This window comes from Mus musculus, chromosome 11 (genome assembly GCF_000001635.26).
Source record: "Mus musculus strain C57BL/6J chromosome 11, GRCm38.p6 C57BL/6J".
NCBI lineage: Eukaryota > Metazoa > Chordata > Mammalia > Rodentia > Muridae > Mus > Mus musculus.
Genome location: NC_000077.6, coordinates 60,093,392 through 60,662,373, shown reverse-complemented (window position 1 = coordinate 60,662,373; position 568,982 = coordinate 60,093,392). Strand labels below are relative to the sequence as shown.

At 48.0% G+C, this 568,982-nt stretch overlaps 9 protein-coding genes, 3 long non-coding RNA genes, 2 other non-coding genes and 10 pseudogenes across 64 annotated transcripts; 16 read left to right on the top strand and 8 right to left on the bottom strand.

The window, feature by feature from the left end:
- The first annotated feature begins 918 nt into the window (after nucleotides 1-918).
- Gm12619 lies at nucleotides 919-11,304 on the top strand (annotated as a pseudogene).
- An 8,810-nt stretch (nucleotides 11,305-20,114) lies between these two features.
- Nucleotides 20,115-33,839, top strand: Gm12625 (annotated as a pseudogene).
- On the top strand, nucleotides 28,889-31,644 carry Gm12626 (predicted gene 12626; annotated as a pseudogene).
- Nucleotides 33,840-39,049: 5,210 nt separating the features above from the next.
- Nucleotides 39,050-52,292, top strand: Gm12614 (annotated as a pseudogene).
- An 8,756-nt stretch (nucleotides 52,293-61,048) lies between these two features.
- Gm12621 lies at nucleotides 61,049-70,720 on the top strand (annotated as a pseudogene).
- A 15,904-nt stretch (nucleotides 70,721-86,624) lies between these two features.
- On the top strand, nucleotides 86,625-89,007 carry Gm12623 (predicted gene 12623; annotated as a pseudogene).
- Nucleotides 89,008-90,151: 1,144 nt separating this feature from the next.
- On the top strand, nucleotides 90,152-101,504 carry Gm12628 (annotated as a pseudogene).
- A 2,357-nt stretch (nucleotides 101,505-103,861) lies between these two features.
- Nucleotides 103,862-124,691, bottom strand: Alkbh5 (alkB homolog 5, RNA demethylase). The gene is made up of 4 exons (NM_172943.4): nucleotides 123,179-124,691; nucleotides 114,606-114,686; nucleotides 108,505-108,660; nucleotides 103,862-108,136 (listed from the first exon to the last, which is right to left on the bottom strand). Exons 1-4 carry the CDS (start codon nucleotides 123,949-123,951, stop codon nucleotides 107,959-107,961), a joined length of 1,188 nt encoding a protein of 395 aa, NP_766531.2. The 5' UTR covers nucleotides 123,952-124,691; the 3' UTR covers nucleotides 103,862-107,958.
- A 9,313-nt stretch (nucleotides 124,692-134,004) lies between these two features.
- Nucleotides 134,005-193,035, bottom strand: Myo15 (myosin XV). 17 transcript variants are annotated; one of them, NM_010862.2, is made up of 66 exons: nucleotides 192,948-193,035; nucleotides 182,398-186,159; nucleotides 180,636-180,718; nucleotides 180,015-180,078; nucleotides 179,228-179,337; nucleotides 178,862-178,936; nucleotides 178,568-178,658; nucleotides 175,476-175,481; nucleotides 175,120-175,223; nucleotides 174,950-175,013; nucleotides 174,045-174,158; nucleotides 173,472-173,633; nucleotides 171,235-171,348; nucleotides 170,668-170,726; nucleotides 170,463-170,586; nucleotides 169,722-169,817; nucleotides 169,287-169,418; nucleotides 168,760-168,885; nucleotides 168,138-168,215; nucleotides 167,300-167,448; nucleotides 167,139-167,184; nucleotides 166,841-166,965; nucleotides 166,195-166,312; nucleotides 165,806-165,981; nucleotides 165,372-165,456; nucleotides 164,798-164,851; nucleotides 164,617-164,698; nucleotides 164,410-164,540; nucleotides 163,925-164,020; nucleotides 162,814-163,049; nucleotides 160,517-160,680; nucleotides 160,227-160,299; nucleotides 159,887-160,078; nucleotides 159,440-159,600; nucleotides 159,245-159,339; nucleotides 158,695-158,815; nucleotides 158,520-158,587; nucleotides 158,297-158,374; nucleotides 157,950-158,133; nucleotides 157,731-157,863; nucleotides 157,388-157,493; nucleotides 157,186-157,258; nucleotides 156,291-156,412; nucleotides 156,024-156,083; nucleotides 155,457-155,532; nucleotides 155,025-155,140; nucleotides 154,821-154,939; nucleotides 154,041-154,182; nucleotides 153,373-153,484; nucleotides 153,222-153,296; nucleotides 152,662-152,840; nucleotides 152,327-152,442; nucleotides 152,075-152,147; nucleotides 151,733-151,805; nucleotides 151,446-151,519; nucleotides 151,167-151,249; nucleotides 147,345-147,475; nucleotides 145,132-145,226; nucleotides 144,836-144,913; nucleotides 143,890-143,986; nucleotides 141,462-141,622; nucleotides 140,615-140,748; nucleotides 138,237-138,370; nucleotides 137,868-138,001; nucleotides 135,714-135,854; nucleotides 134,005-135,050 (listed from the first exon to the last, which is right to left on the bottom strand). In NM_010862.2, the coding sequence occupies exons 2-66, from the start codon at nucleotides 185,956-185,958 to the stop codon at nucleotides 134,949-134,951; spliced, it is 10,536 nt and encodes a 3,511-aa protein (NP_034992.2). In that variant the 5' UTR covers nucleotides 185,959-186,159; nucleotides 192,948-193,035; the 3' UTR covers nucleotides 134,005-134,948. The 17 variants fall into 17 exon arrangements, 16 of the variants coding, with proteins under 16 accessions (NP_034992.2, NP_001096641.1, NP_874357.2 ...); NM_001103171.1 differs by lacking the exon at nucleotides 164,798-164,851; NM_182698.2 differs by lacking the exons at nucleotides 164,798-164,851; nucleotides 182,398-186,159.
- Nucleotides 152,247-154,301, top strand: Gm51901. The gene is made up of 3 exons (XR_003949693.1): nucleotides 152,247-153,255; nucleotides 153,392-153,534; nucleotides 154,050-154,301. It is a non-coding gene; the product is annotated as a predicted gene, 51901 (long non-coding RNA).
- Nucleotides 193,036-193,619: 584 nt separating the features above from the next.
- Nucleotides 193,620-207,787, bottom strand: Drg2 (developmentally regulated GTP binding protein 2). Of its 2 annotated transcripts, none has more exons than NM_021354.2 (13): nucleotides 207,631-207,783; nucleotides 205,663-205,823; nucleotides 202,843-202,932; nucleotides 202,286-202,346; nucleotides 201,497-201,587; nucleotides 200,980-201,052; nucleotides 200,770-200,860; nucleotides 200,103-200,200; nucleotides 199,740-199,816; nucleotides 198,152-198,240; nucleotides 197,483-197,541; nucleotides 194,636-194,689; nucleotides 193,620-194,310 (listed from the first exon to the last, which is right to left on the bottom strand). In NM_021354.2, the coding sequence occupies exons 1-13, from the start codon at nucleotides 207,692-207,694 to the stop codon at nucleotides 194,224-194,226; spliced, it is 1,095 nt and encodes a 364-aa protein (NP_067329.1). In that variant the 5' UTR covers nucleotides 207,695-207,783; the 3' UTR covers nucleotides 193,620-194,223. The 2 variants fall into 2 exon arrangements, with proteins under 2 accessions (NP_067329.1, XP_006532216.1); XM_006532153.4 differs by having other exon boundaries at nucleotides 193,622-194,310; nucleotides 205,668-205,823; nucleotides 207,631-207,787.
- Gm12267 (predicted gene 12267) lies at nucleotides 212,379-213,260 on the top strand (annotated as a pseudogene).
- Nucleotides 214,480-216,926, bottom strand: Gm12268 (annotated as a pseudogene).
- Nucleotides 216,927-217,096: 170 nt separating this feature from the next.
- Nucleotides 217,097-245,229, bottom strand: Gid4 (GID complex subunit 4, VID24 homolog). The gene is made up of 6 exons (NM_025757.4): nucleotides 244,530-245,229; nucleotides 237,541-237,600; nucleotides 229,934-230,041; nucleotides 225,925-226,026; nucleotides 223,801-223,931; nucleotides 217,097-220,395 (listed from the first exon to the last, which is right to left on the bottom strand). Exons 1-6 carry the CDS (start codon nucleotides 244,716-244,718, stop codon nucleotides 220,332-220,334), a joined length of 654 nt encoding a protein of 217 aa, NP_080033.3. The 5' UTR covers nucleotides 244,719-245,229; the 3' UTR covers nucleotides 217,097-220,331.
- Atpaf2 (ATP synthase mitochondrial F1 complex assembly factor 2) lies at nucleotides 241,895-261,750 on the top strand. Of its 10 annotated transcripts, none has more exons than XM_006533345.4 (9): nucleotides 245,178-245,388; nucleotides 250,645-250,707; nucleotides 252,744-252,788; nucleotides 252,969-253,114; nucleotides 254,983-255,080; nucleotides 256,518-256,598; nucleotides 257,882-257,994; nucleotides 258,422-258,537; nucleotides 260,836-261,336. In XM_006533345.4, the coding sequence occupies exons 4-9, from the start codon at nucleotides 253,106-253,108 to the stop codon at nucleotides 260,971-260,973; spliced, it is 555 nt and encodes a 184-aa protein (XP_006533408.1). In that variant the 5' UTR covers nucleotides 245,178-245,388; nucleotides 250,645-250,707; nucleotides 252,744-252,788; nucleotides 252,969-253,105; the 3' UTR covers nucleotides 260,974-261,336. The 10 variants fall into 10 exon arrangements, 9 of the variants coding, with proteins under 9 accessions (XP_006533409.1, XP_011247326.1, XP_006533408.1 ...); NM_001364117.1 differs by having other exon boundaries at nucleotides 245,340-245,623; nucleotides 260,836-261,750; XM_006533346.4 differs by lacking the exons at nucleotides 245,178-245,388; nucleotides 250,645-250,707 and adding an exon at nucleotides 241,895-244,111 and having other exon boundaries at nucleotides 260,836-261,352.
- A 6,281-nt stretch (nucleotides 261,751-268,031) lies between these two features.
- Nucleotides 268,032-309,493, bottom strand: Drc3 (dynein regulatory complex subunit 3). Of its 2 annotated transcripts, NM_029044.2 has the most exons (14): nucleotides 308,942-308,994; nucleotides 308,174-308,272; nucleotides 303,558-303,756; nucleotides 298,794-298,910; nucleotides 297,342-297,508; nucleotides 291,759-291,905; nucleotides 287,177-287,296; nucleotides 286,468-286,580; nucleotides 284,390-284,564; nucleotides 278,029-278,160; nucleotides 275,011-275,081; nucleotides 273,438-273,561; nucleotides 268,546-268,677; nucleotides 268,041-268,249 (listed from the first exon to the last, which is right to left on the bottom strand). In NM_029044.2, exons 3-14 carry the CDS (start codon nucleotides 303,715-303,717, stop codon nucleotides 268,136-268,138), a joined length of 1,572 nt encoding a protein of 523 aa, NP_083320.1. In that variant the 5' UTR covers nucleotides 303,718-303,756; nucleotides 308,174-308,272; nucleotides 308,942-308,994; the 3' UTR covers nucleotides 268,041-268,135. The 2 variants fall into 2 exon arrangements, with proteins under 2 accessions (XP_006534445.1, NP_083320.1); XM_006534382.4 differs by lacking the exon at nucleotides 303,558-303,756 and having other exon boundaries at nucleotides 268,032-268,249; nucleotides 308,942-309,493.
- Nucleotides 309,442-435,660, top strand: Tom1l2 (target of myb1-like 2 (chicken)). 10 transcript variants are annotated; one of them, XM_011248907.3, is made up of 17 exons: nucleotides 309,444-309,617; nucleotides 363,255-363,393; nucleotides 382,091-382,175; nucleotides 387,372-387,450; nucleotides 391,907-392,056; nucleotides 399,591-399,725; nucleotides 401,161-401,319; nucleotides 403,402-403,518; nucleotides 413,310-413,443; nucleotides 416,690-416,738; nucleotides 417,189-417,312; nucleotides 419,549-419,666; nucleotides 420,481-420,556; nucleotides 423,302-423,364; nucleotides 429,417-429,476; nucleotides 431,237-431,273; nucleotides 432,133-435,659. In XM_011248907.3, the coding sequence occupies exons 3-17, from the start codon at nucleotides 382,138-382,140 to the stop codon at nucleotides 432,279-432,281; spliced, it is 1,488 nt and encodes a 495-aa protein (XP_011247209.1). In that variant the 5' UTR covers nucleotides 309,444-309,617; nucleotides 363,255-363,393; nucleotides 382,091-382,137; the 3' UTR covers nucleotides 432,282-435,659. The 10 variants fall into 10 exon arrangements, with proteins under 10 accessions (XP_011247208.1, XP_006532924.1, XP_017169940.1 ...); XM_011248906.3 differs by lacking the exons at nucleotides 363,255-363,393; nucleotides 423,302-423,364 and adding an exon at nucleotides 427,864-427,926 and having other exon boundaries at nucleotides 309,442-309,617; XM_006532861.4 differs by lacking the exon at nucleotides 363,255-363,393 and having other exon boundaries at nucleotides 309,442-309,617.
- Gm12266 (predicted gene 12266) lies at nucleotides 317,987-319,147 on the bottom strand (annotated as a pseudogene).
- Nucleotides 403,524-407,713, top strand: Gm38501. Its single transcript, XR_388700.2, has 2 exons — nucleotides 403,524-406,443; nucleotides 407,558-407,713. It is a non-coding gene; the product is annotated as a predicted gene, 38501 (long non-coding RNA).
- Nucleotides 435,661-438,187: 2,527 nt separating the features above from the next.
- Nucleotides 438,188-463,290, top strand: Srebf1 (sterol regulatory element binding transcription factor 1). 7 transcript variants are annotated; one of them, XM_030245747.1, is made up of 19 exons: nucleotides 438,188-439,851; nucleotides 455,117-455,536; nucleotides 455,801-455,979; nucleotides 456,064-456,186; nucleotides 456,297-456,518; nucleotides 457,141-457,252; nucleotides 457,773-457,987; nucleotides 458,108-458,303; nucleotides 458,397-458,575; nucleotides 458,767-459,028; nucleotides 459,109-459,275; nucleotides 459,444-459,612; nucleotides 460,113-460,215; nucleotides 460,469-460,578; nucleotides 460,662-460,794; nucleotides 460,963-461,128; nucleotides 461,539-461,739; nucleotides 461,837-461,948; nucleotides 462,223-463,280. In XM_030245747.1, the coding sequence occupies exons 2-19, from the start codon at nucleotides 455,119-455,121 to the stop codon at nucleotides 462,450-462,452; spliced, it is 3,297 nt and encodes a 1,098-aa protein (XP_030101607.1). In that variant the 5' UTR covers nucleotides 438,188-439,851; nucleotides 455,117-455,118; the 3' UTR covers nucleotides 462,453-463,280. The 7 variants fall into 7 exon arrangements, with proteins under 7 accessions (XP_030101607.1, NP_001345244.1, NP_001300908.1 ...); NM_001358315.1 differs by having other exon boundaries at nucleotides 439,793-439,851; nucleotides 456,064-456,201; nucleotides 462,223-463,290; NM_001313979.1 differs by lacking the exon at nucleotides 438,188-439,851 and adding an exon at nucleotides 441,747-441,921 and having other exon boundaries at nucleotides 462,223-463,290.
- Nucleotides 460,047-460,112, top strand: Mir6922 (microRNA 6922). Its single transcript, NR_105887.1, has one exon. It is a non-coding gene; the product is annotated as a microRNA 6922 (primary transcript).
- Nucleotides 461,757-461,836, top strand: Mir6921 (microRNA 6921). Its single transcript, NR_105886.1, has one exon. It is a non-coding gene; the product is annotated as a microRNA 6921 (primary transcript).
- On the bottom strand, nucleotides 463,177-557,457 carry Rai1 (retinoic acid induced 1). Of its 6 annotated transcripts, NM_009021.2 has the most exons (6): nucleotides 556,980-557,361; nucleotides 522,004-522,133; nucleotides 471,752-477,278; nucleotides 468,342-468,435; nucleotides 464,536-464,585; nucleotides 463,179-464,343 (listed from the first exon to the last, which is right to left on the bottom strand). In NM_009021.2, exons 3-6 carry the CDS (start codon nucleotides 477,260-477,262, stop codon nucleotides 464,329-464,331), a joined length of 5,670 nt encoding a protein of 1,889 aa, NP_033047.2. In that variant the 5' UTR covers nucleotides 477,263-477,278; nucleotides 522,004-522,133; nucleotides 556,980-557,361; the 3' UTR covers nucleotides 463,179-464,328. The 6 variants fall into 6 exon arrangements, 2 of the variants coding, with proteins under 2 accessions (NP_033047.2, NP_001032853.1); XR_879537.3 differs by having other exon boundaries at nucleotides 463,177-464,343; nucleotides 464,536-468,435; nucleotides 556,980-557,457; NM_001037764.1 differs by lacking the exon at nucleotides 556,980-557,361 and having other exon boundaries at nucleotides 522,004-522,292.
- 4930412M03Rik (RIKEN cDNA 4930412M03 gene) lies at nucleotides 547,142-550,157 on the top strand. 4 transcript variants are annotated; one of them, NR_164316.1, is made up of 3 exons: nucleotides 547,142-547,679; nucleotides 549,026-549,173; nucleotides 549,581-550,157. It is a non-coding gene; the product is annotated as an RIKEN cDNA 4930412M03 gene (long non-coding RNA). The 4 variants fall into 4 exon arrangements; NR_164315.1 differs by having other exon boundaries at nucleotides 549,021-549,173; NR_164314.1 differs by lacking the exon at nucleotides 549,026-549,173.
- Nucleotides 557,458-568,982: the final 11,525 nt, after the last annotated feature.

The window sequence follows — 568,982 nt, the reverse complement described above, 5'->3', positions numbered from 1 at the left end:
CAGGCTGCCCATTTTGCCTAAATGCTGGCAAAATTTAACTTCAGTATGTTTTTTTTTTTTTTAAATAAATGTTCTTTGCCTGAAGAGAGCTGCCCATTTTGGCTACATGTTGGCAAATTTTAACTTCAGTATGGTTTTTTTTTTTTTTGTAAATAAATCTTCTTTGGCTGAAGAGATGGCTCAGAGTTTAAGAGACCTGTCTGGGGTTCCAGAGGTCCTGAGTTCAATTCGCAGAAAACACATGGTGGATCACAACCACCCATGATGAGTCTTATGCCTTTGTGCCCTGCAGGATACATGCAGGCAGAAAGCTGTATCCATAATAAATAAGTCAATCTTTTTAAAAATATGTTCTCATTTCTCTCTCTTACTCTGTCTTTCTCTCCCTCTCCTACTTCCTCTCATTCTCTCTCTCTCTTGCTCTCCCACTTCTCTCATTCTCTCTATCTTTCTCTCTCTCTCAAGTGTGGGTTCTTTGCTGCATGCACAACTGCATGCTATAAGAGGGCATCAGATGCCCTTATAGATGGTCATGAGCCACCATGTGGTTTGTAGTGGCTATTCCTGGTTGTCAACTTGACTGTATCTGGAATGAACTACAATCCAGAAATGGAAGGCTCCCCAGTGATTCTAATCTGGAGGCTGGAGAGAGAAGTTTCTGGCCTGGATCTTGGTATGGAGATCTTAAGGCATAGTGGCTATGAGTACCAGAAGATTAAGGGAGGGTGATCTCTGAATTCCAAGGTCATCTGGGATTAACGGTATGGTGGCACACACCTGTAATCTGGGCTACACCTTCTGCTGGAGCCCATATAAGGACATTGGAAGAAGGAAGATTCACTCTCTCTCTCCCCAAGCCTGCTGCCTTGTTGGACTGAGCAACTGCTAGATCCTTGGACTTCCATTCACAGCTGCAGCTGACCATTGTTGGGAGTTGGACTGCTGACTGTAAGTTATCAACAAATTCTTTTACTATATAGAGGCTAAGCCATAAGTTCTGTGACTCTAGAGAACCCTGACTAATACCTGGTTGCTGGGAATTGAACTCAGTACCTCTCTGGAAGAGCAGCCAGTGCTATTGACCATTAAGCCAGCTAGGCAGCCCCTCTTTAGTGGATTTTTAAATCTGGGAAGCCTACGTTCATTGCTTTCATATTCTGACTAGAAACACAAACATAACCAGCTGCCCAGGCTCTGACTTTCTGGTCTTCCCCATCACAATGGGCTGTGTCTTGATTTGTGAGCTAGAAAGCTCTTTCTTTAAATTGAATACATTCCTATAAAAGGAAAGAAAAAGATGTGGTAAGTGCCTTCTCTCCTGTGCACTTAGGAAGTGGAGACAGGAGGGCCTCTTGAATCAGGAATTTGATGCTGGCCTGGAGAGATGGCTCAAAAGTTAAGAGAACAGTGGTCCTGGGTTTAATTCCCAGCAACCATGTGGTGGCTCACAACCATCTGAAATAGGATCTGATGCCCTCTTCTGGTGTGTCTGAAGACAGCAACAGTGTACATACATAATACATGAAATAAATCTTAAAAAAAAATTGAAGCTGATCTTACGGGCATAGCAAATAAAAATGTATGGAAGGAGGGATGAGGTGGAGGGATAAAGGAAGATGGGGAGGGAAAGAGAGGGAGAGGGTGGTGGAGAGGTAGGGGGAGAGAGAGAGGATCTAGATGTGTGCTGTGGAACACCTTTGACCATGATGCAGAGGCAAATGCAATTCTGTATGGTCCAGACCCACTTGTTTGTTTTTGTTTTTGAGATGGGCTCTTGCCTTGTAGCCTGAGAGGCTTTGAACTCACAGCAATTCTCTTGCCTCAGCCTTCTTCTAAGGGATGGGGTTATAGACTTGTCAACAATGCCTGGTTATATTTCATTTCATTTTTGAGATAGGGTTCTATCATGTACCTTTGGATGGCCTCAACCTAACAGAATTCAGTAAGCTTCTGCCTACTGAGTACTGGGTTTAAAAGGTATGAGCCCGCACACTAGGCATGAAGCATTTATTTATTTGTTTGTTTGTTTTTTGTTTGTTTATTTATTTATTTTTGAGACAGGGTTTCTCTGTATAGCCTTCGCTGTCCTGGAACTCACTCTGTAAACCAGCCTGGTATCAAACTCAGAAATCTGACTGTCTCTGCTTCCCAAGTGTTGGGATTAAAGGTGTGCACCACCACTGCCCCACAGCATGAAGTATTCCAACCAGTGAGCCATCTCTCTAGTCCTATTTAGTAACAACTAAACTAAATCAGACAAACAACTATATAACATACAAATGAGTTATGGTAGCTTGGTAGTACCTGGAAACTGAGGCAAGAGGATTACTGCAAATTCAAGGTCAGGCTGTGCTACATAGTGATTTCCAGGCCAGTTAGACTATAGAGAGGAAATCTGATACACACAGAAAAGGAGAAGGGCTGGGTACATAGCTGGATTGGTAGAATGCTTTCCTGCTATAAATAAAGAACTGAATGCAACCTAAAAGGACTGGGTATGGTACTATGTAGCAGAATTTTTTTCCTCAATTAATTTCACTTTTAGTACAATCAGAAGGCTGTGATTGGACAGGGAAAGGGGAGGTGGAGCTAAGAGTTTCAGAGACAGGACAATGGAGGAAGAGGAAGATGATCCAGATCCTGAGTGGCTTAAATAGCCACAGGTGTCTATGAATATCACAAAAGATAAAATCATTGGGGTGACTTGTCTAATCTAGGTGGGCAGCTTGTATCAGTATCAGCTGGCTCTGAAATGATGGTGTAGTCATCTTGTGAATTGAGAATGTATTGATATATAAATCTGACTGATTATTTCTAAGCTTCTAGAGATTTGATTTACTGTGTTAAGGGGATTTCTGACAACCTTGCCACAGGGGGTAGATGGCTGAATAGGTAAAAGTGGCTCTGAGGAAAGCAAACCAGAGCTGGGAAGACCACCCCTTGGGGCTAACCTAGAGCAGGAGAGACCAAGGGCAGAGAGTAGCTGGGTATAGTGTGGGATGGTGCAATTCTTAAATATTTCCCCCAGTGGTATTAAATGTTTTTTCTTAGATATTTTCTTTATTTAAGTTTCAAATGTTGTCTATCCCCTTTCCTTGTTTCCCCTCTGAAAATTCCCTATCCCCTTCTCCCTCTCCATGCTTACCAACCCACCCATTCCCAATTCCCTATCCATGTATTCCCCTACACTGGGTATCCAGCATTTTCAGGCCCAAGGGCCTCTCCTTTCATTGATGTTCAACAAGGCTATCATCTGCTACATATGCAGCTGGAGCCATGGGTCCCTCCATTTGTATTCTTTGGTTGATGGTTTAATCCCTGGGAGCTCTGGGAGCACTGCTTGGTTCATAGTGTTCTTAATTCTATGGGGCTTCAATCTCCTTTAGTCCTTTCTCTAGATCCCCATATTAAATGTTTTTTTAAAAATATTGTTTATATCATGTATATGAGTACACTGTAGCTGTCTTTAGAAACACCACAAGAAGGCATTAAAAACCATTACACATGGTTTTGAGCCACCATGTGGTTGCTAGAAATTGAAATCAGTACTTCTGTAAGAGTAGTCAGTGCTCTTAACAGCTAAGCCATCTCAAAACACCACATTGGAGATGTTCCTCAGGTAAGCTAGCTTAAAAAAAAAAAAAAAAGTAAGTGGAAGAAAGGGCAGACACTTGGTCCAATGTCTCCTTGGTCTACATCCCTGCAAATGGAAGAGGTGAGAATGATTGTAAAGGGAAAAAAGGAAGTCCCAGGGAGCAGGGAGGGTGAAAGGAGAGCCTCAAACAACCAGGAGCACCCAAACCTACTGGCAGCTTCTTCTCGGTGGTGTCTGGGTGCTCGGCAGGTCTAAATACCTGCAGGAGATCTAGGCAGGGTTGGGAGGGCTTAGAAAGAAGCTAAGTGATGAGAGAGAGAAGGATACCAGGAGAGGAATCAGCTAGGCTGGTCATAGGGCAGCAGTGAGTCCCTGATTCTTGCAGGAATGCAGATAGGCTGACACACCCTATGCACTGGCATATTCCATCCAGGGGCTGACTAGGGAAGAAAGGATGGGGTGGGTCATCCCCTCTGAGTCCATTTTTCAGAGGAGAAAACAGGCTCTCAGAAGGAACAGGCCAAGGGGGATGTTGAGTCCCAGCTAGACTGGAATACATCCTGAGACTGCCAATAAAGAACAGGTCAAGGGCTGGAGAGATGGCTGAGTGCTTAGGGGCAATGACTGCTCTTCTGAAGGTCCTGAGTTCAGATCCCAGCAACCACATGAAGGCTCACAATTTCCATAACAAGATGACTCCCTCTTCTGGGGTGTCTGAAGACAACAGCTACAGTGTATTTACATATAATAGATAATAAATACAAGTTAAAAAATAAAAAGTCAAAGATAATGACTTCCTTCATCCTTCACCTGAGGTAGGACTCACCTTGACACAGGCCTGACCATGGATATTGGTATGAGCTCTTCCTTTAAAACAGTTCATTTTCTCTTCCACTAGGAGGCCAATTGGCAGAGGCCAACATGCAGATCTTCGTGAAGACCCTGACAGGCAAGACCATCACTTTTGAGGTGGAGCCCAGTGACACCATCAAGAATGTCAAGGTCAAGATCCAAGACAAGGAAGGCATCCCAGTTGACCAGCAGAGGCTGGTATTTGCCGGCAAACAGCTGCAGGATGGACGCACCCTTTCCAACTACTATGTAGTGGTTATTCCTGGTTGTCAACTTGACTATATTTGGAATGACTACAATCCGGAATTGGAAGGCTCACCAGTGACCCTTATCTGGAGGATTGGATATCCTTATCTGGATCTTGGTTTGAAGATCTTAAGCCATAGTGGCTATGGATTCCAGAAGATTGAATCTCCGAGTTTAAGGAACACACCTTTAATCTGGGCTACGCCTTTCATCTGGGATTAAAGGTGTGGTGGGACACACCTTTAATCTGGGCTACACCTTCTGCTGGAGACAATATAAGGACATTGGAAGAAGGGAGTCTAGCTCTTGCTCTTGCTCCTTCGCCTGCTTGCCGTGTGAGACTGAGTAACTGCTAGATCCTTGGACTTCCATTCACAGCTGCGACTGAACAATTGTAAGGAATTGGGCTGCCGACTGTAAGTCATCAATAAATTCCTTTACTATCTAGAGACTGTCCATAAGTTCTGTGACTCTAGAGAACCCTGACTAATACAGAAGTTGGTACCAGAAGTGGGGTGGTTCTAGAGTAACAGAAGTACAAGGATGAATCTTTTAAAATACTGGAATTGGCTTGTTGATCCACCAGCACTTTCAAATATTGAAACCTCTCCAGATTCTCTCCCTCCTGGGAGCTCAGAGAATTTTGAAGACCCATGGTTGAAACTATATTCCGAACTTAAAGAAGCTAATGCCCTTGATTTTCTTAATGAATTAGGTGATTCAGTGCACAAAGCTTTCTACAAGATGGGGAAAAAATCGAAAAATGATTTTACTGGCTGGCTGCTCTTAGTATCTGTGGAAAAAATGATGAATGAAAGGAAGGAGTTGTGTGATAAAATCGAAAGGCTCCAGACACAAGTAAACGATCTAAAAGTTGCTAAGTGTGTCCTTGAGGAGAATCTTCTCTCTTGTAGCAATAGAGCTCAAGTTGCAGAAAATCAAACAGAAACTCTCATTGTAAGGTTGGCTGAACTACAGAGAAAATTCAAGTCTCAGCCTCAGAGTGTGTCGACAGTTAAAGTAAGGGCCCTAATTGGCAAAGAATGGGATCCTACAACATGGGACGGGGATGTGTGGGAAGACCATGTTGAAGCTGAGAATTTTGAATCCTCAGATTCTCAAGGGTTTGCCCCACCTGAGGAAGTAGTACCCTCAGCCCCACCTCTTGAAATAATGCCTTCCCCACATGAGGAAATTAATTTTGCAGAGTCTGCTCACGGCCCACCAATAGTTTCTTCTAGACCTGTAACCAGACTCAAAGCAAAACAGGCTCCTAGAGGGGAGGTAGAAAGTATAGTCCATGAGGAAATTCGCTACACTACTAAGGAGCTTAATGAGTTTGCTAATTCATTCAAGCAGAAACCTGGTGAATATGTGTGGGAATGGATTTTAAGGGTGTGGGATAAGGGTGGAAGGAACATAAAACTAGAGCAGGCTGAGTTTATTGACATGGGTCCTCTGAGTAGAGATTCTAGGTTTAATACGGAAGCTCGCATAGTTAAAAAAGGTGTCAAAAGTTTGTTTGAATGGTTGGCTGAGGTGTTTATCAAAAGATGGCCTACTGGAAATGACTTGGAGATGCCTGATATTCCGTGGCTTAGTGTTGATGAAGGGATTTTAAGACTTAGGGAAATTGCAATGCTAGAGTGGATATATTGTGTAAAGCATAATTGTCCACAATGGGAAGGTCCAGAAGATATGCCTTTCACCAGCTCTATAAGACGCAAATTGGTGAGAGGGGCACCAGCACATTTGAAGGGTTTTGTTCTTTCCCTTTTCCTTGTGCCAGATCTTAGCATTGGAGATGCTTCTGCTCAATTAGATGAATTAAATTCACTGGGTTTAGTTGGATCCCGAGGTAACAAGGGCCAGGTGGCAGCATTGAATCGCCGGAGACAAGGTGATCCTAGTTATTATAATGGACAGCGTAGACAAAAGAATGTTTATAATAACATACCCAGTAATGGTCAGCACAGGAGAGGTGAAATTTATAATGGCATGACTCGCTTGGACCTTTGGTACTGGCTAATCAATCATGGTGTTTCCAGGAATGAAATACATAGGAAGCCTACTGCATATTTGTTTGATCTGTATAAGCAGAAAAATTCTCAAACAAATGAAAGAAAGGCTACATTAGATCGTGGTAAACAGCAATCTCGGCCAGTGAATCAATTTCCAGACTTGAGACAGTTTGCAGATCCGGAACCCCTTGAATGAAGGGGTGGCCAGGTTCCTCTGAGGAAGGATCTTGATAAGACACTCAAAGGTTTTGCTGTTACCCTTTCTCCAGTTCTTCCCCAGAGGGACCTACGGCCTTTTACAAGGGTAACTGTACACTGGGGAAAAGGAAATAATCAGACTTTTCGGGGTCTGCTGGATACTGGTTCTGAGTTGACACTGATCCCAGGGGATCCCAAGAAACATTGTGGCCCTCCAGTTAAAGTAGGGGCTTATGGAGGGCAGGTGATTAATGGAGTTTTGACTGATGTCCGACTCACAGTAGGTCCAGTAGGTCCCCGGACACATCCTGTGGTGATTTCCCCAGTTCCAGAATGTATAATTGGGATAGATATACTCAGAAATTGGCAGAATTCTCATATTGGTTCCCTGAACTGTAGAGTGAGGGCTATTATGGTTGGAAAGGCCAAATGGAAGCCTTTAGAGTTGCCTCTGCCAAAGAAAATAGTGAATCAAAAACAGTATCGTATTCCTGGAGGAATTGCAGAAATTACTGCCACTATCAAGGACTTGAAAGATGCAGGGGTGGTGGTTCCCACCACATCTCCATTTAACTCTCCTATCTGGCCAGTGCAGAAAACAGATGGATCATGGAGAATGACAGTTGATTACCGAAAACTAAATCAGGTAGTAACTCCAATTGCAGCTGCTGTACCAGATGTAGTTTCCTTACTTGAGCAAATTAACACATCTCCTGGCACCTGGTATGCGGCTATTGATCTGGCAAATGCCTTCTTCTCAGTACCTGTCCATAAGGACCACCAGAAGCAATTTGCTTTCAGTTGGCAAGGCCAACAGTATACCTTCACAGTTTTGCCTCAAGGATATATTAACTCTCCTGCCCTGTGTCATAATTTAGTTAGAAGGGATCTTGATCGTTTGGATCTTCCACAAAATATCACATTGGTGCACTATATTGATGACATTATGCTGATTGGACCAAGTGAGCAGGAAGTAGCAACCACTTTGGACTCATTGGTAACACATATGCGTATCAGAGGATGGGAAATAAATCCAACCAAAATTCAAGGACCATCTACCTCAGTGAAATTCTTAGGAGTCCAGTGGTGTGGGGCATGCAGAGATATTCCTTCTAAGGTGAAAGATAAGTTATTGCACCTGGCCCCTCCTACAACCAAGAAAGAAGCACAACGTTTAGTGGGTCTATTTGGATTCTGGAGACAACACATCCCTCACTTGGGTGTGTTACTTAGGCCTATTTACCAAGTGACTCGGAAAGCTGCTAGCTTTGTGTGGGGCCTGGAACAGGAGAAGGCCCTTCAACAGGTCCAGGCTGCTGTGCAGGCTGCTCTACCACTTGGACCATATGACCCAGCAGATCCGATGGTACTTGAGGTGTCTGTGGCTGATAGAGATGCTGTTTGGAGCCTCTGGCAGGCCCCTGTAGGTGAATCACAGAAAAGGCCTTTGGGATTTTGGAGCAAAGCTCTACCATCATCTGCAGACAACTATTCTCCCTTTGAAAAACAGCTCTTGGCCTGCTATTGGGCCTTAGTGGAAACTGAACGTCTGACAATAGGACACCAAGTCACTATGCGACCTGAACTACCCATCATGAGCTGGGTACTATCAGACCCTGCAAGTCATAAAGTGGGACGTGCACAGCAGCAGTCTATTATCAAATGGAAGTGGTATATACGTGATCGGGCCAGAGCAGGTCCTGAAGGCACAAGCAAGTTACATGAAGAAGTTGCTCAAATGCCTATGGTTTCTACTCCTGTTACAATGCCATCTGCTGCCAAGCATGCACCTATAGCCTCATGGGGTGTTCCCTATGATCAACTGACCGAAGAGGAGAAGACTAGAGCCTGGTTTACTGATGGCTCTGCACGTTATGCAGGCACCACCCAGAAGTGGACAGCTGCAGCATTACAACCCCTTTCTGGGACAACCTTGAAAGACACAGGTGAAGGGAAATCTTCACAGTGGGCAGAACTTCGGGCAGTACACATGGTATTACAGTTTGTTTGCAAGAAGAAATGGCCAGATGTACGATTATACACTGACTCATGGGCTGTAGCCAATGGATTGGCTGGATGGTCAGGGACTTGGAAAGATCACAATTGGAAAATTGGTGAGAAAGACATCTGGGGAAGAAGTATGTGGATAGATCTCTCCAAATGGGCAAAGGATGTGAAGATATTTGTGTCCCATGTAAATGCTCACCAAAAGGTGACTTCAGCTGAGGAGGAGTTCAATAATCAAGTGGATAAGATGACCCGTTCTGTGGACAATCAGCCTCTCTCCCCAGCCATCCCTGTCATTGCTCAATGGGCACATGAACAAAGTGGCCATGGTGGTCGAGATGGAGGTTATGCTTGGGCTCAGCAACATGGGCTTCCACTCACCAAGGCTGACCTGGCTACAGCTGCTGCTGATTGCCAGATCTGCCAACAGCAGAAACCAACACTGAGCCCCAGATATGGCACCATTCCTCGAGGTGACCAGCCAGCAACCTGGTGGCAGGTTGACTACATTGGACCACTTCCTTCGTGGAAAGGACAGCGTTTTGTTCTTACTGGAGTAGATACTTATTCTGGTTATGGATTTGCCTTTCCTGCACGTAATGCCTCTGCTAAAACCACCATTCACGGACTGACAGAATGCCTCATCTATCGTCATGGTATTCCACACAGTATTGCTTCTGACCAAGGAACTCATTTCACAGCCAGAGAAGTACGACAGTGGGCCCACGATCATGGAATTCACTGGTCTTACCACATTCCCCATCATCCTGAAGCAGCTGGGCTGATAGAAAGATGGAATGGCCTTTTGAAGACGCAGTTACAGCGCCAATTAGGTGGTAACAGCTTGGAAGGCTGGGGCAGAGTTCTTCAGAAGGCAGTATATGCTTTGAATCAGCGCTCGATATATGGTACAGTTTCACCCATAGCCAGGATTCATGGGTCCAGGAATCAAGGGGTGGAAAACGGAATAGTTCCACTTACTATCACTCCTAGTGACCCTCTAGGAAAATTTTTGTTTCCTGTCCCCATAACTCTAGGTTCTGCTGGCTTAGAAGTTTTGGCTCCAGAGAGGGGAGTGCTCCTACCAGGAGCTACAACAAACATTTCATTGAACTGGAAGCTCAGACTTCCCCCTGGTCATTTTGGGCTTCTAATGCCCTTAAACCAACAGGCTAAAAAAGGAATAACAGTGTTAGGAGGGGTGATAGATCCAGATTACCATGGGGAAATTGGATTACCTCTTCACAATGGTGGTAAGCAAGATTATGTCTGGAGTGCAGGAGATCCCTTAGGGCGTCTCTTAGTACTACCATGTCCTGTGATTAAAGTCAATGGGAAACTACAACAGCCTAATCCAAGCAGGATGACAAAGGACGCAGACCCATCAGGAATGAAGGTATGGGTCAATCCTCCAGGAAAAGAGCCAAGACCTGCTGAGGTGCTGGCTGAAGGAGAAGGAAATACAGAATGGGTAGTAGAGGAAGGTAGTTATAAATACCAATTAAGGCCACGTAACCAGTTGCAGAAACGAGGATTATAAAGTAATATGAATGCCCATTGTAAATTTACAAATGCGTTTGCGATTGTACGAGGAATAGTTATATCATGTTAGGCGTATTTACAACCTTGTTATTGTTTCATGTGAACATGAGATATTATTTGTGTCAAGTTGACAAGGGGTGGATTGTAGTGGTTATTCCTGGTTGTCAACTTGACTATATTTGGAATGACTACAATCCGGAATTGGAAGGCTCACCAGTGACCCTTATCTGGAGGCTTGGAGATCCTTATCTGGATCTTGGTTTGAAGATCTTAAGCCATAGTGGCTATGGATTCCAGAAGATTGAATCTCCGAGTTTAAGGAACACACCTTTAATCTGGGCTACGCCTTTCGTCTGGGATTAAAGGTGTGGTGGGACACACCTTTAATCTGGGCTACACCTTCTGCTGGAGACAATATAAGGACATTGGAAGAAGGGAGTCTAGCTCTTGCTCTTGCTCCTTCGCCTGCTTGCCGTGTGAGACTGAGTAACTGCTAGATCCTTGGACTTCCATTCACAGCTGCGACTGAACAATTGTAAGGAATTGGGCTGCCGACTGTAAGTCATCAATAAATTCCTTTACTATCTAGAGACTGTCCATAAGTTCTGTGACTCTAGAGAACCCTGACTAATACATACTACATCCAGAACCATTCCACCTTGTACCTGGTGCTGCGTCTGCGAGGTGGCATCCTTGAGCCCTGCCAGTGTCAGCTTGCCCAGAAGGACAAGTAACAAGATGATCTGCTGCAAGTGCTACACATGCCTGCACCCTCGTGCAGTCGACTGCTGCAAGAAGTGGGGCCATACCAACAACCTGTGCCCCCAAACCAAGGTCAAATGAAGATGAGGTCATAGCTGGAGTGACCCTGAGATCAAATAAAGTCCCTTCCATCAACGGGGAAAAAAAAGCATTTTATTGATTCTACCTAGTGTATGCACATGAGTGCACCTGTATATGCATACATGTATGATGTGGGAGTGAGGCACATACAGACAACTTGGTGGACTCAGCTTTCTTTCTCCTACCTTTTCCTTGGGGTTCTGGGACCAAACTCAGATCATCAGACTTGGCAGCAAGTGTCCTTTCCTGTTCAGCTCTCTCTGGTTCCCTGGCTCTAGGATAGCTACCTGTGGCTGTGAGCAAGCCTTAGACTCAGATTGGGTACAACTACTGGGAGGGTGGCTTTCAGGTTGCAGGGACTGGGGCCATATGATCCATTCCTGTCTGAGATTCCAGGTTCTAACACACTGCCTCTGCCATCTCCTTCCATTTAATCATTGTAGAATGGGGGCAATATATTCCGCAAATTTCTTAACACTTAGTCTGCCCAGGCAACTCTTACTTTAAGGCTATATTTTTTTTTTTGTGTGTATGTGGATTGTTCAGTGTGTTTGTGTGTGTGTTTGTTGTTGCTGTTGTAGTAGTTGCTGTTTTGCCATAAGGTTTCTCTATGTAGCACTGCCTGTCCTGGAACTTGTTTAGGAGACCAGGCTGGCTTGAACTCAGAGATCTTCCTGCCTCTGCCTCCTCAGTGCTGGGATTAAAAGCATGTGCCAACACTGACAGCTGAAAGCTATGGTTATTTTACAGAGGAAGACAGTGAGGCCAGAGAGGATACTGCTTGCTAATGGCATTTGTAGAATTAGGATTTGACTAATCCTAAGTGTGGTGTTAGAAATTGTGGTAAGAATTGAATGGGGGATGGAGAGTTGGCACAGTGGAAAGAGTGCTGACTGCTCTTCTAGAGGTCCTGAGTTCAATTTCCAGCAACCCCTTGGGGTTTCACCACCGTCAAGCATATAGGTGTACATGCAGACAGAGCACTCAATACAGATACAGATAAATGTGTGTGTGTGTGCGTGTATATATATATATATATATATATATATATATATATATATATAAAATCAATTTTAAAACCAAATAAAAAGATGAGTTTTATTTTTTATAATGTATTTATTGACCTAGTCCTTATTTTTGATAGTATTTCACTGGGTAGTCCTGACAGGTCTAGAATTTACTACATAGATCAGACTCACAGGGCAGCCTCTGGACTGATGATGGGATTAAAGATGTGTGCTATCACACCTGTCACTACACCTGGCCTATGCTTTTGTTTCTGAGATAGGTGTTGCTATCCTACTATATAACCTAAGTTGCTCTTGAATTCCTGGTCTTCCTCAGCCTACATACCTGCTGCTGTAACAGGTGTTTAAAGAATCAAAAGGAGAAGAAATGAAGGAAGACGAATAAATAAAAAGGAAAGAAAACATGATTGGTGAAAAAAAAAAGAAATGATACTTACATTCCCTAAGTATGAGGGAGGAGAAGGTTTACTTTAGTTATGTGGGCAAGCATAGAGGGGTAGGGATGTCTGGGAGAGCCCAGTGTGGACATGAGCTGACTTAAGCTGTACCATGTGAGGAGAGCAGGGAGTGGAGAGGACAAGAGGGGAGAGCAGTTGCAGCAGCCAATAGCCATGAAGGTAGAAAGAGTGAGTAACTACAACTTCTGAGGGAGGAAGGAAAATACAGCAGGCAGGTCTGCTTTGATAGTTAGACACCTCAGCCTTTTGTCCTGGGCTTCAAACCCAACATTTACCTATAGCCCAGCTCAAACTTTCTTCTTTTTCTTTTCCTTTTCCATTTATTTATTTATTTATTTAGTTTTTTGGAGGCAAAATTTCTCTGTATATCTCTGAAGAGCCCAGAACAACCTCTGTAGACCAGGCTGACCTCAAACGCAAATATCCTCCAGCCTCTGCCTCCTGAGTACCAGGATTGAAGGCATGCTCCTGGTACAGAACTGTTTTAAAAATTTGGCTAGCTAGTCAGTCAGTAATGCCTCTAATCCCAGAACTTGGGAAGCAGAGGCAGGCAGACTTCTGAGTTTCAGTCCAGCATGGTCTACAGAGTGAGTTCCAGGACAACCAGGACAAAACAGAGAAACCATGTCGCAAAAACAAAACAAAACAAAAATCAATCAAACAAACAAACAAAGAAAAAATTCGCTAGCCTACCAAGGACTAATATACAACATACCCTCCCACTCTGTAAGCTTTTCTGCCAAAAATTTATTATTTTTAAGATTTATGTCTACTATGAGTGATGTGTGTCTGTGAATGTGTGCATGAACCCACACCTTCCAAATATATGTAGGTGCCCTTCACACCAGAAGACAGCATGGGATCCTTTGGAAGTAGAGTTGCAGGTAGTTGTCAGCTGACTGAAGTGGTCTCTGGGAACTGAACTCAAGTTCCCTGGAAGAGCACTGGAAGAGAGAGGCCAGTGCTCTGAACCACTGCACCATCTCTCCATGCCTTGTATGAACAAGGGTTTTACCAGGTGGAGGAGATGAAAAGATTGCAATTCCCAGGGATGGAGAGATGAGACCTGATTCCCTGTGTCTACATGGTGGCACTGTAACTCCACTTAAAGGGAATCTGACACCCTCTTTCAGCCTCCTTGGACACAGTGTAATAAGAAGACAAACAGGCACACAAAATACCTATGCACATAAAAATTAGGGGGAAAAATCAAACAAGAGGGCAAACCCTTCATTTACACAAAGGAAGAGCTGCATTGGGACAGCCAGGCGTCCCTGACAGGTCTCACCCTGTCAGCTCCTTCATCTCCTTTCCACAGCTTTCCAAAGAAGTCAACCAGGATTAGACTCTCAGGAAATGCCACATTCCCCCTTGCAGTGGAGATGAAAGCCAGTGGCCACCACAGTGTACCCATTTCACAGAAAGAGCTTGCCTTTCTGGGCTGCTTCACTCCTGTTTTTCTTTCTGCAACAACAAGGCCAGTCTTTTAACACAGGTTTCTCCAGACAGCCTGCCCAACTTCCCTCTTGATCTGCCTTCAGCGACCTCCCTGCTGCAGGACTGTAAGCATGCACCACCACCAAGACACACACTGTGCACAGCATGAGGGATCAAATTCAGAACTCAGGGCCTGCTAGGTGAGCTCTCTACCAACTGAGCTACATCCCCATCTTAGTCAGGGTCACTATTGCTGTGATGAAACACTATGACCAAAAGGGCCTTGGGGAGGAGAGGGTTCCTCTTCCTCACAGTCCCATATAACAAACAGTTCATCACCAAGAGCAGTGAGGGCATGAGCTCAAGCAGGGCAGGAACTTGGAGGCAGGAGCTGATGCAGGGTCCCTGGAGGGATGCTGTTTACTGGCTTCCTCCTCATGGCTGGCTCAACCTGTTTTCTTTTTTCTTTTTCTTTCTTTTCTCTTTCTTTCTTTCTTCCTTTCTTTCTTTCTTTCTTTCTTTCTTTCTTTCTTTCTTTCTTTCTTTCTTTCTTTCTTTCTTTCTTTCCTTCTTCCTTTCTGGTTTTCTGAGACAGGTTTTCTCTATGTCATGGAACTTACTCTGTAGACCAGGCTGGCTTTGAACTAAGAGATCTGCCAGCCTCTGCCTCTTTTTTTTTTAAAAATATTTATTTATTTATTATATGTAAGTACACTGTACCTATCTTCAGACACTCCAAAAGAGGCCATCAGATTTCCTTACAGATGGTTGTGAGCCACCATGCGGCTGCTGGGAATTGAACTCAAGACCTTTGGAAGAGCAGTCAGTGCTCTTAATCACTGAGCCATCTCACCAGCCCCCCTGCCTCTGCCTCTTGAGTGCTGGAATTAAAGGTGTTTCCCACCAGGCCTGGATCTGTTTTCTTATAGAACCCAGGAATTTGTGCCAGGCATGGCACCACCCATAACAGACAGGGCCCCCCTCCATTAATCACTAATAAGAAAATAGTAAGAAAATTAATTTAAAAATGCCCTCAAGCAGGATCTTAAAGAGGATTTTTTTCTTTTGGTTCTTTCAATACAGGGTTTCTTGCACATCCTGGCTGTCCTGGAACTCACTTTGTTGACCAGGCTGGCCTGGAACACAGAAATCTACCTGCCTCGGCCTCCCAAGTGCTAGGATTAAAGGCTTGTGCTACCACTACCTGGCTGCATTTTTTCTCAGGGAAATTTACTCCTTTCAGAGAAATTCTGTGTTCAGTTGACATAATATTAGCCAATACAATCATAATTTTTACAAATAAATTTTGTGGGTTTTTTTTTTTTTTCCTTTGGAGGCAGGGCTTCTCTGTGCAGCCTGGCTACCCTGGAACTCATTGTGTTGACCAGGCTGCCCATTTTGCCTAAATGCTGGCAAAATTTAACTTCAGTATGTTTTTTTTTTTTAAAATAAATGTTCTTTGCCTGAAGAGAGCTGCCCATTTTGGCTACATGTTGGCAAATTTTAACTTCAGTATGGTTTTGTTTTTTTTTTTGTAAATAAATCTTCTTTGGCTGAAGAGATGGCTCAGAGTTTAAGAGACCTGTCTGGGGTTCCAGAGGTCCCGAGTTCAATTCGCAGCAAACACATGGTGGATCACAACCACCCATGATGAGTCTTATGCCTTTGTGCCCTGCAGGATACATGCAGGCAGAAAGCTGTATCCATAATAAATAAGTCAATCTTTTTAAAAATATGTTCTCATTTCTCTCTCTTACTCTGTCTTTCTCTCCCTCTCCTACTTCCTCTCATTCTCTCTCTCTCTCTCTTGCTCTCCCACTTCCTCTCATTCTCTCTATCTTTCTCTCTCTCTCAAGTGTGGGTTCTTTGCTGCATGCACAACTGCATGCTATAAGAGGGCATCAGATGCCCTTATAGATGGTCATAAGCCACCATGTGGTTTGTAGTGGCTATTCCTGGTTGTCAACTTGACTGTATCTGGAATGAACTACAATCCAGAAATGGAAGGCTCCCCAGTGATTCTAATCTGGAGGCTGGAGAGAGAAGTTTCTGGCCTGGATCTTGGTATGGAGATCTTAAGGCATAGTGGCTATGAGTACCAGAAGATTAAGGGAGGGTGATCTCTGAATTCCAAGGTCATCTGGGATTAACGGTATGGTGGCACACACCTGTAATCTGGGCTACACCTTCTGCTGGAGCCCATATAAGGACATTGGAAGAAGGAAGATTCACTCTCTCTCTCCCCAAGCCTGCTGCCTTGTTGGACTGAGCAACTGCTAGATCCTTGGACTTCCATTCACAGCTGCAGCTGACCATTGTTGGGAGTTGGACTGCTGACTGTAAGTTATCAACAAATTCTTTTACTATATAGAGGCTAAGCCATAAGTTCTGTGACTCTAGAGAACCCTGACTAATACCTGGTTGCTGGGAATTGAACTCAGTACCTCTCTGGAAGAGCAGCCAGTGCTATTGACCATTAAGCCAGCTAGGCAGCCCCTCTTTAGTGAAATTTTACATCTGAGAAGCCTAAATTCATTGCTTTCATATTCTGACTAGAAACACAAACATAACCAGCTGCCCAGGCTCTGACTTTCTGGTCTTCCCCATCACAATGGGCTGTGTCTTGATTTGTGAGCTAGAAAGCTCTTTCTTTAAATTAAATACATTCCTATAAAAGGAAAGAAAAAGATGTGGTAAGTGCCTTCTCTCCTGTGCACTTAGGAAGTGGAGACAGGAGGGCCTCTTGAATCAGGAATTTGATGCTGGCCTGGAGAGATGGCTCAAAAGTTAAGAGAACAGTGGTCCTGGGTTTAATTCCCAGCAACCATGTGGTGGCTCACAACCATCTGAAATAGGATCTGATGCCCTCTTCTGGTGTGTCTGAAGACAGCAACAGTGTACATACATAATACATGAAATAAATCTTAAAAAAAATTGAAGCTGATCTTACGGGCATAGCAAATAAAAATGTATGGAAGGAGGGATGAGGTGGAGGGATAAAGGAAGATGGGGAGGGAAAGAGAGGGAGAGGGTGGTGGAGAGGTAGGGGGAGAGGGAGAGGATCTAGATGTGTGGAGTGGAACAACTTGGACCATGATGCAGAGGCAAATGCAATTCTGTATGGTCCAGACCCACTTGTTTGTTTTTGTTTTTGAGATGGGCTCTTGCCTTGTAGCCTGAGAGGCTTTGAACTCACAGCAATTCTCTTGCCTCAGCTATCTTCTAAGGGATGGGGTTATAGACTTGTCAACAATGCCTGGTTATACTTCATTTCATTTTTAGATAGGGTTCTATCATGTACCTGGATGGCCTCAACCTAACAGAATTCAGTAAGCTTCTGCCTACTGAGTACTGGGTTTAAAATGTATGAGCCCGCACACTAGGCATGAAGCATTTATTTATTTGTTTGTTTGTTTTTTGTTTGTTTATTTATTTATTTTTGAGACAGGGTTTCTCTGTATAGCCTTCGCTGTCCTGGAACTCACTCTGTAAACCAGCCTGGTATCAAACTCAGAAATCTGACTGTCTCTGCTTCCCAAGTGTTGGGATTAAAGGTGTGCACCACCACTGCCCCACAGCATGAAGTATTCCAACCAGTGAGCCATCTCTCTAGTCCTATTTAGTAACAACTAAACTAAATCAGACAAACAACTATATAACATACAAATGAGTTATGGTAGCTTGGTAGTACCTGGAAACTGAGGCAAGAGGATTACTGCAAATTCAAGGTCAGGCTGTGCTACATAGTGATTTCCAGGCCAGTTAGACTATAGAGAGGAAATCTGATAGACACAGAAAAGGAGAAGGGCTGGGTACATAGCTGGATTGGTAGAATGCTTTCCTGCTATAAATAAAGAACTGAATGCAACCTAAAAGGACTGGGTATGGTACTATGTAGCAGAATTTTTTTCCTCAATTAATTTCACTTTTAGTACAATCAGAAGCCTGTGATTGGACAGGGAAAGGGGAGGTGGAGCTAAGAGTTTCAGAGACAGGACAATGGAGGAAGAGGAAGATGATCCAGATCCTGAGTGGCTTAAATAGCCACAGGTGTCTATGAATATCACAAAAGATAAAATCATTGGGGTGACTTGTCTAATCTAGGTGGGCAGCTTGTATCAGTATCAGCTGGCTCTGAAATGATGGTGTAGTCATCTTGTGAATTGAGAATGTATTGATATATAAATCTGACTGATTATTTCTAAGCTTCTAGAGATTTGATTTACTGTGTTAAGGGGATTTCTGACAACCTTGCCACAGGGGGTAGATGGCTGAATAGGTAAAAGTGGCTCTGAGGAAAGCAAACCAGAGCTGGGAAGACCACCCCTTGGGGCTAACCTAGAGCAGGAGAGACCAAGGGCAGAGAGTAGCTGGGTATAGTGTGGGATGGTGCAATTCTTAAATATTTCCCCCAGTGGTATTAAATGTTTTTTCTTAGATATTTTCTTTATTTAAGTTTCAAATGTTGTCTATCCCCTTTCCTTGTTTCCCCTCTGAAAATTCCCTATCCCCTTCTCCCTCTCCATGCTTACCAACCCACCCATTCCCAATTCCCTATCCAGGTATTCCCCTACACTGGGTATCCAGCATTTTCAGGCCCAAGGGCCTCTCCTTTCATTGATGTTCAACAAGGCTATCCTCTGCTACATATGCAGCTGGAGCCATGGGTCCCTCCATTTGTATTCTTTGGTTGATGGTTTAATCCCTGGGAGCTCTGGGAGCACTGCTTGGTTCATAGTGTTCTTAAGTCTATGTGGCTTCAATCTCCTTTAGTCCTTTCTCTAGATCCCCATATTAAATGTTTTTTTTAAAATATTGTTTATATCATGTATATGAGTACACTGTAGCTGTCTTTAGAAACACCACAAGAAGGCATTAAAAACCATTACACATGGTTTTGAGCCACCATGTGGTTGCTAGAAATTGAAATCAGTACTTCTGTAAGAGTAGTCAGTGCTCTTAACAGCTAAGCCATCTCAAAACACCTCATTGGAGATGTTCCTCAGGTAAGCTAGCTTAAAAAAAAAAAAAAAAGTAAGTGGAAGAAAGGGCAGACACTTGGTCCAATGTCTCCTTGGTCTACATCCCTGCAAATGGAAGAGGTGAGAATGATTGTAAAGGGAAAAAAGGAAGTCCCAGGGAGCAGGGAGGGTGAAAGGAGAGCCTCAAACAACCAGGAGCACCCAAACCTACTGGCAGCTTCTTCTCGGTGGTGTCTGGGTGCTCGGCAGGTCTAAATACCTGCAGGAGATCTAGGCAGGGTTGGGAGGGCTTAGAAAGAAGCTAAGTGATGAGAGAGAGAAGGATACCAGGAGAGGAATCAGCTAGGCTGGTCATAGGGCAGCAGTGAGTCCCTGATTCTTGCAGGAATGCAGATAGGCTGACACACCCTATGCACTGGCATATTCCATCCAGGGGCTGACTAGGGAAGAAAGGATGGGGTGGGTCATCCCCTCTGAGTCCATTTTTCAGAGGAGAAAACAGGCTCTCAGAAGGAACAGGCCAAGGGGGATGTTGAGTCCCAGCTAGACTGGAATACATCCTGAGACTGCCAATAAAGAACAGGTCAAGGGCTGGAGAGATGGCTGAGTGCTTAGGGGCAATGACTGCTCTTCTGAAGGTCCTGAGTTCAGATCCCAGCAACCACATGAAGGCTCACAATTTCCATAACAAGATGACTCCCTCTTCTGGGGTGTCTGAAGACAACAGCTACAGTGTATTTACATATAATAGATAATAAATACCAAGTTAAAAAATAAAAAGTCAAAGATAATGACTTCCTTCATCCTTCACCTGAGGTAGGACTCACCTTGACACAGGCCTGACCATGGATATTGGTATGAGCTCTTCCTTTAAAACAGTTCATTTTCTCTTCCACTAGGAGGCCAATTGGCAGAGGGAAACATGCAGATCTTCGTGAAGACCCTGACAGGCAAGACCATCACTTTTGAGGTGGAGCCCAGTGACACCATCAAGAATGTCAAGGTCAAGATCCAAGACAAGGAAGGCATCCCAGTTGACCAGCAGAGGCTGGTATTTGCCGGCAAACAGCTGCAGGATGGACGCACCCTTTCCAACTACTACATCCAGAACCATTCCACCTTGTACCTGGTGCTGCGTCTGCGAGGTGGCATCCTTGAGCCCTGCCAGTGTCAGCTTGCCCAGAAGGACAAGTAACAAGATGATCTGCTGCAAGTGCTTCACATGCCTGCACCCTCGTGCAGTCGACTGCTGCAAGAAGTGGGGCCATACCAACAACCTGTGCCCCCAAAACAAGGTCAAATGAAGATGAGGTCATAGCTGGAGTGACCCTGAGATCAAATAAAGTCCCTTCCATCAACTGGGAAAAAAAAGCATTTTATTGATTCTACCTAGTGTATGCACATGAGTGCACCTGTATATGCATACATGTATGATGTGGGAGTGAGGCACATACAGACAACTTGGTGGACTCAGCTTTCTTTCTCCTACCTTTTCCTTGGGGTTCTGGGACCAAACTCAGATCATCAGACTTGGCAGCAAGTGTCCTTTCCTGTTCAGCTCTCTCTGGTTCCCTGGCTCTAGGATAGCTACCTGTGGCTGTGAGCAAGCCTTAGACTCAGATTGGGTACAACTACTGGGAGGGTGGCTTTCAGGTTGCAGGGACTGGGGCCATATGATCCATTCCTGTCTGAGATTCCAGGTTCTAACACACTGCCTCTGCCATCTCCTTCCATTTCCTCATTGTAGAATGGGGGCAATATATTCCACAAATTTCTTAACACTTAGTCTGCCCAGGCAACTCTTACTTTAAGGCTATATTTTTTCTGTGTGTGTATGTGGATTGTTCAGTGTGTTTGTGTGTGTGTTTGTTGTTGTTGTTGTAGTAGTTGCTGTTTTGCCATAAGGTTTCTCTATGTAGCACTGCCTGTCCTGGAACTTGTTTAGGAGACCAGGCTGGCTTGAACTCAGAGATCTTCCTGCCTCTGCCTCCTCAGTGCTGGGATTAAAAGCATGTGCCAACACTGACAGCTGAAAGCTATGGTTATTTTACAGAGGAAGACAGTGAGGCCAGAGAGGATACTGCTTGCTCATGGCATTTGTAGAATTAGGATTTGACTAATCCTAAGTGTGGTGTTAGAAATTGTGGTAAGAATTGAATGGGGGCTGGAGAGATGGCTCAGTGGAAAGAGTGCTGACTGCTCTTCTAGAGGTCCTGAGATCAATTTCCCTCAACCCCATGGTGTGTCACCACCATCAAGCATATAGGTGTACATGCAGATAGAGCACTCATTATAGATACATATCAATGTGTGTGTATATATATAATCAAAAACAAAATATAAAGATGAGTTTTATTTTATTTTTTATATTGTATTTATTGACCTAGTTGTTATTTATGATAGTATTTCACTGGGTAGTCCTGACAGGTCTAGAATTTACTACATAGATCAGACTCACAGGGCAGCCTCTGGACTGAAGGGTTTAAAGATGTATGCTATCACACCTGTCACTACACCTGGCCTATGGTTTTGTTTCTGAGACAGTTGCTGCTATCCTGCTATATAACCTAATTTGCTCTTGAAATCCTAGACTTCAGGGGCTGGTGAGATGGCTCAGTGGGTAAGAGCACTGACTGCTCTTCCGAAGGTCCTGAGTTCAAATCCCACCAACCACATGGTGGCTCACAACCACCTGTAATGGCATCTGATACCCACTTCTGGTGTGTCTGAAGACAGCTACAGTGTACTTACATATAACAATAAATAAATCTTAAAAAAAAAAAAGAAATTGTGGTAAGAATTGAATGCAGGCTGGAAAGAGCAGAGACTGCTCTTCCAGAGGTCCTGAGTTCAATTCCCAGCAACCACATGGTGGCTCACAATCATCTAGCACATCAGTAGAGCACTCATTCTATACACATTAAATAAAATTATGAAATATATAAAAATTAGCTTTATTTTATTTTTATATTGTATTTATTGACCTATTTATTATTTATGATAGTATTTCACTGGGTAGTCCTGACAGGACTGGAATTTAGTACATAGATCAGACTCACATGGCAGCCTCTGGATTGAAGGGTTTAAAGATATGTACTATCACCCCTGTCACTACACCTGGCCTAAGCTTTTGTTTCTGAGACAGGTGCTGCTATCCTGCTGTATAACCTACGTTTGTCTTGAAATCCTAGACTTCAGGGGTTGGTGAGATGGCTCAGTGGGTAAGAGCACTTGACTGCTCTTCCGAAGGTCCGGAGTTCTAATCCCAGCAACCACATGGTGGCTCACAACCATCCATAATGAGATCTGACTCCCTCTTCTGGAGTGTCTGAAGACAGCTACAGTGTACTTACATATAATACAGTGTACTTACAAATAATAAATAAATAAATCTTAAAAAAAACTAAAAATAAAAGAAATCCTAGACTTCCTTCCTCAGCCTCCTTATCTGTGGCTGGAACAGGTGTTTTACGGATGAAAAGGAGGAAGAAGAAATAAAAGGGAAAGAACACTTGATTGGTCCCTAGGGTAGACACCACATGAATGGGAAGAACATGGAAATTCCCAGTGCAGAAGCATGGTACCCATTCGACAAAGAAGACAGCATGGGATCCTTTGGAAGTAGAGTTGCAGGTAGTTGTCAGCTGCCTGAAGTGGTCTCTGGGAACTGAACTCAAGTTCCCTGGAAGAGCACTGGAAGAGAGAGGCCAGTGCTCTGAACCACTGCACCATCTCTCCATGCCTTGTATGAACAAGGGTTTTACCAGGTGGAGGAGATGAAAAGATTGCAATTCCCAGGGCTGGAGAGATGAGACCTATATGGTGGCACTGACACCCTCTTTCAGCATCCTTGGTCACATGTAGTATGAAGACAAAAAGGCAGACAACATACCTACACACATAAAAATAAGGGGGAAAAAATCAAGAGGGCAAACCCTTTATTTACAAGGAAGAGCTGCATTTGGACAGCCAGGCATCCCTGAGAGGGCTCACCCTGTCAGTTCCTTCATCTCCTTCACACAGCTTTCCAAAGAAGTCAACCAGGATTAGACTCTCAGGAAATGCCACATTTCCCATTGCAGTGGAGATGAAAGCCAGAGGCCACCACAGTGTACCCATTTCACAGAAAGAGCTTGCCTTTCTGGGCTGCTTCACTCCTGTTTTTCTTTGTGCAACAAGGCCAGTCTTGACACAGGCTTCTCCAGACAGCCTGCCCAACTGCCCTCTTGATCTGCCTTCAGCAACCTCCCTGCTGCAGGACTGTAAGCATGCACCAGCACCAAGCCACACACTGTGCACAGCATGAGGGATCAAATTCAGAACTCAGGGCCTGCTAGGTGAGCTCTCTACCAACTGAGCTACATCCCCATCTCAGTCAGGGTCACTATTGCTGTGATGAAACACTGTGACCAAAAGGGCCTTGGGGAGGAGAGGGTTCCTCTTCCTCACAGTCCCATATAACAAACAGTTCATCACCAAGAGCAGTGAGGGCAGGAGCTCAAGCAGGGCAGGAACTTGGAGGCAGGAGCTGATGCAGGGTCCCTGGAGAGATGCTGTTTACTCGCTCCCTCCTAATGGCTGGCTCATCCTGTTTTTTTTTTCTTTTTCGTTCTCTTTTTCTTTTTCTTTCTCTCTTTCTTTTTTCTTTTTCTTTCTTTTTTTCTCTTTCTTTCTTTCTTCCTTCCTTTCTTTCTTTCTTTCTTTCTTTCTTTCTTTCTTTCTTTCTTTCTTTCTTTCTTTCTTTCTTTCTTTCTTTCTTTTGTGTTATTTGAGACATGGTTTCTCTATGTAGCCCTGGCTGTCATGGAACTTACTCTGTAGACCAAGCTGGCTTTAGATCTGCCTGCCTCTGTCTCATGAGTGCTGGGATTAATGGTGTGTCCCACTAGGCCTGGATCTGTTTTCTTATAGAACCCAGGACAATTGGCCCAGGGATGTCACCACCCATACTAGACAGGGCTCTCCCCCATTAATCACTAATAAGATAATAGTAAGAAAATTAATAAAACAATGCCCTCAAGCAGGATCTTAAACCTGAAAGACTCTTAAAAGAGCCCCTTGCTCAGGCCTCAGGACAATAGCGGACACCCAAGAACTCCTGATAGACCTAGCTTGTAGCAAACCACATGAGGCTTTATTCAGGGAAAGCCAGAGCTCTGGGGACAACTCATATCCCACATTGGGGTAGAGGAGTCGACCTTGAGGGGAAAGAGGTCCCAGTCTTTATAGGCCCTCAGGGGAGAAAGGAGAAAGGGGGACGAGTAGGGGATTTCCAGATCTAAACAATATCTATTCTAAAATGATTGATTCTTCAAGAAATGGGTATGGGAGGGAGACAAGGAAAGAGTGTAATGAAGGTGCAGCACTCCTGATTGGCCCCGACTATGGTAGCTGGGGAGATTTCCTGACTCTTTCCCAGAAATCAATATCACAAACACCTGGCAGTGAGGGGCAGCAATGGGCACACACCTGGTCAGAACATTGGCAGACACACATTTTTGAGGAGCAGCCAGAGCATTGTGCACCTCTATTTTTCTAAATCGGGAAGCTAGTTCTACTAACAATGAAATCTATTTTGCCAATTTCAGGGCTTCTGTGACCTTTTACATTCTATCAGGATCTTTCAAAACCATTTTTTCTTTTGATTTTTCGATACAGGGTTTCTTGCATATCCTTGGCTGTCCTGGAACTCACTTTGTAGACCAGGCTGGCCTGAAACACAGAAATCTACCTGCCTCTGCCTCCCAAGTGCTGGGATTAAAGGCTTGTGCCACCACTGCCTGGCTGCATTTTTTTCTCAGTGAAGTTTCCTCCTTACAGAGAAATTTTTTGTTCAGTTGACATAAAATTAGCCAGCACAATCACAATTTTTAAACATAAATTTTGTGTTTTGGTGTTTATTTTTTGTTTCTTTGGAGGCAGGGTTTCTCTGTGCAGCCTGGCTACCCTGGAACTCATTCTGAAGAACAGGCTGCCCATTTTGCCTAAATGCTGGTAAATTTTAACTTCGGTATGGTTTTTTTTTTTTTTTTTTTTTTTTTTTTTTTTTTTTTTTTATAAATACATGGTTCTTTGGCTGAAGAATGGCTCAGAGGTCAAGAGACCTGTCTCGGGTTCCAGAGGTCCTGAGTTCAATTCCCAGCAACAACATGATGGATCACAACCGCCCATAATGAGATCTTATGCCTATCTGCCCTTCAGGAAACATGCAGGCAGAACGCTCTATCCATAATAAATAAGTAAATCTTTTTAAAAATATGTTCTCATTTCTCTCTCTCTTACTCTGTCACTCTCTCCCTCTCCTACTTCCTCTCATTCTCTCTCTCTCTTTCTCTCTCTCTCTAGTGTGGGTTCTTTGCTGCATGCACACCTGCATGCTATAAGAGGGCATCAGATGCCCTTATAGATGGTCATGAGCCACAATGTTGTTTGTAGTGGCTATTCCTGGTTGTCAACTTGACTGTATCTGGAATGAACTACAATCCAGAAATGGAAGGTTCCCCAGTGATTCTAATCTGGAGGCTGGAGAGAGAAGTTTCTGGCCTGGATCTTGGTATGGAGATCTTAAGGCATAGTGGCTATGAGTACCAGTAGATTAAGGGAGGGAGATCTCTGAATTCCAAGGTCATCTGGGATTAAAGGTGTGGTGGCACACACCTGTAATCTGGGCTACACCTTCTGCTGGAGCCCATATAAGGACATTGGAAGAAGGAAGACTCACACTCTCTCTCCAAGCCTGCTGCCTTGTGGACTGAGCAACTGCTAGATCCTTGGACTTCCATTCACAGCTGCAGCTGACCATTGTTGGGAGTTGAATTGCTGACTGTAAGTTATCAACAAATTTTTTTACTATATAGAGGCTAAGCCATAAGTTCTGTGACTCTAGAGAACCCTGACTAATACCTGGTTGCTGGGAATTGAACTCAGTACCTCTCTGGAAGAGCAGCCAGTGCTATTAACCATTAAGCCAGCTAGGCAGCCCCTCTTTAGTAGATTTTTAAATCTGAGAAGCCTATGTTCATTGCTTTCATATTCTGACTAGAAACACAAACATAACCAGCTACCCATGCTCTGATTTCCTGGTCTTCCCCATCACAATGGGCTGTGTCTTGATTTGTGAGCTAGAAAGCACTTTCTTTAAATTGAATACATTTCTATAAAAGGTAAGAAAAAGATGTGGTAAGTGCCTTCTCTCCCGTGTACTTAGGAAGTGGAAGCAGGAGGGTCTCTTGAATCAGGAATTTGATGCTGGGCTGGAGAGATGGCTCAAAGGTTAAGAGAACAGTGCTCCTGGGTTTAATTCCCAGCAACCATGTGGTGGCTCACAACCATCTGAAATCGGATATGATGCCCTCTTCTGGTGTGTCTGAAGACAGCAACAGTGTACATACATAATACATGAAATAAATCTTTAAAAATATTGAAGCTAATCTTACAAGCATAGCAAATAAAAATGTATGGAAGGAGGGGTGAGGTGGAGGGATATAGGAAGATGGGGAGGGGGAGAGAGGGAGAGGGTGGTGGAGAGGTAGGGGGAGAGAGAGAGGATCTAGATGTGTGCTGTGGAACACCTTTGACCATGATGCAGAGGCAAATGCAATTCTGTATGGTCCAGACCCACTTGTTTGTTTTTGTTTTTGAGATGGGCTCTTGCCATGTAGCCTGCGAGGCTTAGAACTCACAGCAATTCTCTTGCCTCAGCCTTCTTCTAAAGGATGGGGTTATAGACTTGTGAACAATGCCTGGTTATGTTTTATTTCATATTTGAGATAGGGTTCTCTCATGTACCATTGGATGGCCTCAACCTAACAGAATTCAGTAAGGTTCTGCCTCCTGAGTACTGGGTTTAAAAGGTATGAGCCCCCACACTAGGCATGAAGCATTTATTTATTTATTTATTTATTTATTTATTTTTAGACAGGGTTTCTCTGTATAGCCTTCGCTGTCCTGGAACTCACTCTGTAAACCTGGCTGGCCTCAAACTCAGAAATCTGCCTGTCTCTGCCTCCCAAGTGCTGGGATTAAAGGTGTGCACCACCACTGCCCCACAGCATGAAGTATTCTAACCAATGGGCCATCTCTCTCGTCCTATTTAGTAACAACTAAACTAAATCAGACAAACAACTATATAACATACAAATGAGGTATGGTAGCTTGGTAGTACCTGGAAACTGAGGCAAGAGGATTACTGCAAATTCAAGGTCAGGCTGTGCTACATAGTGATTTCCAGGCCAGTTAGACTCTAGAGAGGAAATCTGATACATACAGAAAAGGAGAAGGGCTGGGTACATAGCTGGATTGGTAGAATGCTTTCCTGCTATAAATAAAGAACTGAATGCGACCTAAAAAGACTGGGTATGGTACTATGTAGCAGAATTTTTTCCTCAATTAATTTCACTTTTAGTACAATCAGAAGCCTGTGATTGGACAGGGAAAGGGGAGGTGGAGCTAAGAGTTTCAGAGACAGGACAATGGAGGAAGAGGAAGATGATTCAGACCCTGAGTGGCTTTAAATAGCCACAGGTGTCTATGAATATCACAAAAGAATAAAACCATTAGGGTGACTTGTCTAATCTAGGTGGGCAGCTTGTATCAGTATCAATTGGCTCTGAAATGATGGTGTAGGCATCTTGTGAATTGAAATGTATTGATATATAAATCTGATTATTTCTAAGCTTCTAGAGATTTGATTTACTGTGTTAAGGGGATTTGTGACAATTAGCCACAAGGGGTAGATGGCTGAATAGGTAGAAGTGGCTCTGAGGAAAGCAAACCAGAGCTGGGAAGACCACCCCTTGGGGCTAACCTAGAGCAGGAGAGACCAAGGGCAGAGAGTAGCTGGGTATAGTGTGGGATGGTGCAATTCTTAAATATTTCCCGCAGTGGTATTAAACGTTTTTTTATTAGATATTTTCTTTTTTTAAGTGTCAAATGTTATGCCTTTTCCTTGTTTCCCTTCTGAAAACCCCTTTCCCCTTCTCCCTCTCCTTGCATACCAACCCACCCAACCCAATTCCCTATATAGGGATTCCCCTACACTGGGTATCCAGCATTCTCAGGACCAAGGGCCTCTTCTCCCATGATGGTCAACAAGGCCATCCTCTGCTACATATGCAGCTGGAGCCATGGGTCCCTCCATTTGTATTCTTTGGTTGATGGTTTAATCCCTGGGAGCTCTGGGAGTACTGCTTGGTTCATAATGTTGTTAAATCTATGTGGCTTCAATCTCCTTAGTCCTTTCTCTAGATCCCCATATTAAATGTCTTTTTAAATATTATTTATTTCATGTATATGAGTACACTGTAGCTCTCTTTAGACACACCACAAGAAGGCATTTGATCTCATGATCCCATTACAGGTCTCTCCGCCCTGGGTCGCATCCACCAGTGTTGCGTTTGGGCTCAGCAAGCCTGAAGCAGAAAAAAGAAAAAGCTTAAAAAAAATACAAAGCCTCAAACATCTTAAAAAAAAAAAAGAAAAAGATAAAAAAGATAAAAGAAAAGAAGAAGAGAGGAAAAAAAAAAGCAAAAGGGAAAAAAGAAGAATAAGAACCAGATAGCGACTTGTGCTGGGAGCCAGCCGGGAAGTGACTTTCACAGCTTCTGGCCTGCCTGTCCATTGGCATCTGTATGTCCATCCAGGGGTGAGCCATCCCCCTCGGCCCGGCCCGCCCCTGCAAGCCTTCGCGCCCCCATAGCAGCCCAGCTCAGTGGCTGTCAGCACCACCTTCCGCGCTGCCCTTTGCAGGCACCCACAAAGACTTGGTTTCCCCTTTCCCAGGCTGCTGTAACTGTAAACCTCTGGGAGCCCTGGGCCTGTATTTATCGCGAAACGCAAATTCCCAAGGCGGCAGTGAGCGCAGCATCTGATTGTCTCTTGACAATTTTTTGCCCCCTTTAGGAGGGGATTTACTACTTTAATTTTTATTTTTTAAGCCTCAAGCCAGGACAGCTGGTACAAACTCCAGGAGCGGGCCATATTGTTTTCGAGGGCCTTTTGTTTTGGGTCTTTTGCAGTCGCGTGCAAGTCGTGCCACACTCGGGTCCAGGCTCGAAGCCTCCTTGCTCCAGTCTTCCCAGGTGTAGCCTTGTTAGAAGTCCTCCTGGCAGCGCTCGGGGTCCTGGGGGGTGGGGAGATGAACGCTGCAGCCAGCAGCTACCCCATGGCCTCCTTATACGTGGGCGATTTGCACTCGGACGTCACCGAAGCCATGCTGTATGAAAAGTTCAGCCCTGTCGGGCCTGTGCTGTCCATCTGGGTCTGTCGCGATATGATCACTGGGCGCTCGCTGGGTTATGCCTACGTCAACTTCCAGCAGCCAGCTGACGCTGAGAGGGCCTTGGACACCATGAACTTCGACGTGATAAATGAAAAGCCTATCCGCATCATGTGGTGGCAGAGCGATCCCTCTTTGAGAAAGTCTGGGGTGGGAAATGTCTTCATCAAGAACCTGGACAAATCCATAGACAACAAGGCACTGTATGACACTTTCTCTGCCTTTGGAAACATCTTGTCCTGTAAGGTGGTCTGTGATGAGAACGGCTCTAAGGGCTACGCTTTTGTTCACTTTGAGACCCAAGAGGCCGCCGACAAGGCCATCGAGAAGATGAATGGCTTGCTTCTCAATGACCGTAAAGTGTTTGTGGGTAGATTCAAGTCTCGCAAAGAGCGGGAAGCGGAGCTTGGAGCCAAGGCCAAGGAATTCACCAATGTTTATATCAAAAACTTCGGAGAAGAGGTGGATGATGGGAATCTGAAAGAGCTCTTCAGCCAGTTTGGCAAGACCCTAAGTGTCAAGGTGATGAGAGACTCCAGTGGGAAGTCCAGAGGCTTTGGCTTTGTAAGTTACGAGAAACACGAGGATGCCAATAAGGCTGTGGACGAAATGAATGGAAAAGAAATGAGCGGGAAAGCCATATTTGTAGGCCGTGCACAGAAAAAGGTAGAAAGGCAGGCTGAGCTAAAGCGGAAGTTTGAGCAGCTCAAGCAGGAGAGGATTAGCCGGTACCAGGGGGTGAATCTCTACATTAAGAACTTGGATGACACCATTGATGATGAGAAATTAAGGAGAGAGTTTTCTCCCTTTGGATCAATCACCAGTGCGAAGGTGATGCTGGAAGATGGGAGAAGCAAAGGGTTTGGCTTTGTCTGTTTCCCCTCTCGTGAAGAGGCGACCAAAGCTGTCACCGAGATGAATGGACGCATTGTGGGCTCCAAGCCTCTGTATGTCGCCCTGGCCCAGAGGAAGGAAGAGCGGAAGGCTCACCTGACCAACCAGTACATGCAGCATGTGGCAGGGTTGAGAGCACTCCCTGCCGGTGCCATCTTAAATCAGTTCCAGCCTGCAGCTGGTGGCTACTTTGTGCCGGAGGTTCCGCAGGCTCAGGGAAGACCCCCATATTACACGCCTAACCAGTTAGCACAGATGAGGCCTAATCCATGCTGGCAGCAAGGCGGGAGACTTCAAGGCTTCCAAGGAATGCCTAGTGCCCTGAGGCAGTCTGGGCCTGGTCCAGCTCTTGGACATCTGGCTCCAACTGGTAATGCTCCGTCCTCTCGTGGCCTTCCTACTACTGCTCAGAGAGTCAGGTCTGAGTGCCCAGACCGCTTGGCTATGGACTTTGGTGGGGCTGGTGCCGCCCAGCAAGGGCTGACTGACAGCTGTCAGTCTGGAGAAGTCCCTACAGCCAGGCCAAACCTTGCACCTCCAGCCACAGTTGCTGCCACCGCTCCCAGGGCTGTGGCTCCATACAAGTACGCCTCCAGTGTCCGCAGCCCACACCCTACTATCCAGCCGCTGCAGGCCCCCCAGCCTGCAGTCCTCGTCCAGCGTCAGGAGCCCCTGACTGCCTCCATGCTTGCTGCAGCGCGCCCCCAGGAGCAGAAGCAGATGCTGGGGGAGCGTCTATTCCCGCTTATCCAAACAATGCATTCAAACCTGGCTGGGAAAATCACCGGGATGCTGCTGGAAATTGGCAACTCTGAGCTGCTGCACATGCTGGAGTCCCCTGAATCCCTCCACTCCAAGGTAGATGAAGCTGTGGCAGTCCTGCAGGAACATCATGCCAAGAAAGAAGCTGCCCAGAAAGTGGGCACTGTTGCTGCTGCTACCTCTTAGACAAGAAGAAAAGTCAAAAGCCAAATAACCGCTCATGGCATCCAGCTAAGGTCTGAAGACCGCCTAGTTTGTCTGTGGACCTCCACACCGAGGGCCAAGTTGCAAATTCAATAGGTCATTTTGTATCAGAAGCTCAATTATGAAGCACCTATAATTTTTCAATTATAAGAATAAATTCTCTGGGTTCTGTTGAGACCCAGATGATAACTTTTTTTTTATATTGTGGGTTCTGGTTTTTTCCCCTCATCCCAGAAATTGGTTTTGATGTACCCCAATAATTTAAGTTTCTCAAATAAAGGAAATAAAATTTCCATTAAAAAAATCCCATTACATATGGTTGTGAGCCACCATGTAGTTGCTAGGAATTGAAATCCGTACTTCTGTAAGAGTAGTCAGTGCTCTTAACAGATAAGCTTCTCAAAACACCACATTGGAGATGTTCCTAGCTAAGCTAGCTTAAAAAAAGAAAAAGTAAGTGGAAGCAAAGGACAGACTTTTGGTCCAATGTCACCTTGGTCTACATCCCTGCAAATGGAAGAGGTGAGAATGATTGTAAAGGGAAAGAAGGAAGTCCCAGGGAGCAGGGAGGGTGAAAGGAGAGAGCCTCAAACAACCAGGAGCACCCAAACCTACTGGCAGCTGCTTCTAGGTGGTGTCTGGGTGCTTGGCAGGTCTAAAATACCTGCAGGAGATCTAGGCAGGGTTGGGAGGGCTTAGAAAGAAGCTAAGTGATGAGAGAGAGAAGGATACCAGGAGAGGAGTCAGCTAGGCTAGTCATAGGGCAGCAGTGAGTCCCTGATTCTTGCAGGAATGCAGATAGGCTGACACACCCTATGCACTGGCATATTCCATCCAGGGGCTGACTAGGGAAGAAAGGATGGGGTGGGTCATCCCCTCTGAGTCCATTTTTCAGAGGAGAAAACAGGCTCTCAGAAGGAACAGGCCAAGGGGGATGTTGAGTCCCAGCTAGACTGGAATACATCCTGAGACTCCAATAAAGAACAGGTTAGGAGCTGGAGAGATGGCCGAGTGCTTAAGGGCACTGACTGCTCTTCTGAAGGTCCTGAGTTCAAATCCCAGCAACACATTGATGGCTCACAAATTCCATAACAAGATGTGACTCCCTCTTCTGGGGTGTCTGAAGACAACAGCTACAGTGTACTTACCTATAATAGATAATAAATACAAGTTAAAAAATAAAAAGTCAAAGATAATACCTTCGTTCATCCTTCGCCTGAGGTAGGACTCACCTTGACACAGGCCTGACCATGGATATTGGTTTGAGCTCTTCTTTTAAAACATTTCATTTTCTCTTCCTTTACCTCATTGTAGAATGGGGGCAATATATGCCCCAGATTTCTTAACACTTAGTCTGCTCAGGCAACTCTTCCTTTAAGGCTACATGCATTTTGCGTGTGTGGATTGGTGTGTATGTGGTTTGGTGTGTGTGTGTGTGTCTGTGTGTGTGTGTGTGTGTTGTTGCTGTTTTGAATAAGGTTTCTCTGTGTAGACCTTCCTATCCTGGAACTTGTTTAGTAGACCAGGCTGGCCTTGAACTCAGAGATCTGCCTGCCTCTGCCTCCTCAGTGCTGGGATTAAAAGCATGTGCCAACACTGACAGCTGAAAGCGATGGTTATTTTACAGAGGAAGACAGTGAGGCCAGAGAGGATATTGCTTGCTCATGGCATTTGTAGAATTAGGATTTGACTCTTAAGTGTGTTGTTAGAAATTGAGGTAAGAATGAACGGGGGCTGGAGAGATGGCCGAGTGCTTAAGGGCACTGAATGCTCTTCTGAAGGTCCTGAGTTCAGATCCCAGCAACCACATGAAGGCTCACAAATTCTGTAACAAGATGTGACTCCCTCTTCTGGGGTGTCTGAAGACAACAGCTACCGTGTACTTACATAAATAAATAATAAATACAAGTTAAAAAATAAAAAATCAAAGATAATACCTTCGTTCATCCTTCGCCTGAGGTAGGACTCACCTTGACACAGGCCTGACCATGGATATTGGTATGAGCTCTTCTTTTAAAACGTTTCATTTTCTCTTCCACTAGGAGGCCAATTGGCAGAGGCCAACATGCAGATCTTCGTGAAGACCCTGACAGGCAAGACCATCACTTTTGAGGTCGAGCCCAGTGACACCATCAAGAATGTCAAGGTCAAGATCCAAGACAAGGAAGGCATCCCAGTTGACCAGCAGAGGCTGGTATTTGCCGGCAAACAGCTGCAGGATGGACGCACCCTTTCCAACTACTACATCCAGAACCATTCCACCTTGTACCTGGTGCTGCGTCTGCGAGGTGGCATCCTTGAGCCCTGCCAGTGTCAGCTTGCCCAGAAGGACAAGTAACAAGATGATCTGCTGCAAGTGCTACACATGCCTGCACCCTCGTGCAGTCGACTGCTGCAAGAAGTGGGGCCATACCAACAACCTGTGCCCCCAAAACAAGGTCAAATGAAGATGAGGTCATAGCTGGAGTGACCCTGAGATCAAATAAAGTCCCCTTCCATCAACTGGAAACAAAGTATTTTATTTATTCTTCCTAGTGTATGCACATGAGTGCACCTGTATATGCATACATGTATGATGTGGGAGTGAGGCACATACAGACAACTTGGTGGACTCAGCTTTCTTTCTCCTACCTTTTCCTTGGGGTTCTGGGACCAAACTCAGATCATCAGACTTGGCAGCAAGTGTCCTTTCCTGTTCAGCTCTCTCTGGTTCCCTGGCTCTAGGATAGCTACCTGTGGCTGTGAGCAAGCCTTAGACTCAGATTGGGGTACAACTATTGGGAGGGTGGCTTTCAGGTTGCAGGGACTGGGGCCATATGATCCATTCCTGTCTGAGATTCCAGGTTCTAACACACTGCCTCTGCCATCTCCTTCCATTTCCTCATTGTAGAATGGGGGCAATATATTCCGCAAATTTCTTAACACTTAGTCTGCCCAGGCAACTCTTACTTTAAGGCTATATTTTTTTTGTGTGTGTAAGTGGATTGTTCAGTGTGTTTGTGTGTGTGTTTGTTGTTGTTGTTGTAGTAGTTGGTGTTTTGCCATAAGGTTTCTCTATGTAGCACTGCCTGTCCTGGAACTTGTTTAGGAGACCAGGCTGGCTTGAACTCAGAGATCTTCCTGCCTCTGCCTCCTCAGTGCTGGGATTAAAAGCATGTGCCAACACTGACAGCTGAAAGCTATGGTTATTTTACAGAGGAAGACAGTGAGGCCAGAGAGGATACTGCTTGCTAATGGCATTTGTAGAATTAGGATTTGACTAATCCTAAGTGTGGTGTTAGAAATTGTGGTAAGAATTGAATGGGGGATGGAGAGTTGGCACAGTGGAAAGAGTGCTGACTGCTCTTCTAGAGGTCCTGAGTTCAATTTCCAGCAACCCCTTGGGGTTTCACCACCGTCAAGCATATAGGTGTACATGCAGACAGAGCACTCAATACAGATACAGATAAATGTGTGTGTGTGTGTGTGTGCGTGTATATATATATATATATATATATATATATATATATATATATATAAAATCAATTTTAAAACCAAATAAAAAGATGAGTTTTATTTTTTATAATGTATTTATTGACCTAGTCCTTATTTTTGATAGTATTTCACTGGGTAGTCCTGACAGGTCTAGAATTTACTACATAGATCAGACTCACAGGGCAGCCTCTGGACTGATGATGGGATTAAAGATGTGTGCTATCACACCTGTCACTACACCTGGCCTATGCTTTTGTTTCTGAGATAGGTGTTGCTATCCTACTATATAACCTAAGTTGCTCTTGAATTCCTGGTCTTCCTCAGCCTCCATACCTGCTGCTGTAACAGGTGTTTAAAGAATCAAAAGGAGAAGAAATGAAGGAAGACGAATAAATAAAAAGGAAAGAAAACATGATTGGTGAAAAAAAAAAGAAATGATACTTACATTCCCTAAGTATGAGGGAGGAGAAGGTTTACTTTAGTTATGTGGGCAAGCATAGAGGGGTAGGGATGTCTGGGAGAGCCCAGTGTGGACATGAGCTGACTTAAGCTGTACCATGTGAGGAGAGCAGGGAGTGGAGAGGACAAGAGGGGAGAGCAGTTGCAGCAGCCAATAGCCATGAAGGTAGAAAGAGTGAGTAACTACAACTTCTGAGGGAGGAAGGAAAATACAGCAGGCAGGTCTGCTTTGATAGTTAGACACCTCAGCCTTTTGTCCTGGGCTTCAAACCCAACATTTACCTATAGCCCAGCTCAAACTTTCTTCTTTTTCTTTTCCTTTTCCATTTATTTATTTATTTATTTATTTAGTTTTTTGGAGGCAAAATTTCTCTGTATATCTCTGAAGAGCCCAGAACAACCTCTGTAGACCAGGCTGACCTCAAACGCAAATATCCTCCAGCCTCTGCCTCCTGAGTACCAGGATTGAAGGCATGCTCCTGGTACAGAACTGTTTTAAAAATTTGGCTAGCTAGTCAGTCAGTAATGCCTCTAATCCCAGAACTTGGGAAGCAGAGGCAGGCAGACTTCTGAGTTTCAGTCCAGCATGGTCTACAGAGTGAGTTCCAGGACAACCAGGACAAAACAGAGAAACCATGTCGCAAAAACAAAACAAAACAAAAATCAATCAAACAAACAAACAAAGAAAAAATTCGCTAGCCTACCAAGGACTAATATACAACATACCCTCCCACTCTGTAAGCTTTTCTGCCAAAAATTTATTATTTTTAAGATTTATGTCTACTATGAGTGATGTGTGTCTGTGAATGTGTGCATGAACCCACACCTTCCAAATATATGTAGGTGCCCTTCACACCAGAAGACAGCATGGGATCCTTTGGAAGTAGAGTTGCAGGTAGTTGTCAGCTGACTGAAGTGGTCTCTGGGAACTGAACTCAAGTTCCCTGGAAGAGCACTGGAAGAGAGAGGCCAGTGCTCTGAACCACTGCACCATCTCTCCATGCCTTGTATGAACAAGGGTTTTACCAGGTGGAGGAGATGAAAAGATTGCAATTCCCAGGGCTGGAGAGATGAGACCTGATTCCCTGTGTCTACATGGTGGCACTGTAACTCCACTTAAAGGGAATCTGACACCCTCTTTCAGCCTCCTTGGACACAGTGTAATAAGAAGACAAACAGGCACACAAAATACCTATGCACATAAAAATTAGGGGGAAAAATCAAACAAGAGGGCAAACCCTTCATTTACACAAAGGAAGAGCTGCATTGGGACAGCCAGGCGTCCCTGACAGGTCTCACCCTGTCAGCTCCTTCATCTCCTTTCCACAGCTTTCCAAAGAAGTCAACCAGGATTAGACTCTCAGGAAATGCCACATTCCCCCTTGCAGTGGAGATGAAAGCCAGTGGCCACCACAGTGTACCCATTTCACAGAAAGAGCTTGCCTTTCTGGACTGCTTCACTCCTGTTTTTCTTTCTGCAACAACAAGGCCAGTCTTTTAACACAGGTTTCTCCAGACAGCCTGCCCAACTTCCCTCTTGATCTGCCTTCAACGACCTCCCTGCTGCAGGACTGTAAGCATGCACCACCACCAAGACACACACTGTGCACAGCATGAGGGATCAAATTCAGAACTCAGGGCCTGCTAGGTGAGCTCTCTACCAACTGAGCTACATCCCCATCTTAGTCAGGGTCACTATTGCTGTGATGAAACACTATGACCAAAAGGGCCTTGGGGAGGAGAGGGTTCCTCTTCCTCACAGTCCCATATAACAAACAGTTCATCACCAAGAGCAGTGAGGGCATGAGCTCAAGCAGGGCAGGAACTTGGAGGCAGGAGCTGATGCAGGGTCCCTGGAGGGATGCTGTTTACTGGCTTCCTCCTCATGGCTGGCTCAACCTGTTTTCTTTTTTCTTTTTCTTTCTTTTCTCTTTCTTTCTTCCTTCCTTCCTTTCTTTCTCTCTTTCTTTCTTTCTTTCTTTCTTTCTTTCTTTCTTTCTTTCTTTCTTTCTTTCTTTCTTTCTTCCTTTCTTTCCTTCTTCCTTTCTGGTTTTCTGAGACAGGTTTTCTCTATGTCATGGAACTTACTCTGTAGACCAGGCTGGCTTTGAACTAAGAGATCTGCCAGCCTCTGCCTCTTTTTTTTTAAAAAATATTTATTTATTTATTATATGTAAGTACACTGTACCTATCTTCAGACACTCCAAAAGAGGCCATCAGATTTCCTTACAGATGGTTGTGAGCCACCATGCGGCTGCTGGGAATTGAACTCAAGACCTTTGGAAGAGCAGTCAGTGCTCTTAATCACTGAGCCATCTCACCAGCCCCCCTGCCTCTGCCTCTTGAGTGCTGGAATTAAAGGTGTTTCCCACCAGGCCTGGATCTGTTTTCTTATAGAACCCAGGAATTTGTGCCAGGGATGGCACCACCCATAACAGACAGGGCCCCCCTCCATTAATCACTAATAAGAAAATAGTAAGAAAATTAATTTAAAAATGCCCTCAAGCAGGATCTTAAAGAGGATTTTTTTCTTTTGGTTCTTTCAATACAGGGTTTCTTGCACATCCTGGCTGTCCTGGAACTCACTTTGTTGACCAGGCTGGCAGGGAACACAGAAATCTACCTGCGTTGGCCTCCCAAGTGCTAGGATTAAAGGCTTGTGCTACCACTACCTGGCTGCATTTTTTCTCAGGGAAATTTACTCCTTTCAGAGAAATTCTGTGTTCAGTTGACATAATATTAGCCAATACAATCATAATTTTTACAAATAAATTTTGTGGGTTTTTTTTTTCCTTTGGAGGCAGGGCTTCTCTGTGCAGCCTGGCTACCCTGGAACTCATTGTGTTGACCAGGCTGCCCATTTTGCCTAAATGCTGGCAAAATTTAACTTCAGTATGTTTTTTTTTTTTAAATAAATGTTCTTTGCCTGAAGAGAGCTGCCCATTTTGGCTACATGTTGGCAAATTTTAACTTCAGTATGGTTTTGTTTTTTTTTTGTAAATAAATCTTCTTTGGCTGAAGAGATGGCTCAGAGTTTAAGAGACCTGTCTGGGGTTCCAGAGGTCCTGAGTTCAATTCGCAGCAAACACATGGTGGATCACAACCACCCATGATGAGTCTTATGCCTTTGTGCCCTGCAGGATACATGCAGGCAGAAAGCTGTATCCATAATAAATAAGTCAATCTTTTTAAAAATATGTTCTCATTTCTCTCTCTTACTCTGTCTTTCTCTCCCTCTCCTACTTCCTCTCATTCTCTCTCTCTCTCTCTTGCTCTCCCACTTCCTCTCATTCTCTCTATCTTTCTCTCTCTCTCAAGTGTGGGTTCTTTGCTGCATGCACACCTGCATGCTATAAGAGGGCATCAGATGCCCTTATAGATGGTCATAAGCCACCATGTGGTTTGTAGTGGCTATTCCTGGTTGTCAACTTGACTGTATCTGGAATGAACTACAATCCAGAAATGGAAGGCTCCCCAGTGATTCTAATCTGGAGGCTGGAGAGAGAAGTTTCTGGCCTGGATCTTGGTATGGAGATCTTAAGGCATAGTGGCTATGAGTACCAGAAGATTAAGGGAGGGTGATCTCTGAATTCCAAGGTCATCTGGGATTAACGGTATGGTGGCACACACCTGTAATCTGGGCTACACCTTCTGCTGGAGCCCATATAAGGACATTGGAAGAAGGAAGATTCACTCTCTCTCTCCCCAAGCCTGCTGCCTTGTTGGACTGAGCAACTGCTAGATCCTTGGACTTCCATTCACAGCTGCAGCTGACCATTGTTGGGAGTTGGACTGCTGACTGTAAGTTATCAACAAATTCTTTTACTATATAGAGGCTAAGCCATAAGTTCTGTGACTCTAGAGAACCCTGACTAATACCTGGTTGCTGGGAATTGAACTCAGTACCTCTCTGGAAGAGCAGCCAGTGCTATTGACCATTAAGCCAGCTAGGCAGCCCCTCTTTAGTGAAATTTTACATCTGAGAAGCCTAAATACATTGCTTTCATATTCTGACTAGAAACACAAACATAACCAGCTGCCCAGGCTCTGACTTTCTGGTCTTCCCCATCACAATGGGCTGTGTCTTGATTTGTGAGCTAGAAAGCTCTTTCTTTAAATTGAATACATTCCTATAAAAGGAAAGAAAAAGATGTGGTAAGTGCCTTCTCTCCTGTGCACTTAGGAAGTGGAGACAGGAGGGCCTCTTGAATCAGGAATTTGATGCTGGCCTGGAGAGATGGCTCAAAAGTTAAGAGAACAGTGGTCCTGGGTTTAATTCCCAGCAACCATGTGGTGGCTCACAACCATCTGAAATAGGATCTGATGCCCTCTTCTGGTGTGTCTGAAGACAGCAACAGTGTACATACATAATACATGAAATAAATCTTAAAAAAAAATTGAAGCTGATCTTACGGGCATAGCAAATAAAAATGTATGGAAGGAGGGATGAGGTGGAGGGATAAAGGAAGATGGGGAGGGAAAGAGAGGGAGAGGGTGGTGGAGAGGTAGGGGGAGAGGGAGAGGATCTAGATGTGTGGAGTGGAACAACTTGGACCATGATGCAGAGGCAAATGAAATTCTGTATGGTCCAGACCCACTTGTTTGTTTTTGTTTTTGAGATGGGCTCTTGCCTTGTAGCCTGAGAGGCTTTGAACTCACAGCAATTCTCTTGCCTCAGCTATCTTCTAAGGGATGGGGTTATAGACTTGTCAACAATGCCTGGTTATACTTCATTTCATTTTTGAGATAGGGTTCTATCATGTACCTGGATGGCCTCAACCTAACAGAATTCAGTAAGCTTCTGCCTCCTGAGTACTGGGTTTAAAATGTATGAGCCCGCACACTAGGCATGAAGCATTTATTTATTTGTTTGTTTGTTTTTTGTTTGTTTATTTATTTATTTTTGAGACAGGGTTTCTCTGTATAGCCTTCGCTGTCCTGGAACTCACTCTGTAAACCAGCCTGGTATCAAACTCAGAAATCTGACTGTCTCTGCTTCCCAAGTGTTGGGATTAAAGGTGTGCACCACCACTGCCCCACAGCATGAAGTATTCCAACCAGTGAGCCATCTCTCTAGTCCTATTTAGTAACAACTAAACTAAATCAGACAAACAACTATATAACATACAAATGAGTTATGGTAGCTTGGTAGTACCTGGAAACTGAGGCAAGAGGATTACTGCAAATTCAAGGTCAGGCTGTGCTACATAGTGATTTCCAGGCCAGTTAGACTATAGAGAGGAAATCTGATAGACACAGAAAAGGAGAAGGGCTGGGTACATAGCTGGATTGGTAGAATGCTTTCCTGCTATAAATAAAGAACTGAATGCAACCTAAAAGGACTGGGTATGGTACTATGTAGCAGAATTTTTTTCCTCAATTAATTTCACTTTTAGTACAATCAGAAGCCTGTGATTGGACAGGGAAAGGGGAGGTGGAGCTAAGAGTTTCAGAGACAGGACAATGGAGGAAGAGGAAGATGATCCAGATCCTGAGTGGCTTAAATAGCCACAGGTGTCTATGAATATCACAAAAGATAAAATCATTGGGGTGACTTGTCTAATCTAGGTGGGCAGCTTGTATCAGTATCAGCTGGCTCTGAAATGATGGTGTAGTCATCTTGTGAATTGAGAATGTATTGATATATAAATCTGACTGATTATTTCTAAGCTTCTAGAGATTTGATTTACTGTGTTAAGGGGATTTCTGACAACCTTGCCACAGGGGGTAGATGGCTGAATAGGTAAAAGTGGCTCTGAGGAAAGCAAACCAGAGCTGGGAAGACCACCCCTTGGGGCTAACCTAGAGCAGGAGAGACCAAGGGCAGAGAGTAGCTGGGTATAGTGTGGGATGGTGCAATTCTTAAATATTTCCCCCAGTGGTATTAAATGTTTTTTCTTAGATATTTTCTTTATTTAAGTTTCAAATGTTGTCTATCCCCTTTCCTTGTTTCCCCTCTGAAAATTCCCTATCCCCTTCTCCCTCTCCATGCTTACCAACCCACCCATTCCCAATTCCCTATCCAGGTATTCCCCTACACTGGGTATCCAGCATTTTCAGGCCCAAGGGCCTCTCCTTTCATTGATGTTCAACAAGGCTATCCTCTGCTACATATGCAGCTGGAGCCATGGGTCCCTCCATTTGTATTCTTTGGTTGATGGTTTAATCCCTGGGAGCTCTGGGAGCACTGCTTGGTTCATAGTGTTCTTAAGTCTATGGGGCTTCAATCTCCTTTAGTCCTTTCTCTAGATCCCCATATTAAATGTTTTTTTTAAAATATTGTTTATATCATGTATATGAGTACACTGTAGCTGTCTTTAGAAACACCACAAGAAGGCATTAAAAACCATTACACATGGTTTTGAGCCACCATGTGGTTGCTAGAAATTGAAATCAGTACTTCTGTAAGAGTAGTCAGTGCTCTTAACAGCTAAGCCATCTCAAAACACCACATTGGAGATGTTCCTCAGGTAAGCTAGCTTAAAAAAAAAAAAAAAAGTAAGTGGAAGCAAAGGGCAGACACTTGGTCCAATGTCTCCTTGGTCTACATCCCTGCAAATGGAAGAGGTGAGAATGATTGTAAAGGGAAAAAAGGAAGTCCCAGGGAGCAGGGAGGGTGAAAGGAGAGCCTCAAACAACCAGGAGCACCCAAACCTACTGGCAGCTTCTTCTCGGTGGTGTCTGGGTGCTCGGCAGGTCTAAATACCTGCAGGAGATCTAGGCAGGGTTGGGAGGGCTTAGAAAGAAGCTAAGTGATGAGAGAGAGAAGGATACCAGGAGAGGAATCAGCTAGGCTGGTCATAGGGCAGCAGTGAGTCCCTGATTCTTGCAGGAATGCAGATAGGCTGACACACCCTATGCACTGGCATATTCCATCCAGGGGCTGACTAGGGAAGAAAGGATGGGGTGGGTCATCCCCTCTGAGTCCATTTTTCAGAGGAGAAAACAGGCTCTCAGAAGGAACAGGCCAAGGGGGATGTTGAGTCCCAGCTAGACTGGAATACATCCTGAGACTGCCAATAAAGAACAGGTCAAGGGCTGGAGAGATGGCTGAGTGCTTAGGGGCAATGACTGCTCTTCTGAAGGTCCTGAGTTCAGATCCCAGCAACCACATGAAGGCTCACAATTTCCATAACAAGATGACTCCCTCTTCTGGGGTGTCTGAAGACAACAGCTACAGTGTATTTACATATAATAGATAATAAATACAAGTTAAAAAATAAAAAGTCAAAGATAATGACTTCCTTCATCCTTCACCTGAGGTAGGACTCACCTTGACACAGGCCTGACCATGGATATTGGTATGAGCTCTTCCTTTAAAACAGTTCATTTTCTCTTCCACTAGGAGGCCAATTGGCAGAGGCCAACATGCAGATCTTCGTGAAGACCCTGACAGGCAAGACCATCACTTTTGAGGTCGAGCCCAGTGACACCATCAAGAATGTCAAGGTCAAGATCCAAGACAAGGAAGGCATCCCAGTTGACCAGCAGAGGCTGGTATTTGCCGGCAAACAGCTGCAGGATGGACGCACCCTTTCCAACTACTACATCCAGAACCATTCCACCTTGTACCTGGTGCTGCGTCTGCGAGGTGGCATCCTTGAGCCCTGCCAGTGTCAGCTTGCCCAGAAGGACAAGTAACAAGATGATCTGCTGCAAGTGCTACACATGCCTGCACCCTCGTGCAGTCGACTGTTGCAAGAAGTGGGGCCATACCAACAACCTGCGCCCCCAAAACAAGGTCAAATGAAGATGAGGTCATAGCTGGAGTGACCCTGAGATCAAATAAAGTCCCTTCCATCAACTGGGAAAAAAAAAGCATTTTATTGATTCTACCTAGTGTATGCACATGAGTGCACCTGTATATGCATACATGTATGATGTGGGAGTGAGGCACATACAGACAACTTGGTGGACTCAGCTTTCTTTCTCCTACCTTTTCCTTGGGGTTCTGGGACCAAACTCAGATCATCAGACTTGGCAGCAAGTGTCCTTTCCTGTTCAGCTCTCTCTGGTTCCCTGGCTCTAGGATAGCTACCTGTGGCTGTGAGCAAGCCTTAGACTCAGATTGGGGTACAACTATTGGGAGGGTGGCTTTCAGGTTGCAGGGACTGGGCCCATATGATCCATTCCTGTCTGAGATTCCAGGTTCTAACACACTGCCTCTGCCATCTCCTTCCATTTCCTCATTGTAGAATGGGGGCAATATATTCCGCAAATTTCTTAACACTTAGTCTGCCCAGGCAACTCTTACTTTAAGGCTATATTTTTTTTGTGTGTGTAAGTGGATTGTTCAGTGTGTTTGTGTGTGTGTTTGTTGTTGTTGTTGTAGTAGTTGCTGTTTTGCCATAAGGTTTCTCTATGTAGCACTGCCTGTCCTGGAACTTGTTTAGGAGACCAGGCTGGCTTGAACTCAGAGATCTTCCTGCCTCTGCCTCCTCAGTGCTGGGATTAAAAGCATGTGCCAACACTGACAGCTGAAAGCTATGGTTATTTTACAGAGGAAGACAGTGAGGCCAGAGAGGATACTGCTTGCTAATGGCATTTGTAGAATTAGGATTTGACTAATCCTAAGTGTGGTGTTAGAAATTGTGGTAAGAATTGAATGGGGGATGGAGAGTTGGCACAGTGGAAAGAGTGCTGACTGCTCTTCTAGAGGTCCTGAGTTCAATTTCCAGCAACCCCTTGGGGTTTCACCACCGTCAAGCATATAGGTGTACATGCAGACAGAGCACTCAATACAGATACAGATAAATGTGTGTGTGTGTGTGTGTGCGTGTATATATATATATATATATATATATATATATATATATATAAAATCAATTTTAAAACCAAATAAAAAGATGAGTTTTATTTTTTATAATGTATTTATTGACCTAGTCCTTATTTTTGATAGTATTTCACTGGGTAGTCCTGACAGGTCTAGAATTTACTACATAGATCAGACTCACAGGGCAGCCTCTGGACTGATGATGGGATTAAAGATGTGTGCTATCACACCTGTCACTACACCTGGCCTATGCTTTTGTTTCTGAGATAGGTGTTGCTATCCTACTATATAACCTAAGTTGCTCTTGAATTCCTGGTCTTCCTCAGCCTCCATACCTGCTGCTGTAACAGGTGTTTAAAGAATCAAAAGGAGAAGAAATGAAGGAAGACGAATAAATAAAAAGGAAAGAAAACATGATTGGTGAAAAAAAAAAAGAAATGATACTTACATTCCCTAAGTATGAGGGAGGAGAAGGTTTACTTTAGTTATGTGGGCAAGCATAGAGGGGTAGGGATGTCTGGGAGAGCCCAGTGTGGACATGAGCTGACTTAAGCTGTACCATGTGAGGAGAGCAGGGAGTGGAGAGGACAAGAGGGGAGAGCAGTTGCAGCAGCCAATAGCCATGAAGGTAGAAAGAGTGAGTAACTACAACTTCTGAGGGAGGAAGGAAAATACAGCAGGCAGGTCTGCTTTGATAGTTAGACACCTCAGCCTTTTGTCCTGGGCTTCAAACCCAACATTTACCTATAGCCCAGCTCAAACTTTCTTCTTTTTCTTTTCCTTTTCCATTTATTTATTTATTTATTTATTTATTTATTTAGTTTTTTGGAGGCAAAATTTCTCTGTATATCTCTGAAGAGCCCAGAACAACCTCTGTAGACCAGGCTGACCTCAAACGCAAATATCCTCCAGCCTCTGCCTCCTGAGTACCAGGATTGAAGGCATGCTCCTGGTACAGAACTGTTTTAAAAATTTGGCTAGCTAGTCAGTCAGTAATGCCTCTAATCCCAGAACTTGGGAGGCAGAGACAGGCAGACTTCTGAGTTTCAGTCCAGCATGGTCTACAGAGTGAGTTCCAGGACAACCAGGACAAAACAGAGAAACCATGTCGCAAAAACAAAACAAAACAAAAATCAATCAAACAAACAAACAAAGAAAAAATTCGCTAGCCTACCAAGGACTAATATACAACATACCCTCCCACTCTGTAAGCTTTTCTGCCAAAAATTTATTATTTTTAAGATTTATGTCTACTATGAGTGATGTGTGTCTGTGAATGTGTGCATGAACCCACACCTTCCAAATATATGTAGGTGCCCTTCACACCAGAAGACAGCATGGGATCCTTTGGAAGTAGAGTTGCAGGTAGTTGTCAGCTGACTGAAGTGGTCTCTGGGAACTGAACTCAAGTTCCCTGGAAGAGCACTGGAAGAGAGAGGCCAGTGCTCTGAACCACTGCACCATCTCTCCATGCCTTGTATGAACAAGGGTTTTACCAGGTGGAGGAGATGAAAAGATTGCAATTCCCAGGGCTGGAGAGATGAGACCTGATTCCCTGTGTCTACATGGTGGCACTGTAACTCCACTTAAAGGGAACCTGACACCCTCTTTCAGCCTCATTGGTCACAATGTAGTAAGAAGACAAACAGGCACACAAAATACCTATGCACATAAAAATTAGGGGGAAAAATCAAACAAGAGGGCAAACCCTTCATTTACACAAAGGAAGAGCTGCATTGGGACAGCCAGGCGTCCCTGACAGGTCTCACCCTGTCAGCTCCTTCATCTCCTTTCCACAGCTTTCCAAAGAAGTCAACCAGGATTAGACTCTCAGGAAATGCCACATTCCCCCTTGCAGTGGAGATGAAAGCCAGTGGCCACCACAGTGTACCCATTTCACAGAAAGAGCTTGCCTTTCTGGACTGCTTCACTCCTGTTTTTCTTTCTGCAACAACAAGGCCAGTCTTTTAACACAGGTTTCTCCAGACAGCCTGCCCAACTTCCCTCTTGATCTGCCTTCAGCGACCTCCCTGCTGCAGGACTGTAAGCATGCACCACCACCAAGACACACACTGTGCACAGCATGAGGGATCAAATTCAGAACTCAGGGCCTGCTAGGTGAGCTCTCTACCAACTGAGCTACATCCCCATCTTAGTCAGGGTCACTATTGCTGTGATGAAACACTATGACCAAAAGGGCCTTGGGGAGGAGAGGGTTCCTCTTCCTCACAGTCCCATATAACAAACAGTTCATCACCAAGAGCAGTGAGGGCATGAGCTCAAGCAGGGCAGGAACTTGGAGGCAGGAGCTGATGCAGGGTCCCTGGAGAGATGCTGTTTACTGGCTTCCTCCTCATGGCTGGCTCAACCTGTTTTCTTTTTTCTTTTTCTTTCTTTTCTCTTTCTTTCTTCCTTCCTTTCTTTCTTTCTTTCTTTCTTTCTTTCTTTCTTTCTTTCTTTCTTTCTTTCTTTCCTTCTTCCTTTCTGGTTTTCTGAGACAGGTTTTCTCTATGTCATGGAACTTACTCTGTAGACCAGGCTGGCTTTGAACTAAGAGATCTGCCAGCCTCTGCCTCTTTTTTTTTTAAAAATATTTATTTATTTATTATATGTAAGTACACTGTACCTATCTTCAGACACTCCAAAAGAGGCCATCAGATTTCCTTACAGATGGTTGTGAGCCACCATGCGGCTGCTGGGAATTGAACTCAAGACCTTTGGAAGAGCAGTCAGTGCTCTTAATCACTGAGCCATCTCACCAGCCCCCCTGCCTCTGCCTCTTGAGTGCTGGAATTAAAGGTGTTTCCCACCAGGCCTGGATCTGTTTTCTTATAGAACCCAGGAATTTGTGCCAGGGATGGCACCACCCATAACAGACAGGGCCCCCCTCCATTAATCACTAATAAGAAAATAGTAAGAAAATTAATTTAAAAATGCCCTCAAGCAGGATCTTAAAGAGGATTTTTTTCTTTTGGTTCTTTCAATACAGGGTTTCTTGCACATCCTGGCTGTCCTGGAACTCACTTTGTTGACCAGGCTGGCAGGGAACACAGAAATCTACCTGCGTTGGCCTCCCAAGTGCTAGGATTAAAGGCTTGTGCTACCACTACCTGGCTGCATTTTTTCTCAGGGAAATTTACTCCTTTCAGAGAAATTCTGTGTTCAGTTGACATAATATTAGCCAATACAATCATAATTTTTACAAATAAATTTTGTGGGTTTTTTTTTTCCTTTGGAGGCAGGGCTTCTCTGTGCAGCCTGGCTACCCTGGAACTCATTGTGTTGACCAGGCTGCCCATTTTGCCTAAATGCTGGCAAAATTTAACTTCAGTATGTTTTTTTTTTTTAAATAAATGTTCTTTGCCTGAAGAGAGCTGCCCATTTTGGCTACATGTTGGCAAATTTTAACTTCAGTATGGTTTTGTTTTTTTTTTGTAAATAAATCTTCTTTGGCTGAAGAGATGGCTCAGAGTTTAAGAGACCTGTCTGGGGTTCCAGAGGTCCTGAGTTCAATTCGCAGCAAACACATGGTGGATCACAACCACCCATGATGAGTCTTATGCCTTTGTGCCCTGCAGGATACATGCAGGCAGAAAGCTGTATCCATAATAAATAAGTCAATCTTTTTAAAAATATGTTCTCATTTCTCTCTCTTACTCTGTCTTTCTCTCCCTCTCCTACTTCCTCTCATTCTCTCTCTCTCTCTCTTGCTCTCCCACTTCCTCTCATTCTCTCTATCTTTCTCTCTCTCTCAAGTGTGGGTTCTTTGCTGCATGCACAACTGCATGCTATAAGAGGGCATCAGATGCCCTTATAGATGGTCATAAGCCACCATGTGGTTTGTAGTGGCTATTCCTGGTTGTCAACTTGACTGTATCTGGAATGAACTACAATCCAGAAATGGAAGGCTCCCCAGTGATTCGTTCTGGAGGCTGGAGAGAGAAGTTTCTGGCCTGGATCTTGGTATGGAGATCTTAAGGCATAGTGGCTATGAGTACCAGAAGATTAAGGGAGGGTGATCTCTGAATTCCAAGGTCATCTGGGATTAACGGTATGGTGGCACACACCTGTAATCTGGGCTACACCTTCTGCTGGAGCCCATATAAGGACATTGGAAGAAGGAAGATTCACTCTCTCTCTCCCCAAGCCTGCTGCCTTGTTGGACTGAGCAACTGCTAGATCCTTGGACTTCCATTCACAGCTGCAGCTGACCATTGTTGGGAGTTGGACTGCTGACTGTAAGTTATCAACAAATTCTTTTACTATATAGAGGCTAAGCCATAAGTTCTGTGACTCTAGAGAACCCTGACTAATACCTGGTTGCTGGGAATTGAACTCAGTACCTCTCTGGAAGAGCAGCCAGTGCTATTGACCATTAAGCCAGCTAGGCAGCCCCTCTTTAGTGAAATTTTACATCTGAGAAGCCTAAATACATTGCTTTCATATTCTGACTAGAAACACAAACATAACCAGCTGCCCAGGCTCTGACTTTCTGGTCTTCCCCATCACAATGGGCTGTGTCTTGATTTGTGAGCTAGAAAGCTCTTTCTTTAAATTGAATACATTCCTATAAAAGGAAAGAAAAAGATGTGGTAAGTGCCTTCTCTCCTGTGCACTTAGGAAGTGGAGACAGGAGGGCCTCTTGAATCAGGAATTTGATGCTGGCCTGGAGAGATGGCTCAAAAGTTAAGAGAACAGTGGTCCTGGGTTTAATTCCCAGCAACCATGTGGTGGCTCACAACCATCTGAAATAGGATCTGATGCCCTCTTCTGGTGTGTCTGAAGACAGCAACAGTGTACATACATAATACATGAAATAAATCTTAAAAAAAAATTGAAGCTGATCTTACGGGCATAGCAAATAAAAATGTATGGAAGGAGGGATGAGGTGGAGGGATAAAGGAAGATGGGGAGGGAAAGAGAGGGAGAGGGTGGTGGAGAGGTAGGGGGAGAGGGAGAGGATCTAGATGTGTGGAGTGGAACAACTTGGACCATGATGCAGAGGCAAATGAAATTCTGTATGGTCCAGACCCACTTGTTTGTTTTTGTTTTTGAGATGGGCTCTTGCCTTGTAGCCTGAGAGGCTTTGAACTCACAGCAATTCTCTTGCCTCAGCTATCTTCTAAGGGATGGGGTTATAGACTTGTCAACAATGCCTGGTTATACTTCATTTCATTTTTGAGATAGGGTTCTATCATGTACCTGGATGGCCTCAACCTAACAGAATTCAGTAAGCTTCTGCCTCCTGAGTACTGGGTTTAAAATGTATGAGCCCGCACACTAGGCATGAAGCATTTATTTATTTGTTTGTTTGTTTTTTGTTTGTTTATTTATTTATTTTTGAGACAGGGTTTCTCTGTATAGCCTTCGCTGTCCTGGAACTCACTCTGTAAACCAGCCTGGTATCAAACTCAGAAATCTGACTGTCTCTGCTTCCCAAGTGTTGGGATTAAAGGTGTGCACCACCACTGCCCCACAGCATGAAGTATTCCAACCAGTGAGCCATCTCTCTAGTCCTATTTAGTAACAACTAAACTAAATCAGACAAACAACTATATAACATACAAATGAGTTATGGTAGCTTGGTAGTACCTGGAAACTGAGGCAAGAGGATTACTGCAAATTCAAGGTCAGGCTGTGCTACATAGTGATTTCCAGGCCAGTTAGACTATAGAGAGGAAATCTGATAGACACAGAAAAGGAGAAGGGCTGGGTACATAGCTGGATTGGTAGAATGCTTTCCTGCTATAAATAAAGAACTGAATGCAACCTAAAAGGACTGGGTATGGTACTATGTAGCAGAATTTTTTTCCTCAATTAATTTCACTTTTAGTACAATCAGAAGCCTGTGATTGGACAGGGAAAGGGGAGGTGGAGCTAAGAGTTTCAGAGACAGGACAATGGAGGAAGAGGAAGATGATCCAGATCCTGAGTGGCTTAAATAGCCACAGGTGTCTATGAATATCACAAAAGATAAAATCATTGGGGTGACTTGTCTAATCTAGGTGGGCAGCTTGTATCAGTATCAGCTGGCTCTGAAATGATGGTGTAGTCATCTTGTGAATTGAGAATGTATTGATATATAAATCTGACTGATTATTTCTAAGCTTCTAGAGATTTGATTTACTGTGTTAAGGGGATTTCTGACAACCTTGCCACAGGGGGTAGATGGCTGAATAGGTAAAAGTGGCTCTGAGGAAAGCAAACCAGAGCTGGGAAGACCACCCCTTGGGGCTAACCTAGAGCAGGAGAGACCAAGGGCAGAGAGTAGCTGGGTATAGTGTGGGATGGTGCAATTCTTAAATATTTCCCCCAGTGGTATTAAATGTTTTTTCTTAGATATTTTCTTTATTTAAGTTTCAAATGTTGTCTATCCCCTTTCCTTGTTTCCCCTCTGAAAATTCCCTATCCCCTTCTCCCTCTCCATGCTTACCAACCCACCCATTCCCAATTCCCTATCCAGGTATTCCCCTACACTGGGTATCCAGCATTTTCAGGCCCAAGGGCCTCTCCTTTCATTGATGTTCAACAAGGCTATCCTCTGCTACATATGCAGCTGGAGCCATGGGTCCCTCCATTTGTATTCTTTGGTTGATGGTTTAATCCCTGGGAGCTCTGGGAGCACTGCTTGGTTCATAGTGTTCTTAAGTCTATGTGGCTTCAATCTCCTTTAGTCCTTTCTCTAGATCCCCATATTAAATGTTTTTTTTAAAATATTGTTTATATCATGTATATGAGTACACTGTAGCTGTCTTTAGAAACACCACAAGAAGGCATTAAAAACCATTACACATGGTTTTGAGCCACCATGTGGTTGCTAGAAATTGAAATCAGTACTTCTGTAAGAGTAGTCAGTGCTCTTAACAGCTAAGCCATCTCAAAACACCTCATTGGAGATGTTCCTCAGGTAAGCTAGCTTAAAAAAAAAAAAAAAAGTAAGTGGAAGAAAGGGCAGACACTTGGTCCAATGTCTCCTTGGTCTACATCCCTGCAAATGGAAGAGGTGAGAATGATTGTAAAGGGAAAAAAGGAAGTCCCAGGGAGCAGGGAGGGTGAAAGGAGAGCCTCAAACAACCAGGAGCACCCAAACCTACTGGCAGCTTCTTCTCGGTGGTGTCTGGGTGCTCGGCAGGTCTAAATACCTGCAGGAGATCTAGGCAGGGTTGGGAGGGCTTAGAAAGAAGCTAAGTGATGAGAGAGAGAAGGATACCAGGAGAGGAATCAGCTAGGCTGGTCATAGGGCAGCAGTGAGTCCCTGATTCTTGCAGGAATGCAGATAGGCTGACACACCCTATGCACTGGCATATTCCATCCAGGGGCTGACTAGGGAAGAAAGGATGGGGTGGGTCATCCCCTCTGAGTCCATTTTTCAGAGGAGAAAACAGGCTCTCAGAAGGAACAGGCCAAGGGGGATGTTGAGTCCCAGCTAGACTGGAATACATCCTGAGACTGCCAATAAAGAACAGGTCAAGGGCTGGAGAGATGGCTGAGTGCTTAGGGGCAATGACTGCTCTTCTGAAGGTCCTGAGTTCAGATCCCAGCAACCACATGAAGGCTCACAATTTCCATAACAAGATGACTCCCTCTTCTGGGGTGTCTGAAGACAACAGCTACAGTGTATTTACATATAATAGATAATAAATACCAAGTTAAAAAATAAAAAGTCAAAGATAATGACTTCCTTCATCCTTCACCTGAGGTAGGACTCACCTTGACACAGGCCTGACCATGGATATTGGTATGAGCTCTTCCTTTAAAACAGTTCATTTTCTCTTCCACTAGGAGGCCAATTGGCAGAGGGAAACATGCAGATCTTCGTGAAGACCCTGACAGGCAAGACCATCACTTTTGAGGTGGAGCCCAGTGACACCATCAAGAATGTCAAGGTCAAGATCCAAGACAAGGAAGGCATCCCAGTTGACCAGCAGAGGCTGGTATTTGCCGGCAAACAGCTGCAGGATGGACGCACCCTTTCCAACTACTACATCCAGAACCATTCCACCTTGTACCTGGTGCTGCGTCTGCGAGGTGGCATCCTTGAGCCCTGCCAGTGTCAGCTTGCCCAGAAGGACAAGTAACAAGATGATCTGCTGCAAGTGCTACACATGCCTGCACCCTCGTGCAGTCGACTGTTGCAAGAAGTGGGGCCATACCAACAACCTGCGCCCCCAAAACAAGGTCAAATGAAGATGAGGTCATAGCTGGAGTGACCCTGAGATCAAATAAAGTCCCTTCCATCAACTGGGAAAAAAAAAGCATTTTATTGATTCTACCTAGTGTATGCACATGAGTGCACCTGTATATGCATACATGTATGATGTGGGAGTGAGGCACATACAGACAACTTGGTGGACTCAGCTTTCTTTCTCCTACCTTTTCCTTGGGGTTCTGGGACCAAACTCAGATCATCAGACTTGGCAGCAAGTGTCCTTTCCTGTTCAGCTCTCTCTGGTTCCCTGGCTCTAGGATAGCTACCTGTGGCTGTGAGCAAGCCTTAGACTCAGATTGGGGTACAACTATTGGGAGGGTGGCTTTCAGGTTGCAGGGACTGGGCCCATATGATCCATTCCTGTCTGAGATTCCAGGTTCTAACACACTGCCTCTGCCATCTCCTTCCATTTCCTCATTGTAGAATGGGGGCAATATATTCCGCAAATTTCTTAACACTTAGTCTGCCCAGGCAACTCTTACTTTAAGGCTATATTTTTTTTGTGTGTGTAAGTGGATTGTTCAGTGTGTTTGTGTGTGTGTTTGTTGTTGTTGTTGTAGTAGTTGCTGTTTTGCCATAAGGTTTCTCTATGTAGCACTGCCTGTCCTGGAACTTGTTTAGGAGACCAGGCTGGCTTGAACTCAGAGATCTTCCTGCCTCTGCCTCCTCAGTGCTGGGATTAAAAGCATGTGCCAACACTGACAGCTGAAAGCTATGGTTATTTTACAGAGGAAGACAGTGAGGCCAGAGAGGATACTGCTTGCTAATGGCATTTGTAGAATTAGGATTTGACTAATCCTAAGTGTGGTGTTAGAAATTGTGGTAAGAATTGAATGGGGGATGGAGAGTTGGCACAGTGGAAAGAGTGCTGACTGCTCTTCTAGAGGTCCTGAGTTCAATTTCCAGCAACCCCTTGGGGTTTCACCACCGTCAAGCATATAGGTGTACATGCAGACAGAGCACTCAATACAGATACAGATAAATGTGTGTGTGTGTGTGTGTGCGTGTATATATATATATATATATATATATATATATATATATATAAAATCAATTTTAAAACCAAATAAAAAGATGAGTTTTATTTTTTATAATGTATTTATTGACCTAGTCCTTATTTTTGATAGTATTTCACTGGGTAGTCCTGACAGGTCTAGAATTTACTACATAGATCAGACTCACAGGGCAGCCTCTGGACTGATGATGGGATTAAAGATGTGTGCTATCACACCTGTCACTACACCTGGCCTATGCTTTTGTTTCTGAGATAGGTGTTGCTATCCTACTATATAACCTAAGTTGCTCTTGAATTCCTGGTCTTCCTCAGCCTCCATACCTGCTGCTGTAACAGGTGTTTAAAGAATCAAAAGGAGAAGAAATGAAGGAAGACGAATAAATAAAAAGGAAAGAAAACATGATTGGTGAAAAAAAAAAAGAAATGATACTTACATTCCCTAAGTATGAGGGAGGAGAAGGTTTACTTTAGTTATGTGGGCAAGCATAGAGGGGTAGGGATGTCTGGGAGAGCCCAGTGTGGACATGAGCTGACTTAAGCTGTACCATGTGAGGAGAGCAGGGAGTGGAGAGGACAAGAGGGGAGAGCAGTTGCAGCAGCCAATAGCCATGAAGGTAGAAAGAGTGAGTAACTACAACTTCTGAGGGAGGAAGGAAAATACAGCAGGCAGGTCTGCTTTGATAGTTAGACACCTCAGCCTTTTGTCCTGGGCTTCAAACCCAACATTTACCTATAGCCCAGCTCAAACTTTCTTCTTTTTCTTTTCCTTTTCCATTTATTTATTTATTTATTTATTTATTTATTTAGTTTTTTGGAGGCAAAATTTCTCTGTATATCTCTGAAGAGCCCAGAACAACCTCTGTAGACCAGGCTGACCTCAAACGCAAATATCCTCCAGCCTCTGCCTCCTGAGTACCAGGATTGAAGGCATGCTCCTGGTACAGAACTGTTTTAAAAATTTGGCTAGCTAGTCAGTCAGTAATGCCTCTAATCCCAGAACTTGGGAGGCAGAGACAGGCAGACTTCTGAGTTTCAGTCCAGCATGGTCTACAGAGTGAGTTCCAGGACAACCAGGACAAAACAGAGAAACCATGTCGCAAAAACAAAACAAAACAAAAATCAATCAAACAAACAAACAAAGAAAAAATTCGCTAGCCTACCAAGGACTAATATACAACATACCCTCCCACTCTGTAAGCTTTTCTGCCAAAAATTTATTATTTTTAAGATTTATGTCTACTATGAGTGATGTGTGTCTGTGAATGTGTGCATGAACCCACACCTTCCAAATATATGTAGGTGCCCTTCACACCAGAAGACAGCATGGGATCCTTTGGAAGTAGAGTTGCAGGTAGTTGTCAGCTGACTGAAGTGGTCTCTGGGAACTGAACTCAAGTTCCCTGGAAGAGCACTGGAAGAGAGAGGCCAGTGCTCTGAACCACTGCACCATCTCTCCATGCCTTGTATGAACAAGGGTTTTACCAGGTGGAGGAGATGAAAAGATTGCAATTCCCAGGGCTGGAGAGATGAGACCTGATTCCCTGTGTCTACATGGTGGCACTGTAACTCCACTTAAAGGGAACCTGACACCCTCTTTCAGCCTCATTGGTCACAATGTAGTAAGAAGACAAACAGGCACACAAAATACCTATGCACATAAAAATTAGGGGGAAAAATCAAACAAGAGGGCAAACCCTTCATTTACACAAAGGAAGAGCTGCATTGGGACAGCCAGGCGTCCCTGACAGGTCTCACCCTGTCAGCTCCTTCATCTCCTTTCCACAGCTTTCCAAAGAAGTCAACCAGGATTAGACTCTCAGGAAATGCCACATTCCCCCTTGCAGTGGAGATGAAAGCCAGTGGCCACCACAGTGTACCCATTTCACAGAAAGAGCTTGCCTTTCTGGACTGCTTCACTCCTGTTTTTCTTTCTGCAACAACAAGGCCAGTCTTTTAACACAGGTTTCTCCAGACAGCCTGCCCAACTTCCCTCTTGATCTGCCTTCAGCGACCTCCCTGCTGCAGGACTGTAAGCATGCACCACCACCAAGACACACACTGTGCACAGCATGAGGGATCAAATTCAGAACTCAGGGCCTGCTAGGTGAGCTCTCTACCAACTGAGCTACATCCCCATCTTAGTCAGGGTCACTATTGCTGTGATGAAACACTATGACCAAAAGGGCCTTGGGGAGGAGAGGGTTCCTCTTCCTCACAGTCCCATATAACAAACAGTTCATCACCAAGAGCAGTGAGGGCATGAGCTCAAGCAGGGCAGGAACTTGGAGGCAGGAGCTGATGCAGGGTCCCTGGAGAGATGCTGTTTACTGGCTTCCTCCTCATGGCTGGCTCAACCTGTTTTCTTTTTTCTTTTTCTTTCTTTTCTCTTTCTTTCTTCCTTCCTTTCTTTCTTTCTTTCTTTCTTTCTTTCTTTCTTTCTTTCTTTCTTTCTTTCTTTCCTTCTTCCTTTCTGGTTTTCTGAGACAGGTTTTCTCTATGTCATGGAACTTACTCTGTAGACCAGGCTGGCTTTGAACTAAGAGATCTGCCAGCCTCTGCCTCTTTTTTTTTTAAAAATATTTATTTATTTATTATATGTAAGTACACTGTACCTATCTTCAGACACTCCAAAAGAGGCCATCAGATTTCCTTACAGATGGTTGTGAGCCACCATGCGGCTGCTGGGAATTGAACTCAAGACCTTTGGAAGAGCAGTCAGTGCTCTTAATCACTGAGCCATCTCACCAGCCCCCCTGCCTCTGCCTCTTGAGTGCTGGAATTAAAGGTGTTTCCCACCAGGCCTGGATCTGTTTTCTTATAGAACCCAGGAATTTGTGCCAGGGATGGCACCACCCATAACAGACAGGGCCCCCCTCCATTAATCACTAATAAGAAAATAGTAAGAAAATTAATTTAAAAATGCCCTCAAGCAGGATCTTAAAGAGGATTTTTTTCTTTTGGTTCTTTCAATACAGGGTTTCTTGCACATCCTGGCTGTCCTGGAACTCACTTTGTTGACCAGGCTGGCAGGGAACACAGAAATCTACCTGCGTTGGCCTCCCAAGTGCTAGGATTAAAGGCTTGTGCTACCACTACCTGGCTGCATTTTTTCTCAGGGAAATTTACTCCTTTCAGAGAAATTCTGTGTTCAGTTGACATAATATTAGCCAATACAATCATAATTTTTACAAATAAATTTTGTGGGTTTTTTTTTTCCTTTGGAGGCAGGGCTTCTCTGTGCAGCCTGGCTACCCTGGAACTCATTGTGTTGACCAGGCTGCCCATTTTGCCTAAATGCTGGCAAAATTTAACTTCAGTATGTTTTTTTTTTTTAAATAAATGTTCTTTGCCTGAAGAGAGCTGCCCATTTTGGCTACATGTTGGCAAATTTTAACTTCAGTATGGTTTTGTTTTTTTTTTGTAAATAAATCTTCTTTGGCTGAAGAGATGGCTCAGAGTTTAAGAGACCTGTCTGGGGTTCCAGAGGTCCTGAGTTCAATTCGCAGCAAACACATGGTGGATCACAACCACCCATGATGAGTCTTATGCCTTTGTGCCCTGCAGGATACATGCAGGCAGAAAGCTGTATCCATAATAAATAAGTCAATCTTTTTAAAAATATGTTCTCATTTCTCTCTCTTACTCTGTCTTTCTCTCCCTCTCCTACTTCCTCTCATTCTCTCTCTCTCTCTCTTGCTCTCCCACTTCCTCTCATTCTCTCTATCTTTCTCTCTCTCTCAAGTGTGGGTTCTTTGCTGCATGCACAACTGCATGCTATAAGAGGGCATCAGATGCCCTTATAGATGGTCATAAGCCACCATGTGGTTTGTAGTGGCTATTCCTGGTTGTCAACTTGACTGTATCTGGAATGAACTACAATCCAGAAATGGAAGGCTCCCCAGTGATTCGTTCTGGAGGCTGGAGAGAGAAGTTTCTGGCCTGGATCTTGGTATGGAGATCTTAAGGCATAGTGGCTATGAGTACCAGAAGATTAAGGGAGGGTGATCTCTGAATTCCAAGGTCATCTGGGATTAACGGTATGGTGGCACACACCTGTAATCTGGGCTACACCTTCTGCTGGAGCCCATATAAGGACATTGGAAGAAGGAAGATTCACTCTCTCTCTCCCCAAGCCTGCTGCCTTGTTGGACTGAGCAACTGCTAGATCCTTGGACTTCCATTCACAGCTGCAGCTGACCATTGTTGGGAGTTGGACTGCTGACTGTAAGTTATCAACAAATTCTTTTACTATATAGAGGCTAAGCCATAAGTTCTGTGACTCTAGAGAACCCTGACTAATACCTGGTTGCTGGGAATTGAACTCAGTACCTCTCTGGAAGAGCAGCCAGTGCTATTGACCATTAAGCCAGCTAGGCAGCCCCTCTTTAGTGAAATTTTACATCTGAGAAGCCTAAATACATTGCTTTCATATTCTGACTAGAAACACAAACATAACCAGCTGCCCAGGCTCTGACTTTCTGGTCTTCCCCATCACAATGGGCTGTGTCTTGATTTGTGAGCTAGAAAGCTCTTTCTTTAAATTGAATACATTCCTATAAAAGGAAAGAAAAAGATGTGGTAAGTGCCTTCTCTCCTGTGCACTTAGGAAGTGGAGACAGGAGGGCCTCTTGAATCAGGAATTTGATGCTGGCCTGGAGAGATGGCTCAAAAGTTAAGAGAACAGTGGTCCTGGGTTTAATTCCCAGCAACCATGTGGTGGCTCACAACCATCTGAAATAGGATCTGATGCCCTCTTCTGGTGTGTCTGAAGACAGCAACAGTGTACATACATAATACATGAAATAAATCTTAAAAAAAAATTGAAGCTGATCTTACGGGCATAGCAAATAAAAATGTATGGAAGGAGGGATGAGGTGGAGGGATAAAGGAAGATGGGGAGGGAAAGAGAGGGAGAGGGTGGTGGAGAGGTAGGGGGAGAGGGAGAGGATCTAGATGTGTGGAGTGGAACAACTTGGACCATGATGCAGAGGCAAATGAAATTCTGTATGGTCCAGACCCACTTGTTTGTTTTTGTTTTTGAGATGGGCTCTTGCCTTGTAGCCTGAGAGGCTTTGAACTCACAGCAATTCTCTTGCCTCAGCTATCTTCTAAGGGATGGGGTTATAGACTTGTCAACAATGCCTGGTTATACTTCATTTCATTTTTGAGATAGGGTTCTATCATGTACCTGGATGGCCTCAACCTAACAGAATTCAGTAAGCTTCTGCCTCCTGAGTACTGGGTTTAAAATGTATGAGCCCGCACACTAGGCATGAAGCATTTATTTATTTGTTTGTTTGTTTTTTGTTTGTTTATTTATTTATTTTTGAGACAGGGTTTCTCTGTATAGCCTTCGCTGTCCTGGAACTCACTCTGTAAACCAGCCTGGTATCAAACTCAGAAATCTGACTGTCTCTGCTTCCCAAGTGTTGGGATTAAAGGTGTGCACCACCACTGCCCCACAGCATGAAGTATTCCAACCAGTGAGCCATCTCTCTAGTCCTATTTAGTAACAACTAAACTAAATCAGACAAACAACTATATAACATACAAATGAGTTATGGTAGCTTGGTAGTACCTGGAAACTGAGGCAAGAGGATTACTGCAAATTCAAGGTCAGGCTGTGCTACATAGTGATTTCCAGGCCAGTTAGACTATAGAGAGGAAATCTGATAGACACAGAAAAGGAGAAGGGCTGGGTACATAGCTGGATTGGTAGAATGCTTTCCTGCTATAAATAAAGAACTGAATGCAACCTAAAAGGACTGGGTATGGTACTATGTAGCAGAATTTTTTTCCTCAATTAATTTCACTTTTAGTACAATCAGAAGCCTGTGATTGGACAGGGAAAGGGGAGGTGGAGCTAAGAGTTTCAGAGACAGGACAATGGAGGAAGAGGAAGATGATCCAGATCCTGAGTGGCTTAAATAGCCACAGGTGTCTATGAATATCACAAAAGATAAAATCATTGGGGTGACTTGTCTAATCTAGGTGGGCAGCTTGTATCAGTATCAGCTGGCTCTGAAATGATGGTGTAGTCATCTTGTGAATTGAGAATGTATTGATATATAAATCTGACTGATTATTTCTAAGCTTCTAGAGATTTGATTTACTGTGTTAAGGGGATTTCTGACAACCTTGCCACAGGGGGTAGATGGCTGAATAGGTAAAAGTGGCTCTGAGGAAAGCAAACCAGAGCTGGGAAGACCACCCCTTGGGGCTAACCTAGAGCAGGAGAGACCAAGGGCAGAGAGTAGCTGGGTATAGTGTGGGATGGTGCAATTCTTAAATATTTCCCCCAGTGGTATTAAATGTTTTTTCTTAGATATTTTCTTTATTTAAGTTTCAAATGTTGTCTATCCCCTTTCCTTGTTTCCCCTCTGAAAATTCCCTATCCCCTTCTCCCTCTCCATGCTTACCAACCCACCCATTCCCAATTCCCTATCCAGGTATTCCCCTACACTGGGTATCCAGCATTTTCAGGCCCAAGGGCCTCTCCTTTCATTGATGTTCAACAAGGCTATCCTCTGCTACATATGCAGCTGGAGCCATGGGTCCCCCCATTTGTATTCCTTGGTTGATGGTTTAATCCCTGGGAGCTCTGGGAGCACTGCTTGGTTCATAGTGTTCTTAAGTCTATGGGGCTTCAATCTCCTTTAGTCCTTTCTCTAGATCCCCATATTAAATGTTTTTTTTTAAATATTGTTTATATCATGTATATGAGTACACTGTAGCTGTCTTTAGAAACACCACAAGAAGGCATTAAAAACCATTACACATGGTTTTGAGCCACCATGTGGTTGCTAGAAATTGAAATCAGTACTTCTGTAAGAGTAGTCAGTGCTCTTAACAGCTAAGCCATCTCAAAACACCACATTGGAGATGTTCCTCAGGTAAGCTAGCTTAAAAAAAAAAAAAAAGTAAGTGGAAGAAAGGGCAGACACTTGGTCCAATGTCTCCTTGGTCTACATCCCTGCAAATGGAAGAGGTGAGAATGATTGTAAAGGGAAAAAAGGAAGTCCCAGGGAGCAGGGAGGGTGAAAGGAGAGCCTCAAACAACCAGGAGCACCCAAACCTACTGGCAGCTTCTTCTCGGTGGTGTCTGGGTGCTCGGCAGGTCTAAATACCTGCAGGAGATCTAGGCAGGGTTGGGAGGGCTTAGAAAGAAGCTAAGTGATGAGAGAGAGAAGGATACCAGGAGAGGAATCAGCTAGGCTGGTCATAGGGCAGCAGTGAGTCCCTGATTCTTGCAGGAATGCAGATAGGCTGACACACCCTATGCACTGGCATATTCCATCCAGGGGCTGACTAGGGAAGAAAGGATGGGGTGGGTCATCCCCTCTGAGTCCATTTTTCAGAGGAGAAAACAGGCTCTCAGAAGGAACAGGCCAAGGGGGATGTTGAGTCCCAGCTAGACTGGAATACATCCTGAGACTGCCAATAAAGAACAGGTCAAGGGCTGGAGAGATGGCTGAGTGCTTAGGGGCAATGACTGCTCTTCTGAAGGTCCTGAGTTCAGATCCCAGCAACCACATGAAGGCTCACAATTTCCATAACAAGATGACTCCCTCTTCTGGGGTGTCTGAAGACAACAGCTACAGTGTATTTACATATAATAGATAATAAATACCAAGTTAAAAAATAAAAAGTCAAAGATAATGACTTCCTTCATCCTTCACCTGAGGTAGGACTCACCTTGACACAGGCCTGACCATGGATATTGGTATGAGCTCTTCCTTTAAAACAGTTCATTTTCTCTTCCACTAGGAGGCCAATTGGCAGAGGGAAACATGCAGATCTTCGTGAAGACCCTGACAGGCAAGACCATCACTTTTGAGGTGGAGCCCAGTGACACCATCAAGAATGTCAAGGTCAAGATCCAAGACAAGGAAGGCATCCCAGTTGACCAGCAGAGGCTGGTATTTGCCGGCAAACAGCTGCAGGATGGACGCACCCTTTCCAACTACTACATCCAGAACCATTCCACCTTGTACCTGGTGCTGCGTCTGCGAGGTGGCATCCTTGAGCCCTGCCAGTGTCAGCTTGCCCAGAAGGACAAGTAACAAGATGATCTGCTGCAAGTGCTACACATGCCTGCACCCTCGTGCAGTCGACTGCTGCAAGAAGTGGGGCCATACCAACAACCTGCGCCCCCAAACCAAGGTCAAATGAAGATGAGGTCATAGCTGGAGTGACCCTGAGATCAAATAAAGTCCCTTCCATCAACTGGGAAAAAAAAAGCATTTTATTGATTCTACCTAGTGTATGCACATGAGTGCACCTGTATATGCATACATGTATGATGTGGGAGTGAGGCACATACAGACAACTTGGTGGACTCAGCTTTCTTTCTCCTACCTTTTCCTTGGGGTTCTGGGACCAAACTCAGATCATCAGACTTGGCAGCAAGTGTCCTTTCCTGTTCAGCTCTCTCTGGTTCCCTGGCTCTAGGATAGCTACCTGTGGCTGTGAGCAAGCCTTAGACTCAGATTGGGGTACAACTATTGGGAGGGTGGCTTTCAGGTTGCAGGGACTGGGGCCATATGATCCATTCCTGTCTGAGATTCCAGGTTCTAACACACTGCCTCTGCCATCTCCTTCCATTTCCTCATTGTAGAATGGGGGCAATATATTCCGCAAATTTCTTAACACTTAGTCTGCCCAGGCAACTCTTACTTTAAGGCTATATTTTTTTTGTGTGTGTAAGTGGATTGTTCAGTGTGTTTGTGTGTGTGTTTGTTGTTGTTGTTGTAGTAGTTGGTGTTTTGCCATAAGGTTTCTCTATGTAGCACTGCCTGTCCTGGAACTTGTTTAGGAGACCAGGCTGGCTTGAACTCAGAGATCTTCCTGCCTCTGCCTCCTCAGTGCTGGGATTAAAAGCATGTGCCAACACTGACAGCTGAAAGCTATGGTTATTTTACAGAGGAAGACAGTGAGGCCAGAGAGGATACTGCTTGCTAATGGCATTTGTAGAATTAGGATTTGACTAATCCTAAGTGTGGTGTTAGAAATTGTGGTAAGAATTGAATGGGGGATGGAGAGTTGGCACAGTGGAAAGAGTGCTGACTGCTCTTCTAGAGGTCCTGAGTTCAATTTCCAGCAACCCCTTGGGGTTTCACCACCGTCAAGCATATAGGTGTACATGCAGACAGAGCACTCAATACAGATACAGATAAATGTGTGTGTGTGTGTGTGTGCGTGTATATATATATATATATATATATATATATATATATATATATAAAATCAATTTTAAAACAAAATATAAAGATGAGTTTTATTTTTTATAATGTATTTATTGACCTAGTCCTTATTTTTGATAGTATTTCACTGGGTAGTCCTGACAGGTCTAGAATTTACTACATAGATCAGACTCACAGGGCAGCCTCTGGACTGATGATGGGATTAAAGATGTGTGCTATCACACCTGTCACTACACCTGGCCTATGCTTTTGTTTCTGAGATAGGTGTTGCTATCCTACTATATAACCTAAGTTGCTCTTGAATTCCTGGTCTTCCTCAGCCTCCATACCTGCTGCTGTAACAGGTGTTTAAAGAATCAAAAGGAGAAGAAATGAAGGAAGACGAATAAATAAAAAGGAAAGAAAACATGATTGGTGAAAAAAATAAGAAATGATACTTACATTCCCTAAGTATGAGGGAGGAGAAGGTTTACTTTAGTTATGTGGGCAAGCATAGAGGGGTAGGGATGTCTGGGAGAGCCCAGTGTGGACATGAGCTGACTTAAGCTGTACCATGTGAGGAGAGCAGGGAGTGGAGAGGACAAGAGGGGAGAGCAGTTGCAGCAGCCAATAGCCATGAAGGTAGAAAGAGTGAGTAACTACAACTTCTGAGGGAGGAAGGAAAATACAGCAGGCAGGTCTGCTTTGATAGTTAGACACCTCAGCCTTTTGTCCTGGGCTTCAAACCCAACATTTACCTATAGCCCAGCTCAAACTTTCTTCTTTTTCTTTTCCTTTTCCATTTATTTATTTATTTATTTATTTAGTTTTTTGGAGGCAAAATTTCTCTGTATATCTCTGAAGAGCCCAGAACAACCTCTGTAGACCAGGCTGACCTCAAACGCAAATATCCTCCAGCCTCTGCCTCCTGAGTACCAGGATTGAAGGCATGCTCCTGGTACAGAACTGTTTTAAAAATTTGGCTAGCTAGTCAGTCAGTAATGCCTCTAATCCCAGAACTTGGGAAGCAGAGGCAGGCAGACTTCTGAGTTTCAGTCCAGCATGGTCTACAGAGTGAGTTCCAGGACAACCAGGACAAAACAGAGAAACCATGTCGCAAAAACAAAACAAAACAAAAATCAATCAAACAAACAAACAAAGAAAAAATTCGCTAGCCTACCAAGGACTAATATACAACATACCCTCCCACTCTGTAAGCTTTTCTGCCAAAAATTTATTATTTTTAAGATTTATGTCTACTATGAGTGATGTGTGTCTGTGAATGTGTGCATGAACCCACACCTTCCAAATATATGTAGGTGCCCTTCACACCAGAAGACAGCATGGGATCCTTTGGAAGTAGAGTTGCAGGTAGTTGTCAGCTGACTGAAGTGGTCTCTGGGAACTGAACTCAAGTTCCCTGGAAGAGCACTGGAAGAGAGAGGCCAGTGCTCTGAACCACTGCACCATCTCTCCATGCCTTGTATGAACAAGGGTTTTACCAGGTGGAGGAGATGAAAAGATTGCAATTCCCAGGGCTGGAGAGATGAGACCTGATTCCCTGTGTCTACATGGTGGCACTGTAACTCCACTTAAAGGGAACCTGACACCCTCTTTCAGCCTCATTGGTCACAATGTAGTAAGAAGACAAACAGGCACACAAAATACCTATGCACATAAAAATTAGGGGGAAAAATCAAACAAGAGGGCAAACCCTTCATTTACACAAAGGAAGAGCTGCATTGGGACAGCCAGGCGTCCCTGACAGGTCTCACCCTGTCAGCTCCTTCATCTCCTTTCCACAGCTTTCCAAAGAAGTCAACCAGGATTAGACTCTCAGGAAATGCCACATTCCCCCTTGCAGTGGAGATGAAAGCCAGTGGCCACCACAGTGTACCCATTTCACAGAAAGAGCTTGCCTTTCTGGACTGCTTCACTCCTGTTTTTCTTTCTGCAACAACAAGGCCAGTCTTTTAACACAGGTTTCTCCAGACAGCCTGCCCAACTTCCCTCTTGATCTGCCTTCAGCGACCTCCCTGCTGCAGGACTGTAAGCATGCACCACCACCAAGACACACACTGTGCACAGCATGAGGGATCAAATTCAGAACTCAGGGCCTGCTAGGTGAGCTCTCTACCAACTGAGCTACATCCCCATCTTAGTTAGGGTCACTATTGCTGTGATGAAACACTATGACCAAAAGGGCCTTGGGGAGGAGAGGGTTCCTCTTCCTCACAGTCCCATATAACAAACAGTTCATCACCAAGAGCAGTGAGGGCATGAGCTCAAGCAGGGCAGGAACTTGGAGGCAGGAGCTGATGCAGGGTCCCTGGAGAGATGCTGTTTACTGGCTTCCTCCTCATGGCTGGCTCAACCTGTTTTCTTTTTTCTTTTTCTTTCTTTTCTCTTTCTTTCTTCCTTCCTTTCTTTCTTTCTTTCTTTCTTTCTTTCTTTCTTTCTTTCTTTCTTTCTTTCTTTCCTTCTTCCTTTCTGGTTTTCTGAGACAGGTTTTCTCTATGTCATGGAACTTACTCTGTAGACCAGGCTGGCTTTGAACTAAGAGATCTGCCAGCCTCTGCCTCTTTTTTTTTTAAAAATATTTATTTATTTATTATATGTAAGTACACTGTACCTATCTTCAGACACTCCAAAAGAGGCCATCAGATTTCCTTACAGATGGTTGTGAGCCACCATGCGGCTGCTGGGAATTGAACTCAAGACCTTTGGAAGAGCAGTCAGTGCTCTTAATCACTGAGCCATCTCACCAGCCCCCCTGCCTCTGCCTCTTGAGTGCTGGAATTAAAGGTGTTTCCCACCAGGCCTGGATCTGTTTTCTTATAGAACCCAGGAATTTGTGCCAGGGATGGCACCACCCATAACAGACAGGGCCCCCCTCCATTAATCACTAATAAGAAAATAGTAAGAAAATTAATTTAAAAATGCCCTCAAGCAGGATCTTAAAGAGGATTTTTTTCTTTTGGTTCTTTCAATACAGGGTTTCTTGCACATCCTGGCTGTCCTGGAACTCACTTTGTTGACCAGGCTGGCAGGGAACACAGAAATCTACCTGCGTTGGCCTCCCAAGTGCTAGGATTAAAGGCTTGTGCTACCACTACCTGGCTGCATTTTTTCTCAGGGAAATTTACTCCTTTCAGAGAAATTCTGTGTTCAGTTGACATAATATTAGCCAATACAATCATAATTTTTACAAATAAATTTTGTGGGTTTTTTTTTTCCTTTGGAGGCAGGGCTTCTCTGTGCAGCCTGGCTACCCTGGAACTCATTGTGTTGACCAGGCTGCCCATTTTGCCTAAATGCTGGCAAAATTTAACTTCAGTATGTTTTTTTTTTTTTAAATAAATGTTCTTTGCCTGAAGAGAGCTGCCCATTTTGGCTACATGTTGGCAAATTTTAACTTCAGTATGGTTTTGTTTTTTTTTTGTAAATAAATCTTCTTTGGCTGAAGAGATGGCTCAGAGTTTAAGAGACCTGTCTGGGGTTCCAGAGGTCCTGAGTTCAATTCGCAGCAAACACATGGTGGATCACAACCACCCATGATGAGTCTTATGCCTTTGTGCCCTGCAGGATACATGCAGGCAGAAAGCTGTATCCATAATAAATAAGTCAATCTTTTTAAAAATATGTTCTCATTTCTCTCTCTTACTCTGTCTTTCTCTCCCTCTCCTACTTCCTCTCATTCTCTCTCTCTCTCTCTTGCTCTCCCACTTCCTCTCATTCTCTCTATCTTTCTCTCTCTCTCAAGTGTGGGTTCTTTGCTGCATGCACACCTGCATGCTATAAGAGGGCATCAGATGCCCTTATAGATGGTCATAAGCCACCATGTGGTTTGTAGTGGCTATTCCTGGTTGTCAACTTGACTGTATCTGGAATGAACTACAATCCAGAAATGGAAGGCTCCCCAGTGATTCTAATCTGGAGGCTGGAGAGAGAAGTTTCTGGCCTGGATCTTGGTATGGAGATCTTAAGGCATAGTGGCTATGAGTACCAGAAGATTAAGGGAGGGTGATCTCTGAATTCCAAGGTCATCTGGGATTAACGGTATGGTGGCACACACCTGTAATCTGGGCTACACCTTCTGCTGGAGCCCATATAAGGACATTGGAAGAAGGAAGATTCACTCTCTCTCTCCCCAAGCCTGCTGCCTTGTTGGACTGAGCAACTGCTAGATCCTTGGACTTCCATTCACAGCTGCAGCTGACCATTGTTGGGAGTTGGACTGCTGACTGTAAGTTATCAACAAATTCTTTTACTATATAGAGGCTAAGCCATAAGTTCTGTGACTCTAGAGAACCCTGACTAATACCTGGTTGCTGGGAATTGAACTCAGTACCTCTCTGGAAGAGCAGCCAGTGCTATTGACCATTAAGCCAGCTAGGCAGCCCCTCTTTAGTGGATTTTTAAATCTGGGAAGCCTACGTTCATTGCTTTCATATTCTGACTAGAAACACAAACATAACCAGCTGCCCAGGCTCTGACTTTCTGGTCTTCCCCATCACAATGGGCTGTGTCTTGATTTGTGAGCTAGAAAGCTCTTTCTTTAAATTGAATACATTCCTATAAAAGGAAAGAAAAAGATGTGGTAAGTGCCTTCTCTCCTGTGCACTTAGGAAGTGGAGACAGGAGGGCCTCTTGAATCAGGAATTTGATGCTGGCCTGGAGAGATGGCTCAAAAGTTAAGAGAACAGTGGTCCTGGGTTTAATTCCCAGCAACCATGTGGTGGCTCACAACCATCTGAAATAGGATCTGATGCCCTCTTCTGGTGTGTCTGAAGACAGCAACAGTGTACATACATAATACATGAAATAAATCTTAAAAAAAAATTGAAGCTGATCTTACGGGCATAGCAAATAAAAATGTATGGAAGGAGGGATGAGGTGGAGGGATAAAGGAAGATGGGGAGGGAAAGAGAGGGAGAGGGTGGTGGAGAGGTAGGGGGAGAGGGAGAGGATCTAGATGTGTGGAGTGGAACAACTTGGACCATGATGCAGAGGCAAATGAAATTCTGTATGGTCCAGACCCACTTGTTTGTTTTTGTTTTTGAGATGGGCTCTTGCCTTGTAGCCTGAGAGGCTTTGAACTCACAGCAATTCTCTTGCCTCAGCTATCTTCTAAGGGATGGGGTTATAGACTTGTCAACAATGCCTGGTTATACTTCATTTCATTTTTGAGATAGGGTTCTATCATGTACCTGGATGGCCTCAACCTAACAGAATTCAGTAAGCTTCTGCCTCCTGTGTACTGGGTTTAAAATGTATGAGCCCGCACACTAGGCATGAAGCATTTATTTATTTGTTTGTTTGTTTTTTGTTTGTTTATTTATTTATTTTTGAGACAGGGTTTCTCTGTATAGCCTTCGCTGTCCTGGAACTCACTCTGTAAACCAGCCTGGTATCAAACTCAGAAATCTGACTGTCTCTGCTTCCCAAGTGTTGGGATTAAAGGTGTGCACCACCACTGCCCCACAGCATGAAGTATTCCAACCAGTGAGCCATCTCTCTAGTCCTATTTAGTAACAACTAAACTAAATCAGACAAACAACTATATAACATACAAATGAGTTATGGTAGCTTGGTAGTACCTGGAAACTGAGGCAAGAGGATTACTGCAAATTCAAGGTCAGGCTGTGCTACATAGTGATTTCCAGGCCAGTTAGACTATAGAGAGGAAATCTGATAGACACAGAAAAGGAGAAGGGCTGGGTACATAGCTGGATTGGTAGAATGCTTTCCTGCTATAAATAAAGAACTGAATGCAACCTAAAAGGACTGGGTATGGTACTATGTAGCAGAATTTTTTTCCTCAATTAATTTCACTTTTAGTACAATCAGAAGCCTGTGATTGGACAGGGAAAGGGGAGGTGGAGCTAAGAGTTTCAGAGACAGGACAATGGAGGAAGAGGAAGATGATCCAGATCCTGAGTGGCTTAAATAGCCACAGGTGTCTATGAATATCACAAAAGATAAAATCATTGGGGTGACTTGTCTAATCTAGGTGGGCAGCTTGTATCAGTATCAGCTGGCTCTGAAATGATGGTGTAGTCATCTTGTGAATTGAGAATGTATTGATATATAAATCTGACTGATTATTTCTAAGCTTCTAGAGATTTGATTTACTGTGTTAAGGGGATTTCTGACAACCTTGCCACAGGGGGTAGATGGCTGAATAGGTAAAAGTGGCTCTGAGGAAAGCAAACCAGAGCTGGGAAGACCACCCCTTGGGGCTAACCTAGAGCAGGAGAGACCAAGGGCAGAGAGTAGCTGGGTATAGTGTGGGATGGTGCAATTCTTAAATATTTCCCCCAGTGGTATTAAATGTTTTTTCTTAGATATTTTCTTTATTTAAGTTTCAAATGTTGTCTATCCCCTTTCCTTGTTTCCCCTCTGAAAATTCCCTATCCCCTTCTCCCTCTCCATGCTTACCAACCCACCCATTCCCAATTCCCTATCCAGGTATTCCCCTACACTGGGTATCCAGCATTTTCAGGCCCAAGGGCCTCTCCTTTCATTGATGTTCAACAAGGCCATCCTCTGCTACATATGCAGCTGGAGCCATGGGTCCCTCCATTTGTATTCTTTGGTTGATGGTTTAATCCCTGGGAGCTCTGGGAGCACTGCTTGGTTCATAGTGTTCTTAAGTCTATGGGGCTTCAATCTCCTTTAGTCCTTTCTCTAGATCCCCATATTAAATGTTTTTTTTAAAATATTGTTTATATCATGTATATGAGTACACTGTAGCTGTCTTTAGAAACACCACAAGAAGGCATTAAAAACCATTACACATGGTTTTGAGCCACCATGTGGTTGCTAGAAATTGAAATCAGTACTTCTGTAAGAGTAGTCAGTGCTCTTAACAGCTAAGCCATCTCAAAACACCACATTGGAGATGTTCCTCAGGTAAGCTAGCTTAAAAAAAAAAAAAAAAAGTAAGTGGAAGAAAGGGCAGACACTTGGTCCAATGTCTCCTTGGTCTACATCCCTGCAAATGGAAGAGGTGAGAATGATTGTAAAGGGAAAAAAGGAAGTCCCAGGGAGCAGGGAGGGTGAAAGGAGAGCCTCAAACAACCAGGAGCACCCAAACCTACTGGCAGCTTCTTCTCGGTGGTGTCTGGGTGCTCGGCAGGTCTAAATACCTGCAGGAGATCTAGGCAGGGTTGGGAGGGCTTAGAAAGAAGCTAAGTGATGAGAGAGAGAAGGATACCAGGAGAGGAATCAGCTAGGCTGGTCATAGGGCAGCAGTGAGTCCCTGATTCTTGCAGGAATGCAGATAGGCTGACACACCCTATGCACTGGCATATTCCATCCAGGGGCTGACTAGGGAAGAAAGGATGGGGTGGGTCATCCCCTCTGAGTCCATTTTTCAGAGGAGAAAACAGGCTCTCAGAAGGAACAGGCCAAGGGGGATGTTGAGTCCCAGCTAGACTGGAATACATCCTGAGACTGCCAATAAAGAACAGGTCAAGGGCTGGAGAGATGGCTGAGTGCTTAGGGGCAATGACTGCTCTTCTGAAGGTCCTGAGTTCAGATCCCAGCAACCACATGAAGGCTCACAATTTCCATAACAAGATGACTCCCTCTTCTGGGGTGTCTGAAGACAACAGCTACAGTGTATTTACATATAATAGATAATAAATACCAAGTTAAAAAATAAAAAGTCAAAGATAATGACTTCCTTCATCCTTCACCTGAGGTAGGACTCACCTTGACACAGGCCTGACCATGGATATTGGTATGAGCTCTTCCTTTAAAACAGTTCATTTTCTCTTCCACTAGGAGGCCAATTGGCAGAGGGAAACATGCAGATCTTCGTGAAGACCCTGACAGGCAAGACCATCACTTTTGAGGTGGAGCCCAGTGACACCATCAAGAATGTCAAGGTCAAGATCCAAGACAAGGAAGGCATCCCAGTTGACCAGCAGAGGCTGGTATTTGCCGGCAAACAGCTGCAGGATGGACGCACCCTTTCCAACTACTACATCCAGAACCATTCCACCTTGTACCTGGTGCTGCGTCTGCGAGGTGGCATCCTTGAGCCCTGCCAGTGTCAGCTTGCCCAGAAGGACAAGTAACAAGATGATCTGCTGCAAGTGCTACACATGCCTGCACCCTCGTGCAGTCGACTGTTGCAAGAAGTGGGGCCATACCAACAACCTGTGCCCCCAAACCAAGGTCAAATGAAGATGAGGTCATAGCTGGAGTGACCCTGAGATCAAATAAAGTCCCTTCCATCAACTGGGAAAAAAAAGCATTTTATTGATTCTACCTAGTGTATGCACATGAGTGCACCTGTATATGTATACATGTATGATGTGGGAGTGAGGCACATACAGACAACTTGGTGGACTCAGCTTTCTTTCTCCTACCTTTTCCTTGGGGTTCTGGGACCAAACTCAGATCATCAGACTTGGCAGCAAGTGTCCTTTCCTGTTCAGCTCTCTCTGGTTCCCTGGCTCTAGGATAGCTACCTGTGGCTGTGAGCAAGCCTTAGACTCAGATTGGGTACAACTACTGGGAGGGTGGCTTTCAGGTTGCAGGGACTGGGGCCATATGATCCATTCCTGTCTGAGATTCCAGGTTCTAACACACTGCCTCTGCCATCTCCTTCCATTTAATCATTGTAGAATGGGGGCAATATATTCCACAAATTTCTTAACACTTAGTCTGCCCAGGCAACTCTTACTTTAAGGCTATATTTTTTCTGTGTGTGTATGTGGATTGTTCAGTGTGTTTGTGTGTGTGTTTGTTGTTGTTGTTGTAGTAGTTGCTGTTTTGCCATAAGGTTTCTCTATGTAGCACTGCCTGTCCTGGAACTTGTTTAGGAGACCAGGCTGGCTTGAACTCAGAGATCTTCCTGCCTCTGCCTCCTCAGTGCTGGGATTAAAAGCATGTGCCAACACTGACAGCTGAAAGCTATGGTTATTTTACAGAGGAAGACAGTGAGGCCAGAGAGGATACTGCTTGCTCATGGCATTTGTAGAATTAGGATTTGACTAATCCTAAGTGTGGTGTTAGAAATTGTGGTAAGAATTGAATGGGGGCTGGAGAGATGGCTCAGTGGAAAGAGTGCTGACTGCTCTTCTAGAGGTCCTGAGATCAATTTCCCTCAACCCCATGGTGTGTCACCACCATCAAGCATATAGGTGTACATGCAGATAGAGCACTCATTATAGATACATATCAATGTGTGTGTATATATATAATCAAAAACAAAATATAAAGATGAGTTTTATTTTATTTTTTATATTGTATTTATTGACCTAGTTGTTATTTATGATAGTATTTCACTGGGTAGTCCTGACAGGTCTAGAATTTACTACATAGATCAGACTCACAGGGCAGCCTCTGGACTGAAGGGTTTAAAGATGTATGCTATCACACCTGTCACTACACCTGGCCTATGGTTTTGTTTCTGAGACAGTTGCTGCTATCCTGCTATATAACCTAATTTGCTCTTGAAATCCTAGACTTCAGGGGCTGGTGAGATGGCTCAGTGGGTAAGAGCACTGACTGCTCTTCCGAAGGTCCTGAGTTCAAATCCCACCAACCACATGGTGGCTCACAACCACCTGTAATGGCATCTGATACCCTCTTCTGTTGTGTCTGAAGACAGCTACAGTGTACTTACATATAACAATAAATAAATCTTAAAAAAAAAAAAAGAAATTGTGGTAAGAATTGAATGCAGGCTGGAAAGAGCAGAGACTGCTCTTCCAGAGGTCCTGAGTTCAATTCCCAGCAACCACATGGTGGCTCACAATCATCTAGCACATCAGTAGAGCACTCATTCTATACACATTAAATAAAATTATGAAATATATAAAAATTAGCTTTATTTTATTTTTATATTGTATTTATTGACCTATTTATTATTTATGATAGTATTTCACTGGGTAGTCCTGACAGGACTGGAATTTAGTACATAGATCAGACTCACATGGCAGCCTCTGGATTGAAGGGTTTAAAGATATGTACTATCACCCCTGTCACTACACCTGGCCTAAGCTTTTGTTTCTGAGACAGGTGCTGCTATCCTGCTGTATAACCTACGTTTGTCTTGAAATCCTAGACTTCAGGGGCTGGTGAGATGGCTCAGTGGGTAAGAGCACTTGACTGCTCTTCCGAAGGTCCGGAGTTCTAATCCCAGCAACCACATGGTGGCTCACAACCATCCATAATGAGATCTGACTCTCTCTTCTGGAGTGTCTGAAGACAGCTACAGTGTACTTACATATAATACAGTGTACTTACAAATAATAGATAAATAAATCTTAAAAAAACTAAAAATAAAAGAAATCCTAGACTTCCTTCCTCAGCCTCCTTATCTGTGGCTGGAACAGGTGTTTTACGGATGAAAAGGAGGAAGAAGAAATAAAAGGGAAAGAACACTTGATTGGTCCCTAGGGTAGACACCACATGAATGGGAAGAACATGGAAATTCCCAGTGCAGAAGCATGGTACCCATTCGACAAAGAAGACAGCATGGGATCCTTTGGAAGTAGAGTTCCAGGTAGTTGTCAGCTGACTGAAGTGGTCTCTGGGAACTGAACTCAAGTTCCCTGGAAGAGCACTGGAAGAGAGAGGCCAGTGCTCTGAACCACTGCACCATCTCTCCATGCCTTGTATGAACAAGGGTTTTACCAGGTGGAGGAGATGAAAAGATTGCAATTCCCAGGGCTGGAGAGATGAGACCTATATGGTGGCACTGACACCCTCTTTCAGCATCCTTGGTCACATGTAGTATGAAGACAAAAAGGCAGACAACATACCTACACACATAAAAATAAGGGGGAAAAATCAAGAGGGCAAACCCTTTATTTACAAGGAAGAGCTTCATTTGGACAGCCAGGCATCCCTGAGAGGGCTCACCCTGCCATTCCTTCATCTCCTTCACACAGCTTTCCAAAGAAGTCAACCAGGATTAGACTCTCAGGAAATGCCACATTCCCCCTTGCAGTGGAGATGAAAGCCAGTGGCCACCACAGTGTACCCATTTCACAGAAAGAGCTTGCCTTTCTGGGCTGCTTCACTCCTGTTTTTCTTTCTGCAACAACAAGGCCAGTCTTTTAACACAGGCTTCTCCAGACAGCCTGCCCAACTGCCCTCTTGATCTGCCTTCAGCAACCTCCCTGCTGCAGGACTGTAAGCATGCACCAGCACCAAGCCACACACTGTGCACAGCATGAGGGATCAAATTCAGAACTCAGGACCTGCTAGGTGAGCTCTCTACCAACTGAGCTACATCCCCATCTTAGTCAGAGTCACTATTGCTGTGATGAAACACTGTGACCAAAAGGGCCTTGGGGAGGAGAGGGTTCCTCTTCCTCACAGTCCCATATAACAAACAGTTCATCACCAAGAACAGTGAGGGCATGAGCTCAAGCAGGGCAGGAACTTGGAGGCAGGAGCTGATGCAGGGTCCCTGGAGAGATGCTGTTTACTGGCTCCCTCCTAATGGCTGGCTCATCCTGTTTTTTTTTCTTTTTCGTTCTCTTTTTCTTTTTCTTTCTCTCTTTCTTTTTTCTTTTTCTTTCTTTTTTTCTCTTTCTTTCATTCTTTCTTTCTTCCTTCCTTTCTTTCTTTCTTTCTTTCTTTCTTTCTTTCTTTCTTTCTTTCTTTCTTTTTTGTTATTTGAGACATGGTTTCTCTATGTAGCCCTGGCTGTCATGGAACTTGCTCTGTAGACCAAGCTGGCTTTAGATCTGCCTGCCTCTGTCTCATGAGTGCTGGGATTAATGGTGTGTCCCACTAGGCCTGGATCTGTTTTCTTATAGAACCCAGGACAATTCGCCCAGGGATGTCACCACCCATACTAGACAGGGCTCTCCCCCATTAATCACTAATAAGATAATAGTAAGAAAATTAATAAAACAATGCCCTCAAGCAGGATCTTAAACCTGAAAGACTCTTAAAAGAGCCCCTTGCTCAGGCCTCAGGACAATAGCGGACACCCAAGAACTCCTGATAGACCTAGCTTGTAGCAAACCACATGAGGCTTTATTCAGGGAAAGCCAGAGCTCTGGGGACAACTCATATCCCACATTGGGGTAGAGGAGTCGACCTTGAGGGGAAAGAGGTCCCAGTCTTTATAGGCCCTCAGGGGAGAAAGGAGAAAGGGGGACGAGTAGGGGATTTCCAGATCTAAACAATATCTATTCTAAAATGATTGATTCTTCAAGAAATGGGTATGGGAGGGAGACAAGGAAAGAGTGTAATGAAGGTGCAGCACTCCTGATTGGCCCCGACTATGGTTGCTGGGGAGATTTCCTGACTCTTTCCCAGAAATCAATATCACAAACACCTGGCAGTGAGGGGCAGCAATGGGCACACACCTGGTCAGAACATTGGCAGACACACATTTTCGAGGAGCGGCCAGAGCATTGTGCACCTCTATTTTTCTAAATCAGTGAAGCTAGTTCTACTAACAATGAAATCTATTTTGCCAATTTCAGGGCTTCTGTGACCTTTTACATTCTATCAGGATCTTTCAAAACCATTTTTTCTTTTGATTTTTCGATACAGGGTTTCTTGCATATCCTTGGCTGTCCTGGAACTCACTTTGTAGACCAGGCTGGCCTGAAACACAGAAATCTACCTGCCTCTGCCTCCCAAGTGCTGGGATTAAAGGCTTGTGCCACCACTGCCTGGCTGCATTTTTTTCTCAGTGAAGTTTCCTCCTTACAGAGAAATTTTTTGTTCAGTTGACATAAAATTAGCCAGCACAATCACAATTTTTAAACATAAATTTTGTGTTTTGGTGTTTATTTTTTGTTTCTTTGGAGGCAGGGTTTATCTGTGCAGCCTGGCTACCCTGGAACTCATTCTGAAGAACAGGCTGCCCATTTTGCCTAAATGCTGGTAAATTTTAACTTCGGTATGGTTTTTTTTTTTTTTTTTTTTTATAAATACATGGTTCTTTGGCTGAAGAATGGCTCAGAGGTCAAGAGACCTGTCTCGGGTTCCAGAGGTCCTGAGTTCAATTCCCAGCAGTCACCTGATGGATCACAACCGCCCATAATGAGATCTTATGCCTATCTGCCCTTCAGGAAACATGCAGGCAGAACGCTCTATCCATAATAAATAAGTAAATCTTTTTAAAAATATGTTCTCATTTCTCTCTCTCTTACTCTGTCACTCTCTCCCTCTCCTACTTCCTCTCATTCTCTCTCTCTCTTTCTCTCTCTCTCTAGTGTGGGTTCTTTGCTGCATGCACAACTGCATGCTATAAGAGGGCATCAGATACCCTTATAGATGGTCATGAGCAACCATGTGGTTTGTAGTGGCTATTCCTGGTTGTCAACTTGACTGTATCTGGAATGAACTACAATCCAGAAATGGAAGGTTCCCCAGTGATTCGTTCTGGAGGCTGGGAGAGATTAGTTTCTGGCCTGGATCTTAGTATGGAGATCTTAAGGCATAGTGGCTATGAGTACCAGTAGATTAAGGGAGGGAGATCTCTGAATTCCAAGGTCATCTGGGATTAAAGGTGTGGTGGCACACACCTGTAATCTGGGCTACACCTTCTGCTGGAGGCCATATAAGGACATTGGAAGAAGGAAGACTCACACTCTCTCTCCAAGCCTGCTGCCTTGTGGACTGAGCAACTGCTAGATCCTTGGACTTCCATTCACAGCTGTAGCTGACCATTGTTGGGAGTTGGACTGCTGACTGTAAGTTATCAACAAATTTTTTTACTATATAGAGGCTAAGCCATAAGTTCTGTGACTCTAGAGAACCCTGACTAATACCTGGTTGCTGGGAATTGAACTCAGTACCTCTCTGGAAGAGCAGCCAGTGCTATTAACCATTAAGCCAGCTAGGCAGCCCCTCTTTAGTGGATTTTTAAATCTGAGAAGCCTATGTTCATTGCTTTCATATTCTGACTAGAAACACTGAAAAACCCCACCATAAGGCTTAGCAAGCTAGCTGCAGTAACGCCATTTTGCAAGGCATGAAAAAGTACCAGAGCTGGGTTCTCAAAAGTTACAAGGAAGTTCAGTTATAGATTAACAGTTAAAGATCAAGGCTGAATAGCACTGGGACAGGGGCCGAACAGGATATCGGTGATCAAGCACCTGGGCCCCGGCTCAGGGCCAAGAACAGATGGTTCTCAGATAAAGCGGAACCAGCAACAGACACAGAAGCCCCGATAGACGTCAGTGTTAGCAGAACTAGCTTCACTGATTTAGAAAAATAGAGGTGCACAGTGCTCTGGTCACTCCTTGAACCTGTGTGTCTGCCAATGTTCTGACCAGATATGTGCCCATTGCTGAACCTTCATTAGACTCTTTCCTTGTACCCCTCCCCTACCCATTTCTTGAAAATAGACATTGTTTAGATCTAAAAAGTCCCACCTCAGTTTCCCCAAATGACCGGGAAGTACCCCAAACCTTATTCGAACTAACCAACCAGCTCGCTTCTCGCTTCTGTAACCGCGCTTTTTGCTCCCCAGCCCTAGCCCTATAAAAAGGGTAAAAACTCCACACTCGGCGCGCCAGTCCTCCGATAGACTGAGTCGCCCGGGTACCCGTGTTCCCAATAAAGCCTCTTGCTGTTTACATCCGAATCGTGGACTCGCTGATCCTTGGGAGGGTCTCCTCAGATTGATTGACTGCCCACCTGGGGGGTCTTTCATTTGGAGGTCCCACCGAGATCAGGAGACCCCTGCCCAGGGACCACCGACCCCCGCCGGGAGGTAAGCTGGCCAGCGGTCGTTTCGTGTCTGTCTCTGTCTCCGTGCGTGTTTGTGCCGGCATCTAATGTTTGCGCCTGCGTCTGTACTAGTTGGCTAACTAGATCTGTATCTGGCGGTTCCGCGGAAGAACTGACGAGTTCGTATTCCCGGCCGCAGCCCCTGGGAGACGTCCCAGCGGCCTCGGGGGCCCGTTTTGTGGCCCATTCTGTATCAGTTAACCTACCCGAGTCGGACTTTTTGGAGCTCCGCCACTGTACGTGGCTTTGTTGGGGGACGAGAGACAGAGACACTTCCCGCCCCCGTCTGGATTTTTGCTTTCGGTTTTACGCCGAAACCGCGCTGCGCGTCTGATTTGTTTTATTGCTCTTTTGTTCTTCGTTAGTTTTTTCTGTCTTTAAGTGTTTTCAAGATCATGGGACAGACCGTAACTACCCCTCTGAGTCTAACCTTGCAGCACTGGGGAGATGTCCTGCGCATTGCATCCAACCAGTCTGTGGATGTCAGGAAGAGGCGCTGGATTACCTTCTGTTCCGCCGAATGGCCAACTTTCAATGTAGGATGGCCTCAGGATGGTACTTTCAATTTAAGTATTATCTCTCAGGTTAAGTCTAGAGTGTTTTGTCCTGGTCCCCACGGACACCCGGATCAGGTCCCATATATCGTTACCTGAGAGGCACTTGCCTATGACCCCCCTCCGTGGGTCAAACCGTTTGTTTCTCCTAAACCTCCTCCCTTGCCGACAGCTCCCGTCCTCCCGCCCGGTCCTTCTGCGCAACCTCCGTCCCGATCTGCCCTTTACCCTGCCCTTACCCCCTCTATAAAGTCCAAACCTCCTAAGCCCCAGGTTCTCCCTGATAGCGGCGGACCTCTCATTGACCTTCTCACAGAGGACCCCCCGCCGTACGGAGCACAACCTTCCTCCTCTGCCAGAGAGAACGATGAAGAAGAGGCGGCCACCACCTCCGAGGTTTCCCCCCCTTCTCCCATGGCGTCTCGACTGCGGGGAAGGAGAGACCCTCCCGCAGCGGACTCCACCTCCTCCCAGGCATTCCCACTCCGTATGGGGGGAGATGGCCAGCTTCAGTACTGGCCGTTTTCCTCCTCTGACTTATATAATTGGAAAAATAATAACCCTTCCTTTTCTGAAGATCCAGGTAAATTGACGGCCTTGATTGAGTCCGTCCTCATCACCCACCAGCCCACCTGGGACGACTGTCAGCAGTTGTTGGGGACCCTGCTGACCGGAGAAGAAAAGCAGCGGGTGCTCCTAGAGGCTAGAAAGGCAGTCCGGGGCAATGATGGACGCCCCACTCAGTTGCCTAATGAAATCAATGCTGCCTTTCCCCTTGAGCGCCCTGATTGGGATTACACCACTACAGAAGGTAGGAACCACCTAGTCCTCTATCGCCAGTTGCTCTTAGCGGGTCTCCAAAACGCGGGCAGAAGCCCCACCAATTTGGCCAAGGTAAAAGGGATAACCCAGGGACCTAATGAGTCTCCCTCAGCCTTTTTAGAGAGACTCAAGGAGGCCTATCGCAGGTACACTCCTTATGACCCTGAGGACCCAGGGCAAGAAACCAATGTGTCTATGTCATTCATCTGGCAGTCTGCCCCGGATATCGGGCGAAAGTTAGAGCGGTTAGAAGATTTAAAGAGCAAGACCTTAGGAGACTTAGTGAGGGAAGCTGAAAAGATCTTTAATAAACGAGAAACCCCGGAAGAAAGAGAGGAACGTATCAGGAGAGAAACAGAGGAAAAAGAAGAACGCCGTAGGGCAGAGGATGAGCAGAAAGAGAAAGAAAGGGACCGCAGAAGACATAGAGAGATGAGCAAGCTCTTGGCCACTGTAGTTATTGGTCAGAGACAGGATAGACAGGGGGGAGAGCGGAAGAGGCCCCAACTTGATAAGGATCAATGCGCCTACTGCAAAGAAAAGGGACACTGGGCTAAAGACTGCCCAAAGAAGCCACGAGGGCCCCGAGGACCGAGGCCCCAGACCTCCCTCCTGACCTTAGGTGACTAGGGAGGTCAGGGTCAGGAGCCCCCCCCTGAACCCAGGATAACCCTCAAAGTCGGGGGGCAACCCGTCACCTTCCTGGTAGATACTGGGGCCCAACACTCCGTGCTGACCCAAAATCCTGGACCCCTAAGTGACAAGTCTGCCTGGGTCCAAGGGGCTACTGGAGGAAAGCGGTATCGCTGGACCACGGATCGCAAAGTGCATCTAGCTACCGGTAAGGTCACCCACTCTTTCCTCCATGTACCAGACTGCCCCTATCCTCTGCTAGGAAGAGATTTGCTGACTAAACTAAAAGCCCAAATCCACTTTGAGGGATCAGGAGCTCAGGTTGCGGGACCAATGGGACAGCCCCTGCAAGTGCTGACCCTAAACATAGAAGATGAGTATCGGCTACATGAGACCTCAAAAGAGCCGGATGTTTCTCTAGGGTCCACATGGCTTTCTGATTTTCCCCAGGCCTGGGCGGAAACCGGGGGCATGGGACTGGCAGTTCGCCAAGCTCCTCTGATCATACCTCTGAAGGCAACCTCTACCCCCGTGTCCATAAAACAATACCCCATGTCACAAGAAGCCAGACTGGGGATCAAGCCCCACATACAGAGACTGTTGGACCAGGGAATACTGGTACCCTGCCAGTCCCCCTGGAACACGCCCCTGCTACCCGTTAAAAAACCAGGGACTAATGATTACAGGCCTGTCCAAGATCTGAGAGAAGTCAACAAGCGGGTGGAAGACATCCACCCCACCGTGCCCAACCCTTACAACCTCTTGAGCGGGCTCCCACCGTCCCACCAGTGGTACACTGTGCTTGACTTAAAGGATGCCTTTTTCTGCCTGAGACTCCACCCCACCAGTCAGCCTCTCTTCGCCTTTGAGTGGAGAGACCCAGAGATGGGAATCTCAGGACAATTAACCTGGACCAGACTCCCACAGGGTTTCAAAAACAGTCCCACCCTGTTTGATGAGGCACTGCACAGAGACCTAGCAGGCTTCCGGATCCAGCACCCAGACTTGATCCTGCTACAGTACGTGGATGACTTACTGCTGGCCGCCACTTCCGAGCTCGACTGCCAACAAGGTACTCGGGCCCTGTTACAAACCCTAGGGGACCTCGGGTATCGGGCCTCGGCCAAGAAAGCCCAAATTTGCCAGAAACAGGTCAAGTATCTGGGGTATCTTCTAAAAGAGGGTCAGAGATGGCTGACTGAGGCCAGAAAAGAGACTGTGATGGGGCAGCCTATTCCGAAGACCCCTCGACAACTAAGGGAGTTCCTAGGGACGGCAGGCTTCTGTCGCCTCTGGATCCCTGGGTTTGCAGAAATGGCAGCCCCCTTGTACCCTCTCACCAAAACGGGGACTCTGTTTAATTGGGGCCCAGACCAGCAAAAGGCCTATCAAGAAATCAAACAGGCTCTTCTAACTGCCCCAGCCCTGGGGTTGCCAGATTTGACTAAGCCCTTTGAACTCTTTGTCGACGAGAAGCAGGGCTACGCCAAAGGCGTCCTAACGCAAAAACTGGGACCTTGGCGTCGGCCGGTGGCCTACCTGTCCAAAAAGCTAGACCCAGTGGCAGCTGGGTGGCCCCCTTGCCTACGGATGGTAGCAGCCATTGCCGTTCTGACAAAGGATGCAGGCAAGCTAACTATGGGACAGCCGCTAGTCATTCTGGCCCCCCATGCGGTAGAAGCACTGGTCAAACAACCCCCTGACCGCTGGCTATCCAATGCTCGCATGACCCACTATCAGGCAATGCTCCTAGATACGGACCGAGTTCAGTTCGGACCGGTGGTAGCCTTAAACCCGGCCACGTTGCTCCCCTTGCCGGGAAAAGAGACCCCCCACGACTGCCTCGAGATCTTGGCTGAGACACACGGCACCAGACCGGACCTCACGGACCAGCCCCTCCCAAATGCCGACCACACCTGGTATACAGATGGAAGCAGCTTCCTGCAGGAGGGGCAACGTAAGGCTGGAGCAGCGGTGACCACCGAGACCGAGGTAATCTGGGCCAAGGCGTTGCCAGCCGGGACATCCGCCCAGCGAGCTGAACTAATAGCACTCACCCAGGCCCTAAAGATGGCAGAAGGTAAGAAGCTAAATGTTTATACTGATAGCCGCTATGCCTTTGCTACCGCCCATGTCCATGGAGAAATATATAGGAGACGTGGGTTGCTCACCTCAGAAGGCAAGGAGATCAAGAACAAGGGCGAAATCTTGGCCTTACTGAAAGCTCTCTTTCTGCCCAAAAGACTCAGTATAATTCACTGCCCAGGACATCAGAAAGGCAATAGTGCTGAAGCTAAAGGCAACCGAATGGCGGACCAGGCAGCCCGGGAAGCAGCCATGGAGACTGACACAAAGGCCTCCTCACTTCTCATAGAGACCTCAACCCCGTACACTCCAGACTTCTTCCATTATACTGAAACAGATATAAAGAACCTACGAGAGTTGGGAGCCACATATGATAGAGAGAAAAAATATTGGGTCCTGCAAGGTAAACCTGTGATGCCTGACCAGTTCACCTTTGAATTATTAGACTTCCTTCACCAGCTCACCCACCTTAGCTATCAGAAAATGAGGGCACTTCTAGACAGAAAAGAAAGCCCCTATTACATGCTAAATAAAGATAAGATCCTCCACGAGGTGGCGGAATCATGCCAAGCCTGTGTCCAAGTAAATGCCAGTAAAGCTAAGGTCGGTCCCGGGGTGCGAGTAAGAGGACATCGACCAGGCACCCATTGGGAAATTGACTTTACTGAAGTAAGGCCCGGACTGTATGGGCATAAGTATCTTCTGGTGTTTGTGGACACGTTCTCTGGCTGGGTGGAAGCCTTCCCAACCAAGCATGAGACTGCCAAAGTTGTGACCAAAAAGCTTCTAGAAGAAATATTTCCAAGGTTTGGAATGCCCCAAGTATTGGGGACTGATAATGGGCCTGCCTTCGTCTCCCAGGTAAGTCAGTCGGTGGCCAAGCTACTGGGGATTGATTGGAAACTACATTGTGCTTACAGACCCCAGAGTTCAGGTCAGGTAGAAAGAATGAATAGGACAATCAAGGAGACTTTGACCAAATTAACGCTTGCAACTGGCACTAGAGACTGGGTACTCCTACTTCCCTTGGCCCTCTACCGAGCCCGCAACACTCCGGGCCCCCATGGACTCACTCCGTATGAAATCCTGTATGGGGCGCCCCCGCCCCTTGTTAATTTCCATGATCCTGAAATGTCAAAGTTTACTAATAGCCCCTCTCTCCAAGCTCACTTACAGGCCCTCCAAGCGGTACAACGAGAGGTCTGGAAGCCTCTGGCCGCTGCCTATCAGGACCAACAAGACCAGCCTGTGATACCACACCCCTTCCGTGTCGGCGACACCGTGTGGGTACGCCGGCACCAGACTAAGAACTTGGAACCTCGCTGAAAAGGACCCTACACCGTCCTGCTGACCACCCCCACCGCTCTCAAAGTAGACGGCATCGCTGCGTGGATCCACGCCGCTCACGTAAAAGCGGCGACAACCCCTCCGGCCGGAACAGCATCAGGACCGACATGAAAGGTCCAGCGTTCTCAAAACCCCTTAAAGATAAGATTAACCCGTGGGCCCCTTGATAATACTCTTATTAATCCTACTCTTCGGACCCTGTATTCTCAACCGCTTGGTCCAGTTTGTAAAAGACAGAATTTCGGTGGTGCAGGCCCTGGTTCTGACCCAACAGTATCACCAACTCAAATCAATAGGTCCAGAAGAAGTGGAATCACGTGAATAAAAGATTTTATTCAGTTTCCAGAAAGAGGGGGGAATGAAAAACCCCACCATAAGGCTTAGCAAGCTAGCTGCAGTAACGCCATTTTGCAAGGCATGAAAAAGTACCAGAGCTGGGTTCTCAAAAGTTACAAGGAAGTTCAGTTATAGATTAACAGTTAAAGATCAAGGCTGAATAGCACTGGGACAGGGGCCGAACAGGATATCGGTGATCAAGCACCTGGGCCCCGGCTCAGGGCCAAGAACAGATGGTTCTCAGATAAAGCGGAACCAGCAACAGACACAGAAGCCCCGATAGACGTCAGTGTTAGCAGAACTAGCTTCACTGATTTAGAAAAATAGAGGTGCACAGTGCTCTGGTCACTCCTTGAACCTGTGTGTCTGCCAATGTTCTGACCAGATATGTGCCCATTGCTGAACCTTCATTAGACTCTTTCCTTGTACCCCTCCCCTACCCATTTCTTGAAAATAGACATTGTTTAGATCTAAAAAGTCCCACCTCAGTTTCCCCAAATGACCGGGAAGTACCCCAAACCTTATTCGAACTAACCAACCAGCTCGCTTCTCGCTTCTGTAACCGCGCTTTTTGCTCCCCAGCCCTAGCCCTATAAAAAGGGTAAAAACTCCACACTCGGCGCGCCAGTCCTCCGATAGACTGAGTCGCCCGGGTACCCGTGTTCCCAATAAAGCCTCTTGCTGTTTACATCCGAATCGTGGACTCGCTGATCCTTGGGAGGGTCTCCTCAGATTGATTGACTGCCCACCTGGGGGGTCTTTCAACACAAACATAACCAGCTACCCATGCTCTGATTTCCTGGTCTTCCCCATCACAATGGGCTGTGCCTTGATTTGTGAGCTAGAAAGCACGTTCTTTAAATTGAATACATTTCTATAAAAGGTAAGAAAAAGATGTGATAAGTGCCTTCTCTCTCGTGTACTTAGGAAGTGGAAGCAGGAGGGTCTCTTGAATCAGGAATTTGATGCTGGGCTGGAGAGATGGCTCAAAGGTTAAGAGAACAGTGCTCCTGGGTTTAATTCCCAGCAACCATGTGGTGGCTCACAACCATCTGAAATCGGATATGATGCCCTCTTCTGGTGTGTCTGAAGACAGCAACAGTGTACATACATAATACATGAAATAAATCTTTAAAAATATTGAAGCTAATCTTACAAGCATAGCAAATAAAAATGTATGGAAGGAGGGGTGAGGTGGAGGGATATAGGAAGATGGGGAGGGGGAGAGAGGGAGAGGGTGGTGAAGAGGTAGGGGGAGAGAGAGAGGATCTAGATGTGTGCTGTGGAACACCTTTGACCATGATGCAGAGGCAAATGCAATTCTGTATGGTCCAGACCCACTTGTTTGTTTTTGTTTTTGAGATGGGCTCTTGCCATGTAGCCTGCGAGGCTTAGAACTCACAGCAATTCTCTTGCCTCAGCCTTCTTCTAAAGGATGGGGTTATAGACTTGTGAACAATGCCTGGTTATGTTTTATTTCATATTTGAGATAGGGTTCTCTCATGTACCATTGGATGGCCTCAACCTAACAGAATTCAGTAAGGTTCTGCCTCCTGAGTACTGGGTTTAAAAGGTATGAGCCCCCACACTAGGCATGAAGCATTTATTTATTTATTTATTTATTTATTTATTTATTTATTTTTAGACAGGGTTTCTCTGTATAGCCTTCGCTGTCCTGGAACTCACTCTGTAAACCTGGCTGGCCTCAAACTCAGAAATCTGCCTGTCTCTGCCTCCCAAGTGCTGGGATTAAAGGTGTGCACCACCACTGCCCCACAGCATGAAGTATTCTAACCAATGGGCCATCTCTCTCGTCCTATTTAGTAACAATTAAACTAAATCAGACAAACAACTATATAACATACAAATGAGGTATGGTAGCTTGGTAGTACCTGGAAACTGAGGCAAGAGGATTACTGCAAATTCAAGGTCAGGCTGTGCTACATAGTGATTTCCAGGCCAGTTAGACTATAGAGAGGAAATCTGATACATACAGAAAAGGAGAAGGGCTGGGTACATAGCTGGATTGGTAGAATGCTTTCCTGCTATAAATAAAGAACTGAATGCGACCTAAAAAGACTGGGTATGGTACTATGTAGCAGAATTTTTTCCTCAATTAATTTCACTTTTAGTACAATCAGAAGCCTGTGATTGGACAGGGAAAGGGGAGGTGGAGCTAAGAGTTTCAGAGACAGGACGATGGAGGAAGAGGAAGATGATCCAGATCCTGTGTGGCTTAAATAGCCACAGGTGTCTATGAATATCACAAAAGATAAAATCATTGGGGTGACTTGTCTAATCTAGGTGGGCAGCTTGTATCAGTATCAATTGGCTCTGAAATGATGGTGTAGGCATCTTGTGAATTGAAATGTATTGATATATAAATCTGATTATTTCTAAGCTTCTAGAGATTTGATTTACTGTGTTAAGGGGATTTGTGACAATTAGCCACAAGGGGTAGATGGCTGAATAGGTAGAAGTGGCTCTGAGGAAAGCAAACCAGAGCTGGGAAGACCACCCCTTGGGGCTAACCTAGAGCAGGAGAGACCAAGGGCAGAGAGTAGCTGGGTATAGTGTGGGATGGTGCAATTCTTAAATATTTCCCCCAGTGGTATTAAACGTTTTTTTATTAGATATTTTCTTTTTTTAAGTGTCAAATGTTATGCCTTTTCCTTGTTTCCCTTCTGAAAACCCCTTTCCCCTTCTCCCTCTCCTTGCATACCAACCCACCCATTCCCAATTCCCTATATAGGGTTTCCACTACACTGGGTATCCAGCATTCTCAGGACCAAGGGCTTCTTCTCCCATGATGGTCAACAAGGCCATCCTCTGCTACATAAGCAGCTGGAGCCATGGGTCCCCCCATTTGTATTCTTTGGTTGATGGTTTAATCCCTGGGAGCTCTGGGAGTACTGCTTGGTGCATAATGTTGTTAAATCTATGTGGCTGCAATCTCTTTTAGTCCTTTCTCTAGATCCCCATATTAAATGTCTTTTTAAATATTATTTAATTCATGTATATGAGTACACTGTAGCTCTCTTTAGACACACCACAAGAAGGCATTTGATCTCATGATCCCATTACAGGTCTCTCCGCCCTGGGTCGCATCCACCAGTGTTGCGTTTGGGCTCAGCAAGCCTGAAGCAGAAAAAAGAAAAAGCTTAAAAAAAATACAAAGCCTCAAACATCTTTAAAAAAAAAAGAAAAAGATAAAAAAGATAAAAGAAAAGAAGAAGAGAGGAAAAAAAAAAAGCAAAAGGGAAAAAAGAAGAATAAGAACCAGATAGCGACTTGTGCTGGGAGCAGGCCGGGAAGTGACTTTCACAGCTTCTGGCCTGCCTGTGCATTGGCATCTGTATGTCCGTCCAGGGGTGAGCCATCCCCCTCGGCCCGGCCCGCCCCTGCAAGCCTTCGCGCCCGCATAGCAGCCCAGCGCAGTGGCTGTCAGCACCACCTTCCGCGCTGCCCTTTGCAGGCACCCACAAAGACTTGGTTTCCCCTTTCCCGGGCTGCTGTAACTGTAAACCTCTGGGAGCCCTGGGCCTGTATTTATCGCGAAACGCAAATTCCCAAGGCGGCAGTGAGTGCAGCATCTGATTGTCTCTTGACAATTTTTTGCCCCCTTTAGGAGGGGATTTACTACTTTAATTTTTATTTTTTAAGCCTCAAGCCAGGACAGCTGGTACAAACTCCAGGAGCGGGCCATATTGTTTTCGAGGGCCTTTTGTTTTGGGTCTTTTGCAGTCGCGTGCAAGTCGTGCCACACTCGGGTCCAGGCTCGAAGCCTCCTTGCTCCAGTCTTCCCAGGCGTAGCCTTGTGAGAAGTCCTCCTGGCGGCGCTCGGGGTCCTGGGGGGTGAGGAGATGAACGCTGCAGCCAGCAGCTACCCCATGGCCTCCTTATACGTGGGCGATTTGCACTCGGACGTCACCGAAGCCATGCTGTATGAAAAGTTCAGCCCTGTCGGGCCTGTGCTGTCCATCTGGGTCTGTCGCGATATGATCACTGGGCGCTCGCTGGGTTATGCCTTCGTCAACTTCCAGCAGCCAGCTGACGCTGAGAGGGCCTTGGACACCATGAACTTCGACGTGATAAATGAAAAGCCTATCCGCATCATGTGGTGGCAGAGCGATCCCTCTTTGAGAAAGTCTGGGGTGGGAAATGTCTTCATCAAGAACCTGGACAAATCCATAGACAACAAGGCACTGTATGACACTTTCTCTGCCTTTGGAAACATCTTGTCCTGTAAGGTGGTCTGTGATGAGAACGGCTCTAAGGGCTACGCTTTTGTTCACTTTGAGACCCAAGAGGCCGCCGACAAGGCCATCGAGAAGATGAATGGCTTGCTTCTCAATGACCGTAAAGTGTTTGTGGGTAGATTCAAGTCTCGCAAAGAGCGGGAAGCGGAGCTTGGAGCCAAGGCCAAGGAATTCACCAATGTTTATATCAAAAACTTCGGAGAAGAGGTGGATGATGGGAATCTGAAAGAGCTCTTCAGCCAGTTTGGCAAGACCCTAAGTGTCAAGGTGATGAGAGACTCCAGTGGGAAGTCCAGAGGCTTTGGCTTTGTAAGTTACGAGAAACACGAGGATGCCAATAAGGCTGTGGACGAAATGAATGGAAAAGAAATGAGCGGGAAAGCCATATTTGTAGGCCGTGCACAGAAAAAGGTAGAAAGGCAGGCTGAGCTAAAGCGGAAGTTTGAGCAGCTCAAGCAGGAGAGGATTAGCCGGTACCAGGGGGTGAATCTCTACATTAAGAACTTGGATGACACCATTGATGATGAGAAATTGAGGAAAGAGTTTTCTCCCTTTGGATCAATCACCAGTGCGAAGGTGATGCTAGAAGATGGGAGAAGCAAAGGGTTTGGCTTTGTCTGTTTCCCCTCTCGTGAAGAGGCGACCAAAGCTGTCACCGAGATGAATGGACGCATTGTGGGCTCCAAGCCTCTGTATGTCGCCCTGGCCCAGAGGAAGGAAGAGCGGAAGGCTCACCTGACCAACCAGTACATGCAGCATGTGGCGGGGTTGAGAGCACTCCCTGCCGGTGCCATCTTAAATCAGTTCCAGCCTGCAGCTGGTGGCTACTTTGTGCCCGAGGTTCCGCAGGCTCAGGAAAGACCCCCATATTACACGCCTAACCAGTTAGCACAGATGAGGCCTAATCCATGCTGGCAGCAAGGCGGGAGACCTCAAGGCTTCCAAGGAATGCCTAGTGCCCTGAGGCAGTCTGGGCCTGGTCCAGCTCTTGCACGTCTGTCTCCAACTGGTAATGCTCCGGCCTCTCGTGGCCTTCCTACTACTGCTCAGAGAGTCAGGTCTGAGTGCCCAGACCGCTTGGCTATGGACTTTGGTGGGGCTGGTGCCGCCCAGCAAGGGCTGACTGACAGCTGTCAGTCTGGAGGCGTCCCTACAGCCAGGCCAAACCTTGCACCTCCAGCCACAGTTGCTGCCACCGCTCCCAGGGCTGTGGCTCCATACAAGTACGCCTCCAGTGTCCGCAGCCCACACCCTGCTATCCAGCCGCTGCAGGCCCCCCAGCCTGCAGTCCTCGTCCAGCATCAGGAGCCCCTGACTGCCTCCATGCTTGCTGCAGCGCGCCCCCAGGAGCAGAAGCAGATGCTGGGGGAGCGTCTATTCCCGCTTATCCAAACAATGCATTCAAACCTGGCTGGGAAAATCACCGGGATGCTGCTGGAAATTGGCAACTCTGAGCTGCTGCACATGCTGGAGTCCCCTGAATCCCTCCGCTCCAAGGTAGATGAAGCTGTGGCAGTCCTGCAGGAACATCATGCCAAGAAAGAAGCTGCCCAGAAAGTGGGCACTGTTGCTGCTGCTACCTCTTAGACAAGAAGAAAAGTCAAAAGCCAAATAACCGCTCATGGCATCCAGCTAAGGTCTGAAGACCGCCTAGTTTGTCTGTGGACCTCCACACAGAGGACCAAGTTGCAAATTCAATAGGTCATTTTGTATCAGAAGCTCAATTATGAAGCACCTATAATTTTTCAATTATAAGAATAAATTCTCTGGGTTCTGTTGAGACCCAGATGATAACTTTTTTTTTATATTGTGGGTTCTGGTTTTTTCCCCTCATCCCAGAAATTGGTTTTCATGTACCCCAATAATTTAAGTTTCTCAAATAAAGGAAATAAAATCTCCATTAAAAAAATCCCATTACATATGGTTGTGAGCCACCATGTGGTTGCTAGGAATTGAAATCCGTACTTCTGTAAGAGTAGTCAGTGCTCTTAACAGCTAAGCCATCTCAAAACACCACATTGGAGATGTTTCTCAGCTAAGCTAGCTTAAAAAAAAAAAAAAAAAAAAAAAAAGTAAGTGGAAGCAAAGGGCAGACATTTGGTCCAATGTAACTCGAACTACATCCTGAAAATGGAAGAGGTGAGAATGATTGTAAAGGGAAAGAAGGAAGTCCCAGGGAGCAGGGAGGGTGAAAGAAGAGAGCCTCAAACAACCAGGAGCACCCAAACCTACTGGCAGCTGCTTCTAGGTGGTGTCTGGGTGCTCGGCAGGTCTAAATACCTGCAGGAAACTAGGCAGGGTTGGGAGGGCTTAGAAAGAAGCTAAGTGATGAGAGAGAGAAGGATACCAGGAGAGGAGTCAGCTAGGTTAGTCGTAGGGCAGCATTGAGTCCCTGATTCTTGCAGAAATGCAGATAGGCCGACACACCCTATGCACTGGCATACTCCATCCAGGGACTGACTAGGGAAGAAAGGATGGGGTGGGTCATCCCCTCTGAGTCCATTTTTCAGAGGAGAAAACAGGCTCTCAGAAGGAACAGGCCAAGGGGGATATTGAGTCCCAGCTAGACTGGAATACACCCTGAGACTGCCAATAAAGAACAGGTCAGGAGCTGGAGAGATGGCTGAGTGCTTAAGGGCACTGACTGCTCTTCTGACGGTCCTGTATTCAGATCCCAGCAACCACATGAAGGCTCACAAATTCCATAACAAGATGTGACTCCCTCTTCTGGGGTGACTGAAGACAACAGCTACAGAGTACTTACATATAATAGATAATAAATAGAAGTTAAAAATAAAAATTTAAAGATAATACCTTCATTCATCCTTCGCCTGAGGTAGGATTCACCTTGAAACAGGCCTGACCATGGATATTGGTATGAGCTCTTCTTTTTAAAGCATTTCATTTTCTCTTCCACTAAGAGGCCAATTGGCAGAGGCCAACATGCAGATCTTCGTGAAGACCCTGACAGGCAAGACCATAACTTTTGAGGTCGAGCCCAGTGACACCATCAAGAATGTCAAGGTCGGGGCTGGTGAGATGGCTCAGTGGGTAAGAGCACCCGACTGCTCTTCCAAAGGTCCATAGTTCAAATACCAGCAACCACATGGTGGCTCACAACCATCCGTAACGAGATCTGACTCCCTCTTCTGGAGTGTCTGAAGACAGCTACAATGTACTTCCATAAAATAAATAAATAAATCTTTAAAAAAAAAAAAAAGAATGTCAAGGTCAAGATCCAAGACAAGGAAGGCATCCCAGTTGACCAGCAGAGGCTGGTATTTGCCGGCAAACAGCTGCAGTATGGACACACCCTTTCCAACTAATACATCCAGAACCATTCTACCTTGTACCTGGTGCTGCGTCTGCGCAGTGGCATCCTTGAGCCCTGCCAGTGTCAGCTTGCACAGAAGGACAAGTAACAAGATGATCTGCTTCAAGTGCTACACATGCCTGCACCCTTGTGCAGTCGACTGTTGCAAGAATTGGGGCCATACCAACAACCTGTGCCCCCAAAACAAGGTCAAATGAAGATGAGGTCATAGCTGGAGTGACCCTGAGATCAAATAAAGTCCCTTCCATCAACTTGAAAAAAAGTATTTTATTTATTCTTCCTAGTGTATGCACATGAGTGCACCTGTATATGCATACATGTATGATGTGGGAGTGAGGCACATACAGACAACTTGGTAGACTCAGTTTTCTTTCTCCTACCTTTTCCTTGGGGTTGTGGGGACTAAACTCAGATCATCAGACTGGGAGCAAGTGTCCTTACCTGTTCAGCTCTCTCTATTTCCCTGGCTCTAGGATAGCTACCTGTGGCTGTGAGCGAGCCTTAGACTCAGATTGGGGTACAACTACTGGGAGGGTGGCTTTCAGGTCCCAGGGACTGGGGCCATATGATCCATTTCTGTCTGAGATTCCAGGTTCTAACACACTGCCTCTGCCATCTCCTTCCATTTCCACATTGTAGAATGGGGGCAATATATGCCCCAGATTTCTTAACACTTAGTCTGCCCAGGAAACTCTTACTTTAAGGCTATACTCCTTTTGTGTATGTGGATTGTTCAGTGTGTTTGTGTGTGTGTGTTTTCTTGTTGTTGTTGTTGTTGTTGTAGTTGCTGTTTTGCCATAAGGTTTCTCTATGTAGCACTGCCTGTCCTGGAACTTGTTTAGGAGACCAGGCTGACCTTGAACTCAGAGATCTTCCTGCCTCTGCCACCTAAGTGCTGGGATTAAAAGCATGTGCCAACACTGACAGCTGAAAGCTATGGTTATTTTACAGAGGAAGACATTGAGACCAGAGAGGATAATGCTTGCTCATGGCATTTGTAGAATTAGGATTTGACTCTTAAGTGTGGTGTTAGAAATTGTGGTAAGAATTGAATGGGAGATGGAGAGTTGGCACAGGGGAAAGAGTGCTGACTACTCTTCTAGAGGTCCTGAGTTCAATTTCCAGCAACCCCTTGGGGTTTCACCACCGTCAAGCATATAGGTGTACATGCAGACAGAGCACTCAATACAGATACAGATAAATGTGTATGTGTGTGTGTGTGTGTGTGTGTGTGTGAGTGTATATATATATATATATATAATCAATTTTAAAACAAAATATAAAGATGAGTTTTATTTTTTATAATGTATTTATTGACCTAGTCCTTATTTTTGATAGTATTTCACTGGGTAGTCCTGACAGGTCTAGAATTTACTACATAGATCAGACTCACAGGGCAGCCTCTGGACTGATGATGGGATTAAAGATGTGTGCATTCACACCTGTCACTACACCTGGCCTATGCTTTTGTTTCTGAGACAGGTGTTGCTATCCTACTATATAACCTAAGTTGCTCTTGAATTCCTGGTCTTCCTCAGCCTCCATACCTGCTGCTGTAACAGGTGTTTAAGGAATCAAAAGGAGAAGAAATGAAGGAAGACGAATAAATAAAAAGGAAAGAAAACATGATTGGTGAAAAAAAATAAGAAATGATACTTACATTCCCTAAGTATGAGGGAGGAGAAGGTTTACTTTAGTTATGTGGGCAAGCATAGAGGGGTAGGGATGTCTGGGAGAGCCCAGTGTGGACATGAGCTGACTTAAGCTGTACCATGTGAGGAGAGCAGGGAGTGGAGAGGACAAGAGGGGAGAGCAGTTGCAGCAGCCAATAGCCATGAAGGTAGAAAGAGTGAGTAACTACAACTTCTGAGGCAGGAAGGAAAATACAGCAGGCAGGTCTGCTTTGATAGTTAGACACCTCAGCCTTTTGTCCTGGGCTTCAAACCCAACATTTACCTATAGGCCAGCTCAAACTTTCTTCTTTTTCTTTTCCATTTATTTATTTATTTATTTATTTATTTATTTAGTTTTTTGGAGGCAAAATTTCTCTGTATATCTCTGAAGTGCCCAGAACAACCTCTGTAGACCAGGCTGATCTCAAACGCAAATATCCTCCAGCCTCTGCCTCCTGACAATCAGGATTGAAGGCATGCTCCTGGTACAGAACTGTTTTAAAAACTTGGCTAGCTAGTCAGTCACTAATCCCTCTAATCCCAGAACTTGGGAGGCAGAGACAGGCAGACTTCTGAGATTCAGGCCAGCATGGTCTACAGAGTGAGTTCCAGGACAACCAGGACAAAACAGAGAAACCATGTCGCAAAAACAAAACAAAACAAAAATCAATCAAACAAAGAAACAAAAAATTTGCTGGTCTACCTAGCACTGATATATAACATAAACACCCACTCTGTAAAGCTTTTCTGCAAAAAATTTATTATTTTTAAGATTTATGTCTACTATGAGTGATGTGTGTCTGTGAATGTGTGCATGAACCCACACCTTCCAAACATATGTAGGTGCCCTTCACACCAGAAGACAGCATGGGATCCTTTGGAAGTAGAGTTGCAGGTAGTTGTCAGCTGACTGAAGTGGTCTCTGGGAACTGAACTCAAGTTCCCTGGAAGAGCACTGGAAGAGAGAGGCCAGTGCTCTGAACCACTGCACCATCTCTCCATGCCTTGTATGAACAAGGGTTTTACCAGGTGGAGGAGATGAAAAGATTGCAATTCCCAGGGCTGGAGAGATGAGACCTGATTCCCTGTGTCTACATGGTGGCACTGTAACTCCACTTAAAGGGAATCTGACACCCTCTTTCAGCCTCCTTGGACACAGTGTAATAAGAAGACAAACAGGCACACAAAATACCTATGCACATAAAAATTAGGGGGAAAAATCAAACAAGAGGGCAAACCCTTCATTTACACAAAGGAAGAGCTGCATTGGGACATCCAGGCGTCCCTGACAGGTCTCACCCTGTCAGCTCCTTCATCTCCTTTCCACAGCTTTCCAAAGAAGTCAACCAGGATTAGACTCTCAGGAAATGCCACATTCCCCCTTGCAGTGGAGATGAAAGCCAGTGACCACCACAGTGTACCCATTTCACAGAAAGAGCTTGCCTTTCTGGGCTGCTTCACTCCTGTTTTTCTTTGTGCAACAACAAGACCAGTCTTTTGACACAGGCTTCTCCAGACAGCCTGCCCAACTGCCCTCTTGATCTGCCTTCAGCAACCTCCCTGCTGCAGGTCTGTAAGCATGCACCACCACCAAGCTACACACTGTGCACAGCATGAGGGATCAAATTCAGAACTCAGGGCCTGCTCTCTACCAACTGAGCTACATCCCCATCTTAGTCAGGGTCACTATTGCTGTGATGAAACACTGTGACCCAAAGGGCCTTGGGGAGGAGAGGGTTCCTCTTCCTCACAGTCCCATATAACAAACAGTTCATCACCAAGAGCAGTGAGGGCAGGAGCTCAAGCAGGGCAGGAACTTGGAGGCAGGAGCTGATGCAGGGTCCCTGGAGGGATGCTGTTTACTGGCTCCCTTCTGATGGCTGGCTCAACCTGTTTTCTTTTTTCTTTTTCTTTTTCTCTTTCTTCCTTTCTTTCTTTCTTTCTTTCTTTCTTTCTTTCTTTCTTTCTTCCTTCCTTTCTGCTTATTTGAGACAGGGTTTCTCTATGTCATGGAACTTACTCTGTAGACCAGGCTGGCTTTGAACTAAGAGATCTGCCAGCCTCTGCCTCTTTTTTTAAAAAATATTTATTCATTTATTATATGTAAGTACACTGTACCTATCTTCAGACACTCCAGAAGAGGCCATCAGATTCCCTTACAGATGGTTGTGAGCCACCATGTGGCTGCAGGGAATTGAACTCAAGACCTTTGGATGAGCAGTCAGTGATCTTAACCACTGAGCCATCTCACCAGCCCCCATGCCTCTGCCTCTTGAGTGCTGGGATTAAAGGTGTGTCCCACTAGGCCTGGATCTGTTTTCTTATAGAACCCAGGAAAATTGACCCAGGGATGGCACCACCCATAACAGACAGGGCCCCCCTCCATTAATCACTAATAAGAAAATAGCAAGAAAATTAAGAAAACAATGCCCTCAAGCAGGATCTTAAAGAGGATTTTTTTTTCTTTTGTTTTTTTCAATACAGGGTTTCTTGCACATCCTGGCTGTCCTGGAACTCACTTTGTTGACCAGGCTGGCCTGGAACCCAGAAATCTACCTGCGTTGGCCTCCCAAGTGCTAGGATTAAAGGCTTGAGCCACCACAACCTGGCTGCATTTTTTCTCAGGGAAATTTACTCCTTTTCAGAGAAATTTTGTGTTCAGTTGACATAAAATTAGCCAGTACAATCACAATTTTTAAAAATAAATTTTGTGGGTTTTTTTTTTTCCTTTGGAGGCAGGGCTTCTCTGTGCAGCCTCTCTTCCCTGGATCTCATTGTGTTGACCAGGCTGCCCATTTTGCCTAAATGCTGGCAAAATTTAACTTCAGTATTTTTTTTTTTAATAAATGTTCTGTGGCTGAAGAGATGGCACAGAGTTTAAGAGACCTGTCTGGGGTTCCAGAGGTCCAGAGTTCAATTCCCAGCAAACACATGGTGGATCACAACCACCCATGATGAGTCTTATGCCTTTGTGCCCAGCAGGATACATGCAGGCAGAAAGCTGTATCCATAATAAAGAAGTAAATCTTTTTAAAAATATGTTCTCGTTTCTCTCTCTTACTCTGTCTTTCTCTCCCTCTCCTACTTCCTCTCTCTCTCTTACTACCTCTCCCTCTCCCTCTTCCTCTCATTCGTTCTCTCTCTCTCTCTCTCTCTCTCACTCTCTCTCTTTCTCATGGGTTCTTTGCTGCATGCACACCTGCATGCTATAAGAGGGCATCAGATGCCCTTATAGATGGTCATGAGCCACCATGTGGTTTGTAGTGGCTATTTCTGGTTGTCAACTTGACTGTATCTGGAATGAACTACAATCCAGAAATGGAAGGTTCCCCAGTGATTCGTTCTGGAGGCTGGAGAGAGAAGTTTCTGGCCTGGATCTTGGTATGGAGATCTTAAGGCATAGTGGCTATGAGTACCAGAAGATTAAGGGAGGGAGATCTCTGAATTCCAAGGTCATCTGGGATTAAAGGTGTGGTGGCACACACCTGTAATTTGGGCTACACCTTCTGCTGGAGCCCATATAAGGACATTGGAAGAAGGAAGACTCACACTCTCTCTCCAAGCCTGCTGCCTTGTTGGACTGAGCAACTGCTAGATCCTTGGACTTCCATTCACAGCTGTAGCTGACCATTGTTGGGAGTTGGACTGCTGACTGTAAGTTATCAACAAATTCTTTTACTATATAGAGGCTAAGCCATAAGTTCTGTGACTCTAGAGAACCCTGACTAATACCTGGTTGCTGGGAATTGAACTCAGTACCTCTCTGGAAGAGCAGCCAGTGCTATTGACCATTAAGCCAGCTAGGCAGCCCCTCTTTAGTGGATTTTTAAATCTGGGAAGCCTATGTTCATTGCTTTCATATTCTGACTAGAAACACAAACATAGCCAGCTGCCCAGGCTCTGACTTCCTGGTCTTCCCCATCACAATGGGCTGTGCCTTGATTTGCTAGAAAGCACTTTCTTTAAATTGAATACATTTCTATAAAAGGTAAGAAAAAGATGTGGTAAGTGCCTTCTCTCCTGTGTACTTAGGAAGTGGAAGCAGGAGGGTCTCTTGAATCAGGAATTTGATGCTGAGCTGGAGAGATGGCTCAAAGGTTAAGAGAACAGTGCTCCTGGGTTTAATTCCCAGCAACCATGTGGTGGCTCACAACCATCTGAAATAGGATCTGATGCCCTCTTCTGGTGTGTCTGAAGATAGCAACCTTGTACATACATAATACATGTAATACATCTTTAAAAATATTGAAGCTAATCTTACGGGCATAGCAAATAAAAATGTATGGAAGGAGGGGTGAGGTGGAAGGATATAGGAAGATGGGGAGGGGGAGAGAGGGAGAGGTTGGTGGAGAGGGAGAGGATCTAGATGTGTGGAGTGGAACACCTTTGACCATGATGCAGAGGCAAATGCAATTCTGTATGGTCCAGACCCACTTGTTTGTTTTTGTTTTTGAGATGGGCTCTTGCCATGTAGCCTGAGAGGCTTAGAAGTCACAGCAATTCTCTTGCCTCAGCCTTCTTCTAAGGGATGGGGTTATATAGACTTGTCAACAATGCCTGGTTATACTTCATTTCATTTTTGAGATAGGGTTCTATCATGTACTTTGGATGGCCTCAACCTAACAGAATTCAGTAAGCTTCTGCCTCCTGAGTACTGGGTTTAAAAGGTATGAGCCCCCACACTAGGCATGAAGCATTTATTTGTTTGTTTGGTTGGTTGGTTTTTGTTTGTTTATTTATTTATATTTGAGACAGGGTTTCTCTGTATAGCCTTCGCTGTCCTGGAACTCACTCTGTAAACCAGGCTGGTCTCCAACTCAGAAATCTACCTGTCTCTGCTTCCCAAGTGTTGGGATTAAAGGTGTGCACCACCACTGCCCCACAGCATGAAGTATTCCAACCAATGAGCCATCTCTCTAGTCCTATTTAGTAACAACTAAACTAAATCAGACAGACAACTGTATAACATACAAATGAGGTATGGTAGCTTGGTAGTACCTGGAAACTGAGGCAAGAGGATTACTGCAAATTCAAGGTCAGGCTGTGCTACATAGTGATTTCCAGGCCAGTTAGACTATAGAGAGGAAATCTGATACACACAGAAAAGGAGAAGGGCTGGGTACATAGCTGGATTGGTAGAATGCTTTCCTGCTATAAATAAAGACCTGAATGCACCCTAAAAGGACAGGGTATGTTACTATGTAGCAGAATTTTTCCTCAATTAATTTCACTTTTAGTACAATCAGAAGCCTGTGATTGGACAGGGAAAGGGGAGGTGGAGCTAAGAGTTTCAGAGACAGGACGATGGAGGAAGAGGAAGATGATCCAGATCCTGAGTGGCTTTAAATAGCCACAGGTGTCTATGAATATCACAAAAGAATAAAACCATTGGGGTGACTTGTCTAATCTAGGTGGGCAGCTTGTATCAGTATCAATTGGCTCTGAAATGATGGTGTAGGCATCTTCTGAACTGAGAATGTATTGATATATAAATCTGACTGATTATTTCTAAGCTTCTAGAGATTTGATTTACTGTGTTAAGGGGATTTGTGACAATTAGCCACAAGGGGTAGATGGCTGAATAGGTAGAAGTGGCTCTGAGGAAAGCAAACCAGAGCTGGGAAGACCACCCCTTGGGGCTAACCTAGAGCAGGAGAGACCAAGTGCAGAGAGTAGCTGGGTATAGTGTGGGATGGTGCAATTCTTAAATTTTTCCCGCAATGGTATTAAATGTTTTTTATTAGATATTTTCTTTATTTAAGTGTCAAATGTTGTCTGTCCCCTTTCTTTGTTTCCCCTCTGAAAATCCCCTATCCCCTTCTCCCTCTCCCTGCTTACCAACCCACCCATTCCCAATTTCCTATCCAGGTATTCCCCTACATTGAGTATCCAGCATTTTCAGGCCCAAGGGCCTCTCCTTCCATTGATGTTCAACAAGGCCATCCTCTGCTACATATGCAGCTGGAGCCATGGGTCCCTCCATTTGTATTCTTTGGTTGATGGTTTAATCCGTGGTAGTTCTGGGAGTACTGCTTGGTTCATAGTGTTCTTAAGTCTATGTGGCTTCAATCTCCTTTAGTCCTTTCTCTAGATCCCCATATTAAATGTTTTTTTAAATATTGTTTATTTCATGTATATGAGTACACTGTAGCTCTCTTTAGACACACCACAAGAAGGCATTAAATCCCATTACAGATGGTTGTGAGCCACCATGTGGTTGCTAGGAATTGAAATCAGGACCTCTGTAAGAGTAGTTAGTGCTCTTAACAGCTTAGCCATCTCAAAACACCACATTGGAGATGTTCCTCAGCTAAGCTAGCTTAAAAAAAAAAAAAGTAAGTTGATGCAAAGACAGACACTTGGTCCAATGTCACCTTGGTCTACATCCCTGCAAATGGAAGAGGTGAGAATGATTGTAAAGGGAAAGAAGGAAGTCCCAGGGAGCAGGGAGGGTGAAAGGAGAGAGCCTCAAACAACCAGGAGCACCCAAACCTACTGGCAGCTGCTTCTAGGTGGTGTTTGGGTGCTTGGCAGGTCTAAAATACCTGCAGGAGATCTAGGCAGGGTTGGGAGGGCTTAGAAAGAAGCTAAGTGATGAGAGAGAGAAGGATACCAGGAGAGGAGTCAGCTAGGCTAGTCATAGGCAGCAATGAGTCCCTGATTCTTGCAGGAATGCAGATAGGCTGACACACCCTATGCACTGGCATATTCCATCCAGGGGCTGACTAGGGAAGAAAGGATGGGGTGGGTCATCACCTCTGAGTCCATTTTTCAGAGGAGAAAACAGGCTCTCAGAAGGAACAGGCCAAGGGGGATGTTGAGTCCCAGCTAGACTGGAATACATCCTGAGACTGCCAATAAAGAACAGGTAAGGGGCTGGAGAGATGGCTGAGTGCTTAAGGGCACTGACTGCTCTTCTGAAGGTCCTGAGTTCAAATCCCAGCAACCACATGAAGGCTCACAAATTCTATAACAAGATGTGACTCCCTCTTCTGGGGTGTCTGAAGACATCAGCTACAGTGTACTTACATATAATAGATAATAAATACAAGTTAAAAAATAAAAAGTCAAAGATAATACGTCCGTTCATCCTTCACCTGAGGTAGGACTCACCTTGACACAGGCCTGACCATGGATATTGGTATGAGCTCTTCTTTTTTTTTTTTTTTTTTAATTAGGTATTTTCCTCTTTTACATTTTCAATGCTATCCCAAAAGTCCGCCATACCCACCCCCCCAATCCCCTACCCACCCACTCCCCCTTTTTGGCCCTGGGGTTCCCCTGTACTGGGGCATATAAAGTTTTCAATTCCAATGGGCCTCTCCTTGCATTGATGGCCGACTAGGCCATCTTTTGATACATATGCAGTTAGAGACAAGAGCTCCGGAGTATTGGTTAGGTCATATTGTTGTTCCACCTATAGGGTTACAGGTCCCTTTAGCTTCTTGGGTAATTTTTCTAGCTCCTCCATTGAGGGCCGTGTGACCCATCCAATAGCTGACTGTGATCATCCACTTCTGTGTTTGTTAGGCCCCGGCATAGTCTCACCAGAGACAGCTATATCTGGGTCCTTTCAGCAAAATCTTGCTAGTGTATGCAATGGTGTCAGCGTTTGGAAGTTGATTATGGGATGGATCCCTGCATATGGCAATCACTAGATGGTCCATCCTTTCGTCACAGCTCCAAATTTTGTCTCTGTAACTCCTTCCATGGGTGTTTTGTTCCCATTTCTAAGAAGGGGCAACGTGTCCACACTTTGGTCTTCGTTCTTCTTGAATTTCATGCGTTTAGCAAATTGTATCTTATATCTTGGGTATCCTAAGTTTCTGGGCTAATATCCACTTATCAATGAGTACATATTGTGCGAGTTCCTTTGTGATTGGGTTACCTCATTCAGGATGATGCCCTCCAGGTCCATCCATTTGCCTAGGAATTTCATGAATTCATTTTTTAAATAGCTGAGTAGTATTCCATTGTGTAAATGTACCACATTTTCTGTATCCATTCCTCTGTTGAGGGGCATCTGGGTTCTTTCCAGCTTCTGGCTATTATAAATAAGGCTGCTATGAGCATAGTGGAGCATGTGTCCTTCTTACCTGTTGGGACATCTTCTATATGCCTAGGAGAGGATCCTCCGGTAGTACTATGTCCAATTTTCTGAGGAACCACCAGACTGATTTCCAGAGTGGTTGTACAAGCTTGCAATCCCACCAACAATGGAGGAGTGTTCCTCTTTTTCCATATCCTGGCCAGCATCTGCTGTCACCTGAATTTTTGATCTTAGCCATTCTGACTGGAGTGAAGTGGAATCTCAGGGTTGTTTTGATTTGCATTTCCCTGATGATTAAGGATGTTGAACATTTTTTCAGGTGCTTCTCAGCCATTCAATATTCCTCAGGTGAGAATTCTTTGTTCAGCTCTGAGCCCCATTTTTTAATGGGGTTATTTGATTTTCTGGAGTCCACCTTCTTGAGTTCTTTATATATATTGGATATTAGTCCCCTATCTGATTTGGGATAGGTAAAGATCCTTTCCCAATCTGTTGGTGGCCTTTGTGTCTTATTGACAGTGTCTTTTGCGTTGCAGAAGCTTTGCAATTTTATGAGGTCCCATTTATTGATTCTCGATCTTACAGCACAAGCCATTGCTGTTCTATTCAGGAATTTTTCCCCTGAACCCATATCTTCGAGGCTTTTCCCTACTTTCTCCTCTATAAGTTTCAGTGTCTCTGGTTTTATGTGGAGTTCCTTAATCCACTTAGATTTGACCTTAGTACAAGAGCTCTTCTTTTAAAACATTTCATTTTTTCTACCACTAGGAGGCCAATTGGCAGAGGTCAACATGCAGATCTTTGTGAAGACCCTGACAGGCAAGACCATCACTTTTGAGGTTGAGCCCAGTGACACCATCAAGAATGTCAAGGTCAAGATCCAAGACAAGGAAGGCATCCCAGTTGACCAGCAGAGGCTGGTATTTGCCGGCAAACAGCTGCAGGATGGACGCACCCTTTCCAACTACTACATCCAGAACCATTCCACCTTGTACCTGGTGCTGCGTCTGCGAGGTGGCATCCTTGAGCCCTGCCAGTGTCAGCTTGCCCAGAAGGACAAGTAACAAGATGATCTGCTGCAAGTGCTACACATGCCTGCACCCTCGTGCAGTCGACTGCTGCAAGAAGTGGGGCCATACCAACAACCTGCACCCCCAAAATAAGGTCAAATGAAGATGAGGTCATAGCTGGAGTGACCCTGAGATCAAATAAAGTCCCCTTCCATCAACTGGAAACAAAGTATTTTATTTATTCTTCCTAGTGTATGCACATGAGTGCACCTGTATATGCATACATGTATGATGTGGGAGTGAGGCACATACAGACAACTTGGTGGACTCAGTTTTCTTTCTCCTACCTTTTCCTTGGGGTTCTGGGGACCAAACTCAGATCATCAGACTTGGCAGCAAGTGTCCTTACCTGTTCAGCTCTCTCTGTTTCCCTGGCTCTAGGATAGCTACCTGTGGCTGTGAGCAAGACTTGGGTATATCTACTGGGAGGGTGGCTTTGAGGCTGTAAGAACGGGTGCTATATAATCCATTCCTGTCTGTGATTCCAGGTTCTAACACACTGCCTCTGCCATCTCCTTCCATTTCCTCACTGTAGAATGGGCGCAATATTCCTCTATTAGTTAATACTGTGAGTTGTCTGTGCAGGCAACCCTTCCTTTTATGCCACACTCATTTTGTATATGTGAATTGTTCATTGTGTGTTTCTGTGTCTCTGTGTGTGTGTGTTGTTGTTGCTGTTTTGAGATAGGGTTTCTCTGTGTAGCTCTGGCTGTCCTTGAACTTGTTTAGTAGACCAGGCTGGCCTTGAACTTAGAGATCTGCCTGCCTCTGCCTCCTGAGTGCTGTCAGCTAAAGCCTATGGTTATTTTACAGAGGAAGACACTGAAGCCAGAGAGGATGCTGCTTGTTCCCGACAGTTGTAGAATTAGGATTTGACTCTAAGTGTGGTGTTAAAAATTGTAAGAATTGAATGGGGGCTGGAAAGATGGCTCAGTGGAAAGAGTGCTGACTGCTCTTCCAGAGGTCCTGAGTTCAATTCCCAGCTACCATGTGGTGTCTTACACCATCTGTAATGAGAATGATGCTCTCTTCTAGAGTGTCTGAAGACAGCAACAGTGTACTCACATACATAAAATAAATCTTAAAAAAAGAATTAAATATGATAATAAAGAAGGGAAATGTGATAGGCGTCCAGCTTCGAGAGGAAACATAGGAGCTATATAGCATACCCTAGGAAGTCAGTACTAAGAAGCACCCCTAGTAACTCAGGAGAGCCCAGGCCCTGTAAGAGAACCTTGAGCAATTCTACCACTTGAGATGTGATAGGTGCACCCTTCTCTCTAAGGTGGGGTGAGGTCAACATTGCAGGCAATCTGTTCACAGCTCATGGATCCCTGATGGCATCTGCTTGTCTTCAGGTTGTATGCCTTTAAGCAAGTATAGCCACAAATACCCTGGCAATGTAGAACAGAAGCAGCGGGCAGCCTCAGGCAGATCATGTGATCTCTGGGTACTTAGTTCCATCCATATGCAGGACTGGCTGATCTGCTTGCCACCAGGAAATAATGCCATCGGGGCTCTGCTGCCACACTGAGGACACAGGGAGAACTGCAGCAATGCATGTCTGGTAAAGAGTTGGTGGATCTCAAACTGGGCTCCTGCACCCACAATAGATTTGGGGCCCTCAGTTCCCTGGCTATACAAGTCCTCATCCTCGTTGCTTGACAGTGCAGTGACTCCTACTAATTTTGACTCTTCACAAGAGCTCACCAGACCAGGTTCCTCCTGCCAAAAGCCCACAAATAACACCCAGGAGTATCCCACACTAGCTGCAAAATTCAACTAGCAAATCTTGTTTAAGAGGGTGTAATTCAGTGGTAGTGTGCCTGCCCAACACACCAAGTCCTTTGTTCAATTCCTAGCACCAAAATAATATGGCGTGTGTGTATATATATCAGATGCATTCTCACAAACTTCCTGTGTCAGTTAACATTGGAATTCAGAGTACAGGACTTAGTTTTACTGGGGTTTTTTTGTTTGTTTGTTTGTTTTTCCTAGCATTCTCCCTGTTCTGAGTTTGGTCCCCAGCACTGAAGGAGGGGAGAAATAACTATACAGAATTGAAATTATATTAAAAACAAAGGTACTGATATTCCAAAGTAAGGCTTTTTGTTGTTCACCGCATTTACTGTTCTTTTCACCCAGAACCCGTGCTCTTCTGCATGTTTTCCCAGTGCGGGCATTACCAGTGTATTTATTGTTACCTAGGGTCTGCGTTGTCTGTGTGGATGGTGCTGGGATTGAACACACGTTAGGTAAGCTATCTATCCAATCCTATGCGATTCCCAGCAGACAAACAATAACTGAAAAGCCAGATTCCAAACAGAAACAAGAGTTTTAATGATCTCCAGCAACCACATGGGACAGCTTAGTCTGTTAATCCTAGCTCCCTGGGGTGCTATTCTCTCTTCTGGGTCCTCAGGCACCTGCCTGCATGTGCATGAGCCCACACCAGACAGACCACAGTCAAGTTAAAAAAAAAAAAAAAAAAAAAAAAAACTCAAACAGGTGAAATTAATTTAAATAATGTATTTTATTTAACTCAGTATGTCCAAAATAGTATTTCAACATGTAATCAATATAAAGTTATCAATTATATATTTTACATTCTTTTTAATACTAACTTCAAATTCTGGTGTATAAAGCATATCTCAATTGAAACTAGCCATATTTCAAGTGCTCAAAAGCCGGAGTCCAGTGGTTCCAGATTGGACAGCATAGGTTTAAACTTAAGAAAGCAATGAGCTGCTGGGGCATAGGTAACATTTACAAGGCCTAGAATGCACAAGGCCCTCACCTAATCCCCAGCACTACAGAAAAAAATACAAGCAAGCAATGGAGTAATTATCATCATCCAGATTAAATTTTAAAATAGTGCTGAGGCTAAGAAATTTCAATCGAAATTAATACAATTTCTTTGAGGAATCAATAGGCCACAGATTTAGTAACAATTTCTGAAGAAAGAGCAGCATCGTAAGCTGCATGTCGGCCCCCAAGGTTCTCAGGTTCTAGTTTCTGGAAGGCATATACTTTATTTTTATAAGGAGTAGGTGGGAGTTAGGGTGTGGATCAGTGGTAGAGTCCTTGCTTAACACTGGAGAGGCGCTGGGTTCCATCCCTAGCACTGTCAAAAAAAAAAAAAAAAAAAAAAAAAAAAAAAAAAAAAAAAAGGAAGTGGAGCTATGCAGCTGTGGAGTATATGGGAGTCCCTATATCCAAAGACAAATGCCCAACTAAGACAGACAGAAAAGGCTGGATGCAGTGGCAAGATTGCTATTTCAAGGATGGCCTGAGCTAGAGTGAGACCCTTTCTATCCTTTCTATACACACACACACACACACACACACACACACACACACACACACACACACACACACACACGGTGGGGTGCAGAGAGGCACTGAAATGTAGCATACAAAAAGAGGCCATGTGACTATGAATCTAGAGTACTTGCAACTAGAGTGGTTAGAGCCATACCAAGCCGCAAGAGGCAGGAATAGGCTTCCTACCAAAGTCTTAAGGAGAGCACAAAACAGTCTATATCTTTGTTGTTGAGACAGGGTCTCACAATGTAGCCTAGGCTGTCCTCAAGCTCCCTATGTAGACTAAACTGGCCTCAAACCTGCGACACTCCTGCTGGCATTACAGACAAGCACCATGCCTGGCTGCTTTGCTTTTTGAGACAAGGCCCAGGCAGGCCTTAAACTTTTGATCCTTCTGCCTCAGCCTGTGCTGGAATTAGAGGCACGCACCACCATACCTAGCAAATTTCTTTTGCTTTAAGCTCTCAAGTTTGTGGTAATGTTTTGGCAGCCATAGAAAACTAAGAGAAACTGGTAAAATGCATCTCCCTCACATGGTGTGTGAATTATAACCACAGGTAGATAATGAATTCCACACTTAAACAGAAAGCCAATTAAAATGTTCTGTGGGCAACAACTAACTACAGAGATTTACAAGCACACTGTACATGTTATTTACACTTACAGTTAATGGGCTCTACTGCCTTCCTATACATTATAGAACACCTTTACATGCATGTAAGCATGTCATATACAGGTCTGTTTCCCATCCTGAGCCTGGCCTACAGAACACTCTTCACACAACAAGGTTAAAGGAATGGAATGAGATCTTAGGTGGGTAGGGCTGGTACATCCAGTTGCTGTTAGAAAACTACTTTATAAACATGAAGACTGAGTCAGGGGCCAAACAAAGCTCTAGGCCCAGTGCCATGGCTAGAACAAGAAAGATTCAGAGTCAGGTGTGGGACTCTGAGAGACTTGCTTAAGGCTATTACTTCATAAGGACTGGGGGCACTATCCCAGGACAGACTGAAGCCTAGATCACTGGTATCAAAATCTCTTCCATCCCTTGTCCCTAGGAAGAGCCACCCAAGCATGGATTGGGATCTGCCCTTCTGCAACATCACAGCTGGGATGACATTTGGTGCTTCCTCTCAGTTCTAGTGTCATCCCAGTCCACTGCACAGTTCATACAGAGGCCCTGACCCTTCTAGACCTACCACTGCTTTTCAAACTGTTGGCCAGTCATTCTATGGGCAATGAAATGGCTTGACCAAGATTCACAGTGGCAATTTGAGCAAATTGGCTCAGATCACTGGAGCAGAGCTGGAGAGCTGCTGACAGTTGGCAATACCCTGGGATCCACATTAGGGACCCCAGTGGACTGGAGGAGCCCACTGAGTCCCAATCTCATCCTATCCTACCTGCTTTATCTACCAATGTTCTACACCCAGGGAGGCCAAGAGCCTAGCTGCTGAGTACAAGAATGGCCACGTCCTCTACCTGAGCTCCTCTGTCCCTGCTCCAGCTCCACCTGTGTTTGTACTGGCCTGCAGCTTCTCTACCAAGCCAGGGAGAGACTGTATCTTCTAGAATTCCATGAGGTGTATCCCTGGCCACCCTCCTTGAAGGGGAGAGGGCAGTGGGCAAACACAAGTCCACCTTTAGCCATCAATCAAGGGGTGTCAGTGACCAATCTTCAGAGGACTGGTGGGCAATAAATTAGCTTTCTCCAAATCCAGTTGGAAGGTCAAGAAAATAAATTAAGGGAAAAACCAAAGTCAGGCTTTCTCTCACCACAGCATCAGACAACTGTTTCAAAATATATTAGATTTGGTTTTTATTGTAGAGCACACACATATTAGGGCAAAGTGCTGCACACACAACTACAAATCATTTTTTGGAAAAGAGCAGTAAAAAACAAGAAAACAAAACAAAACAAAAACCCCAAACCACAGAAGATCTGTGACTGCTTTAGTTATGCAGTCTCAACTTGAGGGCTCCACACTGGCAAAGGATCTGACCCCAAAGAGACTTCCTGATGACTGGGTGCTCCCACACCTCTGCAGCCACTGAGGCCCGAGAGCCAGACCTTTGTGTACTTAGAGTGGTGGTGGCATGGCTGCTTAGAAGGCCTCTGTTTTCAGCAGGCTCAGTCCTGGCCTGGCTGCCAAAGTCAATCCTAATGAACCCCACCTTCCAGGATCTAAATAGGCAGAAACTCTCAAAGACTTTACCTTTGTATTTTTTTTTCTATTATTTTTAGAAGTTCCTTTCCCAGCCCCCAGGCCCGGCCCCAAGACTGAGAAAGTATTAATCCAATATGCAGGTCTGACTTCTGGCCTTGGATATATGCTATATGTGGACAGAGCAGGCACATCTTCTTAGGGAGATGATATGGGAAAAGAGGCCCAAGATGGTCAAATGAGGAGAAAGAGACTAAAGGGAGGAGAAACACCTCAGAACAAAAGAAATGAAGCCCTACCACACACCCCAAGTTCCCATAACCCAAATGCTAGATTGGAAGCCAATCAGTTCCTCTAGCTAGAAACAATTCCTACAAATGACCCACTGCAGCAAGTCTAACAGTTCCATACAATCACACACATATGCCTAACAGGAGCAACCCAGCAAACAGGCATGCTCTTAGCAAAAGAGGTCAGAACCATTGTGCTAGTTCCTTGACCATCCAGGATTGGTGGGCAGAGCAAGCCAGAGGGCATGCAGAAAACCTGGGGACTCAGAAATGGGATGGCGGGGGGATGGCACTGTTTAAGCCCCATACGCAGCAAACTTGAACAGTGGGGAACAGGGTATTTGCATGAGATTCCAGAGCCTGGACAGCAGGTGAGATGTATGGGCACAGCAGACCCAATGCAGGACCTGTATGGCTCCAAGAGACCTCATCCAAGCATGAGCATCAGTGGAAGAAAAGGCTGGCAAAAGAATAGTTTTTGTTTAAAACACTACAAAGATTTACATTTTAAAGCCCAAACTAGAATTTCATAACCAAAACATTTTGTGTGTTTCAATAAACTTCCACTTGAAGACAGCTGTCCCCATTGTCTCTACTGGCTACTCTGGTGTGAACAATTCTCTACAGAAGCCAACAGCTTTTTCCATCAAGGAGGAAAGCCAAGAACAAAAGAACCCAGGTCTTTTACCAATTCGCTCTTTAGCCTTAATGGTCAACAAAGCAAGGAAAACGTATATAGGACCAAAATAACAAAGAAAAAAAACACTCAAACGGAACAGAAGATGGGGTAGCTACATCAGGATTAGCCAGAGTCCCAAGAGGGCACAGAGCCTCAGTGTCTCCTCATCTTCACCTTGCGGGTGGGGCTGCTGGCTGCCTCTGGGCAATCTTCCGAGGACTCATAGGATTTGCGCCAATAGTTCTCAGAGCTAAAACTCCCCCTCCGCCGGTGTGTGGGCAGGAGCACAGACCGCCGGTTTTCTTCTTTGTCCATTTCCAGGATCCGGGGCCTGCAAACAAGAGGGACAAGCTGTTACTTGAGAAGCCAGAAGGAGGGTTCTAGTCTTACAGTCACTAAAGGGGACTTCAGAAGCCCCATCCTTGAATTGGGCTGCTTGACTCAGTAGATCTCAATCAAGATGCACTGATAACAGTGGGGCCTGCCCACTAAGTGACAGGGGCCAGTCCCTGTCTTGGGCTGTCTCTTAAAGACACCTTATGGAGTCTGCTTAATTCTGAGTTTGGTGCCCAGGCCTGTGTCAGGTGTGCTGGGCTTCCCTTACCTCAGATTCAAAGTCTTGCAGGCTTTTGCCATACACCCCTACTTCCCCACTCTCCTACTCAGCTGCACTGCTGGCTTCTGTGTGGGTTTAAGTACCTGTGGGCAGCATCAGGGTCTGCCTTGCGGTGGGACCTTTTGGGTTTCAGCGCAGGGTCTCTGGTGTTTCCTGACAGGCGATCTGAAGCATAGCTGGGTGGCAATGTGGAGCTGCTCAGGGATTTTGTTTCCAATCGCGGTGCATCTAATCTTGTCCTGCAAAGGAAACACACATGGAGTCTCAAAAGGGCATCTTGTAAAGGCATAAACCCTATCAGGACAGATCTGTCTCCAGTGAAGACCAGCAGTCTGTATTCTGTGTTTTGGTTTCTTCCTGGTTCAACTAGAGATACGCCTAGTGACTTCCAGAGAAATGACTTTTCCACTCTCAGGCCTAGAAGTGAAGATTAGGAGTAACTTCTGTCTGAACACCTCCAACGATTATGATTGCTATGCATGCTATGTAAACAGACCCCAAGACATTCTCAGCCACAGAAGGCAGCATTTCTCAAACCAGTCACACTTGAGAGTTTCTCTAGGAGCTCTATCTAACTTGCCAGTGCATTGTGGGCATACTCCAATAGATGCCCTCACCCCTGACAGCAATACAAACAGGGAGGGCTTTGCCCCAGGACTACAGAAGAGACAGACAGAGGAAAGCAGACATGAATGTCTGCCAAAGAGGTCTGAGCTAGGGGTACACACTATACTTTAACTCTGAGGCAGTGTGCTTGTTTACCATGTATGAAGTCTGGGTTCAGTAATCAACACAGGAGTAAGGGGGTGGGGGGAAGGTAAGCAGATTTGAGTCCTTATGAGAGGAGAGGGCTAGCATGAAGACTGCCATTTCCAGAGTTGCAACTCTATCATGAATACAAACCAGGCCAAGATACAAATGAGACTGGAACAAAGAGAGGATGGCCAAGGCTACAGTCAACATGGACTGGGGAGTTGGCTCAAGTAATTAAAATGCTTGCCAGACAAGCAGGAGGAACATAGATATGAACCCATATAAACGCCAGGTAGGTATAGTGTAACTACAGCCTTGGAAGTGATCTCTGAAGCAAGATGGTTAGCAAGATAGCATACTGAAAAGCTCTGGGTTTACTTGAGAAGATCAAACAACGAAAACAGCAGGGGCCCAAGAGAAGGCCCAAGATTAACAGAACTGGCTTCTAGAGGACCCTGGTTTGGCTCCTAGCACCCATTTGGCAGCCCAGAACTATCTATTAACTCTACCAGTGGTTCTCAACCTGTGGGTTGTGCAACCCCTTTAACAAACTTCTATCTTCAAAAAATATCTACATTATGATTCATAACAGTAGCAAAATTACAGTTATGAAGTAGCAACGAATATAATGTATGGCTGGGGTCACCACAATGTTTCAGCAGTAGAAGGGTTGAGAACCAACCACTACTCTAGTCTTGGGGCATCTGATGCCCTCCCTGACCTGTGGCCATCAGGTGCAGGCAAAACATCCATATGTGTAAAGAAAAAAAAAGAAAAAAACAAATTTATAAATGAGTAAGTGTGATGGTTTGAATATGCTTGGTCCAGGGAGTAGCACTGTTAGTAGGCATGGTGTCTCTTCATAGCAACGAAAACCCTTACCTGTTGGAGGAAGTGTGTCACTTTGGGGAGGGACCTTAAGACCCTCCTCCTGGGCAGGCAAGATGGCTCAGCTTGTAAGAGCACTGACTGCCCTTCTGAAGATACTGAGTTCAAATCCCAGCAACAACATGGTGGCTCACAACCACCCATAATGAGATCTGACGCCCTCTTCTGGTGCATCTGAAGACAGCCACAGTCTACTTATTTATAATAATAAATCTTTGGGCTGGAGTGAGCCTGGTTGACCAGAGCTAGCAGAGGTCCCAAATTCAACTCCCAACAATCACAAGAAGGTTCACAACCATTTGTATAGCTACATAAAATAAATCAATCTTTAAAAAAATATAAAAATAAAAAAGGCCCTCCTTCTAGCGCCTGGTAAACAGTCTTCTCTTGGTGGCCTTCAGATCAAGACATAGAACCCTCATCAGCTCCTCCTGCACCATGCCTGCCCAGACGTGGCCATGCTCCTACCTTGATGATAATGGACTGAACCTCTGAACCTGTAAACCAGTCCCAATTAAATGTTGTCCTTAACAAGAGTTGCCTTGGTCATGGTGTCTCTTCACAGCAATGAAAACCCTGACTAAGACAGTAGAGATGATGGAAGATTCCCAGCATCAAGACTGGTTTCCAATGTGTACCCACCCAGAACTGCACACACACACACACACACACACACACACACACACGCACATGTACCACTACACAGGAAAAAGAACAGAACAACAAAAAAATAACCTCCAACACATCCACATGTAGACTGTGGGTAAGGAAGGGGTGAATTTTTGTCTCAGACACACTTCTTATGCTCCTTTACCATTCATCTAATAGAGAAGCTGCTGAAGGTAGGAAACAATACTAAATCAGTGGTCAGATCCCTTACTTCCGCCACATAGCTACTACCTCATCAAGGTGTCTAAAGCAGAACTGTGTGGGGGCAGCACCACAATTCTAGGAGATGGGGCAACAGCTTAGGCATGGTCACAGCTAGGGAAACTGAGGTCTAGGCACTCATTCTCCTGATGAACAGAGCAGCGTGCACCCACCACACCCACCCTCTGTTCATCCACACACTTAACTAGGGTAGGGTCTCCAGCAGACTTCTGGCGCCTACAGTCATGTGTGAACCCCACATTCCACTGTTTTTGATGGCTTCTATTGCCATTCAGGTTTGTATCAATTTCTACCTCATCTCATCTGTTGCAGCATAATAGATGCCTCAGAGCCAGCCTTCCCTCTCTTTTTGTGGTACCATGAACAGAACCGGGGCCTCAGACAAGCTAAGCAAACCTTTAGCCTGAGCTACATCCCTAGCCGAAAGAGTGCCTCTTTGGCTAAACTATCTCAGTACTGCCTGTACGTCTATGGAAAGACTTTCTTGACTTGCCCCTCCGTGGTGAGCATTTTTTCAAAGGACATACAGATAAGAGATCACGTGGGCTGAGTATAGCTCAGTTGTAAAGCACTGGACCACTCATAAAACATAACCATAAAGAAACAAATCAAATCACACTAACAAATATCCCTAGCACTACACAGAAAACTAGAACATACTAATGTTTGCTCACTTTTGGTAAATGGATCTCTAGCTGTTTCTTCCCTAGTGCTTCAGAACATTCTAAAACCTACTTTACCAAAAGCATCCTATTTATATTGCTTTGTCTCACTTCATCCATTTCACTCAGTTTAACGGACAGTGCCATCTCCAAGTGTTGTAGACGGACCTAACAAGCCCGGAGAGGCACTTGAGTTCAAGACCTAAAAAGCCCCGAAAGCTCTCCAGAGTTGCAAATGTTGATGTAAACTCCTTCTTAGCCCCAGCCCCCTACTAGTAAGTCCCCCATACTTTCTGGCCTTCCAACCACTAAATATACCATTTCTATCTAGCCAGTTTAGTTTCTAGTTCTGAAAGCCAGAAGTGCCAAGCCTTCCTTGATTTTTCCACTAAAAGGGATGTAATTAATTTTAATTTTCTTTCTAATGGGTCCTCAGGGGATGTATTTTGTGCTTTCCTATCAGTGTGTCCTTTGCTTTGTGCTGTAATTAATGCAGAGATAGAAAGAACTATGAGTGTCTTATGGTGCTTTTCTTGGATGCCTATATACAATAAAAACCTGGTGACAAGTTGGAAATCCCTGTTCAAAACTCATCCTAAGTAACTCACTTCCTGCCTGAGCTCCTTTTCAGAGTTCACATCTCCTACTCTTGGGGTTAATATGTGAGCATGTTGGCAACAAAACAGGTCCTCCAGTGGGAAGAACACTGGAGTGCACATCAGGAAGTCATGCAAAGAACAGAAGCCCCATTCACTAGTACCACGTCCAAGAACCACCTTGTTCTTAAAGTCGGTTAGCACCTTGGCCACCTAACCAACATTTTAACTCTTCAACTACACCCGCAAAGAGGCTGGGTCTAGTTCTTCTCCAAGGAACACCAATGACTACAATATCCAGGGACATTGTTGGATACAGGCACTTTTTAAGGACATGTTACTATTTTACTCCACTCAAGTAACATTCTCCCCCCAATATTCACCCCCACCCCTACCCCCAGTGTCTCTCTCTGAATGTTCTCTGTAGCCTAGACATCCTACACTTATAATCTTCCTGCTTCAACTTCAACATTAACTGTAACAAAATACTGTATTAAATTGAAGATATCAAAATAGGGAAATGAAATATAGGGTACTGTACAGAACTCTAATGGTCTCACAATGTTTTACAAAACAAACTATCAAAAAACAGCGTATAGCCAGGAGGTGGTGGCGCACGCCTTTAATCCCAGCACTCGGAAGGCAGAGGCAGGCAGATCTCTGAGTTCGAGGCCAGCCTGGTCTACATAGTGAGTCCCAGGACAGCCAAGGCTACACAGAGAAACCCTGTCTTGAAAAACTAAAAAAAACAAACAAACAAACAAAAAAAAAACCCACAAAACCAGTGTATAAAGCTAATTGTTTTTCTAGTTCTAGTTTACTAGGAATTGACTTTTCATCCCTAGTGGTTGGGTAAGTGCATAAAAATGTAACAATATTGAAAGTATAAAATACACTGTGAAGCTTCAGTTTCTGTTCCAAATGCCTATTCTAACTATATAGAAGTTTGTTGAACTTCACTATAAAGAAATTGTACAGTCTTGGGTCTTGTTGAAGGCCAGAAAGAGTACCAGATACCCCAGGACTAGAATTACAGATGGTTGTGAGCTGCCATGTAGGTGCTGGTAATCCAACCCTGGCCTTTTGGAAAAAGTCCGCCTAATCCATCAATGAGCCAACTCGACAGCCCTTTTATGACAAGGTCACTTTAGGTAGTTTTGGCTGTCCTGGAGCTCACTATGTAAACCAGGTTTGCCTTGAACTCAGATCCACACGCCTCTGCACTACTATGCTTGACTTACCTGCAACATTTTCTACAACAAAATTAAGAAATGTATTTAAGATTTAAAAGAATCTGCTTAAGCTTTAAGGGGGGGAAGCAAACAATACACATCCACCAAGCACATCTGACCCTGTACACCTGGACTTGCTTTGCTCAACTTTTTTTTTTAAATGATAGAGCTTCTTTGTCATGGTGGCTTTCATCTCAGAACCTCAGGAATAAAGGCTGGTGAATCTCCAAGACCAATGTGGTCTACATAATTAATTCCAAGCCAGCCAAGGCAACATTGTAAGAATCCTACCTCTACTTCCTAGGTATTAACTAGTGCCTCACTCTGCTTGATTAACTTTTCTTTCTTCTTCCTTCTCTTTTCCCTTTCTTTCTTTCTTGTTCTATGACAGGCCTGACTCAATCCTTTCGCCTTAGCCTCCTAAATGCTAGATTACAGGTATTATTGAGTCACCATGTCCAGCTAGGTCAGGGAAGGTTATTAATGTTAATCAGAATGTCCCCAACCAAAGCCCCCTCACCAAAGGAAGAACAGGCACAGCTGTAAGTCAGCTAAACACTGCATCCTAACCCCCACTCTCCTCATTCCCCGCTCCTTCCAGAAGTGAAAGCCTAGGCATTTTTAAAGTAGGCTGCTACGGTACAGTCTAAAAATAATCAGTGAAAGCACATGTAACAAGTCAGAACCGGGGAGTGGGGTGGGGGTGGGGGTGGGGGTGGGGTCAGTTTAGAAAAGTCCTTCTCAAATCTTGTTTCAAGACTGTGACCAAAGAGACTGGGGATAACTCAGAAGAACATGCACTGTTCTTGCAGAGGACCTGAGTTTGGTTCTTAGCATCCATGTCTGGTGGTTTACAACTGGGCATCTGACTCCCTCTTCGGGACTCCACAGACATTTTCACACATGTTTTCACACAAACACACGTACACGTGTGTGTGTGTGTGTGTGTGTGTGTGTGTGTGTATGTAAAATCCTTAAAAGGAAAAAAAGTATGTCAATAAATATCAGAAGTACTTCTTTGTTGAACACTGAACTTCCTAAACAGTCCAAGGATGTAAAATAATTACATAGTACAATGCCAGAAGTACAGAGAGGTAAGTTCTAAAAGGATCCAGATAGGTCTATAGGTAAGGCAGAGGATGCCAGACAAGAAGGTACTTACTTCCTGAGAATGATGACCGCCCGGCGTTCCTTAATGTCCTGAGGCCGTATGCAGTGAGTGATTTCATCAGCAGCATACCCACTAGAATGAGACAGAACAAGTCACCAGTAAGAGAGCAGACAGACAACCCAAGTTCATGGGTGATAGATCAAGTCTTATGGTTACCTTCTGCCACTACTATTTGAGAAGTTCAAGAATCTACACGGGAGGGAAATACTGCATTTAAACTCTTAAGCGTGTCTGCCTAGAAACCTTTCATGGAAAAACCTGGCACAGAGGATTCACTGTTAACTGTTAACAGTCTGAATCGCTTTTGTTTGCAGTTCTTAAGGATAGGGTGTAATTCAAGAGGTAAAGCACTTTGCCTGGCATGTGTGAGGCCCTGGGTTCAATCCCCAGCACAAAAACAAATATAAAAAACTCTGGAAGCAAGTGAAGTGAAGGTGGAAGTCCTTGGTAAAAGGACAGAAGCCTGCCCCGACGCAAATGTGGTTAGATAACTATCTTCTCCTCAACTAGACTCCTTCTGATTTGAAGTTCTGGGAATAATTCTGATTACTGAGCTCCCCCCCCCCATGTTCTCAATGAGCACCCACAAAAGATAAACTACTCCCACTACAAGCTACTCCACTTAAGTGCAGAGATCAACACAGCCAGATACCAGGCCTGACATAAGTGATTGCCTTCTAGTTTTCCCATTTAGGATTCCTAGCTGCCCTGGGCCAAAACCCTTTTCTCATGGCTGCTGATCATCTCCTTCTCAAGTGCAGCTGTACAGATAACACATTCTTAACTACCTGAAACACAAAAGATCTGGGACTGACTCCCTAAGTGCCAGGCTGTTCCAAGAGAAATGTTGGATTCAAAAGCCAGTAAGAAATATAAAGGCTCAGATCCTATACCGTTATGTTGTGTTGATCTCTAACCATAATATTTGTTACTTCATAACTATAATTTTGCTACTGTTATGAATTGTCATGTAAATATCTGTCTTTTCCAATGGTCTTAGGTGATAGAACAAGCATCTTTATAAATGCCTTACCTGCTCCTATTCCCACTTCCAGCTGTTTCTACATCAGCGTTCTTTAGTGGTTTGTGTGTGTGTGTGTGTGTTCCACACAAGACACTGTGGACAAATATCCATAAGCCAAATCAAGTAGGAAAATACTGATTAGAGTTTTAAAAAGGATTGGTATGTGAAAGGATGTATACTACTAATTTGTATAATAAATATTACTATATATAATTACTACAGCAAAAGAATCACTGACTGTAACCAAGCACTGACCAAAGAAACCCACTTAATAACTGTGAGTCTACAGTGAGAAGCACAGCTTTTGGTCTGTTTGCCTGTTAGAGATAGGGTCTTTCTATATAGCTCTGGCTGTCCTAAATGTAACTCACTGTGAAGACCAGATTGTCTTTAAAGTCAGAGATTCACCTGCCTTTGCCTCCCAAGGGCTAGGATTAAATGTGTGTACCACCATGCTTCACCTAGCTACAAGTTTTGTGACATTAGTAAAGTCACATGCTGAACAGAAAATCTTAAGTTTCTTCAATACTTCAATGCTTGTAAGGAAAACAGGAGACTTTCTAGTATTCAGTCTGTTACGCTTTGTAATTTAGGCACTCATTGTTTGACATTATTAAAGACTCAAGACAATTTTTTTTTTCATTTTAACTTTTGAGATAAGGTCTCTCTACTCTGTAACCTAAGTGGGCCTGTAACTATGTAATCCAGACTGGCCCCAAACCCATGCAATATTCCTACCTTAGCCTCTTGAATGTTGGGATTACAGGTGTGAACCATGTTATCATTTTATGGTAGTAATTAGAGGCTGGGCTGCAAGATAAATCTTCCATATTATATATACACAGATCTTCCCAAAAGAGCTAAATATAACAGCACATCTCAAGGCTTGAATCAGTAATGCCAGCTACAAACAATGTTTTCTGTTGTTAACAAGTATTATGTTTGACTTGGCTATTGTAAGCATAATCAAGGACCCTGACTTCTCATCTCCAACAAGAAACCATTTCTCTTAATGTAGCTCTGGAGCAAATCCAAATTGTTTGTCAAAGCTTGACCGCTTCCGTGTTCCCTGATCCATCCTCCAAAGGGCTATAAAACAAACAAGCCATTCTAGGTTCCTGCCGTAAGCACAGGACTCACAACTAGAATGAAGCGCTGCACAGAACCACAGAAGTGACCTTGACATACCAACCCTGTGTTTAATAAGACTATTAACACTAGTACACTAATATTCTAGAACCTACTGGTATTTTCCTCTGTGGGAGAGAGAACCCAGAAGGTTTAAACAGAAGTTCTCTCAGTTGAACTTAAGTAGAACTAATACCTAGCTGAAACTACAAGAGTTTTTTTTTTTCTTTCTTTCTTTCTTCTGCTACAAATTGTACTTGCTACAAGAGACAGTGAAAATCTCATTCTGCCAGTTTGAAATGTAATATGCCTTGGGTCCAGTTCTACCCCTGATGCTAAAGAAATTTCTATGGCCTCCTATTGCTGTTTTCACATGGAGAACAAAGGGAAATACCTTATGCTGTCCAACTGGCTGGCTCTCTGCCTTGGCTGAGCCCCTGTGTCCAGCAATAACCATTAAGTACCAGGGCCTAGCTCTGTCACTTGTATAAACCTTAGAATAACTCAAGGGAACTGTCATACCTATCTTCTTTCTCCTGGTAAAATTTCCCTAAGCCTTCTGCCCCAATTTCCTCCACGCTACCCAATCACACCATCCCTTACTTTACTATATTCAGACTACGGAAATTGTGTTTTCCTTGTAAGACAACACTCTTAAAAGATCTTACTCAACTCAGCACTGTGGACAAAAAAAAAAAAAAAAAAAAACAATGTGTGCTAATGTGCTAATGTTCTATACCAAAAGTCTATCACTTTGAAACCTCTATTTTAAGACCAATGGAGATTGCAACAAGCTTTCCTCTGAGGATTGTACACAAGTTAAATAACTCTGGAAACCCATTAATAAGGAAATGTGAAGAACTATGCATGTTTCTTCTAGGAACAGTCTTGGAGATGTAGTTGCTAAGACTCATTTCCAAGACGGCAACTATTCTCCAACTGTTCCATATCCTGCCTAGGCCAAGACATTAAAAATAATAATAATAAAATAAAAAAAAAAATAATAATAAAAAGGATGAACTAGAAAAAGTAATAGCCTAATGCCACTCGCCCTTTGATGGGCCATTTTCTCATTTCCCTTGAGACTACCTTACCACTGACAGGCTTGCAGGAAGAAGCAGCTAAGGGCTGGGGGTGGGAGCAGGAGCCACTGGTACAGACAGAACTGTGAACTCAAGCCTCCAGGAAAATAAGTCTTGGGACTTTGTGGCACTGATATATCCCAATTCCACACATTCCAAAGTACTGACAGCAGTTCATCTCTTCAGACATCTTTAACAAAACTTCAAGAACTCAGTAGTAAACAGTTTAACAAAGACTCAATCTTTTCTGACAACTGGAAGGCATCACTGGCTTCCTTTTTAGAAAAAGAGAAAAATAGGACCATAATTTATTCATGGCCAGTGTGCACATGCCTCCCAGCACCCACAATAGGAAGGCAGAGACAAGTGAATCTGTGAGTTCCCTGGTATACATAGTTAATAGTGAATTCTAGGCTATCCAGAGCTATGTTCTAAAACCCTGTCTTCAAAATCATCATCATCATCATCATCTGTACAAATGCTAAAAGAATAAAGCTGAAACTTCCACCAAGTTTGCTATAATCTTTTAATTTTTGGTAGCTAATTGTGCTAAGGAACAAGCAAAAGCAAAAAATTTCATCTGTGTTTCTTGGTAACAAGGTTTAATTTGTCATAGGATCTTGCTGGCCTCAAAGAATATGGGAATTAGGTACGCCAAATGAGTCAGGAAGGGTTATATCACAGAGCTGCACCTCAGGCTAAAATGGCCAGCCAGCCAGTTTTTCCATTTTTATTGCCTGTTTATTCTTTGCTTGCTCTGAGCTTCCTGCTGAAGACCATGGCTCCCAGCTAGTTGCTTCTCCTGTACTACTTTCTGCCTGCCAGGCCTGGCAATACAAAGGGAAGGCAATTTCAATAACTATCAGCCTTTCCTGGGGGTTTACATCTCTGACTTCATTCCACAGAAACAAGAGGCAAGTGAGAAAGCTCAGAAGATAAAGGTTCTTTCTGCCAAGACTGACTACACCTTAATTTAGTACTAAGGACCCACAAGAACAGTCATCTATTGGATGGAACACAGGGCCCCCAATGGAAGAGCTAGAGAAAGTACCCAAGGAGCTGAAGAGGTCTGCAACCCTATAGGAGGATCAACAATATGAACTAACCAGTACCCACCAGAGCTGTGTCTCTAGCTGCATATGTAGGCGAGGATGGCCTAGTCGGCCATCATTGAGAGAAGAGGCCCTTGGTCTTGCGAAGATTATATGCCCTAGTACAGGGGAATGCCAGGGCCAGAGATCGGAAGTGGGTGGGTTGGGGAGCAGGGCGGGGGGGGGGGGGGGGTATAGGGGACTTTTGGGATAGCATTTGAAATGCAAATGAAGAAAATATCTAATAAAAAATTACTTCATAAGGGGCTGGAGAGATCTGTAAAGGGATCTGATGCCCTCTTCTGGTGTGTCTGGAAACAGCTACTGTGTACTCAAATTAATAAAATCTTAAGAAAAAAAAAAAGAATTACTTCATAAAGTAATGCTTACATTGCTTTTTCACTTGTGCATAGGCACATGCATGTATGAGAGGCCAGAGGTCGATTTCAGTTGTCATTCCTCAAGTACCATTCACTTTACTTTTTTTGAGAAACGGTCTCTCTCACTAGAAAAAGGCAAGGCTGGGTAGGTGACTAGTGAGTATTGTATTCATCTCTCAGGCCCTGGGATTGTACGTATGGGCCATTATATCTGGTTTTGAAGAAGGAAAAAGGGGGCTGGAGAGATGGCTTGGCAGTTAAGAGCACTGACTGCTCTTCCAGAGGTTCTGAGTTCAATTCCCAGCAAGCACATGGCGGCTCACAACTATCTGTAATGGGACAGCTACAGTGTACTCATATATAAAATAAATAAATCTTAGAAAAGATAAGATTCCTAGGGAATCAAACTTAGGTCCTTATGCTTCTAAGTGTGTTATCAACTTGTTTCCATCTGTCCTACTCACCTTACAGATCGGGACAAGGAATATGAGATGAACTGACATCAAGAAAAGGTAAACAACAAGATGCCTCTAGAAAACATCATAAAAAGGGAACAGGACCCCCTATGAGACCCAAAATGGGAACGTTACCAACACAGTCAAAAACGTGTCAACTAGGTTTGGAAAGAAATGTAAAACACTACTAGAATGGCCTGTGAGGCCTTGCTCTAAGACACCGGACACACTGGAGTCAAACGTCTGCCACAAATCAAAATGCAGGCTGGCTACTAATAAATGTAAAACAATTTTGCCATTTGTCAAATAAATACACCATTACCACTAACAACTGAAGGCAGCAATTGCTAGAATCCATCTGCATCTGTAAAACACCACAGGTTTTCCACTCCCACCTCTGGTTAAGTGAACCTATGTGGAAACAAGGAAAAAGCAAACCTCTTAATGGGTTTCCATGCAGGACTTGATGAGGCGCACTACTCATGTGCAGGTGCTCATCTTAACTGCATACCAAGAAAGCAGAGCTTAACTGAGCAGGTGCAAGAAGATTTAAATTAGTGTCTGAACCCTAGAACAATAGTTCTCAATTTGGGATGAAGATGCCCTGCAACCCTCCCCTACTAGGACACGTGTTAATGTTGGAAGCCAATTTCTGATTGTCATAAAAAATGTTAAGTGTTGAGCCGGGCATGGTGGTGCACGTCTTTAATCCCAGCACTCCGGAGGCAGAGGCAAGCAGATTTCTGAGTTCGAGACCAGCCTGGTCTACAAAGTTAGTTCCAGGACAGCCAGGGCTACACAGAGAAATCCTGTCTCAAAATAAAAAAAAAAAAAAAAAAAAAAAAAAGTTAAGTGTCTAGTAGATGATGGCCAGGGATTTTTTTTTTATAACAGTACAAGGACAGCCCACCCAGAAAAGAATTTACAGCAGCTCCAAATATCAACAGTAGTTGAGAAACTACTGTTATCACCAGAATATCCCCTACCAAAACTCTCTGATACAGAATACCATCTGCTTCACAGCAATCATCTTTACCAAGGACTACTTTCTACTGCTGCAATAGCTCTGCTAATTTCCAGTCATTCTTTATGTTGCAGCTTCCTTCCTCTCCCAATATCTCACAGTGAATGCCCCTTTAGCATGCTTCTTTGTCTTTCTGAATTCTAATGATCCACCTGGTCTAAAGCCTACTGAGAATGAACTATGTGAAGATTAGAGTCATGTTTCAAAAAAAAAAAAAAAAAAAAAAAAAAATCAACCAATTCCTTAGTACCTTCCCCACCCAGAGCAGGGGCTCACTATAAGTAGTTGTATAGATATTTGAATACCTATCCTGTGTCATGCTCTGTTAGACACCAAATCACCACATTTAACTAATAGACTTCAAAAATTGGCACCATCTCTACTATTATACAGCTAAGAAAACCAGCTGTGAAAACATACCTACAAATCGCAAAGGCTAGCCATGATGGCTCATCCCTGCAATCCTTGCACACTAGAAGTAGAGACAGTATTAGTGTTGAGTTGGAGGCCAGCCTACGCTATAGGGCAAGACTGTCTCAAGATAAATAAATAAGTACCCAAAGCAAGTGAGAGCTGTACTCAAAGCCTGGGGCAGCACTTTTCAGAATGTGGCTGGGCCTCCTACACTAACTCTGGAGCCAAGTCTGAATCCAGGAAGGGTTGGAAAGGACTGGGAAAGCTTTAGGACTTTACTACTGCAAAGAGAAGACAATTTTCCTGATGATGCAATCTTGTTAATCACTAACAGACCTTCACAATAAGAATCTGAAAGTTCTGCTTTTAAATCTGGTGTGACCATGTTGGGGGAGTCTCAGTGTCTTAAGAATCCCCCACTAAGCAGCCAATCACTGCCAAACCTCTAGATAACCTAAAAGGTCTATGACCACGAGGAAAAATAACCCAATAAATGACCAAATGGTCTCCACATAAAATCCTTTCAGCACCAAGAAACTTCAACAACCCCGTCCCCATAATCTTCCTTAAACAGCAAGCTCCCTAGAAATACCTTCTTTTGGTAGAGTGGGTAGATCTTTTGAGACTTACAGCACTCTTCCTGCTCCAGCTTCACGAGTTTGAGCATACACACAGGCATGCACTAACTACCAGCTGGAAATCCCTTCTAAAAACGTTTTGTCAAGACAACCATCTGGAAGCACCACGCACATCTGAGACACTCAGAACAGTTGCAATCTAGGCCTCACGATGAGAATTAGTAAAAGTCCCTTAACCAGGCTTACCTTTTTTAGGGCTGAATGGAGACATCCTCCAAATAAAATTTCACTTCATATAAACACTAGCAGTGTTCCAACAGATGATTTACTCTGCTGGGCAGGGCACTGAGCTAATTCTTAGCAGGATCTGGGGCCCCAACTGGCCAAGAGCCTAAGATGTGGTCACCAAATCACAAGGCCAAACACCAGGTCAGCAAACCAGCTGTATTTTGTTTTACTGGATCCCCATAACTGCTATGGCATTTCTACAAAGTGTCCTACAGAGGCCTAAAACTAAGCAAGAATTTTAAGAGCATGCTGCACTTATTTCTGGCCAAACCATTACAATGTTCAATACCAAAAAATCATTCTTCCTGAGAATGGAGAAATCTATATCAAAAATCCCCCAAAAGTCAAGGACTCTGCATTTTCTGTTAAGGAATCCATTACATTTTGTTAAACAACAACAAAAAAAAAAAAACAGAACAGAGAAAACTTTTAGATAAACTTAACAAAACAGGGAAAACTTTAGTTAAGCACAGGTTTTTAAGATATGGAAATGAGGTCCAAAACCGAAAGTGATTTGCTTTAAACCAAAAGGAAAACATGAAGCCTTGTGTTCATTCTCTAGGCACCACCAAAAAAAAAAAAAAAAAAAAAAAAAAACAACAACAACAACAACAACAACAACAACAACAAAAAAAACTGGCCAGTGCACATCTGTAATCTCAGCACCTGGGAGGCCAAGACAGGAGAATCAGACATTCAAGATCATCCTCCTTTGTGTAGAAGGTTGAAGGCTAGCCTGGGCGACCTGAGACCCTCACCCCATCCCCACCCCCAAAACGATAAAACAAAATGCAAGACAAGGAGACCACATTCATAGAACTCGAACTCCTATGCTAGTCTTCAGAAAGATGCTTTCAGATGAATTCTCAGATAAGCTACTATGGCCACTTCAAACCTGCCTGCAGGTACACAATTCCACATTAGTCTTATCCTGCTATGAGTTTCAGACACAAGCTTCCTATGGTTTGCACGCAAAAAGAAAAAAGGCGAGTCAGAACCATAATAAGAACCGGCTCCCGCCAGCTGTGGCTTCCCCGGAACCGGGTGGACACTTTTAGGCGGCAGGGTGCAGGGCCAGCCCCTCCTCCCAGGTGTGTTACCTGAGCACAGTCACGCTCCCCCTGCGCACCGGCAGAGAAAGCACAGGTTCCGACACCCGGATGGGCTTGAACTGGAACTTGCAGCCGAAGCAAAGTGCCGAGTCGCTGAAGAAAGACACGGACACGATGGGGCGCTCGAAGATGTGGATGGGGTCAACGTGGGACACGATGCAGCCGCCGGGCTGGTAGTCGTTGATGACCGCGCTGTTGACGAAGCCCTCGGGGATGACGCGGTGCTCCACCAGCTTCTGGATCACCAGCTGATGCACCCAGTCCGGGATCTCGTCGACGTCGCCCGGCGGGTAGAGGCGCTCCTGGCCCGGCCCGCGCTTCTGCAGCTGGGCCCCGTACGTGTAGCCCTCGCCGAAGAAGTACTTGTTGCGCAGGGGGGCCCGGTCCACCGTGTGCTCGTTGTACAGGCCCTTCTCGGCGCGGGACACCACCTCATCGATGCGGGCCTCGATCTTGGAGCACTCATCCTGACTGAAGAGCCGGATCTGCCGGATGCCGCTCTTCACCTTGCGCGCCTCTTCCTCCTTCTGCAACTGATGCTCCTCGTAGTCGCTGCGCTCGGGGTCCGAGTCCTCCTGGTATTTCCGCTTGGTGGTCCCGGACGCCGGGTAAGGCTCAGCGGCGGCCGCGGCAGCGGCAGCGGCAGCCACGGCGGCGGCCGCAGCGGCGGCGGCCTCCCGACTGCCCGCCTTGTAGTTGTCCCGGGACGTCATGGACTTGAGCTTCTCCCGCAGGTCGGTGTAGCCGCTGGCGGCCGCCATGGCCCCCGCCAACTCAACTCTAGGGTCCTCCGCGGCGGTCCGGCATGGCTCTCAGGGGACCCGAAAGGGACCCGAAAGGGAAGCGAGGGTCCTCAGTGCCAGGCCCCCATGCGTGGCTCAAGGGACCAAAGGGGTAGGCGTAGAGGGGCCGGGAAGGGGTCGAACCTCAGCCGCGGTCGGTCATGCAGCACCAGCTACAGCGGGGCTTCCTCCTCCTCCACCTTCTCCGCGTCCTGAGGGAAAAAGGCGCCGGCAGCGCCTCATGCCGCGGAGGGCTTCGGCCAAGACTCCGCCAGACTCCCGGTCGGACCCTCAGACGCCCGGCCCGGCCCGCACTTTAAAGCTCTCCTCACGACGTCACCGCCAGCCCGCCCGACCTCCGACAGCGCCGCTCCTTAGCGGGCTTCTCGACGCGCGTGCGCACTGCCGGCGGCCACGAGACTCCACGTACTTTGAGCATGCGCGTGCGTGCCGCCCAGTCGGCGGAGAGGCCGGCGCATGCGCAGACGAGGCCCGCTCGTCGGCCGCCGCCCCTCCCCCCACCCGCGGAAAGCTTCGAGAACAGCTCCCGAAAACAACAATTTGCCTGCACGCCAAGCCGCCTCCGGGGCCGAGGGACTCCACCCGCCGGAGTGTGCTCGCGGTGTCCACTGGACAGCGCTGCCGCGTCACGGCATCGTGCGGATGCCCGCAGACGCCTCAGCTTCCAGCGCACAAATCCTCGGGAATCGCCACAACCCAGTCCGCCCCGTGACCGCCCCCTTTGGAGCTTCCACTTTCTTAATTGGACTGCCGGCCACGCGTTGGGCAAACACGGACTGGAGTTTCCAGAGTCGGTTGGTAAATCATGCTTGTCAATCAACTAGTCTCCTTGGCTACTGCGTCCATCACTTAATTAGCTTCGGGCAGAAGCTCGAGGACCCCTGAAGAGTGAATGGGTGGCTAAGTAAGTGCCTGAATGGAGTTCTCGGCGACGAAAAGCCCTCAGGACTCCGGTGAAGCTTCGGAAACAGTGGAAAGTTAAAATTACGGGCAGGAGAGCATCAGGCCCAAACTGTGGAGCAAGCCAGGACAACAAAAGCTGGAGGCGCGCGGTCCGGGCACCCACACCCCATTCCCGCCGCCATCGCTTCCCGAAGCGGACGTTCCACAAGTCACGTCCCGGGACTGCCCACGGGTCGCGCAGCCGCGGGCACGCGCACGGGCACGTCACGTTCCTACTGGGGTTGGGCGTTGTTATAGGGGGCGACAAAAAGGCTTTCCTGTCTGAAGGGCGCAGATTTACCACGGATCGGTCCAAATTGGAAATATTCTTCAGACAGAAAATAAATAAATTGCACAGTGGGATGGTAAATGCGTCTCAGCACTCTGGAGACTGGTTGGAGGATAGCTCACAAATTGGATGCCAACCTAGGCTACACAGCGAGCCTCTGTCTCAAAACAACTACAACAAACCCAAACAATAAAAAATCCTGAAGCGGAGGAGAAAGCCTGAACAAAGGTTTAGCCGTGCTGGAGGTCCCTGGGCACTCCAGCAAATAGGAATAGCAAAGAGGTTCTGCTCTGAACCTCCCCAAGATGAATTCCAGCTTCCTTTTCTGGTTCCCAGTCCCTTTTCCAGTCTTTGATACTCCGTCAGATTTTCATATATCGCCGCCCCTCCTGGCTGTCCATGCTGTCTGTCATCTGTAATGCCTGTCCATCTACAGTGTCTGTCACACAGCTCACCCCTTGTCTTCCAGGCATCCCAGAGTCTGGTGTGTAAAACCAGGAACCAGTACTTACCTCGAACGGTGGTTGTGAGGATGGAATGACGCAGCAGAAGGATTGCTGATACAGCATCCAGACCTCAGTCTTCTAATCTGAAAACTGAGGGTGGCAGCAGTCTCTGTTGGAAAGTGGGGACTGTGTGGTAACTTGGAAAAGTTTGTGGAGTGGAAAGCCAAGAAATTAGGGAATCCAGGCCACCCTCTCTCCCAAACAGCAGGCAGACAAAAGGGAAATGGGTCTGGGGATTCCCGGGGCAGCCCCTTGGGCCCAGGTGACAGAGAGAGGGTGGAAGGGCAGCTGCAGGTAGAAGATGGACTGAAGGGCAAAGCCAGCTGAACTGGACTTGAGCCCGGTCTGTACTGTGTGAACACCTGGTGGGTCTCTTACCTGAGCAGTTTGCCTGGGCAGATTGAAGCTTTTCAGGAGCCCAGCTCTCTAAGCCTCTGATCTGCCTTTCATGGCGGGAGCTCTTTACCACTGCACCCAGATGCACCTAATAGCTAAGGTCCCCAGCTCTGCTCACCCAGGCAAAAATGACCCTCTTTGGGTACGGTGCACACCTTTAAACCCAGCACTAAGTTTTGTGTGTGTGTGTGTATGTACCTCAGGAGTTCAGGGCCAGCCAGGGCTACATAGACTGCCTCAGAAAAAGATTTTTTTTTTTTTAAGCGACTATCCCATAGGTTGAACTCTCCAATCCCAGGGTGTTTTCTCCTTGACTGTGCTTTTTAGTCAAGCCCAGATCCTGTGGGGAAAAAGCCAGGCTGCCTGGGTTGAACTTCACAAGGCCACTTGCACAAGTCCAATACTGTCCGCACTCCAGCAGCAATTTCATAATTATACCAGCCTCACTGGGATATTTTAGGGATTAAATGAGTTAGCATTTATCCAGGGCATGGCACATAGTAAAATTTGTTTGTTTGGTTGGTTGGTTGGTTTGTGTTGGTTTTGTTTTGTTTCTTTCAAGATAGAGGTTCTCTGTGTAGTCTTGGCTGTCTGGAGCTTGATCTATAGACCAGGCTGGCCTTGAGCTCACAGAGATCCGACTGCCTTTATCTCCCGAGTGTTGGGATTAAAGACCCTGGTTTTTGTTTTTGTTTTTTTGTTTTTTACATTTTACTTATTTGTCTTTTTCCCCCCTTTACATCCCTACACAGCTCCCCTCTGTCATCCAAGTCCCAACCTTACAAATCCCTCCCTCCACTGCCTACTTCCCTTCTTTTCAGAGAAAGGGTAGCCCCCGCCTTGGGTAGCACCCCACCCTGGGACATGTAGTCCCAGGAGAACTAGGCACATCCTCTCCCACTGAGGCCTAACCAGGCAGTCCAGGTAGGGGGAAGGGCAAGAAACAGACCCAGACAGCTCCCACTCCACTTGTTAGGGGACCCACATGAAGACCAAGCTGCACATTTGCTACAAATGTGTAGGGTCCAGGTCCAGCTCCTGTATGCTCCCTGGTTGGTGGCCCAGGCTCTGTGAGCCCCATGGCCCCAGGTTAGTTGATGCTGTGGTTTTTCTCATGGTGTCTTTGAACCCTCTTCCTTGCTCACTTCTATCCCCAACTCTTCCACAAGACTCCTTGGACTCCTCATGATGTTTGGCTGAGGGTCTCTGTATCTGCCTCCATCTGCTGGATGAAGCCTCATCAGGAGACAGTTACACTAGGTTCCTGTCTGCAAGCATAGCAAAGTATCATTAGTAGTGTTGGGCCAGCTCTCTCTCACATGGAATGGTTCTCCAGTTGGAGCAATCATTGGTTGGCTGTTCCCTCAGTCTCTGATTCATCTTTATCCCTGCACATCTTGTGGGCAAGACAAAATCCTGCCTGGCTACAGGAGGCAGTCACTTCAGACTTTATATCCCCCTCTGGTAGAAATCTCAGCTAGAGTCACCCCATAGACTCCCCGTATCGTCTCCAGTCCCAGGCCTCCAGCTAGTCACCAGAGATGACCCTGGTGATTTCCATTGTCACTCCCAATCCTCTCCTGCCCCTCCCTGATATTGTTTCTTGAGACAAGGTCTTGTTCTATAGCAGAGGATGCCTTTGAACAGATCTTCCTACCTTTGCCTCTTAAACTTACCTTTATGTATGTGTGTTCATGTGTGTGCAGTGCATTTGTGTGTAGGTACATTGTGACATGCATATTCAAAGCCAACCTCAGGTATTATTACTGGAGTGCTGCCTACCATATTTTGAGACAGGATCTTCTGCTGGCCTGGAACTTGCTAAGTAGGCTAGGCTGGTCTGGGAATCCTGTCTTAGCCTCCCCAGTCGCAAAATTACAGTTGTCTACTTATTTAAAAAACAAAAACAAAAACCTTGGATTCTGGGGGCTGAACTCAGGTTTACCAAATGAAACTTCTCCCAAGTGCCTTTAAGACAATGTAGGGCTGGAGAGATGCTTAGTCTGCAAAGTACCTGGGACATAAACATAAAGAGTAGAAGTCAGATCCCCAGCACCCATGTAAAGAAGCTGGATGATGCATGCCTGTAGCCCCAGCAGTAGGGGCAGTGGGATGCTGGTGAACATTTTGGAGACAGCCAGAGTCCTGCAGCGTATTGACAGATAGCCTAGGGGCTGGTGAGATGGCTCAGTGGGTAAGAGCACCCGACTGTTCTTCCGAAGGTCCAGAGTTCAAATCCCAGCAACCACATGGTGGCTCACAACCATCTGTAACAAGATCTGACGCCCTCTTCTGGAGTGACTGAAGACAGATAGCCTAGTGAGTTGGTGAACTTCAAGATCAGTGAGAGACCCTGTATCACAACACTAACACAGAAAAATCATCAAGGAAGAGACTTGACATCGACCTCAGACCTCTGGTCTCCACACACAAATACCTGTTCTCACACTTGCACACACAAGTACGCATACACAACAACAACGTATGACCATCCCTGACATTCATTTGTATCCTATGCTGGGCATATTAATGAACACTCAGACTGCACTTGTCCAAGCAAAGGCTCAGAGGGCAAGCAACCACACAACTAATGAGCAAACAAGTGGAGTGTGAATACAGTCCTCTCAGGTCTCCAACCACTCAGAGACGATTCCCTTAAGTGGCTGCTGAGCCTGAGCAGGAGAGAGCTAGAGGTGTATGTCAACCCGAAAATTCGGGCAAGCCCAGTCCCTTGACCACAGGGGGAGGGAGGCAGGAAAGAGGTTTTGGATATTTCAGTATCCTGAATCATGATGTGCTCCACTGTGCTTGCCTGAGTACCAAGCCTTCGTGAGTTAGTTTCTTTAGTCTTCCATGTTGCCCAGACATCCCTCCTCTGTTGTCCCATATTAGGCTGGCACTTCTCTATCCCGAACCTCACCACACCAACCTGTGCCTAGTCCCAGAACCCTAGGTAAGGGTATTGAGGGAATGAAGAAAAGACAAACACACAGACACATGTACAGTAAAGTTCAGGTCAGTTGGGATTACCAGGGATTATTTTTGTACTGTTAGCAGGTAAGACAGTCTGATCATAAGCCTTTTGTATTTTTAGGATGTGGTGACATGATTAATTGGCCCATATCCTTGCTGTCATTCTTGTGGGTCCAAACACTCAGGAGGTGAATCCCAACTCCCAACTGTATCTATTCTCATTGTAAGGAGTTATTATCGCCCATTCGTGTTGGTGGTAATCCATATAACATTTTAAATCCTGTCTAAGTTGAAGGTCTGTAGCACACCCCAAATAGTTGGATGAATCTTATGGGACTCCAGGTGGGTAGAATGATGAAAGAGGTCATTAATATTAAAGAAGTTTGGTAGAATTTCACCAAGCCAGTGGCCTGGAGATGTAAGTCCTGTAGGTTTTTCCCTGACAACACAGAAATATAGTCACTGGGTTATGTCCCAATCCCAGGCCCCCTTATCCCTAAAATCAGGTTCCTCGTTGCATCCAAAGTTTCTTCTGTTCTGCACCTTTAGGAAAGATACAAGCATACCTTTGCCCCACATTAGGTCAGGGCTGGGCCAAGCTATTTTCATGTCAAGTCATCTTTCTGTAGCACTTTAGGTTTTACTCCTCTGCCCTGTGCACCAGTGCCATCCTAGGAAGTGAGGTCCTCTTCTGAAGGATTTAAAATTATAACGTAAATAAGTCCTTATTTAGAGAATTGGTGTGGGTAGAGAATCCTCCCTCCCTTTTCTCTAATTGTTGTTTGAGACATCTACCCTAGACTTTCACTGTGGATTTTAAGGAATGTTCATGTTGTGAACTATTTTATGTTGATCACAAAAGTTAAGTGTAAAAGAGGTACAACCAAGAACACTGATCCAGAATGGGAAATGTAGCTTTTTTTCCACATGGTTTGTTTATTTCAGAGGGTTTCTCTGAGTAGCCCTGGCTGTCTCAGAACTCAATTTGTAGAGTAGGGTGGTCCCTGAACTCCTAGGGATTTGTCTGCCTCTGGACTCCAAGTGCTGGGATTAAAGGTGTGTGCCACCATGCCCAGCTGGTAAATTTTCTTTAAAAGACCTGCTAGTATTTGGTGTTGGAGAGATGACTCACAGTTAATTGATCTGACACCCTCTTCTGATGTATCTGAAGACAGCTACAGTGTACTCACATAAAATAAAAGAATGAATGGATGAATGAATGAATGAATGAATGAATGAATAAATCCTTTAAAAAAGATCTGTTAGTATTTTTAAAAAGCCGTGTAAGCATCCTTTCTCAGGGTCATTTATAAGGTGTTTTGTAACCAGCAAGAGCCAGGCGACAAAGTTTGGATATATATAATTTTATTATTTGAGAAGCTGCTGATTTATTTGAGTCATGTTGTTCAAAAGCTAAGTAGCATTTAAAGCTACCAAGATTTCCCCCCCTCTGGCTATGAGCCTCTCTTAGGGCCAGGTCACAACCAGCAGACTTTGCCGAGTGCTGCCCACTCCCCAGCCACCTCATGGGCCATGGTGCTGCCTTAGAGGAATAAGTGCAACTGTCTGCTTATATATCCACCATCTCCCATATGCTATGACCCCCAGTGCAAGCATTGGAAAGCGCCTGCTCATACAGATCCATACAGCTCTGCCCATGGCAGGCCCAACATGGGCACCAGGCTCCATGACTTAGTCCATCAGTCGGACTCCCTGGAGACCAAGTGTAGCTTCACTTTGGTGTTTGCTTCTTCCCCCACCCCTAAGCCTCAGAGCCAGCAGACCACACCCTCTACCTTATAAGGTTTTGAGCAGAGAGAGTCTCAGCCTCCTCCTCACTAGGATCCCATTTTACTGTTTCAAGCTCACACTGACCCTACAGGAAGCTTGGCATTGTCAACTAGGATCCCATTTTGCTGTTTTAGATCCACACTGAGCCCACCTGGTGGTTCACATTGTCAACTCTATAGAACTAAGACCACCTAAAAGGCAAGCCTCTGGCATGGACAGCCTTATCTTAGTTAGGTTGATTGAGATTGGAAGGACCACCTTGAATATGGGCAGTACCATTCTAGAAGGCTAGAGTTCTAGACTAAAGAAAAAGGAGAAAGCTAAGCACCAACTTATGTTAGGAAGATAAGTGAAACCATTTTGTGTAAAACTATTTTGTGACTTGGAATTATGTAATATTTGCAAGATGGGTTACTGAACCAATAGCACTGATATGTTAATGAGTCAACCCTAAACTGTGACCCTGATAGCACAATCAGCTATAGTATGGTATTTGACTACAGTTCAAGGGGTCCCCAGTTCAAATCTGGATGTCTCCTTTTCTGTCTTGTTTTTTGAGACAGGGTCTTACTTTATATTCCTTGCTCTCCTGGAACTCAGTATGTAGACCAGGCTGGCCATGAACTCACAGACCTCTGCCTAACTCTAAATGCTGGGATTAAAGGCATGTGCCACCATGCCCAGTCCTGGGTGCATCCCTAATGTCTTTATATTTATCTTGGTGTGAACTTCAGAGGTGGCCTTCAGGATTGCACTGAGGTCTCAAGCCTCTGCACTGATTCCCATTAGCAAGGCGGTTTGGAAACTGGCCACTATGTGCGTCTGGCATTAGCAACTGGCACCATTACTGAATTTAGACATGCCCACATGTCAGAGCTAGCAAGTACTCTCTAGGATCATCTGGAATTTCCAACGGTACCATCCTCCTGCTCTGCCACAACTGAAAGATCTCATAGTGGATGCAGACCAAGCTTGCTTCAAAAGCACCCTCATGGAGAGGATGCCCTAGAGCAGTGGTTCTCAACCTGTGGGTCTCGACCTCCATGGGGTTCAATGGCCATCTCACAGGTATTTATATTATGATTCAGTGTTTTGGGATTTTTGGGGGGTTTTGTTTGTTTGTTTTGGGTTTTTTGGTTGGTTGGTTGGCTTTTAATTTTTTTAAGATTTATTTATTTTTATGTACATGAGTACACGAATGCTGTCTTTAGACACACCAGAAGACGGCATCAGATCCCATTACAGATGGTTGTGAGCCACCATGTGGTTGCTGGGAATTGAACTCAGGACCTCTGGAAGAGCAATCAGTGCTCTTAACCGCTGAGCCATTTCTCCAGTCTGGCTTTTGATTTTTTAAAAACAGGATCTCACTATATAGTTCTGGCTGTCCTGGAACTCACTGTGTAAACCAAGCAGGCCTTGAACTTCCAGAGATCTGTCTGCCTCTACCTCACGAGTGCTGGGAAAAAAGGCTTGTGCCATCACATCCAGCTTTACATTAGGATCCATGACAGTAACAAAATTAGTTATGAAGTAGCAATGAAAATAAATTTATGGTTGGGGGTCACCACAATATAAGAAACTATTAAAGGGTTGTGGCATTAGGAAGGTTGAGAACTACCACCCTAGAGGAAGCCTGAAGCATTTCCTGTCCACATTCCCTGTTTGATGAGATGTCTGTTTACATGAGATACTATAATTATTTATCTGTCTATCTATCTTTTTTGTTTGTTTGTTTTTTGTTTTGTTTTGTTTTGTTTTGTCTTTCGAGACAGGGTTTCTCTGTGTAGCCCTGGCTGTCCTGGAACTCACTTTATAGACCAGGCTGGCCTCGAACTCAGAAATCCACCTGCCTCTGCCTCCCAAGTGCTGGGATTAAAGGCGTGCGCCACCACTTCCCGGCTACCTATTTTTTTTTATTTTTGTTTTATTTAATTTTTATTTTGGTTTTGCAAGACAGGTGTTTCTCTGTGTAGCTATGGCTGTCTTAGAACTCTCTTGCAAACCAGACTAGCCTTGAACTCACAGAGATCTGCCTGCCTCTATCTCCCTACTGCTAGGATTAAAGGCATGCACCACCATGTTGCATGAGATTACCATAAGTATAATAGCATGGCATTGTAACGAATGTCTGTGTGAATAAACCGAGCATATTGGAGCAAACCTGTGGACCTTCTAACTGCCAAGCACCTCATAGTCCACTGGCCAGGCTTTCCGTGCCTGGCATCCATCTTCCTCTGTTTCCAAATTGTGAATAAAATGGGCTCAGGCTTCTGCAGCCTCGGCTGTCATGACTGACTGTATCCTGGAACTATGGGTAAAATAACCTTCTTTAAGTTGCTTTGCCAGTTTTTGTTTTTGTTTTTACAGTAATAACAGAATTAATTAATACAGGAGACGCCAGGGTTAAGGAACCCCAAATGAGCCCCAGAGACACAGCTGATGTGACTATGTCTTTCCTACTTCCTGCCCTTGGTGCCTGTCTCTAAAGAAAGCCAGCCTCAAAGGGCAGCATGAAGTGAGAGCCTTGAGCTAAGTACATCAAAGTTCTTCTTTGAGCCTTTGCAACATCCTGACTCATCAAGCCGTAGGGTCCAGCTATTTAGACCTCCAAAATCTCCCTCAAGTTATCAATTCACCATCCCCTGAGGTCATGCTGGAGTTTAACAGACTCTGGGTCAAAGGCAGCCTTCTCTCAAGTCTCCCTTACTCTTGTCCCCTAGTTGTAAGGGCAGCAGATTTACTACTACTGGAAAGTTCTACCTGGTCCTCTGGATGAATTCCTAAGAAGCTGGGCCTAAGCCATTCTCAACAGTCTCTCTAATACCAGGATCACCTGCTGCTAGTAACATCATCTTAGGCCCCATAAGTTGCGACCTGTCCTTATCACCTGGTTGGTTCTACTCGTGAGCTTGGTCCTGATCTATAGTTAACTATCCTGTATAGTCATTCCAAGGGCCTGGCAAGGCACTGCCAGCTGAATGAGTCTCATGCCCTTTCTCTGATGACATGGCTGCCCTTGGCAGGCTAGCCCCAGTGTCTTCTACCAGTCCCAAGGACCAGCCCCAGCACTTCCCATCCAAATTCATTCATCTTGTTTTTATATTATTTTATTTTATTTATGGATATGGGTATTTTGCCTGCACATATGTCTGCATCACATGTGTACCTGGTACCCATGGACAACATCATAGAACTGGAGTTACAAATGGTTGTGAGCTGTTATGTGGATGCTAGGAATTGAACCCAGGTCCCTGGAAAAACAGCCAATGTTCTTTTTTTCACCAGCCAATGTTCTTAACTGTTGAGTCATCTCCCCAGCACCCCTCCCCTCAGGCAGGGTCTTGCTCTGTAGCCTGAGTTGATTTTGAATTTAAAGTCATTCTGACTCAATCTGTCAGCACGGAGGACAGACCAGAAATACTTGTGAAGAAATGACTAAGGGTCCTAGGTCTGAGCTGAGGGCACCTGGCAAGGACATGCGGAAGGCTGGAGTGTGACGCCGGAGCAGATCTGAGTATCAAGCCCCAAGAAACCAGAGGCAGCCCCCAAAACATCTAAACTACTAGTGTGGGGCTTCCCTGTCAAGGGCAGTTGTCAAGGCAGGCTCTGCCTTCTGGAGGCCCTGTGGTCCAGCTTTTAAAAACCACTTCTGCTAAGTAAGCCTTGGCTGCACCCGTAACTCCATCCCAGCTCCAGATTGGTCCTCTTGGGTTCTTGAGTTTTTCCTCCTGTCTCCTTTGGTCTCCTCCAAGGTTCTGGCTCTTGTCTAGGTATTTTGCCTGCACATATGTCTGCATCACATGTGTACCTGGTACCCATGGACAACATCATAGAACTGGAGTTACAAATGGTTGTGAGCTGTTATGTGGATGCTAGGAATTGAACCCAGGTCCCTGGAAAAACAGCCAATGTTCTTTTTTTCACCAGCCAATGTTCTTAACTGTTGAGTCATCTCCCCAGCACCCCAAGAGTCACTTGGTCTGGAGAGGCTGAGCATCTACCCTCAGGGCATGGAGCAAATCTTCTGGCGGGAAGCAGTGAAAAGGTAGGCCACGTCACAAGAGGGTGATCTCGCTGGGAGGCAGTGTGAGCCGCTCCTCCCGGGCGCTGAGCATGGACTCCACATGCACAGCCACCACGCGACACAGCTCCAGACCCTGCAGAGTAGGGGACACAAAATAGTCTCTCTCTCATCCTCTCTCTCCCCCCTCCAACCCCCCATTTCTGTCTCTGTCTCTGTTTCTGTCTCTGGTTTTTTTAGAGACAGTGTTTCTCTCTGTAACAGTCCCAGCTGTACTGGAACTTGCTTTGTAGACCAGGCTCACCTCAAAGGTACAGAGATCTACCAACCTCTGCCTCCCAAGTGCTGGGATTAAAGGTATATACCACTACCACTGCCAAGCCCAGGATTTTACTACATGTAAATCCTTTAGATTTAAAAACAAAACAAAACAAAACAAAAACAAAAAACAGTCTGAGGCTGGAAAAATAGTTCAGCAGTTAGGAGGGCCTACTGCTCTTCCAGAGGACCTGGGTTCGATTCCCGGCACCCACATGGCAGCTCACAACTGTCTGTGGATTTAGTTCCAGGGGATCCAAGGCTTCTGACTATTCTGCAAACAACCTGTATCCTCCCCCCACCCCCCAATGCACTGCTAAACTGCTTCCTGGGAAGGCCTTCACAATAGCTCACAGCTCTCTTCCCTGTACCGGAATAGTTTGCTTTCTGAGGCATAGCCCAGGCTGGAGAAGAGCCCAGTGCTTAGAATGAGAAAGCCAGAGCATCACATGACAAGGTCTGCTGGCAGGATTGGACTTACCTGCTCCAGCTGGAGCTGCATGGTCCGCTGGGCTGCCACATCCCCCAGGGAGATCTCCACATACGGGTAACTGGAATTGGCTGTGGGCTGCTGAGTCCACGTGGACTGGATCTCCTTCAGGGGAATCTTCACAATCAACTCCTGGGGATGAGGACAGAGGGGGCAAACAGGTGTGAGGGTGAGGTGGTCTCTACCATGTCAAACCTTCCCCTGCAGGTCAGATCAGAAGGCAGAAGGCCCAGCTCTATGTCAGTTCCTCAGATAACACATCGGCTTTGTGACTTGGAGCAACTCACCTGACCACTCTGGACCTCAGCTTCCTCACCAGAGGAAACTGATTCAACAAATACTGATGCTTCGTGCTTGAGATGCAGAGGGTAGTGGGGGCTGTGGGTACTCCGACCTTTATATCAAAACTCATTTATATCAAAACTCATTCTGAAAACACCCATATCCCTTAGCAAAGAGCTTTATTTCTGGCCCCCATGCAGAGGAAGGTAGAATGATATACAGTTAGTACCACCCCAGCTACTGAACAATTGAGTTGTAGACTGAGGATCATGGCAGCTCCTTACCCCGGAAGAAAAAGCTCACCTCTACTCTTGGGGGGACAAAGAGGCTCGTTCTTTGTCCCCCATGTCTTGTGGGGACAAAGAGGCTTCTTCTATATTGTCTCCCAGTATCTCCAGCCAACTGTGCACCTGACCTTTCTCCACCACACTTCTTTCAATGTCCCCTAGACTCACCTTTGAGCAAAGCTTTTATCCCAAACTCATAATGCAAGTTTTCTGGTGTTTGTTTTTTATTTAATTTTCTTGTTTGCTGTTATTGTTGCTTTGTTTTATTTGTTTTCTTTTAAGATTTGTTTATTTATTTATTATATTTAAGTACACTGTAGCTGTCCTCAGACACTCCAGAAGAGGGAGTCAGATCTCGTTACGGATGGTTGTGAGCCACCATGTGGTTTCTGGGATTTGAACTCCTGACCTTCAGAAGAGCAGTCGGGTGCTCTTACCCACTGAGCCATCTCACCAGCCCTATTTGTTTTTCAAGACAGGGTTTCTCTGTGTCTCCTTGGCCTCTGCCTCCGGCCAACCCTGGCTCTTCTGAAACTTGGTTTGTAGACCAGGCTGACCTTGAACTCATGTAGTTCCACCTGCCTCTGCCTCCTGAGTGCTGAGACTAAAGGCACCAGGTTTGGTTTTAAGAAATCTAAGAAGTCTGGCATGGTCGCGCACGCCTTTGATCCCAGCACTCGAGAGGCAGAGGCAGGCAGGCAGGCAGATTTCTGAGTTCGAGGCCAGCCTGGTCTACAAAGTGAGTTCCAGGACAGCCAGGGCTATACAGAGAAACCCTGTCTTGAAAAACCAAGAAAAAAAAAAGAAGAAAAAGAAAAAGAAAACTAAGGAAAGTGTAGCAAGTCTAGCTCCTTGATGGCTATAGAAAGCCCTAGCTCCCGGGGACCTGACTATATTTGGAAGCAGGAAGTGTAAAAAGGGGGTTAAGGGGTCAGGGATAGAATGTTTGCCTGGTGTTGGGGACCCTGGATTCCATCCTATCACAAGATAGAGAGATAAAGGTAGGCATGGTAGTGTTTGTCTGTAATCCTACTGTTTGAAAACTGAGTCAGGTTAATCAGCCTGGGCCACAAATTTATACAGCCCCGCCAAGAGAGGTAAGTCAGTTAAAATGAGGCCACTGGGTTAGGCTCAATTCCAGCATGACTACTGTCCTTATAAGAAGAGGAAAGTTGGACACACGGACACCAGGGATGTGCCCCTACAGAGAGGCCACATGGGGACATAAGATGTTCCCGTCTATAGCCAAGAAGAAACCAAAGCTTGAAAGCTTCAGAAACCTTGGAAATGTCACCTTGCATTGCACAGGGCTCCCAGCCTGTGGCATGAAACTGCGGCGGCCTGTCATGCTAACCACATGCTCTCCGTGTGTTTCCCTACATGTCTCCTTTCACACAGCCCTATTTAGGCCAGAACTGTATGATTTCCACTTTCCAAAGGAAGGCTCTGAGGGGAAGGGATTGGCTGCAGACTATGCAGGGGTAAATGTGTAGCAGGCATCTTTGTCCCCAAGAGTCGATGGAGTGCCAAAGGACAGAAGGGGACGGGTGGGCAGGGCCTGGCAGACGTCACTCACATGGGTCTTGGTGCTGAGGAAGTTGAGGCCGTTATGGTTGACAGCGAGGATACAGGGGGCTGGCACCAAGACATTGCTGCAGCTCTGGATGAAGAAGAAGGAGGAGCCAAACAAGGGGAAGGCACTGAGGAGGCCTGCGGTGTGGAGAGCAAGTGATCAGGACACCTGCGCCAGCACAACAGTGCAGCCATTGCCCTGAACCACCAGGCAATAGTGGTAACAAGTCTTTCCAAATAGACAGGCAGCTCAGCTACCACCAAACCCTGCTTTTGTACAAAGAAAGTAGCATCTCTAGCCTTCCTCTCTCTAGCCACCCTCAGCTCAGCATCCCCTCCCATGCCTCCAGCCCTCTACCCAGTCAGCTCTCACCCAGGAACTGAGCGCGGGCCTGGTGGGGACTGAGCGCCTGAGTCTGCTGCCTGTGTTGGCTAACCAGGTTGAGCCAGGTGTCACCGGCCGTGGTGTGGTAGAGCTGGGCTGGGATGTACTCTTGGACTTCACGCCTGTGTACAGAGGGTAGAGGGCTCCTGAGAACCCTGTCACCTGCCCATCCCCATTGCAAAGTAGACGTGACACCAAGCAGACATCGCTGCCGTACTTGCCTGGGTTATTAAATGTAGGGGAGTATGGAAAGGGAATACAGGGTCCCTGCTCACAGCTGAGGGAGCTGAGGCTTAGAGAGGTCACCAAGAGGTCATGTAGTGATGGGGAGAGAGGTAGTGTAAAAAGGGTAAGATGTGAATCCACACTTAGCACCCAAGCGGGCAGCTCAAGGCAAAGAGGTGAAAGGCTCAAAGGTGGGGGAAGGCATCCAGGTGTGCCACACAGGAAACTGGCCGAGACCCCAGGGCCATTATCCCCACCTGTCCCTGTCCTGCTCTCACCCTCCTCTTGGCCATATGCAGAATCTCTCAGGACAGACCTTATGGCTTGTGGGCATGTAGAAAATAACAACAGCAGTCCCAGACCCTCCCACCCACCCTGGGCTGCAGTTGGGAAAGGGGCTAGGAGAAGTTGAGGCAGTCCCTTCCCCTCCCAGAGTTCCCCTGCCCTCCTTGGGTAAGAGGTCAGAGATAAGTATTGAGTATTTTCCTGAATTGTTGTTGCTGTTGTTGTTATTATTATTATTATTAATTATTGATGTGTGCTTCTTTGGTTGTTTTGAGACAGGATATCACTATGTGGTATTGGCTGGCTTGAGACTTACTATGTAGACCAGGCTAGCCTCAAACTCATAGAGGGCCTGCTTGCCTCTATCTCCTGAATGCTGGGATTCTGGCCTAGTATGTAGCTGGGAATGACATCTGGTTTCAATTATTTTTTTTCAGAACTTGGAGGCACTGAGTAGCTAGACTATCTGGGCAGCAAGCCCCAGGGAGCCTTCTATCTGACCTTCCAAGCCCTGGGATTCTAGGCACATGCTACCATGTCTGGCACTTCCTGCGGGCCACTGGTGGGGTGCAAGCTAAGGCCCTCATGCTGGTTTGGTAGCACTTTATGGAGTGAGCCATCTCCTCGCCTCTGGATTATACTTCTCAGGGTCTTTCCTTCCTGTTCACAATCATTCCATGACAAGTGACTTGTGAGTTGGGTGTGCTGGTTCAGGCCTGGAAATCTTAGCACTTGGGAGGTGGACACAATTCAGTGTCATCCCCAGCTGCGTACTTACATACTAGGCCAACGTAGACTACACGAGGCCCTGTTGTAGAAAAACAGGGGTGGTGGTGGGGAGCATTCTCCGCAGCACAGGCATGAAATACACATACTAAAGAGAGTAAGTATGTTGCAGGCTGCAGAGATGGCTCTATGGTTAAGAGCACTGGCTGCTCTTCCAAAGGTCCTGAGTTCAATTCCCAGCACCCACCTAGCAGCTCACAACTGTCTGTAACTCCAGTTCCATGGGAGCTGTCACCCTCACACAGATACACACATAGGCAAAACACCAATGCACATAAAAATAAATAAATATTTTTAAAAAGGGGACACACACACACACAGAGAGAGAGAGAGAGAGAGAGAGAGAGAGAGAGAGAGAGAATATCTTGCTGTTGTTCACACAGGGCAGGGCTTCTTGAAGTGTGGTCCAGGGGCTTTGAGGCCATATCCATTTTTCACAGTGGAAACCAACATGCTGTTTGCCTCTCCCCCACTCTCATCCTCTCACATGTGAACTGTGAAGCCTCTCAGAGACTGTAAGAAATGGGTTGGTCTACACAGTGAAATGATGACAAGTTGACCTCGGGTGAGTCACCCAGGGAAAGGTTCACAAATGTCAGACAGTGCTGGCTTTCTCACTCCTGCACCATGGTCGGCTCTCACCACACTCTGCATGTATTAACACGGAACAGCTATATTATCCTTGTGAAATGAATTGGCAAGCTCCGTGTTGATTTGTGTTCTGAGACGGGGTTCCCACTGGCCTACCCAGTGTAGCCTTGAGTTCCTGGGATCAAGTGATCCTCTTGTTTTAGCATCTCCATGGCTGGGATTATAGGCATGAGGCCCCACACCTGACTCAGTGAATGTTTATGTATATATTTTTGGTCTCCAAGGCATATGTGTCTTGAAATTTTTCATTGATCATTACATGTGTTCTGAGCAATAACAATGCACTGCAGGAAAGGAAAGGAGCTTCCAGTCTGATTGGTACAGAGGGGAAACTGGGCCTTAGGATGAGCAGTTGTGAGATAAGAGGGGATGGGTGGCCTGCCCTCCCTCCCAGTTGAGACAAGTAGACAGGTGCTCACACACTGGGCAGGTAGAAGTGGTCCTTGGCTCGGTGCTGCAGTGAAGCCAACTTGGACACCTGCTGTAGTTGTTGCTCTGTGGGCTGCCTGGCCGGCACACTGCTAAAGAGGCCCTTCAGGTAGTCAGGCAGAACCTGCAGGAAGCAGTTGCATGAGGAACTACTGGACAGCAGCGCTCTCAGGCATCCATGGTCAGGGGCTCTGAGTCAGGCCATTGCACTGACTCCAGTCCTCCCCAGTTTTAGGAGTTTATGGTTCATTAGTTTTCTGGTTTATGAGGAATGAGGATAGATGCATATGGGAGCAGAGCTCTGAGGGATGAAAACTATAAGGGAGTTTCCATAGAAACACGGGAAGAGTGTAAAACAAAACACAAACAGTATAGTAAACATTAGATACATGTTTCTCGAAATTGAGACCCAAGCCAGAGAGTATGTCAAAACAGACCCTAGAGTTTCATCTAGAGTCTCCAGACCTGTAAATCTGGGGCAGAACCAGTTTGCATCGTTTCTGCTGGTCCTTGAGTAGCATAGCACACTATCAGGCTATGCAGAGGTAGGTCTCAACACCATGTGGTCCCAGAATGAAGTTGCTGTGTGTTTCAGAAAAGATCTTTCTATATAGCCTTAGCTGGCCTGGAGCTTGCTATGTAGACCAGGCTGGCCTCTAACTCACAGAGATCTGCCTGCTTCTGCCTCCTGAGCACTAGAATTCAAGGCATACATTACCACATCCAACAACGTGGTTGTGTTTTGTAAGTGGAATTGCTAAAGCTTTGGTACAAGTTCCCCAAGCATCTGGGCGTGGCACTGTAGGTTCAGAGCAATAGGGAGGTCGCATCTCTGACCTGATTGTAGTGCATGGTCACATACAGCTCATTCTCAAACTTCAGTGGCTGATCCCAAAGCACCCGCCGGAACCAGAGTGTGTAGCCCCCGTCCACCTGCTCCATCTCTGAGGCCACATCCAGTATGTAGGCCCGGCAGCTCAGTGGACACACGTGCTGGCCTGCAGGGAGAAAGAGGCACGGCTGGAAGAAGGAACACTGTGGTCTAAGCCACATGCAGCACCAGCCTGGCAGCCAAGTGCATTGTCGCTAGCAAAGATGCAGCTTCCTTACTAAGGGAAACAAACCTACAAAACAGAATGCCAGGAGGATCAGTTCCCATCCAAGGGAACAAGTGACTTTCCATTCCTCCCAGAGAAGGGGCATTGAGTGCTCTGGAATGCCTACTAGGGTCTAGAAAAGGCCTTGGATTCTGCACTGAGAAATCCCAGCTCCTTTCCAGAGTAGACCTTAGCCAGGATCTTTTCTGCAGACCTCCTTCAGGAAAGCCCGCTTGCTGACATCTGCGGTGGGTAGGGTTGGAGGCATGAGCTCTAAGCTGGGAGAGGTACACATGCTTCTGATGTTCTGCTACCTGTCTGTGGTCGACTGAAGAGGAATGGCTCCCATAGAGTCATGCGTTGGAATGCTTGGCCTATGGGGAATGACACTATTAGGAGGTGTGGCCTTCCTTGTCGGAGTAGGTGTGGCCTTGTTGGAGGAAGTGTGTCACTGTAGGGGTGGGCTTTGAGGTCTCCTATGCTCAAGCTCTGCACACTGTGGAACAATCTCCTTCTGCCTGAGGACTCTCAGCTCCTTCTCCAGCCCCATGTCTGTCCAGACGCTGTGACACTTCCCACCATGATGAGAATGGACTGAGCCTCTGAAACTATAAGCCAGCTGCAATTAAATGTTTTCTTTTGTAAGAGTTGCTTTGGTCATGGTGTCTCTTCATAGCAATAAAACCCTAACTGAGACATTGCCCCGCCTCTTCAATAAAGCTATACTATGGAGGGCTACTTGGCTTGATGATGAGAGTCCAGAATCCTGTGGCCAGATTGCCTGGTTCTGACCTCCACTGTGCAACCTTGAGCAGGTCACTGTGGTGTCTGAGGACAGTCTCTAGAGTTAGCAATATCCTAATGCCTAGAACTTGTGACTATGTCACTTTTTGGCAAAAGGATCTTTGCAGACAGGATTAAGAATCTTAGATTTCAGGCCAAAAAGAGGCACTAAAAACGCTAAAAGAGAGGCAAGAGGCTCAAGTCAGAGATGTTGGTGGGGGCAGAGTTGAGGCTGGGGCAAGAGAAAGGCATCTGAAGACCCCACTCTTGGCTTCAGAGACAGGGAAGGAGCCCCAAGCCAATCAGCAGGTGGCTTGGAGAAGCTGGGAAAGGTTGAAAACGGAGCCTCCCCTGAAGCTTCCAGAAGAAAGCAGTCTTGGCCATGTTCGTCTTTTAGTTTCTGACTCTCAGAACTGTAATCTAATGCATCTGTGTCATGATCAGTCACTGAGCTTCTGGTGTGCTACAGCAATCACCAGAAAACTAATACAGCTTTGCTGGGCCTCCATTTCCCCAACTGTAAACAGTAAAGAGAAGAGTCTGCTGTATGGACTTGTTGTGAGACTTAAAAGACTTTATAGCATTAGGGTCTGGGGGTGGGGGCATTTCTCAGTCATAGAAGGCTTGCCTTGGATCCACGAGACCCTGGGTTTGATTCCCAGCATATCCTCAAACAAAACCAAACAAATCAACCACAGGCTTTATACCACTAACTACTTTGAATCATGTCTACTATATGCTCAATGCATGCCTACTGTTCTGGCCATTCTGCTACCTGCCATGCCTATCCCCCTCTGTCCTGGCTGGACCTGGGGTAGGAAGTGCCCAGGCACTCATGCAGGATGACTGGAGATGGCTCTGACTACCAGTAGGTGGAAGGCAAGACTAGCCTGGAGTGGGTATGCTGCAAATTGGAGGGGTTTGGGGTTGTGTGAGAGGTCCCCTGCATACCTAGAGAGGCCCTTAGGAGAAGGGCCCACCGAGACCTTAGGAGGAGGTCACATGCTCCCGTGAGGGTCTTGAGGGATGGGGGTAAATGTTTCTATGCGTGGCTGATTGTATGGATGAAACTTTCTCAAACTGTAAGAATCGAGAGACCAGCTTCTGTGACTGAGGAGGCCCTGAGGGGCCTGAGAGACCAGAACAGGATTCAGAGGTTCTGTCCTCCATGAACCCCAGTCTGGAAGGGGAGACAGTCTTGGGAAGAAATGAGAGGCTTGGGGAGCGAGCTCATTACTGCAGAGGCCCTCTCTCCTGGAGAATGTGGGCTTCAGAGAAAGTGACCTTCAGCCTGGCCATCAGGGCAGGGTAGAGAGGCTCTCATGGCCAAAGGTGGTGCTGAGTCATGAAGGAGTCTAGGATGTTCCATCCTCCTGGCTACTCACCTCGGTTGGTGACCACAAAAATGACATACTCATCAAAGGCTTCAGGGCGTGTCAGGGCCATCTCGGTACAGAGCCCCTCTATGACATCCAGGGCCACCTGGGAAGGCCAGAGAGGTCAAGCTGGGCCTTAGCCACTAACCAAGGGGCACAGGACTTTGTGGCTCAGCCTGACAGGATATAGCTTTTGGAACTGGCTCCTGATTTCACACTCTCTGTGTGACCCTAGGCTGTGTGAATCTTAACCTCTTGGAGTCTCTTTCTGTTCCACACTCAGTATCTATAAGGGACCTATTGCAAGATGTCCTGAAGACACCAGACTTCCAAGACGGTCGGTCAAGTCAATTACTTAAAATTGCCTAGTTATCTGCATGCGACCCACACATATCCTTCCTAGATTTTCAAACAACTCTTTTTGTTTGTTTGTTTGTTTTTTGTTTTGTTGTTGATGTTGTTTGTTTGTTTGGTTGGTTTGTTTTGTTTTGTTTCGTTTTTTGGTTGTTTTTTTTTTTTGAGACAGGGTTTCTTTGTGTAGCCCTGGTTACCCTGGAACTCACTCTGTAGACAAGGCTGGCCTCGAACTCAGAAATCCACCTGCCTCTGCCTCCCGAGTGCTGGGATTAAAGGTGTGTGCCATCAACGCCCGGCTTCAATCAACTCTTAACTGATAATACCAAACATAGTAGAATGCTGTGTGGACATATGTCATATGATATTGCTTAGAGAAAGGCAAGAAAAGAATCTGTACTGTTCCAATGTGACTTTTCTTAAGCATTTTCCATCTACAGTTGGCTGACACTGAACCCACTGTAGTAGAGGAGCAACTAACTGTTAGCCGTGTCCCATGGGGCTGTGGGTGGACTGCTGGATCACTGATGTTCACCCCACCCAACCCAGAGCCTGGTGTCCCTACCCTTCAGCGCCAGTTTGCTGAGACACTCTCCCTTACCGTGCACGTTTTGATTTTCAGATGGCGTTCAAGGCCTCCTGGAAGAAGAAAGAGCTGCCTCTTGGAACTGCGGCCTGCCTGGGGTAGGTAAGCAGGAGAAAGATGAAGACCTAGACCCTCTCTCCCTCATGGGAGTCCCCTGATCCAGAGGCATGTCTGTGCAGGAACCTTCATGTGTGACGATGGACAGGAACTATCTTCACACACCATGCAGTGCACATGGGTCTCGCCAGGGGCTCTGGGCAGAGCTGTGTCTCCCACTTCTCTCAATACCCCCAGCCCTGCTGTAGGCTCACCAACATAGCACGGAGCTCCATATTGCTGGGGAACTCCAGGCGGCCTCCAAAACGCAAGGTCTTCTGCAGGTTCTGTTCACAGGCCTTGGCAATCCCTGCAAAGGCCATGGATGAAAAGGTTCCTCTTACCCCAGCCACGAGCTCCTCAATGAGGAACAGGTCTCATTCCCATTTTGCTAGCTGAAAAGTGAACTCAGCAAGAGGCAGTCGTTCACCAAGATTAGGACCTTGAGCAGGAGCCAATGTACACCTCATGCGGTTATAATGTGTCTTGCCCTTGGCTTTGTGTGGACCTAGAGACTCTTATGTTCCTTAGTGGTTGCCTGTTACTTGCTCTCAAATGGCTCAATGGATGGCATGACGGTGCCCAGTCCCTGTCAACCGGGACTGCATACCAAGTGCCTGGTCTCACTAACAGCACAGGGCAGAGACCCCCTTTGATGCTCCATGCACCTAAGCTAAGCAGTATATTCCCCCTCTCCACGGTGGAGTCAGGAACTCCAGGGCACATTCTGTAGTCATCTCCCACCCGAGAGTCCTTCCTTACTTATCCCTGTCAGTCAACAGTCAGATGAAGATTCAGGGGGAAGGACTCGTTCTCTATGGCTGCCATCATTATAACTGATTAGAGGGCCCCAGCCCCTAGAATTAGGGTCTTAGTGCATGTAATCACTATTTGTTTGTTTGTTTGTTTGTTTGTTTGTTTGTTTTGTCAATTTGACACAACCTAGAGACACCAGGAACAGGAAATCCTCAGTTGAGGAAATGTCCTGTCAGATTGGTCCATTGACATGTCTATGGGGCATTTTCTTTTTCTTTTTTTTTTAATAAAAAGATCTATCTATTTTATGCTTATGAATACACTGTAGCTATTTTCAGACACACCAGAAGAGGGCATTGGATTCTATTACAGATGGTTGTGAGCCACCATGTGGTTGCTGGGAATTGAACTCAGGACCTTTGGAAGAGCAGTCAGTGCTCTTAACTGCTGAGCCATCTCTCCAGCCCCCCATTTGCTTGAGTAATGATTGGTGTGGGAAGGCCTGGCTCACTGTAGTTGGTTGTGTCCCTAGCAAGTGGCCCTGGGAGGTAAAAGATAGGTAGATGAAGGCTGGGTGTAGTGACTCCTTTAATCCCAGTCCAGCAGAGGCAGAGGCAGGGGCAGAGAGGCAGGGAGGCAGGGAGGCAGGGAGGCAGGGAGGCAGGGAGGCAGGGAGGCAGGGAGGCAGGGAGGCAGGGAGGCAGGGAGGCAGGGAGGCAGAGGCAGAAGCAGAGAGGCAGGGGCAGAGGCAGAGAGGCAGAGAGGCAGGGGAAGGGGCAGAGGCAGAGGCAGAGGCAGAGGAGAGGCAGAGGCAGAGGCAGAGGCAGAGGCAGAGGCAGAGGCAGAGGCAGAGGCAGAGGCAGAGGCAGAGGCAGAGGCAGAGGCAGAGGCAGAGGCAGAGGCAGAGGCAGAGGCAGAGGCAGAGGCAGAGGCAGAGGCAGAGGCAGAGGCAGAGGCAGAGGCAGGCAGATCTCTAAGTTCAGGGCTATCTTGGTCTACAGAGTGCCTCCAGGTTCCGACCTCAAGTTCCATCCATAATGGACTGGAAAGTCTAAGATGAAGCAGATGCTTTTCTCCCCAGAGTTGCTTTTGGTCATGGTGTTTTATAGTAACAAGAGAAATGACACTATGCATCCCATGCTGGCCTGGAACTCCTCATTTTCCTGTCTCATGTCCTAAGTGCTGGGATTACACATGTGAATCACCACATCTCCCCTCTGTTTTAGAGTTGCTATGGAAACAAAGCTGGAAGCAGCCCCTTCATCCATCCCACAAAGGTAAAGCTTTGACTTTGTCACCAACTGCAGGGCACTGAGGACTACACGAGGTGGAACAGGGCCCTATTTTGGGGTTCTGGGTTCTTGCCCTACCTTCTTCATTTCTCCTTTGTGCCATGCATTTCCACTTCTGGGCCTTGACTCCTGCAAAGTCCATCTGAAAATTCTTTCTGTGCAAACACTGCCTGGGGCAATTCCCACTCCAGGAAGTCTTCCCTGGCCACACCCACATGAGGTCAGAGAAGCCACCACAAGAATCCCCTTGAGATCTCCGTGAATGTTTGTAGAGTCAGGTATATCAGTTACTGCCTCAGCACCAGCCAATGGCCAGGCTTTCCCAGCCCATGGCTGCATGCCCTGTCCTTGTGTGAGAGTCCCCACTCAGAGCCTCTCACCTTGGAAGGGCAGGCCAGGAGTCCAGCTCACATGTTGGAGGAAGCGAATGAGGTATGGATAGAAGACCTCAGAGCAACTATAGTAGGCAGCCATGATGTAAAGCAGCCTCCAGCCTCGCTGACAGCTGTCCCTGTAAGCACGCAGGAGTTACATCACAGGTGGCATAGAGGTGGGCACAGGATCCAAGACTGGTCAGAGTTCAGTCAACTCTGGTTGCATCCTGAGCCACTGTGGTTGATTCAGGAATGAACGAGCGTGGGGCCAGCTGAGGCCAATGTATCTAGATTTGGGAGCTTCTTTTCCTTCTGAAGAGCATTGAAAATATTGAAAAATATTTATTCAATGTGTATAAGAATCTTTTGTGGGAGGCTGGAGAGATGGCTCAGCAGTTAAGGACACTGACTGCTCGTCCAGAGGACCCCGGTTCAAATCCCAGCACCTACATGGCAGCTCATAACTGCCTATAACTCCAAGATCTGACACTCACACACAGACATACATACAGGCAAAACACCCATGCAACATAAAATAAAAGTAAATACATTTTTTAAAAAAAAATCACTTTTCCCCCTCTTTTTAAGATTTGTGTGTGTGTAATTTGCACGTGTCGGTGCGAGTATGCCACGGGGAGTAGGTGGAGGTCACAGGACAAATCTGTGAAGTTGGTTCTCTCTTCCCATTTTTACATGGGTTCTGGGGACTGAACTCAAGTTGTCAGGCCTGCAAAGCAAGCTCTTCACTCACTGAGCCATCTTGCTCTCCCCATAAGGATGATTTTTCAGGCCGGGAAGAGGACAAGGTGGGTAAGGGGCTCGCTCGGCAAGCATGAGAGCCTGAGTCTGGATCCTCAGCTCTGAGATAAAGCTGGGCATGGCAGCGTGTGCCTGCGCCTCACTTCAGAGCCTTACCCCAGAATGCTGAGTCCTTGCCCACCTCTGCCACGACCTTCACTCCTGGCCATGAGGAAATGAAATCCCTCCTGTGCACCCATCTCCCAGGGGAATCCCTGCTCCAGGAATCCTAACCCTGGCCACAATCTGGGGGACAGACACAGGTAGATCCCTGAAGCTACTGGCTAAAGCAATGAGTACTCGGTTCAGTGTGAGATACTGTGGGAAGGAAGGAAGGAGAAAGAAACAAGGAAGGAAAGAAAGAGAGAGAAAGAAAAAGAAAGAAAGAAAGAGAGAGAGAGAAGGAAAGGAAAGGAAAGGAAAGGAAAGGAAAGGAAAGGAAAGGAAAGGAAAGGAAAGGAAAGGAAAGGAAAGGAAAGAACAAAAGAGAAAAATACCCAAAATCAACTTCTGGCTTCCATGTTTGCATTCACAGGTGAATGTGCATGCACACACACGCACACACACACGAGAGAGAGAGAGAGAGAGAGAGAGAGAGAGAGAGAGAGAGAGAGAGAGAGAGAGAGAGAGATGCTATAAAGGCCAGGAGGCTGACATCAAACTTCTTCTACTTCAGCTTCTGAAGGGCTTACAGTAAGTACCACTATACCCAGCGTGACTTTAACTCTCTGGTGCTTTGACATCAACTGTCCCTCCTTGTGGGAATGAGATCTGATCCATCATTCAGGGACATGGTGAATGACAATGTGCCAATCAAACCCTTTATGAGGAATTTTAAGCAGTTAAGGAGTATAAAACAAGGCCGGGCGTAACTGGAGCCCACTGTCTGCCCTCTGTGTTTCAGCAGCTCAGAAATACTGTCCCGGCTCTTTTATTTCTGTTTAAATTTTCTTTATATCTACTTGCATGACTGCACATGCACTAGCACACACACACACACACACACACGGAGGTCAGAGGACAGCTTCAGCAGTCAGTTCTCTCTTCTATCACATGGGTTCCAGGAGTCAAACTCACCTTAACCAGATGAGCCATCTCACCAGTCCCAACTCCCACTGGGTCTCATGTAGCCCAGGCTGGCCTTGAACTCAGTATATAGCCAAGGATGACCTTGAACTTCTGCTCCTCCTACTTCTGCCTCCTGAGTTCTGAGATGCCACCACACCCAGGTTCTACTCAGGTTCTTTTGTCAGAAGTTGCCCTTCAGAGACTGGAGAGTTGGCTCATAGGGTAAAGGCACTTACCACCAAGCTAGGCAACCCAAGTTCGATCTACATGGTAGGAGAAGATCCCATCCATTTTTCTCTTACCTCCACACATGGACTGTGGTACACATGATATCCTCGCCACTAGCACCCTACCACTAAGTGTAATATGGTTTTAGTTTGTTTTAATAAGGTTTATTTATTTTATGTAGATGAGTGTTCTACCTGCAATTACATCTGCATGCCAGAAGAGGGCATCAGATCCTATTACAGATGGTTGGTTTTGAGCCACCATGTGGTTGCTGGGAATAGAACTCAGGACCTCTAGGAGAGCAGCCAGTGTCCATAACCACTGAACCATCTCTCCAGCCCCTGTAATGTGTTCTTTATTCTGAGTTGGACTTGGAAGTGTGAAACTTTCTTGAAAGTCCAAAATGAAGTTCAAATACTCATGTCTCTGCTTTACCAAATATCAGTAAACAGCAAAAGTCCCCAGGCCCGGCAGTGGTGGCGCACGCCTTTAACCCCAGCCCTCGGGAGGCAGAGGCAGGTGGATTTCTGAGTTCAAAGCCAGCCTGGTCTACAGAGTGAGTTCCAGGACAGCCAGGGCTACATGGAGAAACCCTGTCTCGAAAAACCAAAAAGAAAAAAAAAAAAACAAAAAACAAAACAAAAAAACAAAAAAACAAAAAAAACAAAAACCAAATAAAACAAAAACCCAAACAAACAAAAAACCAGAAAAGTCCCCAGATATCATGATTCTGGGAGCTGTGTGGTACTGCCTCACCATTCCTATCCTATCCAGGGTCAACTCGTTTGAGTGACTGACAAAAAAAAAAAAAAAGTATTCTTCTGGCCAGAACTTGGCAAAAGTGTTATTGGTGTTGTTAGGCTCATCTGCCCACCCTCAGCAGGCCAACTGTTTTGTAACAGTGAAAGCAGAAGAGAGGTGTCTTAGTAAGAGTGGCCACATGGGGGCCAGACCCTACTCCCCCCAACCCAAGTCCATCTTCTTGGATTTGAGAATTTCTGTAACAAACTGGGTCAGTATTGCTTTTCTTATGATTCCTGAGCTGAAGAAATATTTCTCAAAGCTGTCACTTTGCTAACTGTGAGAGAGTGCAGGGCAATGTTATCAGCCTTGAAGAAGGGAGGATCAGAGGATGGAGGAAGCCTGCCACCTTTCTGAAGAGTCACTGTTGATGATGATGGTGTGTGTGTGTGTGTGTGTGTGTGTGTGTGTGTGTGTGCATGAGGGCAGGTGCTTGTAGAGGCCAGAAGATAGAGTTGGATCCCTTGGAGCTGGAGTCATAGGCGGTTGTGAGCTGTTTGGCGTGCGTACTGGGAACTGAACTTAGTTCCTCTGAGGGAGCAGCAAGTACTTTTAACCCCTCAGCCATCTCCCCATCCCTAAAAGCTTGTTTTCTAGTGATGCCTGGACTCAACTGTGCCTGAGGGCACACCCTGACTGACTTTCAGGTGCTCGAACAAATAGGTTCTTGCTTTTTGCTCAAACCACTCTGAGTTGGATTTCTGTTGCATGGAACCAAGAACCGATATGGCATCCTAGGAGTTGAAAATGAGAATTTCTGACACTGAAATGGGGTTGCCTTTTTCATAGAGGAAGAAAGAGGAGAAATGCCATGCTCTCGACCAAGCAACTCCCAAAACATAAAGCAGGGAGGAAGGGAAGTGGAACACAGCTGAGGAGGGGGAAGTTCTGAGATGGGGGAGTGCACAGTGGGCTGAGTCTCAGGCTACTCACTGCTTAGGGCTGCTGTTGTCTGTGATCTGCTTCACAATCTGGCAGTAGCATTCATCTCTCATGACCTCATGGTCTCCACAAAGCTGAAAAAAAAAAAAGGCACACCAAATCTCCTGCTGTGCCAGGTCTGGAGGTTCTCTGCTCCCCTGCACCAGCAGGATACATTCATTCCCCTCTGGGCAACGTAAGAGGTTTCCCAGTGCACCATAACTGACAATGGGGGAAACAAAGGCACAGAGCAAGACAGAAGCATGAGGCAACGCTTCGGGCGGGACTGACCTTCAGAAGGGTGCAGAGAACATCCAGTTCGCTCTGGCCCTTCAGTGGGGCATCTCCCATGAACCTCATCACAGCTGTAGGAAAGACCCATCCTGCTCAGGCCCACCATGCCCAAGATGCCCATCCCAAGAGTCCCCACAGTCCGTTCTTTCCCTGGGAGCCTGCTGCTGAGACAGCGAGAGGCTTCCATTCTCTTCAAAGTGCGTTGGGTTTGGGGAAGAGACAACTCTCAGAACCAAAGAAGAGAGGCAACAAACACAGGTCACACAGTATTACATCCCACACACCTACAAACATGTCAACCGCCATCTTGTTGAGATTGCTGTCACTGAGTTCAATGAGGGATTCCTGGATCGGGACCTGTGAGGAGACCAAAGGGTTGTATCACAGCGAAGCGGGGGACAGAACAGAAGAGGGACTGCACCATGCTTTCAGACTGAATTACAGCAGCTTGGAGAGCTCACATCACAAAATAGGGACAGTCACCAACTGTGCTGCAAGGAACCCTGGCTCCAGATGCTGTCAGCCAGAGGCTTCCAATGGGGACAAGTATTTGCTCTAGGGGATAGAAAGAAGGTTTCTGCCAACACCACCTTACAGATGAGGAAACTGAGGCACAGAACATGCACCTTAGTGAAGCAAAGCACGTCCTCCAGAGTTTTGGACTCCCGATCCTCCTTAGACTTCAGCTTGAGGCCATCCCTGCAACAAATGGGTGCCACTACCCAGTCTTGCATCCCAGCCTTTGGCCACATCTAGGCCCCTTCCAATCAGTCTACCCACAGGAAGGCACCCAGAGTCTGAAACTAAGAGGCTTCCTGATCCACCCTGCAGAGTTCAAGAGAGAGAAGGGGAAGCGGAAGACGGATCTCTATACCCACCGGGGACGCCTCCGAGGGTCTCGGAAATACTTCTGGGCAAATTCGAGCATTGTGCTCGGTGGGAGCGCTATGGAATCCTCTCCGCTGTCAGCGGAACGCGCCCTGACTGGGGGACCCTGCAGGATAGGTGCAGTTACCAAGACCCATCGTCACCCCCACCTCGACCCTCCTGTGAGAGCTGACCTCCCACCTGGCCACGTTTCTGGACCCTCGAGCCTCACTCCTCACTTGCAAAGACGCTAAGTCAGGCCCCTGCTCTCTAGGCCAGTCCCTTGCATAGGATTGGCTGCATCCACGGATGGCCCCATCCCTACAGTTTCCTCCTTGGGGCTCACCTCTCTCCGGCGCCCCACCTCCTGTGCGGCTGCTGCAGAGGCCACAGCGGCGGCCACCGCGGCAGCCCGGCCCCGCCCTGGCTCTGCCGGGAGCTGCAAGAAGTCTGGAGCAGCTGCGGGCTGCACGAGCTCTGAAGGAAAACGTCCTACGCGCCCGTGGACGGCCCCGAACCTCCAGCCTACGGACAGGGAAAGGAAAAACGGGAAGGTCTTGTTTTGGGACAGAGCGGGTCCTTTAAGAAGGTTTGGGCTCTCCCTTGGTCCATTCTTAGTACGCTTTTTGTCTTTGTGGTGGGTTTTTTGTTTGTTTTGTTTTGTTTTGTTTGTACTGGGAATGAGTGCCAAGAGCAACAGGCCATAGGTTCGGAAAAACACCTCAGCCACATGTGCAGGCGGAGATTGGGTTGAAGAGTTGTTGGCTCGCACTGTCAGGTCGCCGTAGGAGACCAAGGAGGGGGGGGGGCACCAATAAACTCTTATCATGTGTCTGCAGTGTGTTTGGAACCTGGACTAGTACCCCTATCTGGCAGTCCAAGTTTGGGGTATCTGCAAGCACTCACCAAAGTCAGGGCCTCTCCGCCTCAGCTCCTCCAGGTACACCAGTTTCTTGCGGACTACACAACCGGCGCTGTAGCCTGTGGGAGGAGCTTGCATCAGCGCGTACCAGGGAAGCCCTTCTCCCAGGCTCTTCCACCCAGCCATGGAACTGACCCACTCTAGTTGGTTCCAGGCTCTGCAGGTGGATGATGTCACCCTTGTGGAAGGACAGCAGCTCGGGGTCTTCAGACAGGAAGTTCCTCACTGCCACAACATAATCAGAATCCTGGAAAACACCAGGAATAGAGTGCTATGTACTGACTGCCTTCGTCCCAGGTGCTTCCAGCCTTTCTACTGCTCCTTCCATTCTCCCAAGCCAGCAGAGAAGGCACATTCCCTAGGTGGGCAGGGGGGAGTGATGAGTGTTCTCTAGATAGGCATTACACAGGATAGAAGCCCGAGGTTGCTGAGCACACTCTTGTGCCACTGATCCCTCCCTAAGCCTTCTGCTGTATCCTCCTGGGCTGGGTGCTGGGCCTGGGGCATGTCCTGTCAAGGTGTAGAGGCAGACAGAGAAGGAGGTTCTGAAAGCAGGTAAAGCAGTTCTGAGGAGACAATTGCTTGGGGGCTTAGAGGAGATGCATTCCGTACTGCTGAGGGCAGGGGTGAAGAAGATGCTGGGAAAGCAAAAGGCACGGCAGAGGGAAGACACGGCTCATTGGGGTAGACGCCTTTGGATATGTTCTGTGGTGTGCACATGTAATAGTGGATTCACACTCTGGCCAGCCAGGCTGTGGTATGTCTACTGCAGCGGTGGGCAACACCCATGGAGGAATACCAACCTTCTTCAGTTCCAGAATGAAGGTGTCTACTAGGGTCTTGACCTGCTGCGCCCGGGCTGAGAAGAGGATGAGCTTCTCGTTGGACAGATTGAACTCTAGCATGTTCTGAGATGGCATGGTTACAAACAGGATGTCTGCAAAGCTGGAGGGAGAGAAGGTGACAAGAGACCAGGACCTTATGGCTAAGAGGATGCCCTCCTCCACAGGTGTTTTCTGTTCCTGTTTCCCCTCTCTGATCCATCTGTGGGTTCTGTGTATCTCTTTATTTTTTATTTTTTTTATTTTTTTTTTTTTTTGTTTTTCGAGACAGGGTTTCTCTGTGTAGCCCTGGCTGTCCTGGAACTCACTCTGTAGACCAGGCTGGCCTCGAACTCAGAGATCCGCCTGCCTCTGCCTTCCGAGTGCTGGGATTAAAGGCGTATGCCACCACGCCCGGCGGATTCTGCGTATCTCTTAAAATCTTTGTACCATATTCCAGCCCCACAGTCCAACCACAAAACCAAACTATGCCCACACAATATCTTTGTCTCCTCCGTTGGCCCAGTTTTCTCCATTTCATCCTTCAGAGCAAAGAGCTCTCCCCTAGCCAGTGATCAAAACTCTTCCCTGGCCTCATGTTGAAAGGGACAAAGGGACTCCAGTGGGGAGTCTGGGCATTCAGCAGGGTCTCAGGTCTAGGGACATCTCCTCCCCCAGATGCCCAGGGATTTGGTTGATCTCAGCAGTTACCCCTCAGAGTTACCAGCTCTGCAGGCTGGGCTGGCATGTGCCTGGCATCACCTGTATGCACACAGGACGCGGAGCCGCCTGCTGGCCTCCTTGCTGCCCTTGACCATCTGCAGGAGCTTGATGCCAGTGTGAGACACAGCTAGGATCTGCACGCCGGTGCCAACACTGCCCTAGGAAGTGTGAGCCTGGTGAGGCCTTCCGTTATTCTCCCTGGCTGCTCCGGGCAGGCGGGAAGGGGTGTTCAGGGACTCCTACCATTGCCGGGAAGAGGCGAGAGAAGTAGATCTCCCAGCTGTCTCGGGCCATGCTGATGGCGGCCCGCTTCACACTTTCTGTTACCAGAGGTCGCTGTGTGTCCAGCTGGTTCTGGGCTAAGAAAGACCAATCCTGCTCAAGACCCTCTTCCCTCCTTGACAGCTCCCATTCCAGAAGTTGGGGTGGGGTGGGGGGTGAAAGGCTGGCATCACAATGAGCTGTCTGACCAGGGGAAGCCACAGATAGATACAAGGGCCGTACTGTATGATACATGTCGCTGGCTTCCAGGAACTGCAGCCTGGGGAGGCTGAATAAGGACAGGCACGTGTGGGAGGCAAGAGGCCTGGGTGTGCCCTTAGCCTTCTTCCAGATGAGGGCTGGCCCCCAATCTGGTTGACAGCCCACCAGCATCCCTTCCCTTCCCCAAGGTACCAAACAGAGCCTTCATCTGCAGCCGCTCATCCTCAGATATGCGCAGGCAAGCCTCGGAGAATGTGTCATGCAGGATCTGCAGGAAGAAGTGTGTCCCGGCAGCTGGCCAATGAGTGCCCCTGCCAGGCACTGAGGTCTATGTCTGGGTTCGTGGGAAGGGGTTTCTGCTCTGCAGCACTAGTGTCATCTGTAAACTGGGTTGCCTTCGTTATCCGAGCCTTCACACGGTCATCTTCCTAACCCTTTCTGCCTTTCCCAGGCCTTGTGTGTTCACATGTGTTCAGTGAGGCTGGGATTTGACCTCTAGGCCCTACTGAACCCAGAGTGACTGGTTTTTTGTTTTGTTTTTTGATTTGTTGATACAGGGCCTTATATCAAAACTCCTGGTGCTTCTTCCTCCACCTTCTGGGTGCTGGGGTTACAGGCATGAACATATTTTGAACTGTGACTTATCAGATGGACATGTGGCCTTGCTAACTTTGTTTATGGTAGTTGGGGGCAGGGGAATCAGTAAAGCAGCTCCCAAATTTACAGACCCTGAGGTGGGAGGGAAGAAGAAGGCCTCACCTGCCGGAACAGGAGGTCTAGCTGCACAGGGTGACTGTAGTTGTCCTTGGGGTAAAATACCTGTGTAGGTAGGCCTTAGTTACTCATGGGTTACCCATCCTTTTGATTGGACCTCACCCCCAGATGCAGCCCCTGGCTGACTCTTACCCTAGCTCCAGCCCCATTCCCATTCTTCACGGTTCCCCTGCCCAGGCTCCCTAGATAGCTCTGTACATATTTAGTTCTGCCCATATTTATTTAGCTCATCCTCTGGCCTGCTCCTTGCACCTCCTTGCGCAGGAAGATCCGCCAGGGGATGTCCTGGTAGCCATAGAAGTTGGGGTTGACTAGGCGGTGCAGCTGTGTCTGCACAGGATCCTCTGGAGGCTCCAGCGACCTTGAAGGCTGCACTGTGGAGGGCAGGGGCAGAGAGTATATGGGGTTTCTTGGGACCCAGCAGGAAAGGCGGGACTACGAGGGGCAGCTGATGGTGGTGACAGGAGGTATTGTGGAAGTACAGCAGGGTGATTCAGGTGGGCTGGACAAACCTCTCTGAAGTGATACTTGAGCTGGCACCTGATTGATGGGCACGAAGGAGCCAAGTGCCCAGAGATGCCTCCTCTTGGAGGAGACAGCTGTGCAAAGGTCTCAAGGTAGGGGCAAGTTTGGTGTGTTAGTTACAGGAACCGAATGTGCCAAGAGGAAGGAGTCGAGAGGAAAGGCCATGGGACAGGGCAGATGAATAACACAGGATGGTCAGGATCACAATGAAGAGATTGGTGTTCATTATAGGAGCTCTTGTCAGAGACGTGATAGGAGCTGACTCATGTTTTAGGGTCACTGCCTGATTAGGGCTTCTCTTTTAGCACAAAGGTTTATACCTCTGGTCTGATACTTTCAAGTTGTATGACCTTTGGAAGCCATTAAACATCTTTGTGCCTCTGTCTCCCTACCTTTAACAGGTATGGACATAGTATTGTTTTGATGAGCTTCTATAGGAGTCACAGAAGCCCAGGTGGGGCTGGCCTGACACCAGGGATTTAAGGGGTGATGCTATAATGACACAGTGTGTACTTTTGACTCAGAGACACACACAGCCCCAGAGACACCCCCCCACCCCCATGCTCACAGGCTCACTCACTCACTTGGACACCTCTGGCATGTTCCATCCTGTGGTCCTCACCTGGAGTGGGCCCCATGCATGGCCTTGGAGCACTGGTCACCGGCTTCACCATGGCCACAGCCTCTCTGGACACCTGTCCCATCACAAAGAGAGCACTCAGGGAACAGTAAGCAGGCCATGAAGGGGAGGCCTAGGGCCATGCTGAGAGGGTAGCTGGCTTCTGAGGCCTCTATCCCTATGAGGTACCCAACCCACTCTTTACCTGAGTGCCAGGCACTACTGCTAGTTGAGTCTTCTGTCCCTTCAGAATCATTAGGGCCTCCTCATGGGGGTCAGGTGGCCTCCTGAAGACCTTTCCACCATCCGTCCTGGCAGGTGACCCATGGCAGGTTAGATACAAGGTATCCCCTTATCCACATCCCCAAAGTGGGGCCCCCCTCCCCTAGACACCAATACAAATAAGCACCAGAAAGGAGCTGAGGCTGTTCAGCATAACTGTGACCATGTCAGCCTGAGCCTCTGGTTGCCCAGGGGACCATCCTGAGTGGTGATGCGCCTAGGACAGTGCTGCTGAAGGTAAGCTGAGGGCTGATGGCTGGACCCACCTGCGGGCCTCAGGGTGTCCTGCCCAGGGTGGCTGTTTGTATTGCTTGATGATGCTTCTGATCTGCTGTGTGGGTTGTGGGAAGTGCTCTGAGTTGAGTGTGGAATACCGAACCAGCTCAGGGGAAGCCGAAACTGTGAGGACAGGTTGCCAGGTGAGGCCATAGGGCCCAGTCACCCTGGCTTCTCTGGGAAGTCTCTGGACTTGGATGGACACTCACTGGATTCTGGAGCAGTCCAATCTTGAGCTAGGATTGGGACAGCCACGGGCTTGCTAGGTATCTTCGGGGCCTTTGCCACAGAGCCCGGAGCCCACGACTGTGGAGTCGGACGCACCAGCACAGGCTTGGCTGGGGGGCCAGTGCCTACTACAGTCTTCGGCCGTGCCTCTGGTGCTAGGGGTCTCTGTGAAGAACAGGCCATGAGGTGGCCATCCAGGAAAAACTGGCTTAAACCCATGCACCCCATCTCTACCCAAAGTGGACTACAGGATTCCTGGCCTCAGAAAGGCACAGTAAACTCATGGATTATCACAGTATTCCTGTTTATCCCGGGAAGCTCTGCTCACCTCTGGGAGCTGAGGTCTTGAGGTTGCACTCAGAGGCTGCTGCTGAAGTGCCAAAGCCTGCAGGGTCATCTCCCGGGCCTGGGAATAGGTGACCATGGTGACCAGGTGGACCTCTTTCTGAGTACACACTGGTGTGTATGTTCGTGCGCATGTGTGCACGCACGCGGGCACACACACACGCACACACACACGCACACACACCCTGTGCTCCGTCCCCACTCACCAGTAGCACAGCCTGCCTGTGGATGAAGGCTTGCTGCAGAGCCAGTGTGGAGGCATCCAGGCCTGGGACTGCGGGGCCAGGCAGAGGACACAGGTGGGCACAGGTGTTGAGGAAGCAAGAGCTCCCCTGTGCACTGCCCGCCCCTAGCCCAGAAGCACGCTTAGGAGGCACTGACTGGGCTTGAGCTTGGGTTCCGGGGGTCTCCGGGAGGTATCTTCAGAAGTACTGCCACCACCTCCACCTGGCTGGCCCCCACCTTTCATGCGGTAGGCGATGGCTGTCGGCTTCTCCAGGTCCTGGGGCAGCAGTGGCCGCCTCACTGCTGTGATCCCCAGGATCCATGGCAACAGGCACCTGACACCAGCCTGAGCTCCCAACCCACCCCCTCCACAAGAAGTGAACCGTGGAAGTCGGTGTCTGTGCTGTGGTTTCCTAGGGCAAGGGAGTCTTGTGAGATTTGGGAACAGGTGATCCAGCAAGCCATCCCATTAGGGTGGCTTCTGCCAGATGTGACAGCTGGGGTCCTGAGAGTTAGCTGAAGGTCCTTCCAGGGCAGCCAGGGACATTCTCAGCTGCCAGATGACCCCAAGGTTTCCCTGTCCCCAGCTAGACCCAGGCTGGACCCCTTGCCCCAAGGCCCTGGCTGTGTAAGGCTCAGAGTGTTACCCTAAGAAATGGTACACACACTGAGCCTGCCACCTGCAGACATCCCTCTGCATTCCTACCGCATCCCCACAGGCCAGCACAGGGTCGAAGAGACTGTCCAAGTAGCCATCCAGCTCCCTGGGGGGCACAGTGGACTCTCCAATGCTGTCCACAGCTGCTGAGGGGGGCACAAAAGGACTAAGTTTACTTGTCCTGTGGGTCTCCACACTCTCTGGGTTCTTTTCCCTCTAGTACAATGGCCATTCCTGATTAACCTTGGCGGTTCGATGTCCATCTCTGGGCCTCAGTTTCTCCATTTGTACCATCCTCTTTGTGGCTGCAGTACCCATCCAAGTCAGGCATCTTGGCCACGTGGTCCTGGGGCTGGGGCCTTGTGGGTGTGTCCTCGTCTGAGTCCCAGCAGTTCCCAAACACTCTGTAGATGAAAGGAGAGACACAGGTCAGCTGACCCCAAAGAGGTCCCCTGTGTGTCCTGGGCTGGGTGGCTTCCATGACTGAGATGTAGAATTACTAGACTCGGTGGTGTACACTTGCAGCCCCAGGCTCCGAACGCTGAGGTAGGATGGCTGGAGCCCAGGAGCTCGAGGTCCACTTAGCTCAAACCACCAAACATAAAACAGTCCCCAACCCCAGAACTCAGCTTTTCCCAACAGCTGATGGGTAAAGCCCAGGGGAGGTGATCTGGGCAAGTAGCTACATACCCTCTGGTGTCTCCCCTGCCAGCCAAAGGCCCTTCTGCACCCACTATGAAGTAGGATTTCTGTCGTGGGAAGTCCCTGAGCAGTTCCAGGTCTGATACCAGGTCCAGCACATAGTCATGTCCAGCCAGCTCTGCCCACTGGACTCCATTCTTCATGGCCACTGTCCAGCCCCTCCAACCATCAGCCAGCCCCCTGGTCAGTGTGCAGAGGAATAAAGTGTGAAACTGGTAGGCACTGCCTGGAGACCCTGGGGTCCTCTGCACCTCCCAGGGATGGTGTCTCATGCCCCTCCCTCCTTTCCAGGTCATAGGGCACTGGGTGGGGCATCCTAGGAGCCAACCTGTGCTTTAGGATGTCTCCAGCCACCGCTTCCCCCGTACTCCAGGTGTGGACCGGACAGGAGAACTGGTCACCTGGCACAGCCAATTACTGTACTTAGTCTGGGGCATCTTCAGGCCAGCCTCGCTGGCTCCCGTGTCCCATCCCCTATCTCAACCCCCACTTCCCTGCACTGCCACATTGGCAAGAGCCCCTCCCTAGCTTCAGAACCTTCTGTGGCTGCTGCTGATTCCAGCTGCTCTCTCTCTTCAGGAAGAGAAGAAAAGCGGCCTGAGGGATGAGCCTACGTACCATTGAAGCAGCTCACATCTAGAGCCATACTGGCCTTCTCCTGAATGGCAGTCCACTCCAGCTGAGTTGGGGGAAAGGTCCGGGCAGCCCCTGAGCCCATCGCCTGCAGGAGGCGATGCTGGCACACAGCCTGGAAGCCATTCTGTCCATAATCAGATACAAACCTGGAGGAAGAATAGGAAGTCTGCTGGAGGCTCAGGCTACTCCTTAGCTCTTAGGTGAAGTGGAACAGCCTCGGGTTAACTCACAAATTGGCTAGATTATAGAGCACCCTAAAGGTCGTTCATAGCCTAGATCACAGAGGCTGGCCTCAAAAATGAAATCCCAGGTGTAAAACTACCTTTTATTCACCTGAAGTAAAAATTGTCTCAGAGACTTACTGCTTCAGTCTGCTAACCTAGGCCTAGTCCTGAAGCTTCTAGTCTCTGTACAATCTCATCTAGGCCTAGAATGTTTTCAGCCTCTGAGACTTACTGATGAATAAGCTCACCCTTTCTTGTTCTTTCTGAACTCTGGCTGGCTGGTTCAACTCAGCTGTACTGGCTCAGACTCCTCTCCAAGCTGACTGATTCAAACTGGCTTCTCCAAGCTTCTTGAATTGCTAGGCTTGGCCTCATACTAACCCGGACAATCTATTCTAATTTAGCTTCTGCTCAGTCTCTGGCTCATTCTGTCTTTATCTGTGTCTAGCTTGTTCTCTCTTCAACCTGTTCTGTACAACTGTCCTGATAAAACTGCCTCCTCTCTGTCTCTGTCTCTGTCTCTCTGTTTCTCTGCCTCTCTGTCTCTGTCTCTGTCTCTCTGTGTGTGTGTGTATGTGTGTGTGTGTGTGCACGCACGCTGCTCTCTTTTAAGTAGCTTCTCTTTCCTATCTTTTCTCATGCGAGTTGGGCATATCCTATTCTGTCAAATCTTTCTCTGAGTAATCACTTTGTCAGCTACTCAATTAGACATCATTTTCAAACATGGCTGCTTTCTTCTATAAACTAACTTTACCTTCATTGTTTAGGATTAAAAGTATGTGTTGCCCGGTGTGGTGGCGCACGCCTTTAATCCCAGCACTCGGGAGGCAGAGGCAGGCGGATTTCTGAGTTCGAGGCCAGCCTGGTCTACAAAGTGAGTTCCAGGACAGCCAGGGCTATACAGAGAAACCCTGTCTCGAAAAACCAAAAAAAAAAAAAAAAAAAAAAAAAAAAGTGTGTGTTAAGGGTGTGTCTGTGTTCCAGCCAGAGGGATTACAGGTGTGTGCTAAGGCTGAGCCACACCACAGCTAGAAACATTTCCAGTAATAATACAATCTCAGGGGTCACAGTGTGATCAAATATCCTACAACAACCAGGTTAGCACAGAAGTATCCATCCTAGCACAGAAGTTGGAAGGACTAAGTAGAATGTCATTGTTCAGATGGGGTGTGTGGCTAAGCATGGCCTATCCCTTCACTCCCTAGACTGGGTGACCACTGGCTCTTCACCTGGCGGCCTAGTTTCCATCACAGATGGCTATGAGGGTCCAACTTAGCTCAGGGCTAGTGAGCTGTGTGCGCTAGCAGGTCCTCATGCCCTTACCTATTCTGCCCTGGTAGGAATCAGGGTCCTGCTTTCAAGAAGGCCCCACAAAGGCAGTCAGTCAGTCAGTAGCCCTACCCTGCTGTTGGAGTCACCACAGCCACAACACTGGCTGAGGAATGTCACCTTCTGCATGCTGGCCTGGGTCTTCACTGGTACCCCGATAGGTGGATCCTGTTACCATCCCCCACATTCAGCAGAGAAGAGACAGGTACAGACCCTGGTACACTGTCTTACAGCCCCTGTGCCTTGACGGCAGTAGGAACAAATTGTCACCATGGTGATGCCCACATGGCACCTGCCAGATGCTCGTCACTCTGTTCTGCATACTTAACTTGTGCTATTGAGTAGTTGCTGTCATCTCCCTCAGTTCATAAGAGATGAAGTCAAGGCCTGGTGAGGTTAAGTGACTTGCCTAAAGTCACAGAGTTCAGCTTGGGACTTAAATCCAGATTGTTTTGAGTGCAGCTGTGTTCCTAACTGCTGTCGGCTCTTTTCTCAGTTCTCCACACTTCCATTTTGCCCCACTGCGTTCTGTCGATCCTCATCCATTCTGACCTAACTCCTCCCCACTGTTGTAAAGCCTGCCACCGGTCTTTTGGCTCTGGACTCAGTTAAGTGACTGCAGTTCTGGTTGCCATCCATGCTGGTCTTCTGGCAACACAAAAGCATCGGCTGGCCTGACCTCCAAGCCCCTATTTAGCCACCTACTGCCCCCTGGGTGGCACTCACTTGAGGAGGAACTTGTCAAGGTGCGGGGAAGGCGCAAAGCCACTGAGACAGGCAGCCAACAGCAACCAGCCCCGCTTGGAGTTGTAGGCATTGGGATTGCGCCACACCTGGTTGGCCAGCTGGGCTAGGATCTCGTCCCTCAGAGCTGGCTCCACCAGCCCCTGGTGCACAATGTAGTTCCCCAAGATCATCTCTTGGGTGCCATGCAGGTGGGGGTCTCCCATGAAACGCAGGATCTAGGGCATAGAACAGACAGACTCTCGTGGGCTTTCTGCCCGCCCTTCAGTGTGCTTTCTTGTCATGTTCTGCTGCCTATTGGAAAGTCTCTCATATCTCAATATCACTCTACTAGTCAATGCCAAAGAAGCCCCAAGAAAATTAGGATCCAAAAGCGCACGCTGCCTTCCTCTGCCTCCCATGAATCTCCTCTGGCCTGCATTCATTGCCAGCATTCTCTTGTACCCTTGGCCTCCATTTGGTCCAGAGGATTCTCTAGCATTCAGATCTGACCACATCACTCCCAGGAGGTACCTTCCAGACACCCCCGCCCCCAGGTCTTTGCTGAAATGGGACCCCGAGGCCTGCAATCTAGCCTCACTGGCCACTCCCCCTCTTGTCCTGCTTCTACTAAGTTGCTTTTTTTCCTAATGGGTAATCTCTCCTCATCTCCAATGCCTCCTCCTCCAGGCTGCCTTCTGTGGCTTGCCTAGCTGTACCTGTGACTTCATTTGGGTTCCCAGTCTCTGAACATCCCTCTGTATATGTTGGTGGTCCTGGGTCACAGCAGGGACTGTTCCCCTCAGCCTGGGGGAGTCCTTAGGAGGTACCAGACAGCCTCTGAGGCAGCACTGCCAGGATGATAACTTGGGGGAAAAGGCTCTCAGAAGGAGGCCCAGATCTTTACACTTATGTAAGCTTCTGTTTCCAAGAAGAGGCATGGGACTCAGGAGCTGGGCTTGAAGACCAAAGAGGATGTCCAGGGTAGAGTGGGGAAGCGTGTAGCCTCCTATCATGTAAGGCTATGCACTTGATGCCCAGGGGCAGGGGCGCCTGTGGCCTGGTATTATGGTAGAGCTATGCACTTGAACCTGGACTAGGGCAGATCCCGTACTAGCTTAAAGACACTTATGGCTTCTGCGTGGTGCTCCACAGGCAGCCGTGTGAGAGGCATCTTCAGGGGCACTGTCAGCATCCCAAAGGAGGGTTCCTGGAGACACAAGGAGGGCATGGGAGGTAACACTGGGGACAATAGACATATCTGTGTTGGGGAAGAGAATAGGGGACCATAGAGTGGACTTCCCACTCCAGTGCCTAGTTAAAGAACCTAGGCTCCAGTGAAGGGAGATTATGGCCCACAGAGAGCAACTAGGGGAGGCAGAGCAATCCTGCTGGGCCCTTCTTGTACGACAGGGCACAGAGGTGAGTGCTGTGTCACCTCCTAGTCAGGTCTTGACTATACAGCCAGAGTCCAGGAGAGTGCCACTACAGTTAGGGCCCTAGGGCTTCCAACAGGCTCAAGTCCATCCCACAAGAGCTTTCTGGGAAGTGGTCTAAGTGTCAGTACCCATGTCAGTATGCTTGTGTGCCAGCCCTTACCTTGAAGTGGCATCGAATGAACTTGGCCATGGGGTAGTTGTTGATGTCAAGGGGAAGTGTGACACACGGCTCAGCCTGGAGCCTAGGAGCCCGGACAACAGCCACTCGGGGCCCACTGGACAGCTTGAGGCCTGGAGACAGTGCAAGCATGTAGTGACTGCTCCCTTCTCCCCAGGCCCCTCCCCCATGTTAGAGATGACAACACACCTGCTGCGGCTTGCAGGAGCCCAGCCACCTCAGCTGGCACCTCCAGATGTCTCACTGGGACCACTTCACGCTTGCTCAGCTCCTGAAGGGATGGATGGTCAAGGGGTGAGGGGACAGCTGCCACACCTCAGCTGCTGCTCTCCCTCCCTGTCCCCTGCTGTGGCTCGGTCCCTGCACCCACCTCCTGCTCACGTAGCCATGCCTCCTGTGCCCGGCGCCTCTGCTCTGCCCTCAGCTGCAGGAGAGCAAATGGTCAGAGCACAGGTAGCCTGGGCAGGCGCGAGCAGTAGGGAAGGGCCTGTGGCCTGGAGGCTCTTGGTGGCACTGCTAGGGCGGAGGTAGTGACAAGGAAGAGAGGCAGAGGTGTAGCCAGAGGTGGGAGGAGGTGCCAAGTGGGGGCATCGGAAGGACTTTGGGAAACCTTGCGTGCCTTCTGAGCTTTGCAAATGACATTTATCACTGGCAGTTGGTTTATGTGACAGAAGCCAAGACTATCAATGACCTAAGTACCAGACCACACTAAAGAGACTCAAGTCACCCAGTGCCAGCCATGTCTGCAGCTCTCTATGACCCCAGTGCTGGCTACATCACTCCATACAGTATCTCTTTCCACCCTTCTCTATGCCCCAAGGGACAAGCCAGGAAACCGGCCTCAGAGGAGCCACAGCTACCCGGCTCAGGAGGAGGGCATGGCAGGGACTTGTAGTTGGGATAGGATCCTCTCTAAGTGCACCCCAACCCGGGCAGGCCTGTACCTTGAGGTAGCGGCGGCGGTTCACGTAGGTGTGCACCAGGGAACGGAACTTCAGCAGACTCTGCCTCATCTGCTGGTAGCGTTGTCTGAAGAGTCAAAAATGAAGCCACGGGGTGACAAAGGGTCAGAGATGTCTCTGCTACTGCTCATATTTCACCCTGGGATCCTTCGTCTCCAAGCAAAGCGAGTTCGATGTGGGACAGGGACGTAGCCCAATACCCACGGCCTGGGTTGAGCTCACAATGGTCACGTGCTACTTATCCCATCATGTGTTAGTCCAGGGGCCCGTGATGTGTGGGTGACAGGAATACCCTCTCAGCTGGAACCACAGGCAGAGGACAATGACTTGGAGAATCAGACGGAGAGCTCACTGTTTGAGCCTAGGCTCCTGCGAGCCTGAAGGACGCCAGAGACTGTCCCTTCTGCATGCCTCACCTGGCCAGAAAACCACGGGCTCTGCTCTGCAGTAGGATGATCTTCCGCCGCAAGGACCGGAAGTGCCGTTGGATGAAAAAACCTCGCAGGTAGCGCTGCAGGGTGAGGGCAGCTCGGTTCTGGACTCGCTCCCGCATGCTCTCCAGTAGCTGGTGCAGGTGCTCCTTGAGGAAGAGCTGGAGGCGGAAGGCAGCCATGGATACCCCTATTAAGGAGCCCACAAAACCCGAGAAGGCTGCCTCCCAGAGCTCGGCTGAGTGGAGCAGCAAAAGCTAGGGTACAGATTCACCAGATGTGAGGTAGGGAGCATCTAAGCAGAGCTGAGGTGGATTAACATGCTAAGCTGATGTCCCTTGGATATCACTGAATGCGGGGTCTTCAGGGCTCACCTTGCTAATCCCAACACGGTACATGTCTGGAGTGACCGTGCATAGCCGGCTCAGCAATGACACACACATGTCCCCATCTGCTGGCACGTTGAGCTTGAGGGCCACCAGGCACCGGTACCTGAGGAACCAAACTCAGCCTGAGGGTCTGTTCTTATCCCATCCCTATGACTAGGAGGTGTAGTCCAATGGGTGGCTTGCTCACAACACTGTCCTCAAAACTAGTTCAAGGTGTCAAAACTGTAATCCACTATTTCAGCAGAACAAGAGCCTTTACTGACATCTGCTGGAATTTGTCCTAATAACTGTTAAATTCACCCTAGAGGGATTCAATAGAGATGAAAACTATGAAAAGGAAGGTTCCTGTCACCAAGCCTCACATCCTGAGGTGACTCATGTTTTCACACGACTGAAAGAGCACTGTGACATGTTTGAGCCACCACCCAGTAAGAGAAGACATAGTAGTAGTAATAGTAATAATAATAATTAATAATAATAATTGACAGAACAAAAATATTTCCCACAATGAATCTAATATGTTTTGCATAGTGTGCAGCTTAAACAACAGTGAACAACTGACCCTATGTTGCTTAGGCTGTGGGGGCCTGGCGGGGAGTCTGTGCAGTTAGGAACCACCCAATGGAAGTACCTGTCGATAAACACCTGGAAGGGTAGCCGCACCGGAAAGCCTTCCTTGCGGATCCTCACAGTCTCCAGAACCCCTGAATAGCGTAACTGTGCCATCATCACATCTGGCTCAAAGAGACCAGGTTCCTAGAGGAATGGCCAGAGAGGACATCTGCACACCATCTATTCAGGTACAAAGGCTCTCTTGGTGGGGGGTGAGGAGTCCCTGCAGTGGGCAGGCAGGGGGCCAGAGAGGACAAGCCACTTGTCCAGTGCCACACTTCACAGGGGGAAGGATTTGGCTTTCCCAGGGGCCTCACCTTCTTATGGTTGGGCTTCAGGCAGCGCACGAACAAAGGGTTACACCTGGGCAGAGGCAGGAGAGGCTGTGTGAGGTCTCAGAGAAAGAGAGTGGGCGCTCATGCTCAAGGGCCACGGGGTAAAGGTGATGCTGGAAACTCTGCCCTCCCACTAGATCCACCTCTCCATCTTTTCCACCAGGTCCAGGAGGGACTGCTGGAACTTGGCCGCCACCGTGTGAGCCTTGTAGAGACGGGTAATGGAGCTGCTCTTGCCCAGGCGTGGAGGGGCAGTCTGCGCAGCGTGGCTGGAGAAAAGGTGTGCTACCACCTGCGGGGGGAGGCAGGGTATCGGAGGCCAGTGACAGACAGACAGACAGACAGACAGACAGACAGACAGACAGACAGACAGACAGGGTCAAGTCCCTGGACTGAAAGGTTCTGAAAAACAACTTGACTCTAGATATCCTTCCACCCTGGCTTGCCTATGGGCTCAACAATTCCCAGGGGACCCAGCCCCCAACAAGGCTGCTCTTCCATCCATTCTGGGGGGGAATGCACAGCTCCTGCTGTGAACCTGGCTCTGGTTAGGGAAAGGACAGCCCGCAGGGGAGGGGAGGCAACCACCCTTCTGTCATAGGTCCCCTGCTGATGAGCAGGTGATAGGGCTGGCCTTTCAAGCATCCTGAATTTGGCCTCTATGCACTCTCCAGTGTATCAGGCTTCAAATGTAAATGAATTCAGGACTTAGCCTTGGTGGCATGCTGGTTAGCGCTTTGAGCCAGGTTGGAAGGGTTTCGGGAGGGGCTGAGGTGGGGCCCATGACAGGTGGGCTGGCAGGTGTCTGAGAAAGGGTGAGTTAAAGAGCAAGATGGGGTTAGAGGACTTCCCTTTTCCTGGACTGAGAGGAGCCAGGGATAGAGCTAGTGGAGGCTAGACCAAGTAAGGGGCAGTAGGTACTGCCAGGGATGTGGGCAGGGGCCACGGGGTTGGGGCCGGTGCAAGACCAGGCTGGCTTACCCTTGTGCGGCTGTGCACAAACAAGTCCAGGACGTCTTGGCGCACTTGGTCATGGTTCTTGTCCAGGAACTTGTGCACCTGAAAAGGAGACTGGTGGGTCTGTGGCCGATCCTACTCACCCACACCTGTCTGCAGCCACAGTCTTCTGTGGTCCCTCATCTTCTACCAACTTCCTTCCATCCTAGGAGGGAATGTGCTCTCCTCTCTGGCCTGGCCCCTCTCCATCCACTCCACCCTGCTCATTCTTCCAGGAGGGCCACTATCCAGACTGGGCCTCACTTCCTTCTACCCATTCTGCCGATGAGCAAAATAAGGCCCAAATGGAGACAGAAGCTTGAAAGCCTATGTCGTGTCTTGGATAATAGTGATCTCATGACACCATTACCAGTAACTGGCACTCTGTCAAATTTACCCTAAGTCTCATATCTACCCCCCAGAAGATTGGCATTATCAATCCCATTTTTTTTCAAGATGAGGAAACGAGCTCAGAGAAATTAAGCGACTCCCCAAGGCCACATAGATGAGGGGCTACAGGCCCAGAACTGGAATCACTGTGAGGTCCACACTGTGGTTCTGTCAGGGGCACAGCACCTGAGGCAGTGCTGGCTGTCTCCACTCTCACCTGGTAGGTGACCTTGCCTGCATAGTGCTTGATGGTAAACTCTGGCAGTGGCATCTTAGGCTTAGAGTAGAGCGGGTTGGCGCCATGGTGGTAGTGGCACTTCTGCAGGAATGTGTGGTCTGTGGCCTGTGGGGGAGGGAGACAAGGGGGGAGGGGTGGCTGGGCACCTGTTTCTGGCCCAGTGCCAAATTCTTCAGCCCTGATTGTTCTGCTCCCCAAAAGGTGCTGGAGAAGAAGAATGGCCCAGTCATGAGAGGCTGAGTCATGGAAAAGAGGCCCACGGTTGTACCAGAATCAGCCAGTTTCCAGCTGCCTATACTGACATCATACTCTGTGTTTAAGTCAGAGTATGAGACCCAAAGACAGGTCACCCCATCTAGAACTTCTATCCTTAGTCACTCCAGGGGACTGGAGAGGATAAGATCCTAATACGGCATTTCCTGCTTCCGGCCCCAGTGCAGAGGGACGGACTCAGGCAGGGAGTCCACCAGACTAGGACTGAGACCACAGAAGTATCTGGGTCTTACCTGGGGAAAGCAGCACTGGTCATCCAGGATGCGCAGGATGCCGTAGGGCTTCAGGGAGATGAGGTTGATGCAGGGCTGGTTGTCAGCAAAGGCAATCTCTCTCCAGTCCATCTGCTCCCGGATGTACTCCTCCTGTGAAAAGCGTGGGCTCAGATACCAACACCCAGGCTGGCCTATCTCTGTGTCCTGCCTTCTGTTACATGGAGCCAGTATCCTGGCCAGGTGACATGGATCCTCAGGGCCTCCCTTCCTGATTTCCTGAGTCAGCTGAGCCGAAGAAAGGTCCTGAGAGGACTCCTCTCTAGGCTCAGCAACCCAGCATCTTTCCCTTCAAAGCATGGACCTCATGCATACTATTCCTGCTTAGAATACTGTCTCCTGACACCCTTTGTGTCTCTACCAGGATGGACAAGCGGGAGTGTGGAGGCTGCAGACCTGCTCCTCCTGGAAGACGATCTTGTTGAACAGGTACTGAAGGTTCTCGTTGGCATAGTTGATGCACAGTTGTTCAAAGCTGTTGAAGCTCAGGTCCTGCCAGGCAAATGGAGGATAGTTCTGGTTCCTCCTTGGTCAGCAACCCATCTGTCCCCACCATAGGCACTGTGTACCTTCTCCAGGTCCAAGCCCAGACCCCTCCCTACATTGCATAAAGTTGGACTCTGACCACAGAGATCAAAAGGCCCTCTGCATACTGGATAGGGGATTATAGAAAAGCCCAAAGCTTGGGCCACCAGGTCTTCTGCCTAGGTTCCAGTCCTGGCTTTGCTACTTTCTGACTGTTTGTAAAATGGGGACCTGCCTTACATGGTTTCTGGATGAAGTGGCTTTATAAACAACAGTGACTTTTAAGTGTCTGCTATAGTCATGGAATTTTTACCCAGCCTTCCCCCGTTATCCCCACTGAACATAACAGTCTTTCCACAATGACACTGGCTCCTCAGAAAAGGCACTCCCATGCCTCTGACCTCTACAGATACTGCTCCTTCACCTGGAAATATTTCTTTCTTCCAGAAGGTTGCCCCTGACCCCTGAGGTAAGCTGAGGTAAGAGCTTAAAGGCTCCCCAGTGCCGCATGTCAGAGCTGTGGTCACATAAGCTTGTCACACACTGTCCCCAACCAGTCTCACTGAGCAGCTTCCTAAAGACAAGGCCCAGTCTGGTGCCACTCAGCCCTACCTCAAAGCCATATATGTCCAAGATGGCGATGGACAATGTATCTTGTTTTGGGGACACCAGAGCGTTGACCCTGGTGATGAGCCAGCCAAACAGCAGTGCATACAAGACCTTGGCGATGGCGTCCCTGAAGCAGAGCTGAGGGTGAGTAGGCTCAGGGCAGAGGTGCTGTGAGTCTGGGAATCAGGACAGAAGGGCACAGCCTCACCTGGCATCTACGGCACTCTCCACTGTTAGGGGTGTGAAGATCTTCTCTCGAATTGTCTCCTGGAAAGAACATGAACTTTGAGTGACAGCCAATGCCCCAGGAAGCCTCTGGCTTTAGGAGCATGGGAAAGAGACACTGGAGATAGGGGGTGATTGGTCTCAAGCCAAGGAAGAACAGAATGCTTCCTCTGCCCCTGGCCATTCGATCAGGGGAGACAGTTGCTGGTGTAATTTCGGAGACAGGCATAAAGGGATATCTAAGGCCTGGAAGAGGAAGGTCTTAGATAGGGCACTGACCCATCCAGGACTGGAGAAGGTTTCCTGTGGGTGACCATCTCATGTATCCCTGTGTCCACCTCCCCCCTCCTCCCAGATACACACACTCTAGCCACACTAGCAGGAGTGAAAGAATAAGGCAATCAGGGCTGGGGAAAGCCCACACAGAGGCCTGAAGTGAGGTCCACCTCTCCAGATTTTACTGGGAGGTGACCTGTGAGGTGGGGAAGAAAGGGGGCCTGTGGCACTGGAGGAATAGGCCCTTGTCAGGATGCAGGGCCTACAGACTCACAGTCACTTTGAAGGTGATAGCCTTCTGCAGGCCCTCAGGAGAGACCTGAAGCAGCTCTGCCACAGCCTGGATCTCCCGGGCGCTCACCACCGAGGCCACCTCCTGGGCATCGGTCTATGCAAAACACCAGGGCCATAATCGTGAGGTAAACCACTGGGCTGAGTTTAGAACAGCAGAAACAAGCTAGACTACCAGAGAAAGCCAGAAGAAGTGGAGGATACTCTCTGAGGTAGGAGAAAAGAGTACAGACGTTAAAGCAGCCTGGGGTGAGGGTGTGGCTCAGGAGTACAGCATTTACTTAGCATGTGTGGGGTCCTAGGCTCCATCCTCAACATCAAAATAAATATGCAAAATTAAACAGACAGGCTACAGATGCAGCGTGTACTACAGATAGATGATGCCCACTAGAAAACCTGAAATTGGGCTGCAGAGGTGGCTCAGGGGATAAAACACTTGTGCATCTGTGAGGACCGGCGTTCAGATCCCAGCACTCAGTAAAAGCCAGGCTTGGTGGTATAATCCCCGCACTGAAGGAAACAGATCAATTCCAGAGGCTCAGTGATTGGTTCATTGGAAATGGCAAGCTTCAGGCTCAGTAAGAGGCCCTAGCTCCAAAAAATAAGGTGAAGAGCAACAGAAGATCCACAGCCTCCATCATAAAGAGGAAGAGGCGGGAGGGGGATGGAGAGAGGTTCAGCTGTTAAGAGAGTGTGCTGCTCTTCCAGAGGACCTGAGTTCGGTTCCCAGCTCACAACCATCTCTAACTGCCCCTGAGCGACACAACACCATCCTGTGGTGTCCTCGAGCACTTGCACACACGGCACACACACACACACACACACACACACACACACACACACAAAGTTTAAAAGACAGACTTCTCAGCACCGGCCAGCTATAGAGGCATGTGCCTGCAGTACAAGAACTTGGAGGGCTGAGGCAGGAGAACTACAGAGCAAGACCTTATTTCAAAGAAAACAAAATAACCAAGAAAACATACAAACAACAACAACATGATAACATCTGGAATCAGGCATAAATATATCAGGCAATGGTATACACAACAAGACCCGGTTTTCAAGTCAGGATGAGGGCGATTGCATAACATCTTTTTTTTTTAATTTATTTATTATTATTATTCATAAGTACACTGTAGCTAACTTCAAACACACCAGAAGAGGGCATCAGATCTCATTACAAATGGTTGTGAGCCACCATGTGGTTGCTGGGATTTGAACTCAGTACCTTCAGAAGAGCAGTCAGTGCTCTTACCCACTGAGCCATCTCGCCAGCCCTTGCATAACATCTTATGTCAACTGGATTCCTATCTCATACTTTACTAGAATGGATTATTATTTTTAAGATTTATTTAATTTTTAATAAAATAAATGTGTGTGTGTTTTTTTTTAATTTATTTTATTTACTTTTGATACAGGGTTTCTCTGTGTAGCCTTCACTGTCCTGGAACTCACTCTGTAGACCAAGCTGGCCTTGAACTTAGAGATCCATGTGCCTCTGTCTCCCAAGTGCTGGGATTAAAGGAGTGCGCCACCACTGTCCGACCCAAAATTTAAAAACATTTATTTACTTGTGTTTTTATGAGTGAGTATGCATGATATGCATGGCAGTCAGAGGACAACTTGCAGGAGTTAATTCTCTCCTTCCTCCACGTGGGACCCAAAGTGTTTGAAGCCACTGAGCATCTCGCTGCACCTCGCCAAGCCTCACTTGTTTTTTTTTGTTTTTGTTTTTGTTTCTTTAAGACAGAGGCTCGTGAAGTCTGTGGTGGTTTAAATAGATATAGCCCCCATAGGTTTAAGTGTTTGCATGCTTGGCCATGATGAGTGGCATGGCCTTATTGGAGGAGGTGTGGCCTTGTTAGAGGACGTGTGCCACTGTGGAGGCAAGGCTTTGAGATATGCTTGAGTGAAGCAGGCTATATCCCCAGCCTAGAGAGACCAAAACATCCACAATGGCAAACTGCCTAAAAGTAATTTTAAAATAATCTACATGGCGATACCCCCAAAGGAAAAAAATATCAAAACTTAGAACAAGCAAAATCGAAACATAAGCAATAGGTTTTTGGTCATCTATAAATAATTGCTAGACCTTTCTAACACACATAAAGAATTCTCAGATATCATGGGAGAAGAGTAAGCCCAGGCAGGGCGGAGAAACCACGCATGCCTTGTGTGACCAGAGGGGACGTGCCCAGGCCCGGCTGTGTTGCCTCTTACCTCATGTTTCTCAAAATAGACATTGCCCAGGTGTAAGATGGAGGCTAGGATTCGGAAGATGCTGTCCTGGTCCTCACTGGTGAAGCCAAGCACCTCCATCGCAGCCAGCAGACGGCGGAAGTCATCTGCGTCACTCTTTCCAGCGATCTCACAGTTCCCGCCCTGTTGGGGCAGGGGTTGGGGTCAGTGTGCAGTTCGCAAGCCAAGGTCCTATCAGGTCCTGCTATCCAGGAAGTACTGAGGGGACCCAGGAGAGTTTCACAGACTGTGAGGAGGAGTGGGCGCTGCCACCTGACCATAGTCATCATTAATGAAGGGTGGCCTATAGGCCAGTACCAAGCCATCGAATGTATCCCTCTACCCAGAGGTGTTATGTTGTCCCCATTTCTCAGAAGAGGAGACTGAATCCCAGAGAGGGGACATGTAGTCCCATCACATTGGTTGTGAAGAGAGGAAAGATCAGGAAGGCTCCTCTCTCTACAGAGGCCCCATGTTCCTGTTGCAGCTGCCAAGACCTGTGAGGCTTTGGGCCTTTGGAGCCACTGAGCTGGGTGGCTCTTTGTGGGTGCTCACCTGGTTCAGGTAGTAGTAGGTCTCAGCCTCCTGCAGGCTGAAGGCCTGCCTTAGTTGAGCAGGGAGCCCAGCCAGCAGCTCATAGAAAATATGATAATTTCTTTCATTTTTGGCCTGCAGGGGAGGCATGGTGGATACAGAAAAGAGTGACCCCCCTCATCCACTTACCCAGGTTCAGGTGTGCACATAAAAAAACATGTCAACACACAGGGACATGTAGGTGGGCTGGCATCTCTGGGGTGAGATCCCAGGGCATCCTGGTGTGATGGGGTGCTGGCCTTGCTTTGGAAAAATAGTAATAAGTCCACCTACTTTTCTCTTATGCACATTAGCCCTGCACGTCTGAAGACAGAGAACTCTATGGCCCACATGTGCACACACAGGGCTTTAGATGGTTCAGTTATCCCATTTGGCTGAGGTCTTCTCGAATCCCAAGCCCCACAGCACAGCATGGGGACACACCTCACAGAACCCATTTGCTATCCAGAGATATTTAGTTAAAGGGTAATGTGTTCCCCAGATGGAACACTGATGGGTGGGGTCGGGATGGGGAGCAAAGGGCTGCATAGGGTCAGTGACTTCCTTGAGCAAGGGACATGGCAGCAAGACTTGGAGGGTGCAGCGTGTTGGGCTACACATGCATAAATGTGGTCCTGGGGTGGAGGACAGTCTGTTGATCTCTTGGGTAGGGATGAGCCAACCAGGATGTTGGGGTAAAAGAAGGGAGAAGTGACAGGTTGCAGGCTCAGGAACACAGACAGCATGCATTCACAGAGTCTGTCTGTCTATCTATCTATCTATCTATCTATCTATCTATCTATCTATCTATCTATCCATCTATCCATCCATCCATCCACATGTATACACATGAGTGTTGGTGCCACTCAGGCCTCTGACCTGCCTACCTGGAACACAATCCTTGACTTCTCCAGCAGGTACTGAGAGGTTATGGCACCACAGATCACACCCCTGGGAAAGAACAGTCAGATCTTGGAGACTGAGGTGGCCTTGGATGCTGCTGTGGGCCACCAAGGGCTCTGCAGGGCCTCTGAGAATCTGCCACAGTCCCACTCACCCTTCTAGAAAGATTTCCACAAACTTCCCAAAGCGGCTGGAGTTGTCATTCCTGACAGTTTTGGCATTACCAAAGGCCTCCAGGAGAGGCGTTGCCTCCAGGATCTGGACCAGGAAGGAGAGGTTGTGAGAGAGACGGGCACTGGGCTCCAGGCATGACTCTAGATACTCCAGCAGAGGCCTTCCCAGAGAACCCGCCCTTTGGCGGGGCGATCTGAAGTAGATTCCTATAGAATCCCAGAGTCTCTCCTCTCTGTTCCTCATAGCACCACTCACATGCTCTGTGCTCTATGCCCTCCAAGCCCTGTGCTCCCTCTCCCTGACTGTCCCACCTCACACACACACACACCAGCATACCTTTATCTTCAGAGATGTTGGTGAAACCGGAGCGGGAACAAGAGACAACAAAAAGTTGTTCACTAACAAGACCAGACACCTCTCCCTCCGGATGCCAGAAACCTTGGACTGTGGAGAAACTGGCAGACCCTTTTAGGTCCCTGCTGCAAATCCTGTGAGCCTCCAAGACCCAAGGTCAAGGGACTGAAGCATGGCCTCAGGGAGCAGCATGTGCTTGCTGCTAGGCCCAGACATACACTATATTCTTTGCCTCATAACTGATTCCTGCCGTCTATCTCCCACGCCCCTCTCTCACATTTCCTTACTTTTATGTCTCCTGTTAGGCTCAGCACAGTCACAAACGTGTTCTTAGGAACCTATCCCATCCCTCTGGCACCTACCTTATCAGGGCTAGCCACAGTCCTGCTCTGTCCTCTGATCCAGGCCTTATCTCATGGCTTCCTGCCTCCCCTTCTGCAGTGTGGCCCTTGGGTTTCACCAGTCCACACCCATCCCTGCTTCAGGACATCTGCACCCACTGACCCTTGTGCCCAGAGCATCTGTATGCTTCTCTCTTCTCTTTCAGGAAGCCTCTGCAGGTTTCTGTTCCCTGGGTCTTATCTGTGTCCCTATAGGAAGCAGCTCTATGGATGAGCACGCTTGATTCCAAGTCTCTGCAGAGGACTAATGGATTCATAGCGAGCCCTCAAAAATTCTCTAAGTGGGTAAAAACAAGGAGTTTAGCACCTCACGAGCAGAACCACCCAGGGTAATCATAGCTACCTGTGGCACCCAGCTATAAGCACCTACTGTGTGCCAGCCATTTTGCCTCGCCAATTGCTCTGCCTCCCAGTGCTAGGTATGGATCTCAAGGCTTCACATGTGCTTGGGAAATGCTCTGCCACTGAGCCACATCCCATTCCCAGCCTTTCATTTATTTTTTTCAGCTTGAGGCAATATCTCACGATATAGCCCAGGTAAGCCTTGGGTTCATGACCCTCCTATCTCAGCCGCTCTAGTCTCTGGGACAGTAGGTCTGTGCCACCACACCCTAATTTTAGTTCCTGTAAATATCCTATACATAGGTGCTAACATCATCGCTGGCTCGAAAACTCAGAAACTGGGATGCAGAGAGGTGTGGGATACCCAGAGCATCCAAATCCAGAAGAGTGGGTCCCAAGCAGGGCCTGGTGAGCTTACTCTTAGTATGCAAAGGGCATTGTCTATGGTTAAGTCGTGTCTTTAGGAAGGTTTTGTAGAATTAGTTTGGGGTCCCAGTTCCCACAGACATGACGCCTGTAACCTTGGTGTGGTGACAATGCCTCTCTGTTTATATCCATACTCAGGCTGCTACCTGCAGAGCTCCCAGCAAAGTGCAGCAGAGAGTGGGGCTGCCTGCAGTTGCTCATAGTCAAATAGAGTAGGCCATTGATCTATACTGTCCTTTAGTCTGGAGACACTGCAAGGTTCCAGAGGGCATGTGGCCTCTTCTCTGCTCCTGGTACCCATCATAGGACAGGACAGGAAGCCAGAAAATTGGGGAGAGGGTGAGCTATTCCATGAGTTGAACTTTTTTGAAATGAAGGAGGTGCCACAAACACCATTTTGCTGACCGGAGTGTATGGGGGTGGAACAAAACATGTCCGTTGGTTATGACCCTAGATCCATGTATGCCTGAAACTCATCCTAGATCTGACCTGTCCACTGTCCCCATGCTGTGTGCCTGTTCCAGAACTCTTAGACCTAGGAAGTCATATACTTGTCTTTTCTACACCTGTTACCATGGAATATAAATCCTGCCCTATCACCTCATCCAGGGGCACTGGGCAGGTCATTTTTCTTCCCAGATATCAGTTTCCCAAACTGTAAGTGCTCACAGATGCAATTTCCCAGGGAGGCCATGAGGTTCTGTGGAGGTGGATGGAAGACCACCTGGCCCAAAGAACTCACAGAGTCCACCTCTCTCCCTGACTCCTTCATGGGCTCTCCCAGGCATGCAGAAGAAACTGAAAACTGACCAGAGCAAGAGAGGGCCTGGGTCAACCACCAAGAGACTGTGCCAAGATGGCTACAGGCTGCAGCATTATAGCCATTTGTCAACTATCATGGGCCCTGGGCCCATGAGAGCCTGTGGTTCTCGACACTGAGCCTTGTCCTTCCCTGAGCCCTGGATTCCCATCACCTCTGAACGGACACCTGATGGGCACATTTCTCAGGAGCTTCTCTTCATCCGTTCTGCCTATGTTCACTCGTAATCTTAGCCCTCCTCACACTGTGTCTGGGTCCTTCGGTCAAGCCCCTGGCTGCCTTTGCCCTGCCCCTGCATGCATCCTTGTACACCGACACCACAGTCCCTGGCATCTGAGCCCCGTCTCTGCTCCAGACTCTACATTGTCATTCTTTGTCCTATGGGAAGCCGACAACTGAGTGCGCCTTTGTACAAGTTCTTTCCTTGTCCTCCTCCATCTTCTCTGACCTGCCCAGGGCCTCATCACTGCCTCATGCTTATAATGATGCTCCCAGCTCTTCCTCCTTGCCACTCTGTTCTTCTCCTCACCATACACTGATACTACTCTTTCCAGTATACACAATTTACTTAACAGTTACTTAAGTTTTCTTCTTCTCCATCTCCTGCCCTAAGATGAAACTTCCACAAAGTTATAAATATTCTGTCTTGAGCTGTTCTGTTCCTTGTTCGAGGCCTCAGTAAACCTTTACTGAGGGAATGAGTTTCCAGAGCAGTGTCAGATTGCAGGATTTAATGTTCTCGTGTTGGGTCTATGAGCCTAAGTCTGTTGCTACCTCTGCCTCATGCTATGGCTACACTTGAACCTGTCCAGCATCTGGGTATGAGACTATGGAGGTCAGGTTGGAGACACCAGAAAGTAAAAATGGCTTCCCTGTCTATATCCCCAAGAGCTTCCCTGGGGAAAATGGGAGACGGAAAAGCCCTGCCTTTAGCCGCCCCTGCTGGCCTACCTGGAATTCCATCTCCTCCACTAAAGTGCACATACAAGATCCTGATCTATTGGGGGGCTTGCTCAGCAAGGGTGCTGGGCTAAGGATCCTAAGCAGACAGGGCAACCACAGGACGGCTGGATGGTAGGTCTCACCTGCTGCATGACGTCCCGTCTCTGGTTCATGGCAGCCAGGCAGCGCAGAATCAGTTTCGTAGCCTCAGTCTTTCCAGAGCCACTCTCCCCACTGGTGGAACAGGAGCCCAGAGCATTGGCTCTCCTCTGCCTCTCCATGCCCACTCCAACCCAGGAGCCATGAAGAGGCCCAAAGGCACCCAATACTTTTCCTAGGTTCATAGTAGGCTCACATCTCACCATCTAGATGTCTGGATGCAAACTACTGCCCAAGGTGCCCCTATCTGTCCCCCACCTGGGCACAGCCTGACTCACCTGATGATGACACACTGGTTCTGTTTGGCATCAAGCATTTTGGCGAAGGCAAGATTAGCAATTGCAAAGAGGTGCCTGGTGAGACAGGCCGTCAGGCGTCACTGTCTCTGACAGTTAGTTTCCACAGTCCCAAGACTGCCAGGGGTTGGGGAGAAGGGTATTTCTGTTCTGCCAGCAGCCAGTGCTGCCCACCCCTCACCCTCAGTCAGAGCTACAGTGGCCTCTGGAACAGGACTGTGCCATGTCTGGGGAGAGACCACGCTGAGTCTCACTCACCTCAACTCATGGCTATCCAGGGTCTCTCCAAGCTCAGAAGAGGACCTGGAACACCCAGGACAACACCCTCCACATCCCATAGACACTCACGGGGGATTTTCTCCTAGGGCACGCCCACTGTACTGCTGCACCTGCTCAGGCCCGTAGATTGCAAACATTCGATATGGGTTCACCGACACCAGAATACTGCCAATATAGGTCTGTTAATAGACAGTGACCTCAGCGACAAGGTTATGATGGACACCTGTGGACCCCTCTTTATGCTTTTGAGCAAGGAGTCCCTTACCAATGAGACATATATCTGACTGCCTGGTCTCATTCATCCCAGACTTGTGCATAGACTGAAGTGAATGTGGAGTGAACCAGGCCTCACAGTCTTAATCAGACCAAGATGGCAGGTAATTTCCCGACCATCTCATTTACTCATGGTCTCTGGCCCAGGCTGCAGGTATTTCTGCCTCCTGCCAAAGTGTAACCATCTACTGGTTGTTAGAACAGGGAAGCAGGGAGCCCATGTGCTCTGAAGTCATTAAAGTCCTACAGGTGGGAGCAGGAGAGGTTGCTCAGTGTTCAAGAGCACAGACTGCTCTTCTAGGGGGCCTGGGTTCAATTCTCAGCACCCACATTGCAGCTCATAAGTGCCCGTATCTCCAGCTCCAGAGGATCTGACCCTTTTGTACAAACCTACACCAATGTGCATGAAATAAAAGTGAGTAAATTATCTTAAAGCCCTATAAGTGCATATGCCTATTGGAAGTGGCTGCAGGCCTCAGGCCCTCTCTCCTGTAGCTCTGAGGGTCACAGGTTCCTCCATCTTTCTGACCACCCCTAGTCTAGAATCCAAGTGGGTCCTTGTACTGGCAAGCCCCAGACTTACATAGATGAGGTTTCGCTCAAATCTGGTCTTTAGGTTGGCTAGCACAGTGGTCTCTTGGAGGTCTCTGGAAGGACAGAGAGACACTGTGAGGGTCCCAGTCCTGACACAGACTCCACCCTATCTGGCATGGTGTCTTGGTCAGGTGTGTCTGGGTTCAAGCTCATCTCTGCCACTGGCCAGCTATGAGACTTGAGCAAGATAGTTCGTTCGATCATCTTGTGCCTCAGTTTCTTCATCTGTCCAATCAGGTGGCAAACATCACACCCACTTTGTGGGAGCTCGGTTCTCACACCAGGGCAGAAGACGTAAGGCTGAATCATTTATGGTTGGAGAGCTTCAGAGATGTCGGACACCTGCCCATATTTTCATAGCCACTGCCCAAACCTCACAGACGATAAACTGAGTAACAGAGCAGGACAATATTGCCCACGGCTGCCTAGCTAGTACATGGTATGGCTGGGGTCTGAACCAAGGGCTGTCTACCTCACAAAGCTTTGCACTACACACATTTGGCTTGTGTGACACTTGATGGCACCATTTGCAAATGGGGAAACTGAGGCTCTGGTGATGTCCAGAACAGTGAGGCTGGGAGCATAGGAATCCCTCACCCCATCCACTTACTCCAGCTGCGTCATGTCCTCCACTCCATCTTCCCTGTGCTGCTCACGGGACCGCATAGAAGGCAGGTTGCGTATGGAGTGCATCTGTGAGAGAGGGGTGGGGGACAGGCTGGAGGCCTGGGTGGACCCTGGCTTGGACACACCAGGCACCTGCTCAGAATGTCAAGGTTGGGTATTGAAGGTCTTTCTGCCTCCTTGCCCTAGAGCTCACGTGAGTCTGCATGTTAAGCATCCTGGACTGAGCGTGCTCAGGGAGTGAGCACATAGATACATTCACCAGCACACACGCAAACAAGAGCAAGGCTCTGTCCCCTTCCTACCTCTGTCCTCTTGGTGTCCCTACCCCATGCCCCACAGCCCCCCCACCCCCCATGTGTTGGTTTGCGTGACAGCTTGATGGCTATTTGTGTCATGGTGCACCAGGCCCTTGGAAAGACAAAGGTGGAGGCTGTCCCAGGATGGGACAAGATGCTTGGGGTGAGTGTGCAGATACTGCATATGGTGGGCCTACTGCAGCGACTGCTGTCCTCACAGCTCCCATACATATCTGTATGCTCTCAGTATGCTGTGGCTCCGTACAGGCCCGTGTGCTTGACTGAGGGTATCCACGTACACAGGTACTCTCAACATCCACTCGGAGTGTACCAGCCAGCAGCAGTCAGGGCCCTCCCACACTGGGGATCTTGAGAGTGGGAGTCCTGGTGTCAGCCTGGGGCTGACGGGGCTCCACGGTGCCTGTTATGTGTACACACGTGTGTGCACATTCAAAGGGTAGGCTGATGGCTCACACCTCCGTGGATGCCGTGTCTGCTCGGACTCGGCACCCACCTGCCTTCCTTGCTTGCCCATGCATGGTATTCACTCATGCACATTCAGGCACATGGACCTACAAGGCTCTGGGTAACTGTGAGCACACACGTGTGCAGCCCTGGCCTTTCCTGCCCCGTGCACCCTCCCTAGGCAAGGAAAGAGGATACAGGAGGGCCTGCGTACTACATGCCCTCACACTGTTAAGTAGGGTGCAGCAAGTATCAACCCTTCCAGTCCTGGCCTCCAGTCCACCCATCGGCTCACGTGCTTGCCAGTGGCCACAGACCCTGAATAATTCAGCCACTCACGTATTCCAGAGTGAGGAGGGCCCAGGCATCCTTGCCCCTCACCCCTGGGCGCCCTGTGCCCCGCTCCCGCAACGCTGCAGCCCACACAGCACGGGGCACCCGCCGTCGGGGCCAGGGTCCCCCTAGCAGCCAGGGTGCCCCAGTTGTCATTGCCAAGTCTGCTTGCTGCCTGCTCTGTGGGGCACGGTCGCGGAGGTGGAGAAGTCCCGCCTATCATTGCTTGCCCCACCCATTCTGGGTGTCCCCAGGGAGGCTAGAGTGATCATCCACCTCCTCCAAGGGCCACCCAGCATTCAGCTCACCTTCTGCCATGGACGTGCCAGCCAGTCTAGAACTGCCTGCCTAGGCTCCACAAACGCCGAGTCTCAGTTTCCCTACTCTGCAATGATGAAGTAAGAAAGCAGGAACCTTTGCCTCTACTCTCATGTCTAGTCCTTTCCTCCAGAGCCTATTCTGTGCTGGGCACTCCTTTGTTCAAGCCCCAGATGCCCTGCAAGGTCCAGGCAGTTCTTCCCACCTTCGGAAGGGAGTCGGGGTCCACGCAGACCACCACTTGCCAGGGCTGCGGTGACTCCTCAGGCCACCTCCTCTTCTGGTTCCTAGGTCAGAAATCCCGATCCCACCCACTGACTTGTGCTGTCATACCTTGTTCTGCCAGCTTTGGGGGCGAGTCTTTTTCCAGAGGCTCTTGTGACAGTCACCTCCATGGCCCCGGAGGTGGGATTGAGAGGAGTAGGTGCGAATTCGTGACCAGAGACAGTGAGCATCTGTTGGTGGCCAGAGGCGGGGCCAGCGTAGACTACAGGCTTGGGGGGCTGGGCCCTGCTCTGGGTCTTGGTCTGGATGCTCTGGAGGCTGCACAGGAGCAGGCCCTTTTGGCCGGAAGGAGCTTACCCCACGCACCTGAGGCATGACAACTGCAAACCGCCCAGGTTCTGCCCGGGGCTGCTCACCAGCCTTGAGCAAGGGCCCTGGGGCTCTGGTGGGGGCCAAGGGAGCTGGAGTTCTAGACACTGTCTTCCAGCGGTGCCATTGTGGCCATGTTGCCCTTGCCTGCTTACATGTGACCAGTGGGTACGAGGCGCTGAGTCGTAAAACCTTCCTCTCCGAGACAACATTTTTGTTGGGAGGTGTTGGGTTCAGGGCCTCAGGCTCAGCTGGTGGCTGAGGGTCCCCTAGGGTGACCACTTCTTCAGGCTTCTCCAAGCTTGGGTCGGCTGACTTGGTGAGTTGCCCAGGCCCTGGGTCATGGTGTTGGCCCAGGAAGATACCAGTTAAATTAGAGACTCGGTCCTCAGACTGTGGCTCACATGAAGGGCTTGTGTGCTCAAGCAATGGATTTTCAGGCACAGGAGGGGGCCTGGAGAAGCCTCTAAGGCTGCCTATACCTTCTGGCCACGGAGAAGGTGGGCGTTGTGTGGGAGGCATATCCACATCCCAGCTGGGGGCCAATGGGGGAACTGTCCACGGTGTTTCTGAGTCTTCTGCTTCACGTTGGTTCTCTTGCTGCTCCAAAGCCCCCGTGGATGCCCCCCAGGGCCCGGCACTGGGTGGTGGGGGGTACGCCCTATGTACCCATGGTTTCACAGCCCGCGTAGGAGGCTCGCTGAGGCGCCGCCAGGTCCGTGGAAGGCGTGAGGGCAGGTTGAGGGACCGGTGCCGGGGGCCGTGTTTCAGGAGTGGGGGTGGTGAGGGTGGTCGGGGAGAACCTAGCACTGGTGAGCGGGGTGGGCCCAGGCGCCCAGAGGCTCTACGTAGAGAGAAGGCCTCCCGGAGTGACTGAGGTCTGCGTGGAGGGGGTGGGAAGGGTGGCTGGAAAGGACCCCTTCGGAGGGACAACTGAGGAGACAACGGTCCCAGTGGTGAGTGGTAGCCCTGACCTGGAAGGCTCCTCAGAGAGGGCTGGGGTGAGGGCAGGTGGGGCCTTCTCCTGGATCCTATCAGGGAAGGGCTGGGGAAACCATAAGCTGCCCTCCGACTGCGACTGCGGGAAGCCCTGAACGAGGGCCGGGGTACAGGAAAGGCCAGAAGGTCAGGCGCAACCTCTGGGCTTGTTCCAGGGGGTTCAGCAAAGCCCCACCAATTTGCCTGGGGTGGAAAAGGCACATGAGCTGGGGCAGCCCAGGGTGGTGGATGCTGGCGGAGGGAGCCATAGGGGGAAGCTAGCCTTGGAGGCCGGGAGAAGGTTGGAGAGAAGGGTGGGGTCAATGGAGAGGCGGGGCTGGGAGATGGCGCAGGCATTGGAGGAGAGATGAGAGCACTCCAGTGCGTGAGTGCCCTTGGTGCAGGCCTGGGTGACGGTGGCCCGTGGGAGTTGTTGTTGTTGCGAGCTTGTGGCTGACTTCGTCTCAGCACAATGGGCGTGTTGGGTCGATCGGGGTCCATGCCGGCCAGCTTGTAGCCAAAGCGTTTGTAGGCTGCCTCCCTCACTGGGGGCCGCCCTCCTCGGGCCTTCTGGCTGCCCCTGAGCCGTGGAATGGGCTTCTTTTCTGACAGTGTTTTTTTGAGGAACCGTGCCAGTGAGGTGGCTGGGCGTGGCGTTGGGTGGCCAAACTCAGGGCCAAAGCCTAGGCCTTGGCGGGCACCAAAGGCTGACAGGGCGCGCTGTAGGTTTCGCTGGCGCGGTGTGAGGAAGCTCCAGTAAGGGTGGGTGTAGGGCATCGTGGGCACTGGGGGCATTTCCTCCTCCTCTTCCTCACCCTCTGCATCCCCTAAAGGCAGAGGAATGTCGAGGGAGGGTGGCAGGGGCACCTCTAGCTTCTCTTTCCCAAACAGCTTCACCTGAGGCCGTGGGAAGAGGCGGAACTTCCGGATGAGGGATAGTTTGGACCTGGCTGGTTTGTCCATACCTTGTTGCTCGAAGAAGGCGGCACTGGGCAGGCGGAAGGAGGTGCTCTGACGTTCTTCACCTGTTTCCTCAGGCTCCTCCAGCTCGGCAATGTCGTCCATGGGGTGGGCATATGGGTTGTGGGGCGACATTATGGGTGGCGGCACCCATGGGTACATAAAAGCTGGCTCTTCTGGATAGACATAGGGCATCCCAGGGGGATAGATGGCCTCGGCCCCACCGCCATAGACACCTTCAGCATAGGGAACCCCATAAGGATCAAAGTAGGGTATGTCGTAAGGAGTGTCATATGGAAAGTCATAGGGTGGATAGGGCATGTGGTGAGTTGCATAGGGGTCCAGGTAGTAGCTGTATGGGTAGGCCTCACTCTCAAAGCTGTCATGGTAGCTGTAAGGCGATGAATACCCTGATGGGGGCGCATATGGGGGCTCAAAATCATCGTAGCCGTAGCCATAGCCATAGGCATAGCCAGGGTAGAGGGTGTCACCGTAGTAGTCAGGGTGGTAGTAGTTGTACGGGTCTCCGGGTGGGTACCCATAGTCATCATAGGGTGGCCAGGCCGGGCTATACCCACCGAACTCAGCCAAGTAGGGCTCCTGCTCCTCGTAGTGGTATAGCGACTGCTGGTCATAGTAGTCGTCGCCTTCCCGATGGTAGTCGTAATATTCACCCAGGTCCTGGAAGCCCTCGAGCCCATACAATGACTTGCGGGAGCCTGCGTGCCGAAATGGGGCTTCGTCCTCAAAGGGCAGGAAGCCCACGGGCTCTCCGGAGGAGTAGATGCTATGACTGCGGGGGAACCTGCGGAGCCGGCCTCCATGCCGCAGGATCTCAGCACCCGACGGGAAGGGCAGCTTACGTGAGCCAACTCGGGAGCTGGAGCGCTGGAGCCAGGCGTCCACTGTGGCCTGCTCACTGCCTGACTCTTCGGCCTTCTTGAGGAGGAACTTCTTGGTCAGCCAGTTAATAGCTGTGGATGCCTTGCTAAGTGACTGGGCACGAGGCCTCAAGCGGCCATAGCCGCGCCGTCCAGGGAAGCGGATCACCATGAACGAGGGCTTCTTTCCCTTCATCGCCCGCTTCTTTTTGCCCACCCGCATCTGCGTCATGAGTTTGGATGTGGATTTGAGAACAGTACGGGCCTTCTTCTTGCGCTTGGTCTTCTGCGGGCCAGTGTGGAGGCCCCAGAAGAAGGCTGATGCACTTCGGAACTGACCTTTCTTAGAGATCTTGGGCGTGCGGTCTCGGAAGCCCATGAAGAGCCGAGATGTGCCCTTGAGGCTCCGTTTGGGTTTCTCAGGCTCTGGGGCCTTCTTCCCCTTCTTCCCTTTCTTCGCTTTCTTCTCCTCATCCGCCATGGTGGCCCTCTGTGCCTGATGATGCCTGGGGCAGGTGTCACAGGTTCAGGGACTTGGAGACACTGCTTGGAGACCAGCTAGGTCTTTTTGCTTGTAGCTGAACCTACAGTCTCTCCTCAGTGTCTGAGCCGCTGGGACTAGCTGGGTGGCACGGACAGCGAGGATCCATAATTCATTCTCTAGACCAGCCTTGGGTTTCACCTTTGAGAGGTGGTGGAAAGTGCCTGGGTGTTGTTTTCTAGTGAGGGTAGACTGGGAGGCCTGTGCTGGGGCAGCAACCTGGCTTTAAAGTCACCATGGCAACAACTTGCTGTCTCTGGCCAAGCCCTCCTGGATCTCAGCTAGCTCAGTTTTACAGAGCAGGACATTAATCCCCACAGGGGGACATCATCTACCCTAGACCCCTCGAATGGCCCCAAAGTGGAGTCAGGTCCCTGAAGCCAGGATAGAATGATCATGACCCACCACATTACCTTGGAGGGGAAACTAGAAGTGAGAAGCGGATGCCCAGGGCTGTGGCCAGTGTAACAGGAGCTGGCCAACTCCAGGGAGCTGAATAATACATCAGGGAGAGCCCAGCTCCCACCTCATAAAGCCTGGCAGGCTGAATGTCTCTGCAGGTCATGGGGAGGGGCAGGGCACCAAGGAACAAAAATGGAGCCCAGCTCTCCAGTCCTGCTGTTGATCAACTGTCTAGTCCCAGGAAGGCCTTTGGCCCTCCCTGTGCTGTAGCTTCCTTTCTGTAGAACGGGAGGGACAGGCTGTGCCTGCTTCTTTCACTGGGAAGAAGGAAGAGCTAATGGATCGGCTGGGCAGTTTAGGAGGCAGGAGGGACTTCTGGGCACTTGCAGGCCCATGCTAGTGGGGGTGTGGGGTCAGGAGGCTCATTCAGGCTCTGGATCTGATCACAGCCAAGGAGGGGGAGGAGGGAGAGGAAGGGAGGGAGAAGGAAGAGGGGAAGCAGGAGAAGGAGAAAGAGGAGGAGGAGAAAGAGGAGGGTAAGTAATAGGTAGCTTGGTCAGGGTTAGCAGGCCTGGGGGTCGTGAGAATGGACCCTACCACTACCAGTTTTGAACCCTATTTCCCTGAAAACTAATTTTTAGAAAGGTGCCGTATCACATTTGAACTTATTAGAAGTGAAAATGCTGGGTGAGACCTGGCTGAGGATGAGAAAGCCCACAGAGTCCAGGATTCAAAGCAGTGCTTTTGAGTTTACTGTGGACTTCACAGGAGTTTCTGGTAGGAGGGCCTCGTGGTTTTGTACATGCTTGGCCCATGGGAAGTAGAACTATTAGGAGGTGTGGCCTTGTTGGAATAGGTATGGCTTTGTAAGTGTGTTATTGTAGGAGTGAGCTTTGAGAGCCTCCTTGTAAGCCTGTGGAAGGCAGAGTCTCCTCCTGGTTACCTTAGGATCAAGATGTAGACCTCTTGGCTCCTCCAGCACCATTTTTACCTGCCTGCTGCCATGCTTCCTGCTGTGATGATAATGGACTGAACTTCTGAACCTGTAAGCCAGCCCCAATTAAATATCCTTAATAAAAGTTGCCTTGGGGGCTGGAGAGAGATGCTCAGCGGTTAAGAGCCCTGGCTGCTCTTCCACAGGTCCTGACTGAGTTCAATTCCCAGCAACCACCTGATGGCTTATAACCATCTATAGTGAGATTTGGTGCCCTCTTCTGGCCTGCAGGCATACATACAGGAGGAACGCTGTATACATAATAAATCTTTAAAAAAAAAAAAAAAAAGAGTTGCCTGGGGGGGGGGGGGTGCTGGTGAGATGGCTCGGTGGTTAAGAGCACCGACTGCTCTTCTCCTGAGTTCAAATCCCAGCAGCCACATGGTGGCTCACAACCATCCATAATGAGATCTGACGCCCTCTTCTGGAGTGTCTGAGGACAGCTACAGTGTACATATAATAAGTAAATAAACCCTAAGATAGGTCTCGTGAGGAATCGGCACGTGACTAGGAAGGATGGCTCCCCACGGCAGGGGCTTCTTTTCTTTTTGTTTGTTTTTGGTTTTTTTTCAAGCCCTGGCTGTCCTGGCACTACCTCACTAGACTAGGCTGGCCTCTGCTTCCCAATAGCTGGGATTAAAGGCACACCTGACAAGGCCTTTTGGTTTATTCTCTCCTTGCAAGCTTGCTTGCTGTTCCTTTTCCTACTAAGGAACATCCTTGAGGATCAGAATAAGTTTGCTTTAAAAAAAAAAAACAGTCTTGATCAAGACCAAATAAATAAAAGCAAGGTCAGGTATGGTGGCACTTGCTTTTAATTCTAGCACTCAGCACTTGGGAAGCAGAGGCAGGGGACGCTCCATGAATTTGAGGCCACCTGGTCTATATAGCTTATTCCAGCTAAGTCAGGGCTACATAGAAAGAACCTGTCTCAAAAACAAAACAAAACAAAAACAAAATAAACAAACCAAAAACAAAAAAAAAAAAAAAAACAAAAAAAAACCAAGCTTGTCTAGGCTGTCCCCTTTCCTGCGGCTTTGTGATAAGTGGGAGGGCACTGCCTCACAAGTGGATGCTTTTGAGCTCTTGCTTTCCTTAGGCTTCTGGTGTTTTCTTTGGATTCAAGAAATAGTGTTAAGAAAAGACAAAAAGAAACCATGAAGTAACTGCAGAAGAGGAAACAGAAAGATTCTAAGACTAGAGATGGAGACACCAAGGAAACGGTGGCTTCCAGACACATCAGGGGGAATGTACACGTGAACTGAGTTCCAGAGACTGTATGCTGCAGCATGGACTGGTCCGAGTCCTTCCCAAGCACTTCATAAAAGTGGACATGAGTTTCCATCCCTAACCAAGAAGCTCTTTGCGACTGACAACCACTTGCAAAGGAAATACTGCTTTTCTCCAATGGAGTATCACTGAGTATATAAACTACACCTAAGAGTAGCTCCCATGCCTAAGAATAAATGGGAAAATAAAGTGAACTCAATACTATTTTTGGATAGGCTTTATCTCATTTTTCTTTGTTTTTTTCTTTAATCTTATGCTTATATATATTATGGTTTCTGATTCTGTGTCTTTGTGTCTGTGTTTATTATGCTTCTTTTTTATTATTTTTGTCTTGCCTGTTTTCTCTTTCTTTTTTTTTTTTCCTTTCTTCTTACTTTTTTTGTTTTGTTTTGTTTTGATCTGTTTGGTTTTTGAGACAGGGTTTCTCTGTGTAGCCCTGGCTGTCCTGGAATTCATTCTGTAGACCAGGCTGGCATCAAACTCAGAGAACCCTTACAGCCTGATACTGTTCAAGGTTTCCTACTAAAAGCCCCCTACTCAAGCAACTAAGGCTATCAGGCAACTGGGGCAACTTGTGTACTGACAGCTACAAATGTTAATTTTGATAGGCTAGCTATAATGTTGCACTTTGATGTCCAGCATTCCAGAGGCAGAGGCTGAAGAGTCTCAGTGAGTTCCAGGTCAGCCTGGTTTACTTAGCAAGCTCCAGAACAGCCAGCCAGACTATATAGAGAATGTTAACCTTGTTTCTAATATTGGGGCTCCACTCTCTGCCTAATTTAAGACCTAGGATGAACTTATATAGTAACCAGTGGGGATGCCAGTTATTTAAAGGAGTAGTTGTTTGCCTCTGCCTTGACAATCACAGTACACATGGCCCATCGATAAGATATAACATTGGGAGTCCTCACCTAAAAGTTAGAAGACATTCCTACACCCGTAGCCCCCTTTCCCAGGCAGATTCTGTAGTGTGTATGTATCTCAGATACTTATAAACTGCGGTGGCTGTGGCAATGATGCTAGACAGTTGGATTTCACTCAAATATTTCATTTTCAAAGATCTAAATATCTTCTGATGTTTGCTGACAGCTTCTTAAAGCAACCAGGGCCATTTCCACACAGAGTAAAAGAACTCCGTATTATTCCCTAAAGTAAGACTGGTCTGAGTCTCCATGGCTTCCAGGAGAGCTTAAGAACAAAGCCACTTACACTGCCACTGTCCTTGTGGCCCTGTCCACTTCCTGGTTTTAGGACTCAAGAACCTGGAAATACCAGCAGGACCTCAGTATTTACCTATAACAGGGAGGGGGTAGCAGGAAGATTAGACATTTATGGTTATTCTTGGCTACACAGTAAATACATCCTGGGCTATGTGAGACCTTTTCCTTCTACAACCCCCTTAAAAACACACAGCAGTCTAAACTGCCCACAAAACATACTGTTGATCCCTCCCTTAAGGGCTAAGCTAAGAGCCTGTCCATCACCAGTCAAGAGACTACCCCTCAGGAGAGTTGATCTTCCTGGCAGACACGTTAAGAAAGTAGAAAAATGATTCTCCCTTAATGCATACCCCAGAAGCCCTGTCTGTGATAGAATTATTTATAGAATTGTTTTAAGCCTTTACTTTATTCTTTTATTTATTGTGTGCACATGTGGAAATCAGAAGACAATTTCAATGGAAGTTGGTTCTCTCCTTCCACTGTGTACAACCTGAGGCTAGAAAAGCTATCAGGTGTGGCAACAGGCTTTTTACCCGCTGAGCCAGCTTGGGGGCCCCAGGTCCCTACTTCTGAGCTTGCCTGCTTAAAAGAGTCAATCTCGGGCTAGTGAGGTGACTTACTGCTTTTACACAGGACCTGGGTTCCCAACCCCCACATGACAGTTCATAGATGCCTGAAACTCCAACTCCAGGAGGAATGTGACACCTTTGGCCTTTTGTGGGGACTTTCATTCATGCACAGATAACATAGTTAAAAATAAACCTTTTGCCAGGTGGTGGTGGCGCACGCCTTTAATCCCAGCACTTGGGAGGCAGAGGCAGGCGGATTTCTGAGTTCGAGGCCAGCCTGGTCTACAAAGTGAGTTCCAGGACAGCCAGGAATATACAGAGAAACCCTGTCTCAAAAAACCAAAACCAAAATAAAAAACAAAAAACCTTTTTTTTTTTTTTAAGTGTAGCTTTTGGGGCTGGAGAGATGGCTTAGTGGATAAAATGGTTGCTGAGCAAGCATAAAGACTGAGTTGGGAATCTTCAACACCCACATAGAAGCAGGGCACAGTGACACATGCCTGTAACCCATGCTGTGGGGTAGGGTGGGCAGAAACAAGTTAGCTGGTTATTCCTGCAGCTTGCTGACCAGCTAAGGTCCAGGTTCAGTAAAAGGCCCTGTCTTAAAAAAATAAGGTAGAGAGTGATGGAAGACACCCACATAAACCTCTGCACCCCACATGCACAGAAGACAAGCATATGCAGATACACTGGTGTGCACACACAGACACCAAAGTGTAGCTTTTCCTTTTTTATCTGTTTGAGCACCAAACTCTTAAGCCTGGCTTGACTTGACCGTCTGTCTATGCTCTCTCTCTCTCTCTCTCTCTCTCTCTCTCTCTCTCTCTCTCGGTATAGCCCAGGCTGTCCTGGAACTCTCTCAGTAGACCAAGTTGGCTGTGAACCCAGAGATTCGCCTGCTTCTGCCTCCCAAGTGCTGGGATTGCAGGCATGTGGCACCACGCCCAGCCATTCTCTTGCTAAGGACACTGCAGAGCGCACCTGCTTTCCTTGTCACTCAGACCACGACTTTGTCCTACCTACCCTCCCATCAGCCACGGGGTCCCAGCTGCTTATTCGGATGCTTTTCTCTCAGACTCCAATCAAATTGTCCCCAAACTTTCTCCCGAGTCTGTTATAAATCCTATTTATTTGTGAGACTGCATACTTGCAAAAGGAGACACTAATCCCCGAGAACAGCGCAGGAGGGAGACACAAGAGGAGACAGAGAGCTGCAGGCAGCTGTGTTGAGCCTGGTAAAGCCAAGAAAGCATGGCTGCAATCATAGTTTCGAAACATGAGGCACCATTGGGTGGGAGACACTGACAGGTGAGGCAACTGCAACTGGGAAACTGAGTCACGGAAGGGAAGTGGACAAAAGGGAAGACAGTGTGGGGCATTTAACTTTCCGGGTGAAGGTACACAGGAAGGACACTTGGGAACGCAGCGAAAAGAAATCTTTGAAAGCAAGGAGAGGTCAGAGAAAAGCAGCCCTGCTCACCCTGACCTGGGCTTTATGTCCCTAGGATTTTGAGAGAGAACTTGGGGGTTTCTGCTGAAGGATGGCTGGAATGAGAGTTACAGAAAGGGATCAGGGTGGCTAATAGTACCTTAGTGACATAGGTGAACACCCCTTACATACAGGCTTAGACTGTAGGACCAGAATGGCTAGATCACACAGCCCAGGACAGGACAGATGGGGAAACCTGAAAAACACACAGCCAGTCCAGGAGTCAAGCCAGAATCCAGTCAGAACTGTCCCCGACCCAGCTTTCATCTTTTCCAGCCGCACGGGAAGAACTGAACAGGCCTGGGCTAGGCTGCTGCTCAGGGAGCTCATGGACCAAACAGCATCTCCTAGGGCTGAGGCTTTCCCTGAAGCTGAGCAGGGAAAGCCCCTGCTGTGTGGGATTCCTTCCCTTGAGTCCTTAGGGAAAGGAGCTGAAATAAATAGCTACACCTTTACCAGTCCTGGTACCCACAAATAGCTACATCTTTACCTGTCCTGGTGTACTGCACCAATAGTTACACCTTTACCTGTCCTAGTGTACCCCACAAATAGTTACACCTTTACCTGTCCTGGTGTACCCACAAATAGCTACATCTTTACCTGTCCTGGTGTACTGCACCAATAGTTACACCTTTAACAGTCCTGGTGTACCCCACAAATAGTTACACCTTTACCTGTCCTGGTATACCCACAAATAGCTACATCTTTACCTGTCCTGGTGTACTGCACCAATAGTTACACCTTTAACAGTCCTGGTGTACCCCACAAATAACTACAACTTTACCTGCCCTGGTGTAACACCGTTGCCAAGGAGTCACACCCGCACTTTGCCCATCTCACAGAAGACAGTGAGGCTCAGAAGGGTACCCAGGAAGGCAAGGCTAAGGTTCAGCTCTGCCGCCCCTTCTCTTCTCTCTGCAATGCCGGAGCCAGTGGCAGAAGCTTAAGGACCCAGGGCCCCTTACCTGGGTCCTGTGGCTGGCTCCCAACCTGCATGCTGTTTGTTGGGGGTCCTATGTCTGCCTCCACAGAGATGGAAAGGAGGCTCAGGCTGCCACATTGACCGCCTGGGGCCCAATGTATATTTAATGACATCTATTATTCCTGTTTTGTCTCTGGAAAGCACAAGCAGCTGACATGGGAACTAGGAACAGCCTGGAAAGCAAGTAGTAGGCTGAGCTGCAGTCTGGCTCCAGCCTTAGAGCTCTCTCCCTTCCTGGTGATTATAGAGAAATAGGGTAATGCAGCCCAAAGCCCTACTTCTCAGGCAGCCAAGAGCACCTGTGCACTGTCTACAGAGAAGCACAGGACCTAGCCAGCACCATCGGGGCCTCCGGCTGCCTGAGCATCAGCTGCCCTGCACTCAGAGAAGCCTTTTGTGAATCTAACAGTCTCAAGGGCGTCCTAAGGATGCCATCTACTCTGGCAGCGGATGCTGGCCTCTAGAAAGGCCATGGGGGGCAGAGGGGACCTACAGCCTCTAGGCAGTCTTGTGCTGGGCAGATTCTGCCTTTTTCTGGTTACCCAGGCCCAGGCCAGTCCCTCAGAAGCCCAAGCTATGCCCATTCCTTTCCAGGTTCCTGCTGTCCCACTCCCCATTCCCACTGGACCAAGCACAGAAACACAAGTTCCCTAAGTCTGGTCTGGGAAGGAACCGCTTCCCCGCACCCCTTTTTTTTTTTTTTTAATTTTATTTCAGAAAGGAGGGCAGACATAGGAGCTTAGAAGGAAATGGAGCCAGACTCAGAGGTCCCACCCAGGCAGGAGGAGGCTGTTCTGGGAGGGGCTCCAAGGGGGAGGCACTTTAGGACACTTTGGCTGGGCCCTGGCTTCCATGAGGGACAGCCCTGTGTTGGGAGGACCTGTGGGAGGCTTCATCCTGAGGCCACTATGTGCTAGAGTTGTTCTCAGGAGCCTCAGGGACCCTACTTGAGCCAGGGTCAGCTTAGGTCTGGCTGGGAGGATGTGGGTAACTAAGCTCCTTGAGTGCCCGGAAGGGGCACAGGGCATGGACACAGGCTGTAGGCTGCTGAGTAAGCCTGCCACAGGCACAGGCTTTATAGGGAATGTCCTCAGCAAAGCCCTGGTCCCCAGCTTTGCCTAGCCCAACACTGTTTCTGAAGGAGCTCATGAATCAGCCACTCAAGAATCGCTTCCTGGGGTTTATGTTTGTACTTTTCCCGTTTGTGTGTTCCAGGGAGGCCGAGTTCCCGGGAGCCAAGCTGCAGGAAGGTGTCGTGACTACTTCTTCACAATCTGGATGACGTCCTCATGCTCCATAGTGTGGGTCAGGCCTACCCGCTGTGGGCTGTACTTGGTGCTGGTACCCTGATGGAAGAGGGCAGAGGGGACACGTTAGTCTCTGGGTGGCCAAGGCTGCAGAGGACGACAGCAGGATGCAGGGGGAGGGGGTAAATGCCAAGGAAGTAGGAGCTCCTACAGTGCAAACTCTGTGGGCCTAGGCAGGGACAGATCCCACTTAAGTCTTAGAGATGGAGAGACCTACTTCCAACTCTGGTTATTCATGGGGTAGGACAGACAGACACAAGGGTCCCCAATGCAGAGGGGCAGTGCTGCTGCTGGGAATGTTGTGCTGAGCCTAACCCTGAGGATGCTGGGTCTAGCCTGCCACCCAGCTCCTGCCCAGACTTACCCACACCAAGGCGTACTTGAACTGGCTGGCCAGTGACCGATGGATGCGGTGGCACTATGGGACAGGAAAGTCAGGGAGATGAGGCCCTGAAACTGGGCCCTGTGCTGAGCAGCCATCCCACATGAGGTACTTTGACAGTCCAAGCCATGAGTAAGGCAGCCATAGGCCCCATAAGCATGGTCCTTTGCTTCACCCTACCCACACCCAGCTCTAAGCAGCTTTGAAATCACACCCAGGAACGTTTCTGCAGGTATAGCCCTCCGACTGCCTCTTCTGGACAACCGCACACATGTTCCCTTAGAAAAGGTCGGGAAGGCTTTTCTAGAACACCCACCCTGCCACTGTCTCTCAAGCCTCCCAACTCCAGCTGTGTCCTAGAGCACCTTGCATATCCCACCCCATTCCTCTCATGGACCCAACCTAGATCCCTCGGTGTTCCTGGGTGGGATGAAGGCCACATGAGGGGCAGCTGGCAATCGCTCCAGAATATGGTTGCTACAGTGAGAGCACCACAGTGGAAGTGCCTGTGAACGGACCATGCGATGTCATTCCACCTCCCGGGTGTGCCTAAATGTTACAGGCCCAGGCCTACAGGAATACCTCCTGAACAGATATGGTAAGTCAGCTCATTGCTAGTACCAAACACAACAACCAATTCCTAACACCCCTATCCCAAGGCCAGACAGTGAACAACTGTGGGCCTAGAGGTCAGCTCTGACCTACAAATGAGTTTTTAAGTTAGTTTGGTCAGCTCATCTTTTTTTTTTGTTTGTTTGTTTTGTTTTGTTTTTCCAGACAGGGTTTCTCTGTATAGCCCTGGCTGTCCTGGAACTCACTCTGTAGACCAGGCTGGCCTCGAACTCAGAAACTCGCCTGCCTCTGCCTCCCAAGTGCTGAGCTCATCATTTAAAAAAAAAAAATGTCACCAGTAATCTAAAAACATAGTCTAGCACCCCTAATGTCCACTTGAAACCCTGACAGGGAGCACTCCTCCCCTGCTGTTTGCCATAAGTCTTACTATGCAGTGTCTGGCAGAAGGGACAATTCTAGCAGGGCCCATTTACACAGGTTTACCAGGTACCTTTTGCATGACAGGGGCCCTTCCCAGTAATTCTTTAAGAGAAACACAAGTGTATGAGAGATGGGAAGGGCCCTCCTCAGAGTCTTCTGCTCAGGGCTCCTTGCCTATCTTAGACAAGCCACCAATGCTCACCCACAGGGCCAAGGCAGGTGTATCACAAAGGCTCTGGGGGTCTGTCATCCCCTGATGACTGGGGCACAGGAGGAAGAGTTGGGTGTCCTTGCAAGTTTGGCTGCTCTTCTGGTCTCAGCGAGCATCTTGGCTGCAATGCATACCTCAGAGCTGGGACAGGCCATTTCCTCACAGGGAAGGCTTTTCTGGGACAAAGTCCAGGCTCTGAGCAAAGGTCCAAGGTCCTCTCGCAGCCCTCCCCCCCCACCTCTTCTTTGAGGGCCTGATGCCTATGTCTGTTCCCTTGCCTTTGCTTCTGCCCCTGGGCCCTTTCCAGACTCACACCATGCCCTCCTCCTGGTGACCTGCTCTCTCTACCACATACGGTGAGAGCCAATTTACTCTAGACAAGCAGCTTGGTCTGAGGTGGAACATGCCATGCTCTTCCAGAAGGACCAGCACCCAAGTCTGCAGCTCACTAAGATCCCAGCAGGGGGCACTACAGCCATGGCTCCAGAATGGGCTGGAGTACTCTCAACCCTCCCTAGCCCATGGCTATGAAACCTGGGCCCAGGAGAGGTAACTAGCCTAGCTGTGTGTCCAAGTACCACAAGGCTGGTACCCTGGTGGCTCAGGCTAGACTGGCCAAATGAAAGGCTGAATGAGAGCGGAATACTGGCTTGCCTACCACTGTCTTTCTGAGGACTGCAGGAATGGCTGGTTCCCTGCCCCCACAAAACAGATCCTGAGAAATAACAGGGATGAGGGAAAAGAAAACCAATGAAATGAACTCAGGACCATGGCTGTGTGGCTTGACTCTACTCAGGGGGATTTGGACAGCAATTCTGACATGGAAAGGGACTCTTATGCCCAAAACCACAAACTCCTGACTGGGATGTTCCTTCAAATCTGTACTCAGTCTTAGTTTGGACTCCAGGATACCTCAGTCCATGCCCTCCAAACTTCTTCCTGAACTACATGTGAGCAGACCACAGACCCACACGTAACAGCTAAGCTCTGTGGACAGAAGCCTGAACTCTGTTAAGCTCTGGGAAGACATTTGGAGCTGACGTTCAATGAATGCACGCTGGGGCAGGAAGCAGCCACAGCCATCCTGGATGTAAGCAGCTGGGGAACAAGGCAGAATAGTCAGGCCCCGGGAGCCCTTGGGGGCTGAATGGTGGCCACAGGAGGTAGTGACTCTGAGCGACAGCTCTGCCACCAGGGGAGAGGAGAAAGCTGGCCTTTTCCAGGCTTAGCTCCACACACACTAGAGAAATTGGAATATATCGTAACAGCAAGGGTGAAAAGGTGGCAGTTCTCCTTTATTGACAACCAACTCTATGACATCAGGAGCGGAAAGACAAAGACTACTGCTCACTGGCACCTTTTCAGTGCCAGGTGGTCAGTTGAATCTTATTCAATGTGATCTTAGCCATCCTGCAGCTAGCTGTTACCCAACCCTACATGACAGGAAAAGAGAGGTCCACCTTCTCCACCACCACCACCACCCATCTCACGGGGAGAACCTGTCTCCAGTGTCCAATAGGCAGGTAAGCCAAGGCAAGCCTGCTTCACCTCACCTCTCCCTATCCTGGCTGGAACAAACACAGCTCAGGCCTCATTCTGGCCATTCAAGTAGATTTTTAACTTACCACGTGTTCAACAGAGGCCCCTTTCCGGAGAATGATGGCGTCTGTGAAGTCCGGTCTCTCTGTAAGGAGAGGAAGGCATGTCAACCAGTCTCTCTCTGTTCTAGATCAGCTTCCTTTATAGTGGGGCCCTGGTTTCAGAGACCTGTTCTATCTCCCAGGCCCCCAGCCTTGCTCCTTACTGTCTGGCATACCTTCAGCACAGAATCTCGTGCTATGTCATGCTGTCATTCATTACATCCCCAGAGCGGTGCCATGGAATGTGTGGGCTAAATAGGCAGGGTGAATGAATGCTGGAGCCTAGCTGGGAAGCCATAGCCCCTCCTAGCTTACAAGGGCAGGGTTACCACAAACTGCCCCACATTCAGGTAAGCAGTGTGTAGCAGGGATGGAGGCAGAGTAAGGACCCTAACGAGAGTCCTGTTTCTGTGGGGGGAGAGCCAGAGAGCAATGCTGCTATGGCAGTGGGGACCTGGCACAGCTTCCCCACCAGCTGCCCGACAGCCAGCATCTCTGCCACGTGACCTTAGGCCGAGGTCTTCTGCTCGGAGACAAGAGCAGGGTCCGTTCTAACAGACAAACTACCATGGAGACCCCTGCACAGCACAAACAGGCCGGCAGCCCTGGGAAAGCTGGGGGAGGCTCATTTCTGAGCTGTCATCCTCGACTCACGTCCTCTCTTCTTGGTGTAAATGCAGGTGAGGGCCAGGTACTCCCACAGCATCTCCAGCAGGTAGTCGAGGTTCAACTTCATACCGCAACTACAGGGAAGGCAGTGTCAGGTAGGCAGGGCCTGGTGCTCAAAGGCCAAGTCTCTATTGTCAGAGAGTACTAAGGCCAATGTGGCCCTGCCATCATTAACACTGTTAACAAGCAAGTTATCATGATGCCAGCTCTGCCTCTGGTTACCCGGCATCATAACCACAGAACTCCACATCCTCCCATGGACCAGTCTGGCTGCATGTTAAAGGAAATCCATGGTATGTTACAGGGACAGAGGCTTGCTGTGTTGGGATCATGGGCATGCTCACATTTCCCTAAAGAAAGATGGATTGCTTAAGGAACAGGGCTACCCACAGGAGATCTCAGAATACCGAGGGAACATATATTGGCTGGTTTTGTGTATCAACTTGACACAAGCTAGAATCATAAGAGAGGAAGCCTCAGTTGAGGAAATGCCTCCACGAGATCATAAGGCATTTTCTCAATTAGTGATCAATGGTGGCGGGCCCAGCCCACTGTGGGTGGTGCCATCCTTAGGCTAGTGCTACTGGGTTCTATAAGAAAGCAAGCTGAACAAGCCAGGGGAAGCAAGCCAGTAAGAAGCACCCTTCCATGGCACCTGCACCAGCTTCTGCCTCCAGGCTCCGGCCTGACTTCCTCCAATGGTGGATTATCATCTGGAAGTGTAAGCCAAAATAAACCTTTTCCTTCCCAAGTTGCTTTTTGATCATGGTGTTTCACTGCAGTAATGAAAACCCTAACTATAACAGAGGAACCCAGATTTTGGGACAGCCAGGCTCAGGTGGCCCTGGATGCTGTGTTAAGTACAAGCAGGGAAGGGCGACCATCTCCCAGTACCAAGGATGAGTATGTCTTAGGCGGTACAAAGTATCTGGGGAACAGCAGGACAGATATTGCCCTTTGCTGCAGCTGCAGTGTCTAGGAGATAGCCCTCCGCTGTCACCTGCTCCCACAAGCCAGGCCTTTAGGGAAGTCATCAGAACACTTGGTTTGATGGAGGGAGACAGAGAAGCAGACGATTTAGTACAACCCCCCCCCCCCCCCGGAAAAGGAGCTCTGCAGGGTGCACAGTATCATCAAGTGAGCCACTTACTGCTGGCCAGAGTCACACACCATCCACATAATAAATAAAGAAGAGCAGGAAGTGGGGCCAAGGTAGACTTCACTCACCCAGCAGTCATGGGAGCCCTGCCCGAAGCTCCTGAGCCTCAAACTCTCTCTTGAGAGGGGATGCTAGGCTATGTGACTCACAGGAGCTGGGGGTCCAGCTATCTTCCAAACTGAGGTGGCTTGCCGGGGCCCTATCCCTTGGGATTAGAACTCTTAAAGTCAGGACACAGTGATGCACGCCTTTAATCCCAGTAGTCAGGAAGTAGAGACAGGTGGATATCTGAGTTCAAGGCCAGCCTCCTCTACACAGTGAGTTCCAAGACAGCCAGAGCCATGCAGAGACCTTGTTTCAAAACAAGCAAACACTCTGAAAGGAGAGTGGGGTGGCAAGAAGCCACTTTCTTACCTGATAACTACACTGTTGGGCTTTCGAGCTAAACGGTCTACTTCTTCCATGGAGATCTGGTCGATTTTGTTATACACCTGAGATTGGATTACAGAGGAACAGTCATGCCAGGGGCAGTGCCTTAATGATAGGTAACACCTGCCCTTAAGAAACTTCCCCTAAAAAGAACCCTGGTTTCCAGCTCGCCATCCCTCTAATAAAGACTCCAGCAGCCACGGAGGCAGGGGAGGTGATATGGGGACAGCCCTGGCTCTCAGTTCCTCTCAGCAGACTAGTGAAGTGTGTGGGAGCCATTTGGGTCACTGAAGTGCAAGAGACACACTCAGAGAAGAGCCCCGTGGCCTGGGCCACTGCACCACTTACATAGAGGCAGGGCATATACACCCGGTTGCCCACAATCACATCGATGAAGTCGTCTGGAGAGCAGTCTTCTCGGAAGAGTACCTCGGCGTTGAAGATCTCTGAGTAGCTCAGATTAAGGGCAAGCTGTGTACTGGCATGGAGTCCGAATGTGCCTTTTAGTGGGGGGCCAAGCAGTACAATGCACTGGCCACAGGGACCTGCCCACAGTCTGCTTCTGAAGTTCTACAAGCTCCGAAGGCTTGAGAAAACCTCTCATGTCTATTCCCTAAACCACAAAATACAAAAACCAAACCAACAGACGACTTGAATTTTTGCTGTCAGGAGTGAGATAGCACCTGGAAGCCCAGGCTATCCCAGCAGCACCAAGTGAACACTGGAGGTCGAATCCTGCCTCTGCCTGGCCTCACTCACTGCCATCTCTTGCCTCTGGAGCCCTGCCCCATCCTCTAGCACCCACTATCAGATGCAAACACAGGCCCGGCTTCTTCTCCAAGCCAGAGAACATAGTTCTCAGGACAGTTGCCCAGGGCATTCTGTCTTTCTTCTAGCTATCATCTGGACACCTGAACATCCAACAAGGAATCAGGAGGCCAACTGCCAAGTATGTGGCTGGGTCCTGAGCCCCGTCAGCTGCCCCCAGGCTAGGTGGCCCTTCCTGGAAGGATACTGTATTCATGTAGGATGAGCTGCACCAGCTTCTCAGAGCATTGTGTCAGTGTGACTGTTGAGTTAAAGGAGATGCCACCACCTTTCTTGGGCTGGAACAACAGAGAGGCAGGGAAAGCTGCTGCTGAAGGGGCAGCAACATCAGTTACCCATCCCTTGTGGAGGGCCGGGTAGTTCCCAGGCTGCCCCTGGGTAGAGTGTGAGAGCATACCTTGAAATAGATGTTGGGCTTATGCTTGTTCAGGCGAATACCCACAGACTCCAGCTCCTTCTCCAGCAGGGACCTAGGCAAAGGCTGAGTGAGCCTTCACAGGCTGTTTCTAAGCAAGTCACAGAGCATCCTCATGGCCTACCCAGCCCTGATTGCATAGACAGAAGCCAGTTCCCTCTCCTGGCCCATTCCCTAGCAACCCAACATCCCAAAACTGTGGTGGAGCTTCTGAAGCAGAGGCTAGACAGTGCCCTCATGGGTGCCTAGAGGAAGGCGAGGAGCTCCCAGAGGCTTTACTGCTAGAGACAGGCTTGTGTGCTGCTCTGACAGCAGGGATGGGCAACAGCCAAGGCTAGCCTGTATCCCTTCTACCTGAGCCTAAGATCCCCAATCCTAGCTAGACACCACCTAGTGGAGAGGACATTTAGGCTGAGTGGTGGCTAGGTTAGACATAGACCCGTTGAGCCAGAGATACATGGGACTAGCCCTGTGGATTCGCCTGCCCTGCTGCACAGACCTCTGCACATCTCCCTTGGTGGCATCCAGCATCATGACGACGACATCAGCTGTGCGTGCTACGGCAATCACCTGCCGGCCACGGCCTCGGCCTGCACAGGTAGAGGGAAGGCTACGTCTCAATATGGCATAGGCAAGAGGTAGGACAATGTGATTATGCAGCCTGAAACACCTTAGACTCCAGGCCCTTCCAGACCCTCATCATTCCGGTTATATTCTGCTCTGTGCTACGGTTTTTCTTTGCATTGGGGAAATCCATGAGGTGTTTAATTCAAGGAGTCTGATTTAGTTTATGTTCTTTGAGACAAGGTTCACTTATGTAGCCTAAGCTGGTCTTGAACTCATGATTTTCCTGCCTCTGCCTCCTGAGTGCTAGGAATGCAGGTGAGTACTACCTTAGCTCAGCTGAGACTGGTTCTAGAAGTCAGCACCTTGAATGGAATGGCAGGGTAACCTTCGTTACCCTGGGAGGTCACAGGGAATGACAATGACCTTCTCTCCCGTCCTGCACTAGGCCCAGCCAAGCCTCATGAACACTTCTTCATTTACTCCTTAACACTGCTGTGAATTTGGTGTGACGATGCCCACTGTGAAGATAAGCATTCAACCCCTGGATCAAGATCACCAAGTGAATATGACACCAGCATCTGAACTGTATAGCCTGTCCTGTCTGGAAAGCAAGGGTACCAGGACTAGGGGGTCCACAGGTGGTCTCCATGACAGCCCCATCCATTTTCAACACTCAGAAACAGAACTCCAACCTGCCTCCCACGCCCTACCCTGCTCCCACCTTGTGCTGCTCCTTCAATGATTCCAGGAAGGTCCAAGAGCTGGATGTTGGCACCTTTGTACTGGGAAACAGAAGAGAAGGGTGAGGTAAGGCTGGTGCCAACTATGGCCAAGTCAGGGCCCCATCATTTCAGCCTGGCATAGGCTACCCCATCTAGGAGCTAGAGATGCCAGGGAAAACCCACAGAACACATTGCCATGTAATCAATTAATCAGCTCATATGGAGACACAAGGCTGCAACGCCTGATACCCAGGCAAGCAAGGCTGAAGTCTGAGGCTATACAGAGGGGTAAGGAAGCAGCCAGGCAGCAGTCAGGGGTTGGAGCCAGATGTGCAGAGGGCAAAGAACAGAGAGGCACCAAGCAGAGCTGCCATACGCCGGCCTGATCTACTGGGACAAGTGAGGTCAGCCAGGTACTTCTCAGGTCCCCAGAAGGGCCAGTACTGCAGGGTATCCCCACATAGGGACAGCTACCTCAGATGCTTATATAAGGAGCACTTGACAAATGCAAACACAAGCACCCCTCTTTCACATGGGCCCGGCACAGTCTACTTACTTCAATGACCCCAGGGATGCACGTCAGGGTGGTAAACTCATAGGACGCAGCTTCGCTGGCTGTAGAGGTCATCAGACTCAAGAAGGTGGACTGGGAGAGAGAGAAAGGAAAAAAAAAAGGCCACTGCCCAAAGGAGTCTTAACTCAGTTTCCTGGGTAAGTCTCTGTGAGTGGACAGAGTAGGAGCCTTCCTTGACCTTAGATTGAGGACTTGGCCGAGTGTACAGAGTAACTTTTCAGACAAAGCATGGTCTCTAGCCCACAAACACGGACTGGCACCAGAGTCCATGGTCTTTGGAGGCCTCACAACTGTCTCAGGTAAGGGACCTGCCTCCCAAGCTCTCCCCGCCTGTTCCAGGAGCCTTTCTCCGGCTCTACTGTCCTAGTGAGCCTAGAATTCTGAGCATGCCGCTGCTCTGGGGCTGTACGGGGAACTGCACATAGAGAGTAGTTGGTGCTGAGAGCCCTGGCTGCCACCATGCACAGTGATGATGCTGAAGGCTAACCTTTGGGCACATTCCCGATCCTAGATCAGATGGGCCACCCTGTAAGACAGGACTCGTTAGGGGCACACTTTCTTTTGAGGACACACTAATTATAGAGGGGGAAAAAACAAATAAAATATGCGTAGCCTATAGCAAGTACCCAAGAACAGGTGCCGTGGCTCATCCGCTCTGGAGCGCTGCTTTGGGATGGGCAGCCTCCTGTGCCCATCTTTGCTCTGATATATTATCTGTATACCAGCAAACCTGCTAACAAGTAAGCCAGCGCCTCAGTCTTGGTTTCCACAACCATTCCCCCCAAAAGGAAACCAGGCCTCCTCGGAGAAATGGCAGATCCTAGACTAGGGCAGGGAGTAGGTCAGATGAGACAGGCCTCTGGAGCGAGGTTTGGCTGAGGGACACATGGTGGGATTGTGCTGAAGCAGACAGTTCCAAAGCTAGGACTGCACTGAAACATCAAGGTCATCACATCATCGGGCTGGGACTGTGGCTCAGGGGCACAAGGCCGAAATGCCCAGGACTGAAAGGGGGTGTGGAGTTGGGGCTAGGAGCCGAATCAGTAAAGTGTATGCTCCCATAGCACTCATGTAAAGAACCTAGGAGTGGTCCCATAATCTCCACCGGGGAGGTGGAGGCAGGGGGAGTTCCTAGGATTGGGTCAGAAAGCCTGGTCTACTTGACAAGGTCTAGGCCAGCAAGAGATCTTTCTTAAAAATCAAGGTGGAGGGGCTAGAGAGATAGCTCAGCAGTTAAGGGCACTCATTGGCTGCTCTTCCAGAGGTCCTGAATCCCATTGGCAGCAACCACATGGTGGCTCACAACCATCTATGTGATCTGATGCCCTCATCTGGCATAGAGGTGTACATGCAGACAGAGTACTCAGAGATATAAATAAATAAATCTAAAAAAAAAAAAAAAAAAACCTCCACAAAAACCAAAAACCAAGGTGGAGAGCCTGAGAAATGACACTGGATATTGTCCTAGCCTCCACCCCTATACATATACACGTGCACAAACAAACACCCTCAAACACATGTACCCACACACATGTGAATAGAGAAAAATAAAACTAAAAATCAGGGCTAGACAAGGTGAGGCACACCTTTAATCTTAGCACTCAGGAGGCAGAGACAGGTAGGTCACTGTGAGTTTGAGTTTGAGGTCAGCCTGATTTACAGAGCCAATTCCAGCCCCTGCAGAGCTACACAGTGAGACACGGGCCTTGAACCAAAACAAAAAGTAAAAACCAAAGTATGCTGGGGCTGCCTAGAATCAGGGGAACAGGGCAGGTGAATATGGTGAGGGAAGCCAGGTTAGTAGAAGTTAAAAGAGCTATGAATCCAAGCATGGACACAGACAACAGCTTGCCCTTAATGCATGGGTTGTAACAAGGGTGTTTCCTCAGGTAACAGTGTTACCAATAAAGAAACAGTTATCAGGACTCTGGCAACTCTCTGCAACAACAACAAAAATCCAAGATCATTCTAGCATTAAAAACCTATTGTCTCTCAAGATGGCTCAGCAGATACAAAGTATTTGCCACCAAGCCTGACAAGTTGAGTTCTATCCTATGGACCCATAAGGTAGAAGGAAAGAACTGACTCTTTTAAGTTCTCTGACATCCAGTGTGGCACGTATTTGAAATGTATTAAAACCTTATCTGCCCTGGCAAAGATGCTTACTTAATCATACCACATAAAATGTGAGTCAAGATAGGACATTAAACTGAACCACTTTCCAGAAGAAACTTTCTAGAAGACTCCACAGTGACATCATCACTTCACTTGTAGCCAGTCTGTGTGCTAGCTCTGAGGCCCAACTTCTCTTGACTCTCATCACCTCCGCTCTCCTGATGCTCACTTGGGCAGATAGCCCAGCTCTCCCAATGTCTACAGGCAGGCTTCCCCTGAAGGGCCTCTCTCAGCAAGCTCCCTCACATCGGTTAGGACCTCTGATACACCAACCACTCACTAGAGAAGCCTTCAGCTACCCAGACATGTCTTGAAGGACCTTGGACTTCCTTGGAGCTTAAAACCAACTAAGTGACACCTGAATTTGCTCAAATTGTCTTTTCTGAGAGGAAGTATGTGCAGGTAGGGATGGGCATCCCAGTATCGGGCCCAATGCCCAGCATAAGGTACACACTGTGTGCCACTGGCTCAGTTGGAAGGCCAACTATTCCTGCTAAGGAGAAGAAAGAGTAACCTCTAAGTTAGGGCGATAGGGAGGTAAGACTTTGAGGGGAGGTAGGGATGGGCATGCTGTAGGTAAGTGACCCTCTATTGTTCTCCCCAAGGTCCACAGAGACCATCACTGACCTTACCCACAGAGGGAAAGCCAATCAGTGCCACACGGGCATCACCTGACTTCATGACATCAAAGCCCTCTCCTTTGGATGAGGCGGATTTGGATGGTTCCAGGAGCTGGGCCCGATACTTGGCCAGTTTTGCTTTCAGCAGGCCCAGGTGGTACTCGGTGGCTGGAGGATGGAAAACAAGACAGGAACAAGTGTCAGGGTCTCTACCTGGAGGGTCAGGTGGGGACCCACATAGGGCCAAGTGCTGAGAACATCAAGACCAGACAACAATCACCTCAAGGAGACCTCAAGGGTTCCCCTGGTACCCCACTGGTATCTCAGCATCCTAAGGAGCACGGATGGGCAGCACTAATGGTACTTGAGGCAGACAGAAGGTCACAGGGCTGCTCTCTGCTCACTCTGGAGCTTTACTCTCTCCTGGTAGCTGCCCTAAAGATCACGAACCAATTCCGAACAGCCGGGAAGTTCCTGAATTCGTGACTTGTCACATCCTGAAGACGTCCAGAGAAAACCTGGGTCAGGCTTGAAGGCCTCAGGTCTGCCCTGCTTCTCTATGGACACAGGGCACTTTCTGTAGTGCTGGAATTCCATGTGGTGCACCACTTCATGGAAGAAGGGGACACTGTGGCATACACAAATTTGCCATGCTGTGATCAGCCCCTGACGGAATCCAGGAGGCCACACAGCCTCCCTGCACACGTCCCATCACTGCGGCCCCAGGCAGAGGATGGGTACCTTGTGCTTAGTTCTCCTGACATCACCCAGCACTCATGGAGGGAGAACAGACTGTTTCACTGTACACCTGTCCCTTTTCCTTCTCCTTTATAGTATTGTCAGGCCGGGCGTGGTGGCGAACGCCTTTAATCCCAGCACTTGGGAGGCAGAGGCAGGCGGATTTCTGAGTTCAAGGCCAGCCTGGTCTACAGAGTGAGTTCAAGGACGGCCAGGGCTACAGCGAGAAACCCTGTCTCGAAAAACCAAAAACCAAACCAAACCAAAAAAAGTATTGTTAGGGTTACCATACTGCTTCCAAATTCTGGGGAACAGGGTTAAGTTACTGAGAAGGAATTCTGTTTCAGGTCTTACCGAATCCGCATGATAGCAGGGACATGGTTGAGACTGAGGACCTCAGCTGTCCTGCCCCAACTCCTTCCACCCTTCTCTGACTTTATCCTTGCCTCAGGACCTATGAACCTGCTGTTGCCTGAATTTAAGTCAGATCAATCCCACCCTGCCATTACTGCCTGGAAAGGTCACTTAGCCTTGTGCATCCGAACAGGAAGGGCAGCAGCACTAACTCTGTCACCACATTTCTTCAAGACTCGGGAAAGCACCAAGGCTAGACACTGCTTGGCAGTCCCACCTCTCCACTGATCCCCAACCCTCACAGTTTGATGCTTCCTTGGTGTTGTGTATTTGGGGTGGTTTACTTTAAATATTAGGTGATCACTCTGGCAAGGGCTTTGCACATGTGAACCACAACAGAGCGGGTGTTATCCCTATCCACAGATGAGGACATTGGGTCGCCAAAAACTGACATGACTTTACAAGGTTACATAGCAAGAACGTAGTGGACAAATTCTCCAGTCCCTACTTCCTTGACACTAGCTCGCTGGCGCCTGCCTGTCTGCCGGGACAAGCTGTTTTGTGAGATGTCTTCTCTTGCCCTTCTCAGCATGAAGGCCCAGCTGCCAGGACCCTAGGGGAAAATCTCCGACACTGCCTTTCTGGGTCACGGGCTTATTGTGCGCGCTGAGGTTTCTCTACTTGAACACTGAGTCCAGCACAGATCAGATCTCTCAAGAACCCTGAAATCACGTCGCTGAATGTGCCCGCTCCCGCCTCACGCACGCCTCGGCACTTCCCCGGTGTTTCTCCGGCCTCGGTGGTGGCTCCAGTTGTCCCCTCATTTTACAGACAAGAAAAACAAGGAGGGTAGAAAGGGAGACCCCTCCGATCCCGCCCTTACCCTTGTTCTTCTGCGTTCGAGCGATCTCCTTCTCGATCTCCGAGATTTTCTCCAAGATCCCCATAGTTGCAGCTTCGGCGGAGATTCACGCTGCCTATAGCTTACAGCGCTGAGCGCTCACGTCTAATGCCGGAAGCAAAGCAGTCAGAACCAGGAAGCGCACCAAGAATGGAGTCCTCCCGAGCTCCCGGTGCTACGAGATTCGGAGTCCGGGCACACCACGTGGAGAGCAGATACCATCCGTTCCTACCTCGTCCAGCTGCGATGAGCATCCGGGTCTTGACTTTGGTTCGTTAGGACCAGACCCCAAACTGCTTTGAGTTTGCAAAGCAGAGGGGGAATCTCTTTTCTCTTTGATAGTGACAGAAAAGGAGATGGGCAGAAAGTCTTAAGGCTCCCATTTTGTAAAGGCAGTAAAAGAGTCTTGGGGTCTAGCCTGCTGGAGTAACCTTTAATCCCAGTACTCAGGAGGCAGGAGCAGGAGGATTGCTGCGAATTTGAAGTCAGCTGGGTTGCACAGCTAGTATCAGTGTCAGATAGGAAAGCAAACGAAAAGTTCAAAACTGGGCTCAGCCGTTAAGAGCACTTAATGCCAGCTTTAATGTGGGGTATTGTTTTTTTGTTTTTTTAATTTTTAAATTAGATGTATTCATTTTATGTGTGTTTTGCTTGCATATATGTATGTACACCATGTGCATGTGCCAGTGGAGCTCAGAACAGGGCACCAGATCTCCTAAAAGTATAGTTTCAGACGGTGGTGAACAACCACGTGGGTTCTGGGAATCGAACATGTCTGTTTCAAGAACAAAGTGCATGGGGTCACCAGTCTCGCTTGCATTGCAGTTTCCGAATAGGTATTGCAAATTACAGCTGTTAAATGACAGTGCCAAGATAGAATGAAGCTCTGGCTGTGAACTCCAAGTCTACACACCCTCATGGTAATGCAGTAGATGTGTATGCTGTTTCTGCAAGGTAGTACGATTTAAGTGTGGTAGGTTTATATGATGTTTTGAGTGGGTATCAAAAGGTGATGGAGCATTTTGGAAGCTGGGGTGGTCAATGCAGATGAGAAGGCCTGAGAAGCCCAGGCCCAAGTCCTCAGGTCCCTTCTGCCTCAAATTTCCTTTTAAAAAACAATTAGCATTCAAAATAATGGGTTATAACATTTTAAAAGATGTTTTATTTTCCATGTATAAGTGTTTTGCCTACATGTATGTGTATACCACATGCATGTCTTCCTTGTTGCCTGCAGAGGTCAGAAGAGGGCATCAGATTGCCTGGATCTGGAGGGATGCTTGTGTCCCACCATAGGGGTCCAGAGTCAAACCTGTGCCCTCTGCAAGTACAAGTGCTCTTAAGCACTGGGCCATCTCTAGCCCCATAACATTTCCATTCATATACCTGTATCTTGCACTTCTTTTATTCCCTATCCCCACCCCTTCCATCAACTCCTTCCTAATATGGCTGTTGGAATCTTTTACCACCACCTTGTAACCCCAGAAGTAAGCTCACTTTGACTTTACAGTTGGGGGAAATGGCTCAATTTCCAAGAATGCTAACATCTTCTCTGCTGTCTGCTTCATGATCCCATGGTCCTTAATTTTTTTGTTTTGTTTTTGCTGCCTGCCCGAGAATTGGGCCTACCTCAAGATCAAGGAAAAGGCAGCTAGCCTTTCCTTCAAGGAAGATCCGACTCCTCCAAACCTAAGTCTTGGAAGCCAGCTGTGAGCTCCACTGTCCATGCAGATCTGTGGAGATGGGGCTGGTTTGCACAGGGAGAGGTCACTATGCTCTATGTACATATTTAACTTGTCCATCAAAAGATACTTCAGCAAGGTCAAAGACACTGGAGAAAACCACAGAGGACACAGAGAGTTAATGTTCAGAATACAGTAAGGCCCATGACTCAACAACACAACAACCCCATTCTGCTGAGTTACTGATGTAACCCAAACATAACACAGTGATTGACGTGTGTTTAGTGCTTAGAAGAACCTGCCAAATCAGGAGCCTTAGGACAGTACGTGGTGTAGAAAGAGCCCTATCCCTTCTCCCAGAGCTTCCAGTTCTAGATGGGATGGATTCTAATCACACATAAGACAAGGACTACAGACTAGTGATGCCCAGTGCTACTCTCTGTATGCTAGGGATGAATATATGTGTGTGTGTGTGTGTGTGTGTGTGTGTGTGTGTGTGTGTGTGTGTGTGTGTGTGTGTGTGTGTGTAGGCCAGAGGCTAACATCTGATGTCTTTCTCTCTCTTTGCCTTTAAGATTTTTTTGATTACATTTTATTTATTTTGTGGTGAAGTATGGTTGTGTGGAGGTTAAAGACCAATTTTTGGGAGTCTGCTTTCTCCTTCTACCATGTAGGTTCTGGAGCTCCAACTGGGATGGTCAGACTTGGTGGCAAGTATCTGTTATTTATCCAAATACTAAAAATTGTATCCCAAGAAAATGGTTGTCCCAAGACAAATTCCTATGTTCAACAGCCTTTGTTGTGCAAATCTTGCTCCCCAATTTAAAACTATCTGTTAAATAAAATGGCTATAGCCAATTACTGGGGAGAATAGAGAGAGGTGGAGTTTGAATTACCAGGCTGGGGTCACAGGTAGGGGCCACAATGGAGAAGCGAGGAAGGAGACAGAGAGAGGATGAAGTTGTCAGGAGAGGAGATGGATCATGAGCTTGTGGCTAGGAGAAATGGACCCTGAAAATAACCAGCAAGTTACAAGGGACATACAGCTGGGAGGTAAGTTAGAATACTTCAAATTCTACCCAACCTAGGCTTACAGCTTTTAAAATAATATACCAGGAGTCTGTGTCTTTTATGTGGGCTAGCTAGAATAAATAATTCATTTTACAGCTTGCTGTACCAGGCAATAGGAGAGCATGCCTTTAATCTGAGTTCAAGGCCAGCCTCATCTACAGAGCAAGTTCCAGGACAGCCAAAGGTACATAGAGAAACCCTGTCTCAAAGGAAGAAAGAAGGAGGTGGAGAGGAAGGGGGAGGTGGAGATGGAGGAGGAGGAGGAGGAGTGGGAGAAAGAGAAAGAGAAGCAGGAGGAGGAGAAGATGAGAGAGGAGGAAGAAGGAGGAGGAGGAGGGAGAAGGAGGAGAGAGGAGGAGGAAGAGGAGGAGGAGGAGCAGGAGGAGAAGGAGAAGGAGCAGGAGGAGGAGGAGGAGAAGGAGCAGGAGGAGGAGGAGGAGGAGCAGGAAGAGGAGGAGGAGGAGCAGGAGGAGCAGGAGGAGCAGGAGGAGGAGCAGGAGGAGGAGGAGCAGGAGGAGGAGGAGGAGGAGCAGGAGGAGGAGGAGGAGGGAGAAGGAGGAGAGAGGAGGAGGAGGAGAAGGAAGAGGAGCAGGAGGAGGAGGAGGAGGAGCAGGAGGAGGAAGAGGAGCAGGAGTAGGAGGAGGGAGAAGGAGGAGAGAGGAGGAGGAGGAGGAGCAGGAGGAGGAGGAGGAGGAGGGAGGAGGAGAGAGGAGAAGAGGAGGAGGAAAAGAAGGAGGAGCAGGAGGAGGAGGAGGAGCAGGAGGAGGGAGAAGGAGGAGAGAGGAGGAGGAGCAGGAGGAGGAGGAGGAGCAGGAGGAGGAGCAGGAGGAGGAGGAGATGACAACAGACAATGTCTGGCTGATCAGCAAGCCCCAGGGATCATGTTTCTGCCTACCCGGTTCAGGGAATACAGGAACATGCTGGAGATCTGAACTCAGGTCATCATATTCCTGTAGTAAGCATTTTAGTGACAGAGCCATCTGTCTCTCTAGTCCTCTGTGCCCCAGTGCTAGTCTGAGGTTTCACTATTGAAAGTCGGTACCATTTCCACCACAAGCCTGCATTTAATGCTCTAACACCCCAAGCCCCAGGGCTTTTCTCATTTTCAGTGGGACTCAGATCATCATTCAAAACTTTGTTGCATGTCAGAGTCATGGTGGGGGCTTTCGGAACACCAACAGGTTGCATTCAGCCCAGTGTAGGGACTTGAGAACTTAATCTTGAAAAGACACCGTCTCATTGTGATGACAAAGCTGGTTTTGAACTTGTGGACTCATGATCCTCCTCTAATAGCTAGGACTGCGGGTGTGCACTGCTGCACATAGCTTGACGGATTTAAAATGAACTCAAGGGTGGGATACAGCCAGGACTGGGCAGCTTCATCATGCCAGCTAGAGGAGCTGTGGAGAAATGAAACAAATTGAGACCACAGAAGGAAAAATGGTAACAATAAATTTGAATGTAGCACGTACTTTTCTACAAATGAGAAGCTACTTACATTTTCCTGTTAGGTATAAGTAAGAGTTTCAACCTTGGAACATTTTAAAGGAAAATTTGGATAGACAGCTATTCGAGAGCACTCAAGTCCCAAACCCTTTGCTTCTATTGTCAAGGCCAGTTGCCTTTTAAATTTTAACTCCCTATTATTATTTTATGTGACAGGTATTTTGCCTGCATTTATGACTGTGTACCACATGTGTGCCTGATGCCTGCAGAGACCAGAAGAAGGGTTGTCGGATCCGGAACTGAAGTTACAGTCAGTTCTGGTTACAATGAGCCACCATGTGGGTGCTGGGAATCAAACCCAGGACCTCTGGAAGAGCAGCCAGTGCTCCTAACTGCTGAGCCATCTCTTCAGCTCCTTTAGTTTTGGTTTTGAGGCACCGGAGATGGGATGCTGGGCTTCAGACTTCTAGTTCTAGCAGCCCTGAGCGATGCCTGTGCCTTCCATCTCAGCTCAGGTCCGTGAGATATTAGGTCCCATTCTCATCACAGTCGTGGCTGTGGTTCCAAGGAGCATCTGCAGTGTGCATTGACTCCAGAACATTGAATGTTGTATACATTGACTGGTGCCTTTGCTCCCCATCCATCCAGTGGTGCTCACAAGCTGTGGGAATGCCTGCTCTGATCATTTTTCTAGGGAAGAGACTGACACATGCCCTGACAGATTTGCATGCAGTGCTTCACTGAGGTTGATGGGAAAGTCAAGACTGACATAACCTGCCCTGCTGGGTTTATGCATGTCCTCAGCACTGACAGGTCTTCAGAGAACTTCCATCTGATCTATGACACCAAGGGTCGCTTTGCTCTTCATCGTTCTATACCCGAGGAGGCCAAGTCCAAGTTGTGCAAAGTGAGAAAGATCTTTGTGGGCACAAAAGGAATCCCTCATCTGGTGACCCACGATGCTCCAACTATTTGATACCCTGATCCCCTCATCAAGGTGAACGACACCATTCAGATTGATTTGTAGATGGGCAAAATAACTGACTTCATCAAGTTTGACACTGGGAACCTGTGTATGGTGACTGAAGGTGCTAACTTGGGAAGAATTGGTGTGGTCATCAAGAGAGACATCCTGGCTCTTTTAATGTGGTTCGTGTGAAAGATACCAATGGCAACCACATTGCCACTTGGCTGTCCAACATTCTTTCTATCAGCAAGGGTAACAAACGATGGATCTCTCTTCCCCCATGAAGGGGAATCTGCCTCACCATTGCTGAAGAGAGAGACGAGAGCTTGGCGACCAAACAGAGCAGTGGGTGAAATGGTGTCTAGGAGACATGCTGGAGAAGTATTTGTACTCTTGCTACTACAAGCCTTTCAAGGCAACATGCTAGATTAAACAGCATAATGAAACTAAAAAAAAAAAATATTGATATATTAGAAAGGTGCTGTGGGGCAATTTGTCATCCAAGCACTTGAGGATGAGGCAGCAGGACTGCAGTGTCTCGTCTGCTCTCGACCAGCAAGAACGACCACCAGTCCTTCTAACAGCAGTTTATTCAGCAAACTTCAGTCTTCATCTCTCTCGCTTCAACTTTATCTCTCTTCATCTTCCTCTCAAACCCCGGGCCTCTCACTCTTATATACTCTCAGTCCCCATCAACTCACAGCAGGCCACATCATCTCACCAGGCACGCAGCTTCAGCTAATCAGGGCAGCAGGGGCATGTCTCCACCAAATATGGATTCGCCAGTATCCTGGTGCACCTGCGCAGCTCTCACGATGGTTGTGGCTTATTTTCAGGTGTATGAGGAAGTCAGGTGCAAGTCATAAGACTTAGCTGCAGTCCCTGGCGCCTTCTTGGGACTGCTGCCACACCCGCTCCTCACACTGCAGGTTGAGGCCAGCTTATTTACACCACAGTGAAGCCCTGTCCCCTGTCCCTTTCACCCCCCACATTGAGATACTCACTCTGCTGTGCCAGCAGTGCACACATCTATAGCCCCATCGGCTCAGGAGGTTGAAGAGAGATGATCAGTTGAGCCCAGGAGTTTTGAGAGCAGCCTGAGAAACTAGAGAGAACCTGGCAAAAACAAAGAAGCAATTGCACTATCAGAGGAATTTGCTAGCTGTGCGCCACTGTTGGCCTTGTCCTTCAGGGGAAGGAGCTTCTGCAATCTGCAGCATCTCCACAGCTAGCACAGCGCCCTGCACACAGCAAGCTTAGAAAAATATTTTCTTTGCTGTTCTATTTGCTAACTTCCCAGTTTAGTTCACATTCTTTTCTGACAAATATCCATATGAATTTGAGGTCACTTTTCTGAAAATTCTCTAAAGTTACTCGTGCTTACCTGTAACTTTTTAAAAATGTTGATGAAAGAACACTCACAAACACACCGATATTTAAGCACACTTACCTTTCTTTCTTTCTTTCTTTCTTTCTTTCTTTCTTTCCTTCCCTTCCTTCCTTCCTTCCTTTCGGTTTTTCGAGACAAGGTTTCTTTGTATAGCCCTGGCTGTCCTGGAACTCACTTTGTAGACCAGGCTGGCCTAGAACTCAGAAATCCGCCTGCCTCTGCCTCCCAAGTGCTGGGATTAAAGGTGTGTGCAACCACGCCCAGCTTCTTCCTTTTTTTTTTTTTAAAGGCAAAGTAGCTCAAATAGAAACAACACTAAAAAATCTAGACAAAAAACCAAGTAAGACTGAAAATGTTAATTGCATCAATCTGTTGCTCCCATCCGTTGTTATTTTTGTTCACATTTTAGACAGAATGTCCCTGTCCAGCCCAGGACGGCCTGCTGGAGTCTCAGGCCCATCATTACATCTGGCTTCTCCTCTCTCAAATACCTGAATACTCTCGGCGTGTCTGAGCTCAAACTCTTTCAATGTTAAATGGAAGGCTGCTGTGGATGGTGATATTGTCATAATAAGAGTCTAGAATAGAGAGGCATAAGGCAAGCAAACGGCACACTGGCTGCTGGCCATGCACATACTCAGGATAGACGAGACTACCCAGGCTTGCTGGGCTCAGAGGCTGACCTGGACCTTCTTCATTCTTACTATATTGTGTTTTTATTTTGTTCCAAATTTGCTAATTCCACTACTTTGTAATTACAGTAAAGTCAGATGTATTTAGTTAGTCTAAGAATGCTTAGCCACACTTCAAACTGTCTGACTCAAGTGTTTTTATCCTTCTGAACATATACCTAATTTCCACCTACAATTATTTTAAAGATATACAGTAAGTCAGCTGAAAAGACAGATGGGGTAAGGGGCTAAGGACTGCCACCACCTGTGTGCATAGCAGTGTGATTTGCGCAATAGTGGCTGGTGGGTAGGACCAGCTAGTGAATATTCTCCAGGAAGGCCTTGTAGCACCTAAGGCATTGCTGGTACAGCACCTCAAAGTCAGAGTCGTTGCCATAATAGGGAACTTCAATAATGAGTTGTTTCTGTGGCTCATGGCTCCCAAGTAGCTCAACTTTAGCTTTGCAGTTTTTAACTTGATTCCTTTTTCTATTCAGATCTCTCAGACTGCTTTCACCCCTATATAGTATATAATCGAATGTGGCAAAGTCTTCTCTTGTAATGTCTTACGGGTTGTGCTCATGCCATGATTACTTAGGCAGCTCGAATTCCAGTCAGAAACGACACTGCTGTCAATGACCCAATTCTCTGAAACCTTTTCATCTGTTACCAATTTTCTAAAAAAACTGCTTCTGCAATGGGTGACTGGCAAATGTTACCGAGACACACAAATAGCACTGACTCGGACTCAACTTCTGCCTTCTTTCAGTGCAGACCCTGGCACCCAGAAACCCAGGAAATATTTTCTATAACTTTATTTTAGAGAAGGGGATCTTATTTTGTGGCCCAGGCTGACCAAGGATGTATTTCTTTGGCACTCCAGTTTAAATTTAAAGTCTCTTCAACATTTGAGACCATTTCCCAGGAACTCCAATGTTCTGGCAGAAGCCCTTGACACAGCCTAATGGGATAAGACTGAGTGTCCTTAACTTACAGACTGAGGTGGGGTGTGACAGGCCCACAGCCTGCTGCTTACACCCAGTTCAGCACACTAGGACAGGCCTGCAATCAGCCCAAGCACCCAGGCTTTAGGGCTATGAGATTCCCTTCGTGCTGTGAAGGGAATTCGTGCTCGATTCTATCAGCTGGCCTAACACCAACACCATCACATAATGGCTCATCTCTTGCCATCTCAATACTGGTGTGCCAAGAAATTCCTTCCAGATTTCTAAGGAAGTTCATTACTTTTGTTTGTTTGTCTTTCCAGACAGGATTTCTCTGTGTAGCCCTGGCTGTCCTGGAACTCACTCTGTAGACCAGGCTGACCTTGAACTCAGAAATCTGCCTGCCTCTGCCTCCCAAGTGCTGGGATTCAAGGCATGCGCCACCATTGCCCAGCTAGGAAGTTCATTTCTAACAAAATGGAAAGAAGACAAAAGGTAGAGTGGCTGGCTGAGCACTGCCAGGCACCTCAGTCTGTAAAGACATTATTCCAAGTTACTCCCACCATATAAAACAATTTTTAGGCTGGGTAGAACCCTAGAAAATAATTTTACAAGAAGCTTTTGACTCTTTTATGAGGGAGGACTGCAGCCTTTAAGTGGACCCCAAAACAGCACCACCTCTCTGGCACAGATTAATGAGATATTCCTGGGAATAAAACTTATTATAGAAGCCACCCTGTAAGTTTACTGGGGAGAATTCAAATGGTAGTGGCATACAGGCATATGAGAGATTTATGAGGGGTTTGGAAAGACTGCTTAGCAGTTAAAAGTACTTGCACTTGTAGAGACCCCAGGTTTGATTGCCAGCACCTACATGGCCTTTCACAACCACCAGTGAAAGGAGATTCCATTTTGAGAGGAATCCAAAAACCCTCTTCTGGTGTCTGTGGACACTAGGGACTACATAGTATACAGACACAATGCAGGCAAAACACTCATACATACCACCAAATCTATGAGAGAAATCAAGGCAAGAACTTATAAGCTACGCTAGATGGAAGAAAGGGTGTTTTCCCTCACCTGACCCACACCCAACACTGTGGCATCCATACCGATCTGATAGCTGCGACTCCTCAACTTGGCTCAGTACACCTGCTGCTGAAGCAGCACACGGCCCAGCCATTCACCTGATTAAACCTAGGCTTGACCTGCTGGTTCCTGCTCCAGTCACAAAGGAACAGATTTCTCCTAGTGGAATGTTTTGACTTACAAATTGGACACACACTGCTTAAATACCTTTATTGGTTTTTTTTTTTCAAAAATTATTTAGACATTGATAGCTCTGCAAAATAATTCTCCCATTGCAAATCTTCAAACCCTTTCCACAGGTCTTCCATAAAGAAACAAAATATTTGTACTTTGCGCCCATTCAAATCTAATTTTTAAAAAACATTTAAGATTCAAAATCAAGTATTTTCTTTCCCAGAACTTGTTAGTAATTTTAAACCACAATGTAACATACGTAATGGCATTTCTTTTTAAAAATTAGCTTATCAGTGACTATTTTATGAGGAAAAAAAATCCATTCAAGGCCTTAAAGGGAATATGAATTCCCTGCTTCTGAAAGCAAAAGACATTGAGAAACCCCTTTGTTCCACTGGAATCTGACTCCAACACTGCTAACAGGGCCAGTCCACCCTGACTGTCTACTTAACATGAGGCTTTGTCTACTTACTTTTGGACTGCAGCTGACATGCTAGGCCATCTTAAAGGAGATAGGTGGGTAGACTGGTAAAGCAGGGAACGAGAGGGCCACAGCTGGCCACAGCAGTGGAGCCTTCTGAGTGGAGGGTAAGAGAAGAGCAGCCAGACCTCTAGTCCCTGCCTGGGGGTTGGCTCGTTGGAGTAGAGAACAGTAGGACATTTGCAGTCTGCACCTATTTTTCAATGTTAGATACAAGTGCCAGGCAAAGATATTGCACACAGGACCAGAGGCATGCAAGCCACTGAGCAGCTGGTTAAAGAGCTACCAATGGAGACAAGTCCCAGAGGTCCTCCAGGGACAGAAAAGGAAAAGAAGTCACTGTCCACCAGCTAGGAGTTACTAAGAAGTGGAACATGTTTATTCCTGCCCAGTGTTCAGGGGCAGACTTCTAAGCAGCAAGTCTTCAGGTAGGTCTGAAGTCTGTCTGCTAAAGGCATCCTTCCCTCATCTTTCTAAGTAGAGCTGGAACACTTCCCTAGCTAAGAAAAAAAAAAAAAAAAAAAGCAGGGTGTGGTGGCTCACACCTTTAGTCCTAGTACTCGCTCTGAGTAGTCAGGTGGATCTCAGTGAGTTCAAGGTCAGCCTGATCTACAAAGTGAGCTCCAGGCCAGCTAGAGTTACAAAGTGAGACCCTGAAGACAAAGAGATCAAAGGAACAAAAGGGGGGTGTAGGGGGAACCCCTATGCTCCGACCTGGCCTGCCCAGTTTAGAGGAGAGGCTGTTCACTGACGTGCTACTAGAGCTACACACGAGCCCTAGCTTCAGGGTGACTCCATCCACTGCTGAATGATACCTGCCCAGCACACAATGGTTCAATAGCATGGTGGAAAGCCAGAGGAGCAGGTGCTGCAGGGAAAAGCCAGCAGTCAGTCTTTCTGCCTCCTTCACTCTCCAGTGCTGCCCCTCAGCTTAAGTGAAGCGATGGTGGCCTGTGGTGTAAGCCAGGTGCTTCTGACCAGAGCCGGCCATCTCATATTCAGTTGAGTTTTGATGTCAGATGAAGTTTAGGTTCACCTTAGACTGACCCTTTCTCCTGGGCTCAGGCTTCTGAGCAGCTGGGCCTCGAGGTGCACTGCCGTACCCAGGCTGCTTCTCAAGGGTAAGGAACCACTGATTCAGCCCTAGCGATGGATGTGGATTCTTTTCTTCTACCTAAGTCTTGGGATGATGTATTGTTATGGTTTCTGAGCCCCAGCTTTACTGACTGGGTAAGTTTTGGGGCTATGGATATTGCCAAGTACCTGCTGGTTTCTTTCCCCACTTCTGCTCTCTTAAGGTTCCCAGATATTCAGTATTAGTAACACACAGCACAATACAACAGCAGCCAACCTGCTACCCCTTGGTGTTCCCTTTTTCCAGCACTGGAAATGGAAGCCAGGTCCTTCCTCATATGTGACAAGCTAGTGCTTGGTCAGCTGCACTCCCAGCCCTGATGCTGTATTTATTTTAAAGCTTTTCCCCTTGTGTTTGGACCTGTAAACCACCAGAATTCCCCAAAGTCCTGACAATATTGTGGACTACAACTGATGCCAATCTATTAAGCTTTTTAAACATTTAGAAAAACCAAACCAAACCAAACCAAACCACTCCCCTCTCTCACACTTTGGCACATGAGCCTCGAGTTATTTGAGTGCATTTCTTCCTGCCCACGCCATGACAACATTTCAGTCATCCTTTCCGGAGAATGGGGGCCCCCTCTGCCTTTGGAAAAGGTTGTCATGACACACTGATGTTTTGAGTAGCAAAAGGAGGAGGCGCAAATGCTCAGCCGGCCCGGAAACAGTTCCTGTGTTTAGCACTGTGATTTAAGCAATGCTGCAAAACTTCTGTACCAGGATGACCTGTTTCAAAACTGCTGGTTGATTAAATATACATATAGACATAGATATAAAAGTCACTACGTCAACATTTGCTGTTTTCAATGTGAAAACGATAAATGTAATTCGGAATAATTGTGCATTTGCCATAGGGTCCTTGTTAAAGGTACCATAAAAATAATAATTTTGTAATAAAAAACTCTTTTATTTAGTATTGCCCTCAAGTTCAGAAGTTTGGAGCAAATGTACTGAGAAAGCAGTTTGGGATCTACTCCTACCAGGGATCTGGAAGCCTTAAATTTAGTGATCCCCAACAGCAGGCCCAGAAAACCCGACAGCCATGTGCTAGTCTTGCATTGTTAACACACAGGGCCCTACAAGACATCAACTGGAATCAAAGGTCAATGAGGCCCACCAGGGACCCCATCTCATCTCATTGGTGGTATATGCTGGGCCCAGGCAACTCACATAGAGCTCTGGGGCACAAGATGCTGGGCTCTCCCTTTCCTTGGGCTACCAAACAAGCAACTGAGGAAGGAGTAGGGCCTGGGTGGAGACCACTGAGCACCAAGGCTAAGGTGACCCAGGAGCTGACCTTCCACTTGGCTAGAGGCAGGCCGAGGAAAGATGGCATTTCAGTGATGCAGAAGTTAGCTGTGCAGGAAGGAAAGTGCATTTAAGGTTGTTCAGAAACAGATGGTGACCACAATGCCACTGAGAGGAAGGAGGGTGGGAGGTGAACAGCTCCCTCTGCCTGCCTGCAGGTTGGCCATGCTCCTTGGATCCTGTAGGTTAACATTCATGCTTTCTGATGAAGTCTGCTCGTGAACAAACAGGAACACACCTCTCCTGGTTCTGGCAGGTACATAATTTCCTCGCAAAGCTCTTTGTTGCCAAGTTCAGTTTTATTTGGCCACTGTTCTGAACCTCTGTCACCGGAACTCATAGATGGGTGCACTGTGTTCAGGAACATGGGTCAGGTTGAGGGACTGATACCTGTAATAGAGGAGAGACAGAATAGAAGAGTTTTCTTAGGAATCCTGAACAAAGGCAACTGGAGAACTCTACCTAGAGTCCCCGCCAATTATATTCAGATTGAGGTGCTAAACCATTTCCAGTTACATAAAGGGACGGTCCTACTATGTAGCTGTAGCTGGCCTGGAATTCCCCATGTAGACCAGGCTGGCCTCAGACTCACTGTGATCCATCTACTTCTGACACCTCAGTGCTAGGATTAAACATATGTGGCATCAAACCTCAATTTTGCTAAATTTTTGTTTTCTTTTTATTTTGTGCATGCATGAGATAGATAGATAGATAGAGAGAGAGAGAGAGAGAGAGAGAGAGAGAGAGAGAGAAAGTAAAAAGAGGGCATAAGACCCTGTGGAACTGGGATTATAAATGATGAGCCACCATGTGATGCTGGGAATCAAGACCTAAGTCCTGAGGAAGGGCAGACATGCTTTTAACTGCTGAGCCATCTCTCTAGACCCTCCCTTCCCCATCTTGTTGTATTTTTGAAATGGGGTATCACTGTGCATCCCAGGCTGGTCCTGAACTCCTGGAACCAAGCAATCCACCTGTCTCAGCCTCCCAAGTAGCTGGAGATACAGGTGTATAGCACTGTGTCTGGCTTTGTTAACTTGTTTTACCTAACTAGTTCCCTCTGTTCCTTTTTTGTTGTTCCACCTGTACCATGCCTAAGAATTGCTTTTACAAAATAATTGTAATACAGTTCACAAAAATAGGGCCCTAAGGGGCTGGGGCTGGGCATGGTGACACAAGCTTTTTTTTTTTTTTTTTTTTGAAACAGTTTCTCTGTGTAGCCCTGACTGTCCTAGAGATACAAGCCTTTTTTATCCCACCACATGAAGGCAGAAGCAGGTAGATCTCTCTGAGTCTGAGGCCAGCTTAGTCTACATAGAGTTCTTCTTCAGCCAAGGGTGCATAGTGAGAGCCTGTCTGAAATGACAACAAAACAAAACAAAAGTCAAGCCTGGAGTGCAGGTCTGTAATCCGAGCTACCCAGGAGCTGGAGGCAGAAGAATACAAGTTCCCGATCTCTTCAGTTTATGGTCACCACAGTAAACTATGTCTACAAACAAACAAATGTAACTCAGTCCCTAGGTTCACAAAACAAACAAAACTAAAGAACAAAGAATTTGAATCGATGTAGGCTAGGGTCATTCACAAGTAAGAATAAAAACTAAAACAACAAAAACGGAAAGAAATTAGTGTCTCATTTTATTTTTTAAAAATGTATTTAACTTTTATTTATGTGTGTGAGTCTGTGTGAGTTTATGTGTACTACATATGTGGGGGTACTTGGAATGAAAGAGCATTTGATTCTCTGGAACTGGAGTTGCAGGCAGCTGTAAGCTACCATATGAGTGGTGAGATCTAAACCTGGGTCCTCTAGAAGAGCATGAAACTCTCCTTACTGCTGAGCCATCTCTCCAGCCCACAGTGCTCCATTTCAAAGAATAAATAAACTGGTACAGCTAACTCTCAAGGTATAGGAAGGAAACAAGAAAGTCCCCTTGGCAAAAGCCAGCACTTAAGGTGGCCTTCTGTCCCTAGCCTTGGAGGAACATAAGGTTGCCACGCCCTCCGGTCAAGTCTGCTTGACAGGCTGAAAGTCTGTAAGCACTCAACGAGGAAAAGTGTTTCACGGAAACTCACCTCCTGGAGCTTTGGCGTTCTCATTTACCCATATACTCATACCCTATTTCCGAGTTAGTCTGGTGTATGGAACTACGAGCTCTCTTTTGATATTTTATTATAAATGCCTTTTAAGATTAAATTCTGATACAGTTAAGTCTCCCCAGTGTCCCAAGGTCCCAGAAGCTTGGAATCCAGCAAGAATGCAGTAAGGAAGTTACCTATTCAGTAACTAATTAAGCATTACAAAAGATGGAGCCAGCAGCTCAGAGCTGGTCTGCAAAGTATTTACTAAGGACAGTAGCAAATCGCACCCAAACAAGGGACTACCATGAAAGTGCCAGGGAATTCCACTGAGATAGAAATCTTCAGTACAGGCTACATTGCATATTAGAAGCAAGTTGGTGAATTCTTCTGACAAATGGAGATTCTCCAGTTACTTAAAAGTTACACTCATGTGGGGGTTTGGCAAGGCCTAGGAAATGGGGAGGAGAGGGGTTTGTGATGTTGCATTATTCATGAGGCCTGCTAAGAGCAGAAGAACCCCCTGGTGCTAGCTTTCACAAGGTTCAAAGGTATAGCACTAGAGTGTGAAATCCTTACCTGTCACTAAGCTGACCCTAGGCAGGACTGCTTTATCTTTACTGTAAACATCTACCTGGTTTCTGTAAATCCCTTTGTTGTCATTCCTTTGTTTTGTATCAAGTAACTTCAATGTACTTTGCCTGCTACCCTTTGTATTTTCTGTACTATATAAGATTGGTGTTCACTTTGTGACATTACATTCAGATTCTACACAATCTCGAATGTTGGTCTGTCTGTCACCCGCTGACGCCTTGTCCACCTGCCTCAGAGACTCGTTCCACACAGACAAAGGGACTCAGAGGGTCTGCAGCATAAGGTAGGAAGGTGAACTCTCATGGCCCCCTCATTCATCAGCCCAAGATCAAGTGCATGAGAGGCAGTGCCAGGGTGTAACTAAAAAGTCACATTGTCTGTAAGAGATAACATTAATTTACTGGTAAATTTATGAGGAATATATATTATCAGGATTGAGGTAATCATTCCTGAAAATGCAACACTGCCTGAAAGTATATACTGGGTGCTGCTTAGTGATAGAATAGTTACTTACATACTAGCATGTACAAGGCCTTGGTTTGCATCCCACATAACAAGCATGAGGTTCTACCTCTAGTGTGTTTGTAAGAGAGCGTGTTTATGTGTCTGTGTGAGTCTGTCTGTCTGTCTCTCACATACACACACACACACACACACACACAGAGGGAGAGAGAGAGAGAGAGAGAGAGAGAGAGAGAGAGAGAAATGGGGCTGGAGAGTCAGATAGAAGAAGATCCAGACCTGAATCTCAGCACCCACATGGTGGCTCACAACCATTCATAACTCTAGCTCTTGGGGATCCAATGTCCTCTTCAATCTCTTTAGGCACCAGGTACACATGTGGTATGCATATATACATACAGGAAAAACATGCATACACATTAAATAAAAAGTCTAAAAAATTTTACAGTATTTAGAGACTATATCTTTACATAATAACCACTTTTCAGTTCACTCTCTAGATAGGAAAGAGTCCCTTTTCAATGTGAAACCATCTAAATGACCTCAACACACACAAAGAGTACAAGATTTGGACAGAAGTAGACTGGGAGAATCTCCTTCCAGATGTGACAGCTGGAGTTGAGGCCAATGTCTGAGGTAGTACTGGCCACAGGTCCTTACCATTCTGAGCTCCGATGGTAGTAGTAGCCCTCTATGGAGGCTGCTGACTTCTGAAAGCAGATGTAATAGAAACCAGCAAAGGAAGCACCGCTGATGTCTTTGATTGTGTGGTCCGGGACTAGGAACTGCTCCTGCACACAGATATGGGACCAGTCAAGACCTTCCCTTTCCAGTAAGACACCAGAGAGTTCTAAAGACTGCTAGAAACAAAACAATTAATAACAAAAGCCCCCAAACAAGACAAAAAACCATGATCACATGGTCCTATTCAACTGCTGGGTTTCTGCCTGGTTTGGGGGTGGTGTTCACGGTTACTGCAGTATCCTACCTACTGTGGTAAGCCCACAGAAACATAGCTCTGGATCTAACCGACCAATCCATACTACTTTCCTGCCTACTTGCCTACCCACCTGGTACCTCTTGGAGACCATTGACAGAATAACCTAGAAAGAATAAATTTCAGTTCTGGTTCCCAGGACCTGTCACTGGGTTTTGATTGCCTCTAACAATGAGGTAAGCACATCTACTGGAGTTTCTGGTCAGACTGAATTAAGAATGCCCATGATACCTCACCAAAGCCAAGAAACAGCACCATTTGTGCCACAAAGACAGGCATCTGCCATCTAAACTGGCAACAAGCAGTGAAAGGCTATGCCCTTGCTCCTGGTCTCTGGGAGACAGAGTCAGAAGCCCAGGGCGTCAGGTGACCGGACAAAAGAGAAATTATCTGGAGACAAATCCACTGCTTTAACAAACTTTTTATTTAATTTTCAATGCTGGGATGAAACTCAGGACTTTGTGCGTGCTAGACAAATGCTCTACCACAAACACTCTCCATCTTCTCCAGTATTTTTTTTTTTAATGGACACTCTTTTCTCCCTTTTTCAACCTTCAAATATCATTTTAAAGTTTAATTTAGGGCTGAGGTCTAGCTTAGTAGTAGAACATTTGCCTAGCATGTGAAAACCCTGAGTTACTTCCTCAGCACAGGAAAAAATAATAATCTAAAAATCAGAGCTGGTGCTTTCAAGGATTTGTTGGTATGTTTCCCACTGTAGAGAAGGCTGAGGCAGGAGGCTCAGCAGGTGCTGGATAACAGAGTGAGCTAATACACATTGGATGGCAGAGGGACTAGAGAGGGAAGCTCGCTGTGAGCTATCCAGTGACTGTCTAGTGAAAAAATGATAGCCCATATCCAAAATGATCAGTCACAAAGCACAGACAGCAAGCAAATGGTACTTTACCTGCCTGACCTTTTTTGTTTCTTTTTTCTTTTAATTTTATTTATTTTATGTACATGAGTACTCTGTAGCTGACTTCAAACACACCAGTAGAGGGCATCAGATCCCATTATAGATGGTTATGAGCCAGCATGTAGTTTCTGGGAATTGAACTCAGGACCTCTGGAAGAGCAGTCAGTGCTCTTAACCGCTGAGTCGTCTCTCCAGCCCTAGCTGCCTGATCTTTATGAACACTGTAATATACTGTCATATTGAAGTAGCTTTCTGTCTCCTTTATTTATCAGACAATGGGGACTGGAGATGCTACGTGGACTTGCATTCATGTGGTTGTAGACAGCATATTGCCACGAGAGGCATAGGACTCTCAGGCAAAGACCAATCCATTGAAACCCTAGAGGGAGTCAAGGGCTCATGCTCCACTCCTGGCTCCTCATTTCCTGAGCTGTGGGAAGCAGAAGCCCTTGGTAGAGGATGTGGTTGGAGAGCAGTCATTCTGATGACATTTAAGCTCCTGGCAGGAACAGGACGCAGTGATGACTAGGTTCAAGCAGTTTCCCTGAGTCCCCAGAACACTTGGATGACTCAGCCTGGAGGCTCACAGGATTCTTGGGTGAAAAAAGAGGATACTGGTCAGCGGTGCCTACTGGCATAAATATGCCTGCTGCCCACTAAACAGCATAACCAGTTTACTAAGGTGTGCTCTGCAGCTACCACACCACTGGTGCTTACAAGTATGTAGGTACCCTGTCATGAAGACACGGCATTAAGCAACCAGCATGGAGGGTCCCTGTGGGGAGGGCATAACCTGCAAGAAGAAGTGTGTGTGGGTGCTCTAGAATCTGGCATATGGGTGTTTCGGGAGATGGCCTGGGCAGAATCTTACCTTCCACCTCATGAAGACATAATCCCCATTTTTCAGTTCTTCATAATCAAAGTCGTCTGAATTAAATGATTTTGCATACTGATAAAAAGCCAGAAACTTGCCCTAAAAACAACAGAAAGAAGAGTCTCAGTGATCCATACAAGGAAAGGTGGGTGTCTGAGCTCATGAGAGGACAGCTAGATGGACAAAGAGCTACTTGATTGTGTGCCCAGTAAACACAGCCAGTGGATAAGGTCTAAAGGGTGAGAATGGGCACAGTTCTAGAGTACCCCATCAGAACATATAAAGTAAAAATGGACTAGTGGGACTTCAGCAAAGAAATATAGAGTGGCGCTGGGCATGGTGGCACACACCTTTAATCCCAAACCTCAGGAAGTAGAGATCTCTCTGAGTTCAAGGCCTACCTTGTCTACATAGTTCCAGGCCAGCCAGAACTACATAATGAGACCCTGTCTCAAACACAACAAAACAAAAATACGGATGGGCGAGGACTGTCAAGGTAAGTCCCAGCACTGGGAAGGCTGGAGATAGGAGGATCAAGAGCACAGTGTTATGTTCAGCTACACAGGGATTCAACGCCAGCCTAGAATACATAGCTTACAAAACAAAATGGTGTTGGACAAGGGAGTATGTGACTTTCCTTTTTTCTTTTCTTTCTTTCTTTTTTTTTTTTTTTTGGTTCCTGGCTGGCGTGGAACTCAGAGAACCGCCTGCCTCTGCCTCCCAAGTGCTGGATTAAAGGCGTGCGCTACTACACCTGGCTGGTAGTATGTACTTTTAATTCTAGTATACGTGGGAGGTGGAGTCAAGAGGATTCCTGAGTTCAAGATTAGTTTGGTCTACATAGTAAGTTCTATACCAGCCAGGGCAACAGAGAAGTTCTGTTTTACCCAAACAAAAGACAAACACAAACAAAGGGACTGAGGAGATGGCTCAGTTGGTAAAGTACCTTGAGCTTAGATCCCTAATGCCCACATAAAAGCCAGGAAGGATGTATACACCTACAATGCTAGAGTTGCTCTCAGTTTAGAGAGAGACTGCCTCAAAAAAATGTGCAGAACTATAGAGGAAGATATCTGGTGTCGACCTCTGGCTCTATGTACATGCATAGCCACACCCTCCTACAAGGAACCTATACACTGTCTATCTATCTACTTATCTATCTGCAGACATAAAATGAATAGGACTAGAGAGTTGACTCAGTGGTTAAGGAAATTTTTGCTCTTGCATAAGCAAAGACCCAGGTTTGGTTCCCAGCACCCACACACATACATGCAGGCAAAACATTCAAGACACATAAAATAATAAATCTAAAACAAAACGCAAAGAACCAACCAAACAAAAGCAAAGAAGAGTCATTCTGGGACACTCTGTAACAGCATGTCCAGAGCTAGGCATGGTAGTAGACATACATAATTGCAGCACATGGGAGGCTGAGACAGGAGTAATCCAAGTTCAAGGACTGCCTAGACAACAAATTGAAAGAGTGCCTGTCCAATAGAGAAAAGTGGTTAAGGAAAGCTGGTTCTTATGGTTAGACATGAGGCTTGTGCCAGATATTCAGGTAGCAACTGGAACAGGCTAATAACGTAACTTAATAACGTAACTTAGAGAGAGAGAGAGAGAGAGAGAGACACCAGGTGTGGTGGCACATGCCTTTAATCCCAGCACTCAGGGGGCAGAGGCAGGAGGATCTCTGTGAGTCTGAGGCCAGCCTGGTCTACAGTGTGAGTTCTAGACAGTCAGGGATACACAGAGAGAACCTGTCTCAAAAAAACTAACAAACCACATAACCAACCAACAAAACAAACAAAAAACAACAACAAAGGAGTTTTATTTTTAAAAAAAAAAGACCAAACCAAACAAAACCAAAATATTTAATGCAAACCAAAAAGTCCCTAAACGTCTGTAGTCAACTCTTGGTCCAGACAATGGATGGATTCCAGGACGCTGTACAGACACCAAAATCCCCAGCTACTGTATCCCTCAGATCCAGCCACCGTATCCCTCAGATGAGGTGGTTGATGCGTATGTGGCCCGTACACATCACGCTTCTACACGCCCTCAACTGTCTCTAAGGAACTGAACTGCAGCAGAGATGCTCACCGACAACTGCACTGTACTGTGCAGAAAAGAGTGAAAATAAAAACAGCTTGTAGAGCCGGGCGTGGTGGAGCACGCCTTTAATCCCAGCACTCAGGAGGCAGGGGCAGGCGGATTTCTGAGTTCGAGGCCAGCCTGGTCTACCAAGTGAGCTCCAGGACAGCCAGGGCTATACAGAGAAACCCTGTCTCGAAAAACCAAAAAAAAAAAAAACAAAAAAAAACAAAAACCAGCTTGTAGAGCCGAGTAGAGACACACTCCCCCCCCCCCCCCCCCCTTCGAGGCAGGGTTTCTCTGTATAGCCCTGGCTGTCCTGGAACTTTCTTTTTTAAAGGCAAGGTCTTATAGAATAGCCCTCTCTGGTCTGGAACTCACTATGTAGACCAGACTGGCCTCAAACTCACATTTATCTGCCAGCTTCTGCCTCTGGTTGTTGAGATTAAAAGCTTATGTCATCACTCCTGGCAATATTGTTTTTAAGTTTTCTTTTATGTGTATAGGTGTTTTACCTGCATGTATGTCTGTGCACCATGTGTGTCAAGGAGGCCAGAAGAGGTGTCATAGCCCCTGCAATTGGAGCTACAGACAGTTGTAAGCTGCCACATGGTGCTGGGAACTGAGCCTGAGTTCTTTGGAAGAGCAGTAAGTGCCCTTAACTGCTGAGTCATCTCCTCAGCATGAGAGAGAATATTTTTTACTAGCATTTTCTTGTACTGCAAAGGAGAATCAATGAGTTACTTTCCCCAAACATTTTCAATCTACAATCAGCTGAATATACAAAATGCAAACTCAGATACAAAAGGACCCAAAAGAGGGTAAAATGAAGTTTGTATCTGCCTTAGTGCTATGTATTGTCGTTACGCATTTTTTCTGTCTAGTATTTTTAAATAAGCATATACTTTGTAAAAAATGAAATAAAAGGCCAACAGTAAAATTTTAATATGCACAGGAATCAAAACACTATAATATAGTTTGATATGTTAAGTCATAAATATTGTCATAAGGATATAAAGCATATGGAACCCGGACTTGGTGACCGGAGCTGTAAGTGTCACTAACAGGAAAGTGGTAGAACAGGTAGTTATCCTACAGCATAAACTGATGGCAAGCATAGCAAGACCTTCTCTCAACTCCAGAAACCAGCTGAGGATGTTGGCAGTGCCTGGGAGGCAGAGGCAAGAGAAACCACTAAGATTTTCAAGCCAATCTGGATTACAAAGCAAGATCCTATCTCAAAACAAACAAACAAACAAACAAACAACAACCCACACACTCCTACCCACCCCACAATCTAAGTCAAAGGCTGGTGTGACAGGACAAAAAAACCGAAACTGTGAAGATGTAAGACTTGGGTAAAGACCAAAACATAAACCAGGGAAAAGACCCCAGGGCAGTAACTGAGTTATTTTGACATACTCAGTGTTGAGAATGAGGAAACTGCACATGGAGCACTCAGGACAGGAATCTGAATTTCTCAGGAGGGTCTGGATGGAATAGGTAAGGCCTACCCTCAGTCTACTGGGATGAACAGAAAGATGCAACACACTTTGCCTTTGCAGGGGTTCATCAACCACAGCTCTACTGCAGACCATCCAGACACGAGGGGCAACTGCTACCTGCTCCATGGGGTTCCACTATACAGAGCTGACTAGAAAGGAACAGTAGATAAAAGATGGGCAGAACAGGGGAGATTGCCTGGGTTCTAACAGCCACACAAAACTGTGAGGAACTGAAGGATTGTTCTTATTACCTGATAAGTTAAGAAAAGGGTTGCTAGACCTGGAGCAACTATGGCTTGTGTAGGAATAAGTTCTGAGTAACTCCTCCTGGGGACAAGGCCCGGGGTTCAGGCCTGCCATCTCCAGATGTCTTCTACTGCCAGGGCAGAGCACACAGCCTTACTCACCCAGTGTTTCCGATCCACGTCTTCATCTGCGTCCCACTTCCGAGTTAAGAAAGGGTGTTTTTTGCTTATTATTTCTCCTTCAAAGAAGGTTGTAAGGGTTGGATATTCCTATAGCAAAAGCAACAAGACATTAAACGTGCATTTCTGGTTTGTTTGTTGTTTGTTGGTAGTATGCCTGGCTCTGAACCCAGGGCTCCACACATGTTGAGTGATTTCCCTCCCACTAAGCTCCACAGAGACACTGAGTGAGCATTTTACCTTGGTCCTGCTAATGGAACCTAGGACCTCAGGCTTCCCAAAGGTGTGATTGCTCTCTTGCTTCCTGCCTATTTTCACCTCTCAGAGGTAACCAATCTTGCTATACGTTTTTCTAATACTTTGACAAAATCAACACAACAAAACAACTGTTAGATCTACTGATCTGTCAACAGGCTATGGACATAAACCTGAATTTAGCTGCTTAGATAGTGAAGAGGCTCTAGGGTTTTGAAGACTTTGCCAGAGGAAAAAACTTCTCTTTGACCTCACTGGCTATGTTCGGGTCTCTTACCAGTATTGTCTACTACAAGTAAACTCTGAATTCTCTACAGTCAAAGCAGAATACAAGTTACGCTGTTTTCTGGGGTGTATCCCAGCAAAGGCTCCAGAGTTAGTATACAGAGCTGAATCTCCCTTGACCTTGGGCCAACCCTTCATGGATCCTCAAGCTCCCTTGCTACCTTTTGTTTTTTTTTTGGTTGAGACAGGGTTTCACTGTGTGTCCTTGGCTGGTCATGGACTCACAGAGATCAGCATGTCTCTACCTCCCAAGTGTTAGAATTAAAGGCATGTGCCACCATAACTGGCATTATATCTATTCTTGAAGTTTCCAGGACTAGAAATATCTCTGGAAGAAAATTTTCAGATATGCTAGAAAGACAGTTAATTCTGTCACATGGATTAAGAACAATTTATATAAGGAAAAATATGCAAACCATGTGTGCAATACAAAATCACAACCATTCATAAAGATGCCACCTCAAAAGCTGAGCTGTTATAGTCGTTAAGGAAAAAAAGATGAGAGTGGAGACGTGGTTCAGCAGTTGAACATGTATTACTTCATCAGAGGTCCAGGTTTCATTGCCAGCACCTGCATGGTGGCTCACAACTGTATGTAACTCCAGTCCCAGGGGATCTGATGCCCTCTTCTGGCCTTGTAGCATCAGGTACACATGTGGTGCACAGACATATATGTAGGAAAAACACCCGCATACTTTGAATAAATAAAATTAAAATAATAGAGCCACACTGATAGTTTTTTCACTTCTGTAAGTGCAAAAACCCTCTTAAACAACACTGCACAACCTGTGACTCAGGGGACACACTGAAGAGGCCTGTTGTGACACTACTGTGTGCTTTTATTATTAATTTGTGGACTCCAGGACCCGGTGTGCACAAGTGTTCTACCACTGAGCTACATGCACAGTCTGTTCTTTCTCTTTTGTGTGTGAGTATGTGCACATGCATGGGTGTGGAGGCTGGAGTGACCGTTTCTTCTGAGATGGGGCTCACCAGCTAGTGGACGGGCTGGCAGTGAGTCCCAGTGATCTGTTAGTGTCCATCCTGGCTGCACTAGGGTTACAGACTTACATGATCATGACCGTCCTTTGTTTTTTAAACACAGGTGCTGGGGATCTGAATTCAGGTCTTTAGTAGGCATTTTACCTACAGAACCATCTACCCAGCTCCACATCTATCCCATTTCATTTCTTGTTTTGTTTTGTTTTTGTTTTTGTTTTTTGAGACAGGGTTTCTCTGTATAGCCCTGGCTGTGCTGGAACTCACTTTGTAGACCAGGCTGGCCTCGAACTCTGAAATCTGCCTGTCTCTGCCTCCCAAGTGCTGAGATTAAAGGCATGCGCCACCACGCCTGGCCCCATTTTATTTTTTAACAGTGAACTTAGAAATATACAAATCTAACATCCTCCAAAACCTCAAACTCCTACACTAACAGTGCTGGGTTGGGTTTCTCATACAGATATGAATATTTTCCTAAATGGAAGTCTAATCTAAGTTAAAAAACTACACTAATCCATCTTTGGCAAGAACTATATAGGCCCAAAAGTCCATAGAATATTTTATTTTAAAGGTTACATATCTCTTTAGACACATTTATATTTTATGTGTATGATGTTTTGCCTATACAGATGTCTGTGTGTCACATGTCTGCCTGGTACTTGCAGAGGCCAGAATAGGGTGCTGGATCTTCTGGAACTATAGTTAAGGATGGTTGTGAGCTGCATGTGGGTGCTAGGAACCAAACCTCAGTGCTCTGAAGATCAGCTAGTGCTCTTAACCATTGAGCCATCTCTCTAGTATCTTCCTTCCATTATGATTTTGTTTATTTTGAGACAGGGTCTTTTTTTTTTTTTTTTTTTTTTGGGTTTTCCAGACAGGGTTTCTCTGTGTAGCCCTGGCTGTCCTGGAACTCACTTTGTAGACCAGGCTGGCCCCAAACTCAGAAATCAGCCTGCCTCTGCTTCCCAAGTGCTGGGCTTAAAGGCGTGCGCCACCACTGCCTGGCTTGAGACAGGGTCTCATTGTATAGCTCTAGCTGGCCTGGAACTCACCAGTCTGGAACTAAACTTAAAGAGATCTGCTTGCCTCTGCCTCTCAGGGTTTGAGATTAAAAATGTATACCACCATATCTGGCCTCCATGTATTTTAAACAGGAAGTTAAGATTATATTGTTTCTGAATTTTGAACTTTAATATAATTTCAGAATCCCTACCTGTCTTAGTGTTCTATTGCAACAGTATGAAGGTCATAGGGTCAAGTAGTTCTAACAGCTAAGATATCTTAAAAGGCCAGTTGACTAGCAACTGGGGATCTTTAAGAGGGTCAGGCACACAAGATATAGAGCACACTACAATTCTGTGCTAACTTCTTAAACACTTTAGGAAGCATGTGAAGGTCACTATAACCCATTCTCCAAATACCATAAATGACAATGAATGGGATCCATCTTGGTCAGAAGTCACCACAAAGATTATTTCTTGGGGAAGGCATAGGAACCCTGAGCATTTGTCTATAAAGCCAAATTTAGGATAACTTAGAGAAACAAAATAAGAAAAAACAAAACAAAAACACATACACATACATACTCTTTCACTCACTCACAAGCCAGAAATAGCACCAGAAGGAAGGGTATTAGAAAGAGAAGATGGGCTGAGCAGTGGTGGCGCACGCCTTTAAGCCCAGCACTTGGGAGGCAGAGGCAGGCAGATTTCTGAGTTCAAGGTCAGCTTGGTCTACAGAGTGAGTTCCAGGACAGCCAGGAGTACACAGAGAAACCCTGTCTTGAAAAAACAAGAAAAAAAAAAGTAAAGAAAAGAAAAAAAGAAAGAGGAGATGGGGAGGGAGACCAGGCAGGTATAGGCTGTGGCCACTAAACTCCTTCACCAGTCCTCCTGATTCCAGGCTAACTCCGAGTACCTCAGGCAGGCATATCTTCTCAGGGCTTATATTACTTGGCCAATAGGTCAACAAGTACTGAATTAAGAGTGACATCACTTTTCTCATTTATCAGTCTCATGAATTTGGCTAGTGTGGCCTGTATTCCTGCTTCCAACTTCAGTCTGACTAATGGGGGAGTGAAGGGCCTCATCACAATCTCCCCTTCAAAGCTGGGCTCCCAGACACCCTCCATGCTGTTGGTCTCTACTGGTGGCTATCTCGGAAATGAAAGGACAGCACAATTTAATTCTTATTCTTTACAAGTCTAATTGCTTCAGTTCAAAATAGCACCTAAACATTGAAGCTGTATTTTGCTAGTGAATGTGTGGCAAATAACCTTAAATTTAACTTTTAACTCTCTATACTACATACACAAAACTGCAATTATTAAAACTAAATAAAACAAATCACTTATGTAGTTTAATCCAAATAAATTATGTATCTGATACATTATTATTACTTTTTTCTTTCTTTTTTTTATTTTTAAAAAAGATTTATTTGTTGTATATATGTGAGTACTCAGTACACTGTCACTTTTTTCAGACACACCAGAAGAGGGCATTAGATTCCATTACGGATGGTTGTGAGCCATCATGTGGTTGCTGAGAATTGAACTCAGGACCTCTGGAAGAGCAGTCAGTGCTCTTAACTGCTGAGCAGTCTCTTCAGTCCCCACTTTGTTTTTTTTCAAGACAGGGTTTCTATGTAGGCCTGGCTGTCCTGGAACTTGCTCTATAGATTAGGCAAACTCAGAGAGATCCACCTACCTCTGCTTCCCAAGTGCTGGGATTAAAGGTGTGCACCACCACCCTCTGGCTATTATTTTAGTTTTTGAGAGATGGTCTCTATGTGTAGTCCTGGGTAACATAGAAGAATGAAGACGGGTCTAGCCTGAACTCAAGCTATCCACTTGCCTTCCAGATAGAACTGATACTTTAATAGTTATGAAAAAGCATAAACAAACAACTAATACAGGTATAAAATTCAACCAACTCATTACAGCTCTCTGCACATGCTAGTTGGGGCTACAGCATAAGAGACTCACAATTTGATAAGTTATCTGCTGCCTATCTTTGTGGCTGTATCAAAGTTCACAATGAATTGTACACTTTGTCCGGATGTGGAGCTGCACGCCTGTCACTCTAGTGCTCAGGCATCGGCAGCAGAAGGATCATGAGCTCCAGGCTAGTCTGGGCTACTACAGTGTGTTCTAAATAGGGCTACAGAGTAATGACTGCTTCAAACACAACACAGACCTGTACTTTAAAAGGATGAAATATATGATGTGTTAAGTGTCTTTATAAAGCTGTAACATGTTACTAGAGAAGAATCTCAAGCATTCTGTTGCCTGTTCTGGTCTTAAGCCTCTCAGACCACAGACCAGCCTTTACTAAGTTCCCCACAGAAGCATGACAGTGTTGTACTTGGGCAGACTACTTTGGGAGGACATGGGACTAGGAAGGCCTCTTTGCCTACAGATCTGAGATTTGACAGGAAGGATGAATACCAGTGGGCTGGTCCCACTGCAAAGCCATGCCAGCACCCTGCCTGATGGAAGAGCTTCATCCAGGAACTTGCCCTAGGAAAAGCTTTCAGCTGTCAGCACTTCTGCATACCGTTCCCAGGGCTTCTTGCCATTTCTTAGCAGTTTCCTAAAACTCAAGTGATTGGCCTTGGAGTCACTGTTATAATGTTCTAAAATACTATACATTTTGTTAGTTTCTGGCTGCCTTATGAGGGTTTTTTTTTTTTTTCCGTTGTTGTTATTGGGTTTTGGTTTTTGGTTTTTTGAGACAGGGTTTCTCTGTGCAGCCCTGGCTGTCCTTGAACTCAGAAATCTGCCTGCCTCTGCCTCCCAAGTGCTGGGTTTAAAGGCGTGTGCCACCACTGCCCAGCCTGAGCATATCCTGATTTACTACATGTTTTTCCTTAGGGCAAATCAAAGCAGAGCTCCCTCTCCCACCCCTCCCCTCTTTTTTCACTATCACTTTCTGTCCTCTGATGGGTTAAGTTTCCAGAGATGGGGAATATAACTTCTGCATCAATAATAAACTTCCTAGGGCATCCTTATCCCAGCCTCTAGCAGATAAGCAGAAGCCTGTGGGGCATCAGAACAGCACCCCACATTTGAGCCACATTCTTATTTACAACTCACTCTAACAATGCTCCCCACTCAGAAAAGTTATCTGGTGAAGTAGAGAGGGATTTTTCACTCTCCTTTAAGCAGAAGCTGAGAGAGAGACTTGAGAAACTAAAGTTCACCAATCCAGAAAAGGGCTGAGTGAGGTTTACAAGCTCTGTTCAACCCAGCCCAGTCCTGCTGGACTACATGAAGCCATAAAGGCCATGAGAAACTGCAATAGGGCTGTGCCCAGCCACTCCTGGCAGGAAACTCAGTAGCAGTCAGGCGTCCTTTTTCTTTCTGTTTAGCCACTAATGGAAAGAAGGGAGACTCTTCTCTACCTTCTAAATCTCAGAAGTCTTGAGAATTAGAAAGCTGGATGAGAGGACAGAAAGCTTTATTTTTAGTCATCAGGCTGAAAACGAGACTCTTCCTTTTCACTGTTCCAATGAACCATAACATTTATTTATTTACTTAATTTGGTTTGGAGACAGGATTTCTCCATTTAGCCCTGGTTGTCCTAGAACTCACTGTAAAGCAGGTAGGTCTCAAAAAGAGATCTGCCTGCTTCTGCCTCCTTAGGGTTAAAGGCATGGGCTACCACAACCTGCTAAACCACAATATTTAATTAATGAAAAAAAATCTTCACTCTCTTATTTCAAAGACTGTTAAATTCATGATAAAGGTGGAGGTTATACTATTTTTTTCTTTATTTATGGGCATGTGCATGTATACCAGAAGCGTGAGGGTGTCTACAGATTCCAGAAGGTGGTTTTGGATTCCATAGAGCTCAAAAGTGGTTGTAAGCTGTCATTGTGTGTCCTGGGAAGAAAGTTTGGGTCCTCTGCAAATGCTTTTAACTGCTGAATTATCTCTCTGGTCTTTTTTTCCACCAAGAGTTTTGTTTGTGTCTGTGAGAGTGTGTACAGTTTTGTGTAGGTTTGTGTGCTTATAGGAAAAAAGAGGATATCATTCTTTTCTATTACTTTCTACATATTTCTCTGAGACAGGGTCATCTTCCGAACCTGGAGTTGGTGTTTTCTTGGCTAAGCGGGAAGCCAGCAAGCTCCAGCGATCCTTTAGTCTCTGTCTACATTGAAGGTGAGTTTATAAAGGTGCACTGGAGGGCTCAGTGATTATGTAACACTGACTGCTCTTCCAGAAGTCCTGCATTTAAGTCCCACCACCTACATGACAGTCCACAACCATGTATAACTATGTGTATCTGTAGTTCCATGGGACCTGATGTCCTCTTCTGGTGTGCATATGTATATGCAAACAAAACAATATGTATAAAAGAAATCTTTTTTAAAAAGTGCATAAAGGGGCTGGTGAGATGGCTCAGTGGGTAAGAGCACCCAACTGCTCTTCCAAAGGTCCAGAGTTCAAATCCCAGCAACTACATGGTGGCTCACAACCATCTGTAATGAGATCTGACGCCCTCTTCTGGTGTGTCTGAAAACAGCTACAGTGTACTTACATATAATAAATAAATAAATCTTTTAAAAAAGTGCACTGATGCCAGCTTATTATGCGAGTGCTAGGATTTGATACCTGGTTAGCAAGCACTTTTAGCTGCTGGACCATCTCTCTATTCCATATAATTTTTCTTAAAAAATCATTAACACTCAGACATAATAGTATATAACTATAATCTTAGCATTCCAGAGGCTGGTAACTCGAATTTGAGGTTAACCTAAGTTTTTCTGACTCAAAGATCTATCATAAAATGACTAATCAATCATGCTGTGACTTGTGAGGGCTGTGGGTATAGCTCAGTGGCTGAGTCGAGTGCATGCTGAGTCTTCATTTTCTCTACACTGAGGACCAAAGGGGAAATTTTTTGACATTTGCAAATGGACAATCAAAACTGCAGTATTATGGTCCACACAATCAAAAAAATCACACCATGGGATTGCAGTACTGGACTCTCTGAGCTGCTGAGCAAGCCACTCACTTTCTTATCCCAGATCTGGCAAGAAATACTTACCTCTGTAAGGCCTTTAATCTTTAGGTACCCACAAAGGTAAGAGTTCCCAGTGTCCACGTGCTGTAAAGAAAAGACAGTGTTTACAAATGAGCCCCTGGGGTCCTTCAAAAATCCTGTAAGGCCAGTGGTCAGCATGCACCCAGCACAATCCAAGCCTCAACTGCCTTTGGTACCTTTAGTTTTGACTGACAATGAAAATTATCTTAGGGGCTAGAGAAATGACCCAGTTGTTAAGAGCATTTACTGCTCTTCCAGAAGATCCAAGTTTAGTTGTCAGGACCCACATCAGATGGCTCACAACCATCTGAACCTCTAGTTCTCGGGGATCTATCACCTTTTGGCCTTCATGGGCATGTGCATTCATGCGCACATCCCCATATGCAGACATACATATACTAATTAAAATTAATAAAACATATCTTAAAAAAAAAACTATCCCAGGTCTCCATCACTCCCTTCAGCCAAATATTTCAAGATGTGCCTTCTGGAACTGCCTGTTCGTTCATTCTCTATACATTTCCCTCTCATTTGCAGACTGTGCATTAGTATACACAGGGCCCTTCCCACCTGTATTCCCAGAGCCATCTCTAACCCTAAGTGTCTTGCTAGATCATTTTAATCTCTCTGCTACTCAGCTACTGGCTTGGGAGAGCTTTTCCTGCCCTTACTGACCCTAAGCATCATCTTGAATTATTTCCTTATGAAATGAGCAGAACATTTGAGAATAACATTTTATGAAGTTAGAAGGAACTAATTTTAATTATGAACCCGGATAACGCCCAAGATTTTGTGAATGTTGGTTTGGCCTATTTCATAAAGACATTTTTTTTTCTCCCAAAGACAGGGTATCACCATATAGTTGACTGGCCTTAAACTCACAGAAATCCACCTGCCTCTGTCCCTCTAGTGCTGGGATTAAAAGTATGTGCTACCATATCTGGCTTAGACTTTTGGGCTTTTTGTGTTTTAATATACAGAGTGTTCTGCCCACATGTATGCTTCTTTTTTTTTTAACTTTTTTTTCTTTTTTAGATTTATTTATTTTATGTATGTGAGTACACTGTCACTGTCTACAGACACACCAGAAGAGGGCATCAGATCCCATTACAGATGGTTGTGAGCCACCATGTGGTTGCTGGGGATTGAACTCATGACCTCTGGAAGAGCAGTCAGTGTTCTTAACCACCGAACCATCTCTCCAGCCCCACATGTATGTTTCTGTACCACATGTATGCTTGATGCCTGTGGAGGCCAGAAGATGACATTAGACCCTCTAGAACTGCAATTAGATAAGGTTGTGAGCTGTAATGTATTGGGAATCAAACCTGTGTTTTCTGGAAGAGAAGCAGAGCTCTTAGCTGTTGAGCCATTTCTGTAGCCCCTGAACTTTGAGCCCAAGAAGGGGCACAGGAGATTTTAAGGCTTGGCAGCCACAGGTCATTAATCATTTAGTCACTGTCAGATGCCTACTTAACAACCAACTTAAAAAAACAAAACAAAAAAACAAACAGACCCCATCACCTCTGAGCCAAAGCTGTAGGAGTGAGTGACTCCAATCTGGCCAATAAGAATACAAGTGCTTCTGAAGAAACATTAACATTTGAATGTGGAACAAGAGTCTCTTCCTTTCTCTCAAGGTGGGAAGAACAACACACAGCATTCAGTCTCAGGAGGCTGAATACCAAGAGACCAGCAGGAGAAACAGACCAGGAAATGCTGAGGCTGGCTGCCCAATAAGATAGATGGAATCAACCCATCACAGAACCTGGAGCCACATGCTAATGTCAGACAGTAGATCATTTACTGATTCTGTATACTTCGGTTATTCTTCTTTCCTTTCTCCTTTTTCTCCCTCCCCTCTCTCTCTCCTCTCTCTCTCTCTCTCTCTTTGTTTTCTCCCCAAACAGGACCTAACAGCTCAGGGAGGGTTTCAGCATTCATTAAAGTGACTCTAATTATGATAAACTCTGAAATTGCCTATTAACTTCTGAAAGCAAAACTAAGTACAGAGGTACTTGGAGCATATGTATTAAGTGAGGTTTCTTCATTTCTTTTCTTTTTAAGTGAGGTTTCTAAGAAACTAAAAAAGTTTTATGGCACCCATCAAAATTTTAAAAAAGATTTTATTCTTTTTAATTATATCTATATGTGAGTATATGCACATGAAAGAGGCCAGTGTCACAGCCTCCTGGAGCTGTAGTTACAAGTTGTGAGCTGCCTGACAATGGGCGCTGGGAACTTGAGTCCTCTATAAGAGCAGTATGTGCTCTTAACTGCTGAACCATCTCTCTCTCAAGTCCCACCTATCAGGTTTCCATCTCTAACACAAATCAAATATTAAGGCAGTTCTTAAGAGCTGTAATGAGAGCCAGGCGTGGTGGCGCATGCCTTTAATCCCAGCACTCAGCAGAGGCAGGCGGATTTCTGAGTTTGAGGTCAGCCTGGTCTACAAAGTGAGTTCCAGGACAGCCAGGGCTATACAGAGAAACCCTGTCTCGAAAAACCAAAAAAAAAAAAAAAAAAAAAAAAAAAAACTGTAATGAACCTATTTAGCCAGATGATGTCAGCACCAAAGCAATGAGGTTTCAATGAAGCCAAAAGGTCTGTCACACCGTGGTGCTGGTGTCAGAGGTAATCCATGCAAAAGGTGCCCAAGTATGCCAGCATCTTCACTGCTGGCATCTTCACTTGCTGGCCTGAGCACTAGAACTGAGTAACACAGCTGGTTCACACTCATGTGCTTCAGCAAAAAAAACTTTTATTAAAGGCCACTCTGAGCCTGAAGCCTTAATTTTCACTTTTGTAGTTCTTATAGAACTCAATACAGTTAGTAGTTTTCAGAGCTAAAGGCTATTAGATGGAAGAAATACTTGCTAATAAGATTAAAAACTGAAGTGTACCTTGCTTCACATTTGCATGATTACCAATCAGAATTTCTATCTGGCCTCCATTCAACCACATCCTTCCCATTCTTCCCAAATTGATCTTGATGATGATGGGTGAACTAAAATCACCCTACTTGCACACACCTCTCACCAATGAAGAGGTTGACATCTTAATGTGAAAGGTAACAAGACGAATTTTTTAGAAAAGAGGCCTTTCAGCATTGCTGTGTCTAACAGCCACTCTTAAAATATTCCTTTCAGAGGGTCCTAGGTTTTACACTACTGGTGACTTATGGGATGGCATAGAGGAAAATAGTCATAGAGCAGGGGAAAAGATCTTGTTGGAACCCTTGCATATATTTTTAGTAACTGTTATACTAGAATTTCGAAATAAAAGATGTTATGTGGGTTACAACCCCCAAGGGGGTCACATATAGGTATCCTGAATATCAGGTACTTACAACTCATAACAGTAGCAAAACTAAAGTTATGAAGTAGCAACAAAATAATTTTATGGTGGGGGGTCACCACAATATGAGGAACTGTCACAGCAGTAGAAAGGCTGAGAATCAGAGTTTTCAGGGTTGTTGAGATGACTCCGTTGTTAAAGTGCTTGTTATGCAAGTATGAGACTCTGAATTTGGACTTCAAGTATACAAAAGAGCCAGGTGAGGTGGGGCACATCTGAACCCCAGTGCTGGGGAGGCTCAGACAGGTCAGTCCCTGGAATTCCCTGGCAGTTAGTCTAGCCCATCAGTGAGTTCAGGTTCACTGAGAGACCCTGTCTCAAAAAATAAGGTGGAAAGCAATAGAGGAAGGCACCTAATATAGACCTCCCATCTCCAGGTATGTAAGCACTTGTGCACTCACAGGCATGTGTACATACCCCACTGTTCTGAAAATACAGGAAAAGATACAGCATCTTTTGAGGAATTTCTATTAAGACCATGAGATACCATTTCATACCCACTGAGATGACTATAATCAAACAAGTTTGTAAAGTGTGAAGAAGTTGGAGCCCTCATATACTGTCAGAGGAAATATAAAATGGTGTAACTACCTTTAAAACCACTGGTAGTTTGCTAAAGTATTAAACCTAAAGATTCTATAAACCCCGGCAACTCTATCTCTAGGTTATCTATATTTATTCAAGAGAAACAAAACCATGTGCACATAAAAACTTGCATACAGCTGATAGTACATACATATAGTCCTAGTACTTGGGACAGGGAAAGTAGGAAGGTCACTTGGAGTTAGGGGTTCAAAGCTAACCTAGGCAATATACAGAGATGCACACCACCAAACCAAAAATCTGTATATGAATTTCACAACAGCATTAATGATAATAGCCCCAAAGTAGAAATAACCTAAAAGTCTATCAGCTGATCAATGGCTAGACAAAATATAGGCAACGTTTACAAAGAGCAACAACAGAATGGAATGAAGTACTGACATGTGCTGAGACATGGATGAGCCCTGAATATATGCTATGTAAAGAAGCAGGTCATGAAAGGAAAACTATGTGACCCTATTTATACAACATGTGCGGGACAGGTAGAAGATGAACCTAAGTTTTTGGGTTTTTTTTTTTTGTTTTTTTGAGGATGGGTCTCATTCTGCAGCCCAGATTCTGGCCTCAGGTTCTGAATTTTGGAATTACAAGTGAATACTACCAAATCTGGTCTCAGAATAGGTAAATCTGCAGAAAAAGATTAGCCTAGGATTGGTAAGTGTGATGGCTGAGGTGTACAAAGGTTTCTTTTGGGGCAATATAAATGTTCTAAAATCTGGTGATAGTTGTATAACTTTGTGAATATCCTAAAAATCATTAAGGGTACACCTTGAATAGGTAAACAGTATGGTATGTGGAGTGTATCTTAGCAAAAGTACTTAGGCCAAACAAGCAGGTATACTTTCATTGATTTGACTTCAGAGTCCATGCCTTTAACTGCAACAATATTCTGCTTCCTAAAAATAGTTTAAGTCAAACAAGAAAAGCAGGAAAGAAGTTGAATTATGAAAGACAGAACTTTTCTCAGAGGGCTGAGTCTAGAGAAGACCAATTAACATAACAGTTCCTATGCCCCTACCTGATCACAGTAACAAGCTCACTGGCAGAGATGTAGGGGAGCATTCCGTGGCACGACCACCAACCATTCCCACCACTCGGCATTCCACGGAAGGATATGGGCTACCCGACACCTACCAACCATGCCTCTAACTCAATCACTATTTCCACTGATTCACAAGGCCCCTGTCGAGGCAGGGAACAACAGACAAATGATAGGAACAGACTTCCCTTTGAAACCTAGTTGCTCTGGCAGCTATGAACCTATTACATCAGAAATCAGTAAATGGGCATAAATTCAGGGCCACTCTAAACATGATCCATGTAGAGAACTCACTTCCAGAATTTTATGATTGAATGAATTAAAAAAACAAAAAGCCTAATTTTTTTCATACTATAGTATCACATCTTAAGGAGGAAAAAAAATGATTATCACAGTAGGTAACAAGACTTGAAATAACTCAGTCACAGCTTTCCAATGACAATAAATACCATACTTCATGATAGAGCTTTATGGGGAAAAATTACATTTAATAAGAGTATGGTTTTCCCAATCTCAAAGCTGAGAGAACTATTTCTACAAATGGTAGGAAAGAAAAGAGCTGATGAGTGTGCTGCAGTTAGAAAGCAGAGACACTCTCGAGTCTTTGGAGTGGGAGATCTATTTGCTCAAAAGAATCTGAGATGGGAAATTAGAACCAAGGGTGGTGGATGCTGTACATGTTCAATATACATCTCCCCGGGCCCTGGGGCAGTATGCACCTCTAAACCTCTGGCTTTCAAGGAACAAGACTTGGGGAACTACCTAGGAGGTGGCATTAGGAGAAAGCACACAAGGTGGGACAGGGAATTGGTCTTCTGGCAGACAGTTTAATACCTAGAAAGAAGAGTATTGTGGAGAGGGGAGATAGATAAAAGAGAAATATCTACTCCCACCAATCTCCTTCAGTTGGGAAAAGCTTCAAGGGGGAGAGAAAGAGGTGGAGTTCTGGAAAAGAAAGGCCCAGAGAAGATGAAGCTGAAGTTTCAAAGTTGTTCAGGGACTGGCAGCCACCAGCCAGTACTCAGATATCCAGGTCAAATAGGGGGAGGTAAGTGGACACAAAACAAAACTGTGTTAGATTTCCCAGTACTTAGGCATCTGAGGCTCGGAGGAAACTCTGGAGCTATGCAGATAACAATCAGCAACACTACAGCCAGCAATAGCAACCAGCTAGATCAAGGTGCGAGGTCTGGGGAGAGGCCAGGGGGACTGCCAGGGATGGGAAGGAGCCACAGCAGGGTAGGGTAAGAAGCCTGGGACAGGAAGCAAAGTGTAGCAGCGGATGCCTATGAACTGACTGACGCCGGGTTTTGGTACTGGAAGGCCCCACGAGACAAGGTCTTAACACTAAGTGGTGCAACTGGAGATATTTGGGTGTGAGGCTCCCTGGTCTTTGGGGAGCCTCAACCTCTGTGGGTTGTCTCAGCCAATGGAGGGAGGTTGGCCACCTCTCCCCCGTCAGCAGTGGGCTGACTGAGTTCTCCTAAGGAGCAATGTCCCTGGCACTCAGGATGGAGTTGGGGTCAGAGGAAAAGCTTCATTCCGGGAGAATGTGACACTGGCCGCTATCGAGAGGTACTGAGTTTGGGGCAGCCAATGGAGAGTTTTTCAGGATCCGACAGGGACTGGTGGGAGGGCTGGCTGGTGTAGGGAGGACAGGACTTGGGAAGAACCGACTCAGGCTAAAGGACGGCTAGTCATGGGGGAGCTTCCGGATGCCCAAGCCGGCGAGTCAAAGGCTCTAAGTGTGGGACAGTCTTCGGGGTCTGTCGGAGACTGGCCACTACAGGCTCTGAGTCTAGGGGTGGGCTAGGGGTAGGGTTCGAGAGTGTGACATCAGCTGGGCAGGTCCCGGTGGGAGGCGCCGGGTGCAGGAGGCCCCGGCAGTGAGAGGGCCTGGTCCGCGGCTGAGGGCTCGAGGAGCCCAGGGCAGGCCCGGCCCGTGAGCGCCGCGAGGAGGCCCTCGGGCCCGGCCTTGCCGCCTGGCGCTCACCTGCAGCACCACCTCTACGTCGTACGAGTTCCCCTTGCTCTTCTGGTGGCCACGGAACTTGGAGCCGCTGTAGAGCAAGCTGGTGGCCACGCCGGGCTGCTGGGTGTTGATGGGCGGCGGCGGGATGAGTGAGGCCGCGGATGTGGTTGAGGCACCCGCCGGCGGGGGACACTCGGTGCGGACCGGCATCGCGGGGTCCCCCGGAGCCAGGGCTGGGGGAGGGGGAAGGAACCGCCGCCGCCGCGCGGGAGCCGAAGCTGCGGGGAGGGCGGACCCGGGCGCGCACGCGCGGGGGAGGGGCCGGGGAACCACCCGCCCGCTGAGGCCAGACCAAGCGCTCGTGTTGCCACCTGGACCCGGAGACCTGCAAGCAGGGCCTCCCAGACCTGAGCTGGGTCTCCCTTCCCACTTGCCCTCGCGGGTACACACACACACACACACACACACACACACACACACACACGCACGCACGCACACACACACACACGCGCATACACACTCACTCACTCATACACACGCGCTCACACACACACGCGCGCGCTCACACACACACAAACACACACACACTCTGCAGCTTCCAATTGGCGCGGGCGCGCTGGAGAGGCGGGAGCAAGCTCACGCGGCGCTTCCGCCCATTGGCGGACAGAGAAAGCACGTGGCGCAGAGCGCGAACGGCCCTCTGGGACTTGTAGTTTTCTTCCCGTGGCGCGGCATGGAGGGGGCGTGGCGAGCACGTTTATGATGCTGATTGACGGGGGCGGGAGTGGCGCGCAGCGGGGCGCACGGCTGCGACGGCGCGCCGTAGGTGTCATGAGGAAGATGGCGGCGTGCTGAGGAGGCTGAGGGCTATGAACCCTTGGTGAGAGGTTTCCGTACAGAACCAGCGAGGGGTGTGGGGTTCTCTTCGCTCTTTTCCTGTACTCTGTTTCCACGCATGTGTCCACCCAGGTCCTTGGGCAGGATGTGGCGAATCTACCCCCGGCTGAGGGACCGGTGGCGCGGTCTCTTGGACCGGCGTCTCAGTGACCCCACCGTCTCAGTATGGCCGGGGCCAGCTCCGCAGCCTCCGGCCCGGGCCTATGTCCCGCCAACAGGTGAGGCCCGGACATAATGTGACTTTTTGGTCAGGAGCCAAGTCGGGCTCACCTGGAGGAAGGTTTCTGACGTGCAATGCGGGGTGACAGGCAGGGTTCAGGCCTATGCGAATATTTAGAGCAACAGAGTTCTGTTTCAATTTGAAAAATGACATCCAAACAAGTGCGAGGGTGACTTTAGGGGACACAGCGTGCCCAGGACACGAGATATTTGGCTCTTGAGGCTTTTCTCAATTTCCTTTATTTTTTCTTTTCTTTTTATTTTTTCGGGGATAGGATTTTTCTGTGTAACCCTGGCTGCTCTGGAACTCACTCTATAGACCAGGCTGGCCTCGTACTCAGAGATCCTCCTGTCTCTAGTTCCTGAGTGCTACCACCACTACCACCACCACCACCACCTCCCAGCTTCAGGGTTTTTTTGTTTGCTTGTTTGTTTGTTTGTTTGTTTTTCCTTTTAAAGGGGAGCAGGTGTCTTAGTTGGATTCAGAAAGGAAAATTTGGGCTTTCAATCAGGACATCCAAGGTCACAGAGCAGACTGGTTGAGGCTATGGAAGGCAAAGACTGACCTGACTGTGTTGTGTCCTCATGACTGTGTTGTGTCCTCAGGACCCAGCAGAAGACTTGGCACAGAGGCAGGCCTTAAGTCTTCCACCACACACAGCACACTTCCTTAGGGGTTTGCGGGCCCTCTGTCCTAGTGCAGTGCCACAGCCTCTGCATTCTCTGCAGCTTTCTCTAAGTGGGAGTTTATGCCAGGCTTCTTTGACCTACTAAGGACTGTAATAAGACTGAAAGAAGGTTATTTCATTGCTTCTGAAAGAGAGATTGCTACAAGTGAGGTTCACTTCAGTGAATGAAAAGTAGTGATGACCTCTCTAAATTCAGTTAGTTGTTTTGTGTTGAGGGCATGTGGTCTCACCTGAATGATTCTCAACATCAGATGCAGGATTCATTATGCTTACGAAACAATAGTTTGCAATATATTGTGATATGGGAACTATGAAGGACTTAAGAAATCACAAGGATGAGCGTGTACAGGGTGATTGAAAGGGCATTTAAACTGGGGCTTGAGAGATGAGTAAGAGTTTGATGGGGGAGAAAGGGGGTGTAACATGTCCAGAGGTGATGACTGGGTGTTAGAGGTCTTGCTGCAACACTGCCCTCATTAGGCAACAATTCCATAGGCAGTTTGGCAATTGGCATAAGAGTACAAACCTGGGGTCTGTTGTTGGCAAAATCTCTGAGGTACTGTGGTCTTGGGCATGTATGATGTTGCTTTCTTTGGTGATCTGAAGCATGAGATTGCCTTTAAGAATTCTTTAGGCTGTAAATCCCATAATTTCTTGTTTCATTTAGTGTGTATATATCTGTGTGTGCACTTGGCATGCACATGGAGGTCAGAGGACAACCAGCAGGACTTGGTTGTGGCTTTGAGGGACTGAACTGAGGATGTTGGGTTTAGTGGTCAGCGTCTATACGTGGTGAGCCGTTCAATGGTCTATAGCCCATGATTTTATATAACTGGGGAAGGGAGTGGATGCACCAGGGAGCTGATTTTTGCTTATCAGGACACAAACGAAGGCCTAAAAGTGGGGCAGAAAAAGCCAGTAAAGACAAAGGAAGAAGCTAAGAGTAGCGTCACACACATGTATCAGCTGCTTGGGAGCCTGAGATAGGATCACTTGAGGTCATGGGGTATGGGGAGGAGGAGAACGGGCTTGACTTACAGATAGCTCTCTGTGCCCCATTCATTCATACATTCCTATTTTCTTTCACCTTTGACTACCTACTATGTGCTAAATAATGCTAAGAGCCAACTGGTAAGTCTGTAATACAGAAGAAAAGATGGCAGATCAAGCACCTCCACAATGGAAAACAAAAAGCATCCATGCGCTTAAATTGACCCTTTGCCTATTTAGTGAACTCCTGAATGTGTTCCTTTGTTTATGCCGTGCCTCCCTAGGGTATGCTTTGCTCTTTTTGTCCTCCCCAGGTGGGAGATATTTTTGTGTATCTTTGAAGTATGTAAATTATTAAGTCCTTCTTCTTTAAGAATCCACTTGTCAATGTTAGGAACAGCTACACCATAGAAACTTGTCAGGAGAGGAGAGGCTTTTGAAGGAAGGGCTCGCTGTGGGGTTGGAGGAGGAGGTCCTGCAGTGCAGAGACCTTTGTGAGGCCATTGCCACCCTCCTGCTGTTTTCTGCCCAGAGGAGGATGTAGTTTGGAGAAGCAGCATATGAGGTAAATTCCCAAAGAAATAAAAGCTTGAAGTCCTGTCCTGTTCCTACCATTTACAAATTGCCTCCTGTCCAAGGCAGCTTCTCCAAGTTTCTGCCACTTAAGAGACGTTACCTGCTTTGCCATTCTCATAGGAGTGTCAGGGACCAGACGGCTATCTGCTTTTGAAGTAGAGTTTTATTGGAACAAAGCCACATACTCATACATATTGTCTGCTTTCATTATATTGGCCAGAACAGCCTAGGGTATGGACCTCCACTCCAGATGAAAAGCAATTTGGAAAATAGTGCACTTATGTATTTGGCTGCAAGAATTTTTTATTATCATATATTTATTTGTGTATGCATGTATTTGGGCATCCATGTGCCACTGTACATGTGGCGATGAGAGGACAACCTCTGACAGTTGGTGCTCTCTTGCTACCTTTACATGGGCTTGGGAGATTAAACTTGGAATCAGACTTGCTTGTAAGCACCTTTACCCACGGAGCCATCTCTCTGACCCTGGCAGAATTTTAAATACCTTTATTAAGATATAATTTACTTAAGGGGCTAGAGAGATGGCCCAGAGATTAAGAACACTTGTTGCTTTTACAGAGGAATGGGTTCAGTTCCCAGCACCCATATAGTGACTCACAGCCATCTGTAACTCCAGTTCCATGGGATCAGATACCCTCTTCTGACCTTGACCTCTGTGGGTACAAAGCACATACATAGCACATGTACATACAGTCAGACAGAGCACTCACAGGTGAGATAAAATTTTAAAAATCTAATACATATAATTTACTTAGCATACAGTACATTCCCTAGTATATATTCACTAATTTGAATGACCATCACCGTCAGTTTAAGAACATTTTTATCATGGTAAAAAGTAGTCCGTAGGGGATAGAGTGCTGGCTCAGGCTTAAGAGCACTGGTTGCTCTTCCCGAGGACCTGGGTTTGGTTCCCAGCACCTACATGCAGCTCACAGCCATCCATAACTTCAGTCCCGGGGGATCAAATGCCTTCTGGCCTTGGGCACAAGGCGTGCACATCGTGGATAGACATACATGCAGGCAAAATTCCTAAACACATTAAAAAAAAAAAGGCAGCGAGTACCCTTTAGTACCATCCACCTGCCTGGCCATCTCCCCAGCCGTAGGCAACCATTACTTCCTTAAAGATTTCAGTTTTAGACATTGCATTGTGTGGAGCTTAGGACTAGCCTTTTCTACTTAGTAATTGAGTATTTATGTTCTCAAGGTCTGTCTGTGTTGTATCATACATATATCCATAGTCCAGTCTTTTTATTGCTGAATAGCTTGGTGTAGAAATACACATTTATGGACACGTGAGTTGTTTCTTACTCTTTGGTTGAGTAATGAATGATGATGAATGATGCTGATACAGCACTTTTTGTGTACAAGTTTTTGCATGGGTTTGGTTTTATCTTTCCTGGCTATATTTTCTAAGCTTAAAATTGCTGGATCAAATGGAAATTAGCTCATTAAGGAATAGTAAGATTAGTTTTTGTTTTTTGGGGGTTTTTTGGTGGCGAGGGGTGTCAAGATAGTTTTTCTGTATAGCCATAGCTGTCCTGGAACTAGCATTGTAGAGCAGGCTGACCTCACACTACAGAGATCCATCTGCCTCTGCTCTCAGTTGTTGAGATTAAATACCTGTGTCCCCACCTCCTAGCCCTTAAGGTTGTTTTTTGTTTTTTAAGGTGGATGCAATGTTTTAAATTTCTAGTACTAGTGCATGAAGTCTCAAATTTCTTTATACCCTCACTAAAACTTGTTATTGTCTGACTTTTTTATTATAGTCACCTCAAAGGGTGTGATGTAGTATTTCAGTGTGGATTATTAATTACATTAATTATTGAGATGGTCTTTCTGTGTATCCCTGGATGGCTTTGATCTCCATGTAGACCAAGTTGGTCTCAAACTGCCTACCTCTGCTTCCTCAGTGCTGTGGTTAAGGGCACACACCACCATACCTGGCCTGAGTTGGAGGCTTTCTTTATATGTTTATGTTAAACGAATTTTGATGTCTGAAAACCACCACTTAGAGATGTCATAGGATTATAAAAGGTTAACTATTTTGAATTTAGCTTTAAGGTCCAAGACCCACCAGATGGCGCTGTTTTAAAAGATAACGGTATCATGATTGTATGGTTGACACAGATTTTTATTGTAGTCTGGGAATTGTAGTCCTGTGCCTTTAGGTTCTTAAAAGTGGGGGGTAGGGGGCAGCTCCTAAACTGTGAGTGGTAGAATAACCATACATTAGACAAGAGGGATTTAAGAAGGAAGTGACACTGAAAACCACTTGTTTCTGTATATGGACTTAAGCAACGTCTCAGGGAAGAAAACTAGAGGTTATTAATTTCTCATTCTTCTTATGACTAGCTTTTCAAAGTTGTTCTCTCCTGTCTTTGTTTTGTTTTTTGTTTTTGTTTTCTTATGGCTGCCTCTTTGTTTTTCATTGTTTGTATATGTGTCTGGATATATGTGCCACACATGCATGTGGAGGACAGAGACCATCTTTATGTGGTCATCTCTCCTTTCAAACTTGTGTGGGATCTGGGGATTGAATTTAGGTCATTGGGCTTGCATGATAAGCACATTTACCTGCTGAGCCATCTTGCTGACCCTCTCCGTGTGTTTTGAGACAGGGCTGCTGAATTGGCTAGGCTAAATGGCCAGCAAGCTGCAGGGATCCTCTTGTTTGTTCCCACTTCTTCAACACTGGTATTGAAAGCTACATGACTATTCTCTGGCTTTTTATATAGGTACAGGGCATTCAACTAGATCATCATACTTGTGAAGCAAGTACTTCATCAACTGAGCCTCATGTAAGCCATTCTAATCCTGAAAATTCTTTTCTTTTTTTTTTTTTTTTAAAGATTTATTTATTTATTATGTCTAAGTACACTGTAGCTGTCTTCAGACACACCAGAGAGGCCGTCAGATCTCATTACAGATGGTTGTGAGCCACCATGTGGTTGCTGGGATTTGAACTCAGAACCTCTGGAAGAGCAGTCAGTGCTCTTAACCACTGAGCCATCTCTCCAGCCCCCACATATGAACTCTTAACTGCTTGCTCAGAGGTCCTTTTGCAACTCAAGATGGGATAAGGATTCCTCAGTCTGGATTCCCACCATCCACATGTTCTTGCTGTCATTGAAGTCACTTATTCATTTTGCTCTCACTAGACAGAACCTCTGGAGAGCACATCTCATCCCCAAGGCTGGTCCTTGAATGTAAGGACCAGTAGGAAGACTGGTGTTTGCCCTGTGTCAAAACTTCAGACTGAAAAGCCCTGTCTAAAGCCTTTGAATATGAAGCCATTATCTCTTGGGTTCTTTTGCCTTTCTACTGTCTTGTTTTCTGTGTGTCTTTATTTCCTCTCTAATCACCTTACTATCCATACTTTTAAATTCTTATTCAGATATAGAGGTAGCCCTGGCTAGCAGAGCATGCTAGAAGATGAGGGTTATAGGAAACTTAGCTGTCCTGGCAGCTTTGGGAGAGTCGGTCCTTCACAGTCAGTTTCTGTCCTTTCTGTGTCCCATTTCTTTCACCCATTTCTCAAGCCTGTGTCAAGAATTGTTCTCACTGACTTCTGCCTGGCCAGACTTTTGCATGTTACCCAGTAGAGGCACCAGAATGCACAGTGGATGTAGTATACAACTTCAATCACAGATAGGAAAGGAGGCTGTGGCCAGCCCACCAGGTAGCAGATAAAGTAGGGAAATTTAACGGTGGCAGAAACTTACCTATTTTGTTGTAGAATGTGTGCAATAGTAGAATGGTGTTATAGTTTCAGATGATATGGTCAATTGTATCATTATCTCAGTGGCCAGAGCTGATAATTCTTATAATTATTCTTTTATAATTTTGTACATATATATTGTCTAAGTCAGTGTTCTATTGCTGTAAAGAGACATCATGACCAAAGCAGCTCTTATAAGAGAAGGTATTTAATGGAAGCTTGTTTATAGTTTTAAAGGGTTAGACCATATCGTCATGGTAGAAAACATGGTGGCAGGCATGGTGCTGAAGAAGTAGCTGAGAGCTACATCTTGATCCACAGGCAGCAGGCAGAGAGAGAGACAGAGCCTGGCATAAGCTTTTGAAACCTCAAAGCCCATCTCCGGGTCACACCTCTTTCACCAAGGCCTCACTTCCTAATCGTTCCCAACAATGCACCAATGAGATCCACCAAGCATGCAAATATATGAGCCTTTAGTGTCCAATCTTTGATGATAATATAATATTCTTCTCCATTATCCTTTCATTCCCTCCCCCCTTGCACCCCCTTTTTCCAACTAGTCCTCTTATTTCCATGCCTCTTTTGGAGGTCTGATAACTTTATAAAAAATTTAAAGTACATGAAGACAAGGATTTTTCTATCTTATTCATTATCAAACCCTCCCCAGGACCCTCCCCCTGCCTTGCACACATATGAAGTTTCTATAAGTTCCTGTAATTCTAACAAAGACATATAAAACAGATTATCCCCCTTGAAGGAAATATTTGGAGTTCCTCTTGAATATACAAGCAAGCTGGTTAATTAAATACATGAGTTAGAGAAGATGGGAGATGTTTTTGTTAGCTTTATTTTCTGTGTGAATGTAAATGTGTGATGTACAGGCTTGGAGACTAGGAGAGCCATAACCATCAAGTCCCGTTCTCCCCTTGTCCCTGCAGAGTCTTTCCCTAGCTTTAATCGGAAGCTGTTGAGGATACTGCAGACTAGGGCAGACCTTGAATGGCAATATGAAAATCAAGCCAATCAGTCAGCATTAGCAATGATGATACAAGTGGTGTTGTCTCTGGAGCCCTTTTGATGCTACTTTAAATTGTCTCTGAAAAATCTGTCTTACAGAAAGGAAGAGGTTTTATCAGAATGTCAGCATCTCACAGGGTGAAGGTAAGTGTCTGAGAAATCTGATGGCCTTTTTGTGAATTGTTGGGGCAAACTTTTGTCTCCAGCCAGATGACGGTAGCACTTATGTCAGTGTTGTCTTTGTGTGCACCAAGTTTGTTGCTAAAGGACAGGAATGGTCACTCAAATCCACATTCCCTGAGAACTTTCATTTGATCTTTTAAGGTGGCTTTGAGATAAACCTGGACCACAGAAAGCTGAAAACTCCCCAAGCCAAGCTTTTTACTGTCCCCAGCGAAGCCCTGGCCATCGCAGTGGCCACTGAATGGGACTCTCAGCAGGATACCATCAAGTTCTACACCATGCACCTGGTAACAAACTTGTAGCAAGCAGACTTTTATCATACAGACTTTGACCTGATGCTCCCCAAGCCTTCCTGGCAAAAACTTATAGTTCTTTCCATATTATGACAAGGCTCTGGGGTAGGCAAAGCTCCTGTCTGCCTATCTGCAACCACACTTAAACCATCTGTCACTGAACAGGTCAAGGGCTCTCCATGTCTGGCCTGGCTACTTGGTAGTCTGCTCTACTTGGAACACTAAACTGAGTTGTGTGACTGTTTTTCCCCTGGTTTCTGGACAGAAGTCACCATTAATGACTCCCAGTGCTCCCCCTACCCCCATTCTGTTTTATTCTTGTTGCTTGGTTGGTTTTGGGTTTTTGAGACACGGGTTCATATCTCAGGCAGGCCTCCAACTTGATTTGTAGCTACAAATGACCTTGAACTTCTGCCTTTACTGCCTGAGTGCTGAGGTGATGGGTGTGTGTCTCCATGTCCTGTTTATGCAGTGCTGGGGGTTGAGCCCAGGGTTTGTGCACACTAGGCAAATAATCCACATCTCAGCCATGTCTCTCATCTTTTTTTTTTTTTTTTTTTTTTGAAACAGTTTTGTTTTGTTTATATAGTTCTGGCTATCTTGGAATTTGCTCTGTAGACTAGTCTGATCTCGAACTCACAGAAATCTGCCTGCTCTGCCTCCCAAGTGCTGGGATTAAAGGTGTCTGCTGCCTCACCTGAGCCCAGCCTTTATTTTTCATTATAGCAGTTCGTCATTTGTTTCATCACTGCTTAGTCTATAGTGGCCTGTTTTCTTTTCTTTTCTTTTTTTCTAAAGATTTATTTATTTATTATATGTAAGTACACTGTAGCTGTTTCCAGACAGACATGCTAGAAGAGGGCATCAGATCTCATTACAGATAGTTGTGAGCTACCATGTGGTTGCTGGGATTTTGAACTCAAGACCTTTGGAAGAGCAGTCAGTGCTCTTAACTGCTGAGCCATCTCTGCAGCCCCGTGGCCTGTTTTCTATTTACATGTTTATTTCCTGTGACTTTCATAGCTTGGTTAGTGACAGAGGAGCAGTGGCCATGGATTTTACTCAGTAGTTCCAGTTGGAAGTATATGTGGAGCTCAGTGAACATTGGTCCACGGCCATTGAGGCCCCTGAAGCCCTGCCTCTGCAAGCCCCCTCGGCCATACAGAGAGATCCCCCTTCAGCCCTGTGATCCCTACCGTACTGCCCACCTTATGGTGCCATGAGTGGCCAGATGGTACCATGCATGCAGCCCTCACATGGTTCTAAGGAAGTATTGGGGTTAGGTGTTCTCATCCTACTCACTGCAGACCCAGATGGGCCTCAACAACATAGTCTACTTCTTGACTATCTAGTATAATCAGGGTGACAAGGCTACAAACTGAGGCCTGGAGTAGTCTCAGAAGCCTCCTCTTGATGAGCTAACACTAGGAAAATATCTTGATCCCAGTTTAATCTGCCTGACCTGTTTTCTGAGGTGTCAGACAAGCTGGTAAAGCTTTTTCGTTATTTTGAGTTTCGTGCCTTTATTGTATGTGAATATGTGTTTTACCTCTGTGGGCCTCAATTTTCACATCTGCCCCAAAGCATTGTTATTCAGGTTAATCTGATAGTCATGTATGTGAAAATATATAAAGCCCCTGAAACTTTGAGGAAGTTCACTCCTCCAAGAAAGACCACTGTGAGAGGCCAATGAATCTGGTGAGCACAATTGAGTTTGAAGACGGAGCCTGGTTTTCAGATCCCCTAGCAGATAGGCTGCTGCAGCAGTGACAGCAGCGGCTGTGACAATGGCTCTACTGCATGGCTCTGATGTGCCTGAACCCCACAGAGGGTGACAGAGCATCTTCTACCTTTTCATTAAGACCACATTGTGCAACACATCCTTGGACAACCCAACCCAGCGAAGTAAAGACCAGCTGATCCGGGCAGCTGTGAAGTTTCTAGACACTGACACCATCTGGTAAGTGACATTAGATGAACAGTCTTCTTGGGTGGTGTGAACCTCTTAGTCTATTTTGTTTCATTTGTCCAAAGCATATCAGAGGGGGGAAAGGCAAGGCCTTTGTCATTATTTTGCAAGAAGTCAAAAAGGTAGCCCAATTGATATGACTGAACCCCAGGAGGAGAACTTCTCAGACTGTTCTAGCATAGGGTACCCCTTGGACTGAGCTGAGTTGCCATAGAGATGTATGCCGTTCTCACAGGCTCCAGAATTATAGGACCCATTGGCCAACCCCCAGCAGCACATCTGGCCCTCAATGTGTTCATGTATTAGCATCCCTGTCATTACAAGTGGCAATAATCAGGGGCCAGTCTCTCCCAATTCTGAATTCTCCCCTGTGTCTGTATTTGCTTGTTGGAGAGTGATAGTAAAGGAACATCAGAGAAACAGCTGAATGATTGCGCAGTACTGGGCCTGCTGGCCCTATTACTCAGAGGCTTGGAGTCACCCCCCACCCCCAGGGATTGCTTGGCATGCTAGCATAGGTACTCTGAAAAGAAGGGAGTAGGAAAGCCTACTCTGTTTTTGCTAGGGAACAGTGGCTTGCAGGGAACAGAGTTCATTCTGCCTCCCTTTGGTAAAGAAGGCTTCTTAAAAACTATACAGGGTTCCAACAAATAAACAAAGGCAGTTGGACCAAGTTCTACCTGCCTCCACTCTTCAGGTCCAGGATTGGGTAGGGAGGAAAGGCTTCCTGCTCTGCTCTCAGCAGCTCAGCTTCTCTGCATTCTCCTCTGCTTACAAACTAGCTTTCTGTGGTGCCCTAGGGTTCCCATCCATGAGACTGTGCAAGTTAGCGCCTATCAACTGACCCTTCTGTGTCTTTATCAAAATGATTCTGTGGTGATCCCCTTGGGAAAAGGAGCCACTCCAGGAGGTGGCTAGGCTCTTGAGGTCAGCAGGCATTTGGTCCTTGGTCAGGAGCAGGGGCTGTCACTGAACTTGTAGCACAGCACTGTGTCCAGTGGGTATGGATCCCATTTTTATTGCAGGTCTGCTTTTGAGTAGCACTAACATGGGCTAGTTTGGACCTGTCAAGTACTTGGGAACTGGAAGGTAGTGGATTGCAACTCAAGCTACAGTAAAAGTCCCTGGAGGGCATGTGGGAACATGACCAGAACCCCAGAGGTTCTGCTTGTCATCAGTGTGGGATTTATCTAAGAAAGTGTCCAGGTAGTGAGCTTCTGAAGGGAGGCTAGAGCTGGTGCTACTGGCCCAAGTGGTTCCTTTACCCCTTGGCTACACTCTGAGCACCATGGCTTTATGGGACAAGACTTAGGAAGCTGGGTTGTTGGTGTAAAGTTTTTGCTTTTGCCCTTTGCATTTTCCTTTTCTGTCCCTCAATGAAGGACTTGTACTTTTTTATTAATGAAGGTGGTTTTTACAATGAATTAGCTACAGGGTGGAAGAGCCAGAGACATTAGTGGAACTTCAGAAGAACGAATGGGATCCCGTCATAGAGTGGGCTGAGAAAAGGTAAGGTGTGCAGCCCCACATGGAGCGTTGAATAGACCTAGGATTGGGTTGGGTGCTGGGGTCAGGGCCACACAGTACAGCTGCAATCTCAGGCTGCCTTCCTGAGCTTAAGCTCCCTCAGGTATTGAGAGGTAGGGGTTACCTTGTTAAACACGTTCCTCAAAATCATTTTGGTCAGGCTGGAGAGATGGCTCAGCGGTTAAGAGCACTGACTGCTCTTCCAGAGGTCCTGAGTTCAGTTCCCAGCAACCACATGGTGGCTCACAACCATCTGTAAAGGGATCCGATGCCCTCTTCTGGTGCTGTCTGATGTCAGCTACAGTTTACTCATATACATGAGATAAATAAACTAAAAAAAAATCATTTTGGTCATTGTGTCCCAAATAACTGCTACTGGGGCATACCATGACAAATGCAGGGGCAGCTCTAAGTCCCCAAGAAGCACCAAAGGCCCCAGCTCTCTCCCCCAGCAGGTCTCTGAGCCTTGGTTTGTTTGACTTGCAATGGACTAATCCAGCCTGCCTGCAAGGCTAATTGGGGAAGGTAAACCAGCAAAGAAAGCACTTAGCACTCAACTCAGCAGAGGTAACAACTCAAATTTTGGTTTTTAAAAAACTTTTTCATTATTATTATCTGTATTATCATTGCTGCACTACTAAGTAAACGTGACTATGTAAGATACACGTGTGCATAGACAGAGGTCAGGGTAGCTTCCTGCAGCATTGTGAACACTATTTGTGGATGTGTGGCTTCTAGAGATTGATAGTACTCAACGCTTTCCTTAACACAAGGCTCCAGTAAGTACAGAGTTGAACAGATGTTGATAAGGTAGCAAAATAAATTCAGCGTCAGCTCTTTCCAGGTGGAATGGGAAGGGGTAGTCCCCACGGCTCTGCCTTGTCTGCAGGGTTGTGGAATAAATACCTAGGTGATTTTCCTTCTGTTGTAACAATTTTCACAGAACTTATCACTTGTTATACATTTCCTGAGTCCTCACAATGACCCAGGCATCCTGTGAGGGACTATTTTCATTTGTTTGTTTGTTTTGATTCTTTGAAATAAGGTCTCACATAATCCAGGCACACTGGCCTTCTGCCCGTGATCATCCTGCCTCAGCCTTCTGAGTGCTGTGATCATAGGTGTGCACCTCCATGCACTGCCATCCTGAGGAAAGCACATGCGCCATATCTGTTGGTTTGGTTTGGTTTTTTGCTTCTGGTTAAAAGTTAGACTGCTTTTGGGGAACAGTGTGCCAGAGACATGCTCATGCCTTCCCCTTATAGGTACGGTATGGAGATCGGCTCCTCCACCAGCATAATGGGACCCAGCATCCCTACCCAGACCCGAGAGGTGCTTACCAGCCACTTGTCCTCTTACAACATGTGGGCTCTGCAAGGTACAGTTTGGGCTTCATGGGCCTAGAGGGTTGGGTACCTAGTGACACATCCCTCTTGAGTCCTCTTGAGCATGGAGGCTGGGTGGCTTTGATGTCCTACCCCTTTACTTAGTTCTCCAGGGTCACATAGCCTCCAAGAAAAGTCTGGACTTCGTGTATCATTAGTTTAGACCCATATAGCCATCTTTTAACCAATCATGGAGTGGGGCCTGGGGGATATGCCAATTAGCCCCGTTCAGGTCATATACTTATCCAAGAAAAGGCAGAGGTGAGTTACCCCAAGACAAGGAGGAGTATTCTGTCAGGAGAGTGTGTCAAGCTCAGGTGGGTCTTAGGATGGTGCCTCCTACCCCCTGTCCATGAGGGAATAGAAACTGACAGGCAGTAGGCTATCAGTTCTGACTGGGCTTGTGTCCCCTACCCCTAGGGATTGAGTTTGTAGTGGCCCAGCTCAAATCCATGTTGCTGACTTTGGGCCTGATTGACTTGCGCCTGACTGTGGAACAAGCTGTGCTTCTGTCACGCCTGGAGGAAGAGTACCAGGTAAGTTCTGATCTCAGTTCCCACCTTAACCCTTTCTGATTCAGATTCATTGAATTTTATTACTTTGTACATGTAAAAAAAAAAATCAAACTAAGGAACAGTAAAGATTGCTCAGGCTAAGGGTATGGCTCACTATATGCTAGAGTATGCTAGCCTAGTATGCTCTGGGCCCTGGGTTCCATCATCAGCACCACACACACACATACCCATGCATGTGAAAGGGTTCAGAGTTGTTCAGTACTCTCCTCGCCCCCCAACTCCTCTTCAACAGCTTGATTGGGTAGGACTTGTATTTACCCACATTTTATAAAAGAATAAACTGTAGTGTTAGATTATACTAGTTATACTGAGGTTTGTGTCTGTGTTACTAGGGCTAAGGCCACCACTGTGCACTTGGAGGCTCACGGCCAGATGAAGGTATTTGGGCCTCATCTGCCCTGCTTTGTGCTCCTGATATTTCTCCTGGATGGCAGAGGAGTCAAGGAGTAGCTGCTACTTGCACACATGTTTGATTTAGTGGGCAGGAAAACTAAGGTTTTCCATGCTGCTGGTCACGGTTTTATTTTTGGCTTGTCTTTGTTTTGCTTTGTTGAGAGAGAGTCCCATGTAGTCTAGACCAACCTTGAGCTCATTGTGTATCTGAGCCTAATCATGAACTTCTGATCTTCCTGCCTCAGCCTCTCGGATGCTGGGATTATGGGTATATGTCACAGTGGCTGGCTTATTTACATTTTTATTTTATTTTGGCTTTTCTGAGACAAGCCTTGCTATATAGTCCTGACTTGTCTGAAACTCAATCTGTACACTAGCCTGGCCTGGAACGTCTGAATATGCTCTTGCCTTTGCCTCCGGAGATCACAAATGTGTGCCACGGTGCCTGGCTTTTGTTTGTACTTTCATTTTTTCATTATTTTTATTCTCTCTTCTCTCACTCTCTCTGTATGTGTTCACATTTATGTGGTGCATATGCAGGTAAAGATACATGTATGCAGAAAACCCCTGTCTTGAAAAAAAACCAAGATACATGTGTGTACATTCTGGTAGAGACTCACAAGATGTATCTTCCTCAATTATTCTCTACCCTAGTATTGAGGCAGAGCCTCTTGCTTGAACCCAGAGTTCACCAATTTGGCTAGTTAAGTTGTTCTGGAGAGTCCCTGTCTCTGCCTCTGGAGAGCTAGGGCTATAGGTAGGCTGCTATACCCACTTGGCTTTTATGTGGTTATTGGGTCTGAACTTGGATCTTCATCCTTGTGCAGCAAGTGCTAAGCCATCTCCCCAGCCCATTGTTTGCATCATTAACACTAAGAACTTAGTGTTTCTTATGGTCCTGAGGGTCAGAAGGTGAATGTTATTAGGAGTTGGTTTCTTTGGGATTAAAAATCTTTTCGGAATATTTAATGTTTTGCTTGGAAAAATGCCAGGGGCAACCTATTTCTATACAGCAGAGGAGAGCCATTTACTGATGTCAGGCCACTTCATGAGAAGGGCTGATGTCAGCTGTTAGGACTATAAGGTTGGTACAAAACCAGGAAATCTGGCCTCTGGTTTGGACTCTGCTTTTGGCTACGGAATTCAAGCCAGGTGACCCTCTGAACTTTGGGTTTGATCCTGCACAAAATGAGGAATGACCTGAAATGAAGGTCATTTATCTCAGATAATGTATTTCAGTTATGCAAACCGAGACCAAGCAACCAGAAATTCAGGTAGCTTGTATGGCCTGAAATATTTTTTTATTCCCTGGTGATCTGGCCAGGACTGCTGGCCTCCTTCAGGGAGAGGCTAGCAGAGTGGGTTTGGAATACTCATGTCTGCAACCACGGTGGGTTCGGAGCTTTTCCCTCTTGTTACAATTCTGAGAGGATCTACAGCTGGCTTCCTGTGTGCTGCAGAGAATCACTGCTGTTCTGCTGCTCCTTAGGGGTCAGAACAAAGTTGCCTGTGGTCTGGCTTCATTTATTTACTGCATCCCCATAGTAGTGCCTATAGCCTTGAAGGACAATGAGATATACAACTCATAGAAGATGATAGTTTCCAGGCTGCTTCATGCTGGCAGCCTGGTCTTAATGTGAGATCAAGGATCACAATGGGCAGCCCCTAAGCTGGGATATGTTCCAGCCCCAAAGAGCAAAAAAGCCAGCCCCCGCTTCCTGGCGTTATTGCCAGATTACCCACCTAGGTCTTAGATGTTTGGTAGGATCGTGGCTCACCACCTGTAGCCCAGTGATGAGAATGGAATGTAACTCGGGTTACCAGGCAAGACTACTCACCTAGAAGCTTGTTTTTACCTCTCCTTAGATCCAGAAGTGGGGCAACATTGAGTGGGCCCACGACTATGAGCTCCAGGAGCTGCGGGCTCGCACTGCTGCTGGCACCCTTTTTGTCCACCTCTGCTCAGAAAGCTCTACAGTCAAGCACAAGCTCCTTCAAGAGTGAGGCCCGGGGTGCACACGCTGTCTGGAAGGAATTGCACAGACACAGGCTCCCTGATGTGGGCCTCCTTGGCTGTTGGACCTCTGGATCCTGTGATACTCTGTTGGCCGGTACCTACTGGGCTCCCTCAGCCCTATACCTGTGGGGCTCCCCAGCCTGTACCTGGGTCTTCCCTGACCTGTGTGGTTTGACCTTATAAAGAAGCATCCTGAGAAGCCCTGAAGACACAGTGTGCCTGACTTGAGGTCAGATAGCTTCCGATGCAGGCGCCCTTGGTCTGACCAGAAGTGAGGGAGGAAGACAAGTGGTATAGGGACTTTCTCTTGACCCTGATTTTATTAAATATTTTTTCATTCTGGAAATATATCAAGCCTCATTTTTATTTGAGCCTTGGCATTTCTCCATTCTTTTTGTTTTATCTGAGCTCTGTCACCATTATTACATCTGCTACTAATGGCTAGGAACCTCATGGGGAGGGCAGGAAAAGCACATCGCCACATGCAAGCCTTTTCCTGAAGGCCTTCCACACCCCACACCCCATACTCCCTGGCTTTTCATCAAATGATCTTTTAAAAGTGAATCTTTGGAGGGCTGGAGAGATGGCTCAGCGGTTACGAGCACTGACTGCTCTTCTCAAGGTCGTGAGTTCAATTCCCAGCAGCCACATGGTGGCTCACAACCATCTGTAACAAGATCTGGGGCCCTCTTCTGGTGTGTCTGAAGACAGCTACAGTGTACTTACATATAATAAATAAATAAATCTTTTAAAAAAAAAGTGAATCTTTGGTCTAAGCAGTTACTTATTGTTTGTTCTTCCTATTCTTTAAAAAAAATTTTTTTTACTCTTAAAAATATGTTGTTTCGGGCTGAAGAAATGGCTCAGCAGTTAGGAGCACTGACTGCTCTTCCAGAGGTCCTGAGTTCAATTCCCAGCAACCAGATGGTGGCTCACAACCATCTATAATGGGATCTGATGCCCTCTTCTGGTGTGTCTGAAGAAAGCAATGGTGTGCTCATATACATAAAATAAATCTTTAAAAATAAATAAGATAAATAAATGTGCCGCCACAGCCAGCTTTTTTTTTTTTTTTTTTAAATATGTTGTTTCTGGGTTAAATGCAAAAGTTGTCCTGGCCTGGTTACTACTGACGTGCTATGTCCTGCATGGGATATTGCAATGGTGTCTCCTCGTATTGTAGAATTATGTCCTCTGGATATGCCATGCCCACTGGTTTCTTAAGATCAGAGCAGCTATATTACCTACATAGGATTGGGCCATTAATATCCCTCATGGATGATGAGAGGGTTTGTCTGGTTGCCCCCTCCTCAAGACATGAGTAGTTAACGATTGTTGGAGTAAGTGGCCAGCTCTACTGCAAGTAAGCTTAAGATTCTCATTGGTTCTCCAGGATAGACTGGGTGGAATTGCTTTTTTGGTTTGTCATTATCTGGAGAGAGTAGTAGACTCCTTGGAAAGTCACGTTACTTGGTGCCCCAAGTATATGTAGACATGACAGAACCAAACATGAGCCTAAGAGGGGCATCTGCAGCTGAGACTGAGCCACCTGAGGTGGAGATCAGTCCTATGTGGCAGACATCCCCTATTGGTTTACAGTAGTATATTGGTATATAGTGGTCGTCGTGTGGCCCCTGCCAAGGGTAATAAGACCTACAGCTAAAGCGGAGACAGCCAAAGGTAGAGGCTCCTTGTATGTGTGGAGGACAGGGGATTACAGATGGCTATTGTCTTGTACATAATAAAGAGTGGCATGCCTCTTCCATGGATGGGGTCTGAGAGTACAGGAGATAGCCCCAAATGACTGATGGACTCATTGCAATCGCTGAACATGGTACCTATGTGAATTATTCCTAAACAGGCTGTGATAAGAGTTATGTGTGTTTTACTGTGAGACACGCAACTGAGCCTGAGTTGACTGCCCCAAAAAGTACTAGTGCCTGTATAAGGAAGAAGTCACAGTGGGAAAGTATGTCAGCCTTAGGACAGGTAGAGAAGGGAATGAAGCAGAAGTGATAGACAGTACCTTCAGATCAAATCAACACAGAGGAAGGAAAACCATGATTTAACATGATGGCCCCAATGGTCTAGCACAGGAAACTATTGTAATCAGGGAATACTCTTGACGTTTTTTCTTTTCCAGTATTTCTAGAAGGGTGATTATTAGTAAAGCAACAGTGACAGCAGCGCGGGACCAGACTCTGGGACACTATGCAAGATTAAGGACTTTGGAACTTACATACATGTACCAAATGTTTAATTAGATTTAAACTGAAATAATGAACTAATGAAAGATGAAAGGCATCAATAGCAAAAGTAAAACTTAATGGAAATAGTTAATAGTGCAGAGATGTCAAAAACAGAACACCAAGAGCATTTCAGGAGCAATACTAGTCAGAAAAAGATACTTCTGGAAGTAAATATTAACAGTGATTACTAACAACATAACAAGGAATTTAAATTTTTCTCAAAAATGGTTAAGTTTTGTGCTTTATGGCTGCTGCTGCTCCTCCTCTTCCTCCTTCATCTTCCTCCTCCTATTTCCTCCTCTTCCTCCTCCTTCTCCTTTTAGATAGTGTCTTACTGTATAGCCCAGATATAGAGCTATGTAGCTGGAATGATGTAGCTGAGTCTGGCCGTAAACTTGGAGTTGTCCTGCCTCAACTTCCTGAGTGTTAGGATTACAGGTGTGCATCACGATACCTGTCTCTGAGCTACTTGAATTGGGGGGAAATTTTAATTTTGTTGTTTTATGTGTATGTCTATTTTGTATGTATGTATGTGCACCATGTACTGGCCAGAAGAGGTCATTGGATTCCCTGGAAATGGAATTAGAAATGGTTGCGAGCTGCCATATTAGTGTTGAGAATCGAACCATGGTCCTTTAAAGTAGCAAGTGCTTTTAACTACTGAGCCCTCTTGTCAGTTCTTCAAAAAGAAAAACTGGTTTGCTTTGGTTTGTGGTTTTTGTTTTGTTTTTCAAGACAGTGTTTCTCTGTGTAGCTCTGGCTGCCTTGGAACTCACTCTGTTGACCAGGCTGGCCTCTAACTCAGGGATCTGAATGCTGAGATCCTGGTGAGGGAATTTTTCTTTTTCTTAATTAAATCATTTGAAATGGTAAAATCCAGCTAATTCAGCTTTTTGAGGTAGGAAGGTCCACCTTTAACCTGGGCCACTCCTCCTGCGAGTAGCCTATATAAAGGATGGGACAGAAGGAGTCTTGTTCTCTGCCTGGTTGCTCTCATAGCAAGTTCATTCCTTCACTGGCATTACAGCCTACTTCTTCAGGATTCCAGCATATACTGAAGACCAGTTGGATCATCCAGCCTTGTGGACTGAACAACTACTGGATTCTTGGACCTTCTGATGGTAGAGAGCCATTGTGAGATAAGCTGGACTACAGCCTGTAAACCACTCTAATACCTGCTCATCCCCCTACTCAAGCATTCCTCTAGAGAGCCCTGACTGATACAGCAAGACTCCCGTAGAGGTGGAACTTTAAGTCAAAACTGCCAAGTCTGAGCTCATGAGGCTCTAGAAGACATTAAAGCTTGAGCAACAGCTCTCAGAAGACAGCTGGGCAGCACAGGCAAAGATTGAGCCTGTCTCCCCTATCCTATCCCCAAAGTAAGCTGCGTACATTTCTTTCTTACAAGAACATATATTGGGTATGGAGATGTTTGCCCTGCCCTTGAGTAGCCAGGTATGGCTAAGGAGAGGTAGACGCCACCAGGGTGCTGGCTAAAAGTGTGATAGACCTGGGAAGCCAGATGGAGAGGCTGGTATAACAGATGAGCATGGCCCTGCTCCCCTTGGTCCTTTGAGTTCACTGTTTTGGAGAGAGGTGTGTTGGGCCCAGGATGAGGAGACATGAAGGCTTATGGATGGCAGAGAGCTAAATACCACAGTGCCTCCCACAGCACCACTGTGGGACCCTTTCATGCTGTTTTGGACCAGCTAAGTTTTTAGTATCCTTAGCTGCTGACTCCCTCGTCCAGTTGGCACTGGTTCGGAACAGATGGTGGTGGGCCTTCAGAGAACCTGCCCACTCTATAAAAAGGATCTACCACATAATGTTAATTTCTGAGATGTTTACAGATTTAGAAATGTATCTGAAGGACATGCAAATGTACTTAAGAGGCACACACATGGGAAATCAGCCCATGCAGGGGTCAGGGGACATCTGTGAACAGTGTGGAGAATTTTGTACTTAGGTAAGGCACAAGTGCCACCAAGTGTAGTGGCTGAGAACTTCCTACAACAGCCTGTGTCTATATAGAAAAAAACAAAACAGGAGCAACACCAGACATGATGCTGCACGCCCTTTAATCCCAGCACTTGGGAGGCAGAGGCAACATCTCTGAGTTTGAAGCCAGCCTGGTCTACAGAGTTAGTTCCAGGTCAGCCAGGGCTAATACATAGTGAGACCCTGTCTCAAACAAACAAAACCCCCAAATACAAGAGTGTCAACTCAGAAGGCACCTTTGTGAGTAAGAGAAGGCACAGCCAGAAGACATAAGGTTGTTGAATAAGAATTCCAGGGCCGGGGTGGGCTACCTCCCCGAGTTGTTTGTGGGGGAGGTTTCTTAGGCACACACACAGTATACACAGTTCCCACTGCTGTTGGCGGCATGCCAGAACTGGAAGCTCCTTCCCGACTGGCTCATGCTGGCTGGAGCACTGAGCAGGCTGCAAGGGGAGAATTCTCATCAAGGGTCCTGCTCAGCTGTGGGCCTCATGTCTTAGGCTGTCAGCATGACATCCATGCAAGATCCCCACAGGTGCAATAGTGGCAGGATACACGGGTACAAAAAACTACGTTCCATTTGGATTGAAGACCCACTCCACAGTGGGGACTGTCTTAGTCAGGGTTTCTATTCCTGCACAAACATCATGACCAAGACGCAAGTTGGGGAGGAAAGGGTTTATTCGGCTTACACTTCCACATTGCTGTTCATCACCAAGGAAGTCAGGACTGGAACTCAAGCAGGTCAGAAAGCAGGAGCTGATGCAGAGGCCATGGAGGGATGTTCTTTACTGGCTTGCTTCACCTGGCTTGCTCACCCTGCTCTCTTATAGAACCAAGACTACCAGCCCAGAGATGATCCCACCCACAAGGGGCCTTTCCCCCTTGATCACTAATTGAGAAAATGCCTTACAGTTGGATCTCATGGAGGCATTTCCTCAACTGAAGCTCCTTTCTCTGTGAACTCCAGCTGTGTCAAGTTGACACAAAACTAGCCAGTACAGGGACCCATGCCAGGACAAAATCTGTGTTAAAGGAGGGCATAGGTTTTAGTGGAGAAGCTATTGTTTTCTTGTTAAATGTATATTATTTGACTAACAAAATATGTACACTCCCTCTGGGTCTTTCATTCTTGCTCTTTCTCTCTACCCTACCTGTGTCTCCAGTCCTTTTTTATTTTTATTTATTTATTTAGACGGTATTTCTAACCCAGGCTTGTCTTAAATTCACTATATGACTGAAGATTAATGATATGACCTTGAACTTCTGATCTTCCTGGGATTACAGGTATGTGCCTGCCTTAGGGTTTTACCGTTGTGAGCAGACACCATGACCAAGACCAGTCTTATAAAGACAACATTTAGCTGGGGCTGGCTTACAGGTTCAGAGGTTCAGTCCACTGTCATCAAGGAAGGAGCATGGCAGCGTTCAGGCAAGCATTATGCAGGAAGAGTCAAGAGTTCTACACCTTATTCCGAAGACAAACAGAAGAAGACTGGCTTCCAGGCAGCTAGGAAGAAGGTCTGAAAGCCCATGCCCACAGTTACACACCTACTCCAAGGCCATACCACCAAGTGGTACCACTCCTTGAGCCAAACATATTCAGATCACTACAGTGCCCCAGTCTGGTTTTCAAATTGGTTTCTAATATTTGTGCTTATGCCCAGAGGTTTTTGCTGTGATTGGCGTTAGTCAGCAATGCTTCTTTTTGTATTAAAGTGGTGGCTACTGTAGAGACACACCTGCCTAAACTACTGAGAACAAGTAAATATTGAGGCGTAGCAGCCAGTGCTCAGTCCTAAATGGATGAAAATAACTATGCATCTCTAGCAGTCAGCCTCACCAAAGTGCAGGGAGCACTGTAGAAGAGGCAGACGACAGAGCAGAGAATGTGGAACTCTTGTCCTCTAGGCATGGCATAGCCATTGCCATCTGGGAATCAGCAGCTATGATCATCTGCAAGAGTCCCTCACACGTCTGGCCCAACAACAATTCCCTCATGGGAAGAGACAAGAGCCATTAAGGCTGCTGTCCTCCCCAGGGGTGTACATAAGTAGTTACCAGTTGCTAGAGGGAAGGCAAGATTCTGCCAGCAGATTGCTCACATTCTGTAAGTAGTCCTAATTAAGCCCATTGGCCATCATGCTAGACTTGGATGGAAGTATTTCTCTGGTCTGTTGTCCTACCCGAGGAAGGTAGAAATAGACTCCCCAGGAGAAGTCACCCAGTATCCCTAAAAGCCTGTGTGTCAAAGGCCAATGCCCCTGGGTCTTGCTATTGGGTGGCAGAGCCTCATGGAAGATCTTTGGGTCATTGTGGATGTGCTATCAAAGGAGATTCTGAGACACACACACACACACACCCCAATCCTTCCTCTTCATCTCACTTCTTGGCTGTGAAGTGGATCATTTTGCTCTGTGTGCGCCTGCCATGATGGTACCAACTGATCATGGACTGGACCCTATGCAACTAAGATCAAGAATAAACTCTATAAGGTGATTGCGAATGGAGTCTGTTACCGTGATGGGAAGACATGCACATGTGTGTTTCCACTCATCTTCCACATGGGCGCATGGGAGCTTCAGCTTCTTGCTTCCCTGGTCCTCAGCATCCAGAGTTGGGAAAGATAATGCCTGCAGCTCATGACGGCCACAGCCAGCAGAAGAGCACTAGCACGAGGTTAGTGTTCTGCCATAACCACGCCTCTAGCCGACTGCCAGCCACCCAGACGTGTGCATGTGGATGGTTTAGGACCTGCTCATACGTGATCTCCCTCTAAGAGAATACTGACACCAGACCTTTTCTCTATATAATTTTCTCTATATTGAGAATTATTACCAACAGTGTTGAGAGAGGGGTGAACGAAAAAAATCCCATAACTCTCAGGGGCAATGGCTGACACCTAATCTATAATGTCTCCACATTCCAGGTTGTCCAGTTCACTCTGCATGTGGTCGACGAATTGATTGATCTCCTTCACTCGCTTACGGTTCCTCATGATCTCATCTTTGTGAATCTGGGGAACGAAAGGAAAACCAGAGCGCAGTGCCTATGATAGCTGACATCATTTACTGAGGCCCAAGAGACAGAGGGAATATGTTTACCTCACAGCCCCACCCCTGACATGCACTGCTGGTCTCTCTCTGAGGCAGGGGTTACAGATACAATGAGGAATGACTGGACCATACCACCTGCATTGCAGAATTCTACAACCCTTACCTCTGTTTCTTTTCTCTACTTCGTTTCTCATGAAAAATAGCACTGGAGAAAACTCAAGCCGACCAGCCAGGTGGCTTGGCATTCGTCACTCACCTTGTCTACTAGATGTGCACACCAAGAGTTGATTCCAGTCACCAGCTCATCTTCTCGGTTGTCAATCTTCAGGAGGTGGATGTCATGTGATGCCCCAACGGCATTAACAATTGTGTCTTTGTCAACAAAAAGCTGGAAAAGTGAGACGGTCCAAATGAGATCGTGTGTGTTATTATGTCCCTAGCACAAAGAAGCCCCTGGGAGTTCCCAGACTGTGGGACACACTTAGCAGAGAGCCCATACTCTATCAGTCACTTTGTGCCAGCTCATTAGATGACAGCCTGCTCCCCAACCTGAGCTGTGGCAGGTGCCGTGCTGCAGTCCCCATTAAAAGCGTGTTTTTCTCCAGGGAGATGGCAGGTGGCTAGCCAAGGCAGCCTTACTAGGGATATCAGTTGTCACAAGCCTCTTTCTAGGTAGTCCTAAACCTCTGCCCAGTCCCGTCTGGCTGAGGGTCTCCATCCGGCTGCTCTAACCCTGGGCCCTGTAAGCTGATAGGTGTCCATCTCCTATATGTCTCTGCTACTTCTCCCATAAACAGAATCAAGCTTTGGTTCCACTGGGGTCTGGTTTCCCTCGGCTTGTTCCTGGCACTGTTTGGTCCTTATAGAGAGCTAGTACAACTCTTCACCTTATAGTGAGCCTGGCAGGCTCTAGATGCAGACTCTGGCTGGAATGGGGGAAATGCAGCCCAGTCATTGTCAGGGGCAAGGGAAGCTTGCTTGAGGGTCTGAGGAAGCAGTGCTCCATTCTGAGCCCAAGTTACTTGGAAACAAAAAATGACAAAGGACTTGCGTGTCCTCTGTTGAGAAACTGCAGGTAGAGCGTACATGGGGAGCACCACTTCTCTGAGGTGCACAGGGGTTCAGGTTTTGCAGGGTTTGACTTTTGAATATCTGCATTGTCTTTTTATAACACAAACACAAAACAGAAAAATCTGAAATCCCAATGCACTAAAATCTGTTTGGATTTTTGGGTCAGAGAGAGATACACAACAGTACTTTCTTTGTTTTGCTTCATTTTTCATAGCATCAGTTAGCCTAATACCCTCTAAAAATATGTTCTGTCTGATTCTGAAATGTTAGTGTTCCTACACAAGGAAAGATTTTTTTGATCAAATACATCCAGGCTCCCAAAGTATGATTCGTGGGGCAACAGGGTGTCCTGAATGCTGTACAAAGTTCTGTGGGCAACAGATTTTCTCTCTCTTGCCTTCTCTCTCTTCAACTTACTGGCCACAGACTCTGTATGTTAGTTTGCCACAGAATGTCATGTGAGAAAAGCCAGGCTATGTGGGCAATGGATTAGCACAGTCACCATAGAAATGACAGGAAGCCATTCAGGTCCTTCCAACTCTAGGCAGCAGGCTCAGGCTCTGGGAAGGATCAGAAGATGAAAACCTGACCTACTGGGTGCTCAGGAGAAAGTGTCCCGAGGCCTAGTAACAGGTGTCTTTTATTTTTGAACCTTTATCTTTAAAGTATATTTAAACAAGACACAAAGATAATATGAGTTTTCCCATAAACTCTGCCTCCTTATTACATGTTATATAGTAAATAACATTATACACAAATTAAGAGTCTGCATAACTGAACACTAGTTCATAATATGGTGCACAGGCATGAAGCTATGCAATATTTAAGCTTCAAATAGCTCAGGAAAGAACAAACTTTCTCATTAAGACTAGCACTTTAAAAGGGTCTGACCTTAAGTCTCAGCTAGAGTGTTTCACTGAAACCTTTCTTTGTTCAAGGAAGGATGCCAGTTGCCAGCATGAGAACACATCCACTTAGGCTAATGAATACAACACTGTTACTAAATGGCCACAGTCAAGGTCAGGTCATTTAAAAAAGCAGATTCACTCTTCAGTTTGGACACATTGTATCAACCAGGGCTGGTACCTCAATGAAGTAAACGTTTCCTGCAACTTTGAAAGGTTTTCTTTATTCTCTTTTGGTTTTTCAAGGCAGGGTTTCTCTGTGTAGCCCTGGCTGACCTGGAACTCACTCTGTAGACCAGGCTGGCCTTGAACTCAGAAATCCGCCTGCCTCTGCCTCCCAAGTGCTGGGATTAAAGGCATGTGCCACCACTGCCCAGCTGAAAGGTTTTCTTGAAAACAGCTACAGGACACACTTTCTAAAGATGTCAGGATTATTCCAGGTCATAGGTTATGCCTGAGATGCTATCCCGGCAGCGAGAAGCGCAGACACTGCACATGTATACACGTCCACACATGCTCCCACTCACCACCAAAGACTTGAGTGCCAGCCAGCACTAAGTATAACAGCACTTATGTCCCAACCAGTGCCCCAGGTTGCAATGGAAATTACAGAGCAAGGAAGAGCTAACGCCCACTTTCAGGTTCTGAAATGTCTCTTGGAAACTTCATACTCAGCTTGGAGGTTAGTTCACTGGATGCTCCAAGCAGCAAGCCCCATCTTCAGTTGCTGACTGTCCTGCCACAGTCCCAGAAGAGACGAGTCTTGAAATGTCTTGGCTTTCCTGTCCTGGGCTGACAGGAAAGTCTCTGTCTCCTGAGTGCTATAAGGCTGGTTCCCCATTATGTTTTGAAGGCAATAATCTATTCCAGCCTTGCTAGTGAGTCTAAGACTCTCTCAGCAGAGAGGCCCAGTGCCATGGGCACCCACAAAGTGCTTGCCTGCTGTGAATAGGAAAGGCTGCGGTGCTCACTACAATCACAAGCCCAGAACTGTTTATCAGATGAGACACACAATTCAGACTCTTGTCTGGTTGTGCCATTCCTAACTCAAATCTATGAGCCTGCCTTGTCCAGTGTTCTCATCCATCACCTCACGCGATAACGGTGCTTCCTTTGGTGAGGAAATGAGGTCGTATGTGGCCAACAGGCTGGAGAGTGGTAATCCTCTAACGAAGAAACTTTGTTGCCCGATACTATAGTACCAGACAGGGCCACTTGGGTGAGAGGGAAAACTGGCCTGCCTCTCTGCTGACATCTCTGGAGCCCATATTTTACTATGTGCTATCGTCCCTAGGGAGCGAGCATGTTTCAGTGATGTTTTTCACCTGGTCGTAGACCTAGGGACTCTACCATCCCATGAGGACTGTCAGAGACTTCAGAACCTCTCAGGGGAGACTTGCTTCTTGATTAGGGCAGGGTAGTTTCCTGCATCCTCAGCAGTGAGCTGGATAAGTAGCTTAGGGAGAGCAGGCTGGTGTGACTGTAGCCCTGCATCTTGCTGCTGTGTTGGGTGTTGGTCCTAGTCTCAGAACAGAGGCTATGGAGTCAAAGCTGCTGACCTTCTATCTGCATAGCTCAGCCCAGCTCCTGGCAAAGGAAATATTTAGTGAATACATGTTTTCATCCTCCTAGTTCCAAGATCATCCCTGGCTGCTGTGCTGGAGGCTCCTGCTGGCACAGATGAGAAGACTACCTCTGCCCTCCATCACAAGTCTATGTGCAGTCTAAATAGCTGTAGAAACAAATCATCATGAAGCAGACTTTAGAACTGTGATGAGCTTCTAACCCGACTGATGGGTTCTGACCGAGGGACAGTAGTTTAAGAGGTACCAAGGGAGGGCCTCTCCAGAGAGCTAACACTTGAGCAGAGGTCTAAATGGCAAGAGTGAGAAAAGCACATAGAGACTGAGGAATGAGCATGTCTGCCAGACAGACTGTGTACTGGCTAGTTTTATGTCAGCTCGACACAAGCTAGAGTCTTCAGAGAGGAGAGAGCGTCATCTGAGAAAAATGTCTCCATGAGATCCAGCTGTAGGGCATTTTCTCAATTAGTGATCAATGGGGGAAGGCCCAGCCCTTTGGGAGTGGTGCCATCCCTGGGCTGGTGTCCTGTGTTCTATAAGACAGTAGGCTGAGCAAACTATGAGTAGCAAGCCAGGAAGCAGCATTCCTCCATGGCCTCTGCATCAGCTTTTGCCTCCAGGTTCCTGTCCTGTATGACTTCTTCCTGACTTCCCTCAGGGATGGAGCTGTCACCTGAACGTGTAAGCCAGATAAACACTTTCCTCCCCAAGTTGCCTTGGTCATGGTGTTTCATCCCAGCGATAGAAACCGCAAGACAGAATGTCTGTTGAAAGGAGCAAGCCTGATGGGTGAGCATCAGAACCTGGGGTGGGACTGCCAAGGGAGGCAGGTGTAGTCCAGAGTGTCTGAGACCTGTGGGAAGGAACTCTACAATCATGGCAGGCAGGGAGGGGTGAGGATTGTGTAGTGTGGGTTTCTAGTGGACCTACCTGTCTGCATATGGAAAATGGTCTGTAAGAAGGCAGCAAGGAGCCAGCAGGCAGGCAAAGGGCAAGGGGACCATGGCCTGGTGGTAGCACAGTGATGTGGAGCAGCTGAGAAACTAAGTAGGGTAACCAACAAAAGCAGGCCCCTGAGGGCAAGTATGTGGACCTGTGGCCATTCTTGCCCACCTGAAGTCCTTTCCTAAGGCATCCACATGCTGCTGCCAGAGCTCAGGGTAGACTCATAGATGCCTCCTTAGGTGTAGACATGGGTCCCTGGTATTTATGACTATCTGTCCTGGTGGAAACTGGTGCACCCTGGTGCCGAACCTGACATGAGGCTTGTGGGCAGACCAGTGTTGCAGCTCTCCACCATTAAGCTTCCCGAGGGAAAATGTTGGCCGGTACCTCTGTTTGTAACTGTACCGGAAGACTCCATAGAAAGGAGCTTGGGATAACCACCTGGCCATCCTGACGCCAACTGTGCTCACCTTGCTCGGCAGTCAGCAGTCCTGCAAAGCAGGCTTCTGTCTCGTCGAGAAGGAAGGAAGCCTCCAGGAGCTTGGCGAGCTTAGACGAGCCATGGGTAGGGCTGGATTTCACTTATCTCTTTGCTGTGCCCCCGAGATGTCCCCCATGCCCGAAGCCCCTCTATCCTTACTCACCGCCCGCACGTCATCGGGTAAGTCCTCGTCCATCTCGCCCTTGAGGATCTTCTCCAGGGTGTTGATGGCGATCTCCAGGAGCTTCTCATGGTGATGGTTCTCCAGGTCCCGGCACTGAGCAATCCTGCAGTTGTGAGTTAAAGCCAGGGGGCCGAGCAAGCCAGGTGGTCCTTCGAATAAGGTGGCCTCTGACAAACAAGGCCACGTCAGCCCTACTGGAGACACCAGTCTCTAAGTCTTAGAGTCTCAGGGTTCAAGACCTGTCCTGAGGTGCTAAGAGGTATCATAGCCATCAAACTGTCACTCAAATGCATCGTCAGGTCCCCATGTCATTCCTGTCCTCATATTGGGTCATTCCTGTCCCCCAGGGCCAGCTCACCTCAGGTCCTCAGTCTGCTTCCCAACACTGCCGAAGACCTCACTGGTCCCCCATAATCTCTTCCTCCTTCTCCTCCAGCAGCTGAAATAAACTTGAAGGTCTGAGTAGCCAGTTCTAAGCTTAGAGCTCCTGAGAGCTTCCAGTCTCTGACATGGCCTGATGGTCTCATCTGGAAACTTGTTCCCTTAGTCCCATTCTTGGGGCCTTTGCACATACTACTTCTGCTATGGACTGTCTCTTCTTTCACCTGGCTCCTGTGGCTACCTGCAGGTCTTTTTTTTTTTTTTTTCTTTCAGTGTTTAGGAAGGCCACTGATGCCGTACATAGCACACCACTTGCTACCTCAATGACCGTGTGCTGGACTCTGAGCTCCAGGATGCCAGAACCTGAGTTCCTCCTGGGTGGAGCTTAGCACTTTGCCCCCAATAAAGCACTGTTCATGTTTCAAATGTTGGTTTCTAACCTTAACTATTATAGCCTTGCTCTTTTTAACCTGTCCTGTCATTAGTGTGGGCATGGCCTCATCCCAGGGTGTTTTCCTGTAACAAAAGGTCAGGCAGCAATTCTGAGGTGGCAGGGCACCCATGAACATCACCTACTTAGGGAATACATGCACAGCTACTGGACAGCAGTCCCTCTGGGCATCTAAACTGGCATTCTAGCAAGGCTGCCAATGTTGAGTGTTGAAAACACTTCAGTTGGTATGGAGTATTCTCTATGGTCACCAAGTCTACATCCTGTCATAGGGAGGCCTCTTTCCTTGGTAGAAAGTGGTAGGTTTTACATTCCTCTACCTTCAGCAAGGAGATGCCTATGAACTAGGGCCCCGTGGAAAGTGGAAACATTTTTTTGGGATGAGGGTGTAGGTTTTTCTGCAAATCAATGGGCGAAGAGTATTTTGGGTAAGAACTGAATGAAATATATCTAAAGTGCTCAGTTTACTTGTAGTAGGAGCAAAAAGGGGCGTGGCCCTGCAGCTACCACTTATTTGCCCAAGACTAGCCCTTTCTTTCAGTCCTGGGGATTGAACCCAGGGCTTCACTTATGCTAAGCAAGTTCTCCACTTAGCTATCCCTTGCTTTTTTGTTAAAAGCCTAGGCACCTCTGCGTTAGCTGCTCTAGAGGCCGAGACAAACTCAGGAGCCTATGGTGCCTTCCCATGGGGTAAGGTAGGGGTTGTCACAGAAAGGATATAGACTTTGGACATTTTCAATAAATAGTCCCACCAAGTCAGTGATATTTCTTTCAAATATGTTTATGGTCTCCTGGAAAAGATATAAAAGAGAGTCAATGTGTGTATCAACATCCTTTGCACCACCTCAAATCACAGACTCTTTTTTTTTTTTTTTTTTTTTTTTTTTTTTTTTTTTGGTTTTTCAAGACAGGGTTTCTCTGTGTAGCCCTGGCTGTCCTGGAACTCACTCTGTAGACCAGGCTGGCCTCGAACTCAGATATCCGCCTGCCTCTGCCTCCCGAGTGCTGGGATTAAAGGCGTGCGCCACCACGCCCGGCAAATCACAGACTCCTTGCCTTTGTAGGGCAGATGGCTAAGGACTGACCCTTGCCCCTGCCCCTCACCCGCTCCCAGAGTTCTGTCGCTTTCCAGTCTCAGTTCACCACCCCCTTGAATGTTCATGTTGTCACTATTGCTTTTTTTTTTTTTTTAGATTTACTTATTGTATGCATTTGAATATTTTGCCTGCATGTATGTGTATGTGCCATGTGTCTGCCTGGTGCCTACAGAAGTCAGAAAGAGGCACTGTATCCTCTAGAACTGGAGCTACCAACTTTGAGAGCTGCCATGAGGGTTCTAGGAACCAAAGTCAGGCCCTCTGCAAGAGCAACAAGTGCTTTTAACCAATAAGCATCTCTATGGCTACTGCCACTGGGTTTTAGGTGGGTTTTTTGTTTGTTTTTGTTTTTTTTTTTGTTTTGTGTGTGTGTGTGTGTGGTTTTGTTTGTTTTTGTTTTGTTTTGTTTTGTTTTCGAGACAGAGTTTCTCTGTGTAGCCCTGGCTGTCCTGGAACTCACTCTGTAGACCAGGCTGGCCTCGAACTCAGAAATCCGCCTGCCTCTGCCTCCCAAGTGCTGTGATTAAAATCGTGAGCTACCACTGCCCGGCTGTTTTTTTTGTTTTGTTTTGTTTTATTTTTTTAATTTACACTTCTCTCTCTCTCTCTCTCTCTCTCTCTCTGTGTGTGTGTGTGTGTGTGTGTGTGTGTGTGTGTGTGCGTGTGTAGGTCAGAGGACAGTTTGCTGGAGTCTGTCCTTTCCTTAACCACACGGGTCCCTGGAATCAAACTGAGGTCATCAGGCTTGGTGATAAGAACCTTTCTCCACTGAGCAGGACCATCTTGCCAGCCCTGTCCTGGGCCTCTTGCCCATGTAGCTGCCTCCACCAGGACCAAATATCCTGGCCGCACCCCCTCCCCCCTGAATGAAGCCTTTCCTTCTAGGCCTCTCAGCAGCATCTGCCCATCCTCTCCACAAGGGCCATGGAGAGCAATTTCGAGAGCCAGCTCTATTCCAGAGAGCTCATTTAATCTCTCTCGGCCTCTACTTCCTCACATATGAGACAGTTTTTCTATGTAGTACCATGGTGGCTAGTGGGGTAAATGAGCTATATCATGCATAATGATTTACCACATATCTGGCAGATCCAGGAGCTTGGGTAAGTGCTGACAGTCACCCTAGACTTCCAACAACTAACTGCTGTCCCTAGTGCTTAGCAGAGCACTTGGGGCCAAAACAAATCTCAATATTGTTGAGAGAGTAATAAGAACGTGATTAGGAACCCTCCTCTGGAAGACGCTTTCCTGACCCTTCATAGCCTCAGCACTGATGCAGGGCATCACAGGAGCCCAAAACCTGTCTGTATGCAGTACAAATGAGCCCATTCTCGTGTGTGTGTGTGTGTGTGTGTGTGTGTGTGTGTGTGTGTGTGCACGCGCGCGCGCGCTCATGCACAGCATTTTGATGAATACAAGTAAGGTTGTTGGAAGCACGGACTAGAATCTTCCAGCTTCAGGTGACCAGGTGACTGGCAACATGGCCAGGATGAGAGCAAGAACCTGAGAAGTGTTTGGCCACTGAAAATAATCTCCCTGCTTGAAAGGACTGGAAGCCCCCAGCAACCCTCCCCTGCATGCACTGCTTCTGCAGTACTTGAGCAGAGCAGTTCCCAGTGGGAAACGAGCGGCTGCTGTGCTGTGCGACAGCAGATCCATTCTGCGTAGGAAGTGCCATTTGATGTGTGAGGAATTGATTAGGCACCGGCTCTTGGCCCGGCTGTGGCAGCATCTGAGGAGGTCCAATTCATCATGCAGCGTCCAGCCCCCAGCCTGGCTGCGTGCACACACACAAGTCACCCTGGCACACAGATGCTCTTGAGATGCCTGGGCTTTTTCATTCTCCCAAGTTGGGGCCAAGCGGCAGCCTCCCGACATCGCCCACCCCGAGACAGCAGGCACAGGCTGCGGCACTGATGAGCCTTTGTTTGTCTCCCGAGTGCAGGTCCACCTGTCTTATAAGCTCCTGAACTTCCCCTTGGGTCTAATAAGAAATCTGTACTCTGCTGAGCCTGTTTTAGGATGGAGGAGGGGAGATTTTCAGAGGACTGAGTTCACCTCTCATTCTCCATAAGAATCCTTTCCGAGGCAGCAAAGAGAGCAGTGTGTTCCTTTTCCTCCTGTCTCCTCTCCCTCCTCGCCCCACCCCCTCTCTTTTGCATTGCTGAGGATGGAATCCAGGGCCTTGTCTGTGCAAAGCAAGCACTGAGCTATACCCAGCCCCTGACTTTAAGGTATTTTAATAATTTTGGTAAAAGGTGATTTTGTGGTGTGTGTGTGTGTGTGTGCACATGTGTGTGTGCATGTGTGCACGTGCATGCACTCACATATGAGTATGTATACATGCTCATGCTCATTATATGGTGGGGTGTACACATTATATGTGCCTGTGGCCCTGGATGAAGGCAAAGGACAACCTCAGGCACCGTTCGCCTTTTTCTCTCGCTGGCCTGGAACTCTTCATGTTTACTAAGCCATTTGGCCAGTGAGTGCTAGTGACCCACCAGTCTCCATCTGTCCAGTCCTCTCCTGTGTGTCCACTGGGTCACACTGGACACAGGGGAGAGGAGCCTGTGGAGGGCGTGCTTGCAGGGTTCTGCAGCTGCATGCGGGGGCCCCTGGATATATGCTAGTCTGACTCTACCTCCAGCTGTTCCACCAGCTGCATCTCCAGGATCATGAGTGTGTTGAACAGCTCACCGATGCTCTCAGTGCACTCCGTCAGCTTCTTCTCGATGTTGGACAGATCAGTCTCTTCCCGGATGGCATTTAAGTTCTACAAATAGAAATCCGCACTTGGGGGGACTCAGTAGTTAACAGTGTAGTAGGAAGTGATGATTTGGTTTTATGGGTAAAAACTTAGAGTCTAGAGGTGAAGGGCCAAGTTCAAGTGTCAGCCTGCCATGTGCTAGCTCTGACAGCTCTGGGGACGCTGCCTGCTGCTCTGGCACACTGTATACAAAGGCACCTGGAAGTGGCAAGCATGAAAAGAGCACTCAGACCTACCCTTACCTCCCTGGAAGAAGAAGATGAAACTCCTGTGGGCCAGCCTCTTTCACAGTGCCAGGAGGAGGGAAGATATTCTTATCGGGAGAGATGGGAGCCAAGGTTGGGGGCAGTCTGTGCAAATCAAGCTTTAAAAACTGATTCATAGGGCTGAATAGATAGCTCAGCAGGTAAAAACACTTGCTACTTTTCCAGAGAACCTAGGGTCAATTCCCAGCACCCATATGGTAGCTCAAAACTGTAAATCCTGTTCCTGAGGCTCTGATGCCCTCTTCTGGCCTCTCTGGGTACCAGGCATGTAAGCAGGGCACGGACACACAGGCAGACAAAACACCCGTACACATAAAATAGAAATAAATAAATAAATAAATAAATAAATAAATAAATAAAGACTCATAGCAGGCATGATGGCACATGCGTGTAACCCCGGCACTTGTGCGACAGAGAGAGCAAATGAAAGAGGATCAGGAGTTTGAGGCCAGCCTAAGATTTGTAGTTTGGGGCTGGAATGAGCCCACAAACCAAAACTCAGAAACTACACAAATGAAAAAGAAAAAAAGAAAACCTTAGACAGCAACAAAGTAAATTAAACTTTACCAGCAAATCACATCTCCACTAACCACAGCCATGTTCTCAGAGCTTTACACACTTGTCCAGTCTGGTACGATCATTGCCACACAACGATGTCTCAGTCAGTGACATACTGCATGGATGACAGTGGCTCCATCAGACAGTGATGCTCAGAGGTTCCAGTCACTTAACAATACCATGGTGTTCCCACAGTGACAACCACCTAGTGACATAATTCTCAGGATGTATCACCAGCATGAAGTGATGTATTATCATGTAGGAAGCTTCCAGCCCTGCTTTTTGCTGTTGCTTATTTCTTTTGAGATAGGGTCTCGTGTATTCAAGGCTGGCCTTGAACTTACTGTGTAGTCGATATTGACCTTAAACTTTGATCTTCCTGCCTCTGCCTTCCAAGTGCTAGGATCACAGGCATGGACTACACCTGCATATTTATGTAGTGTACCCATATACGGACAGGTAAACTTGGGGAAGTTGCACACGCATCACTGGGCTTGAAGACCAGGTGTGTACATCAAGGCCTAACGGGGTAGATGAATAGGAAGAACTGGACCAAGCTGTAGGAGGGCAGCTGTGAGGAACAAACTTGGAGCCCTCAGAGCTATGTGTCCTGGGAATTTCTACAATGTGGCCTCAACTTAGGCTGAGCATTGGAGGCACCTGGGAAGCTCCCAAAGTTAGATCACCTGAGCCGGTGCACCTGGGCCTAGGATGGGCTATGTCTTTTTCTTTCTTTCCTTTCTTTCTTTCTTTCTTTCTTTCTTTCTTTCTTTTTTAAAGATGTATTTGTTTATTTTATTTGTAATGAGTACCCTGTAACTGTCTTCAGACACACCAGAAGAGGGGATCAGATCCCATTACAGATGGCTATGAGCCACTATATGGTTGCTGGGGATTGAACTCAGGACCTCTGAGAGATCAGTCAGTGCTCCTAACTACTGAGCCATCTCTCCAACCGGATGCGCCATTTGTAGGACAGCTTCTTGTGGGCTGAGATACAGGCAGGGCACTGAGTCAGGTTTAGCGGGGTCCATGACCTGCCTCTCCAGAGGGACTTGTTTCGAGGGTGAGTCAGGCCCCAGCCTGGTCCTCAGAAGGTGCGAATGGATGGCATATAGGTCTCCCAAACCTAATGTACCTAGGGGCCAGGGAAGAAATGTCAGGAAAGAAGTGGCTGGACAAGAACTGGGGACTTGTCCAGTTCACAGACAGAGGTCAATCCTGATGACAAGTGCCTCCAGATAAGCCGGAAGTCACACATTGTCTTCCTTTGAAATTGTCCATTTCCACTGTCAGCAAAGGGTGTGTGTGTGTGTGTGTGTGTGTGTGTGAGAGAGAGAGAGAGAGAGAGAGAGGGAGAGAGAGGGAGAGAGAGAGCACACTGTGGTCAGGCTACTTCATGAGTTGGTTCACCTTGTCCCTTGCTGAGGCAGGGTCTTGTGTTTCTGCAGCAGCACACTGCTATGCACTCCAGGCACTCTAGGCACTGCTATGCACTCTAGGCTAGCTGGCCCCTCAGGCTTCTGGAAGAGCCTCTGTCTGCTTCCCCCTGTCAGCAGGAGTGCTGAAATTCCAGCGGCACAGCACCGCAGCTAGCTTGATCTGTGTGTTTGGAGGACTGAACTCAGGTTGCCAGGCTTTCAGGGCCAGGGCCTTTTACCTGCTGAGCCATCTCCTGCCCTTTGACTGGTGTTTGAGGGAAAAGCAGGCTTTTCCTTAGCGTTTCACTAAGACCTGCAATTTAAAATGAATTAAGAGTTCTGGTCTGGGAAGACAGCTCAAAGGGTAAAAGCATTTGCTGCCCAGACCTGACAGCTTGAGTTTGAGCCCTGGATTCCACGGTGCAAGGAATGAACCGACTTCTGAAAGCTGTTCTCTGATGCTGTGCCATGCATGCAATGCACAGTAACACATGCAAACACATACTACACACATGCAAACACACACTACACACATGCAAACACACACTACATACATGCATGTGTGCCGTGCTCGCACACATACGCGCACAAACACAGAGATACATAAAAAAAATTAAAAAGAATTCTGCTTTGCCCCAGCCACGGTGGCAAGGGCTTGCAATCTCAGCTTCTTCGAAATGGAGGCAGGAGGATTCCAAACTCAAAGCTATCCTGGACAACTTAGTAAGACTTGTCTCACGATTTAAAAAAAAAAATAGTCTCTGATACCTAAAACTGTCTCATTTCTAGGATGATGGCTTCGTTTGGCCTTGGTGATCTATAGCCACCCACTCTTCCAATTCTTCTAACACACAGGCTCCCCTCTGCCAAATGACCTTCTAAGATAACTTTCAAGGAGTCTCCCCACCCCGAGGCTCTTCCTTCCTCCACTGCACCGGGGCGAGACTCCGGCTGTTCTCATCCACACTGTTCTCTATCGAAGCAATCCCTCTTCTCATAGCTGATGTCTTCAAGTCACCTACCTCACCCCACTTCTGCTCTCGTTTGTATAATGAGCAAGTGGAGCCTGGTACCACTTCCCTTGTCCACCTGCTTGTAGAGTGGTCCCCCTCCCCTGTCCCCAAAAGTGACACCAGGAAATAATTCAGGGTCCAGAGAGGCAGAGTGTGGGCTAGATTCATTCCCCAAAGTGAACGACAATGAGTCCTCTGCTTCCTGACTGTCACTTCTAGGAGAAATGCCCAGCTCAGCTTCTGGGGAAGGGAATATGTGTCTCCCTTTACTTACTCAGAGCATCAGAAGTAATGCTCAATACATCAAATTCACTACAACTGGCTGTCTTCCTTCCCTGAGCTCAGTCCAGTGTCTGTAAGTCTTTATAAAGGTTCAGTATCCCAACATTATATTGTGACCATTGCCCCTTGTTCCAAGACTGTAAAGGGTCTCAAGGATGATTCTAAATATACGCCCCCTTCTGTTCCAGCTCTTCTCATTCCTAATCTCTTTTTGGTGTTCCCTGTTTTGAGACAGACATTTCCTGTGTCCTAGGCTGTCCTGGAATTCACTATGAAGTCCATGATGACCTCAGCTCACATCAGGCCTCTTGCTACAGCCTCCCAAGTGTTGAGATCACAGCATGTACCACAATGCCCAGCTCCTCTGAATCTTGTAAATGGACTGGGAATGCTCTAAATTGTATGTCTTTGGGATGGGTATGTCCATTCCCACTCTAAGAGTCTGGACTGAGCTTTGCCAGAGCCATATGAGTATGATAACGTCTAGGCCCTTGCCTGTCACATGCATATTAATCATGAAGGACTTAGTATTCTTTGTCTTCAGTTAGCTTCCCATCATCCCAGGAAAAGGACTCTCCTGATGTGGTGGGGGAGGATATTGCTTAAGGATCATACATCCAAGAACACAATACATGAAGTCCTTCTTCAATATCCGTTCCCTTGGTTCTTCCAAGATCCCAGTGTTCTGGTAACCTGGCTTGAGCATCAGTGATAACACAGTAGAGTAAGGAATAGAAGTTGAGAGATCAGGAGAGTAGTTTGGGCCAGGGAAGATATTAGTGAGATCAGAAATGAAAAGCAACTATCCGAATAACATATCACACCCAATTGCAACACGGGGTGTGTCTGTGTGTGAGTATTTCACTGAGAAACAAACCCCCAGTCTCTCCGTGGTAGGCAAGCACTCTACAACATTCCTGATCCTCCTTCACTGATTAATTAATTTTTGAGACAGGGTCTCATTATGCAGCCCTAGATGCCCTAGAATTTGTCATGTAGACCAGGCTAATCTGAAACTAACAGGGATCCACTTGCTTCTGCCTCTCAAATGCTGAGATTAAAGATGTAAGACATCCATTACTCACTGGGCGGTGGTGGCCCACGCCTTTAATCCCAGCACTTGGGAGGCAGAGGCAGGTGAATTTCTGAGTTTGAGGCCAGCCTGGTCTACAGAGTGAGTTCCAGGACAGCCAGGGCTACACAGAGAAACCCTGTCTTGAAAAAAAAAAAAAAAAAACCAGCCGGGCGTGGTGGCGCACGCCTTTAACCCCAGCACTTGGGAGGCAGAGGCAGGCGGATTTCTGAGTTCGAGGCCAGCCTGGTCTACAAAGTGAGCTCCAGGACAGCTAGGGCTATACAGAGAAAGCCTGTCTTGAAAAAACAAACAAAAAAAAAAACCAAACAAACAAACAAACAAAAACCAACCAAACAAACCAAAAAACATCCATTACTCCCAGATCTTCTTTTTATTTTGAGACAGGGTCTCACTAAGTTGCCCAGGCTGGCCTTGAATTTACAACCTTCCTTCCTCAGATTCCCACGTGCCTGGGACTACATGCCCAGGTCACCAGGCTCAACCAGAATTATCTGCTTCTTGCCATTACATAGTCACCCCTTTGAGGGCTGGCCCTCATCTTGACACTCAGCATTAAATAAAGAATATGAGAAAATTAAAAAGGGCTGAGGGTGTTGCTCAGGTAGAGTACTTGTCTATCTAGTAAATGGGAGGTCCCAGCTCTCTCTTTAGTACCAGACGCCATTAACACTAAGAACACCACCTGTCTTATAGGTAACTCCACCTAGGCCAGGCACAGAGAGACTGAGGAGGTGGGATTGCTTAAATCCAGGAGTTTGATGTGAGCCTGGGCAATACTGTGAGACTTTATCTCTAAAAGCAACATTACTGTTATTCTTAAACCTGTAAAACTCATTTTAAAAATAACAGTGGTGGCACAATTTGCCTTTAATCACAGCAGGTGGATCTCTGTGAGTTCAAGGACAGCCTGGTCTACAGAGTGGTTTTCAGAACAGCCAGGACTACACAGAGAATGCCTGACTTGAAAAACAAACAAGCAAGCAAACAAACAACCAAAAGTTCTTTCAAATGACTCCTACTTGGCTGGATCCTGACCACTGGGCCTTCAAGCTTGCTGCTTGCTCTGCTGGGACAAGGTTCTCTAATCTCTAAATCTAAATCTCTAAATCTCTAAAGTTTCCTGGCCCTTCTCTGGAAGTGTGTCTTTCCAGAGCTCTAGGACATCCCTGACCATTTTGCTTACCTAGGTAAGGAAGGTTTCAGCCCAGGACTGTGTACCTTACAAGGTGGGAGCTGCTAAGGTCTGGGAGCATGTGTATCACAACTTCAGCATGCCGGGGTCAGGCAGAGTGGGTCTTGGAAGTGCCTGCTGAATGACTGAACCAAAGAAAGCCTAGGGTGTCATCAGTATCACCTTTGTAGTAGTGGCACAGCTAATACCACTGCTAACACTGATGATGAGATAGGGTGACCTTGAATCTTAGGGGTATCTGATATGAGGTAGAGCCACTGTGCTGGTTCAGCTGAGCTGTGTGTGGTGTCATTTGGTAAAGTTGTGATCTTTAGCACGTGGACATAGACTCTAGGCCTCAGGGGCCACCAGAAGACATGGACATTGCAGCCCCTCCTGGTACCCTGGCAGAAGACAAGGGAACTTACCAGCAAGTGCTTTTCCTCAAACTTGGCAACCTTGAGCTTGCCCTGGTCCTGGTTTTCCAGGATGGCCTCCTGTATGCACTCATTGAAAGTGTCTAACTCTACCTTCCGTTTTTCTTGCTGATTCAGGCCATACTCAAAAATGTTCAGGCAGATGATGACAAACTTGTCCTTGTAGGTAAGTGGCTGTTAAGGAAGCTTGGGGCTCAAGGTCAAGCTACTAGGATGATGACAAACATGTTGACAATTGCTTGCAGAGCACGCCATGGGAACACCGTGGAGGCTACAGGTGGTCCTTTGGACAGAAGAAGAAACTGAGAAGCTGGGGAAGCAGAGATTGCAGTTTGGAGAATTGATGGTCATGGCTTCTCTACCTGCAGCCTAAGGAACTCGGGATCAGGAGAAAGGCCCTAGAAGAGACTTCCAGAGGACTTGGGGTGCAGGGAAGAGCTAGGAGCAGCCTGGCCAGGGCAATGAGTCAGAGTACTTTTATCTTTTTCTGTCTCTGATGTGGCACCAGAAGGGCCCTTCTGGGAGGGGCCTGGCCTGTGGTTCATCTGAGCTGAGAGAGGAACTAGGTGGTCTAGGTTCAAGTTATAGCTCTGATGCTGCTTCTGGGACCCACCTTAGCAAGTGACCTCTCTGGGCCTCAGTGCCCTTACTTCAACTAAGGGCATGGAGGAAGCAACCACAGAGTCCTTTGGAGGGTGGTGTGGTGACATACACTTTTAATTCCAGAATTCATGGGGCAGAGGCAGGGGACCTTTGTGAGTGAGTTCCAAGCTAGCTAGGGCTATAACAGTGAGACCTTGTCTCAAACAACAAAACAAAACAAAAACAAAAACAAAAACAAGTCCTTGGAAAAAGTCTTGTGGGAATGTGTTCAGGAGAATGGATGCCTTTTCACAAATCTCTCAGGTTCACAGTGCTTAAGCCAAGAGTATAGGTCCCTGAGGAAGAGAGGTGGCCAGCAAGGAGAAGCCCTGCCCCACTCTTCTCCCAGTGTTTGGGTTCTGGGTAGATACCCACTGAGAAAGTTTCAATGCAGTCACTGAGGTCTGGGCTCTGCCTTTAGGAGCTCACCAAAGCTGGCCAAGGAGCTGGGAAAGCCATGGATGGAGGCTCTAACACAGGAGCAGTGTATGGCAGGAGCCATCACAGGATCAGCCAGCCTGGAAAAGGATCTGTGAGACAGGAAAAGGACCAGCCATACCCCATGACTTCTGCTGACACCATGGCATCACACAGTGCAGTAGACATCACACAGTGCAGTAGATATCACACAGTGCAGTAGACATCACACAGTGCAGTAGACATCACACAATGTATTAACCTTCCATCCCTGGGGAATCCTCATCTTTCCCAAATTACAATTCTCGTTTCATAGCTTATTCCCAAATAACACTTCTTCTATTAGAGATTCATCTTTGTATTTTTTCTGGAGGCTGACACCAGTGTTGGTGGCCCCACAGACCAATGTGGACTGGCTGTCTCAATTCTCAGCCCTCAGGTACAACCCACCCCCCCAACCCCACCAGTCTCCTGCTTACCACTGAAGCACAGGGTTTGGTTGTCATGACCACTGCCACTATGTATAACAAGTGCTGACTTTTCCTCCTCGGGCTCTGACCAACTAGGGCACAAATGCAAGCTCTCAGGCCCCACAGATGAATGATCCCGTACAAATTGCTTAACCTCTGGGGTTACTAATGGCAGCCACCTGGTGGGGATGCTTAAGGGGATGTGGACCAAGTGCAGCCATATAGCCAGTGAAGATCCTTGACATAGAAACACATTCTCTACTTCCACCTCAGAAAACCCAGCTTGCCAGCACGGCAGGCCCAGCCAGCCTCTGTCACTCAATGTGCCTTCAGAAATCTAGACAGCACTGTTCCACAAAGCCCAGCTGGCCTGACTGAAAAGGCCTTTTGCATTCATGTAGCCAGCTGAGATTTGTGAGGTCTCACATGAATGATGGGAAAACTGAGGTCCAGAGTAGGAAGAACTTGCCCAAGGTAAGCTGGTGGTAGGTGAATCAAATCTGCACCCCAAAAGGCAGCCATGTGACTTAGAAAGGATATGCTTCAAGGAGCTCTCTAACACCAGGCAGGTAGGACAGCTTGTTGCCCTCCACATCCTCGGAATACATGCTGTCAAACAGGAAGGGGCCGTTCAGGTGCTCAACAAACGCCATCTGTGGATTCAAATAGCCAGACATGGTGACCCAGAGCCAGGCTTCTGTGAGGGTTGAGGTAGCCAAGGGGGACACTGAACCTGAGCTGCGGCCCTCCCTCCCAGGAAGGCAAGTGTGTGGGTGTCCCAGGCCCAGAGGGGATATGCAGAGAGGCACAGAAGATACAGGTGCAGGTTGTTTCCAAGGAGTGACCTGCAGCTCTGGGTTGCTCCAAAGGCAGCTGGAGTTGGTAGTAAGGAGGCCAGCAAGGTGTGGCCACAAACTGAGGACCACAGAGAACTGAAGGCCAAAGGGTTACTGCATGGGCTGGGAAACAGCTTGAGGGTCATAAGTAAGGGAGCCACTGGCACCAAGTGTTTTGAGGACAATCTCTAAGCACAGGGGTAGGGAGTGGGGACTGGGCTGAAATGGAATGGCTCCTGGAGACTGTGATCGGGGCTGAGCAAGGCAGGGAGTGGTGTCAGCTCCTGTGGCTGCTTTGTGAGTTTTAGGGTCCTGGGGATCCTTGTGGATCATCGTTTAATGTGACCAGAGCATTTGTGGTAGCTTTGTGTCCTGCTTAGGCCAGGCAGGCCAGCCAGCTGTCTGAGTGCTACCTTGTGTTCCTCCAGCTTCTCCTGCTTGGCCTGCTCCTCCTCCAGCTTCATCTGCAGCTGTGCCTCGCGGTGCTTCAGCTCGTCAATGCTGTACTGATGTTTCATCTTCGCCATCTCTCTCTTACCCAGGAACAGGAATGGTGTGGTTACCAGAGGAGAACTGGTCCCTCCAGCCACACACCCGTGGGACCCCTAAGTATGGCCGATGTGTTGGAAGGTATGTTTTGTAAAAGCTTGGAAAGGCAGAGGCCCTGGAGATGAGAATGCCTAATTACTCCCGGGCAACCTAAGCTTAGAGGAATCATGAAATTGGAGGGCTCCCACCCCCCACCCGCAAGAGCCTGCTCTGAGGCAGCCTGAAAGTGCCCCTTGCATGTTGTAGGAAGCAGTGGGGGCTGCCCCTTCCAGCACCAGTGTAAGATCAGGCAGTGCAGTGTGGGGAGGTTCAGGGCCTGCTTGGCAGAGTTCAGCTTTCCTGAACTTTTACTCATTCTCTAAAGGACACACACACACACACACACACACACACACGATGTAGACCACGTGTGCTACGGGAATTTCCCAGTATTCATGTCTGAGCACAGGTCTTGGTACTACAGATGCTAGGCCAGCCTGCGATTTTTTTTTTCCAGTGCTGGGAATATAACGGAAGACCTCACATATGCTAGGGTGAGAGCTAGCCTCTGAACCCACCCCAGCCTCTGTCCTGTGCTTTTTAAAGGCATAATACACCCAAGCTTCTGAGCTGATGTTGTGTTTCAAATTAACGCCTTAGTCTCAGATTCTTAAGCTAAGGGTTGCAGTCTCATATTGGATGGAGTAACTGAATGTGGAAGCCACACACACACACACACACACACACACACACACACGATTGACAAAGCTTTCTGAACATACGACGACCAAAATTTCATTTAAAATCAAGCATATAATGAACCCTGGGTGTTCTGGCCTTGCTTGATCGCACTGTACTGTATGACTTCACTTTAGTCTTGGTTCTGAGTAGAAACATGCACATGACTGTCACCTACCATACCCTGTGTGCTCATGACTGTCACCTACCATACCCTGTGTGCACATGACTGTCACCTACCATACCCTGTGTGCTCATGACTGTCACCTACCATACCCTGTGTGCACATGACTGTCACCTACCATACCCTGTGTGCTCATGACTGTCACCTACCATACCCTGTGTGCACATGACTGTCACCTACCATACCCTGTGTGCTCATGACTGTCACCTACCATACCCTGTGTGCACATGACTGTCACCTACCATACCCTGTGTGCTCATGACTGTCACCTACCATACCCTGTGTGCTCATGACTGTCACCTACCATACCCTGTGTGCACATGACTGTCACCTACCCATACCTTGTGTGCATATGACTGTCACCTACCATACCCTGTGTGCACATGACTGTTATCTACCATACCTTGTGTGCATATGACTGTCACCTCATGCTGCCAGATACCCCCACCCTCCCCTGATCAGACATGAAATGGTGTTTTCTGTACATAAGAAGTTTCCTGCTGTCATAGAAACATAATTGTTTAATTTCAGAAAATACTTTAAATATTTTCCTGCCATTGTCCTTTGGCATATAAGTACCATTAGTATAGTTTTTGGTTGTATTATGTTAGGATGTTTGGTTTTTAAAAATGCTATTTGAGGCCAGGCAGTGGTGGCACATGCCTTTAATCCCAGCACTTGGGAGGCAGAGGCAGGCGGATTTCTGAGTTCCAGGCCAGCCTGGTCTACAGAATGAGTTCCAGGACAGCCAGGCCTCCATGGAAAAACTCTGTCTCAAAAAAACCAAAAAAGAAAAAAAAAAGGCTATTTGAGTTGCTGAAGAGTTTCATTAAATGAATTTTGACTTGGGATTAGGACAGAATCCACCCAAATTAAGATTTTATTATTATTATTATTATTATTATTATTATTATTATTATTATTATATATGCTGTATATGTGTGTGTGTAGAAGCATGAACCAAGGGGCAATGTAAGTGATTTCTCTCCTTCCAGCCTTATGTAGGTTCTGGGGCTTAACCTCAAGTCTCCAGGCTTATATAGCACTGGATACACTCAACTATTTTGCTGAGCCCTCAACAATTTCTGAAATGGCTCTAACATAATTCTACCATTTTATAGTATGTATTTATTCCACACATTTATTCTCATTGAGAATTAAAAAAATCAAAATATTAATCAGCTCTTAAAACCATTGAAGTTTCTCTGCATCTTGTGGTTTATATATCTAGCCAAGATTTAATGTTTGTTTAAGACAGGATCTCTCTACATAGCTCTGGCTGGCCTCATGTTAGAGACAGATCAGGCTGGTCTCAAACCCACAGAAATCTGCCTGCTTCTGCCTCCTAAGTGCTGGAATTAAAGGCACCTGATCTTCGTCTTTTTTTTTTTACATTTAATTTATTTTGTGTACGAATGCTTTGCCTATATGTACACACACACACACACACACACACACACACACACACACGACAACATATAAATGATCAGAGGGCAACTTGTGGAAGTCAGTTCTCTCTGTCCACCATGTGGGGCCTGGGAATTGGTTTCAGGTGCCTTTACTAGCTCAGACATCTTCCTGGACCACGCCTGGCTTTTTAAAAGATTTTGTTTTGTTTTGTTTTGTTTTGGTTTTTGGTTTTTTTTTTTGTTTTGTTTTTGTTTTTTCGAGACAGGGTTTCTCTGTATAGCCCTGGCTGTCCTGGAACTCACTCTGTAGACCAGGCTGGCCTCGAACTCAGAAATCTGCCTGCCTCTGCCTCCCGAGTGCTGGGATTAAAGGCGTGCGCCACCGCACCCGGCTTTTAAAAGATTTTATTTACTTTATGTTATGTGTGTGAGTGTCTGGGCTGAATGATGTCCGTGTATCATCACTGTATCACGTGCATGCTGCACACTGAGGCCAGAAGAGGGACTTGGATTCCTCTAGGGTAGAGTTACAGGAGATTGTGGAGCACCCATGGGTGCTACAAATTGAATCAGGTCTTGTGGAAGAACAGCCAGTGCTCATGACCTCTGAACCATCTCCCCAGCCCCTCACACGTGGCTTTTAAATCTCCTTTCTGGAGATCAAACTTGTGGCAAGCGCTTGGCCTGCGTGAGCTCTAAGCCTGCATTTAACAAAAGGTAAGATTTTATGCATACCAAAGAATTGTTTTAAAATAAAATTCTTTATGATTCATTACTTATAACTGTTTCATCAGCACTTACCCATAGACATGGATATTTTCTCAGGTAAAAAGGGTTTACAAGAGGGGAACATTGTCAGAACCTGCTCTGAGACAGGACTGGGGTTAAAGGCAGTGCTTGTTTGCTTGGTTGGTCTTTAATTTTTTGAGATGAAGTTAGAGTAACTGAGGATGTCCTGAATCTAGCTCAGGCTGCCTCAAACTATTGATCCTCTTGCCTCAGTTTCTTAAATTCTGAGGTTACAGTAGTGTGTCACCATAACCATTGGATTTAAGAATCTCAGAACTAGGGCTGGAGAGATGACTCAGCGGTTAAGAGCACTGACTGCTCTTCCAGAGGTCCTGAGTTCAATTCCAGCAACCACATGGTGGCTCACAACCATCTGTAATGGGATCTGATGCCCTCTTCTGGTGTGTCTGAAGACAGCTACAGTATACTCATATATATAAAATAAATGAATAATTCTCAGAATTAAAAATCTCAGAGCCAGGCACTACATATCTGTAATCCCAGCATTTAGGAAACTGAGGCAGAAGAATCAGGAGTTCAAGGTTATTCTTGGCTGTATAGTTCAAGACCACCCACGCACACATACTGGGAGAACAAGAGAAATACTCAAGTTCATACTTTCACAGGAAAGCCCACTGTAGTCGGAGATGGGGAAGCAGCTCTCTAATTTCTCTTATTTCTGTGAACAGCACTGAGACTGGACTTTGGAAACCAGCTTGTCCCTCAAGGCAGGGCTCTCTATACAAGCTGTAGGTATATCGGCTGTCTGTATTTGGGTAGACACTAGGATAGCATTTCACTGTCCAGATATTCCTTATGGCAAGGAAGAGGTGACAGAGTCAGGAAGAAATGGGTGCGCGCGTGCACACAAACACACACATGCATACACACTATAGCTGGCCCAGCATGGGGATGAAAGACCAACTCCAAGATTAACTGTAACTGACCAGGAGAGTCTTGGTGAGTCGCTTCCCTTGGTTGCCAGCTTATGTGCTTCCAGAAAGATGGGGATGAGAGTGGGGCCCTCCCAGCTTGGAGTGACAACCCTCAGGGAATTGCTATGGAATTGCTCCCAGGCTCATACGAGCCCTGCCACCAGCTCATGATCAAGACAATTTACTGTCCATCTTCCCTCAATCACCTAGAGTCTTCACCTGGTGGGCTGTTGTGTAGAAGCAGCCGAGGCCTGGAAACATACAGGAGATAAGCCTTGGGAGACTATTGCTGGAGTGGCTGTGCACAGGAGGGGAAATGGCTCAGCCAGGAAAACATGCTCTCTTAGCCATGGACAGGGAGAGCGTCTCACTGTCTCATGACTCCCACTGAGAACAGAGCCAGGATGCTTACCATCTGCTCATCAACGCGCCGGAAGTCCAAGTACACGAGGTCAGAAAGATAGGCATAGATGAACATCTTGTACTCCTCTGCCTCAGAAACGGGATTCCCAGCGAGACTGAGTGTTCGCAGGCACGGGAACCGGCGCAGGTAGATGATCTGGGGAGCGGGAAGCAGAGGTGCTTTCCTTGCTGCCACAGAACTGGAACCACATACAACAGCTTCTCCCCTCTACACCCTTCCTGAGTCCACAACCTGGCCAGGGCACCCTGCATATAGTCAGGTGAGAGTTCTGAGACAGACTTCAATCCTGAGAGTAGCCAAAAGCTTTCAGAAGAATCGGAGCGCTCAAATCCCAGCTGTGGGATTTAGGACAGATGATGGGTCTAGTGTATGAGCCTTGACTTCCTCCTCTATAAAATGGGCAGAATGACATGTTGTGTCATCAGTACCATGAAATAAGCTATGAAAAGCAGTCAGCAGCGAGCCCAACAGCCTCTGGATGAATGGACACTTAGAATAGGGTGTCATAGAACCCCATAAAGGTCCCAAGTCTCCTGTTAAATGGAGTTGGGTTGCTGGCTTTCATTCACTGGACAACAACAGGCAGAGCATCTCACTGGGAGCCATTTATTCTTCCTCTGCTTCGGTTTTAGTAAAATGGGGAAATCAACTGCTTGGCTATGCTTGCATGACAGCACCATTGGAACACAGACACTGCACCGTGTGCTAGACAGGAAAGGTTTCTCATGGCCTGTGCATCAGCTCCTGCCTCCAGATTCCTGCCGTGAGTTCCTGCCCTGACTTCCTTTGATGTGGAAGTGTAAGCAACTTTCTCCCTAAGTTGCTTTTGGTCATGGTGTTTTATTATAGCAATAGAGACCCTCACTAAGACAACATCCATAGGAGAGCCGGGAGGGCGCACATTCCAAGAACCCAAAGGCCCCGAGGCAGCAGAGGGCTTGGCACAGCCACCAACAGCACTCAGCCAAGTTGCTGCAGAGCAGTGGGGAGGGGACAGGTGGAAGGACATGAGCTACACTGGGAGAGGCTGACAACAGAGGCTTTCAGCAGGAATTTAAATGTGCTCCAAGAACAGCAAAAGCCACTAGAGTCTTGCTTATGGAGGAAAGCAGTATTTGGTTTATTTTTTAAAATACCTTTTTCAAGAGCCCCCTTTATGTTTTTTTAGCCACAGAGAGAAAATGTTGCTGATGAAATATGTTGTAGCAGGTGAGAGTGAGCAGGCAGGAGCTGATGCATGGGGGTAGGGTGGGGTGGGGTGGGGTGGGGTAGGTCTGTAAACAGTTCTGGTTCATAAGAGAAGTCTGACAAAGATGCACAATGCCCTGTGATCTAGCAGCCCCACCCTGGGAGTTTACCTTACAGATGGGCTGGTGCAGATGTAGAGAGCCCTGTTCTACTGCATCCTGCTCATGGACACATGCTACGCCCTGCATGCAATGCACCATCTGGAAGCAACCTCGACTGCTACCTTAAAGAACCCAGGTCACGTGATGGAAGGATCCGGCAGAGGAGTGGATCCCCTCTCTGCTATGCCAATAATCATGCTAAGTGCTGACTGGAGAAGAGAGGGCTCAGTCAAAGGCAGGTGTCTGGAGGACAGCTGGACCAATGTGACAATCACACATGTTTAAAAGCTGGATGCCTGGAGGGATACTCATGGAAATTAGAAGAAAGCTGATGGTTTGAAAGAGAAAGTAAAACTGAAGACTTCTGTGAGCTGAGTTAGGATCCCTTTTCTGGGTTTTTAATGCAATCAGCAGGTACTTAGGTAAATCTAACAAATAAATAAATCACGAAACAGCAGGCAGTTAGATGCCAAATAAATAGGAAAGACTCCGAGCACAGATACTTAGCTTTGAAGCCAATGCCTAAGGCGTGTCAAGTCACAAAGAGGATACTGCCTGGTTAGGTGAAGAGGATCCATGGTCCCTAAGGTCTCCAGAATACAGACAACCCTGGGGACACCTAGGTATCACAGATCTCCTGCAGGCTCTTTTCCATGGGCTTTCTGTCTTTCTCTTTCTTTGGAGATAGGCTGTAAGTGCATCTAGAGTATTGGCAAATAGCACCCCATTGGAGAGAGCAAGAAGGCTTTGTCCTGTTTAGGTGCTGCAGGGCAGCGTGGCAGAATACTAAAGGCTTTACTGGAAGTAGGGCACCCTGACATAGCCTCTGTAACCTCTCCGGCCTCTTTTGTCCAGGCCTGGGGAAGGCCTCAGCTTCGTTAAATTTTCCAGTATCCAAAGGATGAGATCTGGGATGCAGGACATGCTAAGGCAGAAACTGATGCTAAATGTTCAACAACAGGGTTTGAAGCTGGAAGCGTTAGGTCAGTGCCGTAGCATGGACCTTCTGTATACAAGTTCCTGGATAATGTCCCTAACAGTGCTAAACCAGAAATGATTTTTTAATAGAGAAGAAAATAAAGAAAAAGGATAAAAAAATAAAGATAACAAAAATAAAGGGGAGTCAGGTAGTGGTGGTCCATGCCTTTAATCCCAGCACTCAGGAGGTAAAGGCAGGTGGAGCTCTGAGTTTGAGGTCACCTGGTCTACAGCATAAGTTCCAGGATAGCCAGGGCTACACAGAGAAAGCTTGTCTGGAAAGAAAAGAAAAGAGAAAGCCGGGCATGGTGGTGCACGCCTTTAATCCCAGCACTTGGGTGGTGCACGCCTTTAATCCCAGCACTTGGGAGGCAGAGGCAGGCGGATTTCTGAGTTCAAGGCCAGCCTGGTCTACAAAGTGAGTTCCAGGACAGCCAGGGCTATACAGAAAAACCCTGTCTCGAAAAACCAAAAAAAAAAAAAAGAAGAGAAAAGAAAAGAAAAGAAAAAGAAAACAAACACAAGCCAAAAATGCTATTTGGGGTTAACTTAGAACCTGAAAATTCCTGAGTGACTTATCATTCTTTGTGTACCTACTAGTGCCAGGTTCTGCATTAGGCATATAGTAGTGTAACTGATTTGGCTTTCACAACAACCCTGGGGTCTACTATTAATCACATTTTATCGATGTGCAAACAGACACACAAAATTCTAAGTCACCGGTTCAGTGTCAAGCAGGTGGTAGGTGGCAGCTAACAGGGCTGACTCTGCTAGTCACACCTTCCAGGTCTTACTTGGACCCCTGCTGGCCAGTAGGAGGATTCCTTATCTCACAGAGCAGAGGGCAGACTGGGTAATTGGAGCCAGGATTTGGAAAAGGTTCTGGTGAGTTGAAATGCTTTGAACTGTTATAGATAGCAAACCTCTGAGACTATACAACTTCTGGGGTTTGGCCCTACCAGGCAGACTTCATACTTATAACAAGTCGATGATTGATTTACTTTGTTGTTCACTGAAGCTGCCCAGCTGCCCATGCTCACACATGACATAGTCTGATGGTAGGAATAGAACCTCCAATGGCCTAGCAGACTAAAGGGACACTGAGGGTGGAGAGGACACTTCTCCTTCTCTCTTCCCTGTCATATATAAACAAGGATGCTATAAGGATAAACAGCCCTGAGGAAATGCTAAGGATGTGGGAGCCCGGAGGTGTAAGTCACATAGTATCCCTGAAACCCTATTGATAAGCTCTCTGCCATGCTCTAAATCACACCACAAGTGCCCCTGTTTGCAGCAGATGCTGCAGCCGGGACAGACTTTTCCGGGTAGCGTTCCACCTTGTCATCTTCTGTGTCAGCAAGGTCTCCATGTCTCCAGAGGCTCACCCGCAGGCTGAGAAGGAGCTAATCTGCATGGAGTGACCCTAGCTGCTGGGGGAGGGGACAGAACTGAAGGTCAGTGCCTCAGGCGGGCTCCAGCAACGAGGGAAGGAGGTCTGCATGTTCTTGAGACCCGGCAGAATCAAGACCCCACCACCCATAGCAACGATCTCCACAGTACCCAGCTCTGGCTTTCCCTCTCCCCGCTGGATCATTTTAGTTTCCAGAAGTCACCTCCCAGGCAAATCACTTGCACCTAAGGCCCTGGCTGAGCCTTGCTTCCAGCCAGCCGGAGTCCAGCTTTTTTTTCTTTCAGGCAGTGCCTCTTAGGTGGTACTACCCTTGATTAACCATTCATGCGGCCCCTCGAGTCTACCCTGACTGTGGTGCTTTTCCTTCCTGTACATAGCTCAGCCCTGGACATGCCCGAGCACGGAGTTTCCATGCTGACGCTTCTCTAGATGCTGCTGTCTGCAACCTGATCTCAGCTCCCAGGCTGCCTGCACTCTTGGCTTCCATGCAGGTTTCCCAGATGCCTCTCTGGCTTCTGCTCACATACCTTATACTAAGAAGCCATCCTCCTCTGGCCAGATGGAAATTCTTTCTCCCACCCCCCACCCCCTGTCTGCCTCCTTCCCGAGTGCTTGATTAAAGGCATAAAGGCATGCACCACCACCATTGCCCAGCTGGTTCTCATATCTTTCAAGGCTCTGGAATCAGGTTGACTATCACCCCTGACTTTCTTTCCCTCAGCAAAGATATCAGCCCTCTGCATGTTAAGAACCTGTTCCTAAGCTGAACACACACATGTAAACCAGCATTCGGGTGGCAGAGGCTGGACGGTCATGACTTTAAGGTTTACAACTGTATACCAGACAAGGGAGAAGGAGGGGGAGTAGAACAGGAAAGAAAAAGGAAGAGAGAGAGAGAGAGAGAGAGAGAGAGAGAGAGAGAGAGAGAGAGAGAGAGAGAGATGCTCCAGCACCAAGTACTCGTATTATATCTCCTCCCCTAGAGAGAGCCTGGGCTGGTGAGTTACTGTCCCCTCTCTATTTGACAGGTGAGAAAACTGAGACACAGAAAGTTTGCACCTCACTTGCACTCAGGTCTGACATGCAAAGTGAAGACTGTGTTGCCTCTAGGGTTTGGTTTGTCTTTGATGAACAGACTTAAATGTGGGCAATAACTTGACTCGCTCCTGTTCATGTAAGCCATTTGGGTGTACAGTTAGGACTGAAGGCAGGCCAACTGATTAATATATGTGGAAATGGAATCTTGAAAGGTATTAGACAGCCCTGGGCTGGTGGCCAAACTGTAGAAGCTACAGGGTCACGTCTACCATAGCACTCAGTAATTATTAGCAGAGTCTCGGCTGTTGTCTCCCTACTGTCAGGCCACTGTGATGTCATAGAGACACGTTTTGGTATCTGGACTGCCCTCCTACCATCCACAGGGATTGCTTCCCTGTTTTTGAGACCCTAACTTGCTGTCACATTCGTCTAGATGATGACGGTATGGCTGGCTACCCCAAAAAGAACCATATACTGCCATCTCTGTCTCATTGGACATAGAACAAATGCCCTATATCTAGTAGGTTTTTCACTTCAGCAAAGGTTTGTCACATGAGCATGAGACACAGAGCATGCATGGGACCACAGCTGAGGCCAGGAAGCCTGGTACGCAGAGGGGGTTTTGTTGGACTAAGCATGGTCTTTCAATATAGTCAAAGCCCTTGTGGAATAACTTGGATGTTTGATCTCTCTAGGAAAAGGGTGTATTGTGTGTCTACCACCTCAGACCTTGGCTTTGGCATGGCCTGAGGCCCTGTGGTATTTGTGACATGGGTCTCCAGGCCTGGTACTCACATTCATCATGTTGCTAATCTGGTTGTTGCCCAGTGACAGCACCTGCAGCTTCACCAGGGCATCTAGAGAGTCCACCTTGGAGATCCGGTTATTGGACAAGCTCAGGTCCTCCAGGTTGACCAGGGTATCCAGGCCCTCGATGGCCTCGATGTTGTTAAAGGACAAATCTGTAAAAGAGGAGGACTCTGAGGGGTCTGAGGATACACTGCTTGGCTAGAGGAGGGACAGTCCTGAAACAAAGCGCTCGGGCGGCTTAGAGCTCTCGGGAGTAACACTTAGCTGAGAAGCTGGCTTGTTGGGGGTTCTAGGAGCATTAGATGGCCTTTTTCCTGAAGTCCTCTGTCTGCCATCCACCCAAGAGACAAGTTGACCTGCTGGATCTGGGTATTGGGTATTGCTCGGAGCCTGGGCTGGCATGGGTAAGCGTCCCTCCCGATGCTGGGAGTCTGATTTCACCTCCTAGAGTGATAGGTGCTCCACAGCCATGCAGACGGACCAGGAACCAGTGTCAATGAGTACTAGGGTACAACACAGGGGGCCTGAGCAGGAGCCCTGGGCCCAGTCAGCCTCTTGGAACCTCAGGGGCTGCTTCTGTGAAATGGCCCCTTAACCCACTAGTGGGGTTCCTAAGGCTCCTGATAACAGTGCAAGCACATCTGAGAGTGCTATGGAGACTGAGAACTACATTGGTGATGGCTCCTGGAAGCCTGGCAGAATGGAGGAGCATACGCTTTGGAATCGAGGCAGGAGTGGGGTTAGCCTAGCGCTGCTGCTACTTGGCTGTGCTTCTCTGAGCCTTACATCCCTTTCCATCCGTTAGGATAACAACAGCCATTGAACATCTCTGTGGAGGCTAAATAAGACATGTCAGAGGAGCTCTCAGCTTGGCCCCTTTTGTCCTTTAGATGGTCCCTTGCCCCTCACTAGGCAAGGAAGCACCTAAGAGGTCAAGCTCCCAGTGACCTTGGCAGTGAGGGCAAAGTTTGACAAAGTTTGGTCAGAGATTGACAAGGGAGCCTGTGGCCTTCATCTAACTTGTCCCCTTGGCTTGTTCAGTACTACAGTGGGGATGGTGCGTGAACCCAGAAGCCTCTTGTGAAGTACAAGCTGGCCATGATCAGCACATGGCCATGCTCTGTGCTCATTGCAATGGTCAGCTGTCCACCGTGCCTATGTAAAATGCCAGTCCAGGGCTGCCCCTGTGCCCACCAGCCCGAGAGGCTGGCAGGTGGCATGGAGTAGCCTGCCTGGTGTGCAGAAGCACATCCTTGCCATGCTTTGCCCAGCACAAGCCACCTCCCAGGCTTTTCACAGACTGTTGCTTTTTTGCTCCTGACCGACAGAGCATTTCTGCTGTGCCTGGGCTAACAACCGGCTGGCAGCTGGGTGCCACGGCGATTATTCTGCGGGGAGGCCATGGATGTCCTTGGCAGACACAGAGCCAGGCCTTACCCAGCCAGACGAGGTGTATGAGGTTCGTCAGGCCCTCGATGCGCTCGATGATGTTGTTGTTCAGTTGCAGCTTCTTCAGGTTCTCAAACTGCCAGAGGTTATCGATGCGGAGGATGTCTGAAAACAACCAGAGCACCCGGGTGTGACAGATGCCGGAGCTCTGTGCTTGTGCCCCGTAAGACTGAAGTGTACTCACATGGGGCTCCGCAACTCTCTGCCTTCCCCAGAGGAGGAGGCACCCTGGCGAGGAGCACCTGAGTGCGAGACCCTCAGCACTGTTCCCCAGGGCCACTGGACAGGATCAAAGAGGTCTGGTGTGGCAAGGGCTTGCTAAGCAGGTGTCTGTGGAGGTGAGCTGGGCCTTCTCGGGGACAGGAGACTTACTCACACTGCCCTAGGGGCATGGCTGGGGCTTCTAAGGAAACAAGGCTACCTTGGAACATAGACTACAAGCAGAGGCCAGCATGGGGGGAGGGTCACTCAACTGGTTTTACTTTTGGAGGGTCATTGGGTAATATTTATTGGAATATTTACCATCTGTGCCTCTTGACCTGCAATTTATTTATTTTCCTTTCTCTCTCCTCCCCCTCTTTTCTTGAGTTAGTGTCTCACTAGGTTGTCCTGACTGTCCTGGACCTCACTATGTAGACTAGGCTGGCTTCAAACTTCCCAGAGATCCACTTGCCTCTGTCTTTCAGGTGCTGAGATTAATGGAATGCATCACCACACCAGCTAGACCAGCAACTTTTTAAAATCTGTCTCTAGATACATCCTAGAAATATTCATAGGTGTGTGAGAGCAGAATAGAGCAGCCACTGGGACAATCACTCTCAAAATAGGAAGGTGGGGCCCAGACATCTTGGCAGCAGAGACCCTGCGGTCATGAGGACCCATCCTGGCTGTGTAGCTCTTCTTTCCCTGAGTGTGTTGTATGGCTAGAGTTTCTGTCACTGGAAGCAAAAAAGCCTGAGTAGTACTTAAGTATAAACAAACCCACACTGAGTATGTAAAGCGTAGAGGCCAGTGGTGCCTCCTAGCCTCCCTCATAAGCCCTGTATAGCTCTGCTGTTGTGTGCTCCTTTAAAACCTATTTGCATTATGCTTATTTCAAAACTAAAAAAAAATTCTCCTTTACTTTTACTTTATACGTATAAATGTTTGCCTGTATGTACATGTATATACCATGTGTGAACTTCTGCAGTCAGAAGAGGGTATCAGACACCCTGGACCTAAAGTTGCAGGAATTAAACCCAGGTCCTTTGGAAGGACAGCCAGTGCCCTTAAATGCTGAGTTATTGCTCTAGCTCCCTGTATTAGTCATGGAAAGAAACAGAACATCAGAGCATACATACATACATACACATACATACATAGATGTTTTGGCTCTAAACACATGTGCATACATGTGTGCCTGCATACATGCAATATATACACACAAAGTCTATATTTCCAAATGTCCACTTGGGGTACTTTGTACATATGGCTTAGAGATAGAACAATGGCTCTTGTGTGTGTTTGTGTGTGTATACATGATTTATTAGAATGGCTTACAGGTTATGGTCCAGCTAGTCCAACAATGGCTGTCACACTCAGGAGAGGCTGGTGGATCTCTGAGTTTGAAGCCAGCCTCATCTACACAACCAATTTCAGAAACTTTAGACTTTATTCACTTAAAGAAATGAAATAAAATAGAAGTGAGAGATTTTTAAAAATCACTACTAAGAGCCTGGCATGGCGTCCACACCTGTGTCGGGAGAACGAAGCATCAAGACCTTAAGTCTAGATTGGGATATGTAGTGAGCTCAAGCTGAGACTAGTGCTACTAGTTATAATCCTAACTGCTCAAGAGGCTGAGCCAGGAGGCTAACAAGGTCAATGCCAGCCAGCTTAGTGGGAGCCTGCTTCAAAATGAACAGGAAAAAGAGGATGTGGGACAGGTGTGGTGGTGGGGAGGTGACCCTGGTGAAGAGCACTTGTTCTTACAAAGGACCCGGGTTTGGTTCCCAGCGCCTGCCTGGTGGTTTATAACCATCTGTAACCATTGCAGGAGATCAACACCACCTTCCAACGTCGGCAGGTACCAGGCATGAAAGTGCTACAAACCTGGGGATGTAGCTCAGTGATAGAACACCCGTGTAGTTTGTTTGCCCAAGGTTGTAGTTTCAATCCCCAGTATAAAATAAAATTCTACTGACAGCTCACATTTATCGAAGAGACAGGGCCTGTTGGTGAGGTTTGAGGTTCAGTGTGTGGAGGTGCTCTGACCCCCTCACGGGTCTTAGGGCAGCAGAATCCTTTGGTCTGTCGATGCTTCCCCCTGGGGCGGGAGTGGTACCTATGTCCTCCCTGCTGTAGTCAGAACCAGGCAGCACAAGAATCTTTGTTTAAGTTTCTGTTTGCTGCCAGACTTTCCAGCCTGATTTTGTCTGTCTCTGCGTGTTTCTGGGGTGGGGCTCAGTTCTTCCCAAGGCTCCTAGCCACCTCCTACTTCTGGTCTGGATTTTTCCTGGCACCTTACTGTGGCCCTGCTGTCTGACAGGCTGAAACCCAGCCCTGATTTACCCTAGGCTATGGTGGCTTACCGCTGAGCCACTTTAGGTAGGTGGCACACCTGAACCAGGCTTTACTTCAGACAGCAACAGATGATGTGAAAACGCCCAACTATACTGACAAACAAGGATGTGTCTGAGAGTTAGCTCCAGAGGAACTTCCTGCCAAGAAGCTGGCTTAATCTGTCACACAGCCACCAAGTCCACTTCCATGACCACTTCCTTGACAAAGGCATCATCGTTATTGCCTGGAACACAGTAGCAGGCTCCTCGCCAGAACCCTGTTCCCACCCACCCACCCTGGCAGGTCTCTGTGAGAACTCAAGTCCCACCCTATCCTGTGTCTATTCAGAATGCTTGGGGGATCCCAACTCACTATAAAAGCCAAATAAATTTCATTGTCCGGGGCAAGCACCTGCTGACAACATGACCTCCCTGGCCTGTCCCCACCCTGGCTTCCTCAACAGGCCTCCTCAGGCTGCCTCTGGCCTACTCATGGCCTTTCACAGTTGTTCTCCTGAATCTCACATACCACCCCACCTCCCCAGATCTGCACATGGCTCCCTTCCTCATCTCTTTTAGTGCTTCTTCAAGTCTCACCTTGGCAAGGCTCTGGCCACTGTAGAAAACACTTCAACTAGTTCTAATCTCCTTTCTCCTTCATTTGCTCTGTCTACCCCCACAGCAGTACTGCCTGGAACAATCTCATTTTCTGTCTTATTTGTCTCCCCCACATCAGCTCTGTTAAGGTAGGGCTCTCTGTCTCTTGGACTGTGCTGAACTGGAATGCCTGCCTGGAAGAGCCTCTGGCATCTCTTAGGTACTTGCTCAGTACCAGCAGGATGCCCACTAGGTGGGAGAGGTGGGAAGGGAGTGGCCGGTCCTCATCCACTCCTCCTCTCAGGGAAGCTGCAGCTCTGGGTCATTCCTGGAGGCCAGCCACACCCAGGGGGCCTTGTGGACTTACACAAGGCCCAGCCTGCCCACTTTTGGCTGCCTCCAGTCTTTGGTATGGAGTCCTGCATCTTTGTTGTTGACCAAATGCCTAGACAGCTAGGGCCCAAGACTAGGTTCACTTTCTGAGACCTCACCTACTCAGAAAGCAGAGGACTCAGGGTCCTCACCTACCTCCTCCTCCTTTCTCCTTCTCCTTTTTTGGGTAGTTCTGGGATTAAGTTAGGAACACTGTGTATAATAAGCCCTCTACCACTGATCTGTTTTCTCAGTTCATATATTTTTCTTTTGTTCTTATTTGATATGCATGGGTGTTTTGCCTGTGCACATGTCTGTGTATTACATGAATACAGTGCCTGTGGAAGCCAGGAGAGAGCATCTGATCCCTGGAACTGAAGTTTTAGATGGTTGTGAGCTGCCATGTGGGTGATGGGAATTGAACCTGGGTCCTCTGGAAGAGCAGCCATTCCTCTTAACCAATGAGCTATTTCTCTAATCACCCCCTACTCACTCCTTGTATTTTGGGAATAGGGTCTCACTACGTAGCCCAGGCTGGCCTTGAACTGGAGGTCTTACTGCCTTCTGCCTCCCAAGTACTGAGATTCGTACTAAGCTAAGCTCCTCCTCCCTCTCATGCTGCCTGTCCTGGCTCACCGGGTCACACCCAGTGGCTTCCCAGCATGACCCAAGCACTGCATACAGGTTGTCTCACTCTTCCTCCCATGCAGAACTTGTGATAGGAGCTACTTCCTATTTTGCAGATGGGGACATTGAGAGAGTAAGTCTCTGCCTATCTTTTACCGGGCCACCCCGTTCCACCCAAAGTACATCCCTGCTTCAGGGATCTCTATGCTCTTCCTCTGTTGACACACTACCCCTAAAGCCACTCCCTCCAGTGCTGGCTCCACCTCTGTCTCCCTGCACTCCTACCCTGGCTCCAATAATGTGGGGTCTCCTTGGTTCTCTATGAAGGACTCCAATCTAAATCAGTGTGGAGTCATATAACAGGGAGAGCATGGTCTAGGAAAATTCTATATTTTGTTGTTGTTGCTGCTGCTGTTATTCAGAAGGAGTATTGTGGACAAATGATGGAACTATTGGATTGAGTTGATACATTGTGCCCCTGGTCCTGTGTCTGGTGGGCTCTCACACTGGTGTGCGCTGACCCTCTGTGTGGAATTTGGGGATTTGAAATAGGGCATAGGAAGTCAGGGAGGCCCAGCTCCACCCAGGTCACATTGCTGACACCCAGAATACGTACTCTGGAAGTCCAGCTGCAGGGACAGGACATCTTTGAAGAGGATGCCCTCCTGCTTGGCTAGCTGCCCAGCTTCTTCCTGGGGCCCTTGCTCCCCGACAGCTGCTTTGAGCATGTCATCATCCATTACTTTTGGCTCCATCGAGTCATATGGCCGGCTCATCTTCGCTGAGAAATTGGCTTCCTCCTTCACATACGGTTCCTTTGGTTTGAGAACAGAATTTGGCTGTGTTTGATATGATGTCAGGGCCTGTCAGGAGGCCACAGGCTATCCACTTCCATCCCTTGCCTGCTGTACCTTAAGACAAATGCACTGCTGGAAGGCTGCCCCAGGCCTTCCTAACAGGCAACTGATCCCTCATCAGGGCTCACCATTTGACTTCACAGCCACAGCTGGCCTCTACATGGGCCCACAGGGCTGGTGCCCTCAGTGGTTTCCTTAGTCTATAGTTCTCAGGTCCCCTCAAGGCTAGTCTCTGACCTTCTGTTTCTGTCTTCACCTAGGTCTCTTGGTCCAAGTCACTGACAGTGGTCCTTGGAAGTGCCAGCCCCCAGTGGCCCTTCTGAGAACACTTCATCCCTGGGCAGACAGCCATACATGAGGAGACACTGACCCAACGTGGCCATTAATCCCTTGAGAAATGGGAACCTTGGGGTCTCAGAATGAGAGCGAACGTATGAGCTAGCTGCTTGACTGAGGAGAACCTATGTAACTAGTGTTTGCCAGGCATATGGTTAGGTAGAGAGCAGGATAAGGACAAACACATACAGCCGGTGTCTACTTGCTGGCTGTCCTAAGTCCAGCCCTATACCTGTTTGTGTCTCTTTCTGTAAGTTTGGATTTCTTACATTAATTTCTCTGTTACTTAAAGCTAAGTCAGGTTCAGTTGCTAATGGCCCAAAGGGATCTGCTGAGGCACCGTGGTGAAGGCAGGGTCTCTGTGTTGGGTTAATTGTACTTGACTGCCATGCTTGGCTGGGTAGATCACAGCTCCAGAGGACTAGATACTCAGACCTCATTGTGACCATTTCCAACCCCAGAAAGGCGGGCATTATGTTTCTGGGAGCCCACTGGAATTTTGCCTTGTGAAAACTCTGGGATTCTATCCTCCCCTTTGCTCCCACTTGTGTCTCATCTCCCTTCTTACCTCTGACCTTTGACCACTAGTCTCCCTGGACCTCTGGTTCTCATTTTGATTCCAGGTGCCCCTTTCCTTCTGCCTTCTATTCCACAGGGCCAGAGCAACTCCCAAGACTGCTCTGCTATGAATCCTGACAATCTGTCTTTCTTCTAAGATTGCCGCCCTCTTTTCTCTGGTACCATCCATGTGAATGCAGCAGATATAAGTATTTATTTCTATTCCTTCACTATCCCAATCAAAGATTCAGATGCCAATAACTCTTGCCTGCTCTTCCCTTCCACTCCCTACCCCATGTTGTAGAGCCAGTTCCTCTGAATTAAAAAGTTCCTCCCAGGAGAGAGAGTGTGACTCATAGAAGGCAGGAAGCTCACAGAGTTACAACACTAGGATGCTGCTGAAGAGCTGATATAGAGCCACACATGGTGGTGCATGCCTTTAATCCGAGCATCTGTGAGGGAGGCAGAGGCAAGAGGATCTCTGTGAGTTTCAGGCCAGCCTACTCTACATAGTGAGTTCCAGGATAGCCAATTTGATTTGGTTCAATATAGAGAGACCCTGTATCGAACCAAACCAAATCAACCACACAAAGAAAAGTGAGTTTATATATGAGGAGTAAACAATTTCTGAGGAAGAAAAGACTTATCTTTGATAAGAGCAATCTGTAAGTTAGACTTAGAGCTCTAGGACCAAACTGGCATGATTTGTCACCCAATTTGGGGGTGCCTTTGAGCCACTCATCCTTCTGTAAGTCACTGCAATGAGCTCACTGGCTCACAGGTTATACTTGGATGGACTGGCTTCTTAGGCCTGTCATTGATATCTTATCTAGTGTGAAGGATGTTTGTATCTTCCATGGTCCCTGCTCTTTTTCCATCTGTGCCCTGATCCTTCAAAACCTCAACCTTGTTTTCCTACTCTCTCCTGTCTACTTTTCCTCTTCAGAGTAAATGACTGACTGACTGACTCTTCCTCCTCAGGGTGACTGACTGACTGACTCTTCCTCCTCAGGGTGACTGACTGACTGACTCTTCCTCCTCAGGGTGACTGACTGACTCTTCTTCCTCAGGGTGACTGCTGACTGACTGACTCTTCCTCCTCAGTGTGACTGACTGACTTTTCTTCCTCAGGATGACTGAATGCCTGACTCTTCCTCCTCAGGGTGGCTGGCTGATTGACTGACTCTTCCTCCTCAGGGTAACTGACTGATTCTTCTTCCTCAGTGTGACCGAATGACAGACTCAGTCTTCCCAAGCAGTTGTTGTGCGCATCAGCATCCTATTCTTCCTAAACAGTTTCCCTTAAAGTTCCTCATAATTTACCACTAACCTCAAAATTTTACCTCTGGGGAAATTTTTTAAAGTGGTTCATTTGTCAGATGTTATCTGAAAAGTACATGGAATTTTTTTTTTTTTTTTTTTTTGGGTGTTGTGCTTTGGGAAATGACTCAATTCTGGTGTCAAAACTTTGACCTCTGTTTCATCAAAGCCCATTAACTGTGACAGGTCAAACTAGCTTTCAGTCATGCTAGATAGCATTCAGTCCAGCTCAGCAGGTTCTGTGCAGTATAGGATTGGTGCAAGAACTATGCTAAATGTTTACACCCAGAGAGGACTTTGCCTCTGACTGTGTATCTTTTGAAAAGTAACGTCACCGGCTTAAGTCTTTTTCCTGTTAGGTAGATAACTCCCCACTCTACATCTGTCAATTTTTTTTGTTGTTGTTGTTTTGTTTTTTGTTTTTTGAGGCAGGGTTTCTCCATGTAGCCCTGGCTGTCCTGGAACTCACTCTGTAAGACCAGGCTGGTCTCGAACGCAGAAATCTACCTGCCTCTGCCTCCCAAGTGCTGGGATTAAAGATGTGCACCACCACTGCCTGGCTTTTTTTTTTTTTCTTTACTTTTCTTTCTTTCTTTTTTTTTTTTTTTTTTACATCTGTCTAAGAAAGGACCTGTATTTAGTCCACACATCCATATCAAATAACTACCACATGCTGTGAGCCTTGGACAGGTCCTTTGTTTCAGAGTTGAATTAAATTGTTATACCAGCATTTACTTACAAACATCTTAGTAGGTGTGGGGAATGGTGAAAACACCTAGTAGGGTCAGTTGGCTTGATCAGGGAAGATACAATATGAGGGATAAAAAGAAAAGAAAGCAAGAAGAGACGATAACCCAGTGAAGACCCCAAGCTGGAAAGCAGAAGTGATACAGGGTCTATATTGCATTTGTATTCCATAATGGCTGGCAAGCTCCTAGGGCTTGTAAGGTGAAGATGGATCGGATTTTAGTTTTTATTATAGCTGTTGTGGCAAGAATTACAAAAGGAGTGAGGCTAGCCAGGAGTGGTGGTGCAAGTCCTAGCGCTTGGGAGGCAGATACAAGCAGATCCCTGTGACTTTTTGAGGCCAGCCTGGTCTACATAGTATGAGGCCAGCTTGAGCTACACAGAGGGACCTGTGTCAAAACAAACAAACAAACAAACAAAAATGGAAAGGAAAGGAAGGGGAGGGGAGGGGAAAGTGAGTGACCAGAGTGGTTGTAATACAGAGGGGTGGGACATCACTAGGAACTTAGTTTATAGGAAGGTCTGAGACAAAATCTAGTTTGGAAGGTTATGCCTAAGCTAAAGTAATTGATTGACCCAATAATAGTGTTTGAAAGAGGAGTAGTGCTAAAATCAATTGCCCTCCAGAAGAATTTTGCTAGGAGAGTCAGAGGTTCGAGGCCACAGACAGCCATGAGGAGCCCTGAAGTGAGAGGGCACTAGGAGAGATTGCATCAGAATCTTGGCAGCCACATGGTGCCCAGAAGAGAAAGACAAATCTTCCAGTTCCATTAGCTCCCTCAGATCCAGAGAACAAAGGGACTTACGACTCACAGTTTTGGGGGGCGGGGGGGGGGACAACGACAGTGGTGGCTTTTAGTTCTATACCATGTGACCTGACCTGACCTAGTCTACATGACTCCTGGCACGGTGGCAGGCTTAGTTAAGAGAGTAAAGTTGCAATTCAGGTATGTCTTGGCCCAGGAATCAGGGGAAGCTGGGTTTGCTCACATCTGTAAGGAGTGAAAGAGAGAACTTTGTGAAAGCTACAAGGTCAGAGCGGCTCTCTATAACCAACCTTGTGAAAGGATACTGAAGAGGTGTGGCCTGACTTCTGAACCACACTTGAATTAAATAAATTATCCCAATATCTACTTACAAACATTGACAGGTTAGTGGGTGTATGGAACTATGAAAGCACACAGTAGGGATCTCTGTAAGAGAAATTTCTCGATTGACTAATATGAAGATTTACCAAGAGGCACGACCTCATGTCTAACACAGAATCCACTTTCTTAATCACAACTCTATTGTACCCAGCACACTAGGGACAGACATTGTCACATGTTCTCTGCCTACAGAACAAGGCCCAAAGAATCCTCCCCTATGGGGAGGATGTCAATAATTTATCCAAATGGGGGTCCCATTGACTTGCCTGATGATAGTGTCCTTGGTGAAGACCAGAGGTAGGATGTGGAGAAGCAGCAGAAAGCTTTACAAACAAATCAACCAGGTAGCCTCGTCACTGGTTTACCTGGGAAACAACAGCCTGGGTTAGCTGGACCTGAAACACTATGTAGACCCTATGAGTCCCACAGTAATGAGAATAAAAGCAACTGATGAGAATAAGTCCTTGTCGTACTCTCAGTGCACTCCACTTATTTAACTCCATGCCAGTTCTGGGAGCTATTTAAAAGGGACATCTTAGTGTCCCTACTTCCCAGATAGGGAAATTGAGGCTTGAGGTATGTGTGTATGTGGGGGGCCGGGGGGGGGGTCTGTGACCAAAGTCATAGAGTGAATTACTGACAGAGACTGAGATGGAACCTTGATATCTTTATTCTCATCGCAAACACTTCATACGGCACCAAATGAAATACCTTATTGCAGATCAAGAGGATGGATATAACAGCCAAACTCTAGAATGAGTTATCAGTGTATCGGGTACCTCTCTTTCAGTGAAACGAATCAGGCCAGGAAACTGGCTGATGGACCCTTTTCCTACTTGCTTTTGCTAGTTTAAGATTTTATACGCTCTTTTCTTTTTCAAAAGCCCGATTAAGTCTCAGTACAAGTGTAAAAATGACATGTGTGCTCATTTTACAGATGAGACGGGTCAGGTCGGAGTCCTCCAAGAAGAGTTACAAGACAGACCTCAATCATGCAACCTCTAATCTTCTGGAGCTAAACTCTTGATTCTTACCTTCCTAAGGACTGTCTCCCCTTGCAGTAGACGCTTCGTTTGGTTGCTGGGGAACCAAACACCGCCACTTGGTTGCTAAGGGGAAGTCAAGCGATAAATATCCTGGGTGAAAGTTGATTCGTCACGTGGCCATATTTCTAACACCAACCAGACTTGAAGAAAACAAACGTTTCTCCAATCAGCACAGTCAACGAGCTTCAACTTCTAGTTACGCTTTCTTTCTGCCCGCCTATGTAAACGATTGACACACCTTTTATCCAATAATAGTAAAGATTCTCTAGACTGACCAACGTGCTAATGAATCAAGAAGAACGGCCACTCGTTTGGAGGCGGGTCCGGGGGTTGTGCCGCTAGGCTGACGGAGACCCTAGTGACTTAGCTTGCTTCGTGCCCAATCGGACGCCGCGGGGTGGGTGGGACTTCACTGAGAGTGGAGTGTCGTCCAATCGGAAGTGGGCTGGTTAGACGCTGCCCAATAGAGATGCACCCAGAGGGCGAGGTCAGGCCGGGCGCTCAGCGTTCCGGAGGGTGGGGCGGGGGCAAGTGTCAGTCAGGGCAGAACGCGGCGCGGGCAGCGGAGACCCGTGGCACACAGGAGTCCGGGCTGGAACGAGGCCCGCCGAGATGGAGTTCCTGCTGGGGAATCCGTTCAGCACCCCTGTAGGGCAGTGTCTTGGTAAGGCCGCGCGTGGGGCAGGCGTCGAGTGAGCCACAGCGGCTGACCGGGCTGGTGAGATCCGCGGGCCTCCTCCCGGCACTGAAATCACCTCACGTGCGGGTTGGGCCTCTGCCAATAAGTGGTGTCATCTCAAAGGTGGACTGGGCATCCTTGTCACGAGGCCTCTGCCTGACGCTGGTGCCACCTCACCCTACAAGGAGGCTCCCCCGAGGTGCCGATTGGACTTAGAGAGGTCCCCGGCATCCCTGCCCATCAGGGCCCAGCCTTTCAAGTCTCTCCCCAGAAGTAGTGTCCATGCTAGTCTGCTTACCCTTGCGTATTGGGAGATGTCACTGCGAGTACTCTTCCCCAGGTATCTCGCTGCCTTTGCTCCCAGGGCCTCTGTCTCCCGGAGCCTTTGTGGAATGGAACTCTTTCTTCCGTCCTTGTCCCTGCTCATTGGTACCAATGGCTCTGAGGCTGGGCACTTTCCCAGAAAATGCCCCATGCTGCACGACTTCTAATTTGAGCTGCAACTCAGTCAGGCTGTAGGAGGGACTGGGATGGGGGAGGCCCTCGGGGAAAGTGACTGGCTTGGCAGGGGGATGGCGTGGCGGCAGAATCTCCTAGGCCTCCTAGGAAAGAAGGGAGGCAGGGCTGCTTTGTTGATAAGCAGTCCATTGGATCCCGGAAACTTGGACTCCAGTAGTGACTTTGCCAGGGACGCTCCTCCTGACCTTGTGCGCTTTATATTTTGACGTTCTCTTGTCTGCCACACGGGGTATTTGGAGATAAGATGTGGTGGGACTCTTCAAGTTCTAAAGTTCTGAATCTTCCTTGTTGATATTAAGCGTCTCCTTACATTGCCTCTTGCTCTCCCACTACATAAAGTGGTAGTAGAGTAATCAGAGCAGCTGTCAGTAGTGTAAGGAGTTAGAGGCGGGCCGCATGCTGCATAAGGAATGGCACTGGCCGCTGTGAAGTTTCCTTACAGAAGAAAACACTGGCAGACCAGGGAATAGTCCAGTGGTAGAGCATTAACTTAGCACACACAAAATCCTGGATTTGATCTAGGATCCAGCACTGCAAGTAATGAATAATAAAGCAATTTGGCCTTTCATCCAAGGTGGGAGCTTATGCCAACAGATCAGTCAAAAGTGCTGACTAGCTTTAAAAACAAACAAACTTGGGGCTGGAGAACTGGCTCACCGGTTAAAGACATTGGCTGTTAATCCAGATTCAGGCCCTGGCACTGCATAGTGGCTCACAACTGGCTGTAACTTCACATCCAGGGGATTGATTGCCCTCTTCTGGTGTCTTTTATATACATACCTAAACATACCATGTAAATGGTGCACAGACAGGCAAACAAAACGCCCACATATGTAACATTTTTGAAAATTAAAGTTGGGTCTGCCGGCTGGTTGAAATCATCTTTTATGAACTGGGCTCTGTACTATCCTTATGGGTCTTATAGTTCAAGCAGTAGAGACTTGCTTGTTTCTACTTTGTATATGAATTTATAGCCTACTTTTCTGTTGTTAAGCTTACAAACTTACGGAGGCTTTTTCTGTTGTTGATTGACATTTGGGAGCATTCTGTTCCTTTTGGGTTTTTTGTTTGTTTGGTTTTGGTTTTTGGCTTTTGGCTTTTTGTTTTTGTTTTTTGAGACAGGGTTTCTCGGTGTAGCCCTGGCTGTCCTGGAACTCACTTTGTAGACCAGGCTGGCCTCAAACTCAGAAATTCGCTTGCCTCTGCCTCTCACGTGCTGGGATTAAAGGTGTGTGCCACCACACCCTGCCATTCTGTTCTTTTTTGATAAAGTGTCTTTTATAAGTGATCATGGATTCTGGGACCTGAAAGTCTTTTCCCACTTCTATGACGCTTCTTTCTCTGATGTTCACTCAAGTATCTCTTTTTCTCTGTATGTATATGTGTGTGTATGTAAATACTGCAATTTTATGTGTTTACATATAAACACATATATGTGCATGTATATATATAAATATTTCAATTTTATGTGTTTGTTTTGCCTTCATGTATGTCTATACACCACTTGATTCCTTGTGCTCACAGAGGCCAGAAGAGGGTGTCAGAACCTGGAACTGGAATTACAGACAGCTGTGAGCTGCCATGTGGGTGCTGAGAGTCAGACCTGGATCCTTTGGGAGAGCACCAGTGCTCTCTACCACTGAGTTATCTCTCCAGCCTCCCCTCTTATATTGAAAAGATTTTATTTTATTTATGTATGTGTGTGCATGCGTCGGTGTGAGTGTGAATAGGGTGCCCGTGGAGGAAGAAGAGGGCATCAGATTCCATGGTGCAGAGTTACAGGCATTTGTGATCCAGCTGATATGGGTGCTGGGATCCAAACCCCAGTTCTCACGATTGGGCAGCAAGTGCTGTTCAGCACCGAGTCCTCTCTGCAGCCCCGACTGTGTCTCCCACCCACTCTCCTTTCTGTCTTCCTCTTCTCTCCAAGTGCCCTTTCAGCGCAGTCTAAATTCACTTCTCCACCCAATGTTGAGCTCAAGCCAGGGAACTAGAGGGGTGGAGTGGGGGGTAGGGGAGGGAAGCTGAGGCATATGAAGGGCAGAATGTAGAGAGAAGTAAGGGATGTAGGGCCATTTGAATGGATGGAAATAAGTAAACATGTTAGATGTGACCTGCATCAAATGACCTTGATTATGGAACCTCAGAAGGTTGTGTAGGCATTCCAAGCCTGAGAGTGACTGTCTGCTGAGCAAAAGGAGGGAAGGGCGGGGAGAGACCTGTGTCTTACTGAGTGCTTACTTTGAAGGGTTCATGTCTGCTAGCACTTGATCTCTTATCTAGAACATTGTAGAGACTCTGTGAATTGCGTTCTCTGTTTACAGCAGAACAGTCAGGGCTGGGTTTTCTATCAGAAGTGGCTATGTGATCTGGCTGGTTTATGATCTGTGAAGGAAAGTACCCTCCCAGGCCTTAGATCATCCACTATTGCTTATAAAAGACACTTAAAGGGCTGGATAGGTTTTTAAAAAATACTTATTTATTTATTTTATGTATATGAGGGCTCTATCCTTATGTACACCTGCATGGCAGAAGAGAGCATCGGATCCCTTTACAGATGGTTGTGAGCCACCATGTGATTGCTGGGATTTGAACTCAGGACCTTCGGAAGAGCAGTTGGTGCTCTTATCCACTGAGCCATCTCTCCAGCCCGACCTAGGTGATTCTTATTATGAGCACTTGTTCCTCTTACAGAGTTCACAAGTTCAGTTCCCAGTATCCACATGGCAGCTCACAACCAGGGAACTGGTGTTACAGGGGATTTGACACCCGTTTTTGGCCTTTGTGGTATGTGAGTGGTGCATATGTACACATACAGGCAAACACACACAAAATAAATAAGAAAAGGAAATTTGATCATGAAGATGATAAAGGGAGCATGTTGCTAGGCAGCTACGAGCCAGCAGCTGGGCCTTGGTCATTTTAGCATATAAAAATGATAAATTGAGAGGTTGAAATTTTAGTGGATGTTCTGTAGGATTGTGGCAAAGAGTAAAGGTGATTTTTGGTACTTTAATTTTTTAAAAAGTATGTACCTATGCTCAGAATGGTGGTGAATACTAGTAATCCCAGGAGGAGGTGGAACCAGCAGGATTATGAGTTCAAAGCCAGCCTCAGCTACATTGAGAATGTGAGGCTGTCATGGGTTATATGAGACCCTATTCCAAGAAACCATCATCAGCAACAAATGGTATGTTTTGGGAATGGGGAAAGGGTGTAGAGAAATAGTGACCACAAGGCTAATGCGTAAAACAGTGGCTGAGGGACTGAAGAGATGGTTCATCAATTAAAAACCCTGGCTGCCCTTCCCAAAGACCCAGATTCGATTTCCAGTATCCACACAATAGCTCACGACCATTTGTTAACTCCAGTCTCAGGAACTCTGAGACTCTTCTGGCTCTGTAGACTGTCAACAAGTATGCATGTGATACACAGACATGTGTAGGCAAAACACCCATACTCATAAAAATTATAAGTAGATAAATCTCTAAAAAATGTAATAGCAGCTACAGGGCTGGAGAGATAGCTCTGAGGTCAAGAGCACCAATTGGTCTTGCAAATGACCCAGGATCAGCTGCCAGTAGCAACGTGTTGCCTCACAATTGCCTATAACTAATTCTGGAAGATCTCCATCGGCTCCTACATGCTTGTGGTACACATACATGCACTCAGGCTCATACACATGCACATAAAATACAAATAGGTATTTAAGACAGTTGCTAAAAGTAGTTCTCTAAGGATCATTTGCTCCATCTAGCTGTTTTGTGATTGGTTGTCCTTCCCATTTTAGAAATGGGGAAACTGAGGTTCTAAAGAGAGAACAACAGTTTCACCAGTAGGTGAGACAGCCAGGATCTCTGGACCTGGGATTTAGGGCTTTGGGAGAAAAAACAGAGCTGCCTGGACTGGTGACAAGATGTAGGTGCTTAGATGTCAGAAGAGAGTAAAGGAAGGGACGGGCATGTCCTCTGAGGTACTCTGTAGGCCAAGAGGAGGGTATGGTGAGGAAAGAGGTTGGTGTGGGGAATGGGGTAGGTAAGGTTCAGTGACAAGATGAAGCCCTACTCTGGCGGGCAATATATATATATATATATTTTTTTTTTTTTTTGAGACAGGGTTTCTCTGTATAGCCCTAGCTGTCCTGGAACTTACTTTGTAGACCAGGCTGGCCTCAAACTCAGAAATCCGCCTGTCTCTGCCACCCAAGTGCTGGGATTAAAGATGTGTATCACCACCGCCCGGCAGGGTGGGCAATATCAAAGATGACTTTTTTTTCCCCCTGTGCTAGGATTTGAAGCCAATGCTAAATATGGCTTCCACTAATTGGCTTCAACTTTTAGTTTCCCACCCATAAAGTTCTTATTAGCTGCACATGCCTCGTACCTACTATGTATCTTGGTCATTTCTGAGTACCTGTAAAGTCCCAGGCCTCGGGAATACAGATATTTGTGGGGTTCTCCTTGGACCCAGGGCCTTATGAGTGCTAGCCAAGTGTGGGTATTCAGATATTTAAAAGCTACTGTCAAGGAGCCTTTAGGAGAGAAAACGTCCTTACTAAACATGTCTTGGGCTGGAGTGGCTGGTGGAGAAATTATTGTAGACTTCTTGTGTGGTGTTGTTTGGTTCAGTACGTAGTCTGCTCATGTAGTATTGGCAGCCAGGAACACAGTCTGACCTAGCTATCTGGGCATTTCACATATAGATTCAGTTCTTTTTTCTGGAAATTGCTCATGACCAGACTGTGTAGTTTGGGGCTAAGAAGTGTGGTAGAAAAAATATTAAACAAATTCAAGTATGACTGTTTAATAGCAACCTTCTATACTCAGTGTTGGATGAAGTTGAATGCCACGTATCGGGAGGTCCCCAAGTCAGGTCCCTCGTGTTCTGCAGATGCATGCCATTTCCCTTGCATTGGCTAGACATGTTTTCAGAGATTCATTTCAATTCAATGATTATCTCTTTTCTTCAAAGTATTTGAGCCACAGACAGGAGGCAGCTAACCAGGCACAGTGTTTGTAGTGTTGGACATGAAGTACTTTCCAGTGTCCTGTGAATGAGAAAGGAAGAACTCAAGCCTGGATGTTTATATTAAGAGTAATTAGTTGTCCCTCTGAGTGCTGTAACAGTTGTCAGTTGTAGAAAGCCCTTTAGCCTTGTCATTTTCTCTTTTAGTACAACTATGTAAGATACATACAAAGAGACTAAAAGGAACTTACAGTGTCTCACTTTGGAACTTAAAATTACTAAGCAACAACAGCATGCAGACTCTGTGCACAGAACATTACTGAATCCTCAGAACACTGAATTATTTGAGACTTATAATTTCTGCTGAATTAAAGAAATCCGGCTCTGGGAAGCTAAGAGACTTGTGCAGGCCAGTGACAGAGTGAAGCTTGGAATTCGCTCCTGGTCAGTGCCCACTTGGCATTGGCCCATATGTCACTTCCTGGACTCAGAATGCATGATTTGTCATCATCAGAACCCGGAAGACCTGCCAAGGCCCCACTCAGAGTTTCCAAGGCAGGCTCTAGAATTTTGAATTTCTAATTACCTCCCTAACCCCGTGCTGCTCTCTGAATGACACACTCTGAGAAACAGTGCTGTAGACAGAGTGGTTCACTGCTTTGCATCTTTTCTTTATCTTTCTTCAAACACTACATATGGACTTTGAGGGACTATCTCTTAAGGGGGATTATTTCCAATTCATTTCCTCGGACATTTAGTGGCTTTATCTTGTCCACCTGTACATGTCTAGCTAAGCATTTACCAGATTGTACAGTCAAACAAAGAACTTGGACAGATCCCTAGATCATATAAGACAGAAAGTAATTGGGTAAGACTGGACAGGTTAATTAAATAACATAATAAAGGAGAGGAAGAAGTATTAATAAGAAAGTATTTAAAGCCAGGCGTGGTGGCTCACGCCTTTAATCCCAGCACTTGGGAGGCAGAGGCAGACGGATTTCTGAGTTTGAGGCCAGCCTGGTCTACAGAGTGAGTTCCAGGACGGACAGGGCTACACAGAGAAACCCTGTCTCGGAAAACAAAAAACAAAACAAAAAGAAACAAACAACAGAAAAAAAGAAAAGAGAAGAAAAGAGAAAGTATTTAAGAGTAAGATCATTTAGTTTTCACAGCGCTGGTGTAAAGAGATAAGTTATCATCTCTGGTTTGCAGATGGGAGCCATCAAGGCAGCACAAAGATGTGTTAACCTACTTGGGGTCATAGTAGTGAGGGGGTTAGAGTCTAAACCCAGCACCCTGCTTTGGGAGTTGCACTGGGATGCCCAGGGAAGTTACAGAAAGATGATTTCCTCTCAGCATCAAAGCCCCACCTGTGCAGAATGAAAAAGGTAGGTCCTACTAGGAAATTAGCTACAGACAGTGACACTTGCTCCAAGGTCAGGGGTAGGGACACTTCCTATGAACCTCCATCAAAGATGAAAGGGACAAGCCACAGGTGTACTGGGACAAAGTCTGGAGTTCTGAGAAGATTTATCCTTCATTGCCTGGATAGGTTATAAAACACCAGACTAGAAGGACACAGGAGGCTCAGCTGTTTTTTCTCTTCCATTGCTTAACATCTGCAAGTGCAGGGCCTCTGGGAGTGCCACGACCTGGGCACTATTTGGAATAGTTCACATTCTCATATAAAAAAAAAAAAATCACAAAGAAAACAAGAAAAACAGAAAAATTCAAAGGAGAATAAAATTCTCATCATAAACTTCCTTACAAGTTCCTTCAGATTTTTCTTGTTTTTATGTATGTTTTATTTCATGGAAAGCAATATCCTCTACCCTCTAGCATGTTCCTGTATACCTCTTAGTTACATATTTTCTGACTTAGATTTGAGATTCTCAGAGGGAGGGGGTGATAAACACTGTGCTTTGAGGAGAATCACAATAGGGATGTTGCTCTTGGCCTAGAGATAAAGCAGCCAGAATGTTTTGACTGACCCAGAAGTCTGGAAGGATATAACATTCAAGTTTTGTGGGCTGGGCCAGCTTGGTTTTCCTTTTTAAAATTTTATTATTTGTGTGTGTGTGTGTGTGTGTGTGTGTGTGCGTGCGTGCGTGCGCGCCCGCCCGCCCGCAAGTGTGCACTTGTTGCCTGTATATATATCTGTGCATCACTTGCATGCAGTGTCTAGGAAGGCTAGAAAGGGTAATCAGATCCCCTGGACCTGGAGTTATACATGGTTGTGAGCTGCTGTGAGGGTGCTGGGAACCAAACACAGGTCGCCTGGAATCCTAGTAAATGACCTTAACTGCTGAGCCTCCTCTGTAGCTCCCCAGCTGGGCTTAACTCTTTTCACTTATGTGTATGTACGAGTGTGGCAGTGCTCAGTTATCTTATGTATGAGTGTGTATGAGTGTGGCTGTGCTCAGTTATGTGTGTGTGTGTACGAGTGTGGCTGTGCTCAGTACCACAGTGCTCAGGTAGAGGTCAGAGGACACTGCCTGGGAGTCAGTGCTCTCCTGTCATCTTGTGAGATCCAGGACTTGAACTCAGGTCATTAGGCCTGTGTGTGAGTGCCTTTACCCACTACTGAGCCATCTCTCTGGCCCTTACTATGTTTAGAAAAGAGGGTTATATAAGCTAGTTTCAGACTTTGCCTCTATGTAGTGTTCCTTTCTCTTGACAAAAGATTCTCTTTGATTTTCTCCATCTGAACATCAAGCCTGCTACCACCTTTCTTTAAGCTGCCCTCTGAATGCCTCCTCCTGTTTGTGGCATCCTTCTGTCTTTGCTTCCCCAGTGCTCATTTTCGTGTTTTTTGTTGTTGTTGTTGTTTTGTTTTGTTTTGTTTTTGTGTGTGTGTGTATGTGTGTGTGTGTGTGTACATAGCAAACTAAATTTATTGATGGTATTCAAGAGAGTAGGACTTCCTAGGCCTTTCTTGTTATTGTGGAGATCTGGGATGGAGATGCTTAGTGTCGGGAGCTGAGTTGGGACAGGGACAGGGACCTCTCTATCGCTCTCATGTCCTTGCTGGGGTGGGTGGTCCAGGGCTTCTTACTCCTTGGAAGCCATGTAGGCCAAGGTCCACCACCCTTTAGCTGTAACTGTAGTCACTGTCTAACCAGGAAATGAGCTTTACAGAGTTGTCATTGAGAGCAATGCCAGCCCCAACATCAAATGTGGAAGAATAGGCATCACTGTTGAAGTTGCAGGGGACAACCTGGTCCTCAGTGTAGCCCAGGATACCCTTTAGAGGGCTCTCAGATGCCTGCTTCACCACCTTCTTGATGTCATCATACTTGGCAGGTTTCTCCAGGCAGCATGTCAGATCCATGGTAGACACACTGGGAGTAGGAACACGGAAAGCCATGCCAGTGAGCTTCCCATTCAGCTCTGGGATGGCAGCACCAGTGGATGCAGGGATGATGTTCTGGGCAGCCCCACGGCTATCACACCACAGCTTTCCAGAGGGGCCATGCACAGTCTTCTGAGTGGCAGCGATGGCATGGACTGTGGACATGAGCCCTTCCATAGTACCAGACTTGTCATGGATGACCTTAGCTAGTTGGTGGTGCAGGAAGCATTGCTGACAATCTTGAGCGAGTTGTCGTACTTCTCATGGGTCATACCCATCATAAACATAGGGGTATCAGCAGAAAGAATGGAGATGATAATTCTTTTGGCCCTACCCTTCAAGTGTGCTCCAGCCTTCTCCATGGTAGTGAAGACACCAGTAGATTCCGTGGCATACTCAGCACCAGCATTACCCCATTTGATGTTAGCAGGTACGGAAGATGGTGATGGCCTTCTGTTGATGATAAGCTTCTCATTCCCTTGACTGTGCTGTTGAATTTGCCGTGGGTGGAGTCATACTGGACCATGTGGACCATGTAGTTGAGGTCAATGAAGGGGTCGTTGATGGCAACAATCTCCACTTTACCAACTGCAGAGCAGATGGTGGCCCTGGTAACCAGGCACCCAGTATGGCCAAATATGTTCACTCTGACCTTCACCATCATGTCTGAGCGATGGGGCTGACACTGCACAAGAAGATGTGACTGTCTCTAGAGTATGGGGGAGCAGAGAGCTATTTTATTTTATTTTATTTTAGACAGAGTCTTACTATATAGACAAGGCTGACTTGGGACTTAGAGATCTGTCAGCCTCTGCCTCCTGAGTGCTAGGGTTAAAGGCTGTTCCTAGTGAACTTTTCATTTTGGGGATCAGGCTTAGGTCCTTACATGACTGAGCTGTCCCTTAGCCCCCATTTAACCATTTTAAACACATAGTACAGTAGTACTTGTGCTCATTTTTGTGCGGAGCATCACCACCATCCATCACTGACAATTTTATTTCACAAACCAGAAAGGCCATCCCCTGGGCCCACACCCTATCCCCTGGTAACCGCCATTGTGCTTCAGATACCGTGAACATAACTCTCTAGGACTTTCGTATGAAGAACCATCCAGGATCTGTCCTTTCATGTCTGTTTCACATAGCACAATTTCTTAAAAGTTCATGTATTAGAGCATGTCAGTTTGTCTTTCCTTTTAAAGGCTTTGTCACATTCCATTGTGTGCACCCACTGATGGACATTTAAGTTCCTTCTGCTTCTTGCTGCTGTTAGTAATGCTACTATGAACATACGTGTGCAAATATCTGTTTGTCTTTGTTTTACATGTGTTTAGATATATACCCAGAAGTGAAATTGGTAGGTAATATGGTAATTCATTTTTAAGTTTTGGTGGCCCTGGGGGCATTGGCCTAGGGACTTCACATGTGCCAGGTGAGTGCTTTACTACTGAGCTCTACCTCAGCCCCACTTGTAGATTTTTGAGGATCCACCTTGCTGGTCTCCCAGGTACAGCACTTTACCTCCCCTCAGTAGCATGCAAACTTCATCCCCCATCTTTATTAACAATTGTTCTCAGATCTGCTGCTTTCCTTTGTAATGTCCATGCACTGGGCGAGGTATGCTCTCTCCTAATCTTCCTTCCTTCCTTCCTTCCTTTTATTTTTTTGTTTTTGTTTGTTTGTTTGTTTGTTTCTTACGGTGCTGTGCATTGTTGAAGGTAAGATCTCCTAAGTGCAAGCCCTTAATTGTGGTTTTGATTTGTATTTCCCTAATGATTCATGATGTTGAACATCTTTCCATGTTGTTATTGACTATCTTCTTGGAGAAAGATCTGCTCAAGTTCTTTACCTAGGTTTTGAGATGTTAATTTTGTTCAGTTTTAGGAATTTCCTGTGTAGTCTTGGTATCAGCCCACAGCAGATGTCCACCACTCTCTGTAGGACACTTTTTAATTTGTTGCTCCTGTCCTTCAGTGAGCAGTTTTTAGTCCAGCCTGTCTTTTGCTGCTTTTGCCTTTGGTGCCATGCTTTTATTTCTTCCTTAGTGGAGCCTAAGGATAAAACACTTGGGGTTATGAGGACTAGCTAGCCTGGCTCCTCTCCATATGCTGGGTGGTGAAATACCTTTTTTCCCTTTGTGGGGCTGGACAAGGTCTCATTGTATAGCCCTGGCTAGTCTAGAATTGTGTAGAACAGGCTGGCCTGAAACTCAGAGAGACCTACCCACATCTGTTTTCCAAGTGCTGGGATTACAGGTGTGAGCTACCATGCCCAGCCTGTCAAAAAAAGTTTTCTCTTAGCATGTATTGGCCATACATATCATCAGGCTCCCCTTATAGCATGTGCTGTATTTGAGTGTATCAGCCTCCATTTTCCTCTCATTTTCTTCCTGCTCCTTGCCTTGCTCTCTCCAGTTAGGCCCTCCTCTTACTTTTCTGGGTTTTTTGTTTCTGTGAGCCAGTGAGTTTAATTAGAATTACTTACAAAAGCGCAAGTAACTTACTTGTGTGGGCACCACTAAAACAGTCTCTCCCTCCTCCAGCAACCATTTCCTGCCTATAAATACTCAAAGAGGAATGGACCCTGGTGAACTTCTCCCCATAACAGCTGTTAACTGTTAGTGAGCTCTCAGGGATGGGCAAGGCCTCCTGAGGCCCTCCATCTTCATGGCACAATGGTGCTGGGCCCAATCATTTGCCTGTGATCACAACCTCTGTGAGTTTAAGAGAAGGTGAAGGCAATTGCCATCAAATCTGAGAACCTAAGTTCAATCCCCAGGACTCACTGGATGGAAATACAGAACTAACCACCACAACTGTCCTTTAATCTCCACATACATGCCATGGCAATTGTATGCATGTTCAGGAACAGCACACACACACACACACACACACACACACACACTCATGAAATATAAAATATTTTAAAAGTGCAATAGCATGTCACACCTAGAAGACAATAGTAGACAGTACTTTTTCCTTGGTGTTCTCTGAGACTTGGAAAGGGAGATACAGATATCCCACTGAGGACTGTGTGTGTGTGTGTGTGTGTGTGTGTGTGTGTGTGTGTGTGTAGGGGGGATGTTTGCCCACACTTGTACATGTGGTGGCCAGGAGTCAACATCTGGTGTTTTTCTCTACCACTTTCTACCTTATTTTATTATTACATTTATTTATTTATTGTGTGTGGAAGTGTATGAGTGCATGCACCATTGTGCACATGGGAAAGTTAAAAGATAAATTGTGAAGCCTGGCGGTGGTGGTGCACGCCTTTAATCCCAGCACTTGGGAGGCAGAGGCAGGTGGATTTCTGAGTTTAAGGCCAGCCTGGTCTACAAAGTGAGTTCCAGGACAGCCAGAGCTATACAGAGAAACCCTGTCTCGAAAAACCAAAAAAACAAAAACAAAAACAAAAACAGAAAACAAACAAACAAAAAGATAGACTGTGGGAGTTGGTCCTGTTATTCTGCAGGTGGGTCCTGGGGATTCAACTCAGGTCATCCGGCTTGGTAGCAGCGAATGCCCTCCCCTGCTGAGCCATCTTGCTAGCCCATCTACTTTCTTTTTTTGGAGACAGAATTTCACTGAACTTGGTATTCTCCATTTTGGCTACACTTGCTGGGTGATCCTCCAAAACTTGCCTGTCTCTGTCTCCCAGTGCTGGGCTTATAAATGCACTGCCACACCAGGCTTCACAATTTATTTTTTAATTAGTGGGTTTTCCTGTGGCCTTTGACTCGTATCTAGTCGGCTGACTCTGCTATGCCTTCCGGTTCCGCATCCCCTGCTCTACTTCTGGGTTTAACTTTTCCACCCCTCGTACCCTGTGGTCCCCAGAGAAGTACCTTGGTTTTTTTTGTTAGTTTGTTTGTTTGGTTTTATGATGCTGGAGTTCAAATCCAGGGCCTTGCACATGCTAGGCACTGAACCACTGAGCTATGTCCCTAGCTCTTCTTGGCTAAATATCTTACAAACTTAATTTTCTTTAATTCTCACAAAATTCCAGGTAGGTAATGTCATTCATATACATGATATTGTTTGTTTGTCTTTTTGTTTGGTTTGGTTTGTTTTTTTTTTTTTTTTTGGAGACAGGGTTTCTCTGTATAGCCCAGGCTGTCCTGGAACTCACTCTCTAGACCAGGCTGGCCTCGAACTCAGAAATCCACCTGCCTTTGCCTCCCAAGAGCTGGAATGAAAGGCGTGCACTACCACGCCCGGCTTTGTTTGTCTTATAGAGACATGGACTTGATATGTTACTCAGAGTGACCTTCAACCCCGGGGATCAAGTGATCCTGTCAGCCCAGCCACCTACGCAGCAGAGACTACAGTGCACATCACTGTCCCTGGCATGACTCATATTTTACTGGCTCTACCTCTAAAGTAGGCATGAGCCACCACACCCGGCTGCCAGCGGCTGCTTTAACCATTAGTGCTGTCTTGGTAGTCTGGGAGGCATGTCAAAAATTCTCTTTGGGGTTTTATTTTTTAAATTAAGTGCAATCAAGAACAACTCACTCGCCGGGCGTGGTGGCGCATGCTTTTAATCCCAGCATTCGGGAGGCAGAGGCAGGCGGATTTCTGAGTTCAAGGCCAGCCTGGTCTACAAAGTGAGTTCCAGAACAGCCAGGGCTATAAAGAGAAATCCTGTCTCAAAAAACCAAAAAAAAGAAAAAAAAAAAAAAAAAAAAAAAAAAAAAAGAACAACTCACTCGGGCTGGCAAGATGGCTCAGCAATTAAGAGTGCTGACTGCTCCTCTGAAGGTCCTGAGTTCAAATCCCAGCAACCACATGGTGGCTCACAACCACCTGAAATAAGACCTGATGCCCTCTTCTGGTGTGTCAGAAGGCAGCAACAGTGTATACTTATTTATAATAATAAATAAATCTTTAAAAAAAAAACTCACTCTATCTGAAACTAGTCTGGAACTCACTGTAGCCCAGGCTGGCCTTCAACCAATGCAATAACCTCTTTGCCTAAAACTCCTGATGCTGAGATTATAAATGTGAGCCACCACATCTAGCTTCAGAGACGGATTTCATCTCAGAAAATTGGGCTGAGATGCATAGAACTGAAGGACCATCCTCAAGGCTCATGGTTTATAAGTGCCAGAGTGGGGACTTCTCCCGCTTGACTGTAGGCACTTTTTTTGTGCTACTTTATTGGGCTCTTGTATCTGCCACCTTTCTATCTGTGTTCCACCCTAATCCCTTCTAATCTCCTAGTACTAGGCTGGAGAGAAAAAAGGTTAGCGGGGAAAAGGGGCATAGACCTCTTTAGACTACTTCCTGCTGACCTGGGGTGTTGAGTTCTCTGGGGCAAATCCAACATCTTTGTTGTATCTCCAACCAGCAACCCAGCAACCCAGCAATCCAGAACCCAGCAATCCAGCAATGACAAGTGCAATAGCAGGAACTGGCAGCAGGGGGAGCAGCTGCTGCCCCTGGCCCTCTGGGCTCTCCTATTTATACTCTCTTCAAGAGTCCTAGAGGTAAACTTTCTGCACCTGGCAAAAATCACACACACACACACACACGCACACGCACACGCACACATACACACACAGCACAGGATAATCATAGTTATCCACTGTGGACAATCTGAAGCAGCCCCATATTCCACACCTGAGATTAAAACAAAAACATATTCACATAGCATAAGTGGGTTTTTAAAGAAACCGAACTTTTCACTACACTTGGCTCCTAAACAGAATGGCTTAGTGATTATTTGTATGACTGAGCGAATGGATGTCTGAATTACTTCAGTGGCTGGAATCTAGGAATAGTTGTCTTAACCCAGATTAGTCCTCACATCAGTACTGGTTCACCCAGTTCTTCCTGGTAGGATTGTGAGAGCAAGAGTCCTCCGCCCACGTGTGTTCTGAGGATTGACTCGAGAGTGTGCTTCCTTCAGCAGCCCTGAGACTTTCCAGCAGGACAAGCCACGGACTCCACTCTCTGATTTTGTTGAAGAACTATGGTTGTGGGTGGATGGAGAGGAGATGCCAGCTGCTGGTTATTGTTGTTTTCTGGTTTCTCAGGGGTTCTCTGTGTAGCCCAGGCTGTCCTGGAACTCACTTTGTAGACCAGACTGGCCTCTACCTCAGAGATTCTCCTGCCTCTGCCTCCCAAGTGCTGGGATTAAAAGGCATGAGCCACCACGCCCGGCTGCCAGTTGCTGCTTTAACCATTAGTGCTGTCTTGGTAGTCTGGGAGGCATGCCAACAATTATCTGTGGGGTTTTATATTTTAAATCAGTGCAATTGAGAACAACTCATTATATCCCAAACTAGTCTGGAACACACTGTAGCCCAGGCTGGCCTTCAACTAATGCAATAATCTCTTTGCCTATAAATGTGAGTCACCACAATCAACTTCAGAGACAGATTTCATCTCAGAAAATTGGGCTGTGAATCTTTGAAAGCTGGTGACGAGAACAGGGACCCGAGTAGGAATACTATTAAGCACCAGCCCCCCCTCCCTTTTCTTTTGCTGCTACTCCTGAGATAAATCATAGAGTTCTGGCAGATGGCTAGTCAAAGAAAGGAAATGTGGCCTGGGACATTGTATTGCTGGGGAATTTGAAAGCTGAATTTGCTAGTGCCTTCCAGAGAGAGAATCAGATTCTTAGGTTAACTTCCGAAATGATTCCTCTTCCACCTCTCCTCCTCCTCCTCTTCTCCCTCTTCCTCCTCTTCTTCCTCTTCTCCACTTCCTACTTCATGTGTATGAGTGTTTTGCTTGCATGTGTGTGTATGCACCACAGGCATACCAGGAGCCTGCTGAGGTCAGAGAAGGGCATCAATCCCCTGGACCTGGAGTTACAGGTGGTTGAGCTACCGTGTGTGTCCTTTGAGAGCAAGTGATCATAACCACTGAACCACCCCTCCAGCCCCAACTTTGGAAATTCCTAGACCAGCAACTCAAACAATCATAGGGTTCCAGATAAAGGAGCCCCGGCTTCCTGTGGTCTCTCTCATTTATATAGGGGAAACAGACCCAGAGAGGGTAGGTCTATGCTGTTTTTACCCTCACAAACACTTCTGACACCAAAATGTGAAAACTACCCCTGATACCAACCGGGAGTCCTATGACTCTGCTCAGTTCTACCACCGCTTGGAGTGGGTGCAGACCCCGTTGGGTAGGGGTTGACTCCTATACAACTATCCTTCTTCGTGCATCAATGAGCCTTGGTCACTGCCCCTGTGCTTCTGAGTAGCCAGTTCTGAGGTGGGAACTCTTATGACACCTTCTTCCTGCTTGATAGCCACAGCAGCTTATAGACCTCAGCTTGCTCTCTGCTCACCCTGATGCAAAGGATTCAGCCCACGAACAGCCAAGTGAAACAGTGCGTGGACAGGAAAAGGAGGATGAGCCCGAGGCCTCTGTGTCCACATCTCCCTGTATGTCTACATGCTCCAGTCTGGGCTCTTACAGCCCATCCGTCAGGGTCTATGGAGGCATCAGCAGGGTAGCCATGGTTGGTTACACATCATTGTCCCTGGCTTGCTCAGCTTCAGAGCCACACCCTTCCATGGGGTGGGGTTGTTATGGACTGAAAGTTCCAACCTTTTGAACCTGCCTTGGTTTTTGTGGCAATTAGCTCTCCTGCTGAAGCTATCTCAGGGTCCCCCACTGCCTGTAATCTCATCCAGGCTGGACATGGTGGCACATGCTTTTAATTCCAGCACTTGGAAGTCGAGGCAGTCAGATTTCTGAGTTCAGGGGCTAGCCTGGTCTACCTAGTGAGTTCCAGACAACTGGGGCTACACAGAAAGACCCTGTCTCAGAAAACAAAACAAAACTCCCTCCCACAAAGAAAATGCAAAGCAAAAGAAGCCACTCCAGTTTGTGCCAGGAATCTGAACAAAGGCAACATGTGCTTCTCCTGCCTTGGTGGGAGCTTTCCCAAGTCCCACACTGAGTCAGTTTCATGACACCCACCCACGGGGCTTTCTATTTACCCACAGTTTCTTGTCAGTCATTTCTTTTGGCTACTTGTTATGGTAGAGAGGCTCAATGAGGCAGTGTCCAGATGCCATTTAGTAGAAGGGCTCTTGACTCACTCACGGAGGTAAATACTTTTATTGTTTGAAAGTTAATCTCCTGATTCAGATTGCTTGGTAGGAAGAACAGTTTGGCTTAACTCCGGGTTTGATGCTTAAATGAAACTGGTCCCTAAAACTACCTTTAGCTTCTGTTTTCTTGGCTTTTTCTGGCATTCATTTCTTCCTTCCTTCCTTCTTTTTCTTTTTTAAAGATTTATTTATTTATTATATGTAAGTACACTGTAGTTGTCTTCAGACACACCAGAAGATGGCATCAGATCCCATTACAGATAGTTGTGAGCCACCATGTGGTTGCTGGGATTTGAACTCAGGACCTTCGGAAGAGCACTTGGTGCCCTTAAGCACTGAGCCATCTCTCCAGTTCTCTCTCTTTCTCTCTCTCTCTTTTTGAGATTTATTTATGTATTTCATGTATGTGTGTACGTTGTCACTATCTTCAGACACACCAGAAGAGAGCATCAGATTCCATTACAGAAGGTTGTGAGCTACCATGTGGTTGCTGGGAATTGAACTCAGACCTCTGGGAGAGCAGTCAGTGCTCTTAACCACTAGGCCATTCCTCCAGCCCCTGGTACTCATTTGAAACAGAGAAATACGTCTCAAATGAGGACCTAGGACATCCGAGATTGGTCAGCACTCTGAAACTGCTTTTCTGTGTGATGTTGAGTAGGTCGTGTCCTACTTGTTTATGTATTTGAATTACAGGTTCTTCAGGTTCATTCCCAGTCCTGCAATGTAAGGATAAATTTTATAAGACAAAAGATGACTTTCAGTGCCAGGCGGTGGTGGCGCACGCCTTTAATCTCAGCACTTGGGAGGCAGAGGCAGGCGGATTTCTGAGTTCGAGGCCAGCCTGGTCTACAAAGTGAGTTCCAGGACAGCCAGGGCTACACAGAGAAACCCTGTCTCGAAAAACTAAAAAAAAACCAAACCAAACCAAACTAAACCAAACCAAACAAACAAACAGCAAAAAAAAGGTGACTTTCAGTTTGTCTCGAAACTTTTACCCCTCCATAGGGGTAGTCTTAAGAATCCAATTTATATGTGTGTATATATTTATACATTTATACATATACTTCATACATTTACTTACAGTTATGATTATAGTAAATTTATTTGTATATGTTATATGTATAACAAATATTGTATATTTGCTTTCTGATGTTTTCATTGAGATATGGTTTTCCTTTTTGGTTTTTTGAGATGGGGCCTTATGTTTTTCCTATAGGAAATACAATGTACAAATCTTAGTTGATGCATTCTTGACAAATGTGTATGTTTGTAGTCTGCACCCTGCCAAGATGTGGACAGTCAACCTCACACAAGGCTGGTTGGGTTTTGTTTTGATGCTGTTCAGGGCAGGCTTCCTGTCAGCACACCTGCAGAGGCAGCCGCTGATCTTGTCTGTCTCTGGAGGTGAGGTGCAGCTGAGTGGAGTCACATGACGTGTGCTCTTTTGTGCTGTCTTTTTGCCCTGAGAAACCCTATACCTGTATGGTATTTTCACCACTTGCTACTCTGAAAGGTCATGAAGTTTGGCTTCCTTCCAGTCTCCCTGAGCTGCTAGGGTTGAGAAGTGAGGGCCCTCTGCCAGGGGCCCACCATATTGTCTGCTGAATGTGCTGGACGAGATGGAAACAACAGTTTGGTTTCCAGATTCTAGGTTGAATTTGTTTCTATAATTGTTGGTGTCACAGTCTCTCTTGTCAGCTGGGCACATTCAGTCTGCCAGCAGAGAAGACTAACTCTGACACCCGAAAATGTCACTTGCAATGGCATGTTTCTAAAATGGTGTCCTTGGGACGCACTCCTCTCAGTTTCCTATGTACATAGGACAGACGGCTCCACAGGTGAGCAGTGTCAGAAGGGAATCGAGGAGGTGGAGAGCCTTGCTGAACTCAGGCTCAGTGTGTCTGTGGGCTTCACTGCTGGTGGTTGCGTCTTATGTTTGTTTGTCTTCAGAGTCCATAACATTGGTTTCACCCTGGTTTTTGCCTTCGCTGACTTGGTCTAGCCCTGGTCTGCCTGACCAGTTGCTCTTAGCTGGCCTCTTTCCCTGTTCTCCTTCCCTTTCTATATTGTATGCCCCATATGTGGGACAAACCTGTTGGGAACTTCCTGGGATTCTCCCTCTCCTGAACGGCTTATAAATGCTGCTGGTGTAGGAGGCCCTCCCTGGCTGGGCTCCTGCCTGTCTCTTCCTTGCAGGCGCTGTGCATGCGCTGTGCTGTTCTTGTGCTCTCCCTGGCTGTGTGTAGCGTGTTATGGCTCCTGTGCAGTGGTCTCACTTGCTTGTGTTTTAGATCCATAATCCCTTCCTGGTCTACTTTAGGACCTTATGCTGACAACAATTCCTAATCTGCAGTGGTATGGCATTTCATATGTATTTGATAGATATTTGACTATTTAAGTGTGGTCATTATTAGCCTTTGGTTCTGGTATTGGGTTGAGTGGCCTCTCTAGGTGTCAGTATACATACAAGCTTCCTGTTTTCTATGTGGAAAATATGTCAGAGAGGAGGAATAGGGATGTACCCTGACAGTGTACTGGTGGGAGGAAGGGACGAATCATGTTTATCCCTCTGGGTATTGGAGGAAGCTGGCTCTCACTGCACTGCTCAGTGGGCTTTAGGCTCCGGCACACAGCTTATGTGTTTGGAACCAAGACTATTTCTTGTTTTGCAGCTTTCTCTCTGGGAGTTTTAAGGACATGGTCCTAAAAGTGGGCTGTGTAATTTTACCTCTTTCATGACTTTCTCAGAATCAAAAACCCCAGCAGGATTGAAGCCCAGTGTGGCCCACAGCACAGCCTGCTGGGGGTGTCATCTCCCTCCCCTGGCTTCCTGAGGAGTTGTATCTGGGGAAGGACATCGAGATCCGGTGTGGACTGGTTTGCCCATCTATATGCATACTACCTAGCACAGGTTTTATCTTGGGTCAGGACCCAGGTGAAGCAAGAACTCCCTTCCCAAAGAAGTAGTCAGTTGCTTTTTGGGAATTGTGGTCCTCTGTTCCCTCACGGCTGAGAAAGTGTCAAGGGAGACCATCTCCAGCACCTTTTAGAAAGATCACTAAAAATCAACTGTGTTTTACTGAGTCTCATGCCAGTGCACAGAGCAACTCTTTAGACTTGTGGTTTTATTTTGGCAAAGTATACATGCAAATAATACAATATTTGTCACCACCACCACATGTTAAGTATAGAATTCAATGGTACATACATTCAAAGTACATTCACATTTAATGTCCTTGTGCAGCGGCCACAACCATCATTTCCAGAAGCTTTTTAAAATCTTTCCCCACAAGCCGGGTGTGGTGGCTCATGCCTTTAATCCCAGTACTTGGGAGGCAGAGGCAGGCAGATTTCTGAGTTCGAGGCCAGCCTGGTCTACAGAGTGAGTTCCAGGACAGTCAGGGCTAGACAGAGAAACCCTTTCTCAAAAAAACAAAACCAAAACGAAACAAAACAACAACAACAACAAAAAAAAACCTTTCCCCACAAAATTGTGTGCCCATTAAACACTAACTCTACACTCCCTCATGTTCCCAAGCAACTACCATCCTATATTCTATCTATGAATCTGACTGCTCAAGAGCCTCGTATAAATGAAACTATATTGTATGTATCTTTTGAAACCTGGCTTGACTCACTTGTTCTATCTCCAAGGCTCATCCTTGGTAGAGAGCATGTCAGAATTTTTCAAGACAGGGTGTCACTATGTATCCTTGACTAGCCTGGACCTCTTTGTAGACCAGACTGGCCTCAAACTCACAAGATCCTCCTGCCTCTGCTTCTGAGTGCAGGAACTAAAATTGTGTGCCACTAAACCCACTTTTCTTCTTTTTAAATGCTGAATAATATTTCATCTTATGGCCAGACTGTGTCCTGTAATACATTTGTTTGCTAGTGGACACTTAGGCTAATTCTGCCTTTTGACTATTTTGAATAATACCCTTGTGAATAGGGGTACTGTGAGTGCTCTGTTCTCATGCACACCAGAAGAGGGCATTAGATCCCATTACAGATGGTTGTGAGCAACCATGTGGTTGTGAGCCACCATGGGAGAAGGTACCCATATTATCATGAGATGGTAAATATTTCTGTATCTTACGGTAACACATACACAAGAGACAACAGTCTCTAAAAAAGGGCAGGAAAGAACTCAATGGAACTCATTTTTAAGTACATGAGGTTAAGACCAAATATCATGAAAAATATTAATGCTATTGCTAATTACAAAAGGTAACGGAACATCTTAGCATTGATGCTCTTGGGTTTCAAGTCAGCATGTAAGAGCATGGGCCTTCCCTGTCGTGTGGTGAAGAACAGTTTCTTTCCTACCCTCAGCACAGGCTTTGAGTGAGGTGTCCGGTGAGAACTGAGAATTTCACACCTGCAGTAGCCCCTGACATAGTTCCCTCTGAGAAGTTCTGCAGACTCTCCTCCCTTCCATCTTAACTGTGTTCTCATGCAGGTTCCACCAGGCACTTACTTACACTTAAGATCTGTGGATTTAAAGTAGAATGAACTTTTCAGATATTGAACATCACAAGCTATTTTATACAGTAAGCCCTAACCAACCAATTTGTCATTTGTTTTGCCATTTGTTTGTCTGTTTTGTTTTGTTTTGTATTTGAGACAGGGTCTCTCTACATAACCCTGGCTGGCCTGGAACTAGCTCTTTAGACCAGGCTGCTCCTGCTCCCCTGTGCTAGGATTAAAGGCATGCGCCACTACACCCAGCTTGCCAGCCAACTTTGAGTTTCTTGGGGCACCTATACTGTTTTCCAAAGCAGCCATTCCATTTTCCATTTGTACCAAAAGTGCACCAGGTGTCATATTTCTCCATACCTTCCCTGACACTGTTTTTCTGATTTTGTTGATAGTAGTCATGTTAATGAGTATGAAGGCTGTTTACATATCTTTAGAGGTATTTTATGAAGTGCCTACCGTAGAACCAAAATAAAGGATGTGTTTCTAGAAGAGGGCAGAGCATAGAAACCATGGGTAAAATACTTTGTTTTGCAGCATTCTGTATTTCCTGTGATGGTACTGTATGGTGACAAGAAAGACTTTCCTTGAAGTCGACGCTAGTCAGCTGGTGCTGTAGGTTAGAGTCAAGGCAGAACCAAGAGTCCATGAGACTACTTGTGGCTATGTGGCATAGCAGAAATTACAGCACTTCATTACAGTGGTAGCATTGTCTTGACTTCAGTCTTGACTTTCAGTGATCTCATCCCTCCTAGTGGGGCAGCTCCCTGCTCTGGATACCCAGCCAGGCAGGTTCGACCCTGGAGAACAGAATGAGGAATAAGCTTTTGCCCCAGGGCCCTGAGTACCTCGCTTGGGGCTGAGTTTAGGAGTTTGCGCTGATAGATATGCAGAAGCACATATTTCATGTATCCATGCTGAGTCTCAGGGTGTGATGGGAGGGAGACGAAGCCGATGGGAGGCTCTGTGTGGAGAGAACGTTCCTGAGCTGCCTGGACCTGGTTTTGAAGGATAAGCAGGGGTTGACCAGAGAGGGATGAGTTTGGAGGCAGAAAAGGACGCCCTTCAGTTTTTTGTTTTTTTGTTTTTTGTTTTTTTTTTTTTACTGAAATCACCGATTGAGGTTCTTGTGTAAGAGAATATTCCTAGGAGTCTCCTTTAAATCTTGACAGCCTTGGGTACTGGCTATGATATGATCCCCGGCTCAGACCTCTTTCAAGGCAAAGGACAGAGGCTGCAGTGGAGAGGGATTAGTCTGTTGGGTATAAGCATCAGCTCTGTTATAGGGCCTGTAAGGCTGCTTTGGGGGGAGGTGTGCATATCAACCTTCCTGTTGGGTTGACAAGAAGAAGGAATGTGATATGTCTTAGATGGCTTGGGGAGGCCTTCCCATGGTATTTTTCTACACAGGGGCTCTGTCTCTCCTTTTATGCCAGCTGGATACCCCAAAGCACTTTGTCCTTCATTCAATTTGTGTAACACACAAGTGTCATATGACATAGACCCATTCTTGTTTTTAAGATAGTAGGCAATATAGGAGCCTCTGTTCTTCATGAGTAAGCCCATTACCACCTTCACTGTACTCCAGGAGGTAATGCCTGGGAGCTTCTTACCAAGCAGTTGTTTCCCTTGCAGTTTCTTTTATATAAGTGGGGGCCAATGTAGGCTTCCTTTTACAGCCCATGTGTGTCTTGGCAGCATGTTTTGATCCACCACATGCATGGCAACCCACAGACTAGATATTCAGGCATACAGACATTCTCCTTCTCCTGGCCAGTGGCTTTGGGTCCTGAAGTAACATGCCTTTGTTCCTTTTAACATTTCTCTTATTTAGATTCTGTGTGAGACTCTGGAGTGTCTTAGTCACGGTTTCTATTCCTGCACAAACATCATGACCAAGAAGCAAGTTGGGGAGGAAAGGGTTTATTCAGCTTACACTTCCATACTGCTGTTCATCACCAAGGAAGTCAGGATTGGAACTCAAGCAAGTCAGAAAGCAGAAGCTGATGCAGAAGCCATGGAGGGATGTTCTTTACTGGCTTGCTTCCCCTGGCTTGCTCACCCTGCTCTCTTATAGAACCAAGACTACCAGCCCAGAGATGGCACCACCCACAAGGGGATCTCCCTCCTTGATCACTAATTGAGAAAATGCCTTACAGCTGGATCTCATAGAAGCATTTTCCCAACTGAAGCTCCTTTCTCTGTGACAACTCCAGCCTGTGTCAAGTTGACACAAAACTAGCCAGTACATGGAGTCATTTCATACAGGCATGGCTACATTGCCCCCTGAAAAAGCTATTGTGAATTAGCCTGTGAGCCACGGAAACTTGGAATGCCTACTCACTTCATAGCTCTTCTGGGTGGGTACCGTGAACTTGTCCACTGGTCTGAGGAGGGGCTATGGCATGTAGTGGTTCTGGGGTCATACTGTCTAATGGAAGACTATCTCTGACATCTCTGTTAAAGCCTGGACATCTCTCTCTGAGTTCTAGGTTCTTTCTGGAAATGTAGAGGTGGGACATGCAACAAGGGAGGCTGTTGAGACTCTGCCCTCCTGTAGTCATGGCCTCCCCTCTGAGCAAGTCTTTATTTTTCTTGAAAGTTTTCTCCTAAGAACATTTTACTTGGGGCTGGAGAGAGGGTCAGGAGTAAAGACCACTGGCTGTTGTTAACAGAGGACCTAGGTTCAATTCCCAGCACTCACATGGCAGCTTGCAAATACCGCTAACTTCAGTTCCGAGAAATCCATTGCCCTTTTCTGACCTCTTCAAGTACTAGACATACCCACAGTATGCAAAGATACATGCAGGCAAAACATTCATACCCATAAAATAAGAAAGAATCCTTCACTTGCCATTTCCCACTGGTTTTCATATGAAGTGTATCCAATGGGTATCGATTCCTGATGCTGTCCTGCTAGTCAGGAGGAAACTGAATTTCTGTCGCTGCCCCATGGTTACAATCTTTCATATACCAACTCCAGTTTCCTTCACTTTACTGTGACACATCTATTCTGCTTTTCAGAACCACGGAGTCTTTCCAGGTCAATGTTGCTCCTCTTCATGGTTAAGCAGTAACATAAAGAGAATTCACATGCTTTATGCTTCCTTTAATTAGGGTCAGGACAGAGGCAGGATGCTGTTCTCTAACAATGAGTTAAAAGGAAAAGCTGGGTGTGTGAGGTGACTGCAGTCTGTTGAGGGGCGCTGTTCATTGACTTGCAGCGCTTCAAGGCAGGTTTCAAATGGGTCTGAGTTATGTGAATAGGTCTCCCAGAAAGTAGGTGACAGTCAGAGAACAGACATGAGTCCACATCTGCCTATGCTGAAGACAGTACCTTGCTCAGTAGGGCTCCGGGATCTGGAGACTCCATCTACTATGGTTTGCATACAGTTGTCACATGCCCCCCAAGGCTTCACAGGCTAATATTCGGTCCCTATTCCGAGGTATTAAGCTAGTGGAAACTTATTCTAATGGTTGTTTAGAAGGGGTGCCTTTGGGAGGTATTTAGGGTTAGGTAAGTTGGAACTCCCGTGACTGAACCCTGGGGTAGTCATAAGAAGTGGGGTATTTAATAAGAAAAGACTAGAAGAGATGAACACTGATAGACCCACTTTCCTGTTCTTTGTGATTCATGTGATTATCTTGTGTTTCTCTGGGCCTTCTGCCTGCAAAAGGCTGTAACTGGAGCCTACTGACCTTTGACCTCTAGAATTATGAGCTAAACTAACTTATTTATACTGCCACCAGTCTATAATATCATGATATTGGCATCAGAAACTAGACTCACATAACACACTCTAGGACTTCTCCATAGAAGTGAAGATGAAATGGCTTCTCCTTGGTAGGTCCTTCAGCCCACTGGGCCCCAGATAGGCATCTGTTTTCTTCTCTTTCCCTTCCCTGTACTCCGAGCACTGGCTGAGAGTTTCTTTTCATCCCTAGGACCATCTTCAGAGCTTCCCTTGTTTCTGAGCTACCTATGCATAGGTTTTTCTACATTGATTCTTTGTTTTGTTTTTTGAGACAGATTCTCACTATGTATCTCTGGCTGGCCTGGGACTCGCTATGTAGACCAGGCTGGACCTGAACTTGTAGAGATCTGCTTTTGCCTCCCAAGTGCTGGGATTAAAAGCATGCACAACTCTCCATGATCTTTTTTTTTTTTTTTTTTTTTTTTAAATTTGGGAAAATTTATTTACAAAAGATTTTTTCCCTCTTCACTTGTCATTAATGCAAAGTAACATTAAAATAATAAAAAGGCAAAAAGGCAGGCTCAGAGCACTCACAACACAACGTGACAACCTGAGTTCAATCTCTGGATGCCATGGTAGGAGAACTGATTCTCTAGGTTTTTTTCTGACCTTTGCGTGCACGCTGTGGATACACACGCGCGCGCGCGCATACACACACTGTAATAGTAATAAATAAATTAATTTATGAAAGTGTGAAAGGGGAGAGGAAGGTACTGATAAATATTAGTGTTCACTTGTCCAGTTCAAGGCCCTAGGCTTGCTTCATCACTACTCACACAAAATAATAATAAGAAGCAGTAACACCATACAAGGGTGATCTTTGCTGCATCCCATTGGTTCCCAAGGCCCCAATTGAGGCTCACTCCCAACTAGGAGAAAGCTTGCTGAATGGTGGAAAAGTGGTTTTCCTGGTGTCCCAGCACTAAGTTGGGGCAGAAGCAAAAAGACAGGTCCAGCGTTCTTCATCACTGCCACCCTGACCCATCCAACCTTACCTGCCCCACATTCACACAGTCTGTTCCTCCCACGCCCTCCCCTGGCTTTCTGGCTCCTGCTCTATACTCCTTTTGTCCCCCACCTCCTGCTGGCCATCCACTGTGAATAGGTATGACCTTCTCTCTATAGAATCAGTATGACCACGAAGCATGGGTTGCTTGGTCCATAGGGGTAAAGGGAGCTTGAGTGTGCAGGAGAGCAGGCGATGGGTAAGGTAGACACGACCTGCTTTTTCTCTGGGTATTGTCTGGAGTGCTAGAGCTTTGAGCTGAAGACAGGGCAGAGGACTGTGTAGCAGGCTGGGCCCTGCATTACTTCTACACTTTCTCTGGTTTGTGTTAGAAGCTCTACCTAGGCTCATAGAGGCATTAGGGAACACCGGCTGAGCTCTAGACTCATCCCAGGTAGGAACCAAAGCACATTCACCTAGGTATAGAGAGCACCAAAAGTCCAGGTCTCAGCGAAAGACTGATAAATGGAAGTTAGTGCCCTTGTCTTTGAAAATGAAGGGCACAGGGCTGGTGAGATGGCTCAGCGGGTAGGAGCACCCGACTGCTCTTCCGAAGGTCCTGAGTTCAAATCCCAGCAACCACATGGTGGCTCACAACCATCCATGACAAGATCTGACTCCCTCTTCTGGTGTGTCTGAAGACAGCTACAGTGTACTTACACATAATCAATAAATAAATCTTTAAAAAAAAAAAAAAAAAAAAAAGAAAATGAAGGGCACAGACTAGGGTTCATAATGAAAAATGAATAGTGTCATCATGGTGTATTTACTTACTGTCTTTGCGTTTCATGTTTCCCAATTATGACTAATAACATCTCTGGATTATTTAAAGCTCAGATTGAATAATATGTATAAAATACTCAACTCATTGCATGTTTTTTTTTCTTACATCAAACGTGTTTTTGAAATGAATTAATTTTAAATTTAGACCGTATCAAGTATATTCTAGAATATACTATTAACTAAAAAAATTAACCGGGCGGTGGTGGCGCACGCCTTTAATCCCAGCACTTGGGAGGCAGAGGCAGGCAGATTTCTGAGTTCAAGGCCAGCCTGCTCTACAAAGTGAGTTCCAGGACAGCCAGGGCTACACAGAGAAACCCTGTCTCGAAAAAAACCAAAAAAAATTAAAACAAGCTTGAGATGCGTGTTTGTGCAGGCCCACAGTGTATGGGTTCACATTGTGTATGAAGGCCAAAGGTCACCATGAAATGCTGCCTTAGGGTTGCTGTTGCTGTGCTAAAACACCATGACCGAAAGCAGTTTAGAAGGAAAGGATTTATTTCCATTTGTAGTCCATCATCCGGGGAAGTCAGCAGGAACTCAGGGCGGGAATACTGGAAGATGAAGCAGAGGCCACGGAGGGACACTGCTTACTGGCTTGCTTCCCATGGCTTGTTCAGCTGCTTTCTTATACACCCAGAGCATCTGCCCAGAGGTTGTGCTGCCCACAGTGCTTTGGACCCTCCTACATTAATCAGTGAGAAAACGTCTGTCCCACAGGCTTGCCCATAGGCCAGTCTGGTCGGGATATTTTTCTCAGTCAAAGTTCTCTCTTCTCAAATGACTCTAGCTTGTGTCCAGTTGACAAAAAACTTAAATAAACAAAACCAAACAAATGAATCAAAACTAACTGAGACAGGTGTCTTCCTTGGTTGCTTTATACCTTATTTTTTGAAACAAGGTCTTACTGAACCTGTAGCTATACTGGTTGACCAGCAAGCCCCCAGGATCCTTCTGAATCTGCATCTTCATTGTTAGAATTATAGGGATGCACTAATATGTCTGGCGGCAGCGGCTGCTTCTTCTTCTTCTTCTTCTTCTTCTTCTTCTTCTTCTTCTTCTTCTTCTTCTTCTTCTTCTTCTTCTTCTTCTTCTTCTTCTTCTTGTTTTTTCAAGACAGGGTTTCTCTGTGTAGCCCTGGCTGTCCTGGAACTCACTTTGTAGACCAGGCTGGCCTCGAACTCAGAAATCCACCTGCCTCTGCCTCCTGAGTGCTGGGATTAAAGGCATGCGCCACCATGCCTGGCTATGTCTGGCTTCTTCTTCTTCTTTTTTTTTAAAGATTTTTTTTTAATTTATTATATGTAAGTACACTGTAGCTGTCTTCAGACACACCAGAAGAGGGGGTCAGATCTCATTACGGGTGGTTGTGAGCCACCATGTGGTTGCTGGGATTTGAACTCAGGACCTTCAGAAGAGCAGTCTGTGCTCTTAACCACTGAGACATCTCTCCAGCCCTATGTCTGGCTTCTTAAGGGATACTGGGGGTCAGAGTTCAGTTCCCCATGCTTCCCTGGCAGGTACTTTACCTAAGGAACCATCCCCTCAACTTTTTATCTTATTATTTGAAGCTAATATAGAGTCTTATATAGCTCAGGCTGCCCTCAAACTCACAGTATAGGCCAGCCCTTGAACTCCTGCCTCTGTTTCCCAAGACTTGGGATTATAGGCATGCAGTGCTATGCCCAGCTTAAAGTTTTTTTGTTTTTTTGTTCTTTTTTATTGATGTCTTCATTTCTCCTAGAAGTATGACCCACATACTACCAAAAAAAAAAAGTGAAAGATAAATTACAGGGTTAAAGAGATGGCTCAGCAGTTGAGAACACTGGCTATCCCCTCCCAGAAGACTTGGGTTCAGTTTCAAGAGTCCACATGGTGACTCACCCATCTGAAACTCCAGTTTCAGGGCAGCTGACACTCTCTTTTGGTCTGTGTGGGCACTAGGCATGCATGCAGTACACAGATATATATGCAGGCAGGATACAGATACATAGAGAATATTTTTTAAAACAATTAAAAGGAAAAGTAAATTACAATAAGTTGTACTTTCTAGAAAGAAGAAAAGCTTTGAAATTAGTTTTTTTTTTTTTTTCCGTCAGTGTATGGCCTTGTAAATCCTGGGCCACACTTTCTCATTGAGCTCGATCCCAGCTCAGAAAAAAATGCTCTTTGAATCCTAGATCTGATAATCTGTTTGAGCTTAAGATTCCTCATCTGTGAAATGGGGATGAAAAGTCCTACTTTGGGACTGGGGATGCAGCTCGATTGGTAGAGGTTTGCCCTCACACAGACCCATTGGTTCCGTCCCCATTACTGCAGAAAACTTGTCATGTGTGCAAGCCTGTACTTCTGGCACTCAGGAGGTAGAGGCAGAAGATTAGTTTAAGGTAGTTTAAGGCCATCCTCTGCTACTTCACAAATTTCAAGGTAGCCTGAGCTCCATGAAATCCTGTCTCACAAAAGAAAATAAAATTCTATTTTTAAGAATAGTGTTGAGAGGCTGAAGAAATAGGTCAGTGGTTAAGAGCACTTGCTATTCTTGCAGAGGACTGGAATTCAGTTCCTAGTTCCTGAGTTATATGTGGTTACTCAAAACCACATATAACTCAGCTACAGGAGATCTGATGTCCTCTTCAGGCTCTTATGGGAACCGACACTCACAGACACATACAGATACACACACAGAGAGACACACACAGACAAACACACACACACACACACATACACACAGCTTTTAAAGTAGCATGAAATGAGATGTCTGCTAACAGCATCATAACAAAATACCACATACTGGCTGGCTTTGATAGTACCTACTCTCTCATAGTTCTGGAGGCCCTGGAGTCTAAGGTCCTCGCTCCCTGGCTCTTGCAGAAGGCCATCTACCGCCATCTACCTTCTTGCTCTGTGCTCACACAGCCATTCTTCTAGGCATCTGAGATTTGAAGAGGACTGCTCTAACAACTCTTTTATTTTGTTCTTGGGGTTTTTTGTTTGTTTGTTTGTTTTTTGTTTTTCGAGACAGGACTTCTTGGTATATCCTTGGCTGTCCTGGAACTTGCTCTGTAGACCAGGCTGGCCTCGAACTCATAGAGATCCACCTGTCTCTGCCTCCTGAGTGCTGGGAATAAGGGTGTGCTCCACCACTGCTCAGCTTCTAACAGCTCTTTTAAATTAACTGTTTATCTCCAAGTATAACCATATTGTGGTGTTTTAGGAGTTATGCTTACAGATGGGTAGGGATACAACTAACACTTCACATTAGCTAGATTGAGATCTCTATGGCTAGGAGGCAATTCTTCTTATCTAGTTCTGTGTCTAGTTCTTTCTGTTCCTTGTTGAACACTGTATTTAATGTTTGGGATTATGTGGAGGTGAAGTAGTATTCATTAAGAACATTCCTAATTTCTAAGCACTTCTGCTAAAATTAGACCAGCATGGAGGGTGACATTTAGAGAGCAAAACCAGCCTGCTGCTGCCTACAATTCTAGCTTAGGGTCAATAATTCATCAGCTGCAAAGGCCAGGCTTGACCGGATTTTAGCAAAGGATTATACTTCTCTTCTGTTTTTCCCTATGGTACCAAGAGTTAAACCCAGGACCATGTCTATGCTAAGCACACACTTTACCACTGAACTACATTCTTAGTCCCAAGATTATATTTTAAATTTGTAAGGCTCAAGATAGAAAAGAAACCAGACAAAAGGATTGATTTAAAAATTACACAAATGAGCCATGCATGGTAGTACACACTTTTAATCCCAGCACTCAAGAAGCAGAGACAGTTAGACAAGTGCCAGAGCAGTCAGAGCTACACAGTGGGACCCTGTCTCATACAAACAAACAAACAAACAAACAAAAAACCAACACAAAATTACACAAGTAAAATACACTCAGTAAAAGAAGCCAGACACAAAAGGCCACACGTTGTTTGATTGCAGTTACATAAAATGTTCAGAATAGACAAGTCTATATCCAGAGAGAGCTGATTAAGTCATATAGCCTGAGAAGAGTGGGGACTGCAGTGACTACTGCTGGGACACAGGCTTCTTTCTTTCCTGGAGTTTGAGATCGGGCTGTCTCTCAGGTGTTATTGCTTTTACAGTTCTGGTAGAGTGTGCTTGAAATTCCCTAGCACTGTGGAACAAAACAGAAATATCCTGGAGTTAACAGGAGAGCTACTTATGCATGTATATAAATAAATAACTAAGTCTCTTGGACTTGTGCCCTTCACAAGGGTGAACTTTGCAGTTATAAGGATTGACTGTGGATGGTGAGCTGTGTAACGTTTCTGAACTTTGTTCCTCAGGTTTCCTTTCCTAAGTTGTTTTCATTTTTAGAATGTTGAGGTAGTGTCTTGCTACATAACCCAGGCTGGCCTAGCACTCCACGTAGCCCAGGATATCCTCAAGCGCAAGATCTTCTTGTGTTCCTCAAATTTTCAGTAATTATTGTAATGGGGGGAGGGAACCAGAGCTCTGCATTTCACTAAGATTTCTTAGCATACGGCTTTGTATGCAGAGAAATATCCTTGAAATACCAAGAGGTCACCTTTGCTCTTAACATTGCTTGACTAGAAGAGATGACTAAAATGCACAGGCCATCAGTAGGAAATGAGTATAAGTGTGTTGCTCATAATCAGGTTGGCCCCACGTAACCTGTTCCTCCTAGAGAGTCTGTCTCCTTGTCAGTGGCTGACCTGTGCTCTGCAGGGATACAGCTCTTTTTTACTGATGGAGTCCACAGATGCCTTGAAATCCATGTGAGTGTTCATTTAGAGAATTGCTGGTTCCATGTGTGACTTGTTTTCAGTCCAATGCTGGGAGATTTCCGAGCTCTATATATTTTTAATGTGCACTAAATAATTCATTAAGGTTGTTCGTGCTTACCTCACTTCCAACGTGCCTGTTTCTACCTCATTTTTAACCTCGCAGAGCCTTATAGCAATCTGTTTCCTGGCTAATGTGTAACCTCGTGGAGCCTTATAGCAATCTGTTTCCTGGCTAATGACCACATAAAGTCATCTCAGAAAGGAAAGCTGGAGACGTTCATGTTACCTTTGCCAGTTTGTGCTTTCAGTCCACCCTTTGGTATTTGCAAAGGTCAGATGAGCTATTTCTGTGTCCATGGCCCTGATTAATGGGAAATCTTGCATTCTCATTGGTCCCCAAGGATGAAGGATTGGTGTGGTGGTGGCAGGCAGCATCTGCTGGAATGTCAGAGCACAGTGTTGGGAATTGGATGAGCAGCAGGCCTATGAAGCATTAAGGAGGTGGTGCTCCTCTGATGCTAGCCCATAAGGAGGTGGTGCTCCTCTGATGCTAGCCCATGAGTTTCCCTCGTCTGCAGCCATGCAGACAGCTCCGGGAGTGGTTCTTCTCCTCCATTAAGCCTTGTTGCTAGGAATTTAATGTGGAAAGTACAATTTGCCCCTTCCCTAAGAGGACTGTAGACTGTTTGTCAGCCTCCTGATTCCCTGAGTCTTCCCAAGTGCCCTGTGAGTTGGCATGCTTGTATTTAGCTTCTTACCCTCCTTTTCAACTTAAATAAAAATTGCTGTGTTGGCATGGAGATTTCAGAGAGAGCAGGTGCTTAGTGCACTGGGGAGAATATCTCTGGATAACAGGGGACTTGCTTCCCACCCAAGAGCAGATGGTCCATGTTCATTTATCTTCTGACCTTTCTTTGCTTCTCAGACACCAAATTTCAGATCCCAGGGATCATAAATATTCTTTAAGTTTGTAGCCATAGAGATGCCGAGGGCAGCAAGCTGTGGGTGTCATTCCCCACTTGTTAGAACACTTCCCAGCACTAAATCAGACGGGTGGAACAGTACGCTTTATGGACCCCTGAAGGACACCACAGCAAGGCTGCCGTGGCCAAGGTCAAGCAGGAACCCTCTGCTCAGTGCTGCAGACTCACCTGTCCAGTTGCTTGGCAGCTTGCCAAGCAGCTGCTCCTCGACACCATGATGATGGGCACAGACCAGTTTTGCCTGCCCAGGGGGTCTCATTATTAATGTCTTCAATAGTGCTAAAGCCACCTGGTGTTAGTCACCTTGTCTGCTGCCTCTCTGCTCCTGAGCACCTGCTTTCTCGTCAGGAGACAGACCCACACGTGTGGTGTGGAGTGCTCTGCGAACAGGCACGCCTGAGCGGGACAGAGGGAGGATGCCTACACAAAGGGGTAGTCTGAGCTAGTCACCTTAAGGAGTAAGCTACTATGCCCCACTGCTCTGGGAGGTTTTTAATTTTTTTTTAATATATGTGTATGAATGTTTTGCTTGCATGTTTGTCTGTGCACAGCATGTGGGCCTCATATCCACAGAGGCCAATAGAGGGCCTCAGATCCTCTGCAAACATGTAGATGCTGGAAGCCAAACCCAGGTTCTTTCAATAGCAGCCAGTACTCTTAGCTGCTAAGCCTCCTGGGAAGATTTTTGGTTTTGTTTTTTAACCATTTTTTCTTCCCTTTCTTTCTTTCTTTCTTTCTTTCTTTCTTTCTCTCTTTACCCCCTCCATTAATTGATTTATTTATTCACTTTGCACCCTGATCGCAGCCCCCTCCTTGTAGGTGCCCTCACACAGCCCCTCCCCTATTCCCTTCTCTCCCTTCTTTACTGTCCTTGGGACTTCAAGCAAGTGCTGTCCACTTCCCCAGCCCAGAATTTCTATTTAAGAGTGACCATTCAGGGTGATATAAAAGGGATATAAAAGGTAGTCTAAGAGGAGAGAGATGAGCTAATCTGACGTCACCCCTCCTTTTGGCAGTTGATAGTGGGAGGCCTGGAGGCAGCTCAGCCTGCCTATCTGCACATTCACATTCGTGCCTTCCCCACTTCTCCTCAGCCCTGTAGTCTTCCTAGATCCCCATACCCTCCCGACTCCCAAGTCCTGTTCACTTCCCGAGGCCTCCCCTGGCTCAGCCTCCCTCTGCATCTGACTCTCCAGGCTGCTCTGCCTGGTTCTCAGTGGAGACTGCCTGGTACGCTCAACTGCTGGCTCAGCTTAGCCACACAGGATTGACCATTCAGCAAGAAGAAAGGAGGAGCACCTTGAAGTGGCTTAGGTGACTCTTACAGTGGCTCAGAGGGGACTTGGGGTTTGGGTCAGAACTCATCCAGTTTGAGACTCCTAAGAGTAAGAAGTCTTTGAATTTTTTTGTTTCTGCTTTTTATGTTCTTATTATGGAAAGTTTCAGGCATCTGCATGAGCAGGGAAGACAGGCTATGGCATGGCCGAGCATCTGATCCAGCTGGTCTCATGTGGCCCAGCCTGCTCCCCTCATCCTCCCTCCCACCTACATTATTTGGAGGCAAATTTCAGGTGTCATGTAATTTTACCCGCAGATTTTACCTGTGTTTAAAAGCATGGGCTTTTCATCTGAGGTCTTCTCTCAGAGCCCCAGGTTCTCACCTCTGGGCTTGGCTTTGAGAGCATTTCCAGAGGTGGGGGGCACTCCCTGAATGTTGGCAGCACCGTCCTGTGGGCTGGGTCCTCAGACTGAATAAGGCAGAAGGACCTGGAGGGTAAGTGACCAATCGTCACCCCACGCTTGTGCTGCCACAGGGGAGTTGTGCTTCCCACCTGACCAAATGATAAGAGTATTAAGTTGTGAGTCAAAAGGAACCTTTCTTTTCCTTGTTGCTGAGGTCAGGCATCTTGCTACATCAACAAGGCTAGTAGCTAGCACTTCCCATCCCAGGCTGGGAGTAGAGCTGGCCCAGCCTTTGGGATTCTGGCGGCCAGCTTGTTGCCTCAGTTTGCAGCAGGCTCTGCTGTGGCATAAAGAAGCATAACTGTGGAGCAGTGGATGTGCCTCAGTGTGCTTAACATTTGTAAGGCTCCGGGCTCCTTTCCAAACCAAACCAAACCTTCAGAGCAGATGAGGGCAAGTCCCGTTTTCAACCCTGACATTTAGCAGTACTACCAATACTCAGTCTTTTGGAACATGGTACCTTAGTCTGTGAACCTGGGCACATAACCACTCCATGACAGTGTTACAGTAAGATTTCAGTGAACAGTGTATACATTGGCACACAATAAGCTCTGAATGCCTGTATGTCATTTCTGAGTCTCTTAGCAGCCCTGCACAGTTGTTGCTACCCATAATTTATATGTGAAATGACTGAAGCATAAAGCCAAGGTGAACGAACAGGCCTGAGGCCTTGGGGCTAATAAATTGCAAAGCCAGGCATGTGAGCCTAGGTCTGACTGACCTGGGGTCCCAGGCCTTTATTACTGCTGTTATTTATTGAACCTTGTGGCTTGGTCTTGTGAGAAAGAACATGCTGATCTTGGGTCGGGCAAACAGGATGGTCTAGCCCTTGCCTAGATCTGCTGTTTTAAGTTTGTGCTGATTCGTTACAAGCCTGGGATTCCAGGGACAAATTTTTCTTATGACTCCTCCCACCTCGTCTCCTTTCTTCATGCTGTCTTTCATTTTAGGAGCTTGTTGGACTCACTAGCACCTGAAATGGGGAGAAGTAAAGAGAGCAAAATGCAGAAGAAAAGCCAAATGCAAAAACTTTACATCGGTTTTTCCTTTGCTGTTTTTAAGGAAAGAGGGCAGAACTAATGTAATTCTGCTTTCTCTTCAGTCTAGGTTGTGAGGGATTGCCAGTGATTTTCCATTCACATTATAAAATGGCTAGGGATGGGGAACGTGAAGATGATTCCACAGAAGCAGGTCGCACCTGCTATGCTGGATTTCGTGTTCTGCTACACTGCTTCTTGTAGTGGGCGGCTTAGGGACCCACAGGGAGCTGCAAGAACTAGCTATGGCTGTAGCCTGCTGCCTTAGACGGCCTGTCCTGGAAGGTCTGGTTTACTGTGGACGATTCTGTTGGCTTTTCCTGTGTGCATCATTCTCAGAGAGCTGTGAGGTTCGTAGTTATATAAACAGGGATGCTGCTAAGCAGTTAAGAGAGTTGTAGCCAGTTCTCTTCCTGTGCCTTATAGGAGCTTCTGGAACTTGCTCTTCAGTTGCGTCCTGACCGTCTTAGAAGAACAGAGCAGCAGAGTTGGAATAGGGCAGGGATGCTCTCCCCAAGGTGCCCAGGCACAGTAGGCTTGCTTCTGAAATGGCTTTTATCTGACTGTTAATTGCAGAGATGGCCTCCTCTGTGCCTTTGATGTTATTCTGGACAGCCATTGTCAATGGTACAGCATTTGCCCAATAAGGCAGAGGAACAGACTTAAGTCAAAGACTGTGAATCCCAACGGTGCAACTCTCACAAGTGTAACTTACAAGTTCCATGGCAGAGCCTCCCTTTTGGGTAGAAACACAAAACCGGTGCCTCACTGCAAGATGACAGCCTGGCTTTCTTGGGACCCGGCCAAGCAAACAATTTGAGATGACCCCACACTTAACCAGCTAATTCCTTGGGCTGCAATCCAAAATCATTATGGAATACTGTTAAAATTGTTCCCTCTGAAACCCTCGGGCTATTTATTTGAATTAGTGAGGTTACTCCAATGACAGCCGAGGAGACCAGTCTGTAATTAGGAGACGCTGCCTTGAACTTCACAAGAATGGCCCTTCTCAGCGTTGTGAGTGCCTTTCTCCTGGAGGCCTTCCCGCCTTACCTTACTTTTGCCCCTTGTTCCATGTCATGGCTCAGTTTCTTCATGCATCCGTCTTCCCTGTTTGGTAAGCAGAGAGTTCTCGCTCCCTGAGTATGGTGACTGGTCTGAGATCCGGGCTCTGTCTCTTACTAGGAGGATGGACTTTTAGGGAAGTTACCTCTTTTTCCTGGATCTTGTTTCTCATTTATAAAATGGGTCTAATATTTACTTGAGAGGGGTCATAAAGCTATTCGTTGAAAGCTTTTATTGTTTGTCAGTTACTTTGTATAACACATGTAAGCTTACCTCATCTAAGTAATAGCTGCCTCAAATGAGATTCCTTGGTTTAAAATTGGTTTATTTTTATGTGTGAGTATTTTTCCTGACTGTATATGTATGTACCACATGCATACTCATTATCCTTGGGAATCAGAGGTGGGTGTTGGATCCTCTGGAACTGTAGCATGAGCACCAGGTAGATGCTAGGAATTGAACCCCAGCCGTCTGAGAGAGCAGTATGTGCTCTTAACTGCGGAACCTTCTCTCCCACTGGAAAGTCTTCATTTTTATACATTGTTATTATTATTATTATTATTATTTTACCTTCAGCTGGTCTCAAATTCACTGTCCTCCATCCTTGGCCCTCTGAATGTTGGTTCCTTCCCAGCTCCATGTCTTACAGGTTTTACTTTAATTTTCCTTTGAGAATATTGGATATATCAATCTTAAGTTCAAATCTGGATTAATTTTTCAAACTTTATATTACATAAAAAATTAACTATATGCACAAATAAGGAGTCTACTCTAACAGTCCTCTGCATGAGTGGAGCCCTGTGCCCCTGAAAGAGGCTCACCATCTCTAATATGACACGTTGGATTTTACTAATCTGTTTTTGTTTTTAGCTTTTTGTTTCATTATTTTTGTTTTTGTATTTTGAGACAGATACTCTGTGTAGCCTTGGATGTCCTGGAACTCACACTATAGACCAGGCTGGTCTAGAACTCAGAGATCTGCCTGCCTCTGCCTCCTCAGTGCTGGGATCAAAGGTGTGTGCCACGACTGCCTGGCTTTGCTAATCTGTTCATTTGTTCCTTTTCTCTGTCCATATTAGAGTCTTTGAAATTATAATTATAACATTTCTCCCTTCCCTTTCCTCCCCCACTCGTATTATTTCTGAGTAAGTTTCCCAGTCATATTATTTAGCCATGTATTTTAATAGGTAGCTCTAAAAATGACTTATTTTTACTGTGGGATCAAATCTAGGGCCTCATAATACTAGGCAAACACTCTACTACTTAGCTGCAGTCCAGGCTGGAGTAGTAATAAATAATAATAATAATGTCATAATTTCACCTTAAAAATTAACTGAAGGTCCCCATGGGGAGAGGGCTTAGTGGTTAAGAGTACTTGTGGCTCTTCCAGAGGACTTAAGTTCAATCCCAGCATGAACATCAGGCAACTCCAGGGAATCCAACACCTTCTTCTGGCCTCTGACAGTGCCCACATACATGTGGCCCTCACACACAGACACACAGGCACATGCACACACATGCATGTACACACACAAAAACACACACAAATACAAAGAAAGTCTTTATTTGATTTTTGAGACAGGATCTCTCTGTCTGGAACTGGTTGTCCTAGAACTCACTATGTAGACCAGGTTTGCCTAAAACTTACAGTAATCCCACTGCCTCTGCCTCTCAATGCTAAAATTAAAGGTGTGTGCAACCACACCTGACTGATAAAAGATTAAGTATTTTAAAAGTTTAACAGAAGTTTTCTACTCTTGTATATTCAGTTAGGTTCAGAGTTCTAGTTGCCTTATAACGTCACCTATGTTAGTTTGGCTGGGGTGTACTGAGGTTCAATATTAGTTTATTGATGTGTCTCCTCGCTCTTGATTTGTTGGCCCTTTGTCTAAGTGATTTTAATTATAATTTACCTACTGAAGAAACTAGGACATTTGTCCTGAAGTGTTTGCCACAGTCTAGAATTTGCTTTATTCTCTGTCTCTGTTTCTGTCTCTCTATCTCTTTATCTCTCTGCCTCTCTGTCTCTCCTCTCTCTCTATTTCTCTGGCTCCACCTCCTAATCCTCTCTTGTTTCTGTCTCTCCTCTGGTGGTGTTGGCAGTGCACAGAGGTGGAGGTCACAGGATGAGTTTGAGGAGTCAATCTCTCCTTCCTCTTTACTTGGGTTTAGGGATCAGTCAGGCTGGGTGGCAAGTGCTTTATCAACTCACCAGGCCTTTTTTTAAAAATTAACTCCAGACTTTGCTGATCATATTTCCAGGATGTCATTCAGCATGCTCACCTTTCCCTCTGTCCTCCATATTTTGTGCAAGTTGGAAGTTGAATGTAGAGGTTGTAGATTTATTTTCAGGGGTTTTGTTTCATTTGAAACGGGGTCTCCCATAGCTCAGACTGGTCTGAATAGAGGATGGCTTTGAACTCTGATCCTCTTGTCTCAGCACTCTGAGTACTGGGATTACAGGTGCTACCAGGTCTGGCTTTGGGCCCAGATTTTGGCAAAAACTATTTCAGAGGTTGAATCATTTTCTCTCAGGAAGCTCTTAATGTTGGGTTGCCTTTCAGTTTGAAGTGTCAACAGCCAGCCATTGGTGGTCAGTGCCTACATATGCTCATTGACAGGGATTGTAAAATGGCGTCTGTCTTAGTTACTGTTCTGCCACTGTGAAAAGACACCATGACCAAGGCAACTTCTGAGAGAAAGCATTTAATTGGGGGCTTACTTCCAGCTTCAGCGGGTTAGTCCATTATCATCATGACAGGAAACATGGTGGCATGGTGGCGTGGTGCTGAAGAAGTAGCTTAGAGCTTTTACATCCAGATCTGCAGGCTGCAGGCAGAGAGAAAGAGACACTGGGCCTGGAGTGGATTTTTGAAACCTCCGAGTCCACCGCAGTGTCACACCTCCTCCAGCATGGCTCCACCTCCTAATCCTTCCCAAACATTTCATCAACTCAGGATCAAACATTCAAGTATATGGGCCTCTGGGGGCCATTCTCAGTCAAACCACCACAGTTTCTAAGTTGAACTTAATTATTCTGAGGGCCTGTTTCTCATGGTACCTATCCTTGAGCTAAGCACCAGAAAATCTCAGTAAGTACCAGTAATAAAGAATGTTACTCAGCTGCAGTACATCTGACAAGTAGAGTACTTGTCTAGTGGGCCAGGACCCGGGTTCTGTCTCTCACAGCACAAGATGATGATGATGACAACGATAAAAATAATGACAAGAACAACAAATCCCAAATGGTAATTAGAGAATGCTTGCCCTTCATTAGACTTGTTCACTGATTGGGTACTGTGAATGGTTCTCCCTGGAAAAGGGATGAAGTCATGCCTTAGATCTGTGCCCTTTCCGTTACTCAGAAGTCCAAGCTTTAGTTGTAGATTTGACATTGGCTTGTGCCCTGATATGAGGAGCACTGAAGGATGTCAGGCAGCCTGGATGCATCTTGTAGCTGCCACTGTGCAGGAGGTGAGGAGGAGAGGCCTTGAGCTTGAGAATTCTCTCCAGCTGTCCAAGCAAACCGACAGCTTTTTGTCTGGAATTAGTCTCAGCACCAAAGTGAACAATGCTAGAGAGGGACCTTCAGACCAGATAAGGTTGCCTCACTGCAAGTCCTGGGAAAGGGCTAGCTCAGATGGAAGCTGCATACCAGGAGACTAGCTGCTTACCAAGACCTTAATGTGACTGTTTTCATCCTGTTACTGAGAAACTGTGTTATAGCTCATAAGCAAAGGGTTCTGGCCTGGAAGCCAGGCAGAGAAGGGTGCATGCTTGTGTGTGTGTGTGTGTGTGTGTGTGTGTGTGTGTGTGTGTGTTGAATATGTGTATGTATGTGTGTGTGAAAGTATGTGTGTGTGTATATATATGTGTGTGTTTGTGTGTGTATTGGGAGTAGTCACATAATTTCTCTGGGTCTCATCTTCCTGTGTGAGAAAAGTGACAGTAAAAAGTTTCTACCTTAGTCTTCTGGTAAAGATTACATAAAGTAAGAGATGAGACATGTAGGAATTTAAAGAATTTAGTCAAGGAGGCTAGAGAGATAGCTTAGCCATTACTTCTGGCTCTACAGACACATGTGCTGTCTATATACACAGACACATTCAATATACATAAAGAAAAAGGAGGATTGTTTAAAAAGATCCAGTCATGGTCTGTTGATGTTGATTTATGGCTCCTGAAATTTGTCCCTGTGTGTTTATGTGTGTAGGCATGAAAGTGGAGTCTGGAGAGGTCTGCAGCGTCCTGAGTCCCATGATCTCTTCTGGACTACACTATCACATTTTGAATGTCTGTCTTAGCCTTCTTTGTTGCCTCTCCTGTTAGTCATTTATTGCATAGAGCATGCTAGTCAGGGACAGGATTGTTGTCAGCCCAATGAGGAATGCAGCTTCGGGCTGCTCCAGTGAAATCAAAGACCCCAGTGTCTCAGAGGTAGAAGTGCAATGGGTTGCCAAGGGCAGCATCATCCCTTCTAGGGCATTCTGCCAGGTGGCTTCCAGCCCAGCTTTGTGTATTCCAGGGATGAGAGCTGCTCACTGCCCACAGCACACCCCCTACTGCTCTCTTCTCAAGAGAGGGGCTTTCGTAATTTTATCTGAAGCCTGTCTCCTCATTTCACTCTGCCAGCGGTTGGTGCTCTTCCCTTTGTACTGTGAGCATGAAGGACAGCAGAGGGGAGTGCTCTTGACAGTGTAGCTGGAGCAAGCCTCCCAGAGCCGACCTGCAGTGTAGTGAAGCCTAGCCAACCATGTGGCACTCACTGCCTTTGTGTGAAGTCAGCAGCAGAGACGTTTCTGAACGTGGCAGAAAGGAGTGCAGTTATCTATTAAACAGTGTCAGATTCAGGAGGGCTGGTGTGACATGCAGGAGGCTATTGCAGGAGCTCTGCAGCCTTCCTACTGCCCCTCACCGAATAGCTCTCTCTGATGTCCTTTGTTAAGTCCCTGCATGGGAACACTGCATTATTTAGTGCCATTTATCCTGGCTCTTTCTCATTCCCACAGTCCACAGGAAGAGACTGTAACATATGGGCTGTGTGTCAGTACTGGGCAGTCTGTCAGCCTTAGAAAGCTGTTAGGGAGCCGAGGGCTGCTAATGTCAGTGGGTAGTTCAGAGCCTTAAGACATAGAGTTCTTAATCACCAGGAAGGACTCTCCCCTGTAATGACACAGACAAGCAGGAAAGAACCTTCGCTTCATCTGGCTGGGTGCACTTGCACCCATCCATACTTACCGGATCCCCCTGATCTGAGCACGGGGCGACCAGATGTGAAGCGCTGAATGCAGCAGTATATTCATCAGGGTGGATATTAATGCCCTGGGCTTCCGTTTCCATTTCTTAACAAAGATAGAAGTAAAACTGTTCTTATAGTAGAGTGGTTAGTACGGACATGCATTTGCTTTGGGATGAGAAGTCATGTTGAATGACCCGTGTTGGGCAGCCCGATTACTCTGAAAGCAGCTCTCTCTCTTATTCTTTAAAGCTCTAAGGACAAAGAGTCTCTGCCTTCCTTTTTGCCCCTTGGCTTTTGTTACAAATGATGTAGGACAGGGAGCTGACAAGGACATCATGGGAGGTCAGAGCAATTCTGACTCCTCACAGTAGGGGGCAACTTTAGACAAAATGGAAGATTTGAGGAGTTGAGACCCCCACCTGACTCCTATTTATTTACTTATATTTTTAAGATGGGGTTTCCCTTGTAGCTCTGGCTGTCCTGGAACTTGCTCTGTAGACCAGGCTGGCTCAAACTCAGAGATCTGCCTGCCTCTGTCTCCCCACTTGTGTGCCACCACCACCTGGGTGGACTCTTTTTTTTTGAGACAAGGTTTCACTGTGTAGCCTGTAGCCCTGATAACCTATATATATGAGATATATATATGAGAGATAGTATATATGTTTTGAATATATATGTTTGAATATATATGTTTTATTCTTTGGGAATTTCATATATATATATATATGTATATATATATATATATATATATATATATATATATATATATATATATACATACACACACACACATGCACAAACACACACATATATATGTGTGTGTGTCACAAACTGTCACAGTCCAGTTTGTGCTGCCCATACAGTCATGGGTGTGGACAGTCATGGGTGTGGACAGTCATGGATGTGGGGCCATCCACTGGAACACTGAGAAAAGGCCACACCCTTAGAAGAAGTGACTCTCCCTCTCACTGCCATTCTCTGTCAGTAGCTCTTCAGCCAGGGGTGGGGGCTTGTTGGGAGCACCCCCATGGTGAAAAGTTGTGCATGTCTTATGCAAGCAGCTGTGACTACTGTGTTTGTGGGTGCAGCTGCCATGCCATGAGCAGAAGACACTGCTTTGACCCAGCCTTCCCCAACTGGTAGCTGGTACAGTCTTCTCCCCTGACTCTGGGTTCTTGAACCTCAAAACTTGAAAGTATGAAGAAATATAGAGAAGTAAAGAAAATATCATTCCTCTACTTCCTGTAGCTATTCCTGTAAATACCTTGACCTGTGTATTGCATTGTTACTGCATTTTTAGTTATGGAGATGACGTTATAGATGGTGTGTGCCCTGTCTAGTCCCCCTTTAACACGTAGTGAGCATTTTCTAGTGAGAAAGCAGCATATAAATACTATTTTGCTTTCTCTTTTTGCCTCTCTTAGAATCGAACACAGAACTTTGCATGTGCTAGGCACACACCTTTTGAGGTCTGGCCCTTGTCCTGAGTATCATTTGACATGACTTTATAATGTGTGGTCATTACTGTCACCTTAGTGTTAGGTATCTTGATCGTTTGTTTCTTTTTTGTCCATGTTGCTATGACAACTGATGCAGTAACCAGCATCTCAGGTCCTAAACCTTTTCTTAGTTTTAGATTATTTGCTTACAATAAATTCTTTCAAGTGGAATTACCCGGTTGAGAGACATAGCATTTGTTTATTTTCTTACTATTTGCTTATAGACAGGGTCTCTGTGTAACTCAGGCTGGCCTCAGCCTCCTTAGTACTGGGATTACAGGTGTGCACTACCACTCTCAGCTAATAGACCCAGTTTTATTAAAACTTGATTATTTAAATTTGGAAACAGGATGCTGCCTTTTTGAAAACAGGATGCCGACATGTCGTTTAGGCGTCCCTTGAACTTGCAACCTTCCTCTTCAGCTTCCCAAGTGGCAGCCTGGCCACTGTGTGCAGTATACTAAACTGGTAAGGTTTTGCTCTCGGGGGCTGGGGGTGGGGGTGGGGATCAAGTTGCTTTAATATTTGCTCAGCCTTTACTGGCACCCAGCCTAGTCTGCCCTAGGCTAGAGTGGGTCGGTAGTATATAGAGAAGGCTGAGAAAGACTTTCCACAGTTTGTAGACACATTCCAAAGATGTTAAATGTTAACCAGGCTGGAAGCAGATGAGGACTGTTGCAGATATGCATATAGAAGGGCAGCAAGGAGCAGATAGGGCCTGTGGATGGAGCAGCCTCACAGTAATAGTGGGGAATCAGAGAGGCTCTGTGCAGGCCAATAACGTGGCCAGATTTGTGATCTGGAAAGGTCGCTCTAGCAGTAAAGAAGGTGGACTGGCCACGGTGGAAAGGATGTCTTTCCTCCTGAGAGACCGGTTAGGACTATCCTCGACAGGCTGCACTAACAGGGAATCCGGCGCTTCAGACTTGTCTCTTTGTTAGGGAAAAGTATGTTTCACTTACATTTCTATTTCTTCAATTTCTGCTGAGGTTGGATAGTCTCATGTCGATTTGCCATACTGTTTGCTTGTGTGGGTCTTGCCTCCAATGACCTAAATGCTCTTTATATAGAAGGACTCTTGTCCCAGGCTATAGACATGGTGGTATCCTATGTATAGTTCAGTTTTATGTCAGAGTTCATAGACTTCCAGGAGAAGCAGGTGACTGGTCCTGAGGTTCCGGGGCACATCCTCCTCTGCCCTCTCTGGCCCTCTAAGCTCCCTCCTAAAGCACCATGACTCACCAAGCTTGTTGCTAACCGGAAAGAGCTTGTTAGGAGGGAAAAATAGAGAAGATCACTTTTCTGTCATTCAGGTTTGGAATGTGTCACTCAGGGTGTGTCAAACCCTGACCCCTCAGTTAACTGGGGGGGGGGGGCTTACTGATAAGGGGTAGTTTTGTTACAGATGAAGATCAGTTAAGGCTGTAGCTGTGAGTAGGTTACAAGCTTTTGGCTACCTTCCCACACCTGACTCCCTGCTCAGCTGCCATTCCACCGTTAACAGCATCCACTTGTGGATCTTGCCTATCAATATAATTAGGAGTTTGCAGTCCATGACTTACTGAGGTGACTTCAGGCAGGGGCTTGCTGAGACTATACTAATTGGAAACTTTTCTTGGTGTTGAGATTTACTTGTTTTTATTTTATGACTATAGATGTTTTGCCTGCATGTTTGTCTGTGCACCACATATGTGTAGTGCCCACACAGGCCAGAAGAGGGCACTAGATCCTCTATAACATATGGTTGTTAGCTACCATGTTGGCACTGGGAATTGAATCCCAGCCCTCTGCAAGAGCAGCTAGTGCTAACAGGCACCAGGCAGTCATCCCTCCTATCCCTAGAAAACTTTTCTTAAGTTGGCTGCTTGCCATGCTTTGGGGTTTTGTGCATTTTGGCTTCTCTCAGAGGCTTTATATGTAATGCATGGAGTGTCCTGAGTTCCACCCTAATTGCTGTGTGCAGGGTAGTTTGGCAGCTGAGTGCAATACAGTGGCTGAGTAATAAATCCACTGGCCTTTACAGCACGTCCATCAGCAAACCACAGGGACCTTGAGCCTGTGTTTTATTCTGGATTGTTTCTCCTTGTTAAATCACCGTTGTTTCAGATGTCAAAACATTGCCATCATAGTCAGCAGCCTTGCCGTGCTGTCCTACATACATAATCACACACTTGCTTTGGCTGCAGCCCTTTTTTGCTGTATAATTGTACACAAAGGCCAGATGTGAGCTATGGCGTAGAGGTGGATGAACTGACCCACCAAAGGCCTTCTAAAAACTATCCTGTTATTCTTGATGACTAGATAGCATTAGTAATTAAAAAAATTCTCTGTGTGTAAATAAAATAAAATGGGTGCTGGAGTGATGGCTCCCAGAGGTCCTGGGTCTGATTCCCAGAATCAACAGAGCAGCTCACAGCTCTATGTAACTCAGTTCCAGTGGATTCGATACCCTCTTCTGGCCTCCTTGGGTACTGCATGCGCATGCTACACAGACATCTGAGTAGGGAAAAATCCATACACATAAAATAATAAAATAAAATTTAAAATTACGGATATATCTTAAAATGAAAGTTTTATCTCTTTTGAGATGAAGTTTTATTACCTTTCCTAGTTCGTCTCTGGTTCTTTGCTCAAATAATCTTCCTACCTGGGATCCCTATAGCTAAGCTTACAGATGCCTGTGTATCGATCAAAGAAATCGTCTTTTTGTTAGAAATTGCCCCTCCTCATACACCCAAACCAAAACAGATGACTGGAGAGATGGCTCAGGGTTGAGAGTGTTCATTGTTCTTCCAGGGGACCTAGGTTCTGTCCCTAGCACTCACATGGCAGCTCACAACCGTCTGTGACCCAGGGGACCCAGTACTCCTTTTCTGGCCTCCATGGGCACCAGGCATGCACATGGTACACATACATACAGTAGTTATATATACATACACATAAAAATAAAATAAAATAATCTTTTTTTTTCTTAAGTAAAAGAAAGAGCCAGGCGTAAGTTGCCTGTTTTAGCCTAAGGTTTTAGAGGTTGTGGGGTTGCCTTCCCGGGGGGGTGGGAGGAGGGCGTTTCGTCTGCACAGGTTTCGTCTGCACAGGTATACCTTTCACATGTTAAACTCTGTGAACTATTTTTTATTTCCACGCACAGCTGCCTGCTCTGGCTTCACCACTTCCCTGTCCCTGACTCAGTCGTCATCCGCACAGTGACCCTTGTGTTCTAGGTAGGGGGTCAGTCACCTTGTGGGTGATGCTGTTGTCCCCATCAGCCTCATGTTTTTGGGCCCAGGGCACATCCCTGGGTTTTGATTTCTAAAACGAGCTGATAATTTCCCACATCCCATTATTGTCTCCCATCTGCAGCCAGCCCTCCGTGAGGTGTGGCTGTAACAACAGGTTAAGTTTTCTAGAGAAGGGAAAGAAGATCAGAGTAAATATTCATGAGTTACTTCGAATTGCAGCTGCACTGAGCTGAACTCTCAAGGCATGTAGAAACCTCTGTGTAAGTTTGCCAGTAATTCCCAAAAAGCTGCTTAAGGGGGCACCAGAATCTCCTGAAGAGTTTCTTTAAAATGTGCACGAAGCCAGGATTGATGGAGAGGGCGCACCATAGAGAATGTAGCCTTTCTCTGTAATGAAAGTGAAACTGCTCAGCAGGTACCCAGTTACTGTTCCTCATTTATTCCATACCGCCCTAGTTTTCTTTCTACTGCAGAGACCACAGAGGAAGGCTACTTACTGGCTTGCTTCCTCTGGCTTGCTCAGCTGTTCTTTTTATATGTAGCACTGCCCTAGTGGGCTGGGCCCTCTCATATTAATTAGCAATCAAGAAAATGTCCCAGAGACGTGTACCACAGAATGCCCACAGGTCAGTTGTGATGGGGGCAACCTCAGTTAAGACTCCTTCAACCCAGGTGGCTCTAGTGTGTGTCAGGCCCTAACCAGTGCACTGATAGAACCTTGGTTCTGTTTGGAGTGGCTTTGCCCAGCTAAGATACTACCTTCTCTGGCTCCCTTGTAGCTAGGAGTGGCCACCTATAAACTCTGGCCTGTAAGCTGAAGACTCCTAGGGGAGCACTCCTTCATAAGTGGACACTCCCCAGCCTTTGTACCCTCTCCCTTCCTGTTTCATGGGCTTTCAGGTAGCAGCCACTGTCTTGTAACCTCAAGTAGATGATGACAGTCACATAGTTCTCAAGTCACTGTACCTTCATGCTACCTGCTTCAAGATTTCTTCTTGTTCCACGAGAAAAATAAACCCCCATCTGCTTAAGCAAATGTTGGTTTTTAATTGCTTGCAGCTGAATGCAATCATAACTGATAAGGTAATGTTTTAATATTTTACAAGGGAGAAATATATTTACATATTGTGTAATTAAAAATGAAAAATAATTTAAATCCCCACAGATTTCTGTGCCCCACATCAGATGCACTGAAATAGAATCTTTGGGCTCAGGATGCACATATCTACATTTTAAACAAACTCTGCAGGCGATTCTGGTATACAAGGAAATGGCAGAATCATTTTCATCCTTGTTAATATTGTGAGTCCCATTTTACAGATGAGATACTGAATCAAGGGAATAAAGCTCCATGCCTATATCCAGGTCAATGCACACATACGTGTGTATGCTTGGAGTAAAGGGCTTAGGGTGAAACCCAGGGTCCTGGGATGCCAGGCATGCATGCTGCTACTGAGGTGCACCCCTTGTGCCCAGTATCCCAGTAACCCCTAAGTGAGGTTTGACTCTGGACCTATCTTGTTCCAAAATATATACCTCCTCACTTCCTTACCCAAGGAAACCTAGCTGCTCAGCATAGTCAAACCGTTTCTGAAGGGATCCTCTAAAGTGGAAGGTCCTGTCTCCGTATAATAGGCTGCTAGCACTGTCCAGGGACCGCATCACTGCCCTGGCTGACCTGGGAATGAGTGCTGCCTGTTCTCATGAGTTCTTGGTTTTCCTTTCTACTTTTGAAACAAAAATGTATTGAAATTTCATTTTCTCCATAGGTTTTCTTGGGTTAGAAATGACTTAGAAATGATTATAAGTCTTATCCAGGTAAGGTAAGTAGGGTAATTGTAGTCTTTAAAAGTGTAGAAAGCATAGAGCCCGTAATTAGTACGCACAGTGTTCATATTAGACCTGACCGGCCATTGAGGAGTGATAGATTTTTAATTAATTAATTAAATCTTGTTTCTCTGTGTAGTCCTGGCTGTCCTGGAACTCACTCTGTAGACCTGGCTGGCCTTGAACTTTCTCCTGCTTCTGCCTTCCCAGTGTTGGGGTTAAAGATGTGTGCCACAACACCTGGCTTACAGTCATTCATATATCATGGATTAATAAATGAACAGTAAAGTACATATTAGGTTCAGGTAGATATGTATGCATTTGAGGTCAGCCTAGTCTATATAGTGAGTTCCAAGTCAGCCAAGGCTTCATAGTGACACTGTCTCGAAAACAAAACAAAATAACTATAATTCCAGGCTCATGGTCATCTTTGCTTTATTTTCATTGGAAGTAAATGATTATTAAAAAAACAGAACAAACAAACAAACAAAAAACCTTAAGTTTCCCCCCCCCTTTTTTTTTTTGACTTGTACCATCACAGAGAGAGGCAGGGAGGGTGGCCCAGGGCAGTGAGGCAGCAACACTTGCCACAGAAAGTTTTCCTGGCACGTTGAGGAGCTCCTTGCAAGAGAATACTGAGAGGGCTATTATCTCAGACAAGTGATGGAATTAGTTGGTGCAGGCCCGCATGAGCCCTTGAGTATTGTTGGCAGGGTCTGGTGGGTATTGCTGGCAGGAGGAGGTGCTCCTGTCTTTTTCTTCCCCTGCCAAGTGTGTAGTTGTGTTGCTATAGATGCCTGGATTCCCCTTTTCATCACTCTTGCAAGTCTTTGATTTGCTGGTTCCCTAGCACCACCTCAACCAATTTGGGGTGGGAGTTGTTAGAAAAATGAGCTAAATAAAGCTTATGCGTTCACAGGTCTGGTGCATTGAAGGTAGCTCAGCAGAATGACTGCCTGATGGGTAGCATATAACAGCCTTGTCTTCTAGGGCCTTGAGAAGAACAGCATGGGCTCAGATCAGAGCATCCAAGTGAGACCCACTCTCCTGCCTTCCCTGAATACAGGCATGGAGTCAGGGCAGCTCTCTGTGCTGGGGGTCTTCACAAATGCACAGAACTAAGCTTTTCCTAGAGAGCTGCTGCACATCAAGGTAACAACTTCACCTTAGGCCTGGCCACTGTCTTGCTATTCGTGAGCATCCATATTATTTTTAACATTCCTGTTAGTAGCTACCGTGGTTTGGTTTGAGTGAAGAACCTGTTGAGAAGGTGTGTAGAATTGTGTGTGAGAGCTTTTCTAGAAAAGTCTACCAGATTCTCAGACATCTTATTTAAGAAGAGTTAAACAAAGTGCTGGTCTGTATACCGGGCACTGTCTATGGGGATCCAAGGAGCTCTGGCCCTGGCCAGAGCAGCCAAAGAGTTGCAGCTCTCTGAGAGGAAGCCAGAGCAAGGCAGGCTGCAGGGCCTCTTCCACAGCTGCTGCTGTGAAGTTGATGGCAGTCAGGTGTCGTGTCAGGATGCAGTAGGCAACTAGGGGCAAAGGTTGGAGCTACGGAGGAGGAAGTGGCTGCCGTAGGCTCCAGCACTCTGCTGGTTGGGTCAGGTTAAGATCCAGATGAAAGATTCAAGAGAGAACCCTCTTCCCTGGAGTGTTACAGCTCGATCGGTAAGACAGGCACTCAGACAATCTTTGGTGAAATAACTTGTGCACCTTATTCCTTGAGGATAGGGCCTTATAAACGTGTTGGGGTGGGGTGGGATCTAGAGGCAGATGCTTTCTATTGCCTTGGTCTGAGATGTCAGGGATGCCTTATCTGCATGGGGAAGGACTGCAGGTGTTGTCCCTAAGAGACTGATTGTAACAGTCCTCTCCGTGGGGTGTCATGGTCACATGTTTCAGAACAGGAACCTGGTTGAGGGTAGATTTAATGCCTACCGTTCTCAATTATGAAAATTGCTGGAGCTCCTGAATCCACTTGACCTTACCAGATTTCCTGTCTAGTGGCACGGTCCCCTGCCCCACACTGCTGCTCTGAACAGTGGCTATCTGAATTTCTTTCTGGCATCCTAAAATATCAGCCCTCTCCTCAAGCCTGTTACTCAAAGCACCTGTAGGCAGGAGGGATGGGGCGGCATCTGGGTAGCTAAGAACAGGTGATACCCCACCGGAAGGCCCTGGACTGTCCCTGCTGTTGCCCTCAGGAGCCCCTGAAGCTCCAGTGTGATCTAACACCCTCCCTGCACAGAGCTAGGAGTGGCCATGGTCCTGGCTGCCCTCCTGCCCTTACTTCTCACCACAGTGTCGGGCTGAGGGGAGGCCTGTTCCCCAGCTGTACCTGGGGAGTTAAGTATCAGGAGCCACAGCAGTGAGACTCATTTGCTTGCGGGTCTGGACAGGAAGTCTGCCTGGCTTTGTGTTGCCCACAGTGCAGGCAGCACTTTGTGAATCAGAACTGGAGGCATTGTTCTCTGATTACCACCAAGGAATGCTTTTCCTGAATGGTTCCTGTGGGTGTGAGTAGCTCTGAAGGAAGAATTCCCTGAGACATTTCAGACAGTAGCTATTTATGTTCTACTCTTTTGGTCAGACATCACTGACTACCTGCTGTGTGCAGGTAGAACTCGCTGTCTATCAGGGAAGGCAAGTCTGTGGAAAGACATTATTTAAGCCATAGAGAGTAAGCGAGCCCATCATAGGGATCCCAGAGGGGCACAATTAATTCTGCAAGTGCACTTGTGGGGGTGGCCTCCCTCACTAATAGGAGGCCACCGAAGCTGTGTGTTAAAGGGAGGATGTGGCTTCTGCAGTCTCCTGTGAGCCTTCCCATTATGGAGGCATGCATTTTTACCTTGTTATTAGTATGCACATAATATTTTGTGCTGCTGCCTTTCTGCTTAGCATTCCACTGCTCATTTCCACTTAGCAACTAGGCCAAAGTATTTATCATTTTTAAAAGCTACATAGCATTCTTGCCTTGTTGATGTACCCTCATTGCATAGCTGTCCTCTCATTTGTTGGGAAGAGCAGTTTTTCTCAATGATGCATGCTTGCAGTTGGCGCTTCTTCTCCCCGCTTCCTTCCTTCCTTCCTCAGGCATCTATGGCCAGGCTAAAGTTATGAATGGCCTTATGCTTTCTCCTTGGCTTTTTTCTTTTTCTTATGGAAAGTTCCAAACACACAAAAAAGGGAAATGATGATTATAACGATCCCCACGTATTACTCATTGAGCCTCAATAATAATCAGTCCATGGTTATTACCACACCAAAAATAAATTAGTCGTGACTCTTCATTTTCTATGGTATTAAAAATGGAAGCAGGGTCCTCATCTCCACTAAGCTGTAGCTCCAGTCTATTGTAATTGATTCCTAAGTGGGAATACCTGGTCATCCAAATGAAAGCTGACGGTTTCCCAGTGCTGCTTTGGTCACTTTCATGAAGCCAAATTGCTTTTTGTTCCAGTGTATTCTCCAGAGAAGTTTTGCTTGACCTGTCAGTTAGTGATTGGGAATGTTTTTATCAAGAAAGGATCTGCCTGCCTACAGGGCCTGGCCTCCAAAGGAGTGGAAGGGAGGGGGAGGAGGAGGACTGGTACCGTTCTTCACTTCCATGGGAAACTCGGCTGTATCACCCTTCTCACATACGTGAACTGTCAGTGTGTGGGGGTGACACGGTGTCAGGCTCTCCCCATGAGCCCACCCTGTTAAAGCAAACATCGTCATGCTGTCATTTCCAGCACCGAGAAAGAAAAGCTACATGGCATTAACTTTCTTTTTCTACAGTAAAATCTCCTAAGCTAGGAAGATGCTCACTCCCCACTGCATTTGGTCATTCTGTTTGCATGTCTCCCTTGGCAAGCTTTGTTCTGTATTGTTCAAGGTGACCCAGTTAGAACTACTGTTTAAAGTCATGCTGGCCTCAGTAAGTTACACAACCTGTGTGGGATTCAGTCTACTAGCTCTGCATAGTGTACAAGGAAGTGCATGGAGTCTCTTAATATTTTAAGGTGGCCACATTATAATCTCTCCTATTTGTTCTGTGTTGATATTCCTGATTTTTTTTTTTCGTGATGGTGGATAGGAACAAACAGCTTCCTAAATGATTCACAACCCTGCTGTATTTGTCATCACAGACTGAATCTCAGTTTGGGCCTCTTGGATTAACCAATACTTAGCCAGCTCCTGGGTGGCCTCCTCTGGGATTAGGAATGTTAACAGGGAGGCTGGGCCAGGTGATGTGCCTTTGAGAGACTGGGAGTCTTGGGTAGGCAGCTCTCCTTAGAGAAGAGTCAATACATTCAGTAAGATTGCTCGTGCTCAGTCCAGCCTAGAGCCTATTCCTTACTGTTTCTTTCTTCTTTTTTCTTCTTCTTCTTCTTCTTCTTTTTTTTTTTTTTTTTTCCCTTCGAGGACTTTATATTCTTTCAATGCATAAAAATCAAAAAACCAGTTCAGCTTCTAGGAATATCATAAATGTAAGAAGGTACTGCTACCACCATTCAATATAACTGGTATAAATTAGTTTTTTTGGTTTTTGTTGTTGTTTTGGTTTTTTGTTTTTGTTTTTGTTTTGTTTTGTTTTTGTTTTTCGAGACAGGGTTTCTCTGGATGGCCCTGGCTGTCCTGGAACTCACTTTGTAGACCAGGCTGGCCTCGAACTCAGAAATTCGCCTGCCTTTGCCTCCCAAGTGCTGGGCTTAAAGGCATGCACCACCACGCCCAGCCCTAAATTAGTTTTTTGTTCCTTCATCTGCCTTGCTATTTCTGGTAGAAAAGTTAAATGACTGTTTTTTCACATGAAGTGCTATGTCACTACCAAATATGTATATTGTGTATCTCTCACTCCCCCAGTAGTACTAGCCAGACATTTTCCATATACATCCTTTTAAAAGTTAGTTTAGACTGTGTTTCTTTCCATTATTACATAATATTTCTCTCTGGTTTTTATAGCTACTTATAATGGCTATATACTATCCAACTGAGGGCCCATACATAGTTTATATAGCCATTAGTTTTCTGTTTGAGAAGTTTTTAAAATATATTTATTATTTTATGTGTATGTGTGCACTTGAGTGTATGCATGTGAACTACATGAGTGCAGTGCCCACAGAGGCCAGAGAGGGTTGGGTTCCCTGAACCTGGATGCACATGGTTGTGAGTCACCCAATATGGGTGCTGGGAACCAAAGAGTATTAAATAATAATACTTTAATTATGTTCCCAGTAGTTTTTGTTTTCTTTTCAATCGCTTTATACTAAAATATAATTCTTATTCACTTTCTTAAAGTATACAGCTGAGTGAGTTTGTATACCCTGTCTACCCTGAGTTGTGCGATCATGACTGTACTCAGCGAGAACAGCCCCATCATCCCACAGGCATTAGCGCCCACTGCCCACTCTTCCCAGCTCACCGTCCTAAGCAACTGGTGAGTGTTCTCTACCTGTGATTATGAAATTAAAACTGAAGCTGGGTGTGGTGACACATCCTTCAATCCTAGCACTCAGGAGGATAAAAGTGCTTGTGGGGGCCAGAAGAGCAACTAAAGCTAAAGGCCCCTGGAACTAGAGCTATAAGTGGTGGTGAACCCTCTGCTGTGGATACTGGGAACCGAATCTGAGTCCTCTGCCAGAGCGAAATGATCTTAACTGATGAACAGTCTCCCAAACCCATTTTAGCCATTTTTGTGGCGTTAAGCAAATTTATATTCTTGTGCAACCACTACCACCATACGATTTCATAACTCCTCCATCTTTCTGGATTTACTACTGTCTTTTCCATCCACTTCAGGGCCCTGGTAACCAGCATTCCCTGTTCCTCTGGTCTGACAAGCCTACCTACTCCTCATAATTTCATTCACACAATATTTGTCTTTTTGTGGCTCGTTCATGTCACTTAGCACAATGCCCGCAAGGTTCTGCATGTTGTGGCACAAATCAGAATGCCATTCCTTTTGGGGGCAGAGTGTCACTATGTAGCCTAAGATGGTCTGAAGCTCTGAGTGTTCCTGTGCCAACCTCTGAGTGCTGGGATTACGGGTGTGCAACGTCACACCTGGCTTCTTAGTGCTGAGTGAGAGTCTTCTGCATTCATGCACTGTATTTGTCTCTGCTCTGCCCGTGCTGTGACCAGCTGGATTTATACTTTCTGGCAATTATGACTAAGGCTACTGTCTTAGTTAGACTTACTATTGCAGTGATAAAACACCATGACCAAAAGCTAGATGGGGGAAAGAAAGAGTTTATTTAGAACTTATGCTTCCACATCAGTGTTCATAATCAAAGGAAGTCAGGGCAGGAATTCAAGTAGGGCAGGAACCTAGAAGCAGGAGCTGTTGTAGAAGTCATAGAAGGGTGTTGCTTACTGGCTCGCTCCCCATGACTTCCTCAGCCTGCTTTCTTATGGAACCCAGGATCACCTGCCCATGGATGGCCCCACCCACAAAGGGCTGTGTCCTCCCCCATCAGTCACTAATTAAAGAAATGCCCTACAGCAATGTCGTATGGAAACATTCTGTCAGTTGAGTTTCCATCTCAGATGATTCTAGCCTGTGTTAAGATGACATAAAATTGACCACCCTGAACACTGAGCACATTTATGTATAGAAAACGCCTTCATTTCCCTTGGGTGCCCTGTTATGAATAGGATTGTAGTATTGTGCATTGCTTTTTCCTTTAGTGTATTTGTTTCTGTTTTGAGTCTTTTTTAATTTAATTTTATTTTATTTTTGGTTTTTCAAGACAGGGTTTCTCTGTATAGCCCTGGCTGTCCTGAAACTCACTTTGTAGACCAGGCTGGCCTCGAACTCAGAAATCTGCCTGCCTCTGTCTCCCGAGTGCTGGGATTAAAGGCGTGTGCCACCACACTCAACTCTGTTTTGAGTCTTAAAGGGGTTATTATTAGGTCAAAGAATAAGAGCCTGTTATGGCTTCAGAAATATTTTTATGTATTAATTTTTAAAAAGCTCACCTCCTTTTCTGGGATACCCTTTGATACTTGTTGCCCAGATTATTTTTCCAGAGTTATAAATGCATGTTACCTTGACAAAAACATGACATGGTTCACTGTGACCTTCGTAGAAGTAGGCAGTGTTCTGTTCAAGATACATGTTTAGTTTCATTGTTTTGACTTGGACGTCTTTTATTATTGACACCTTGACCTTAATGAATAACATCTGAGCTACTATTGGCATCTTCCCCCAGGTGGGTTGCTTTTGATGATGCCACGGGTGCCTTTGGGTACTGCAGATGCTGTGGTGGTAGCAAGGTGCTTTTCTGCACACAGTTTTGAAGGACAGCCCTGTAGGAGTTAGTTGAGCTCTCTACCACAGTGAGCAGGAGCTCCGGTAACCTCTGGAAGGCTTCTCCTGGCTGGGAATTTCATAATGGTTCTTTGAGGCAGAAAGCAAGTCTTCCTTTTCAGTTTTGTTCAGGGTGATGCTTGTGGTCCCTGGCTCCCTCACAGAGCTGGTTGCTCCCTGGCCAGCAGGGCACAGTTAAGGCTTCTTTGCCCCTCCCTGGAGTCTGGGTCACTACCATGCTTTTCCACTGGAGGCTGCACTGAAAGAAAGCCTTGGAGACATCAAGGCCTTTTTCTCTTGAATCCATCTTTCCATAAATCCAGCCCCTAAATACACATAACGTGTGGTTCATAGGAGCTCAGTTGCTGGGCACTTGTCTAAGACACTCAATGCCTTGGCTTTAATCCCCCCCAAATCAACTTGTATTCATAACCTCTGTAATGGCCCAAAAGTTGATATATCTTCATCGGATGGAGTGTTTGGGGTAAAGGAGCAATGTGTGCTTGACTGGCTTGTAACACACACACAGCACACAGAGCACTGTCATACACACACAGCACTGTCATACACACACACACAGCACACACACAGCACACCACACACACACACAGCACTGTCATACACACACAGCACACACACACACAGCACTGTCATACACATACAGCACACACACACACAGCACTGTCATACACACACACACACAGCACACACACACACACACAGCACACTACACACACAGCACACACACAGAGCACTGTCATACACACACAGCACACACACACAGCACTGTCATACACACACAGCACTGTCATACACACACTCACAGCACACAGCACTGTCATACACACACATACACAGCACACACACACAGCACACCACACACACACAGCACTGTCATACATATACACACACACAGCACACACACACAGCACTGTCATACACACACACACACACACAGCACACCACACACACAGCACACAGCACACAGCACACCACACAGCACTGTTATACACACACACACACACACACACACACACACCATGTGGTTCACCCTATTTATTATTTATTATCATTTTTACGCCCTACCATATTCCTTGTTTCATGTTTGTATCACTAGTTCCCTTAGTGTACTCTGAGGAGATTTTTTTCTGTTATGCACACCTTTCAACGATTAAACTGGGTTAGCGAGTGTATGAAATGTTCCCTGCATCTCAATGAGCCCAGCTGCTTCCATGTCTGTCAGATTAAAAACCATGCCTTCGACCAGTTTGCTGTCCTGGGTCCTTACTTCATTAAGCAGTTATGATGAACTGTCCTTGCTTCTATACCTGTCCTGAAAGGTACAAAAGTATTGTCACGAGGCATTTGTACCCCCCTTTTTTGACTATCAGGAATATGAACCTAGAGGAAGAAAAGGCCTCCTTTGCCAGTTAGAAGAACCTGGCACTCAGGAAGAGATTTCACACAGCCCTGATAACTTGTCAGACCACTCTGCAGAAAATAAACCAAGACACAGTGGGCAAGCTCACACCTTAGTAAGGCCTGCTTAGCTAGGCATACCTACTGCTCTCTATTTGAACCTAAACTCATGTTAGGACTGTGTAGATGGACTTGAGGGGCAGCGTGGGCCTCTCGTGGTTCCTTTTGCCAGTGTGGCCACATTGAATACATCTCCTTTCTTTGCTTTTCCCTAGTATTTATCTCTGCAATTGGCCTCTTGAGGGTCCCTAGAAGAGCCTGGCTTGGTAGAGCTACTGAGACCCAGCTCCTAACTCCAGTAACAGCACTTCCTGCCCACAGCCCCCCAAGCTGTTCCCAGAGTGATTTGTCAACAGGGACCCCTATTTTAAAAGCCCCAGACTGCAGAAAGCGAGAGAACTCTTACAAGTTAGCCTCCACTCTCTAACAGCTCTGTTCTCCCTGCCCCCACCCCCACTCCTCCATCCTCCTCATCCTCCGAGTTCTGCTCTTCTACCTTGTTTGTACCCCCTCTCCCTCTGTCATCATTGCTAATCATTCTTCATTCTTTGGACTGTCAGGTTAAGAGCGCACCTCTTGGCTAACATTTGTTCCTGGTGTCCTAGCTCTCTGCTTGTAAGTCTGTGATCTGGCTAAACTCCCTGAGGCAAAGGTTCTGTCTTGACTTGCTATTCCCATCACAGTCTAACACATGACCCACAGTGGGATGTCCCCCACCCCCAACACCAAGGTATCTGCTAGGCTTCAGCCAGAGCTCTACCTGAACACTGAGTCCCAGGAGACTTTTATTTTCTCAGTCAACAGGAGAGAGCAGCCTGTTTGGCTAGGATAAGCGATCAACCTCCTCCCAGCCTGCTGGCTTCTTCAGGGGCCCCTTCTCCTGGTGGTAGCTGGTAGCTGTGGTGATGGCCACCATATGTTTGCATCCCAGCCCTCCCTAGCTCCTTTCTGTACTCATTTACTCCACACATAGCGTATTCCATTGAGTACAAAGAAAGGAATACATCAGACTAGTGACTCTGCACCTGGAGAACACACCCCACATGCATTTTAAATCTGTGGATTCCCCTTAAGGGAATTCCAGTTAAAAAAGAACTTGGGTCAGCAGCCTTGGGCCTGTGTGGCTAACAAGCTCCTATTTTCTCTGTTGTTGGGCTGGCCTGAAGGGCTTCTTTGTTTGGGTAGGGGTGGATGTGATGCCCTAATGAGGCCCTGTGGAATCCTGGCTCATACACAGCAGCCTGCGGGGTGGAACTCTCCAGGCAGGAAAGCAAGTTGGTGAGTTTGTGGGTTTGTCAGATTTTAAAGAACACAGAACAGTGTTAAAGGGGTGAAAACTAACTGGAGTATTGTATTCTTGGTTGGATTCAGCACAAAAATACAGAGCAAAGGCTGAAGGAATGTGAGTAGTGTCTGGAGTTTAGCTAATAGTACTACACTGTGTTCCGTGTTTAAGTTTTGACAGATGCACACTGGTTATATAACATGCCAATGTGGGAGGAAACTGAGATGAGAATTCGGGACTATTGGTGCTTCTCAGTAAATCTAAAATTGCTTCAAAACAAAAAGGGTATTAATAAAGAAGGAAGAAAGGACAAGGTCAGTCTCACGCCCTTCTGCCCCTCTTACCCTGGTCTTGGAGCCCTCCTCTACAGTCAGGAAGGCTGCTACAGGCACTCTCCTTTTTGCTCCAGGCAGTCTGCTCCTTTGTCCTTGGTGTTCTTTGTTTGGGAATAGGTTAGGTTACAAGACCAGGTCCAGCCAGAGGATGGGAGTCATGTGGTTACCAGGAGCTCCTACCTCCTGCCCTGCATCAAGGGACTGGGGACTTCTTAGCCTTTCTTCACTTGTTAGAAACTGCAAACCGGGGGCTGGAGAGATGGCTCAGCGGTTAAGGACACTGACTCCACTTCCAGAGGTCCTGAGTTCAATTCCCAGCAACCACATGGTGGCTCACAACCATCTGTAATGAGATTTGATGCCCTCTTCTGGTGTGTCTTAAGTCAGCTACAGTGTACTCATGTATATTAAATAAATAATTTCTTAAAAAAAAAAAAAAAAAAAAAAAAAAGAAACTGCAAACCTGACTGGAAAGGAAAGGGAGGGCGAAGAACCTGATGTATGTGGGAAGCTGATGGCAGCTGAGGATGTGCCCAGTGGTCAGACAGTTGCTCAGCATGGTCAGGTCCCAGGTTCCATCCCTGTGGGCTAGATTGAAGGTTGTGTACTTGTTAAGCAGCAAATTGCATCCTCTGTTCTATTTTTCTATTTAAAGGGGTTTTGTGTATTCCTGAAGATTCAGATGAGTAGCTTCGAGGGCAAGGGACTACTGGGGGGCTAGCAACAACACTGTACTCCTCTCCTGCCTCCTGCCCTCTTCCAAGAGCCAGGATGAAATATACCTCTTTCTCCTAGCTGGTTCTAAATCCCCTAAGGGCTTTAAATATTTAGATTCATTAAAAAAAAAAAAAAACGTGCAGTTGCTGCTCCTTCACCCTAAAGATGAAACAAGCCAAGCTTTGAGGCTTCTTCCCACTAAGGGAGCTCTTTATACCTTCCATCATGAAACTTCTGGCTCAGAAACCTAGAAATATGAAAGGGCTAAAGGACATTTGGAGCTCCTGGATGCTTGAATCTGGTGAACTGTTTTCCTGTAGATGGCAGTGGTGACACATGAGTGCTCATGGAGGTCTGGAGGGAATGGTGCTGGCAGGGAGAACCCTTCAGACAACAATAGTAACAAGTGTCAGCTCCTAGTATGGCTGTGGAGGAGGAGTTATTCGGGAGGGGAGGCTCCAGCAGGTGTTTTCTCTATAGTATTTAGTTTCCCTTCAGGCAACTGTGTAAAGGAAATCTGTTGTTACTATATTTTACAAATGTGGGAAAGGTCTGGTACCCTGGGGTACCCGTTACCAGAAGGATCAAGACAGCAGAAGTCTGAGTTCACTGCCATTCCAGGCTGCCACTGCCATGCACAAATGAAGGGCCCTGGCAGTCCAAAGCCAGCTTCTTTTTCATGCAGGAGAGGGGGTGGGGTGGGAATGTGAAACAGGCCCTCTATGTAGCACAAGCTGATTTTGAACTTGTGATCCTCTTGCCACAGGTTCCCAGTGCAAGGATTACAGGTATGTGCCACCATGTCCAGCAAGGTCAGCCACTTAAAGACACTCAACAGCAAGTCTAGCTAAGGGCAAAAATGTACTTTTGGCTCTTGAGCCACTAAAAAAGGTAGAATTTCTGAGAACCCAGAATTGCCTAGGAAGCTCCATGCCTGACCCTTGAGGTACTGTGGTCAGAAGACGTCCAGTGAGGTGGTGGCTCTGTAGTGGCTGGGCTGGAGCAAGGCCCCAGGTCAGAGGTGAGCCGGGGTCCTCATGCAGTTGCTGCTTTCACCCCCAGTAGAGACTGCTGTTCTGCGGGATAGAGCTGAGCTGAACCTTTGGACGTGTGCGCTCATCACCGTCATGGTTGTGCTTTGATGGGTCTGTGCAGGCAAAGGGTGCTCATTCCTACGACTTCTATTCAACAAAGAAGTGGAGATGGTAGCTAGGCTAGTTAGGAAAGAGAAGAAAACAGAAGGCATCCAAAGGGAAAGAGAGCGGTAAATGCTAGGTTAAGATGTTGAAGGTTCAGAAACCCTGCCATGGCAGCCAACAAAACACAAAAGACTGTCCTTCAGAGTGGTCCATAGTATCCATGGGAGATGGGGCCCTTCCTGTCATCTCTGTCAGAGAGCCCGAGGATGGCAGAGACAGTAGATTGCTGTGGAAGTTGACAATTAGAGAGAAAGGTGAATTGTGAAGAGCTGCAGCCCAGCCTTCACATTTCTTTGTTTTGTTTTGTTTTTCGAGACAGGGTTTCTCTGTGTAGCCCTGGCTGTCCCAGAACTCACTCTGTAGACCAAGCTGGCCTCGAACTCAGAAATCTGCCTGCCTCTGCCCCCGAGTGCTGGGATTTAAGGCATGTGCCACCACTGCCCGGCTACATTTCTTAGGAAAGAATGGAATTTTTCCAGTAGTGGGGGTTTCTACACATGTACATGTAGTGCTTGATTGGTCATTTGAAAACACCTCAGCAGAGAACTCTTATATCTCAAGAAAATACTGAAAAATTTTTTGAATTGTTGTAGCTAGTAAATTGGATTTTTTTCTGTTATATATTTTTTAAAATTTATTTTTATTATATTTATTCATTCATGGGAAGGGGCAGAGGATAACTTGTAGGACTCTGTTCTTTCTTAGCATGTGGGGCCTAGGGATCAGCGAGCACTTTTACCCAATGAGTCATACAGTGTTAAATATTTTCCCTCCCCACAGTAGCGGTTTCAATATTCTTGGGGGCTCTTTCTTACAAATAGAGTTTTTGAAATGTGGTTTATGTTGAACATGAGTGTTTCTGCCAGTAAAGAATAAAACAATTGTGTGTTCGTGTGTGTGTGCGTGTGTGTATACATGGGTATGCAGATGCTACACTCCACACATAGAGCACAGGAGTTGGTTTTCTCCTGCTGTCTTGTTGAGGCCTAGTTTCTCTTGTCTCTGTCATGATGAATACTCGAGACTAGCTGGTCTGCAGGCTTCTGAGCTTCAGGCAGTGCTGGCTCTGCCTCCTGTCCTGCTGCAGGAATGCTAGCCCTGCAATGATACTTTGTGGAAGGCTGTAGGGTTGTATACTGTGAACTGCAGAATATTGCTGCAAGAAGCTAGGTACGGTTGTTTGCACAAATACTCAAGAGGCTGTGGGAGGATTGCTGCAGTTGAAGGTTGTGAGCTTTGTAAGCAGTAATTCATATTCTCTCTCTCTCTCTCTCTCTCTCTCTCTCTCTCTCTTTCTATATAAAGGGATGAGTGTGCATTCCTTGAAGATTTAGACCAGTGGCTTTGTGGGCAAGAGGCTGCTGTGTGGACAGCAACAATGCTGCACCTCCCCATCTCCTGCCCACGTCTGAGGGCCCGGAAGCACAGCTCTTTTTTCCTAGCTGGTTCTAAATATTCTTGGGGTTAAAATATTTAGATTCATAACAAAAACTGTGCTGTTGCTGCTCCTTTACCTTACAGACGAACCAAGCCAAGTCTAGGGGCTTCTTGCTGCTAACAGAGCTCTTTGTGGAGTTGCGTGGATATGCCTGGGCAGCGTGTCAAGACTGTCTTAGAATACCAGACAGACGGACCAGCAGTGTACACATAGACATAGGCACACACTGCTGAGAGAGATTAAAGACAAGTGAATGGACAGACAGTTTTTATTAAATGGAAGGGAAGACAGTATTAAGATATTAATGCTTGGGGGGAGCTGTCTAGAGAGATGGCTCAGTGGGTAAGAGCACTGGCTACTCTCCCAGAGACCTGGGTTCAATTCCCAGCAACTGCATGGCAGCTCACAACTGTCTATAAATCCAGTTCCTGAATATCTGACACCCTAACGCAGACATACATGTAGGCAAAACACCAGTGCCATAAACATTAAATTAAAAATATATATTAATGCTGCCCAAAATGATCTATATAGATGTGGGGAAATCTATCAAAATGCCACTCACAGTTTTTGTAAAAGTTAAAAAAAAAAATCTGACTTAGAATTCCCATGAATTCTGAGGGAACCTTCACATAGCCAAACAAAGATCAAAATTGGAAGATGCATACTTCCTGGCTTCAAAATTACTGTGAAACTAGATACTCAAAACAGCGTGGTTCCGACCTAGAGGCCGACCTGTGGACCAGGAGCAGAGGAGCAGGAGCCCGGGAAGAAGCCCCTCCCTCCCGGCGCTCACTGTGCTTCCAACAAGGCGCCAGAGTCCTTTAGTGGAGGAGGAATAATGATCTTTACTGGTGGTGCTAGGGAAATAAATACTCACCCATAATAATAAATTAGGTCTTTATCTTACATCATATACGGAAGTTAACTCCAAATTGATCAAATTTCTAAGCAAAAGAGCCTAAACTGTAAGTCTTAGAAGAACACAGGAGTAAAAATCATAGTGATTTAACAATTTCTTGGGTGTGACACCAAAAAATAAAAGCAACAAAAGAAAAAAAAATAAATGTGACTTTATCAAAATGAAAATGTGTTTGGTTGAGTGTGGTGGTGTGCAACTTTACAGTCCTAGCACTCAGTGGGAGTTGGGGGATCCTGAGTGCTAGGCCAGCCTGTGCTGCACAGTGAGAGCTTCTCTCAAAAGATAAAAACAACTCCTTTTATGTGTTAAGGAATATTTTCAAGAGAATGAAAAGCCAACCTACAAAATTGGAGGAAATATTTGCAAGGAATATATTAGATAATGAATTACTATTTAGAATATGTAAAGAAACCCCAAAACTGAACCACAGGAAAAAAAAACCCAACTATCCAATTTAAAAAACGGGCAAAGAATGTTAATAGACGCTCCTCCAAAGAAGATGCACAAATGTCTGGGAACTGTGTGTTTACACGAACAGATGTTCAGCATCATAGTCACCAGGGAGATGCAAATCTAAACACAAGATTCTACTTCACATTTGCTAGGCCGGGATTACATGATTGATCTCAGTCCTGCTTCAAAGGCCTGGATATTTACTCTCTGTTGTCCCATCTGGTAACAGAACCCGAGTTTGGATGTGGTGTTTTTCATCTCAGACAGATTGTGAGGCTGCTCCATTCTACCTTAGTTTATAAAAGAGGGTACATCACCACCTTTTATATAAAAGTTTCCTCTAATCCATGTATCTCCTGTGACTGACACAAACTAGAGTTATCTGAGGGGAGGAAGCCCATGGATCAGGTATCTTCTTGACTGAGGACTGATGAGGACCTGCCAGTTCACTGTGAATGGTTCCACCCCTGGATAGGCGGCCCTAGTTATAAGAAAGCAGCCTGAGCAAGCCATGAGGAGCAAGCTAATAACCAGTGTTCTTTCGTGGTTTCTGAATCCCTTCCTTCCTCCAGATTCTTGCCTTCAATTCCTGTCCTGACTCCCTCAGTGATAGAGCATGGCCTGGAAGATGTCAGCTGAGGTAAATCTTTTCCTCCCAAGGTGCCTTTGGACGCTGTTTTACCTCAGCAATACAAACCTAACTAAGACATGTACTGCTACTCAAATGATAGATAAATGGCCTCTGTATAAGTGGGACATGTCCTTACTTCTCACACAGTGACACTTGTTTTTTACCTAGCATTAGAATTCGCACATCCAAATCAAAGCTGTGCTTACAAGCAGTGAAAGCACACTTCAAGGTTATATAGCTAGTTCCTAAAACATTTGCACAGCTGCATTCATTGGGCTACAAAGAGCAATTGTTTTAGTTATCACTTTTTTTTCCAAAAAGAATATCTCCATCTTTTCACTCTCTTTTTACATATCTCCCATCTTTTCACTCTTTTTATATCATGCGTGGTATTGATAGACCGTTCACTACCAGACAAAGCAGAGTCACTCGAGGGCAGAACCACATAGAAGCTTGAAGTAATTTTAACCAGGGTCCACAGAAGGCACAATGTAGCTGGCACAGAAGCAGGCAATGTTGGATCCTTGTATATAAGATGAGTAGATGAGAAAGTACTTTAGCATCAGTAATATTAAGAGCCAAGTGAGCCCCTGTGGTGCCCTGTCTACCTTGCTCTACCGTATCATGTATGTAAGAAAGACAGTTCAAGACCAGGAACCAGTAGCTTTGGGGCTCTCAAGGAAATCAGAAGGCAGCTGTCGAGTAACAAGCTGATAAAGACAGAGATTGGCACCAGAAAGAGTGGTACAAGGCCCCCATCATTTGAGCTAGGGAAGAAGATAGTGAGGGCAGAAGTCCCGAAGATGTGGAGGCCTCAGTTCTGGTGTAGCTCTGGGACAGCAGAGTAGTCTGCAGCCCAGGGCTCCTCAGAGGAATGTAAGATCAGTTCACAAAGCCTCACCATGAGATGATCTGACAATTCCAGTCCCTGCTCTTCCTGCCATGCTGGCTGACTCTGAACACCCCTTCCCTGAAGGTGTCCTTTCCCAGAAGAGATGTTTGGTACCTCACTCTGTCACACCCAGAAGGGGCTCATCTGTGCTTTGCTCGGGCAGCTGTCTCAGCAGGAGGCTCATCTTGAAGCAAGGGGCCCGACTGTGAGCCTGTGCTTCTGACCTTTCAAGGCAGCCCAGCCAGGAGAGAGACCACCTGGGCAGGGCACTTCATCGCTTCACAGAACTTGGGCTATACTCACCCAGGCTGCTCTTTGGTAAAGCCACCAGGGACACAGACTTGGGAGGCTTTCTAGAGGAAATACTAAATCAATGAAATGTTATTTCTAAGTTTGGTTTAGCAGCAGAATCCATTAACCTTCTATTCACCCCCTTCCTTCCTCTGATAGTAGCAGCAAGGTGTTCAAAGGCATGGCCACTTATTCTTAGGGTCAGCACGTTTATTTCAATTTCTAGGGTTTTGAGTTTTCCAGCTAAATGATACTCACTTTGATTATAAGGAACCAACCCAAGAAGAGTGCTTCTTTATTCCCGCTTCATTAGAAAGCCACACCTGCTGAAGCCAGAGGAGGGGATCAAGGCCATCAGAGCAGCTCAATCAATTCTTATTTTTCTTTTCATAAAAGAATTTTCATGAGATGGGAACAAAGTCATGTCTGATTGATTCTGGGATTGAGGCCACTCAATGTGGCCTCCCTTATTTAGTCTGGTCTCCAGGCTAGAGGAGAGCAAAGTTCATTTCTTTTGCCACGTAAATTGTCAAATCCTAAAATAAAACTTGGTATAATGGTGGAAATGTAGTGCTCCAGGGAGCAGTAGGCAAATCCTTCCTGCCAGCCATGAGCAAGAATGGATGAAGACTAATACAGCAGTGACCATCGTTACAAAATGTTGAACTTCCTGAGGCTATGCTAATGGCCAGGAGCTGGAATAAGAAGAATAAAGCACCCAGATATACATCCCACCATATCATCCTAATATTGTTGCCACAGCATTTGCTTCATTCAGAAAAGACTACCCCCAGCCTGGTGTTGGACCTGGGCCAGAAATCCCTCAAGCTTTGACCCTGACAGAAGTGTGCATTCTCTCTGGAGCATGATTTTCTTGCCTACCCAGCCCTCCCATGTATCAGTCCTAAGGCAGCCTGCTGAGAGGAGCTCTCAGTGGGTTGGTTTCTTGGCTGCCATATCTACACTTGGATGCTAAATATACAGACTTCAGAGGCGCCAGCGCTAGAAGGCAAAAGAGCACTGGTTTAGCATTTTGCATTCAGCGACATTCTTTTGGTGAGTCTGGAAAAGAAAACAGCCAGATTATCTCCGCAGTCAGCAAGTGTGGGCAGTAGCCCAGAGTTATCAGAACAAAGAACTGGCATTCAGGGTACTTCAGGCCAAGCTGGAGAAAGAAGAAAATGGGGTTTTGATAGGTAGAAAGCTCATTGGGTAATGGGTCAATAATATGCAATGAAGTTTCTGGATTACTGTTACTATCAGTGAGGCAGGAATGGCCCCCATGATGCAGGTGTTCCACACACCTATTATTGCCTTCTGCTCCAGCTTCCTGACATCCTATGTGAATGTTCACAGTAGAAGTTCCATTTCCATTGAAGAGTCAAGAGGACAAACTTTAACTTCTTAGCCTTGCTTTATGGGCTATCCTTTTGTACAGCCCCGTCTGTACCCTTCCCTTAAAAGGAAGATAACAGAGGCAGAAGGAGGTTCATACAGTACCCTCTGATCAGGCTGCAGATGTCAGTGCAGTTCTGTCTATACCTTGAAGGCAAAGTAAAGCCATGTTGTCCAAATGCCATTTTCTTGAGATTGACAAGAGCCTGAGATGTGCCGCATACTAAATTGGAAGCTAAGAGGAAAGAGATGATTAAGATACCCACATTGACGGTCCAGCCTGGGTGCTGACAGAGGATGCCACATACTGTGGGTGGTTGATGCCTGTACCCTAGTGCTTAGGAGCTCTGGAGGAGGATGTGCATGCCCCTTACCACACAGTGACAGTCTCTGCATCTAGGGCAGTAAGGCTGAATGAAAAGTGCCGCTCTGCCTCCCACTGCCCATCTACAGAGCATGAGCTGAGGGTGCAGGCTACCATACAAGGTGCAGTCCTTAACCTGGGCCACACATCTGCATTACCACGAGGCTTTCCAGAATGGCGGCTGAGTACCTCCTTTAATCAGATCAGAATCTCTGGGTGTGTGTGTTCTAAGTATTCCTCAGACAGGCCATGGGATTTAAACAATGCTGAGGACTACTAGCTTGGACTAGGCTTCCATCAGACATAAATGTGCTGCATAGCTCCCAGGTGATGTGCTGATGCTACAGGCTCGAGGGGTCTTGAAATGGTACAGTCCAGGCATCTTCACTGGGTTTGTTTTCTCTGCCAGAAAATTAAGAAGCAGGCAACATCTGAAATGCAACAGTAACAGGGGAGAAATCTCAAGCACCATAAACAGAGTCAACATTTAAAGAAAGGTGGTTATTGTCAGGGAGGAAACAGACACGCAGGACACGGAGAAAAGACCTCCACAAAGCAGATGGGGGGACTCAGAAAGCCAAAATCCAGTCTCTTCTTGGGGGCTTGTGTTTTGCTTTATAGCTTCTGAAGAGCTTTCCTCCCCTACTTTAGGGTTGGTCAGTTTGAAGACAAATAGGACAGTTGACTGGTCTACAACTGCTGTGGGACATGACCTGATGGGGCCCGGAACTGTGTGACATATATCCTGATAGGGCCTCGAACTTGTTGAGCCACTCTGTCAACAGGGGCCCTGCTAGTGAGACATAAAAGCTGCCAGGTTTTTATGTCACATCAGGAGGGTAAGAAGCTGGCCATCTTGGCAATTCACCACCTTTATTTACTTAGCTGTGGCTCACCTCCCTGTCTGCCTACCAGGGAGTCTGTTTAACTCCTGGTCCTTCATTAGGAAAAGGTGAAAGAGATGTAGCCCCTGCCATCGTGGGGCTCACAGTCCAGAGAGCAGAGGCAACCCAGGGTCTAGGTCTGACCCTGAGCCCACTTCTTCTCTGAGTCTTATGTTCCCTGTCAACAGACCCCAGTGGTCTTCACTTCTCTCTTCTCTCCAACCTGTGAGACCATTGATCTATCCGTACTTTTTCTTCCTTTTTGGGTGATTCAAAGTTGTGTGTGTGTAAATATGTGTATCTAAGTGTAAATGCTCATTGAGGACAGAAAAATGCGTTGGATCTCCTGAAGTGGGAGTTGGGAGTTGCCTGTTGCCTGTTGGGAACTGAACTTGGGCCTCTGGAAAAACAGCAAATGCTCTGATTCATCACTGTTCTGTGGCTGTATAGAGACACCATGACCAAGGCAACTCTTATTAAAGAAAGCATTTAACTGGGGGCTTGCTTACAGCTTCAGAGGTTTAATTTGTTATCAGTGGTGTAGAGCATGGTGGTTCGCATGATGCTGGAGCAACAGCTAAGATCTTCACTCTGATCCACAGGCCAAGAGAGAGATCCTGGCAGCATGGGCCTTTGAAAACTAAAAGCTCACTCCCACACTTCCTCCTACGAGATCATACATCCTAATCCTTCTGATTCTTCTCAAGTGGTGCCACCCCAGTGACAGCATTCGAATATATGAGCCTATGGGGACCGTTCTTCAAAGTACCATATGCTCTTAACCAGTGAACCCTTTCTGCAGCCCTTGGAGGATGTTTTGTTTGTTTTGTTTTGTTTTGAGGCAGTGTTTCTCTGTATAACCCTGGCTGTCCTGGAACTTGCTCTAAACCAGGCTGGTCTCGAACTCAGAGATTCACTTGCCTCTGCCTCCCGAGTGCTGGGACGAAAGGCAAGCGCCACCACTGTCCGGCTGATTCTAGCCATTTTTGAGGATGCAGTTCTGTAGCATTAAGTACATTCCCATTGCTGTGCAGCCGTCACTGCCATCCATCCCCAAACAACTCCATTTCCCCAGCACAGCTCCCCATTCTTCCTCAGTCCCTAGCAATCCCCATTCTGCTTTCTGACTCCTCTGACTGCCCTGGATACCTCACAAGATGGGACCGTACAGCATCTGTCCTGGGAACATGGCTGCTTCCATTCAGAACACTGTCTTCAGGGTTCTCTCATGTAGCAGATACCAGAATTTCCTTCATCCGTGAGGCTGACAAGTCCATTGTGTAGATACCCATTAACCTATGGATGAGTAGCCCGCTTTCACCCTTAGAACATGTGGACAAATCTGCTGTGAGCATGAGGATACACATGCCTCTATGAAAGGAAATACCCGAAACACAAGTTATGGGTTCTGGGTTCAGTTTCTTGAGGATCTACAATACTGTTTCTATAATATCTGTACTGTTTTGCTTTCTCTTATATTTTTGGTTGTGAGCCTAGCCTTTAACAGCTGAGCCATCTCTCCAGCCCACTGTTTTGCATTCTCAATAGAGAAGGGTTCCTTCCAGTTTTTCCACATCATTACCAACACTTGTTATCTTATGTTTTTAAAATAATAGCTAGTGGAGAGATGACCCAGTGGTTGTTAAGAGCACTGGCTGCCCTTCCAAAGGATCAGAGTTCAGTTCCAGTATCCATATGACAGCTAACAACTATCTATAACTATAGTTTCAGGGGATCCGATGCCTTCTTCTGGCCTCTGCAGGCATTGCATACATGTGGCATGTGGTACACAGACTTACATGCAGGCAAAGCACTCAGAAACAAAAAATAAAATTAAATACACACACATACTATTAGTATGTGTCTTAATCAGGGCTTCTATCCTGCACAAACATCATGGCCAAGAAGCAAGTTGGGGAGGAAAGGGTTTATTCAGATTTCACTTCCACATTGCTGTTCATCACTGAAGGAAGTCAGGACTGGAACTCAAGCAGGTCAGGAAGCAGGAGCTGATGCTGAGGCCATGAAGGGATGTTCTTTACTGGATTGCCTCCCCTGGCTTGCCTCCCCTGGCTTGCTCAGCCTACTCTCTTATAGAACCCAAGACTACCAGCCCAGAGATGATCTCACCCACAAGGGGCCTTTCCCCTTGATCACTAATTGAGAAAATGCCTTGCAGCTGGATCTCATGGAGGCATTTCCTCAACTGAAGCTCCTTTCTCTGTGGTAACTCCAGCTATGTCAAGTTGACACAAAACTAGCCAGTACAACATGAGATGATATCTATTGTGTGTGTGTTGGGGGGTGTTGTTGTTGCTGCTGCTGCTGTTGTTGTTGTAATGCTAGGGACTAGACCCAGAGCTTTACAAATGTTAGCAAGCATTTTACCACTGAATTATGTCTATAATCCAAAGATATATAGCCCAGGATAGTCTCTAACTCATAATCTTGTTGCCTCTTCTTCATCAGTATTTATCACAACTAGCTTATTCAAGTTTTTTATTTGTATTTCCCTAAAGTAAATATTTTCTATCACATCTCTCATATGATCATTTATATAATATTATATAATATAGATACATTTATATTTCTTCTTGGGAGAAGTGCCGATTTGGATTCTTTACTCCATTTTTGTTATTGATTGAGATTCTATAGTTCAATCACGCTTGTGATTCTCCACCTCAGCTCCTTAGGGTCATAGGCATACACTGTCATGTCTGGCACCCTTTCTCTCTCACTCATGTGTATATCGTGGGGCTCTTATACTATATTAGCTCTAAATTTATTAAAGAGGTGAACACAACTGTTGCAAACTTTTTGCCTATGGAAAGCCATTTTTTTAAAGATATATATATATATATGTGAGTACACTGCAGCTGTCTTCAAACACTCCAGAAGAGGGCATCAGATCCCATTACAGATGGTTGTGAGCCATCATTTGGTTGCTGGGAACTGAACTCAGGACTTCTGGAAGAGCAGTCAGTGCTCTTAACCACTGAGCCATCTCTCTAGCCCAGGAAAGCCATTTTTAAAACAATTATTTTATTATGATACATAGTTTTGTTGTTAAGTTGCAGGGTCCTTTATATTCTGGATATTTTATCATATGTGTGATTTTTCAAAGACTTTTCTCCATTCTATAGGTTGCCTTTTTATCTTTAATTCATGATGGAGGCCAAGTTTGGTGGCACTAAGATCAGAGCCAGGGCTTGTGGAAGGTAGTTACCTGCCACTCAGCTCAGCCACTGAGCCCCAGAGGTTTTAATTTTGATTAGCCTAGTGTCTGTATTTTTCCATAAATGATTGTCCATGCCATTAGTGTTATATCCATGAAATTATTATCAAAAATGTGTCATGGAGCTTTCTTCCTGCCTTCTTCTAAGAGTTTTACAGTTTTTAACACTGTGTTCACATCTTTAATAAGTTGAGTTAATATAGCGTAAGAAAAGTGTACAACTATCTTCTTGCATATAGAAAGTTATTTTTAAAACAATTATTTTATTATGCTTTGCCTGCATATATGTCTGTGCACCATGTTCATGCCTCATGCCCAGGCATGATCCTCTGGAACTGAAATTACAAATGGTTGCGATCCACCCTGTGGGTGTTGGCATGGAACCTGGGTTCTCCGGAAGAGAAGCCAGTGCTCTAACCGCCAGCCCTCCAGCCGCAAGAATCCTTTTTTTCAATGTCAGGATGGTCCCTTCTCCTCCATTAAATGCTTAGCAAGTTGTTATATGTCAAGGGCTCAACACCATGTGTTTCATTTAGTGAGCTTTACGTCATTGTGACAAATGGTGTCAGTTCAAGGTCAGTTGGCTCTGTTGGTGGGAAATATGTGGGTGAGCAAAATGGCTCCCTCCAGCGTCTAGAAAGCAACTGAGTTTCCCAAATCCTCTCTAAGAAGCTCCACCACCTCCCACTGGCCCCAGAGACTGGCAAATAAGCTCTTAGCCTTAGCTGTTTGTCGGGCAGGGTGGGGGCAGAGGGCAGGGGGCAGGGGCCAGGGGGCAGGGGGCAGAGGGCAGGGGCCAGGGGGCAGGGACCAGGGGGCAGGGGGCAGGGGGCAGGGATTAAGATCTAAACTGTGATGTCATACCTGCTGCAGCTCACTGAGTTTTCCCTTCTTCCCTGAGGTGTGGTTTAACCATCGCAGATGCTTTTCTATGGCTATGATAGCAGTTATCTACAGAGGACAGGCTGTGTGTGTGCCAGGCTGTTTCCTAAGGGATTGCACCTAGTGAGCCATTTAACTTTTCTGATGAGATATATGCTATAGTTTTACTAGGTTTGATACTTGTAAGTGGCGGAGCCTATGTTCTAGCTTGTTGGTTTGGCTCCGAAATCTGTGGTCTGTAGTGGCTCAGGCCTCCTAGATATGGGATTTGGAGACTAGAGCACCCTGGCCCTCTGGCTGAGTGTTCCTTGATGTTCTCTTGTGAAAGCAGTAGCCCCAGTGGTGGTTCTAGTCTCATTTCACTTCCTTCCAGGGCCCCATACTCCAGGAGAAATATAAAGCAGTTTCTTTCTGATTTCACAGAGAAGGCAACAGATGGCTCCCTGCAGAGCGAGGACTGGACACTGAATATGGAGATCTGTGACATCATCAACGAGACAGAGGAAGGGTATGTTTTCCTGGGAAATGCCTTGTCTCGGTTTGGGTGGGATAGCATACATAGCTTGTCAGGGCTCAGTGTGCTGGGCTCAACTCTGGTGCTTGTTTGTTTTTTTTAATTATTATTTTCAGTCTGTTTGCTTTGGCATTAATAAGCTGAAATGCAGTCATCTGTCTTTTCCCACCCCAGCCTACCCACTTCCTCACGGCAGTGCCTCAGTTAGAGAAGTGAGGCCTCTCCATCATCTGCTCTGAACCAGGAGGAGAAATGGAGCCGCTTGGCTTCCTGTGCCAGTCATTTGCCTCTCCCCATCCCGCCTCAGCCCCTGCTTCCATGGTGCAGACGGGGGCTCTCTGTGCATGGGTTGCTTTCTAGGGTACTGTAGAAGTAGGCCCAGAGCATAATGAGATAAAGGGGCTACTAAAGGGTACCCATGGCTCAGAGCAGCTGAGCACGTCTGGGGTGTGTGGACTGAATGTTTAGCTTGTCTCTGGCCTTTCTGCACTGCTTTAGTCAGATCTTGGTGTTATCAGCACTATGTCGTCGCCTCTATGCCTGCCCTGTGTGCATATTTCTTACAGACTAGCCTGATTCAGGATTAGTCCATAAACACCCCGTTTGCTCTTACTGTGTTCTTCTCAACTCCAGTGTGTCAAGGAGAACAGTTGGGACTCAGGCAGCCTGGGCTTGTAGATTGGTGGTATTATCTACTTGCTAGTCTTCTCAAGTTGGTCCTGTGATCATTTGACAGAGACTTACAGTGTTTGCAGGCGCTGTTGTAAACATGGAGGGCACAGCAGTAAGCACGACACAATTTCACCTCTTAGGGAGCTGCCAGATTGGAGCAGGGGCCAAACTGTGAACAAGAGAAACCACATAAGCTGGTCAGGTAGGCGGAGCCTCATAGGGAACTCTAGGGAGGATCTGGGCAGATGAGGTGCTATGGTCTTGCTTTAATTTTGAATGGTCATCCCATGTTCAGAATGGGATCACCAGGGCAGGACAAAGGCAGAGCAGGTAAACCAGTAGGGGTCTATTGAATCGCCCTGTTGTGAATTGATGATGGTAAGCTGGACTGGAGTGGTGGTAAGGATGCAGGAGGCATCATTAGATTCTGGGGAGATTCAGAAATTAAAGCTAACAGAATTTGCTGGCGTGGAATATGAGGAAAATGTCAAGGATAACACCAAAGTTTGGGACCTATGAACAACAGGCTGGAGCTGCTAGTGCTGAGGTGGAACAGGCAGAGACTAGATCTAGATCCGAGCTAAGGTCAATGTGTGGCCCACCACTAGGGCTTGCCTAGGGGTGCTGGAGGCCATACCTCAGCCTGCCCAGTGTGGCTGTCTCCATGGGAGAAGAGCTGAGATGCCTTCCAGAGGGGCTTTGAGCTTGGCTTCTGGGACAGTGTGACTTGTCTTCAAGGTAGCATAAGAAGCAGGTACAGGTAGCCCGATGTCACATGACAGGTAGTCAGGATGTAGGCTTGGAAGTGTGGCTCAGGTCAGCTTTTCATCTGCTCTATTCCCTGAAGAATGTACTTGCTTCTTCCCCCACCTCCCATCAGTTCCCGATGCAGGTGCCAACCAGTGCCTTGCTCACTAGCAAGTCTTCCAGAGCATCCCTGGGTTTTTGCTTGAAATGCTTAATCACACACCTCTGCAGCCTCTTCAGGCCCTTCAGCCTCACTAATTTTTCTTTTAGCTCCTTGAATTCTCTACAATTTTGTCTCCAGTCAGATATCTAAGCATTGAGGGCAGAAAGTCCAAGACCCCCTGAGATCTTCTTCCTTCTAAATTATTTAAGTCCTTTCAAAGTGTGAGTGACCAGGACCTGCTTTCAGTCACTGCTCTAAGAAGGGCTGCTTGTGCATTTCCCAGCGCCCTAACCTCCTGTTCACATGTGTTAAAGTGACAGCATGGTGATTCTCGAAGAGTTTCTGTGCTTGCCTCTATTGTAATGTGTCTGCTGAAATCCCTCCCATATGGGGAGAGAGAAAACATCACACATACACATTCTCTCTCTTCTCTCTCTCTCTCTCTCTCTCTCCCTCTCCCTCCCTCCCTCCCTCCCTCCCTCCCTCCCTTCTTCCCTCCCCCCCTCTCCCTCTCTCTTTCCCTCCCTCCCTCCCTCCCTCCCTCCCTCCCTCCCTCCCTCCCTTCCCCTCCTGTTCCTGGCTGAGGGCTTCTAATGTTGTTCCTCATGTTTCTCCCAGCCTGTCTCTCTGACACTAAGCAGTTCCCATCCGCTATTGTATCTCAACATAAATCTCACTCCTCCGGCCCCTTCCCTCTTGTCGTCTTATGTGGTATTATACTTGGGCTTCAAATCTTTGTGATGTCTCTTAGTGTCTATTCTGTCCGACGGTTTCTATTCTGTGCACTTCATGAGAGCAAGAATTCCCTCTGTTACACTCAGTATTTTATCTCTGCCACAATGCAGCTGACACATAATCAGCGTGTGTGTGTGTGTGTGTGTGTGTGTGTGTGTGTGTGTGTGTGTGTTATGGGGGCCTGTTTCATGTATCAGAGTCTGACCTCAAACTTGCTATATAGAGAAGGATGACCTTGGATTTCTGAGCCTCCTGCATTGCCTCCTAACGACTGGGATTACAGGCATCACCATCACACCTGGTTTATTCAGTGCTTGGGATCAAACCCAGGGCACTCCACGGAGCCACGTCTCAGCTCCACAATCAGCTCTTAATAAATATTTTAAAGTGTGTAAAGAATTAATGACGTCCCTAAGGTAGTCTGATGAGAAATGCAAGCATGTAAATACAATCATATCACAGCGTGACAAGGATTTAGACAGAGACAAAGGAATGGAGCAAGAGAAGCTGCATATAGCTACAGAGGCAGACACGTGCCGTGATTCTCAGCCAGCCCCGGGGCTGTCAGCAGCAAAGCCTTTCTGAAGGAGATGACACTTCAGTAGACTCTTATAGGATACCAGGATATTAGCAGGACAGGCAGGTGGATGACAGGGAGAGAAGTGGAATCTCTAGGCTGGAAAGTAGTGTGCATATCAGGTGCATAGGAAGCATGGCAGTGTGGATTAAGGGATATGGAGCCTGGACCCATCTACCTGGGCTAGAAGCTTTGTTCAGGAGAAAAGCTGTGACTGGAGACATAACTTGCAGCTGTTTGAGAGCCACTAAAGAGCTCCCCACTGCTGGACAGGAGGGCTCGCAGGAGTCTGAGAAGGGTGTGGGAGGCCAGAGACTTGTCTTGAGACTCTGAAAGGCTGCCCTATGGGGCCCCCACCTGAGAGAGCTCTCTACTGAACGCTCCTGGACTTGGCCCTCTCACACAGTCCATGTCTCCCTTGATCCGGCTGCCTGCCTGCCCGATGGTGGCCTTACTCAGCAGTTGTTCCTTCAGCAGCATTTGAAATGGTTCTTCCAACCTGACTGTGATGCTCTATTCTGACACTTCTCCCTCAAATCAGCAGAAAGAAATGCTCCTCTTTTTGCTCTCAGGTAGCACTTCCTGAAGCTTAGAACTTGGGAAGGGATTTTCAGCTTAAACCTAAGTAGAGTCTGCCTGCTATCTGATTGGACTTCACTCACAATCTGGGCATGCTGACATACTGTCAGCCAGAGATACACAGTCCTCCAGGGTAGTGCCTGTTTTTCTCATCATGGAAATCCAAGAGGGGATGAGAGAGAGCACGTAGAGAGATGGTGCAGTCTGTCAGTCTGGGGTGACAGTGGTGAGCCGAGCCTGCAGACAGGAAGGTAGTCTTCTCTAACCACTAAGTTGCCTACTTTCTTCAGCCCAGTCCATCCAAGCACATAGTTGCCGAACTGCTGTATTTATAAAATCTGTATCCCTGTTGGAAATTGCCCATCTGGAGAACCCTTGAGTCTTGCCAGGCACACCTTTAGTCCCAGCACTTGGGAAGCAGAGGCAGGTGAATCCCTGAGTTCAAGGCCATCTACACAGAGAAGCCCTGTCTTGAGAGAAAATAAAATAATAATAAAGTTCTGCATTTGGTGGGCTTCCTCTGTCTGCACGCTTGGGCTGGGACTGGGCTGTTTTTATTACTAAGGCTCTGCACTATCTTAAGTCTGATACATATAACATTGGTTTGCTTGCATGTCTTCCTTCACTACTCAGGGGCTTCCTATGAATTTTAGGATTATTTTTCTTATTTCTGTGAAGAATATTATTGGAATTTTGATCAGAATTGCATTGAGTGTATAGCTCATACTGGACAAAATAACCTTTTCCACAGTACTAATTCTGACAATACATGAACATAGGAGTTCTTTTCATCTTCTAGTGTCTTGGTTAAAAATTTCCCTAAGTGTTTTCATTGTAGACACCTTTTGCCTCACTGCTAGGGTTGTTTCTGATTTAGGGCTCCTATGAGTAGAATTGTCCACTTCTTTCTTTGCATGTTCATCATTGTTGCCTTATCACAGCTTTTTACATGCTGATTTGGTAGTCTGATACTTTGCTAAAGTACTATCAGATCTAAGGGTTTTCTGGCAGTCTTTAGGTTCTTTCTCTGTAGCCCAGGCTGGCTTAGAACTCACTCTGTAGACCAGGATGGCCTATGTCTTACTCATAGAGATCTATCTGCCTCTGCTTCCTGAGTGCTGGCCCAGGATTTTATTTGCAAGGTCATATCATCTGAAGATACCAATCTGACATCTCCCTTTCCCATTGTATCTAGTTTGTTTCTTTTTGAGAATCCAAGTACTATACTGAGTGACTCCAGAAAGGGGAGGCATTCTGTCTCAATAACTGACTTTAGAGGAAATCCTTTCTGGCTCAGTATAAGATTGTGTATGGCTTTATCACATATACAGCCTTTATTTTGTTGACTATGATCCCTCTATTCCTTATTTATTCAGGGCTTTTTCATGACAAGATGTTGAATTCTGTCAAAGACTTTTTTTTTTCATCTATTGAGACAATCATGTGATTTTTATACTTGATTCTATTTATTCTTATGCATATGTCTTTTGAGTTTGGTTCATAAAAAATGAACAAAAAGTTTTTTATTCTCTTTTTGCAGCTGCATAAAGGTCATGATGTAATTATCCCTGTTTCCTCTTGTAGACATTCTCCTCCCCCCAAGTCTTTCACATTTACAGACGTGCTACAGTGAACAACCTTGATCCTACACTAGTTGACATTGGGCTAGTGCCCCATGAAGCTTGTGAGGATCATAGTTTATCTGTCCTTTTGCCAGGCCAAAGGATGCCATCCGGGCTCTAAAGAAGCGGCTTAGTGGGAACCGAAACTACAGAGAAGTGATGTTGGCCCTGACGGTGAGTATTGTTTCTGGGAGGGGAAGCCTAGGACACCTATACACAAAAATTACTCTCCCAGGGAGCCATGCTGCCCACTCAAATGGGCCACCAGCATGTAGCCTGTGCTGTCATGGCTCAGCAGCAGCTTCCAGGGTCCCCTGCCCTAAATGGGTCGGTGTATACCAGGAGAACATAAGATGTGGATGACATTGTTGAACCCCGCAGCAGTGGGTTGGAGCTCAGGATTGGAAGATCTAGAGGCCAGGACAGATCTTGTGCCTGCTTCCAGCCTATCTGAGATGCTGGGAGTCAGTTTCCTGTTTATACAGGTGTTCACCTTTATCTGTCCCGTGCCTTCCCAGGATGGAGGTTTTCAGATGTTGCGATGGTTACAGCCACCTTCTAAAGTTGGCTGATTGCTCTGCTTTCGGGCTCTGAGAGGCCTTGGAGTTTTACCTTCACAGCTAGGGAAGTATCAGGCTGTGTTATACCACCATAGAATGGTCTTTTGTTTGAGATGAAAATGAAAATAATACAAAGGTTCCTGAAAAAGTCAGCCAAATGACTCCTTTCAGGGCAAATAGATAAGAATTGTGCCCTTCCTTAAGACATTGAGAACTAAAAAGGGTATTTCAGGTGCTATTTCTGACTTAAAAGCTAACAGTTTTTCAGATGCCATAAAATCTGGGCCACAGTGGCTTTTTAATAGAAACTGTAACAAGTCACCATGTCAGCTTCTGCAGGTGGGGAAAAGTGGGTTATTTATCTCAAAATGCCGCAGCATGTTTTCCTGTAAAGCAGAGGAGCTGCTGTGATCTCCCTGCCCCCGCCCCAGTACAGTCCAAACTTAATAGGAGAGCACTCTAACTCAGGAGCTTGGGATTTGCACAGCAGAGGAGAAAAGTCAGTTGAGAAATAAGTGAAAGCTTTCTTTTTTTTTTTTTTTTTTTTTTTACTTCAACATTGGTAGAGCCCAGGGTGAAGTGTGAATCCTCAAGTGTAGTGACCTGCATCACTGGGGAGCCAGCTCTGACATTTGTTCCTCTATATACCAGCTTCATGCATTTCCCTGCCTCCCTACAGCATCCCTTGGCAGCCTTCTTTTGATCTTCACCATGGCTGAGGCTTTTCTGCAAACCTTGGGACGCCTGTGGACATGCAGACCTGTTGTCCTTGCAGCTAGCTCCCTGCCTGGCACAGTTGGCATGGTCTAGATCTGCCACGATGACCTCACTTATTAGTTTCTGTCAGCCCTGTTCCTTCCTGGTGGCCTTTCCCAGCTGCACATCTGTCCCTGCCTAGGCTGTTAGTATTTATCCAGTGGAGCTAGAGGTCCTGAGGGCCTCTCTGCCTGTGCCTTCACATGTGTGTTCCTAACATCTGCTTCTCGTTGCCTAGAGGCCCCCTTTGTTTATTCCATGGGTTTTGGCTGAATCTCAGAAAGTTGCCACTGTGCTGCATTCCCTAAAACCCACAAAGTCAGGTTTGCCAAGATCCTTTTTGAAAGGGCGGCCTAAAGTGGCTTTGATAGAGAAGACTTCCTGTGCCTCCTACATACAGAAGCTTTGGGCTGCTGCACGCACATATGCACTGGGTATTTTCCAAGGCCAGGATGTGACACACTGACCTTAAAGTCTGCTGTGCAGGAAAACTGAAGGAAAGAATAGCATCCTGTCCATGGTCTCCCTAGAAATAGAAGCAGAGCCGGGGGTTGACCCCAGTCTACTCCCCTGTTTTTAGTTATTTTCACTCAGGCTTCCTGAGCCTCCTACCATGCTGAGCCTCACCTGACCCTCAGGAAAGAAGGGCTCAGCAGCTCAGCAGCAATCGTCAGAGTCTAGAGAGTAAGTAGAGAATCCTAGAGGAAAGGGTACCTGCAACATGCTGAGAACAGAAAGAACGTCTCTGGTTCCTCTTGGAAGCATCGTGGGTCCCTGAGAGTGAGAACTTTTATCTCAGGGTCACCCAGAATCAGATACAGAGATTTAAAAAAGGGAGTTCTCTGGGCTGGAGATGATTCAGTGGTTAGAGCACTGTTCTTCCCGGGTCCTGAGTTCAATTCCCATATACATCAATTAAATAATTCTCAAATAACTCATATACATCAATTAAATAGTTCTTAAATAACTCATATACATAAATTAAATAATTTTTTAAAAAAATATTTTTATTTATTTAATGTATGTAAGTACACTGTAGCTATCTTCTGATACCCCAGAAGAGGGCATCAGATCTCATTACAGATGGTTGTGAGCCACCATGTGGTTGCTGGGAATTGAACCCGGGACTTTAAAAGGAACAGCCAGTGCTTTTAACCGCTGAGCCATCTCTCTAGCCCCAAATTAAATAATTCTTAAGAATAAATAAATAGGGCTGGAGAGATGGCTCAGCGGTTAAGAGCACCGACTGCTCTTCCGAAGGTCCTGAGTCCTCTTCTGGTGCATCTGAAGACAGCTACAGTGTACTTAGATATAATAATAAATAAATCTTTAAAAATAAATAAATAGAAGGAAAATTCCCCTTAGCTGAATAAAATTTATGATTATGGACCTGGAGAGATGGCTCAGTAGTTAAGAGCACTGGCTGCTCTTGGAGAGGACCTGGATTTGGTTCCCAGCACAATTGCAGAGAATCCAGTGCCTCCTTCTGGCCTTCACAAGCACTGTACACACTTGGTGCACAGGCACACGTGCAGGCAGAATACCCAGACACACGGAATAAAAGTAAATAAACCCCTTTCAAAATATACTGCAGTTACGCAGAGTCCCCAAAGACAATGTTTACAACACTTCCTCAGTGCACCAAGGACCATGTGCAGTCTCCAGAAGTACAGCGAAAGAAAGGAGGAAGGGTGGTGTGGGGGATTTCAGAGCTGCTGGGTCTCCCAGGGGAAGTCTCGTGACACTGCCGAGCATCAGCGCAATGCCTTCCTTGAGACCTAGCTCAAAGAACAAGAGAAGGGACAAATAATCTGTGACACAGTCGTTGTTCTAAGACCTCCCAGCTGATGCGGCTGCTTGGAAGAGAGCTCCGAAAGGGATGACCTGGTCCTCAGGTGGGTCAGGAGCTCAGGGCTCCTGAGACAATGAATCAGAGTTCCTGACCCAGGCTGGGGAAGTAATTTAGTGGTAGAGTGCTTGCCTACCATGCACAAGGGATGGGGTCAATCCGTAGCTCTGTGAGAGAAGGACAATCTATCCTTCTCTGTTTCAGTTTTTCCTTCCTGGGCCTTTTAGCTTTGAAAAATAAGGTACCAAGGTATATTTGAAGGATAGTATGAGAATAGCAGCTATGAGAACAGAATGAAATTATATGTAATATGGAGGGATCTCACTGTACCTGGTATGTAGCTGCCATCCAATCTATGTCATAAGTGTAACCTTTTCTCTCTGTACATTGTCAAGGCAAAAGCCTGAGGCAGGAACCACCTAGGGTTCCTTCATAAGCTACTTATGGTCACACAGGAACAATGAGGCGGTTAGAGCTGTCCTCTGCCGATGTCACTATTCTCGTATGGGTTATTTGTTAGCAGGCCCTCAAGGGGTGGCTTGGGAAAGGTTGGGTGATCCAGTGAGCTGCTTTCAGGAGGGACAGAGTCAGAAAACTGTGTTTGAGGCTGGAGAGGCCCTCCCAGAACTCCCCAGTACCTCACCTGGGAAAATCCGAGAAGCCATGGATGCAGCAGCCTTCTGAAGTAGTCCTAATGGCCATTTGCCCTGTACAGCTGCAGAAACAGTTGACGTGTGTCCTCTCTAACTCTCCCTGCAAGGAAGAGCCCCGTGCTCCCACTTTCCAGATGGTGACACAGAGGCTGAGTGAAACTTGCCCTGGGCCATCAGGGAGGGAGTAGCAAAGCTGAGTCTGTCTCCCACTGCCACCTGATCAGAACCTATCAGCTGTCCTTTCTCAAAGCTATTGAGGCCTAGGGACCGCCCCAGAGAAGACAGGAGTGAGCAGGGTCTTACTGAAGGCAGCTGGGGTCCACACACTATCCGTCAAAGGTCGCAGTCCATCGTTGTTGCTGATGTTCTTTGCAGAGCAGGAGTGTGCTGGGGGTGTTTATTTGCTCCTCACACACGAGGGTCAGTAATTCACCCAGCAGCCTCCTCTCGCGACAAAGCCTGGGTCCCATTGCCTAAGATCTCACACTCAGGTCTAGAGAAAAGAATTAAAATGTTAACTTCCAGGAACCTCTCAGTCATTTTGACACCATTACATGACCGTGCAAAGTCTATGTCTCGATTACCAACCTAATTGCCTGGTTACTGTGCAGGCCCAGGACCTTCAGTCAACACAGGATTGTCATTCCCAAGGAAGAGGGATGACTGAATGAGTGAGGGCACGTATGAGGGTTGGCTTTGGAGGGAATGTAACAGGAGGATGATCTGGAAGCATGGCTAAACAGGTGAGGGACTCAGCTCCCTCCCCTCCTGTCCCCAATGTGATGACCTCCCCCAACCCCCCACAACTTCAGGTGCTGGAGACTTGTGTGAAGAACTGTGGCCACCGCTTTCATCTCCTCGTGGCCAACCGAGACTTCATCGACAGCGTTCTGGTCAAAATTATCTCTCCCAAGAATAACCCTCCCACTATCGTCCAGGACAAAGTGCTGGCTCTAATTCAGGTGAGCTGGCTTCCTTCCCCCAGTTTGTCGGGTCTGTAAGATGGGGACTGTGATACACGCTCATGCTTTCCCATTATTTCAGAGAAAAAGATACAAATATGGGGGGTTAAATATTTGTTACAAAATACTTATTTTCTTTATACTCACCTCATTGGAAATCCTAAGTGGTGGCTCTCTTGCTGGTTGATAGAGCCTCCAGGAAGCTTCTGAGTGTCCAGCCTCCTGTTGCCCAGACAAGAGGCTAACAGAATGGGCTTCAACTGGCCTCTGAGATACCAGAGTATAGTGGATATCAATGGAGTAGAAAAGACCATGTTAGAATCATGTGCCAGGTGGGTGAGGTCACAGAGCAAGGGCCAGCTCTGGAGTAGAAATGATATTAAGGGGTGTTTCACTGAAGAGGTGACGTTTCTGTTGGACACTGGGAAGTAGGGATGAGTTTAGTGGAAAGGCCAAATGTAGGAGGCATCTCAGGAGGAAAGCACCTGTGCAGTTATCCATACTTGAGATATACCTGCTATTCAATAATAACAAATAACCCCCAGTCTAGCCCCTTACAGCAACACTGTTACCATCTCTCTAGTTTCTATAGGACAGACACTCGGGTGCAGTGTGATTGGGAGATTATAAATGTGCCCTGCCGTCACTACTGAGGCTCAGTACTCCATTTCCAAGATGGTGCCCAGACACGTCTGGTGGGGGAAGCTTCAGTTCCTTGATAATGTGACAAGAGACTTGTGTTTCCCAACACACAGACATCAAGGAAGTCACACGTCGCATCTTTTCTGTTGTTCCATTTGTTAAACAGAAATTGCTAGGTTAAGCTTCAAGCATTTGGAATTAAGAGATGAGGTGAAGCCGGTCGTGGTGGCGCACACCTTTAATCCCAGCACTTGGGGGGCAGAGGCAGGCGGATTTCTGAATTCAAGGCCAGCCTGGTCTACAGAGTGAGTTCCAGGACAGCCAGGCCTATACAGAGAAACCAAGAGAGAGAGAGAGAGAGAGAGAGAGAATATGAATCTGTGAGCATGTTTTGAAGATTATCTTATGGAGAGCAGAGTATAATATAGAGTGTCCAGGGCTGCGCTTGGGGTCAGGGCCAGGATGGGCAGGAGGTGAGGCCAAAGATGGGTAGGGCTTATACATTGTGTGTGCTGAGGGCCTTGGACTTGGTCCTGCAGAGGTAATGGTGGAACCATTAAACCTTTCTGATCTGGGTTGTACACAGATTTTAGACAGAGCACCCTACTGTCATGGCATCTGAATCCATAAGTGCATCCAATATGGATCAGTAATGCATGTGCAAGAGCCAAGATGAGAGGGAGACTCCAGCAGGGGCAGGGGCTGATAGCCTGGTTTAAAAGATGGCAGACACACAGAATAACCAGGGGTCACTGTATGTTAGAGTAGAAAGGAGCCTGCTGCTCTGTCTTGAGAGCTGTCCCAGCTCCTGGAGCACTTATTTCCTCCTAAGTTGTTCAGATGTGCCTGCCGCAGAGAACTCCCACCCTGCAGCACAGTCTGGCTTTCTTAGTCACGTCCTCTTCTAAAGATCTTCCAATGCAGCTTTGCTGTCTTTCCTGTTCAACTCAGTTGGTTTCCTGAGAGCCCCGGGCTGCTATGTTCCTAGGGACTTGAGTAATTGGTTGTCAGTATTGAATAGTTTTTTTTTTTTTTTTTAGTTTAGTAAATGAATGTAGCTCATTGAGGCTGAGAGAAAGGGCAGGGTGACAGAGCCCTCTCTTATGCCCTGACCCTGTGCTGCCATTTTGCACCCCTCCCTCAATCCTGGAGTGTACTTCCCCAGTTCCACCCACTCCCATAGCCTCTCCTGAGATTAGACTTCCAAGGACATGAATGGTAGCTTTCTCTTACAAAAGGTGGGACATGGAGCTTAAACTCTCTACAGGGTCCACAATAGCTGCAGAACTGGAAGGAGACATCCATTGAGGGCTTGCTCACCTGAGGACGACCCAGGCTCCTGGGTAAACACAGCTAACTTGATGGTGTGATCTGCTAAGGGAAGACAGGGCCCCTTCACTGGCTGGGTCCCACAGTTCTATGCCCCAGAAGCGCCTGTTTCTTGCCTGCTCTGACCTCACAACTTTCTCATCTGGTCACTACTTCCCTAAGTCTAGCTCGTCCAAGGTCCTACCGCAACACTTCTAGCCTTGGGCTGGTGCTGTAACTTCTGGGCATCTCCCTTCTCTATAAAATGAAGGCTGGGTTTCTGCCCTCCTGCTCGTGGCCATGTAGCATAGGGGTCTACCTACACCTGTCTCCTCAGCCCTCTTCTCACTGGCTGAGCAACAGCAGTGTACACTAGCCTAAAGTCTGATGGTGTGAGTGAGCTATAGTTTCTTAGCCTTCCTATGGACAGGGGTGCTTTGTGTTTGGGGTTGCTGCCGCAAGCCTCCAGTGTGGGTTCTTGGAAAGCACATGCATTTTTTTTAACTAGGCATGTGCTGAGTACATGAAGCTGACAGTTTCACTTCAGTACCATGAGAGAAGGTACTGGGTCAGGAGGGACCAGGACTTGTAGCTGTTCCACACTCTCACCAACATGCCACTTTCTGTCATTGCAGCCCGTTTGATGCACTTGGGGAAGTGCTTCACCATGTCATATTTAGCCACTTTATTGACTGTATCAGTGATCATCAGTGTTCATGGGTTTGGCCACTGTGATCTCAACCAACCTTAGCTGGAAACTATGGAAGAAAAGATAGCATCTGTACTGAGCAAGCGGCGATCCTCCCATGACGTTACTCTACAAGCTATTCATATAACATTGGCACCTCACTGGTAGTCTGAATAAATCCCTAAAGTAAAAATCAAGAAATACTGAGCTAGTTCATACAAGGACCAGATTAACCACAGACTTTGGTATCCTAACAGATCCTGGAACCAGTCCCCTTGTGGATACTAGGAACAACTATCCTTTTAAAAACTGAACCAGCAAGCCAGGTGTGATGGTACACCCCTGCAATCCCAATTGGGAGGAGGCATTCGAGGTCAAGGCCAACCTTGGCTACATCGTAAGTTTGAGGCTACATGAGACCCTGCCTCAAAAATAGAATAGAATAAATTAGCGTGGTAACAATCATTGTTTTTCTTTATAGCTGTGAATAGGTAGCGGCCTTTAAGGCAAATCCTGCTGGATTGGAAAGTGGTTTTGCTAATGGTGCAGGTGCCAGTATAATCCAAACTCTTCCTTGGTGCTTGCTAGAGTCCAGCTGCTTGAGAAGGTAGGGTGAGGTTAGTCCTGCCCTTGCCCTCAGGGAGACAGCCAGTTATAAAGAGAGACTGGGTTTGCAGTCAACTGGAGCTGAAACCCAGCTAGGAAGGACTGGAGCTGGCCTCTGACTGCTGGGACCGAAGGCGTGGGCCCTGCCCTAAGTTTCCCATTCCAGAGAAGCCGAATGAATAGTTAAGTACTTGAGAAGCTTTGAAGTAAGAAGCTATACAGACAAGCCCTACCAGCTTCCTATCCATGAAACATGCTTCAGGCTTTTGGGGTGGGGTTGGGGTGGGGAGGGGACATCTTGGCTCTCATTCCCAGCTGCCAGCCTGAGCCAACTGACTCTTATTTTACCTCAAAGATGGAAGCGCAGTTACTGCTAGACAGAGGGATGAGGCAACTTTTCTGAAGTCTCTTGTTCCTGTGGTGGCATAGGTGAAGAGAGCTTGTTCTCCTATGTCTGCCTGCTCCAACCTATTGTCTCCCTACCCTTCATTGGCTTGGAGTCACAAGCGTGCTTGGCTTAGAATTGGCCTTAGAAGTGGCATTTTCAGTAGCATGTGTTTACCATCAGCAGCCCTCGGCGCCAAACAGACTCTACCAGTTGGGTAGAACACTTGTTAGGCATATGGAAGATCCTTGGTTCCATCTCTAGCAAGACACACACATACTCAAGCATGCACACTCTGATGTCTTCCTCCTATACTCCAGTCTGCCCCTCAGTGAGGCTTTCTGTGCCTTCTAATGTGAAGGCTAAAGTTATGTTTTAAGTTTAAATTACTGTGCTTAAGAGATCTATAAAACAATCAAGAGATTTTGGAAACTTAATTTTTTGGTACCTCAGCAGCTGGTGATTGTTGGTCCCAGTGCCTGAAGTGGGGAAAAAACCCTATAAAACAAAAGGCCTCTAACTGTGAGCACTACTTGTCCAAGGACAGATAACTTTCTGGAATGCTGGGGCTGTTGTTCAAGAAGATAACAAGCCTTGTGTTTTCACTTCTGCAAACAAGTTTGGTTGCCCCAACTGCACAGCATGTGCTTGATCACACGTAGGTAGGAAGTACGTCCGGATGCATGCTTGACCCCATTGGATGAAGGTTGGGATGGAGAGGGAGGCTGGAAAGGTCTGAGAGATTGTGTTCTTCCATAGTGTCAGATGTCTGGTGGCACCTGAGCCTTATCACTGAGAAACATGCTGACTACACTGCTTCAGGTGAAAGCCTCTGGCAACTTCTGGGTTCTCTGTACTGTCGGGGCAGAAAGCCCATACTGGAGCATGGCCAGAAGAGGGCAGAGGTATCCTAGGACCCAGAGTTCAAATGAGCACTCATCTCTTGCTTTGAAAGTTGCTACTCAAAACTTGAGGACTATAGACATAGACCAAGTGTAGTCATGCTATGTCTACAGTTTGGCACGAAATGCTAAGGCACAAATTGACCTTTGTCCTCCCATTGGTCCTGCCCTTGGGTCCTTCAGTCTCCACATACTGAAACTACAAGTAGGAAAAGAGGGAATTACATAAAGATCTTGGCTTCTAGTGAAGTGGCCACCATGTCATTTGCCAGACAGCATGGTGGCAGAGAACCTGAGAGAATGCCAGCACTGTACTGCCTGGAGCCTATATCCCAATAAGGCGGTTACTAGGGAAGCATCCCACCTCTACCCTCTCTACTGATCCTGCGCCTCACTTCAGGGCTCAGGGTGGCCAAGAACTCCCAGGCCTAGCCTAAGCTCCCCTCAGGAGGATTCTTCTCTAGCTCAGCCTGCAGCAGGAGTCCTACTTTATCATGCTCTTATTGGTTCCTGACAGCCTCCATGGCCATCTCCTCTATTCTCTGAAGTAGGAAAATAAAGATGCTTAGTAACTGTGAGAACTTAATTAAATTTAGTCTGACAGTTATTGACTGACTGCCTTTCCTGTACAATGGCAAGAGACCTGTGTGTACCTTTAAAGATATCTGACCTGGTTGGGGAGACAAGAGAAGTTATCTAGGCATGTCCCTAAAAGGTGCTGGAGCATGTGACAGCTGTAATTTACCCATCTCCATGTCCCCACATGCACTGTTCCTTTAAAATGAGGGTTGTTTCCCTCCTCCCTCCTCCCTACTCCCTCCTCCCTCCTCCCTCCTCCCTGTGTTTGTCCCTCTGTTGGCATCAGATGCTTATTCAGAGGAGATTACTGTGTGAGCATATGCTTTGTTTTCAGCAGGCTGGCCTAGGCTGCCCAGGGGTCCTAGACAGGAGCTGGCACTGTGGCAGGTGGGGTTAGGGTATACTAACCAAGACTTCTTGTCTACAAATTAAAGCCAGTTCTGCTTGCCTGGCTAAAGAGGAGAGTTTGTCTTGACAAAGCAGGACCTCCCGGAAGCCCTAGCCACCCTGGCCAGGGTATGACTGGACATGGGAAATGACAGAAGAGGCCAGGAAACCTTCACGTCTTCTCTGTGCACACCACTTAGCATAGCAATTGTTCTGTTCTAGAGTACAAGCTATCTCTGATCCTGGGTCACCAACAGGCTTAGATGTTCAGAGGAGCAATTGTCTTACAAAAGAAGGATCCAGTTCTCTGTTATGTCCAGGGTTGGGCTCCTGGCAGGAGGATAGTCCTACCTTGGGACATGTCTCAGTTCTCTAGGGTAGGCTCAGTTCCTGAGTAAGTCTAAATATGAGGAGGGGTGCTGAGGAGTGGGGCGTGTGTACCTAGAGAGAACGGCGTAGAGCAAGGAAGCAGTAAGAAGACCCCAGAGCCATTCATTTCTCCAAGAAAACAGAGGCAGGACGTGGCACCAGGAAGAACTGCCGTGCTTCCCCCAACCTTCCCTAGTGGGCTGTGACTCCTTAAACTTATTTTTATTATTTTTTATAGGGCTAGGTATAGAACCTGGGGCTGGTGCACGCTAAGCAAGTGCTATACCTCTAGCCCGCAGGCTCCCAAGTTTGCTGTTTAAACTGAAAGCCTAAAATTACAGGACAGAGCTGGATTTTGAGTAGGGAACAGACTTCATGATGCTGGAAGAATAGGCGAGGCTAAGGATGTGAGGCTGCATGGGTCTCCAGCTGGGTCTTGCCAGCAGCCTCTGTAGGTACCTTCAGTGCAGAAGAAAGGATTGGCAGAGATAGGCTGTCCCAGTGCCGTGGTGATGTAAAATCCCCGAGTATGCATATTAAATAAATGCATCAAGGAGAGAAAGCCAGGCTGATGGTGTGGTTTGTAGTATGTGAGATACATTGGATATAATTAAGGAAGCTTTTGGGAAAATGGCCTTTTAACTTCTAGTGGCTCTAGTGGTTAGAGATAGAATTTCTGTAGCTGCCTCTGGATTGGCTGGAGCTTATAGCTGTAGGCCATTAAATGGTGTGATGGTAATATTTCTAAAAAGTAGCATCTCTTCCTTTGGGTGCATATTGTAATAAAGGGGTGGCACTGGGGACCCTATTTCTGAAGAGGCTGTTGAATAATTTCTGGATTTGATTCCTCTATAACTTCCAAAGAACAGGATTTTTTTTTTTGGTATGTTTGTAATTGTTAAGAAGTTTGTGCATCACCAGAAATGGTGATCTGCTCACAGTTTTCTTGCTCCTCTTTGTCCTCTCTTCAAGAAAAACTGCTGTTGGAACTTTCAATTTCATTTCTGTGTTTGGGCAGATGTATGTTGAAACTGTCAGCTGTACAATGTAATAGAAAAACACCAGATTGATACAGGACTCTAGGGAGGTGGGGTGAGCCCCAGCCACTGGCTGTGGGTGGTCTGGTTCCCAATGGACTCTTGTGCCCCTGGGCTGAAATCATGTCACCTGTCAGTGGCAGGACCAGGCCAGACAAGTTTTGCACTGCCTAATCTGCTGAGGAAAACTGGAGTCAGCCTTGGCTTCCACACACATCAATTTCTCCTTTTCTTTCTGTTCAATTTGCCCGTGGCCCCTGCCTCCACGGGCGTGTCAGGCATCCAGTTGGGAGGCGTTCAGGTAAGTCCTCACTTCCTTCAACATCTCTGGCAGTTGATTTCCTTGAGATGAGGCAAATGCCTTCATCATAGTATGTGCAAGGGACTTAGTGTTATTTCTCTGCCACTTCTCTAAGGAAATACATGCTGAATTAAGTTTTATGAGTTGGTTCACATTCGATGACATCATTGAAATCCAGGGCTTCAGCTGCTGTGCCTCAGCACTGGTTGCAGAAGAGGGGCAGAATAGGATTTGCCAGTGTGCCTTGTGTGGGCATGTCTGGCACACCGGCCGCAGAGAGGGTGGAAGGACCGCTTGTACTTCCTGACAGGCCTTCCTCTCTCCTCCCAGGCATGGGCAGATGCCTTTAGGAGCAGTCCTGACCTCACAGGTGTTGTGCACATATATGAAGAACTGAAGAGGAGGGGGATTGAGTTCCCCATGGCGGACTTGGACGCCCTGTCTCCTATCCACACACCCCAGCGGGTAAGCTTCCAGCTAGTGTTTTCTAGGAAGACTGCCTGTAGAACAGCCAGGCGTTGTACCAGCCTTTTGCTGATGCCTTTGCATTATTCAGTTTGTCATGTGTTCTTAAAGCTCCAGGGCAATTCTTTTTAATAACAAGGGGGATTCAGTGGGAGACAGCTGGGTGACTGGTGATTAAGTGGCAGCAGTGTTTCTCCCAGTTTCACACTGACAGTGGAGGAATATGGTAGAGGGTTCAGTTGAGCAGTTTTCATGGAAATGGCTGCTTTGGCTAAGCCTTCCTGTGAGGGTCATTTGCACCTGCATTACAGAAGACTATAGATGATGTAAGAGAATCTGTCCTTATTTTCTGTGGTACCAAGGGGTGATGCTTGCTCATCAGAGGCAAGGAGCAACTCTTAGCATATGGTACAGTATATATATCAAGTAGATAATTTCTTTACTTTTAATATAGTACTGGAGATAGAACCCAGGGCCTCATGCATGCTAAGAACACATTCTATTACTAAGCCACATTCCAGTCCAATCAGTGAATCTAAAGTGTATTTTGAGTATGGTCATCCAGCATCAGTCCAGGCATTCTTGAATTCTGTCAGCGCTGGGCCTTAGAACCCAGAAAAGGCCCGTTTTAAAGCATCCTGAAGAACCTCTTTCACTGCTGATAGTGACCAGAGTGGCCTTGTTTTTCAGAATTAAATGGATGCTGGTAGTGCCAATCATGGTTCCTTTGGGTTGTTAGTTTCTGTACTGGCAATGAAGCAGCTCCCAGTCCAGAGGACAGAGCCAGGATAGCCCAGTCTGAAGAGGCACCAGGGATGGCTCACATGGCCTTATTGGGCTCCATCTGCCTGCCTCTCATATGGGGACCTCAAGGATGGCAGTATGCCTCACACATTTGTGTGAACGTATACTAATATTGGTGAATATATCTGAGATGAAACCTAAGTGGGCAGAGGACATAAAGAATCACATTTTCCAAAGCATTATTCTTGTTATGATCCCTCTAAACCAGTTACCTATGGTTTGTTGTATAAACATAACCCGTTTTATTCTTTTATAATGGCACAGAATGAACACTGTTATTGTTCTAATAATTACAAAGAACAATCGGTAAATTACATGATTGCTATTTATATTAGTCTTCTTGTAAAGGCCAAATGTAGTCTTGTGGCACCAAGTAAGGATTCATGATTAGTAAATGACTTTTGGGTTGCGTTGCTTGTCTGCAGCACATTGTTTGGAAGGGAGGGAAAAGAGGGAGAGGAGGGAAGGAGGGAGGAAAGAAAGAGACATTGGTGGCTCTGCTGCCCTGATAAAGAGACTCACCAGAGTTCTGTATAATCTAACTGAAAGCACCACCTATGTTAGGGAGAGTGCCATGCTAAGGCACTTAGGCACCCAAGTGAATCAAAAAATACTGTTGTTGTCATGCCAGAGTGTCCCAGAAATGGATCCAGCTGCCACCATTCCCAGGTCCCAGACACAGCCCAGGACAACCGCTGGCACCTATTCCTCACCTCCTCCAGCTTCCTACTCTACTCTGCAGGCCCCGGCTCTGAGTGTGACGGGCCCCATCACAGCCAATTCAGAACAGGTATTCATGTGCTTCTAGCCCATAAGCAAACCAGCTAACTGCCCTCGTGTGCCTTTCCAGGGGACAGAACATACACAGCACAGAATAGTAGCATACTAGGGAACACCCAGTGGTCCATCTGCAGAGTGGGTTGACATAGGCTGAGTGGGAAGATGAGTGACAGGAAGCAAGGTCCAAAGTAAAGGAGCATAGCTGAGCTGTGAGTAGCTGTTTACCCTTGGGGAGAGCATGCATCCCATGAGCTGTGCCAGCCATTACAGTTCACCTTTAATCAATGAGGTACCCTGGAGGCAACAGCTAGATCAAGGAAGCCTCTTCTCCTGTCTGAGGGTTACTTCCTGATAAGTTACTGATAGTTCTACTAAGTTACATTTTCAGGGGATTTATAGAGACTGTTTTTAGTTAAATCTACAGAATTTCTATTAGTTGAGATTTTAGAATGGTTGAGACGTGGGAAAATATCCTTGGTGTTTTCAGTTCCTATTGTTATGGTGCCAGTACTATAGAACCTTGTTAAAATGGGTTCAGGCAATTGTTTATAGGTTGCAGTACTGTTGTGCTAGAGCTCTGTCCTTCTGCCAATGCTAAGGGAGAGCATGAAGGGAAAGCAGGATGCAGGCAAGGAGGCACATAGGCTTGGGTGTGAGCCACATTCTCTTGCTTCATGTAACATCAGCGGAATAGCTCCTCCTGCTCCTCCTCCTCTTCCTCTTGCTCTTCCTCCTCCTCCTCTTCCTCCTCTTCCTCTTCCTCGTCCTCATTTTCCTCTTCTTCTTCCTCCTCCTCCTTCTTTCATAAACTTTTATTTATTTATTTATTTATTTATTTAAGATTTATTTATTTATGTATATGAGTACACTGTAGCTGTCTTCAGACACACCAGAAGAGGGCATCAGATCTCATTACAGATGGTTGTGAGCCACCATGTGGTTGCTGGGAATTGAACTCAGGACCTCTGGAAGAGCAGTCAGAGTGCTCTTAACCACTGAGTCATCTCTCCAGCCTGAATCTTCTTAACCAAGATGTTAAGGAGGCTCTGGGACCACCCCTGAAGTGAGGCAGAGGGTAGCCTTTTGGAGCCTAGTCTATCTCCTAGGTGAAAGTTGAGGTGGGTCTCTTTCCTGAAGAGTTTGCTGAGAGACTCCTATAGCACAGGAGAGGCTGAGGGAGACCGGTAGAAGATGTTTATACTCAGGTAAGCCAGGAAAAATGGAAAGACCTTGCTAGGAGAGATAGGTGTGGATCTGGAATATATCTCTTGCAGGAAAATTACCCACTCCATTCAGCTCGGGATCATTTTAGAAACAGGCATTCCTATGGTCAGCAGTATGCATTGTACCAGGTATACAGGCACAAGGCAGGCCCCACAGCAACCTGTGAGGTGTTGGGGTATCAGTCCCTTCCCATAGGTGAGGGGATGAGTCTCACTGTGGACAGAGATGGCCCCTGTGGTTTCCAAAGGTTCCTTGAAAGGATTAGAGTCCTCAGGAGGTAACCCAAAGTTCAGGACTGAAGGACAAAGGGAGACAGTGTACAGTATGCCAGCTGCAGGAAAGGAGGCTCAGGGTTTGGAGATGCTGATGGCTGGGCAGGGCGGGCAGCTTTCAGAAGTCTGCTTCCACTCCTCACCCATTCGTTTCTTATTAGAAGAACACATGGAGTACTGGTCAGCCTCCGTTAAGGTGTGACACTGGAAGGGACAGAGTCTATGTGCATGAGGGTCACATAGAAGAGGGACTCCACCCTAAAGGGATCTTGGAGCACCTGCACTACCATTCTCTGATTTTAGAGAGAAGAAACAGAAGCCCCGTCAGGTTAAAGGCTCTGCAGGGTCCTGTGGGAGGAGGGCAACAAGTGCTCAGCTCCCTCCTGCCCTGTGTTCCTCCCGTGCTGTGACTCAGTGACCAGGGCGCACCATGCTCCAGCCCTCGGTAGGCAGAGCAAGGTGGGTGAGAGGCTACTCCTGTGGTTCAGACTGATCTAGGTGATCTCATAGTGGGCAGGGTTGGCTCAGGCCTTGGGCTGCCTGGTTCTGATCCTGTAGCTCACTAACCTTCTTCCTACCTTCTCCTTGACCTACAGATTGCCAGGCTGCGCAGTGAGCTGGACATTGTTCGGGGAAACACAAAAGTCATGTCTGAGATGTTAACAGAAATGGTCCCTGGGCAGGAGGATTCTTCTGATCTGGAACTACTACAGGTGAGGCTAACCTTAGCTTATGTAGCGTGGGCTGAGTGCCTGGCCGGGCTTTCAGGGGAAGTGCCAGTGCTGCCTACTGTGGTACCATGGCGGAGAGGGTCCAAGGCCATGCTGGTTCACATTCAACCTTACTTCTTGGAGAGGGGCAGAAGCCAGTAGCACTCTCTGTCCTGTAATTTTTTAATAACTTTTTTAAAATATTTATTTATTTATTTATTTATTTTATGTATATGAGTGCTCTATGTGCATGTACTCCTGCATGCCAAAAGAGGACATCAGAACTCATTATAGATGGTTGTAAGCCACAATGTGGTTGCTGGGAATTGAACTCCGGACCTTTGGAAGAGCAGCTGGTGTTCTTAACTGCTGAGTCATTTCTCTAGCCCATATTTAATAACTTTTTCCCGACTTAAAGTACCAGTTATAGAGTATGTGCCTATAAAAAAATAATTTTCCTTAGTTTTTAGCCATCTGCAATAAGTGGAGTTTATATTTTGATGTATTTTCAGTTAGACTCTTTGTTGTATTCATGCATTTTGCATTGAGTTGAAATTATGCTGTGTGTACAGTCTTGTGCATGGCTTTGCTCCCTTGTTACTGTATATACTGTATATATAAATGTCCTGGAATAAGAGTTCTTGGGCCTTATTCCAGAAGAAGCAGTGCTAGTCTCTCATCCTAAGGCAGGAGATTCTGAGGTAAAGTCAAAGCCCCTGTTCTCTGCCTCACTGCTGGGACCACTCAGGCATGGGATGAACACTGTGCTTCCTAAAAGGCTGCTGCCCCACCTCCACCCTCTGTCTCTGAACACTCTAGATGGTGATGCTGGAGTTGGGACATAGGGCCCTGCACACTAGACAAGTTATTCCACAGCTGAACCGTACCTTAGCCCACCCTACATATCTTGAACATGGCAGGAAATGGAGACAGCAGGAAGCCAGGCTGCAGTCTCAGACTCCAATTGGTTGAGGGCCTGTGAGGCCCAGAGGCAGAGGCAGAGCCCTGTCACATTAGCCTGCAGTGACTCCTGTACAGAAAGTGGCTGTGGCACTGCCCTTCGGGGTAGTGACCTTCTGGAAGGGCAGAGAGGGGGATGCTGTGAGCTGCAGGTACCAGATCCCTCCTCCAAGAGATAGGGTATATGAGTGTGCAGATCAGGAATCATGCTGGCTTGGTGACCTACCTGGCCTGAGTGCCTCATGATACCCCTGCTACTGCTGCTGCTGTTTCTGTCTGGCAGTCTTGCACACCTGAGTTCTGCATCTCCCACTTTGCTGAATACACACACTGGTCACCCAGGAAACTTGGCTCTGATGCTCCTGTGCTTTGGTAATACACATGCCCAGTGGTTCTGCTACTTGGAGTTCCCACTCCCCACTCCAAGCTCTTAGTTCCTATAGAGCAAGGCATGGTAAAACTTTCTTCTGGTCCAGCACTGAGCACAGTCTAAGTGTCGTGGACAGTAGGAGATACGGCTTCTGCTCTAGGGAGCTCCCAGCTAAGTACAGGAGACAAACAAGGAAACTGCTGACTGCAAGAGACCTGAACATCAGACTGCTCCTGAAACTGAGATGAATACCCTTGGCCTAAGTCAGTAGGAGCACTGAGTATCTCTGGTTCCCAGACTTCACTCCTGACACCTGCAGCAAACCAAGGTCCTGATTCTTCAGGTGGTGATCGTGTGTTACCTACTCTGTGGACCCACCTACCTTGAATACACCATCATTGGCCCCTAACGTAGCCTGCAGGAGGGCTCGGCTAGGCATCCTAGGGCACACAGGACTCTGAGGCCAGTCTAGTATGATATGGTGACTATGTTGTATCAGTGTTGGAATTCCTTATATGGGGTGGGGGCTGTCGCTCTGGGCAGAGCTGAGCTGACAGAGGAAGGTGGGTTGAACACAGCAAGATGGTTCTAGACAGGCAGAACAGAGAGCAGAGATGGTCTGTGTGTGTGTGTGCACATGTGCATATGTGCGTGTATGCATACATGTGCGCGTGAACGTATTGTGTGTGTGTGTGTGTGCATACTTATGTGTGTGCTCGAATGCATGTACATGTTTTGCACGCATGTGGTTCTAGGGTATTTTGTTTGTTTGTTTAAACAAGCTCATCAGCCAAGAATAACAGAACCTCGTCTCCTGGCATCAGCTCAGTTTTCAAAAATAGGTTGCTTCCAATGACATTTTCCTTCACTCTGTTTTGTTCCAACTCAGAGCCTACTGGCCCCCACTGCTGTCATATAAATCAAACAGAAAAAGACCATGTCTGGGAGCCTGCGGGGGGCTGTCATTTCAGAGTAGAAGAGGCAGAAACGGGTAGCTGTGTGAACAGACTCACTTTTCCTGGCTGGAGGCCACCGCCTTATGTCGCCCTTCTTCTGCCCCAGCAGTCAACAACCAGCAGGCAGGGGCTCTCACAGAATAGTGAGCCTTCCATATGGGAAAATGCCGCTGTCCTCTTGGAACATGGAGGGGTCAAAATCTGCCCCTAACATTCCATGGGCAATATGGAAGACAGCCAGACTACTCAGGGCAGAAGTAGTCCAGAGCTCAGGATGCTAGCCAGGGCACTAGAAGTAAGCATATTTGTCACCAGCCCAAATGTTCCCACCAACAGACACAAGCTGCTCTTGACACAGTGTAAGTTGATGACGAGAAGGTTCAGGGAGTTGGAGGAGAGGGGATTGGAGGTACTGACCTCAGGATGTACCTGTGGCTAGTTGTACTCATGGGCAGTTGGCATCTTGGTTGCTTCCTGTTTACGGCAAAGGTCTTCCAGGTGTGTCCTTCCACAGCCCATGAGAGCAACAGGGAAACTTGTGAACTACTTGTCTGGAGATTCCTGGAAAAGTGACTTGTACCTGAGGAAAGGCCAAGACCAATAACACGTAGTGCTGTCAGCTTTGCTGGAGGCCCCAAGGAGGTAAGATGTTGGAAGAGGACTCTCAGCACCTCCCAGGGTAGATGTCAGTCAGATCCTCTACTTTCTGAGTTGAGCAATATCTTCCAGACAGCTATTCCAACTCAACACCTGTGCCCAGAGTCCCTCTCCAGAGTCTTGGATCAGTTATTTTTTCACAGCCCAGTGACAGGCTGTTCTGGCTGTCATAAAAGCACTATTTGTTTCCAGAAGCCAACTAGGTTAGCCTCTGAGCACAGCAGGGCAGACAACGTACAAATGGCCAGATGCACATCTGGAAGGCTGCGGGTAAGGCACGGCCCTTCCTGTGCCTGGATCTCCTTCCTTGGTGCCTGGAGTGATTGCTTTTACTGTGAACTTGGCTGTCACAGGGCATGTCCTCTGTGAATCATAGCTTCTTAACTATTGTTAAAAAGCCCCTCTGGACACTGAACCCAAGTCTGTTCCCTGTAGCTTTAATATGGTCTGTGCTAGACAAAAGCACAAAGAAAATGCCTTACCCACGTGGGTAGAGCCTTGGGTATCCAAGGACTGCTGTAAGCCCTACCTACTGGCCGGTGTCCATGCTGGTGACATGCCTCTTGTATAGTAACAGGCAGCCCACCACAGGAGGCAGGTATTGTCAAACCCGCTGCCATCCAGTACCTTTTGTTTTGTGTTTTTTTATTTTGAGACAGTCTTACCACAACTATGGCTGCCCTGGAACTCTCTATGTTGAGTATGCTGACCTCAAATTCAGAGACATGCCTGACTCTACCTCCCGAGTCTTAGTATTAAAGTGTATGTCACCCCTGGCATGGCGTGCCACCTGCATCTCACATATACATACACGTGGTTGAGCCCTGGAGTGCAAAGCTGTCGTTTTCCTTCCTAAAGTACATGCCCTCGGCCAAAACAGACTATGTTTTACTGGGATCTAATTGAGCCTTTGCAGTGATGGATATTGTATAGGTCTCTATCAGATGGAAAGAGCCCTCTCTGTGCTGTTTTTTGAGTACCTTGTGGCCATCCCTGCTCACTTTGTGCATCTCATTTCAACAAAGAGAGTGGCCAAGATATTCTTCCCAGAAAAAATCTAGCGTATCCCACACCTCATGCTCTCCCTTCTCTCTTTCAGTGGACCTTCCCTCCTCCCCGTCCCCTTTGCTGCTGCAACAGGACGAGTCTTCAGGACTGAATTCTCTGTTCCTTTGCCTTGAAAAGGGTTTAGAGGATAAAAAGATTATGTTGTGAGGTAGGGATGAAACTGTCTCTTGAAGGGAAGATAACTGCATCAGGGTTAACGAGGCAGCAAAGAGGGTATTTGATCCAGTGTTCTGACTGACGGCAGGCATTTGCAGAAGTGACTGGCTGCTGAGAACCAGAGATAGGAGGATGCCAGAGCGGAAGGCCTTGGCACTGAAGGAATTCCTGGCCCAGAGTCTGCATGGTGGAAAGAAAGACCTGCACAAGTTGCTGGCCTCTGGCCCAGGAGAGAATCAGTCACTGCTCCTCATGGTTAAGAATAGAGGGGGACTGAGGTATCTCCAACAGCCTTCTGTGATGGCGGTAGATGACACCAGGGAGGCCATGAGGGTGGTCGGCTGGCACAGAGTGGCACAAATCCCAAGGTTATGCTCCATCTCTTTTTCCTTTTCTTTTTAAACATGATTTTTTTAAACTTTTAATGATGTGCCTGTGTGAGGGTATGTGCATGTAAGTACAGACGAAGACCAGAAGGGGACACCATATCTCCTGGAGTTGGGAGTTATGTGGTTTTGAGCCACCCTTTGTGTGCTAAGAACTGAACTCGGGTTCCCTGCAACAGCAGTGCACATTTTAACCACTGAGCCATCTCTAAAGATGTATTATTTTACGTTATGCATATAAATGTTTTGTCTGTATGTCTGTTTCTCTTGTGTGCCTGGTACCAGCAGAGGTCAGGAGAGGGTGTCATGTCCCCTGGACCTGGAGTTACAGGCAATTGGGAGCCATAAGTAAATGCATGTTGTTCTTTAGAATTAGAATGCACCACTGAATCATGACACATGAATTTTAGATTGCTAATATATCCTTTGTAATGATTTCATTTTACATATATGGGATTTCATCTCTTTTTTACCCTTTTTTGAGACACTGGTTTAAAAGTTGAAGTCAGGAAATGTGCAGAGACCATGAGTCAGAAGGCTGGAATGTGTGAGCCTGTCCCTGGGCAGAGTGCTTGTGACAGCCCTGGAGGAGTCTTCCACAGTGTGGCCTGTGAGACTCTGGAGAGAGGTTTCCCTTCCTATAACCCTGGCAGGAGGAGTGGTGAGAGAGGCAGCAAATGCGGTCAAAGCAGGTGCTTCTTGTGTTAGTGTCTGAGCGCACTTGTCTGTTCTTTCCTTCAGCAGGCCTCTAGCATTTTCCTAATGGGCTTGAAAGTAATGGAAGTCTTCCTCCAACTCTGCAGAGGTCTGGGATCAGACCTATGAGTATGGAGAATATCTCTAGCCATTCCTGCGTGCGCTGCTGCTGCTGCTGCTTAGTCCTCAGCATCCTTTCTGGGTGGGGCTCTGTGGTGGAAGCCATCACAGCCTTGCTCTCTTCCTTTGTAGGTGGGACCCTGATGCTTTAAGAGCTGCAGCCATGAGTTTTGGTTAGTTGCTTGGTTTTGATTTTGCCGAGAGACAGCATTGCATTATGCTGTCTTGTATGGCCTCTCACTTGCAACCCACCTGCCTCAGCCTCCTGAGATCATAAGCATATACCACAATGCCTAACACTGCAGTGTCTAAGACACTCTGCAGTGTGCCGCATGGCTCTTCTGTGAATCTAGGATCTGAATCTAACAGCTACTCTTTGGAGCAGAGCAAGCTAGTCGTTACTTGAAGGCTCTGCTATAAGAGCTGTACTGACAGTGAGAGGCAGCAGATGCAGTCCAGGTCTGGAATGCTGTGTGAGCTCTGTGAAGGGAGGGTCTGCCAGGATCTCTAGAAAACATTCTGAGTGGGCAGGGAGGTGAATATGTGGGAGTTACATGGCAAAGCTGACACTGTAAAATTTAAGTGGTTGTACTTTTGTTATATATATATCCACATACATTTGTATATATGTATTTTTAAAATATATCTATTTTAGGTGTATGAGTGCTTTGTGTGTATTTATGTGTACCATATGAATAACTAAGGATCTTGAGAATTAAAGCTGGGCTCTACAAGAACAGCTAGTGCTCTTAACTGCTGATTCACCTCTCCAGCACCTGCATGGTGTGTTTGTTTGTTTGTTTGTTTGTTTGTTTTGAGATAAGGTCTCTATATATCTCTAGCTGTCCTGGAACTTGCTATATAGAGCTTGCTGCCTGGCCTCAAACTCGGAGAGATCTGCCTGCCTCCCTCCCGAGTGCTGGAAAGGTATGTGCCATGCCTAGCACTTTGCTATATTTTTGAAAATTTATATGATAACATACTGGGGTAGGGACACATCCTGGGGTCTGGAAGGATACGTTAGGAGTTTAATGAAAGGAAAGGACATTGTTGGCAGAGGGCCAGCCCCTTGCCATCCCTGAGCAGTGTGGTAAGTTCGTGAGGCCACCTCTCATCCATGTCTAAGACATGTTTGGAGATGACCGGTGGGCTCTAGAAGGTGATGCTCTAGAACTGTTTGCAGCAACATGCCATGTGCCCTCTGACTTGCAGGTCTTCCACCTTGCCATTGGCCTGTAGTTGGAATGAGAACTGACTGACTTTTTCCTTCTCTTTCTCCAACCAAGCCCCCAAGGATTGCTGCCTAGCCATAAGTATTAGAAAGGGTCCTGCTTTCCTGCCCTGGGCCTTTGTGGTGGACTTTGCCTTTGTTGGAGAGCCTCTTCCAGGGACCATACTTCCTTCTCCAAATCTAGGGTAGGAATTTTTGGAGAGCCAAGAGGAGGGGTCTGTTCTGTTCAGAGAAGCAGGCCCAGACACTGGCGTTCCTTGTGTGGTGCTGTTCTGGCAGGGCAGACAGGATGACAGGCCCTGCAAGGGTCAGATCCAGGGCGGAAGGAGGCTCAAAGGATCTTTTGTTCAGGTAAATACCAGACTCTCAGCTACCTAAGTGCAAGTCTCTCCTGGCCTGTGTTTGAGTGCTTCCAGGGTGATCCATTTAGGCCAGACCTTGATCCTTAGTAGGCGTTATGGAACTCTGAGGCTGAGCACTATGGGAAGAGAGAGCAGTCAGGCCTAGGACACACATGTCATAGCATTGAGAGCTGAAGCACTGAGTGGGTAGAGGGCCACCTGCCTTGTGTACTCATTCTCTAGGGAGCATTGGAAAATGCTGCTACATGTTGTCCTTGGTGGTGAGAAGATGGGAAGAGAGGTCTCCTAGCCAGGACAGTAGGATGATGAGACAAAAAGAGGCAAAGATTGCCTGTGCTTGCTGTGACTAGATCTGGTAGTCTATAAGACCTATCTGCAGACTGAGGCGGTGCTGAGGTGGAGCTATGAGAAGTTTGGCCAGCTTTAGTGTCTGTTCCCATATCTAACTGGATTATTAGCTCCCCCCAGTGTCCAGGAACAGTATTTCACTTCTGCCTCGACCCTGATGGCCTACAGGAAGGCTGAGGGGCCAGCCTGACCAGCCTGCCATGTTTCCTCTGTAGTATCCTTAGTTTGACATACAACAGGGCAGGTCCCTAGCGAGTGCTTAAGGCTCTCTGCAAACAAGATCCTAGCTAGGAGCTTGCTCTGGGGCAAGAGGGCTCCTATAAACCAGCGTGTGAGGTACAGGGTCTGTCTTAAGGGGATGCTGCTCTGAAGAGTTGAGAGAGCTCCTGTGGTGGCTGAGGGTTGCAGGTGCAGCTTTGGCCAACAGAGAACTCTGTGAGAACTGTGGTGCTTCTGAGATCCTAGCAACTTAACAGATGTGCCACTGTAAATTACATGACGCTGTCATAAGATCCAGTCCTGCCATTGCTGGCAATGCAAGCAAACTGCCCCATTCGTGGAGGGCCTTTTATTCTGACCACCAATCTGTGTTCTAAATGTAATACTTTCACTAGAGAGATTCTATTTCTAAGGAGCTCATGCTATGCAAGTACTTGCCCAACTATGTAAGAATTGGCATAAGTATGAATTACATTGTTTGGGTTGGCCAAAGAAAAAGATTACCACAAGCCACGTACCCATCAGTAGCAGGTAGCAAGCTCTGTACAGTGTGAGATGCATGTGAAGAAGTGAGGCAGGCTGTACAAAGTCGTAGGCAAAGGAGCCTAGGAGATTTTGTTGAAGAGAAGCAAGCACAAAGCATCATGCTTTTCTATCTTAAAAATAATTTGTACTGGGCCTAAGAGATAGCTCAGCAGTTGGGAGCACTGACTACTCTTGCAGAGGACTCGGGTTTGATTGCCAGCACCCACATTGTGCAGTCCACAGCTGCCTGTGACTCTAATTCCCGGGGACCTGACACAGTCTTCCAGCTTCCACCAGCACCTGCGTGCAGGTGGTGCACAAGCATCCTCTCAGGCACACACACATAAAGAGAACGCTTTTAAAAGGATTTGTAGTTAGCTGTTGAAGTCATCCAACCCCTGTGCAGTGACAGTTCTGGAATTTTGTTTTCTTTAAAAACACAGAGGTGATGGAGAGATGGCTCAGAGGTTAAGAGCACTGACTGCTCTTCCAAAGGCCCTGAGTTCAGTTCCCAGCAACCACATGGTGGCTCACAACCATCCGTGGTGATATCTGATGCCCTCTTCTGGAGTGTCTAAAGAAAGCAATAGTGTATTTACATATAATGAATAAATAAAACTTAAAAAAAAAACACAGAAACATTATAAGAGAGTATTTTTGTTTTAATCCCAGGTGTGGGATATGAGGCTGCTCCACACTGACCACAGCAGCTGACTATGATTTGTCTTGTGCTCCAGCAGAGGGGTGGTTTTGACAGCTGCAGATGATTCTGTGACTGTGTGATGTTTGGAATTCTGGGAACTTTTCAGAGGCTCTATAATGATAGAGCCCTGAGATGTTGGTTGGTTGTTGGTAGTCGTTCAGGGGGATTGGTTGCAGGGTTTTTTTTGTTTCTTTGTTTTTTTGGTTTTTGGTGGGTTTTTTTTGTTTTTTTGTTTTTTGTTTTTTAGACAGGGTTTCTCTGTGTAGCCCTGGCTGTTCTGGAACTCACTCTGTAGACCAGACTGGCCTCGAACTCAGAAATCCACCTGCCTCTGCCTCCCAAGTGCTGGGATTAAAAGTGTGTGCCACCACTGCCCAGCTGTGTGGTGCAACCTTAACACTAGAGAGTGATGGTTTAACTTTATAACTCAAATCAAACACAGGCGAAAGCTTAACTGACAAAGACAAAGCAAAATGGTTGTTATGGTATTATTTCAGCCATCCAAAGCTTTTTTCTGTATGTGATGGTTTAATTAATTGTTTTGTTTTTAGTGGAATTATAGGAATATATCTGCTTAAATAGCCTTACTAAATTGTATCTTTATAGGTATCCCATATTGATTTCCAAATTTATTTGCATTAAATATTCTTTTTAAAAATGACTTGTACTAACATACTTGTGTATGCTCAGAGGTGTGTGTGTGTATGTGTGTGTGTGCACGTGTGAGTGTGCATCTCTGTGTGTGTGTCTGGGTATCTGTGTGAATGCGTGCATGTGTGTGTCCGTCATTGTGTGTGTGTGTGTGTGTGTGTGTGTGTGTGTGGTTGCACATGCTCGCAAGCCTACAGAACTACTTGCTTCCTCTGAGGCAGGAGAGGAGGAAGCTGTTAACTTCACATTCTGCACACGCCTGATTTTATGAACAAGCATGTACTCCTTCTGTGACTTTCAAGAAACAGTGCAAATCCTTTCAAAGGCAGTGGAATGTGAGAAAAGCATTCCCAGCAGGCCCTGCCAGAAGTGCATATGTTCCCTAGGAATTGAACAGGACCTGCCGAGCCATGCAGCACCGCATAGTGGAGCTCATCTCCCGAGTGTCCAATGAGGAGGTCACCGAGGAGCTGCTGCACGTCAACGATGACCTCAACAATGTCTTCCTCCGCTATGAGAGGTGGGGCAAAGTCCTCGGGGTCTTCTCCTTGAGAAGATGATTGGTGTATCAGAGGAAGTTCATTCATAAACAAAGCAGGGAGAGGAGCCTGGGAGCCTGGGAGGTGTTAGAGGTGGGGAGTAGTCATCAGAGATGCTCATTTGCTCTTGGATGACAGAAAAAGTGCTTCTTGTTCTCCAGAGAACAGAAGAGCAGGCAGCTGACTGCAGCCTCCACCTCTGCTCCCTGTGAGTCCCAGGGAGGGCTGAGACAGGGTTTGCACCTGCTCCTTTGATGATCCTTTGAATTTGAAAAGGACTGGGGGAGGGGAACCTTTACTAAAGAACAGGATTTCCTCTATTTCTAGTCTTGAAAAAAGATCATTCCCTTTGTAAATGTCAGTACTTCTGGGGTATTGAGTGAAGTAGGCTGGATGTGAGCACTGTTTCTCTGGGGAAACACACTTTTCTTCACTTCTTCCTGCAGCCAAACCACTTAAAGTGATAAACTTGAACCCTCTTTTTTCTTCCCGAAGCCTCCCACAGGACAAAGTTGGTTTTTTTTTTTTGGTTTCTTCTGGACCTAGCTTTACGTGGGTAGTGTGGAAAACTGCTCCCATCTGTACCGATTTAGGCACTTCCCAATTGGCCCAGGGTTGTGGCTTGCTTTGACTCTAGGCCAGCCTTCTCCATTAAAGGAGCCTGACAGCAGTGTGAGCCCCTTGGAGGCTGTAGCCACTCACTCTGCTGACTGGCAGGTTTCTGTATAAGTTTGTCAGAGGACAGTGCTATGACATAAGTAAGAACAGAACACAGGCACTGTTTGCTTTGGAGGCTCTCTAACCCAGTAGTTCCATGTAACCCTTCACTGGAGATGTACAGCAGGAAATAATGTGTGATGTGTGACTGCTGCCCATAAGCCCATTGGGCTGCATTACAAAGATGTCAGAAGCACCTCTGCAACACACACACACACACACACACACACACACACACACACACACGTGTCTCAGACTGGCCTTGAACTCTTGACCTTCCTGCCCCAGTCTCTCCCCAAATGCTCAGATTACAGTTACCCACCACCATGCCCATGTAGTCTTTCTAGTTCTCTTTTTGTTTTGTTTTTGTTTTATTTATTTTTTTCAATACCTCCTTTGACTCCGCCCAGTCCCCACCCCCTCTCCCTCAGATCCATTCCTTCCTCCTCTGTCCCTTCAGAAAAGAGCAGGTCTCCCAGGGATATCAACTGAGTTCAGCATATAAGGTGGGATAAGACTCGACACAAACCCTCATACCAAGGTGAGGAGGAGGAGAGGTGTCCCAAGAGCAGGCCAAAGAGTCAGAGACACCACCCCCTACTCCTACTGTTAGGAGTCCAGCTAAAACACCAAGTTAACACCATAACATACAGACAGAGGACCTAGCACAGACCCACACAGAGGACCTAGCACAGACCCACACAGAGGACCTAGCACAGACCCACGCAGAGGACCTAGCACAGACACATGCAGAGGACCTAGCACAGACACACGCAGAGGACCTAGCACAGACCCATGCAGAGAACCTAGCACAGATTCACATAGAGGACCTAGCACAGGCCCATGCAGAGGACCTAGCACAGACCCACGCAGAGGACCTAGCACAGACACATGCAGAGGACCTAGCACAGACCCACGCAGAGGACCTAGCACAGACCCATGCAGAGGACCTAGCACAGACCCACGCAGAGGACCTAGCACAGACCCACGCAGAGGACCTAGCACAGACCCACGCAGAGGACCTAGCACAGACCCACGCAGAGGACCTAGCACAGACCCATGCAGAGGACCTAGCACAGACTCACATAGAGGACCTGTGGGACTTGTTCTGGTGTCCTTCACTCCTCTGGCTCCTGCAAATCTTGTGGGAGGTTTTGTTGATGTTGTTGTTGTGTTTGTTTATTTGTTTGTTTGTTTTTAAAACAGGATCTCTCTATGTAGTCCTGGCTGTCCTGGCACAAACTTTGTAGAACAGGCGGGCCTTGAACTCATAAAGATCTCCTGCCTGTACCTCCTAAGTGCTAGGATTAAAGGCATGTGTCACTATCCCTGACCTATAAAAACAAACAAACAAATAAATAAACAAACAAATAAATGAAGGGTGCAGTCTCGGAGCTGCCATGGTTCACTTAGGTCTGCCCACCTTGAGTCAAGCCTGTCTTCTTTTCCGTTTTTTTTTTCTTTCTTTCTTTCAGATGCTGGCCAGAGCCTAAGCATGCTTTCTCTGGTACACTGGTGTTTTCCACTCTTACCTAAAGCACCCCTCTTTGCCACACAACTCTGCTCTTTTGAGCCCCACCTGTGCATCTACAATAAACCCTCTAAAATTCAAACCAAACAAGCCCCTCTGTGTACACCTAGTCAGACTGTTCCTTCTGGTCCTTTGTCCCAGATGCTGATCACACCTACTGGGCTGGCAGCATAGAGCAGTGCCTCTCTGGTCTCTAGTTTCCCAGGCTGTGGCTGGAGTGAGCTGGTTGGCTTCCCCTTTGTCTGTGCCATTTGGAGCTTTAAATATGATGCAGAACAGGGTCTGTTATCCTCTATGGACACTTCACAGCTTCTCCCAGGTGTAAGGATGACTTCTGGCAGAGGGGGCTGCTTGTCTTCAGTTGCTCTCAGCTAAGCTCCCTTTGTAGCCATCTGCTGCCTGGGTGTGAAGCAGAGTGTCCCTGGCAGGGCCTGCTTCATCTTGGCTTCCTGGCAGCACTTAGGTAGGTGGCACAAAACATCTTATGGTTTCTAGCAAGGCCTTTCTCCAGGTTCCCCCTTCTCTTCCTGAGGTTGGGCTGGGGGTATTTTTAGCCACAGCTTATTACCCTCAAACAGAGTTCTGTGGAGTAGAGGGAGCTCTGCACTTCCCTGCCAGGCTTCACAAATGACCATGTGGAGACCTGGTGACCCTGTCACACCTTCAGAGACTGGAGGAGCATTAGGGCCAGATGTGTGAGAAGATGACTAGGGAGGCTTCTGGTGGCCTCCTAGAACCAGCTAATAAATACCCTCTTTCTGATGCCCGCTCAGGGTGCTTATGGGAGAGACAGTGGACCTAACCTGTAAGACAGGAGCCTGTGTTCAGGAAAGCATGACACATTGAACATGTGAGGTCCCCTCCACTAACAGTACTGGCCAGTCTCCTGCCTCTGCTGGGTCCCAGTGTTCTCAGGACTATGGGCCCAGCCCTTTGGGCCTCACTCACTTCCTCCTATGTCTGCTCTCTTTCCCATTAGGTTCGAGAGGTACAGGTCCGGCCGATCCGTTCAGAATGCCAGCAATGGAGTAAGTGTTCTTGGAGCTCCCTTGTCTTCTGAGGCGGGCACTCACTCATACACATCAGAGTGTGTAGAGCTTGGCCTACTTGGGCCTCACTTCTAGCTTTCCAACTGGAACCAAATACAAATGCTTGGGTAAGCACAGAGCAAGCTCTGTTTGAAAAGAAGCTGGAGAGCTAGCAGGCATCCTGATGGGAAAGGCAGAAGGAATACAGTCTACGGTCATTAGTGAGGCAGCATTTTAGTGATTCAGTATACCTTCCGTGAGGGAGGAGGGAAGGGCACGAGGCTCACCGCTAACCTGAGTCCACAGTGAATCCTTAAGGTAGGTAAGGAGACCCATCCTCCATTGGTTGGACAGCTTTGATGCCCTTCCTCGTGAGTGCATGCAGATCTGTATGGGGTTGCTGGAGCGTAGCCCCAGGGCTGACCTCATGTCAATCTCATGTCCTGACAGGTACTAAGCGAAGTTACTGAAGACAACTTAATAGACCTGGGCCCCGGCTCCCCCGCTGTGGTTAGCCCCATGGTGGGGAGCACAGCACCCCCATCTTCTCTCTCCTCCCAACTCGCAGGCTTGGGTAAGTGTCCTAACGTGGAGGGAAGGGCCTCCTCCCTCCCTCCCTCCCTCCCTCCCTCCCTCCCTGGATGTCTTTCTCTTTGTTGGAAGGTCAGAGAAGGCCTTTGCAGTGGTCCACATGAAGGTGTGTCTCTGAGTCCCAGCCAGTTATACCACCTTCTTTTTATAACCTCCTTCCTGAAATCTGAAGTTTAAGCCTTTGTTGGAAAGTAGAGGTGAGGACGTTCTAACGATGTAGAAGTTGTTTCCTTTTCAGAAGATGAGTAATCTGCCACGTTGTATCTGGAGTATTTATTCTTTGTGCCTGTAATGATTTGTTCGTCACTGTTAACCAGGCTAAAGGTGGCAAGTGTCTTATCTCACTGGCTGGCTGCTCAGAACATAGGTCTGAAGGGCAGCTACAGCCACACGGTCCCAGTTTCATTTCCGTAACTGTAATAATTACCCTGACAAAAAAGCAACATAGGAGACTGACGTATATTTGGCTTACACTTCCAAGTTACAGTCCATTGTAGGAAGGTCAAGGCAGGAACTTGAAGCAGCTAGTCACATCCACAGCTAAGAGCAGAGAGAATGAATACGTACACTTATTTGTACTCAGCCCCCACCTCTATATTTTACAGTCCAGAACCCAAACTCTGGGAATCTTGCTATTCAAAATGGATGGGTCTCCCCACTTCTGTTAATGCAATCAAAACAACCCCCCCAAATGTGTCCACAGTTCTAACCTGATTTAAAGAGTTCCTCATCGAGATTCTCTTCTCAGGTGATTCTAGAGTATATGAAGTTGACAATTAAAGCTAACTGTTATACATCAATCCCTAAAAGATGAATCTGGGATGGATTGGCAATGTCTGCACAGGGCTAGCAGTCAGAAAGTGGTGGTGTGATATATTTGCCTACCTCAAACTGTACCATCAATCTAAAGTGTTCTAGTGTATGAAATTTAGGAGAACCGCCTCCCTTTTCCACAGTGACAGTGTGTGAATGACTCTGTATGTTTCATTTATACCAAATTATAGAAAATGAAATTCTAATATTGGTGAAGCTAACAGCCATGGCCTTCAAAATTCTCTCCTCTACTTTGATTTTATGTTTTCTTTTTCTAATAATTCTATAATTCATTTCACTTCAATTAAACTTTTATTCAGTGGCCTGTCAGTTGTTACAATTTTGGCGTCTCAGTTTTCTCTGTAGCTACAAGGTAGAATAGATGTCTGTCCTTTCAATCTATCTAGCTGATGACATATATTTATATGTGTTTCACGTGTATGTATGTATATATAAATTTAAATTATAATGATTTATTTATTTAGTGTGTGTGTATGTATGAGAAAGATAGTTTGTGTATATGCACATATGGAGATAAAAGGACAACTTGCGAGAATTGGGTCTTTCCTTCTACCATGTAGATTTTAAGGATTAAATGCCGAGCATCCACCTTGGTGGCAAGTCTCTTTATTTGCTGAGCAATCTCACTGGTCCTATATTGGCCTGGCTTTTTGAATAGCCTGCCTGGAACTCAATATGTAGCCCAGGCTGGTCTTGAATTCACAGCAAACCTCCTGTCTCAGCCTCTCAAGTGCTGGGAGCTCCAGTGTAAGCCACCACGTTTAATACCTAGAATTCACAGTGTATCTGCCGCTTTTCCATTTGACGCTTTACCTTATGCTCAGCTCTGATCTCCCTCTTTAGTCGTGCATTCCACCCAAGGGCTCACACTTCCAATGCATGGCTCTGGCTCTGTGTACCTAGGGTGTAACTCCCAGACCCTGAGACTCTGTGTCTGAGTGGACGTGGTGGGGCAGGGCCTGAGGAAGCTGCTCCCCTGCTCATCCTCTCACCAGCAGCAGTCTCCTCTCTGTCCTGGACACCTCTCCCTCCTTGAGCAGTTTCAGATTCAGGGCAAAGCCTGTCTCCCACCTTGCTTGCCCTGGTTCTTGTGTATGCTGTCCTGGGAGCTGAGGACACCTTCTCACACAGTGTCGTAACCCACTAGACTACTATCCTGACTTTTGGGGGCACTCCATCAAAAACTCATATTTTGGGGCCAACAAGATGATGGCTCGGTGGATAAAGATACTTGGTATGCAAGTCTTATGAGTTACATGCCTCCAGACACACAGACACTCAGAGACAGCCAGCCAGGCAATGATAATAATACAATAATAAAACAATTTTTACCAGCTTTTTATACAACCTGCATTTGTTGTCTGGTTCTTGTTTTGCTGTCACAGACTTGGGGACAGAGAGTGTCAGTGGCACCCTCAGTTCACTTCAGCAGTGCAAGCCACAAGATGGTTTTGACATGTTTGCCCAGACCAGAGGAAACTCCTTGGCTGAACAGCGAAAAACGTATGTGGGGCTCTTCCCAGTGGCTTTCTGCAGATATTAGTGGGTGAGGGGGTGTTGTCCCAGCATGGTCACATTAAAAGGAGAAGCAGCCCTTTCTTTACCAGATTTAAGACTTCTAGAGACATAAAAATATCACAGTCAGGAATTGTTAACTGCTAAAACTGAGTGAGTGCCAGCCTCGTCTCCCCTTCTCCTCTGCCCCAGGGTTGTCTGTTCTGTTTGTCACAGGTTGTTTTTTTTTCTTTTCTACAGCCCTCTTAGGGCTGAGGAGAAAGCGTACTGACCTAACATGGCTGCCTCGTTCAGCCCCTCCACCCAAAGCAGGCAGCCAGACCTGCTCCCAGCATACAACCAATTGAAGGCAAAACACAAAACAGAAAACTTCAGGGCAGAGGCTTCTCCAAGCAGTTCGGGCAAGGCAAGCCATACACAAAGGGGATACTGACTCCAGAGTGGACAGCCCCTCCATCTGGAAGTAGCACAGTGGGGGCTGGTGCTTGTAACATAGTTACTTAGTCTTCTGAAGCCCCTTCCTTGATGACCAGAATATTTTTGACATCTTTCTCTTGAGCTTCAATATTGTTACTCAAGGCAGGGATGTTTGAAAAGCATAGTATCCCAGGTCTTAGAAGACCGACTCTAGGTGTGAGCTGGTGCCAAAACTTACCTCCACCTAGCATCTGCTGGGTCCTTAGCCTTTGCTGCAGGCCAAGATCACACCTGACGCAAGCACCATGAGATAGGAAAAGATTACAGGTCACAGCACAGCTCTGCACCCACTGGGAGGGAACTCATTTGCACTGCTTTTCTTCAGGGTCACCTATGAGGATCCCCAGGCTGTTGGAGGACTCGCTTCTGCACTTGACAATCGGAAACAGAACTCAGAAATGGTAGGTCTTCACACCTGTGTGCTGCCCACAGTCTTCTGGAGATGAGGAGATAAAGACAGGCAGTTTGGGAAAGTTGGCTGGATAGTTCAGCAGAAGATGACAGAGACAGCCCAGGGAAGGTCCCACAGAGCACCTCTGGGTGGTGGGTAGTGCACAGATAAAATATTGATCCTCACAAGGACAGTAAGTGCTGATCTGAGCCACCTCACTCCTGGCCAATCAAAGTGGTACCGATTCCAGGGGAGGACAGTTGAGGGTCAGTACTTGTCTGTGAGGTGGCTTGGGTAGTGTCCTGTCACATGCTAGGCCTGGAAAGAGTCAAGCCAAGAGTCAGAAGGTTTTGAAATAAAGGATGAAATTGCCCCAAACCACAGCCAGTTCCTGTGAGCAGTCAGATCCCAGGGGAAAAGGCTCCCAGGGGAGAAGACCCTATGCACTTGATACACAGATATTCTCTTTTGAGTTTGCCCAGGAAATGTATGGGAATGCATGCCTGTCAGCCTGGCAAGGAAGAAGACGGCTCCCAGGACCCCCTGGGCTGGAATGACAGGGGACTGTGCCCACCCATTCACTGGACAAGGAAGGGCCCTTTGCTTCCTGCAACCAGATCTTAGCCTCCTGTGGTCCTTGTGTAAAGGGACTGGTGGGGACAGTACATTATCCCTGGCATAATGGAAAGGCTTGGTCTTGAGGGTGGGGACTCTGAGCTGGTGTATGTAACTCTGTAGTGGCTTCCAGGAGGTGCAGAAGAGCCCACCCACTGCCTTGCTCTCGGCATACCACCGTTGCATAGTGGTGGCCAACTGTGACATTGATCATATTACACAGTAGTCTCCATTCTTTCTCCAATTACTTAGACTATCTCTGCCATTGAACACAGCAAGAAAATTAAAGAACTAGGCCAGGGTCCTGCCAGTGTACTGCCTAGTGAAGATGAGGGTGACCCCCTCCTCTGACTCACCTCAGTTTGGAGCAGCCTTGTTCTCCAGCAGGCTCTGTGCTCATCACCCCACCATGCCAGATGTGTCCTGCTCCGACCCAGGCCATTATCAGTGCCCAGGCCTGGGTCCAAGTCCAGGAGACGTGGTCTGTTTCTCACCCGTCAGCCTTTAAATGCGTGGCTTGGCCTGGCTCCTTGTTTACAAAGGTCTTGCTGATTTCAGCAGATTTACCAATGATAGTAGGCAGACTGCTGTTCCTGTTGTTACTGGGGCAAGGACTGGCCTCAGCAATAAAGACTGGCAGCACATGGGATAGTCATGTGTGTATCTGTATGTGAACACATCTGCATGCTACCCTGACCCTTCCTAGGCCATGCTGTCCTGGCATCAAGAACAAAGCAAAGAAGAGAAGTTTGTGTAGCAACACTGCTGCAAATAAGACCCCCCCACCTCTAGCTATACCCTTTAAAGAAGCAGGAGAGGGCTGGCAAAATGACTCCGTAGGTAAAGGCACTTATTGCCAGCTTTATACTTGACTTACATCCTGAGAACCACAAGGTGGGAAGAAGCAGCTGACTCCTACAAGTTACCCTCTGACCTCTGCCTGCAGAGTGGCATGCATGCACAGACATGCATGTATGTGTGCACATACAAAATGAATAGCTTCTTTAAAAAAATTATATATATGAGTACACTGTAGCTGTCTTCAGACGCACCAGAAGAGGGCATCAGATCCCACTACAGATGGTTATGAGCCATCATGTGGTTGCTGGGAATTGAACTCAGGACCTCTGGAAGAGCAGTCAGTGCTCTTAACCACGGATCCATCTCTCTAGCCCATGAATAGTTTTTTGTTTTATTTTGCTTTTTAATGCAGGAGGTCTGTGGGTGTAGCTCACTTATTTAGTGTGTACAATGTTCTGGGATCAGCAGCACAAATAAACAAACACATAAACATAAGAAAGCAAGGAAGAGTATGCTGAATTCAGCGTTCAAGTCGAGAATTAAGGAAAAAATACGTGGGCAAGTAGGATGCAGAAAAGAAAAAAAAAAGCAGAGTGAATTAGAAAAGGCTAGTTCTCTGAAAGCTGACCCCTTCAGCCAGGCAACAAACGTAATTCCAGAGGACTGAGACATGGGGATTGGGAACACCAGGTCAGCCTAGGGAAAGAAAGGAAGAAAGAAAGAAAGGAAGGAAGGAAGGAAGGAAGGAAGGAAGGAAGGAAGGAAGGAAGAAAGAAAGAAAGAAAGAAAGAAAGAAAGAAAGAAAGAAAGAAAGAAAGAGAAAGAAAGAAAGGAAGGGGGAGGGAGGAAGGAGAGAGAGAGGAAGGAAGGAAGGAAGGGAAGGAAGGAAAGAAAAGAAAAAAGAAAAAGAGAGGAAGGAAGGAAGGAAGGAAGGAAGAAAGAAAGAAAGAAAGAAAGAAAGAAAGAAAGAAGGAAAGAAAAGGAAAGGAAAGGAAAGGAAAGGAAAGGAAAGGAAAGGGAAAGGGAAAGGGAAAGGGAAAGGGAAAGGAAAGGACCTGTCCACTCTGGTATTCTGACCTCTCAGACTGTTTGGAAGCCTCCAGGCGTTTGAGAACAGTCAGCATGAACATTTTGTTATCCAGCCTAGGGCTATGATGGTTGAATTTTCCTCCTCTTCTTTTCCAGGCATGTAGGCAGGGTGTGTGCTAGGGCAAGGGTGGGAAGCATCAGATCACATTTCCTTGTGTGACAGATGATCAAATCTGAACAATGACTTTTCTCTTTTACAATATGTGGTATGACTTTTCTTTTTGGGACTTTTCTGTCCTTGGTCCAACAGAGAGGGAGAGGTGGGGACTCTGACCTGCAGCCCATAGACAGCTGGCTCATGACCCAAGGAATGGTGAGGAGCCAGAGCTGAGTGAGCTCGCTGCCTACCCCAGCCCCTCACAGTGCAACAGTCAGCACCTCCCTCTTGCCACCTGCCCAGTCCTTGTGACCAGACAGGACACAGAACACACACTTGTTCTGGGTACCAAATCTCCCCCTGTGTCTATGTAGAATCTCTATAAGGGCCCAGACTTCCAGCTCTGGAAACATCTTCCCTGGTATTTTGTTGAGCCTATGCCCCTGGGTCTTCATGGGCTAGGATGTTTGCAGGTGTGAGGGGGTCCTTTCCCTTCTCCAGCAGACTCTGGAGTTCTCGGCAGTATTCATTTTTCCAGGATGAGCACAAGTAATCATGGCTTGTGCCCAATTGGAGGGGCCATTGTAAGAGGACTCCACATATGGCCAGTCAGAGAAGCTCCCTCTTGCCCTGTGCCTGGGAATTTGGCAAGCCTAGGCTTGGTGGGCTTCTATAGTATGATAGAGTCTCACACGTGGCCTGGAGATCTCTTGCAGAAATGTGTAGATGATAGTAAGAGAGGAAAAAGAGGATAAATCTGGGAAAGCTTATATCACACGACAGTGTACTCTCATATAGAGCTTTTGTGACCAAGGCTTGGGAGGGTCGTTCCCACCTTATCCATTCAGATGGCCCTGAGCTGGGTCCCAGGTTGTGTGCCTCAGGCTGACCACGTCACCCCCAGGGACAAAAATCAAATTTCTAGGTGCATGTGCAGGTGAGGGAGGATACAAAGAAATAAGCATGTGGATCTTTGCCCTCCAGACATATGTGCTAAGTCAGATACATATCTAGGCCTTGGTGTCAGGCCAGGAGCGACCCAGGTGTGCTGCTGTCCATGTAGGATTTTTAAGTGACAGGCTGCTTGCAGCACAGGGGTCACCTGCTTAAGAAAGGAGTAGGCCCCAGGTGCAAACAGGGTCTGCAGGCTCCTTCAGTGGTGCCCCAGCTCTCCCTCTCCCACCACAGTACACACCCACCCTGAGTAAGAAAGCAGTCGTTTCTTCAACTGAAGGGGGCTACCCTGCAAGTGTGGGTTGCCTGGACCCTGGCCTTAGGGCAGGCTTCTTAAAACGGAATCTCAGTTGTCCAAATTGAGAAGATCTAGCTGTGTGCCCTTGTGCCTGTTAGCCCTGCAAAAAAGGATACTGCCCTGCAAACTACCTGATGTGACCTGGGCAGCTGGTGATGGTGCCTGTCTTTGTCCACGCCAGCCATCTCTACCCTTCCCTTCCTGTATAGAGCCCCAGCCTTCAACTTTCCAGAAACAAGCCCAACTAACAGCTAACTTAGTGTGTCTCCTTCCTGCCCACAGTTTTCTCCCTGTTAAAACAATGTGTGTTAACTGCTTTGCCTTATTTCCTGTAGTATAGAAATCCTACCTTTCCAAACCTCTCAAGTACAAATTCTTCATATGGAAACTTTGTGTACTGCTGAGTGACACCAGGAGCTTTAGAACATCCCTCCCTTTGGGTTGGGGTAGAGTGTCACAAAGTTTCACGACTCCTCTAGAGATAGCTCCAAATATAAACTTCACCACTGAGCAGGTAGGCGTCCTTTCATGCTTGGAGCTGGGAACAACTGTGGAAGAGTTCTGTCCTCTCCTGGAACTTCAGGAGTGAGGACAGCTTGTACAGTTAGGTCACTACACTAAGTGTAGTGCGTTGGCAGGTGAAGGTAGGCAAGATCTGGCTTGAGCCAGGATCAGTGGCCTTCCTTGTCCTCCCTTCCTGCCTTTGAATCTTTTCTGCTACTTCTGGCTGGTGATCACTTGGGATCATCTCCTACTTCCAGGGTACAAGCAGGGAAATCCAGAGCATGAATGCTGGTATGGTAAAACACACCTCTGGTCTCAGCACTAGGCAGGCTGAGACGGGAGGCTCGTGGTGTGAGCCAGCCTGGGCTACACAGAGACCAGTCCAAGTTGAATAATGGGACCTTGTCATATACACACTCATACAAGTAGAAGTAACCATAACAACAACAATAATAATGTCAAAGCAAGAACAGAAGTAGTAGACTATTCCCCCGACACTCATTCATGGTCCTATGTTGCTCCCTAACCAAAGGGGCAGGGCAAGGAAGACCAAAAATAGTGGGTTCTAAAAAGCAGGGCTGGAGAGATGGCTCAACAGTTAAAAGCACCCACTGCTCCTGTATAGAACCCGAGTTCAGCTCCCAGCATTCACACTGGGCCACTCACAGTGGCTATGACACAGCTCCAGAGACTCTGATGCCCTCTTCTGGGTTCCATGAGCCCATGTACTTACATGCACATACCCCACACAGACACGCACAAGCACACGCACACACAATTAAAAATAAAAACAGTGATGAAAGCCTATTGCTGTGAGAGGCTAGCACTAGGGATCCCCACTCTGTAACCTGGCAGACACCCAGACATAAAACCAAAGGAAAAACCAAAACTAAACAAACCCCAGAAAACCAAAACTGGTTGGATCCAGTGACAGCACCTCCCCTCCTCTGTTCCTAAGTTGGAGTGGCCCTGCCTGATGCTCCTGACTTCTGCCCACCACCCAGAACCTAACTTGCCACCCTAGCATCAGCGCTGTCTGAGTCTCTTTGGACTCCATAAGATGGACTGGTTGTTGTTACAAGGGTGGACGCCATGTTCACTTGGACCAGAATTTGACCTTGGTCTCTGTGGGAGGGTATTCTAGGTGGAGTCCTTTCTCTTCGCCTCCTCCTGTCTGTCTCTCTCATCTCTCTTCAACCTCCTCTAACAGCCTGCAGCTTGGACCAGGCTCCAAGAAGATGCTAAAACCATGGCATGTGAAAACCACAGCTTCCTAGGGGGTTGCAGGATGAGCCCTTCATGTGAAGGATATGATGCTAAGGCACCCATGGGCCTGGTGACTTACTCAAAGCCACAGGGCAGAAGCACACCAAGACTTCTGCCATGTCCCTGTCCCTCTATCAGCCAGGGGTGGGGTGGAGTAGGGGGTGTTTCTCCCTTGTTCTGGGCCTCCAGGGGCTGTGTTTTCCAGTGAGTATACATGTTGGGTCTGGATCTGGGTGTGCCTATGTGGGGAAAGGGATACTCTGCCTGCTTCCCAGAGCAGGTTCCTAGCTCTGCTCCTGTATCAGCCCCCTACCTTATGTTAGCCTAGCTGATAAGCAACACCCGCCTCCTCAGAATGCGCCCTGAGGCCCAAGAGACTCAGTTCCAGTGACCAGACTCCCTTGAGTTTCTACCTTAGAGCACAGAAACTCAAACCTGGAAGATGGGGGATCCTGACTCAGGAGTGGAAGACTCAGAGAACCACATTGCAGTCACCCAGTTCCCAGATGAGGAAGTGGAGGCCAACCCTTGGAGGGCCCAGGCCAAATCCTCCACGTCTACCCACACAGCTGAGGCTTCTGAAGCAGAAGAGGCTGGCTTTCTGTATTGAAGAAATGGCTCAAAGAGCCACGCCTTGCCCCCAGCCGACAGCTGTGCACTGTGCCCAGGTGGAGTCCAGCTGTGGTGTCCCGGATGCTGCCTCTGCAGGGCTCCCGTCAGCTCTTTGCTGGCTTTTATGACATGCACTAAACCCAGAGTTGCATGCATGGCATGCAAGTGCCCTGCTTCTGAATTACTCCCCAGCCCTCTACTTTTTCTATTTCTTTTTTTGAGGCAGGGTCTCTATACATAGTGCTGGCTGTCCTGGAACTCACTATGTAGACCAGACTGGCTTTGAACTCACAGAGTTCTCTGCCTCCCAAGCTCTGGGATCAAAGGCCCAGCCTCTCTACTTTGTTGTTGTTGTTTTTTAAAGAGTTATTTATTTATTTTATGTATATGTGTACACTGTAGCTGTCGTCGGACACACCAGAAGAGGGCATTGGACCCCATTACAGATGGTTGTGAGCCACCATGTGGTTGCTGGGAATTGAACTCAGGACCTCTGGAAGAGCAGTCAGTGCTCTTAACCACTGAGCCATCTCTCCAGCCAGCCCTGCCTCTCTACTTTTTAACAATTTTTAAAAAATTATAAGAAAAACCTGAAGCTTTAGGCCTGTGACCCTTGAGAATTAGCAACACAGTGAAAGTGTCCAGCCCTCCTGCCGGAGATCCTGTGTTCTACCCAACACCAAACAAAGCTTGCAGATATGGCGTCTCAGTTTCTTCTAGGTGGACTGAGATGGATAAAGCAGAAAGGGCACACGTGCACTCCAGCAGCCGCCACAGCTGTCATTTCTTGTTGGAGAAATCGTTGACTAAGCTGCAGACTAGGCCTAGCACATGTCCTCTGTTAGTCAGACATTGTGGTTCAAAGATACCAAGATCATGAAAACAGCACATGTGTGTCAAGAGTGTGTCACGGTAGAAAGCCCCCCACCCCACCCACCCCTGCAGTCATGAGATGGCAGATTGCACCCACCATGTCCTGATGTTCTCTGATGGGGAAGGCAGGCATCTGCCGTGGGCACTGCAGGCACAGCTATTGAGCATCCGTGCTCTCACCCTAAGTAATCATTTGCTTTGTCACCAGGACTCGTGTCATGGAGTGGGAGCTCCCTGCAATATCCAGTTCAACAGTTTGAAGTGTCTGAGGGTTAAAATGGCAGCACAGAGAGACACTGTCTAGTGATTAGTGGGCCGTTTTGAAAATGCTTGCCCACGGCAGGGTGAAGCTTGGGCACAGAGCACGTTATCAGAGCTGGGGTTCACCAGCTTGCTGAGGGGGACGCTGCAAACCTCTGTTCAGCATGTGCAGGGGCCACACCTTTTGGCCACAGATTTTAACCTGCAAAACAGGAGCTGGTAATATGAGTTCTTTGTTCTCTTCCTTTTCAGGTTAGAGTTTGGGTTTTTTTTTAATTTAATTATTATTTAAGAATTACTTACACCAAGTCTTCTTATTGCCTATTTAAAGTTTATTGCTACCCTAGATTTTGACATTAGAATGTAGCCAACTATGGGCACAGCACCATCTTTTCTTCTTCTTCTTCGAGAAATACTGAACTACTAATAAGGCTCCCGGGTGAGGCACCTCTCAGTCCCAGGGTAGGAAAAGAGGCAGGTTGCCCCGACTAAAGGCCATCACCTCATTGTCTAGGCTGGGAGCCAACCTTTTTCAGTGAGGCTCTAGAGGTCTAAAGGCCTTCACTTCTTATCCTGTCATATCTGATAGCAACTTAAATGATTTCAGTTGCATCTTTTCCAGAATCTCTGCTCCAGGGCCCTTGGCTCAGGCCAAAGCATGACACCTCCCATACCCAGGTTGGAGGGGAAATCTTGCTGCCCCCTAGGTATTCTGCTCGCAGCTCACAGTGGACTACTTGCATCAGCCCCTGAAGCTTAGACAGGAGAAAAGGTAGACAAAAGGAAGCTGAGGCGTTTGAGGCTACTGAGTGGTGGTTTTTTTTCCTCACAAGAGAGAAAGAAGACTAAAGCGCTCCGTCCTTTCTTGTCATCAAAGCCCTCGTTTTAGCAGCCTTCCCCATAGAGGCGGAGTGAGCCCGCTTTATGGAAGCAGGGCACTCCCAGACCAAGGGAGCATATGCCAGCTGGCTCCTTCTCCCACTCACAGAGCCACCTCCTGGAGCAGACAGGGCCCCAGGGCTGGACTGCTCGGCCCTCCTAAGAACCCGCACCCTGCCTAGGCAGGTGCTACCCTGGTTCCCCTCTGTTCCCTTCGGTCCTGAAAGCCCCTTGTCCTGGGGTGGTCTGTGCTGAGGGCAGCTGATTCTCCTGTCATGGCTGCTACATGACTAGTCCTTTCTAAGATTAGAAAGTGTTGGCAGCTCTGGCCTGAAAAGGCAAACACGCCTAAGCAAAAAGTTATCCATATCAAGAACCCGTACTTTGCCGCCACCAGCCCCTGCTTATAATTTACCACCTCATTGCTCTCCTCGCCTGCCATTTCACATGTAGCTGCCTGTGCCGCCTGTGCGTGCTGTGTAGTTGTTTTGTTCTGTGTACATTTTGGTTTTGTTTTGGGGGTTACTTTTGACGATTTACTTTGTTCTGGTGTTCTGTCTTCTTTTGCCTGGCTGTGTGGGGGCTGCCTGACCCCGCTGCTTGCCGCCTCTGCCTTCATAGATTCCCGTTGCGCAGCCCTCTGTCATGGACGACATTGAGGTGTGGCTCAGGACAGACCTGGTGAGACTTGACTTTTACATTTGGTGTGTGGGTTGTGGCAAGGCAAGTGTTCTTCTGAGGACAGGCCTTGGGGCTTGTAGCAGGGGCTCCACCTCCACAGCGGTGGGTTGGAGGAGGGAGGCGAGGGCAGCTCGCTCACAAAGCTCACCTTTCTTTCCAACACATGGATCTGCTGGTGCCAGCTCGGGGTACAGCCTCAGCCACACAGCTCCATACAGTGTGGGCAGGTCCTGTCTCACACTCGTGGACACTGGAAAGCCCACTGTAACCACTTGTAACACACACTGAGTCCTCTCCAGCTTCCCTTAAGTGGCAGAGGTGTGTGTTTGAGTGGGCCTTCTGCTTGGCGGTTTTTGTTTCACGTTGCTTTTTGTTTTGAGGGAGGAGGGTATTTTTGTGTTTTGGTTTTTGTTTCCTTTCTTTTCCCCCAAGTTGGGGATTGAAGTCATGGCGCTGTGCATGCGAGTGGGGTAGGGGGGTGCTGCATTCCAGCCCCCATTTCATTTTTCTTTCTCTCCCCTCCCCCACACAAGTGAGTTAGGTGCTTGGTTTTAAGTTCACTACCATCCCCATCCCCATCTTCTCATTTTTGTTTATGAGCTGTGCCCCAAATGAATGTCTCTCCATCTTCTGGGATGGCGAGAAGATGAGGTGTCTGCAGATGGCCTCAAGTCAGCTCCCTGCCCCTTACAGAGCAGTGCACTCACAGCAGCTGGGGTGTAGGTGGTGGCTACAGGCTTCCTGTGGCAACTCCCACACACAGAGGGCAGCAAGCTATAGTCAGGAGCAAACACTGCCTCTTCCCCCGGGGGCCAGGCCTTCTAAAGATACAGCCCCAGGGGGCAGCCAGCTGGGTGTCAGGGAAGGTTGAAAGGTCCTGTGAAATCCAGGAGTGCCCTGAAAGAATTATGTCCCTCACCGAGGCAGGATCGGAAAGTCTCAGGACCCGTCCCAGACTAGACAAAGCGTCACACACCTATAAGCCCAACATTTGGGAAATGGAGGCAGGAGGATTAGAACTATAAGGTCAATTTTCGTTACTCGGTGAATTCAAGGCCAATCTGGGCATCATGAGACCCTAAAGAAACAAGATTCAGAAAGAATTTGTTAGCAAGGCTCCCAGCGAGGCAGTGATATATCAGGAGAAGCCCAGGTAGCTCCACCCTGCTGCTGGGGCCTTTGTATAAGCTCTTCTCTGTCCAAGTGTAAACCCACTTAAATATGCAGAGCCTCCATGGCCTCCTTAGGCAGCAAGAGCAGGAGCTTGGGAAGGCTGGCCCTGCTCCTTGGAGACCGAGGGCGTGTGTCTAGGTGGCAGCTTCTTGGCTTTTACTGCAGGAGTCAGGCATAGGCCATGCAGGCCCCAAGCTGCTCTGGCTATTAGTGTGGACGGCATCTTTCCAGAATCCCTGTGCTGGCTGCACTGATGTGCCTCAGCCTCATGGTAACCTGGCATCTCTCCTCAGAACCTGGGTGGGGTTCACCCCTCTGGCCAGGTAGGGACCAACCTGCACAAATTTTGGATTTTTCTTTCTTGTCCTTTTAGGAGATCAAAACCTAGAATCTTTTTTGTTGTTTTGGTTTTTTAAAAAAACAAAATTTTTTTTTCCCCAAGATTACTCTCTACCTCTCTAGTAGGAAGAAGAGAAATCTGGAGGCAGGAAAAGTAGCAGCTCACTTGGGTAGCCATGGGTGGGCATAGGTGGTGGGGTGGGCAGGGCAGGGATGAGCCCTAATGCCATTCTCTACTCCATCCACAGAAGGGTGACGACCTAGAAGAGGGTGTCACAAGTGAAGGTAGGCCTGACCGTCCTCTTGCTCTCCTGTTCCCAACTCTCAGGGCTGCACAGGGGCTGGCCCCATACCCTGAACAGGCTAGAGCCATGTGACGCTGGGCCTGAGCCCTAGCCTTCCTGGGGACTAAATTGCCCTGAGGCACAGAGTGCAGGGCCTCTTGGGCATCTGGGCCTCAGTTGATGGTTAGGCGGGAACATCCCTAGTTCTCCACAGAGGCTCCTGCCCTGTTCCGGTCTGACCTCGCCCCCTTTCCACCTTCCTTCTATACCGTTTCCCATGCTTTCCCTCCCCTGGATTCTTCCAAATCCTGTGTCTAAGACCAGTCTAAGGACCTGCCAGCCGCGCTCCAGCCTCTTCCTTCCTTGAGTCAGTGAGGGTGGGCCTGTGGTGTCTCAGCAGGTGCTGCCCCATTTTCGCAGCCCCACCCTGTGCTGATCTGGGAGATAGAGCCCTGGGCTCCTGAAGGGGCAGGTACTCTGCACACAGTGTTTTCTAGAGCCTTGCTATGAAGGGACCGAGGGCTACTGGACCCTTTCCTCAGCACTGGGAGCCTCCAGAAATATATAGGGTCCTCCCCTCACTTCCCCTAATCCAGCTTTCCCCTATTCTATGTGCAGAGTCAGGAATAGGTGACTTCCCATAGGCCGGTCCTCAGACTGGGAATACTGTAGGATCTAGCATAGGATCTAGCTGGTTGCTCTCTTCTAGCGTCCCTCTCATCCCCACTCCTGTACACATGTACTTCCTGCCAGAGGGCAGCCAGACCAGTGTTGTACTCGCTGGAGCTGGAGACCAGGGTATGGGGCTTCAGCTAAGCGACCCCCAGCAAGCCTGGCCCTCAATTTGGTTTGTATTGCAGAGTTCGATAAGTTCCTGGAAGAAAGAGCCAAAGCTGCAGAAACAGTTCCAGACCTGCCCTCACCCCCGACAGAGGCCCCTGCACCAGCCTCAAACACTTCAACCCGGAAGAAGCCAGAGCGCTCCGACGATGCGCTCTTTGCCCTGTGAGCGGTCCTGAGGTTTGCCTCACCCTGGCAGGTCACTACTGACTCTCCCAGTGGACACTGGGCACTGGCCACTCCCCCAGCCTGCATACCTGTATCTCCATGGAAACGCCACTGTGTTTGCGCCCAGGCCACCCTGGTCAGGACCGGCTTTGCCACCTTCTCTCTGTGTGGCTGGCGAAAGCAGCACTGACCAGAGGTCCCGCCTTCCCTCTCCCCAAGGGCTCTCATGGCCTTCAGTCTTCCCAGGAAGAGCCAGTGGCCAGCGCCAGGCAGGGAAGTCCCTTGACACTTATGGACAGCACTCCTAAACTGACCCTCTCATCTCCCCTCCTTGCTTCTGCCTAGCTCCATGGCTTCCTTCAGGCAAACACTGCTCCACTGGACCCTTCTTCCATCAAGGACTCTGGGAAAGCAGGGCTTGAGCATTTGTCACTGCAGGCTTGGGTTCCCTCCTTAGACTGTGTGGTACCTGTGGCACCGAGTGTCTGTACTTGAGTGGGCTCTGTGGGTTACTACCTTGAAGGTCCCTCACATCCATTTCCCCATCAGTCAGCTGCCAGGCCTGGGACCAAGACAGGGACCTGTGGCTCTTGGTGTGACAGCAGCTGTGAGGCCAGCATGTGCCCTGCAGATGGTTGACAGCCTACCCCAAGCAGGGCATGCACACTCACATTCACCCTGGTCCTGGTGTCCACAGAGGGCTATGTGGCATTAATGCATCCATGACTAGACCTCGCCTGCAGCAGTCCCCACAGCTATCTGCAGCCCAGCAGAAGGTAGCTGTGTGCTGTCCCTGGAGGTCCCCAGGACCGGGAGCCGTACTCCACTCCTCTCCTCTCCCTGACACGGCCTCAGCCTTCGTGGCTGTCCCCAGCTCACATATCCCCCAGCCAACAGTTTCATCCTGAAGCTTGCTAACAGCTTCAGTCTGAGCAAAGGAGAGCTGGGGATGCCTGCTCCTGTCCTGTGTCTTTGCTGGTTTGTTTCCTGGCTCTGAGCAAATGACTCAGTGCTACTTTAATCTTAGTCTAGCTGCTGCTGCAGCTATGTTACTACATACTGTGCAGGTCACCACACATTCCTCACCCATGTGTGGCCAGCCTTTCCCACTGTTAGGAGGACTCAGCACTATACCTGTTGCCATTTGAGCTCCCACCCCAGTAGGGAGAGGGGAATGGGCTGCACTTGCAGTCAGATCAGTGTGTGGGTTCTATGCAGCTCGGAGGATGAAAACAGAAGTGGCCTTCCCCAGGCCCAACCCAGCACCTCTCCTTCAGCAATCTCCGGAAGGTCTGGTGAGGCCTCATCTGGCAGGACCTGTGGAGGATGTCATTCTGGCTCGTGAAAGGCACTCAGGAAGCCCCTCCTGCAGGAAGCTCAACTGACCTGTTAAGTGCCCAGTCCTCTCTGACCCCTGTCTCACCTCCACCCTCTACTTAGGGCCCTTGGCCAACCACAGCTTCTCTGTCAGTGTTTCTCAAGAGCAGAGCCCTCAAAGGCTAGACTGACTGCTAAGGCCTCTGAAGGCTTGTCACAGCAGAGGAGGCTGGGGGTCCAGTACACCTGGAAGCCTGGCCTTTGGCACAGTTCTAGAAGGGTTGTCTGTGAGGGTCAGCTGCACACAGCCTACAAGAGTTAGACGTGTGGACAGTAGCAATCAAGCCAGCATCTCTCTCTGAATTAGGAGGCTGCCCCCTATTTATGGGTGATATAGAAAGGAAGGTAGGCTTCCATCAGGGAGAGAGACTGTGTGGGCCCACCTTGGGGATGGGAGGGGTCTCCAACAAGGCTGTTTCTAGAACCAGTGTCCAGAGCTGTCCCTTAACCTCCTGACTGTAGCTGCTGGGTCTGGCTGAAGCCGGGCTGCTGTGGGGACAGCAGGTACTCAAGGACTCCCACCAGGCATCAAGAGGCTACCTTTCTGGCTGGGACCAGCCCAGCTGGTGGTTTGGTTTGTGTTCTACACGTCATGTCTGGAGGTGGTCTGCCTTATCTGTGGGCTGAAGTGACATGTGCCTGAGGCCTTTACCAGAAGCAAGATTGGGCTTGGGGACCTGGAGGACCTGAAGGGGGTTCAACTCTTGTGAACTGTCCTGTCCTGAGGACTCTTTCCTACCTGTTCCCCACCATCTGTGGGCAAAGTCCTTAGAAGCTGGGTCCCCTCAAGCCAGCAGCCTCTACAAGTGTTAGAAATCACAGATAGAGTGTGTACTTAATTACACTAAATTATTGCCGGGACTCCTCATAAGCACTAATTACACCTGATTATAGGTTAAAATATTTATTTTGTCAAAATATTTTCTTGAGGATGTATTTAACCTTTTCTTGTTCATTGTATGCTGAAGTGTGAAGACTGCTCCTTCCTACCTTTTTGGCCATCAGGCAGCAGTAAAAGAAAGTCACCAGGTGCCCTAGAGGGACCTCTACCCAGGTACCAAGAAGGCAGGCTGGGGTTGGGTAGAGAGTTTCCAACTTGTTTATCTGTACATGGGACATGGGGGGTTGGAGCTAAAAGGGCTTCTTAGTAGCTGTGGCCAGGGCTGGCTCCCACTTACTCTGTCAGCCCCTCAGTGTGAGTGACTGTGACCTGGCTCATTATCCTTTCTCCCCACCTGGCCCATGCTTCCTGCCACAGCACTGCTCAGCCAAGAAAGAGGTGGCAGGTCCTACTGGCCCAGGGGCAATGAGCTCCTTTGTCCCACCACAAAGCTTCCCTGCCTACCATCCTCTGACTGATGGTCTCTCAGATGGCTCAGGACAGGCCATGGGCACTCTTGGGGCCAGGTCAGCCCTAGGTGGCTGGCAGGGCAGAGTGAGGGCCTTTGTCCCTGCCTGGCTAGTCTGCAGCCTCCCTGGGGTCTGCTGTTGGGATGCCTGGGGTCTTCCTGTGGGCTCAGCCACACAGGAGGCCAGTAGGGGAACATGTCTCCACTTGGAGATCCTCCCTTTGTGGCCCTCTGGAACCTACTTAGCCCAGTGCCCAGCCCCAGCCCTTACCGTTCATGGGGTCTAAGCTAGGCTTCCCCTGGCTCCCAAGAACAACTGTGGACCCCATGTCCTTACTGCTCCTGCCACACTCACACCCTAGGCTCTCTGGGAGAGCCGGGGTAGAATTTTCTTCCTTAGGGTTTGCACTTCCTTTGTGAGGATCTGAGGATCTTTGGAGCTGCTGAAAAGATGGTATTGAGTTTGTTATCCTGTTGTCTCACGAGTCGGGTTCTTGTCCCTGTCTTATGTTTCTATGGGTAGAGCTGGTTCTGGAGGGTGACTCAGAGTGACAGCTAGTGTGTTCCCCCCACCCCACTGGCTCTGCTTCCAAATACTGTCTCAATTTGTGTTCTTGCATGTGAAGTACTCCACAATAAATAGTTGAACCAGCCCTGCCTGTGTGATGTCTGATTGGCCTGACCATCCAAGGGGCCTGGAAGTTAGCCCACACGACTCCTTAAAAAAATTATATTTTTTTGAATTATGCATTTATGTGCGTTGTCTGAGTATGGATATGTGCACCTCCTAGTTCAAGTGCCCACAGAGGCTAAGAGAAGGTGCTGGACTCCTGGAGCTAGAGTTGGAAGGTGGTTGTAAGCCTCTGTGTGGGCCCTGAGGACCTAACTCCAGCTCTCTGCAAAAACAGTGTGTTCTTTAACCAGTGAGACATCTCTCTAGCTCCCACCTGCTTTTTACATTTTATTTATTTATTTATGTTTTGAGACAGGGTCCAAGGCTGGCCTCTAACCCAGAGAGCCTCCAGCCTCTGCTTCCCAAGTGCTGGGATTAAAGGTCTGAGCCACAAGCACAGCACCACATGCCTCTAACAGGCCTTCCTGGAGGGAGCAAACCGCCTTCCTTAGTTCCCCAAAGAAACTCCTGCAGACCAGCAGACTTTGGGGAAGGGGCAGATGTGCATCTGTACTGGTTACCTAAGAGCCATAGGACTGGGCATGATGGATTTTCCTCTGACTCTGATATGGCAAGGCCACTCACCCTGGCTCAGAGCAAGCAGGCCTGAGGCACCCAAACCCCTTCACCTGGGTTTCTGCCAAAAAAGTCTCAGAATCCTCTACAAAGCCATGCCAAGCACCAAGCCTGCAAGCCTTGGCTCCTGGAGAGTTGGCCCCTCTCCCCAGCTTTGTTCTTTAAAATCTACAGTTCACACAACAGATACAGTTTACAAACTTTAAATGTACATTTGAATGGTTTCAACCAAGAATTAGAGGGTTGGTTGTGTGACAATTTTAGAACCTCCTTGTCCCCCCAAAGCACCTCATCTCGGCCTCTCCCCACCTGTCTTCCTTCCTGCTGGGGTTCCTGTGCTGTCCCAGGAGGCTGCCCTAAGGCACTATTCTGATATATTGTCCTTTAGGAGCTGGTCTCAGTCAGCCCTGAGCAAAAGGACCAAGTGGGGAGACAAGAGGAGGTAGATCCAGGTGCCTGTGCCTATGTCTCCTTTAGCTTGAGGATCTGAAGCCCTTCCAACCCTTCGCCTCTTGGATTTGAGGATGGAACTCAAGTGTAGAAAGTGTATCAAACTTGTGTGTCCCTGGCTAATGTCTGCCATTCTGTCACTGTGCTAGAAAAGTTGGGGCTGGGAAAATCCAGACTTGCTTTTGGACACAGAGCTAAATGTAACTGTGGCTTAGACCCAGACTCCAGTCTGCTGGATATGCAGCAGATGAAAGGCCCGGGAGGCACAGACTGATAGGAGTCCCTACAATTCCTCACCCAGGCCAGAGTGTCTGCACTCAGCACCCTAAGACCCACCGTCACCCCAGGATTCAGGAGCTGAGGCTCTGACTCTGACCAGGTGGAGTGAATTGCAAGCCCTCAATAGGGAATAAGAGAAGTGCATTCTTACAGTAGAGGAGGTCCACAACCCAGATTCTGCTGAGCACACAACACTCAGGTACTGAATGCATCCTGTGCCCTAGCTCTGTGCTAGGTGCACGTGGCATTAAAGAATCTAGAACCCAGTCTCTACACTGTGAAGAGCAGGTGGGCCGAGCCTGCTCTGGCTCACAAGGCCCAAGTGCACTTTTCCCCTTAGTGTTCCTTATGCCTGTGCCTGGCTAGTGCCTCTGCCCTTGGGGAACTCGAAGCCTTGTTCAATTCCCAGAACCAAGGCCCCTCCTCTGCTGAGTGCTAGAGAACTCCTGTGGCCTGCAGGGACAAAGGCTCTGGCACTGCTAGGGTAGGCTGGCTAGACCAGGAGGGAGGGCAGGATGGTCATGCAGCTATGATCTGGCTGGCAATTCTCAGAGGAGGGACTTTGCAACCCCTGGTGGGCGCTTGCCAAAGTGCGGTTTCCCAATAGACTAATAGATGTTCCTGTAAAGCAGGGATCCTGTGAGAGGAAACAAATGCAAGGAACGTTGGGGAAAAGTGGTACTAGGGTCTCTTGGTCAAGATGGAGTCTTGGCCCAAATGCCTCACTTAAAGGGTGTTGGTTGTGGCAGAAATTAGTCAGGAGGAATGGGTCTCAGGAACAGCTGTATACAGATGCCACCTATATATTAGGCTAGATGCTTGTTCTCTGTGTGTCTTGGCTCTGCTTCCTCAGGGTTGGCTCTGCTATAACAGACTAGACATTGCCAGCAGCTCCAGGCCATAGCTCTTTTCAGTGGTTTACACAAAATCCCAAGAACTCACCTTCAACCCCCTGACTGTTAGAGGAAGGAGAAAACTGTAGAGGAAGGTCTACAGCATGGGTTCATAGAGCCCCTTGGGTACATATGGACAGAGACAAACTTCTAGTTCTTCTTTTTTTCCTGCTAGGCCTTGCTGCCTTCCCTCTTGTCGTTGGAGCCCAATCCTGATGATGGCCCCACCCAGCGGTCTCCACGGAAGCTCTTGATGTGAAAGGAGCTTCACCATCCATTCACTTTCCAAGAGAAACATGTCTTCTGGATCTTGGGCAGGAGCAAAACCAGAGACCCTAGACAGACATGAGACCCAGGAAGTGCTGCAATATTCAAGGAAGCTGATAGTTCTTTCATGGCCCCTGGAAGACTATGTTCAGGTCTCTAGGGCATGTCCTAAGCATCCCAGTTAGTTCAGGTCTCTGAGTGGAGTGGGTTGGGGCTTAGATCCCAGGGAAGATGAGGATGGAGAAAGGAGCCCACACACTGGCTGGAAAGACAGCTGGTCATCAGTCCGGTGTGGCCTGAAATCCAACATTCAGGTGAAACAGTCTGTATTTTAACCTATCACAGTCCTTACAGCCGATTGTTTGGCTTGTCCCCTGTGCTCCTCCACCCTTCCATTTTTGAGGCCTCATTGAATCCCTGAGCAGATACTGCAATCCTTTTCCCTTTTGCTTAACACTCTGATGAGAAATCCCAGTTGAAACTTAAGAGATGGGAGCTGCCAGGCTGGTGTCAAACGCAGACCTCCTGCTTTATCCTTCTGGTGGCTGGGAGTGTAGCGAGAGGGATGGCACCGTCCCTCTGCCAGAACCCAGAGCATCTGGTGGTCTGGGGGATGTTTCACTTCTCTGCTCAACGAGGTCAAAGAGAGTTGCAGTGGCCCAAGTGTCAGAAGACACAGGGGCTGGAAAAAAAACTCACTTAGCACATGGGCTTCCCTTTCTGTACATCCTATACTATTTTTCTATAAGGGCTCTTGACACCTCAAAACCAAAAACAAACAAACAAACAAAACCCTGGCAGATGGCGAATCAGCTCGCACCAGATGTGGACTCTAATGAGACCAACCCTCATCTAGGGCCAGCATTCTCAAGTCAGCAGTCCCCTATATAAAGTGAGATCAGGAGACTAAGCCCACCCAGGTGGTTCTGGGCTCTCAGCAGTCTATTCCACTGCCTGCTCCTCTCCTCCTTCGCCCAGGCAGGCCCAAGCTTAGTTCCTGCAGTCAAGAAAGATAACGGGGTCATGTAGAGTGGCAGCAGCGTCCAACCCGGCGCCTGCCACTCCACGCACCGCTGAACTCCCAACACTGAGGGCACTGCTGAGCAGAGAGGTCCTGCTGCTTAAGGTTCAGTGTCTGCAGTGCTTAAAGGGTGGGGACCAACGGGGAAGTGCACGCTGGTCCCCTAGGTAGCGACAGCCAGAGCAGGCACAGAAATCTGCACTTTAGAAGCCCTGCTTGCAGTTGAGTAGTCCCTCCAGACAGAGCGCGTACCCTCAGGTCATACTGCCCCGCCCCCGGGTCGAACGGGCGCTGGGCACGTGACCAAAACCAGAGTACCGCGAGCGCACGCTGACGCCGCGTCACCCCACTCGGGGGCCTTGCACCCATTGGCTACGGCGCCGCGAACGGGGCCTGTCCTCTGGCACCCGGAGTTCGGGGTCGCCGTGCTGCCCACCCCGCACTGTGCACTGCGACTGTCTCCAATGCAAGACAACCTTGGGCAGCGCTGAGGAGTCCTAGGCAGGTCCCTTCGCCTCCGGCCTCAGTTGTCTCATCTGTAGAATGGGAAGGAAACAGACGCCTTCCTAAGGCTTTTTGGAAAGATCGGAACGAGTTAATACCAAAAAAAAAAAAAAAAAAAAAAAAGTATTCGGCATGTCACTAGCATGCCCCAAGACTGCACAATGCTGAGCCTGCTGACACAGGTAACTGTCGGTCGGGCTGAGACCCCGCCCTTCCCAGGCTCCCCAGACCAGCTTGTGTGCTGAGCGTCAAAGAGCCCAGCAAGGCAATCCAGAGAGCTTTGGTTGGAGGTCTGGGGTGTTAGACATTAGTTTTCCAAGCTTTCCGCACAGGGTAAAGATGCCCCTTGGCTGCTGTCCTAGTAAACCAATCTGTGGAGCAGAGATTTGTGTTGATCTGATCTCCCACCTTGGGCTTGGTTTTTCTTTCCTTGTCTTCCTTCCTTTCTTTTTCTTTCTTGCTTTTCGAGACAGGACAGTAGCCCTAGCTCTTGCAGCCATGAAATGTGTATTTGTGGATCTGTACACTTTACACAGTTCCAGAACAAGGCAGATCTGTTGTGATGTCCCCAAACACCTTGCCCTTTCCTGCAGAGACAGCTCTAGTAAGTTGACTGGGGAAAACCAGTGAGCCCAGCTACACATCAGGTGTGGTGCTGGTTCAGCTGACCTCTGAGTCCTTCTGGCTGGGACAGGCTATTTGAGTTTTCAGAAAACCGGGTGTCTTCTGATGGTGGGACATGGCAGGGTGACCCCAAAGCAAGGGCTCCATGTGCGTTTTATAGCCCTGCCAACTCCTGTGTAATTTTCTAGCAGCTCCTCTGAGAAAGGAACAAAAATGTGTCCTGGTGAAGCCCAGGCACACCCTCCCTCCTTGCCCCAACTAACTCTATTGGTTGGGAGGTGAAAGCAGCCGAGGTATCTGCAGTCTGAGCAAGGCAGCTTCTGGGCGGCCTGGGGCCCTGACCCTCCCTGGTTGACTCGTAGGTTCTGCCGTTGCCTCCCAACTTGCATCACCTGTGGGCCAGAATGGTCTATTCAATCCACGCCGAAGAACCTCTCCTCCCTCCCTTGCTTTACCTGTTCCTAAGTCACAGGGCCCAGGGTTCACTTTTCAGTCTTTATTCAGGCACCTGGCCTGGCCCCAGGTCACATATGACCCAGTAGCTGGGCTCAGGTCCTCAGGACCTCTGTTACAGAATTCTTTCTTTTTTTTCTTTTTTCTTCTCTCTTCTCTTCTCTTCTCTTCTTTCTTTTTGGTATCTTGAGACAAGGTTTCTTTGTATTGCCCAGGCTGTCCTGAAACTCACTCTGTAGATCATGCTGGCTTCGAACTCAGAAACCTACCTGCTTCTGCCACCCAAGTGCTGGGATTAACAGAGTGTGCCACCATGCCTGGCTCACAGAATCCCTTCTTGACTTTGAGATTCACACTTTTTCTAGATCCTTTTGGAGACACAAGTCATTCTATAGGAGTAGTACGAGCCCACTGGCCCTTCAGGTCCTCTCTGCTCCAATGGTAGGACTGATAGGATTAAGACAAGATCAGAAGTTCCAGCCACCCCCTCCTCCTGCAGGTTCTGCCTGAGAACTCTTCTCCTCTGGAGGCCCACTTCTAGACTTCTAAGCTGAGAGGGTGGACAGGTCTTATGGGCCATGCTTCTCTAACCTCTCAGCTGGCTCATAGATAATTGGACCCTGGCTACAGATGAGGAAAACAGAGGCACATAGTGGAGGGGCCCCACTGCAGGCCTGTATCTGCTGTATTTTGGACCCAGGACTGTCTGGTTCTAAACAGCAAGACTAGGAAGTGAGTTTTCTGTTCTCTGCTCCCACCCTCATGCTGGGCCCCCCATCCCTGGCCCTTTAATCTAACGATGTCTGGGCTGGGTCTAGTCCTGTGGCTTCCATTCGGTCCCTCCCTTGGCCTGATACAGAAGAAGCCAAGGCCCAGTGCCTGTGCACCCGCAGGAGATTGCTAGAAACCAGGCTCGGGCAGGCAGTCTCAACCCGCTAGGCGAGCTGTCAGGATGCAGGCTGGTGGGCGGGGCTTGATGGGAAACCCCGCCCCTCCGCTCAGGTGGCTCCGCCCGCGGAACCCAGTTTCCGGGGAACTTTTCCTTAACGTGGGCCTAGTCCGAAGCCGGGTGGGCGCCGGCGCCATGGACGAGCTGGCCTTCGGTGAGGCGGCTCTGGAACAGACACTGGCCGAGATGTGCGAACTGGACACAGCGGTTTTGAACGACATCGAAGGTGCGTGTCCCGGGGCTCCGGCGCGGCCTGTGCAGGGTCGCACGTCCGGCGAGGGCGCTTGGCCGGGAACTTTGGCGCGTGCGCACTGCGCGATCTGGCGCCTGAGATCTAGGGTTGAGCTTTCCGGACCGCAGTGGGCTAGGTTTCTGGACACGCTGAGTATCCACTCAACTTCAAGCCTGGTCCTGTGTACAGTTCACAGGCCGACCCGGGGTTTCTCATTTCTTGAGTTCACCAAAATTCCCAAGAAAGTCCACGAACCGATATTTGCATTTACCTTGGCTTGCAAGCATCTGGCTACTTTGGATTGAGGTCAGGGAGGTCTCTTTGAGTGCACTAGAGCTAAGGAGCAGCCCCCTCACCGGAAAGGAAAGATACTTTTTAGGCGGAGGGGGAGGCAAAGGCCCTTTAGGCGGGACCTGAGTTTGAGGAATTGGAAATCTGATAGAAGAGAGAAGGTGCTCTCTAGAATATTTTTCAAATTTTGTGATTCTGGGGCAGTAACTCGGATTCTAGAACATATTAACAGGCTTTCTGCGCTGAGCCACACCCCAGGCCACTTAGATCCTTTAAAACATCACTTGAACTCGCTCAGTATGATTCATCTCCCATGTCAACAACAACTACCAATTGGGCGGAGGGAAGGAGTGGCGGCGGATCTGGAGAAGAAAAAAACCCCAGCAAGTCATTGTTACTATAAGATATGTATCCATGTTAGGTGGACTGTTCAACGATCTCTGGTGGCTGTTAGCAGTTTCAAAACATTATATTTCTCTTGCTCGTTTAAGGCTGCTCCACATCCTCCTCCACCCCAGATAATCATGACTGTGTGTCTACAACTACAATGGGGCCTGTGGGATTACAGTAGATTGTGCCCCCTGATGCTCTGTTGATAGACACCTAAGCTGTTTTTTATATCCAACACAGCCTTGGACTGCTGTGCCTACGTCCTCATCAGAGACCTAAATGTGCCATCAAAGCTTGGAGTTACTGCTAGTCACCTGCCGGGCAGTGGTGGCACATGCCTTTAATCCTAGCACTTAGGAGGTAGAGGCAGGTGGACCTCTGAGTTCGAGGCCAGCCAGGGCTACACAGAGAAACCCTGTCTGGGGGGGGGGGGGCGGAGAACAAAAACTGCTAGACACTTAAGAGGAATGAAAGTTTAGAGATATCTTGGCTGACCTGAGATCCAGGCATGGTTAGGAACAGTGAGAGGAGGGATGGGAGGAGGAGAGTACAGTGTTGAGTTGTTAGAAGTTCCCTCTTGGTGTTTGGGTGTCCATCCATCCCAACATGGATAGCCTACACTTATGGAGTACTTGGTGTTAGGTTGAGAATTGCATTGAATCCTTCCGACAGGCCCAGCTGGAAGACATACTTTTATCTTACAAGTAAGAGACCAAAAACAGAGGGTAAATGACATGTCCAAGTCTTGCAGCCACAGCAAGACAGAACTCAGACCCAGGCTGTTGGCTCAAGAGCCTGGACCTCTGGCTCCCAAGGCTGGACGAAGAGGTGAGATTGAGGCAGGGGCTGGGGAGCCATGTAGCTGTCTCCTTCAACCCAGAGCAGCATTGGACATAAGACTGGAAAGTGGCAAGGAGAGCCAGTCCCACTGGCCATCTCCAGCCTGCTTTTCTCACCCTCTGTCATATGACTCCTCTGTGAGCTTGCCACCTTTATATCTGAAGATGATGCTGTGCCCAGAGCATCAAGTCCTGCTCTGGCTGTGACCTCAGAGAAGATCCAGAGGAGCTGTCTTCTCCTTGCTCCTGGTGTCCGGTCACTGGAGGCTGGCAAAGGGAGCCTGTGATAGGGACCACTGTGCATTGAGGGCAGAGAAGGCAAATGGAGGTAGTGCTGCTCTGAGACTGGCTGGTCACTCTAGGAGCCCTGGGGAGCCCAAGGCCTGTGACAGCCAGCTCCCCAACAGTCTGTTGGCTCAAGGTGTATACATAGCTTAGGTCCAGCGTGGCTTACTAGGAAGCTCTCCTGGGTTCCAATTCCCCCTCTCTGTCCTGGTCTTACACTGTATCTGTTTATGTTCCAGTATTGTGTGACTCTCCCCAGGGAGAGGTGTCTACGAATCTGATAGGGCGCTGTTACAGAGTGAAGAAACGATTCCATTCAAGTTGAGCTTCATGAACCAATGAATGTATTGGTGTCTTAATCAGTGTTCTGTTGCTGTGAAGAGACAGTATGACTACAGCAACTCTTATAAAGGAAAGCTTTGAACTGGGGCTGGCTTACAATTTCAGAGGTTTAGGCCATTGTTACCATGACTGGAATGTGTGGCGGCACACAGGCAGACATGGTGCTGGAGAAGTGGCTGAGAGCTCTCCATCCAGATCCATAGGTGGAGAAAGGGAGACACTTAGCTTTCGAAGTCCTAGAGCCCAGTCTCAGTGACACATACACTTCTTCCAACCAAGCCACACCCCCAGTCCCTCTCAAGTAGCGCCACTTTCCAACGACCAATCATTCAGTGGGGTTGTGCAGACTCCCAAACAGCTGTGTCACTGCCAGGTCTTAACTCCAGCGTAGTGACAACCTTTGGAAAGTTGCATCTAGAGCCCTAACCCCACACACCCACCCAGGAATACACCTTCTGCCTCCTGTATACTCTGACCTCCCAAGGTTCCACGCAGCTGAGTGGCGAGGGGACACAGTGGTTAGAATCTCTGGTCAAAGGTTCTATAGCCCTCCCCCTCCTGCCAAGAGAAGCCGTTGCTATCTTTATAGACCTAGTTATCACTTAGTTATCGCTGCTTTTCAGCTTGCTTTGTTGCACTCTGGGACAGCATTCTGTAGGGCAGGATCATGGAGGCAGGAGCTGATGCAGAGGCCACGGAAGGGTGCTGCTTACTGGCGTGCTAACCCCTCCCTGGCTTGCTTAGCCTGCTTTCTTATAGAACCCAGGACTGTCAGCCCAGGGATGGCCCACCCCACCCACAACGGGCTGGACCCTCCCTCACATCAATCACTAAGCAAATGCTCTACCCGCTTGCCCATCTAGGGAGGCATTTTCTCAGTCAAGGTTCCCTCCTCTAGCTTGTGTCAAGTTGACACAAAACTAGCCAGCACAGTCGAGTAACCCTTCTTGCTTGGTCCCCATGTCCAGAGCCCCTCAGGGATAAAGAGTAAGAGCACACTGGGAGACATAGCGTCCTCACGTCCACCCTGTCTAATGGGCAGTGGAGAGCTCTCCGTTGTGCTGTCGCTCTTAGGGAAATTACCTCACCCTCTCTGAAATACAGTTTTGAGGGTTTCCTTGCGATGTGGTAGGGTCAGGAGAAGAGGTGGCAGCTGTGTGATGCCTCTGAGGGGAGGGAGAAAGGTGCTAGGTGTGGGTCCAGGAGGAAGTGGCTGAGCATTTCCTCTTTCCTACATTAGTTAGCTGGACACAGCTTCCCAAATGACCTGGTCAGCTCCAAACAGGGCTCACTGCCTGGTGGAAGCTTAGGACCTAGCCTTTGTCTGATTGTGATTGGCCTAGGTTAGGCACTCTGCTGGCTGGAGAGTGGCTTTCTCCTGTTGGCTACGTGCCTGAAGACATAAATTCTGACTTTTAATTAACTTATTTTGAAATGCTAGGGATGGATCCCAGAGGTTCATACATCACTAAGCTGTGCCCAGCCTGATGTAGAATTCCAAACTTGGTGACTGATTGGGCCATATAACAAGTTAAACCCACAGCCCAGCATTTCACAAGGTGGGGCTCTCCCAATTAGAGGAGCTCAGAGCCTGCCCTGGTGTCCAGCCATGCCATCTGGGGCTTTGCAGGGGAGGAGAATTTATGGCCTTGGAGAAACCTATTCTGACCATTGTCCCCTTAACAGACACTCTGCCTCCATCCCCAGCCACATCCTGGGAAACCTTGCACCAGGCTGCCCAAAACAGATTCTATCCCACAAGCTCCCTGGGAGCTGGACAGGAAACCCAAGAGAGGCCTTGGACGTGTGGCCCGACTGCTCGGGCATTGTGGTTCTTAACACTATAATAGATACAATATTAGACCTCGTTCTTTGGATTACATGGGGCCCAGCAGAGCTTGTTAGAGGCTATCAGGCATTCTGACACAGTGCCTACAGAGTTATTCTCACATTGTTCAGAACGGGTAACCAGCAGCCGAACCTGTTGTGTTGTGCTCAACCCGTATTGGCAGTCCCTATCCAAGGAACCTGTACAGGAAGTTTCCCGAATGTTCTAGGCTGTGGTTCCAAGTCCTGAGTGTGTACTGTGTAATGATTCTGTCCTTTTTTACTTGAGAGATGGGCCAGTAAGGGGCCCCCACCCTGCTTTAAAGAGCAAGGCCCATCCTTAGCATCGCCTAAGGTTAGAAGAAACTCCAGCCATAGCCTCTGAATGGCCTCTCTCACCGTGCATCAGAGGGGCCTGTGCTTTTGTGATGTAAGCGCCATAGCCTTGGAGACTGTCCTCAGGAAGTGGTGGAGGAGCCAGCTGATGTTGTGCCCACCTGAGGGAGGGCAGGACCAGAGCCTGCTGTTCTGTCTCCTTCTCAGGGCAGCTTCCTGCACAGGGAGGGGCAGGGCAGCCTTGGACTCACAGATCAGGTTCCTTAAAGCTCCCAGGAGCACACAGTTCTGGCCCCATCAAGCAGCTGCAAATGTGTAAGCGAAGAAGTGAGTGCTGGTGATGCTGGGGAGATGGGCCTTTACCTGACCAGAGTCACCTGCTGGTGCCTCAGGGCAGGGCCACTTCCCTGTAGGCTAACATAGCTCTGACGAGAGGATTGTGTGGACTTAAAGAGGAAAGGTACAGCATTGCAGTCGAGCCTGGAACAGCTGCTCCTGCACCGGGCACATGGGCTGTTTTTGCCTCCAGAGTGACCAACATGTTTTGGCCCCCCAGCTCAGGCAAACTGGTGGGGCCTATGCTAACTAGGGTCTTATTCTATCAGGGCCACATGTCAGACCATCTGGGGTGAGCTTAGGTGACCAGGACATAAGTATCCTAAGAGACAGTGGAAATTCTCTGTGTGGTGGCCCACATCTGTAATCCCAGCACTCAGGAGGTAGAGGCAGGGGTCAAGAATTCAAAGTCATCCTCAGGTATATAAGTGAGGTTTGTGTTCTGTCTGGGCTATTTAAGACCCTATTTCAGCCGGGCGGTGGTGGCGCACGCCTTTAATCCCAGCACTTGGGAGGCAGAGGCAGGTGGATTTCTGAGTTCAAGGCCAGCCTGGTCTACAGAGTGAGTTCCAGGACAGCCAGAGCTATACAGAGAAACCCTGTCTCAAAAAAAAAAAAAACAAAAACAAAAACAAAATAAGACCCTGTTTCAAAGGAAAACCAACAGGAGCCTGCTGAGGCTGTCCCCACCTGAGGGAGGATAGGGCTTGTAGTTCAGGCTTCTCCATGGACAATGACCCCCAGACAGTGGAGATAGTCAGGGTTAACAGCAGAGTAAGTCTGAGGAGAGAATGTGGGAAGAATTGAGAGTAAGAAGGACGTTCCTGGCAGCATCAGCCCAGGGGATGGTAGGTTGACAGGAGTGCTGGGATACTTTCAGAAATCAGGCAGGGCAAGCGGCGAGGCAGAGTGTGAAGGCTGAAGACCACCGTGTGTGTGTGTGTGTGTGTGTGTGTGTGTGTGTGTGTGTGTGTGTACTACATGGCCCCATCACAGATTCCACTGAGTTCTTTTTGCGTGCATCTGTTTATGGCTATATATATGCACAGGTGTACAAATGTGTGTATCTGCAGATGTATAGATTCTGAGGTAGATGTTTAGTGTCTTTGCTTCTCCACATAATTTAAATGTATATAATATATACATGTGTATGTATGTGTGTATATATATACACTATATGTAGTGTATATATGTGTGTGTGTATACATACATATACACACACACACACACACATAAATTACACACACACATATATATAGCTGTTGTTTGGTTTGGTTTGGTTTGGTTTGAGACAGGGTTTCTCTTTGTAGCCCTGGCTGTCCTGGAACTCACTCTGTAGAGCAGGCTGGCCTCGAACTCAGAAATCCACCTGCCTCTGCCTCCCAAGTGCTGGAAAAAATATATTTTAAACATTTTTTTTTAATGACAAGGAGGTGGTGGCACACACCTTTAATACCAGTACTTGGGATTAAAGGCCAGCCTGGTCCACAGAGCGAGTTCTGAAATTACAAAGCAACAAATTTTTAGATTTATTTTATTAGCTACGTATGTTTTGCCTGCATTTATGTGCACACTGTGTGTGCAGTGCCTCTTGAGGTCAGAAGAAGGAATCGGATACCCTGGAACTGGAGTTAGGAATGGTTGTGAGCCACCCTCTGTTACTGGGAACTGAACCCTGGTCCTCTGCAAGAACGAGTGCTCTTAACCACTGAGCCATCTCTCCAGCCCTTCCACATAATTTTAAAAGCAGCATTTTTTTTTAACTGAACTTGCAGCTCACAAATTGACTACAAAGGCAGTTTGGCCATCAAACAAGGAATGTCCTTGTGCAGCCCCTCAGACCTGAGATTATAAGCATCAGCTGTCATACCCGGTTCCCCCACCCCACCTCCCCCTGCTTTTTAAATTTATTTTTTGCTTCTTTATTTTTCTATACCTGGCTTTTTGTGGGGGTTAAACTCGGGTCCCTCCCTTTGCCTGCACAGCAAGCACCCACTAATGGAGCTGTCTTCCCAGCCCCTCTGCATAAGTGGGGCTTGCTGTGTAAGTGGTTGAGGCCCAGATGACTGTGGGCCTTTTCGGAGGCCTGCCACAGCACCCTGTGCTGTCTCTCTGCATATACGAAGGCGATAAAGGCTGCTTGGCCCAGGGCTCACCTCAGGCCGTGACTGACTATATAGGAGCAGACTGTATAGGCACCGTGGATCAGCAGAACTGAGCCAGGGTCTCAAGTGCTTCCCGAGGCCACTGAGGGCTCTTGATCCTTCTCTGGACCTTGGTGTCCTCACTGGGAAGAGGTCCTGAGCACAAGCGTGACTGTTTCATCAGCCTGCGTGTAGCCTATCCCCTTCCAGGAAGAACCACATTCTTTTAATGCCCTGGAGCAGGGCCTTTGAGTGCACAAAAGGCAGTCTATACCCCTGTGCCCTGGCACCCATACGACAGCCAAGGACCAGAGTGCCTGCCAGGGACTTCTGAGGAGTAAGGGCCTGGGGAGCAGCAGGGCAGGCTGCATGCCTGAAAAAACAGTGAGCCATAGCCCAGTCCTCTAACCTGCAAGTCCCCAAGCAGGGGGCACTGTCCTGTGTCCTCGGTGGGAGGTGGTGCCACTTCTCTATGCAGCCTGCTCCCCTTCTCTCTCCTGCGCTCCTTCAGGGGATGGGATAGGTTGGAAATCCTGTAGGCTCACTGGGATCCCAGCATAACCTGTCCTTACCCGAGCCACTGTTTCTGCCTCTGCCCTCACACCTAGCTTGTACGGTTTCCGTCTTTGGCTTTGCCTTTTCTTCTGGCCAGAGAGTTTTCCTTCCCTTGTAGCCCTATTTATTCAGACTACACTCAAGTGTCACGTCCCCAGGCAGCCTTGATACCCACCTGTCTTTGCTTGCCCAGCCTCTCACCTCTGCCACTCGTCTCACATCCCTCCCCCAACCCCACCCCGAGCATGTGCGCAGCTGGTTCCTTGGTGGAGTGGAAGTATCCACCAGGGGCTGGATCTCTCGTGTTGTCCCCAGCAAGTGGCTTTCACCTAGGATGGTCCTTTGATTCTGTTGGGGAGGGGCAGCCGAGGCTTCAGGTTTCCGGTTGAAGCCAGATAGGATCAGGGCTTGAGAAGGGAGTATAGGAGGCTTGTGCCCGGGTCCCCTTTTGTCCTTTTGCTTCAAATCACATATGTGACCTGGAAGTCTGTGCACGGTTGTGAGAAGTCAGTATTCAGCATGCCCTGATGGCTCGTAGCTTGGTTACTGTGGTGCCCCTTTCCAGACTGCAGGACCTACTGAGCCCTAGTCCTTCCTAGGGTGAGGCAAGGAACACTCTCACGTTAGGTGTGTAGCGTGTTAGGTGTGTAGCGTGCTGGCTGATGTCTCCCCTCAGTTCTTGGGTGGCCCTACTCATTCCCTTTAAAATGTTAAAAACCTACCAGGTGCCCAGGACTGACTCAGTCCTGCAGCTCAGGGTCTAGTTTGCAGGTCTAGCCAATTCCAGCGGCTGTTGAGAGGAAACACCTTTGCTGAAACCTTTTTGAGTGGGTAGATTCTTTATTAACTTGTTCTGGAATCGCCACCCCAGGGAGGGGTAGAGTCTGGACCTGGGGGCTCTTAGAGGCATCCGGCTCCCGATGCATAGCTGGTGGGGAAAAGAAAAGAAAGGCCGCAGCACACAGCTGCAGATCCTTGGCAAGGCTTATTCTCAAGGAGCTTGCAAAGCTGGCTTTAAGGTCCCGTTTCCTCTCAAGACTTCCCCCTGGCCACCAGCATCTACAGACATGAGCTAGCGACCCGGCTCAGAAGGTGGTGAGGGGGGAGGCCAGGCAGCATGGACACACATTCTGCTAGTTGTCAGGCCTGCCCCCGGTCCAGTGCTTGACTAAGGCTTTTGTACTCACAAGCGTGCCCACATGCTTGGGTCACACTTGTCCAGTGTCCAGATACGGACAGGGGTGGGGAGACGTGACCCCACCTGTACGGAGTTTCGATGAGCCTCCCCGCCTCTGCAAGTCTTTCTGTATTCGGGACTCAGATGTCAGAAGGAGCAGAGTAGGGTCAACACTGGGAAGCCTCATGCCTGGACTCCAGCCCCCCCCCCCCCCCCCGTGTTGGGGTCAGGGCTCTTCCCTGCCTTCAGTTGGGTGAGGTCAGAGGTTTTCCCAGGAGCTGTGCATGGTTTGGGGACTCTCGAGCACTTGCAGGCTGGACAGAACGGTGTCATAAAAAGATGTTTTCTTTGGAATGAACCTCCTATGAGGATGTGAAAAGACCTAGAAAGGGGATCAGGGGAATGTCAGACACACGTGTCTGTTTCCCAGACAAGACTCTGAAAAGAGAGATGGGCCACAAGTCCCTGACACACATAAGGTGACTACTTGGTCGCTGGACCCCTCACAGACTGTGTGAGTCCCTGGTCTGCCAACTAGGCTGCCAGACCTTGCTGGGCCACTGCCACAGAAGCTAGGTTGCTGGCCATCACTGTGTGGTGATGGTAATGGCGGGAGTATGTGTGTGCACATGCTTGTGTGTGCACAGGTATGAAAGCTTTCAATTTGCCAGCAAGGGACAGGGACAGATTTGGCATACCCTTAATATCCACTGCCTTTCCCTTCTGTCCCAGAGACTGGTTCCTGTGCAGGCCTTTGCAGAGTGCTATAAGAGAATCGAGTAAGGCTTCACTTGTTGACTGCTGGGGGCTGTGATACCTGGAGGGAAGACACTGACCCAGCCTAGGGGCATCAGAGCTGAGAGCAGGATATCCTGGACGCGTGATTTGAGGAAGGATTTCCCTAGCTCACTCCTGAAGGCAGTTTCATGAGGGATCCAGAACTGGATCATCAGCCCCCCCCTCCTTGAAACAAGTGTTCTCATCCTGGGGCGCTCTGCTAGCTAGATGACCCTGCACCACCAACTGCCACTATCTAAAGGCAACTATTGGCCTTCCTCAGACTGTAGGCAAATCTTGCTGCTGCCATTCGATGCGAAGGGCCAGGAGTGGGTAAACTGAGGCTAAAATGGTCCAGGCAAGTTCTGGGTGTGTGCGAACGAACCAGCGGTGGGAACACAGAGCTTCCGGGATCAAAGCCAGACGCCGTCCGGATTCCGGACCCAGGCTCTTTTCGGGGATGGTTGCCTGTGCGGCAGGGGTTGGGACGACAGTGACCGCCAGTAACCCCAGCGCGCGCTGGCGCAGACGCGGTTAAAGGCGGACGCCCGCTAGTAACCCCGGCCCCATTCAGAGCACCGGGAGAAACCCGAGCTGCCGCCGTCGGGGGTGGGCGGGGCCCTAATGGGGCGCGGCGCGGCTGCTGATTGGCCATGTGCGCTCACCCGAGGGGCGGGGCACGGAGGCGATCGGCGGGCTTTAAAGCCTCGCGGGGCCTGACAGGTGAAATCGGCGCGGAAGCTGTCGGGGTAGCGTCTGCACGCCCTAGGGGCGGGGCGCGGACCACGGAGCCATGGATTGCACATTTGAAGGTACTTTGGGGAGGACCCTGCACTCTATTACTTTGCCAGGGTCTCTGCAGCGGACTGCAGTACGGTGTTCTAACAGAGAATGCAGGACGGCCCTTCCCCACCTTGGGCTGGAAATTGGTGGGCCTCTTTATCCTGCTTAAGGACCGACACCTTGCAATTTGCAACTTAGACAACTTTCTCCACATCCTCTGCTTTCCCTCTGGGCAGGATCTGGAGAAAGAAACAAGAAGGCCACTGTCCTGTCAATCCTGGAGTTTGACCCATTTGGTGGCCCTAAATTGGCCATTTTGGACCCTCCAGCAAAAGGCAGGCTTTCCAGCCCTATTAGTTTTTCCTTCTTGACCCTGGTTTCCCCAGTTGGCAAATGGCTAATGTTGAGTGGGCATGAGAGATGGAAGGTCCTATGATTAAAAGTACTATTTATGACCTGCATAAATCTGGAGAGTCTGCAAGCATCCAGAAGGCTGAGCCTGCCACCCTGTTTTTTTCACGGCAGTCTCTCCCCTGCAGTTACACACCACTTGCTCAAACATCTGTCAATGGGCAGTACTGATACCCTGCTCTGGTGGGCAAAGCCTCACGCAAGGGTGTCAAACAAACGGTTTAGTTTTAGTCCTTTCTTTTTTGCAGAGGAGGAAACTGAGGCCCAGGGAGAGGAGGCAGGTGGCCTCCAGCGCAAGTGGAGGTGTGGGCAGGGGATGTGAGAGCAGTGTGGGCCCCCTAGTGTTATGCTCACTATATGCTATAGAGCCCTTTGACCCAAAAGGTGGCCTCCATGAGTGGGTGAGAGGGCCTGGACTGAGCCAGCCAGGCTGCTAGCTGCCAGCTGGGGTAGAGGGCCTGGAGCTGGGATGGTGCCAGGGAGGACTGTTCAGTCCCTGCGAGGAGGAAGGAGCCAGGATAAGAGAGCTTTTCCAGAGGGGAAACCAAAGCCAGAATGGCCAGACCCGGGGCCTTGGCTCCATGCCCAGAACACACAGGCACATTGGTTGGCTACTTGGCCAGCCACTGGTTCTGCTCCAAGCCTGGGTATGTGCTCTGCTGAGGAGTGGGTTAGCGATGGTGGCTTTGCCCCTGGCTTTTTGGTGGAACAAGGAAAGGTGCTGCAACAATAGCTCAGCCTGTTTGTAGACCTGGGTATGAAGTCTGTTGTGTGCTGTCTGTGTGCCTGTGGCCCTTGCACCAGTGTCCTTTCTTGCCTCCAGAGCAGGTGAGCACGCCCAGGTTGAGATGGTGGTCTGAGTAGGGGTACTGGCTAGCTCTCAACACTGTCAGGGAGATTTGGACTCAGTGAGACTAGGCCAGCTCAGTCACTTCACTTGTACAACAGGGCATCTGTTTGGCCTAAGCAGGCTCAGTCAGTATCTTGACCTCAGAGTGGGCTTGCTGCTTGGCCAGACCCGATATGCTGACATGGACCTTACTTTTTGAGTCTGACCAAGATGGATAAGGACCTTGCCTGCCGTGGATGTGTGCCATGTCTGCTACTCTTGTTTGGGAGTTCCACTCTCAGAGGCCGTTAGAACGACCCTGTCTCTCTGTAGCTCCCTCTTCCCTTGTAACTGAGTGGGTGGGTGACATCACTGGAATCCCAGTGAGTCTCTGAGTTTCTGTCAAGTTCTGTGTGCAGGGGACCCTGTGCAAACACCCTTAAAGGAAGAGCCCTGGAGTGTCCGTGGGCATGGACGCTGCTCCAGTGTAAAAGCTCCTTTGTTCTGTGTCCCCTCTGCCCTACTGCCTGTTAGGACCTGTTCCTCTACTGAGAACTGGACCTCCTGAGTGTGTGAGGCATGCCCTTGTTTTACAGATTGAGAAATGGAAGCTCAACTGGGGCAGAGCAGGGCTGTCCACGTTGTAGACTGAGTATGTGTTCTTTTAACAAGCCATCCTGGTGGAGAGGGAGCAGCAAGGGCGGGAGAGGTGTCTTGGATGGCCTCCTGCCTTCGAGCAAGTGCTCAGAGTTCACCATGCAGTACAGAGGGCACCTGCATGGTTGCAGGACTGAGCAGCGGATGCCTCAGGACGGTGGGATTAAAGGTTCCCTTCGTCCATGGCAGGAATTCAGCCCAGAAATGGAGGTTGCTCATTTGATAGAGACCTGAATTTGATCCCTAAAATACTAGGTGCAATGGGGCTCACTTGCAGTGCCTGCATTCCCCAGGTTGTCTGTCAGTCTCCAGGGTCATGAGGGGGTGGGTTGGGGAAGTACTGCATACGTATGGACACGTGTGTTCACATTAAACAAACGGGACAGGCCAAGGTAGAGAGTTCAGTGGTGGAGTATGTGCTGATCATGTGCATTCTCTGCTCCACTCTGGCACACACAAAAACCCACCAACCCACGGATATAAAACACACTAAGAGAGGGGCCATTGAGCATTCTCAGGGAAGATCTTGGTTCTTGGGTGGGATTTGAATTTTCCTTCCTTGTGAGGTAAGGTTCCATCAGACTGCTCAGCTGGACGCTTACCCTTCTTTTGTTTTGTTTTTGTTTGTTTTTTGAAAGGATCTCACTCTGTAGCCCTGGCTGACTTGGAACTCACTGTATAGACCAGACTGGCCTTGAACTTACAGAGATCCACTTGCCCCTGCCTCCCAAGTACTGGGATTAAAGTTGTGTGTCACAAGCCGTCTGGCTGGACTTGGATTCTCGAGGATAGTCTCCCTAGTAGCTGAGACCCCAGCGTTGCTAGGCATAGCATAGCATAGACAAAGTTTTTGTCTGTTCTGTTCTTTGATTCCAAGCCTTAGGGAGAAGGGGGCCCAGGAAGAAGGCCTTGCCTGGTGTAGGCACTTGGTACACGCTGAGTAGGTGAATGAGTGAACGCACAAATGTGGCCCTGCTGTGTGCTATGCTGGGGATGTTAGGAGATGTTGGTGAGAGGCAAGAGCCTTGAAGAGGACAGTCTCAGCCAGCCACAGCATGAAGCGCAGGCTAGAAATGAGTAAGGATTCCAACAGTACAGGCCTTCCTTGGTGTGCCCAGGACTGTCACCTGCACACATCACAAGCGGCTGTGTGTGGAGCTGGCCTCCATACCCTGCTGCCACTCACTCACCGCGTCGTCTCCTCCCCCAGACATGCTCCAGCTCATCAACAACCAAGACAGTGACTTCCCGGGCCTGTTTGACGCCCCCTATGCTGGGGGTGAGACAGGGGACACAGGCCCCAGCAGCCCAGGTGCCAACTCTCCTGAGAGCTTCTCTTCTGCTTCTCTGGCCTCCTCTCTGGAAGCCTTCCTGGGAGGACCCAAGGTGACACCTGCACCCTTGTCCCCTCCACCATCGGCACCCGCTGCTTTAAAGATGTACCCGTCCGTGTCCCCCTTTTCCCCTGGGCCTGGGATCAAAGAGGAGCCAGTGCCACTCACCATCCTACAGCCTGCAGCGCCACAGCCGTCACCGGGGACCCTCCTGCCTCCGAGCTTCCCCGCACCACCCGTACAGCTCAGCCCTGCGCCCGTGCTGGGTTACTCGAGCCTGCCTTCAGGCTTCTCAGGTGAGCGAGTGATGGAAGAAGAGTGGCCGCTGTGCTCTTACAGAGGAATTCCCAGGCTTCAGAAGTTAGGTGGTCATCCTGCGACCTGAGATGCCCTTTGGTTCTGGGCCCAGTGCATCCCCCCAACCCCCAGTTGTGCAGCTGGAAGGTGACATGTGCAGGGTCTGTCCTGCTATGAAGTAATGGGGATAGTTATGTGAGGCCAGTCGGGGTAAAGGTCGGCAAGGCAGCCTGTGCCAGCAACCTTAAACTCTGTCTCTGCAGGGACCCTTCCAGGAAACACTCAGCAGCCACCATCTAGCCTGCCGCTGGCCCCTGCACCAGGAGTCTTGCCCACCCCTGCCCTGCACACCCAGGTCCAAAGCTTGGCCTCCCAGCAGCCGCTGCCAGCCTCAGCAGCCCCTAGAACAAACACTGTGACCTCACAGGTCCAGCAGGTCCCAGTGAGTGGGTCTGACCAGGAAGGTGGGGGGTGGGGACGCCTGGCTTGGATGCTGCTCGCTTACAGCTTGGCCCCTCCCATCCAGGTTGTACTGCAGCCACACTTCATCAAGGCAGACTCACTGCTGCTGACAGCTGTGAAGACAGATGCAGGAGCCACCGTGAAGACTGCAGGCATCAGCACCCTGGCTCCTGGCACAGCCGTGCAGGCAGGTCCCCTGCAGGTAGATGGCTCAGGCACAAGGGAGACTATGGGGGGGGGGGGAGGGTTGGCTGCGCATGTGTCTGTCCACCTGGTGAGATGCATCTGACCCCACAGACCCTGGTGAGTGGAGGGACCATCTTGGCCACAGTACCTTTGGTTGTGGACACAGACAAACTGCCCATCCACCGACTCGCAGCTGGCAGCAAGGCCCTAGGCTCAGCTCAGAGCCGTGGTGAGAAGCGCACAGCCCACAATGCCATTGAGAAGCGCTACCGGTCTTCTATCAATGACAAGATTGTGGAGCTCAAAGACCTGGTGGTGGGCACTGAAGCAAAGGTACGGCCAAAGGCCTGCGAGACTCAGGTCAGGGTGACCAGGGAAGAAATGGGGCACATCAGCCAGCCGGGGATGGGATTAGGTCAGTCCTCGTCACTTAGTCATATGCATCAACTTGTCTGGGTCTAGGCAGTCCCGTTTGCGGAGTTAGGTCTTATCAAGGGCAGCCTGGATAAAGAAAGCTGGTCTATGCATTGAGGGGGCGTGGTGATGAAGCACAGAAATCCTGTCCTGGAGGAACTGACTCCCTAGGGGAGTAGTGGGAATTGCAGCGGCTGGCTCCCATGTTCGGGGAAGAAACCAGGACCAGTGAAAGTTGTGGTTGTGAACTGGGTGGTCAAGGAAGGTCTCACCGTAGAGAGCTGAGGGTGTAGGGAATGTGAGGTGGAGACAGCAGGGGCCGCAGCTGGGAGACACCGTTGTGAGTATTCACAGGGTGACTTTTATCTCTGCCCTGTGGAGTGGGTACTGTCAGGAGACAGCAGCATAGGAGAGTTGTAGTCAGAAGGAACCGTCCCGTCCAGAGGCCCCGAGGCAGCTGTGACGCAGAGCGGCTCTTACCTGCTCTCGTACCTGTGGTCAGGTCCACTTGGCTGGCTGAGCCCTCTCCCTCTCCTCACAGCTGAATAAATCTGCTGTCTTGCGCAAGGCCATCGACTACATCCGCTTCTTGCAGCACAGCAACCAGAAGCTCAAGCAGGAGAACCTGACCCTACGAAGTGCACACAAAAGCAGTGAGTCCCAGCCCCTCCCCCCCGCCCCCCCCCCCTGCTGTCCTGGCCACTATGCCGTTGCTGTGAAGACACTATGACCATGGTCAGGTTTATTAAAGGCTTACAGTTTCAGGGGTGAACCCATGACCACAGTGGTGGCGGCAGGCAGACAGGCTTGGCGCTTGGAGCAGTAGCCGAGAGCTCAAATATTGAGACAGCCACAAGGCCAAGAGAAAGAGCTAGCTGAGAATAGTGTGGGGTTTTGAAATTTCAAAGCCTACCACAGTGACACCCCTCCTCCAGCAAGGCCACACCTCCCAATCCTTCCCAAACAGGAATGGGAACCAAGCGGTCAAACGGGACCCTCTGAAAGCCATTCTCATTCAGATTGCCACCCTGATGCTGCCTTCTCTATCCCTGCCCAACCTTGTCTCTGGCTCTCACCCTACCTTGGCCCCTGTTTTGAGCATAACAGAACCATCCAAGTCCTGGCGCTTGGCGGCCAGGCCTCTCTCACCAGCCCTGTTCTTTCTGCCTACAGAATCACTGAAGGACCTGGTGTCAGCTTGTGGCAGTGGAGGAGGCACAGATGTGTCTATGGAGGGCATGAAACCCGAAGTGGTGGAGACGCTTACCCCTCCACCCTCAGACGCCGGCTCACCCTCCCAGAGTAGCCCCTTGTCTTTTGGCAGCAGAGCTAGCAGCAGTGGTGGTAGTGACTCTGAGCCCGACAGTCCAGCCTTTGAGGATAGCCAGGTTGGACTCTGCAATATGGCCCCTTCCCTCTCCCAGCAGCCCTGCAGTCTCCTCCACCTTTTAGCCTCGCCTTTGGGGCTAGCTGAGCTCTATGCCCTTACCTCCCTTGCTCCCTGCCAGGTCAAAGCCCAGCGGCTGCCTTCACACAGCCGAGGCATGCTGGACCGCTCCCGCCTGGCCCTGTGTGTACTGGCCTTTCTGTGTCTGACCTGCAATCCTTTGGCCTCGCTTTTCGGCTGGGGCATTCTCACTCCCTCTGATGCTACGGGTACACACCGTAGTTCTGGGCGCAGCATGCTGGAGGCAGAGAGCAGAGGTGAGTCAGGTCAGCCCAGGTGTTGTCGGCAGAGACCTTTGGGACTTTGGATTTCCGGAGAACTGAGTTCTCAGACCTTTTCTTTGCCTGTAGATGGCTCTAATTGGACCCAGTGGTTGCTGCCACCCCTAGTCTGGCTGGCCAATGGACTACTAGTGTTGGCCTGCTTGGCTCTTCTCTTTGTCTATGGGGAACCTGTGACTAGGCCACACTCTGGCCCGGCTGTACACTTCTGGAGACATCGCAAACAAGCTGACCTGGATTTGGCCCGGGTAAGGGGCTGACCCTGAGGAGGCGGGGTGGGGCCCCGGGCCTGGAAGGTGCTGGGTGCCTCTGCTCACTTCATTTTCTCCAGTCTGTCTCATCCCCCGCCTTCAGAGCTCCTGACTCTAGGGGCCCAGACAAGGGGGTACCCTGCTGCCATCCCTGCTGCCATTTTTCTTACTGAGAATCTTTTCTCTAGGGAGATTTCCCCCAGGCTGCTCAACAGCTGTGGCTGGCCCTGCAAGCGCTGGGCCGGCCCCTGCCCACCTCAAACCTGGATCTGGCCTGCAGTCTGCTTTGGAACCTCATCCGCCACCTGCTCCAGCGTCTCTGGGTGGGCCGCTGGCTGGCAGGCCAGGCCGGGGGCCTGCTGAGGGACCGTGGGCTGAGGAAGGATGCCCGTGCCAGTGCCCGGGATGCGGCTGTTGTCTACCATAAGCTGCACCAGCTGCATGCCATGGGTATGGCTGGCTGGGAGCTGGGCTCCGAGGGTCCCCACCACACCGTCACCTCCTGTCCTCATGCCTCACCCACTTTGCAGGCAAGTACACAGGAGGACATCTTGCTGCTTCTAACCTGGCACTAAGTGCCCTCAACCTGGCTGAGTGCGCAGGAGATGCTATCTCCATGGCAACACTGGCAGAGATCTATGTGGCAGCGGCCCTGAGGGTCAAAACCAGCCTCCCAAGAGCCCTGCACTTCTTGACAGTGAGTAGGCTGATGGGGACAGGGCTGGGGGCTCCTCTTTACAACTCTCAACCTGTCACTTCCAGGGCAAGGGGCTAAACAGGATGTGGCAGTGGTTAGCAGGTGGGCTGTAGGCCCTCCTGGGATCCAACTGGGAGCCAGTGTGACAGTTCTGTTCCTTCCCTACAGCGTTTCTTCCTGAGCAGCGCCCGCCAGGCCTGCCTAGCACAGAGCGGCTCGGTGCCTCTTGCCATGCAGTGGCTCTGCCACCCTGTAGGTCACCGTTTCTTTGTGGACGGGGACTGGGCCGTGCACGGTGCCCCCCCGGAGAGCCTGTACAGCGTGGCTGGGAACCCAGGTGCTTTCTCGTTCTGTTCTTACCCCTGCCTCATCCCTGTCCCTATGTCACATTGCACTGTCCCCTCTTCTCTGAATGCCCTCACTTACCAGCTTATATTGCCCTGTGGGGTTGGGGCTGTGAGGTGGCTATGAGGTGGCTTTTGCTGGATTTTGCCAAGGTTCTTTAGAAGCAGGAAGCAGTATGGGTCAGCAGACAATGGGGGACATGAGAGGTGACTCTAGGGGACACCATTGTTGTCTTAGGAAGAGTCCTGAGCAGAGTCAGGGCCATGGGTATGTGACTAAATAGGCTCTCCTTTCCAGTGTGTAGCTTGTGCACAGCCTACCCCTTCTTCCCCATCAAGCTTATGAGGGCAGGGACCCATCACTGTCTGTCTGTTAGGGTTTGGAACTAGGAAGTAGCTCTGGGTTGGGGCCCCAGCTTATTAAGGCATTGGTGTGGGAGGGGACTGTAGAGAGGAGGGTGCCTAACCTCTGTTCTGCTCACCCTTCTCACAGTGGATCCGCTGGCCCAGGTGACCCGGCTATTCCGTGAACATCTCCTAGAGCGAGCGTTGAACTGTATTGCTCAGCCCAGCCCAGGGGCAGCTGACGGAGACAGGTGAGTTTGTCTGTGTCACTCCCAGGCAAGACCTACAACAAGGGCATCTGGGAAAGCCTTGTCCAACCTCTTGAGTAGCCAGACTCTGTTCTCAGAGCCTCTCTGGGTCTTGCTTTCCCCTATCAGCCAGACAGGTGGTATTTTTGTAGAATCCTAGGGTCAGACTATGCTTGGTTGGACGGTTGGTGAGAGCCATTTTCACCCAGAACCCGAGACTGCTGCTATGTGTCCTGACAGCTCTCTCCTGCCTCAGGGAGTTCTCAGATGCCCTTGGATATCTGCAGTTGCTAAATAGCTGTTCTGATGCTGCCGGGGCTCCTGCTTGCAGTTTCTCTGTCAGCTCCAGCATGGCTGCCACCACTGGTGAGCTCCAGACCCCCGTCCTGACTCCTGCCAGACCCAGATACAGTGTGGCTGAAAGTCAAGCACCTTTCCCTCTTCTGTAGGCCCAGACCCAGTGGCCAAGTGGTGGGCCTCACTGACAGCTGTGGTGATCCACTGGCTGAGGCGGGATGAAGAGGCAGCTGAGCGCTTGTACCCACTGGTAGAGCATATCCCCCAGGTGCTGCAGGACACTGAGTGAGTCCCCAGCCAGGTCCCTCCCGCCCAGTCAGCCCCGCAGTACTTTGCTTAAATATCTGTACAGGAGGACAGTGCTGTCCTCCCAGGAGTCTAGAACCGTGGCGGGAGATCTCAGGGAGGGCTGTAGTTTGGTCTAACTTCCTATGTCTGCCATGGCCCCAACAGGAGACCCCTGCCCAGGGCAGCTCTGTACTCCTTCAAGGCTGCCCGGGCTCTGCTGGACCACAGAAAGGTGGAATCTAGCCCAGCCAGCCTGGCCATCTGTGAGAAGGCCAGTGGGTACCTGCGGGACAGCTTAGCCTCTACACCAACTGGCAGTTCCATTGACAAGGTGAGGGGTAGGGTGGGTTCCTGTCTAGGCCAGGGTCACAGCTGTCCATTTCCAGGTTCTTGGTGTTAGTACAGAATAATGCTAAATGGATTTACCTCAGTTTTAACGACGGCTTAAGTCTTGGGGAGAGGGGGCTTTACTGTTTCGCCACCACCAGGAAGGAGGGTGTGGGGAGCAGACTGGCAGGGTTCCTGTTGGGAGCCATTGTTGGGAAGACTGCGGGCTTGTAGCAGGAGGCGGTGCATGTGTTGAGGCAGATGCAGTGCTTCAGTGATGCAACCTGGAGTCAGGCCCCAGTGCTGTGGACTTCCTGCCCTTACTGACGCTGCCTTGAGACAGGGTGGCCCTCAGCTAGGGAAAGCTTGATGTCCATAGGGAAACTCCTCCCTCTGCCCTGCCTGCTATCCCAGGCCATGCAGCTGCTCCTGTGTGATCTACTTCTTGTGGCCCGTACCAGTCTGTGGCAGCGGCAGCAGTCACCAGCTTCAGTCCAGGTAGCTCACGGTACCAGCAATGGACCCCAGGCCTCTGCTCTGGAGCTGCGTGGTTTCCAACATGACCTGAGCAGCCTGCGGCGGTTGGCACAGAGCTTCCGGCCTGCTATGAGGAGGGTGAGTCCCACTGTTCTCACACTGAGGGGCATGAGGTAGGAAGCCGGGAGTGGGGGGACAGTAAATCTGAAACGGGTGACTACTCCTTGCCTCTCAGGTATTCCTACATGAGGCCACAGCTCGGCTGATGGCAGGAGCAAGTCCTGCCCGGACACACCAGCTCCTGGATCGCAGTCTGAGGAGGAGGGCAGGTTCCAGTGGCAAAGGAGGTGAGGAGGTGGCTGTGCTTACAGGGCTGGTGAGGGTCAGGGGCCGTCTTGGTCTAGTGAGACATACTGAGAGCTGACTTACAGAAATCAGCGGGGATGACAGTTTTTGAGGCAGTCATAGGAAAGAAGCTGAGCCCCCCTGTGTGCCCAGCCCAAGTGGAGAAAGCAGCCAGACTGGGAGTTCCACGTGGAAGAGCTCAGCTACTTTGTCCTGCACATGGGGTGTGGGCTCGGCCAGACCTAAGCCTCCCTCCCTTTGATGTGATCTGTGCAGGCACTACAGCTGAGCTGGAGCCACGGCCCACATGGCGGGAGCACACCGAGGCCCTGCTGTTGGCATCCTGCTATCTGCCCCCTGCCTTCCTGTCGGCTCCTGGGCAGCGAATGAGCATGCTGGCCGAGGCGGCACGCACCGTAGAGAAGCTTGGCGATCACCGGCTACTGCTGGACTGCCAGCAGATGCTCCTGCGCCTGGGCGGCGGAACCACCGTCACTTCCAGCTAGACCCCAAAGCTTTCCCTTGAGGACCTTTGTCATTGGCTGTGGTCTTCCAGAGGGTGAGCCTGACAAGCAATCAGGACCATGCCGACCTCTAGTGGCAGATCTGGAAATTGCAGAGGCTGCACTGGCCCGATGGCACCCTCTTGCTCTGTAGGCACCTTAGTGGCTTTTCCCTAGCTGAGGCTCACCCTGGGAGACCTGTACATAGTGTAGATCCGGCTGGGCCTGGCTCCAGGGCAGGCCCATGTACTACTTTGACTTTTGCAAACTTTATTTTCATAGGTTGAGAAATTTTGTACAGAATATTAAAAAATGAAATTATTTATAACTTCAGTTTTGTTTATCTGGGTAGGCAGATGTCTGCCTCAGCTGATTGCTATCTTTCCTGGCTTGTCCTTTGGGAAGCCGGACTTCCCATCTGTTGTAAGGTGTATTTGCTGGCTTGGTGATGCTATGTTGAGCCACCTTGGCCCTCTGATCTCATGGCTCATAACCCTTGAGGGGCCTTGATGGTCTCAGTTGTTCCTTTGCCTTCCAGCCCTCCACCAGGTAATAACCCCGTATATCCAGAAACACACACAGTTCCCTAGTCATCTCTGTGCACCAGCATAGGCGAAGGATCAGGGCCCATTAGTGAGTAGACTGGGAACCCTGTTTGTGTCCCCCGGCCCCTTCCCTCTACTCCCAACCCCTTAGGGAATCTGGTCGGCATCCACAGGCCGCACACTTCCAAAACAATCGTGGTATCTTTATTGACTTTTTTTTTTCTGAATGCAATGACTGTTTTTTTTTTTTTTAACTCTTAAGGAAAATAAACATCTTTTAGAAACAGCTCGATACACACAATCTTCAGTGTGAAGCAATATACTAATAAGAACACTAGTTGTCTTAACATTTACAGTCTTCATATATATTATATATATGTATATGTATACATATATATACACTATATAACGAGGCCAGATATAATACACACGTTTACCATTTTACAGTCATATGTACAGAACGTTGCAGGGAGAAGGGGCTGCATCAGGCCTATTAAAGCGTGGACAGAGCTGAGGACACAAACGGACAGGTGGGGGCTGGCCGTGGTGGTGGTGATGGTGGTAGTTGCTCGGGGAAGGGGCATCACTTTGGCCCCGACCCCAGCCAAGGCCAGGTTAGGGCTCTGTGCTGTGGAGCACACGACGCACAGCAGCGACACACAGAAGCGAGCATGTTCCCAACATATATACATTCTATGTAACATATATATAGAGGGGTACACAGGTTTGTACACGAATCTAGCACTGTCTCCGCCTATGAGCCGAGTGAGCTGAGTGGCAGTCCCTGAATCCCATGTTGGTGTTTTGTCTGGGACAGCTGCACATCTGCTAGAGGGTAGCCAGGCCCAGTCTCCTCAGGCTTCCAGACGGGGCTCCAACAGTGGGGTGGAAGACTGGAAAGGGGACAAACAGAAGCCATAGGGCGCCACCCCAGGCCAGCCCGCATCAAGGATAGACTGGCCTGAGCCCAGGCTGCCACGATCTTGGGCAGATCCATGCCAAGTGCTGAGCCATGTCCCCCGCCGCTGGGCCTCTAAGAAAGGCTTGGGTCTGCCCCACGTCGTCCACTGAGCCAGCAGCCTAGCCTCTTCCCAGGGGCACAGCTTGCATGCCACGTCTTTTTCAGAACTTGCAGGGGACTTGCCCCCCGCCTGAGACATTGTGCCCTGGGTCTGGCCACTCCCTGGCCTGCCTTCGCCAAGCCTGGCCCCGGTTTTCTTCGCAACCTAGGCCTCACGCCAGCGCCCAAGGCAGCCGGAACCTAGACCCTGGATGGGATCAAGGACCGGCTGTGGGCGCAGCTCTTCTTCCTCGGAGTTTCGGCCACACGGGGATTACAACGGCAGCCTCTGTGGGAGGGACAGCCCGTTACTGTTATCACCAGCCGCTGCCACCCCTGTCCTTCCACAAGAACTGTGCAATCACCCTAGACTGGCAAAGTAACTTTAGGACCCAGCCTGCACCCCTCCCTACTCTCTGGCAGGGCAGGGAGAAACTGGGTTAGGTAGGGAATGCTTTCTCTGGGGAGCCTGCTCACCTACCTTATGTTTGGGGCACTTCAAAGTAAAATTCTCCTCAATGAACGTGCAACCTGTGAGCAAAGAAAAGTTTCTGTGGTGATGCAGAGCCGGCTGGCTGCCAGTGTTAGTTCTGATGCCCTGGTCTTGCTCAGAACCCTCATTAGTCCAAATCCCCCCAGAGGTGCAGCCCCTCTGCCTCTACCCTGCTATGTCCCTTCCTGGCCTCCACTCCTAGACACCCCCCCTGCCCCACCCCCACCCTGGCCACCACTACCTGGCCATCTCCCTCCTACCCAGGTCTCCCCAAAGGAGAAGGAACACTCATTCTCAGACATGCCCACTCCTGACCCAACCTCCTGCACAGTGGCCAGGAGAGGTCCATGCTCAGAAAGCACCCCATGATTGCTTGGGTGACTGACAACTGCAGAGTGGAGTCTCAGGTCTTGACTGAAATGTCAGCTACAGAATCTCAGCCTCTATATTGTAGATCAATCACAATGTCACCTACTGTGTGCTCTCATGATCCTTCTTCACGTTCAGAGGAAATGTTCCACACGGAAGGGCTTATTCTTAAGAGACAGCAGTAGGAGGTTACAAGGTCCAGGTCTAGATGAATCCCCCAGATGTCCACAAAGGATGGCTAAGCAAGCCAGTTGTTATTCCTACCCAGGGCAGTGTGCTGCTATCATGAGTCCTTGCCAGCTGCCATAAGAAAACCTAGCCATTGTCCTCTGGTGTCCGCTCTACCTACAGGCCTCCTGGGTCCATCATTGCTCCCTTCTCGGCTACTGATCGGGGCTCACCTTCCCAGACATCGCCTCCCATCTCACACTAGGGATGGTGCAGAACTTCCTGTTTCCTTCCCTCTTCTCCACCCAGAGGGGAGGGAGGTGGATGTCACTTGAGAAAGCTGCAGGAGAGGTTGTCTTCTAGGGCCAACTGCTGGGGGTGGGTGCACGCAGGCACACACGTTTGGGACTGCACCTACACTGGACCAAGGTTTAGCTATAACCTACGGGTGCTTGCTAACAGTGGGGCCTTGCTACTTCCCAGTCAGCTCAGCTGAGAGCAGGAACTGGGGTGGGGGTAGCTTTGGGACTGAATACAGATGTTTAAACTGGATCCTGTGCTATAGCTGCTATGCTCTTGTGAGAGGCAAAAGGGGGTTTCCAGTCCTTTCTAGCAACCTAGGAGTCTGAGGACACCTAGGAGTGGCTGGCCCATGTGGTATATTATTCCTGTACTCCTAGCCACGTGGCCAGGCACTCTGACCTTGTCATTTGCCATGACTGCTGTTTCCCAGGGCTCCACCTCCCTGATAGCTATTCAGAGTCCCCCATCAAGCCCCAATGCTGAGGTCAGGAGCCCAATGGCAGAGACTGCCTCCTACCGTGCCCTACCCTCGGCTACCTGGCTCTGTAGTCCCCACCCACCCTCCAAACCGGAGCTTTATGTGACCCACCTTTGGCCAACAAAAAACAAGCTACAAGCCTTGTTCCTTGTTAGGGCCCCGCTACTATCAGGGGATGTGCTAGGCCAACCACCTGAAGCAGACAGCACTGGCCCAGAAGGTACTAAGAAGCCACCAAACTGGGTATGGAAGGGTCAGGAGCTTAACCCAGCTATAAATGCCCAATCTTCCCATGCTAGCCCTGCCCAGATCAACATTGTAAAGTGAGGAAACCAGGCGCCCCATGCCTGCTCTCCCATTGTAAGGCCTGTGAATTCTGTCCTGCAGTCTCTAGCATGTATGGCTCCACCTTTACCAGACAACCACCCTCCCCTGCTGGGACTGCTGGCTCATCAGCCTGTCAGGCTGGTGTCTCACCGCCCCAGGCCCCTCTCAGCCTCAGATCTATTGAGTCTGAGATTTCTGTTGAGTGTTCAAGGCCTGCTCTGCAGTCCTGAACTAACCAGGCATGGCTTAAGGCATCTGATGTTTGGGGCCTGGCTCCAATGTTGCCCATCTGGAATCTTCCCCACGTTCCTCCAGCTCAGAGAGAATGGCTTTCTTTATAAGCACACTATCTCCCGATCTGATGTGAGTACTGCTCATTGTCAGCTAGAAAGAATTTAAAATAACCTGGAAAATGGGTCTCTGGGAATGCCTGTGAAGGGATTAACTTTTTAAAAATTTTACATTTATGGTTGTTTTGACTACAATGTAGGTTTATATACCATGTGTGCCTAGTGTCAGCAGAGGCCAAAAAAGGACATCAGATGCCCTGGACCTGGAGTTTCAGATGACTATAAAGCCACCATGTGAGTACTGAAAATCAAAGCCAAGTGCTCCTGAGGAGCAGCTAGTGCTCCCGGCTGCTGAGCCACCTCTTCCAGCCCCATGAGGGAGGATCTTGATTAGGTTAATTGCAGTGAGATCTGTTGTTCTCCATTGCTACTACCTTTTTTTAAAGTTATTGTTATTATCTGGGGGTAGGGGGTGCAGTCTTGGCTGGCCTAGATTCATTCTGTAGACCATGCTGGCCTTGAACTCTTTAAAGTATATGTATGGCTGAGTATGTACTTGTATACATGAATGCAGTACCCATAGAAGCCAGAAGAGGGCATCAGATCCACTGGAGCTGGATTTGTAGGCCACCATTGTGTGGGTGCTGGGAACTGAACTTGAAACCTCTGAGGGAGCTCTCAACTGCCTGGCCATCTGAGCTATATAGCCCTGGCAGGCCTGGAACTTCCTATGTAGAACAGGTTGGCTTCAAACTCAAAAGACATCTGCTTGCCTCTGTCTCCCAAGTGCTAGGATTAAAAGTGTCCCACCATGCTTGGCTCCTCTGCTTCTTTACTGATGCAGTGCGGCTGGCTCCCGTAAGTGCCTTTGCTATGATTTCCCTACTATGATAACTTGGGACTTGGAACTGTGAGGCAAAATAAATCTTCCCTTCCCTAAGTTGCTGTTGTTGGAATTTTATCACAGCAACGGAGAAGTCACCAGCCATGGCGGTCCTGGCAATCAGTCCCCTTCAGGTTGAGGCCCTGGGGAAGCTGGACTGGCCTGGAGTGGGGGAGAACAGACACCCCAGACCTCGGCTGAGGTAGCTGGATGGGGAGTGAGCCCATGCACTCGGGTTAAGTCCACATTCCACACAGGCCACCATGCTGATGGGGCAGAGCCCAAGATAACCCCAGCCCGGTACCCATCACCGTCCCCTTCTGGTGGGTGCAGCTCAGTCCTCCCCTGAGACTGATTAGCTGTGGCTGACGCTGGCTCCGGATCCAGAGAGCAGAAAGAGCAGTGCAGTGACGACTGCTCAGGCTGGGAGGACCAGGCCAGAGCTGGGTGGGATGGAGGGAGGGTGACGCTATACCTTCTAGACAGTGTTAATTTACCCTGCTGCTGCTCCAGTGAAGAGCGGCTCACAGTCCAGCTCTGTGGATGGGGCCTAAGTACAAAGACTGCATGACAGGCACAGGAAGGAGAGCCACCAGGGCTGAGCCTGGACAAGAGTGGTGTTGCCATCCCCAGTGAGGAGATGCTTTCTTTATAGACAAGTGATTAAGGTCCCCACTAGATGGATTAAGGCTGGGCTTCTGAGTCCTGTGGCCCACGGAGAATAAGTAAGAATGGGGTGGGCCATAGGGACCTGTCAGAGACCACAGAGACCTGCTTCACTTTGCACATTGAGTCCCGACAGCTCTGGAAGTCCTCAACATCAGCTAAGTAGGGGCTGACGCACCCATCTCCACAGCCAAATGCAGGCAGAGGTGAAGAGAACAAGATAAAGTTCCTGGGGCAGGTGAATGCCCTGGGAGGCACATGGGGTCTGGGTTGAAATAGTTGTACCCAGGCCCCTGAAGCCAGCTCTTACCTGTGTCATTGGCACATGGGTAGTGGTAGGTGTGGATACATCCTTTATAGGAGCACGAGATGGTCGCCCCGGGCTCGTGACAGCTGGTACACGGCTGGAGAGAGAGGAAGGCAAGTGAGTCCTTGTGTGTTCTACAGGCCCAGCAGCACTTCTGCCGGGATGGCACAGCAATGCAGCATGGAGGGATATGCCCTCAAGGGCTGGCCCTCTGCCACCTCCTGGGCTGGCACACTGCATGGGGGACCCTCTTGGGCTAGTGGTGCTAGTCACCACAGTGGCCAAGGCTGGCAGCCACCATCTGTCAGGTGCTGCTTACATGCTGGCTCTGGTGTGTCCCCAGCCACTGGCTCCTTCTAGCAGCCACAAGGGGTGTGGCTTTCACTGACCTCCACTTTCCAGATGGTGAGAGAGGCCCCTTTCATGTGAGAGCAGGCAAGAAGCACTCTACCCAAATGGCGGCAGATACGTAGAAATGAGCTGGGGGAAGAATTGACATATGACCCCCAAGAGGCTGATCTCAAGTGAATCTGATGACCCTCCCACCCCAAGAATATGTCCAGCCCCTGACTTTTGCTGGGCTCAGAGGCTAGGACAAGACAAAAGTCTAATGGAGGATCGACACCAAACCTTGGCACAGGGAAAGATAAGAGATGGGCCTTGGCCATCCCTGTCCCCAAGCCTGTCACCACTGTGGGCAGTGAGGTAGGAGGGAAGCAGAGGACACGGCAGGCTCAGAGGCTAAGCACTACACCAACAATGCACTCGGTGCAAGTCCCAGCACACAATGAACTTCTCTAGGCCCAAGGAAACAGAGCTGGGGACAACCAGTAAGCTCAAACTTCCAGGCAGATCCTGAGCTGCAGCTCAGCAGGCCCAGGCTGCCCTGGCAGGGTGGGCTCTGTTCTAACTCTCTGTAGCTGGAGTGGCCAGCAGGGACAGACATTAAAGCAGAGGCTCTGGGTAAGCCACCCAAGGATCTAGAGCCCCAGGTCCATCTCTTAAGGCATCAACGGAGGCACAAATGGAGACTCCAAGTAGACCAGGTCTCACTCATTCACAATGGCCCTTGGAAGCACTGCAAGACTCTTTTGGGCCCCCCTGTGACAGAGTCCCAAGCAACTCCCGAGGCAGGGCTCTGCTCACTGCAGACATGAAGCATAGAAGGATGAAAGCTATTGTCTTGTCCCCAGTTCTCTTACAAGGGGCATAGCTGACCAACTGTGCCCCCCTTCTTGGCCCAGACACCCACACTAGAGGCCACCAGTCTCCTGCCCTCCCTAGCCAGGAAATGAGGATGACACAGTCTAGGGACGTGGGCGGCCTGAGTGGACGTGCTGTGAAGACAGCAGGGACTATGGACGACAGGAGAGACCAAAGGCCTGGCCTGTATACTGCGTGGGTGCTGATGCTGGGGCTTGCACAGGAAGTCAGGCTTCCTGGAGATATATTTGAACCAGGGTCTGCCTGGTTCCTAGAGAAGGTAGTCCCAAGCCACTGGGGCAGAAAGCAATGGGCTGAACTATAACCCTGCAGGTCACTCTTCAGGGAACCTGGGAAACACCCTCGTCTATTCTCTAGCATATTCTAGGCGGCCATGTCCTGAGCCTGTGGCTCTGGGGGACAGCCTGGCAACAGGTCCCAGCTGTCAGCCAGGGCCACCTCTAGCAGGAAGAGTCTTCATTATGCAGCTAACCCTTGTCCAGTGGGGGCCTCTCTTGGCCTTCACTGTTACTCTGAGGTGTGGCAGAGCTGAAGGCTCAGCAGAGAGAGCCCCCTCAGCTCAACAAGACAGTCTGTGGATGGCAGCACAGGAAGAGGAAGCCAGAGGTACAGCCCGAGCCAGGGTACAGGGGCCTTTACCTCAACTTACCAGTATTTCTCCTTGTTTATGTCGGGTTGGGGACATGAGATGACTTGCTGCCAACCCTGGGACCCAAAGCCCTGGATGGTGCAGGGTCAGGACAACCAACTGGACAGAGGTTCCATCCAGGTTTTTTTTTTCTTTTTATAAAATGATTTATTTTTATTTTACATGTATTGGTGTTTTGCCTACTGTATGTGTGAAAGTGTCAGGTGTCCTGGAACTGGAATTACAGACAGCTGTGGGCTGAACCAAGGTTCTCTGGAGGAGTAGCCGTTGCTCCTAACTGCTGGGCCATCTCTCCAGCTTGTTACTTTCTAATGGAGAGATGAGATTATTTTAAGGTAGCCATGAAGATAGTTACCAAGGAACCAGTGATAGGCAGGAAGAGGATATGTGGACCATGTGTGGCTGATGTCTTGCCTGCTCATCAACTGGCTGAGGTCCTGAAAGCTGTGATGTTCTTGTGTCCTTTTCACCAAGGTGGGCAGACAGCAGGGCCCAGAGAGATTCTATAGTTGTCACCATGGGCAGTAAGTGCCTGGAGCCTAGAGCCTGGAGCCAGGGGCAGCATCCACAGTGGTCCCTAAGGTCGAGGGGGGGGCTGCCTGGGCAGAACACTTCTCAAGATCTGGGACAATAAAGTATGGGGAGGAGGGGGGCATTGGACAGTGGGGTCCTCTAGGCTCAGCTGCCCACAGTGTGCAGAGAGGAGGAAGGGGAGGAGGGGGAGACCAACAGAACCAGCACGGTTACCCTGAAAGAACCAGTGTGGAGGAGTGGGCCTGGAGCCTCACTGCCCAGGAACCAGGGCACAATCTGCAAAGGCAGGAAGCGGCCTTGCTGCCCTGGGGCCAAAATTTCAGGGAGCATGGGCTCTGAAGTGGCCTCTGCCAGTCCCTCAGCCTGATGACTCTTAGCTGCAGCCACGGCTCAAAATGCTTTCTCCTTCCCAGACCTGTGATCCCAGATATAGCCTTAAAGATCAATAGGTGTTAATGTGCTAGGTCCTGTGACCTTGCCCCACAGGGGAGGCAGGAGCAAGGCTGGGGGCAGTACATGCTGCAGTTCTCTGAAGGGATGACTTAAAACTGGAGGTCTGCGCTTCAGGGCTCCGGTGGCCAGGTAAGCCAGGGTTGCCCAGGACCAGTGTCCCACACTTTAGCCACATGTTGTTTAGAAGCTACCCCCTATGTCCCAGTTCAGGGGAGACCAGGCCATCTTGGCATTCAACTCTGGAAGGCCTCTGTCTTGCTGGGACCCAGCAACTCCGGTGTGGGGTAGTATGTGTGAGCAGTATGCTCCACTGGGCCCAGTGGAACATAGAAACTGTAGCACATACCTTGGGGCAAGATGGATGAATGTGCTCTGCTGTAGCCCCGGGTGTGCTTCAACTTGCCTCCATACTCCCCCAAGAGACCCCAGGGCTGGAGGCTGTACTCTTTGGCTATGGGCACAAGTAGCCCACAATAGAGCCCTGGAGACACTTCTGCCAGCCTGTTGGTACTTCACACTGCCCTAGCCCACCCCAGCTGCTCTAGCCTCTTACCATGTCCACAGCTACCTTCATGGCCTCCTGCAGCCCAAAGAGCTTCCCGGCCACCAGGTACACCCCGCTGGTCCACACAGCACAGGCCTCATGGACCCAGTGTTCCTGGGTGTCCCCACCAGGTTCTGTAGGGGCCTCTTTGCTGCATTCATGTTTGCGGCTCTTGTCAGCCTGGGCCACCTCCTCACCCCCGTCCCCCTGACCATCACAGCAATAGCAACTCTGCAGCCGCCGTGACAGGCCCCGGGCACTGGTGCGCAGGGGGCCCTGCTTGGCAGGGTCAGCTGGGCCATCGGGCCTGGACAGTCTCCCCAGGGCCGTGGGGGTAGTGATAGTGGCTGTGGTAGGGGCGGCAGCCGTGGTGCTGGCCGAACATTCCAGGCCTTTGAGTGTTCTCTCGAGAGGCAGAGAGGCCTCCTCCAAGGTGCCCTCCAGCCGCGCCTTCTCCTTGAGTTTTGGCTTCTTTTTGGGGAGGCAGTGTTCAGGGTAGTAGGGGCCACAGAGGTCCCCAAGGTCCTTGAAATTGGCCGGGTTTTGGCAGAGGCAGCAGACAAGGCAAGAGGTACTTAGGGCCTTGGACACCACAGGCCCCAGATGCATGGTGGAGGAGAGGGGCAGGGAGGGCCTCTGCTGCAGCACAGAGCCTCCAGGGAATGTGGTCAGAGAAGCCCCAGCTGGTTCTAAGGAGGAGGAAGAGGTGGAGGAGGAGGCAGCAGAGGAGGATGGCTTCCAGTGAGGCTTCGGCTCATCCCCCGGGGAGTTGACGACAGTGCATATGGTGGTGTAAGCATCTCGCTTCTCCACCCGCACAAAGGGCGAGAAGGCTGGGGTGCGGCTGTCTGCCCGCAGCCTCTTGCAAGAGGAAATGTATTTGAGTCGGATTTCAGGCTCTGCAGGATCCAGGGGCAGTACCTGCTGCTGCCTTCTCCGAGTGGCACGTCCCTTACAGGGTGAAGCGTGGGCGGTCTTCCCCCGGCCTCGGCTGAGGCGCTTCCGCTTGGAATAGCTGCTGTAGCTGGCTTGGCCCGGCTGCTTCTGCGCCCTTGTCTGGGGCTGGCAGGGCCGGCCTTCAGGGGGCTGGGAGGCCGGTCCCAGCTCCTCTGTCTTTGGCTTCTTGCCTCCTCCACTGGAGTTGTCCTCGCCTCCGCCCTGAGTGCTGCTGGCCCTGTCGTGGGGAGCGAGGAGCAGAGGCTGGCCCGGACATGGCCGCTTCTCCAACGGACCTTTGGAGGGTCCCAAGGTCCCAGTTCTGCCTTTCCGGCTCCTTTTCTTCGGTGCTCGGGCAGTCCCTAGTGATGGCAGGGTCTCCGGGGACATGAAGGCCTCAGCTTTGGGGCAGTCAGCAGCAGAGGACAGCTTCTTACTGTTCAAGAGTTTACCTTTTAGGGACCTGCTGGCTGGGTTCCTGCACAATGGGTCAGCTCCGGAAGCTGCTGGTAGCATTTGCCCCATTCCTCCTAAACCCTCTTCCGCCCCGGCTGGACTGCCCCCTGGACGTCTCTCAGGCAGGGCTGGGCTCCGGGGTGTCCCAGGAGGGGCCCCTGCCACTCTGCATGCGAGTTTCTTGAGCCCAGGTGAGGTGATCTTCTGTACTATGGCCTCCAGCTTGAGGCCGCGGCCCTTTCGCGGTGGCAGCACCTTGGTCCTCACAGCACTGGGCAGGGATGACTGTGTAGACAACCCCATGCATGCAGCAGGTGGCTCCAAGGGTGGGGGTGGGGGTGGCTCCCCACTACCCCTGGGTCTGGCCCTCTGGGGTGAGGCCATCCTCCGTAAGAGGCCAGGGGAACTCTCAGCCCTCTCCTCCCTCCCGTCTCCCCCACTTCCATTGTTGCTTCTCAGGATGAGGCTCCGTTTTTTGGCGGGGACAGGTGCCATGAAAGCCGACTTCCTCTTGAGCGTGTGGAGAGGCCGATCTGAAAGCTTGTTTCCTGTACCAGGCTTGGGTACTTTGACCCGCTGGTTCATCCGACCTTCCTTCTGGGGCCCACTGGAGACCTTGTACGCAGTGGGTAAATGGTTGTTAGCAGGGAGCTTCTTGGTGGCACGGCAGTCTGGGATCCGGCTCTCCGAGGGCCGCCGCCGTTTGGCATGGAAGACCTGCTGGGGTTTGGTGCGAGACCGGAGGACCATGGAGCGCTGGTCCTTGCCAGGCATGCTGGGAGAGTCTGGCTCCTTGGTCTTGGAGCCCATGGGGCTGCTGTCTGAGGCAACAGGCAGGGCAGCAGGGTTGCTGGGGCTGGATGCAGCCTTGGGTGATGGTTTTCCGACCCGCTTGCCAGACTTGAAGGCAGCTCGCTGCTTACCTCCCAGTTTGTCGGGAGGCGTGGGGGTGGTAGTCAGGCCCGGAGGTCCAGGAGTCTGGGGCTCACTCAGAGCTGTAAGCGAGCGGGTACACATTCTGGGGAGCCCTTCTGACAGCCCCCGGCCTGGGGCTCCAGCCCCCTCGGCCTGTCCCTGTGGAGGCCCTGTGCAAGACTCTGGGAGCAAGAGGTCTTTGGGAAGTGCTGGCACCCTGCACGGAGAGTCTTCCGCCTCAGGCAGCCCCCGGTGTACTCGCCGGCTCCGTAAGCTCTTACCCCGTGGCACAGGCTCTTTCTTAGCAATGGGCCCCTCAGGTACAGCAGGCTTGTTAGGCTTCGGGGCCAAGGAGCCTTGTGAGGTGCCGGAACTACCTGGAGCCCTCTCCATCTCTGGCCCTTCTTCTCCCGGCTTCATGTGTGACAGAGAAGATTCAAACCAGCTCTGAACCTTTGATTGGGCACCCACAGAGGGGCCCAGTAGGACAGCAGGCTCCCCAGAGAGGTGACATGGAGAGACCCAGCCAGCCTTGGTGTCCAGCGCCTCCTCTGCCTCCTCCTTGGTGCACATCAGCGGGGCCTTTGGGGACAACGGGTCCTGCAGGCTGGGCCTCTGCTCAGGGCTCCCCAGCAGTTCACACAGAGAAGAGTACTCCTCTTCAGCTTCCAGGTCCTCCTTCCTGCCAGGGGGCGGCAACAGTGGCAGGTCCCCGAAGTCAGTGGAGGAACAGCAATGGCGGCTCTCCTCCAGCCACTGGTTGGCCTTGGCCACCTCGGGGCACTGCAGCAACCCACCCACCTCCTCTTTCACCCCCTCTGCCTCCTGCTGTTTGAAGTCCCCGGACAGTGCGGCTGCTGGCTTCCCGATGGCATGATCCTCCTGGAAGCCCATGCAAGCAGAGGCCTCGTGTGCATCTGCCTTGCCCACGCCGTCCGAGGCTTTTGCACCCTGTTCCAAGCCCTTGGTAAGCTCACCAGGGTGGAGGCCCCAACGAGGACAAGCATCGCCCAGGTTCTCCTCTGGCCAGGCAAAGGGGTTGGCACCATCCACCGAGCTGGCAGTGGGTGTATCTGGAAAGCAGTCAAATGCTGCTGTGGTGGGGTCAGGAGTGGCAGTCCCTAGCAAAGGCTTGGTGCCGAAGGACAGGGGACTGCTTGTTTTCTTCGGGTCAGTGGTGGCAAAGGCCACAGAGGGGTCTTCAAACAGCCCCGGGCTGAAGTCCTTGGTGCTGCCACCCTTGTCCAGCTGCAAAGGCTCAGGGAGGGTCTCTGGCTCCCCTGGCTGTGACCATGAAGTCTTTGCTACAGTGTCCAGGCAGGCGCCATGGTTCTCCAGTGAGAAGGGTGGCTTGCCATTGTCCTTGGGCAGGCTGGAAGCCTCAGCCCAGGCCTTGTCAGCCTTCTCAACAATGGCTTCCTGCAGTCCCAGGATCTCGGAGGCCAGATCTTCCTGTGCCAGGGCACTGAGCAGCAGCCGCGGGCAGTCCCGCTCGCCTGCCACAAATTTGGAGAAGCTGTCCAGGGGCAGAGTACTGTGCAGGCTCTGGAAAGAGTCGTCGGACTTGGTGGACATGTCATCAGGTGAGGTCACAGAACAGGTGGACACAGACTCGGGCTTAGCCTTGGAGTTGCTGTTGACCCTGGCGGGGCTGCCCCGGGCCTGGCTGCAGTAGAGGAAGCTGCGCTCTAGCGGGTCCTCAGAGCCACTCAGGTAGTCAGTGTCCTGTGGCTCAGCATGGGTGGACTGTGGCGTGCTGCTCGGCGGCTCAGACAGCGGTGTGCCCGCTGGCTCAGCTGAGTAGCCGCTGCCTTCAGGGCTACAGTGCTGGCTTTTGTGCTGCTCTGGAGTCCTGGACACGAGGTTCTTGACCCCTTTCTTCTGTGGCATGGTAGCTTTGGACAGCAAGAGCTGCTGCACGGTGTTGGAGATGTTTTCCACCTGGGAGGTGAGCGCTGTGAGGCTCTGCAGGCTGAGGTCGGAGAGCAAGTTGTCAGGCAGCTTCTCCTTTTGCAGGGGCTTGCAGTTGCCGGCCTGGGGGTCCACAGAGCTGGCAGCATCTGTTGGGGACGGGTTAAGCAGGGGCATAAAGTGGCTGTGGTCTGTGATGCCTGTGGGGAAGGCCCCAGTACTAAGCGGCTGCTGGCTATAGGGGAAGTTCTCCAGATTGGGCATCAGTGGTGACGGGGTGGAGCTATAGGAAGGGGAGCGACCCACAGACCGTGCAGGGGAGTGGCTGGAGCTCGGGCTGAAAGTCTGGTAATACTGCTCTGGAGTCCTGACAGCTGTGTCCGGTGGACAGTAGCCCTGGCCTTGCTGTCCATAGTGTTGGTACTTGGCGAGGTTCTGGTAGTGGAGTGTTTCCTGGGTGTGGTGACGGCCTTGAAGTGCTTGCTGCTGCTGCTCGTAGCCAAGGCGGCCAGGCTGGTAAGCGTGAAGATTCTGGACCCGTTGCCCTGGAGCCAGGTTCGCATTGGCACTCATCGGCCTATCATGAGGCTGGGCAGATGGTGCTGTGCAGCTCTTGTAGGAGTGGGCCCCCTGCCCACCACCCTGCACTGTTGGGGCATAAGTGGAGGAGGTAGGGAAGGACTGGGAATGCTGGGGAAAGTGGCTGCCCTGGGGGAAGGGCAGAGGGGAGGCAAGGTCGTTCTGTGGTTTCTGCCTTTGGAGTTTGGGGTAAGCCAGGGGCTGCTGAGGCTGTGGTGGTGGGACATGCAGGCTGTGAGTCCGGAAGGGAAGCTGGGGGCCCTGCTCAGGGTACTGCCTGTTTGGAGGAGGCACAACTGTCTTCTTCATCAGGTTCTCCTCATACTTGCTCACTGCCCCGGGCAGAGGCTGTGGCTGAGGAGGCGGTGGCTGTGGGCCCCCCCAGGTCTGAAGACCTTCCTCGCCAGAGTAGCGCCCTGGGTAGGGGCTGCTGTCTTGAACATAGCTGGGGAAAGCTGGCCTCCCCTGCAGGGATTTGCTGCCTCGGTGGTACTTGTCTGCAGCTGCTGTGGCCACCGTGCCAGAAGGTGTACCAGTGCCACCCTCATAGCCTGTATAGGGCTGAGGGCTGTAGTAGTCCTTGGCCAGCAGCCGCTGCCGATCACAGCTTAGCCCAGCCTGACCCGGCTGCCTGTAGTTCTCCAGGCGCGATGTCTCCTGGGAGGTCTGTGGGTAGTTTTGCTGTTTGCCATGGAAACCACACCTTTCTCGAAAAGACTGCATGACTCGGGCTGGTTATCTGTGAAGAGAAAGGATGGTGCAGAGGGGAAACAATTCAGATGGGCCACGGTTTGCTCGCTGCCTCAGTCAGCATCCCTCCCCGGCACCCTCCCACCAGCTCTGCACATACTGACAGCCTCTGGGTCTGAGAGGTATGCTCTAAAATCCTGCTTCTACGGTGAGCTCCCGCTGAAATGGACAGTCCAAACAGGCTACACAGAGCAAGTCACAATGAATGGCCACTCCAGGCCCCTCTTGCCAGCTCCTCCTCTCTATCAGCTCGTCTGTACTACCACGCCCAGCCCTTGTAGACAGCTCAAAATCATTTAGCAGAGCAATTCCACTGTTCCCTGGGGGCCTGCTGGATCCCATCATCTTAGTCTTTGTGTAGCCGTACCTAAGCGTGACTCAGCCACACTGAGCACCCGTGAGGACCCCTCCCCAATTGGGGAGAGGTGGCATTCCAGGCCACTGTAACTGCACATACAGGAATCCACACATGTACAAAGGACCTATCAGGCACATGTCCATGCACGCTCACACACGCCTCCCCTGTAGTGCCATCTGGACTCTGTCCCTTCTGGCAGATGTTGACTGGGGGCTGCTAAGCATCCCCTCCCCGGACTCCTGGGAATGAAGGATGGTAGCACCTGCCTCCTGTTCTTGGTATCATAGGTGCATAAACAGATTATGCAGTCCAGAGTGTGGGGATGCATACTAATAGGGGACAAAGACACAGTCCCCTGGCCACTGGAGAGCAGCACACGACCCTTCCTGTTCTCTGTCCCTCCCCAATGAGCTCCTCCGAACTTTCCCAGGTCAGGGATGGTACAGACAGCACTCATATGGAAGGCAGGGGCAGGTAGACCAGGGGCTTTTGTGGAGTCACAATCCAGGCTTGGCTATCTCGGCTGGTTTCCTTCAACCGATTGGCTTTGGTTACCCCAGAAAATCCTCAGTGGTGAAAAACAGGAATGCCCCCCAAGCTTTGGAGAAATCACAAAGAAGGCTGACTATTGGCACCACATCCCACAGATTCAGGGTTTACCCAGCCACCACGCAGGGTGAAGGCAGGATGTTCAAGCTCTCTGGGTCTGAGCAGCCCAAGCCTCTAGGAAGGAACAGTTCTTGTCCCAAAACACACTGCCATAGACCACAAAGGTGTCAGGGGTTTGGTTGGTTTGTCAAGAACTAAATGTGGGGGAAGAGAGGTAAGTGCCTCACAGGGACAGGAGTGAAAGGCAGGAGTGGGAGCTATTGGCAGGGAGATCCAGCCTCCCTTTAGTCTGGATCCCACAAAGGTGCTTTCCTTCCTTTGTCTGGGAACTGACCCAAGGAAGGGGGGTAAAAGAGCTCCATCCAGTTGAACAGGGCACTCCCAGGCAGCCAGAGCCTCCAGAGCTCAGAGCAGTAGGACTGACCCAGCTGCCCCGAATACAACTTTCCTCTTCTCCAGATTGTTAAAGCTTTCTGCCTATCCCACCCCCAACTCAGCACATGTCTCTAGCCCCTCACTAGGACAGTGCCTACCTGCCCTTTGGATGAAACACGAAGTGGTGCCTGCCATTCCAGAAGGGCTGGAGGCAGGGCAGCCTGGTGCCTCCTGCCCCATCTTCCCAGAGCAGAGCACACTCTGGATGCGGGGGTTGGGGGGGGGGAATGCAACACCTGCTCAGGATGGCTGCTGGGCCATTTCTAAGACCAGGACACAAAATGCCAGCTCCCTGCCCTCCCTGGGTGTGTGTTTATAAGCCAAGAACGCACAAACCCGGACTGCTCTGAAGGCTACATCTGCCTCCCTCATATATCTGCACAAATTACATTTCGGTTTTTATTAGTCCCAGATCACTCTCATTTCCTGCTGAGTGTCCTGTGGATATCATTAACATTTCTACGGCTGGAGTTGTGTGTGTGTGTGTGTGTGTGTGTGTATCCCTGCAACACATTCCCCAAAATGCAATGCATTACCAGAGACATCATCTAAAGAGGGGAGCCATGAACAGTGTCCCCTCCCTGCCTGCTCTGTCCCTGCCCCATCTAATCAGTCCAGCTGCTATGCCTTTTAATTTCCCCACACAGGATTACAGGCCAGCTTCCCGATGCACACAGGCAGCTGGATGTGGAAAGCATCTATCTCTAAGAAAAGACAGTTCAATTAAAATCTCAGAGGCCCAGGGCCTGTTGGAGGACACAGGCAGAAACATGTGCCCCAGTACCACCCTCCAACCCTGGCAGAGGGAGGGACAGAAACAAAGGCTCAGGCATGGTGGCATCCTAGCTGCTAGCTACAGAGGTACTGCTGGCTCTGCCAGCAGAAAATAGGTGCTGCCTCTTTAAGACTTGCAGCGGGCTCTGTTGTTATTAATTATTGTGATTATGATTATTTTTCAAGAGCACCAGGAAAGGATATGGAAGGGATGAGACGCAGATAGTGAAGGACTGGCATGGGCGGCATCAGGAGAGCAGATGGAAGAATGAATACCCCATAGGTGATGGTGACCTTCAACAGGGAGGGAAGAAGCTGTGATGGCCGGATTAACAGCAGTAAGGTTTGAGAAGGGAACCTGAACCTTGCCCCAGCTTCTGCTCCTCCCCCTTCTCCTGGGAACTTGCCAAGGCTTCCCCTCAACCAGCTTGGCAGAATCTGGCACACAGCTGATGGGAATCCAGAGCAGCCCTCATTGCCCTAGGGACATGAATACTCCACCCCTGTAACCACTGGTTACTCTAGACACTGGATGAAGAGCGTACCAGGCTCAACAAGGGCAGAGCTTCGTGGAATCTGGTGGTGCTTGCAATCTGGATGAACCTCCTTTGACATTCCAGCAGCCAAGGACGGCAAGCCATCAACACAGCCATCAAACAGTGCACTGAAGGAATAGTGAGGCTGAGCCTCAGGCACAGCCTTCTCCCAAAGACTTTGTGTGTGTGTGTGTGTGCGCGCGCGCGCGCGTGCTAGCCACTGATAAAACTGGACTTTATGTTTTATCTTGTCCTTTCTACTACTAAAGGTGACATTAATAGGGGTAGAGGATGTTTGTTAGCTGAACATTGAAGATCAAACCCCTCTTCTGTACCTCACACCAGAAAGTCCCACCCTGAGAGAGTGTCTTGGTATGACAGCAAGAATGCAGAGCTGAGCTCAGGACAGACAAATATATGCCTATGTGCCCCTCTACAGCAGGCCAGACCCTGCCTGCAAGCCTGGCTCTATATTTCTGTGCTACTAGGGACAAACCCAGGGCCTGTAACTTGTTAAGCAAGGTCTACCACTGAGCTGTACCCTAGTTCTCAGCAGGCAATCCTACCTATAGTAGTTGACCAGTCTCTAGTGAAGGGTCGTTAGTCCCACAGGCTCATCAAGCCCAAGAGTGAGCCCTACAAGTGAGATGGGCATACTGTGGGCCTTGTAGGAATGTTACTCCGAGGGAAAAGGGAGACAGGTGGAGGGAGAGGTGGGAAGACGCCCATTCCCTCTTCACTAGGAGTCCCCAGTCACCAGTCCTCCCACCTGGCCAGAGTGGTTTATAACTTGATTGGGAGCTTAGGAAAATTCAAAGTTTAACCCATTCAAGGCCTGAGAACCAGAAAGGGGGTATTTATGGGGCCCAGGAAGCCTGGAAAAAGACAGATATTCATGGAGCAGTGGGTAGGTGAGACCCCAAGGCTCTCCCCATCTGTTATGGATGAAGAATAAATATTAAGACTTGGAGGCTGGGAGAGGCTCAGTAGGAGGGCTTGCTGTACAAGCTTGAGAACCTGAGTATAGAACCCCAGCATCCATGCAAAAAAAAGCTGGACAAAGCAGGGTGAGCCTGTAACCCTAGCAACAAAGGGAGGTGGATGGGGAAGAAGAGGAGAAAACAGGTATTGCATGATCTTGCAGGCTAGCTAGCTTGGGGGCAGTGAGACTATCTAAAAGGAATGAGACAAAAAAAAAAAAAAATCAATCGGCAGAAGGCATCAGAGGTCTCTGTTAGTTTTTAGGGCTGGGCCTGTCTGGGAAGCAGGGATGAATCTTCATGGAACCCACAAGAGCAGTCAGACCCCACTGGCCTTTGAGACTACGCTAAACTTCTTGGGCTAGGAGCTAGCATCAGGAAGAGGCTGAAGGATCTGCTTGGTGGTGGTGGTGGTGGTGGTGGTCGTGGTGAGGCAGCTCTACCCCAAAACTACCCCAAAGCACGGCTTCTCAAGACCACCCCATGTTGGTAACATCTTTTTTACACTACCTCCCCCCACCTCCCGCAGGATCTGGGGTCCTGAGTAGACAGAGGCAGGCGGAGAGATAAGAAGTAGCAGACACGAGACAGGTTGTAGTTCAGGCTTTTTAGAAGACTTGCCTAGCATGCAGACAGAATCTCCATCACTGAAATAGAAAATTAGCAGGATATAGTGGCATAAACCTATGATCCCAGCATTTGGAATCTGAAGCAAGGGGATCAGATCTCAAGTTCAGGACCAGTCTGGCAGGTTAGGCATAGAGCTCAGTGGTAGAGTATTTGCCTAGCATTCATGAGGCTTTAAATTCAATTACCAAACACTGCCAACAAGCCAGCCTGGGCAACACCGGGGGGAAAAAAATGGACCCAGAATCTTCTAAGGCTGGGGGCCTAAGAGGCTGAATCTGAGTTCGCTAGACAATGTGTGAGAACTCCAGACTTACCATCCCTACCATGCTAGGGCACTGGAGTGAGATGCAACACCATGGCATTGACCCTGGCCCACCAGTTCTTTCTTGGACACAGCCCTCAGCATCTCTTACTAGGATGCAGTAGGTCACAGCTGATGCCCTCAGTGGCAGGGGCCCATAGTCCAGCTAGCTCTGTGCCCACCATCAGGGCTGTCTTCTCTGTAGCCACCTCAGCTGCTACTCTTCTTCATCGATCTCTTGTGGCTACTGTGGGCCATTTTATTGACCGCTCACTGTCTAAATAAGGAGAAACATAAAGGCCAACTACGAAGAAAGCAGGCCCCGTCCATCATGTCCAGCTCAGGCTAGCCTACCCTCACTGGTGCCACCCACGGGCAGGGTCTAAAGATCGGGGTCTGGCTAGAGGGAGCTCACAGGGGTTCCCAGGCTGCTTGGGTTGGTCCACACTCCAAGCCCCAGTAGTGCTATCCTTACAGAAAGCCGAACTCATCAGGACAGCTTGTCCTCTCCACTCCATGCTCCCAGAAGGACCAGGGCTTACCTTACTTGTTGAAGAAGCAGAAAAGAAGTGTCAAGCTAGTAGCAGGCTGTCTAAATGCCACTAGGCTTTTGACCTTGGGCAAGTCTTTCACCTCCATGGGCCTCAAGGCCTGTGCCAGTTGTCCCTTTTGCTAGGAAAACCATTCCCAGACACCCATGCAACTCTACTGTGTCCCTGTTATCATTGTATTTAAAATGACACCCCTTGTGCTTCCTTCTAGTTCTTCAAAGCACTTACCTTTTGGCCTCATTACCAGTCTCCTCTCGAATGAAAAAAGTTCCATAAGAGCAGGGATTTTTGCCTATTTTATTCATAGCCATGTCCCCATTGCCCAGAACAATAAATATTTATTAAATGAATCATGCTCCAAATGTCACATTAACCCTGTGAAACTAAATCCAGACTAAGAAGTCAGCTGATAAGATACAAGGTATTTGGGCGGACTGAGAGGCATAAACTAGGTAGGGCCACAGGTCTGCTTCATACATTAAACACAGACCTGTTCTTAAGGACGGACGAAGAGTCTACTTCGGAGGTCTGTAGTCAGATGGGGGTTGGAGGCAGCTGTACACACTGGTCCCAAGCAAAGTGGGGGGAGAAGGAGCCAGAGCAGGGCAGCCTTTGCTTTAAGAGGTTACAGGTCAGAAATGTACAGTAGGGATGTTTTTCATTTGCAAAAAATGTTACCAGGGCTGGCAAGATATAATGGCTTAGTGATCAACTTCCATCCCTGAAACCCACAGTAGGGAGCACTAGCTCCTGGAAGTTGTCCTTACACACACACACACACACACACACACACACACACACACACAGACCAAAAAAAAAAGTTAGCAACCAAGTCTCAAGGGTTTTTATTGTTGTTATTTAAAGCAGGGCAAAGTTCAAAAGGACCATCTGTGGGTTGTCACTTGACCATCAGCCCCAGGTGTCAAAGACTGACAAAGTGGACACACACACACCCATGCACTTTAGCTCTTAGCTTCTTGGGCTGGGGACTTGGGTATTCAATGCAACAAGGAGTACCTAGATGTTCTCTGGCTCCAGAGCAGCAGGCCTTGGTAGGTAGGTAGCATCATGGCCCAGGCAAACCCTGAAGTAAAAGGTGAGAGGCCTGGGTGCAGGAAAGAGCTCAAGAGCTAGAGGTAGGAGTGTGGCATGAGCTCAGCTTGTAGAGGTGGTGTAGGAGGTGCCCTGTAACATTCCACAAGAGATAGGTAAGGCCCCACCCCTCCCCCCTCCTGGGACCCCTGCCAAGCTCCCATGTGGGGTTCATGACAGCAGTAATTACATAATTAATGGTACAATGAGCTGCCTCCTAAGGATAAGAGCCTGAAGGTAGGGACTTCAGTGTTTGCTCTTAAGCTCCAAAGCCCTACTCTGGCCCCAGAGTTGCCCCTATAAAAATTGCTCTGATGGTGACCAAGTGGGACAGAGGGACACTACTGGCTTTGTGCTTATCACAGTATTTATTCTTTATCACAGCCTCAGAGGGTGAAGGCCACAGAGCAGTTTCATGAGTGGGTGAGGGAGTTGGTGGGCAGAACAAAAACTATCTAACTAGGACCTGCACTCTTTCCTGCAGCCTTTCCTGTTGGTGTCCACTGACTCTTGAGCCCAGCTTGGCTCAGCCAAGCGTCCAGGTGGAGAGCAAGCAGAGCGCAGAGCTGAGGCTCCAGGGGATGTGTGTAGCTTAAGTCGCAGTGAACTGCCAAGGCGTCGCTGAAGGCCACCCAGGGGCAGGAAGAGGGAAAATGATGAAGGAAGCAAGTGGCTGCCCTCTGGAAGCTTCCAGAACAAACTCCCTCCTACAGTGGCTACTGCCTACCTACCTACCGTGGTCCAGTTCTGAGTTTGGCTGCTAGAGCCAGTGGTCTGGGTACCCAGGTGCTTTCAAAGCAGCTCTTCCTGTGTGCTCATGGGGACTCTAGGTCTGCTCTCGCAGTGGTAGCAGCAGAGGGTCTCTGGCTCATCACAGACAGTCCTGTCTGCAACCTCCTCGGAAGACAGCTTGGCATGGAAAAGCAACCAGCCCCAGGAACTGGGCACATTCTCCCTCAACACTCCAATCCCAAACCCGAAGAAATCAATGAAAATCCAGAGAGAGAGTCAGTAAGTTGTCCACCAGGCTCAGCAGTTACGTGCCCCAAATGCCTCTCTGTCACACAGAAACAGAGAACATGGCTTTCCTACTGTATAGCCCAGCAGGGAAAGATCTTGCTGCTTCCAGGAGTCTGGGTAGAACCTCCCCTGCTGCCTGCCCCAAGGGCTTCTCACTGCAGCAAGCTGACAGCCCAGGAGGTGCAGCCCTGGCCCCTTCTCAGTGCGGGTTCCATATGGGGGAGCAGGGCACTGAAGCCCCTCCTGCACCCGCCCCCAGGGGAGGAAGCCGCCTGTCAGGCCGCCTCGGCGTGTCAAATCCTCTTGCTGCCTAATTGTGAGACGGCGGCGTTTAAAGAAACGCTTTTCTGGCCGCCTGCCACACCGCAAACTGCTTGGTATAATTTTATTATTAAGGAGAGAGAAAAAGAGAAGGGGCTGGAGGAGAGAGAAAGGGGAGAGCAGAGGAAATTGCTTCGTCCAAGTCAGCTGGTGGAGTATTCCGCTCAACGTGAAAGCGGGGACAGCTTTCCAGTTGGCAAGCTGACTCCGTTAATTGCGCATTCAGTCTCTACTTAGGGTAATTGGAACGGAGCGGGGCCTAGCTCTGACAATTAGGGTCTGCGACTAGGCCATTAACCCTTTCCGCAACCAGCCCCCGCCCCATCGACACCAGGCGGGGAAGGGCGCGGGCGAGGACCCCACATTGAGGTGTGGGCTGCAGCAGGGTACTCTGCCTAGGGCGCGGCGCGGAGGGTGGGGTCTGCGGCCTCTCCGCCGCTGCTACAGATGTTTCGGCCGTGTAAGACAAAGGCAGAGCGCGGCTGTCGCCGGGAGAAAATCCGCAGGACTCCCTCAGGGGCAGGTAAAATTTCACCTTCCATTGGTATTCCCCTCCCCCTCCTTGTCTCCCGGCCTTCCGCCAATCCGGAGAGGGCCACCAAAGACGCCGCGACGCCTCCTCCGCAGCCCAACCCACTGACCCCAGCAAGGTCACGGCGACCTCCGGCACACCCGCCCGTCCTAAGCCACAGATCCGCAGGGACTGTGGGCGCCCAGAGAGGAAGGGGGCGCTGCGCTTGCCACGAGGCAAAGGCAGCCAAGATGCTCCCCGCCTCCCTCCCGCCTGCACCCGGACCTGGGGGCGGCCCCCCAGCCTCCATCATTCATTTTCCTGATTCCCGCTGTAGCCGCCCTCGGAAGTCAGCCGAGTGAAGCAGCTGTTCCTTGCACACTCCACTTGACCAAAGATGATGATAAATGAGGCCAGAGCTGCGTCAGGGACGCGGCTGCAAGGGCCGTGCAGGGAGGAAAGTGGGGGCCTATAGTCCCTTCGCCCCGTTCGGCTAAGTGCGCGCCGGCGAAATTGCGTGTGAGCTCTCCCCACCCCCGCCCCGTAGACCTTCCCGCAGGTCCGCACCCTTCCCCGAACGCTGGGGTCCCCGCGGCGTCCTCGCCTCCGCCCCCAGTCCGCGCGCCCCAAACCTATTAACGCTCGTAAATAATGAATAAAGGAGCGCTTCCTACAGCCGCTCTGGGTGCGGGAGGGGCGGCAGCCAGAAGCGTGAGGCTGGGGAGATCGCCGCGGGCCGGACCGAGGGGCTTGGGCGCGCGGCCCCGCACACGTGCAGCCGCGGCGTGCAGGCAGCACCCCGCCCGGCGGCGGAGGAGGGGAATCCCGCGCTGCCCTCCCCAACGCCACCTCCCCTGGAGTCCTCTGGCACCGAACGAGGCGAGAGAGTGCGCGCGAGCTTCCCAGCCGAAGAGGGTTATTTTTAACCTGCCCCCCTTTCTATATCTGCCTCGGCGATGCGCGCCCGCCCGCCCGCTCCAGCAGCCGAGGACGCGGGCTCCTCACCTCGCTCGCAGGCTCCGGACTCTGCGCCTCCCCGGGCCCGGCCCCCGCCCTTGCGCGGGCAGAGCGCCGCTACATCTCAGCCTGGAAAGGGCCGATTAGGAGCCGCGTGCCTTTCAGCTAAATATCGGAACCGGGTGGGATGGGGGCGGGGAGCCGGCGCTCGTCCCCTCGCCTCCCTCGCTCCCTCCCACCCTGCGCGGAGTGGCGGTGCGAGGCGGCTCCAGCTCCCCGCTAGCCTGAAACAGCCGGCCGGAGTACCGAGTCCCCCTGGGGTTCTCGGCCTGATCTCAACATCCTCTAGTTCACAGAAGCTGGAGTTCCCAAATGCACGGACCCTCAGGGTGCAACGGCGCCAAGCCAGGCGCTGCCACCCCCACCGCCAGTCCCCTTCCTTAAGCCACTAGACAAATAAGCCGTTTGAACAGCAATGGGCAGGTCTTGCCGGAAACTTCAAAGCAAGCCCCTTCCTGAGCCAGGGTCTGGGGACGTGCCAGGAGCACACAGGAAGCTTGCCAGATCGGTTTACTCCCTCTTGTTGGTCTGCCTAGGCTCCCCCTAGGGAGAAACCCACTTTGACTCGCCTTCTTCAGACCCTTTCCTTCCTCAGTATGAGGTCGCAGGAAGTTCGCGTCCGTTGTGGTTGCTCTTCTCCCGGAAAGGCCACCCACCTTAAACTTCATTCTGCCCTCTTTAGAAGAGGTGAGCATCAGATGGGCAGCCAAGTCAGGACCAACTCCGGGATCTGACTGAGACCCTCAAATATCCTAGAGTTTTCCTAACCCAATTCGGGGGAGTCTTAGGAGAAACGTTCTTTAAGGAGAAGGTGGTTAGCCGCAGCAGTCAGCAGAGAAATGGGTAGCCATCCCAGACACAAAAACCATGGAGTTAGTTCTCAACATGCGGGTCAAGACCCTGTCACGGGTCACCTAAGACCATTGGAAACCACAAATATTTATATTACGATTCACAACAGTAACAAAATTACAGTTGTAAAGTAGCAACGAAAATAGTTTTATGGCAGGGAAACGCCACAACATGAAGGGTATTAAAGGGTCCCCACACTAGGAAGGCTGAGACCAATCTCTTGAGGCTTAAGTCAGCTAGACAAAACAAAACAAAAAAATCCCAGCTTTTGAGGGGCTGGGCTTTTGGTTGGGTTCGTCCTCAGGAGAGAGGCCTCAGGAGGCCAGCAGTAGCACGCAGGTAAGTAAAGAGGCCTAGCAGGCCAGAGCACCTGGAAGAAACAGACAGAGGTTGATATCCCAGGGGGCTCTAGATGGGAGGGGCCTGGGAGCCAAGGTAGGTTAGGAGCAAGAAGAGGACTGGTACCTCAGCAGAAACAAGGTACTAGGGGAATGGTACACATTGGGCTATGCCTCCCTCAGATCTGGAAAGTTCTTCCCATTTTACTATTGAACCTTGTTCCCCACCAGAAACTGGTATTGTTTGAAGAGACCTGGAGCCACCAGAGGTGTTACTTCTTGAACTACCCTTCCAAGGTCTCTTCTCATTTCCACTTCTGGAAATGGCTCCAAATAACAGAAAGGCTGTTCCAGATTTCAGTCTTTGGGAGCCCCGAGGGCTGTGCTGCAAGCTGGGCTTCCGGCTGGGGACACAGAGTGGTTCCTGAAGGTAGAAACAGGTGCACTGGGCATGAAATTTCAGAACACTGGTCTTCTGGGGAGAGAAGTGTTGCATGGCCAAGCCACTCTGTCAGGACTTCTTGGCATGAGTGGATTCTACAGATCTTTTATTCACCTGTAGACTGAATCTCATCCTACAGCACTCTTCCAAATATGCATGGCTGTTGTGGGAAGGAAGCTACAAACTCATCGAGGCTTAGATGTTCCTGTGCAGTGCTCTGATTTTGATTTTCCGGGTTCTTGAGTTGGAGAAGTGCTGGATCTGTGGCTGCTGTCATTACAGGAGAGCGTCCATCTGTGCCATGCTGGTGGCTGCTCTGACACAAGAGAAGCACCACCCTCAGACAGGGGGAGCTGGCAGACCCTGCTAATTTAGGGGCCGCCTGGACAAACTTCCTGAGCCCAAGTGGGAAGCTGGCTGATTACTCTCTGAACAGCCATGAAATGGGAAGGTATTTAAGAGCAGAGAACGAAGCCTGGGCAACGTGTAACCGTTTGGAACGATGCTCTTGTTTCACTCAGAGTGAACACAACACTTCAGCTCGTCCCTGTGTGCTGGTTCTGTGCCCAGGCCCCCTTGGACCTTGCTTTTGACTGCATCCAACCTTTCCAGAACTCTCTCCACGGCTTCAGACCATCCTTCTAGCTCCACACAGCTAAATTTGGCCTGACCCACAGATGCCTCACTCTGGAAGCTTGTGGGAGAATTCCTTATAACTGGTAGAGACTGGCAAATTCTATCTATTCCAAAGGTCAGGTTCAGTCAGCCAGGATACTTCGAGAGGTCACAGGGCTTGCAGCCGTGTGAAAGATGAAATCTCCCTATATCCACCATGATGAAGCCTGACAGTGAGTGGCTGAGGGTTCAAGTTCCAGCTCCTGTACACATACCTGGGGAAGCTTGGGCACTTAACCTCTTCATGTTTCATGCTCTCGAGTTGTAAAATATTCTAGGCATCCAACTGGCAGGGCTATTGTGAGGGGGTGGGAGGACAGCTTGATTTGGGCTCTTTCCAGTCATGCCTGCCCTTCCCTACACAGACAGACCTGGCCCTGTGGGGGTTCATCAGGATACCACTGACTTGACTTTCTGAGCATGTAGGGGACAGAGGCATGGTACTGTCTCGGCCTGGCTGGTGAGGCATGGGAAGAAGGGAGCCCTGATCCAGATGGGGGTGGAGCAGGTTATCTAGTGCCACCTCTTTGGAGCACCTTCTGGCACTACGGATCCAAATAAAAATTCCATGTGGCCAGAGTCCCAGCCCAAAGTAGTATGTGCAAGGTCAGTCACCTGCAGCACTAAGAACCAGAGTCCCCTACATGTCCAGTCAAGGGACAGCAACAAGGGGGATAAAATTAGAAGAAAGCCAGACCTGATTGTATGAGTGAAGCTTTATCCCTTAGGCCAGTGGCCACCTGCCTCCACCCCAACCAAATGACAAAGGACACAGGCTGCACAGAGGTCACAACTTCCTATAGCATAATCTTTTTGATACAAAGGACACTATGGCCCCCACAGGGCAGAGGTGGGCCTGACCACTCACTACACTGATCTTCATGGGGACAGGACAAGAGGATCCCAGAGCTGGTGTTCAAAGGTACTCTTGGGGTTTTTTTTAGATCCTTCCTCTCTCTTCTGTGTGGCCTAGCAATACACTTTCCTGTACTCCTTCCAACAAAACACACGTAAAACATACAGGCAGATGCCATCCAGGGTTTGTGAAACCAAAGGCTCTGAGCTGTGAGGCCTACTGGGGATAAGGGATCAGTTCCTACCCCTCACCTGAGCAAGTGGCCATTAAAAGAGACCATATAGACAGAGTTGTCAGGAACAGCAAAGGGCATATCTCTCCTTTTGAAAGATAAATATTGACATACTTTTTATAACAAAAGCAAAGGACTGGAAACCCCAACTGGTCTTTGCTGGCTTCAGAGGTGTGGCCAGAAAGACAGGAGCTCCTGGGCGTCACATGGGTCTGACTCTCATCTGCTCACTGCTATTCCCACCAGCAGGTTACTATCAGGATAGTCAGGCACAATGCTTGGACACAAAGGCCTAGTAGCAGTGGCCTGAGCAGGGTCCTGTCACATGTGACAACTCCAGGTGCCAACCCTGGATGGAACTGGCCTGGCAGACTAGCAGGAAGCCCTGCAGCCCCAGGAATGTTCTGGATAGCTTTGTGCTTCACTGTGATCTAGAAGTCGCTTTTTCCAGAATGCCCTCACGAGAGTCTTTGGGAACAAACACCAAGTACCCAAGACCCTGAGGCTGACTGACTCTGTGACCTCAGGCGAGCTACCCCGCCTCTCCAAGCCTGTAATTGTCATCCTTTAAGTAGGGACTGCAGTTAAACGTCCATATCCCAGAACTGAGCTGAGAGCCACTAAGGAACAGAAATCCCTTGCTACCATCACTATGACCGATCTCACTGACCTTCCAGGTACTGGCTCTGTTCTGAGCATCAGTCACATCCTAACTCACTTTACAGATGAGGTCACAGGCACAGAAAAAGGCTTAGGGCATTTGTGTATTCAGATGAAAGTTCTAACATTCTATAAATCATGCTGCGGTGGTGAGTGGGGTCGGGCCCAGAGACAGAGCCAGGGTGTAAAACTCTACATGTATAGGATCCATGTTTTCCGGGTGTGCCTAAACAATGTTTTCATCTCCAGAGAATCAGCAAGAACATAAGCACCCTATCTTATTAAAACAAACAAACAAACAAACAAATAACTAAATCCCAAGAGGGCAAAGGATATCTTGGAAACAGCAAGACTTGGATTTAAATTGAACCCTAGTCCCAACTCTCTAGTCAGGGCAGGGCCTACAGAAAAGGAACTTTTCTTTTTTCGGTGCTGCAAGCTAACAATTTCCTTTGTGGCCACTTTCTGTCACACCTGACCTATTGTCTTCTTGGCCACCATTCCCAACCATAGGAGCTGAGCAGACAGAACATTTTACACACAGGGAAACTGAGCCCCCTTCAAGGCTCAGAAGCTTACCTCCTGGGAGCTCTAGTCCCTCAGCCCACTGACACCCTCCCATTCATTCATCTAGGTAGTCTCCATTCACCCATCAACTTCCCCACTGTCCACCTGTCTACCCACCACCCACCTGCCCATTCATCCGCTTGCCCATCCATACGCCTGCCCAACTATGCTTCCACCTGAGAAGCAGTTCCCAAGTGTGTACTCTACGTGCATGGGTGCTAGGAACAGACGCAGCCAAAAACAGCAAAAAGATCAAGTAACCCTTGCAGAAGACAGTTGAGCGCTGATGTACAGGCAAAGGCTGAACTTATTATACCCAGGAGGCACAGGATCAGAGGGATAACCCAGAGGAAGTCCTGAGTCTTGAGAAATATGCAGGAAACACTGAGGGAAAGGGAGGCAGAGAGGAAAGGTCTGAAAATGTAGTTTCTTTAGTTAGATGTGGAATTGAGACAGGTTCAAGACCCAGAACACAAATGTGCTAAGTGACAGTGCACAGACAAGAGCAGGGGTGACAACCCTGGATATATGTACACTGTGACTCACAGTAACTATAGTGACAGGTAAATATGGAGGCCAGTTAAGAAGAGCTGGATTATCTCCTAGAGAACAGTGATGGAGTCAGTCTACCAACCTGCCAATGCATGTCTCCAACTCAAGCCTGACTTGCAACTCTTGGTGTGCCAGAACCAGGTAGGGCCACTATCTATAAGTAACCCAGTGTGTGTCTAAAGCCCAGAGAGGACAAAAGGGTCACACAGTGTGGGAATCAAATCCTACCAAACCCTCGCCTCCAGCTCACCAGGCCTGCTAAAGAGAGAGACATCTGAGGCCCTCCTGGTGGTGGCCACCTTCCTCAAGTGTCCTCCTTGACCTCACTGGGCATCAGTGGGAGGGAGAACCACTCGTAACATAGGGTGATTGAAGGCAGGTGCTGGGACATAAGAATGAAGTTTCCTTAGTCAATAGATGTGTGTGCAAGCCCACTGGGCAGCTTTAAGGGTAGATAAAAGCCCCAGCTATACTGTGAAGGAAGGGCATCCCAGACTGGTGGGCATATGCAAGGTAAGCAGGAGCACCTGAAGATGCCACACATCCTCTGTGAGGGCCCTGCATATGTTCTGGTACCCTCCTCTTCAGATACATGCCCGTTCTCCTTACCAGGTGGGTCCTGGGGCCACACAGCTTCCAGAGCTCTTTGCCCATTTCCCCCCACAACCTTCAGAACCTCTGCCAACAAAAGATCTTCTCCCACACAAACTGCATTTAGAGACTGCCCAATTGCTGTCCCCTAAGAGACTCAAAAGCACAAATCAGGCCTCTGATGGGCATGTTTGAGTTGGGGGCAGGATGGATCAAGTGGTGGAGGCCTCACATTTATTGAGTGAGCGAGTGAACAGGTAGGTGAATGGAGTTCTGCCCTCCAGCAAAGCCAATGGTATTTTTCTTAGCCCATGCATAACATGATTCTTTAAAAGAGCATGAGAGTTTAAGAACAGACAGTTCCCAGACCCTCATCATGGTGCTTGGTCTGAGGTACTCAAGAGGGGCCTGAGAATTACTAGGCCAGGCTCCTGTCTACATGCTAGGTACCCCTAAGACCTAGTTCAGAATTCTATTCTCACCTGGGACACCACCCTTCTCCAACTCAGGATTGCTGGGAGCCTCTCTGATGGGAGCAGGGGCAGCGGGCAGCATATCTGCACAGGCATGTACATGCCTCCGCATAGGCTGGTATCTCTGCAGCTCAGGAGAGCAGGGTGTTTGTCATCTGCTGAGGACTACAGGGATGGCTTTGGATGAAACTTAAGTCCATTAGTGCTTAGCTAACATCATCATCAGCAACAGCAAGAAATAAAGCTGGCAGGGTGTATGATCACTCATAAAGGGTCAGGGTCAGCACCGCCCCCTCCTTAGACCTGACTCCTACCCTCCCACTCCTACCTGGGTCCCCTGTCCACTCAAACATCACTGGCACCTCTGCCCCCTGCCCCCTTCGGTCAGCATGTGACCGGAGCCTATGACCAGAGGCGGCAGGCTGAGGCATAAGAAAGGAACCTGCCAGGGAACCTGAGTACAGCAGAGACAGCAGCTCCTTAATCTGGCTCCTTTGATAACTTCTGTCTTTTTATGCACACACAGGATCGCAGCTCTACCCTGCTCAGCCGTCTCCCTGCAGCTAATGCCTGACAGCTCTGTTTATGTCTCCCCGTAATTCTGCAGCTTTATGTTTTTTTTTTCTTTCCGGGGCCATTAAGCTCACAGCTACAGGCTCCATCTCCTGCTCACCCCCCACCCCCAACCCCAGCCTTTGTCCTTGAGGCCTGGATGCCCTGAAGCTCTTCGGGAGATAGGCTGTCCCCTCTTGGCTGGTGGATAGAAATCCTGAACGCCAGACCTTGTCTGAAGGCCAGTACACGAGCTCTCCTGACACCGACTCCTCCCCTCACTGTTCCCAAGGCAGACCCCACAGCTGGCGGCCCGGGGAGCCCCTAGCCCTGCCCCATCTCTGCTCTAATTCTGTTTTCCCTCTGTTCCTTCTTTTGGCCTCTCTGAGTGACTATATTTCTTTCTAGAACATAGGCCTCCTTCTGAGGAAAAAGACCCCCAGCTGCATCTTTCTTCTGATTCTCCAAAGCTTCTGATTGAGATCTAGTGTGTCCCTGGCACCCTCAAGCCCTCACCACTCCATCAAGTCTCCCCATAACCACTTCACCTGTGTTCCTCTTCCAAGGTCTCTCCAACCTCACTCCATAGTACAGAGCCTATCACATGCCCAGCTGCCACAGATGCTGTACCTACAACCCAGAGGGCTCTCCAGGGCTCTAGCCTCTGTCCCTGTAGCCCCACAGAAGCTCTGTTCACAGGGCTTTATTGCTATAAACTGTTCAATGTCTTCCTATCCCTTCATTTCCTGCCCTTAGTATACTGAGCTCCAGCCCTAAGACCTTCTGGACTGCAGCGGCTCTCTCTGTGCTTGAGTAGACACCAGACCTTGTCCTTTCCCAGTGTCCTCACTGGAATCAGTTCTTCCCTTCTTTGCATTGCATAGCCTCTCCCAGACCCCTAGGACAGGTCTGCAAACTCATATCCTATGGTCCACCAAGTCTGCTCTCAACATGCCCTAGGCTGTCCTGTGCCCCTCACCAGACCCAGCCCCTAAAAGTTGATTGGAATATTAAAAAGGCAGAGCCCTGTTTTGTCTCCTCCTTTGGAAAGAGAGCCACATGCTCACTTCTATTCTGAGGCTCAACTGCCTCAATCCTGGGGTGGCCTGGTAGGAAAGGCAGAAGCTCTGCTCCGGCCGCTGGCTTCTGTGTAGATGGAAAACCATTCTGCCTGCTTCCTTTAGCTCCCTTCCCGCTAAGCTGCCTGAGGCCTGCCCTATATGTGCTGCCCTCTGACACACTCTTAGCTTCCCCTCAAACTGCTGAGCACCATTATCCAGCCTTCTGAATACTCAGTGGCCTGACCCTGTTCTTCTATCTCCCTCATGGACGGGTACCAAGTATATCTTGCCTAACTTCACTGCCTGGTACTACCCACCTAGCCCAAGAAGACTAGGAGGTGAGGCGGTGGTATCCCTATTGTGTGTGCCTCCTTTTCTTATGTCCAGTCCAAGACTCCTATCATCCCATGTCCCCCAGAATGTGTGACCAAGAGTTTATAATGGCCAACCAGACCCTTATCCCCTGTGATCCTAGTAAGCACCTGACCTCAGAGCAGAGTTCTCCACTGTATAGGGGACAGGCAGATAGAGCTGTGGGAACGTCACGCAATTCTGCGGCCAAGAGTCAGGGAAGCTTTGCTGACATGTAAGGCCCTTGCTGAAAACAGTGAGATCTCATCAGAGATGGCAGAGCTGTAGCATGCACCAGGGATTTCTGAATATGGGTCCTGGGCAGCTGACTTGGTGAGGATTGGTCATGGATACAATATCCTGAGGTTCCTGAAGTCCTGATGAGCACTGCAGGACCAAGAGTCAATGCCAGGCCCCAGTCCCATCATCCAGACAGTAACAAGATACTCCTTTCTTTGAGCAGTTACCCTGCTTCCATCAATGTAACTGGCAAACCATCACTGGCTTCTGAGGCTATGTGGGGGCTAGTGTTCAGAGATGCAAAGTCCTGGGCTAAGAGGTGGTAAAGTGCTTACTGGAGGCAGCACTAGCCAGGTCCTCAGCATCCCACTAACTATATACCTGGAAAGTGTTGTCCAGTGCCTGCCCTGCCACAAACATCACCAGGCTTTCTTTCGTCTAAGGAGGGCAAAGCTGTCACCGTTACGTATCTTGAGACAGGCAACATATCCATATCCCCTACGCAGAGCCTGAGAAACAACCATTGGTCTCTGTCCCTACACAGAGACAAGGAACAAGGCTCAGAGAAATCAACTGATCCTGCAAGATCACACAGCACAGCAGGTCCTCCAAATCCCAGCCCACAGTATCACTGTTCTCATAGAGCTTTTCTTATTACAGAGAAATGCTAAGGGTCTGAATACAATATACAATGAACAGGGCACAGAAGCAGGCACTAAACACAATCCCAAGTTTGTGACACTAAAAGTTAACATCAATGTCTTTTCATGTAAGAGGTTGGAGGTGAATACTATTTTTTTTTTTCATATTTTTCCAGCAAGGTTTCTAAAAAGACCAGCAGTTCTGTATTTTCTAGAATGAATGGGGACAAGAGCTGGTGTAACCAAATTCTGGCTAATAGACTGTTGCCATAGATACCATGTAGACATCGTACATCCTTCTAGACTAAGAGCACAGTGTGCCTGTTTTAGCCTTTGGTGATCTGTCCCCTGTCATTCTTTATTCATTTAGAATGTTCCTTGGGACCTAGGATCCTCTCCATGAGATAGCCTGGATTATATAGGTCTATGGAACAGCAGGATCTTTTCCTGTATCTGCTAGGGGAAGGAAGCCTGTCCCACTCTATGCAATGCTGTGCTGCCTGGCCAGCTGGTCTTCACCTGTCTCCATCTCCCCTTTTCTTCTCTGGCATCTACTGGGGTGGCCCACAGCTCTGGTACTCAGGGAATCCAGACCCACCGACATCCCCAACACAGCTCCCACACTCATACAGCATTCTATAGACAGCTCTGGACCACCCCTACCCTGAGAGCCCCCTGGGCCTGTGGCCTGAGAACAGCTGACAGCTCCTTAATAGAAACAGGCCACCCCGAAGCCTGAGTGACACTGTACAGGTCTGACAGAGATGCCGAGGCTCACATCAAAGCCTCATTTTTCTTTTTCCTGTTAGGCACTGAAACCATTTACATAAAGAGCCCCACATGGGTCTGCAACAAAGATGCATTTCTCCCCACATCCCTTTCAGCCTCTTAGACACTGCCTGTCAGGCTGTCCTTTTGGGGGCGGGTATCTAAGGACCCCTGTATTTGGGTCACCTAGGGGCTGGGGAGGCCAGTCAAAACAGTAACTATGACATCATTTCTAGTTTTTGATGGTACAAGAGATCAAACCCAAGGCCTCCAACGTACAGGTGCTGTACACTGAGCCACACACCCTCACCCCTCTTAATTCCTTAAAAACAAAAAAGAGAAGAACTAACCAATCTATAAGAATCTTAAGATGGGGGCTGGTGAGATGGCTCAGTGGGTAAGAGCACCCGACTGTTCTTCCGAAGGTCCACGGTTCAAATCCCAGCAACCACATGGTGGCTCACAACCATCCGTAACAAGATCTGACTCCCTCTTCTGGAGTGTCTGAAGACAGCTACAGTGTACTTACTATAATAATAAATAAAGTCTTTAAAAAAAAAAAAAAAAAGCCGTTGGAGGGGAAAGGTTTTATTTAAAAAAAAAAAAAAAAAAAAAAAAAGAATCTTAAGATGGAAAGGGTCTCCCGGAAGACTAGGCCAACTGTGAGCAGCAGCTTGTGAGCAGCAGCCTCCTGTCCACATCCATTCCCAGGCCTTTGGCTCGGCTGGGCAGAGGCTGACTGAACTACTGGGTCAGGCCTATGAGCCAGCTCTTCCCAGTGGCGAGGGCCAAGTTCACAGTCAGCAGCTGGTGTGCCTGTCATTTCTACAGCTCATTCTGGGTGGTCCAGGGCAGCTCCTAAGCAACCTTCTTCTCTGACAGACACGTCTCCTATTGCTTAGAAGGGGGAGGTGACTCAGAAAATGAATGACCTGGGAACACAGGAAACAGTATCGTTGGCCAAACTGTTTCAGGTCATGTGAGTTGGAATCCCAGGGAATGTGTTTTTTTCCATTAAAAAAAAGGCTTCCAATGGAGGCCATATGATACATACCCCAACTTTACACCAACAAACTTGGCATACAAGCAGGAGGCTCTCATCACCTCTACCAGCCTTCAGAGCAGCCCACAGGCATAGAAGGTAGGTAGGAAAGGGAAGAAAGAGAGGGAGGGAACTGGGGAACATGGAGAAGTAAGACAGAGGGTCTTGAGATGGCCTGTGTTCTGGGGTCTTAAATTTGTTTCCATGTATCCTTCCTCCCCATGGAACAACCATGGCTAACCATGGTCACAGCTGGGAGGGTGATGAGCAAGTACACACCACAAAATTCCCAAGCTCAGAGAATGCGATCCGCTCATTCAGTCACACATGAAGCTACATGGGCAGCTTTCCTACTGCCTGAAGAGAGACTATCCTCAAGTCACACGGACGTCCCCAGGCCAGCCAAGGCTGTGCTGGAAGCAGGCCATCTACTTTCCCCTACTCCTCTTCCGCCTGTGCTGCAGCTACTTGGGCCCCTCGAGCACATATACAGTTTCCCCTTATTCCCACTGTCTACTTGCATCCTTTTATAACCCAAAGCTACTTCCTATGACTGATTCCTCTGCAGACCAAATCCCATCTCTACAGCTCCCCATTCTCAAATTTCCTGCCTTGTGCATTTACTTGCTTGTGATTAGAGATAAGACCCAGGGCCTCATATATACTAAGCACTCTGCTACTAGGCCCCAACCATGGCTCTACAGCGTCTTGGGAACTCTGGGGGCACACAGAAGGAACATGCTGGCCCAATGAAGAAGTGAATGTTCGCTCTACAGCTGAGCAGTACAGAATGCAGCTGACTGGAGACTGTCTGCTGGTGGTGTTCAGGCTCAGGAGCTGCTAGCTCAGGGCACCAAAGGCCCCTCCAACCATGGTGCCCACTACAAGATCCTTTAAAAGACTTTTTGCATACCCAGCCTTTAAACACACTGGGCATCAAATGCTAGGATGCTCTACCCTCTCCATTTGCCTGGCACACTATCCATGGATTGTCATCTCCACACAAGGACCATCTCTCCTCAGATTACATTGGATTCCCTCCCTGAAACCCTATCCTTAGCAGCAGTAGCTTCTTCCAGGCCACAGTTCCCGGTTCTGTCATAGCACCCATCCACTAGCACATGGTAGATGCTCACAAAAATCAAAAAACCGTGGTTTGGGTTCCAGATGCAGAATCTGGTGAGTACACAGAAATCCGAGAAATTGCTGAAATACCTGCCACTCATCACCCTGGGAGGACAGTGAAGAGGCCAAAGGCAGTGTTCATCTGCCAGGCCCTTACTACATGCCAGAGGCACAGAGGCCATCTCTGAGCAGTTGGTGCCAGATGGGGAGCCGGACCCTTCTGCTGAGGACTTTGTGTACTGGAGGTCTCATATCAATTATAACTTTAGAAGCCTGCATAGGGTTTAAGAGAGCTAAGAGGCCATATGAGAGCGAAGGAAACCAAAGTCAGGCACACAGCTGGAGGATACTTCCCCCACCATGCTGGGTGGGGCTCCGCCCTCTCTAAAGCAGGGGGACAAAAGCTACCCAGAACTCAGCTGGCCACACCTTGAAATTAGTTTTCAGAAAGCAGAGAGACAGTAATCTGTGGTGTCTCTAGCCCTAAAGGCCAAGCCCTCTCTAGATCATCGATTCTTCCCTCTCTGCCTTCCACCATGATAACTGAGTGTTCAGCTACATTTGCCTAGTCATTTGTTCCCCTCACCTGTAACACTGTAGAACACAAACCTGTAGCCCTGGCCTGAACCATAGTCTATAGCTGAGGTGTGCCTCATTTTTCTCTTTTGGGGTGGGGGTTGGGGAACATGACAGTATGTCATGTGGCCCAGACTGCTCTTGAATTCACTACATAATTGAGGCTCTTACCTTCTGCCTCTACCTCAAAAGTTCTGAGACTACAGGAATGTGCCACAAGCCAATTCTGCAGGTAAGTGAACCGAGGCTATGCACCCAAGTCTCTCACACTTGTATCCTAGCCCACCTACTCTAGAAAGCTTCCCCATCCCACATCCAGGACCATCTCATGGCTCAGCACATCTCTAAACCTGCTTGCTTAGCCTTGGAGACAATACATGCAGAGCTGTGCTAAGTACAGAATGTGATGGACCGTGAGGAAAGACATCAGCACTGTCCCCTTGCCCTTTGGTGGCCTACTTTCCTTCATTTATCTTTTGGAGGAAGGCCCCTGTATCCCTGTGTACCCCCCCCCCACCCCCCAAGAGTACAGTTTGCCAAAAGCTGTGTTACTCAGAATACCATTCCTGTCTTAAAACAAACATCTTGCCCCATCCTGGCCATGACCCAGTGTGACCTGGCATTAGATGAGAGGGAAGGCCACCAGCAAGCCCATTTTCCTAGGATTTCCATTTGCTAAAATCTCTGCAGTTACCACCTATTTTATTTGTTACTATATAACACTGACCCCATAGCTTCATGGAGGTCCTGTTTTTTGTTTTGGTTTGGTTTGGTTCTGCTGGGGGGTAGGGGGGGATTGTATGTAGAGGCCAGAGGTTGGTGTCAGACATCTGTCTCAATTACTCTCAACCTAAAGTTTTGAGACTGAACTCAGCTCACTGATTCGGCTAGGCTGCCTGAACAGAGCACTCTGGGGATCCAAATGTCTCTACCTCCTCAGCACTGAGATCACACGTTTCCACCACCTTGCCAGCTTGTCATGGTAAGCACTTTACTCCGTGCTATTTCCCAAGCCCCTGTCCTGGTTTCTGACAGGTCCTCCTTGGTTGGTCATTCTGCTCCAGGAAAGACCCACATGGTCCAGGCCTTTATCAGAACTAAACCAAGGCTGCACTGCTCTACCCAACACGGGCTGGGCATGTAGCAAGGGCCTGCCTAAGCTTTTGCAGACCCTTCTCTCCTCATCTGTGCAATGAAAGTAACAAGCAAGTACAATGTCCCGGCAGCTCCCCTCCCACAGCTCCCAGGGCTACCTAACAAACACCACTGCTTTACATTCTAAGTTCTAACAGCCTCTCCTGCTTTCTCTTCTAGCTCCTTCTTCAATAGATCCATCTGCAACAAATGTTGGGCTAATGCTTGCTGCGGAACCTGAGCATATGCCAGTTATGTTGAAAACCCACAGATCCTATTCATCCTTTCAAACCCTGGGCAGCCACTCTCCACCCCATCCTTTTCTGCCTGTCCCTCTTCCCTGAGTGGGTTCCTGGTACACACATTGATTCTTGTACTCCACTGCAATTAGAGCTTGACACCACTGTCTCCTACCAAACCAGATTCGACAGGGACTAGGCCTTTTGTCTTTGTTTTAAATCCCTGGTGCTTAGATACCGCCTGCAGACAAACAGTCACTCAGGAAAGTCTGGCTGACAGGTGGGTGAGTCTGTAAACAACATCTGCACAACCCTTAGCATCTCTGAAGCCTTTTCCTGTCTTCCCTCTCAGACCCTATCCCTACCCCCAGGCATGGCCTCAGAAAGCCTCAGGGGCCTTTTCTCTGGCCTGGAGCTGGGGTCTGTGAGGATCTTGCAGCAGAGATCAGCAAAAGCAGCTGGGACCCTCTTTCAGCAGGACATCAGCTGTTTCCTTAGCTAAGAGATCCTTCCTTCCCCACCAGCAGCTGGAGAGGCTAGCAGGTGCTCAGGTGGCCAACAAGTATGGCCCAGAAACTGGCTGGCCCAGCCATCCGCCCGGAGCCTCCAGGATTTGGTGGTTGAGTGCAGCTCTACCCGTGAGTCTTGGTAACAGTTGCTATGTAAAATGCTCGAAGGGGGAATTTACTGTCAGCGTTAATAATAGATGAAGGTTTCAGAATTTTTGATGCCTTACGTTCTAAGCCGTTTGATTTATAATGTCTCTGGAAAGAAAGAGATGAGGGCACAGTGAAGGAGGAGGCTTAGGAAGGAGTCAGGAGCTCATTCCTCTCCCAACGATGGCATCCATCAGAGGCCCTGGGAGGGAAAGCCCTGGGGCCATGCACCTCCAAGGACACTAAAACTTGAGGAAGCTTGCACCAGACCTCACACAATGTTGGACCATGAGAAGGGAATCTGAGTCCTGACCCCTCCTGCCGGCACCTGGGGTTGTTTTGGTGGATTGTTGCCTCTCTTCTGAGCACAAGCAGGTGTATCTCAAGTAGGCTCCGGAAGCAGCACTTAAGGGTGCCCACAGCAGGGGCCTTGCAGGGCTGATTACAGGCTCCATGGAGCCAACTTGCAAGTCCAACTTCCCCTGCTTAGCTACAAGTGGCAGAGGCTGCTGCTGGAGACATCTTCATGTTGGCCAGGGAGTCTGCTGCAAAAGGACTCTGCTTGAAGTCCCACTGCCTGGAAAAGCCTCAGAGACCAAGGGGTTACAGATGAGAGGAGCATGGGCAGGCCCTGCACTTCCTGACAGCAGCGGATAGGTCAAGGCTGAGGCACTGTAGCCAGGCTGCTTTGCTGGCAGACACCCAGTGCTATGCTGGCTTCAGGTGCTCTCACACCCTTCACACCTGCCTGTACAGGTGGGAACAGTTCCCACCTAGACTGAGCCTTCTCTGTGCCTGACAAGGCAGAGCTAGCCTAGGCCATGACCCACACTCCTCCAACTGTCCCCACCTGAAAAAACAGGCAGCACCTGGCCCTGCATCTCAGTCCAGAGCAATCTGCCCCAGGTTCCCTTGGTCCTCAGCAAGATGGGGACAGTCCTTTTGAGCCTAATGGACAGGGTGAATGGCACAATTTGTAGGACTGTTCTTCACTGGTGTACACATAATTCTCATAACTTCATCAGTGTCACAGCCTGAGCTGTTATAAAAAAGGAGAAGGGAAGATGATGGCCAGATGTATGCCACATGGTTTTGTACAAAACACTCCAGGGGCCAGCCATGCACAGAGGCCAGTGTACGACATGTACAACCACAGACTTCTTATCAGCGCGGCAGTCTGTCCACACACAGGTCTCCCCACCTTCCAACACCCAGCCCGGGTGTGGTGATTACCCGAAATCAAATGAAAAGTTGTGTACATGCACAAGCATATGTTTCTGCAGAAGATCAAGAACTTTTCTCCAATTTCCAAGTGTTCAAGAGTATCTCCAACTTAAATCTGGACCCAGAGCCCAGGAAAGATATGGTAAAGGGACCTGCTGGAGGCCGAAGACTCAAATGTGTCATTTTATTTTCCAAGTGGTTATTTTTATTCCAACCTGAGATGGGGTCTGGGGAGGTCGTTCAGTCAGCAAAGTTGTGAAAGCACGAAGACCAGAGTTAAATCTCCAGCATCCACAAGAGGAGCCAGGAGAGTTTATAGTCAGTCCTAGCTAGGACTGAAGAGGTGGAGACACAGTGCTGGCCCTACCCAATGAGGAGAGCCTGGTTCCCAGAGAGAACATGTCTCAAAACCTGAGGTAAGGCCAGGTGAGGTGGTGCGCTCCTTTAACCCAGCACTTGGAAGGCTGTCCCTGGAGGCAGCTGGGCAGCTGGCAAGAAGATCAACTCTGCTGACATGCAGACTCTGCTCTGTATCCAGCCTCTTTCTCAACAGGAATCTTGGGAGTTGGGTGCAGTAAATTAAAGGGACGGCCTGACAGGCACTGGAGGCTGCTGTGATATACATCCTAGTCTGGTTGACATCTTCTGGTCAAGAACTAAAAGCCCTAGCCTGGAGGTGTCTTTGTCACTGGGTACCTAACAGTAGAGGAAGGCAGAGGCCCCTGGGGTGTCATTCCCTCAGCTCATACTCAGCACTTAAGGGTGACCCACCATCACCGCTCCATGTACATCATGTTTGCATATGTTGTTTCTTTTCATATGGCAACCTTCCTTCCCTAACACATACAGGACCTGGGTTCCATCCCCAGAACCATTTAAAAAACATTTAAACTCCCCAAACTTCTTAGAGCAGTGCCATCTTCAGGAAGTCTTCCTTACACCCAGTGCCTCTGGACTGTGTCCACTTATTGGTTCCTCAGTTCTGTATGCAGCTCTTGGTGTGCTAAGACACTCCTCTACCAACCAGGCTCTGCTCTGCCTAGAGTAGGGGGTAGTACACAGTAGCTACCCCCTGCTGCCACTCTCAGGGCTGGGAACAGGTCCTCTAACTCCAGGAAGATTACTAGCCAGTTTCCATATAAGAGACAGGCACCCAGCCTGGACTTGGTGATATGGGTGGGTCCATGAGCCATCACTATGTCTTCTAGAAACCCTTAGAGGTACAGTGTGTTCACCCCAACTAAAGCTCCTCTCTGGGCTAGAGACCCTCCTGGCTTCCCCCATCAACATTCAGAGAGGCAGTTATAACTATCCTTCATTAATAAGAAACAGGGTAATGAATTAATCGTCACATAATACACACAATTTGTTTGGCAGCTGTTATCTTTAAAAAACAAAGACGTGTGTGAGCTCTCATGCAAGGTAAGGTCTTTGCCAAATGACACTGAAGGGCAGACTCTAACATTATCCACGGAAGCCCCCATCTTTGGATGAGGCAGGGACAGCCAGAGGCTACTTAATGGCTGTAGAAATTCCAAGCAAGAATCTGTGGGGGAGCAGGGACCCCATGGCTCATCACACCCCCAAGATAGAAGCAGGCTTACTCCACGCTGCACAGCTCTAAGCAACCCCCACCCTCTGAAGAGCTGAACAGATGCTTCCTCAGATCAGAAAAATGACACCAGCCCTCCAAGAGATGCTGCGAAAGCCTGTCTTCCCTCTTTCTCCTTTTCTTTATGACAAGACTTCTTTCTGGGGAGCAGCAGCTGAGCATCATGGGCGATAGGAGATACAGTGGTCCCTTTGGGACCTTGACCAGGTTCATGGTCACCAAATCAGTGGAGGGTTCCTGCTACACAAAGGCCTTTGAACTCTGTCTCTACATAGATCTTTAAGCAAGATTATGTAGGCAGGGGTTGGTGGCGAGGCAAGATGGCTCAGAAGGTAAAGGCACCTGTCACTAAGCCTGAAGACCTGAGTTCAATCCCTTGAACCCAAACGGCAGAAGGAAGAACTAACTTCCACATTATAGTGTGAATACCTTGACACAGATACACTGAGACAGTGCTCACAGGTGGAGCAGCCTGACAGAAGCGTACCAGAACGGCAAGAATCCACAGGCCACCCCTTGAATATGCCTTCTCCAGTGGTCACCAGGCCCTAAGCATGACCCATACCAATCTGGACAGAGCAGCCACATCTTGGGGCTGTAGGCCCTAGTACCTGCTCTGTACCTCTCTGTCTTGCAAAGCCTCCCTACCTTAAACACACTCTAAAAAACGATCTACAGAGAGACAGAATTCAAAGGCACACTGTACTAGGGTGCCAGGAGACAATGCCCTACCAGAGCCCAACAACCTGCCCACTGCCTCTATGGATTCAGAGCTAACCAGGCCCCCCCTGCATGTCCTTGGCCCTATTCTGACCCTGCTGGTTCAATTTCCTAGCTAAGACTAGCTATACCTAAGCGGAGTCTATCACTTTGGACTTCTGAGCCACCCAGGAACATGCCCTGGGCACATGTCCGTAGGCTGAACTCCAATGGCCTTCAAGCCTTCCAGTTAGTGAGGGGCTAACTCCACCTTAATCAGAAGCAGCCTGAAGAAAACATCCACATTCACTGAGATCCAAAACCCCATAGCCCATGGGCCCTAGTATTTATTATTATTATTAACTTTGTCTTTTTTTCCCCCCCAAGACAGGGTTTCTCTGTGTAACCCTGGCTGTCCTAGAACTCTCTCTGTAGACCATGCTGGCATCAAACTCAAGAGATCTGCCTGCCTCTGCCTCCTGAGTGCCAAGTGCTAGGATTAAAGGCGTGTGCCACCACCACCTAGCGGGCCCTCATTTTTCTATTGGCTCAAACTGGTCTGGTAGAGCGGGGCACTAGCAGTGGGGAGCTGCTGTGGCTTCTTCACCCTTCTGGATCCATGCTTTCTTCACTGTGAGACACTTGGACACAGCAGGGATATGAGGACACTCAGGGCCTAGAACTGTACACAGAACAAGGAAGGCTGCTCCCAAGTCCCCAAGGCTAGTGTTTGGTAAGTACTCATTGTGGTCAGAGTTCTGTCAACCTAGGACTGGAACGATAGCATGTGTAAAGCAAAAGACACCCCCTCGGGAGAGGGATGCATGTATCAGGACCACTCTGTACTGCCTATGGCCCTGCTGGACAGCAGGCAGGGCCCACCTGCAGCCTCCATAGGCAGAGCTATAACCAGACAGATGCACATACATGCATGTACATATAGACAATGTCCATAGGTATAAAGTAAATCTGGAAAAATAAATGAAGCACTGAGAACCATGTATATGGGCTCCCAAGATGGCTCAGAGGGCAAAGATGCTCTCCCCCAAGCCTACAGACATGAATTCAATCCCTGAAACTCACACGGTAGAAAGGAAAACTAATTTATTACATTCACTGTAATAAAAATACTTTCTCCACTCTATACAAAATAGATAAATGTAAAAACTATCTTTAAAATGAAAACAACGTGTATGGTTTAAAGGGGGGGGGAATGACAGCATTTTTGGCAGTTTCTAATAAATTTAGTTTCAGAACTTAGACAGGAGGGAGGATGGGTAAGTCCATCCAGTTAGTTAAAGAATGAAGTTTTCATTTGTTCATTTCTTCACTAATTCCAACCAAGATTTCATCATCCAAGCAGTCTGCTCGATATCGAGACATCAGCAGTAAAAATATATGAATTCTTCATGTATTAAGTTTCTGCTGTGAGTCTCAGGCCAGTCCTTGTACCTAGAGACATGGACTGAGTCAGGAGTGAATAGGCCAGGTTGGGAAGGGCATGAGCAAGCCTTAAGGTGTATCTCGTATCTGTTCTGACCCCATTCACATTACTTGTGACCCCAGGAGCCTGCCTCAGAGCAAGAGGACACACAAGAAAGGAATTATGGTCCCTACAAGATACAGTGACATGAAGCTGGCTAACGCCTTTTCAGGAAATGTAATTCCTTTTTATTAGAAAATTAAAGGATAGGACCAGCTTGCCAAAAGCCAAAACAGCTGAAATGTGCTTGCCTAAGATATGCAGTGTCTGATAAATAGATTTATGCATCTCCTTCTTTCCTCTATTCCCCTCCTTAACCAGTCTGTTTTCCATTCATTCCCCGTCCACAGGCACTGCAGCGATGGCCATGATCATGGCCCTGGCCCACAGGCCCATCACCCTGGATGTAGGGAGCGTGCTTTTGTTTCCTCGGCATAGAGCACCAGCTTTAAGCCTTTTCAGAAAAGCCTCAGGGATTCTCTGGCTTTCCTGAGATGCAAGGCTGCCTGTGGCCTCTGCTAAGCTAAGGGTGTTAGGAGGGAAGGGCAGGAACAATAAGACTTGAGCTTTGGAGGAAGAGCTCATCCATGTGGGGACCCGGGCACAGGGGGGTCCAGATGCAGCTGGTGGAGGGAGGCAGCCTTGGCAGAGTGGAGCAGGACAAGGACAAGAGGGCAGGGCATGTCCCTCACCACCACAAAAGGAAGCAACTATTCGGAGCCACCCAGGGGGGTTCTCTTATTGAAAAATCCTTGATTTTTCTTTCTGCCTCAGAACTCAGGAATAAGGACCCATCTTCTTAATGGGGTGATGGAGGGGCCCAGAGGGTGGGTCTCCCTCCTCAGGAAGGTGGCTGAGCCTGCCCTGTGAGTCACTAGGCACTGGTAACTAAAGTATCCAGTACTGAATTTTCTCTCACCTAAGTTCTCTTTTTTTCCTTTCTGTTTCTCCATCCCCTCTCCTCCATTAGTCAGTTGTTCCAGGCCTTGTTTAAAGGGGAACCGGTAGCGTAAGTGACGAGACATGTGTGCATGTATGCACATATATGAGCCTGAGCGTGTGCTGAATACTAAAATGGTGTCCACCTCCTGAAGCTCTAACGGAAGTGGGGGTGGGAGAGTGGCATCACAGCCCAAGTGCCTCTGCCTCAATCTCCCCTTCACATCTCCTGAAGGCCTCCCATTACGGTTCAAGGACAAATCCGTTTCCCTAGATGCTTTCTTGGGGGACAAAAGGCAAGCTTTGGTTTCTTTTACCTCCTCTCACTGAAGCCTTGGCTTTAGCCTGCTTTGTTCTGGAGAAAATAAGACAGGATCTGTCCCAGGGTTTGCTGCGTTGGTAGGCAACAGGGTAGAGGTCAGAAACAAACACAAAATAGCACTGTCCACCAGGCCTCCTTCCCTGGTCCCAACAGGCACAGCTTTTTACAAGATTCTGCTCTAAGACCTAGTTCAAATCTCGGATGTCTCTGTGGTCTAGAGAATTCTTTTACTCTCTAAGTCTGGCTTCACAACCTCAGAGGCACTTACTGAAAAGTGTTGTACCTGCACAAATCCCTGGCACAATGTCATTTCTCACCTGGGCAGCTCCAGGAGTAAGCCAGTTTTCTGCTGGCACAGGTAGGGAGCCATAGGAGGGAAATCCCTAACTTTCTGGAGACAACTGGGTTAGGGTGCAAAATAGGTGTCTCTGGACAGTACTTCTGAGGAAGAGCAAACTGTCTGCTCTGAAAGACAAGAGTTCCCTGGATGACAGGCAAAGCAGACGACAGCCCATGCATGACAAATGTGCTCTTTAGAGAGGACCTGGACCATGGGAGCAGCATGAGCCACAGAATTCTGTTCAGTGTAATCCACAGAGCACCTTTCCCTGGATGGTCAAAGGCTCTCCTGGGTAGGGACCAAGTCCAGGGTACCAGGGACAAGGTCTAGCCTAAGCTATGCAGTGTCCGATACCCATTCATCCAGACACTAACCTCCGACGCTGACTGTTCCCTCTGGGTTACATTAGGTCTGGCCTATGATCCTCCTCATGGGGTGGGACCATAGCATCTGGAGGCTTCCACCACCCTCCCTACAATGGGAAGCAGAGCTGCCTGTCCTGGTGAATCATGTCAGCGCAGCTGGTGGTTCTATGCATGGGGAGGGCTCCATAACCACAGCCCTGTCTACAACCAAGCTTTAGCAGCTGACTGGCAGTTGGGCTGGTGCCTTGGACTCACCCCTGGCTGCCTTTGGTCATTACCAACTGATTCAGCCTCTAGCCTGGCCTGTACAAGGGAGAGGCAGCCAGCTGGTGTCAAGCTGATAGTGTAGAATCTAAACATTCTCATGGAGTGGAGGCAGAGCTCATCTGAGAAAGGAGAAACAAATGCTAGAATGTGCAATAAGATGGCTTTCTAGAGCTGCAACCAGTCAAGCAGCTTGGTAGGCAAGAGGTGCAACAACCCTGTCAGCAGCCTTGGCCTCGACTCAGATACCCTTCTCTTAGCTGCCAGCTTAGACCGCCATCCTCACTTTCTTCTTCCTCACCCTGTCATAGTCATGAAGTAAAGAACTGCAAATGGGATAGCCATTTTCATTTGCACCCGCCTTCACCTCCTCAGGTGCCAAGGGCGGACATGTCCTATCCTGTCTAGTCATCCCTGTCCCTTCTCTCCCTTAGAGGGTAGCCACAGCCACATACCCCAATTAGGACAGGCTGTGAACAATGCCAGGAGCAAGCAGCTAGCACCGGAAGCCATGCTGAGCAGACTAGTGCTTCAGGAGCTTCCTGTGTGATGGCCGTAGTGTAAGGATACAATGGGCCCGTCATAAGCATCCTCCCCAACCCCCTGATACACTGTCAGGTTTGTTTGTTTGTTTGTTTTTTGGTTTTCATTTTTTTGTTTTTCGAGACAGGGTTTCTCTGTGTAGCCCTGGCTGTCCTGGAACTCACTTTGTAGACCAGGCTGGTCTCAAACTCAGAAATCCACCTGCCTCTGCCTGAGTGCTGGGATTAAAGGTGTGCACCACCACATCCGGCATGCTGTCAGTTTTTACTCCAACTGCCTTGAGTTTTCCTTGTCACACAACTGTCCCTTTGCTGGGGTGGAGCAGCCCTAATCAGGATATTCATATCCAGATACTTCCTAGGTACCAGACAGATATCCTCTGAAAGAACTGCAGCTGCCCCACACCAACTCAAACTGTTTAAGAGGTGCCAGACGCACGTTAACAGTACTTGCAGTCCTAGGTATTTTACAGGTCACTTTTGTTCTGATAACTCCTGCTAACCTGACCCACTTCCCAGATGAAGACTGAGATTCATGAGCCAGTGCAGGCTGTCTGGACTCCTGCAAGTTCTGGGGGCCTGTGTGGACGAGGTGAGGGCTTGCATAGTAGTTTTCTTGGGCCCAGACAAATATTACTAAGATCAGCAGGCTCTTAGTGCTTTGTTTGAAACAAGGTCTCACTATGTAGGCCTGGCTGGCTAGGAACTGGTTAAATAGAACAGGCTAGCCTGAAACTCACAGAGATCCATTTGTCTCTGCCTCCTGAAGTGCTAGAATTAAAGGTATACACCACCACACCCATTTAAAAAGCCCTTTATCAGGAGCAGTGTTCCTTTGAGTTCTCTGTTCTCTCCCTCAGCAGACAGGTCCAGCATAGGGACTACACAAGATGGAGGGAAAGGGAAGATGGCACCCATACAGCATCTAAGCCATACTCCACCCAGCAGCAGTCAGGAAATAGGTTCCTCGAAGTCCTCCAGCCAACCCAACCTTACCCACAATGCTTTACTCAGCCCTGAGCCAAGAACTGGGCCTGTTGCCATCAGCTATCAAGGCACTACCTGAGTATCATCCCACCCTTCTCCCAGTCAAAAGAAGAGGAGGCACAGGCTTTCCTGAGTCCCTACATCCTCAGGCTACCCCAATCATTAACTCCTCACAGCCCTACCATTACTCCTTGGCCAGCTTGGGACTATGTTTTCTCTAAGTATCTTCTAGTCCAGCAGGGATAAGAAGTGTAATCTATGCTTAACAGTCTGCCATAACTGTCCTGAGCCCACCCACCTAGACCTTCTCCCTGGTACTGCAGCCTGCACCACCATCCTCTGAGGCGGGGAGGGGCACCTGAGGCTGGTGCAGGGCCTTTGCCTCTGCACACTTCTGAGGGATATTCACTGAGGCTGAAATTTCAATTAAGGCAGAGAAATAATTACTACAGGGCTCCAGGCCAGCTCAGGTGGGGACAGGTCTTGGTGTCCGGAATTGAAAGAGGTAGACAGGCACCCCACAGCCAGGGAAAGAAGTTGGGCCTTTTCTTAGGGTCACCCTTGTAGTCCCCACCTATCCTCCTGCCTCCAGAGTGTTTGAAGGACAAGAAGATGGGGTGAAGAAAGACTAGAGGCCATAAAGGGAGCCTCAGCTGGCTCTAACAAAACTGAATTAAATGAACCCCACTCAACACTAGCTATCCCATGGTGAGACTAAAGGGCATGGTAGGATGGGGTAGGCCTGGGAGGGCTTGGGTCTTCCTTTATGGAGATCCTATGCAGGCCCAGAGAAGGGCAAAGATAACACTGACCTCGGCACCTCAAAGCCACCTCACAGAGCATGGGCATGAGGGGAAAGGGGGGGGGGGCTCTGGCAAACAGCCTGCTTGGCTGTGCCCCCTCATTTCAAGAAATGACTAGGGGGCTGGTGAGATGGCTCAGTGGGTAAGAGCACCCGACTGCTCTTCCGAAGGTCCAGAGTTCAAATCCCAGCAACCACATGGTGGCTCACAACCATCCGTAACAAGATCTGACTCCCTCTTCTGGTGTGTCTGAAGACAGCTACAGTGTACTACATATAATAATAAATAAAAAATCTTTAAAAAAAAAAAAAAAAAGAAATGACTATCCTTGATCCAAAACACCATCTCTAAGAACCACCCATTTCCTCCTCAGGAGTGCTTCCCTCCAATTCCAGAAATTCCTTAGCTCCAAAAAGGTGTTCCATCTCTAGAAACACCTTTCTCTTCAAGTATGATCCATCTCCAGAAATGTCACTGCTCTCCTAACAACTCTATTTCTACTCCAAGAAGCTTTCCAGAAAAGCTGTGCCCCATCTCCAGATGCTCATGTTACCTCCAGAAGTACCTCAGATCCAAAAGTGTCCCATTGTTTCCAGAAATACTCCAGAATCATCCTCCAAGAAGCACTACAATTTATCTCTAGAAAGGCTCCATTCTCAGAAATGTTATGTTTGGCAATACTCAGAATGCAGAAAAGCCTCTTCATCTTTACTTAAAACAAAACAAAAAAATCTATCTCCAGAAGAATTCTCATTTCACTTTCAAATGTACCCCCTATTTCATCTTCAGAAATTACCTCTTCCAGAAATGCTCTCCATGTTGTCTCTAGAGACATCCTGGCTCTGGAACCATTCCAGCTCCTGTCTGGAAGCACCAAGGCAAAGCCTCCCGCCTTGGCTCACACGCTGAAGGAACTGAGACCCATTTCCTCCAAGATGTCCTGGAAAGAGATTGTACAGGCTTCTCCTTCCCTTGTCTCTCTGGCTCCTGGAGACCTCTCGGCCATCTGCTGGGTCCTCTTGTCCCAGGAACTAAGAATGTATAGTTTGCAAGCCCTTTGGGAGTAAACAACCCTTTCACAGGGGTTATGTATCAGATATTCTGCATATCAGATATTAACATTACAACTCATAACAGTAAAAAAATTAGTTATGTAGCAAGAAAAATAATTTTATGGTTGGAGTCACCACATGAGGAACTGTATGAAAGGGTTACAGCATTAGGAAGGCTGAGAACCACTGGGCTAGAGAATCTTGCCTGAGACAGGAATGTAGGAGGGTGTGGGGCAGGAAGGGATAGTAAGGATGAGAGGCCCCTACACCATGTCCTGACTTTAAGAACCACAGCCTACACACACAGCATGATAAAAACTATTTGATGTATAGTAGAACCACACCACCCTTTAGAACCTTGGCTCAGAACAGCATGGAAATGTGTCCACCAACTATACAAACATCTAAGATGTATCTATACCTACTGTAAACCTTTCCCGATTTTCCTAGGGGTCTTACATTCTGGGGATGCCGAGAAGTGGAAGCACTCTCTCAATCCAGAGACAGTACAAATCAACAAGACTAGCAACCTGTAGCTGCTCAGTGCCAACTGTTAAGAAGCTCAATCACAGCGCTTTGGGGTTTAGGAAATTAGAAAGGTGAGAATAGTCTATTTAGTATCGTATCTGCATGCACTAAGATGAGGTGTTTACTCTCCCTTGGGTAGAAGCAAGCCTGGCTATGTCACCTTTGTCCACACAGCCAAGCTCTGCTCTCCCTGCAACACATAAAGCTAGGTCCTGTGGGCAAGGTAAGGTGCTGGGCGAGGGGATCTGGAGATTGCTAAGTAGGGAATAGTCAGTACTCCCCACACACTTGTACTTCTGGGATACTCCCAGAAGCTCAGACATGGGTACACTGCAATCCTTCTACTATGTAACTGCACAGAAGGGGCCTGCCCCCTGGCCTGCACCATGGGCTCCTGATACCTGGCCTCCGTGGAGCAACTCTCTGAGCCCCCAAATAGTAAGAGGAAAGAAGCTGTGCATGATTCCTGATCTGTTGGGATGACACTGTGTAGCTCTGGTCTGCTGTCACAGGAGGACAATTACCATTTATTAAGCCTCCCAATTTAGAACCAGCCTCAATTAACTGGAACCTCCAGAGCCCACTTTGATGGATGTGAATACAGCTTCAATATGCCCTCCACTGTGCCCTCAGCACAGGCCGTGACCCCCAACTAGCTAGCTTTTGCCTAGACACAGAGCTTTGACATCTGCCTCCCACCACCCTTTTCCATCCCTCCCTGTCCTGTCCAGGAGACATACTTTATCTATGCCTGACCTTCCTTTGCTAGGAAAAGCATCCCCACCAAAAATAGAAAAGAAAAGAAATCCAAAGTTAAACATGGATGTTAGTGAACATATGGTCCTAAAGTCTAAGGTGGCAGTGAGCCAGGGCCACACCTTGCTGGCAGCAGCAGAGCTGTCCAGGCCTCTTAGCTCCTGGGAGCAGCCCAGCCTACTGCATCGATATTCTCTATCCTTCCTAGCCCAAGCTGCACTGGCTCTCCTGGGACCCTTTTATCGTACAATGTCACTTCAGCAAAAGGTTATGTAGAAGAATGTGGAAGTCTCTCCCGCATATTAACTAAAAGAGTGTTCTTGAAAATGCACAAGAAGAAAGCACACCTTAAGAGTCAATTTCTCTGGGTCTGAGATGAGATGAGATGAACACTGGTCTGGCAGGATTCTGTCTCCAGTCCTGCTCGACTGGGACCCAGGTATGTCACTTCATTTCACTGAGCTCCAGATTTCTGGTCTGCTAAAAGTGGGAACAAAAGTCCCCATTGCTGGTGCTGACACTGAGACCATCTGAATAAGTGCAACCCCATTCCAGAACAAGCAGAAGACGATTGGTGTTAGCATTCAGGCCTTGCCAACTAAGTACTTAACAGGCAAGAACACACTCCACGAGCACTTGAGGCTTGCTTCCATCGCCTATCCCCGACAGCTCCCCTCCTGGGCACCCCTTCTCTTGCTGGAGGTGGGGAGTATCCAAGGAGAGACTTCTTGGATACACCTTCCAAACACTGTTTATCATTAGTTAACTGTGATTTTGTTGTTGTGGTTGTGTTGTTTATTTTTCAAGACACAGTCTCACTGTGTAGCTTTGGCTGGCCTGGAACTCATAGAGACCCTTCCACCTATGCCCCACAAGCACTGTGATTAGAGGCATGCACCATACCTGGCAACCAGCTGGCTTTTTAAAAGAAAAGCACAAAGTAGATTTTTGTGTTAAATGTGGTATTTTTTAAAGCCCTGTGCTTGACAAACACTGCCCATCTGAGGATGTCCCTTCTCAAGCCACAGCTGTCCCCAGACTTATCTCAAACAAGCAAATCTTTTCAGAGAGACAGTGTAGGAGTAGGCTTGTAGAAACACCAAGCAAACTTTCCTTGGCAGAGGCTGTCGTCAACCATGAGGGTTCTGTATGTTGTGCTGTCAGATGTAGCATGACAGAGCCCACCTTTAGTAGGTGGTGAGTGTTGTAAAAGCCCCCGGCACAAAAATGGGCTCAGTAGTTCTCTTTGAGACCACTAGAGAGGGGAACATGAAGGGTCATCCCCTTCTCTGTGAGGTTTGCTTGCCTTCCTCAGCCAATCAAAATGATACAATGAACAGTAGGAGAAAAATGAGCGCTTTGCAGATCCAATGCCCAGAGAGGTTATGTTTGTATTACACAGCAGAAAATTCATGAATGGCAGCTCAGAGCATGGCCCTGGGTAAATTACTCTGCAGTCACAGAGTGACCTACGATCGGTGTCCATCTCCCTAGGGCCCTAGGACATGAGGGTCCTAGGAAGCTCTGCCTTGCTCAAACCTACTCCTGCTTCAGGCCTGCTCCAAGCCTGGGTTCAGTCTTTGTGTGTACTCATAGGCACCAACCAGGGAATTCAGCAAAAGGGTCTTTTCCCTTCTCCCCTACTCCACTCAGTATCTTAAGAGTCCATCTGAGCCATGGCCAGGGGCTACTCTCAGAGTGCCTCCAGATAGAAGCACGCCATCTCTGCATGCCTCAGTGTCTACATCTGCAAACTGGAGGTGAAGGTACATTCTACCGACAGACAGTCTGAAGAAAGGAAGTGAGAGAGGCTGAGGCCTGGTATCCAGCAGGCTTTTATCCAGGCTCTGGTGCTATACCCCAATCTGCATCCTAATCCCTCTTATCTAGTACTATAATCTACTGGGTTTTGATTATGGCCTCCAGGACCTCTACATCTTTTCCCTGTAAGACCTCGGAATCCTTGGTATAGGGAATGGCAGGTCAGCAGTTCTGGTTCAGGCAGGTGATTAGGGAACAGGTCAGATCTCGCATCCTTCTGGCTGTCCTCAGCCAGGAGGTCTATACTGGAGCCCCAACAGGAAGGGGACACAAGAGTATTGAGAAGATGGGCTGTCTATATATAGCAGTCATAGCCCAGTGCCTTGTCAGCTGCAGATCCCTTGCTCTGTGCCCACTCTGATCTAGAGCTACTCATACTCACACACATTCCTTGTCTTGCACCACAGGCCTCAAGCGCAATGTGAAGAATATTGAGCTGCCAATGTTCCTTCTCTGGCAAAGAATCCTGTGCTGAGTCCCCTTCCTCTGGGACACCTGCCAGGGTCTCCTAGGGCAGGGCCTCCTAGACAGACATATGGGCTGTCAGCAATATAACTTCACAGCCACGAGTACAAGGTCAGGCTGACCCAGTTCAGCCTGATCTGGATACCCCTATGAAGCACCTCTATTCACACTCTAACCTCCAAGACGGCCTCCCCTATAGCTTTTCCTGGACACTTGGGCTCTGGCTGAAGCCTAGACCATAAGCTAGCCTATATGGCCAGAGCACCCATGACAGCATGGCTCTTAATTCTGCTTTTGCCTTACTGGACCCCATTTTGTGTTTCCTATTTCTCTATGCCTTTCCCAGGCCTCTGCATCTCCTCTGACCCGAGCCCTGCTAGGGTCTCACTGAACCAGGGAGCTTCGTGAGAGAATGCCCGCCACACTAACCCTGTGCTACAGGACAACACAGTGACCTAGTGGTAACAGTGATTTAATCGGGCAGCAAATGGTGGTCTGGGGTCCATATCTGACCCATAAGCAGTTAGCTGCAACAGTTGATATTATATAATTTTGAACAGAATGTGTCACAGAAACATCTAGATTTTGGATCTTGAGAAAGTGGGTAACAGGTACTCTGGTTACATCTCCAGGAAGACCAGCTGGCCCTTACGGCCTCACCTGCACTGCCAGCTTGGACTGGCATTATGCAAGCATGGGGCCCTTCAGACCTGCCTGACGAAACAAGATAACGAGTTAGCATTTAAACAGAGCTGCCCATGCCTTGACCTGTAGCAGTGGGGAGAAGTAGCATTATGGGCAGGAGGAAGACAAGAGGCGGGGACTCAGTTGAAACTATTCCTGAGAGGTGGCAGCTTGCAGGGGTAACTGGGGCAGGCAAGGCCACTCTGTTTATATGGTTGCCAAGGGCTCTTGTCAGGTGAGTGGACACCTGTCTTCTTCCCTCCTATCCTACCTGCCCCTCTCATTCTCAGAGTACTACTTTCTGGCTTATACATCTCCCCCTGGTCAAGCTCCCCCTAAGACCGTGGGGTCAGATCTAATAAGTCTCACTGGGACCCAGCCCAGCAGGGTATCCATCCACTGCCTTTCCCAAACACTCCGCTTTTAATGAGGTAACCTTAGGTGGCTCCAGTGAGCACTAGCTCCCCAAGAGGCTCATACTGAGAGGAATTACCTGCACCCAAGGCTGTCTCCTAGAAAACCCTAAAGAATTACATTTTATCTCTCTTCTCCATTGTCAGCAAGCTTAACTCCTCTCCCATGGCAGCATACATTTGTCCTGGATGTAGAGGTGTACAGATGAGTCCTTTTGCATCCGGGGCTGTCAGGCACTTAAACAAACCCTACCTCACTTCCTGACAGACTTGCCAGGAAAAGCTACCGTCACTGTTATACCAAAGGAAAATTAGGCTCAGCTACTCTGGGGCAATGACCTTCAATCCTTTTGAATCTGAGTCTTTCCCTCTCAGAGAATCGGGGCAAGCCTGGGGCAGAGGCAGCCAATTAGTGTGTGGGAGTAAGAAGAGGTGCAGTGGTGGGCAGGTCTCCCAGATGCTGAGGTGAGCAGGTTACAGGAATGACTACCATGGGATGCTTGTGACTGCGACTCTCCACGGGAGCGTTCCTTGGGTTAACGGGAGAGATAACCAAGCAAAACAGTGCAATGCCAGGCCTGGGCTTCCCTAGAGAAATCTTATCATGTGCATCCCGAGTGTAGCTGCAGTGCCTGCAAGCCCTAGTGGCACTTGGGTCTGGTCTGCTACAGATTATCAGCTAACACAGGACAGCAGGGGCAGATACAAAGGATGCAGGCCAGATGATGACCATCTAGGCATCAAATCCCCCCATGTGAAGGAATAACACGGCTTATGCTCTGTGTAGATGGAAGCTCAGAAAGGAAGGAACTTAGTGACATGGAGAATGAGAAGACTCTCTTGGCCCTAGCTTCCTCGAGCTTCTGTAGAAGTAGAAGCTCAAAAATAGGAGCCTGGGGGCAGCTAAGAGCTAAGAAGACAGGCTGGGTCTTGAGGCCAGAGAACTGGGTACAGCCTGGAGTTCCCAACATCTGGCTGCATGAAGCACACACACCAACTCGCAGGGTTATGCAAATGATGGTATACTACCATGGAAATGAAGACAGATCCGTGGCATTCTGATGGGTGCCACCTAGCTCCTTAGACCTCAAGGATATCACCTCAAGGGACCCTAATTGGGCATGTATCCCCACTACTGGTCATAGCCCTCCAAACCTGTGTCCTGAGCCTGTGGCTAGACCCTGTTTATCCAGACCCCCCTATGCAGCCTCAGCCTCTTCCTGGCTGGGGGTTGAGCAAAAACAGCTCAATCAGGATATAATCGTTTTTAATTAACGTGCGGATCATTTCACAGGCTGATCTCCTTGGAGACCACAAGGAAGACAGTCTTCTAGGATTTTCTTTCTTTTTCAAAGCTTTCCCAGTGTAGCCCTCTCAGCAAAGGGCCATTCTTCACTTTTACCCACAACCTTGAGAACTGCACAAAAGTCTGGCTCCTGGGTCTCCTCAAGGCCATCAGGAGGTTATTACATACTCACAGCCATACACGTACACAAGCTTACATCCCACCCCCAACACATACCTGCAGAGATGTGCATGCATCCACATGGAGGGCACCCACAGGAGAACATAGAGGCATGTGTGTCTAGACAGGAGGAATATGCATGTGGAGGCAGAAGGGTCACAAGTTGGAGGCCAGTTATCTACATAGTAAGATTCCTGTTTCAAAAAAATAAATAAGGGGGGAGGAGGATTAGAGGCACACACATGGGCACATCCCAAAACATGACACACAGATGAACACTCACCTGCACACATCCCACACAATGTCCATATTCAGCAGTTTCAACCTTCAGGGATGAGGTGTTGGCATGTTGACAAAAAGGGCCCTGTTCTTGGATGGGGAATCAGAAGCCACAGCTGCCTGCTACAAGGGTGTCTAAGGCTGGGTGCAACTTGTTTGGGGTCACATAGAAGCATATAGGGCCCAGGCTAGTAGCCTCTCTGTTCCCTATGGAGAAGGTGACAGAACAGCCCTCAGCCCTGTAGAGCCAGCCCATGGCACCCAGCACTAAATAGCCTGACAGCCCCAGGCTTCTGGGTACTTGATGAGGTCCATAGGGCTTTCTCTTTACGTCCTTTACTTGACCTAAAATCCTTTCTATTCCATTTCCTTTTTTTTCCTTCCTCCATTCTCTTCCTTCCAAGCTTCCCCCCATTTTAGAATCACTGTCTCGTCTGTTTCTCCTCCTTCCTTTCACCCCAGGATTCACTGTCAATCTCAGATCGGAAGGATCCTAAGTAGACTTAACTGATCCCCATCCCAGACACAGTACATCTTGACAGGTGCTTATACCTCCCCAGCTCCTAACAGACCACAGCTGGGTCTCTGACCGTGGAAGTTGCAGCAGAGGGGAGGAATTACCACCCGGGGCCTGACATCTACAGCCCCACCTCTCTTGATGCACTTGCTTGCGATCCTCAGCTTTTCCCTTTGGAAAATGAGATGGTAAAGGAGTGAGAGGTGGGGGAGGGTTAACCAACTTCAGGCTGGGGACTTGGGTAGTAGCCCTACACCCACTGCCACAGCGGTGTACATGACACAAAAGATGTTAGGAGCCTCTTTGCTACTGCTCCAGCTAGACAGCAGGGACAAGCTGAGTGGTTCTCCTCACCTGGTCTCTCATCTATGAAATGGGCAAACTCAACCTAGGACTCTTCCCAGATACAAGAACCCAAACGCCAGGTCAGTAGCAGGTTCTTGGTAAGTGACCTTGGGACTCATTTCCCCTCTGGGCTCTGGTTTCCTCTTCTTGAGTCAAAAGAGAGAGGTCAGACAAGTGACTCATTGCCAAGGTTCTTTGCAGCACGAAGAAGTTTCTAGACAGTAGGGAAGGAAGAACAGTGTCCTACTTAGCCCAAGAAAACTAGAGAAGCCTTTTTCTTCCACTGCAGGCGTGCTGAAGCCTCTCACGGTGGTGGCAGCAGCAGCAGCATTTTGAGGAAATCACCTTTAAACATCAGAAAAGGCTCTCTACATAAAATATACTCAACTACATCATTTTGTTCCAGTATATGGAACAAAGGGCAGTATTAAGCAAATTATACCAAATCCACTTGACTGGAAAAGCCTGAAGATATTAACATTGGTGTTTACAAAGAGCTGGTTACAAAACAGGAAAAGGCTGGTGTTATCAGCACCCCCCTCAAAATACAGGCAACTCAAGAAAGCCTTTAAATCACCAACCATCAAAGCCAACATGTGGTAAGAACCACACCAACATGCAAGCTGTCAGAGCCCCTAAGACACTCAATAATGTTTGTTTTTCTCTATTTTTCAAGATATTTTGTAAACTGTGTTATAATATATATGTCAAAAATACCTTTAAAAAATGACCTGCTGCTTCTAATCCCCTTTCACTCACTGACTCACTCATTAATCATTCACTCCTATGTTTGTCTGGCCAAATACCAGACAGTATTGTCTGCAGTGTGCCTGGCTCTGAGGTTCTATAAGAATAGCTTCTGCCTATAGGAAATGGAGGTGATGTCCAGAGCAGGGTAGGTAGTCCCGCTCTGTGCTGTGTCCCCAGCCCTCCTTCACCATACACACAACTCTATAAGGTGCTTATGCCCTGGGGTTGAACAGCAGGCAGCAACAAAGTTGGCGAAATGAAGCTCTAGGTCCCAGAGCCCTCGCCTCCCAAATGTCACAGTCTATCCTGGGGTCAGCAAGTCACTCTAAAAGACCCAGGTACTCAGCTGTGGGGTGAAGGTGTGGGTGTGGGTAAGGCAGAGGGTCAGAAAGGTCTCCTTGCTCTTCTTCCTAAACCCAGCCCCTATCATGACATCCCTCCCAGTATCCATGACCCAGGCCTGTAACCTCTTTCTCTTAAGGCCACAGCTTAGCTGCCTAATCCACACACTCTGACTTATGTCTCCTACAAGGACCCTAAATGAGGAACCAGCATGCATCCTGTCCAGCTAGAGGCAGAGATTGCTGCTGCCATGAATAGGGAAAGCGGGTCTGGATCTGCAGCTCCTGCCAGGCAGTATCATGCTGTTAGCATGGAGGGGCTAACAATGTTTCTCTGTTGTTTAGGGACTGACAGATTTCTGGGAGAAGGTTAACTCTTTGGATTCCTGGACCCAGGCACAGAACAGTCTAAAGACAATCCATTTCCCCTTGTTCCCCTAAGAATCCAGTTTCTAGGGAGAGAGGTGTCTTCCTCAGCTTTAACAGCCAGCCTATGGTATCTGGACTCCATTCCCTTGGGGCAGCTCAACTAGCTATCTATCAAAGCTGGGGTTCCCAACGCCCACCCAGCCCCACACCTCTCCACTAACCCAAAGTGAAGATCTGACAGCTTTGAGTGCCAAGGCTCTGACCCAGAAGTTCCCCCTTGGAGCTTATCCCTCCTCCCCCTTTCTGGACTGCAGTCCCAGGAATTCTCTGGGACGGACCTTCTTTCCCATGGCGCCAGTGTAGAAAAAGAACTGCTCCTACCATCCTCCCCTCTTCACCCCATTTCATCCCAGATCTCTGGGTCACCAGAGCAGTGGTGTCTGCTGTGGATTTCAGGAAGCCAAGCACTTCGTCATACAAGCACATCACCTCCGGGATCACCTCTCAGCCTGCATTGTACAGGACGGGAGGAGGCCGTGGTTAGAGTGGTTCTTCTACGTGCCCAAAGGCACCAGCCAATCGTCAAGCCCGGACCAGCAGAATCCACAGCCCAGCCAGTGCACCCCAACTCTCCCTGCTGGGCACCCCTACAGGCCTCCTCTCCACACCATCTAGTGGTAACCTCTCCAACCCAAACAAGGAAGAAAGAGGGAGTCTCTTCCCCTGCCTAGGGCTCAGGGTCAGCAGTCACAGGAGAGGCTGAGTCATGACCCCTGCCCCTCACCGCAAAGGCATGAGATTTTATTGTCAGCTTGGCCACTCAGCTGTTTTAGCAAGCGGGTTGGCGCAGGACAGAGGGAACGCAACAGGGAATGGGGAGGGGTATCTAGGGGAAGTGTTTAAAGCCGATCAGTCCACCAGATCCGGAAGCGGCCGGGGAATGGGGGGGGGGGGCGGGGGCCGCGGGGGTGGGGGGGGGGCGCTTAAACGTTCCAAGGCTGAGAGGAGGGGCAGCAGTAGTGCCCTGAGGCGCCAGGGAACTGTCCCCCGGGAGACGGCACTCTCGGGAAGTTTCTCACTGGTTGCTCACAGTAGGACCGGTGCTCGAAACGCCCTCCCAGGCCGGACCAGCTTTCCGACACAGATTGCGAACTTGAGGTGAACTCCTTCCTTCTCCAGCATCCCCATCTGCGGCCACCCGCCGCGACATCTCAGCCCCAATTCTTCCACCAGTAGCTCGGTCGCCGTGACCGCTCACCAAGGCATTGTGGAGCAAAAGGGAGGGGAGAATTCCCAGCACAACCTAACTGCTGCGGCCATTAAAAAAAAAGAAAGAAAGAAAAGAAAAGAAAAAAGAAAAGAAATTCCTTCTCCTGAGACTGATCCCCTCCACCCACATGGAAAACCTCCAAACACGCAAACCCGCAACTCCAACAAGGATCGCGGTGCGATGGGAGGGGGGGGCCCCCGGCGACCCCCGTCAGCAGCCCTGCTTCGCGGCAGGTCAGAGCGCGGTGGCAGGCCGGGATTCAGGGAGCCCTCTTGCCCGGAGCAGCCCGCCGAAGACACAAAGCTTCGCCGCCAACAATACCTGCGGGCTCCTCCTGGGTCTTGGGGCGCCGGCGTGGCGCGACTCTCAGTCTCCCTTTTCTCTTGCCGTCTCTCTGCAACGGTGCGCTCTCCCCCTCGCTTCTTCCAGTACCCGACCGCCAGATGAGATCCTTGGGAGAAAAATATGTGAGCGCTCACACGATTCCTTTCTCTGCGCGCCGCGAGCGCTGGCGCTGGGCTCGCTCCTCTCTTTCGCGCTCCCGTGCGCGCCGCGCCTCTCCAGCCCCTCGCTTCCTGCTCAGCAGCGCCTGCGAGTGCCCTCAGTAGCCATTATTCACTGGCCGCCGGGGGGACAGGAGGTAATTAGAGACGGCCTTGTGGCCACGTCCACTGGGCTAGCACGATGCGGGCGCAGGGCGCGCGCGGGGAGGGGCACGCGACAAGGGGGCTTGGCTGCGCGCAGCCCGCGCCCCAGACGCGGAGGAGGGGAGAAGAGGGAGGGGGCAGGGAGGAGGAGTGGTAAGCTGGGCGAGAGCAGGAGGAGGGGGCGCCAAGGAGACGCTCTCGCGGCTCTCACCGCTGTGGCCAGGTCACTGCTGCGAGGTTCCTAGGCGCCTAAAGACCGAGTGGGGGCGGGGAGGGAAGGGGGTGCTGTGCGTGCGCGCGCGCGTGCCAAAGCTAGAAGGGAGGGAACGCTTTAATATTTTTTCTAGTGACTTACGAGCCCACGGGTGAGCCCTTAGCTGTGCGTTCAGGACCGTGTATCAGTGTGGCTATAAATTTCTGTTCTGCCCTACGTGTGAATGTCACGGGCTGATGATGGGGGGGTTGGAGGGGATTAACTAGAAACCAGCCTCTGAACATGCCGGTAGGTCTCGGCGGGACTGAGTGATGCAGTGGTTGCGTGGGGGTGGTGTTTGTGTGCGATTGTTTATAGGTGGTAGTGTGACTGCGTGGGCGGGGCTGCCTGCGTGGGCTGTGTTCCGAGGGCGCTGTGTATTCGTATGGGCTTGTTTGTGACTGGGCTGACTGCTGTGTGGGGCCAAGGGACTGAAAAAGTATGGACATTGCGCCTGTGCGTACACTGGCCACACACAGGGATCTGAGACTGTCTGTGATAGCGGAGGGTCTGCAACCTGGCAGGCAGAAGCTGGCCCTAGAGGATCCCACGGAGCAGAAGAGCTGTTTAAGGTGCGAACAAGCAGTGCTGGGGTTGGGGCACAGAATGACGTGTGGGAGTGTGTGTGTGTGTGTGTGTGTGTGTGTGTGTAGGTGTAGACAAGTAGGTAGGGACCTTCGTGATGTGCCTCCTTTCATTGCACCAGAGATGCATTTCAGAGATCCTAGCACTTACGGACCCCACAGACCCAGGGGCTCAGGGTTTTGAGGGGGCAACACTGGTTGAGCCCAGGATATCTTGGAGGTGGGCAGCAAGGTAGTGCCTGAAGATGGCCAGAGAATAAGATGAAACAAAGAAGATTGGACCTTTGAGGCTGGACCTGGACCTGGCAGGGGAGTGGGGTGACAACTGCCACCACACTAAAGTCAGACCCCTGGGAACATGATAGAAAGGCCACACTTAGTTGCAAACCGAGAGTTTTGCTAGCCAGCCCTTTCTAAGCCACCCATGCAGCCCACCCTTTCAATTCATCCATTCATTAATGAATCTATACATCCATTCAAGTATCCATCCAGGTTTCCCAAGCCAAGATGAATTACCCAACCCCACTCCCCTACACCCCTTCCTCTTCAGGCACCTATCTGCTCTGTGGGAAGGAGCTATCTTTTTCACACTTAGGGGCCAGTGGCTACCACTTCTAAACCCCACCTTGCACATGCAGAAGTCTCGATAGCCCCTACACCTCATCCCATCCTTCTAGGCTAGGGTGAAGGTGGTGGTGTTTCTTCTCAGCTCTCCTTGCAGCCTGGTGAGTTCTAAGAGGGAGTATATGACAATTGTTCTATCTGTTGACCCTTGTCTTGCTTTAAAAACAGACTCCAAGTTGAGCATAAGAGAACTGACTTGGAATCCCAGCACTCAGGAGGTAGAGGCAAGAGTTCAAGGCCATCAGCTATAGTGAAGGTATGAGGTGAGGCTGAGATACTTCAAATCCTCTCTCAGACAAAAAGAAAAAACAAACCAGATTTCCTTATCCAGTGACTATCCAGAGCCCTTGTTCTCTTCACAGGGAGTCAGCACTTACAGCCAAGCTTGGCGCTTCTGGGATTCCTCTGGTCCCATTATACAATAAGGCCCTCCTTAGTCACTTGAAGAGCAAAGGAGACCTCTGCCAAGGTTGAGATTTAAAGGATAAGGTCTAATCTCCTCACCTTTGAAATGCAGGGCTGCTAAGTTTTGGTCTTCAATGACCTGTCCTGGGACTCTGTCACGCAGTCCTGAGACTGAGAAGCCAGAAGGCCTGCTGTGGGCACCAGCACAAATTAGTGCTGGGAACCACCAACAGTCATAGACTCACCCACAACACTTCCTAGCTTACCTATTCCTCTATGCAGTCACTCACAAGGCCAGGTGTACAAGATGATATAAAGATGATAATGTGTGCCCGTGCTGGAAGACTGAGGCCGACTCTCCCCTGACTCTTAAATCTTATTTTGAAATTTAAAAACTTAAGGGAGGGAGCAGACTGCTCTTTCAGAGGATGAGGTAGGAGTGGGGCTGGAGATATTCCATTCCAAGGACCCTAATGGAGGCTCATCACCATCTGTAGCTCCAGTTCCCAGGGTTCAGACACCACCTTCTGGCCTCTTCAAATACCAGGCATCCATGTAGTGCACTCATACACATACAATAAAAAATACATATGTATTAAAGTTTTATTTTATTTTATGCATATGGGTGTTCTGCCTGCATGCATGTCTATGCACTGTGAGCATAGCTAGTACCTATGCAGGTTAGAAGAGGGTGCTGGATCCTCTGGAACTGAAGTTACAGATGGTTGTGAGCCACCTTGTGGGTGCTGGAAACCAATCCAGGTTTCTGCATGACCACCATGTGCTCTCAACTGCTGAGTCACCTCTCCAGTCCCCTCCCCTCCTGGCCTAACTCTTCAGTGTCCCCAGTGGCTGATAGTCCCTTCACACAGGCCCTCATGACTTTCTTGATGCCATATCCTACCTTCTGGCTTCATTACAGTGCCCCTTCTTACTGTACATGCTGGTCCCTCTGCCTGAAACACTTTCCCACTTCTAAGTGGCAGAAATTTCCCTATTTGCTTGGCAGGTGGCTTTTCTGGTTGTTCCATGGTGTGTCCTGCACTGGTAGGTTGGTACCTGGTATAGATTCAGTAAGTTTTGATAATCAATGATGGTGAATGAGTAAGTTACGCCCATGGCTTCTCTATGAACTGATAGCCTATTGGACAGGTGATGGGGTTAGAGAAACTTAGGGTTCAGTCAGGCTACATGACTCACCTAGCCATGAGTACTCTTCACAGATCCAGGAGGGTCTAAATAAATGAGGTAGTGATGCGTGAGTTGTCCCCAAGAAAAGAGGAGTACTTATTTGTTCTAGGGGCCTATCTAGGAGCTCAGTGGAACTCCCAACTAGAAAGGTCAAGAGAAGTTGTATTCACCTCTGCCCAGTACAGTAAGTATCTAGCATGTGGTACTCACAACTCAATCTATATTTATCAAATGACAAAGTCAAAACTCACATTTAGACTGCATGAGTCCAGCCTCTGGCTTGTTCCCTAAGACACTGTTGGCAGGGTTCTGTGTGGTGGCAGGCAGTTCAGGCTTGGAGCACAAATCATTTTCATGCAAGGGATGGCCAGGTATAGGGCTACAGGGCAGGAGGGTTTCCTATGTCTTAAACCTCAGATTCCACTAGTTAAGTCCTGCCTGGGTACAGCAAAACGGTGGCCCCTACTGAGTTAGGAATAGTTTATGGGTATTTCCCATAGGTGTGGCTGGGTTCCTGGAGCAGGCTGACCAACCTGCCTCATAGTTGCCTATGGCTATCTGAACAGCTGCTTTATTATACAGTGAGAGGGAAGCTAGAGAAAAATGGAAATGCTGGGGACTTAAGCAGGAGCACAGAGAAGTCTGGGGATAGGGGGCACGACACAAAGGACAAGGCCACCAAAGACTGGGTTAGCTAAGGAACACTTAGGAAAACCAAGAGAAGGACATGGACCCACCCAACCAAGATTAAGTAGGTGTCCCTGAGATTCAGAAGTTCAAACAACCCTGGGCTGAGAGTTTCAGGCTAAAAGTGGACAAGACTGGGCTCAGAGGACAGCCGGGGTGGTTTTTATTGTTTGCTTTGCTCGAGTGGGGCAAATTTTACCTGTATTCTATTTGGAGGAGGGGTGGAAATTTTAAATATCCTTTTCAGGGACTGGGTCACTAACATCCAGTGATGCTCTTCCCAATGTCACATAACTTTCAAGTGGAAAGAGTGTTCATCTAGGGCTGAAGAGATGACTCAGCAGTTAAGAGCACTGATTGCTGAGGCCTCTGGTTCAATTCCCAACATCCACATGCCAGCTCACAACTCTCTGTAACTCCAAGATTTGATACCCTCACATACAACTGCATAAAGGCAATACACCAATGCACATAATTAGTTAAAGTGTTCATCTACAGGAGATTTGGTAGGTCTGTGCCGAGTACCTGCTAGATCTGCTCTCTGTGCTGAGGATCCACAGCAAGAAATGAGACAGTGATTCCATTTTCCTCCCCAGGCAGGCATGAAGCAGAATGGAGATGTAAATGATATACAGTCAACATGGTTCCTTCTGAGAACTACATCAGGCACTTGTGCCATCATAGTGTCCTTACGCAAACTAAGACATATCCACTAGGAGACAATCTTAGGAATCTCTGTGGTACATGCAGTCTGTTATTGAGTGAAATGTTATGTGGTGTCTGACTGTAGTTGTTACTCTTGGGGTGTTAAGAAAATACAGAGCCAGGGAAGGGGCTGAGAATATGGGGTGAGGGCTGTGTTTTTATATTGAATGCCAGGAAGCGTAAGGCTCAGAACATAACTGGAAAGACTATGTGGTGAAAATTCAGATAACTGGAGGGAAAGCTTCAGGTGAGGTAGTAAGCAAAGGCCCAGGGGCAGGAGAGCTTGTAACTATACTTTAGTATGTCAAAGAGGGACAAAGACAGACCCATAGGACATAGTACACCATAGTAAGGATATTCTGTTTTACAGGGAACATGACTGGGGGTGGGGGAAGGGCTCTGTGGTGTTTCAAGCACAGGAAGGACATAATCTCCCCTAGGTCTTCATTAGAACCCATGGCTGCCACGAAGAGATTGAATGTAGGACCAAGGCAGCAGAAGGGAGGCCAGCAAGCACTAGGTCACATTCTAGCTTTAGTCTGATGGGGTTCAGGATACTGGCTGAGCAGCTACACTAACAAAGGGCTTCTGTGGTCTGCTGTCCATGCTGTAGACACGGGACATGGAAAAACTTATCTCCCAGGAGGTAACAGCCTCAGCCTCCATGATGCCCCTCCCACCTGTTAATCACCCTCGTTGTCATCTGCTAACTTCATCATGCCAAAGAGGTCTCTCATCCATTGACTGTCCTCTGAATTAATAGTCTTCTGCCTGGGTCCAACATGGGCAACCCGTTACCTTCCCACCCACCTCTGAGCTTCAATATCATCATTTTGTGAGTATGTCGACCCAGGTCAGCTGTCAGACCTTGCTTCCTTGTGGATCTGATGTATTCTTAAACCAACCAAGCTAACTGACTGCTATAGCTCTGCCTTACCATGTATCTGCAGAGTATTCCATGCATGATGGGTAGAGTTAATGTGTGAGGGAGACTGCAGTGAGCAACAGATAGCCCTGCCTGCCTGGGGTGGCATGGGCATTCACTGCCAACCTGTGCATTTCTGCTCATATTAGAACCCCCTGCCAAGCAGCACTCTCTAGGGGAGGAGTATAGAGAACTCTTTGCTTTTTTTTAAAGCAAAGAGTTTTGTGTCTTGACTAGTGGTGATACCATTGGGAATGTGGGCAATCTCAATTCCTGTTTTGTGAGATATTTTCAAACAGTTCATATGGTTCCCAGCTCACTTCCCTCCCCATATCCCACAAGCTTGACAGTGAGGATCAGAAAACCAGTTGGGTGTCTAGGATTGGTGCTCGAAAAAGCAAAGCAGATGCTGCCCAGATGTCCACTGCTCCCTTCTAGGGACAGAAGTGCATCTCTGCCTCTGCCCTGGACTGGGATCTCTGATTTAAGTGACAATGCAGACCAGGCTCTCTCCATAAGCCTTTCCTCTTAGTTGACTCTGATCTTATCCCTCTGTAGTTCTCCCTACCAAGTGTCTGTCTGTCCAACCTTTGTCCCTAGCCTATATGACGTCACCAGAGGCAGTCAACACCACTCTAGGTTCACACAGGGCAGAACCTAAAATAAAGCCTCTTCCTCTAAGCCTCGAGGATCCCTGGCTGCAGCTAAAGCATCACTTCTGAACCCCTGCAGTTGCTTCTTGGGCAGGCTAAGCTCTTCTCTCCATTTTTAGGGTCTTAGAAGTGCCGTGATGCAGGTGCTCAACTTAACTTCTATCACAGGCCTGAGTGAATTTTCAGAAGCCTCTATATTTACTTGCTTGATGCCAGTGGCTACAGAGGCCCAGAGGCAAAGGAGGAAACCATCTGGCTGTCATCATGGCCAGACCCAGAGGACAGCCTCACCAGGCCACATATGCCTTTACTATAGCTGGAACCCAAACCTAAGGATATGCAGAGAATACCTAGGTAAGACAGAGAGGAGACCCTGCCCAGCCCTTGAGGCATCCACTCTGCCACTTATGCCACAGTTCTGTCCCCTTCTCTCTCTGCTCCCTGTCTTCCTCTCCCTTTTCACTGGCTCTTACTCTCTTTCCTTCCTCACTTATCTGGTCTTCATTTCCAGCTGACCAGACCTCCTCTCTTTCCCCTTATAGCCCAAATAGCTTCTTCTTCCTCCTCTAGGCTTCATCTACAGGCACTGACCCCTAAATAATAAGTTTGGAAGTTTCCAGAAATTCAATCAAGCCCTGTGCTGGAAGAAAAGTTGAGTGCCTGTATCAGGAAGGCACTGTCAAGTCCCCATGTGTACACATCACCTAGGCTGGGCTGGGCTGGGCTGCCATAACAGCTGCCCCTCACCTGGATACTGTCAGTCAACCCCAGGTGCCCAAGAATGGGTACAATGTGAGTGCCTACCTCTGCCTCTCTTTCAGGGCCCAAGGAACGGAGGAAAACCAGCAAGTCTGGGATGCTAGACCAGGCCCTGGCCATGCTTCTTGAGGCCTGACAGCAGTCACAGACTTTTTATCTTTTGATAGGGGGAGGACTTGGAAAGAACTAAAAAGATGGTACAGCCAAACTCATAAGAGTGCGAGAGGCCTGGGCCCAGCCATGTCAAACAGTGGTAGGCTGCAAACAGAAGCCTCAAAGTGGAAACACTCTGATACACAGAGATACGGGAAGGAGTCTACCTATATTCAACACATAAAAATATTTTTAAAAAACTGTAGTAGCATGATGGCAAACCCCTATAATCTCAGCACTCAGGAGAACTGCTACAAGTCTGAGGCCAGCCTGGACTAGAAAGTGACTCTGTAAATAAGCAAAATAATTATGACATGTTGCAAGTTCAGGACATGTAGACTCCTCTAATGTAAGGAAGGGTGCACTGGTATACATGCACAGGTGTCAACCATCTGACTTCACTCTGCCACTCCCAGGATCAGGACTCCTTGACTTCTGGCCATCTCTGGATAGCTCAGGACCTCTAGCCTCCTTTGATGTATGGTGACAGGCATGCTACCCATGGACTTCTCTTGGCCCCAGGGCAGTGAGGACTTTGGGAGACTGAGAGGACAAGGAGAAGGTGAAGAACCCCCACAGAGCCTACCAAGAATAGCTATTCAGCTTCTCTGAAGGACTGGGTGAATCTGGGACTAGGCCAGGGAGCTCTCTGAACCTACAGAGATATTAGATTACCTCTGGGAAAGAGAGATGGATGTTCCAATCAAAACTGATCCTGATGCAGCCTGTCGTGTCAGCCCTCAGAATGCAGAGGCAGGATTGCCAGTTCTAGGTCAGTCTAGGCTAAACTACAAGACCATATTGGAAGCAACCAAATAACAAACACAGAAACCTGACCCTTGGTTTGGCATGTTCAAGGTCCTAGGTTCAGTTCCCAGAACTAGTAGAAGAATCTGTCCCCAGAAGGTCAGAGTCCCTGAAAAGGACTATCATAGTCAGCTATGTGGATACCTACCACAAATCTGGGAAGAGAAGAAAGACCAGGAAGAATGTCTGTTCTAGTTTCCTGCCCAGCTTAGGTTTCTCTCAGAATCCCCTGCATTAGTTTATATGGTTGTATCAAAGAAAAGGCCAGTGAGATGGCTCCGCAAGTAAAGGTGCCTGGTACCAAACCTGATGACCTGGGTTCAATCCAGGACTCACAAGATAGAAAGAGAGAACCCATTCTGCCATGATACAAGTGTGGTATTTTTTTTTTAAAGGAGGAGGAACATGCAGAGCAGGATGCCCATTCTGCAAGACATCCCACATAAGACTGACTTCACAGCCATCTTTTGAGTCATATGTCCAGAGTCATCTGGAGCAACCAGAAACTGCAGCTTGGAGAACAGACATAGGCCTGGATGCCTCTACACAGCAGTAGAAAAGTAACTAAGACACCTATCAATTGTGTGAGGAGGACTGGAGAGATGGCTCAGCAGTTAAGAACATTGACTCCTCTTCCAAAAGTCCTGAGTTCAATTCCCAGCAACCACATGGTAGCCCACAACCATTTGTAATGGGATTGGATGCCCTCTTCTGGTGTGTCTGGAGAAAGTGACAGTGTACACACATACACAAAATAAATGAATCCTTTACAAACAAATTGTGTGAGGAAATAGAAACATGATCCTTCTGTGGCCTTTGAGAAGTGTTAGGTTTGATTTGATCACTGGAATAGAAGTCTCCTGATGGCTTTATAGAGAGAGGAGAAAGAGCAGAGTCAGAGATACTCACACTGCCATCATGGTGTGGTGCACCAGGGCCTGTGCTATGCTGGTTGGGCCCTATACTTCCAAAACTGTATGCCCAAAACAAACCTCTGTTGAAGTGACCTATCTCGAGTACATGTTATAGTAATGAAGAGTTAATATAATTCTCCAAATATGTCAGTGTGGAAACTGAAGTTCATTATGTTTCTAAGCCTTAGTTTCTTTTCCTTTAAAATGGGAAGAGCATCAGGGAATTCATCATGTAAAGGATGAATAGAAATTCATCTTCATGAAGTTTGCCATGACATGTCACTCCTGACAATAGTCATTTCCTCCTGCTCTGTGAGGTCTGAGTCTTCCATCTGAGCTCAGTATGGAATTCCAGTTTCCTGGTGATGCTCTGAAGACTGAATGTGGAAACTCTGCTTCACTGTGCTTTCAGATCAAAAGCTCCTATACTTGGTGCCATGAGGAAGTGACCACCAATACATGCCCTGGGCTACAGTGTCTGTCTTTTCATGACCTCCGAATGGCATTCGAGGGGCCCTTTGATCAGGCCAGAAACTAGGGTTCAAAGGGGCTCAAGCTGAGAAAGGTGGCAGCCAGGGTGAGATTCTACCTCCAAATAAGGAAGAGCCTGCTTACAGGCAGAGCTGCCCAGAAATGGAAGGTGCAAGCAGCAACTGTGGTGTGAGTGGCCTGTGGAGGAAGCCATGTAAGCGGAGGAAGCCGCAGCTGCAGCTGCCGTAGCTGGGGCACTCACTACCAGAGACTGCTGGCAGCCAGGGTCTTGGGACTCCACCACAGCCACATGGGCAGGAGTGTATTCCAGGAGGCCAGAGCTGGGCCAGAGCAAGCGCTACTGCTCCAGGATCCCACACAGCAGGGCTGGGTGAAAAGCCCCGCTCCTCCTCAGCGTGTAAAATAGTTATTTTTCTAGAGGAATACCTACTTTTAATTTTTAAAGAGGGGGTAAGTAGTAAGTACACAAAGCTGAAAGAAAACAAACGTTCCCAGCTTCCTTCACTCTATGAATTTCTGTAAATTCTTTCTGATTTCTTCTATATGCTTCAATTTGAGCTAGAAATTTCCATCACTAAAGTATCTTCAACTATGACGTTGTTCACATATTCGAAGCCTCCCTTTGAGAGCTGAGATGTAACAGTGAAAGAACACATTGTGCAGTTTCCATGAGACTCTGGGTTTGATCTCCAACATGTGAATTAGAATTCACAAGTCAAGAGGGGTTTGGTTCGTCCAGAGTTGCCCAACTGGTCCTACCATCTCATTTCAGAATGCGGTCCTGGTCCTCATGGTAATCCAGGCCTTCTCCCTCCCTCCCGAGCCACACCAAGGTCACCCGCACTTGTCTGTTCTGGACCTTTTCCTCCTTTTGTCTTTGATGGAATTTCTTTTTTTAAAACCTTATATAGTGACAAAAAATATGAATAAAGCTAGGGCATATTAATGCAGAGTCAGATACACTTGCACTCATTAATTTTAACCCCTTATTTTTAAAAATGTTTTTATTCATTCTTTGAGGATTTCTTAAACGTGTTTTAATCATATCCATCCCATTTATCCTCTTAATTCTAAGAATCCTCCCTATCCTTCTGACTCATTACCAGTACTCGGTGGGTTGTTATTGTTTTTAAATAGGCAAATGTGTGCTGGCCATATATACTCATAGATGTGGAGCCATACACTGGAGCTTGGGTGACCCTTAAAGAAAACTCAGTCTCCTTTCTCCTGGAGCCACTGTCAGTATCTCCTCAGTTGGGATTGAGGGCTCCTAAGTTCTTCCCCTTCCATACTAGAGTAATAACTGGCTTGATCTTGTGGAGGTATTATGCAGGCCACCAAGGCTGCTATGAGGTCACAAGTACAACCATCCTATCCTGTTTTCCCAGACATTTCTATGGCCTTTCACATCCAGCACTGGCTGGTTGGTTGACTGGAGATGTTTGAGACAGAATCTCACTATGAATCAATCCCTAGCTGGCCTAGAACCCAAAGATCAGCCTGCCTCCCAAGTGCTGGGATTAAAGGCAAGTGCCACCACTGCCTGGCTCCCCATCTCTCATAAAACTTAAAAGCAGGCTCCCTTATGTGCTAAGTAATCTGCATGTAGGGTGCTCACGTACAAATACTGAACTTGGAATGACATTCTAAGTCCACTTGCCTCCCCTCTTCCCATTCTCGGTCAGTCCCCCTGCTCTGGCCACACTGGCCTCCTTGTGGCGCCTCATGCACACCCGTGTAACCTCTCAGGGTCTTTGTGCTGGCTCCCCTTCTCCTGGAGCACCCTTGTAACTGCTCTGCTTTTACAGGTCTGCTTTCTTTTTCTTTCCATCACTCACCACTCAACACATTTGTCTGCTGCCTTCTCTCCAGCTGAAATGGAAGTCCTAGGGAGCACTATCCTATGATAGGAAGTCCTAGGGAGCACTATCCTATGATAGGAAGTCCTAGGGAGCACTATCCTATGATAGGAAGTCCTAGGGAGCACTATCCCACTCACTGATGTCCTTAGCACCTTAGCACAGAGTTGCAGCTCAGCTAGGTAACTGGAGTTTCCAATAAAATATGCAACACAATAGACGCCCATGAAAAATCCAAGCATGAAGACACTGACCCCGACAGTCCTGCTCCTGCAGACACATGCAGCTCCAGCCACAATCTGCATTATTAGTTAAGATGGCCTTTTTGAGTCAGGAGAGGTCACATAAAGTCCAAATGTCATTTCTATAGAAAGCATGGATGTGATCACACGGGGCTATACACCTACAAGACCACCATCAGCAGGCCTTCAAAGGGCAGCCTGGGAGACAGTGAATTTCAGGGAAACCCATGTTTCCCCTATTGCTACTGCTGCCTGATGTAGCCCACTAGCCCCATTCTCCAGTCCTATATGCCCTCCAACTGCTGTGCCTTTCCAGGAATACTAAGCTCTTCGGCCACAAGTAGCAGTCACTCATCATCCCATGGTTTCAAGGGTTAGGCCTGAGAACCATGGTTCTGTGTGTGCTCAATAAGAGAGGGTGGATTACAGGTCCCCTCCATCCCAGCCTGACCTCTGGCAGAGCCTAGCTGCAGCTCTTAGCTGTGTGGGAATCAGTTACATCTACATAGGGGCTAGGAGGGAGGAAGGGTCTGATTTGGTTCACACAAGATGCCTATGGGTGCTTGTTAGTCCCGTACTATGCATCAGGTACAAAGATGCTTAACCTGGAAATGTGTGGCAGTGGGGAACCAGACCAGGACAGGGGCTGGAGCCCAGATGAGCTCTACTCATTATAGGGTAGGAGGGCCTCCTTTCAGCCCAGGGCTCCCTGTCCCAGGCCTCTCAGGCCCCTCCCCCATCCTTGTTTCCCCCAGAGAGGTTTCCAGTATACCACAGTCAGGATTTTGCTGCATTCCTGTGAGTCATTCTCCAAACAAACCGTGTGATGAAGAGAAGGGATCTGGGGAGGGGGCGGGAAGATGGAGAAGGAAATAAGACCCCTCCTCCCTCCATGCACACAAGGGCCCCCTGGGAGAGCTAGAGCAGCAAGCTGGGTTTTTGTTGTTGGTTTGGTTTGGTTTGGGGTGTTTGTTTGTTTGTCTGTTTGTTTGTCTGTTTGTTTGCTTGTTTGTTTGTTTGAAAAAAGACAGAGTCATACTAAGTAGCCCTAGCTGGCTTGGAACTCACTTATGTAGACCAGGATGACCTGAAAATCACAGAGATCCACTGGCCTCTGCCTTTAATCAAAGGCATATGCAACTTCCCTCCGTCCTGGCTGGCCACTGAGCAGGGAACTTGCCCAGTGACCTAGGAGACCTGGGTCTCTTGAGAAAATGACCACACAGGTCTATGCCTACTAGCTGCACAGTTTCTAAAGGGGCTCTGCTCTGTTTGTGATGAGGCCAGTGTTGCCCTTGTATCTTCAAAGCAGCCTGTGTCCACCTTCTTAGCCCGGTTTCCCTACCTCTGACATGAAAGGGCAAATCTGCTCAAGGGGCTCACTGGTCAGGTGTGGCTAGACTCAGGCAGTCCAGCCTTTCCTTAGGAAAGGAGTGGGAGGAGTATCTTTCTCAAGGACAAGAGACCAGGCAGTCTCTGTTCTTTGAGTCTGGTCTGTTCCCCTGAGGCATATCAGCCACCACCTGCTCAGGGCTTCTTAGCAGGGTGCTAATACACAGGCCCTCCATTAGCAGGCAGTGCTGTCACATGGTGATCCCAGGTTGTGGGAGTGTGGGAACTGGCTGGGAGCTAGTCTGCACCCCCCACCCCTCACCCCCACCATACCCTTCTGCTCATGGCTCTTGCCCTGAATGAAGTAGGAAGAGCCAGGCCTAAGAAGCCTGGGGCACCCAAGCATATTTCTTGGAGATGTTGTTGGGGACCCAACCTATAGCCTCCAGAATCTCTAATGACCTGCATCACAGAAAGCCCCCAGGCAACCTGGAGGTCCCCAGACAGCTCAACATTCTCACTCCTTTCTGGCCAAGCTGTCCCTTACTGTTCTCAAAACTGCAATTAACAAAGCAGACTCCTACCACAGAGCCTTCCTTCCACTGTTGCTCCCCACCACCTCCACTGTACGTCTTGCACGGAATCTCAGCTCACCTGCTGCTATCTCCGCATTCCTTCTCTGGCTCCCTAATTTCAACCTACAAATGCCATGCTGTCCCTGAGCCCCTCTCTGTTCTCACTTTTATTTCTACTTCTGTTCCTCTGACATGCTCTGGACTACGTTCAACTGACTTGCTCACCATCCACCTCATGGTGTCCCCTCTACCCTGTCAGAAACTCTACCAGGCCACAGAGTACATCCTGCCCCATGCAGTAGGCCATAGGTCCACAAGTATCTATCTGATTTGTGAGTGAAACACAACTGCTACTTCAAGCCTTATTCTGAGGTGGCCTTTGATGACTCCTGAGATGAAGAAAAGGAACTAGAGAGGAATATATACCCATCTTCTCAGCATAAGCCTCCCAAATAAGGACTGGCCCACACCCTGATGTCAGCCAGGACATTGCTTAGGCCCGTGGCTCTCTGAATCTACATTCACCCAGGTCACTATGCATACAGAGATCTTCTCCACTGGTTTTCCACACTGGCCCTGGCCCAGCCTGCTACCTTATCTTCTACCTCAGCATGCTCTCCTTGCCTTCAACTCAGGGCACTGGTGCTCCACAACCCATGAACTAAATAAAGACCAAAGTCCCCTTCAGCCTATTATCTGTCACTTAGCCCCATCTTTACTGGCCAGACCCAATAATAGTCTGGTGCCTCCTGCACTTAGGAGACCAGGGCAGGAGGATCACAAATGGAAGCCCAGCCTGGGCTACAGAGTGAGATCATCTCAAATGAAAACTCAAGAAAGAATCAAGTATAATGGTGAATGCCTTTATTCCCAGTACTCAGAAGGCAAAAAGCAAGTGGATCTCTATGAGTTTGAGGCAAGCCTGGTCTACATAGTGAGTTTCAGGACAGCCAGAGTTACATAGTGAGATCCTGTCACAAAACGAAACAAAACAAAGAAATAAAAGGGAAAACGGGCTGGGGTTGCTGTTGGGTGGTGCAGTGTTTCTCTAGCTGTTAGAGGCCCTGGGTTCAGTCTTCACGAGTCAAGTGCAGTGACTCATCCTTAATGCCAGCACCCAGGAGACTGAGGCGGAGACTGCAGTGTGAGCTAGCCTAGGGTAGAATGTGAGACTAGTGAGACAGACAATGTTCACTGTCAAGAGGACAGGCTCTAGAATCATGTGGGAGGTGGGCCTCGGGCAAGCCTGGAGAGATTGATTATCTTCACTAGGCTAACTCGTACAGAAAAAGCCATCCTAATTGTAGGTGAGGTTTCCTGGGCAGGGATCCTCACTTTGAAGCCCTGGTTGCTCTAGAACTCTCTATGGAGACCAGGCTGGCCTTGAACTCACAGAAATCAGCCCGCCTCTGATTTAGGTGTGTGCTATCATGCTGCTTTCTAATCCTTATCTGTGGATAGGATGTGACCAGGTTCACGGTAGGGGAGTCATGAACAGTGAGTCAGATTAAACTTTTTCTCCCTTAAATTGTTTTTGTCAGACAGTTCGTCACAACAGTGGGGGGAGGATTAAGACACTTGGGGTTAAGAAGATCTGTTAATGATTAAAGTACTTGATTGCAAGCATAAGAAACTAAATTTGTATCCTTAGCATGCATGTAATAAACCAGTCATGATGGCATACACTTATAATCCTAGAGCAGAAAGAAAGAGACAAGATCCCAGGAGCGTGCTGGCCAGCCAACCTAGTCTATTAAGCAAGCTTCAGGTTAAATGAGAAATGGTGTCTCAAAAACTAAGGTGGTGCTGGGCGGTGGTGGCACATGCCACCTCCCAGCACTTGGGAGGCAGAGGCAGGCGGATTTCTGAGTTCGAGGCCAGCCTGGTCTACAGAGTGAGTTCCAGGACAGCCAGGGCTACACAGAGAACCCCTGTCTCGAAAAACAACAACAAAACAAAAACAAAAAGAAACCTAAGGTGGTGTTCAGTGTTCTGACGCAAACCTTTATTCCCAGCACTCTAGAGGCAGAGAAGCAGGCAGATCTCTGTGAGTTCCAGGACAGCTAGTTACATAGTAAGGCCCTGGAGCCTAAGGGGTAGAAAGAAGACCTATAGAACCACCCTCCATAGGGCAAGTGTTCAGAACAAATCCATATGCACGGGGTAGTAAGGAGGCTTCCTCTCACTGTATAGTAGCCATGACCTTTGAGGGAAGGAATCCCACCCTAGCTATGAAGTGTTTTGCTTGACAAGGTGAGGACAGGCCAGTGCCACTGAGTAAATACAGTTCTAACTGTAATTCCCATCATAAAAGAGCAGAATTTATAGTAGACCAGAGGGCTTGAAGTGAAAAGTTCTTTATAATATTCATAGTAGCATTGTGTTCAGACCCCACTCAATGTCTCTACTTTCCATTTAAGACAACTGAAGTCTATAGTCCAGAGACTAAGGTCACATAGCCTGAGAAAAGTTGGCCAACATGAAACTTGCTCCAGGTAATCCCACGTCCCTACACACCTCAATACTGACCTGGCCTTGACTTTTACCACTAAGCTTGGATACAACCGCCCATCCAGACTGGGACCACAGACCCTGGTCTATTCAAAGATGGCTGTGATCTGAAGAACTGGACTGACTGCCAGCCAGTTCAGTGCTTCTAGGGACAGCTCTGCCAGGGAGGCCAAAGAGGCACAGAATATATAAGACTCTATACCAAGATGCCATGCACAGACTTCTGAAAAAATGAGGCCTTCCATAAACCACACAGGGCCATGAGTGTAGAGGTCTGGAAAGCAGCATGGAACAAAGAAGAGTCACTGCAGTTTGAAAGACCCAGCAAGGGCCTTCAGACTGACTCCGTGGATAAATGTAGTTGCTGCCATGCCTTCTTAGAACCCCCATAGTAGAAGAGAGAACCAGCTGAGTGTGGTGGCACATGACTTTAATTCCAGCACTCGGGAGGCAGAGGCAGGCGAATTTCTGAGTTCAAGGCCAGCCTGGTCTACAAAGTGAGTTCCAGGACAGCCAGGGCTATACAAGAAACCCTGTCTTGAAAAACAAAAAAACAAAAAACAAAAACAAAAAAAAGAAGAGAGAACCAACCCTCACAGGCTGTCCTCAGACCTCCACACACATGCATACATAGATAGATACATACATACATGTACACATACAATAAATAAATAAAATGTATTAAGAAAACTCTAAGACCCAACCCCATGATCTTAATGGCTTTCAACCTGTAAAATGGGGGTGTGACCAAAATCCTAGCACTTATATGCCTCTAACATGAATAGTATGTGCCCAGCAAAGACTGGAGTCATAGCAATCTCTGTCCCTATCACTGAGCCCTAGAAGCACAGCTCATGCTTTCTGAGTTGCAGCTGAGCCTCCATATTATAAAAGTTAAGAGGCATGTTCCCTCTCCAATTGTTACAAGCATACAATCAAACAGTTCTTTACATGTTTATGGGCTTGATCAGAAACCAGCCCTATCTCACAGTACCTCCATGGTACATGGTATATGGAGGCGAATTGGATCCTCCCCAGTCTGCAGGGAACTCTTCTCTGCCTGGAAGACCTGAGTCTGAGTTTGTTTATTGGCTATCCAATTCCTGCAATAGGAAGCTGGGAAGGAAAGTGCACTGCTCACTACCCTAGTCATCCAGGTAGCCATGTGCATTTATTGAGCACCTGATACATCCCACCTCCAGAACCCTAGTTTAGGAGAAACTACAGGCCTGGATCTGAACTCCATTCTGATGGACTGTCAGCTGTCCTGTCAAGTGGCTCTGGGCATTCTGCTTCTCCCCAATAGCTTCAGTGGTCCTATGTGCCAGAGATATTAGCAGGATCCGCCTCAAGCTGGTAACAAGCTATAAAGCACCAAGAGCTTCAGATTCAAGAAGTCAACTCAAAGGGTGACATGAGCTGCACAATGTTCCCTGGACAGCCAGGACAGGGTCTTGAGATGAACCAATAGAGACCTCCCTCCAGGTTTCTACTACCTCATTAATCAGAGTATGCTGGCTGACTGGCTGTTATGCCACCTAGTGACCCTGGCAGCCTACCCATTTAACTGGCAAGGACACCTGGGGGCAAAGACAAGGGTGGGGTTAACTTCTATCCAAAGACCAGGCATGTTAGGACTCCAGCCACCTAGAAGAGGCTTACCCACCAGGGCCCACTACCACCAAACACATACACAGCCATCACTCCTAGGTCCCTGTACACAATAGACCCCCAGTAAATATCTGCAGCTTAGATAGCCAGTGGTAATCAGGTAGCCTAAATAGGGCACCGCTGAAGATTGTTAAACAGGCGACAAATTTCTGCTCACCTTTCTAGATTCAAGCCTCTCTACCCACGAGTGAGCAAGCATTTTGTCCTGCCCGGCATGGCTCTTGCTCTAGCTATTTCTCTACCTGAGATGCTGTTTCCTTGGAATCTCACATCCTGCACTCCAAGCTAAGATAAGCTCAACTTCAAACCCTACATGTATACCAGTTTTTTTCCAGCAGAGTAGTATTCTTTTCTAGAGCCAGGTTTCAAAAAGGACAGTACCAGAATCTAGCTTCTGTCTGTTCCCCCAACATTGGCCCACAGAGGCAGGCCTCGGCCAGGATTTCCCTATGTGGACTGTTTATGCTTGGAGATTCTGGCTCAGGTAGTGTAGCAGACAAGGAGGGAAGAAGAAATGCGCTAGGAGTGAACAAAAAGGAGTTCAGTGGGGTAGGGTAGGGTGGGGTGGGGTTGAGGGGGTGGAGAAAAAGCATCTGTTTTGTTTACATATGGGGGAAGAGTGACCCTTGTACAAGCTAGAGGACAGCTGCATGGGTCAGTTCTTTCCTTCCATCATGTAGGTTCTAGGGATCAAATTCAGGTAGGTTTTCAGGCTTGGTAGCCAGCACCCTACCCACTGAACCATCTTTTTGTTTGTTTGTTTTGTTTTGTTTGAGACAATTTTCCCCGTGTAGTCCTAGCTGCCTTAGAACTAGCTCTGTAGTCTAGGTTGATCTCAAACTCAGAGATTCACCTGCCTCTGCCTCCCAAATGCTGGGAATAAAGGTGTGTGCCACCACCTCCACCACCATGTGAATTTTCTTTCTTTAAAGTCATAATAAGGATTTGAACTTCAGCCAGGGCTCATAACCAGGAAACTCTACTACCATTTATGGATCACAGCCAAGAGGAACAATAAGAGAGGTGGTGAGGAAAGCATCAGCCATCTAGGATGGTAAAATTGGAAAGTTCAGGTGAATTGCTGAAGAATTTACCCCCATTTCCTACCCAATGGGTAGACTTCAAGATAAGTATGAAGCAGCTGTTTGTTCGTGCCTGTAATCTCAGCACTTGGGAGACTAAGGCAGGAAGATGACCATGATTGAAGACCAACCTGGGCTACATAATGAATTCCTAGCCATCCCAGATGACAGTGAGACCCTGTTTCAAAAACACTGAAAATAAAAACGATAGGAATTAGGTTTGTGGGCTGCATGTGACAGGAGGACCCCTTGGGCCAACACACATGTTTTATATGATTACTAACAGGTATTCAAAAATACTAGACACATGAATAAATGAATGCATGCATTAATACTGAATGCTGTCTGGCAAAGGAAAGAAACCGGGCCTATCCTCTGATTTCATCTCTTGACTGCTTTTCTTCAGCCCAAGTTGGGTGGTTGGGACAGCAAAAGGGCTAAGAGGAGATGGTAGGTGGGGCCTGAGGCAGCTGTGCTGTGCTGTGCTGTGCTGTGCTGTGCTGTGCTGTGCTGTGCTGTGCTGTGCTGTAGGCATCCCCTGGGACAGAGCATGGTGAATTCCAAAGGAAGCTGTAGCCAAGAGATACTGAAACCTTGGATGGAGGGGAAGAGCACTGGGAAATGAGGCTTCTCTGACCACCTGAGTTACACTCAGCTTTCGTTACAAGGAAGCTGTCAGCCTTTGAGGAGCCTATAGATCCTATAGTATAGTATGGAAGATGGGCAGCTATCTGCCTGTGACCACATGACTCTGACTAACTGTGCCTTTCCACAGTGGCCAGATTAGCTCCTATCCTACCAGGACTCCTGTTTCCATGAGAAGTACTACACCCTCCTTGGCCTCTTCCTTGGCTTGTGACCAAGGTGCATTCTCACATATGAATGCAAGAGTGCATGACAACACAGGTAGGCAGGCTCTTCAATTACAGGTTCATCCTGGCCATCCCTCATTATGAGCAGGGCTCATAGCAACAACAGATAATTTCAGTGCCTGCACACAATAGGTCTGCCACACACAGCTGTTTACCAGATGAAATACATTATTGCTACAAATAGCCACAATGGCAAAGAAAACCTGGTTCTTTAGTGGCCTTTCCTGCCTCCTAGTCAGACCTAAGGGGACCTGGATTTCACTGTTGCCCTTTCACAACTGAACTGAGCAGGCCTAGGGGAAAGACTCAACACCGCCCCCCCTTAATCAGAAGGCTAGCCCATCTCTCAGCTACCAGCTATTCTGCAAAGGTATTTGACCTCAGGTCCCAGAGCAGCCCAGTAGGGTAACAATACAAATATTAACTACTAAAGAGAAGAAACGGGCTTCAGGATGCAGAGCTCCGCATCACTCCATGCTGTGTTTGAGTCCTGATTAGTACTCCATAACAAACCCCAGCCCTCTCTGCCTTGGCCATGCAGGTCTCCATGATCTAAGTCTGCCACCAGCTGCCCTGAAAAGGGACCAAAGGGGCAAGGAAAGGTATGGAGGTCCATGCAAGGAGCAAGGGCTACCTTGAAACTGAGCCCCCACAGTAGAACACATGTTTGGCCCCTGGCTGGGCCATTAAAAAGCTGTGTGTTTCTCCAGACCTCAGTTCTTCATCTATGAAAAATGGGTCTGGACCACTGTGATGTCACTTCCCCAATACCCTCTGTTCTTGGCACCACAGGATAGGAAGCCCAGTTGTGCCAAAAGAAAGTTAAGTGACCCTCAACCACCAAAGCAGCCCTTCCTGGATCCATGGTCCAGCTACACTAAGGTCACCAAGGATGGTCAGAAACCCAGTCCTTCCAGGACATAAAGACAAATCCTCTTAAAGAGCAACTCTGCTTGTGGCCACTACCCAACAGTGACAAGTGGTATAGTGGTACAGCACTTGGGAAATAGAGGCACATAGATTGGCAGTTCACAGCCTGCTGTGAAACACCAGTGCTAACAACATAGAGGCTGAGGGTACAGCATGGTGGCAATGCAGAGATGCTTCATTCCATGGGGCACACATGCACACAAACTGAGCCACACTCAGGAGAATCTACCAACCACAACAATAGCCATATAACCATATACTGGTCCCTACCATAAATACAGATGTTTAGCCACCAGACATCATCTACTTATGTATGAGCACAAACTCACATACTACACAACCCCTTAAATGTAACTAAAGCATGTATAATTTGGAAACTTGATAAAAAACCAGCAGCCCCTCTAACATACTGAATTATTAGTCAGAATTCTCCAGAGGGACAGATCTCATAGAGAGAGGAGAGGAGAGGAGAGGAGAGGAGAGGAGAGGAGAGGAGAGGAGAGACAGAGAGACAGAGAGACAGAGAGAGAATGAATTTATTAGAGTGGCTCACAAGCTGTGGTCCAGCTAGTCCAATGGCAGTCTACCAACAGAAGGTCAAAGAATGCAATAGTTAGTTGTTCAGTACACGAGGTTAGATGTCTCAGCTGGTCTAGATGTATATATGCCAGAACCCCAAAGAAGCAGGCTCTCATTCCAGTGAAATAGACTTGCCAGCAGGAATAAGGGCAAGCAGGCAAAGAGAGCAAACCTTCTTTCATGTCCTTTATATAGGTTGTCAGCAGAAGGTGTGACCCAGATTAAAGGATAGCCAGGTGTGGTAGTGCACACCTTTAATCCCAGCATTTGGGAAGCAGACAGGTGAATCTCTGACTACAAAGGGGTGTGTGGATGTTAGCTCTCCCTACTTCAAAAGATATGGAGTAAAAATGGGTCTTCCCACTTCAAATTATTAAATTAAGAAAAATCCCTCACAGGTGCTTGGGTTTTAGTTAATTCCAGATGTAGTCAAGTTGACAACCAAGAGTAGCAGTCACACACACACACACACACACACACACACACAGAGCCAACAATAACCTCGTTGAACACAGTGACAAACCCAATGGCACAGTGGTTCTCAACTGTGGGCCAAGACCCCTTTTGCAGCCCAACAACCCTTTCACAGGATTCCCTAACCCTAATCTGTTGGAAAAACAGATATTTACATTATGATTGATAACAACAATAGCGAAATTACAGGTATGGAGATGGAAATAATTATATGGTTAGGAGGGTCACCACAACATGAGGAACTACAGTGAAAGGTCACAGCAGCATTAAGAAGTTGAGAACCACTGCAATAGTGCCATTATTTGGGAGGCTGAAGCAAAGGAATCACGAGTTTGAGGTTACCCTGGACTACATATAAAGAGCATGTTGGAAAAAGAAAAGAAAGAGTAACTATAGATAACTAAGCAAAGGGCAGTGGAGCAGCACGCACCTGCATGCCAGCACTGAGGAGCCTCGGCAGCAAGATGACCATGAATTTAAGGTCAGCTGGACCACATAGTGAGACCCTGTTTCAAAAAAATGAGGGACAGGGGACAACTGACAGGACCATGAATTCACACATCTCCTCAGATGGGTAAATTCCACCCAGGGGTGGTGCCCAGCCCACAGGAAGGAACTCAGATAAATCAATCATGTGCAGACAAAGAATCTTTGCCATCACCTGGCAGACTCATCCATGCAGGTGAAGTGAGCTGTCCTTTAATAGCCATCACATTAATAAGCTTATTAATAAAATTTACAGGACTGATGGCTGCATGCTGACAACATGCCTACTGTACCTTTTCAATAGCACACACTGATGGTGGCAGGCAGTGACGGGGGGGGGGGGGGGGGGGGGCTTGGTGCTGGTCCTGACACCCCTGTGCTGGGCAAGGGACAGTCTATGGTTTTTCCATCTGTTGAATTTAGCTGCCACTCAAAATGCAAATTCAACATTCTCTGTCTAGGAAGCTTTCCACCCTCGGTCTTAGAAGCCTTTCCAGTGTAATCCATCTAGCAACTGAGATCCTCCAAGGTCTACCTCAGAGGGCCTGGGTGGCTAAGACTGCACTGTGAAGACAAAAGAAGAAAAGAAGCTGGCTACAGGGTGAATGAGGGCAGGGTAGTTCAGAGCCAGATCTGGGAGTTGTCTGGACATAGGAAGGTTGTACCCTGTGCCAGGCCTACATGCCTCCAGTGAGAGGTTATGGAGCTAGGACAGCAGACCCTGATTCTCAGCAAGACCAGACAAAAAGAATAGTCAAGAGATGAACACAAGTCTCTAGGTCTGAGGGAAGGTTGCCTGGCTCTGGGTGAGGCTGGGTCTGATCCTTTCCAGCCTTGTATGTCTGGCCAAATAAAAGTCTTTGCTTGAGCCTAGGGCTCAACATGGGCCAAGAACCTTCTGGGTTCCTGTACAGAATGGTGGCTTCCTCAACCTCTCTTATAAGAAAGACTCCTGGGCCAGGCGTGGTAGTGCACGCCTTTAATCCCAGCACTCGGGAGGCAGAGGCAGGCAGATTTCTGAGTTCGAGACCAGCCTGGTCTACAAAGTGAGTTCCAGGACAGCCAGGGCTATACAGAGAAACCCTGTCTCGAAAAAACAAAACAAAACAAACAAAAAACAAACAAACAAAGATGCCTGGTCCAAGACACTTGTTAGAGGTTAATGGCAGGAAAAGAGACCTGCCAAGGGTCTGTGGATAGAGAGATGAGTGACATGACTACCTGGGTAGCCCAACAGGCTGCTAGCTCTCCTAAGATTAAAACTCCCCATCTCAGATTCCCACGGATGCACAGAACAGAGGATGATACCTTGTAGTGCACTATGCCGATCCGGTGTCCACACTAAGTTTGGCATCAATATGGTGACATCCTGGGAGTTGGGGACACCAGGTTTCTGGGAATTGAACTCCAGAACTTTGGAAGAGCAGTCAGTGCTCCTAATAGCGGAGCCATCTCTCCAGCCTTTCTCTGCCTCTTACTGTGGGGTGGAGTTTAGGCAGAATGCTAACATACCTTGTATGGCATTATATGAGAAAGGCAGAGTATATACTTCAGGTACCTACAAGAGTGGTAGCATACACAGTAAGGATAACCCTATGACAGGCAATGCCTTTAGAGACTAGAATATGGGTAAATTTCTTCCTTTTAACTCATATTTTTCAAAAGTTCTATAATAAGCCTGTTCTCCTTTTATAGCAAGAAAAAAAAGCTATTAAAGTCATCAAATACTTTACAAGTCCAAACATACAGCATGACTCTTTCATTCTTTGCATTTGTTGTGCTCATCCCATATTGTTTTTCAGGAATTTAGGACACACACACATACAGTGTGAATGAGTGAGTGTGTGTGTAGAGGAAAACTTGCCAGAGTCAGTTTTCTTCAAAGTCAGGTCACGAGGCTTTGTAGCAGGCCCTTTACCTGCTAAGCCATCTCACTGGTCCTATATCGTTTTTTGAGATGAGGGTTTTGGTATGTTGCACAAGCTAATCCTAAACTCCTGCTGCACTCAACCTCAAAAGGAGCTGAGATGTCAGGCATGGGTGGGTCTGGTTCTACTTTTGAACTTCTCTACAGTCAGCATATTCAGATTATCAGACTAGAAAATACTTAGAATTGGGAAGTTTTGTTTTGTTTTGAAACACAAGAACTCCTCATTATACAACCCAGGCTGGTCTCAATCTTGCTAGCCTATCAACCTCAGCTTCCTGAAGCGCTAGAGATACAAGTGTGCACCACTACTCTTGGCCTACATATCAAGATACATCCTTCTGCTTCCATAAAAACCTACTCTCGTCCTCCTGTGTGTGCCCTGGGTGAGGCTGAAGAAAGGCAGAGTCCAGCAGCTTAAGAGGCAATCTTCTTGCCAAGACCCTAAGACCAGTATTAAATTTAGCTGCCTGCTCCATACAAGCAGAAGGGGGCAGAAGCCAACTGAATTGGAGCCTCTTACTGGACTAGAGGAAAGAAAGCAGATCAGGAGGGTGAAGTTAGGGATTCAAGGCATGAAAAGCATGCGGAGAGAGGGCAGCATTACATGGGTCAAACTTGGCAACAAAGTTTAGTTACAGGTTTCCCAGGGCAGGCGATGGAGCCCGGGCTCAGAAAGTAAGAATGTACCTCCTGGCCAGGCAACCAAACGTCTGCCAGCTACAAGAGGCCAAGTGCTGGGCTCTGTCGAGGACAAGCGAGTACCTCTGGGCACAACTCTGCCAGTGTAAGAGAGTGTCGGGGCGCTCCCCGCGCCTCGTCCGTGAAGGACCGCGCAAAGAAGCACCAAGGCTGTGGCACCCGGGGGAGGGGAGAGCTAGACAGCAGAGAGCCCTGAGAGTACCTTCCCAGGTCTGGAAGCCACGCCTCCGGCTTTGCAATCCCGGAAAGGGGCCCGGCTCTACCAGGGGCGGGGCCTTGGCTGCCGGTCCCAGCAGCGCGGAGCATGACGGGCCAGGAGCTGCCATGGCGACTCAGTGCCCGCCCCGCCCCGCCCCGCCCCGCCCCTTGCACCTCCCGTGTGGAACGCTGCTTAGGGGGGCGCCGCGGGCTGGCGGGCAGGAAGCGCGGGCGTCTGCCCTCCCGCCGCCCGTTTCGAGGTCGTGGAGAGGAGAGGAAATGGCCCCGGAGCAACCACGCAGCTGCCTGATCGTCTGGCCCGACCGCGCCTCAGTAGATTTGGGTCCTGGTCTGAGCAGCCGGGCTGGTGCGGGTGTCCTCACTAGGATAATGAATACAGCTCCACTACCTATACTACCCAAGACGACCCCTCACACGCTCTGCGAGGAAACCGGTCTTCGGACCTGTGCCCCCAACCTGGTGGCCTGCACCAGTGATAGGGCAATTTGACTCCTAGTCGTGGGGGCTTGTGATACTATCTCTACCTACAGACACCCACTGCCTGTCACTGCACAGTAAACCTTCCTGCTCCACAGGGCTGCCTCCCCACTGGAATTCCCACCGTGTTCCTGGTTCTGGAAAGTCTGTTTTCCCGGGTGGCCATGATACCCTCCCTACTACTCCACTTCTTCCTTGCAGTCACAAGCAGCAGAGTGGAATGGGAGCTCGACACTGACTAGGCCTTTAACAGTCCTAAGGTATGTTAGTCCTAAGGTATGTTAGTCCCAGGGAGTCCGTTAGATCTGTACAGAAGTCAAGTGGCAGGGCCCAAGCGTTGCCTGTCTACAAGGAATGGGCCTCGTCATCCAGCTCTGGCTACCCACAACCCAACTACAGCTCGACCTCCCATACCTCCTCCCTCTCTCGCCTACCACAGGCCTGGCTTCCCTTCTGAGCCGCCAATCTGAAGCCACACAAAGGCCTGTTTGTTTGCTTTCACTCCGACTCCCCCCCCTGGATCCTATGTCTTTTCTCTGCTACCTGCCGGCAGGGCTTCCTCTCCCAGCCGCCAGCGGGCTGAAGAGGAGGGGCCGAAGGGAAAGAGGGGCAGCCATTGCAGAAAGCCCTGCCTCATGATCACCCCGTGGTTCCTCGAATCCACCTCCCTAGTACCAGGAGCTCTCAGTTTGATGGCTTGACAAATGACGATGACACTGGTGTCCCTTCAAGGTGTCTCCGAATAAAGGGAGCTAGCTGGGTGGGCAATACCTGGGTAGAGAAAGAGGAGCAGATAGACTCAGCTAGTCTCCCCCTATCCATGTGAACAAGATTTGTTTGTAAGAAAGGCTGCCTTGGCTTTCTAAGCAACCTGGAGTCTGCCAGGAGATATGGAGATGAAGGGGGCCAGGAGGCCTCGATGGAGCAGGCAGAAGGATGTTGTTTCCCAGCTCCCCCTCGGTTGGTGGGTGCCCTCAGTGTCCACTTTGGCTAGGCACCCCAGAGAACATCTTGTGTCTCAGAAGCCCTGCACAGCCAAGTGAGCTGAAATAAGGCTTTCACGGGCAAAGAAAAACAAACAGCCACATTCCACACCACCTTCTCTACCTGCAGAGGGAGGCTGCCCTCTCTCCCCATTCAAATAAAGAAATTCGACACTGATATAGCACAGAGATAGGCAATCTGGCCTGGCTCCCCCACCAGAGCTCTTTTATTGCACCCTGCCAAGCTGGGTGGCCCAGGGCGGGTCCTTCCCTCCCTGGGGCCTCTTTCCCTTTCCAGGCTGAGTTTAACCCCTATGGCCACTTCCAGGATGAAAACATTATGCCCACCCAAGAATGGAGGAAACCAAAAGAAAAACCCACAGGAAGAAAAACCTCCCTAGTCAACCTCAGGGCTGTCTGTCTCCAAACCTTAAACTTTTCTTACCTGAAAACAGTGTCATTTCACAGCAGCTGATTGATTATCTATGAAACGGGTGAATGACTAATGTGAAAGGAAGGTGGTAAGCAGGGTTAACTTGGAGCCCAGTAGTTGTGATTCTCAACTGGTTGAGCTCATGTCGGTCTCTTAACCTTTCTGAGCTTTAGTTTCTTTGACAGAACAGTTAAGGGTTAGAGAGGACCACCCAGTACCTGGCACAAAGCAGGTACAGCTTAAATGATAGTTCTCCTGGCAATGAGAGACGGGCCTTCACTCATCAGAGGAGTCAGAGCTCCCTTCCCTTCGCCTTCACCAGCTGGCTTTGTCTACAGGTATCCCATCACTTCTTCCCATCTCTGACCTCTAGAAACTTCTGGTAAAGGCCACAGCCACCCCACCTGACGTCCCTAAGCTCCCAAGAGACAGTGTCACCCCAAGGGAATAAAGCCAGCTCCATCAACGTTATGCTAAGTCTGATTTGGCAAACCCTGTTTTTAGTGCTATTTTGAGCCACAGTGGGGATTTTCTGTGCTGTCTCAAAGGTATACATAGGATTGCTTCCCATCCCACTCCTCTCTGTGCTTGACATGAAAATGTTGTTCTTCCTCTTCTCTCTCTCCCCACCTATTAGAGGATGTAATCCAAACAAAGGCTAGAATCTAGGATTTGGTTCCAGAGCAGCCTGGGATAGCAATGGCCTCTATTCTCTCATACCTAACCTGATCTTCTGTTTCCACAGTGCAACAGAAGAGCTGCAGCTTTCAGACAGACAGAGTGAAAGGTTTCTCATTAGCATCCCTCAACCTCGGGAAGCTTCTCCCGGTCCCGAAGGCTAAGAGCCTTTTCCAGCAGCCAGCCTTGCAATGCTACCCTTCTCCTCCACCTCTGAAGCTTTGAGATTGGGCCACCATGTTGGACTAGGATTGCAGAAGGCCATTGCTGGTTCTGCACTTTCCTTTGAGCTTAGACGTCACAACTCATCATGCAATTGTGATTATTACAGTCCTTTCTGCAGTGCCAGTGTACCCACCAGGCTGGACACTTCAAAATGGCAGGGCTATATCTGTGTGGCTACTACTACCTTGCAGCAAGGCTTGTTGAGCCCTTACAGTACTATAGATGTCTTGGCCAGCTGGTTTGTTGTTATAGCGACAGTGGACTGCAGTGTTCTGCTGAGACAACCGAGAATTCCTCCAGACATGACTCAAACATCCCCAAGTGACAAAATTACCTAGAATTGATAGCCTCCTCTCTCTCCACAGCCTATCCTGGCGTCCCTGAAATAAATGAATGCACAGCTCTGCTCTGTCTTAGAACACTGTAGTCCTAGATAAGAAGTTACCTTATCCTAATCGAGACCATGGATCATTTTCCCCTTTAGACTAGAAGCTCCCAGAAGGCAGGCCCATTTGAGCTCTATGAGAGTGCAAATCAACTGCAGCATTTGGTAACAAAGCAATCTGCACACAATGTGTAACTTCCCCACTCTAGATCTGGATCACAGATATTTTAAAAAATATACCATAGATGCTTTGGCCATTTAATAAGTGAGGATGCAGAAGTTGTAGGAATTTGACGGACCTCCGTAAAGTCACATACTAACAGTCTGGTAGCCTCTGGGAATGGATGGTGACTCAACTAGAAAACACTTCTGACTTTACTTTAGATGTCAAGGTTCTTTCAAGTCTGAAGCTCACTTGATGCCAGATAGGGTTTCATCTTCTCAGCCTCACAGGGGCTCTCTACCCTGGTAGCCTGTCTGGGACAGGGTAGCAGTGAGTACTGGTCCAGAAGCCAGCTGCTCTAGCAGGGCTAGTGACCACTACCCCTTTCCAGTAGGTGGTACTTCTGGAAGGAGAATGGCTGGCTAGATTGACTTCCCCCAAGCACCAACAAGTAAGGAGAGACATTTCTGAGTTTGGGGGTTGGTTGGTTAGTTGACTGGTTTTGGGTTTTTGGGAGGGTTGTTTTTTGAGACAGGGTTTCTCTATGTAGCCTTGGCTATCCTGGAACTCCCTTTGTAGCCCTGGCTGGCCTCAAACATAGAGATTCACCTGCCTCTGCCTCCTGAGGGCTGGGACTAAAGACATGCATCACCACAGCCTTGCTAAGAGAACACTTTGTACATATCAGACACTACAGTGCTTCATCTGTGTGAACTCAGATCTCATTCTGCCATTAGGAATGTCTAAAAGGAAGGGTGCTCCTTGCCTCATAAACAAGGAAAATGAGCAAAGGAGATAGGTAACCTGCCCAAGCAACATAATTTGGGTCAGAACCTGGGCAGCCAGGGTGCTTAGAACTAAGCCAAGGAGGGGCTGGAGACATAGCTCAGCAGTTAAAGGAGCACCTGCTGCTTCCAGAGGACAGAAGTGCAGAGCCCAGCACCCACATGAGGGTGGCTTGTAATCACCTATAACTCCAGCTCCAGGGTCGCAAATGGCATGCACACAGACACATACACACAAGAGAAATAATACTTAAAAAAGAACCCACTGCAACTCCAGATCCAGGAGCTCTAACATACTCTCTGGCCTCCACAGACACAAGGCACACACTTGGTGCACAGACATACATGCAAGCAAAACACACATACGAAAGAAAGAAAGAAAGAAAGAAAGAAAGAAAGAAAGAAAGAAAGAAAGAAGAGAAAGAAGAGAAAGAAAAGGGGGGAAGAGGGAGGGAGGGAGGGAAGGAGGGAGGGAGGGAGGGAGGGAGGGAGGGAGGGAGGGAGGGAGGGAGGGAGGGAAAGAAAAAAGAAAACAAATGAACTATGCCTTAGGGATGGCCATAGCCCTTGAAGCCTGGATCACTCGGCAGAAGTGAATGTACAAATGAAAATGGTCCCACTGCCACTTAAGTCACAAGTTGCTGGGCACTTTCTTAGGGTCCACTCGAATCACTGGGGCAAAGTCCCTTTGCAAACAGAAACTGTGGCCAGAAGCCAGTCATTTCCATGTGCCTTCCCCGCACTGACCTCCACCTTGCCAGAAGAGAAATAGGCATTGGACTCCCTGTTTTGTAAGTGAGGGCTAGAGGTGACTTTGTCAAGGGAGACAGTCATTGATACCTTGTCCATGTCGCAAAGCTCTTTAGCAATAAGAATAACAGTCCAGCACTGGGATACAGCACACGGTTGATACACACTTGCCTAGCAAGCTAAAGGCTCTGCCTTCTATCAGAACATCACAAAAACAAATATCAATCCAACAATAACAGTCAAGTGGTAAGGGCTGTGTGCCAGCAAGACCCTCTTATGCTCATTTTAAAATGGAGGAAAATAGAGCCCTCCAAACAGAGGCTGATGCTAGGATTTGAACTCAGGCTGGCCTCACTGAAAATCTTTATGTCCTGAAGCTATAGGACCCTCTTTGCTTTTTAGAGCACAAAACACATCAAGGCCATTGTCACTTTTAATGCTGATAGCAATTCATATTCACATTCTTGACAGAAGAAAATGATGCTGAAGAAAAGTGGCTCCCCTAATTCCAGCAGTGGCTGGAACTCAGACATTTTTTCTGATTCTTAATCTATCTGGTGCTTGCTGATCTGTCCCAAGAGTCCACTGTGTAGATGAACAGTCTCCCCTGCACACCCTTTTGCAAGCTCCTACAAGTCTGGGTGGGTGTTAAACAAACCTGCTGCCTGATCCCATTAGCCCTCTCCATCATCAGCAGCAGCCCCCCAACACACACACACACACACACACAAAGTGAGCAGCTCAAGCCTACAGACTAAGCACAGCCTACCTTGTGCTGACACTGATGGCATTGAGTCCAGAGAGCAAGGGGAAAAGATTCCTTGGCTGGTTCCAACATCTCATCCACAGCTGCCAGCCAATGACATACCACTTCCCTATCCAGGGCCCTGGAGCAACCATTCTCCTCTTCACAGGACCCTATTGCTCCAGGCAAGCAACTGTGTAAAAATGGGACATTTGTTGAGTGTCTACCTAGTGACAACACTTCAAGAGCCTTGAAGACTTAACACTGGTTTGTTCAGTGTGAGCACAGCAATGATGCTCAAAGAACCAATGAACTAATGAAGAAATGTCTGGTGTGGCCAGAGGCCTCCTGTATGTGACTGCTTTCTCTCCTTAACATAAGCCTATTCATCTGTAGCAAGAACACCTCAATTTCTCATACAGCCCCATATGCCCCCCTCTCCCCTACTATGGGCTCCCAAGGTTTCCCTCTCCCCCACCCCACGCCGCACACCTCAGCCCTGTACATGCTTCTCTGAGTATCTCTGTTTCTCCCACACCTGCCCTTCTGTTTCATAGGCCCAGAACCAGCAGAACAAACTCTTGTCTTTTGGCAGCCAAGCCTCAGCCTGTGCCTCCTGTGGCCTCCCCCTCCCTGGTGTCACATTCCAATCTTAGGTCTTCAGTGACCCACCGGAAAGGGGCACAGCTCACCCTCATTCTTGGAGAAACAGGATGAGCCAGTTTCTTCCAGTCCCCTAGGTTTCTTCCAGTGCACAGGAGCACGGACACACACACACACACACACACACACACACACTTTCTTCACAGAGAACAGGTACCAGCCAAGGATCAAAGGGGCCTCTGAGTGGCTGAGGTTGCTATCCTCTGCACTTCACCTGGGCCCCTACCAGGAAGCATTCCTAAGCATCTGAGTTCTAGTTCCCGCCCCTGGCTGTGGGCCCTGGAAGAAGGCACTGGGGCTCAGCTGCTCTAGCCTCATGTGCAAGGCAGAAGGGCCTATCATTCAGAGATCCACGCTAGGCCACTGACATAGACAAAGAGAGATGACTCATTCTCTTGGAGGTCAGGAGGAGGAGACAGGATGTCTGTTTGGGTCTTGGGAGGCAGATGAAGGGCACCCAGGTGGAAAGGGCAGCCCAGGCAAACTCAAGAGGCTGGCACGAAAATAGCTGAACGGAAAGGAGGGTACTGTGCAGGAGCAAAGCAGAGAGCAGAGAGAACCCTGGGAGTGTGCGAAGGACCCCAGGCTAGCCTCTGTTCAGAAATCAAAAAGAGGCTTGCTTCAAGGTAGCTACTGGAGTTCAGAAAAAGATGGCAAGGAGGCCAACAAGGAAGCCTTGGCACAATGGCTCCTTCACCATTTCTCCTGAGTCAAGTGGCCAAGACACAAAGGCTCCCAAGAGCAGCAGGAACGTTTTCCTCCTTCTCTACCTCTGCCCTGTCTATCACTTGCTTACAATCCTCTCTTCCATAAAGATCTTGGCTGTTACCTGGGTCTCACACACCTGGCAGTGGGCAGTAACCTAGTTCCCTAGGTTAGACCCTGCTTAGACCCTGACATGGCTTTGAAAACACTAGGTCTTCACACAGTCTGCATTTGCTAGGCCTGGCATCCAGAGCCTGTCCCCAAAAGAACCGTGGTCTGAGGGCATCATCATTGCCAATGCACATGGCTCTTCCTCCCTGGAAACACACATACATACCACAGCCCAAGCAGCTGGTAGAAGCAGCAAAGGACAAGTATGTGCTGCCGTCGCCACAGAAGACAGCCATGGCAGCCGGGAAGACACAGCAGCTGGCCTTTCTCAGAATCACCGACCTAACCATCTATGGATACCTACAGCTAGAGTCAGCACTGGGGTTCTCATTGTACAGATGGAGACACTGAGGCCCAGAGTGGTAAACAACTCCGTCAGCAGATGGTGGAGCCAGGAGTCAATGCAGAGTCCTCCCTGAAGCACCTTACTCACTCCCCTCCCAGAGGGAAAGGAAACCAGGGCTGTAGAATTAGAGATCTGACTATGTTTTCACTTGGGGAAAAATAAAACTGTGTCTTTGTACATAGCCTCTTGCATACATTAAGTGAGCGATGGGAGGAGGATACGATGACTTTACAGTGGCCACCTGTGCTGAGGGTCTGTTACTCCACATGCTTTTAGGCTATTTGCATTTTTTTTTCAGTGAGAACCTCTCTATGTATTACTTGGGTAAGGAGAAAAGAGCAACTGTGGGGTCTCAATTACTATTTGTAGAGGGGATATATAGCAGAGCCATTTCCAAGGCCCTCTTCTTCAAATATGGTGTGACCTATCGGTGGTTGTGAAGACAGATATAATGGGCTACAACTAGTCATTTTTCCAATCAAATAAACGGGAAGAGAAAAAGCACACGCCGTAGATTTATTCACTAAACTTTTGTTTTTGCTATGTACTGTAGGTAGGAACAATACTGTGACCTAAAAACTACTTTGCACATGGCAGGAGGGGTGTGTGTGTGTGTGTGTGTGTGTGTGTGTGTGTGCATAGCAGGATTTCATCTTGGGTAGGGTTTTTTAAACCAATGGTCTAGATTTGGGGCCTAAAAGAAATACCACTCCCACACCCACCCTACCCCTGCTCCCAGAGGCCTCAGGGAGCAGTGGGAATAAAGACACTTCTGAAGCAGAAGGCCCCTCTGCAGAAGTCAGAGGGATGCCTGATTGTCAGGGAAGGTCACATTTTACCCCCTCCCAAGATGGCCTCTGAGGCCTCAATCGCCCCATACTCGCTCCTCTCCTCTCCGAGGAATTCTCGCTGAGAGCCTGGCCGGGCTTCTAGGGAGAGGCTGCCTTGTGACTAGAATGGCTGTATCTATGCCTTGTTCTTGGGCCCCACATACCCTCTGGGGTGTTGGGAGGAGGGGTGGGAAACTAGATTACTCTCCAGCTTCCAGATCCCAAGGGCCACGTCCCAGAGAAACCTCTGGAAACAGCTGTGTAGTCAGCCAGGAAGGGCCTCCACTCCACTGCCCCCAACCCAGGCCTGGCTGGAGCTGAGAGAAGTGTGGAGAATGGGGGAGGAGAAGGCGGATAGGATAGGAAGCAGAGCTCCCAGATCTGGGCTCCCATCGCGCTGGCGCCTCCACATCACAGCTTGCCTGGCCCCACTCTCCACCCGCCTCCCCTCCCAGGGCAGCAGACAACTAAAAAAAGATAAAATAAAAAGAAGTAATTCCCCTGCTCTGACGTCAGCTCGAGGTCTTAACAGCCCAGCAGCCGCATGAAACTAGATTGCAACCAGATGTAATGCCCTTGAATTCTCAACACAGCACTGCCGTTGGAAAAGGGGGTGGGAGGGGGCGCGGGGCCCCGCTCGAACCGCGACACAAGCGCTGCGGGAGTGCGTGCGGTGGGGCTGGGACGCGCCGGCCTGGGCTCGCCGTGCAGGCACGCAGCCTCACGTCCCCAGTCCTTCGGAGCGTAAGACGCTCGGGTTTAATCCATTCAGAGTCCTCAGGTCCTGGGTTCCCGGGACGCAGGCACAGCTCCTGGCTGCACTCCCGCCCTGCTGTGTGAATGAGCGACCGGGAGCCCCAAGAGGAGCTAGCTAGCTGGTCGCTGGGAAAAACGGGCGCCCCGGGAAACTGGGGCCGCCGCGACCTGGAGCCTGCCTTGTGTTTCGCTTCCCCTCTGCTCCTCCTTGAAGGCCTCCAGTTGTGACCAGAGCTCCAAATGTCACCTCCCAGCCCTGCCAAGCCCTCGCCCCTGCCGCGCTCGGCCCAGTATCCCCCCCCCACAGGTCTTCTTGCCTCCAAAAGGCGTGGGACTCGGCCTCGAAAGGGCCCACGGGCCTGGCCGCCGCGCCGCTTTCGGAAGGGCACCAAGCTCGCGTGTCCCGGGCTCCAGCCGGTGGCGTCACCCCAAAAGGCCCGTGCGCCCAGGGCCTGGCCACGAAGGGACTCCTGGGTCGCGGGGACCGTTTCCTGGTCAGTGCGGGGCCTGCGCACAGGCCCAGGCGGGGACACGCGGCGACCGCCGCGTCCTGTGTCACCACGAGCGGCCCTCGCAGTCCGGACACCCGGGAGCAGGCTACACCCCGAGCCTCCGGCTCCCCGTCCCCACCCAGAACGCACTCACAAAGCTCCCTCGGGCCCTCGCTGCACCGCCCCACGTCCCCGCCCCACACTCGGTGACACTGGGCCTCAGGTCCCAGCACCGGCGCCCGGCGGGCCACCGACTCTCCAGAATCCCCTCATGCAGCTCCTACACGGCCACCAGCGGCCTCACGCCGGCGCCACACAAAGCCAGGCCGCGCGACCCCGCGTCCGCGCCCCACGCGCGCTCGGCCCCCGCCCGGACCCCTGCCCGCTGGGTCCCCACGCCTCGCGCCGCCCCCGCCCAGGTCCTTGTCCCCGCGCCGGGCTCCCCGCTCACCTCGGAGCCCGCGGTCACTCCGGGGCCCGGCGTCCGGCGCTGCGACTTCGCGGCCCGGAGGCCCGCGCGCCCATGGGTGTCCGGCACGACGGCCGCCCGGGCGGGAAAGAGGGTGGGCCGCGGGGCCCCTTCCTCGGACCTCGACAAGGCAGCCAGCTACCCTGGCCACCGCCGCCACCACCGCCACCACCGCCTGGCTCTGCAAGCGGCCTGTCCGAGCCCAGGCGCGAGCGGGGGTGGCACCGGGGCGCCGGGAGCCGGCGGCGCGCGTAGCGGGCCCTGACCGCGCACCCTGCCGGGCCTGCCTGATGCCCGCGGGAGCCCGAGAGAAATGCGATCCCCTCCACACAGGAAGAGCGGCGGGCGGGCGGGCGACGTGCGGGGGGAGCAGGAGAGCGAGAGCGCGAGGAAAAAAGTTCCCGGGCGGCCAGGCAGCTCTCGCTCGTGGCCTCGGGTGCCAGGTGGGCCGTTCGCGCCCCGACAGCGCCCCCTGGCGCCCGCGCGCCCCACTGCACGCCCCATGTCTGTCTGGGGGCAGGGGCTTGGCAGAGGGCCTGAAGGTGCAGCCCGGCGAGAAAGGCCTGGGGACAGCCACAGGACATGGTCTGCTCATCACTCGCTGAGGATTTTGGACTTAGACTTGGGCCAGGCCTCTCCCCGTCCCCCGCTCATTCCACCACCATGTGGCCCTCACCTGTGACTGTTTCTTTGGTTGGAGAATCCGTTTCAAATTTCCTCAAGTTAGATGTAAAAAATGTAGTCACGGCACATGTGGCACCTTGTTGGGTACCGAAGCAGTGCGGTTCCTGCCTGTCAAGGAGCTGGCATTGTGTAGGGGAGACTCAGACAGCCAACAATGATCAGGTCCATAACGAAGATAATTTTAGAGCGAAATAAGTGCTAGGAAGAAAATCAGCAGGTGCAGTGATGGATTTAGCTGCGAGTGAGAGAAGGCCTGTCTGAACAAATCGCTGAAGAGCAGGAAGGAGCCTGCACCAGCAGCGCATGGAAGAGCATTCTTTGAGAGGAAAAGACAAGTGTGGGTGCCCCGAGGCAGGAGTGCTCTTGATGAATAAGCACAAGTGTAAGGAGGCCATACATACCCAATGGGATAAGAAGTGGGCATGTTAGCCAGGCAGTGGTGGCACACGCCTTTAATCCCAGCACTTGGGAGGCAGAGGCAGGCGGATGTCTGAGTTCCAGGCCAGCCTGGTCTACAGAGTGAGTTCCAGGACAGCCAGGGCTACACTGAGAAACCCTGTCTCGGAAAACCAAAAAAAAAAAAAAAAAGCATGCTGAATTTTAATCCAAGGTCAGGGCCTGTAGGACTACAAAGAGCCTAAAGGCAGCCTCCTTAGTGCTGTGGGAAGTAAGCCACCAACAGATTTTAAGTAAAAGAATTTTGAATGGATTTGTAAATGAACCGATTAACTTATAGACAGCCCCATGAGCCGTGGCTACCCCAAGGCTTCTGCTCCCCTCCTCAGGGTGGCATGAGTTACCTGCTTCGTCGAAGTCTGAGCCATTCATCAGGTCAAAGCACCCAAGTCCCCAGGTGACTTGACACAAGTGAGTCAGTCACCCTTTCAGTCCTGTTTCTTCATCAGGAGTGTGAGCGTTGTGCTAAGTTCAGCACCTTTGTCTTCTTGTAACAGACACTTCACCCCTTCTGCCTCATCCTATACATCCTGACTGCTTCTCTCCTAGCCCACCACATCTATGAAGGTCCTTCACTTATACTGACAAAGCCGAGACCCACCCTAGGTCCTCCTTACTGCCTGGCGGGAAACACAAATTATAAGCGGAGAGGAGGGCAAGTGGGCACTGTGTTGTTTCAGGCCTGCTTTCAACTGTGACTCCAGACCTGGTTTCTGAGCATGGCATCTTTATTCCCATAAGCCAAGCACAGTGAATGGTCTTTCCAGACACACTAGGCATATCACACACACTCTCTCTCCTCCTCCTCCTCTTCCTCTTCCTCCTCCTCTTCCTCTTCTCCTCTTCCTCTTCTTCCTCCTCCCCCTCCTCCTCTTCCTCCTCCTCCTCTTCCTTCTTCTTCTTCTTCTTCTTCTTCTTCTTCTTCTTCTTCTCTCTCTCTCTCTCTCTCTCTCACTCTCACTTTCTCTCTCCCCCCCCACCTCCTTTCCTGGTTGCTGGGCACCTTGGTAACTGCAAGAAGCTGGAAAAGGCAAACAAAAAACAAACAAACAAAAAACCAACAGCAACAAAGCTGCTTCAGCTGTCTGGCTCCTACTTCCTCCCTTGGTCTTCCCTCCTCTCCTGAGAATACAGGACTGTACTCCAGTCCCTTGATAATCTAGAACAAACTCTTCATCTCAACAAGCCCTTTTGTTTAAACACATCTAGGACGGCCACGCCCCCTTTGCTGTATATGAAGATATCCCTAGGCTTCAGGGATTGGAAGTTGGAGACCTTTGAGAGCTGGTTTCTCTCACTGCTTCTCTTACTGCTACCTCACCGCAAGCCACTGCACAGAAGAGGAAAGAGACTCACAGCAGCAGTAGTGGGTCTGGCATCCAGTTACTGGAGAACTAGAGGCTGGACCACTGCCAGAGCCCAGGAATTCAATACGAGCCTGGGCCAGTGAGACTCTATCTCAGTTCCTGTATGTTTATGGTATGGGTAGGATAGCCTTGAAATTATCTATGTAAAGTGCCAAGACGCACGGGCACACCCAGAGTTGCTCTCTTGCAAGTATTTTACTTTTATTTCATATGCATTGGTGTTTTGCCTGCATGTATGTCTATGTGAGGGTGTTGAATTCCCTAGAACTGGAGTTAGATGGTTGTGAGCTGTCATGTGGGTGCTGGGAATTGAACTTGGGTCCTCTTGAAGAGCAGCCAGTTTGTTTTTGTTTTTGTTTTAACTTCTGAACCATCTCTCTAACCCTTTCTCTTCTCTCTTTTTAACCTTTAATTGTGTTTTATGTGTATCTGGTATTTTTCCTGCATTTATTACTGTGCACATGATGCATGCAGTGTTCATGGAGGCCAGAAGAGATTGGATCCATTGGGACTGGAACTATAGACAGTTGTGAGCTGCTTCGTGAGTGCTGGGAACTGAGCCCAGGACCTCTGAAAGAGCAGCTAGTGCTCTTCCATCTTGCCATCCCACAGATCATTCGAGAGGGATTTCCCCCACTTAGCCATGGCGTTTTCTAGGCAGCCTATCAGAGCAGGGCTGACATTAATGCTGACCAAGAACGTACTTGCTTCAAGATGAGAGCCAGGAGCCCCAGCATCAGGGAACTTGTCTACTGAGAACTTGGTGAGCACCCTTAGTAGGAAGCATGAAGGAGGGCTAGAAGGTGGGCATACTGCCACACAGAAACCCAGATACACAGCCTTGGTGCAAGAGTCTCAAACTCAGGTCAAAGGTCAATGCATCTGGGGTGCTGGAGGGAGGCACTGTTTGTTCTTATGGGAGTGTTGTTGCTGTTGTTGTTGTTGTTGTTGTTGTTATTGTCGTCATTGGATTCTCACTTTATCCTTATTGTGTTGTGCTGAGGAATTGAACCTATGGCTTTCTGTATGTTAGGCAAGTGTTCTCCCCCTGCACCATGCCTCCAGCTCTGAGATAGAGTCTCAGTATGTAGGGCAGCTTCCTTAATGCTTATTACAGCCCAGACAGACTTCAAACTTGGTCTTCTTTGTTGTTGTTGTTGTTGCTTTGTCTTCCTTCCTTCCTCCCTCCCTTCCTTCCTTCCTTCCTTCTTTCCTTTCTTTGTTTTTTTGAGACAGGGTTTCTCTGTGTAGCCTTGGGTAGCCTGGAACTCACAATGTAGACTAGACTGGCCTCGAACTTACAGATACCTGCCTGCATCTGCCTCCTGAGTGCTGGGATTAAAGATGAGTGGTCTTGTTTGCTTGTTATTTCTTCTTTTATATATCCTCCATCTCTTCCTCTCCCCCTTCTCACCCCCTCCACCCCAGTGGGGTGTGTGTGTGTGTGTATGTGTGTGTGTATGTGTGTGTGTGTGTGTCTGCACACGCCTGCGCACTCACGTCCTATGCACAAGAGCATGCTGGACATGGAACCCAGAACTTCCCTGAATGCTAGTCAAGTGTACTAACTCTGGGCTGCATGCTTAATCTCCTGGGGTATTTTTGATTAAAAAGCAAGAACAGAGCAGTGTGAACATTTGGGAATTGAAATCCCTTCAGGTAACTTTACTTTCAGGGGAGTCTATCACTACCCTTTGTTCTAGACACACATTTAAATCAACTAGCTGACCTCTTCACCTACCTAGGTATTTGATTTGAGAAACCTCCCCCCAGCTATCCTAAGTCTGCTTATCTGTGTTGCCTTGAACTTCCTCTGTTTTCTGTCAAACAAAAGGAGGTAAATGTTTCCTGTCTAGCGAGGCAGAGGGGCTGTTAGCTGAAACAAAAGAAAAAGGAGCTCTGTTTGGTTAAGAACTGGGCTTATCACTGGCCTTTAACTGCAGCACTTGGGAGGTAGAGACATAAAGATTTCTGTGTGTTTGAGACCAGCCTGGTCTAAATAGTGAGTTACAGGGCAGGGCTATGTAGAGAGATCCTGTCTCAAAAACAAAACAACAACAGCTGGGCAGTGGTGGCACATGCCTTTAATCCCAGAATTTGGGAGGCAGAGGCAGGCAGATTTCTGAGTTCAAGGCCAGCCTGGTCTACAGAGTGAGTTCCACGACAGGCAGAGCTACACAGAGAAACCCTGTCTCAAAAAAACAAAACAAAAAACAAAAACAAAAACAAATTTTAAAAACCCACAAACAACAACAAACAAATAAAAGGACTATGTTTCTTTTTTATTTTATTTATTTATTTATTTATTCATTTATTTATTTTTGAGACAGGGTTTCTCTGTGTAGCCCTGGTTGTCCTGGAACTCACTCTGTAGACCAGGAAGGACTAGGTTTCTCACTGGTTCACATAAAAGAATTGTCATGAGTGCCTATACTTGATGGCCAAGGCTACCTGCCACCGGGCACATCACTGGAATTGAGGAGGGGAAAGAGCTTGCTCAAGGTCACATTTGGATCTAGAGTGATGACTCTGGATTACACGCACTGTTCCCCCTGTGTTCTTCTGGAACAAGAGCTCCTACGTGAAGACTTCAGGCTGCTCTTGAAAGCCCCAATAGAATGTAGTATATATCAGAATTGCCATCAGCAATCATGCAGCTGGAATTTATTTGACACCTACTAGGTGCAGTGAATCTCATTCTCATTATGTCTATTTTGCAAAGAAACTAGGCCCGGAGGAAGGGGCAGGAAACCCACTGTCTCTGTATACACAGCTGTCAGGAAGCTTTCAGAGGAGAATCCTTGCCCCACCCTGCCACCTGGTCACAGCTGGGCCCCAGCACCTCCCCAGGGCTCCAGAGACCTCTGACTTCTCAGGCTAAAACAGTTTCAGTACTGTTGAGCTCTGTACCACCATCCATCCCTGCTCACTCCCCACGAAGTCCAGCTGGTATAGGTATTCTCTATGGGTGCTCCATTCCTCTGGCTTGAGGTCCTGTGCTACATAAGAGAGAAGAAAGCTACTGAGCAGCAGTAACCAAGTGTGTGCACACGCTTTATCTCTCGCCACTCTTGCCTGTGCTTGTGATGTGACAGCTACTTTGAGATCTGGCCTTGACTTCCTCACAGTGCCACACGGTGATCTGGATCTGTAAGTTGAACAAGTTCCTTCCTCCCCAAAGCTGCGTTTTGTCAGAGTCCCCGAGTACTAAAGAAATGGAGCACCCACGGCCAGGGAAGGGCAGGGATGGGGAGCTGAGCAAGAACAGACCCTTTGGCTTCCTGCAAGGCCTCTGACTTCCAGCAGAAAAAGAGGAAGATCTGAAAGGACTGCCCAGCTGTAGGCAGTGTGAGCATCACCATGGGAAGGGGGGCTTGGGGTCCAGTTCCAGGGATGCCGCTCAGGGGATCCAGGCTGGGGAAACCAGGGCCAGATAAGCATCACTAAGATCTTTCACTTATCTATCCCACCCCCCCATCCACTCATCCGTCCACCCACCTATCCACTCATCCATCCATCTATCCCTCTATCATCTACTGACTAATCCATCCACCCACCCATCCATCCATCTTTACATCTATTCAATCATCTACCAGACCATCCGTTGATCCATCCACCCACTAACTCATCTGTTTACTCATCCATTCCATCCACCCACCCATCCATTCATCCATTTATCTGCCACCTACCCATCCATCCATCTACCCATCCACCTATCTATCCACCCACTGTTGAAGTTACAGGTGGTAGTGAACTGCCACATGTTTTGAAATCTGAACCTGGGCCCCCTGGAAGAGCAGCTGAGTGTTCCTAACTACTAAGACTTCCCTCCAGCCTGTATTTATGTCTTTCTTTATCTAGTTTTTGAGACACAGTCTTTATGTGCTGCCCAGTAGAGCCTCCAATGTGCCTTTTGGTTGAGTCTTCCTTTCTCTATCTCTTGAATGCTGGGATTATAGATGTAGATCAGGGGATTTAATTCAGGGTCTTGGTATGTTAGGTAAGCCCTCTACCAGCTGAGTTATAGTACTAGTCCAAGATTCTGAAGAGAGAGACAAAGACAGACCAACAGACTTGAATAGAAACTCTGGAGAGAGGCTTAGAGTAGAAAACCCTGGACTTTCAGGTAGGCAAGTCAACCATTTACACATATGTGTTTATGTGTGCTTATGTGACATCTGTGGAAGTGCATATGTGTGTATGTGGAAACTAGGGGTTGATGTCAAGTATCTAGCAATCTTCATCTTAGTTTTAAATTTTTTTTAATTTTAAATTAATTTGTGTGTGTGTGTGTGTGTGTGTGTGTGTGTGTGTGTGTGTAGGTATGTGCACATGATTGTAGATGCTTGTGGAGAACAGAGGAGCTGGAATTGTAGGAGGTGGTGAGCGGCCTAAAGTGCTGGGAACCAAAATAGGGCCTCTAGAAGAGCACTGTGCTCTTGGCTACAGCGCCATCTCTCCAGCCCTTCCACTTCATTTTTTTATCTTTTTTTTTTTTTTTAAGCTACTGTGTCACTGAACTGGGAGCACACTGATGGACTAGAATGGCTGCCCCTCAAGTATCAGGATCTGTTTGTCTCTGTGGTCCAGCCCTAGGCTTATAAGAGTTCTCTGCCAGACCAGTTTTTAGAGTGCTGAGGATCTAAACTCCGGTTCTTGTGTGACAAGGACTTTACCAACTAAGCCATCTTTCCACTCTTTAGTGTAATCAGATTGAATTGGTTCCCTGTAGTCTATTCTTTTAATTTTTAAAAAATATTTATAATTAAAGAAAATTTTAAGCCAGGCAGTGGTGATGAAGCCCTTTAATCTAGCACTTAGGAGGCAGAGGCAAGTAGAGCTCTGATTTTGAGGCCAGCCTGGACTAAGAGCAAGTTATAGGACAGCCCAGAATACACAGAGGAACCCTGCTTGAAAATTAATTAATTAATAAGTAAGTAAGCAAATTAATTTTAAAAAATTATGTATGTGGGTGTTTTGCCTGTGTACATGTTTGTGTACCACATGTGTGCCTGGTGCCCATGGAAGATGCGGAAGAGGGTATTGGATTCCCTGGAACCTGAGTTGTGAGTCACTATGTGGGTATTGAACCCGGGTCTTCTGGAAGAACAGCCAGTTCTCTTAACCACTAAGCTATCTCTCTATCTAGTTTTTTTTGTTTTGTTTTGTTTTGTTTTTGTTTTGAGACAGAATCTCAGGTAGCCCAAGCTAGCCTCAAACTCACCACATAGTTCCACAGGCCTTGAGCTCCTAATCTTCCTATCTCTATCCCTCAGGGGCCGGGATTAAAGGGATCGAAGGGAGCTGGTATTGTTTTATTTATATAAACATTATTTGGTAGGGTTTTGGGTATAGTTCTGAGGTAAATAAGTTCCATAACATATGAGCCCTGGTTTCTACCCCAGTACCACAAACATAACTATATGAATAACACCTAAGAGTGTGACAGACTGTCCTGGCCTCCTATAGTAGTAACTCACAGACAGACTGTGGCTTCACAAGGCAACAGTCCTTGCAGCAGGTTTTAACCCTGTGAAGAAGAACTTTCTCATGGTCAGAGCTATTTACAGAGAGCCACAGGCTATCTCAGGAGAGAATATGAGCTCACAATAACTGAAGCCTGTAATCAGAGGCAGTGAGAGGGACTGAAGCTGGCTGGAAAGGCAGAGATCCCGGAATGGATTAGAAACGACTCGAATGTTAGACCAGTTTCATTGTTAGAACTGGGGAATGTCGGGTACACCCCAATCTGCGATTATAAAATGCTTAATCTGGTCGAGAAGTCACAGAAAAAAACCCTACGATCATCTTGCATCTGCTTCTGTCAGCTCCAGAAATAAACCCTCCCAGACTGCCGGCTCCTCATAGTCTGCCTCATTGAGGTTCTCTATTCTCTAAGCTCCGACCAGTTAAGCATAGGCCTTAGGATATGTGTTACAGCCACAGTTCCCTGTAAATAGCGGGGTTAGCAGGGCATAGTTTCATACCTGTAGCTCCAGTACTAAGGAGACTAAGCCGAGGATCACTCTGGTCTACCTAGTAAGTGCCGGGCCGACAGAATGACAAGACAAAACAAAACAATTCAAAACATCTATTTTTTTCCCCTTTGTGAATAATAGCAAAGTTTAGCAAAAACCATCACAGACAAGGTTTCCTTTGCAGGTTTAATAGACTCTCTGGCCTTCTTTTCCTACATTCAGGTAACCAGTGGCCCATTTCCACTCTCTATTTGCCACCCTGGCTAGTTCTAGAGAAAACACTGGGCCTGGGTGACCCCACATGTGCCCCATGCATCTCTGATAGCAATCACTTTACATCCTATTTTGTTATTTGTTTGTTTGTTTGGCAGTTCTGTAAACCAAGCAGGGCCTTGTAAATGCCCTCCAAGCCTCTACCATCAAGTTGTATCTCACCCCAAGTTCTCAGCTTTGGCACCCTCTGTTCTCATGGTCATTCACATGAAGGGTGGAGTACCCCCTCCTCTCCCTTTCCACAAGAAGTTGTCACCATGTTCAGGATGCTCTGAAATACTTTGGGAGAGGATTTGATGTCACTCTTGGCTCTCTGACTGCAGCCTGTAAAACTGGTCTCTGCCAGTAGTCCTCATCCCTCCTGTACAGTGTATTTCTCCTTAGAGTACCCCACCCTGAAGGGCCCCAAGCCTGGTCTGGCTCCATATACACCCTTTCCTGGCTCCATTCCCACAGAAGATCCCGCAATCTTTCAAATGCTTTGGAGCGTTCCCGGATGTGGTTTATTACGTCGCAGATGCCTTTCCCCTCATTGCTTTGCCTCCTCCCATCCTTACTCTTCAGGTTTAGCCCATGGCTGGCCTCCTCCAGGAGGCCCTCCCAGACCACCTCTGGTGAAATCAGACCCGGCTCCCTGGGCAGTGCATCCAGACATGTCACGTAGCCTTCTAGTCATCGGCTTCATGAGTCTGTCTCTCCAGGCTGTGAATCTCATGAGGGCAGGGATGCTGTCTTCCTCAAGCCTTGGAAAAATCAACTTCGGACCCTCCCCTTTTTAAACATTACCATTTGCTGGTCATGGTGGTCCAGTCTTCTCATCCCAGTACTCAAGATCTTGAGTTCCAGAACAGCCCTGGGCTACGCACTGAGCTGCTGTCTCAGACAAAAAAGCAGTCACACTTTCCTTTGCTGAACTGGGCTCTTACTGGCTACTGTGTCTCTGTCTTGAGCTGGGGAGGGGGCCCTTGGCAGGTCCTCCATTCTTAAAGGGACAGATCTAGGCTGAGCTTTCTGGGGGCTGCTGTAACAGTCACCCCACACGCTGCAACTTGAAATAGCATTCATTTATTCTCTTTCAGCTCTAGAGTCTCAGAGTCAGGTCAAACTGTGGGTGGCAGGGTCGCAGTAAGTGTCTAGCTTCTGCAAACCTCAGTCCTACTGCCCAGTGTCCTCAGCTGTGGTCCTTCCTCCCACGCCCTCAAGCTTCTGTCAGCTTGCCCATCTTCTTTCTTTTCTCCCGTGTCACCTCTCCTCTGTATAGGCCTCTTTCTTCCAGGACTATAGGGCTTGCCCTTGTATGGCCCGTGACTGTCTCCTGAGCCTGTGAACACTATTCAACCACACACGCAGAGGCTTTTTGCTGACTGCGAGAACACTCACAGGGCAGAGGCAAACACATGGTCTTTGTCAAAGGGTGTAGCAGTGGTAGTTCTCACTGCCCCCACTCCCCCAGTAGCCAGCCCATCAGGAGTCATCCTGAGGGTTTGCTCTGGCTAACTGTAGACACAGCCTTCAGGCAGGAAGAAGAGTATCCCAGAGGTGGGGGGAGGGGCTCAGTGACTCCAGGGCAAGTTGTGCTCACCCTACAAGCTGGAGCCATAGCTGGGGAGCCCCACAGAGTGCCAAAGTGCCTGTTCTTCCACCTTTCCCCCCAACTTACAGTCTCCCAAGGGCAGAAGGAAGAAGGGTGAGCCATGCCTGAGCCGGTGAAGAAGGGCCTGTCACTGGCTTCTCACGTGCTTCACCACCACAGTCCTCTACCCCCAGGCTGTACTATGCATGAAGCTTATCAACAAAGGCTAATGTCTCCTCAGCTGGACCACAGGCTGGCTGTAGGCTCTGCACTTTACAGTTCATGCTTCCAGGATGCTCGGAGCAATTCCCTAAGAGGACAGCATTATCTGTACAGAAGCAGGGACAGATCATTACCCAAGTGAGGAATGACAGAGCACATCAGAGCTGGAACTGAGCACTGGAGCTGTTTGACCAATTCTGAGTGGTAGCAAGGTCAGGCTTGGAGTCAGAGCCCCAGCAGCCCCAACAGCCCCAGCAGCTCCTTCCCAGCCTCCAATCCTCAGGTCAGTTGTAAACAGGCCCCAGAAGCCCCTCTGGGTGGCAGAGAATGCAGGCACAGGGCTGTGAGATGGAGAGAGAAGGGAGCAGGGGCAGGGATCTGGGATGTGGGGAAGAGAAGGGATGGCAGGAAGGATGGGGAGGGAGGCAGTGAGGACCAGGAGGGTCACCATAGTAACAGGAGCTGGCTATGCTCCGACCTGAGTCTGAGCCGCCACCAGGGAAGGAGATAAAAGGTTTTCTATTGATCCCCATCAGGAAAGCCGTCTGTGATAAGTTGGCTGGAAGGGCAGCTGTTCGGGTGTGGATGAGGTGGCTGCACATACTTGTACTAGTGCTATGTTGTGCCCCAGAGGCTGGGGTCAGACTGTGGGGAGGTGAGCCCAGAGCCAGGCATTTGGATGGGTCAGCTGCATTCCTGTCCTTGGGCCACCTTTGTTCGAAACGTATTCTGCAGTGGATGCCTAGGTGGAGATACAATAATCAAAGCAAAAAGCACTATTCCTTCAGGGAGCCGACACTCTAATGGAGTCAGCAGTGGGGGAGACAGACAAAACAGATGAATGAATGGCTGCGGATGATTGTATCTGTTGGGAGATGCTGAGGAGAGGGAGGACAAGCAGGCAGCCAGCAGCGGTGAGCTGTGAGCCGGGAATGCACTCAGATCAAAGCTGGGGATAGCATGTCCACAAGAGGTCCCAGGACACGGGTGCGTGAGGAGCAGGAAGGGGTCTATGGAGCTGCAGTGGGGATGGGGGTGACAAGGACAAAAAGGGTCAGGAAAGGCCTGGGTGGCTGCAGTGACGGCCCTAGCTCCGGCTGAGTGAAGATCTTGGCCCTCCTGGCATCCGGGCCCCCACCCACCGTCAGAACTTCCTGGTGCTAACTGACTCCTGTGGAGACAACAGACATGGGGCCAGGGTGGGACTGGGTCATGCAGGCATAGAAATGGTCTGGCTGGGGTGAGAGACTTGCCTCTGAAAAGCTTTAACTTTCAAATGTAGTTGGACAGTTGAATGCATAAGATTTCCCTAAGTGTGATGAGAATAGGCACAGGGCACTGCCCAGGTCTCACAGCCCAGTGACTGGCATTGAGCCTGCATGAGGCAGTACCAGCCTGTCTAACTGCTGGAGACCCAGGTATGCCCAGGCTG

Coding starts and splice junctions, on each gene's coding strand:
- Alkbh5 (NM_172943.4), bottom strand. CDS start 123,951: ATGGCGGCCGCCAGCGGCTACACCGACCTGCGGGAGAAGCTCAAGTCC. Junction 108,661..114,605: donor GCGGTCATCATTCTCAGGAA/GTAAGTACCTTC, acceptor TTTCCTTTGCAG/GACAAGATTAGATGCACCGC. Junction 108,137..108,504: donor GACCCTGATGCTGCCCACAG/GTACTTAAACCC, acceptor TCTTGTTTGCAG/GCCCCGGATCCTGGAAATGG.
- Myo15 (NM_010862.2), bottom strand. CDS start 185,958: ATGGCGGATGAGGAGAAGAAAGCGAAGAAAGGGAAGAAGGGGAAGAAG. Junction 174,159..174,949: donor AGTCAAGGATTGTGTTCCAG/GTAGGCAGGTCA, acceptor CCTCCCCTGCAG/GCCAAAAATGAAAGAAATTA. Junction 153,485..154,040: donor TCATTCTGGAACTGAAGAAG/GTTGGTATTCCT, acceptor GGTGTTTTCCAG/GATTCTGATTATGTTGTGGC.
- Drg2 (NM_021354.2), bottom strand. CDS start 207,694: ATGGGGATCTTGGAGAAAATCTCGGAGATCGAGAAGGAGATCGCTCGA. Junction 201,588..202,285: donor CATTGAAGGAGCAGCACAAG/GTGGGAGCAGGG, acceptor CTACCTGTGCAG/GCCGAGGCCGTGGCCGGCAG. Junction 194,690..197,482: donor GGGCCTCTGTTGAACACGTG/GTAAGTTAAAAA, acceptor CCTGTCCCATAG/TGCCACCGCATCCATCGGTC.
- Gid4 (NM_025757.4), bottom strand. CDS start 244,718: ATGCCGGTCCGCACCGAGTGTCCCCCGCCGGCGGGTGCCTCAACCACA. Junction 237,601..244,529: donor ACGTAGAGGTGGTGCTGCAG/GTGAGCGCCAGG, acceptor TTTTCTTTACAG/CACGTGGACACTGGGAACTC. Junction 220,396..223,800: donor TACCATCGGAGCTCAGAATG/GTAAGGACCTGT, acceptor CCTCTATTACAG/GTATCAGTCCCTCAACCTGA.
- Atpaf2 (NM_145427.3), top strand. CDS start 245,464: ATGTGTCCACCCAGGTCCTTGGGCAGGATGTGGCGAATCTACCCCCGG. Junction 252,789..252,968: donor CAGCATCTCACAGGGTGAAG/GTAAGTGTCTGA, acceptor TGATCTTTTAAG/GTGGCTTTGAGATAAACCTG. Junction 255,081..256,517: donor CTAGACACTGACACCATCTG/GTAAGTGACATT, acceptor ACAATGAATTAG/CTACAGGGTGGAAGAGCCAG.
- Drc3 (NM_029044.2), bottom strand. CDS start 303,717: ATGAGCCGGCCATATGACTCGATGGAGCCAAAAGTAATGGATGATGAC. Junction 286,581..287,176: donor AGAAGCTGGAGGAACACAAG/GTAGCACTCAGA, acceptor TTGAATCCACAG/ATGGCGTTTGTTGAGCACCT. Junction 268,250..268,545: donor GTGCACATCTAGTAGACAAG/GTGAGTGACGAA, acceptor TTCGTTCCCCAG/ATTCACAAAGATGAGATCAT.
- Tom1l2 (XM_011248906.3), top strand. CDS start 309,566: ATGGAGTTCCTGCTGGGGAATCCGTTCAGCACCCCTGTAGGGCAGTGT. Junction 392,057..399,590: donor AAGTGCTGGCTCTAATTCAG/GTGAGCTGGCTT, acceptor CTCTCCTCCCAG/GCATGGGCAGATGCCTTTAG. Junction 417,313..419,548: donor CTCCCAACTCGCAGGCTTGG/GTAAGTGTCCTA, acceptor TTGCTGTCACAG/ACTTGGGGACAGAGAGTGTC.
- Srebf1 (NM_011480.4), top strand. CDS start 441,831: ATGGACGAGCTGGCCTTCGGTGAGGCGGCTCTGGAACAGACACTGGCC. Junction 459,029..459,108: donor GCACCAGCTGCATGCCATGG/GTATGGCTGGCT, acceptor CCCACTTTGCAG/GCAAGTACACAGGAGGACAT. Junction 459,613..460,112: donor CAGCGTGGCTGGGAACCCAG/GTGCTTTCTCGT, acceptor CCCTTCTCACAG/TGGATCCGCTGGCCCAGGTG.
- Rai1 (NM_009021.2), bottom strand. CDS start 477,262: ATGCAGTCTTTTCGAGAAAGGTGTGGTTTCCATGGCAAACAGCAAAAC. Junction 468,436..471,751: donor TGAAGGTAGCTGTGGACATG/GTAAGAGGCTAG, acceptor CTCTCTCTCCAG/CCGTGTACCAGCTGTCACGA. Junction 464,586..468,341: donor CCCATGTGCCAATGACACAG/GTAAGAGCTGGC, acceptor CTTTGCTCACAG/GTTGCACGTTCATTGAGGAG.